A 572,074-nucleotide genomic window follows, 5' to 3' on the forward strand; every position below is an offset into this window, starting at 1 on the left:
TTGGCATAAAACATAAGCACAGGCTGTATATAAGTCGTTGCCTTGATATGAATTCAGCGCGCGAAACAGAACGCAATATGTCGGCCAAACTTGATTAGACGCCACGATTCCCGCGTTTTTACGTAAAACTGGGAACAGATGCTCACACATATTGTTTTGAAAGTAAAAGCAACGACAATTTTGCAGCTTTTTATTGCTGACAAAACGTGACGGTACTGTGAGTAAGCCTGTTAAGAATTCATGCAAAATAAAGCTTGTAAGTAATAAATAACGTTTGGTAGTTGTAATTGTAAATGCATAAGTAGATGCTATGGTAGATGTACCTAGTCAGTCTGCTTTATTTAGTCAATATGTCGACTGGTAGCTAGCTAAGCTGTACTCGAATCCAATGGTGGACGATCTAGGCAAATAGCGTGCAGAAAATTTAGGTACCTAAATGTACACACTATTAATTATTATATTAATTTCATGTTAATTTTGCTCTCATCGTGTTTTCTACTTATCAAGTTTTCGAAAATATTGCCTTCAAGTATTTTGGGTTTACACAACCGAAACAAAAATAAAAATAAAATCGTATTTCGATAATCATTTTATTTGTTTACAAATTGCTTATTGCCTGTATCTAATGTCATCTAAATCATATTAATTCACCATTGATAATCGTTAAACTGAAATAACCATACTACGCCAGTCAAAAATTATCTCTACAATTTACATACGAGGGCCGTAATAATTCAATAACTATTGCGAAAAACAGACGACAGACGATGTGCGCATAGCCCACGGAGGAAGGAAAGATGAGCGGAGGAGCCATAATACAGGTAGGTCAAGCGCCTTCTAGGTTAAATGGGTACGGTGGGCATGACCAAAACAATCAGTTACAAGCGAACTGACAAGGGTTCTTTGAGACATCAGACGATTTTTAGGGTTCGGTAGTAAACTATTGGTATTAAAAATAATGGCCAGGCTCAAAGAAGGCCTTTATGGGCGAATAGTTTTCCATCCCCCGCACACACAGATGTTTCGTTATGGCACCTCCGCTAGTTATTTTATTCTCCATGCCATTGCCGCATCTCTTTCTCGCATTAGCGTATGGATCATTATGTATAGAAATATGATAGACTTAAAGCCAAGGAATAGAAAGACATAATTAAAATACCCAAGAGGTCTATTCTCAATGCAAAAAAGCTGACATCATACTTTTTTATTAAATAAAAAATAGGTGCATGATTAAAACCACTTTTCAAGTCTTTTTTATATTTATTACATCTACATTGTTGATTTTGTAGACCTATAAATATAATTGTACACAGTACTAAACCTTTAAGAAACAATTTAAGGATAGACCCCAGTGTATTAAAATGAAAACGATTATTTTAAAAACAATAAAACACATATAAGATTGAGCAGTGTACAATAAATAATGTTTATATAAAACTACTTAACACTAGATGAATTAAAATAAAAATATTTTTTTGCTAATTTCACCACCTCATTTTTTAAACTATTTTACGTAAATTATAGGCAGACACTTTTTTTTCATTAGCTCAAGTTTTTTTTTATAGAGTAACGCTATAAAATTACACGACCTTAAAACTGGCTGACAGAATTCGAATACCACTTTTGGATATAAAAAAATATTATTCGTAAATTGAATTCTGTACCAAAACTGATAAGCTAAAAAGATTTTACACAGAAATAGTATTATTATTTTAAATTGTAAAAAGTAACATTTAGCCGAAATTATACGAAAAGCCGTGAGAAAGGAGAATAGCCCAAAATATTAATTTTAATTTCACTGAAAAAGGCATCGGGGACAACACAAAATCTGCCTCCCACTCGCACATATTGAGTACGAGAGAGAGGCATAAATTAGTGTTGCCATATCAAAAAATAATTAAACTGGTAACGATTGGTCACACTACGCACGATAGCTGTAGTTTTTGGCACCCTCACTTACATCAGTATTTAAAATGCTTTCGAAATATGCTGAAGAGTAAAGGGCCATTCTCCTTTCAAAATTGAATCCTATTCTAATATGCATACGGTCGGATATTGGCTGGCAAGTTAAAACTGTGTCTATAGTTTATCTTCTAAGAAAACAAACAAGAAGCGTACCATTGGATGTTAATCTAAATTATAATATAAGATAATAATAACTGTTGGATAAATGTGATGGTTAGCTCAGACTAACTTCTTGAAGATTTAGTTCCTTTGAGCGTATGCACGAACTTTACGAATGTCATTTTAGCGATTTTGATTATATGTCATAGACTCGACATTGGTTCTTGGAGGTATGTGTTCAAGAATGAAATTACATTCAGGCAGTTTTTCGATTGATAGAGAAATAAATCGAATAGTTCGGTAATAAAACGCCCTCTGGTGGTACGGTCCAATGTCGAGAATACAATCTTAACTTTGATTTTCCGATCCCATATAGTCTGAAATGTGTGCAAAACTGTGCAAGTAACATTTACACAAAAAACCACCATCCAGGATATGTATTATCAATAGGGGAATGATTACAACAGAAGCGCATTTATTTATAACTTTATATTTATAATATACATTGGCAAATTAACATGTCGACCTTGCAAAAAATTAAGGCCAGAATATTACAATAATTATAACAAGTAAAATAATTCTAAGAAAATGTGTGATTCGTTACTGCGTGCTCGTTACTTGCACAATGATAAAGCGACTTATATAGAAGAAATGCTGCAAGATTGGGAGCAGGTTCGAAACTATAGCAAACAATCCTAATACTTTATAATGAAAACATTGATTAGAAGAAATAAAGGCATTAGAAATTATTATGACTGCTTCGACTCTGAGTAACTTAAAAACAGCTTCCAAGGCGAGCATGTAAAATTAATTTACCATGACGCTCTGTGACCTTAATAAATTGTATGTTATCAGAGTTCACGCTATGTATTAGAAATGGCCTCACGTACGCTAGACAAAATTCTAGGTCAATCAATTTTCAATCTCATTACTTAAGCCATAAAGCTGAAAATTGCTCAACTTATACGCCATTTAAAATAACATTAGAAATTTAAGTAAACCTTTTTTACTGTTTGATCAACCGATTTTGACTTCTATTCTGTAGACAAAAGAACGGAATTGAAAGCAAAATAGTGGTTACAATACCAAGTATTTACTGCAGCCGCCATTAATCATACTACTAACGCAATAGAAGTCAAAATCGGTTGAACAAACAGTAAAAAAGGTTTACTTAAATTTCTAATGTTATTTTAAATGGAGTATAGATGTTTTTGGAGCGTTTGTTTTACTGTGTGCACCCCACTCCCCTTATAATTGTACTTAAAAAGTTACATGTGGCGATAAATTGTGTCCAGTCGATATAAACCCGATTCTCTCACTTTCGTGTCTTTTAAAATATTTATAACCTTTTTCTACATAAAAATAAATTTCATGCCGATTGACTTAAAATAAATGCCAACGATTCATTTTCAATCGATTAATGTTTAATCGATTACTCATCATTGTCGTGCAATTAAATATTTACCGATTTTAAATCGATATCTTTTCGTAATGGTCGTCAATTTCATTAATCGACTAAACATTATTCGATTAAAATTCTCGCATCGCATTTCTAACATTTAGTGTTCTCTTTAGCCATTTTTGGTAAACGTTCCACATGTTTTTAAGAATAGTCAAAAATAATCGAATGAATATCGATACTTATGCTTAGAAAAACATTCCGGTTCGTGACAGAGGCGGTGTGAAGAGACAATTCACATTGTGCTATTTACTAAGCTTGGCTCCAATAAATAGCGTGGCTATGAGATCTAATGTTTCTATACAAGGAATGCCAATATTACGTGGGTTAAAAGTTTAGTGACTAAAACATTTTTATTTACAAGACATAGTGAATATCGACTAATTCAAGTATAACTCCGTACCTCGATATTACGGTACTTAGTTCAGCATTTTTTGGCGAGCATTACAAGGATGTAATATCGAAATTTAACATTATCAATCTTTATAATGTTCGAGAAAAATGTTTAAAAAAAAAACAAAAGACGGAGAATCCCTATTTAAAAAGTTTCGCTTATAAGAAGGGTTTTTATAATTACAGAGATCGTTGGTGTCTATCACACGCTCTGTCACGAGTGACGCGGTGACGTCACGGGTATGACGTCACGGGGATGACGTCACGGGAATGACGTCACAGTTCAGTTGGCGGGGACGGTGCTCTGTTGCTGTTTGTGTCGCCGGTGGTCGTAGTTGACGAGGCGTTGGCCTACGAGGTACTTGTCGTTCTTTATGTGCTCGTAGAGTTTGCGGAATTGGCGTATCTGTGGGAGATGTTTGAGATTAGTGATACTTACTGGGCCGTTTTAATAAGGCGATGATCGAATTAAAAGATGATCAAAAATATATATATTGGGTAGGATTGAACTATCATTTTTTGAGAAGAGATATTCTGTGCAATAAAATTTTGGGGTTGTGTTAATTTTTACTTTTTGTTTCAGATCACGTCGACTCAAAATGAGACAGGTATCTGTAGAAACGTGAAGATCGTATTATGCACCACTCGTGTCTTTATTGAATCACTGCGCTCGCGCAAGGCGTCAAATAGCTCAATTCAGAGTGGCAAACATATTCAACAAAAACTGTATATTTTATTTCTAAATACCTGGAAGACGGTAAGCGCAACGACTAGCGCAGTGAGCAACAGCGCGGGATACACGCGTCGCGCTAGCAAGTTGCGCTGCGCCGGCGCGCTGACCGCCAGCGGCAGTATCGAGTGCGCTAGTGCGTACGGTACTGCTAGCGCTAGACCCAGCCAGCAGACACAAGGTGCTGCGATTTCACGGAGAATGAACCTGAGTAGTAGGAAAATAAGGTATAAGTTCGTTTTTGTATGCTGTAACTAATCATATAGCAAATTAGGTACACTATTGATATTAGAACTAATTAAATTACGTGACATAAAGGGTGGTTATACTTAGAGCGATCTCTTCCAGAGAACCTTATCAAAGATTGGATGTGTGGATTTTTCGTTAATTTGTCACTCAAAAAACACTAAACCGCTTTTCATGAAACTTAGCTACATAACTTTTTATATGTGTGTGGGGAATGTGTCCTTGTGAACGCGGGTGTCGCCGCGAACGTAAATTAATAGTGACCATGTCGAAATTCACAGTCCAAAAAATAAAAAGGAAAAGTTTGTCTGACGGTATCACTCATAATTGTTTTTGTATACTTAAAACGTCATTATCAGTAAAAAATAATATATATATAAAAAAAAAACAAAACATACTTAAGATCCATTTCTCTAATGCCATCTCTGTAGGCCTTCTCTATAGCTCGTCGCATGGCCCAGTCGGGGCCCATCATGGTTAGAGCGCAGACTATCTTAGTGTACAAGACGCCTAACGCCCAGTCCTGCCACACGAATAACACTGGGGATTGCTCGATCGGCACTCGGAGAGGGATTACTAGTACCTGTGGACGAAATAAAATATTTATGTTATTTTCACAAGATAAATGGTAGGTTATGTAAACTTTTAAGTTATGGTCTGAAGTCATGAGTCAGGGCACGCCACCATAGTGGCGGTAAGTCCCCTCTTTGAGGAGTGGCTCGGGAGGAGTCACGGCGCCCTCACGTATCGCATGACGCAGGTCCTCACCGGACACGGTTGTTTCGGGAGGTACCTGCATCGAATCGGTCGTGAGGAGGCGCCCGGGTGCGGACAGCCCCGAGGACACGGTGGACCACACAGTCCAGGAGTGCCCTGCGTCGGAAGGGCACCGCCGGGTCCTCGTCGAGGCTTTGGGCGGCGGCGACCTCTCGCGTCCGGCCCTGGTTCAGGCCATGGTCCAGGGCGAGAGGGAATGGGATGCCGTTGCCTCCTTCTGCGAAGCGGTCATGCTCGAGAAGGAGGAGGCGGAACGCCAGAGTTCGCACCTCTCATCCCGGCCGCCGCGCTGGACCAGGTAGACACCATGGGCGCCGGGTGTCGCGAGATGACTCCCGGCCACCATAGGCGTGGGTCTGTGGGCGGTGAGTTCTGGTGGCTCATCGTCCCTCTGTCTGCTTAGACGACAGACCCGTGTCGACGGCGCGCGTTGTTCCACGCGCTCCTCAAAGAGATGTCAGCAACCCCAGCGGGGCCCAGCAGGGCCAAGGCCTGCCGGGGCTGCGGGTTGTTCGAAAGAGATACCGCGGCCCTGGTACATAAAAGGCCCACGACGGAACACGACGGTTTTTAGTCAGTAAGAGCCCCCGCAGACCACAGACTTTTTATCGGCCGATAGTTTAGTCGGGTTGGCCTGCTAGTACGCACACCGAGCCAACTAAACAGTTTAGTCGGTGATGAGTGCGCAAACTATCCAACAGTCTGCCGACTATTTGCTAGTTTCTAACCAACTGGTGAAAAGAGTGGTCGCACCGCACAATGAAAATTAATAAAACATTGCATAGAAATGTTATTATTGCTCTCATACACCGGAGAAGGAAAATTAAAAAGAGAGCCCGAGAGTATTGGGTGCATCATATCTTTAGTGATAGATTATTAAATGGAAAATTTTACACTATGCATTCCAAATTACTCGATTATTAAAGTGCAGGGCGTTTTTCGACTTCCTCGATCAAAGTTACGATCGAAGATTCCGAAATAAGTGACTGAGAATTGGGCGACGCCATTTTACAAAACACGCGCGACCGACCATTCGCTGTCAAAGCTCGGAGCGAACTGAACTATCCGCTTAGTCGGTCGACTAAAAAATCGTTATGTGTGCGCGTGTGGTAGGGTCGACTAAAAAGTCGTGGTGGCCTAGTGGGCAAAGAACCAACCTCTCGAGTATGAGGGCGCGGGTTCGATTCCAGGTCAGGCAAGTACCAATGCAACTTTTCTAAGTTTGTATGTACTTTCTAAGTATATCTTAGACACCAATGACTGTGTTTCGGATGGCACGTTAAACTGTAGGTCCCGGCTGTCATTGAACATCCTTGGCAGTCGTTACGGGTAGTCAGAAGCCAGTAAGTCTGACACCAGTCTAACCAAGGGGTATCGGGTTGCCCGGGTAACTGGGTTGAGGAGGTCAGATAGGCAGTCGCTTCTTGTAAAGCACTGGTACTCAGCTGAATCCGGTTAGACTGGAAGCCGACCCCAACATAGTTTGGGAAAAGGCTCGGAGGATGATGATGTGCGCGTGTGGTAGGGAGCCAATACTGATTATACGGTCGGCCGATAGTTTGCCGACAGTTTAGTTTGAATTGAATCGGGAAGCCCATCAAACTTGTTTATCGGCCGATACCAAATCGCCATAGTGTGCGCACTTGCTTACATCTGCGTACTGATTAAGAGCCCGACCAAACTATCGGCCGATAAAAAGTCTGTGGTCTGCGGGGGCTCTAAGAGTCTGACACTCGCTCACCGCTGGTAACCCACAGCGGGAGGGGTCATTTGATGATTTTTGACGTCGGAAAAAAAAAAGTCATGAGTCGTGCAATAAAAGTGTTATGATCCAATTTCTATAGGGTTGTTGTCTAATATTTTCATGTGAAAGGTATGACTCAAAAGTGAATTTGTATGTCTGGAAAGTTTAGTCGTATGTTGTCAACAATCGACGCTGCGCTTGTAGATGGCCTGTGTTAAGGCGGCACGCACAAGCGTGATTGCGTCTGTCATTATTAGGTCCTAAATAGTTTACTTTAATAGCAGATTGGAGCAATGTTTGGGAGATGTCAATAATGTTTGGGAGATGTCAGTAATGTTTGGGAGATGGCAGTAATGTTTGGGAGATGGCAGTAATGTTTGGGAGATGGCAGTAATGTTTGGGAGATGGCAGTATGTTTGGGAGATGGCAGTAATGTTTGGGAGATGGCAGTATGTTTGGGAGATGGCAGTAATGTTTGGGAGATGGCAGTATGTTTGGGAGATGGCAACGATGTTTAAGAAATAGCAGCATTATTTGGTAGATTGCAACAAAGTTTGGCCTATATCAGTAATGGTTTGGAAATGGCACTAATATTTGGAAAAAGACAACAATTATTGGTAAATGGCAACATTATTTGAGAGATGACAACGATGTTCTATAGCCATGTGTATATAATTACCAGCTCCAACAGCAACCCAAACATCAGCGGCACGAGCCCCAACAACGCGAGCGCGGCCAGCGCAGCCCGGGCCGCTACTCGCGCCCACAGCGCGGCTCGGGCCGCCAGCAGGGCGCGGCCCCCGCGGGCCCAGCCTGCGGCGAGGGTACCGCCGCGACCCACTGCCCAGCATACGTACATGCCTGTATGATAATACAATAATCAGTAGGTACATCTACACGCCATTTTACTTTGTAATAGTCAGTGTATAGTAGACTTTAAAATAGACTGTCTATCATTTCTCTCCATACGGTACCCACTATTGCACACATTAAGTGTCTCAATGCACAAGTTTCATTGTAAAGCAATTTATGCGCAATTTTTTGCGCAAACGTTTTAGTGTAGCGCAAAAGTTGCGCAAACTTCCTAAAACAACATTGAACAGCTCAAAGGTATATTTATCCTTAAGCATGTAATCAGAAAACAAATAATGTATTATATGAACTATTTACAAAACAAAATTATTGAAAAACATTATAAATAGCGACATGCAGTACTCACCACACGCAGCTGTATAAAGTTCGTGAACGCCATCTGATGCCTTTGGTAGCCACAATGCCATTACTCGCCTTCCTATAGCGACAGGGATTACCTACAAACCATAAAAATACATAAAGAATTTTCCTCAAACCATTGAAACATGAAGAAATTATTCTAGAAAACTGAATAAATGCACATCTAAATAAATAATGGTAAATTCATATTAATAACGTACGAGAGTCAACGCGCTGGCTAGCACCAGCGAGATGGAGACGAGGATCAACAAGGCGCCGAGACGAACCGGGAACCAAGACACTCGGACATAAGGCTCGAAGCCGGCGGGACCGTCGCGACGCATTAATGCCTGAAATAATAGCAGATATTGTAGTTTGGCCCTTTGATAGCAGGCCACAGAAACTGTAATAGCAAGTTTCATAAGCTAATTTCGAGTCACGAAATATACTAATATTTTTCAACACCTAAAAATAAGCACTGTGACACAAAAACTACTAATTCTCCGTAGAATATTTTACAACATGCATGCCAAAGTGCCAAATACAAATATAGACAATGAAAAGATACGCAAGTATGAAAAATAAAACAGTATATCCCAAACTAATAGGATATACAATACCCAGTCCCAAGGTAAATACAGTCCATATTTAAAAAAAAAAAACTAGTCCTCCACAGAACATTTTACAACATGGATGCTAAATACGAATATAGATAGTGAGACATTTAAGTATGGAAAAAACGATGATCGCAAAATAATTGGTCATACGATAATTGCGTTGTAGTGTTTTGAAACTTAGATTTTTCAGTTCTTACCTGATGAGCAGCCCCAAGTTGATGCGGCGGTCTTGGCGGATGTGGCATCGGCTGGTCATGTCTCATCTCGCCTAACAAGTAAGACCGCAGCCCTAGGGCTCCGGCGGCACAAGCACACCACGCACGGACGCCTGCCTTCAGCCATGTACGAGTGTGGGATTGTTCTAGTAAAGCTGGGAGGATCACCTGTGAACAATGTATGCAGATATTGCTGGGGACGTTTATTCCGTCACTTGCATGCAAAAATACGTAGGAAGTGGTGAAAAGTAGGCGTTTTAGGGGCTGTTTTTCACAATCTCGACGCTCGAAAAAGTTCATACTTAATTAGGTACCTTTTGTAGACAAAAGGGAATGCAATACAAAATACTACCGTCCCCCTAATTTTGAAACGAAGCTAAAATGCATAAAACATGTTTTGTTTATCGAATGTACGATATTATTGATTGATATTTTCCGTGTAAGCCGGATGCTTAATCTAGTCTGCACGGTAGACATTGCCGATAAATACAAACTTCTTCCAAGACATAATTAAGGTCAAGTAGTCTGTCTGACAGGAAAAACTGCATTTCTCGCTATGGTTTAACTTCATGTAAGAGGGAAGAAAGCTCTACAAACGCAAGTACTTACAAGTTACGAAATCTAGATCATATGCATTGATCTTACTAACGTTATAAATATGAATGGAATTGGATAAATCTGTTCTGTTCTGTTCCGTTACAGCCTTTTTATCGTCCCACTGCAGGGCACAGGCCTCCTCTCACACGGAGAAGGAAGGATTGGATAGATAGTAGGTAGATAAATCATCGAGACATGGTTCATGGTTTATTCTGCTGGTGGGATTAGTCGGAACTATGTACTTCTGACTCTCTAACACAAAGGGCCCTAACACAAAGTTCACCACAATTCTTCTTCAAATTAGTAAAGATATGGAACAGAGGAAATAGCCTAGACCTTTCTGGTAAAAAAAAAACGGAAGAAAGAAAAGGGAACCTATAGTTTTAAACCAGACCAAAACTCTTTGACCGACCTTTATATCGGTGACTCAGAATAAAATAATTAAATCATCATATCTCCTACAACAATACAAGGTACTTTCAATGATACATTAGCATATGCAAATGTTGCAAATCGGTACATGAAGCAATTCTGTACAACAACCTGCTTTGCATATTGCGGTTCGCTTTCATTCTTACACATATTTTGACCCTGTGACTATATATAACTTAGTTATTATGAAGATATTTTTCAATTTGACAATTTATTTTGAACTTAAGTTAACTTAAGGTAAGTAACTCTTATATAATATAAGAGAGTTTGTTTTCTTGTTATCTCAGGTACCTATAATTACGTAATTATCTAGGGGAGGAAGTCAGGGTAAGCCTTCATTTTATGGAACGTCTTAAGCACAGATTTTGATACTAATCATACGATTATTGGGATTTTACAGTTAATTAAAATAGTTCCTACATAATTGTTTAAATTAAAGTGTCATTGTCTTACATTTATTTACCTAAAAAAATATGACGCACATACAATTTAAAGTGGATTTCAGGAATGTCGTTAATTTATTTATGAAAAACAGACTGAAATATTTTTGTTTTATTTTTTTGTTAACTAGGGAAGTCGACGTTAATTACAAATACAAATGCAATGGCCAAGTATGCATGCCAACTAATTGTGTAAAAAATGTCTCGTAACGCAAATATTCTTCTAAGATCTCATATTTATTAGCAAAAACATGGGTCAGTAATTTCGCATAAATTTTACTGTCGCGACTTTTTAAATGTATTTTTCTGTAGACAATCAAATCTTTAAAAAAGTCGCGATTAGCCCTTTCGTGCCAGTAAAATTGATGCAAATAGACTACTAACCATTACAAAAACATAACAAAAAAAAAGTCTAACAAAAACATTTATTTACCTGAAGCAACAGCAGCTCCAAGCTGAGTTCATTGACCGGAGCGTCTGTGTGAACGGCGACGGCATAAGGCAGGAATCCAGGGAGTACGTATTTGATCACTCTGATAGGCAACCACAGCATGAAGAGTACTGCTGTGCCGAAGATCATAGCTGACACCACCAGACGGCGAATGTGCGACCAGACTGATAGATGGATCATTTCCTAGGGAGAGAAAAAATTGCTGGTCAAATAAGGACACTGTATGGCTTTCTATAGGGTGTAACTGTATTTGGACTTAGCTGAGAAAGAGATCCTCAAATAGATGCATGTAATATGCATCTCAAATAGATGCATGTAATATGCATCTATTTGAGGATTTGAATAGAAGTGTAGAGGTTTGATTTGAGTAGCAAGTATTCAAGTACCAACTAAATAAGTTAAGCTGATATCAGACATTTAATTTCCCGTTCATTTTCGCCTTCCACTCGAAATGAAATGGAACACATAAAATGAAACACGAATGTGGAATGAAGCCAGCAAGAACATGGAGTGAGAGAAAAAGTGAAGCACTCATTGGCATGAATGTTCACTCTAGTGAAGTATATGATACCAGCTTAATCACCTGAGTTTTCAAACTATGCTTGTCATGAGGGGTATGACCCCACTATGCCTAAGGGTCCGTTCACACAAACCGGCTCGGAGTGCATCGGCGCGCATTTCTCTTTTCACACAGACCAGAATGCTGAAAGAGCATGCAATCGGAGCCAAACGTCTGCAAGACCGAGAAAACGTACGCGATCAGAGCCGGTCAGCTCCTCTTATTATTTCACACCGAGCGGTTTTGAGCATTCTTAAAGACAAAAGCAGTGCACGTGCAAAAATAAACCTTACTACAAATACTAAGTACTCGATTTTCGACATGTGACGAATTTGCTCTCCTCTCCGAGCCGGTCTATCTGAACGGACCCTAATTATTCAAAATCAACTTTTTAATCATATTCTACCAAAACCAACTCACCTGCACAGGACTAAAGTCAGGATCATTCAAATTCTTCAAGAACCACAGCACGCCAGGTCTTAAAACTTCCCTCAACAGAAGAATGAATGACGCGAAGTAGTACACATAGACCATGCCGACCAGCCAGTGAATAAACATAAGGGTCCATGGTGCTGCTTGTAGGCTCGACTCACGGTCCTTCAGGGTGGCATCGAACATTGACAGCGAGCAAAGGTCGAGCCACCAGCCACATACGAGGGGAATTACTCCAATCTGTCAATAAAGAGATGTTTCTTATGTTATTTTTGTTATCTATACAAATATAAAAAATTGAAAAAAATAGATTTTATGTTAAATTGTTTGTAATGGATTAACTACTGGACCAATTTAAAAAATTCTTTCACTGTTGAGAACCTGCGCTCTTTCCAAGTAACATAGGCTGTATTTTATCCCAGTGCGGCCAGAAGTTCCGACGGGACGCGGGTGAATCCGCGAGAAAACGGCTAGGATGAGATTAGTCTACCCAGAAGAGTTTTTTGTTATGAACTTCCGCCGCGATTTTCACCCGTGTTGCACGAGAGAGTAACTTTGCACGCGAATAGAAACTAGCTAGTAATATAATTCGGGTTACTTAACAATAAAATAATTTTCGCATTAGATCAGGAGTTTCTGAAACTACAGCTTTCTATCATTAGTTAAAGTTATACCCGTTCATTAATTTAGTAATAGCATCATCTAAAATTATGAATGTTCAAGAGCAGTTGAGTTTACAGTGTTTATGTTTTTCAGTGGTATTGTATTATAACAACAAATTGGCATGTATATACATATGACGACCTCGATGGCGCAATGGTCATCATGCCGGACCGCCGAACCTGAGGTCCCGGGTTCGATTCCCGGTTCGTCGACATTTGTGTGATGAGCATGCTTGTTGGCCGTGGTCTGGGTGTTATGATATGTATTTATAAATATGTATATATGTAGCTATATGTAGTTTATCAGTTGTGTTAGCACCCATAACACAAGTTAATAAATAACTTACCATGGGGCTAACCGACCGTGTGTGAAAAAGGTGTCCCGACATTATGTATGTCCCGACATTATATGTACATATAATTATACAATTTCTTATTCATTAAATGAAATCAACAATATACTTTCACTAAAGAATTCTATCACACACTTTCAGATAGTCTAAATAATGATAAGATTTACAACTTGCTTTGAAACAACCCACTCGCATGGCCAGTTTATCGTGTATAGACAACTTTGCGCATAATGTTAAGGCATGTAAGACTGAGGTAGCGGAGCTTGCATTGTCAGACCACACCGCACAGATATTGAAATGTCCAGTACAAAAAACATGTTGTCTCAAATATTGGTACACTAAAAGAAGGGATTATAGCGTAGAGAATATACTAAAATTTAAAAACCATTTAAAAAGTCTCACTTTTTCAGAAGTATATAGCACGGATGATCCAAATGTTGCCTATAATAATTTTATTGAAACTTTCAAGTTACTCTACGAATTGTGTTTCCCAATGACTTACTTAAAAATAAATACAATTAGAAAAACTAAATGGTTGTCAAAAGGGATCAAAATATGCAGCAAAAAGAAAAGGAAACTATTGTGGCAGTATAGGCTTAACCGTAATAAAAGTGATAAAACTAGGCTTGCTATATATTCTAAAGTATATAAAAAAATAATTAATTTGACACAAAAAGCACAAAACAATTATAGTATAAAAACATCAAAAAATAAATCTAAAACCGCGTGGCAAATTATCAATCGTGCGAAGTTTAACGTACCTAGAGCTAATATAAACAAAATTAAAGTAAATAATGATGTCATATCAAATCCCGAAGCTATTGCAGAAGCATTTAATAATTTTTTTATTGACAAAATACAGCCTAAACTTCCTGCCAACTCCAGACCTAAAACAGCTACCTTAGCTTTCAATAATAAATCAATGTTTATGGCCCCTAGCATACCGTACGATATTAAAAAAATCATTATGTCTCTAAATAGTACAAACAGTGTGGGATATGACGGTATCGCTACTAAAATACTAAAACATGTGTCTGATGAAATTTGCGGTCACTTATCACACATAATTAATCTCAGCATTAGCGAAGGTGTGTTTCCTGACGCTTTAAAAGTAGCAATTGTCAGACCACTCTTCAAAAAGGATGATAGAGAGATAATGGAGCATTATAGGCCCATATCACTCATTCCCATAATTGCTAAAGTATTTGAGAAATATATTTACAAGGAATTATATACATTTATTGAAAAAAACAAATTTCTTTGCGAGGAGCAAAAAGGATTTAGACTTGGCAAGACAGTTAACATGGCCATTTATGATTTTTTGTACAATGTTGCAAAGAATGTTGATAAGAGAAAACCGATCTGCGGCCTATTTTGTGATATGACCCAAGCCTTTGACTATGTGCACTATGGTACACTTCTAAATAAACTTGAATCATATGGCATTAGGGGGAATATTAACAATCTTATTAAATCTTATCTACAAAACAGAACCCAAATAACAGAAATAAATAAAATCGATATGAAAAGTAAACATGACATTGTTTATCAATCCACTGAACGTAAAATCTCATTTGGTGTACCACAAGGTAGTGTACTGGGTCCTCTTTTATTCATTTTGTACATAAATGACCTACCGAAATGCATCCCGCAACACTTGACATTATTTGCTGATGATAGCACATTAACGATACCGTGTAATAAACCGGAGACATATGAAAATGATATTAATGAATCTATAAATCAAATAGTAAAATGGCTAGATAACAACAATTTGAAAATTAACTTACTTAAAACTAAAAGAATACACTTTAGTCAACGGATTAATGATAAAAGTAACTTAAATATATTTTATGATAATCAAGCTGTAGAAGAGGTTGATACTACAAAATTTCTTGGACTCCGTATAGATAAAAAACTGAACTGGAAACCCCATATTGATTTTTTGTGCAAGAAATTAAGTAAATCGGCTTACGCCTTACACACACTGTCATGTATAATTGGTGTGGAGGCATTATTGACAGCATATTATGGCTTAGCAGAATCCCATTTACGATACGGCGTCATGTTTTGGGGCAACTCGACGGAAAGGGAAACCGTGTTCAAGGCTCAGAAGAGATGCATACGATCCATTTTTAAACTGAAACCCACCGACAGCTGCGTACCCTTCTTCAAAAAATATGCTATATTAACTTTGCCATGTATATACATTTTAGAAATAGCAGTCTTTGTCAAATCTAATCCGGATCGTTTCAAACGGTTAGATGACGTAGTTCCTCGTAATAGACGGGACAACAGCAGGGTATGTCTTCATAGTGCCGGAACAGCACTTATGCGCAAAAGTGTCTTCTGTATGGCACCTATAATTTATAATAAATGTCCCAAGGCCTGGAAAGAACTGCCCCTATTGCTTTTTAAGAAGACATTACGTAAATTCTTGGCCTATAAAGCCTACTACAGTATTAATGATTTTTTTAATGAGATGGATTTTACCCTTCCAAGTAGGCATACATAATTTTTAATTTTAAGTGTGTTTTAGATTAGATTTTTGTTTTTTAGTTAGTGTATTTAATTTTTTTTTTTTTGTTTTTGCATGCCAATTTGGTAAAATATGGCAGAACCCTATTTATGTGTAACTCCATCATGTATGTACCCATATTTGCAAAATAAATTATCTTTTATCTTTTTATCTTTATCTTTTATCTTATAATCTGTAGGCTATCAACAGTATCAGGGAGGTCATTGACTTTAGATATAAAAGTCACAGGTTTCATTAAACTTTATTGAACTGGGGTTAACAAACTCATTAATGTATTGCATATAATTACATTTTTGAAAATGTGATTGCATATGCATAATTGAATTTTTGTTAACAATTTTGAGTTTGGATAAGTGCTGGTCTTTCAATTTAGGCATGAGTAACATGCAAGTTCAATGCCTGGTAATAGATAAAATATATTTTTTTATGTCATTAATTTTTGTAAACAATATTTGTTTTGATGAGAGAAATAGTTCTCTTTAAACCAAATGGTAAAATGTTCATCATACATCATCATTGTGACAAGTGATTTCAAAGTTTACAAACAATGAATATGATTAATTACTTACACTGATATATGTAAACTTAAGATAATTCTAGATGGTTCCGTAGTTATTTAAATAAGGACATAAGTACATTTAGAATTCTGAAAGGAAGTTCTCCTTGAACAATGTTTGAATAATAACTTAAAAATCACTTTTAACCTTCCATTAAACCAAGAGTTATTGAAATAAATTAGTACAAAAAAATATATTTTAAATCTTCCGCACACTATAATAGAGGTCATATTTCATATATTAGGTATATTATTTTAATACATCATCTGATAAGAGTTTTTGTAATTGTTCAATTTTATGGAATATTGTTGGTTTTAAGATTCTATACCTATTAAGTCACTCAATATCTTATATCAGCTGAGTACTCATGCACTGATCTGTGTGCTACACCAAAGAGAACAGCAAGTTATTAAACCTCCTTTACTATTTTTTTTTTAATTTTAAGGAATAATAATTGTACTCACCTCAACCACAGACAGCAATGCAACCTTCACAACCACGTAACAGAATCCGAGTGCCTTCTTAGCGCTTCGTAGACGCAGCAGAGAGGCCATCCCATGCAGCACTGCCAGAATTGCTCCCACCAACACATAGCCAGCCAGAGCTGTCAGGGGCCCAGCAAATGGACCTTCAGCTGTCAATCCTGCCATAGCAGCCCCCAACCTCCCAATATGGTACGGACAGAAGGCAAACACCACAATAAACAATGTATTCAGGGACACAACCCAGAATACATGCTCCAGAAACACCATAGAACCATCCAACCCCAGCAGACGGGCCCATGTCAGCTCCTCAGCAGCAGCTCGGTCCCACTCCATAGGGTTCCAGTTCGCTTCATCACCAACTAGAGCATCTTCACCAACTTCCCCATTCACTTCATCTCTGAGCCCAACTTCACCATCCCCAGCCCCATTATTCACACGATCATTATTATTATCCTGCAGTGGCAAGTCCTCAGGGGGAGGCGCTGGCAAGTTCTCTCTCTCCATCCAGTCAGGACCACCACCATGCATTATTTGCTCTCTCAGCCATACAAGTCCAATGAAGGAGAATAGTGTGCATGTCACAACAAAACAACCGGAAAACACATCTTTAGCAAGATTCTCAGCTGATACTATGTCAAAGGGTAATGAAATCACTGGGTCTAGGGATCCCGAGAACAGGCAGCGGTAGGTTCTGCAGGCGGTGAGCGGCACAATCCCGAGCCAGGCGAGCGCGACCAGGGTGTAGTGCAGCCAGTCTTTAACGGCAGACGCGACGGACGTCACCAGCCCGCCCACCACGTCGCGGATAGGCAGTCTGCGAGGCATGTCCGGCGAGTATATCGGCATAAACGAGAACCGGTGACCGCACAACTCGCAAATCTCCTTCCTGGAGTATCGCATCCACTGCACTAAACACTCCTGGTGGATCCATTTTATCGAGCCCGTGCAGATGCAAGGATGGAACAGTGGCCTGTCGGACGATGCCTCCGAACGACAGAACCGGCAGAAGTCCGCGCCGGACGAGTCCGAATCCATCATTTTCTTCAATCCAGTTTGCCTGGTTGATTATGCGATCTGCGAAAGTTATCACAAGATTATGACTTGTACCAACTGCACACAACACGGACAGCTGGATGATGTTAACAATAATACACACCTTGACGCGTAAAAATAATAGAAAGCACAAAATACAATAGATTTTTAGGAAAAAAATAGGTATTTTCTCTTTGTTTGACAACCAGACAGCCACAGTATTAAGTGTAGCCAGATTTACATTCGCAAAATTCTACCAAGGATAGCTTCGTGACAGCTGTGCACGAAAACAAACCGGAAATAGATGGTAAGATTTCTTTTATAGGTTTAAATAGGTTCCATTTAGTAAACAAATTCAAGAATGATTAGATTAGGTATCGTATGTTCCATCGAATCATTAATTATTCACGTTATATAATGTTAATGACCACGTCAATGGCTCCATATTGTATGATTTGGGCCTATGTAATTAATTAGGTCATGTATTTTTTGATGAAATAAAAGAAAAAATGTATTTGTAGATTGTAGTTGTATTTTTCTAGTATTATTGGAGATGTCTAGTATGTTGGAGATGTGTATAGTTCTTGTCAAACTGTGCCACTCCCAAGTTAAATAAAAACCGGCCAAGAGCGAGTCGAACTCGCGCACGAAGGGTTCCGTACTATTATTTATGAAACGTTCCATTTATAAAACATTTATTTATAATATATTCCTTATTCTGTGAATATTTCAAGCATCTACCTGTTGCCGTTATCGATATCGAGAAAAATGAGCAAGCCCCCCAAAATATTTATTTTATTCTAGTTTTCATTATTTGTTGTTGTAGCGGCAACAGAAATACATTATTTGTGAAAATTTAAACTCTCTCACTATCACGGTTCATGAGATAAAGCCTGGTTACAGACGGACGGACGGACGAGCAGAGGAGCGAAAACCATAGGGTCACGTTTTACCCTTTGGGTACGGAACCCTAAAAACTGTATAAAGCTGAACTCTGGCTATATAATATATACTGTGCACTGATGATATATTCACTTTCTTATTTTCATTCCGTTTGAAATCGATAAACCATCGACCCACAAAGTGTTGGTTGGTTGGAGCGTATTTACAAATCAGATGAGCTAAGGCAAAATTGACAGAAAAATCCTACCATAACGCTTGCTGAAAGCTGAAACGTTTTAAAACTGAAAACTCTAATTTGTTTCGTGTAACATAATGATAGGTAGACTAGCTAGCCATAGATAATTTCGCGTTACACAGTCGTAATTAACTTAAAACTTTCTTCTCAAAAATATACGAAACTTCTGGGCCAATATTCCGAATGCACATTCCACGACAACTCTAGCTCTACTTAATGCACGATTAAATTTTTTTTTATCAGGATCATTTATTATTGATTCTCTAGTAAACGGTCTCATTAGAAAAGTTTCCAATCTAAAACCTCCATCGCCGATGAACACGTGTGGTGTAGGGTTTTCACAACCTGGTAAAGGTTTAGATGCAGGCAATTCCATTTTCCTTCCTTTTACAAGTTTGTAGAGTGTTGAATTTTCAAAAATTGTACTATCTGAATCCTTGCCATATGATCCAACATCTATATAAATGAACTTATAATGTGCATCAACTAGCGCCAGAAGAACGATAGAAAATTTATTTTTGTAGCAATAAAACATCGATCCACTGTTAGGTGGAGACTTGATAGTTATATGTTTTCCATCAATACTCCCAAGGCAGTTTGGAAAGCCCCATATTGTATAAAATCCTTCTGATATTTGCTCCCATGTCTGTAGAGTTGGTACTGGAATGTATATTGGCTGCAATACTTTCCAAATAGCTTCACAAACTTCAGAAACTATACTTGAAACGGTGCTTATACCCATTCGGTATGAAGATGAAATAGTAGTAAAAGTATCGCCCGTAGCCAAAAATCTGAAAAATGAAATACAGAATGTATTACGCTGTGTGAGATTTGTTAAATCTGCATAATCTACATGTGTCTCCTAATTTTGTTTCAGTGAAATCACTAAAAGCAAAATGGAAAAATCTGCGTGATACTTACAAGAAGTACAAACAGTCTCAACTAACATTTAGTGGGCAAGCTGCAAAGAAATATGCTAATTGGGTGTGGGCTGAACACATGAGTTATGTGGATTCTACAACAAATTTACGATCTACTGAGAGCACTTTAAATACTAGCCCTCCAAAACTGCAAGCAGCGGAAAATAATAAGATTGAAAATTTACTTCAAAATCCAACGGATATAGAAGAACGAGTAGAACCTATAATCGGAAATGAGACACAACAAGAAGCACAGGATGATGGGTCAGTAAGCAATATTTCAGAGACAGGAAGCGATCTATATCGAAGAAGAAGACGCCGAAACTTAGATCCATCCGATAAAATTATTAATTATTTAGAAAAGAGGAAGATTGCAAAATCATCTACTCCAAATACAGGTCAAAATCTAGTTAATGTATTGTGTGACAGGCTTGATATGACATTTTTAGGTTTTGCTGACAGTGTCAAGAAACTTTCTTTGAACAACCAAGCCATTATTAAATTACAAATCATGAAATTAATAACCGAGTATGAATTAAAAGAAATAACAAGTGACAATAGACCAAACTCTAGCAACAGTACCTATGTTTCGACTCCAGAAAGTATTACTCTCGATGATCTTAGCAATCACAGCAATCGTAACGTCCGTCAACCATCCACATCAGGCGTCAACTATCATAATACACTTTCAAACACGCAAAGCCAAACAGAAAATCGTGACCTCAATCAGCCGTCCACATCAGGTGTCAACACCCATAATAATATACGAACACCTAATATCATCATTTTACAATCATCTGAAATCAGTGATCAACACACATCACAAATCATAACTGATGAAAAAAGTACTCAAAAGTACATCATGATTCAACCATCAGACCAAAGAAATGATAATAAGGAAAATAATTACTTGAGTGCTCAAAGTTGTTTTGCTAATTGGAACGAGTAATGAAACATGTGTGCGAATTATCTACTACATACTAATCTAAATTGTATTTTTTTAATAAATAAATAAACTTACCTTAAACATATTGCCAATCTTTCCTTTGAGGATATACTTTCCCTGAAGTTTGTATTTTTCTTCTGGATATATGGCTGAAGTTGGTTGTGCAAGTAATCAAAAGTTTCAGGCGACATTCTAAAATAAGTGACAAAACGATCACTATGCTGCTGTAGTTCTTTGCATAATTTATTTTCTCCAAGCTTCTTTCTTTTTTGATTAATTTCATGAACCCATATTCTTCGTCTTTTTCTTAATGTCGATACAAGAAGTAATAGTTCTTCTTCTTCAGATTCAGAAAGAAACCAGTCTGACTCAAACGACATGTTGCACTAAAATGAATAGGAAAATGCGATACTGAAATGCGGTGTGAAAACGACCGCTTAAATTTCGCTTGTTTACCGCTTTTTCCTGTTCGCTATCGCGGTTTGCGGCGTCTGTGTGCTAACGCCGTAAGCATTTATTATCAGCTGTCTTACTCTAACTTTGAAGGATTTCGTATTTCATGTCCTGTTGTCATCAGATGTTCAGAAATCAGAAGTCTTTTTGACAGAAAGATTTTTTATCGAATTGACATTCCGAGACTCCGCGAAACGTGTCGTGGTCTTGAAGGATTGGTTGTTATCCCTCAATTTCATAAAATTTACAGCTCGTTTTAACACGAATTAATAAATATGTAGAGTACAACGTACATACGAGTGTAGTTTCTACCTTCAGCTTCTTCCAGGTAGGTGAAATACGTGACGTTGGTGCTTAAATTCTTGTAAACAATATCCATCGGTAAATATTTCTTACATACTCTTTCTGGCTGTTTTCTTTAGTGTATGATAGTATAGTGAGTTATATTACTGTACTGGCATAATGTTCTTATGAAGTTGGTGTAAGTAATAAAAGAAATGATTACCTACGTTGCTACGTGCTGTGAATCTCATAAATTAATGATTATTATTGTGCCGCCGTCCGGTGCAAAAACTAATTGATAGATAGCATCATCCAATAAAGACAAGATTTTTAAAAGTAAAGTAAAGGTATTTGTATGAATTGTTTTGTAACACTGTTTACAGCTAGAATAAATGTGTCCGAACTATGTCCAACTAGAATCTTATTTGATTGGAAAAGTATTTTTCCTTTCGTAATAACTACATATTTTTTTTTTTATTAACAGAAATCTGTAATAGATAACAAGTAATTTTATAATACTACTAAAAGGTATTGTCTCAATTTAGATCAAAATCTAATTAAGTATAAATTCTTGCTGATTTGAATACTTTTATCAGTTTTCTTTATGATCTTAGATTAATTCATTTCCCTGATAATATCGTTAATTTATGATAGCTACGAAAATTGTGTTAATTAAAAATAACAATAACATTTTTACTGAAGCACACTGTAGTATGAAGTTCCTTAAAATGGCAGCTAATACAGCCTTTACGTTGCCTTTTTTATTAAAAATGTTCTACCAGTAACGCATGTCTGTGTGTGTATCCTTCTGTTGACAAAATTCAACTAGAGTTTACAGTTACAAATCATATTATTGTGTGCGTATGGGAGTGGGGAGATTTCCAGCGTGATATATATTCAGTACAACTTACAAGGCAGATAAAGTAACACAGTTGTTTCTGTATTTTTATTAACTTTAATTGATTGAAACAACATATTATTACTTTAATTCAGTTTAAATTTATTATATGAACGCAGTGTGCTTTTTCGTTAGCAATGTGCTACAGTCTCAAGTCATACTGAAAATTATTAGTAGCACAAGTGTTGTGAAGATGACAACCATGATTCATGGAATGGTGAACGTAAACATGGTATGTTTTATAGCCACAGAAACACCTTTTATGTACCTGTGTAAAACATACAGCTGTGTCCCAAAATAGCTCACACAATTTTTATAGTTATTTGTATATGTAACAAAATTTTTGTTTTCTATTTCCAGGATAACTCCAAGTATACACTTCCAGAAGAGTGTGATGAATCTCAAATGGCAGTAACTCAGAAATCTGTGATAAACATGAGTCAACCAAAGGACGCAATTATACGAATTGACGTGCCAAACACCGGTAGAAATGGCACGAAAACCGAAACAGCAGAAATCAACATTCTATGTTTTAATTTAACACCGTATAGCCAATTGACACAATTCATGTGTTGTTCCATTTTCGTATTTGTATTTTATTTAGCCTATGGATATTTTCTAGAATTAATATTTGCGAAATCTGAAGTGAAACCAGTTAGTTTGTATATAACTTTAGTACAATTTTTAATGACTATGGCATTGAGCTACGTTGAGTCCCTGATAAGGAATCCTATTAAACGGAAGTAAGTATGGTTTATATTACTGTTTTGTACTAGCTGTTACAATATACCAAGCCTCGATAAGAGTTTTCTATGCAATCCTGTTTCATTGCAATATTTGGTTTATATTTTACCAGAAAGATTAAAATACAAATACATGCCTGCATCTTATTTCATATTTTTTCACTATGATAAACAGAATTGTTGAATGGAATGGTTTGACCACTAATCTATGGCTAACACAATACTTTGTGAAAAAGCTACATACTCAACATATTTTCCAACCTTCTTTCAGAGTACCTCTCAAAACATACGCATTATTAGCAGCTCTAACACTTGGGACCATGTCATTCTCAAACCTAGCACTGAGCTACCTCAACTACCCAACACAGCTGATATTCAAGAGCTGCAAGCTAATACCTGTGATGATTGGCAGTATTATTATAATGGGCAAGCGGTATGGGTTCCTGGACTATGTGGCTGCTGTTGTCATGTGTATTGGACTCACTATGTTTACGCTGGGTAAGAATTTTATATAGATGGAGTAAATATAGGCCAGTATTTTAGTAATTGACTGCCTCGTTGGTCTAGTTGTAGCAAGTGTGGCTGCTGAGCACGAGGTCTCGGGTTCGATTCCCGAGTCGGGCCGAAATCGCTTTGTGGGTTTTAGAAAGACTTTCACAAAGCAGCCCGGTGCCTGGAAGTTGGCGATTGATACACCCGTGCATCGGAGAGCACGTAAATGTCAGTCCTGCGCCTGATCTCTCTTCGGTCGTGTCGGATTGCCGTCCCATCGGGCTATGAGAACAGCCGCCGTACCCGATAATCGGCTAGGAGGACATCATTTAAGTAATTGGGAATTAAATCCAGTAACTGACTTTAATTTCAACAAGAAAACAATTTCAAATTCAGTTATAATGGCTCTATCAGAATTGTACCCTAAAAAATGTTGAGGAATACTAAGTATTCCAAAAGTTAATTGTAAGTCTTACAAACAATCCAGGCGCATTTAAAACCAAGAGGCAACAGATATCGTCAAAATCATAAATAAATGATCTAGACACACGGCAGTGTGTCCGCCAAGTTCGAGCAAAAAAAGCGACACACCGGCCGTGGGTTATATTACACGAACCATTTCGGGCCAAATTCGACCCCCCTACAACTCAAAATCTATTTTATTTACACATTTTAAATTTCTAGTATTTGTTGAGACCCCCTCACTTATCTAAAATACAAAATTTCATTAATATACCTATTGTAGGTCTTGAGATATTGACGTCAGAAAATCGCTATTTTTACTATACACTCACTGACTGACTGATTCACTGACTCACTCATCAAAAACCTAGACCACTTCCAATGGTCGTATTGACTTGAAATTTGGCATGGAGGTAGGTCTTTATGTCAAGGTAAAGGGAAAAATCTGAAAATGGCCAAGTGTGAGTCGGTTTCAAAATAATGAAGGTGTAAAATATCCAGTGTAAATTTATACCCCTAAGGAACTAAAACGAACTAAATTTATCTATATTTATATAATATATCTTCGAATGGTCGTACCGATCTGAAATTCGTTACAAAGGTTTGTATTTAGTCAAAGTAAAAATCTGAAAACGGCCAAGTGTGAGTCACTTTCGAAAATAACGAATGTGTAACTTTGATCCACGAACATAATATATGATAACATGTCATGTCAGTCAGTTGGTAAATCTAGTCCATTTAGTTAATCTAGTTCATTTCTTTGTAAGAAGCATAGTGCATATTAAAAAATCTGAAAGATAGTATAAATGAGACATTTCCTTAACTAACTTAATCATAAGAAAAAAATAAAATAAACAACCTTACAAAAATAAATGAAATCCCACCCAAAACAAAAATGTGAAAGGCTGCCAAGTTCGATAATATGGAAATACTTCGCCTATAAAAGAAGTGAGATCTGAATAAGTACCAAGTTCCATACACATACCTCAGTTAAAAATAGTTACTTTTTAATAATGTTACTTGGCAAGTTTTAATAGAAAATTAAATACTTGATTCATTGCGTTTAGTAGGTTTATAAGAAGGTGTGTGAAAACTTGCCAAGTAACATCATTAAAAAGTAACTATTTTTAACTGAGGTATGTGTATGGAACTTGGTACTTATTCAGATCTCACTTCTTTTATAGGCGAAGTATTTCCATATTATCGAACTTGGCAGCCTTTCACATTTTTGTTTTGGGTGGGATAATTCTTTCTGATAAAAGGTTTATAAAAATACTTTAAATAAATTGTAAATTATAATTCTAAAATGGAATATTATTTTTGCAGCAGACTCCAGCACCTCACACAACTTCAACTTTGTGGGCATCATAGTAATATCTCTAGCGTTACTCTGCGACGCCATCATAGGCAATGTGCAGGAGAAAGCCATGAAAAAGCACCATGCTTCTAACAATGAGGTCGTGTTCTACTCGTATGCCTTCGGGTGTGTTTATCTTGTGGCTATCACGGGGGTGTCTGGTATACTGACTGCGGGCTTCGAGTTTTGTTTGCAGGTGAGATTTTTTCATAGGCCTTTGATATAAAATGACCGATGACCTTCGCTTATTATGCCCCCCACGCACTAGGCAGCCACGTTTTCCTGGCTGTGGCAGCCAACACAATGCTCCTGATTGCACGGCAGCGGCACGACTGCTGGCAGCTAGAGCGGGTGTAGGCAAATGTATGTGGCTGCCGTCAGTGCCCGCCCACCAGTGTAGCAGCCAGACGTATTTCCGAACTTTGATAAGATGACTTTCGACGATTGGCTGCTATAACTGGCGGCCCAAATATTCTGTTTGCCGCTGACTGCCTAGTTCGCGGGGGGCCTTACAGTCACTTACATCTACATAGGTCACTTATGAAATTCAGTTGCCTGTGACTATAATAGAGCACCCATTACTAATCCAACTATAAAAATCTTGATACTTGCTTACCTACTAATACTATTTCAATTCCTCAAGTTTTTCCTCTTCTCGTAGTTCTACCTCTATCATAAAAATATGTCTACAAAACCATTAAAACTGCTTCTGACAAAAGTCATTGTACATTAATATCAACATTACTTGTTTCAGAATCCTCTATCAATGTACATGAATATCTTCCTGCTAAGTCTGAGCGGCTACATGGGTTTGCAAGCAGTGCTCACTCTAGTGCGAATATGTGGCGCCACCGTCGCTGTAACGGTAACCACGTTTAGAAAGGCGCTCTCCATTATAATATCGTTCTTGTTGTTCAGCAAGCCTTTTGTGTTTCAGTAAGTATTGTTCTTATATAATAAACTTGTTAATTTATATGCTATTATATAATCATTATAAAGATGTATAGTTAGTGTTGTGGGATGCACTGTGTCTGTTTTTTGTTTGCTTTTGTCATGTTGAAAGACAGTGGACGCGCTTATAGACTTGTTTATGCTATAATTTTATGAATATTGAATTAAAAAAAACAAGGCCTATCAATTAAAAGAAGAGCATAAAACATCTATAGATTTAAAGCGATCATAGAACTGTCCATTTCATATAGAATATCACACTTAAAACAAGTGTAGGGCTTTATTTTAGTTGTGTGGTGGTTAAAACTGCTCAAATTATCCCAGGATTTAGAAATAAATCGCGCTCACCTTTCTAGTAGAAACCTACATTACGCTACCTATATTAATGTTTCTGAAATAACTATTATATGTCCTTTTTATTCTTTCAGATACGTATGGTCAGGTATGCTGGTTGTATTAGCAATATACCTGAACCATTACAGCAAGAAGCATCCGAACTACGTCCCAGCTCCTATACTCAGATGTTGGCACTACATGGATAATATCTACCAGTCTGAATACCGGTACTTGAGGATTAAGAGCAAAATGTATGCTGATACTGTGTAAATATAATTAATATTTATATCAAATATGTAATTTGGTGTATGTATGTATTTCTGTGAGAAATTATGATAAAGTATTTGAAAGAAATCGGTGCACTAACGTTGTGCGTCATTATTGTGTACGAAATTACAGTTATCGTCGAATAACTTTGCCGTCTTGAAGTTAGCCGTTTGACGCCTTGCATTTTAACTATAGTGAAGTAACTAGTAGGTATCCAGTTTCGGAGCGGCAGAATTATTTGAGGGAGACACACGTAACACTTAATTTCGGAATAATGTTCCTTCTCCATACTTAGCACAAATCATACTACGTGTAAAACAAAATTAATGCGTAATCGAATGTATTTTCTGAGATTTTCTTTAGATATATAAAAATAAATAAGAATTTAAATTTTACTGGAAAAATTTGATAAAAGATTAAGTTATATGTGTATTAGCATTTATACGTGATATTTAAGAATTACTTAATCCTAACTAATATTATAAATGAGAAAGTAACTCTGTCTGTCTGTCTGTCTGTCTGTCTGTCTTTTCTTCACGCCTAAACTACTGAATCGATTTGTGTGAAATTTGGTACAGATATAGTTAGAAACTTGAGAAAGGACATAGGATAGTTTTTATTACAAAAAAAAATATAAAAATAAAATTTATTCCGGACATATAGCGCCACCTATTGGTCAAACCAAAAATCTACCGGAAGTTACTATTCCACGCGAAAGAAGTCGCGGGCAAAAGCTATACCTATAAAATTTTCATAAACAGCAAAGAAAACTTGTTCTTATTGCTATTATTTTATTAGTTCAATAATGATAAACGGGGAAAACGCTAAGAAGAAGAAAAAGAATGATCCATTATTTATAGATAGAAATTGAGATGAAAGTCAAGTTGTAAAGTTTGATAAGTCCTGAAACGTGATATTCTTAGCATTTGAATATAATCTTCATAATATTATTTTAATGGGTAATTATAAGTGTAGCCACAAAATTATTTATTGGACACATGATTAAACTTCTAATTTTATAACTAAGCAACGGGGAAATGACATAGCCTCTAATAAACTAATTCGTCTTTTTTACAACGCCAACTAATAGAAAGCTTCAATAAAAGATCATCAATTATTGAGCCAAGAAAAACGAGATCAACGTTTTTCTTGGCTCGTTTTTTTTTTTTTGATGGTGGAATTTAATTTGGATTCATTTTATTTACTCAATTAAAAAACATTGTATTAAAAATTGAAGTTAGTGACGAAAACAAATCGCAGCAAAACCGACTCCACGTAGTCTTGTCTGCCCTACCCCTAGAGTGCAATTCTAAACCGCGTAGGCGCGGAGGGGCGAGGCGGCCTGCGAGCTGAGGCGCAGGTAGTTTTAACGCTCGCCGACGCGGCTGAGGCTGGCCAGAAAGCCGAAGCTGCGGCGGTGAGCGTGAAAACCATCTGCGACGATAAGCTCGCATGGGACCGCCGGAGCCGTGACAGAAGCCATGCTTGCTGCATGTTGCATGCTTACTTCCATGCTGGGTCAATTAATATGGGATGTGTTATATTTTAAACAAAAAACTCAGTACGAGTTAAAAAATTAGAAGCTAAATAAATATTTTTATGATGTCACACAATAGTATTTAAGAAGTTTACTGTTAGAATGCATGCTACAAATTTAGATGCAAAAAAATAACCATCATGCTGAGTTGTATTTAGAGTGGAAGATAACTCGTGGCTAAGATAATATTATTTAGATGCTCGACGCTTTATTAATTTTGGCTGACTTAGTAATTTAGAAGGCAACATACATTTTTGGGGGCGAATAATGATATTAAAAAGAAGCCTGTTTAAATAGCACCCTATTTTAATCGCATACGTTAATTGCTGGTATGTATTGTATATTCTTTAAAATTTCGTCCAAAATGTTTTTTTAATAAGGATTGTAAAATTGAATGACTTCCAAATGAGTGTCTACATCTTTGGATGGCAGTGATAGTAATTTATATGTAGTTATTATAATTAATGTATTTTACATTAGCCTTCAGAATTTAATTAGTTCAATTTGTATATGAGTGTAAATACATATCATGTCATGTATTTCTTAGAATTATTGATTTATGTAAGTTCCAATCAATAGTATATTGCGATTAAACTGCCAGATTTATATGTTATCTATACATTCAGTAAACAATATACAGTAAGCTGTGGTAAATATTGTTGACATTTTAAAATAATGAGAGCGTATTTACTGCCGCATTTAAGATGAAATTTGTAATTGTGTATAAAATTATGTAAATAAAAAATACAATATTTATATCAATGACATTTATTTTTCATTGTATGTACAAAATCTTATAAATCTAAACGTTTTCATACAAAAGTGTCCAAATTTAACGTGTTTGAATATTTGGAATGTTATTTAAGACACTATTTTCATTGGCTTTATACATTATCTAGGACGACAAAACGATTAAGTGGTTAAAGCATTTTAATACTTTTAGGCGAAATAAAAAAAACAATTTTGTGGTTAAATTTCGTGGTTATTTGAATAAACAACGGATCGATGATCAGTCGATATTAGAATCCAATTATATTAACAATTAATATTCTTTAAAGTTTAATACATGCGTCAAAAATGGGAATATTGGTCAAAATAATTAACATTATACAGGTCACAAGGTCTAACTACGCTATAAATTAAATACGCTTCTCTCTACATCTATCATTCGCTCTTAACGTACAATTAACTCTTTGGTATATGGTCCTAAAGCTAGTATTATTTGTCTTTTTACATGAGGGAGTTGGCCCCTTTGCAAGTGTTGTACGGATTTCTTGAGCACAGTTTATCACAATCAAGTACTTACTAGTCAATTTTGATTGAGGGAGCTACGTGACAACTTAAAGGGATAAACATTTATATCTTTTTTGAATATCATTTGCATGATATTGCAAAGGAGCCTTATAGAATTTATCAGTTCTGTTTGTCAAAGGGCAGGGAATTTGTACGCAAAACAAGAATAAACAAGGAATTGTGCGTCAACTTTAGAATTACTTGGAGTTACAAAGCGAGTGTAGCGTTGGACTCTGAGATCTTACTATACTCCAGTGTCAGGCCTTAAGTGATAAAAAAATATCACATATCACTTTAGAATATGAAAATATCGTGTTACATTTTCGTTTTAAACCTTATTGCTTATGTCATAGTGAACAATTTAGTTTGTACAAAATGCAAAACAACACTACCAGTGCTTATAAGCTACATAAATAATATTGAAAGTGAAATTTGCTCAATACTATAAATACTTAAGTTTATTTTAGTGGACTTAATCGTACATCAGTTTGTGTGTTGTCGTTCACTTAGGCTATGTATTTCGATATTAATTTAGACTCACAAAACAGAAGAGAAAAGCCGTCGACCAATAAAAAAGAAGCTCACACATTCCTGTATTGTTTTAGTTCAATAATGCTTTGAGTATAAAAATACTAAAAGTGGCTTTGTATGTGTGTGTGGACTGGGTATTGTAACGTTCGGTACGTGATCCACACACAGATATAAGCGATATTTGCTAAGAGGACCCTACACTGTCTCTCACGCTGCACATACAAAATTATTTCACTATATCACAGCACTAGTCTTGCACTTCTCTGTACGGTATCTCACTGGTCACTGTGAACGATTCGAAGTAGTGGTTTAGGAATTCGAACGTGGGCCGTTTTTCGGGAATGGCGTCCCAACATTGTAGCATCAGTCTATAGATATCGTCTGGGAGGTAGTGGCCGACCGGCTTGGGCATTCTGTAGCCTCGCTCCACTTGCTCTATCACATCCTTGCCATGGAGCCCTGGGTACGGTATCTGGCCATACGTGAACAGTTCCATTAACAGAATACCGTACGACCAGACATCGCTCTTAATTGAGAATCGTCCGTATATGATAGCTTCTGGCGCCGTCCACTTCACAGGGAAGCGGGAGCCTTGTTTGGGGCAATATTCGTTGTCTTCAATGACCCTAGCGAGTCCAAAGTCACATATTTTTGCTACGTTATTTTCACCTATTAACACGTTCCTAGCGGCTAAGTCTCTGTGTATCAACATTTTGGATTCTAAGTACTCCATGCCGGACGCGACTTGCGCGGCGACGTATACGAGGTCCTCGAACTGTAGGAACTTGCCCTCTCCGTTTCTGAGGAACTCGAGTAAGGAACCCTTGCTCATGTACTCTTGGACGATGTAGACTGGCTCCTGTGTTGAGCAGACGGCGTATAGTGCCACGAGGCGTTTGTGTCGGAACTTCTTCATGATGGCCGCCTCCTGTAAGAAGGCTTGCGTCGACATTGTGCCTTCTCTTAGTGTTTTTACGGCGACCTGTAATGAGAAAATTTTGCTATAGTGTTTTTAAGACAGAAAAAAGTTCTTTTATAGCTACAATACACTAAAGTATTAGTCCCATTAATTCAGTAAAAAGGCCCCACAAACAAAGGAAAATCAAAAAGAAATCTAGAAAGTACTCCAACATTATAACGTAGGTATTTGATTTGTATTGTGGTAAATTATTCGTTAAACAAATAAATGAAGGAGGAAAATGATAGTTTTCCTATGTCAAAATTAACCACATTCCTACAATATTGATATCTAACTATGGTAATTAGAGATATTCGCGATAATTCTTGGAAGTGATCTGACGTCAATTAATACGAAACCGCGATAAAGGGAAAATAGGTTTTGAATGTCTAAAATAACTAGACTAGTGAAAATTAGGAAGAGCACTAAGGAAGAAAACGGTTCCTTTTCCTATCTGTCTTTCAAAATCCAAGCAGCAAAAACGCCAAACATTTCAGAAAAAAGTCATCATCCTCCGAGCCTTTTTCCCAACTATGTTAGGGTCGACTTCCAGTCTAACCGGATGCAGCTGAGTACCAGTGCTTTACAAGGAGCGACTGCCCTATCTTACCTCCTCAACCCAGTTACCCGGGCAACCCAATATTACAGAAAAAAGTTACCTCAATATTGTTACGCCATTTCCCATAATAGACTTCTCCAAAGTTGCCTTGTCCCAGTTTTCTTATCAGTTGTATTTCGGACCTGGGTATTTCCCATTTATCCCTTAGTTCAGGGCCAAGGTCCCACATCTGTGGCTCTGGCTTGGGACACGGCCGGGCGAGCACGTGGCATAGACCTAGCGCATTTTCTGAAACACAATCAGTATCTTTTATTTAAATAGCGTTATGGTAATGTTAGTGGGCTGTTTTGGGATGATAAAAAGTTATGATTGTCTATGGTTACTAAGGTGATTGCTTAAAAAAAGATACTATGATTGTCTACTGTTAGTTATGGTATAAGTAATAGAATCCAAGATTATTTCTACGGATTAGTTCTTTAACTGCAAGAAAAGGTGTGGCAGTGTGTCTGAAGGAAGCACCACCCAATTTTGATGGATAAAAGCATTCATTAACTACATATTTTGCAAATGTTGTTTCGAAGATGAAGTATTATTATTGCCATTTTGTTATCTTTTTCACTGTCAGTATTAAACCACATCTACCTTCTACAATTTAAAAAAACAACAAAAACAAACTTATAACTCACTCGTATACGACATAACAAGGGCCGGCAAGCTCGGGAAGGTCTGATTGGTCGCGATATAAAAACCTCCATTGTCCAGCGGCTTAATCTTGTAATGTTTGACATGGTACCCTCTTCCCTCCTCCCAGTCTTTGACGCTCAGGCTGAACCCATGAGGATTATGTTCTGCTGGCCTCACGAGGAAGGTACCTCGAGGATTGCTTTCAGCCAACAGGAGCTTGTCAGCCTCCTTTCTTGAGACGTGGGGGAAGAACCAACTGCAACATGATGACGGCCTTTAGAAAAGTCGTTGATTAATAACACGAAGGGGAGGGTTGTGACCCATCACCGTATTTTTGTTGTTACCGCTGATGCTAGAATTAGGAAGCTGTAAAGATTAGTAGTGGAATCTATGCTTATAAATAAAGAGGAAAGATTATTGATGTATTTGCATCGGCTAATCTCGGGATCTTCGGAACTGATTTGAAGAGTTTTTTACTGTTAGGAAGCTGCGCTCTTTGGTACTGAACATGGGCTATGTTTTATCCAGGTTCGGGAATAAGTTTTTCTCGGGACGCGGGGGAAACTTTTCATAAGAATGATCTTTATGTTCCAGATTGATCCAGAAATAGCATCATCTACATATTTCTTAGGATGAGGTCCATAGTCTTAGGATGAGGATCTAACAATGGAAGAAACTTTTTAATGGTTAGAAAGCAGTATTTACATGTGTGTGTGAGGGAACTTCGGAAGCGAGTTTTTCAAGTTTGCGTAGGGAGATTTAAGAGGTATTAGGGAAAGGTCTAAGGAGTTTGCACAGTCGAACTTTCAAGATCTTGAACAAAACTTGTCCTCTTGTAGATTATACAGGGTTGAGTAATTTAGTTTACAAGTAAAGAAGCATTTGTCTATATTTATGTACAGGTATTAGTAACTATTTCTCTCATTTCATATTTAACTATTAGTGGTTAGTTAATTCTACAAAAACGTTATCAAATGAAGCTAGAAACTGCACAGTTTATGCAATTTTGACTAATTTCTTTTCGACCACCTACTCCTAGGCTTAAACAACTCCATTTACTACAAAATCTATTAAAACAAGACACTCACTCTTCACACTCCACAGAGCTTTCTTCAGCCACGAAATTGACTGGTACAAGTCCTTCTCTCCTAGTAGTAAGATGTAGGACCCTCCACCAATCAGGTTCGGCATCGCTCAGGACTTCCATGCGGTCTCCCTTGCGGAATGAAATGTCTGAGTCTGCGCGGGCTGTGTAAGCACATAGTGCTTTTACCACGCGACGACCACCGTTTGTTATACCTGAAATGGTTGAAGGTTGCTGTTATTTGCAGTGTTTGACTGTTTAGATAGATTGAGGTTACATACATGAATATGGTATGGTGATATACAGGGAGATACAAAAAGATTTAAACAAATGGTGAGGTGACTCTATTGTATATCCTAAGAAATGGATAGTTGCAACAGTTCCCGTTGAAAAAAAATCTCGGGTTCGGAAGCCACCCCCAACGTATTTGGGAAAAGGCTAGGCAAATGCTAATGATGGTTAGACATACTAAACAGTTATCGCCATCATCAGCTATCTTTTAGAAGAAATTTGATCGCGATAATCAGCTCTCCAATATTTCGATATTGGAGAGCTGATTGCTCACCTGAACTGCTCACCATCACATCTTCCACATAACTTCAGAGCTGTAGTAAATATGTTTATGTACATATGCTACTCACATTTGCCAGGATTCCGCGTGCGCACGATATCCGCAGGAGGGCGCGACAATACTCGCGTGTTGGGTTCACCTGTGTACCGCGTCTCCAACGATGACGGGCATGCTGTGAACCCCGCCTCGTTCTTGTACGCCGGATATACTGGAAAATATAGGGTATAACAATTAGTTTCACTTGTCTACAAACAGACTTGGTAAATCTTCTTTTGGGTGTATTAATAGTTAGGATCCTAAAACCCAACAACAGAATTTCTGCGACTGAACCATTATACGATGCCCTATTACCTCCCTACTGTAATTTATAAATGCCACAAAAGGCAGTGCCTTTATTAATTGAGTAGCTCCCGTTAGATCACAGCAGGATTTATTCAGCAGGAAAGTTATTTCACACTTCTTTGATTTAAATATTGACGAACCGTTGAAATGTTCTCAGCCTTGCCTTTCGTGACTTTCACGAGTCTCGCAAACAGCTGACGCTTTTTATGTGTTTTTTTAGCACTCAATGTGACTGAGTAATCTCCACATGAGCCAACTCTAGCGAAGGGTTCTTTTGGCAAACTTTTGGGTTACCAAAAATCACGTTTTCAATTGAACCTGTCTTCACATTTCCGAAATATTATCGTAATCATAGAACCAACATCTGGGTGTTCAAATCACCCTTGACCTCTCGTACGAAAATTAATTAATAACATCGAATCAGTAATTGCGTTTGATTCATATGACCACTGAGGTGCAATTAATATTGTTTCCAAACAATGCACATGACCTCAAACTGGTGTCTAAGTAGAATAGTAACGAATGAACGCGAATTGCGTCTAATGGCCGGTTTTAACATCGTGCGAAAAAATCTAGCACCATTGTTCTTTTCAAGGAAATAGGTTGTGTTCGGCTGTTTAAAAGGAATCCACTCTTGTTGCTCACAGCTTTGTGATAAAAATATACTGTTCTTAGAGTTTTTTTTTTCGAGTCCTTGATGAAAATGGTTTTTGCATAGTGGCCATCTTTGAAGCTAATCAAGGAGTGTTTTGTTGAATTTTGATGGTTGGCTAATCAAGAAAATATTGAATTTTAGGTTCTTATCCTGTTTTCATGGATAGAATATCGAATAGTAAAGACCCAGCTCTAGACGACTTTAGAAAACAATTAAGATGTAAAAAGTTGAGTATCTCAAGTCTCAGAACAAAGTCTTGTTAAGTGCTATATAAGTAGTCGAAGTTTTAGTAGTGCTAAGAGAACTTTGCTGAGCGATAGACAAGCGTTAACTTGATACTTATCGATAGATTGGAGAATAATTTCTTGCATCGATTGGTGTTTCTTTCTTTAGCTATAAGTCAACGAAGCCTGCGTGTGAAGTCTTTTTGAGCAGTTTTTTATCATGTCACAATGTCTTCGGCTATTTTGATTTCAACGATACAAGTCCCTGTGCTTTTAGGATCATAGGTACTCTTAGATATAATGGCATAGGTAACTGTAACTATTTGTATTTAGGGATAGCTGCCTCTTTGACGAAAACTCTGAACGCTAACCAAAGGGCTTTTTCACCCAAATAAAAGTCTAAAACTGCAGTACAACGTAATAAAACTCACCCAAAGGCCTATCTGGGTCATGGCGGCGGCTGCAACACTTGTTACCCATGGCGCGGCCCGCCGGTTCGCCGCGCCAAGCCGCTCCTGAAATTAAAAGAGTATAACATTAGCGATATAGAAATATGGCGGCCATTACGTCAAGGTGTGTGTGGATTAATAGCAAGGGGTGTGTTTCATATGATGTGGATGACTTGTATGAAGGAGTCTAATGGAAGAAGACATACTAAGTTGATCTATATCTCTAAAGAGTTTCATTTGTTTGAATGATCTAAACACAGCACCTACAGAATCAATTAGATAAATAGAGGTATTATTTCAGTGTCAGATAGCCGATTTATCGCAAAAGACTAAGCTTTTCTTTCCTTTTAATTGCGTAGGGACGCGGGCAGAGCTGCGTCAGACATTTTACCTACTCCTAAATAAGATTGGGATTAGGGCAGCCTTACACATAAAGACATTTTTTCACAATGATTTTGCGTAGGAACACATAGAAGGGTACAGAATTTAAAAATAGCCCCGGGTAAAAGATTTGACTTGTAATGTGGTTTAGCAGTTCACCTGACTTGGAAGTTCGATTACGAAATAAACTAAGAATAAATATTTCGCTGAGTAATCGAGGACCGTACCCTTTTTGAATGGACAAGTATTGTGAATGAATGGTTTAGGTAACCCCTTCGTATATCTACCCTACTAACTATTACATACTACGACCCTTTATATTGAGGATTCGTGATTTTATTCATGATCTCTTCTCGTATCCCTAAAATAGAAATCTCCAAATATCTCGTAGCCTGGATCTGTTTCCATATGTAACTATGCCTGTGTATGTATTTGTGTTCTAAACTGTGAAGAATAGTGTTTCATAATGTCAGTCAAATATATAACTGTTTGTAATAAAGCTTATGAACTATCATCATCGAGTAGTAAGTAGGTTAACAGTGTTATCGTGACTGATAACAATGAAAACACTGACACAATTGATGTTAATGTTTTGTTTTATTTTATTTTGTTTTGGACTATTATAATGTTTTATTTTATTAGATAACTAGCTTCTGCCCGCGACTTCGTACGCGGATCCTGTCCCTTATGCCAGCGACTATGGGGTCAGCAAAATCAAAGATCTGAATAGTCGCAATAGACGTGACCATAGGGATAAAAGTAGTGATTCTAATTAGACCGCATTTAAGTTGTGTGTGGCAAAAATATTACACGTAGGTATTATTTCGTAAAAAAACATTAAATAGATGACAAAGTCGTGGTGACTTAGTGGAATTCGTGGTGGTTTAGTGGGTAGAGAACCAATCTCTCAAGTATGAGCGTGCGTCTTTGATTCCAGGTCTGGCAAGTGCCTGCCAATGCAACTTTTCTAAGTTCGTATGTACTTTCTACGTATATTTTGGATACCAATGACCGTTATTTGGAGGGGATGTTAAACTGTAGGTTCCGACTGTCATTGAACATTCTTGGCAGTCGTTATGGGTAGTCAGAAGCCAGTAAGTCTTACCAAGGGGTAACCGGGTTGTGGAGGTCAGATAGGCAGTCGCTCCTTGTAAAACACTGGTACTCAGTTGCATCGTGACTGGAAGTCGACCCTAACATAATTGGGACAAAGGCTCTTGAGATAATAACGACAATAATAATGAGATATAGGCACCGCAAGACATCTGAGGCTGATGACGGGGAGTAGCGACCCCGCGGGGCTATATATACTGAGTTCTCCAGGGAGAGTATACTGTCCCCCATCTCCGGCCGGTCGGAGTGAACCATGACGGGGGTAGGTCTCACGCCTCTGGCTTGGCTTGGCCGTCCAGAGTGGAGTCGCTAGAGCAGGATTAGTGGCCCTGCTCGGAGGGTAGGTGCCTCATGGTATGCACAGGGAGCGCGTAATCCGCGTTTAAAGTCCGCCGAGGTATCCTCACCCTTCAGCCGCTCATGTCCCTATTGCCCTCTTGTTGCTATTCAGTGACTGGTTACAGTAAGTGAGGTGGCGAGTCTCCACCTGCCGTTTTTACATGTACCTAATACATTGTCATCCACTAACATCCCATCAAAATAGCCCAAGTAGTTTTCCTCCATAGTTAGCAATAGTTTAGCACAGAACCGGGGATTGTCTTTTTTTTAACGACGTCCACCGGGGATTGTCCTTGGGTTCATTTCTATAGTGTATAAAGGGATAATCGTCGGTTTTGTGTCACCATTTCATTAAAGTTGTCTCAAAAGGGCTTCAGCGTGTTGGCTTCGACCCCACGTTTGCCTCCCAAAAATTTGGAACTCTGTAGTCCCGAGGTCTGGAAGAGATATACAAAATAATAATGAAGATAAAACGCAACAAAGTTAGAGAGTGGAGGCTCGTGACGCCACGTCTAGGTATGTAAAATTTGTACTAAGCAGTGACTTAACACGAAATTCAAGCGTTGTTGTATCTTCGTTATTATTTGTTTGTGAGAGAGAGAAAAGAAAAATGCGTGTCCATTATTTTAGGGTTATCTAAAAGACGGACTAATTACTTATTTTGATTCACTATACCTATTTCATAACATTCATTTCTATACATTTCAAGTGTAGTATTGCTCTTGAAGTTCCACATCAGGTGTTCCAGATCTTCGATGTTTACACGTCAATAGAGAGTGCTTATCAGATTGAACCACTTTTGCTAAAACGTCATATCTTTATAAGCTATAGTCTAGCTGGGCTCCTGGGTTTCCACATTAGGTGTTTTACATCTTCAATTTTTATAAGTCAACAGAGAGTGCTTATCAGATTGAACAACTTTTGCTAAAACGTCATACCTCTATATGCTATAGTCTAGCTGGGCCCCTGGAGTTCCACATCAGGTGTTTTAGATCTTCAATTTGTATAAGTCAATAGAAAGTGCTTATCAAATTGAACAACTTTTGCTAAAACGGCATACCTGTATATGGTACAGAGAAGCTGGGCTCTTCGGGTTCCACATCAGGTGTTCCAGATCTTAAAATTTATAATCTCAGCTGAAAATGCTCATCAAATGGAACAATTTTTGCCACGGCACCATATTTGTATCTCTTATAGTTTTATTGGTCTGTTGGAGTTCTGCATCAGGTCTTCAAGTTTCGAAGATAAATTATAGCCTATATGTTGACCAGGCCTAATACTGATACAACAAAGAAAAAATCATTGAAATCCGTTCAGTAGTTCGGAAGATTAGCGTGTACAAACAAACAGACATACAGACATACAGACATACAGACAAACAGACAGAATTTTTTTTTTGGATTTGTGCTCCATTACTGTTTCTAAACCCCACCCAATTATTATTTTTTTAATATATTCAATGTACAGACACAGTTTTTTTACAGATTTATTATATGTATATAGAAGATATAGATAGATTAATGTGTGTTTTTATAAATAGTAATTACAATTTAAGAAGTAATGACTTCAAAGTTTAAACAGGAAAAAATACAATAAAGTTTTAAATGATTTTCAAAAATCTTAAGTTATATTGAAACATGGTTTAGGTTTAAAGCATATTTGTTCTTAGTTAATGAAGTGTAAACGAAACCTAAAGATAGTATTAATTAAAACTTTTTTAATATTTCTACTAAGTACGCCAACAGTTTACATGCGGTAAATATTTGTTCTGTTTCGTATCGTACGAAATAATGACATAATCAAGTAAGAAAACTTGTAGTGTTTGTTCTTACGAATAATGGCGTACAAGAAAATAATATAATAATTTCGTATACTTTGCTACACGCGTGGGTTCGTAGGTTCGTACATATTTATGTAACAATATTGGCTGCTAATAATACTACTACAAGCCATTTCCTATTTGCCCTTTGCAGGGCTACGGTCTAATCTTAACATAAAAAGCCTAAAAATCATTCATGTTTTCGTATTTAGCATGTCCTATGAAACCTGTACCTACACATTTATTCTTATTCGTAGGCTTGTATTCTCTGGCATTATTTTATGTGTATTGGCCTCTTGAATTTAAATGTACCTACGAAAGTGTATTAAGTGATCCAAACTTTAATATTACCGGTATGCCTATAGAAAGAAAATAATTCAAAAATTTTAACCCACACACACTCACCACAATAATTTATTTCTAACAAGAAATAGTTTAACAGCTGTACATTTACGTGGATAGTAAGCAAAAAATACATGAGAATAGATTTACGACTAACCAACGCAGCATTCGAAATCTTTTCGGTTAAAGTAACAGGATCAAAGCGAGTTCATTCATTCGATAGTTGTTAGAAGAGCAGGTAAAAACGTATTGGTCAGCTCTCAGAAGTATGCCAATGTTTAAGAGAGACTACAAACGAACTTTTAATAGGCCGATAGTTTGTTTGTCAATATGAAGATGAATGTTAGTAAGCATATAGCAGCACTCAGGTATTTGGCCGACTTAAGTCTTCGATTCAATTCAGATTATTTCTCAAAAAAAAAAATCCATCGAACCAACAATTGTCGGCCAATTAATTGGTTACTCTGCAGTGTGCTGGTAGGGTAATAGTATGATTATACTACAAGATTTTTTTAAATTGTATGTCATCAAAGGACTAAAATAATAGCTGGTTGAATTTAGTTAACTTTATAATAATAGATGACCGGATTCTGAATTACAAATTAATGTTAAGTAAGTAAATAATTAAGCATTCTGTTTTTGAAATGATAAATGTTATTGGCTGGTTTCTCAGTAGAGAATTAACGCTAAGTAAATACTTTCGTACAAATCAAAATTATATTTCACTGAGTAAGTAAATGGTCGCAAATCTAATCTCACTTATACAGTTTTCTTATTTGTGATGAAGTCAAAGGGATACCTACTTTACTTACGGCTACATTTACATAACACTGGTGCTTTTCTTAATTAAAGTTTTGTCTACGTGTATTGTTAGATCCAGAAAGCAGGAAAATATTGCCGAAATCAATTTCTTCTTCAAGTGAATACCGAGAACCTTTCTTAATTACTATGCTATCTGAATAGTAATGAATGATACTCACATTTCCAAGATTGAAAATTTTGAGTAAATTAAAAAGAAACACAATCAACAAAAGCTTGTGTACTTTCTGTAGATTGTTCGTCAACGATTTAGGGTTAAAACGGCCACGTCACGTTATCAGCTGGAGCTAATGAACTTGTGCCGAGCCCCGCTTTGATAAACGGTACGACGATAACTTTCATTGCTGAGACGCAGTTTGATAATAGCAGCGAAGCTTCGGGGAATTCAGACGGGAATATTAATTAAATGCGCATATGGAGTGTTCTACGTCTCGTTTAGCTGGGAATTTGATGAGGAAGTAAATACGGTTGATTATTTCTTTTTCGCCTTAAATAAATGGTAGGATATGTCTCCTTTTTACACGCTTTTTATTAGCTTCACCTGTATGTTTGTATGTTTGTAACCGACTTCTTTGGGCGCGATTTTGACCCACTTTAAATGGCCAGATTTCGTTCAAACTTTGTAGATTTATTGAGGACCGATGACAATACACTAATTTGATAAAATTATTCCATTTTTAACCGACTTCCCAAAAAGGAGGAGGTTACACATACACATCGATTACTCCGAGGTTTATAGACCGATTTACGTGATTCTTTTTTTGTTCGACTCGGAATAGCTGGCAGTTGGTCCCATAGTCATCAGGTTAGGATCTGATGATGGAAACCCTGAGAAATCGAGGGCAACCTTCAAAAGTTGTAGGCATACATAGGGTAAAAACTTGACACTCAGGTGTACGCCTAAAAGCACTATTCAACTGTGAAGATTTGGAGCTGACCTGATGATGGAGACCAGAGAGGGTCGAGGGAACTCGACAACTGAATATGTAAACTACCTCGTGTTTGGGCTTAGATTATTCGTATTGACAAGACCTATGCAACAGTGAAGGTTTGGAGCTGACCTGATGATGGAGACCAGAGAAAGTCGAGGGAACTCGACAACTGAATATGTAAACTACCTCGTGTTTGGGCTTAGATTATTCGTATTGACAAGACCTATGCAACAGTGAAGATTTGGAGCTGACCTGATGATGGAGACCAGAGAAAGTCGAGGGAACTCGACAACTGAACATGTAAAATACCTCGTTTGGACTTATATTCTTTGTATTGATGAGAACTTCCCACATGTATGGATAGTGACAACTATTCGTATCACTGAAAAGCTTTGAATAAATAACCTTTTTACAAAAAAATTAAACCGACTTCCCAAAACACTAAAAAGCAAAAAAAAACTAATTTTAGGTGCACCGGCCTAGAAGTCGGTGGCAAAATTAACTTAGTAACATCCATTAGACACCGACTTCTAGGCTTTTCAATTTGCAAAATATGATTTTTGTTAATTTACCTATATAATTTTCATCTATAGTCGATAAGGTAAGAAAATTAATTAAAATTTTCTAGAATTTTTCTCTACAGTCGATAAGGCAGGACTCGATGTAAATTTTTATTTCCAATAATTATCTTTAGCCGTTTTCTCTAATATTGACAATTTTTTGTATACTAAAGAGAATTTTAATTCTACAAAACAAATAATAGTTTTGAAACAAACTAAAAAGTAGAAAATAAATAATAGTTTAAAAAAAAACTAAAAAACACGCTTTTTATAGAAAAACGAACTAAAAATTAGAAAATAAATTTTAATGGATTTAAATTAAGAAAACAGTGTTAAAAATTTCAATGAATATAAATTAATAATAGTATGAATACAAAAAAAATATTTTAAAAAAGCGTGGGGTGCTTTTAAGATATTATCGAAATGAAAATCACTGTACTCATATCTGTCAATAAAATATTTAGAACTATTGACACCATGCACCCCACGCTTTTTTAAATATTTTTTTTTGTATTCACACTATTATTAATTTATATTCATTGAAATTTTTAACACTGTTTTCTTAATTTAAATCCATTAAAATTTATTACTTTTAAGCATGCTTAAGTTTACCTGAAATAGGTGACAAAACAAACAATAATAGAGCATAAAATGTGAAACAAACGCGTCATCGAATTCCAAAGTTATTGAGTTTCGCATAGAGGAACTATTGGAAACTGTCGATAACATTTCGCATCGTCATTGAATAAACGAATAACTGAAAAAAATACCGGTGATATCGGTATGTGTAGCAGACGTTCATTATTAAAAACGGTTTGATTCCATTTTTAATTCAGAGCCAGCTGTTCGCCTTTTGCAGTTTTATAGAACAATTACATTTATTCAGGCCTGGCTATGCCTCTACGTCGATGATATAATCAACCTCTAAAAAATCAATTACGAGTTCAATCGTAACATGTGATACAGAAACATAATTTGCATAACATATAGATGTGGTTTCATTATTCATTTGATACTAGGTGTCACGATAAAAGCTATCTGAATTTGTAATATGACATCACTTTTAATGCGAAGCGAATTTGTCCCAATTTGCTGTGTTATTAAAATTGATGGTCCTGTTTAAGTATTTTGTTAAATTAACAAGGGCGGCCAGTGCTAGGATTTCCGGCCCTTTTAGTTTCCGAGATTGTGGGGCACGAAACAGGATTGGCCCTTTGATTCCCATGGGTGTGGTTAGATGTGGTTGCGAGTTTCCCTTCGTTAAAGGGGTCTAAAGAACATAGCAACACTTTACCTGATAGCTACTTGTTCTCAAAGGGAATAAAATTAAGTGTGATAGTCCTTTGGAATGTAAGAACAATAGAGTAGACGGGAAATTCCTCAGCAAACGAGTCAGAAAATATGTACATTTTAACAATTTAATTATTAATGGCGATTGCTTGAGTATGTTCGGAGCACGTGAGGAAGCCAGAATAATTATTGCATTTTTCCCCTATTGGTTATTCTCATAAATATTTTGTTAATTCCCGAGTCAGGGGCAGTCTTTGCGTAAATCAATAAAACCATACATTCTTTCGGTTACTGTGTGTAGTTAAATTCGGATGACGAGGGTAAGACACATTAGCTAATAGGTGAACCTTAAATAATTTAGTACCTCGTGTGGTAGATAACTATGCCACTTACTGGAGAAGGGTATTACTAAATCTCCAATGTTGGATGGTAGGTCATATTAGGTAATTCTGTGACATAGTGGGCGTTTACGGGATACATTTGATTCTCAGTATTTTGTTGTGACGTCAAAGTTATCTCGTACACCATTCAGACTATTATTAAAATATCAGTCACACACAATAAGGGTTTATTTATTTCCTTCTATTAATATTAGCGTAATGGTAGGACTGATTCGTTTCTAATACTCGTAATCGTAAGATCGATAAATTGTACGTAGCGATCTTAAACGTGTGCCCGTCCGTGGACAATTCGATTAGGTACGGCACGAGTAGATTTTAGTAATGTAGAAATGTTGATAGAAGTCAAGAAATTCGTCACAATAACTCAATATTATACAAAGGAATAGTTCAAATCCATATTCCATGACACATTATTCGCACTAAAAGCTGTTGCCTAATAACATGAAAGTTAAGATAATCAGAGCATAGAAGTTCAATCAAGCTGCTATCGATGGCGTATATCTGGCACAGTTGAGCCGGTTAAACGTTGTTCCCACGACTTGAAGCTCATGATAACAGGTGATGTATCGGCGCGATAGCTGTGTGTCGATGATAACAACAGTGATTTATAATGCCGAACACTCATATAGACGGGGGAAAGTTGGGTGAAAGATAAGCGTTTGGTGCTAGTTTTTGGAAATCGAAATTAGAATGTAGGTCGTCTAAAACGCAATTTTAATGATTCGTTAAACTTGTTATTTGTAAAACGGAAAGAAGAAGTATAAAGGATGTTCATGAAAGTAATGCAGTGGTAACATGTTTAACCAACTCAAGAACTTAAATAGGCTTCGATAAATTACTTCTAACGTAACCTTATGTTGCTGGATAACGGTCTGTTATAAACGACTAAAAAACTTTAATAAGACAGAAATGCCGAAGACATCTGTGGTTTCAATACACCTTAGGGTTACGGTTTTTTATCGAAGAATGAAAACGTACGGATGCCACCTGACGAAGTAATCATGTGTCCACATAAAACGCAAGTGGCAGGTGACGGTTTTGGTATTAGCATAGATTAAATACTTCATTATGGAAAGAGGACCTCCTAGAATAACGGAACTCTAGAAGTCAGATAAAGCTGTCTCTTAAGACGTCAAGATTATAATCAAAGAGAAAGTGCTTTCTGTTCACGACTGTTTAGGCAATATACTAAACAAACAAGCGATGATCAAAACAAACCTTTAATTGCGACCTCAAAATCGTACTCTACAAACCGCATAACGGCGAAACCAAATGTTAATTGATGCCGAAACTGCTAATTTAATACTTCGCTGTAACTAACACGAGGCAAGATTCCGCTTTAATTTTCACCGACCTTCTAGAGACCTATAAAAACAAAACAGTTCCTAAATTAAAATACACCAGGTTTTCAATGAAATTGCGAAAATATTTTCAATTAACGAGAATAATGAGGAAATGTTTATCAACTTCTGCAAAACGTGTTTTGATAAAAAAGAAGAATTACGAAGTTGTAACAATTTAATGGTCATTTTCATAGCTCTCTATTCGCAAACCTGTAAAGAGATCCAGTTTAACGATGCAATATTTGAATTCGACAAGGATTATAAAGTTTACACATTATTACGTAGTTAGTGTATTTATTGCTTCCTGTTTTACTGAACATATGGCGAACGCGAGCATTTCTATGAATTCCTTATGCAATTCACTTTGATGGCATGAAATGTGGGCCACAGTTAACTAGTGCCAACCTGTACTGTAAAATTTTATCGTAATTTAAATGAGGATTGTTCAAGTGGATGTCCACTTTTTTTTGTTTGTCAAAGGTAAACAAAGAATCTTTATTTAACTCTCAGCTGTCCACTCTAGACAAAAGTTCTTTGTAATAACAATAAGAACAAGTGTTCACTTTTATCTCTAGTAAAATTGGTTCTTTGATCTCGGGTCTCTTTAGTCTAAGAAAAATATTCCTCGAAAGTTACTCTCCGAAATTGGAACCAAAGTAGTAAAACGTAGGTATCCTAAACTCAGTCATAAGTTAGATTTCTTTTTGGATTCATCATTAAAGTCTTCTCTTGCTATTTGAACACGTGTGTTTGATATTTGAACCTCTAACAGACTGGCTGCCAGTTTACCGTTTCGTATCCGCACTTCGTAATCAAGATTGGTTGTTATTAAAACGTCTTCCTTATAAGTACGGAATTCGTAGTTAATTCAGAAAGCACTCGACATCGACGTTCGACGTTTTGTCAACACTCCTCGCGTACAGAATACACAATAACATCCGGTGATACAATGAAAGAGCATTAATGTCTTAAAGTTATCGTACGACTTCAAAATTCCAATCGTACTTATTTTGTGATAATTTCTACATTTACATTTGTTTCCTAGAATTCGGGCCAGCAAGTTTGATTACATGCAAACCGCATGCGAGTTATCCTTGCACGAACAAGGGCCTCCTAACTACATTACAAGTCTCCAACAATGTTAAGCAATACAATTGAAATTAAAGGGGAAATAAATAATTCAGGTGTCTGAAAAATTGAATGAAGGAAGACCCGAAATTAATAAACAGACGATACGGAAGAGCAAAGCGTTAAGCGAACAAGGCGATAAAACTAACTCAGCCGTGCTTGAGTGAATTCATATGTTCTGTCCATTAAATAAGCGGAAACTTAAAATATAATAATAGAAACCACGTATTTAAGTAAAAACCATGACAAAGCTAATCACATAAGCACTTAACGTTGATGTCAAAACACAATTATCCGTAACCTTCACAGATAAATGTGCAGGTGCGGATGGCTCGGGTTTCTACGTTTATAAATACAGTCCCTAAGCACGATATGCTTTAAATCTACTTTCAGCGTCATAACCATGTTGCTGACAACTGGGGAGGGTAGAGAAGTAAACAATCACAGCTTATCGATAAATTGCAACCAACTACGTCGGTCGTAGCGTACAGGAACCGATTTACACACAGCACACCAAACAAATTGACTGGGAGAGATTGATCGCCGGCGGATAAACACGGTTACATTGCTATCGAATACTGGGAACGGCAATAAAGATAATACTTAGTATCAGGAACACGACAGGCTAAGGGCCAGTCATGTCATGTTAGTTTTATGCCTATATCAAACAGTCCCCGATGACTGATCTAACCAGCAACTAGAATTAATAATAAAGGGCATGTAAATTAACTACCAAAAGCCAACACACCATTAAAAAGCAATAAGGAATTGTCCAAACGCGATTCTCACAGATTTTAATTAAAAACTTCCATTAGCCCACAGCCTACGTATTTATTTTCATTATTAAAATACTTAACGCTAATTGACATTTTTCTTTCCGAGTTTGGAGCTCGTTTATTTGTGGAGGATTGAGAGTCGTTTATCATAAACAAAATTAAGTCGCACATTATCAAACATCTTACGAAAAACTTTATAATGAAGATTTATACAATTCTTAGAAGCTTTGACAGGAAAAATGTTTTGAGAGAATGGAGGAAACATATATTTTGGCATTACGTAGTTGTCAATTGTAGATGCCTTAGGTTGGATGTCGGGATGTTCTCAAAAGCTTTGTTTAGTCTCCGAGAAGAAAGTGAAGGTGATGGTGCGGAGCAGTACGCGGGGGACGAGACGCCCCAGCCACCTGTTGCTACCAATCAATAACATCACCAACGCACCATTGTTCCCTCAAAACCGTCGACTAGTCGCCACCATAGCCGAACCGTTTGAAACACTTCCAAACTACCAACAAGTTTTGAGTCTACCGACGAGATTCAAAAACGCTTTGTGGTCATATCTAATGCTGCTATAATAGCTACTGAGACAGTTGCTCAACAAATATTTAAGCTGTTAAAGTTTTATAACCAGAGAAGCAAAAAGCAAAGCCACAAAACCTGACGCCAACATAAAGATATTGTCCAGTTTCAAAACAAAATCAATGTCCCTTACCGATTGTAGTTAAGCAGGGCAAGGCAATAAAAGGGCTTAACGAAGCCTTGTTCAAACACAACCGCTTTAGATAAGAGGATAATCAATACCCCAAAATGTTGAATGAACACAGCTTCGAGCAATAAAAATACCGATGTTCAAAGAAACAAGATCATATTAAATTGGATAATGAAAAGGGACTTGAAATTTTGCACATTATGTAATGTTGAAGCTAGACTAAAAATAGAATGGGTTTTTCGTGAAAATCGTAGAGCAAAGAAAAGTTACCTCGCCCGTCGCGCATGTACCGAGGCCGGTCAATAACCCAGGCGGGTGGAATCTTGAACTTGAACCACAAAGCGAATACGGAAACACCTATATTTTTTATCCGCTATCCAATTTCGAAAGACAAATGTGAAGTCTGATCGTGAATGAATTGGCACGCTCAGGTTCTAATATAAATCACGAACTAGAGCGATCAGTTGAAGCCGACAACAAAGGAACTACAGGATCAGAAATATGGGACCGGAAAATCGCGGCGTAATTGGGATTAGTTTATTACCTGAACAAAGACATGGTATGGGAAATGCTTGGGTAAATCCTAACTACATATTTAATGTTAAATCGTCAGACTTCTAAATACATTCATACAAGATATATATACCTAACATAATTACCTTTAGTTTGTAAAAACAAACTCATTTGGCATGCATTCTGATCATTTGAATTATTCATTAATGGGTTCCATTAGGAGGCAGAATGTGTGTCATTGTAATGAATTTCACACGTTTTGAAAATAAGAGCTCAAAGTTTATGCGGTTATAGTCCACAATACGAACTAAACTCGGATGGCAATAAATTCTGCTTGCTAGACCATGAAAATCTTAGATATCCAACACACAGAGCAATTCCAAGGGTTGAGTGAAACCGCAAATGTAGGAAGTAACTTGAGATTAGTATTATCTCATAGTCTTCAGCTGCTGATGTGTTCACAGCAAGTTAATTTCCTTGATAAGTGTGAATTTGGACTGTTGAGTATTTATCTTATTGAATTTATATAACACATGCATTGTGGGCCACAAGTTGAAAAAGTGATAATAATTGTGGATTTCTGTTCGTAACACAAAGTTGTGCAGTGGTACGAAATAGCTCTTATAAAACGATAGATTGTACGCAATATTTCGCCGTATTTCATAACTTTCGATATGAACATAATGTAGACAACCTGAAGTATGTGAGTGATGGATTTGTTAAATTGAACAATAATTTACATTCTGCTAGGTTTTGGAATCGTTAACTTAATGTCGGTATAAATTAATGAATTTAAAAGCTATATATTACAGAGTCTTAACACGTTACTTCTGTTGAACTTGACAATGATTTGTATTTAGAGGACGTCGGGTCGTCAAGCACAGCTGTGGCCCACACAATGGATTGCCTGCCTGCACTGAATGTTGTTATGATTAAACTGCTTACTATCTTTACAGAAACTGACGTTGTCATGTGAAACACGAGGATAACAAAGCCAAGACAACGGCTGAAAATTGTATAGACTGGAATTTCATAGTACATAGAAAAACTCCATTAAAGGTTTTAAACTGAACTAGAATTATGGAGCGATAATGAATACTTGCAGGTGTTAATAAATCAGATGCCTATCTATTATGTGGTACGCTTCTATTACGCTAAGTAATACGCGAGCATTAATTTTCATTGCATAACGCAAATTCATGGCGTGGATTAATAAATTCTTCATGTAACTAACCACTTTGTTGAATGGTTATTCAATCGAACGAGTTAAAAAAGTGTGACGTTTATGCAACATGAATTTCTAATGCGAAAACTCGAATTCTACTTGAAAACTGGAGCCTTACTTTGAAATTCCATATAATTGATTCAAGACATCCAAGTCTTCTTAAAGTACCTCTCTTGAGAAAAATCTTGGCGTGAGCCGCTCTTAGTACCTAATTGAGACTTTTTAACTAGCATAAAAGCTTTTAGGTCAAAGAAGTGCTGGAAACGAGCAATTTGTCCGCGAACGGCGTCGCAACTGGCCTAAATTATTTACCAAACTTGGCGCTCACTTTACGCTTTAAAATTGACATTTTATTCAGCTGTAGATAGAACCATTCCATTTTGTTTTTACGGGTGTAAAGTTTTAAGTGCGTGTCTTAGCGCTAATTTCATGACGAGAATAGAGATGAACATGCTGGTTGTCTTGTAAACTTCTCAAGAAATTAATTCAGAACTAAAAGCAATTACTCAAGAACTTGCTAATTAGCCGGTAATTCCTTTAACAAAGGCGGACACTGCGAAAGCGGTTAACGAAGATTTCTGAGCATTGTTTACATTTTGTGGTGCTCAAGTAAGTTCCACTAGACAATCGAGTCAGCGAAGCGTGTAAACACAAACTATGGTAGGAAGCCTACGAAGCAGTGAACGAGTTTGATTATGTAGGAAACAATCTGTTGCCGTATGTACTATACTTCGGCCGTTCAGAGAATGCGTTCCTGACACCTATCAGTTAGTCACGACTAGTGATGGGCACAACATAACACTGAGTTCGTTACCGTTCCTTCAAAATGAACCGCCGCATTATTTTAAGATTATTTTCGTTTTAAATTGGCGGAATCATTTGTTTTATATTTTAGTTATTTAAGTGGAAACCAAAAAAAGGTAATATTCATATAATAAAATTGTTTTATTTATTCTTTGTTACAAGTACATTGAATTGAATGTGCGAACAGAATATTAATCAGACTCCGATTTGCTTGAGGAGGTGGTGTCTTCATCATCATCTTCGCCTACATGTATAATTATATTATTATCAATAACAGAATCAATCCTGATATCTCGGTCTAACAAAAACCGGGTAATCAAATAAAAACAGATCGAAAACACTTGAAAAACGTGGTCTATGCGCACGAAACGACAACGGACGACTGTTTTAGCATCACAAAATGGCGGCCCATAACGCCATTTGGGGTTACCATTTTTAATCTAAGTATAAAAATGCGGTTTGGTCATAGTTTTATTTTTATATTTCATAAACGTTATAATTAAGTCTTATAGTCCATTATTTTCCAATTCTTAAAAAGAAAATCAAAACGTATTATTTTATATTATAACTGTATAAGAACAGATTACGATACTTGCCTGTTATTTTTAGCACAGCACTACAAAATATAAACCGCTGACATAACCTTGTAATAGCGCAGTATAGATTTAGAAAAATATTGTTTACCAAGTTATTTGACACTCAGTTTGGCACAAAATTATAACATTCATTGATTATTGATATAATAATGTTGTTTTAATGCTCCTCAATTGTTAAAACGGTAAACAACCAGCAAAAATATTTTTATCGTAACTGCAACGCCATTGCAAAGTTACGTCGTCAGTTCAATCGCGACGTGTCAGGAACGCATTCTCTGAATGGCCGAACTATAGTTTATAATAACTGATGCAAATGAGGAATGATCGTCTAAGGTTGCTTGGAGTTGTGAACTTTCTGTTGATTGATAGTTTAGTTTGGATTGCAGCGTTGTTCAATCAGTACCTGTAAGTTTCAGGAACTAGTTTGTTTACTACGCGAGGTGATTAAATAAGGTATTACATTACATTTGGAGTTTCACCTCTTATAATTCCAAATAATTTGGAAACCTCTCGAAAGACTTTACATTTTCCATATCATCATTCTGGCCAGATACCAAAAGCTTCTGATAAGTCGTAATGACCAACAAAATATTTGATAAGGCTGATGGCTTACCATACAAGGCAGGGGCAATCGGAATCAGATGTCGGTTTTGATATCGGCCATAATATGAGTATTGTAAGCACGTTTGTTCGTAATGCGTTTTTCTTAAAGGTAGAGTCAATACCAGGGTGTGTCGTGTCAGTGACGATATGGCAATATGACAGTAAAGTAAGATAAGGTTATAAGTACTAAATGGCATATACTTTAGGAGATATTGCTACGATTTTGCAAGAAGTTGCTCTAGTGTTTTTCGAAATGAGACAAGTTTTGGAGTAACAGAAGATAATTAGTCATGGGGTCCAAAATACGGGCTGTTACTTTGCTACTTTCCCATATTACTATGGAAATCTACTATGTACAAAGTTTGTATAAAACATTGAAGTAAACACGCAGACAAAGGTAAGAATCTTTGAACGTTTAATGAGCCCTTTTAAAACTCGGCGCACGTTTGAATGAAACAACGAAGAAGGTATTACGAGACGCTATCCGGCGGAAATCTTGGCTGAGACATATAATGCCTACATCGATCATACGATCCAATCAAGGTAATATTACGTGCTCATTATACAGCTAGTGCAAATAAGCTGGCATTAAAATGATCCTGATTTATAAGTTCTAGTACAAAGCACAGGATAACATGACAGAAGGATGTTGTTATCTCAGAAATGATAAATGGAAGATGCATAAATGATGGTCCAGATCTAGGTTGTGGAGTATTTGAAGAAATTAATTAAAACTCAAAGCGGAATGCATCGTTAGAGAACTACAAAAAATTCTGCTAAAACTAATAAGTACAATGCCATTCCGAAGTTGGGTTAATTGCACTTGATTGTTCTATAACTCCAACTTATTAGAAGTTCACACAGCGAAGCAAAGTTTACACAAAATCACGATGATGTGAGTAACGTTAGGATTTGTGCCGTTAGGCGTTCTGTGATGTTCGATTACAAACACAAATGTACGATATCGTCTGTGACAATAGCTGCACAAACAATAGAACAGATTACCGAGACGAACGTGCGATTACGTACTGAATAGACGAATAGATGAGTTTCCGTACGACGCGTTCTACTGTCACAAAATGAATTCTACAGTGACTTTGGTTTCGATTTTACATCAAAATATGTCTCCTATCGATTCCAATAAAACCGATAAATTAATAGACCAGAGGGCGTTTCTAATGAAATTCTGCGCCCGCACTGGCAAATGCTTCGCCGGAGATCCAATATATCAACGAGCTCCCAACGAAGATAAACACGGAGGTGCCTACTATCTCACGCCCTAAATCTTCGTGCCCCTACAAGAAAATATCTCGGATATTTCCCCTCTGCCATAACCCTCTCGGTTTGGGCCATATCCGCTGACCGTCCGGATATACCGTGCTTTGGATTTGTAGATACAGGTAGGCGTTAAACGAACACTTTATCTTGTTTATCCGTTTCGCGGAACCACTAGCTGTAATATCGGGGCACAAACGACGGGATGACACCACAATGCACCCGCATTTAAGCTCGTTGGATAAACAAAGATGAATTCCATTCCGGTATTAACAAGACACTGTGCCGTAACTCTTTGACTAACGGATGGTAACACGATAAGGGTGAAGCAATCTGAGCGTGCAGAGTAAATTGAAACAACATACGATGCAACTTAATCGTAAAGTGATTAAATTATATTTGGTTAACCCACTTCCTTCACTCGCGGGATGTTTGCGTCCGAGCGGCGACGCAATGTTTGTATTGAAAACACTGGACTACAAACTGGGACAAATCTCCGTTTCGTTAGTCGGATGCAACTTTTGTTCAAAAGAAACAAACTCCCATTAGGGAGATTACTTTGGTATTATAAATAAACAGATTGTTATAGAACAAACACAAACAGCAGTACAATAAATTGGAGGACACAGGATTACAGATTGTTATTCTATCTTAAGAATAGGTAATAATCATATACTCGTACTTATCTTACTTCAGACTTATCTTCATAGTGAAATACATATTTGCATTTTGGTAGACATGGAATAGTCCGGGAAACAAATTTTGGTTTTGTTTAGTATTCACGTCATTTGACAGCATTACGTCGAGCACTCGACGATTTGTATGAAATTGTGTTCACATTCAGTACTTTATTCATAGGAGGACAATAAACTTTCAGTGCTCAGGGTCGGCGATTAGGCGCAGGGCTATTAGTACAAAGACCTCAGAGTTCGGGTCGTAGAGGTCGACAAACGGCCGGGCGCCCTACAGACAAGCTTTTATTAAATTACAGCGGCATCTGACTTATATAATTTGTTTTACTACAAGAGCATTAATTATACCAGTCCAATAATTCCAGCTGTTAATGTAGGTGCAATAACATTTTGTTCATAATTAACTCTGTATAGAAGACCCATATTTCTGAGAAGTCCCGAATTAGCTCGTTGACTGCGTGGAATATTTTTTCTATTACACATGTTGAGCCCATCGGAGTGTTTACGGGAAGCCGGGAGCGCCCTCCTGTCGCCGATGGTCATAACGCGTGGGGCGCGAGCGATCAATACACAGGGCTTCCCTACTGGCATGCCGCCGACTGCGTAGCCCACTTCCGAACGCCGCTCACGCAATTTTGTACACACCAATTACTTGTTTAATTCTTTGAGAAACAATTAGTCCTCCATCTGAAGACTCGAAACTTTGACAACCCCCGAAGTCTTTATTTTATGAACGACACTAATAGACGGCTGAGCTGATCAAAGCTCGCCAAAGTTATAAAATTAAGCGTCCCGTCAGTCAGCATTAATTGTGGATGAGTCTGTAATATGCAAATGAAGAGAAATGGCAGCCCTGGGATAATTATCAGGAAAATAAATGCAGATGAGCTGTAATTGGAACTACCTAAGTCATAAAATAGATAAATGATATCAGAATGAACCAACATTCAATCGAAAATACGATGAGCATGGATGAGTGGGTTAGGTATGTAACCCTTAGCGCACAGGGTGATATTTATCATCAGTTTTGCGGCAATAGCGTGTGTATACGTGACTCAATGAATTCAGCAGTAAGTATATGTGGTATGTATGAGGCAGTTTTATTCGTAGTATAGGCAGCTATTTGAGGGTTTATAACGAACCGCATGAGGGAGTGCCACGGGTTAATATTGGCGTCACGGGTATCGACACATTGTGGTTTTTTGGGCATAATAACGACAACAGATAGGTTCCCAATTTTGCAATCCATAGGACTCCTCTATCGTCAACGATTTAATATATGTATAAGTACTTTATTTCTTTTTGTTGCTTATTTTGCAGTAGAGAGAGAACTTCACACAGCGCTTTAATAGCCTCTTCTTAATTTCGGTATACCTACTTGAAGCGCTAAGGAAAGCCGGGGCATAGTTCTTTCATGAAGGTAAGTACTTGTCGTCGTCTGCAATTTATGGTCTCATTCCGGAGAAAATAACCGTCTGCATTATGGAAACTATACTAAGGTGTTGGCTAAAGTGACTAATATAAGAAGTTACAAAAAAAAATATGATTTCTTTTAGTAAAATATATTAACCATGACATTACTAAAGCCGTTTTGGTACACAAGATGCTATTTAAAACAGATGGGTAGATACGGTATTTTGGTACCAGTTCGCTTTCCAAACTTAATTTGGAATAATCGACGAAGTTTTGCCAGTCCATAAGTTAGATGACTTTATCAAACGATGAGCCCAGAATTCGATCATCTAATTAAACTTTAATTCGAACTTGCGAATGGTGCCAATAATATAAACGAAATGGCTTTGTCTTAGATTTTTATCACTAGAAAATGGAATAATAATGATATTATCAAGATAGATCAGGAGATATTTCAATATTTTTTGGAATAATTAAAGATTTCAGAATTAGTATTTACAGCTTTAAAATCTTCACAGTATAATTTTGCGTATACAGATAACAACATAGTTCTCAAAGTTAACTAATATCGGGTGTGTCGTTCATAATCACATTAAATGAAATGCGTTAATATACTGGTTAATATATGTCGATTAACAGAAATAAAAAAGAAATATACGTAAAAATAAAAAAATGAATTTTTCAAACAAAGTAAATAGAATAAAAATGTGCGAAAATTAGAACACCATATAAAAGTCAGTCATTACAAACAACTGAAATTCTCCCTTGAAAACTGATAGCTGTCAACTGAGCAGAACATTCGATACTCCTAACTTTATCTCTGCTTTACACATCATGTTGTAAATTATAAAAACGAAAAATGACTCCTGTGGTTAAATCACTGAATGGATTAGGTTATTTTTTTAACAATTCGCCATAGAATATCATAAAGTATATGTGATAGGATTTAATGTGATTATGAACGACACACTCTGTATAGCGGCACGCTGATTGTATGAAATTCCGTTTTCATAGTTTCTTTGATCAAGCAAAGTTTAATTACCACTTACCAGGCCTATTAAGGAAGTTATAGTTTAATTTGTGAATAATTTCGTACATGCGTAGGAAAGATTCATTCGTAATAACACTGACGGTTCTTATTGATTAACCAGTAACCATGGTTACCAAGCCAAATATTCTGGGAGTTCCAGGAAAATACAATTCTTGATAAACAACCTTCATCTATTTAATGTAGATACATCGTAAATTCGGGAGTACAAATTAATGCTGGCGAGAAGATCTAGTAGAACAGTTCCTTCACAAGTTGGGTGGAACAAGCTCTTTACAAAGAGAATAAAAAGGGACGAGCGAAACCTTTGTCCAGTGGTAGGACGGCATATGTTAAATAGGACACAAAATAGGTTCTAATATAATTGAACAGAGAACTCTATAATTTTCTACTATTTCGGTCTACATATTAGCATAACGCAGTACATGATCCACTTGTTTAATTAACAGAAGTATAGTTTAAAGGCCGTTTCATAAATTTATTGTTTCCGACCGCACCCAAAGAGCCACTGGCCGGTTCACATCCGTTTCGTGACACCTGCGTCAACCGTCGAATACAAAAAATGACTTGTATTATCTGAACAGAATGCCTAATAATTGTAAATGTAGAATCTAACTATACACATGCAAATTCTATGAAAATGGCAAGCCTACAAAATTTTAATAGTGCGAGTTAAAACTCAGTTTTGTGTTGGTGAATACCTACCGTGTTATTTTAGCTAAATAATATATGCTCAAAGTTTTAAACCACAGCGCAAATTGAAATCACGAAAATACCACCATTGTGTTTAATTTCGTTATTTCCACCCTAATCACTAATGGGCAAAAGTACCATTGTGTCCCCGACTTTACGTTCCACAATTTCTACGAACCCTTCGCCCCTCAAAATTCTCAGTGTTTGCATGTTTATACCTCACTCTCCCCTTACGATTTCGCTAGATGTAAATACAATTTATACCGAAAGTGTACTTGTAAGTGTAAAGCAACGGTAGCCTATAATTCGCGCTCGTATGTACTTTTGAACATAAAACACCCTATTGTTGGTCCCCGGAGTGCCTTTGAGAGCATTTTATATGCTCTAGTTGGGAACACCTTTGGAATGTGAAAGAAGGTAAAAAGATACTAATGCATACGCGTATAGAGGTTATGTTTACGACTTTCGCCTGACGTGTACTTGCATAGGTTAAAGCGGCCTTGATAAAAATCCGTTATATCGCAATATTAACATAATATTTGGAGAAGATACATTATAGCAAGATGTTACATTGCGAATAAGAGAACATCTGGCCACGGGTCTTTGACCTACGCAGAGTTCAATTATGTTTGACAATTGAAGGTCGCCATCGCGACTTTACTGAACCTAGCTCGTTCTATTTTTGGAACATAAAGAAAATATCTATATTATATGGATATCTTATATTAATATCACTTTAATAAGAATTATAACTTCTTAAATCGAGATTTATACTTCGACATGAAAACTTAAAATATTTGTTGTTCACGCAAACATTCCGAATTGGTACGTAACTGAATCATATCGAGATTTCAATCAAAATGAACATCCGATTGGGGAAATTGATGACAAAATATGAATGCCAAGAGTATGCTACATCTACTAAGAAAACAAGGCGATGAAACAGAAAATAAATCAACAATATGATCACGACAAATGAAAATGAAAATCAACAAAAGATAAAACAAAGATTTTATAGTTGAAGAAGACTTTGAAGAAACAACGCATGAAGCTATAACTATTTCTTAACAAGTCGATCCTAAAAAACGTTTCATAAAGGCGAGTTAAAGTGTACAATAGCTATGGAGATTTGAAAGAAACCGTGACGATATGGCCGTTGATTATTTATCGTGAGTAACGTTAAACCGAGGGGCCACGGCCGGACACGACTTGCACGATAATCGCATATGACTTCACACTGTAACCGCTACGGGAAAATTTAATCATGACACATGGAATGAATACACAAAATGAATAGGCCTAAAATATTAGTTGTTTTAGGTATAGGAAATGTGCGCTAAATTCGTCTATGTCATCATGCGTAAGCGGATTGAATAGGCGAAATATTAAGTACACCGTTTCTATTTTGAAAGTATAACGAATTACTATAATGTATTCAGGAGCCTTGCATGTATTCAAATATATTTTGAAGCTACGGTTTGTAATTTTCATCGATCCATCAATTAGTTTGTCGATTCTGATTTGTTCTTACTTTCAAGCTTATCTATCATCGCTTCCATAGTTTTCAACTACCGTCTTATATCTATCTATGTACTAAATACATAATCTGATTAACAGAATTATCTATGTCAACATAAACTTGGGCTATGATAAATAAAATAAATCAGTTCCAGTAGCTAATTATCTTTTCGATTACTATCAATACATGGAACACCAGAACTTAGGGATTCTCAGAATAGTTTGATATGATAGCCGATATGTTCCAATGCCATTATATCTATTGGGGTTCCGTTAACCTAATAATTTTCATTTCAGTGCTCCGCTTTTTGCGACTGACATAAAAGACTACTCTATCGATGTCATGTTTTTGTCAGTATCGTGTTTCTCCAATGGATTGCTACTTAGTGAAGTTTTAATTAAATAAGAGAAGTACAGTGTTTACAGAAACTAGTTTTAAGGGAAGCCTACCAAATTCAATGGTGTCCTGGATATAAAAACGACGATGAAAGGGAAGTTTCTTACCAATTAGAAATGGCAGCAGTGATTTTAGCCCAAATTACAAAGAAGACGAAAACAAAAATAAAAAAGAAATTTTAAGAATGAATTCTCATTATGTTTTATATTTTTCTCTCAAAAACCCTCCACAGAATTTGTTACCATAGACGCGGTTGGTCACAAAATGTGTAAAGCAGTCTGGCAAGTAGTAAATAATATATGTACTAAGATATGCCACGATGTTGAAGTTCAAAGGCTTTCCGGAGAAGCGTCTAGAATATCTGAAGCGTAAAAAGCCAACACTAGATAATAAAACACCGGGTGTAGACCGTTTGAACGTCGATTTTACTCAACCAACAATCATGTAGATAACGAAGAGAATAAAAACAGCATTTGCTTGAACATAAATATTCACTGCAGTCCTTACAATGGTAATACGTGGGCGTTGAACCTTTCTACCCACGTATGGTGATTATTTTAGTAAATTCTGATGGGTTAAAACATGTTTATTGTTTACATAATAGCCTGTTCAATCCCATCGGCGTCGTGGCTAATCTCTAAATCTACACAACGGCAATATCCAATGGGTTCCTAGATACTGCTCTTTATTACTTCAGGGATTTGTTTGTTATGGGTTTCTGTCATGTTTCCGTGTTAGGTAATGCCGTGATCGATGTTGCGATACGGGCTTTTCTTTGCTTACATTACTGGCCATTACGCTTTCAACTTATGGTTCTTATCGCCACTTCCATTTACATGAAGCTAAACTTATTGCGGTAAAAGTGAACCAAATTACACTTCACTTTATCATCGGAAATGCTATAACGATTAAGTAAACAACATTAAGTTGGGATTAGCGTAATTCTTTCTGCGAAGAAATATCCACGTGATATTTAGAGATACCGTATCTGGCACGATAAAAGTGTTTGTTCTTTATGTAAATAATTGGCCGTGTCGAAGGTTGGGCTCAAGGGCTTTCTCTTGCGGTTTTTATTTGTCCAGGGCCAAGATTCTGATAGCAGAGCCACTTATGGCTTTGTATATTTATGGGAGAGATTGGTACGTGCCTACGTTGCTGCACGTTACGTTTGCGAAATAGACTGAAGGATCTAAAACGTGATCGGTTGCACGTGTTTTGGTATGGTCAGGTATAATTATACAAACAGTGCGTTGGAGGTATGTGTGTATGTTTTATGTACTTTGCGACACAATGCGCAGCTGCAGATTGACCACACGCCTCGGCCCGTCTGATATGTGGTCACGTATATAGCTATTTAGCTGTTTAGAGGAATACTCCAGGGTTACCGCTATCAACGTGCACTTGCAATCAATTGTTCATTATTAAACATTATTCAATTAAGGAGTGTTTAACACGTGTTAATTACGCGTATCGCGTGGATGGCAAGATAAAATTCGATATAATCAATTTAGCACACGATAAGCAGTACTTACATTATTATCACGGTTCTTCATCACCATAATCAATTAGTACTCCGCTGGAATCATTCATCCGTGACAACTGAGATGTTTTGCTTGTTGAGTTATTGACGGACGCATTTATATTTTCTTAGTATGCCATCTTGTTAACCTACCTAGCAAAACTTCCCCATTCTTCTATTATTACCTTGCCTAGGTCAAATTCATTAAAATGAACTTTATTGTTTGCGGGAAAATTAAACACCGTTGTCAAGAGAATTGTGGAAGCATTACAAAACCATTTTACTTGGAAATTTGTTTTGATAAACTGATACAACTCAGTTGTTTGTATTCTCCGTGAAAATAGACTATTCACGGCAAATGTTTCCACAATACATGCGGCTCATTTAATTTTAAGGCTATTAATTACGGGAATAATCTGATAACGCTGGGTGGTAAATAGGTATTTAACGTTAATATATCGAGTTACTGAGGCCAGGCCTGTGGAGTTCGTTCCCAGAGAATGGCCACAGCCGGTCAGCGCGCCACGTATCATATGCTCAATTACACCGCTCTGCGACGGAGCGCCAGTTTTCAACGACCCTACCTCTTGCTTCAATGTTACTTTTACCTTTTCGATACTATGCTAGCCTAGTATGCGCAAGTGAAATCGACTCAAGAGTAAATGTAGGAGCCACTGGGTATCCAAACACAATTTGCGAGCAGTGGCAATGAAGGCATTGTTACCAAAACAAAACTATTTTCTACATTTGTTCGAATAGAACGCGTTTTCACAAAACCAAAAATAAATCAATGTCAACGCTCTCCCATTCATAAATCCTTTGCGGAACGGAGTGTCAGCATTTCCAGTGTCTGTAATTTAATTTTGCTATATGGGAAAATTATTTTATTGTCTCTATCCAACACTGCAACTTTTGCAACGGCCGAATGGATTTAAAACGAAATGTGGCTGCAATACATTCGAACAATGTTTCCTCGCAAAGGAGCATCTGGAATCACTGCAAATAACTAAGAACTCCGTTTATAGCCTTGCACATTCTTGAGATCCGTTTACGAGGAATGTTCGATATGAGAAGTCAGAACCAATGCAGGAACATTTTATGAGCTATCTTCAGATATTGCATTATATGGACAGTATAACTGAATACCGCACAATGCACGGAGCATATCTTTCCTAGATTTAAAACTAGAACGAAATATTGGCTAGATTCTAAAATCGCTGTTTACAGAGCACAACGAGAAGAAAAAACGAGCTCAATCTGTAACATTGAGCGTCACAATTATAATAAAAGAGGACTGTGAAATAATAACATGTTTTACCGACGAATGAAAATTAAAATGTTCAGACAAGCAGCTGTTAAACGTGGGGGAAGTTTACTCTGTGAAGGGAGGACGTTTCAGTTTCACGCTGTCAAAGGTTTGAAGTTGCTCGAGGCGCGTTCGCTTAAAGCATGATTATGACATTTATTAATTTTCACACACACTCTGCGCCGCTTTCGCACATTGATGTCGGTTATTATATAAAGCGTGAAAAGTAATAAAAGATTCAATTTCATTTTAAAATGAATTCTACGGGTAACTATTATATGTCTGGTATTTTGTGGGCGTGCGGGAAAAAGTAGGAAAATAAATAAATTATAGAAACAAGGACTTACAAGAACTTGCTTTTTACACACTGTCTACATCTCTTTTATTCCTTTTCCTTTCGCAGGTATGCTGGAAGAGATTTCTTTAGAAATAAGCATTACCTTTGTAAATTCTTTCTTTCCTGTCATCTTTCTTTATTATGTGTGTGTACAAAAATTTGTAAATAAATAATAAATAAAAATTGTTATTATTATTTTCATGTTAAAAGATTTCTGAACCAACGATTGTTTAAAATCGATTAAAACAAACAATACGGATGTAGTAGGTAATAGCCGTCTTAAAATTAATCTATCTTATCTCAGTGGCAAAGGAGCAAAAACCTGTACCTCAATGTCAGGAGAAGGAAAAAAATGTATTGTTTTGTGGTGTTTGACGGCGTTTGCCCCCCGTGCTAGACGGAGCGGCACAGTAAATACATTACCAGGTCCATGAACTTGAGTCTCAATTGCATATTATATTTTTAGCTCGACTCGTATTAAAATTGACCGTACCGCCAGTTATACTGATTTGCGTTGCACGTACAACCACTTAAGCCTGCAATATTGATATAACATAATAATTGATAAGATTGTAAGTGGCTGCAAGCTATTAAATAATGTTTAAGTAATCATGATATATTGTTTCCCTGATATAAAAGTTAAAGAAGGCAAAGCGGATAATACATTAGTGATTGCAGTATTTAGCGTCTAATACTTATTAGACGAAAGTATGTTTTACCAAATTGCAAAGAACCCAAAATATATTATTGCTCTCTTTGTTTAATAATCATGAGTACCTAATGACATAACTTATGAAAAGATAGAAAGTCATAGGTATACCTTTCGAATTCTTCGTTTGTACTTACATAGAAGGGGTGTCCAATTTCTGAGGGGTTAGAGATAAACCATGAAAGATAGATGGACGGATGAAGTTAAAACTGCCAACAATTTCAAAATAAACAAAAAAGACCATAATCCGTACCGTGCTAAATAATGTGGAATGTAGAATAAAATTACTGCACCTATCGCTAGATTAAAAGAGGCCAAGTTTACAAGCATGCGCGTTCTTAGCCGCAGATGTCCTGCTTGCGTCGTCGAGCACGGATTCCATGCAACCGCAGACCGCAGCAGTACTGTCACCTGAGGTTGCGGAGGCCGTCACGCTTGGATTCGTATCTTAACATGAAGCCCATTTATCAGCGGATACAAATATTAGCCAGCTTAGCTATGATAGATAAGATTTTTAACATAAAAGAAAGTAAATATACAAAATTGCATTCACACACGTATGCATATAAAAACATCCAGATCCAATTACAACAGTCGGATAAAAAATGAACCAAGTAACTACATTCCAGTAGTTTAAGAATTTCGCTCGTCGTCGTCGCGTAAAGCAGTAAAAATTCATCGTCGACGAAGGAACCGAGTTCCAGCACAATTTGCTTTATGCTGGCTAGACTAAACCCGTTGGCTGTATGAAATTACAAATGAAATGAAATACGTAATATTTCACTTCAACGCGCTCTAAGCGTTCTAGTAGCTAAATAATACTAGTTCTGCTACTTTGAATTAGTTTAACATCTAAATTGTAATGTCTCATTGTCATTGTCTGGAGAATTCCGTTTCTATCGTGGTACTCAGTCACCAGCGGACTGTGTACGACAGTATCAGGCCATCACGTGGGGAAAGCGGACATCATAATTAGTCATATTTTTTACTCACGCTATAAAGAAACGAAAGAATTCAACAGCTGACTGCATTCTCGTATAAACACGGTGATGTAACAAGGCACTACCTACACAACTGTTAGCTGACACAATGAGGTCTGTTACGACATTACGAGCCTGCAGCTTGTAAACAAATATTCAACAATGCACCGAATCAAGAGAGACACGTTACGTTTTCAACAATACTATTAAAATGTGCAGACAAAGTTCATTATATTTATTATGCATTATGTTGTCCTTTCATGCATTTGAATCAAGCCAGACAATATATTGATGCTTCTTTCACATTCCAAATAATACAATCACAAGTACTCCATCTTGTAAAAGTTACATCTTCAACATGACTTCTTGTATGACAACATCCCCTCAATATAAAATTCACGACTATATTCTAAATATTATTTACTCAATTGCACGAACGTTCGGCGCATGTGCTGCGGTCCTAAAATTCCAGCCCATATACCGAGTAATAAGGCAGTCAACGTGCCCTCCGCGCTTCGTTTTTCCCCAAACGATCCCCACCGGGCTTTTGGAGACCCTAATGGTGGTCGGATTCGACCCAAACCGATCGTTTCTATATAAATTGAAAGCAAGCTTGAAACAAAGAGTTACTACCAATTTCGTTTTGAGCACATTACGAATTCTGTCCACTCTATTTTTACTTTTATAATATGAAAGGTGGTTGTAATTGTGGAATATGACAGAATTTCCCGGAATGTAATAAATGCAACTTGAAGTTTTTAAGTAGTTGCAAGTATTCCGAGGACAGTTTTTGTTCTGTCGACAAGGCCCTCGTGCTAGCCTCGGTGCCCGGAATAAGGACTATCAGCTTGAAATTTTCAGTATTGCTAGTCATAAAAATGCGTCATACCATTTTAAGAAGAGAAAATTGAAGTGAAGAGATTTCTGAATGGGTCAGTTTGCAAGAGAATTAATGAGTTCGTTTAATATTAACTTGAACATAATGACCGACTCTACATCTAAAGCCATAAAATACACAGCCTGATGTATATTCCCGTGTTGTACTCCAATCACGTTGTTAGACAGCTAGGTGAAGTGTAGCAGACGTGAGAATCTGCGGCGCGTTTCGCGGCCAACCGCTCATTGGTTTGACGACCTAATGGCCGCCTGGTTGCATAATAACTGCAATTAAATCGCAACTTATCCCCGCAGGGTGAACCATTGTCAATCTTGACAACGTTTCATTACAAGCAAGGACTGGCTTAGTGGTATTGTTGCTCGCCCTATTTAAATCACTCTTATAAAGCTGTTCCCATACACAGAAACGTGTCATTATTATTAATCATGCTTTTCTGTAAAAATCTCTTGCTAGTGTAAAAATCATGTTTTTTTTCGATGCAGGTACGGCATGCGATTCTGTAATTGGATAACAGCCTACGGCAGGAAAGGTAAAAACAATTAGTTTTTCAATCCATTGAATATTTACACAGTATCGTTTGTTTGAATAAATTCCAGCTCTTTTTTAGGGTTGGTGAATAAAGATATTGCACTACCAGTAATAAAAAAAATATTAGGTTATAATCAGATATAGATAATGATTTAGTACAAATATTATCCAATTAAATATCGATTCAGCAGCATTTTCTTCGATAGCAAATAGCTTAAAATTTTCAAACGCCGCAGTATTTAAAGTTATTTGAGATACTTTAATTAAATCTAAAAACTTTTTGCCTTTTTTAAAGTCTGGATAAAATTAAAGTATAATAAAATTGGACTGTTCACAAGTTAAGGGTCGTTTAAACGTAAACGTGCGTGTTTTTTTGCTGTGGATACGGTGGAACACATCGATATTCGTCGGATTTTCCTATCCTGTGGCGGTCAACAAACCACGGTTCAACGATCCGATACACGCAGGGTAACAATGTAAATGAAATTCTATAACCTTTCCACCATGGAGACCATAAAAATGTCCGCGAAAACAATAGGTGTTCGGTAAAATAATAGTGTCTAGGGGTGCCGAGGTTTCTTTAAAATAATCTCTGAGATTACAGCAGGTAATCTATACTATGTTTAGGGGAAGTGCTTAACTTAAGAAGGTGCAGTGGTCTTAGCCACACATTTGTTTATCGTAAGCGAAAACTATGTGAAAGGAAAAGATGCGTAACAAAAGTTTTGTTTCCAAAATCACGGATATCGAAATAAGTATCACTAAATAAGTTATTATTTTTTTATTCCTCGATATCGATATTATCAATGTCCATTGTAATATAGCCATCGTAATCGTAATTTTCGTTTTTTCGTTTTCTTACTGAAACAGCACGCTAGTCTCGAATTTAGACAGAGCTCAAAACCAAAGCGGAGAGACTACGCAGTGTGTGAACGAACGTTTATTCCAAAAACCTCATTTTCTCGCAGATTTTACCCATTTCTCGGACCTTTTATGTATAATAAAATAAACAAAATATTAGCAATATATCCATTGAATAAACCGGCTGTTAAAAAATCCCTATTTGAGTGGCTTTGCAAACTGTCATATGAGGAGACAGAAAATCTCCTAATGATACCAGAGTAAGAGTCTACTATCGCTAAACATTCATTACTGTACACACCCTCTCTATAACACACACACATACACAACTCACATTCACACACACACACATATACACAATGGAGAGGAGAGATACCTCACACACAACACGCTATCTAAAATATGTTAGCTCCTATATAGTAATATATTATTTTATCTTTTTTTGTTTATCTTTCAAGTCTGTTCACTTTTAAAAGTTACCTGTGTATTATTTTATTGAACAAGACCCCGAGGATAGAGGCGCTGTATGCTGAAATACAGGCCATAAACCTAGTTCAGCAACAGATGCTACAGTTAGACACAATATTATTATATATGGATAACTGTAATTAGATATTAAGCATGAATTGTGTAACAGCTTTTTTCTGGTGTAATAAATATATTATCTTGTATGTCTCTGACCGACCACGGGACTACAGAGTCCCGGATTTTTGGAAGGCGAACGTGGGGCCGAAGCCAACACGCTGAAGCCCTTTTGAGACAACTTTAATGAAATGGCGACACAAAACCGACGATTATCCCCGTATACACTATAGAAATGTACCCAAGGACAATCCCCGGTTCTGTGCTAAACTATTGCTAACTATGGATGAAAACTACTTGGGCTATTGTGATGGGATGCTAATGGACTAGGAATGGGGAAACTACGGGAACTATGGCACCTGCCGATGACAATGTATTAAATACATGTTAAAATGGCAGGTGGAGACTCGCCAACTCACTTACTGGGCCCCCGGGAATCAGTCACTGAAAAGCAACAAGAGGGCAACAGGGACATGAGCGGCTGAGAAGGGTGAGGATACCTCGGCGGACTTTAAACGCAGATCACGCGCTCCCTGTGGGTCCAGCATCACCGGCCCACTCGCCACTTACCACGAGGCACCTACCCTCCGAGCAGGACTAACCTTGCTCTAGCGACTCCACTCTGACCGGCCGATGAAGGCAAGCCAAGAGGCGGGAGACCTATCCCCCGTCATGCTTCACTCCGGCAGGCCGGAGATGGGGGACAGTATACTCTCCCTGGAGCACTCGGATATATAGCCCCGCGGGGTCGCTACTCCCCGTCATCCGCCTCAGATGCCCTGCGGGGCTAAATATATTATTATTATATTATTAATCGATACTTGTATCAAAATAATCGTTTCCTTATTTTTTAAACATGCCAAAAGATAACGATCATGTGATATGAATTTACTTTTAAATTTCTTTTTTTCAGTTGGAATGGTTTCAGATTTACATTTTTATCTATTTTCTTCTCAAAAATTAATTCTTCTTCAGATTGCTGCAGTTAGGGTTACCAGATGAAAAAATCAAAAGTCAAAATGGAAAAGTCCTGAGATTTTCTACAGATGAGAATTTTCTCTCAAAAACGTATTTATTAATTAATAGATAAGTATTGAGTATTTATTAATACATAAGTATTGATTTTAATTGCAATTGTTACCAAAAGAAGATTGTTTTTAGTTCGTTTTACTTCGATAAATAAGTATTGATTTTAACTACAATTGTTACCAAAAGAAGATTATTTTAAGTTTGTTTTAAATTTATACATAAATATTGATTTTAACTACAATTGTTACCGAAAGAAGATTATTTTTAGTAGTTTAATAAGAGAGATCTTTAAAATGTAACCTGTTTTTTATTCAAAATCCTGAGCTATCACTAGATTTGCTAAATCCGGCCGGAATCCTGAGAAGAGTCGAAAAATCCTGAAATCTCAGGACAAATCCTGAGATATGGTAACCCTAGCTGCAGTGCAGTTATTACGTAATATTTGAGTTGCAGCTAAGAAAGGAAAACGAGATTTTTAAAGCCTTTCATTATTTCGTATCACAGGTGGCCGGCTATCATATTTAAATAATTACCTAACGATAATAATTTGATCTCCTAATAATTAAATATGGAAAAATACAGGTCTAATGTTACTTTGTATTATGTACAAAATTACCAAAAATGCCTACTAAGAACATACACAACAGCCAATATAATCCATTATGGCATAGTTATCTTTGCAATAACACAGAACACACATTTACGAATCTCCATGCAACTTGCTTATGTGTGCTTACATTATACTAATATTCTATTCTCAGTACTCTTAATTATATATTCGGGGATTTTACGTGTACTAATTGTTGAGAAATAATGAACAATACAATATGATGATTTGGGTAAAAACGGCCGTTTTTACAATGATTACGTACCTACATAAGTAGGTACACAAAAAGATGACCTGTTCTTGTAATTCGTGGTTCTTGTCACAATACCAAATAAGATTTTTAACCACAGTTTTGACCTGTGTATTCAAGAATATTAGGTATGTAGTGTGTAATGTACATAGAGTGGTGAATAGACCTTTCTCTCTACAGTAGTTGGTATATTAAACTCACCACTTTTACCAGGCTTTACATGTCTCGTACCTGAAAAGAAAATAATTATAAAAGCATTAATTAAGTGTATAATAAAAACACGCTTAGTTACTTAAGAGCGGATCGTGTGACTCATGAAATTGAAGCAATTAGGTGCTTATGCATAATATTTTGTGTTTAGTTTATCCCTATTATCCAGTTAAAACATTTTATGTGGAGTTTAGGATTAAATAGACCATTGCCATTAAGTACCGTCTAGACATAGTTGTGTATCTATTTAATCTTTGTACACAACTACATGAAACATGTATTCCTAAGCTTGGAAACAAAAAAGTCCAATATTAGTTGTTATACTTATGTTGACATACATACAAAACTCGCATGTAATCGTAGAAGTCTCGAATGGGTGTGTTTTAACGTATGTAAGTAAATAGGTCAAGAAGCAAATGCAAACGAAGAATAATGTTTGTAGAGGAATTTATATGAACATGGTTTAATAATAATTTACGGGAAAACATGTTAGTTTACAAGACTAACAATAGAAAAATAAATCACACAAATAACACAAGTGACTATACTTCGGCCGTTCAGAGAATGCGTTCCTGACACCTATCAGTTAGTCACGACTAGTGATGGGCACAACATAACACTGAGTTCGTTACCGTTCCTTCAAAATGAACCGCCGCATTATTTTAAGATTATTTTCGTTTTAAATTGGCGGAATCATTTGTTTTATATTTTAGTTATTTAAGTGGAAACCAAAAAAAGGTAATATTCATATAATAAAATTGTTTTATTTATTCTTTGTTACAAGTAAATTGAATTGAATGTGCGAACAGAATATTAATCAGACTCCGATTTGCTTGAGGAGGTGGTGTCTTCATCATCATCTTCGCCTACATGTATAATTATATTATTATCAATAACAGAATCAATCCTGATATCTCGGTCTAACAAAAGCCGGGTAATCAAATAAAAACAGATCGAAAACACTTGAAAAACGTGGTCTATGCGCACGAAACGACAACGGACGACTGTTTTAGCGTCACAAAATGGCGGCCCATAACGCCATTTGGGGTTACCATTTTTAATCTAAGTATAAAAATGCGGTTTGGTCATAGTTTTATTTTTATTTTTCATAAAAGTTATAATTAAGTCTTATAGTCCATTATTTTCCAATTCTTAAAAAGAAAATCAAAACGTATTATTTTATATTATAACTGTATAAGAACAGATTACGATACTTGCCTGTTATTTTTAGCACAGCACTACAAAATATAAACCGCTGACATAACCTTGTAATAGCGCAGTATAGATTTAGAAAAATATTGTTTACCAAGTTATTTGACACTCAGTTTGGCACAAAATTATAACATTCATTGATTATTGATATAATAATGTTGTTTTAATGCTCCTCAATTGTTAAAACGGTAAACAACCAGCAAAAATATTTTTATCGTAACTGCAACGCCATTGCAAAGTTACGTCGTCAGTTCAATCGCGACGTGTCAGGAACGCATTCTCTGAATGGCCGAACTATAATCTATAGACATTTAAAATATGTATAGTTCGGCCATTCAGAGAATGCGTTCCTGACACGTCGCGATTGAACTGACGACGTAACTACATTCATTGATTATTGATATAATAATGTTGTTTTAATGCTCCTCAATTGTTAAAACGGTAAACAACCAGCAAAAATATTTTTATCGTAACTGCAACGCCATTGCAAAGTTACGTCGTCAGTTCAATCGCGACGTGTCAGGAACGCATTCTCTGAATGGCCGAACTATAGAAAGCATACTTAAAACCTGACAAATCAATATTACTTTACGCCTTCCGAAGTAGGCTAACAATCATAATACAATCAGCTCCAAACAGAACGATCGCTTTCTAATATATTCGCTTCCATCCTCAATCTCCGTTTCTAAGAAGACATGGCTCACTAAACATATGATTCGTGATAGTGTTGCGATGCGTTGAAATTTATCTCAATTACTGTTCATCAAAATACTTTCAATGATTTCACCAATCATAAACGTCGTTTCCTAACGCAATTTACTCAACCGTTTATTAATTTGCATGGTGGTTGCAAAAATGTTCTTGCAAACATTAATTAGGTCTCTAAATATTGAACCGAGTTAACTGAATACTGACCCAATTTCGTGATTAGGTTTCATTTATTAAGCTTCCCATTTTGGGCGGTAAACAAATTATTGGCTAATTACTGTTGGTGCGTAACGAGGTTTGTTGAAGTAATGTGTAGAAATAACTTATACGTTTATGCGGTTAGGCAACATAAAATAATGTACTAGGTATAATGTTTAAATTGGTAATGGGTTTTTACAATTCGAAGCAGCTGGCGCCTGTAATGAATGAAAGATATTTTCCAAGCAGTATTGTTAGTACCAACTTAAACAAAAGCTTGTAATTTCGAAACGTGTAAGTAATAAAGAACAGTTACAATCAATAGCTATATCTACTGATCACGTTGACCAACACAAAAGATTGTGTAAGTTCGTTTAATAGCTTTGAAGGACCGGCCTATTGTTTGGACTCGGAGCAGCTGAACTGTTTCCGATAATACGTCCCTTTGTGTGACCAACGCGTTCTACTGCAAAGGTTCGTCAGCAGTAGTGTTTTAAATCTAGTCGGGTAAAAAGTATCTACCGAATTGATCGAAACATGATGTCGTTTTCGGTTAACGGCCACTCAAGTGAGGTCAGCGCACCACAAACATCGGAGACGCACTGCCATTCCGAGTTTTATGGTGTTTTATCAAGGTACCGTTGAGACAACTCCACTTTTACTACTCGACAACTTTGCTTGCAACAATATTCTACTCCCGAACAAATATTTGTCGGAAAATATCATTAGGTTCACTTGGAATACTACCAAGTTCAGTGTTCCCCTAAAAATCTATATTTATCTTTTCTATTTATGTGTCTTCAAAAGGAGTGTTCACATTTCAATCATCAGTGAACGCCAATTATTAAGAAGTTCATTCTATACAGTTCCCTTTTCTAAATGGTTGCATTTACACCCTTTGAAGTTCTGCTCACGAATATGATATATGGCAATATGAGCCCCACCACAGCTTTTGCTTCATTCATCAAACAAACTCTGGACACTATATTGTGTTCATAATTAATAGGTCCAATGATCAATCTTCTCGCAACGTTATTTACAATACATATGATGTGTTTTGATTATCTTATTAATTATCTAGGCAGTTAGATATGTATCTTGATAAGATGATTAATTGCGCGAAGCGACGACGTACGCGAATAGCGTCCAAGTTTATCTTGATAATATAATTCAAATTATAATTGGATATTATGCTATAAGTATAATGTACTTGAATAAGGGCAGCGCTTTTATCCCTAGACACTTGGGTCACGCACTGCTAATTATATTACTCCCCGGGGAAAGTACTTCTGTGGGTTATAGCTAATTTGAAAAAGCAAATAAACTATGGAACTCGCCCTGATTCGGGTATTCGTTAGATGCATGGGAAATGGGAATTTAATTGCTGAACATGTATGAAATGTAAATGTTTTAGTAATTAAAATTACAAAACTAAAATAGATCTTACTCATATATAATAACGATTACCTATACCAAGAGAGCTTTAAAAACAAAGTAAACGTAATATAGAACCGTTCGAACAATACCTACTAATCTATAAATAAATGTTTTATATCTCGACCCGCATACGTTCACCCATCACTTGGTAATCCCATATAAGCTACAGTTTTATTATCCCGTGATGATGGAGCAGATTAACTAATGGTAATGGTAGTCTGTAGTGTTAATTGGATTTAATTTAGTATGTACTGCTAACACGCCCATCGAGAAATCTGGGCTACAGCCTCTAATCCCACTGTGAATGTCGATACTTTTATGACGATTGATGTCTTGAAAGTTGAATGAAATATTATAAGTAGCGAAAATGTGAATTCCAATGTTAATTTGTTGATTAGAGAAATGGGTTGTGGGGATTCAAGTTCATGTGATGATGTTCAATACGGTTGAATGTCTTTGCAATTTGGGAAAGCTGTAACTAAATATTATAATGGTATTAACGAACATAATACATCGATAGGAGAAAACAGCCCACGCGAACTAAATAATGAACCCACGACATTAGAAGCGAAAGCTGTTAAATGTGGTACAGTTCATACTAACAAGCCTTGATTTTCTTTGGCAAAGTATTATCACAATAATTAGATCAATAGAATAAAACAATAGAAAGGCGGATGGCTTTAATGATTTGATACTGATAAAAGCAACGATCTGGACAACGAGTGATACTTCTGCTGTCGAGATAAATAAGTAGACGATGACTACTTGAAACAAAATTATATCTCCAACAAAAACCAACAGTTAATTCGTGATTGCGTTTTTAATGACCCAAAAGCGATTAACCTTTAAATGCTAAAGTATCCCTTCGAAATGCCGAGCATTAAACATGTCACTGATAATGTTTCTGACGCATAATATTCGGTTTGTATAAAGCTATACACTGATCTTATCCTGTTATGGTACAAGCAAAAATGCTAATGAAATATTTTTATGTTTGTATTGCATAAAAGTCAGATCTCAGTGTATGTAATTCGAGCTGTAGTTTGGGTAACCAAAGTTTTGAGGCTATTTAAAGAGGCCCCTTTTTGTGAATTTTCAAAAGGTTTGGATGTCCACATCCGTTTCATTCTAACATGTTTCTTGATTTAGCCTACTGCGCCGATTTCCCATAGCAGAGAATATCAAACAACATCAATCCATACATTCAACTACTAACCATAGAATTAAATTTATCCTTGAAACAATCGCATAATGACAGGCAGTAAGTATCGTTGATGGAACCGACCTCCGTAACACCGTACTTAGGTACGTAGATTACCGTGCAATAATCACATCGAGTTCCGAAAGTCATCACTAAGCTACCATCAACAAGTGTTTTAATGTTAGTAATCTCCTGAGCCGCTCTCGTGCTCAGTCTATCAACAAACGGCGCTTCCGTTCATATAAACACAAGGAAAAAACTTTTCCTGTACCATGCAACGTGGTCACGACTTGAATTACCGTAATTACATTTGTTCAGTAATATAATGATGTTATAAACATTGGATGTACGTACAGATAAAATCTTGTTTTGGCTTTGTTCATTGCTAGCTTTATTTGCTTTTTCATTGCAGTCTTCGATCAACATTGTTCGAGACTGTTTGCAAAAAGCTACAGAAAAGCAGAGGATCAATATTTCGGTTCAAATGTACAAATTTTGCCGTAGTGCTTTTGCATGTTTTTTTGTGTTTGCGAATCTTAAAACGAAGGCATGTTGAGAATAATTTTCCTGTTTTGTTTAAGATCTTGCTAAAATACAAAATGTTTTCGTCACACCTCTTTCCTGCCGATTTATAACAGAAATATTTTTTTGAAGTAGCTGGAATTATTTCATGTTTCTGCCTATTACAATTGCTGTTTGCTGAATGCTGTAAGCATAAAATTATGATCGTTATCTTTCAAAGACATTATGATTTATCAGAATATTCTCATCAGTTAGATCATCACCATCAGACAATGTTGTCAAGTTTTATCTTGACGTCTACATCAACTGATTGTCTGAACTATTGTGACCGGTTCTATTAGATTGCAATATTCTTAATGGTGTGTACGTAGTAGAATGACAGCAGATTTCTTATCATAGAGCCTTGACTTAATTTGTAGACTCAAAATTAGACCCTTAACCTCAGAGTAGAAATGCGTAATAGCAAATTCCATATAAAAAGTTGTCTCTCCAGTGAGTGAGTTCGAAAGTATAATTTTACTCTCTTCAAGAAAATAAGGAAAGATGTCTCGGATGTGTAGTGCGTAATTGCCCAGTGGGCGTGTTTATTCGTGTAATTGTTCGGATGTATTAGTGTCAAGATTAGCTATGCCGGTGGCGTTCGAGGGTCACGAGTATTCGTGGAAGCTCTTCGTTAATTTCGCAACAACCAACACGTCGACCCACGTCCGCTCGTCAGAGTTTTCTTGATTTTATGTTAATGATCTGTTAGTTTGCTAACGTATGAGCTATTTAAACTAATCTTATTTCAAATCAATCACTCCGCTTTAAATAAACTGGCATCAGAATTCTAAAAGAGGATTAAAACACGACTCTACACTTCGTTTGCATGGTGCAAAGCCATCCATTTCCATACAAAATTGATACAAGCCACCGGCAGGAAATGGTGACTGCGATACCAGACACTATCTCGTCGTGAGGTGCATTCGTCAGACTTTGGTTGCATTATATCACGCGGTACGATATTGTTATACGTACCGACGAGACAGAACAATAAATAGTTTACAGACAAACAATTCTACGTAAACTTGTTTTCTCAGCTTGGAATGACCATATTACACAAGAACAGAGTTACGTATATGGAAAAATGTTCATAGACTTTCCTATGTGTGATTAACTCGTATTCAAGCTTAGAAGGCGGATGGTGTAATGGACAAACACACTCAGGTGTCTACTTCCCCGAAGCGCTGGGTGGAAGAGTGCGCAGCCCATAAATATTAATGACAAACACCGATTCAATAGCCAAGCGGCAGACAGGTCAGCGCCCTTTGATCCGATTGTTAGATGCTCATTCTCAGATGTAATTAGAAATGCCTTGTACAGCTAATATACTCCAGAAGGAATGTGTAACTTGAATAAAACATGACCTACAGAGGCTTCCCAAGGTTTAAAAGAATTCTTGGATTTAAATGACCAAATAAAGTGACCCACAATACAAGTAGGTGCGATCAATCACATGACATGATACTGTATTTACAATAAACATCGTTAACCTGAATACATTCGTTCACTTTAGTCCGTAGCTTAAATTCTCCGACTCGTTGAGTAAGCCTTCAACAAGTCAAGCAACATTTCTTCATCCGATATACCAACTAGATTATTGAAATGCAGCAATAAAAAGAAAAATTGAGAATATCAGGTCAGTAAAAGACCAATGCAAAGCAGAATTTTAATTGGTCAAAAATGTGAACATTACATCAGCCTTGATTTATTGAAATGATTCATTTCAACAGCTCGATGAAACAAAAGAAAAAAGTATTCAACGAGTCGATTTTGTGTGCCACTAATGCGGCGAGAGATTGTCTTCGTCGGAAGTCCTCCTTAGTGACGGTTACATCCCAATAAGTGTATGATTCATCACTTACGCATTCGGAGATCATTTAAATTTTAAATCCAAGTATTTATGTAGGCTATCTGAGAGAGTAACTCTCTCCAAGGTGGCCTTGTAAGCAAAAAATGCTACGTAATAAAAACAATTTTTGTTCCACATCAATAAATAATCATTGTTAGATATACATTGGGTAGATAACTGATGTCAGCCAGCAGGACTATAAATCGGTACTAAGTGATCGAACGGGTCAGTGTCCTCTACATTGATTGTAAGCGAACGTAGCAGACAATAAAGCAAATTATATTCTCGTAGATACGACAAACCGATTTCATCATATCAATATCCCGTTTCAATAACAAGGAACAGTCAGTAGGATTTATTAACCTAGTAGAAGGATCAATATTAGCCCAGGTTCGTTTAAGAAAATGTATCAAACGCTTATCATAAGTCTAAGTTTCATTATTATGGATGAATGGAGTGAAAAAAAATTAAATCCAGTGCACAGAGGACTGGTTGATGTTGAATTGGCAGCTTGACCCTTGTTAGGTCACCGGACGTTTGTCTCGTTAAATAAAAGTGTGTGAGCAACAGGGACAGCTATGTCGCAATAAACACTACTTAACATCGCTTCATGACCATATTCGAATTTTGGAACATGAAGAACATTGCTTAAATAAATACGGTCAGACCGAATTCATGGAAGGATTGCGATATTATCTCCCGTTTTTGAAATAATCTCAAAAAAAAAATCTTTCTGTCGTTAACAATTTATGCAATGTTCCGAATTATTAATACCTATTTGAGAAATAATGTGTGAGAATAACGTAAGCCTGTTAATTAAACTGTAGTAGAAAGCGTGATCACAGACAATTTATTTTTAGACTCGTAAAAGTGACGAAAATGCATTTTGCACAATGAGCTCTTTTGGACGCAAAGCTAATGTGTGAAAGCAGAGTATTGTTTCGTGTGAAAGTAATCCAATTATGAGAAAATATAGTGAACGTTACATAAAAATTACATATGATTTGCTGTAACGAGCACGGGTTGTTAAAGAGAGTATTATCTCGAGAGATAAGCGTGCCTATGCTATATAACCAACCATATACACACGAAGTCATGTTAGAACTTGTTTGTGATATGGGTCCATAGTTACAATAACTTACTTATAACTTCAAACTTGTGAGTAATAGATTTAGGGCAAAAAAGGAGCAAAAATTCTGAAGAACCTTGGCGATATTGTGATGTCGCCGCAACTTAGAGATCTAAAAGGTTTGCCTGAATAGTGGAATCATTTTTAAAACCCAAATGCGTGGCAGTATTCACACGGAAATCCCTATCGTGTCTACTCTACATGGACTTGGCAACCCCTCCATAAAGGAGATATAACACTGTCTCACTCTTACACGACGAATTCACCCTCCTTTATAGGATCGTGGGATAATTAAATATTTATGTCATCACAGACGGCCTGATCAACTTACATATCAGAAATAAAATTCTAGATAATTAATAACATTAAATATGTTTGTACAAGAAACATTGAAACAGTAATGTTTCCATCATACCAAACATCATCATAGTAAACTTAGTAAGAACACCAGCTTAAATGAAGAAACAAAATTAAAATCAAATGAAGAAACATACCAACCTTTATATTTATCAAGATTTTAATTCACCAAAAACATCCCATAGATGATAAGCACTGTCACGAACTTAGTTAAAATAAACTATGCCGACACTACCGAATCCGTTTACAAACACTTTACAGCTACGATTGAAACAAATTAATTTACAAACACACAAACCACAAACAACAGCTTAATAGATGGCCGACAATAATACCATATGACAAAACAGAGGACACATAGTTATAAATTTCTACAAAGCTCGAAGTCGTGGAGCTTTTTTCAAACGAAAAGACGTGAGGTTCGTACGTACGTTCGATACAGACTGCATCACTCAGAACGGAGACGACTGCGGTCGGGGGGCGGGAGGGCGGGGGGAACGCACTAGGGGGCGCGCGCGTCGAACGCTACCTAGCACAGCCGTCGAACTAGCCTATGTCACTGTCGCTGATTTGATAACCAATGTACACAAAGCTAACGATATCCCACTTTACGAACTTGTGGAAGAAAGACATCATGCAGTACAGTCACCAAAAAGTATTCAAAGGCAAAACAAACTGACGATAGAAACTACGAAAACAGATGTCTTTGACAAAGCGGGTGACAAAAACAAACAAAAACTTGGGATTACACAGAGAACAATAAATCACTCCTAGACGGAGGGTTAGAGTATACTATTGGTACAGAAACTACTGCGAGAAAATAAAACAGAGCTTAACATAAACAAATATATAAAAGAATTTGGTGTAAAAACAACGTTTAAATTATATAAAAAAGGAAGAACATTTACTGCTAATGAATCTTCAAAGTTTTGTGATCATCTCGCTCCTTAAATCTGGGAGCTTTCGAACTAAAATAGATTAAAATAAACTCTACATTTTGTAGCGAGTTAAAAAATTATCTTCACTGCTCTTCACGTCGTGATGCATCTGGGACCAAAATAAATATTGACGAGAAAGTATCCTATCTTGCACAATTTAAGTAACATTTGGTATACTAATTTTGTTACGTGTAGAGTACAGACGAAATGAAAGCTACGTGTTTACTCGGAAAGTAACATGAAGATAAAGATTGTAAATTGTTTTATGTTCAGGATTTAATGGGTATTCTGAAACATCCGAATCGTAAAGCCGAAGAAAGCAGTCAGCCAGCCATAACTACGCAAAAATGTTTTGTGACTCCCAAAAAACTAATTAAGATTCGCAAAATATTGATGGAAAAAGTAGTTTTACAGAATATGAAAATGTGGAGCTGAAAAGTTTGATGAATTTCCCCGATGACACTCTAAAACCGATTGCATAAAGTGGCGGAAAAAGTGGACGCTTACGAACACCACGTTTTGATAACTTCTCGCGTACGCTGTTAAAAATTATGTTTTGCATTTCGAGTTTGCTGGGTTCCCGAGTGAGTGTAAAAAATAGGCGTATCTTTTTGCCTAAATGCTTGCAGTTGGAAATATAGCAATATGTTCAGAAACATGATTTTTAATATTGCTATAACTTTACAAGTATATGTACATTCAATGTATGTCGATGTGATTTCGTTTTTCTATTTAGTATTGTCACGCAAGCGTTCAGGCATTCGAAACTAGAACAATTTCATCTCTAGAAACAGCCGGTATTAATTGATTCTGAGTATTCAAGTATACTGTAGTATTTTTAAACAGTAATGCTGGTGTTAAATGAGACCAAGCCCAACTTTCCTGCAAATGTTTTGTTGGTGATCTATAAATATCCAGTAATTGTGTTCTAGTTTCGCTTTAGCCCTTCTTAAGCAGCTTGAAATGAACATTGTGAGATTACTGAGTAGTTGGTAGTTTAAGTCAAAGTAATTTAAAATAAGTGCAAATCGTTAATTTTGGGGCTAAAAAATACCATCATTAACTGCAACTCGGATTTACAATACCTTAGTCATGAACTCAAAGGAAATAAACGAAAAGTCCTGTTAAACACATCCACATCCCGTTTTAATGAATGCACTGTCTCTGATTCATACGCATCGTAAAATCAGAGTGCAGTCAACCGGCTGCTAAGTTCACAGCCAATAAAGAGCTATTGAAGTAGAACCCTTCTAATTTCTAAACGATACAAGTAATACAATATAAACTCTATTTACCAAAGACGCAAGGAGATTGTGAAACAGAGAATGATCATTCTGATAAATAGAACAATTAAGAATCGCCGAACAATGTAAATCATTCAACGATATTGACTCATACATTGGTGAGTAGAAAATCTGGTGCAGATGCTACGAAAACGGTAATAAATTACTTAAGTCACGGCATCTCGCACGCGGCGAACGTTTTGTTGTTCCTCATGAACGTTTAATTTTAACTCGGTGAAAATATCGAGCAAATCGCACCGGAAGGTTTCTTGGGATATAGGGCTTTACTTTTCCGTTTCAATCGACCTAGATGTGGTGAAGAAAACAATAAAGAGGGTCGTTTAGAATTTGATAAGATGGAACAAGAACAAATGGTACACCACGCTGTGCGAAAGTTAAGTGTCCCTTACGCCGACAAAGTGAGGCAATAAAAATATACGAGAGCCACGCCCGAACGCTGCAAGCGTGTCGATCGGCTTCGTCCGAATTTGCTTGTTGTACTTTGTGTTTTCAGGCGACATTTGGTAAGCAAACACAAAGAAGATTTATTGCGTACGGCGTGTGTGGTAGGTCTCTTTAAATCTTGCCGGCACTCCATCATGTGTATTGATTTATTTTCTAGTTTCCGCTTCTTTTAATTTTCTAAGTGACATCATTATGTACAAAGTCAGAGCTGAAAAATAGTATGTTATAAGATTTTATATAACTTGGGCTTGGAACTTTGTAAACTACTAGTTATGTACTTTGAATGAATAAAGCAGAATGGTTGTAACGCGTATGAAGATAAAGATGTTTCATTAACAAATTAAACGTTCCATTACAAAGTCTCATTTTACATGTGTCACTTTGAACCAGCATATGTAACAACAAAGAAAACTGAACATTTTCACAATTCATGTAGTTCTATCAGAATGTAAAAAACTTACACCATATTGCTGAAAGTGAGAGTTCAGAACGTTTTGGCATGTGCTCAGGGAGATGGCCCCTCAAAGTGTATGTAGTGCTGCATTCTATGTAGCAGCAGCTGTGGGTGGGGCATTTGTGTAACGGTCCTGACATTCCGGGACCGAGGGTGAAGAATCGCTTTCAGCCCCGCCTTTACCTATCCAACGCAAAACTGTTGAACGAATTATATCCTGCGCAAATAATTTATCATAATTATTCAGTGACAAGCTACTCCGTTTCTTATAAACAAACAACATTTTATCATCATTACTATTAATAAAAGATTTTCCTTAATCTATTAGTAGTCTTAGCTTCAGACCAATGCCGACTTTTTGCTCAAATGACATCACGTTTCATTCACGGTGGTATCCAAAAGTAACAAAGAGAAGAATTGAATGCGATAATACTCCGTGACGGTTTTGCTAAGGCGTTGCCATTATTATCGATTCCACGGAGAGTCAAAATGAATATCGGTAATCTTTATTTCATTGTCAATTAAATAATCGCATTTCGACTTCAGCCGCTTATAATCCAATCTATCGGATGGTCTTAAGTGCTAGATGGTCTAAAAGAAGATTCGTTCAATATAGGCGACAATTTAATTGCTTTTATTAATTATAGACCTAAAATTTTGATTAAATGCTAAGATTCAAAGTTCAGTAACTAGGTACTAAGTAGTGAATGAAAAGCGCCCACATTAATATTAAAGCGGGGATGAACCAATGCCTTTCAGAATAATAATTATTTTGAATATCAATAGGTTTATTCGGTCACAGGCATCGTCTCTAGCTTAACTCGTGTGAGGTGAATAACATTAACTTTATGAAGAAATATGTGCTATTCACCTTTTTAACCGACTTCCCAAAAAGGAGGAGGTTCTCAATTCGTCGGGATCTTTTTTTTTTTTTTTTTTTTTTTTTTATTTTTTATGTATGTTCACCGATTACTCAGAGACGCTTCGACCGATTTGCAAAATTTTTTTTTTGTTTGATAGGGTTTACCTCCCAGGTGGTCCCATAGTCACCAGGTCAGGATCTGATGATGGAAACCCTGAGAAATCGAGGGCAACTTTCGAAAATCGTAGGCATACGTAGGGTAAAAACTTGACACTAAGGCGCATGTCTGATAACACTATGCAATGGTGAAGGCTTGGAGCTGACCTGATGATGAAGACCAGAGAAGGTCGAGGGAACTTGAACAATGAATGTGTAAAAAACTACCTCGTGTTTGGGCTTATTTTGTTCGTATTGACGAGACCTTTGCAACAGTGAAGGTTTGAAGCTGACCTGATGATGGAGACCAGCGAAGGTCGAGGGAACTCGACAATTGAATATGTAAACTACCTCGTGCTTGGGCTTATATTGTTCGTATTGATGAGAACTTTCCACTGCGGATATGACATGCGGATAGTGACAACTATGCTTGTCACTGAAAAGCTAAAAATAAAAAACTTTTTACAAAAAAATAAAACCGACTCCCAAAAACACTGAAAAGCAAAAAAAAACTATTCTTAGGTGCATCGGCCTAGAAGTCGGTGGCGTTATAAACTTAGTTACATCCATTAGACACCGACTTCTAGGCCGATGCACCTAAGAATAGTTTTTTTTTGCTTTTCAGTGTTTTTGGGAGTCGGTTTTATTTTTTTGTAAAAAGTTTTTTTGTGACACAAAGACCGATTGCAAGTCAGATTTTGGTCTCCAATGAAAACGCTGCCTTAGTTCTTTGAGTTGCTCAGAGATCAAACATCTTTGTGCAAACTCTACTTACAACATTGAAGATGAATGAAAGGACCGTGCTCTTGCGCATGAATGAACATGAACTCATAACAAGTTCAAACCTTTGAACAAACTTGACCCCCTCGCAAAACTCACACAGATTTAACCCGAATTTTAGTAGGCAACGTTCACTTATTCTTTTTTAATTAAATGAACAAAGAAAAGCTCAGACTACACTCAAACTATCACCTCTAGTTAAACTTTTAAATAATAGAGGTCAAGAAGAGTAGTTGACAGTAATTTTAATACAGATGAACAAATACTACTAGAAATTGGTAAATATTTATCAAAAAAATATGAATTATTTGGCTAGCAGTAAACAGCAATAAGTGAATTTCTAGAGGAGACTGGCGGCTCCGTGAGACGCACTGAAGCAAAGGGCAGACGGTGCACTGAACTACCGAATCTTCAAAAGGACGAACATTATTATTAGTCTAGACGATTTACTGAAATTCTAAATTGAGATAAAGTCACAATGGGTATTTGTTTTCAGTGGTCAGCTTATTTATTGGATATCATTAAGTATCTGTGTTATAGTAGTTTGAGAACTAGGGCAAATTGTGGGTCAAATACCTAAAATTATAGGTCAGTAAAATCTCAGGTAATACTAGGAAAGAATATGAGAATAATCTCTAATTAGACCAACATAAGTAATAGTTTATGCATTAAATACAGAGGTTGAATGAACTGGGTCATGATTCATGAGACATTCGCGCAAAGCTTAATGATGTCATATATGGATCTTGTGTATGTCCAATGTTAATTATACGTATGTATGAGAAACTACGTCAGGACACTGGACAGCCTAGATATAGACTGTTCTAAATTTGGAGAATAATTCAACCAAGTATTCAGGACTTTTGAAGTTTACTTAGGTATCTACATCTAAAATATGAGGATCAATTGGGTCCTTTTATTAATACTTGATGTGTTTCATTAGAACTTAAAAAGAAAATAATTAAAAATATACATATCTGATTGAAAGTAATTGTTAAAATTAGGAACCCAGATTCATCCTAAATCTCAGATAGAAGTATTCAAACAGGTTATTGTCGTCAGCCTTTTGGGCGTCAAAACAACATAAAAGCTTTCTGCGGAACGCTAACCTTGACGAACTCGTTGATTGGTGTCATTTCAATCATAGCCATAACCGAACAGAGTTAGGTCAATAAACTTTCCAAAAACGTTCACAATAGCGAATCAAATCTATTGAATTTCATTCTACGTAAAAAGGGTCGGTGGGCTAGTGAACTTGCGCTAAGTGTCAAGACGTATTACAGGACTTATATCGTTGGAATTTTTGAGAAATGGAATAATGTTAATAAAATTGCTGAAATGTAAAGATTTGAAAGTAATCGTCCTGATGGATTATCTATCAAGTCTAGACTATCATCTTAATTGGCAAAGGATCATCAGTAAATAGTAGAATAGTAATCAATAAATCATTAGATGCATTTAGTACAACGACCATATTCAACAGTGATCAAGTAGGCGTGAAATGATGATCCCGCCACACAGAGTCTGTCATGTTAACAGGGTGATCGATACCTTCCGCCCCTTAAATTACCAAGTAATCTCACTGGGTAATTACTCAATTTACTCAAGACAGGAGGCGATACCATCAAAGTGCCGCTGCGGAGATTAACTCGGCTATAACTCACCTGAGAAGTAAGACTTAATGAAAGCTTCGCTTTAATAATAGCCAAACAGTGTATTAATTATCATTAAAAGTTACTGGGCAGCGGTAATTATTCTAAATGGTGCAAAATGATGATTAATTTTATCATACTTAGGATTTACTTAGATGAACACTAATATAAATACACCATACAAAGAATATAAGATATCAAAACTAAACGTTAAACAAATACACTGAAAGCCATATCTAAGCTACGTGCAACAAATAGAAAATTAAGAGTATGGCATTCAAACACCATAGCGATGCCACGCCTAATCGTGAAATGGCACTTTGTGGGTGATGAAGCGACGCATCAGCAAAGATAATTATAACTGGAACGGACGCGACCTAAATACATGCACACGAGAACGACTATTTCCAGACAACCGAAAGGCAAAACAGGTAGATTTCCAAACAACGTCTTCTAAACTTCCAAGCAGGTACACGCAACATTTCGTTTTGTTGAACTCAAGTACATAGGTAAGTACAACAAAGACATCATTAACAGAATACTCCTTTAAATATTTACGGCAGTGGTGATTACACTAATTACTTTTCGATGTGATAACAACAATGTCAAACCAGCAGGATTGATAAATCCATTATGAATGAATCATTTGTAGTAAACATCTTTGGGTATTATAGCTATGAAGATTTCTAAGTAAAGTCTAGAGAGCTGTTTGTTTGTTTGGCTTTGTGTAATTTAAAGAATATAGAGTAAAATCATATTTAGAAAGATCAACGGATTTGAAATTCAATGACTAGGTAGCTAACACGCTTTTATTAGGTCGTCCTGTACGTAACTATGTAATGGAATCTAAGGTAACTAATTTGACTGCGGGTTGTTGGAAAGAGATACCGCGGTCCTGGTATGTACATAAAAGGCCTATGACGGAACACGACGGTTTTTAGTCAGTAAGAGTCTGACACTCCCTCACCGCTGCTAACCCACAGCGGGAGGGTTCATTTGATGATTTTCGACGTCGTTAAAAAAAAAGGTAACTAATTTGACCATCTTCAAAGGATCGTCCTGAAAGTTGGAAGTTAAATGTAGTTCTGATGACAATACAATAAAATATTCCTTTCGTTCTGATCTAATGATGATGAAGCCGGAAGATGACCTGGAACTTCATAATGGGAGTCTTTTAATAAATACGTGCATTTATTGAAAGCGTGTTTTTCTAGTGTTTTTTAAACTGTTATTTCATTTAAATAATAAATAAAAGATTCTTTATATATAGCAGATATTGACACAATGCAAAGTGCAAACAATAGAGCATTCCACTCTAGACGCAAAACAGACTTCAATTCAACGTAACTCTGAATCTATTTTCAACATTGCACAATAATAAACATGACTGAATAACAAACGGTTATGTTAGATTTCGAAAACATAGACGCTATAATGGTTAAACATTGTCCAAAATTGCTCTGTATATTTAAAGGACCCATATAAATGACTATTCGTCCAACAATAGCCGCAGATGTACAAGAGAGCAGACGGGATGCAAATAACAAAAATCAATACGCCGAGCGGGTGAACGCAGCATGCCCAACTTGCATAAAATTATCCTCACAATTTTAACACACCTCATATTAAACGAATATTGATTCCGGTAACTAACAAACATTTTCAAAGCCAGACATGTGCATCATAGCAATACAACATACAACACATAGAAGTCAAGCAACGAGGTCCAGACAGAATTCTCAGACAGTGTCATATACACAACTAAATAAACAATGGAGCTTCCGTTTTGAGACGTCGACTGCCTAAGAAATAGAGTGCAGTAGCTAGAAATCAAAAGGGCATCATAAATTCATGCGGTTAGGAGCATTCATATAATGGTGTCGCCTAGCTCAATTCAACATTACGTTGTTATGTGTATAGCCCACATGAAACCTCTAAGTAAGTGGCTGAGAGACTTGGCGTCTCAGAGCTGGTACTCGAGCGAACCTGTTGACCCAGTGCGCAACGCTCGCGGCAAAAACTTCGCCTGCACCTGCTTTGGTCTTATAGGCACCCAGTATATCGCAGCCGTGGCTATTCAGGCGAAAACCATTGTTTGCGACCTAAAACCATGGTGGGAATACTCGGATGTTAGAAAAAGAAAAAAGGTTGGAAATATCTTTGTCTTTCAGACCATATGTGATTTTGGGGCAATTAAGGTCATCAGTGACGTCTTAATAGCGTTCGTGAATTCTATCGTACTTTGAAATAGAATGCATATTCTTTCAGACAATAAACAATAGCAACGATAAGCGCACTGTGAACTTCATTTTAGATGAAAATGGTTTCAAAGACAAGTACAATAGAAACAAAGGCGGTTTGATTGTAATCAATACCCTACATTCATCATTAGCTCCTTTCTAATACAGGTCTGCGTAGGAGGATCGGTAAGTAGTGTAATGCCGTCACAGCAGCTTCTAGACGGAACTAGAAAGTTTTCCTTACAAAGTAGGCGAAGAATATTACCCGATAATTGGATCACAACGTAGATTACAAATAGGTAGGTTACAGTAGGTAGGTCGTGTTATGCCTTTTGACAAGTAACCAATTAATTTAGGTAACCATAGATACGTAACCTTTGGTTTTAAGGGGTTCCTCTGCATAGTTCAATTACGACTGAAGAGCTAGTACTATCTGAACATTGCTAACCTGAATCTGTGAAGTGGGTACATTAGAGCTAGAATTAAATGTGACGTCAGAGCAAAGCCACTCATTGTTATTACATACGCCGATGATATTATTTAAGTATTTGAAATTCTATAAGTAGAATATTTTTCGTAGTATCAATGTAATATAAATATGGAAACAAATAGCGTTGATTGAAAAATACCGAAACTCGGCTTGCGGCTGACGTTTCATTTTGGGGACAAAGAGTCGGCCAGGAAATTTGACTGTGCCCAAAATGTAATTTGGATTCTGTCATTTGAAGGTTCCGTAGTACTCGTTATCATTAAATCAAATCAAAGAAAAATATCTTTAGCGTCTATAATAGAACCTATCGGTATGGGTACTTACCTAGAACTTTTCTTTTAAAACCTTCACTGCGTTCATTCATTTAAATACTGCAGAGGCCAAAAATAATTCAATTAAAAGTTCTTCTTTCATCACGTCGACGGTTCTAAGGAATTTTGAAACTCCAAAAGGGTCTGTCATCGGGTCATTGACAAGCACAAGAAACGATGTACCTTATCTATACTCCTCGACCTGTGTCAAACTCGTTGACCCACTAGGGAAACACCTCGACGGTCGATTACTAACCTCTCGAACCTCCAATATGCTGACGAAGAGGGGCAGGTACTATACTTAGAAATGTGATGACTAACTACTTTCTAATTTTTACGTTGATTGGTTAATATACGTATGGAGGTAATGATAACAGGAATGAAGACATGGTGTCTTTGTTTGATAGTAGGAAGAGCAGCTATTTTCGGATATAGATTACGGAACCAAACTTTTGGTCACGTAACTCAATTATTGGCCTTTGTTTATAAACAGTTTTGTGTATTCAGGCAGGATTCATTTTAGATTCAATGGGATTCTAAACATTATATCAAATATGGATTTTGTATACATGGATCGAGAGTTAATAGAAATACTTACGTTTGAGAATAGATTTTAGAAAGCGCCAGTAGATAAGCGTAGGCGGTGTATCTCTAATAGATTATCTTTAGCACGAATCACGATACAAAATACACATAAAATATACATGATTTCAACATCTAACTTTTTCCTCTATGAAGTATTATTTACACAATTTTAATCTTCACAAAGTTTAAAGCACAAATACATTAACTCAATAAGTTCATGCTTCTCTCCATAAAAGAGGTCTATGCAAAAGAGAATAAATGAAATACAGTAGGAAATGTATCAGTTGCACCCTCGTCAAAAGGAGGCGTTTTCATGGTAAACGTTATACTTTTCAAGGGTGCAGACAGTTTCAAAAACCATTGTGAGCTAGACACCTCTTTTCACAATGCGCGTATGATTTCATGCGTAGCTTCACTAGCTTGCGGACGTTTCATAATGTTTTTGAGATAAAAGTGCAAATAGCAGTTTTATTTTGACGCAAAAAGAAATGCCGTAAATTCACCGTATTATTTTTGCAAATAACTTTTAATGTCACAGTAGAATATAGATTAAATAACACTTTATCCACTTGTTAAATGAAATGTCACTATTGAAAAATAGAACGGTAAAGCGGTACACATATTCATTGATGCAAAGGGGAAACAAAACAGGAAAATGTACTGCACAAAAATATCTTCAATTTCACGGTTCGCAGTCCTATTCTTACAGACACATGGATACAATGTACTTCCCTCAACACATTTGTATCCCAAAACTGTTGGTAAGCTCTGCAAGAATGATGGAATAGTTGCCGAAACTTGTTTTTATCCAGCCCACCTATTCGCGAAGTTATAAGCTCGATTGAAAGACACAGAACTTTGTGGAATCCTTTAAGCTTCTGTGTAATACACAAGCAGGAAGTAGTGTGAATTAATAACAAACATAGAAATAGAAAAGGCAATAATATGATGAAAGGCAATTATATGTCTTATCGATTCATTCTTGTTGAATGAAGGATTATAAATGACTTGAAATCATCAATAAACCAGTAAGTGTTTTTGTTACGTTTAATTAGGTCATATGTTTCCGATTGTCCTGACAATATTGTCTGTTAATAAATCTGTGAATAAAAGAATGGTTACCAAACCCGAACTATCAGTATTTCAAGGTCCAAATCTACATATGATGTAGGTCCGTCAATTACAGCGAAAATTGGCGCGTTGAACAAAATCAGCATAGAATTTGGGAGTGAATGGAAATACAGTTTCATCGCTCGCCTATATGTAAATGCAGTACCGAAACGTAACGATGTTACTGGAACGTCGGTTAATGGATTATGCTATCTACAGTCGCAATCGCATCTACTATGAACGTAGGGCGCCATGCTGAATTCTTGCTGCTACTTTTTTAATATGCTGCAAAATTTAGAACGATCCCCGCATTACATTTGCGGAAATGAAGCAGCTATCTTCCAACTATGTGAAGAAATGAAACTTATGCAGATTTGACTTTGAGTCGCGATTGCTACGGATATCTTAACTCCCGGTCAAGTACGTTATCGCTGAACGATCGACTTGAAAGTACGCTGACGATTGATCACATAGGAAATCAAAGCCAAGTGAATAGACGCTGTCTGACTAAAAGCCTCCCGTTACAGACAGTCGTGATGCTGTCTGCGTAGTGTATTACAACAGTTTATTGACTATCGGTTAGTTCCGTTTGGCTACAGTTACCGTGAATAATGATTGTTCACATTTGGAGTCGGTCACCCTTAAGAGTGCATTTCTCCATGCTACGCCCAATAGCCCCGCTGTTACGTCCACCGTTCTGTACACAGATATGTTCCGGTGCTCCTGATGTAGTTCCGTCGTAAACAGCGCCTCAGGACGGACACAAGTCCATGTATGTTTTACAATGGTGTTCTCTTATTTTTGTTATCTAACTAACTTCTGTATAAATGTGGACGATTTCAAAATTGAAACTTTATTCCGCTTATCGGTCATCGTCATAAATTCTTTAGAGTTATCCACTCATAACATATTAGCATTAAAATCACTGAACTAGATTGGATTTGCGTAAGTTTTATTGCGTGTTTATTAAGGCAACTAAGTACATATTTGCATCTTACTTCATCGAGTCAACGGCTTTGAATTCATTAAACCCAAAATGGTGGAGCGACGACATTCGTTCGCCCATATTTGGAATACGCAGAACGTTGGCCTATAATCTGTAATCTGTTGTTGTCATGGAATACTTTTTATCCATAAATACTTGGCAAGTTGTTTGGGCGTTTTCCAAATAAGAATAAAAGTAGCGGTTCTCAAATAAATTTAAGTATTTTTCTTATTTTAGTATAATTAATTGGTCTAGTCTAAATAAAACACCACCAGCGTTATTCTGGCCATTAATTTCTGTGGATATTTTGACAGCTTTAACATAATCTTTTATAGGCTCATTATTTAGCTACCACCTTGAATTTCAGAAAGTATTTCTTTCAAATATAAATATATTTAGTCCTGTGCTCAGGGAATGTCGTTCCATAATTCTCTCATTTGCGTTGGTTCTTAGCACTAGGGAAGAGATTGAGCCAGCCGCGAACAGTAACTTTGTGGGCAAAGTTTAACTCGCTGAATAATTGCTAAGCTAAATGTTAAACGGTATGCTGCACAGATGTGCAGATGCCAGGCGAGTTTCCCAAAAGATTTTCTTCGTGGGAGGGTATACGCATTGCCTAAATGTACAGAATGCATTCCGGACATTTCTGCATTCTGTTTTTCACATAACACTCTAGGTAAGAAACAGCATATCATATACTGTGAACGTGTTATTCATTCATTTAAGGTTAACCATTTACATCCCATGTAAATTTATAAAGCCGTAGGTCGACTTACCTCATAATGTATAATGACAAGCTACGCTTCTTTTGAAATTCACATTCAGAGTAACATCCCTTCGTCCTTCGAAAGCTTTAGAATAAATTATAAATAATAAGGTATACGGCAACACATACTCCATTGTTTGCGAGACATTACGAAACAAAATATCGGATTAAATTAGATGGTAACATGATAAAACTCCGGTCTTATAGCGCCCACGACATCAGTACGCTGCTATAAAGACCCGAACGAGCCTATCTCTTATTTTCTTTTCTTTAACCAGCTCTCATGGTAATTGGAAAGCGTATGTATATTATTTACGGTGACGCATAAACCCATGACGTCATTCCTAAGGAACACGGCAGCTTTCATCGTTCAGAATTAAGGGCGAAGTATAAAAACAGACGTTACGGATTGTGAATAGGGGGAGCCGTTGTTCAGTGAATGCGAACAACTTGCATCGTTCACTAACAAACTCTTATGGGTCGGGATATAATTTTATCCACGCTCCACTTCGCACGCTCTTCCATATTTGGCAATCGGTAACGATTTTCGCTTACTGCCTCGACCCGTGATTGGACTCCACTAAATGCATAATAGATGAGGTCTATAATAAAACCATTCAGTTTCCCGGCCGTTGCTCCATAATGATATTTTCGGAGCTTTACAGTTGGTAACTGAATGAATCGTTCGAAACGCGGAGTTCCGAGTCAGTGCAATATTTATCACGATGCTATTTAAGGACCGAAGGCAGTTTAAAACGAGAAGCTATATTTTGAAGCAATAACTCTCAATAATAATCTGTACTGTTACAACGTTTATATTTTAAACGATAACATATGTTTTAACGACTCTAGTAAAACAATAAACGTTCACGGTTTTAGAAACTCACTACAATAACTCAAGACAGATAAGATTACTAAAAGCGGTGAAGCCGTGAAGAGCATCACTCAAATCTTTCTCACATCATTGTCTCGTACCTACGATTCTGTAAGTAAGTGCATAGAAGCTAATTATGGAGCTATTAGCCGTTACATAAATAATGGATTTCAGTAATTTGTCGTTTTAAGACGTTTTGAAGCATTACCGGTTATTTCTAGCAGCCTAAATAATGGGGTAATTTCTTTGCAGCCTTGCATCCACTGTGTGTTAAAGGACATGTCAGAATCTTTAGAATATCGAACAAACATTGCCCTATATTGAACGTTCGTGTGCACACCGTCATTTATTTTCAGATATTAATGCAAAGATTACACACTGCGCCGATGGAAATAGATCACCATAAAGCGGGGTTGTGCAAGATAACCCCCTTAACCACGCCATAAATTTTATATTAAAAACCGTAACGAAGATACCAAAACACATATATGTATATACTTCCGACAATAAATTTTATTGCTAATTCATATTTCTGTTACACGGTTCACTGCGTACTGTCAGGCCTATTGTTCTGAACCAGAAATATGTACGGCAATAAGTAAACTGGGTTTAATTTCAGTGCAAATAATGAGCCAAGCCCGAACTTTGTAATTAAGAATTTCTGACAGCTTTCCACAACACGATCCGTTAGATATAATGCGAATTTTAGGCAAATTAACATGGCGTGGGGCCGCTGAATCACTTCGCTATAATTAGAACCGGAATCTTGATACCGTTCGGACACTTCTGGTGAACTCATGTAGATGTAACAGTATGCGTTCCGCGAATGCAACATTTAAACGCGATGCGTGAATCAATGACCAATCCGAATGCATTGTGGCGAGAGCTGGCGCTCGTGGAGATTGGTTCCAGTCAATCAAAACTCTATGGTTCTCAATCCATCAGATTTTTGATCAACACCTTTCGTAATCTATCCAATTTTTATTGTTCATAGTCACGCCTTTCGTTAATCTCCAGTTTCACGTTTAAACTTATTCTCATTCTTAGAACAATTATAATAAGACTCGTATGTCACAAACCACTACTGCGCATAGGCATAAGTGCAAAGGCGATATACACTTGCGCAATTTTTCCCATGACTTAGGTTCTATCAGTTCTATGTTTGCGTAGTTCGAGATTATTTTCCTCATCTATTGAATACGATTTGGAAATAAAATTAAGCCGTCTTCAGAATATTGAGCAAGCAACCTAAAGTTATTTCAGGAGTAAGAAACCGGTTTAGCAATGGGTCAAATATTGCGTTTGATTGAATCTAGGGTCACTAGAGCATTAATATTTCAAGATGTGGGAAGGATTCAAAGAAAATTGCGAATTCTGCGGAAAATATTCTAGGCGAAAATGTTCGGGCAATATGCTTTCTTGGCCCAGATTTGCCGGTTCGTCGACCGATTTCGTGTTGGGAACGCGCGGCTTGCACATCACCAGGTGATGCTCGCCTTAAGCCGCCGTTTCCGATGCAGGAATGGATATATTTTTAGAGAAACTTAAATTCTATTTCTGTGACATGCAGTGTGCCGTCGAAAACCGTTAGAAAATTGTTTTATGACACAGTGCACATGATTTCTTCGTGAACATCAATAAGATACTGTTGACTTGATTCATTTCACAGAATCGATCTTATTTGAACCCTTGAAGTGAACTCGTAAAGGTTTATATCACCAGGTTCATATCCAGATTTTCATAATCTTTTGTGAGTAGAATTTAAATTGTTACAGATTATGCCTTCTTTTAATAAATAATTTTAAATAAATTTAAATAAGTAATTCCTTTGCGTTCAGATTGATCTGAGTTTTTGCGTATTCAATAATTATATTTAGATTTTAAATCTCACCTAAATAAATATCCCAATGAATATAAAAATACTGTAAATTACGAATTATGAGGTTTAAAAAGGTTGCTATCGCGATAGTGGTTTGCAAAAAACATTGAGATTAAAACTGAATGATAGGTCTCCGCAATTTGCATGCAAAAAAGAAGTAATATCGGTGGAAGGCTACTAGAAAAAGTTGAGCATCTAATTTACTCATAAATAAACGCTCCAATGCAGAAACATTTAAATTCGTTTATCAGAGTAGGTACTTATAGTGACTCAACGCTTATAAAACTCGCATTATGCCTGGAATGTTTTCTGATAATAATTAGTTACGCGAATATTACCAACCTATTGGAACGAATATGCTATGCTATTAATTTCAAGGCTTGCCATTGATATTTCGTGAATTTTTGTGTAGGGCCACACATTTTGCATTACCTAGGGTTATTTAAGTGGTAATTAGCTTAAGATTAAGAATAGAACTTAATTAAAACTTTTTAATTTTACCAAAAACAACGAAATATTAATTATCTCAAAAAAAACTAAGTACTTTAAAAAAGACTGGCATCTTATCTAAACTTACGCTACTCTAAGAACCGTAAATTACATTTTGTTCTCATTATTCTTCTTTGTTTATTTAGACTTTAGTAAGTCCATCAAAGACGTCACACGCGCGGCCCTTTCAAGATGTCCACGTGTCCACAAAGGTGAGGTGTACCGATATGTTTACCAAACATAAGATGCTTGACCTAATTACCGCGATGATACTTAGAAGGGGACCCGTGATCCCTTCACAGGCGACATGAACTATAGGCCGGGAGACGCGGCGCCGCGCGGCGCCAGACCGGCGCTGACTATGAATAGGAATGTCTATAAGTGTAATACAGTACACGAGATTCTACCACATTTTTGGGTATTTTGTTTACATGGTAATGTAGGGAAATATAGTATTATATTACAGCAATAGGTATGCATTAGGTACTTAACCCTAGAAAGATAATCTGCGTAAAATTTACGCATGCATTTTTTTTTAATTACTATTTCTTTCTAACTAGCGCGAATTCATAGCTGTGCGTTTATGACATTTCATTCGTCGCTGGGAGTAATCGTATGGCGTACGTGTCAATAAGGTAAGTGCCACCAATTTTGAAATATAACGACCGCGTGAGTCAAAATTACGCATGATTATCTTTATCGTGATTTAGACGCCCCTACTTTGCAGAGATATTTGCGAGATAATATCTCTAATATATTACCAAATGAAGTGCCTGAAACACCCGAAGACAATGATTGTGGACCAGCAGCGAAAAAAACAATTTATTGTTCCTATTGCCCTTCTAAAAAAAGGCGAAAAGCAAATGCGTCCTGCAAAAAATGTATAGGAAAGTGATATGTCGTGACCATAACGTTGATATGTGCCAAAGCCATTTGTAACTTACTTTTATATAAATTTATGTTCCTATATTATAAGATAAGCTAATTGTTGATATTTTCCTAAAAAACAGATTGATTATTATAATAATAAATTAGTTATCACTAGAAAGAGTAAGTGTTATATAATTTCATTGATTTATAGAAGACGTTTAGATTTTTGTTGCTTTTTTTAATATAAATAAATAATTTTAAAAAAATATCTGCAGTTTTAATTATTAGAATATATGTGTATATATAATAAAATATAATTTATTGAATTAAACTAATAAACCTAGAGCTATAGCTAATTGAATTACATGCGTCAATTTTACGCATGATTATCTTTTCCGTAGTACAAAATATGATTATCTTTCTAGGGTTAATGTTAGTAAATATGATTCATTTACAGCAGGAAAATATGAATTGGGATATAATAATGACGTGATTAGGTCATACTTTCTGACAAATTACTTTCATGGTATATCATAGCGAACTTTAACCTATCCATCATATTCAGAATTAAATAAGTAGGTTGCATTGTTTATGTTGTTAAGTTAAATAGGTGGTTAAGCTTCTCTGGTATGAGTGTAGGACTTTGATTTCTGGTCAGGTAAGTACCAAAGTACTTTTTAAAGTTAAATACACTTTATAAGCATGAATATCGTGGAGAGCTTGGAAACAGCTAGAAAACTGAACAAGAAAGTCTGAAATTTTCTATCTGACTTGGGCAAGCATGATAAACACCCATTCCTTCTCTGGATAAGAAGAGGCCTGTGCCGTTGGGACAATGAAAGGCAGAAGCCCCTACACTATGGAACATTAACAATCATACACCAATTTTGATCTGTAGTAACAAAGTGAGTACTTAAGTAAGGTGAGGATAGTGATTAGGTACTGCTAAAATTATACCATCCCATGATCAAAAGATTATATTTTAAAGTACGGATTACACCTAGAATTATTTCTCAGACCATACCCTGTACAGGCAGTAAAATTATGTAATTTTCATAAAATTGCTGGCACCTATAGCAATACTATTGCAGTTTTGGTCAGTGGGTCGTCTTAGGGGAAAAGGATTGAAGATTTAGAATAAAAAATCAATAAAAATAAGAATTATTGCGAGTAGCTAGTTTTTTTTTTAATTCTACTGCATAGAGTGGCTTAAAATAAGGCTGAAAATCATAAGGTATTTAAAAGGGATAGCTGACTATAATAAAATAGTACTTGCAGACAAATATGTATTGAAATGAATAAGCTGATATTTAGCATGGATTAGCTGTAATCCTTAATGAACGGTTCTGTTTGTATCTAACGTGTTAGAATTCTTAATTATTTTATGACGATGCGTTCATTGGTCACACACGAAGTCTTCTATTTTCCAATAGATTTATTTCTAATGGTTCTATGCTAGGAAACGAAATGTAATGAAATAAATAACATAAGATAACTATATAATGACCTATTTTTCTACATCACACAAATTTTATTTTCAGTTAATAAATAATTGTACTTACCAGTTAATTATCTTGAACGCCGGTAGCACAACAAATTACTAATGCTCGAAACTCTAAGGCACTGGATCTATTTAATAAAAACAAAACACTGTTGATTTGATAGGATCACAGACATGAAGGGCCAACAATTTGTAAATCAGAATAGATTTTGATTGTTATTATCACAAACAAACGACTATCGCCCATCCGTTCGTTGACCCACTCGGAGGAATATCCTTTGTTATTTTCCCGTTCTGACAATATTTTCCCGTAGTTGATACACAATTGAGTGTCTTTTAATTTTGTTTCCCGTTGGTATGTTAATTTAAAAATCCCTACTACTGAGGGACATTATTTCGTCGTTTTTTTAATATTTTAAATAATGATAACAAAGCGTTGTACAAAATTTAATTTAATTAGTTCGTGTTGTTTCTATTTACGTGGGTTAAATTGTCGCGTTCACAAAGATAAATTGTGAAAATATTTTTGTAAATTATCACTATTTAAAAATCAGGATTCATTATGAAGATTCAATTACGAATAATTCATTTGGTACACAAAAAAATTACGTTCCTTTATAAATTATTTACCATAAGTTAAATACTCATATCGTAGCAAAAATATGTGTTAATTATGAACGCTACATATGGGATACGGGAAAATATATTTATGACCAATTATGACAGCTGATCACATGATGACAGTCCCGAAGAGTTTGTCAGTGTGACGTAATTAAAAAACGTCAAGTTCATTCGTGTTTATTTTATTTCGGCGCCTAAAACTTTTACTTTGGTGAATTACTATAAAATTGTTGACTTGTTATTATGCGTGAGCAAAAATAACATTATAACAATGGAGGAAGAAAGTAAGTTAATTCATAACTGTACCATTCAACTTTAAGGTTAGATACGTGTTGTTTAATTGACGAAAATATTTTCAGAACTTATTCGTAGAAAGAAGAAGGCTTTGAACGGTAGCAACAGGCGTGTTTTAGCTGAAGCTTATAATGATTTGGCATCGTTTTACTACAAGCACAATCGTTATAATGATGCTCTTGACGAGTATAAGAGCGAGGCGGCGATCTGTAAAGAGTTGGGGCTTCGTATGGAATGGGGTACTTGTAACAGGATGATCGGTGAAATGTATATGCTGCTGGCGGAATTTGACAAAGCTCTGAAGTATGAGGAGCGACACTTAGGTAAGTAACGTATGATTGTATTGAAGTTGTACTTGCTGCCTAGTAACCTAGATAAACATTGTATTTGCTGTGTTTATGTTTTAAGCATCCAGTTGTCACAGAAAACTGTAGAACACAATAATTGTTTTATTCAACATACAAATTACATGTATTTCCAATTTACTTAACCATGAAACTTTACATTAGTCTATTAAAACTGGAACCATTATAACAATCAGTCTTAATAATTTAAATCCTCATTTGTCATAACCTCCTTACAGCTGTAGCGAAAGAGTTAAAGAACTTGGTGGAAGAACAAAGAGCTATGGCAACACTAGGCAGAATATATTTATTACAAGGACAAAGTAGTAATGATGAGGATGAAGCTAAAACCTCCTTGAAAGCTGCTGAAAAAGCATTCATGAAAAGTCTTGTGTTGTGTGAGAAGTAAGTATAATAATCTATATATATATAAAAATGAAACCCGCTTTCCGTTGTCACTACATAACATGAACGATGAAACAGCTTGACTGATTTCGCTGGAAATTAGAGGGGAGGTAACTTAGACCCGGGAGAAGGTTTTAGGATAGTTTTTGGCACCATCTGGCTTCGGGACGCTGGTGAAACCGCGGGCGAAAGCGAGTATTCTATAAAATCTCACTACATACATACTTCCCTGTATGGAAGAATTGAATTTTGAATAGGAATGCAAAAATTTTGAAGCGAAGGCATTCTATCAATGGAATACCCTTATAAGAAATGCAGATGCATTTTTTTTTTTAATAATATCCAGGAATTTCTTTTCTACTGTTTGTGAGTTTAGAAACATTCAAATATACAGACAATTTTAGGTATCTTGTACAGCTGCAATAACAACTGTATGTTTCTTTCTTTCTTTTTATAAAATAATGTTCTCTTTTCTAGCTTAAATGGCAAAATAAACAAACATGAACTGATGGACATGAGAGCTCGGTTGCTCCTCAACATTGGCGTAGTGCAGGAACATTTAGGAAACTTAGACAAAGCTTTAGATTGCATCAACAAAGCCATTTCAATATGTTCAAGTCAGGATTTGTATGAAGTTCTGCACAATTGTTATACTACAGAGGCTTTGTTGCTTTGTAATAAGAAGAAGGATTATGCTAAGGCTTTGAGCTGCTTGAATAAAGCACTTGAAGTTGCTAGCAGACTGGAAGATAAGGTAAAAAAATTATAATCATATTTCTGTTTAGATATTTTTTCTATATGTACCTTCTTTATCATTAAGATAATAGAATCCCTACCTTCTTTATCATTAAGATAAAGAAGGATTCTATTACTTTATCGTCAAGTAACAGCTAGATATACCGTTAAAACCACACAAGCAGTATCACAATAACCTCTTCCAATACCTACACGGGAAACTTCCACAAAAGGAGTCGCGACATAAATCATAAACAACAAAGAATGTTGCGTTAACACTTTAACATCCAATAAAATATTGTGCGATTTCAATTGAGTTGAGTACCTTCTTTATCATTAAGATAAAGAAGTGAGTACCTTCTTTATCATTAAGATAAAGAAGGTACATATAGAAAAATTGGTGGCCTTATCATACCAACAATAGCCTATCCTATTGTTTAATATAGGGCACTAGCCTCTTTTACTTTTTCCTTTTTTTTTTTTTGCAAACTAGCATTTTCATAAATACAGCCTTATGAAGATCACCAATAGGTAACTTCATATTTAAAGCAAGCATATATCTATAATATAGTCTAAATGTTCCAGGTTCTAAAAACATGTGAGACTCTATCGTCTAAGGCAGATATCCTGTGCAAGATGTCAGACTATCAGAGTGCTAAGCAAGTGCTGCTCAAGGCCTGGAAGATGAAGACGCCTGATGAAGAGGAAAGTGAGAGCATTGAGGCAAATCTTAGAGTTGGTGAGTACTTCATCTATACACAACGGGTTTCATTTATATATATATATGTCACCGTAAGATTACAAACATCGTTAGATTACAATCTATCTCGAGAGATTGTAAACTGTCGAATTATTGTAAACCGTAACACCTGATTGCAATTTAACGCATTATTTTTCGCTATATTATAATCTATCGATGAGAAATTGTCAAATTGTCAACTGTCCGAAAGCTCTCCCTGATTGGTCAGTCTTTTTGTAAGATCGAGAGCGATGTAGAGCGGTCAAATTGTCAACTGGCGTAGAACGGAATGCATCTTGCGCGCTGATTGGTAGAACGTCAAAAAAGACAATGTTCTTTGCAACTCCCGGTGTCACAGCTCTTTGACGTGCAAAAATAAGTGACGGTTTAATTTTTTATAAAATCAAAAATTGTACTTAATTTTTAAGACTCAAATTACACACAATTAAAAATTGTATTAAAAATTGAAGTTAGTGACGAAAACGAATCGCTGCAAAACCGACTCCACGTAGTCTTGTCTGCCCTACCCCTAGAGTGCAATTCAAAACCGCGTAGGCGCGGAGGGGCGAGGCGGCCTGCGAGCTGAGGCGCAGGTAGTTTCAGCGCTCGCCGCCGCGGCTGAGGCTGGCCGGCTCCGCCGGCCAGCAAGCCGAAGCTGCGGTGGTGAGCGTGAAAACCATCTGCGACGATAAGCTCGCATGGGACCGCCGGAGCCCCGCAGCGCCGGAGCCGTGACAGAAGTTATGCTTGCTGCATGTTGCATGCTTACTTCCATGCTGGGTCAATTAATATGGGATGTGTTATATTTTAAACAAAAAACTCAGTAGGTACGAGTTAAAAAATTAGAAGGTAAATAAATATTTTTATGATGTCATTTAATAGTATTTAAGAAGTTTACTGTTAGAATGCATGCTACAAATTTAGATGCAAAAAAATAACCATCATGCTGAGTTGTATTTAGAGTGGAAGATAACTCGTGGCTAAGATAGTATTATTTAGATGCTCGACGCTTTATTAATTGTGGCTGACTTAGTAATTTAGAAGGCAACATACATTTTTGGGGGCGAATAATGATATTAAAAAGAAGCCTGTTTAATTAGCACCCCTTTTATTTTATTTTTAAATATTAGTTTGTATTTGAAGACAAAATACCTAACTGTATTTTTATAAGAGTTATTTTTATATAAATTTAATACTTGAAGAATTTTTGAAGAGCATTTATTTTATTTAACTGACACCTCTATTTCATTCCTAACTCTACGGGAACTCCATGGGAACAGAACGGCTGGTCGTGATTGGTCGATCTTACAAAAAGACTGACCAATCAGAGAGAGCTTTCGGACAGTTGACAATTTGACAATTTCTCATCGATAGATTATAATATAGCGAAAAATAATGCGTTAAATTGCAATCAGATGTTACGGTTCACAATAATTCGACAGTTTACAATCTCTCGAGATAGATTGTAATCTAACGATGTTTGTAATCTTACGGTAACATATATAAATGAAACCCGCTTTCCGTTGTCACGACATAGCATGAAATAGGCTTGACCGATTTGGCTCAAAATTAGAGGGGAGGTAACTGAGACCCGGGAGAAGGTTTTAGGATAATTTTTGTCACCATCCGGCTACGGGACGCGGGTGAAACCGCGGGCGAAAGCTAGTTATTTATAAATCACCTCACAATATGAAGGCAGTCAGTAAACTATAATAAAGGAACAAAAATATAAATAAAAATATATTCTCTGATTACTAATTGAATAAACATAGGTGGGAGAATAGGGGACCATCTATTGTCACACCTATATTTTTGTTCAATTAATAATCAGACAATATAATATTATCAATGGGATTGTAACAACAGAGATATCCCTGTCAATCACCCATGTAGGAAAGGCTGTTCTCATTTAAGACGATCAGCCAGTTGTGCAGTACATATTAGTGCACGAGCATTTGCGCAGACGCAGGTGCACTCCCTATTCCTTCACTCTCATAACCCGATGGCACGGCAATCCGACACGACCGGAAAGAGATCAGGCACAGGACTGACATTTACGTGCTCTTCGATGCACGGAAAGGAAAGACTTGTATTAGATAATCAATGTGTCAAGTGCCATATTCAAGTATTCCTATTCAGAACATAAAACCTTATGTACACAACAAACTACATCATCTCCCGGGCCCCAATTATGCTCAGGGTCGGCTTCCAGTATAACTTAATGCAGCTGACTACCAGAGCTGACTACAAGGAGCTACTGCCTATCTGACCTCCTTAATCAGTCATTGGTGGCCAGGATATACAAAGAAAGTACTTACATACAAACTTAGAAAAGTTGCATTGGCACCGTAAGTTGCCGTGGTATTGGTTGTCTGACTTGGAATCGAAGCCACTCTCATACTTAAGAGGTTCCTTACCCACTAGGCTGCTACCCACATGCTACAAATCATACAAATTACTGACTTTGTTATTCCCAAACAGTGGCAGCAATGTGTTACACAGAAGACCTACTGATATCAACGGACCCAACTGACCACATCACATTTAAGAAACACTATGAGAAGCTAGGAGATGGAGCTTGTCATTTACGTAACTATGCGGGCGCGGTTGAGTATTATCTGAAGATGCTGGATCATGCAGAATTGGCGGGGGAGTGTGGGAAAACGCTCATACCTATTTATGTTAGGTAAGTTTTGTGTGCTATTATAAAATGGGACTGTATGTCTGTCTGTCTCCCGCTTTTATGAAGAACCTACTGAACTGATTTATAAGGGGTAAATAGATAGTCTAGCTAGAGCTTGAGAAAAGACACGCTACTTTTCATCTTACTGCGGAAAGTAGTTCCTCGGGACGCGACTGGAACCGCTGGGATCACCTAGTTAAATATATTTTCTAGTCTTATGTTTAGTATACATCCTACAGAGTTTTTCTTATGAATGGAAACAAAGAGTTGAGAAGTTGTTGCAAAAAAAAAAACTAACTTGTAACAATTTAATTATCCACTATACTATAATGCTGGTTTCCATTCACTGTTGTTATATTAAACCAATGTCTTAAAAATTATTTGACTTTCAGTCTTTACCAAACTTACAAGGACATGGGATCTTACAACGAAGCCCTATATTACTACGACAAAGAATATGAATTGATCAAGGATGTTCCGAAAGAGGCTTTCACGACGATGTACAATATTGCAGAAACTTTATTCCTTGCTAAGAAACCATATGACCAGATTGAGAAGGCTTGTTTAGAGGCCAGGAGAGCTGTAAGTACTTAAATTATTTTATGATGATTCCTTCAGTACATATATTACGACTTGACTAAAAATATACCAGGGCCGCGGTAACTCGGCAGGCCCCGCTGATTTTGAAAGGCAGTTAGAAGCCAAAAATTCTGACACCCAATGTTACCTAGGGTTTTCCCGGGTAACTTGGTTGAGGAGGTCAGATAGTCACTCCATGAGCGCGGAAGTCGACCTCAACGTAATTTAGAAAAGGCAAAAGCAAATGATGACTTTTATGTATTTCAGGCCCAAGAATGGAACAAAAGAAAATATGAAATCCGAGTATTAAAAAGCCTCTTGAAATATCAAGAGGAATATTCTGAGACTGACAAAATGGAACGAACTAAGGATGACCTTAGAGCTTTAGGGTATGACAACTTGGATAACTTGGAGAATTCAGAAGACGAGCAGAGCTCTGCCGGTGGAGGGGACGAGGATACCACTCATATTGGTGACGATATATGCCTTGAAGATCTTACTGGTATGTAATTGGTTTTGTTCCCCTTCAATGATAAAAGTTATTCAGTGAGATATCATTAAAATACTTGTGAAATGATGCTCAATTTTCATTATTCTTACTCAAATCCCCTAGGAATAAAATTAATAAATAATTATTATCTATTCATTTTATTTTAATCCAACAAATTGTTTATTTACAGATTTGTCAGACACAAATGAGGAAGAAGTAACGGAGACCAAACGCGAGTCTCGGAAGCGAGGGAAAGGCTTTACTATCAAGAAGAATATGAAGGGAGAAACCCAGTTGCATGTCGTAAGTTTCACATTATTGAGCATACTTATTACAAATAATTAATATCAACTAGTCCCACCAATATTAAAAAGTTTATTTCCTTATTTGCTAAAAGTACCGAATGGGTGTTGTTGAAACTTGGCAGTAATATATCAGAATAGTAAAGTAATAGAAAGTAGCATACTACTTTCCATCCATGTTCGGAAAGTGATTCTCTTCTAACGCGGGTAAAATTGTGGGCAGAAGCTAGTATATATTCAAGTTGTGAGGTGCCTGCGAACCGATATAGACTTGGTTTTGGATTAGCATTCACTATTTTGGCAAAGATTTTTTTTAATATAACTATTTATTTCAGGCAAGTATATCAGGCAACAAGCTCCTAGTAGAACGTCTCATAGCTCAAGGTCACCCCGTGAACATAAGAGACAATGCTGGCTGGCTGCCTCTACACGAAGCCTGCATTCACGGTCATGTGGAGATCGTTAATATACTGATCAATAGTGGCGCTAATGTTAATGATAGAGGAGGCTCCAATTGTGATGGTAAGGATATTTATTTTTTGATCAACGACGGAAAAAGGGGTGTTAGAAGTTTGATGCGTATGTCTATCAGTTTGTGGTATCATAGCTAGCAAAAGGACGAAGCGATTTCAGTTTAGTTTTTAAAAAATCGTCGCGTTGGGGGGAGCGTAATAAAAATTATTTGGCGACTTCGTGTGAAAGTTGTAAGTCTGAGAAAGTTTTAATAGATTCTAGATTCCATTTCAATGAAGAAAATTACAATAATCTTTTGACATCTGCACTTTTTAGAATTAAGCGAAATATTGTAAAATTATGTACAAAGTGAAATAATAAACGATTGATTGATTGATTGATTGACATTAAAAATGCTCCTTCGCCATTATAATTATGTCTACGTCGGCCGTATTATATTCATATCTGCCACCAGCTTTAGACATATCGCACGATCCTAAGCTCCTATAATACAGAGGTAAAATTTTGTATAGCTAGTAATATTAATTTCAATATTCCAGGCATAACCCCCCTATACGACGCGGCAAGTAACGGCCATTTAGACGTAGTACAATTGCTACTAGAAAAAGGCGCGATACCCTCACTAAAGACAGACTTCGGCGAAACACCATTACGCGTCCTACAAAAATGGCGGACAAGCACCATACTAACGAAAGACGATGAAATAATGTATAACAACATATGTAACAAAATCCATAGTTTAATAGACAAGACTAATACTACAGATATATTAAACAGATCAAAATCTAAGACGCCTGTAAAACCAGTCAAAGATGTGACGCCACCAAGTACATCTAAAATGACGAGTCGAATCAAAGAACTTGACACTCCAGTATTCAAAAGGAGAAATATAATTGATGACGATAGTGACGATGATATGAATTTGTCACAAGTTGTTAGAAATGAGGCTGCATTCCCTTCCGATGACTCTGATCTATCATCTGATGATGGTAAAAGTAATAAAGATAAAAAGAAATCCACAGGAGTTAAAGAATACAGAAATGCTATAGAAGCGCTTAGAAATAGAAGTATGACTGATTTACCTGAAGTTGATTTGAAGAAATCTAAAGTGAAACCTGCTTTGTTAGACCCTGAAGAAGTTGACGATGACTGGCTTGATGACGATCTAGGAATAAACAAAAACAATAAAAAAAGAAAACTCAGTGATCCTCTAACGACAGTTGCTAAAAAACCTTCATACGAAAGCATAAAAGACAAAATAGAAGAAATTAACAAAATATCTGAACCTCTAGTTGAAAGCAATAAGTTCAACGTCAAAAAGAAATCCAGAATCAGTGATGTTATTGACGTTAGTGAAAACAGTTCGGACTCCGATAGTTTCCAAAGGAACGAAAATGTTCGTCCAAAAGTTTCTGCAGCTGAATCAATGAGAAATATTGCTAAGGAACTGAATGAGACTAAATCTAGAGATAGCCGAGATAATATGAAAAGGCGTTGGAAACGACAGAGTACGTTGTTAAAAGCTGGTTTTCAGAGACAGAGGGAAGATGTTGACCAATCAAGCAACAGTGGTAGCGAAACGGAATATTCTAGAAGGGAGTTAAACAAAAGACTGACGCCTACCGGGTTTACACGGAAGACATCGGGCGAGAACTTCCATTATAATTCAAATGTTCACAATGAAGGTTTTAATATAATGCAGAGTATGAACCCAAATATTGTGCAGCCAATGAATGTGATACAACCTATAAATATTGTTCAGTCTACTAAGAATGGAAGACCAGTACAAACGCAAATTTTGCCGCCGGCAGCTGTGAAAGTTCAAGTTGAAGATAAAGTGCTTCTGATATCGTTGAAACTGGATACGATTAATAGGTTGACAATCAGCTGGCTGGTTGATGAAGTTAAATCTAGATATTATAAGTGAGTATACTTTGTGTGTCTTTTTTGTTGATTTTTTGTTACATCATAGTGCACAAATCTGATTTATAAATAGCGTAATAGTGCCAAACTTACTGGCGGGCGACTCAGGACAACATTGGAATCGCTGAGTGGAGGCGATTTTTGGTACTTACCAATAACCAACGCTTGGTGGGAGGCATCTATTCAGTTTGGCATCACCATAATTCCTCTATCGAAATTTTCATGCAATATTTTCAGACTAACAGGTGTGCGTCCCATCTTCAGTCTGATGACATCAGATGGCGCGATACTTTCAGAAGACGATCCCCTCAGCCTGGTGCTATCGTCTCCGGAACTCAAGACTTGCATCACGAACTGGAAGGCGTCACCGGCTGAAGAACGGTATTTGGAGTGCTGTGATGCTTTGAGTATACGTAAGTTTACAAGTTTTTATTTATGACCAGAAGTTTTTGCAACCAGTTACTTTGACAGCATAAAGATGATCTTTGTTTGCTTGTCATTTACGGTATCTACAATTCCAACTAGAATGATGAATGCTTAAGTAAAACTCATTTTCTGCATTTTGGAAAGAAAACTTGATTATGTTTCATCATTAGAATTCATATAGAAACTGACCACTGAGCATATTTATATTTGGAGCTATTCCAATTTCATTTACGAAAATCAAATTCAATATTGAACGGATTTAATTCATGTTAATAACAAAAACATTTCTATTTTCAGCACCTTCCGAAGAGATCCAACAAGCAGTAGGACGAAGCCACACAACCCGCCGACTAGCATTAGGAGCAAAAACGTTAAATTCAGCGCAAATACGACCTCTATTCAGAGCTTTAACCCACCAAACACAAATCACAGCTATCATGATATCAGACAACAATATAGGAGACGCTGGCGTCAAGTACTTAACCGAATGTTTGTGCACCATGAAGCATTTAACACATCTAGATATAAGCAGAAATAACGTCACAGACGAAGGAACGAAAAGTCTACTTAACATGTTCGAAAGAACAAACCGACCAGCCTGCACGTCTTTAGAGGAACTCGATATTAGCGCAAACCCTATATCGGATAATGGCTTCAGAAATATAGCCAAAATAAGCCAGTACATCCGCCTAAAAATACTAAAACTAAATTATTGTAATATAACAGATAATGCAATTAATGAAACGATTAAATCGAGTATGAATTTCGATAGTTTGGAATCGATTGATTTGAGCAACAATGAACTGAAGAATGGTGTTGTCAGTTGTTTGATGACGTCATTGAATCCGAACGTGCTGGTTGATTTGGAGTTGGATAATGTTGGCGTTGAAGGAAGTGTGGTCGGACATGTGGCCAGTTTCATGGATACTGCTAAAGACTTGAAGATCAGAAGATTTGGACTATCTAACTGTAAATTAGTTGATGGGCAGTTTATGAGGATATTTAGGTAAAATACCCATTTGTTTGTTATCAACTAATGGAATATATAATTCATATTCTTAGTTCTTATTTAATACGTATTCTATAGTAAATAAGCATCGCAATATTATCGCAAATTTCTATTTACAGGAGTATCGGCCGAACAAAACACCTGCAAACGATAACTCTAAAGAACAACAACCTAACATTCATAACACTAAAGAAACTACTCCAGCGGCAACCCCCAGTTCCCCAAATAAACCTTCAGGGTTGCCAGGACATATTTAAATATTCCCCCGATTCGGATTTCCAAGTTTGGTTGCCAGCCATCGACTTTGGAAGATGCATTCCAGAAATAAATGTGACACCGGTATCGAAAACAGATGAAGAACGGGAGAGTTTTAAATCTTTTTCTAAAACATGGTTGAACTGTTTCAAAGGGAGAGGAATGATTGAGCACTGCGAAGGAGGTGTTATTAAATTCACTGCTAGATAATAATAGTTTAATGGTACTAAAAATGCTAGAAAAGAAAAATTGAATCTGAAATATAAAATCTACAGCTAAATCTTGTCAATGCACCCACTCCTTGAAAATCACAAAACTAAGTAAGACTGACTTACACATGAATTTGTTTTAATATAAGTATTACCATAGCTTCTGAATAACAATAGTGTTTATGATTTTGAAATCAATGCCTTCACAAAGTGCAAAGTATTACAATATGTAAATATTAGGGATTGTATTAATTTAAGAGTAGTGTAACTAATTTAAACTTTAAATTATGTAGGTTAGTGATTGATTAGGTAATTTAGTTTTAATAAAGAGTTGTTAATTTTTTATAGACTTAATTTTAAATCCATATTGATTAACTACTACATAGTAAATAAAGATTTTGGAGCCTTTGTACTATACTGTTTTGACAATAAAACCAGTGACCCATTTACATAAATAACAGATTTTTATTTACATCGATACTAAAAGGAAAGATTAGGATGTTTTATTTTCGTCGTGTCAGCCGAAAGACGTGTATATATATACTTCCCTGCCGATTTCGGCTATGGTGACTGCTATCAGTTATCATTGAGAGAAGAACTAGGATGATCAGCTCTTCTATGCGCCCTTTGATGGCTGCAGTACCCTATTTTATGTGTAAACGTGCGCGAGCATTGGCTGCACGTTAGGATACCGTCCACGTAGTTATAATGAATGGCTACTGGTGTTTTAGCCTTAAGAGCATCACGCTTCGCATCCAGTGCGGATTTCCTTTGCTCTTCGAAATCTTTGATCGCATTTTTAAGTAGGCCTCTCCATTCAGGGCGGCAAATGGCTTTTGTCTCCCAGTTCTGAGGATCAATGTTGCACCTTTTCATGTGTCTTTTCTGAACATCCTTGAAGCGTAAGAACTGGCCACCTTGTTTCCGCCTGCCGTTCTGGAGTTCAGAAAAGAAGATGCGCTTGGCCACCCTATCATCATCCATGCGTAAAACATGACCGCACCATCTGAGCTGTCGCCGCATCAGGTACGCTTCTATGTCGCAGACATTCGCGCGTCGTAGCACTTCGGTATTTCTAATCCGATCCGACCATTTGATTTTCAGAATGTCTCTTATGCACTTTAGATGAAATCGGTCCAGCGCCCGTATATGTTTCCGATAGAGGACCCATGTTTCAGCCGAGTATAAAAGATTTGGGAGGACTATGGCCTTGTAAACGGAGTTTTTGTCGAAAGCTTCAAATCATGTGTGTGTAAGACCTTGGCTCGTAATTTACCGAAAGCAGCTGATGCAGCGCCAATGCGATGGTTTATTTCGGTATCAAGGTCACACTTGGATGTAATTGTGCTGCCTAGATATTTGAAGGTATTCACTTGCTTCAGCTCAGTATCGCCAATGTTTACCTTGACAGGTTCTGTAGCTCCTTGAGAGTCGCTTGCCATTACCTCAGTTTTCGTAACACTGATTTTTAGACCGAAACGACAACAGACTCCCTGAAGGTTAGTCATCAGGTTCTGGAGCTCTTGTGCAGAGTTGGTAACAAAACACAGATCATCAGCGTACATGATCTCCGTTATAAGAGCATGAGATACTTTAGTATATGCTTTTAATCTGGCCAGGTTGAAAAGTCCCCCATCAGTCCTGAAACGTATTTTGATTCCAGCAGAAGTTTGTTTGAGAGCAAACAGTGTTGGCGCAAGCACACAACCTTGTTTGACCCCACAGGTGACAGGAAAGAACTCTGACTGGTCACCATTATAGGTAGGTAACACAGCAGGTCATCTCGTCGTGCAGAAGGCGAATCATTCTCACAAACTTCTCAGGACAACCTAATTTTGCCAGTAAAATCCAGAGGGCTTCCCTCGGCACGCAGTCAAAAGCTTTTTCTAAGTCCACGAAGCACATACACAAAGGTTGGCCTTGTTCTCGGCTTTTTTCCTGGAGTTGCCTGATGGAAAAGATGGCTTCGCCGGTGCCCCTGTTAGGTCGAAACCCAAACTGAGCAGCCGAAAGACGTGTACTGCTGGACAAAGGCTTACCACAAGGTTCGCCAGTTTGCTCGATCTTTAGCAACCTGCATCCACTGCTTCCCGGCTACCTTGGCCAGATCGTAAGTCAATCTAGTGGGGGATCTGCCCTCGCTGCGTCTTCTGATTAGTGGTCGTCACCACTAGCATTTTATTGATTCTCTCAAAAACGGCTGGATCATAAAAATATGTAGGTATATGATTTCATATCACCATTAGTGCATTACCTAACATAGATTTATGAATAGAATGTGATAGGAAAGCCTTACCGTGTCACGTGATGTGAGGAAGATCACGGTCCGAAGAGGCTATATTTCTTATACTAGCTTCTGCCAGCGGTTTCACCCGCATCCCGTGGGAACTACTTCCCGTACCGAGATAGTAAAGTAACCTATAGCCTTCCTCGATAAATGGGCTATCTAACACTGAGAAATTTTCAAATCGGACCAGTAGTTCCTGAGATTAGCGCGTTCAAACAAACAAACTCTTCAGCTTTATAATATTAGTATAGATTTTTACTATTCAGGGGCATGATAGATCTTCCTGCAGCATCCATCGATAGTAGAGGTTCGTTTCAGAACGACATAACCTTGCTTCAGATTGGACCAATTTCAGCCAATCCAGCCATCTTTTCAAACTGTCAATGTCACAAACAGTGATGCCAGATTGGGGGGATTCCCCCCAAATTTGGGGGTATTTTCTGCCCACGGGGGATTTTTTGGGGGGAACAATCCTTTGGGGGGATCAGCGGGGGGATTAAAAATTGGCTTGGAGGGAGTTGGAGGATTTTTCGGAAAAGTTTTATGACTGAACGCGACCAAATTACTTACTACTTCATTTGATTCCACCATAGCACCACACACAAAAATGCAGTTGGTGATAAAACTTACGGACATATAAGCAAATTGACATTAGGAATTTTGTCGTTGCCTTTTTCTAACGCTGTTGTGGAAAGAACTTTCTCGCAAGTTGCGATTGATTGAGGATGTGTTAATTTTAAAGTAACTTCAAAGATGCTCAAGAGATTTAACTCGCAGAAAATGTATGGAACTGCAGCCGACGACGCAAGTGAGGATGCTGATCCAGTAATGGAAGCGATTGCAAAATTATTATAAATTATTGTATTTAAATAAATATTTTTCTAATTACTAGGGGGGTTTTCTCTCAAAACACTAACATTTTGGGGGGATTTTGGGTGAGATTTGGGGAGAATGCTAGATCATCATCTGGCAACACTGGTCACAAAAACATAACATAACCTCAAAGTGTCACGCTTGCTTTGGACCACGAACATAATCGGCAAAATAAGTTTGCTATAAATATTGATTTGAATTTAAAAGTTCTATAAAAATCATCAACAATGGCAGAACAAGTAAATCAACGAATCGAGGATATGATTAATGAGTTGGAGCAGATGCGGAGAACACAGTTATTTGATGACGAAGAAATTAAGTAAGTTTCTGTTCATTATTTTTTTAGTTCATGAACTTGTGGAAAAATTTAGGTTTTTTTAACACTTTGCTCTAAAATTACTGCAGTCCTAGATCATAGAATCACATAAAACTTCTAAAATATGAAATTAAAAGTAGCATAGTAACCCAGTACACAGTTACTTGGTCACATCAACTTATAGAGGTAATACACATTTAAACTGACTTGCCTAAGCTTTGATATAGTTTAATTATTAAAATGTAATCCGCATGTTATTTAAAATTATGTATATTTCCTTCTTTCGTAGAGAAATATCCAGAAAAAGAAAAGAATTTGAATACCACATACAGCGGAGAGTGAAACAAAAGGAGGATTTCGTACAATACATAGCTTATGAACTAGCTCTGTTAGAAGATATAGCACTAAGAAGAAGGAGGGCTAACCTGGGAGAAAAGAAGAAAGACATAGAGTATGCCATAGCCAAGAGACTGAACAAAGTGTTCAAACAGTTTATATATAGGTTCCAGAATGATATTGAAATATACTTTGAGTACATCAAGTTTTGCAGGAGTGTTGGATTTGAATATGCTATTTCTGGGATTATTGGGCAAATGTTACAGGTACTGGATGTTATCTTTTATGATATAGACTTTGTTTATGAAAGGATACATTATAATTCCTCTCTGAGTGTAGAATAAAATTTTAAAACGCTTTTGGATCTTTGTTTAGGCTTCAAATGTGTAGGAAATGGAATTAATAGAATGTAATAAACAACAAGCCCTTTACAGATACATGGAGACAAACCAAAAGTATGGCAGTTAGCTAGCAAATGGGAGAGCAAGGAGCAGAACAATCTGGATAATGCTAGAAACTTCTTGCTTAAAGGAATACAGAGACATCCGGATTCTGAAGTGTTGTACTTGGAGCTGTTTGATATCGAACTCATTACTCTCACTTTCAAAACGGAGACTGATGAAGATAAAGTAAATATTTTGTTTATTCATTTTAGTTTGATTCTTGATTGTTATTACAATTTACTGCGAGAGTAATCAAATGTATTCTAGTGAGTGCAAGTTCTGTTGAAATAGAAATATTTAAAGAATCTGCAATTTTATTTATCAGACTTTTCTAATATTGATTATGTTTTCAGGAAAAACTAACAAAAAGAGCAGACGTCATTTGGAGAAATGGAGCTAAAACTATTCAGAATGTGAAATTCCTATTCAGTATTTTTGATCTATGTGCCAAATATGAAATCAAAAACCCATTTGTTGATGATATTAAAAAGGAAATCTGGTCAAGGAGGGATAGCAAAGATGTATGGCCTTACATAGCCTCCAAGGAGTTAAATGTAAGTTGAGATAAGGAAATTGTTAAATTCTTCTTGTTTTTATACAACCAAGTTTTCCCACAGTTTCACTGGTGTCCTGGGGATCTTCATCCCGTACCCGGAAACATTTTGGCTTATGCCTACTTCTACAGATAAAGTGATGCCTAAATATCGTATAAAAGATGTCTTTATTGGCAGGGTTGCCATTGGGAAGAAATTGAAGAATATGCAGATGAAGATCCAGCTTTTTCAACAGAAGTTAACTATTTTATAGGAATTTATGAAGAGGCACTGCAAAAGGTTTGTAACTTAATATTATACTGTTTTCCTGCAGTTTCACCCCCACCCCGTGGGAATTAATGCCCGAACTCAGAAAAAATAAAGCCTTTGTTACTCAGGGACATCTAACTTCCCCACAACGAAATAATTTTACAAATGGACCAGTACTTTTGTTTTGTAGAAGCCTTTAATGTGCAAACAAAAAATCCTCTTCATTCATATAAATAGATTATTTTTTAATGTCTTTTGTTCAGTTCCCAGATGAAGCTCTATGTACGAAATACATCCATGAGTTGCTAGGTGCTAATGAGAATGTATGCAGTGACCACCAGAGAATAAAAGCAGTCAAACACGCTTGGAACTATGGTAACGAAAATGGACTGCTTTCAAATGACATGTTTGCTTTTGGAATTGAAATTTTGAAGCTGGAAAATGAAACATCTAATGATGAGTTGATGCAGGTAATATGAATACCATATTTGTTGACGTGATCCCCATATCTGTGGTCTTTCACCAAAGTTGAAATCTTTACTTCAAATGTATTTTTAAGGCTTCCATAATTAAACACCTAACATTAAAATTTGCTTTTAGAATCAATTGAATCGGGAGAAAAGCATTGCTTGATCCGTGTTTGTAATTTCATCATACAGTCATTCCTAAGTGATTGATATCTATATGTGATATTTATCTTTTAGATACTAGATTCAGCAGCAAAAAGGAACTCTAAACTCAGAAGTGTCTGGGAAGAAAAAATCCTCCTGAGTAAGCCAGATGAAAAGAAAATGTTGTCTGTCCTGCAAGATGCTGTGAAAGGATTGAAATCAGATGACTTGTTGCACCTCTATAACTTGGTTCTCGATAATGTACAATCTGATACTGCAGTAAGTTACATTATGTATTTCAATATATGGAAAATTCTATTGTTTCTTTGAAATTATTTTGTTTGTTTATTTCTCATTTTTCAGCTAAAGAATCTATACAAAAAGTTCCAGAACTGTGAGAATGCTGTTTTATTAGCAATTAAACCTAAACTTCTCCAGAAAATGTACGAAAAGAGTGGCATAAAAGCTGCAAGAGATTTGTATGAAGACTTAGTCAGAACCCCACCCACTCAGATTGATGTTCACAAGAATATGATTGACATAGAGATGGCTCAGGATAAGCCAAATGTTAAGAGTATTAGGAAATGTTATGAATGTGCAGTTCAGCATCATGGCACTGACAATGTGGACATCTGGATGAGGTACATGGTGTTTGAAACAGAAAACAACCCTCAAGCTACTCCTGCCATCTACAGACGAGCAGTAAGCATGTTGAAGAAAGAACTTGTTGATGACTTTATAAAAGCACAGACTCTAGCCAAAATAAAATAATTTTTAATTTCTGAAACAGGGGTTTTATTATGATAAGTTATCTAAGTAGGTACAAGACATAAAGACTGATAAATGTTAAGTCCTTATCACCTTGGTAACTTCAAAACATTACAAGTAAATAATATCATATATAACATGTCATAATGCAAAAAATGATAAAGCAACTGAGAAATAAAATATATTTATTTAATAATAACCACACCTTGACTCAACAATCTAGCAAAACGAATATCCGCATGGTACACCATTTATACTAAATTATTTACACAGTTAATTGTACATATTTTTAATTCTCTACTACGAGGTTGAGACTACTTTGGTGATCATGGAATAACACTTAGCTAATTAACATAAATGCAAATACATTAGTAAAGTGTGACTACTGCATGGCTGCAATAGGAGCAATGTAGTACCTAAAGATTAGGGAGGAACCTCGCTTGTGTTGCTTGTTTCTCAGCAAGTCCCTCCAGCAAGCTTGCCAAGATGGGTACTTGGGCATTGCAGGCGGGTTACCGGCCTTGAGGCTGCAGCCCGCAACAGCCATGCAAGTAGACACCACAACCAAAGGATAAGTAATAGTGCTAGTCACAAAAGTGAGCAGTGGTACTGTGTAGTATCGTAGATCTTTAGTTTTGACCAGGTATTTGTTCACATAATATGCCAACACACCAGTCACAGCGACACAAGTTAAATCTCCGAGCAGCTTGGGTATAATTCCGTGGAAGAACCCGCGTATTCCATCATCTCTGTAGATAGTTACGACTGCACCTATCAAAGAGCTGTAATCTTCCTCCTTGCCAATAAATGAGGCCATCATCCTGACAGACACTACATGGAATGGATAGGACACGATGACAGAAGCAGTGTGCATTATCATATCCCGACGGCCCAGTTTTATATAGTCTTCAACCTTAGGCTCCTCATCAGTGACGATATTAGGAGGATCATTGATTTCGGGCAGGTCGATACCCATCGCGTAGATTACCTTCGAAGTGAGCTGACTGGATGCAATCAGCCCGAGCACTCTCGCCGAGAGGCCTCTGTAGCAGCCAAAGAATCCATCTGATGTCTTGATAAACTTGATGTATTGGAAAACGTTAGGTAATATCATGGCAGGGCGTCCAAATAATGTCGTGGACCGGCGTGGCGGCAGGGGCTCGTAACCAAGTTGTATGAGCACTTTCGCATATTCCATGGGATGGCATACTGTAGTTACAAGCAATTGTGATGGCAGTGCCGCTATTTTCTCTTTTTCAATTTCGTCCATGTTATGACAATACCAAGTTCTTCTGAAATCAAAAATGACCTACCATAGACAACATAATTTCATAAACGTCAAAGTTTTGCACATTATATTGAGTTGCCAGTATAAAAATAAAATCATAGTCTTAGAAGTATTTTTTATTCTTCAAAACAATTTAAGCCTTCTACATAAGTTTACAAAAAGCTGTCCCGTTTTCTTGACTTCGACGTTATGTCTCGGTTTTAAGAGTTTCTTCTTCCTTAAGGATCATGGTGGACAACTTACACCTGCGATTTGAGTGATGCCCGAAAACTCGAGGCTGATTTATCGCGCGTCGGCCAAACTTAGTTAATCTTCTATATCTATATATCTATATTATATATACCTATATAAAAATGAAACCCGATTTCCGTTGTCACTACATAACATGAAAACGGCTTGACCGATTTGGCTGAAAATTAGAGGGGAAGTAACTTAGACCCGGGAGAAGGTTTTAGGATAGTTTTTGTCACCATCCGGCTAAGGGACGCGGGTGAAACCGCGGGCGAAAGCTAATATATAATAAGCGCGCCAAACTTAACTAGTGTAAAAAGACCAAAAAATTGATTTTATAATTTATTTATGTATTTTAATTATTAATTTTCTTTTTTGATATAGAATTGAATACAAGTAAAAATACCTACCTAAAACCTTAATTCATGTGAATTGTACGAGTAATAATTATGTCATATTTGAAATATCTTTAGAAACTGAAAAACTTCCCTTCCCCTATATCTTCCTTTAAAGGTGCAGTCGACAATGTATCGAATGATGTCAGGCTTTTTTGAGGGCTGGATCCGCCCCTGAGACGAACGGCTAGATAAATGAAAAAAAGTAAGGACACATTGATACAACTGATTTCGATACAAAACATTTATTTGATAGATTCTAAGCAGAAGATGTAAGAAGCTCGCTAGTGTCGTCTTCATCTATCTTATAGGGAAGCTGCGTCGTCAAATTGGTTTGTGTGGGAGGCCCTTCTTTGTTGGAGTCCTTTCGACCATTCACATGATGCTCTGGGGGAGAATTATTCTGAAAAAATAATGGACAACGTTCTCATTATTGCCTTTTAATATGGATGTGCACTGTTGAGCTCCATCGTTATGATAGGTGCATTTCTGAAGTTAAGTTTGATACACTGTTTGCTATTGTACTGAAGTTGTTAATCAAAGTTTTTTTTTATTTAACGGTCTATTGAGTTTGTATTTTTAGGTAAACTATTATGTACTAAATAGTTCATATTTTTTATGTAAGTAAATTGTGTCTTATGATGAAGTTTAATTAAATCGGCTTTTAAATTGGCTTTATGTTCATCAACCTCTGTTTTAATATTTCCAAGGTTTGAAATTCCCAAACAATAAAGGGGTATCCAAGAAGGTGCCTACAATAAATGAATCACAAACCTCATCTTCATCAGAAGACGTAGTAGTCTCTTCATCAGTGTCAGGATCTCCACAGTTGGCCTCGCGATCATCACCGTTCACTTGGTTTTTATCATCGTCTGTGTCACTTTCCGACATTAGAATCTCGTCTTTTTCCTCAAGCGTTTCCCAAACCTTTTCCTTTTCCAGCATATCTAGAAATCGAGACAAATAGGAGTTTTAAAATAAGGCCTCTTCGGGAAGGATAAATTGCAAAAATAAGATTCGCTGTGTAAGCGTTTTTGATTTTGGACATGTCATACTTTACCTCTGTACCGCAAACTACCCTTTCTGCTAATACTACCTTCGCTTGGTATCTCAACTATAACAACTGGAACTGTGTCAATAGTAACTCCATTGGGTTTCTTCTCACCATCCGCAATTGGTTCATCAGATAACGGGTCTTTGTTCAGCTGAAATATAATGTAAATTTTTAGAGAACGGTCTTCTTGTTGGTTATTAAGGTTCTAGAAGTTTCTTACCTGTAAGAATGATATGGTTGGTTCCTGTAGTTTAGTTGCATGCTCCTTACTCCGCATTATGTTTTCATCTGTCTGCTTCTCTAAGCTTAGCTTGTAAGCTTTGTGTGTTCTCCACATCTGTAATGTTAAGTTTAATTCAGAATTTAAACTCTGCCAAGGCTCTCGTGTTTTGTTTCCTCGAATTTTACGTTGGATCGATTTTCTTTGAAATTATTCATAATGGTCTTGTATCTCCTGCTAGGCTTGTGCCGCTTACATAGATTGAAAGAAGTTGGTAAGGAGAACTTGTGAGACCTCTAATTTCCCAACTTACATGATACCCGCAGTAACACAGCCCCAATAGGAACACACAGATGAGGGCTATGAAGAAGTTATCAGTATTATCCTCTTCAGTGTCCGGCTGTTGGTAGAGCGAGTCGTACGGGTTGCGGGACGGCGGGTCTTCTACCCAGGTCTTGTCTACACTCTGGGAATACAAATGATCTTACATTATGACAGAATTATCTTAGTAACTCAAAAGCTTAGTTTTGGCGGTATAGTAGATTTTTTTGGAACAAGATTGTCTGGGTGCTGTGCATCTAATCCTTTACATTCAATCTGTGCTGGACTGTAGTTGTCGATTCTTATCCAGTTTTTTAATATTTTTTTTTTATCATGCAAAGAACCTAGATTCAGTAGATCGTTGATCAAATAAAGTCCTTTCGTTGAGAGTTTTTTTTTAACAATGCCATCTTCATCACACCATTCTCCACTGTACTAACAATCAGGTAGAGTTACCACCAGTGGGCATATTACTGGGTATTGTTGTATATGTGGGTACATTCTGTGCGTTTACTTTGGCTCATGCATAACCCCCAAAGAAAATACCATTAATAATACTCACAATAAGAAAGCTGCCATTATGTGCAGCCGCCAACTGCGTCTGATCAGGCCAAGCTTCATCGAAGTCAGCGGAACATTGAGCAGATCTGACGCCCTGTGCGTTGACCGCGTTCACTTCCGCAGAGTTTAGCCGAGTGAACAACATGTATTCCTCTAGAGGCTTCATCTCGTATTCGTTTATTTCTACTAGGATGTCTGTTTTGGAAATAATATGAAGATAGCTAGTCAAAATGAGTTAATTGTCCCAATTCAGAAGTAATGATGAATAAAGATGATAGTTAATTGTACGTTGACGACATGATTAGGCGTGTAAAAATGTATGAATTTTTTTAGCTTGAAATCTGGGTCTAAAAAGTTTGGAAAAATTCTTGGCTTTGGTTGAATTTAGTAACCGCTGCCTCAGTAGTAAAATCGACACCTCCTACGTATATTATCGTAACCAACAAAATCGTCATTTTGTGTCGAAATAGTAATAAATTAAAAAAAACGTTATGGCAATTTTAAAGATGACTATGCAAAAAAATAATAGGTACAGATGTTTATCAAATCTTGTTTGTTTTTTAATTTAGCATAATCATTAAAACATTATGAAATACTATAAATTGCCTAAGTATCATGACAATCACTAAACATACTTACTGGACAAACATCCGTTATACCCCTTATAGATCTTAAGTCTGGGGTCTGTAGTATTAAGGCCTCCGACTTGGACCTCATTGGATCCTTGATCGAATACATCCCATACGATTTGTGGAGGAACCTTTTCTAGAGGAACTTCTATTCTGTCTATAAGGAGTTTTGCTTCTTGGTTGGTTCGAGTGTAGTATATTGTGTGGCGGGCACCTTGATCATAAAAAACGTCTTTATTTAAAAGTGACATTAACTATCAACTAGCTGTTACCAGTGGTTCTACCCGTGTTCCGAAGGAACTTCCCGCATCCGGATAAATAGTAGCTTAAGTTCTTTCCTAGGCTCTAGACTACCTTCAGTAGTTTTGGCGTGAAATCTGACCGTGCAGATATACAGCCAGAGTTAGGTACTTTCGCATTTATAATATTAGTAAATAAGAGGCACTTTACTAAAGAAAAAGTACCGGAACTCGATATAAGTAGGTTAAGGAAAACATTGCAATAAATAAAGGAAAGATTATTGAAAAATTGGAAATCCGAGAGATTTCACGATAAACAGTTACGTGATTTAGGTGCACTATGACTAAACAAATTTAAATAAAGACATATTCACATGATGTTTATTACCGTTAAGGAAGTTTCTGTTTTTCACTTCAGCACCATATGCTTCTTCCTCGCGGTTTTCTTCAAATTTCAAGTAACCGTCTTGAGTTATTGCAACTAGCAAGTAGTAACTGCGCCTAGAATGAGAATATTAGAAAAATCTGTAGCTTAAAAGCAAAAATATATGAAGGTAGGTAGAGAATACGTACTTATTTTCCGTTTGAACCAATAACAGAACTGTATTCTTCTGGCGCAGATCGTTGCTCGAAAATGCTAGTTTTATTTTGACCTGTGAAAGAAAATAACATATTGCAACGATATTTTCTTCATTGGTTGTCAGTCCGTTGCCACCCAAAATAAGCCAACGACTGGTATTTGCCTTCTATGGTTTATTAGAAGTAAAATATTCAAAAGCCAGGATGCTATTTTGTAAGCCGTTTTCAAATTCAAACCCAAAATATTTAATTTGTCATCGGAGATCCATTGTATTAGTAGCAACAACCTTCAATTCTATATTCCCCATCCAAAGAACGTCCATAAAATAAATAAATATATTCTTATGTAAAATCTTATACACCTTGAACACAGGTCCTGATAATAGAAACTTCCTTTGCAGAATACTCTCTCCATTGAAATCCGCCCCCTTTTCTTCAACGCAATACTCTCCGAAGTAGCTAGTAAGTTCACAATCACAGCTGCTTTCTTGGTTTGTGAAGTCTTCGGTACAAATACCTCCGTTCTTACACGGTTCTGAATCACACTTCATGTTGCATTCTGGTAAGACCCCTGTGAGGTCTGGAAGTTACAAAAAGAAAGTATTATTTACGACTAGTGAAATTGGAAAAATGAAATTAAAAAATCCTTTGTAAGTATATTGTTGAGCATCGACATCATTATCCGCCTATGTATGTATAACATTTTTTCTGGTGGTGAGATGATGCAGAAAAAGTACATAAACAGACTGAAATTAAATCATTATTAAACTCCAGAATGTTAATTATATCATCATCATCATCATCCTCCTGCCCTTATCCCAATTTATATTTGGGATCGACGCAATATGTTTTCTTCTTCCATACTCTTCTGTCTACCGTCATCTCACAAGTTAGTTTATTTCTAGTCATTCTAGCCAGAATGTTAAATATACTGAAAAATAAATTAACTAGTAGATACACCAGTGTCACCTTGATCAATATTCTGCAGAGCCTTCCTAGATAGGTCGACGACATGGTCAGCGATCTTGAAGCCTCTGACACAGCCAACGTACCCGCCCTGAGGCAGCTGTGTGGCGCGGGGTGCAAGGTTCAGCGAGTAGCGGTCGAACCCGCCCAGGTTCATCTGGAAGTAGTCCATGGGAGGTGCGGGCGGCCGTTGTGGGAGGATCACCTCTGGAAATGTACACAGAATATATTATGGCATATGAAAGAGAAACGAACACAAAAATATGACATGAAGTAACGTAAAACCCGCATATAATAATTGGTCATAAATGATTTGTGCACATGGCATGGCAACATGTCAAAATTCAATTCCTAATTGCAAATCAGAAAAATGGTTATAGAAATTGGTACAACATTAGACTAAATAAAATGAGCCTGCTAATGTTTTTATACGTAGGATCTGCCCATTCCATGGATTTGTCGGACAGACGATCAAATCACGGCAGCAGACAAACAAGATGACCGGCAAACCCGTGTTTGTCGTGATACTTAATACTTTTCAGTAGATATATTTGGATGCCTTGTAACTTTTCTTATATAAAAGTTGTTCCAAAAGAGAACCATATTTTACAGCCCAGACAATACTGGTATGCATCATGAAAAGTTTAAAGTTCAAGTAAATAATGTGGTTTTGCAGAACTAGAAATAAATGTTGTTGAAATGTAGACTATTTGGCAATGACAAGAACTGCTTGTTATTATTTAGTAACATTATTTAAGTTTTCCCATTAATCAGTAGAACAAAATTTAGGTATTTCAGCACGAGTATCTGCAATACGGACCTTGTTTTTACTTTATAACATCTGCAGAAATAATATTGATAACTTATAGAGTAGGTAGGTATTTAACTTACCCATTTCAGGATTACTCCAAGGCTTATTAGTATATTTACTCAACAGCTTAGCAGTTCTTTCAATAGTCGCATTATTTTCATTAACATGCAAAGTTGTTGTATTCTCAGTTCTAATGATAGCAATCTGAACACTTTCTCCTTGATTGATTTTAGCATAAGTTACATTCATTTGTATGATTTCATTTTCATCATTAAATAGATAAATGATTTCTGTTCCGTTATGTATGAAGAGATGTATAAAATTATTTAAATTATCGTTTGCGTATAGAACTAAAGCATTATCATCGTAAGTTCTTAGATTCATCAGTACGTTTTCTGTCATCATTTTCTTCAATCGATGTTTTTCTGCGTCTGTTGCATTGTCTACTAGATAGTTCTTTTTTAGGTAAGCTTCTTTCGTTTGGAATGTTAATGCTTTCTCGTTTATGTCTGAAAAAAAAATATATTATTGATTAAGAATTGCCTTCAATAATTCCATTGAACCGCAATTCGCAACTATTTTTGGAGTTTATTTTATCAAGATGAATGATTTACACTTCTTTTATTTTTAACTAATTTCAACATTAAATTTATTTTCTTAGTACGTTTTACTTACTTTCTTCACAATGTGTACCCAAATGTGCCCAAGGATTCTTACAGATACACTCATAGCTCGACCAGAGCTCTTTACAAATAGCTTTGTTCTGACAAGGATTGGGCACACACGAAGGCTTACAGTCTTTGATAATTTCTGAGAGATGGACCGACATGTAGCTGTAGATGTCCAGAATTTCACCGTTAACGACCAAGCCTCTGAAGCAACCGATGAGACCTTGGTTTACCGCAGATTTTTTTAAATGTTCCCTGAAAATATTTTCCAGTTATTTTAGAATACACATACAAACATTATTGAAGGGTTGATATTTAGCAGCAAGAAAGAAAATATTATAAAACAGGACAAAAAGGAAAGTCTGAGTGACTATCTTATCTAAGTAAAAAGGCATACTGAGATTATTCAGGGAAAATACTCAATGACAATTTGAGAGTAGACCAAAACTTAGTGAAGTTTTTTCAGACCTCTAACTAAATTACTTAGTGCTTTAGTAAAAACCTAACAAATAAGACAGAAAGTACTCACGCAGTAGCACCACCAATAAACATAGAACCTTCGAAAGGTCCAAATTCCTCCTCCAACAACAGATTCAGCATTTGATACTCAGTGTTAAGCATGAACCGAACATGGTAGAAGTTGTAGTCTATCCATATCTTATGCCATTCGCCTCCGTTCAGCTTACGTTTAGAGTTAATTACTAGTTTTCTGGTTGTACCAGTGTTGAGGGTAAAGTTGAAGGTTAGCTCATGTTCTGTGTAAGAAAAAATGCTTGGTTTGAAAAATGTAAATATTAACAGATTTTTAAATCAGCTCAGTGCTGGTGAGTCATAATAAGTCCAAAAAATATTACTAGAGTGCAATTGCCGAAGCTGCGGTGGTGAGCATGAAAACCATCTGCGACGATAAGCTCGCATGGGACCGCCGGAGCCCCGCAGCGCCGGAGCCGTGACAGAAGCCATGCTTGCTGCATGTTGCATGCTTACATTTTAAACGTACACCCAAATTCATATAACAATAAATAAGCGACGTACGTTTGGGAACCCCAGTATATTAATTGGTATTTGGGAAATATTCTAGCGATCGTTAGCTTTTTTAGTCTAACAAAAATGACCAAATTAGAAGTCATGGTATTACATAATTGGTAACATCTAAGTAATGACAATATATAATATTTGGTCTAAAGTGTATTTTAAAGGCGTCCATATATTTTTTTAGTAGTCAATAATATGAAAAAATGGTTTTATTTAATAATATTTTAGGAAACGTTATTTGGTGGCCATTTATCCATTTTGGTAACCGTTTCGAATTTTTTTGGTAGTAAAATAGGTACTTTTTTGGGTGGTGTTTAAACACAAGCCCTTTCTATTTCCTTAACAGTTTTGTTCATACGAATATGAAGATATTTTTTTGTTTTTTTTTTTTTTTCATAATATTTCAAAAGTTATTCCTTCGAAAAATCTTCTATCTTACTTACCGCTAGTCAAAGCCACCATAAAAGACGGGTAGTTGGGTCTGATCGGAGGTTGGAACAGCAAAATGGCGCTGGTGCCAGTTGTTCTGAAACTGAAGGCAATGTCCCCCTTCCTCCAGCCTGGTACCTCGATATAGGACTGTGATGTTGTGAATGTTACTACATAGCGCTGGGTATCTAAAAGGAGGACTTTATGTATTTGGATCATAAAACGTTGTAAATGAATATTTTGTTAAGATTTTAATATACTCTTAACACCTAATTACATCCACCGATATCAAGACCATCATCATATTGATACTCTTGTTCAAAATAGTAGTTAGAGTGTATTTGGTAGGTACCAATTTTTTTTTCTCCCAGAAATACTGTGCGATAAAAGTTAGTAAGTTTTGGGAGAAAATGATGAATTGGTTTTTATTGTTACGCTTTACGAAATTGTAATTGACGGTATTACGATATTCACGGACAAAAGCTACTAAACTATCATTAACTATACGAAACTCACTTGTCTCAACACACTCAAGGGGTCCTAAAGTAATTCTTCCCTGAGCATCTTCAGGCAAATCCTTCTGCTGTAAGAAGAACATGTCAGTAATGCCCAAGCTCGTGGGTTCTACGAAGGTGCCTTCATCGCTGTGCCACTTGCCGTCCTCGTTTGAATCGCAGTTGCAAGACTTGGTAGCGTTGACACAAGTTGCGTTTACACCACATGGGCAGTATCCTCTGCAAACAAAAAATATATTGTTGAAGAATTTTCAAATATTGCTTTCTACATATTACATTATATCTATTGTATATTGTATAAAGGGTCAAGACTCTTCGATTAACAATAATATTTTGACTGAAAAAGGACTAATGATTCTTCAAAGCAGTAATTCTGTACTGAGTAACCAACCGCATTTCTTTTTCCTGAGTCTCTACAAAAATATTAAAACCTTAATTCATCAATTCTCTGTCTAATAATTGATGCGTGATAAAAGAGACATATCTGGTTAGACTGACCCTAACATAGATGGGAAAAAAGGCTCGCGACATGATGGTGATGACAAAAAATACCTTTTAACATTCCCCAAGAAATCCACAGTGTTATTAGACGACGAAATGAACCAGGTTGCGCTGTGCAACTCCAAAGGCGCCTTCATGCAATCGTACTTGATGTACTGCCGACAGTACAACGAGTGGGAGATCAGCTCTTGTAGCATCTCTGCTGTGAACTCCCTGTATTTGATGTTGAAGCTGAAGTCATTGCCTGATGCGGAGCGAACATCCTGGAGAAAACAAAAATAGAAATTATTTATGAAGACCCAGTAAAAAATAAGAAAACTGGTATAAATACATATAAAGTTAAGAATTAATATTGCAAAGATACATAATGCTTAGGACTAAATAGAGGAAAGTACAAAATAGACGTACATACCTGCACTTGCTTATTTCATTAAGAGACTATCACTTATTTATCTTCTCGCAAGATTAAAAAAGTATTAGGGAGATGGCTGTTAGACCATGCATAGCTCATGCAAATGTATCAGTAAATTAGCAAGATGATTGTTTTCAGAGTTTTTGGAAGAAATCTGGAATTGTTAAATTTTTCAAATAGAGAGCGAATCCTGATTCATTCAAGTACCTAAATAAAGATAGAGGTAGATATGTATGAAACTTACGACTTGACTAGGCAGATTATGTTCAACAACAGTGGTAGAAGAATCGGCTTCGATCTGAAATTCGCATTTGACATGAGCGGGAGGAAACTTGCCGTTCCCATCGATGTCTATGAGATACACGTCATTTCTTGTGTAGCCGAGCAGAGCCAGTTCTTCACAGGTCTTGCGGAAAGTAGCAAAGTGACAGTTTTCACCTATGTAACCTTGAAGAAAATATGTGGAGTTAAGATTTTTATAATAAGTTATATATAATCGTTTGTTATATTAATAGAAATTTTACTTATTAACCGTAGGTCTTGCAAAATCAATATCGCCTTTTATTTGCTCAAGAGCAAAGACATGATGGGGCTCAACGTTGCCTTTACTTTAGTAGGCGAAAAATTATGCGTTTAATATAACTTTAATTCACAACTAATCATAACTCATGAGTGTGTTGTGTTTTTTTTTTCATAAGGGAAGGATGCTATTTCTAATCGAATACACTTACAAGCCAGAAATAATTATACTTTACATAAACTTTCTCTATTAAGAGTTACTTACCAGTATTATCACAATTGCAAATAACCCGATCTTCTCTAACCGAACATATTCCTCCATGTTCACAAGTATTGGGTCTGGTGCAAGGATCTACATATCTACAATCATCTATAGCCACTTCCCCGACCACTCGCTCAGTCATTATCACGAGTCTTGGTTCAATTAGCATACCATTAATTCTTATGTTCCTCATACATCCAATTAGACCTAAGTTAGCTGATTTCAGTCCACTGCCTATAACGATTTTGTCTTGTAGCTCAAAATCTAGACCTGGGAAAATCGATTAATTAGCTGTTTTTTAAATGTGGATAACGGTATCGCTTTTTTAATGGCTTGCATGCGAATTTGGGGTCTTAATGGTTCATTAGCTACCGAATAATTTTGAACAGTTCAAAAATGTTTTTGTTTTTATTTGATTATTGTTTCTAGGTGTTGAGGAAAAGTATCTAATGACCAAAAAACGCCTGTGAAACAAAAACAGGGAAAGCTAATTTTGGACACGATTAACCGTGAACTTTCTGTTCTTATAACAACCAAAATTTAGTTGAATGAGACAACATTACAATGTTAACAAAAAGTGAGATTGTAGTCCTTACAAGGAAGCAAGTAATGTTTCAAGCTGTCCAAATTTCAGTAAGTAGGTAATACTTCAATGTAAACATTAATCATCTTATATCTCAGTAGATCTTAGTGTTACATTTCTTTATTCCTATAAAGGCTTAGAACAAAAGCAAACTCACCAAACATCTGTACGTGCTTATTATGATGATCCACAGTCATTTTGATCCTTCCCTTCCTGTAATCCAACTCGACGTTGTGCCAATCATTGCTTACGTTGAACTTCACCGATTTCAAATTCACGGAGGTCACGTTTTTGCCAACGTCTGATACCAACTCGAATCTTATCTCTTCTTTTACCATCCTTACCTGTATTGTTATGTGATTGTTTAATGGAAGATATTAAAAATACCTTACTATAATTTACATAAGTATTCATTACATTCTTCAAGAATTTGATTCCTATTAAGATTTCTAAGGATATCAAATAATTTCCAGATCAATACTTCTTAATTGATTGAAATATATTTCATCCACAAAAGGCCTGAATGTAGGTGTGTGTCGATTTGTATGTTATCTAATATCACATAGATCACGCAAAATCGTTTGTTGTTTTATAATTAATTGGTCTCTTAAATGATTTTTAGAAACCTTGTTCTTTGATCTGGAAATGAAGTTAAAGTTCAAGAACCACAGAGTGATTGCCAAAGCGAGCTCGTTATCAATAAGCCGGTGAAGTAATTCGCAAGCAGATTGGGTAAATTTCGTTGTTGCAACCTGACACAGAAGTCTAGACTGGATTTGCATTTATTTTCAATTAAAATCGTATCTTGTTTTCTTCTGTTGTAATTAAAAAGTTAAATAATCAGGTAAAATTGTTATTTTTGGGAATTTTATAATTGTGGCAAAACTGAATAAAACTTTGTCATTAGGAAATATTTTGTTTTCGTTATAATTAATGGTTTATTGAATTAGTAATAAATAACTAGGTAAGGTGCCTCCAAACACCGTATCAAATTAATATTTAAGCAGGTGCCTTATTAATTGTGAAACAACATACTCAAAATGCAATTAAGTGTAATCTAATTAGCATAAAAAACAGAAACTTGTTTGTTGTGTTAGGTATAATTAAACTTACCTCCCAGTAACCTTGTGTTGATGTCTGACTATAAGCCAATACGGCCATATTCTTGCTGGTTTTAAAATCAAACTTTAAATTGACAGTGTGGCTCTGATTCAGCGGCCACCAAATATGGGACGTCGCGAAAGGATACGTAATCGGAATCACCTCAATATCTATGTCCTCAAACTCAGGATCCAGCACCCCTATGTAGTGGACTTTAGGGTTATTTTGCTTCAACTCGTACAAAATTGACACGTCATTGTAATAAACGTATTTCAAGTTGCCAGCGAAATTGTTGAACGACTTCAATCCTTTCATTTTGTGTAAATCCGGACCGCCGCATATGTAGATTTCTGGATCAATGCACAAGTAACGAGCGTTTCCTGGTACTTCGTAAGTCTCTGTTGTGCTATCAAGATACACGTATATGGTCTGATCTTGCAGTATGACGGTGAGATTGTGCCACATATTGTTGTTAATTTTCTCCCCTAAATAGTCTTCAACTGGTCCGTCTCCTAAATCTATTTGTATGGCGACTTTTTCATCGTGTATTGATAAGGCTATGTAATGGTGTTTGTCGTCTATTTGTCCGCTAGCGTAGAATAGAGCTGAATCGTCGAATCTAGTCTGTGAAATTGATTCGGTGAATTGTATCATTCATTAGTATCATGTAACGGAATAAGTGGAGCTCCAAAAAAGAGAGCATTTATAATTTTAGTAACGGTCAATGCGTGAGGTATTGCATTCAGAATGTTATATTTTACCGAAATGACAATTTTGTTTCGAAGATTAATAGTGCTCTAGTTGAGCTTAAGAATAGACTGCTTTTTGGTATAAAAGTGGATGAACAAAAATGTGGTTTAAATAATGTCCGCTATAAATTCACTGCTCCAAAAATAAACGTATGCAAAACGCTTTTAAGTGGTTTGATCTTTGTTTTATTTATTTGCGTCTGGTAATGAATTACTTTGTTCAGAAACAAGATTATTATTTTATCTCGACTGACGTAGATATAAAAGTTAATACTTTTTAGATGGATAATAGGATAAGCAGAGAAGGTAAGTAGACAGATTAGGCAATCTTGTCAAAAATATTGGTTATTGTCAAAATATAATTATAATTTTTGATGACTTAACCCGTTTGAAATTAGAATTGTAAAACATACATAATACAATAATAAATAAGATAATAATTATTTGATTGTCTGTAACAATCAACAGTTGGCTGTTGTTTATTCTAATCTATCACAAAGCTGTGATGAGATTTTGATCAGAATCTCAGAAACCGAATGCATTGACGGCCAATCGTAATTATAGGTTGCAAATACATTGATCTCTCGATAAATCTTAACAATATTGTAAGAATAATACTACATATAGATATAAAACTAAAGTAATACAATTACATAATAAACCTGAGCAAGTAATTCAATCTGTTGTGACAATCAATACTGCATCAGATTTTGCATATATATACATGATCTTATCCGTAGCAATCTCAATAATAACTGTAAATAATATCCATTAACATTTTGCAACGTTGATTGCAAAGCTGTGACGTCATAGATCCATAAAACGGTTCAAGTGAAAGTCGGTTCAACACAATTGATTTAACTAAAAAAGTAAATATAAGAAGATTAAGAATCAACTTGAAAGATTTTAGGGTATATAGTCATTATAAGTTGGATTAAAAACGATTTAATTATACTGAAATGTATAAAAGGATATTTTGGTCCAAACCAGAACTATTAAGACAGTAATTAACACGAAATCTAGCGTTTATTAATTTAGATAAGTGTAGGATTCAAATTAATGGGTTTCGATGAGACTGAACAAAAATAGAAACATAAAGAATGTGTCTGCCAAAATTCAACAGAAATAGACATAACTACAAAAAAGAATATTGCAAGCATTTTAGTCTATATTATCAGTTGAACTATTTTTTTGGTGATGTAAAATAAAGTTGCATCTGGTCAAAATGTACTCTCAAATATGAGTCATCAACTGTTATGACATGTTTGTATGTAATTTATTGAAGAGCTCATAATGTCATTGGTTGAAGATTTATTTATTATATATATCCAATCACCAATGACTGCACATCAAGTTACGTAATTTACGAAACAGTGCTAAAGTCAAGTCTTCTTGAATTTTATGAGAAAGATTATTGAATACTATCTATTTCTCGCAGTTTCATCCGTCTCCCGGGTGATCTTCGCTCCGTACCCCGGATAATAGCTTAAGTTACTTGGGGATTGTGTATCGTAACAATTTTTCAGATATGTTTTGTGGGTTCAGAAAAAAATCCTCTTATTTTGATGAGAACATAAAATATTTTCACCGTACAACATAAAAAGGCATACAAGCAAAAATCTAAATCTATGTTATCTATGTCATACGGCACTACCTTAAAGTGCAGGCTGACTCGCGTGCTTGTGGAGTGCACTCGGTCCTTCCAGTCGTACACGCGGTACGACACGTAGCTCGACCCGCGGAGTGTGAGCACCGTCGCCGCTGGAAGCAACGTAATGTGATTGTGTGACTATAGTTGGTAGATAAAAGAAGATATTTTTTATGAAATTAATAGATAAAGGCAAAGGTAGAAGATGAGACGGAAGCAAAAGGAGTAAGTTTGGAAAGGAGACTTGATCATTAAAATGAAACCGTTAGAGAAGCTTTAGAATTTGATGATCTAAGAAACATAAATGAACCACAAGCGTGTTATTGATGGAGATGTTTTATCTTAACGAACAATATTAATCATAAATATTCTAATTTTAAATAAAGATCTTTTCATTATTACTACCTTTGTATCAACTCTTTCAATCTGGTCTTGGTCCTTTTCAATCTGGCTTTCGGCCTGGTCACAGTACATCAACAGCACTGCTGAAGGTCACCGATGATATTCGCCTTGCGATGGAAAACAAATCTCTCACCTTACTAGTTCTTCTTGACTTTAGCAGTGCATTCAACTCTGTTGATTTTGATATTCTTCTCGGCATTCTAAAATCTTTAAACTTTTCCCCTTCCACCCTAAGTTGGTTTGATTCGTATTTAAAAGGCCGTTCACAATGTGTCCGCCTTGGTAACCTTACCTCTGGCTGGTGCAATCTCTCTGCTGGTGTACCTCAAGGTGGCGTTCTCTCTCCTCTCCTGTTTTCTATTTTCATTGACTCTGTCACAAAGGTCATTTCTTCCCACTTCCATCTCTATGCAGACGACTTGCAGCTTTACAGACATTTTCCCTGTGCTGATGCAGAAGCTGCCGTTGCTGCCATGAATCGTGACCTGGATGCGATTTGTGATTGGGCGCAGTCCTTTGGACTGCAAATTAATCCCAGGAAGTCTCAGGCCATGATTATTGGCAGCAGATACATGCGTAGCAGGCTAGATGTTGCGTCACTACCACCACTGTGTTTGAATGGGGTTCAGATTGACTACGCTAATTCAGCGAAAAACTTGGGTGTTACTCTTGATACCTACTTATCGTGGTCACTCAGGTCAATGAAGTTAGTCGCAAAGTTCACTATACTTTTCATACGCTGAAATGTCTTCAACAGTTTTTGCCCTTGAAAACCAAGATTTCACTTGCTCAGACTCTCATCCAACCCATTATAGATTATGCTGATGCCTGTTATTTGGATGCCACCGAGGAGCTTTTAAATAAACTTGAGCGCTTGCAAAATCTTTGTATTCGTTTTGTCTTTAATCTTAAAAAGTATGATCATGTTTCACAATTTCGCAAGGATCTCAATTGGCTCCCTATTCGTCTTCGCAGGAACACTCGCATTCTGTGTCTTTTATTTAATATCCTTTTCAATCCTAAATCTCCTTCGTACCTGCGGGAACGTTTCTCCTTTCTCCGCTCACCTGATGCGTCCTGCAGGACTCATCTCAAATCCTTACTTAAAATCCCTTCCCACTCCACTGATTTCTACTCTTACTCCTTCACCGTGCACGCTGTACGGTTATGGAACAATTTGCCGCCTGAGCTGAGGAGCTGCCAAACTGTTGCTTTATTTAAACGGAAGTTGAAGGAACATTATTTGTCCTTATCATCATAGACGCATATAGTATTTAGTGTATTTTTATATATATATATATATTTTATATATATATTACATATGTAATTAGGTTAATGTTAGTATTTATTTTTAGTTATAGCTTCTTTCTTTTTTACACACTATCTGCATCTCTTCTTATTCTAACTCTCCCATAACGGGCCAGCTGGAAGAAATTTCTCTTGAAATAAGCTGTGCCTATGTACTATATGTTCTATCTTTCTTCTTTTCTGTATTCTGTGTGTGTATCTGTGTACATGAACTATTAAATAAATAAATAAATAAATAAACTCTTGTGCCGATGCAGCATTCGAATTACCATATTAAATTGCAGATAGAAAATGAAAATACATACTGTGTTAACAGCGTCATAGCAAATCGTATAATTTGCGTAATTCTGATCAAACAGGAACAATAATCAATGACATTAAAGTAACGACTTATAGCTGACGTCAGAAGTCGAAAGGACACGAGTGGCGATTCGGTCAGAGTTCAGATACTTCAAGTATTATAAACAGGTTCTTCAAACTAGTATTAACGTTTATACTAGAATTAGCAACATTACTTTGTTGAAACAGGCCAATTACTTTGTGATTACACGTTAAAGAAAAGTAGAGATGACATAGAGAGGCTAGACATTTTGAAAGTTAATGAAAGTGAAGTATTAATTTTACTAAATGATGAGTGTAATTATGATAGATACATAAATGGCGAAGAGGTAGTAAAATGAAAACTAATATAGGTTTAAATTGTTCGTTGGCTAAGTATTGAAGATCAAGTTGTACTGGTTACTTAAGTGCACCAATCTTAATACTAAGTAGATATAGATACTGATAGATTTGTGAAAGCAAACAATCATCTCGTCGTTGATCTTCAATTAAGTTATAATAATCCTGATGTATAACAAGCTTGCGTAACTTTTAATTATATTTTTCTCGTACTTATATAAGTTCTTGAGATTGAACTGCTTTTGAAAGGATTAATAAACCTGAATAACTTTGTAAAAGTAAATTGTGCAGGGTTGTAAATTTTTTCATTAACCCCAATTAGTTTTTAAATGTCAACGTTAATGGAGAAAGGAAGTCAGAAACAGGTGTTAATACACTTATGGGTGCTAGACACATTAATATAACAGGTATAACATGAAATAAAATGAATAAGATGAGTACGAGATTAAAAGCAGCAATGACAACAGTGCAAATCAATTCAAAGTTTTAAAAAAGGTTTTGTAAACAAAAACATGTAAGTTAAGATCTTTAAAAGTAAAACGAATCCGAATTGAAAATAAGACAACGTAAGGCTTGAGTGCAATAAGAAGTGTGAAATACTTACTGAAAACATCACACAGATGTTCTTCATACAAAGTACCGAAGCAATCACATCTGTATCCATTATACTCGTTAATACACCTAGAGCCTTGAAAGCATAGGTTTTCCATAGTCCTGCACTTATCTATGCAACCCTCTTTAACGTTCTCATGTTTGGTAGCAATTAAAGGCACTATGGGTAGCAAGTCTGAGGCTGCCTTGCCAGATGAAAGGACCATATCGCTGATGCAGCCGACGAACGATTCGATTATGTATTTTACACCGTGGAGTTTTTCTTCGGAACTTAGACCTAGGAAAATAATAGGCAGCGTTTCAAGGGTTTCTTTGAAAATATGATTTGTTTGTCTAAGATTATGGCAGATAGAAACATGTATGCAATTTAATAACTTTTGAGTCAAGAGATTTTGGAAAAAGTTGCGTAATTTAATTATGATTTTGTTGACATAATGCTAACTTACCTCCGATAAGAATAACGGACGTCAAATTAGCAGTGATTCCGTAATTTGTGTCGAAACTTAAGCCCTGAAACAAGAAGATAATGAAATAAACATTAAGCTAAATGAGGACCTCTTTGCAAGTATCTTATAACACAAGGCGTTGACCTAGTGTAAAGTGATACGTCTACTATACTGCATATGAAATGCAGTGTGAATCAGAACGTAAAAGATTCAAAATAACAAAATTATGACACACTTTTGGTTTCAAATTACCTGGTAAGGTATATCTAAAGATTTTATTATTCTTCTTTAGGGAAAAATTCTATCATTGTTATATTCTCCCTACCTAAATAAATTCCTGGAAGCGGTATATCCTGTATAACCAGTGTATATTTTACTAGGTACAGCACCATGAGTCAAACTGAATATTAACGTCCTTGTCCACCGATAAGGTTTAAAGACATGACACACAAGTTGTGGCAGGTCGTTAACTCGCGCTTATGAAGTGACCCGTTTCCTTTATTTGATTCTGGCAATTTACCTACGCTACATTATGATCTGTATGCTGATTCTACCAACTTTTGATTCATTGTTACCCGTGTAAACGCATGAGGTCAAAAATTTTAAATGGTGTGCTTTTTAGTTTGGTTGTTATTTTAGAATATTTAGTTTATTGAACTTATATTGTTGATAACGTCGAAAAAGGAAACCAACTACTGAAAACATCACAAAGGTGATCACTAATTGGAGAATTAATTAGGGTAATATGGGTATCCGTAGATGGAATTAATTAGGCTCCATTATTGGCGATGGTTTATGTATTTAATTATATTTTGGAGATAACTAAACGGGATATTAATCATCTAAATCCATCTTATATCTTCTATGTATATTGATCAGTAATGTCTTACCTTCAAATATACTTCTTCTTTCAGATGGTCTACCTTAGCAATTAGCCTTGCTCCATGCACATCGATAGTTACAACCACGCTGTGCCACTGGTCTCTGTTCAACGCTCTGCCAACGGTTACTGAAGTTAGGTGCTTGCCGAATACATGAACCACTGGAATGTTTAGTACATAGATATAAAATATTTATTTCATTTTGAATAGAGTACTTAGATGAAAACTATATGAAGAATGGAAGACAAATGTAGATATATATATTGATCTGACGAAGCCCCAGTAAATTCAAATTGCTGCTTCAAATCAAAAGGAACGATAAATTAAATTGGGACTGACATATCCTAGAAGAAATAAAACAAATGACTTAATGTGATTGTGACGTCCCCCAACCCGCACTGGGATCAAGTGGTAGATAATGGCCCTCTTCGGAAATAAGGACCGAGACCTTATATCGCATTGGTACAGGCTACTAATAAATGTAAGGGACTCCATAATGGCAAAACATATTTTTTTTGTTTTAACTATATATAAAATTGCTAATCCAATAACCATTAAATCTGAAATTCTAGAAACTAGAATGATCGTATGAATAAATTGTACCTACAATCGTAGTGACCGACTTGAGAGAATATAAAACACTAAGATATTGTAAGGCAGATAGACAGATCGACAGACAACACGACATACGGATAGACGGACGTTTAAATAGGAAAGTCTTGACACGCTAGAGAAAAAAGTGAAGGCTGGGAAACGATCCCGGAGGTATGGACGATGAGAAATTATTGCGAAGCCAATGATAATAAATGATGATGGCTGTTTGATTGGAATTTGTACAAGTAAACAAGGTAGCTATTTTTCATTTTTTTATTAGTTATCGGTAGGCAGGTAACTTGGTTTTGAAGCTCGAGATGGTATTTATTTTATATAACTGAAGTCGTAAACAGTCAGATGAAGAAGTAATAATTTATTTGAACAGCATTAAAACGCAGTAAAATATATCAATATATAATAGTTCTGATCGCAAAACTGAATTACTTTTCAAATAGCAAAAAGAAATGAGAAACAATTAAGAAAAAAAAAAAAAAAATATTTAAACGATCTTCCAAAAATAAAATCACTTATTGTACCTAGCAAAGATAGATTTTTAGATCATCAGATACAAACTGGATAGATCCAAAATACAGTCTAGCCTATATGATCCATTCAATGTCGCGGCACTTGATAGGCAATGCTTCGCCGCCGACAACGAAGATTTATCGTTTGTGTCCCTGAATTAGCTCTTGTCAACGAGCCACAGCGCACTGTATGCAATTTAGAGAATTCATTCTATGTGTTGCAAATGTGAAATAGTTCATGCAAATTGTATGTATTGTTGGTTTCAAATTGCCTTCGATTTAGGTAAGATTTTTTTATGGATAAGCTTATTTCTCAACTTTTCCTTAATAACTTGAACAATGAACAGGTAAAAGTGGTAAATTGTTTCAAGGATATTCCTAACGTAAAAACCTTCTTCTTACCTTTTAATTCACCTTTTTCCACGATGACGTATAGAGCATAAGGCTGCATCTTAAAGACCGGATTCTTTACATTATGATACACAAGTAAGCCATGTGGAAGTCGTGTTCGGAACTTGAATGATATTTCTCTGCATAGTCTGTAACATACAAAATTATCTTGGTATCAAATGCAGCTTAAAACTATTAACAGTTCTTTAGAGAATGTACCTACAGCTCTTCTTGTTCTAGCAAATCTTGAAAATACAATAAATCATTGCACGCAACATACAAGGCACAAGTTCTATGCCGTAGTACAAAAGAGTCTCTCAAAATGTGTCTGAAGGCATTTATTTTATTAAATCTCTAAATCTTCATTAAAGGTTAAAAAGTAGTACCAACCTCAATTGAAACCTCTGTATAATATCCCCATCCAGCTGTATAAAGGTATTATCCTTAGCGAACATGAAGGTCTGATGGTGCCCCGACTCCGCGAAGGTTAGGAACCTGTCCCTATCGCTCGGCGGTATTGGCGGGATCGCTGTGACGTAGGTTGAGGTCGAAATGTTGACTGTGGTCACGCTTGATGATGGCGAAGTTAGTGGTAGGGTTGTTGGAGGTAGCACTGGAATGGTAAAGGTAAATAAAGTTATGTTGATTTGTCTACTGTTTATGTTTTGGATGGAATTATACAAGACAGGGTAATTTTTGTCATACTTCTGCATGATTCGTCTGAATTCTTTAAATTTCTGGTGTACATCTGCTTGTGATCTGGTAACTTGTGACGACACCGTGAGTCGATGCGGGTATTCCCCTAATGTTCACATTTCGAGTGTAACTTGCTAAATTATATTTTTCCATATTATTGTTTGATTAATAGACTAGAAATCTGAAGTCTTTGGTATAGAATAAACTCAGCAAGTTACTTTTATAGACCAAAATTGTAAAAGATCTAACTGTAACCCGAATTGTAGTCTATTCAATATTATTTTCAGACTCAATAATACTTCTATTCAGCCTTGTTACCATGTATTTGAGTCCAGCCAATAAAGTGGTTAGGCTGTGTCTAGATCACGTGATAAAGTGTCTGGGTTCAAGGATCTAAATTAAAATCAATAGAGATTTGACTCTAAGTGATCCATCGTTAGTTAAATTGGTACCGTTTCGTATCATGTACCTACAAAACTGTTTTGTGTTGACCATTATTTTTATTCAGATTTGAGCATGAAAAGGAAAGTTTTAAATAACTATTATAATGTTTGAAAATTAAATAAAATAAGTTTAATGTTCGACAAATTGGTATATTAATAAAATTAATATTATATAATGTGCGTTTGAAAACGAAAGAAGCATGTCTGTAATGTTTCTTTAAAAATCTGAAAGTGTCACTGTTTAAATTTTGTTATGATGTTTAAAATATTATGCATTTATTTTTCAAAAATATTCAAAATATTGAGCGCAAAAGCTATGCAATACGTTTTCAGATCAGTAGGTAAAAATATATTATTCAATCGATGTGGAAATAGTGGCATAATAGTACTTTCAATTCGACATACTGAAATTGTAAGTGTTGGCAATTACTTAAGCAACAATAATAATAAGTGTATCGCGAATATTTTTTAAAAGATCACCCGCAATTGTGAGAGCTGAGTGGTATGTAATTGGATTATAATTATCCGATTATTAATACATTATCTAAAATTTATTTAGTAATAACGGCATGTTGGTTTAATAATGCACTAATACATCAATTATTGAAATTACCTGAAAATCATATCACATTTGTACCTAAGTACCTTATATAAACATGTATTTACTTATGAAATAAATTAAATATTATTATAAAAAAATGCAGGCATGAAGAGTTATTTAAATGAAGAGTTATTTAAAAAAAAGTTCAAATATTTATTATTTTGGAAAATAAAAAAATATCGTAACTTATTCATGACTGTTGTTTATTATTTAGTTGTATTGGGGTTAAGTATTTTTCAGTGTTTCATATTTCTTCTTACTCACCTTTTTCCTCCCCAGCGAGATCAACCGGTAAACTGCAGTCAACATCAGCTGTTCCATATAAAATTAATAAAACGATAAAATTTATCCTTTTTCTTTGTGATGGTGTAGCCATGTTGCTCTGTACGGGTCATTTATCTGCAAAAATATGGTTAGAAATGTTTATAATTAGGAATCTTATCATAAGAGCGCTGTCGTAACGTATACTTGATATCTGTCTAAAGTTGATCTACGCAGGCGAGGACGCTGGCGAAAACTAGTAAAATAAATAAAAAAAACCGGCCAAGTGCGAGTCGGACTCGCGCACGAAGGGTTCCGTACCAGAGCAAAAACGAGCAAAAAATCACGTTTGTTGTATGGGAGCCCCCCAAAATATTTATTTATTCTAGTTTTCAGTATTTGTTGTTGTAGCGGCAACAGAAATACATCATCTGTGAAAATTTCAACTCTCTAACTATCACGGTTCATGAGATACAGCCTGGTGACAGACGGACGGACGGACGGACAGAGGAGCGAAAACAATAGGGTCCCGGTTTACCCTTTGGGTAAGGAACCCTAACAGTTGCTATTTTTAATGTTGCACTCAAAAGACCTTTGCAATATTCTGTATTTATTTATTTCATTTCCACAAAGGATCAATTGACCTCTGAATCATCTGCCTTTCATGGTCAATTTCAACATTACAATTATTACAAGGAAACCTTGAAAATAAATTCTCATTGAAGTAAGATAAGAGGATAAAACCAAAATTTATTCAGCTTTGTATATTCCAAAAAGGAAATTTCATCATCAATTTTCGAGTGGATTTTGTACAGCTATAAAGGTAAAGTAAATTAATCTCTATTTCCACAAGTATAGGGTTTATTTTAAAATATATGAGAAACATCATAGGGCATTGGGCGGAAATATGGAATCAGAGTGTTAGTGTGGGATGACTAAAACACTACCAATGTAACCTGACCCGCAGTACTCTTTACCATTTACAAAAACAACGAGGAATGAGGAACTAACCGAAAGATGAAGGGTCAAATTATATTGGATTCAGTTGTCAGCCTAAATTGGCTCAAGTAACTACAGTTGTTTAAAGAAGCGGGTTGACACATCGGTTTTTGAGATGGTTTGTGTTTGACATGTTGACCGGTTAGGGATTTGTGATTTATATCAAGATTTGCAACTGGTTACCTAAGAACCTAACTGTTTTACCTAATCTCTATATTTAACCATCGAAATATAGTATCATATTGTGAAAATAATATCACAGAAACAATTTTATAAGGGCGAATAATTTAGTGAAAAGTCGCGTGAAAATCGATTAGCAAATTGATTGCTTGCTGGAACCAAAATAAAGATTGAACTTTTCGAATCATCCAATAAAGCGAAACAAAAATCTAGAGTTATAAACAAAAGAAAATCATTAATAGAATTTTCAGTAAGTAGATATGACAAATAAAAGATCGTAATATCAGTGCAGAAAATACTCAAGAAAATCTTTGAGCATATTTAAAAGGAAATGTCTTAATACTATCCAAGATCATGTAAACGTGTCAGCATATATAGCGGGAAATCCTGTACTGGACGCGGAATTCTTGTTTACACAGTCAATTTTATCTCGCAAACGCATGTTCTTTTTAATTTATATCGTATTGCTTCACTAGACATTTTCCTTACATACTTATCGCGTGTAACATGCGATCCAAGTAAAGTCTCACACACATTAGAATATTTAAAAGAAACTTACACTATTATTTTAAAATATCACAGTAGAAATACTATTAAAACCATTTGCACTTCTAAATAACACTCGTAAACAAAACTTTTATTCAAATTGTGTAAAAAATGGCACGCATTCCATTTTTAAACTTTTTCCACCACAGACGCACTCGTTCACTTTTTAAAATCTTTTTTTTTTACGCAAGCGGCCAGGAGCTCGTCGGTAACGCGCCCCCTTTGGACCGCGGAGTACTTACTGACGCAAACTTTAACAGCACGTAATAACACTGACAAATTGTCCTCGTGGGTCACAGGCGTTCCCAGACGCAGGACTTAGGATGTTAGCGGAGAGATTCAATAAGCGGATTCGAAGTTTGAAAAGCACATTATCAACCTATATTTTCATACCTCTAAGTAAAGATAAAGGTTGTACCTATCGATTTAAAATCTTTGTGAAGTAATGCAAAAATCACAATTTGTATGAAAATACAGAGTGGGACATGTTTATTTTTAATGTAATGCATAAATCATGATTTTAGTTCCAGAAAATTATATAACAAATAAAGAATAGGTACTTGCGTAAGTCTACTTATAAATATTAATATTGATAGGTATTGAAACGATTACACTGTAACATATCTAGAGTAGAGATAAAATATACTTTTGCTTGGAATATGCAACTGCACTCAATCTCGCATGCAGCGCAGTGCATACCGTGATTAATTAAGGTGGCACTCAATTACCTTTGTGCAACCGACACCATTCTGTAATTTAATTTACCTCTTGTTAATCGAAATTAATAATATAATTTTATATCCAACCCGCATGGATTGAAAATCCGACTTTTGGCTATCTTTGTGCAATGATTCAATAAGTATAAGAAAAATATATATGACCGGTGTTGCTGTAAAATGTACTTACATAAAAGGTTTTTGAAAGCTCCAATGCATTGTAACTTTATGGACTTCAAAATGATTTTTACTGATCAGGCAGAATTATACACAAAACGGTCATTCAACTTAACTCTATAATAGACAACGCAATCGTTAATAATATAATACAAATTCGTTTCTTTATCTTCTATCGATATCGACTTTCTTGTCCGCTCTTCCGTTTTATAAGCAATTTTCAACGCTTTCATTTCGATACCCTTGTAATATTTGTTAACAAAGAAAATACGTGACAATTTTTTCGTGTAGCAACATTTGTTCAAATGTTTGTTTGGTCACGATTGATCGAAATTCAAAAGTGGATTGTTGGTGGTTGACGTTTTTTTTCTTTAGGATAACAAGAGTTGGGGTTAAATGTTAATAAGATACTGTAGAGCAGGGCTTTAGAAACGTTAATAACGTTAACAGCTCAAATAACATGATACTTTCGACTAGAATTATGCACCAAGCATTAATAACATACATGAAAATGTCAAACTTAAGGTATAAGTTTACTTAGGATAAAAAACTCTGAAAGGATATCCTCAATATGTAACAATTCTCTTCTGATTTACTTCAAAACATACTACAGTTTTATATTATAGATCCGCAAACGCTGGAATGCGACTGACCTCTGTCGAAATGGCAATGGTCAAGTCAGTGGCACCCACTCTGTGCATCGAGCTATCATGACACCTACTTCAGTCTAGGCTGGGCATTTAATATGCATATATTAACGTTAAAACTATTGAGAGGCTAAAACTGTGGGTGGTTGTGTTGTGGTTACTGTTTGTATACGTTTAAGTATTTGGATCAGATTTATTAGCATAATTAAGTATAAGCGGTATGGCAACTTTGTGGAATAAATCTATCGATATTCGTATTTTGATTTTGGAATAAAGAAATTTATTAGACTAAAGACTGGCCAGCGAGATTGCTCTCAATGATGTAGGTACAAATTCGAAGACGACATACATTTGTTACAATAAAAGCAAAAGTAAATAATCATTACGTACTTACCAAACGAGAATATTATTATGTATACTTGACAAGCCAATTGGCCATCAACTCATCTTTGACGTAACAAAATTACGTATGCAAAAATTGGGTTAATGCAAAGATTCTATTTTTCGATCTATTTCGACGCAAATGGTACATAATTGCGACTATTTTGAAGATATTTAAATGGTCATTGCGCATGAGTTCGTGATGTTACTTATAGTTTCATGCTTGAAGCTTGTTTTAGTGTTGGTACATGCGCAGGAAATTGACGAAACGACGGTTTGATCCGAGCGATCAATCATCGGTGATGAAGATAAGATGGCGGCCATGAAACTGACTGTGGGAAGGATTGAAAGGAGATTTTATATGAAAAAAATCTATGCTCTTTTTAATAAAATGGTGAATGTTATTGTCATTCGTGGTTTATGTAGGAACCTACTGATAGCCAACATTTTTGAGTTGATACTTACATACCTCTTTCTTATTTTTTGGGGAGCTTATTAATATGATTCAAATGAATTAAATTATTGCCACTGAAAGCTGGAATCGACAATGAACAGTAAGTTTTTTTAAATAAAGTTCCAATCCTATCTAAAAACTCTTTTTACGAGTCCAAATCAAACGATTTACACCAATGATAAAAGAGCTATTACACCTCTTATCGATATTTTTGAATCGGAATCGATGATGTCAACTACAGGTCTTTCTAAACGGTTTGAATCAAATACGATTGTATTTAGCAACGTAAGCAAAACAAGTAAAATATTTTTGTTGTTATGTAAGTAGGAATAGACTGAGAATCCGATCGGCGGACAGCCAGTGAATGGCTCTGGACCATCACTTATAATAATGTGCGTTTTCATTTTCCTGCGTACGCGTAATTTTTTGTGGCACGATATTTTAACCAACTTGACAAAGGGCAGAAGTTTGCATGTCTACAGTATTTTGAGTTTCCAATTTATTTATTAGTGATTTTTATGTACAGAATTTTCAGAAATACCCAGGTATACTATACCTACTATTAAATGATTTGATCTTGGCTGAACGATCTAGTTCTACCTATTCAGATGATCTACTAGATGGACGCTTCACGTGATTCGGTCAATTTAAAAAAATATCATCATCATCCTTCGAGCCTTTTTCCCAACTATGTTGGGGTCGGCTTACAGTCTAACCGGATGTAGCCGAGTACCAGTGCTTTACAAGGAGCGACTGCCCTATCTGACCCCCTAAACCCAGTTACCCGGGCAACCCAATACCTAGGTTAGACTGGTGTCAGACTTACTGGCTTCTGACTACCCGTAACGACTGCCAAGGATGTTCAATGACAGCCGGGACCTACAGTTTTACGTGCCATCCGAAACACAGTCATTGGTGTCTAAGATATCCTTAAGAATCTTAATGCTAACATTTTAAATCGATTGTTCAATCGAGTGATCAATTTATTTATTTCATTTAAACAAAACTACTTTTACGGATTTTATCGCGGATATATTAATATCATTTAATCCCGACGTTTCGGATCCTTAACAGCATCCATGTTCACTGGCAGGCTACTTCTTATTTGTTTCTGAGGTTGAATTGAAGATAATCTTAATGGACTATCCATGCGTATGGTGCTTATGCTATGTTCAAAGGAGATGGCCAAATTTTCGTAGTAAAAAAACCCAGAATCGACAGCAACGAAATGGGTACCAATGGGTTCATTATGATAGACCTTTGATGGTGCCAAAAAGTCTGGCCTGAAATCCATGGGGTATAGGAGCTATATCTTATTTTCACAAAAATAGGTTATGTTGAATTTATGTTGATTTTAAAGATTATTTACATAAAGGACCATAAACAACAAGGTATACTAACATTATACATGCGAATAGTAATATTAAAGAGTTTGCCTGGTAATTAAAAGGTCTTGAGTTTGACCCCCACCCATTGCATCACATGAACCACTCCAGATACGATCAAGTACCGACCTTACCTACTTGAAGAGGTTTCCCTGTTATATGTAAACTTCTGAACTGGCAAAGGTTTATTTAAAAAAAAAACTTAAAATAAAGAAAATAATATAATAAAAAAATAAAAAACTTTTTTTTGCGAATGCGAATAATATAAGCCCAAACACGAGGTAGTTAATATTTACCATTGCCGAGTTCCATTGACCTTCTCTCTTCTCCATCATCAGGTCAGCTCTTAACCTTCACTAGTGTATAGTGCTAACAGTCATACACCTGAGTGTAAAGTTTTTTACCTTACTTAGTTACCCTATGCACAACTTCTAATGAACAGCAAACAGAAAAGTTAAGCTTTTTTATGTACTAAAATCTTGATCGAAAAAACCTTGTAAAAAGAGAACCCCATGGTTTTTAGATGATATGAAATACTTTTTGTAATCTACAAATTATACTGAATCCAACCATACATACGAAGTTTCTGTCGACTCTGGTTTTTTTTTTGGCCATTTCCTTTCGTTTTACTCAAATCATAGATCAAAGGGTTACAAACTCAGTTCATATTTGTAAACCGTTATCGAGGCAGCAACTACGACTCACGTAGATATGAGTGGCAGAAATGTTTGATGGCATTAATCTATTAGGTACTACTTTTTAACTACAATCTAGTAGCAAACGATAATTGACAGATCGAAGTAAAACTCTAATAAAAGTGTCAATGAAATATAACTCCTGATTTGAAAAACATTTTAAATCTTTTGCTCAGTAGCAGTAGCATTAGTTAGAAAATTCTAAGTACATACCAAAAATCGTACCGCACATAACAACGTGCACACACACAAAAGAGCAACGCTCGTCCGGTGGCGGATGCGTTGACGAGCTCTGTTCGTGACTATCGCCTGTTACGATCGACCCACATACACACAATGACGTACCGAGACCACATGAAATATTGCATATGTACCGATTCGGTAGAACAACCTATATCGATTCGAAATCGATGCAAATTTTGTATCGAATAAGTCATGGTAATACATGATCTGATTTATCTGGCGATCTTTTGGAATAGTTTAAGTTACATGATGATGGTATGTGGTGCGCATGAAATGTGCGATTCTCTAAATAGTTACTAAAAGTAGACTGTAATGGAAAATCGATAAAATTCGGTTTGTCGACCGGCATACATTCAATGTCGCTTAGAATGCGGGCTATTAGAAAGATAAAATCAGATATATTAGATCACCATTTGTATTTGTATTGAATTCTATTTATTTGGAGATTTGGAGATTTAACCAACAAAAAAAAAAAACCTATTTCTTTCGTTATTATCCACCTTCGTTCGCTCTTTTAACCAAGCAACAAAGTATAAGCTAAAACATTTCATTTGTCAAATTTCAATAACAATGCAATTTGTTTACAATGTTATTACTGAAGGAATTTTAGAAATTCAAAATGGACGTCTGTGAATTTGTCTATTGTTCTGGGCAATTCAAAAATAAATTGAACAATGAGTCGATACATGGCAATCTATTCAAGCATTCTTCAAATATCTATCGCTATAGCATGCCACTAGATACTGTTTATAGATGGAAAATATTTAAATAATTTTGAAAATCTAAATACTTCAAATGAAAGGTTTTAGAGCTCGCGCAATGTGATCCGATTATGAAACAGAAATGCATACATTGCTCTTAAATTCGTGTCATAATCTATTAATTTTGCTTAGCAACTAACTGCGTAGATATTTCACATTTTATCTACCTCTTTATATGTACACGGAAGTCGTTTTGTCTATTCTTAATTACCATAAAACACGACTGTCATTTTATTAGCAATGTACGACGGCAAAAAATAATCGGCGTCAAATCGGTCACGATTCACTATCGCCTACAATGCAGCCAATATTCAGTAATTCTGTTTTTTCAGTTTGTCATAAATAATCCGATATTTGTGAAGGCTAAATAGTTTTTTGTATCCTGCAGGAGAGCACGTTATCGTTTGATTTTGCAACATTGTGTAAATAACTACCTGATGCACAAAGGGCCCCAGAAAGGACAGAGGTGACTTTTGGCAGTAACATTCTGATACTCCCATGTGCTGCACTCACAGCAGAGAGGGTCATTTGATGATTTCCCATCCCTAAAAAAGGCTTTAATAACTTCATATGAACGAAGTAAACTAGGACATACATTGTTAAAACATCAAACAAATTACCTAGTGTGCCGAACCGTGCATTAAGAGCAGTCCAAACAACGTTAGAAACAAATAAATCACTGTGAACGCGGAAGCACATAGTTTGAATGACTATTTGTAACTCAATCATGCAAAGCCTGAACTTGAAATTAGTTCAGAGGTCAATGATAGATAGTTGACTCGAGAAATCGGGGTAAGTCAAACGGATCACGCGAACTCGGCTAGACTAAGCATTGAAATAGGGTAAGATGCATTTTTACTTTATAGGTACTTATTAGCATAGTAATGTGGTTAGTAGGAACCTGCAGCATTAAGGACAACCTTGCGAGTCATACATAAGATCAGGTCATTCGGTCGTTCTAAACTCGTTCTAAGTTCATGATTTTCCGGGGCTGCGGGTTGTTCGAAAGAGATACCGCGGCCCTGGTACATAAAAGGCCTATGACGGAACACGACGGTTTTTAGTCAGTAAGAGTCTAACACTCCCTCTCCGCTGCTAACCCACAGCGGGAGGGGTCATTTGATGATTTTTGACGTCGGAAAAAAAAAAAAAAAAAGTTCATGATTTTGTTGAGAGGACGCCATGAACGAGCAGTTTGAGTTAGTAGAAAAGTGATATAGCTATAATGTGATCAAGATTTTATTCTTCTTTGCAAATAACATGCATTCCCATAGCTTCTTTTTAAATTAAAATATGCGCTCAGGTAATAAGCTAGACTGCAAGTGAGTTGCTTATTTTATGTGAGATAATTTGGCATATAATATCCAAATGTATTTGATCCGTACTCAGTCGAGCACATTTTCATTGCTGTATTATCGGACTTTGAGATTGAGTGATTAAAGAGTGCACATATGTCAGAGTGAAAATGTATATGTTTGGTCCCAGGGTCCATAATTAGTTCTGTACGTCATTATATATCAATTAATTAGCATACCAAACCGTAGATTACTAACAGATCGTCGACCTGCGCAATCATTACCAACAGATTTAATTTAGCACTCTTACATGAAGGATGTAGTAGCAGGAACAGCCTCAACGGTAGTCAAAGTGAAACTTCATTTACCATAATATTTATCTACATTCATAATTGGACTGTAACGAGGTTCATTTGAATTGCGTTCGCGTGACTATTTCTAAGGCGTGTTATCAGCCGTTGTTACAACCTATCATGTTTATTATTTCATCACGTTTCTGATTATAATGTCTCAATAATTTTGACTCATTAGGAACTTATGTTTGTATAATTTTAGTGCAATTTCTTGTTTATCTAAGATCGTAAGTAGCGACAATAGTTTGAATACTTAGTCCAATAATGCCACTTCAAAAGCAACAATTGTTTTTAAGTCAGATTATTTTCAGGCACTTTTGGGTAGCAATAAAATGATTGTAGACTATACTAACAAACACTACGGTACACTTTAAGGTGCATCCCTAGCGGTAGGGGTAATTAATTCGATAATCTATTTGTAAAAAAAGACAGTTTATTTTATACTGAGCACTACTGCACATGCATACAACTATTTCACACAGTTTCACAACAAAGCTAATAAAATAGCGTGTTGAACAAGTGAAACGAATACAATAATGTCTAATGTTTATTGTGATAAAGGCAATTCGTTGAAAGCAATTGAATAAAGTTTTCAATATATTGGCAATAAACTACATAGTTATACACCAGTTGAGAGTGTTTGAGATTCAAACGGTTGCAAATAGTTTAATTTTACATTGTAAATACTCGCTTGGTTTACAAAATGTTTTTGTATCTAAAAGGTTTTACTCTCTATTTACACTAAGCTAGTGGAAATGTTTACAGCTACAAAGCATTTGAGTGTAACCGGTTTTCTGACACAAATAATTTGGAAATTCTCCTGTTCATCGTCATCCTGCCCGCATGGCCTTATTGGCTACAAGACAAATAATATATATTCTCACACAGATATGTCACCAGCTGTAATAATCATGTGTGCTCAAATCGAATCGGTAATAATCATTACCGCTCTAATTAAAGCTTAGCCTAAATTAAGTTATTTTTACTTAAGGAAGTAATCCTCCTGCTGTTAGTCAGAGTCAGGCTTTTACTGAGAAAACTACCTACCTATTTTCTTCCTGCTGTCCCAAAGCTATAGTCACTCTATCTTACAACCTTGCAGTCATACGGCTTATACGCAAAAAAAATCACTATTGAATGCCAGCATCAACCATTCTTCGTAAACTCTTCTTACTTCTTACATAAGACTTATTTTAATACCAAGGGTATAATTTAGTACCGAGGTAACATCCGCCGACGGGTCAGATAAGTAGCCACACATTATTTACAGAAAGTAACGCTTGATGACAACTTGGGTAATCATTTTGATGTTACTTGTTTGCGTAAGAGAAATGTTGTGGACGCGGCGACGATTTTATGTTCTTTCAAATGAGGCTCGGAGGTTGTATTCTGATGTTTTCCGTTTTCATTGTAAAGATTTGTATTTTTATCTTAAATTGAATCAGAAGTTTTCTTTCAGTTTTTTTGTTGACGACACAGAAATTTAAAAATTAAAAAAAATATTTTTAGAATACTGAAAAAATACGGTAGTCTTCATTTTCATGGATCACTGCTGTGTAAAAATATATTATATCAACTCAATTTTATTTTTATATATCGATAATTCGAGAAACGATGAATTAACGGAGCTCAGAAAGTGACTGATTGACGATATCACACCCAAAAGATATCACCGCCCACTAGTTACGCGAAAACAATTGAAGTAATGTCTCGATACATTATAATTGTGACACTATAATATGAACTGCAAGTACAGTATCGATTTCATCAGCGTTTCACCACATATCGATATGTGCTATTTCATAGAATTTAAACAATCAATCGATTTAATATTGATAGAAAGTTCACGTTCAGTTGTTCGGTCACGTTCGGTTCAATTCTCTTGTAAAATTTTATTATCAACGCCATTAAGTATTCCGATACTAGTTTTGAAAGCGTAGTAGTCTTTGTTAAGATCAAGAGCAAGACAACCAGTTTGAGTCGGTTCGGACTGTGCATCTGTCTGCACTCTGCAGTTCCGGGTTCGATTCTCGGTCAAGATTATTTGAGCTTAGTCAACTTTTGAATGCACCTTTCATCTACCTTTGGAGTATAAATAGAACGCTATAAGGGCTGATGAAAGTTAATACAGGAAAAGAGAAATAGCATTTCATATAAAAAGCCTTCGTTACGATGTGCGTGTCTGACGCTCTGCAAAGATACATCAAGTAAAGCTTCGGGCGAATAACAAATTGTTTGTTTACATTGCGCCTGAAACCGCTTACCGCACACACAATGTTAACGCTTAGCTTAAAACTTTACAAAGAAGCAGGTAAGACCAACTTTACTTAAGAAGTGGAGAAACAAAAAATATTGGAAAACAATCGATATGGTTGAAAATCGGTTTGTTATTGCGGAGTCACATCGTTTTGAACAGTTGCCATGCAACAAGATATCTGCAAGGAAACCGCTGAGGTTGCGAAACGGGCGGGCGCGCGGCGAAGGTGAAGGAGGCGAGCGCCAGTCGCCGATGCGAGTGAGAGGCGGGCGCACGACCGACGCTTGCGCCGACAGCACGACACCGCGCAACGCGACGCCGCGCGCGCAACTCCCTGTGCTTCCCTGCACCAACACCTACCCACATTACAGTGATCAGTGATAAACCGTTGTGCTAGTGCTGTGTTCAACTCCCTACGTGAGTGCAAACGGAGATTGTGAGAATTTTTCTCGTTATTTGACACACATATGACGTGAATAACGGTGCGGGGATCCGACGCTCGATCGACTCGCTAAAATCGAATAAGTGTTAGTGTATCTTAAAAGCAGTGTGCCGGAATTTTAACGGACTTGCCTAAGCAGAGGTAAGAACGGATGTTTACAGTTATGCTTATTGTATAACTTTAACGGTGGCGGAGAAAGCTTACTTATAAGAATCATGCTCGTCAAAATAACCAATCATATTTTGGTAGAATACTAGCTGTGAATCAAAAAGATAACATTTTAAATACAAAAAGCTTAAAACATTAAAATCAACGTTTGATTGAGAGGCTTCCAGCGTCGTTTAATTAATCTTCGACACATAACAAATCTGAGAATTCAAAATAACACCAAATAATGAAATATTCAACAGAAACAAGTTTCTATACAGTCAGTCGAGTAAAAAGCGAGAAATTATAAATTCTAAGCATTCATAATTCATAAAAGGGGTTTATGAATATTCAAAGGTAACGTTAAGACATTTTTTGAGTATCGAAAATGTGAGGGAAAACTTGAGGCCGTGTTTGCGTCCAGAATAAACAATGGGCGGCGGGTGAAAAGGTCCCTGCCTGACTCATCTTACGTGCACCACTCGTGGCCGAAGCTTCTGTTTAGAATAAATTTACCTTCGAAACGAGCTTCGTATGTCTCTTTAGTAAACAATGCACGCAGACCGATTTGTTTATATCTGTTTAATTATTCTTTGCATAAGCCACTAGATCGCCGGTGAAAGAAAATGTTTGCTGAGGAATCTGCGAAAGTTTTCAATACTGCTCACAGCCGGTTGCTGAATTTATTAATCAGCGATAAGTTGGCGTTCTTTTATTCTTAAGAGTTTCTATTTTAGAATTACTAAAAACAATGCATTTAATTCTATTTTCAAAAAGTTGCAGTTTGTGAACTCGATGCTTGCCAAACTTTTTTCTAACGATACAAATTACATGTTCAAGTTATGCTTCGTCTAAAAACAATAAAATAACTAGATCACGCATTACATAACGATGCAATTTAGTTTTTTAAAATGTTCCGTCCAGAAACTTTGTAGTAAGTACTGCGCAATTTTGCGGTGAAGTTGGATGACGACATCCGAGTCTTGAAAAAGTTTCAAAAGACTTTAGGAACCGTATTTAGCACAGACTTGAAAATTATAAATTCACCAAATATAAAGAGTTTCCTAAGTTTTTGTCTAAGTTGTTAAACTTTAAAAATATGGAGTGTCTTTGCCATACTTACATACCTAAGTTATTTCAGAAAAATGTTGCGATGGTAAATTATTATCATAGATTTTTACAAATACTTCAAATTAAGAATTTATTTGATAGTATTGATTGCTGAAGGTACTTCGTATAACGTTTTCAATTTGCCTACCTATTTGAAATAGACAATAATGTCTACCGTAATTTAACGTCAAGCAAACCATTGAGTAAGTGCCGAAGCACGGATGCAACATTTTATTGCTATTGTTCTACCGCTAAGATTTAGTGCAATAAATATTATATTTTATGTTTTAAATGTAGAACAACGCCCGTAGTAAATAATAGAAACCCATTCAACCATTATGATATACGGTGCGGTCTTAGAACTTTCTAAAGATTGCAAGCGTTAGGAACATTTTGATGCAGAATTTTATTGTTATTGTGATAACAACAGTACAATAAATGTGTCTGTAGAATTTTATTTTACAATCTATCTATTTCAGTATCAATAAAATCTTCTAATACCGTTTAAATCATGACAACAAATTCTCTTAACCACTTTGGTGTTGCAATCTTACAAAAAAACATTACCCGCCTTCTTTCGAATAAAAACCAAAATGAAAAACAAAACTAAAACGCATAAAATCCTCCTTTTAAAATTTGTTCTATTTTAAAAACCAACTAACTGCTTAGGACCTCTATGAATCTCCACAGTATCTTAAGTACAGAATGACACTAAACTAAGTATCAGGGTGTATAAACCAGGCACATTATCATAAACAAAGTTCCCCGATGTTTATGAAAGTGCAAACAAACCATGGTTGTAAAAGCACCCTGTAGCTGATAAGGCTGTAAGAACATATTCCAAGCTTGTATTCTGACCTTGGTTGTTTGACTTTTTCATTTTAGAGAGCATCTTTGTTGACTCAGCTTTGACAGACGACAATGTTAGTATAGGATATAAATACATAGATAGAACCGTGTTTAATACCACTTTATCAAATGTTAGGAATCTAGGGATTTTTATGAGAAGGTCAAATAGATAGAGCAGCTTATGTTGGGGTAGGAATATAAGCCAGCAAACATGCAGTATTAAATGCTCCCTATCTTAAGAATCTTGAACTAGAAGCAAACAAATTCAAGGCTGCATTTCATTCCATATGGCATAAGGCCAATTCTAAAACCATGCACGAGTTTGTACAGATAATAAACCAAAAATTACTTAAGAACTCAATTAACTTCTTTTATATTTTGTAAGTAGCCGCATGATTTATTTCAACGAAAATGAATGTGGCCTTTTAACTTTTTTGATCACAAAAAGGTCAAGACCGTTTGTCTATGATATTTTACGAGACTGTTTTAAAATGCCAAAGCTTATTACAAATACAATTTAAAGAATTATCTTTAAATGCACTTGTATTGAACAAGATGCTGAAAAAGGAATATGATTAACAAATGACATTCGATTTGGCGGTCATATTCGTTAAGGAGACAAATAAAACCGTTTCTCATAAAACTGGTACATTTTATATGACTATTTTTATTTGGAAATTCCACGTTAAAAACCTTGTTCTGTCATACTTTTATTCCGTCATGAGTAGCATAAATCAAACACACAGAATTTTTATCGGCTACATCATTAGCATTTAATTCCTATTCATCAGCTGCATCATCATTACTCAGATTTCACTGGTGCCTCTGCAATAACATGCAATAACTGCACATTACCTCTTAAATATACTTGCGTAAATTATATAACGTCGACTTGCATTTGATGCAACGGCATAACCCCACAATTATGGGCGCAGTGACACACTGCGCTACACACTGGCGGATCTAATGTTCGTCGCTCTTCGCGGCCGTATGTCCGTGTCTTCACACTCAACAGTTTCCTATTTCCGGCTTTCCGCTATTGTTGTTCCAACACTATATTTTATTCTACTAACAACGTAAATTATAGCTCTCGTTACCAGTATGTTACTGTTCGTTGTTTGTCTTTTATTTTTATCTGTCTGTTATTTGATATCCGTCACGTTTAAATAATAAAGGCGTTCGTGTTACAGAATATTTGAATTGTTTAATGTTTATTTGTAAAAGTAACGCTAACGTTATTTTTGTTCTTACTTTAATCTGGCTGATTTTATATGCAAGGGTGCAATGACTTCTGACCAGCCAGTTTCATTACAGTAGCAACCTTTAATAAATGAGAAGCTTCTTCTCAATCAGATAGCATAATGCTTGTAAGTACGTCATGTTCTTCGACAAGTATTGCTAAAATATAAGGAGTGAAAGAAAAGATTAATGTACCAGTAGCTAATCGAGTTGTATAAGGCTTCGAGGGAAAGTACCTTAGCTGACTTTTACAACTTGCCTTGCCTTATATAATTTATCGAAGGTTTTTACATTAAACGAAGTTTTGTAACGAGTGTATTTCTATAAAATCACCATATTTTAATTGTATAGTTACATAAAACGCTGTGTTTTATGTCTAAGAACTAGTGAAAGTGTAGGCCATATCTATAGGCTATATTCCTAAGCACTTGATAATGTTTATTTACTGTCTTTTAATTTATAGACATAGGTGTAGCCAGACTTACTAAATATTTTACTAAAATTCCTGTCTCTCACAAGCTACAAGACCCTATCGTGTAATGAATACACCTTGCTGAGTTTTGCTAATCAAAAATTCAGCGTTGGTCCCAAAAAATTACCCTGTGGGACTCCTTGTTTTCTGTTGGTTTTAATTACAATAAAATGTAAGTAAGTGGTCTCGTTAGGATGTTCGAGTACACATCTAGAGCGGTCGCAAGGCGGGCCAGTCTCACCGCCCACTGCGCAAAGGGCGATGTAATTAGGACAAGGCGACTTTTCATTGTTTTGCATACTGCATAGCTTCGAGATAGGTTTCGTTTTGAGGACTTTTGACTCTGAATGTAAAATTATATGTGTGTGTAGATTAATGTCAGTCTTCTTTTGTAGATTTATCAGCATTCGTTCTGGCTTCACTATGCACGGTATCTTGTAACAATAAATTATCTGCATTATAACTGTTTATGATGTTTTCGGTTTAAACAGAAATAAATTGACACTTCTTAATAAACAGTTACCATAATTTAATTTGTTGGTCAACATACTGTTATAATTTCTTCTAATTTATGGCTGCACTAAAGTAATCCCGTTGCATGAGTCTTTCGGATCATTATTTCTTAAAGTCGTAATTTATGATTCCTTCATTATTAAAATAATTTACAGCACTCATTGAATATTCATCTAAGAACAATTTATTGGTTTGCGTGTAAGAAAAGCGAATGAAAAACTTTTCACAAGGCCTAAGCAAAGCCTATAAACATTCGATTTCCAATTACCTACTTCTTGTAACTTTCCTTATGACGATCATCTTCAAATCAGCCGTGATCCATTTTCAAGTCCAACCAATTACATTAAAGCAGTTGTCAACAGCGTGAGTAATATCGACGACCACTTAGCGCAGTCAAGGTCTATGTACAACAGGACCTGACAAGTCGTGAGTTCTATAAAAGTTTAAAATCGGTCCAGTGTTGAGTCGGCCGGCCCTCGTGACGACCTCGCCACAACCTCGCTGCCACCGCATTCACCGTTCCTATTGGCGCGAATGCAGCAATCGCCTCCAAATATAGATTTTTTTATACTCCATGTCACGGAATAGTTTCGGCACCAGCTTTTTAAATAAGCGGGTCTTACTTAAGTAGTGCAATACGAATTTTAAATTGCTTTCCGATGGAACTAATGGCTTGATTATTGTTTCGGTACTTTTCATTTGAAGTAAGAGTTTGGAAGGACTCTACTGAAGCAATCGCAAAGTAAATGAAGATTTTACGTTATCTATGAAATTGCTTTTGAAACCGTTTCAATGTTTGACAACAATCTCGATAAACTGCAAACGCTATTTAAGTCACACAATAGTTCAATTTTAATGGTAACAGAATTCTCGCGTTCATACTTCTTGATTCAAAACAATGATTTGGTTGACAAAACTTACATAATTTAAGATTATTGTCTCTAATGATGGAACTACACAAATAAATGTCATTGTCTAAAATGTGGTCGTTAAAAGTATTCACTTTCAATTGTTTGTTAGACAAAGGCCCTAAACGTGTGAATCGCCTTGAATGGAGTGGTTATCAACACAATTACATCGAATTATTGTAATAAATGAAGAGTTTTAATGTCAAGACTATTCTAGTAATGATTTTATTTGTCCTAGTACGTAGCGTGCAGTATCATTTTTATGTTTACCTTCAGATATTGATAGGATTATAAGCTTTAAAGTCTTTGGACGATGGATTAAAATTACTTATTCTACTTAAAACTGCATAAAAAGGCTCTTGCGGTCAGCGTTGAGGAAAATGGCCAATCACGATTCAGGTATTATTTGCATTGGCTCATCAAGGAAAGTCCCTCGAACTTTTTATTTATTTTTATTACTATTGCTTTTACTGCTTTTGGACTTTTTAAAGACATTTTATATTCGACGTCGCATCGCAAAATAGGTGTATTGGTGTTATTTGTCATTCAAGTCAAAAAGAATCGGGCTTATTTAGTTTTAATTATCAAAGGGCAATGAGTAACGCTCAAATACCTTTGTCAATAAATATAAAACTAAAAGAAGAAATATATTCTAAAAGAAGGAGCAAGCCATCTCATCTTCAAGTAAGGTAGATACGGCAACCGATTCACACCAGCCGTAGCCCTTATAATATCTACCAGTACTAAAACGATGGAAAGCGTTGAATGCAACCATTCAAATTGATTCAGTATTTTACTGCTAAATCACGTAGATACTATAAAGCGATCGTAGGACAGATCATATGAATTTCACATGACCATTCAATGCCATCACTCTCACTTGCATAGTTGTAGGGGAAATAAAAAGTACATCTTTGATTTCATGTGATCTTGGTACTTTATTACTTACTTCATTAAGCAGTTCTTTCTTAAATTACACTTTTTCTACTGCATCTTTGGCTGGACTAGTATCAAGTATTTCATTTTTGTATACGGTATAATTTACTCTGTTATTAAACAAAGAAATACGAATGCACTACTACCATTCAGGTTCTCATCTGATAGGTATGTTAATAATATTCTAATGTTTTAATTTAAAAATATTTAATAACATTGTCTGCATTGACACTGAAGAAGGAAGTTTCGACAGTAAGTTCATGTAACTTTATTTGAAATATCAGTTTCTATAGCAACCTTGTTTATTTCCTAGTTAGTGTTTTAATGTAGCTTCATTAAGCTTCATTCATTTAAGCATTATGAAAAACATGACTATTATCAAAATCATTTATGTCTGAATCAGTTATACCAGCCTCAGTAATTTCAGACACTTTTTTATCTTTTCTTTTAGTTATTCCATCATCTATGTTGACATCATTGTTAATTTCTTCAGCGTTAATAGTTTTTTTTGTATATTTGTTTGATTATTTATGTACAAATCGTCTAGTTCACCTCGCGGCTCTGACCGAAGCCAGACGATGACAGATAACTAATACTGTTGACATTTCCATACATAATATCTTTTACTTTTAAGGCTTACATCCTTGACTTTTGCTCAGCTGGGGTCATCTAATATTCAAGTCCTATTTTATATTCCGTACTGGTTTGACATGACATTATGAACAAAATACGGTGTTTCAAATAGATTTATAATTATAGTATGGCGCTGAGTAGCTTAGCAGGATGGTAGATCTTTACTAAACTTGTGCCAATTGACGTCATTTAGGTTAAGACCAGGTTGTCATACAGGAGTGATCTCATTTAGTACGGCTTTGAAATAATACATATCTAAATCGATGTCATAATTTTCAACTAGGACAATTAAATCAAGATTGTTGCTGTGTTGGCGTACTAAATAAACAAATTACTTGAATGTTCGAATACATTGTACAGTGGTTGTTAGCATGGTTATTAAAAGAGGGAGCGGTTCTTAATTACCAATGAACATAAATATTTTATAGTATTAATTTGTTTCGGTAATTATTTGATTGGTTATGCTTTCTACTGTGCAGTTATACTCATATATACCGTCTTTTGCAGAAACGTTAGTGTAAGAAAACTGTAATTTTTCATTATTGTCATGTATATTGTTGACTTTCGAATAGATTCATTTGTTATTGTTCTATTCTTTAATAATAGAAATCTTTTATTGTTTGTTCATTAGAACTATTGAAAAATTCTTTGTTACGCCCAAACCGGCTTGTGGTTCGTTCGTCGACATAATTCCATATTAATGCAAGTAAGTGGCAGCCCAGATAGAATCGTGACTGAATGAAGGTGATGCAACGACAATGTCTTATTATATTTCTCTTGTTCTTCTGAGTTTTGTAATAAAATTCCTATCTCGCCGCAGATGTGGATAATATAAAGTTGTACGCAAGCAGTTGTATTTCAGAAGTTATCATTAATTACTTTTGCCCTTTTATTTGATATGCTATAACTTCTTTACTAGCAGTTTCTACATAGAAACTTACACACGCTTAAGACGTTTCTTAAAAGCCTTAACAAAACGATCGACAACCGAACACAATGGTGCGTTAAAATTGTCAGCACAGCCGAATTTCAATGCACAATTTCGAAAGTGACCGTAATTTGTATGGAAATTATGCCTTACACGATGTCCCACAGACCTTGTTACATTTGCGTTTTAAGTGCTAAGATTTTTGGGAAATCTTGAGTTACATGTCGAGGGATTTATTGAACAAATCGATTATTATCGGCTATCCGATGAGTTAATATCTCGTGTAATATTTTCCTGTTATACAACCTACTTTCTCGTGATTGGGTGAGTCGTCTCATTCATCTTGTCAGTCTTAGCCTTATAAGGGACGGCAGATTGAATCGTCACGTTGATGTGACCTCGCGTCTTCGTTAGCATGTAGTATTGACTTTGCATGTAAGCTCAGAAAGTGGAGAGAGCATGGGAAATGTAGGGATTGTTCACATTCGCGGCGATTATCTCCGACAAGGAACGATGGAGCCAGTCCGTTGCTAGATTTACATTGCTATGCATGCCTTCTTCAATGGGGTGAATGTTCTTACTCATTGGTTCTGCTTCATGGAGTTAACAGCAGTAATGTGTCAAGTGTAAATACCAATATCAATATGAGCATTTATGATGTTCATTAGATGCATTCTTGCACAAACACTTGATCATTTAGTTTTTAAATTACTATTCTCAACTGTCAACGCTTTCGTCATTAAGTCACAAAGTACATTTTCCTTCTCAAATACGAGTCAAGGTAATCAGCACGAAATTGTCCACTCATGTGTATTTAATGTATTCAGTTGTTCGCCAAAGTGGTACACTTGAGTCGAAACACTGCTTTATAAGTGGCACTAGAGCTTCTACTGCGAAAGTAAAAACGAAATTCAACTGTTTCTATTTCATTTACGACTTACCAAGGTTATGGTAATGCACTATTTGAATATGCGGCGCAATGGATTGCGTTCAAAATATTTCGTTCTTCTGTGTGTTCCACCTACATTACTGCGTTGATATATATTTATTATCAAGCATAACATTTTTGGGCATGCTCTGACCTAGTATAGTGGAATATTATACGACTGGTTGTCGGCTTTATACCTGTTTAAGTAAAACTAGTGTGATGTCAACACTCAATGTACTTATACGCAACTTCTGATATGCCTGTCCTCTGTAGGGCCAAGTAAGGGTCATGTTAAATGTAGGTTACAGTCTAGATTTTACATAATTACTAGCTTTTGCCCGCGGCTTCGCTCCCGTCAACTGACTTCTCTACTTTACCCTATTTTTTTTATAAGAACCTTCTCCTGATAATAACAAACACAACAAAAAAAGAATTAGCCAAATTGGTCCAGGCGTTGTTGAGTTATGCGCTTACCAACACATTTTGCGATTCATTTTTATATTATAGATTTGCCTAGCTTTTTCGTAGCTATTTTATTCATTAGTTTTGTTTCTTATGTATTTTCATACTTGTACGAAATAAGTAGATACTTAGTTCTAAGATAATGTTAATGATTGTGACCCAGTTGCAGCAAGTACAGTTATTATTCATACTGAATGTCAATACTTTTAACTTTTGACCCAAGTTGAGTAACTTGAACTTGAGGAAAGCTAACCTCTTGGTACTCGAGGAAAATGAAAGTGGAAAATCGAGGATATGTTATATGATAGGCGTAGAGACGTAGTGATAGTCTCGGGTAATGATATGCGTGGCTATAATCTGTTCATGCATCTATTCTATCTGCATCATGGTTATTTTCTAAAGTGTACATACTATGGCAATGATCCCATCATTATGATCAACGGAGAAAAAAATTTTATTTAAGATTTTTTTGAGATAAATCTACTTTAACGGATGGTTGCATTAAAAATAATTTTATATTAAAATTAAATAATAAAACATAACGCACGAATATGCAAAACTAATCACTAATGACGAGAGAATTATAGATTAGATCTATTTTTTTTTTAATTGCACCAATTTTACAATAGATGCATCTTCAAGCGTTTAGAAATTATTTATTTTTCATGTTTTATTCAAGAAGTTTCACTCTATCTGGCATCATGGCCACACAATACACGGTTTTCCAACGTTTATAATGCGTGTTCGATGTTTGAACATTAACATTCTATGCTTGAAATCATAAAAAAATATTCAGTTCTATTAAAGAGTTGAATTTAGACAGACGTCAAAATTTGTTTGACAAAGTACTATAAGTGTCTTTTCTTATAAGAGTTGTAAATGTTTTTCTTTAAGTATTTGTTTGTAGCCAATAGACAGGCATCGTGTAGGTAAGAAGTACTTTCAAATACCTAGTTGGAGAAAGTTTAAGTCTGAATGATGCGTTTTAAAACGGCCAATTGCTAAACAGTAAGGTATCCATGAACGCACTCACTGTGTACCGTCTATCCCGAAATATAATTATTTTAAACGAGAAAATCTAACTCAGAGTCTGACTGTTTTAGATTCACAGTAAAAGGAACACCGAAAATCGATCTCAGTGGCGTGCACTTGGAGAGGCCCATGTCCAGTAGTGGACTGCGATAGGCTGATGATGATGATGATGAAAAGGAACAATTAAGATCTAAAGAGTTACAAAGAAATATTCAAACCTTGGGTAGGTCAACGCAACCTTACATTAAATTGGATGAAGTTGTTCCTTCGGGGTGTGAAAGAACAGCCACTAACATGAATGACCTGTAATAAAGTCGTCAAACTAGATATCGTGAGAAACACTTGAAAACTAATGTCATTGGTAAATTCCTACGCACACTGTTAATGGTGCTACCAAGTTGGCCCTTTGCCTGCGACCGTTAAGTTACCCGTTTACACCCAAGTGTCGACACTTTCGCAGAAAAATTAACCGTTGACAACTTGACGATTCATTAAGAAAGCGTCAAATCAACGAATAAGCGATTAAGAAAGAAAATTTATATAAAATTAAAGTTTGTTTATACTTTGTACTGTCATTAATTGTTATACGAACTTAAGTGCTCATGCAAATGCATATTATTGCATTTCTCTATTTATACTGCTTGATTTGAAAATATTTTTTTCAGAAAATAATCTTATACTTAGTCACATAAAGAGTTTGTTTGTTTGCTTTATTTTCAGAAAAAGACCCATGTGAAAAGTTTTCAGCCTTTCTATTTTTGAGGAGGACTATATTTTATTTAGGCATGTGTAATTCTTCGCTTAGGACTGTGAGAAGCTATACTGGTAAACTCATTTTAATTTGGAAAGCCTGATTTAGATTTCAACTTTTGTCCAACAATCATAATTTGTAACTAACATTTTTGGTATCATCTCAAACCATACAAGTTTACGTGACAGTAAAGTTACAACATGGTAAAAGTTGAAAGTCAATTTGTAATCATTGAATATGGCTTTCTATGTACCATTTTTGTATGATTACCCATAATTACAAAAACGCGTTACGTTGTAATTTGAGCGTCTTAGCAGTTTTTATATACAAATTAAATAGCGATCGTGTTATGTAATGTTGTTAATCATATTTCACGGTGTTGTCAAAAGTGAAATGATTTAGGCGTGGAAGTAATTGGTACTTATATTTTCTCGTAAACTTTTCCTTTAACGCGATAGATGATGGCTTGATGGCCGTAAAACTCTTCTAAATGTAATTAAACGGTGTAATGGAAATTAGAAATGCTACGGTGTTGGTTTTTATGTGATTGGCTATTGAAAATTAAGCTGTAGTGAAGTGTTTTCAAAACTAGAGGTACATACCTATTTGTTATTGTCTGTGAGAAGTGGAATTTGGAAGGCCAAAATAGGTAGATTTTACTGAATGAATATAACGATAAATATGTTGATAAGTGTGTCAAACATAGAAAAATTAGCAATAAGTCTCTATCTACATTAATTAAAAGAAAATTCTTTAAGAAAATTCCTCTTAAATCGACCATTATTTACTCCGGCATTTATTTTCCAGCAATATTGTTAATATCCATAGTATTTCAAGCGGCATCCATTCGTTTGTCAGATACTGCCGGTTCTACACGTGTTTTAAAACAGGTAACTGGCACACTAACAAAGTGTATTGTTCAACAAAACACTTGTGTCACTATGATTGATAAATATGAACAGGTAGGTGCTTACGAAAATGGACCTTACCACGTTGTAATAAGAGTCTTTGGAAATGTTGGGAAGTGTGTTCCGTAGGGTTGCCAGTTAGTTCTCTAAAGTTTTCTTTTTCTTAAATGAAAATGTCTTGAATATGTTAGAAGTCTCATGCAGTTGTTTGTACAATGTTTGATATTTGACAAACCAAAAAGTCTGTCGACCAGTTTAACCTAGCTGTATCAGTTTTCCTAAGTAACTGGGTTGTGGAGGATAGTTGATCATTTCGTACTATATACCTGTACTGCATTCTGTTGGTTGGGAAAAACGTGAGGCAGCTAATCAAGGTACTTAAATAAAATACAATTTTCTTACAAGTATCAACCCTGAAGCAAAGGAGTGTCAAATGCCAATCATATTGACGTGCATTGTTCAGGCTCGGGTGACCTTAGTGTCACGTAACTTTTATATTGTTAACACAAGTAGGACTACTGTTTCACCTTGCGAAAATATTCGTTTACTTGATTCGTTAGCTGAATAATGTCATCGATGAATCGTGACTGACAATAATGCGCTATATTGATCAATATCTAAATTATTATCTATTTGAAGCTTGGTTTAAGTACCTAGATGATCTTCTAAAGTCATGAGCAAGTACCTATTTTGCATATTTTTATTCAAATGTCAAAAATAATCGGTTAACCGTTACTTTGAAATGTCAAAGTCAAGTAAACATGTTCCGTGCCCACGCGCCATCAACTCGACACATATTTCACACACATCGTTCAAACTAAATTATGCTCTAGACTTTGAAACTACAGGAAGAGACTAATTACCCACATTTATCTATTCGTAAACAGGTGTCTATCAAATACTATGTATTCACCTACATAAGACATGTTTAGAACGAGAAAACGTCGCGTGCTCATGCCAGATTTCTTTTGAACATTCAAGGAGAGATACTTACGCTGCGCTTGAGTCGATGTCGGAAACAGTTTCCATTAGACGTAGCTGTCTTATATGGTTTTCGCGAAGGAATTGTTGATGGTTTAATGGCTTTAGGAAAGAGTTTTTGTTTCTTTCTAGTCTTGAAAGTGTGAAATGCCTTTAATAGCAATTATGTTTCTTCGCCTTGGGAATGCGCTGTCTTGTCTTAAGTGTCTATCAAACAATCAAGGCAGTTTAATTTCCGTTTCAACCTTCATTCAACCACTTAAAGGGTAATAAAACCTGAAAACCATAACTTTTCGTGAAAGCAAAACACTTTTCAAACGGTTCTCAACCGTACCACAGTAATAGCAGAATTAAAGCTATCACAGAACTTAGTTAACGACTGCAATTTACGGGATTGGCTTCTCCAATCAAAACTAAAAAGCAGAGGGTACAAATAGTGTGAAGCAATTAACTTCTAACAACTTCACCGCCCATGGGAACACAGGAGACATTATGACAGCCGTGTATATTGCACAAGCGATAATCGCCATGGCACAATTCCAGATTGTTATCACTACAACACCAGTTTAACATGACCTCTAGAACTAGGCACCTTGTAAACAGCTCCTAAGATAAGAAGGTCCAACAACACTGGTCAAGTTATAATATTGCGGGTTGTAAGTTTACAGCTAAGTTGATAGTGTTATTTTCTTGCAAATTGTTGTGATTGACATTTCTTAGTCGGGAAGGGACTTAAGACTGGATAACGGGTAAAAACAGTAACTGTATGTATCATAGTTGCTAATGAATGAACTGACTCTCAGATGTTAATTAATGAATAAAATAACTTAATTCAGGTCAAAGTTAATAAGAACAATACAAAAACACACAAACGTAACGTGAATGTTCTTGAACCAATTTTGTCGACGTTAACTAGCATGCAAAACAGATTTCGTTTTCCTACTACAGATTATGCAAAAACACCTAATGACTTATAAATTTGCGAAACTGATCTAAGCAATAGAGCAACACTTATTGCAAACACTGATAGAACTTGCAAGATGTTTTTGAGTACTCAAATAGTGGTTTTACAAGGAAATATTGAAGAAAATAAAGATAAATATTAAGTCACGATTATTTGTGATGATATCATTGGCTAGTTTCTTGACAAATACGTGAGTTATGGACAAAAGACCAGACCATTAAATGGCAAGACTATTAAGATACAGACTCCTTATGAATATGTAGTTAAGAATTTAGGAACGTTTTTGGCTATTGTTTTTTGTATTAATCACTTCTAAAATATTTAGCAAAAAAGTTCGTTATATCCTCAAACATATTTACACCATTAACCGCAGTACTCATTGCTAAGAAAAAAGAAGATACAGTAACATTAGACTCAAAACTAAATGATGTAGAAAATTCAATTAAGAAAGCATCATAGTGATCACAGACAAATACGGACTAAACCATGTTACAAACGCAGCGAGTTAAACAAATAGATGCTTAATTATCAGAGCCATAAAGATCATTAATAATGCAGCTAAAAGAGAAACTATTGTAAAAACTATCGAGGTCTCCCCGTGATGGAATCTAGACTTGGTGTCCGCTCATTCAGATGTGACTGATTATACCGTTAGCTCTCCATCTACGACTCCGTATATTGATGGATGGACAAAACGATATCATTATAACGTCAAGGTTACTGGCAAAAATTACATACATGTTCTATGGTTTTTTGATTCAGTCTGACACAAATTCGAAGTGTGTTAGTTGGTTGAAAGTAAGAATTTTTGTAGACTGCACCTACGCAAGATTTATAAAAGGCTCGATGAGTCTTGCTAATAAAATCGGAATGCCAATACGAAACTGTGATCAAGTAAAAACTATAAATACAAAAGAAATGCAGTTTTAACTCTAATAGACAAGAATAAGGTTTTTAGTTCACTGAAAATTGATTTGACAAAAATGTTAACTTGGTGAATAGACGCAAAAATTAATTTTAACAAAAGTTTAATAAAAATGAAAGACGGCACGCCAATTTAAATCATAATTGGCGATAAAAAGTGTCGTAGTTAACAACAAAAGCAACAGAAAGTACAACAGCAGTATTAAAAAATTTCGTTATACAAACGTTTTAACGAATCAGCGAACCAGAGCTATGTTTCAGCAATTTTACTATTGTATTCATTAAAGTGAAAATAGACCTTATTCTTTACGTAATACAACTTTGTAAGTTGGCATACTTAAGTTTTTACTCGGACTAGACGCCAGATGTTTTCGAAATGCCTCTCCGAGTGGAAAATTGTTAGATTTCGTGTGAGGTCGTTGCCCGTTCAGTGTGACCGATCAGTGATTACTTAGATATCCAAGTGCAATCTTCAACTGAAACTGTAAATGCCGTTAACTTACGCTAAATCGTCAGTATTTAAGTAAAGACCGAGTAAAGTATGATCGTTGCTTATGTCCGTGAAAGTAAAGTTGTAGGTGTAATTATATTGTTATCTCGGTAACAGCATGACGCAAGTTCTTTGTTACAAAGTCAAGGACCCTGTCTTGTTATTTTTAATCGACAACTTCCAGTTTCACGAATTCTAGAGAATTATTATTTTCCTTGAGATTTAATCTCCTTCCTCTACATTTCATAACTCCATAAATAGAGGTTCTGAGATGTGTACATGCTCGGCCTAGTTTTGTGCGATAAAGTCGAACTTTGAATTCCGTTGGTGGTTTTCCTTTTGGCTTTGTTGTAACAATGTCACTTGTTTATTGTTAGGCCGGGGTCGTATTGATATACCGCAGCTTTAATGCAACTAATGCTGCCAGTATCACCTATAATATTACACAGGCCTTTGAACATTGTAACGTATATCTGTCAAACGCCTTTGAAATTGTAAAGCATATTTCCTTTATCATGTTTCGTGTGGCCATTCTAATATATTGCGAATAAATTGTTTACTGGTGCAGCAGTATAAAAACTTCTTTCAACCTGTCTCGTTTCCGTCAATAGGCAAATTGCAACACGATTGGGTTTTTAATATTCATCGGTAACAGTTATGAGTTTTATGGACTTTTCAAACTGGCACAAACGGTTCTTGTATGAACATGATTTTGAGGATGATTCACAACATGCCGTGTATGTTTCAATCTGGTTTGTTGATAATCTTTAACTTACTGTATATATTTTAACTGCTTTAATAAGCAGATAAATTGTTGTTAATAAGTTGTTATATCTATACATATAATAAATCTGTAAAAAAACTGTGTCTGTACATTGAATATATCAAAAAAATAATAATTGGGTGGGGTTTAGAAACATTAATGGAGCACAAATCCAAAAAAAAAATTCTGTCTGTATGTCTGTATGTCTGTATGTCTGTATGTCTGTATGTCTGTTTGTTTGTACACGCTAATCTTCCGAACTACTGAACGGATTTCGATGATTTTTTCTTTGTTGTATCAGTATTAAGCCTGGTCAACATATAGGCTATAATTTATCTTCAAAACTTGAAGACCTGATGCAGAACTCCAACAGAGCAACAAAACTATAAGAGATACAAAAATGGTGCCATGGCAAAAATTGTTTCATGTGATGAGCATTTTCAGCTGAGATAATAAATTTGAAGATCTGGAACACCTGATGTGGAACCCCAAGAGCCCAGATTCTCTGTACCATATACAGGTATGATGTTTTAGCAAAAGTTGTTCAATTTGATAAGCACTTTCTATTGACTTATACAAATTGAAGATCTAAAACACCTGATGTGGAACTCCAGGGGCCCAGCTAGACTATAGCATATGAAGATATGACGTTTTAGCAAAAGTGGTTCAATCTGATAAGCACTCTCTACTGACGTATAAACATCGAAGATCTGGAACACCTGATGTGGAACTTCAAGAGCAATACTACACTTGAAATGTATAGAAATGAATGTTATGAAATAGGTATGGCGAATCAAAAAAAAGTAATTAGTCCGTCTTTTAGATAACCCTAAAATAATGGACACGTATTTTTCTTTTCTCTCTCTCACAAACAAATAATAACGAAGATACAACACGCTTGAATTTTGTGTTAAGTCACTGCTTAGTACAAATTTTACATACCTAGACGTGGCGTTACGAGCCCCCAATCTCCGACTTCGTTTCGTTATATCTCATTATTATTTTGTATGTCTCTTCCAGACCTCGGGACTACAGAGTTCCGAATTTTTGGGAGGCAAACGTGGGGCCGAAGCCAACACGCTGAAGCCCTTTTGAGACAACTTTAATGAAATGGTGACACAAAACCGACGATTATCCCTTTATACACTATAGAAATGAACCCAAGGACAATCCCCGGTGGACGTCGTTAAAAAAAGACAAACCCCGGTTCTGTGCTAAACTATTGCTAACTATGGAGGAAAAGTACTTGGGCTATTGTGATCAAGCCAGAGGCGTGAGACCTACCCCCGTCATGGTTCACTCCGACCGGCCGGAGATGGGGGACAGTATAATCTCCCTGGAGAACTCAGTATATATAGCCCCGCGGGGTCGCTACTCCCCGTCATCAGCCTCAGATGTCCTGCGGTGCCTGTATCTCATTATTATTATCGTTATTATCTCAAGAGCCTTTGTCCCAATTATGTTAGGGTCGACTTCCAGTCACGATGCAACTGAGTACCAGTGTTTTACAAGGAGCGACTGCCTATCTGACCTCCACAACCCGGTTACCCGCTCAACCCAACACCCCTTGGTAAGACTTACTGGCTTCTGACTACCCATAACGACTGCCAAGAATGTTCAATGACAGCCGGAACCTACAGTTTAACATCCCCTCCAAATAACGGTCATTGGTATCCAAAATATACGTAGAAAGTACATAAGAACTTAGAAAAGTTGCATTGGCAGGCACTTGCCAGACCTGGAATCAAAGCCGCACGCTCATACTTGAGAGATTGGTTCTCTACCCTCTAAACCACCACGACTTCCACTAAGTCACCACGACTTTGTCATCTATTTAATGTTTTTTTACGTAATAATACGTGTACCTAATATTTTTGCCACTCACAACTTAAATGCGGACTAATTAGAATCACCACTTTTATCCCTATGGTCACGTCTATTGCGGTTCAGTTCTCAGCGTTTTGTTTAGTCTGCTGTGCTTTTGCCGTTAAAGTACAAAAATTAAATATATGGAACGTTTCTAATGGTTATGCGTATTCCGTTGTTTCCAAGTCAACGGGCCCTTAAAATTCAATATCAGACTATTCAGATCTTTGATTTTGCTGACCCCGTAGTCACTGGCATAAGGGACAGGATCCGCGTACGAAGTCGCGGGCAGAAGCTAGTTAGAACTAAAAACATTTATAATTTATGCGAATTTCGGCAACATCTTGTATCAACCACGTCGTTTAATTAAAAGGACACACGACGATTTCAAAATTCATCAAACTTGATTTTCAAGTTCATTATTCAAAAGAAAACTTACTATGGAGATTGCCATGAATCCAAAAAAAACACATTTTAGGCTTGGTGTTATCTGCCATTATTCTCACGGTACCAACAAAGCCTATCGAAATTAATAGTTTATTTTTAAGGAATCCTAAATAACTGGTTTCCTGTTTATAAGTAACTGGTATTGGGAATATTCTTTAATGTATCGTGATCAAAACCTGTTCGGAATAAAGGCTTCATATTGTTATTTCTAGACGGTTGAACACTGAACTGACTTGGTGCGGAAAAGTGTGAATCATCTGTTTTGTGGCAGATTTTTGCTTCAAGCTGTTAAATTTTGTTTTTTCGAAAGAAAGTTAGCCATTGTACCTAAATCCTACTCGTTATTCACTCGATGTCTTTTTTGTTTTTCCGCCTCGTTGTAAAATTTACCTGCATTCCGAAGAATGTTTCAAATACAGGCTTCAGTTTTATTCACAGTTTTTTTTATAATTTTAGTTAGAACTCTTAATCCGACAGACAATGCTTGTGGCTATGGTGTAAAGTCTAGAAAATTAAGACACTCCATTCTTAGAACTCTAATGCATTATGTATAAAACTAGTCTATCTTTAGACAATATAGAAATCATATAGAAAGCCGTTGATTGATATCTCGTTAAAAAAAGGTTGGCTTTCTAAGCTTATAGCAGGCTTGGTAGCAAGGTAAGGTTTACTAGTCCACCTTGTTGACTGCGACAATAAGATCGAGTGATAAGTTCTCGTTAGATCCGGCTCGAGTGTCAATGTCAATCGATTGTTTATTTACCACTCGCAATTTTATTGTTATTTTTTTATCGTCTGTTAAATTTTATAATTGGACTTCTAGGTCTTTTTGGTCAGTTTCGTGTTATGTTTTGTTTGTTTAGCAGATATTGTTTTTTTTATCACATGATTATTATAACCTTGGACGATTATTTTAAATAAAATAATCTGATTGGTATTTTCCTGTCTGTATTACTGTAAAAATCTCTCTGTCTATATTGCAAAAAGTAAAAAAAAAATCGCCTATGTAAACATTTTACAAAATTGCCGTAGTATTTGCTAACTGTAAGCTCTTTTTATCATAACAATCCTCTTCAATTCAACCTCTCTAGACCTCGCGAACGTGACTTCAAGCCATCCGTTTCGCTTTTTAGGATCTGTTTGAATTTCGTATTTATACGAATTTATTTTTAAAAAATCGTGCGTCTCACCTTACGAGCACTCATCGACGTCATGCCTCACTGACTCCCATAACGAGATCTCGATAGAGTCAACTCGATAGAGATCGTCTCGCACCGACATTGAGTTTAGAATCGAGTTGACGCCTCATTAGAGCGGTGTCCCTGCACTTATCTGAGTATGTGTTCATTTGCATACGCATTTGAATAAATGTCTAATGTTTATGTAATAGTGACATCGCTTCATTCGATTTTCTCATTTTGCATCGTGTTGCGTTTCTTTTGTAACTTTTCTGCCGTGATTGTACGACTGGTTAGCTTCGTAACGAGGCTAATCAATGTAATTATGTATTTTATAATTATGCTATGGAATTTCACGATCGGCTTCTGCAGAATTCTGGAAGTAATGCGGCATTTGTTTGTGTTTACATTATTCACGATTCTTTATAATTACTAATCAGACTACCCAATTTTCTTTGTTCATTATCGAATTTGTCAAAGTCAATTTGGGTCTGGCATAAATTAAATTCTTATCAAACTATAGGTACGTTGATGTTGAAATTAATTAAAGAATTTAACTTTTGCCAATCAAGTTTCGAATTTCAACAATATGCAAAATACATGCTTATGTTTATATCATGTAATGTAGCCTCAAGGTCACTAAGTAGTAGTCGTGTCAATTTTTGCAATATGTATACATCTACCGACCTATACTTAGTAGAGACATAAAAGTATAAAAGTGGTTTTTGAAAGAGCGCGGGTGCAGGTAAAGACTCAAAATGGTCTTACTAGGCACTAGAAGTTTTTCCTTTTATATTCTCCATTATTTTACCGAGAGGCATCCTACGAATAAAATATCTATTTATCAATATTAATTTCTTACATAAAATCAAATTGCATAAGTAGCTACTAACTACTTACTATTCCTCCAATGCTGTAGTACTGAATCAAGGAAAATCTAAAGACGGTCTTATTCGCTGTTCTACCGACCTGTGAACCGTTCCTATCTTCGAACGAAACACGACTTTTCTATATATGGCATAAATGAATTCCAACTTCCAGTCTCAAGCAATGTTTTGGCCGTAATTCAAAGTGTTCGGTGGGCTAAATATGCGTATAAACATCCTTAGACCGAGTGGCAAACATTGTAATGTTTTTGTGGGATATCGACGAATATTTTGGACGTGTTTATTTCACCGGTTTACATAATTATGGAACTGCTGGGAATGTGTTCATGAAACTGCGTAAATTAGAATAATATAATTTCTCATCACATTTGTTTTTTAAATAGGTATTCTGAGCATTGCTCGCTTTAGCAACGATCAGATAATATGTGCAAACTATAGCACATATAAACCTAATCCTTGAAACCTTTTCAATTCATAAAAATTCTTGGCAAATAGCAGTCTTTATTTAAATGTAGCAACACCATTATAATCGATATTAAAAGATTGTCGCCACAAAACGATTGAGATCAACATTTTGCAATCGTTTGCTTTGGTTTGAAACTGCCGCGTAATTTGCGAAGGCCGTTCAGATACGATAGTCTGCGATTCGAAATTCAAAAGTTTTGTAACAATAATTTTATGTAAATGTTGTGTCAGAATTATGGTAATTTATGTTTAAAACAAAAAAAGTTGAATAAGAATCGGCCATTTTACTTTTAGAAATACGACAAAAAAATCGTTATTTTTTGAGTTGTTACTGTTTCTCTTTCACCAAAACCTTGATGAAATTTCTTTCTCATGTAATGTCTTTATATGTATTGCAATAGATAGTTATCCGCCATCTCTAACATGTGCCTACGCAGTTTCCTCCGATGATTAGCCGCTGTGAGAATAGGAAGATACTACTTTCTCCTCCATTTGTGTTTTGTGTAAGTTTTCATGTTCAATGTTTGTTTCTTGTTAGAAGTTGCTCTTTGTTTCGACGTCAACGCCTTTTATGGAATGAAGGTGAAAAGGTTTGTCTTTTGATTAGATTGGAACATGTACGCACATCATACGTACATGGATGTTAAAACAAAGTAGGTAAGTATATACTAACATATTAGTAATTCGGTAAAAACTCAACATAATCCAATTGTAAGGAGATGCGATATTTATCGAAGATATAGTAAATTTAATAAGATACAATTTTAAACAAAAAGATTATTCATAAAATCTGCATACTTAAACGAGAGACGTAGGTCTCTCGTTTTAACCGAGACCTGAATTTACTTATATAAGAGATAACGACATTTGACCAGTGTGACCCCTAAGTATGCAGTGACATTTAAAACTTTCAATGTCAGTCACTTTCAAATCGCCTTACTTTCATGTTCCAATAAATTAGATGGTTATGTTTAATTCTTGACAGTTTTGGAGCAGCAATTAATTATTAAATCCTTTTGGTGTTGTTTTTTGCGAAGTTTTTATAAATAGATTTTTTATTGTAGTAGGACAAATTGGTCCCCAGCAGAATGCTTCGGCGATATCCGTTCCCCCTGGCATACGTAGGTACAGAAAGGCTTTTAACCAGGTGGGTTTTAGCCGGTAAGAGTACGGTACACTCCACCGACCCTAAGGTGTGGGATATTCATGAGGGTTTTCCCCCTCACAAAAAAAACGGTCAAATAACATGTGCAGGATATGAATCAATTGCATATTCTTTTTATAAGACAGTGTTTTTATACGTAGGGGTTCCCATGCAGTGAAGCTTTGAATAGGCACAGAAAACCAGTACAAAACCATATCTTTGTAATTTTTGTAAATTAACCAACACCCCAAAAAGAAGGAGATTCTCTATTCTACTGCAAGTATAGTTTTGATATGTTTATGCTGCTTCTCATTTAATTATCATATAAGCATTTATAATAGGTAGGTTACCTTGCATAATTTCAGATAATATCGGCATTACACGTTCTTTCGTTGCCATATATGAAAAAGGCGTGTGTAATAAAATCATAAACTGTAAATAAACGAGTCTAATGTATGTAAAATGTTATTCAACGAACTTACATTAATGCTGACAACATAATGTTCTACGTGAAATGCTACAATTAGTCTTTTACAACTTTTTGTTTATTTACTGCTGCACTGCATTGCATTAAAAAAAACATAGTACAGCAAAATACCAAAACAGAGAGCTATTTAAAAAAATCTAAATCTTTAGTTAGTTGTTTATGATATTCTTTTATTTCTATAGTTATTTTTGGCAGGAGTACCTACACTATTTATGTCGTAAATAAAGGACGCATAAATTATTTGATTGCTGAAAGTCTGCAAATACTGCAGATGTGCAATCACATTAGCCTGAAAGTTGACCGCAACACAATTTGGAAAAGGCTATGCGGACGCAACAATCATTTGATGAACCCTAAGAAAACTTCGACATACTTACAAAACAACATTATTTGTGTGAACTCGGACGTAATCACGACTTCCCTGTTACATACAAACTCATAGTAAAACCTTTTTTAATAAGCAATGTAATGACTTGCAGGAAAAGTGAAAATAATAATCTTCTAGCGTCTAATGATGCGTTAACGCTATGGTACCGACAGATTGCCTTGTTCCGGGGTGTTCGTAAATGTCAAGCATATCATTTGAGTATAAAAACTGTATGTGATATAATTTTCGTAATTTTTTTGCTGGTTAGGCACACGAAACTTGTTCTACTTTAGGTATGGCATTTTAATGGTTATGTGAAACTGGTAGAGTCAGTCATGATATCATGTTGATGTTTTTTAAATTACGTAAATGTTGTGAGCAGTGGTATTTGATTTACAGCATCATAATTTATCATTTTATCTGAGTAAACAAATCACAATTACGAATCAAAGTTAACAAGAAGAATTACTTCACACGGGCACCTTGTAAGCAATTTAAAATGCAAACATCGAAATAAAAATAATAATAAAAGCTTTATATCGAGTCGATTCCCGCAATCGATAACATCGAACAAGAATTGCTTAGCGATAAAACATTATTCGCAGACAATCGTAACTCCGTGAGTGCACACCTGTCGCGCGTAAAATCGATCGCTATAGTATGCGCAGACGCACTGCAGCCGGGACTAGAATAGAAAGCGCGGGAAAACGACATAATGCGCAGATTAAATTTGGTTAAACAGCCAACGAAAGTTGTTTCGTATCGGTGTGTTAGAAACTTTATTGTTTTAGGAACCATGTGGCTCTTTATACTGAATAGTAAAGGCTGTTATAGCCTTATTTGATGGAACTAAAAGGTCAGACGATCATGTACGTATTTATGGCAAATGTCGCTTTAAAGTGTGGGTAATGACAAACGTGGAGGTGATGCTAAGTGAGTGTTCGGCGAAGAAAGACGTTTTAGCTGAGACGTGTGAAAAGTGTGACAAAACTCGCAACGTTGCCATGTTTCATTGAGGGCGATAGTAACTAGTCAATATAATCTACTGAGCTGAAGCAACTCACTCTCAGGGTGACACATAAACTACAAGAATGAAGTATGAGCAAGCGTAGTCAATTCCAGAGGCGTGTTCGGACTAAGAGGGGGTATTGTTAAATTCAGTAAAATTCAGACTTTTTACTGAAGAGGTTTTATCTCACGTTTTCAAAATAGACTGGAGATAATATTAAAGAGATTTAGCTCGTCAGTCTGCTGTAAGAATAGACCAAAAAAATCATGTCTGCTGTATTTATCAAAAGAAAAATGAATACGAATGTGTAACTAATAATCAAATCATATACTTACCTAATAATACTAATAAAAGATCGTCATTGGCAGAACATAGTAGTGCCTGACACATGATGGTATAAAACGATAGAATGGTTAGCATAAGAAGTTTTATTACAACGTGTTATTAAGATTTAATTGCAGGTTTTTGTTGCTGTATGTATTATAGGTGATGTTCATGTTTATTCTACGGGAGTTTTTTTTTGTAACTCTTAGAGCCCCCGCAGACCACAGACTTTTTATCGGCCGATAGTTTAGTCGGGCTCTTAATCAGTATAGATAGTTCAACTCAGATTTGCGCGCGGCCCTATGTGTGCGTCGGCTTGTAAATATACAACTTTCATTCGTGTGACAGTGACGTCGTCCGAGCATGACGTGTTCTCATCGCTTTTTGTTATGGGTACAGTCGTTTACGAAAATGTCTAGTTCTTCACGGAGAAAATGTTTTAAGGAGTCAGGTAGCGTTTCAAAAAATGAAACAACATTCAAAGCTTTTTATTATTACATTTTACAGTTTATAATTATTTTCTCATACGGCTTTTCAAATTGACATTGACAGTATCTAAGAAATAAATGAAGTGAAATATCTAAGATGAATTAAATACTCCTTACATATTTTCTAGCTCGGGGTACGCGGACAATAAATAAATGTGTGGACTAAGAATGTAAAAGACCTATAATTTAGTATAATAATGGAAACAAAATGTGTGGGGAATTTTAAAAAATTATATTGCTTCGCATAATGTCGACCTAAAATAAGACGGAAATAATGAAACTCATAAATTAACGTTTAAGTCAAATTGATGAAGGGATGTTGGGTAATACTTGTCGACATGTACAAAAGAAAAAAGAAGAATACTATAGACGTTTTGACATGGAGTCAGAATTTATAATTAACATTGGTGAAAGTAGCGAATCCGAAAATTCATCATTTGATTTTTCAAGTAGCGATACAGAATCATTTTAAATAAATAAACTAAATTACGTAATAACTGTACTTTAAACAGCCGTATACAACCCCTAAATAACTGTATTTGTACCCGACTGTACCTCTTGTCACGCACACAAAGTCACTGTATATGTACAAGGGTTACCCACACATAGGGCCGCGCGCACGACTGAGTTGAACTTACTATACGCAGATGTAAGCAAGTGCGCACACTATGGCGATTTGGTATCGGCCGATAAACAAGTTTGATGGGCTTCCCGATTCAATTCAAACTAAACTGTCGGCAAACTATCGGCCGACCGTATAATCAGTATTGGCTCCCTACCACACGCGCACACATAAGCAATAGCAGCCGTTTTTTGTAATGTCACTTGTAATGAAAAAAATAAAAATATTCTTCTTTAAATGATTGGTTATTCAAAAGCGCAACTCTTCTTACAAGTTTCTAAGTGTTCAAGTTTATCTAAATGTTGCTTTCTGTCTAGCCAATTTTGCATTCATTTTCACACAATTTCCTTATTCTTTGTTATTTCTCAAAATGATGTGGTTTGTAAGCTGTCTCTTTTTAATATTAAATAGCAACCAGTTCGCTTCATAGTACCTAGTCTCTAAAATATTGTTCACTTTAGTTGTCTACCTCTTTTTTACATTTTACTGCAAAGCGAAACCAAAACAAATCCTCCTAGTAACGATAACATTAATTCATTTATTCGCTTGTCTATGTATGACGAACGTGGAGTAACAATAGACAATAATTATGAACACGAGTGTTTCTTTAGCGCGTAATTAGTAGTGTTGCCATGTTTTTGAGTCGCTTAAAGGAGGTTCTTATTGTTGGTGGAAGAAAAACATTGATGGTTAGATTTTTACTCGAAGGTATCTTATCATAGGTACCTATTTGTTTGTTAAAGGAAAAAGTAGAGTAGCACAAAACTGCATTCATTAACGTAGATACCTACCCTGTAGATTTTGTAAATGTCAAAATAAAGAGTTAATTAAGTACACTTCATAAAAGTACTAAAACAAAACAAAATAGATTTAGCCTTCGCTTTTTGTCTGAATGACTTGCTGTTTTAACGCTTTCAGTTTTATTAGACTAGTTCAGACACTGTAAAAAAGTATGTATATTTCGAGAGCGTTTTATTATTTCATAACCTTTAAAAACAAGTTTGATAGTCGTACACTTAGCTACAGAAAAGTTATTGTTTTTTTATGAATTAAATAAATAGATTTCTACTAATTTTACCTAACATCTGAGGAGTACCTAATATTCCCCATATACATTTTTAAACTTCTCAAGAGGACTATTTCCAAAATACAATAAAAGCATGGTCACTATAACTAAGATATCCTGAATCGACGTTTAATTTGTGCTCATGCACGGAAACCGATACCTCGCATGCCTTCACGTTATCATTTCGCGCGTGATTTTTACGCGTAACGAAACGTATTCTGAAGATAGACGCGACGCCATCTTAGATGCAGCGATATAGATCTACGTGATCAAATGTATGTATAATTAAATAATATCTTCGGATGTTCCTCGGAATGTTGGCATTCTGAACATTTATTGTCAATTACATAGTTTTTCTAGCAATGCAGGTAAAATCTAATAATAGCTGAAATTAATTGCAACGGTTAGTTTCACGATTTGATCTACGTTCGCATTTCCCGCGTTTATCTTTGTGTATCTTTGGATTACGACAAAGAAAATAAAAGATTAATGGTTAGTTTGCATGTAAAGGATGTGTTGTATCTGCGTTTTCCTTGGATTAGGGCTGCATTTTTAACAACATTGTTACTTCATTTATGTAAGCGTGACTTACATAGACGTTTGAGTAGTAAGTTAAATTTTAAAATAAAGAGTAATGTCTTCTGGCTAAAGGAGCAGTAATAAAGCAGTAAGCATAGCAAATAATACAAAATGAAAATAGCATTATATATTTAGGTACCTACTTACAGATTAAAGCGTTATTCATCGGAGGAAAATATCAACTTGTACCAAGTGACTTCACCTAATCGCTAATTGATCAGTCTGAGCTCATCTTTGAAATGGCATGATATCTGACGTCATTACATATTATTCCAATTTCAAAATCACCTGATGACTGACATTTCACATTCAGTTTTATAGTGTTCCTTTTTTGAAATATTTGATTACAGGGATGTCGTTCTATATTCAAAATTACCTAGCTATCATAAATATTAACCGCCAGAAATAGTATTTGCTAGGTATGGGAATATTGGCTGTCACATGGAGCGTAGCTAATCGTTTCAGCTAGGCATGGCTAGGCAAATGTATGCTTAGTCGAGTTAGATATCCAGGGTTTATTATGATAAGTATCTCAGATAAATTATTTAAGTTGTCGAAAAACTATAACTTAGAATACTGTTATTGAAATATTGAGGTAGAGACTTCTTATTGTTAGGACTAGTTTTCGTCCGGATAAAAAGAGTCAACAAGCCTTTTAAATGGATTGAATAAAACCTTATTTTTTATTTGACCTGTAAGTTCCAGAGATTCATTGTTGAAGTACGTTTTTATACGAAGGTTGTATGTATTACGCTGGTTAACTGGTTCATTTTACGCAATTTAGTGGCTACTATCATAATATCTGATACATCTGTGTATGTTCAAGTGTTTCCCAATTTCTTTTGGTATGCCTGACGTTGTTTATCGAAACGTGTTTCTTTACGCAATGTTATGTGAATTCCTTGGACATCTAGCTTTTTTGTTTTTTACCAATGTCATACCTAAGTATTTTAATTAATATGATAACTACAAACTCTTTTGTTTTTGTGGTAGCTTTTTTGGCAACTTGAGAATGTCACAAAAAAGAAGAACGTCTGGAATTCCATTTTCAAATAGGTATCTTAAGACTTTTATTTTAAACTAGCTTCTGCCAGCGACTTCGTCCGCGTTAGAGTCGGACTTTGTGCAAAGAGAGGAAGAAATAATAAACACCAGCCCCTCCAATTATCTAAATCTATGCGTACTTACTGCTTCTTTAAGTAATAAAATGTAAACTATTAATAATTTGTAATTTGAACGAATATTTAAACACAAAAATAACTAATATAGGTACGAACCTATTTTATAAAATAACAACAAAAGAAAGTTAAAAATAAATTATTTAAAACCTAAAAGTCGCGCAATAAGGTTGAACGCTCTGAACGTCTATTCGCATCAATCGCACCAACAGCCAAATATTGTATGAAGCTCGCGCAGCCACCGCGCCGCGAGTTGCGTCGAGCGCGGCGACCGTTGCACAAAAATGATTCTTATAGCGTGCGTGCGTGATTCAGTATTCACGCGCGGTGGCTTATTACCGTTTTTCATGTGTAACTTTGGTGTTTCTTTACCGATTTAAATTATTATTTTTTTAATTAATAGATAATACTGTTAACTATGTTTAATTAGTGTGAGTGAGAGTGTTATAAACGAAAAAGTAGACAAATATAATCAGAAAGCTCCGAACTGCTAAGCTACCGAGAGTTTTACGTGTTATTGTGAGTCAACCATAAAAGATAGACATATGCTGCCATGGGATATTTTTTACATAATTTTATGAAGAATATTTCCGTCGAACATGGTTTCTATGTAGCTGTAACCATTAAGGCTGCACACGCGACGGAAGCTTAAAAAATGGAGTATCTTCTCCCGTTTTCCCAACATTTACCTTCACTGCTCTGCTCCTATTGATCGTAGCGTGATGGAAAGTATCCTATAACCTGCCCAGGAGTATGAAGAATATTTGTGCCAAGTTTCATTAAAATCCGTTCAGTAGTTTTTGTTTCCATAACGAACATACAGACAGACAGACAGACAAAAATTTTACTGATTGCATTTTTGGCATCAGTATCGATCACTAATCACCCCCTAATAGTTATTTTGGAAATATATTCAATGTACAGAATTGACCTCTCTACAGATTTATTATAAGTATAGAAGAGGTAGTAGTTCTAAGTTGTGTAAATAAAAAATAAAATAGCTATGGTTGACTCCGTGCTCTAGTCATCGACAATTTTTTTACATACTTGCTTAGAAAGCTCATATTCCCATATTACAATGGGCTCAGAGAGAAATAGCGTTCACAGCCTTACATAACGGTGGGGAGACAATGAGAGTAGTCCGTTGTAAACCAGCTACATAGGTACTTAATTCTACAAAACAATGTCAAGAAAGTGATGGTAAATAAAAAAATAATTGAAAATCTATTGATGTGTCTGTAGCATTCTTTTTTATCTGTGCGCTATGGGTTTAAGGCTTATTGTTCACTGGTGACTGTGCTACGGGCAATCGTATCGTGTAAAGTCAGTATCAAACGTTTTTGTTTTTCTAATTCTCATCATAAATTTGTTGCTTTATTCAAGATGATTTATTTAACATTGTTTCTCTTCATGTCACATTCCATTCAAACGTGAGTTACAGAACAATACACAAACAGGTGGCCATAGGTTAACATGAAACGGTCGGGAAGGCAATACTAATGAGACAAATTATAAATGCACAAGAAATGTGTACCTGGTATGCACCGAGCCTTAGTTGGGTTTGAAACTTTAGTTCGATTTTCAAATATTCTATGAGGTTCTATATAAAAAAAAAAACAACGAGAATAAAAAGTTTAGGGTGTCTAAGTTTTTATGTACGTTTTATTTGTTTTAGAACCAATAGATGAAATAAAAAACTAATCTACCTATAACATTAAAAACATTAGATTTATACATGACACAACTAAAACTTTATACAAAGTTTTTCAATTACAACAAAATGACAAACAACTTTTTCATTTAAATATTTCAAGAGAAAAAACTATTTGAAATCCGACATGTAATTAGTACTTCACTTCAAAACATGTACAACAAGTTTGTTCACATCAATCACCTTTATTGCTACTAATTAAGGTTCAAAATGCTAAAGTAATTTCTAAAGTATTTGGCTCGGCAATAAATTGTCAAATCACTTTGAGCGTTATGTCACAACTCATTACAGTGAAATAACGGCTAAGGGTGTATTAATTTAGCATCGCAATAACCTGTTGCTTTTCATAATTTACTTACTATTCCATATGGATCAAAGATGAAAAATGCTTAGATAAAATTATTTAATAATAATAATTATCAAAGTTTATAGTAATTAATTTTTAAGTTACCTATTTGTAGTAATCGTAATGGATAGTATTTCAATATTTTATCAGAATGTGAGGGGTATGAAAACGAAGTCGCATGAAATTCTTATGTCAGTTTTAAATTCAGACTATGATATTATTTGCTTGACTGAAACCTGGTTAGACGACTCGTTATCATCCTCAGAATATTTTGATCAGAGATATACTGTTGTGAGGCGAGATCGCAGTTCTCAGTTTATGGATTTGTACTCAAAAAATTATGGTGGTGGTATTCTTATAGCTATAAGTAATAAATTTAAATTTGTTCATAAAACGAATTGGCAAACTACTGTTGAAGATGTGTGGTTGTGTATAAGCTTGGGAAGTGTCTGTATGAACTTGTGCGTAGTTTATTTACCGTCCTATATACCTAGCCATATCTTTGAGCAATTTTTCATACGAGCTGAAGAAATTTGTTTAAATGATTTAAATAAAACTACATTGATTATTGGTGATTTTAATCTTTCTAATGTCCGATGGACGACACACCTTGACGATCCCTTTCTAGGAGCCAGTGACCCTAAATCGCTAGCATTGAGCAATTTTCTAAGTATTACTGGATATACTCAAAAGAATTTTATAAATAATACGAATAACAATATCCTGGACCTCGTGTTAGTGGATGAGAATACTGGCATCTCTGTCACCTCTGCGCCCCCCATTAGTAAACCCGATTCACATCATCCACCCCTTGAGTTAACTCTTGATAAGTCATATCATTCTAATTTAAGTCATAATACATCACAGACCAAATATATGTTTATGAAAACAGATTATGAAGCGTGTGTTCGTGATCTACGTCTGGTTAATTGGCAGGAGTACTTTCATTTGAGCTGTAATGAGTTTGTTCAGAAATTCTATAATATTTTATGGGAAATTATTGATAAATATACTCCAAAGGGCAAACCTAAAAACAACTGCTATCCCGCTTGGTTTACAACTTCTTTGATTAAAATTATTAAAGAAAAACATAAATATAGAATTAGATTCAAAAAGTTCAAAAACCCTCGAGACAATGACGCTTTTGTTTGCTTACGCATGCGAGTTAAGAAAGCATTAGAGATCTGTTTCAAAGAATATATAGAAAGAATTGAAAATGATTTGAAGACAAATGTTAAAGCATTCTGGCGGTATACTAAGACTAAAAAATCATATCGGGGTATCCCTGACCAAGTTCACTGGGGTGACCGTGTTGGCGAGGGTGGAAGCGGGGTGGTAGATCTATTCGCAGCGTATTTTGCTTCCGTGTATGCGGATGTTCAACCTTCTCATAACTTGTCTCCAGGAGTATCCTGGTCTAATTTCAGTGTTTCTTCTGTTAACATTACCGAGGACGACGTTAGGAATAGTATAAAAAAATTGGATTTGAATAAAGGAGCAGGCCCCGATGGACTACCTCCTGTATTTATCCGTCTCTGTATTGATGCCCTTACTAAGCCACTACAACTAATATATAATAAATCCCTTAAAGAAGGCACCTTTCCAGATTTATGGAAGATTGCACATATCATCCCCATACACAAATCTGGTAATTTGAATGACGTGACTAATTATAGACCAATATCTATTATATCACAGTTTGCGAAGATATTTGAGGGTCTCATATATACTGCACTTTACTCCCACCTACGTCATGTGCTTAGTGATAGACAACATGGTTTCATGTCCAACCGTTCCACTATGACTAATTTACTTATCTATACTTCTTTTATTGCCGACACTTTTGAGGCCAGGGGTCGTGTGGATGCTATTTACACAGATTTTGCAAAGGCATTTGATCGCGTAGATCATTCAATTCTTAGTTTAAAATTGGAACATGCTGGTATTCATGGTTCTTTGTTGCGATGGTTCGATAGCTATTTAGTTAATCGTTCTCAGCTTGTGGCATTAGCGGGTTATGACTCTGTACCATTTATTCCTAGTTCTGGTGTGCCTCAGGGTTCAAAACTGGGCCCCCTACTCTTTTTAGTGTTTATAAATGACCTATTAGATAAAATGCAGTGTAATTGTCTAGCTTATGCCGATGACTTAAAATTATATTACAGAATATCGGACCTTAATGATTGTCTGAAACTTCAGAATGATTTAAATGTCCTTCAAAATTGGTGTTTGAACAATAGAATGACGCTAAATGTTAACAAATGTCAGACAATAACATTCACCAATAAGTCAAGTTATGATAAATTTGATTACCATATAGAGGGAACTGTTCTTAACCGAGTATCTGTCATACGTGACCTAGGAGTACTTTTCGATACTGCATTAACTTTCCGCCATCATATAGACAACCTAGTGACCAAGGCTAAGAAGATGCTTGGATTTATTTTCCGAATGTCCAAACCATTCCGTAAAAGCACCAGTATTATTTTACTGTTTAATGCACTAGTAAGAAGCTCACTGGAATACTGTTCCACAATCTGGTCTCCATATTACTCTACTTATGCTGACAAGGTTGAATCTATTCAGGCTCGTTTTGTTAGGTATTTGTGTTCAAAGAAAGGCATTCGAAGATCTATTCCTGATTATGGTGACAGAATAAGACACTTTGGGTTGTTAAGCTTAAAAGAAAGGCGAATTCATTCTGATTTACTGACTCTTTACAAAATTGTTAATGGCCTTCTTGATGCCCAGTTGATAGAAGGTTTAAAGTTCCGGTTTGACCGACGTAGTAAGCGACATCATCGAGTTTTTGAAATTCCTATATCTACTCTAAATACCACATTTAATAGCCCTCTAACACGTATGGCAAGGTTATATAATGAGAGGACCATTGTGACAGATTATCCCATCGATATATTTTTTATGAAGTTCGCATCATACAAACGCTCCCTTCTTAAACAGTGTGAATAGTGCCCATTCGTTATTACTTTAATGTGTGTCTTAATTTTATTAGCTTAGTTATTTTTGTGTAAGTCTCAAATGAGTTTCATGTTTAATGTCATGCACTCCTGTAATTTGTACAATTGCTTGTGCTTTCAATTGTTTGATTTTTGTTGTTTTGTATAACATTGAGTGATTGTATTGTTGGTGTGCTTATTTTTAATAAATAAATAAATAAATAAATAAATAAATAAATAACATTCATTACTCTCGAGATCGTAAATGTTGTATGGTAACTAAATGGAAATAGTGTGCATCAATCATGCACTACCTTTACACTATTAAAGCTACGGAAATGTTGTGAAAATTTCGCGAAAAACTTGAATGTCAGACCGTCAGCAAACCTGGACATGAATATGACTGGAAACGCTAAAGTAAAGCACTATAGAGAATCGTTCGTAATTTGAATTTTTGATTGAAAAGAGGTTTTAATCCAGAAGTGAACATAGCAGGCCGATTATGAAATGATGACAGTTCTTTTTTCAAATGCTTGGTTCCTTTGATCACTCTCCAAACAAACTGTGCATACAATTTACACGCAGAAACAATAAAAAAGTAAATTCTAAGTGCTAAAGACAATTTGGTTTTTAAAACTTCTTGGTAATATAAAAACTCGTTTCTAGCTTTTGTGTGTAGTGCCAGTTAGAGAATATTAATGCATGACTTGAGACAGACAATAGTTGAAGCGTAATTGTGGGAAATTACTAAGAACCTGTGCATACGTTTTACCTGTGTATCTATGCATGTAAGTACCTAATGATCTAAGTAATGATTGTGTTACTAAATGGTTTGTTTGACGTTGCAAATCAAAACACTTTTAGCACCCGAATAAAAAGTAGCCTTTATTCTACGTAGGTAAGTATGTGTTATTCTGAAGTACCTATAAACTATATTAGCCACAATGTGTCAAATATCCCAAAATTAATATTTCAGCAATATCCCCGCCACGATCATGAATCCACACTAAATCTTTTCTTTTTCGAGGAAATACGTGAAATCTAAACAAAACAATCTACTGCAGTTAATTCATTAAGTTCCCTATTAGAATTCAATAATGGCGTCGTGAGTTCATTGCCGCCATACGTGTCGATCAACTGCCGTCCATCTGCGAGAACACGTTATACACTGAGATATTACTGGCTAACTTGCTATTTATATACTATAATTTGAAAATAGAACCTCCGTGTTGGCTGGTTAGATTAAATTCTTTTTATAGATTTGATTTGTGACTAAATCCTTCTTGTTGAGTATGACGTAAGGCAAACATTTTTTTATCTGATGAAACCTTTTTAGATAAAATTTTGTTGCTTTCTACTTAGATGGATATTATTGGAAATATGTTTAAGCTACGAAATTATATTACCTACAAAGTCTAAAATGTTATGTCTCATTTCGATTTAAAATTAATCAACTTTATGCAAGTACACACACTTGCATGAATACTGAGACGAAATCTCCGAAGCAAGTTTTAAAGTTACGCAACGCACGATGTTTTTAACCATCTGTTATGTACCAACATAGTAACACCATCTGTTATAGTCAGGTTGTCATGTTAGCAACACGCACATTTATAGGAAAGATTTTCACGCGATATTTTGACGTCAGTTAGTAACTCCATTAAATAACATAGTGACAGTTTTCAATTCAATCTTAGCACTTAAGTGAGATTAATAATCGTTAATAAATATGTTTTACAAAAATGATTGATGCTCTAAGACTTTATAAAGAGACTAGCTTCTGCCAGCGGTTTCACCCGCATCCCGTGGGAACTACTTCCCGTACCGGGATAAAAAGCCTATAGCCTTCGTCGATAAATGGGCTATCTAACACTGAAAGAAATTTTCAAATCGGACCAGTAGTTCCTGAGATTACCGCGATCAAGCAAACAAACCAAACAAACAAACTCTTCAGCTTTATAATATTAGTATAGACTAGCTTCTGCCAGCGACTTCGTCCGCGTTAGAGTCGGACTTTGTGCAAAGAGAGGAAAAAATAATAAACACCAGCAACTCCAATTATCTAAATCTATGCGTATTTACTGCTACTTTACGTAATAAAATGTAAACTATTAATAATTTGTAATTTGAATGAATATTTAAACACAAAAATAACTAACTATACCAACCTATTTTATAAAATAACAACAAAAGAAAGTTAAAAATAAATTATTTAAAACCTAAAAGTCGCGCAATAAGGTTGAACGCTCTGAACGTCTATTCGCATCAATCGCACCAACAGCCAAATATTGTATGAAGCTCGCGCAGCCACCGCGCCGCGAGTCGCGTCGAGCGCGGCGACCGTTGCACAAAAATGATCCTTATAGCGTGCGTGATTCAGTATTCACGCACGGTGGCTTATTACCGTTTTTCATGTATAACTTTGGTGTTTCTTTACCGATTAAAATCATTCTTTTTTTAATTAATAGATAATACTGTTAACTATGTTTAATTAGTGTGAGTGAGAATGTTATAAACGAAATAGTAGACAAATATAATCAGAAAGCTCCGAACTGCTAAGCTACCGAGAGTTTTACGTGTTATTGTGAGTCAACCATAAAAGATAGACATATGCTGCCATGGGATATTTTTTACATAATCTTATGAAAAATATTTCCGTCGTACATGGTTTCTGTGTAGCTGTAACCATTAAGGCTGCACACGCGACGGAAGCTTAAAAAATGGAGTAACTTCTCCCGTTTTCCCAACATTTACCTTCACTGCTCTGCTCCTATTGATCGCAGCGTGTTGGAAAGTATCCTATAACCTGCCCAGGAGTATGAAGAATATTTGTGCCAAGTTTCATTAAAATCCGTCCAGTAGTTTTTGTTTCCATAACGAACATACAGACAGACAGACAGACAGACAGACAGACAGACAGACAAAAATTTTACTGATTGCATTTTTGGCATCAGTATCGATCACTAATCACCCCCTAATAGTTATTTTGGAAATATATTCAATGTACAGAATTGACCTCTCTACAGATTTATTATAAGTATAGATAAAGATCAACGTCCTAACTTCAGATAAAAATAGTAAAGAATTTCGAGTAGTTTTAAAAATTCTAAACACGAATACTACAGTAATACTGGTGATACAGAATTTTCCTCAAAAGGCAAGGCAACTGGATTTGTAAGAGAACCACCATCATTCAACCGCGGAGATCATATCATTTGAGCTTGAAGACAGCTCTACCTTATTTAGCTAGATTCAAGTGTTGATATACATAGCATATATCTAGCTGATGCCAGAGTGACCAGTTTAGTTTATAACCAACTTAGCGGTATTTCGACACAATGAGGACCTACACCAAAATTGAAACGTGACTTGATTCAAAATGTCGGCATTCTGGAGTCGACAACTCTAGTTCTAACTGGTCTTCAGATTTATAAGAATGTCATGGTCCCAAATGATAATAATTTCGGAATAAACAAACAGTGAGTCACAGTTAGTACAACAGTTTAGCTTAACGGTCTGGAGGATAATAGATAAACATTACTAGATCATTATATGCCGGTCACTTAGTCCATTGACATTAAGAAGTACAAATCCTGACAATAAAACCAGCGCGCGATGATATCTACTTTTCCAATGCAAACAAAATAATCTTGACACATGAGATGACCGCGCAAAAACTTGGGACTATCAAGAGCCCTGAGTGAAACAGCGTGAGTCTATTTTATTGCAATCGTGTGTAACACACCCACACAAGAACAGGTTCGAAATACGCGCGCATCATTTGTTTCGTCAATATGGCGGCTATCGAGTCGACGGACCTCTTACTTTCGTTATTTTCACTTTCGTTTAAGTAATACTTTGTATAGATAATGTTATTATTAAGTCATTTAATCTCGTTTAGAACTTCCGCATGTGGGCGTAGTTGTTTATAATATTAATTGACGTTTAAATAATTGGTATATGTATGATTTGTAATATTACGATCGATGTTACTTAATGCGTTTTCTAAAAGCCATCTTTTCGTTTCAGATCGTGGTACGCGGTTTGCGGAGCTTCGCTGTATTTAAGGTGAGCTTCATCATCAATTATCAAAGGAGGTGATGTTATCAAATTAAAAATAATTTCGATAACATCACCTCCGAGAAAATCTGCTGTATTATTAATTCCTAAAATACCATTTATACTTGTTGATAGCTAGATGGCGATCCTTGATTAGTCCTCTCTCATAGTTTCTTTTTCAATCAGCAGCATATAAATGACCTCAAGTTGCATCGCTCTTCCTAAGTAGAAACCGGTCTTGCATTCACTAAAATTGTCCGAGTCGTCCGCACTAAACGAACACGGATTAACTCCGTATTATTAATGTTGCAAAACTAACAAAAACAGCCAATCATTTTGTCGTGGATTTCATCAAAATGTCAAGAGCGTTAATATTCATAAAAAAGCGCGGCACGAATGGACGAATCATTAAATACCTACGCCAATGTCTAATGCTGTTTATAAAATACAACATTAATTTCTCGAAAGGTCACATTGTCTTGGCTAGGAAAATTTCCGCGGTTGGAACAAACGTTGCCAATATTTCTTAGGTATCTTTGTTTTCCGTGTATGACTTTTTTCTGCAATTTTATTATTATCTTTATTGCTTGATTGAAGGAAAAAACATGTCTGATATTTCCATTTCATTCCTTTGATGAATCCGCTTTCTTGTCAGGGACTGTTAGTTCTTTGCAAGGACGTTTACCTTGCTAAAAAAGTAACCTTGACTGTTATAGGACTTTCAATCTGTATCAATGACCATTTTAAGATCTAATAGGTAAAAACTTCTTTTTGCCTTTAGGACATAGTATGAGCTCTAAGTTTTTTAAACCCAGACTAATATCGCTTGCCTTGCTTACACACTCATTATTAAAAATGCTACATTAACAATCCATTAAAACCGCTGTATAGTCAACTCATTGTCAGCTGACATAACTGCAGTATTTGCACTGAATAATGACAGGCTTAACAAAGTTCATTGACCTGGTTGTTCTCATATCTGAACCGGTGTTATTGTTTTATCATTTCCGTGTACTACTGTGACTGGTTAGAAATGTTTTTCATTGAATCGTGCAGTAAGTGACTAAAATGGTGGCTTTGCAATTTTAGGAGAATCAGCCATATGAAATTAATCTTGTAACTTGACTGATCCATCCTCTACTCCTATGGGATGCCGTATGAAATGATGAGTGCCTAGTAGTAGAAAAAGTGACACGTTTTTCCAACTAATATTTCACTAGGTATAGGGTCCTACGTAAGCACAAAAAATCTTGAGGACTTTTTACTGTGCCGAAAACAGTTAGTGACTTTCGTTATATCATTAAGATTTATCAAACTATCAACAACGAAAACTCACGCTCACTTTCGGGTGCTCTAAAAGTAATTGTTCCATAAAGTACTATTCAGACAAGTTTTGTGCGCTACCTTACCATTATTCTCTTATCAGCTAAGATCTCCACGAGCCAAGCCCGAGGGTCTAACCAACTAAGATACAAGATACAGAATCAATAATGATCTTACTACAATAGTTCGGCCAACCAAACCGGTTTTGGGAGAAATTGGAAATTAGCCGCCGAACGGTATGACACCTGGCACTTTCGCTCACAGAACAATAATATAACGCCTTATATAACTCTAGGTCTCGGTCATCTGATGACCCTCAATGGGTGAAATTTTGACTATTTACATAATATTAGGTGTGTATTTTTTCTTTACGGTGTAATAATTATAGTTTCCGCTTTGTTGTGGAGATTTATGAGTGTGGGAAAGCTTTTCTTTGGCCCTGTGTTCTTAAGTAGCTAGTTGGAGATGGCTGACGGCTGCCTAACACCTAGGTAGTTTAGTGGCTTTTTATGGATAATCATCATATCAGGTAATTTCCATCTTAATGTTGAACGTAGGTCTCCCCCAATCAGCCATCAAAGTCTAGAGCAATCCGCATCTATCCACAGACCAATACTTCATCGAATCATAGGTCCATCGTGCAGTTAGTTCAATACGACGTTTGCCAAAGGCTGGTAATATATGATGACGTAAAGAAAAACTTTAAAACCTTAATCTCTTTATGCCGCATGTATCAATAGAATTTCAGAGTCAGGTTAATTCGAACACCTAAATATAATTTAAAATCTGTTCCATTGATACTCAAGCTTGATTCGATTACTTTTCGATCGTGTAGACGTTCACACTCATGGGTGGGCATAGGTCAATGTAGCTTAATGTGTATTCAGATCATCGATCGAGAAAGTTGTTGCTAGAAATAATGGCTAAGTAATGTCTTTAGTGAAAGACACTTTAGAAATCTGAACAGCAAATGAAGGTTTCTTTTGAAATGTAATTAATTTTCTTCAGTTTAACGTAAATACACCTATAAATAAAATAACTTTAAGCTGTGTTGATGTCAATAAAGTTCACATTAAATTGTAGTTTGAATAAGTTAAGAATCGCTTGTAAGAGAATTTTAATCTAAAATTAATTACTACTAAATATTCAATCACTTCAATTTCTGAGAAACGCTCAAGTAGTACTCAAATTCTTAATTAATTCAAACTGTCTCCTAAACGTCCGTTAGCCCAAAACATGTTTTTGAATATGGAACGAGTAATCGTGAGTCAGCCTTATTTGGTTTTTAATAAATAAAACCTATTTATTGCCAAGTAACATTATCAGCCAGTAGCTCTACTGATTTTCTTTTTATTTTCTTTGATAGTGAAATGTAGTAATCACCTCTTGAGTTGTTTATCAATAAGAGGCTCTATGTCACTGATTTAAGATGTAATTTATCTTAACTTTATGGCATGATAGATTGTGTAACCAAATCGAGTTGTTACAAGTAGTTATGCTGTCGAATCTTTGCATGTTTTACGTAGCAGATAGATCTAAATACTAATTAGTAACTTTTAAATACATATTATCATATCAAAGTTAGCCATAAATTTACAATCCTATTGTACAAGCAATTGCTACACTACTTCTTATGCAGGTTTAATCACCTGACAAGCCCTAGTATCAGATCTTAGAATCAGCTGCTAAGTTGCATATAAAATTAGAGAAAAATCTGCTACATTAATATTTATATAATTTTTATAACTTAATGAGATCTACAGTAAATTAAGTGCCATCCAATCAATGAACGGACACACGTCAAAATAAAAACTATATAATTTAGAGCATCAATCAAAGCTTCCGCTGTATGACAACTTTTAAAGAAATGATCGGAAATGCTCGGCAAAGTTCGGTAGCATTCGGCATCAGTCGGCAACATTCTTTCTGCGTTATCTATAGCATTATGCAAGACTTTCTCACGGCAACCATGCATCGCATAAATATTGTAATTGGATGCATGCCTCACGACTTTGTGAATTAAAATTATATCATCGAAAACGCGTGTGTTACGCACGCATTATAATAAATAGGAGCATAGATAATATTCTGCAATTTATTTAAAAGTATCTATAGCATATCCTCTTGATTGCTGTTGATTCATTGTGCATTGTGATTGAGAGAAAGAATTAAGACTGGAAGCAGGTAGTCTGGGAGTGACTACTTTTTAATAAAACCTTTACTGTCCAGTCGAAGTGAGTACAAATCAGAGAATTTAATTATTTGAGCTTGAATGTTTTTTTAACCCAATACTTTTTCAATCAGGGAAAATCTGGCAAAGAAAGTTTCAAAATTCAGCCTATTTCTTTTACAACCTTTTCAGTCAGAGAAAAAAATACAGAGGCTGTTTAACAGGTTTGACAATTCATAAAAAAAAAAACTACACAGGTTTTTTGTTTCCCTGGTGGCATTGGCACGGTTTTTTCAGAGCCGGTTAGTTACATGCAGAGGTCTGAGGTCAATGCTGTAGACTATAGAGGTTTCACTCGGCTGTCCAAAAACAACGTGAATATTTTATATTTTTGCAAAATATATCTTAGGTGTCTACGGTGAGTTATTTTTGGAAATTAAATGAGTAGAAAATATTTGATTTATTTTCGGTATAATTTGAATATTGATCAAGCAGAAAAATTAAATAAGTCACAATTTGTAGCTGGTGGTGCTGAACGAATCAGTGGAATAGACGGTTAGTTAAAGACATAATAAGATTTATTAACGCTAATTTGCATTAATTACTAATTAATGTGTTAACAAATGGTAATTAATTCATATTTTGATAGAACATAAAATTATGAACTATCGTTAGTCTAATCAAAGTTACGTCTAACAATGTTATAATATATAAACAAAAGCGGTTTTATATCATTTCAAAATAAGAACACGTGACCACCCACTTTCAAACAATGGAATAAACAACAAAAGTGTTTTGCAATAGAATGCAATCGATCGCCATAATAGGCATTATTAAAATCACAAAACTTATATTTCGAACTAAACATAGCTACTGCAATTTTAGACCTTAATCCGTTTACATAAAAGTGAGTTTTCTATGTCAAAGGGAAACCCGTTCTATGTTCGTATCGGCGGCAAATTGGTCGGGCGCTTTAAAGATGATGAAAACACGAGACGTGAGTTCGTTTTGAAGTGAGGCCTGAATAATTTCCTCATTATTAAGTTAATGGTGGATCTCGAAATTGGTCGAGTTTCGCGCCCCGCGTAATGGCTGGGTCTACTTCACGGAGTAAAGAAAGATGAGTGGAGATGCCATAATGTAGGTAGGTCAGGCGCTTTCTTCTAGGTCAAACCGTAGGGTGGGCTTGACCAAAACTATTACTTAGTTATGAAGCGCTGGTTTTCTTTGAGACATCTGTCAACGATTTTTGGTATTACATAAAATCGTTGGGACAAAAAAAGCTCGTAAGGGCGAAAACAGTCGCACCGCTCGTCAGCCGCTCACACCCCTTTTTCGGTGCAACTTTCTTGGGACATTTTCAGTTATGGCACCTCCGCTAGTCATTTTGTTCTCCAGGGTCTACTCGCTTAATAGAATAACCGAGTCTGATAGTTTGAAAGCTAAATGAGAGCCCATTGCACGCGACGGTACATAAACAAGTTCTCAGATTTATATGTCAGCTTGAGTTATACTAATTAGAGTATTTTTAATAGACTGGCTTGTCAGGTGCTCCCTAGGGAACCTGTGTTGGTCCTAGCAGGAAACATAAGGTATGGTGTTTAGTGTGATAGGATAAGAGGTAAGTTCGAAGTGAGTAATGTGTTTAGTATGTGTTAAGCAGGATACAGATGAGGATTTAATAGGTATTTAAAAATTGAACAAAATAACCTGTTATGATTTTGCAGTGAAATATCCGCGTACTTAAATTACAGTACTACAGTTTTCTCTTTCCAAAGGAAGTTTGAAGTAAATATAAAATATTACCTATGTTAAAGTAAACGCCGACCAAGACCGGGTTTGTTGGCGCTCATTTCGGGCCTATGTTTAGCAGTAGGCGGCAATAGATAAACTTACATATATGACAGAAAGAAACCACAACAGGAATATTTTTACCAATAACTTAACAAACAACTTAATTAACACACCAATCAAAATCATGACGATGTATCTAAAAAAATTCAAACTTGAGTTTCTTCTATCGTTTGTCAATTATTTTCGCATATTTCAACTAAGTACCAAAGGTGCTAAATAACTACGATTTACATGATTCGCGACACGGTTGGCCTTTGACCATCTATCACATTCACATTAATTGGCGCTACTGTACTAGAGTTTAAAGGTCGTGAGCACACTTAGTAGTACTTATTAAATTTATTGGAAGGTTAAAATGTGTACATGGTTGTAAGTCGTTTTATCTGAAAGGATTCAACTATTAAAAGCTTGCTTATGACCCAAGAAGCAGACAAGTTAAAGCAAGAAAAGTTTGAAAACCGACTATTTAAAGAAGGTTGTGTGCAGTGAATGAAATAGAGCTTTCCAAGACCGGGGTGATAGGATAGGTGCAAACGGCGTCGATTTACCATTCAAAACAATTTTTTATCCACTTAGAAACATTACCTTTTGAGATGGGCCGTTAAAACACTATAACATACCAACCTTTTGGATTTGTAGGTATCTTTTAAACAAAGGTTGTATGAACCTATGGAAGCGATTTGAAACAGAAAATTTGAATTTCATCCCATTTAAATAAGTTTGAGTATCTTGGTAAAAACGCTAAGTCGGATAAATTTTCATCCTCAAGTCTTCGACGTACCTCCATACGTTTATGTGTAAACATTGCCCCTACCACAGACACACAAAAACAATTAAAACCGTATCTTAACGAACACTCGTTTAGTTATGATCGGGCACGAAGCCGGACATCCTCAGGGCCTTGTGGTGCACCCAACCGTGGTTCCTAGCTATTGTCCACTGTTGTGAACGTACAACTACAATGCTGCTGGTTCGTACAGAGAAATTGAATGGTTTCGTTGCGTGGATTGGTTGTAGTATTTTGTTGTTTTTTGGTGACGTAGTAGTCTCTTTTTAAAGAATCAAACTTGAATAAAATGTTTAGGCATTTACATAGTTATTTACAACAGTATTATGCAAGAAGTTTTTACGTGAACATTCTATAATTTAATTGACATCATCAGTCATCAACAGTTATGTAAATGGGTACGATATTTTCTAGAAGTTTTTGAAAGAAAAATACACATTTTGCACTCTTCACTCTTTTTGTATAAATCGTGAAGTTGGTGTATAATAATAGGTATACCTACATACAAATAAGTACATACATACATACGCACGTACACATTATAACACAATATGGAATATTATATTGAAATTATAAACAGTATCTATCTAAGCACCAACAATATTATATAAATAGATTGTGAAAAAACATCCCTTAACTTAAGGAAAATGATACCGCCCAGTTAAACCGATGTTATCCGTTCCTAATTATGAAAGTTACTGTTATACACCAATAAAACAGCAAAGTACAATAATAAAGACAATTTAGCATGGTGTTCAAAAGCTATCTTGTTAATCTAGACAGCGTGAATCTAATTTGAAACTCGAAACGGTGTTAAACTCCGTAAGTCACGACACCAGAACATTTTCCTTCAAAACTTAGTACCGTTATTATGAAAATGAATTCAGCAAATTAATTATCTAGAATCTAGACAAATTCGCTTTCCTTAGACTACAGTTAATTGAAATTTTGGATAATATTTTATGCTAAATCGGTTAGCGTTTTGATAAAAAAGTGCAACATCAATTTCGGTAACGGGTTATTTTTTTTTATTAATTAAATTAACCTAATTTAGACCAGTTTCAGTGACTAAAACACATTTAAACAACCGGCAAATACTTATAAAAAGAATATAAATAAACATAAGTTCAAATAGTATCTCAAAAAGTAAAACTTACAACATATTTTTCAAAACATTAACGCCACTTCGCTTAAATTCTCAAGCAAGTCGCGGCAAAAATTTAGAATGTTCTTTGCACCCTTTTTTGCTCGATCTAAGATATACGTCACAGCGTCAGTCGGACCGTATAGAAAGCGTTTCACCACGCTCGAACGACTGCTCAATGGTCTTCGTAAATTGCTAGGACGTTGGATGCGAATATTCGTCTCCATCACTTGCTACTTTGTTTTTAATTGTAGTGGTCCGTGTGGAAATGTAGGTCATGTAATTTGTGTGATTCTGGATTGTCTTTTTCTGATTCATATTCTATTAGGTTTTGAAAAGTCGGTATTTCATGCGAGCGAAAAGGTGTGTTTTATTAGAAATTTCCCATTTTTCAAGTTAGAAAAAGAATAGAGAATGGTCATTTTCTAGGTCACAATGCAGCCAAAAGGGCCTTAACACCCTCTTATGCTTGCTAAAAGTAAACAAACCATTAGAGAATGAAGAGTTTTGGATCGAGTTCTTGCTACGTTCATTAGAGTTTGCTTAAATCTTGTGATTTATTACAGCAATAACAAATTGTCGCTCTTACGTGTCCCGATCGCACGCTATGTAGGTAAAAGTTGATTGACATGTTAAGAAAACATATTGAGAAAGTGTTGATTTTAAGTGGCTTTACGAAAATGGCAACTTTATTTTAGAGCTATTGGAAAATAAAAAGTAATGTTGTCTGTATTTGTCTTTCGTTGAGGTATAATCTCCAGTCTAGTTTTCTTTAATAGGCATACTAGTTTCATTTTCCTTCCAATAGATAAATACCACATTTCTACTATTACAAATAACAAGATATCTTTGGATCAGTCTATGCTCTGCATGTATAATAGTTGTAAGCAGTTTGAATTTCTCTTAATGTCACAATAATGCTGGTTGTCAATAACTAAGTTTATATTTGGAACAAACAACAATCATGGCTATTTTAGCGAATAAAATTGCTTAAAAAAGTCACATAAACCATGACATAACATGATTGATATCTACGAAAATCGTGTAACAATTTTATGGTACGATTTACAGTCAACTAACCAGACGATCGTTTGGTAAAAATAAACGATACCAAGGTTACATATAACATTAAAAGAAATAAAAGCATTACGATTCGTGACTAGAGAGTTTAGGACAAAACGGTCACAAACCTCGTTTTTGTACTTACGTATGAATAATGCTAATAACAATGTACCTACGTCAAGGAGAACAGTTATAAATAAACAAATGTTTAAATAAAATGACTTTGAAATGCTAAATAAATACTGACTAAGGTTTGGGGTTTTGACTCTGAAGTGACTCGAGGTGAAAGAGCAAACATTACTCACGAAAAAGGTATGAAGGAATTTATTTGTCAGCCTTTTACCGTTGTATATGATTTACTTGCATCCAATAAAACACATCAAACATCTATCCTTTCCACAATAATTTTTGGGTCGGTTTCTAGTCTAACTGGACGTAGCTGAGTTCTAGTAATTAACATGGGGCGACTGCCAATCTGACCTTTACCTAATTCCAGTGGTAAGATTGGTATTTAGATTTTCAGCATCCCATAAAACTCAATGAAAACAAATGAAGACTCCTAAATAAATAAACAAAATAACACTTATTCATAATTCATCTTGACATCCAATAGAAGCTTTAATCAAAAAATATTTTGATTGAGAGCAACATCTATTTGCCTTTATCAATGTAATTGCTCCACTGGTATTGTTTTCCATTCTTACGAGGGCTATGAAGAGAACAAAAGATGACATTGTTTCGAAACTGATATCGTAAGGATTGCAAAACATAGCGTGACTGGCCCATTTGTGATATATCGCTAATCATTTTGTTTGCTACACGCCGCCAACTACGAAATCTTGCTTATGCAGTAAATAATCTGAAGGGAAACCGTTTACAGTTATACTTGAGAACATTTTTCCACTTACTCCTTGTTAGCTTACTCTCAAAATGTAGAGGAATGTTGAAGGTTATTTGTAAAATTACATAAATACACGCCGACAAGAATTTTCACAATAAGATAAAAGAAAACAACTTAAAATACCTTTGCCCGAAATTTTAAACATTAAAACAATCTTAAATGTCGCAGTGGTGTCAAGATTTAATTCACCTTCAAATATCATTTGAAAAAATAGGATAAAGTAAATGGAGCAAAAAATCTTATCGCACCACTGATCAATAGCAATGAAACAAAAGAAGTAATTTGACTCTGTTACCTTTCTTCCGCAAAGCGAGGTCAGGCGTGACCGATGCGAATTCCTTAAACTAAATATTCACGACCGTTGTAACCAGAACTTTGTCTTGTGAAACATTATTCCACTCCGGAGATCACCAAGATTGGATATTAGAGAACTCAGTCGTAAAGACACCAGTTTCCAAAGCCATTATTCTAGCAGATGGATCGTTTATCAATGGTTATGAGACCATGAAGACGGTAAATGCTTGAAATGAGGCATCCGATGTTTCTATCAAGCTGTAGGAAGAAATATAAATGGGTTTGGTATTTACATCGATATATTTACATAATATTTACAAGATAAATTGAGACAATAAAAATATACATTTTCTTCCTACCAAAGAGAAAAAACCGACTGCCGACTGGTTTGACAAGTCTTCATTTTTACGAACGTAGCTGCCAAACCAGCCGGCCAGTACCAATAAGTGGCGAAAGAGGTAGGTCACCACATCACCCCCCCCCAGAGACCTTCAAGGGCGATAATAAGCTGGGAAGTGGACGCGACGTCCTGACCGCGTCGTTCTGATGACGCCATCGTCAGCCGAAGGTAAGCCTCGGTTATCCGCGTCAGGTGAGTAGTGATGAGTGTTATTGTCGAGTGGTGACTGTGGTGAGTTATGTGCGATAGTGTTGTGTGGTGAGTGTGCTGTGGTGTCAGGGTCACGCAGTATGAAGGCCGGCTTGATGCGGTCTATCGATACTGTGACCTGTTTACCGTTCACCAGTAGTTTGAACACCTTGTCACCTCGTTCGAGCACCTTGTGAGGTCCAGAGTATGCCGGTTTCAGACCACCACCAGCAGTGCAGTCCCTAAGGAACACGTGCGTGGCTGTAGCCAGCTCCTTGAAGACAAATGTCTTGAAGCGGCTGTTGTGTCTGACTGCCGGTGCTGGCTGCAAACTCCGGACAATACTCCGAAGCCTAGAAAGGTAATCGGTCATGTCGACCGTTTCCTCGACCTGCGGGTCGAAGAACTCGCCTGGAAGGCGCAGTGGCTGGCCGAACACTAACTCGGCAGCGGAAGCCTGTACGTCTTCCTTGAAGGCACTGCGCACTCCTAACAGCACAAGTGGAAGAGATTCCACCCAACTGCTGCCTGCGTGGCAGGTGATTGCAGCCTTCAGTTGACGGTGGAATCGCTCCACCAGTCCGTTGCAGGCTGGATGGTAGGCAGTGGTCCTACGATGCTGAAAGCCAGCAATGCCGGATAGGCACTTAAAGAGGGCCGATTCGAACTGCCTACCTCTATCGGTAACGATATCCGATGGGCAGCCGAATCGGGCAATCCATCCACCCAGTAAGGCCTTTGCCACGGTTTCTGCAGTGATGTCTGCCAGGGGTATTGCCTCAGGCCATCGCGTAAAGCGATCGACGGCGGTGAGACAATACCGGAAACCTTGACACAGCGGCAAAGGTCCTATGAGGTCAATGTGGATGAAGGCAAATCTCGCCTGGGGCAACTTAAAGGTCTGCAGTGGTGCAGAGACGTGCCGTGTGGTTTTAGAGCGCTGGCAAGCCAGACAACTCTGAGCCCAGTTACGACAGTCCTTCCTAACCCCAGGCCACACATAGCGGGCTGCAATCAGCCTGGCAGACGCCTTAGTACCAGGGTGACTCAAGGAGTGCAGGCTGAGAAAAATTGACCTGCGCAGCTCCTTGGGTACAAAAGGTCTAGGCGTGCCGCTGCTGAGGTCGCAGTACAGCTGCTGTTGTGAACCTGGGACGCTAACCAACTGCAGACGCAGTGAGTTGTCCCCGGCGAGCAGCTGCTGCAGCTCCTGGTCATCTTCTTGTGCTGCAGCGATCCTCTCGACGGGCACAGGTTGAGTAATCTCCTCAACCCGCGAAAGGGTATCCGCCACGACATTATCCTTCCCGGAGATGTGCCTGATGTCAGTAGTGAACTGAGCAATCAGGTCCAGGTGACGGAACTGTCGTGGGGAACAGTTTTCTTTACGAGAGGTGAAGGCGAATGTGAGAGGTTTGTGGTCCGTGTAGATCACGAAGTCACGAGCCTCCAGCATATGCCTGAAGTACTTCACGCTCTCGTAAATAGCGAGCAGTTCACGGTCGTAAGGAGAGTACTTAACCTGCGCGTCGCTCAGCTTCCTGGAAAAGAATGCCAGAGGCTCCCATGCTCCTCCGGTACGCTGCTGTAGAACTGCACCTATAGCCTTGTCAGACGCATCCGTGACCAGCGCCATCTTGGCGGTGCAGTCAGGATGCGCCAACAGTGCTGCTCGACACAGACTGTCCTTGCAGCCCTGGAACGCCTCACGTTGGTCCGCTGTGAAATTGACAGGGTGCGAACCCTTCACGGAGTCGGAGAGCAGGCTGTTGAGAGGTGCTTGACAGGCTGCGGCATTCGGGATGAACCTGCGGTAGAAATTTAGCATCCCGAGGAATCTGCGCAGCTCCCTGACCGTTTTTGGCTCAGGAAAATTCTGGACAGCCTCAACTTTGGCAGGCAACGGTCTCGTCCCTTTGGAAGAGATGTGATACCCTAAAAAATTAACCTCCGACGCACCAAAGACGCACTTAGCACTGTTGATGACCATACCATACTCTCGCAGTCTGGTGAACAGCTGACGCAGGTGCAGCTCGTGCGTCTTTTGGTCTTTCGAGAACACCAAAAAATCGTCAAGATATGCGTATGTAAAGTCCAAACCCCTGAGCATCTCATCCACGAAGCGCTGAAACGTCTGTGCGGCATTTCGAAGCCCGAACGTCATGAACGGAAATTCGAAAAGCCCGAACGGAGTCGTGATCGCAGTCTTCGGGATGTCATCCGGATGCACTGGAATCTGGTTATAAGCCTTAACTAGGTCAATCTGCGAGAAGATGGTACAGCCAGACAAGCTGTGCGCGAAGTCCTGGATGTGCCGGATAGGGTATTGATCCGGGACAGTGCGTGCGTTCAGCATCCTGTAGTCGCCACAAGGGCGCCATCTATTGCCCTTTTTAGGAACGAGGTGAAGAGGCGACGACCACGGTGACTCGGATAAACGGCAGATACCGGACCGCAACATGTCATCAAACTCGGCCTTCGCAATTTTTAATTTGTCCGGTGCTAATCTGCGTGGGGATGAAGATACTGGTGGCCCTGGCGTAGTACGAATGTGGTGTACTGTATTGTGTTTGGATGTGTCGTGTATGCCGCGAGGTCGAGTGATGTCGGGATATTCCCGCAGTATGTGTGTAAACGCGGAATCACCGAGACTCACCCTCACCGAAGACACATCATCAGAGCGGCGGACAGGCGACGCCGGGGTGGAGAGCGTAGTATGGTTGTCGATGAGGCGTTGGTTCCTGCAATCGACAACCAAATTATAATAAGACAAAAAATCCACACCTATTATCGCCCTTGTAACGTCTGCAACAATAAATCGCCAGGCGAAGTCGCGGCGCAACCCTAGGTTTAATGTTAAGCTCACAAAACCGTAAGTGTTTATCACAGTGCCGTTTGCTGCACGCAGTTCATACTCTGTTTTTCCTAATCGTCGCGGAATCGCCGACCGGGGGTATACACTGAGGTCGCTGCCGGTGTCAACCAAAAACTGTATCTTCAACCTTTGGTCGGTGACGAAGAGGCGACCAGCGCTCGGACAATCATCGGCCGCCATCACAGATTGCCCCGCGCATTTCCCGACGTTGAGTAGTCGCACGGTTTAATACACTTCTTAGCGTTATCACCGAACCGCTGGTGGTACCAGCACTGCGATCTTCTGGAGCTGGACCGGTGACGTGAGCGACTACGGGAACGGCTTCTGTTGCGGGATAACCTCTCGAGCTTGAGCGCCATCTTCTGCATCTGCCGGTTTAGCGCGGCGATCTCGGCGTGCAGACCGCTGGTGGACGACGACGGTGCAGTGGCGACGGCAGCTGTTGATGCCACCTGCGCGGGACCGGTGATGACGTGGATACGGTCCGCTAACTCGGCCAGCTCGGCCAAGTCCAGCTTGGATTGCGACGCCACTATGGTCTGCGTACCTGCTGGCAGACGGCTCGTCCACATCGTCCGCAGAAACTCCTCGGGAACACCTGGACCGGCGAGGTTGAGGAGGTGCCGGTAAAACTGCGACGGCTTCCGGTCGCCGAGCTCCTCGTGCATGAGAAGCTGCTTCACCTTCTCCTCGCGTGAAGCTGACTGCCTCTTGATGAGCTCGGCCTTGAGCTTTTCATACTTATCGCTGGCGGGCGGGTTGGCGATTATGTCTTCGACGACGTCGGCGTATTTCGGGTCGAGGTGACCCGTGACGTAGAAGTATTTCGTCTCGTCGGTTTTGATGTTCGCCAGCGCGAATTGCGCGTCCATCTGCGCGAACCAAAGCGCCGGCTTCTCAGGGTAAAACGGTGGAACTCGCACGCCCACGCGGCATGCCTCCGCAGCGTCGATGCCGACTTTGCTAGTCTCAGCACCGTCAACGTCGGCTTTGCTGATCGACATTGTTGTCGTGCTCAGACGGGGTCACCAAATGTAGGAAGAAATATAAATGGGTTTGGTATTTACATCGATATATTTACATAATATTTACAAGATAAATTGAGACAATAAAAATATACATTTTCTTCCTACCAAAGAGAAAAAACCGACTGCCGACTGGTTTGACAAGTCTTCATTTTTACGAACGTAGCTGCCAAACCAGCCGGCCAGTACCAATAAGTGGCGAAAGAGGTAGGTCACCACAAAGCTATTACGCCGCTTTTCCATGTTATCATACAATTACTGTTTGCCATGGTCGACTTCATTCACAGCTGGATTATGAAATGATCAAAATAAATGATGACGGATGTAATCCGTGTAATGATACTATTGAATATTGAATTGGTCTGTTTTTTCGCAATGGAATTGGATTCCAATATTTTGAAATTGTATTCGTTTATTTATATATGTCATGTAGTCTAAGCTTACCTGAAGCCGCCATCAATTTAGATTTATATCGTTCACAGCAAGTTAGATGCACCTAGAAAGCTGAATTTGAAAATGGTTTCTATTTATTACTTCCCACCACAGCGCCATCAATAAGGAGCTTACCAACATATATCTGAAGATAGATAGAAAGCAGTAAATCAGAAACTTGTACTTTATAGCGGAGTTTGCAGGCCACAAGGTGTCATGCAATTTGTGTGTTGTAGCATTCCATAAATCTAATGTTGCAGTACAAGTGCCTTGGTGTTAAAGTTCGACTCCTGATTATCAAACAACATGTAATTTATTTTCTTTGTATAATAGCAGGTAATATAGTTAATAAAATTGCAACGGATTTCAAAGATCATCACATGAGAATGGCTCGACTGATTTAGATTAGAACTTTTTTGACTACTTCTACTCCACTAGGCTTCTTAATCTATTTAGACACACTATCTCCCTCTATCCCTCTAGTGAAATCAGGGTCGCTTATACATTCATTATCGCATAACTCCTTTAGCTTGCACTAATTTATTTGCTCGCATGCGTTCAATTACCTCGATAATTGCCATTACCATCCAATTCAGTTCCTCCCCTATGTTCGTTATATGTGGTGGCAGTCAGGTCTCATTTCAACGACCTTGCCTACTTTCCCCTCACATAATGCTACCATTATAAGCGCATTAGCCAGATAGTTAAGAGTCTTCGCGGTGACTCTGATGTTGCCTACTTACACTGCAATCTTGAATTAAGGTAACGTTTGTCGTAAACATTTATATTATTTGACAAAATTGCTGTTTATTCTTGTCTTGCGACATTATAGCTTGAGGAAGAATTGAAACTGTAGGTGGTAATTTCATATAATCAGATTTATTTAGGACTTTCGTTACACCATGTTAACCTTATTTCCTAGCGTTATTAGTGTGCCTTAGATAATTATGATTTGTTTGTTCGGATACGTATAAACTATAATGCAATAATGGGAATAAGGGCCGTGGGAAACGATTAGTAGGTCTGTACAAGAATCGTTTGAGAATTAAAGGCGCCGAGTAGTGGGATGGTTGTAAACGCGAATTTAGTAAATGATCTCGGTGAATTTACTATGGTCTAGCGCAATTTAATAATTTTATGGTTCTAAATTATAGATACTTATTGATATAATGATAGTACGAAGTATAATTATAAATTAATTTTGTTTGTTTCAGGTACCTGCAATCTTTCGAATACTAAGATGAATTCCAAATGTGAATGGTAAATATGCTAAGAATGAACATGTTGTAAGTTACAAACAAATCTTTGATGGTGGTCCAAGGGCTGCAGGGAAAATAGATAACAACGAATATAGCAGAAATGTGATTCATATTATAGGAGTACACCAAAACAGTTGCGAAACATTTCTCGAACAAAAATCACGATTCTGACATTTGAAATATCGTTACGGGCGGAGTGGAGCGTGGCATTTTGCGCTCGCGCATACCTCCCGAGCCTTTCGAGGATACGTACACCAATTTAGATTCTACTTTGTTTCACACAAGGATATCTGATCTTAAACTCTAGCATCAAGGATATAAATGTTAATTTAGATTATCAAAGCTTCCGTGTGAAGAGCGCAAGTAAGTGAATATGGATGCTGATTTGAATTTTATTACTATAATTTCAATGGTCTAGGATTCCCTGAGATTTATATTCGTATCTAATTTGGTATTCGTAGCCTGAATTGCTTCTGTTGCACCTAAATCAAATACAAATTACACAATGTGATTCATATGAATGCTTAATGTATCTTACCTAAAAGAGATAAACAGCGATCACGCAATCGCATTCCATATTTGATTTAGATCGATTCTCAAAGCGTTATTTATCGGTTTATTAACGCAGAGTGTTCAATCTAACACATGTTTTAAACAAGCCAATGTATGAAATTATGACTCACAACAATACTTATCGTTGCAAAATCCTCACCAAAATGGGTAAACAGTCAATACATCTGTTGAACTCTCCATATAGGAGTAACTAAATGTCAGTTTTGCTGGACACGAATCAAGATACGTTAAAACGTGGCCATGTCAAATGTCAGCTGAAACGAGTAGACATATTTATGAGTCGTGATGGGTTGAAAGTTGTTTCGAAATTCGCAATAGTTAGTCACTCATTTAAAGAAGGAATTATAATTATTAATCTTTTTAATGGTCTTAGCGATGAGCTAGACTTTAAGTGCGAAGAACTTTTCCTACTAGACTGGTTGTAAAAGTTAAATGATTATGTTTCTTTTGAACTTAAGTGTGAAGTGGAAGCCACTTGCAATGAGCTACCAAGTTGCAATTCAACTATAGGCACATATTGCTTTCGAACGATCTACCTTAAAAAAATAATGACACTCATTGGTGGGTCGAAACAATTGAAACTTGTTTCAACAAATAGACTCCAACCAATACAGTTCTGAAAGTGAATAAATAGAACAGACGTGATTAAAACACAGTGTCTAGACCAAACAATGGCTATATAAAAGTAGAACAATAGCCGTATAATATTTGGTCTAAGAACGAAGGCCACTACTAGAGGCAAAAAAATTGTGCCCTGCGGCACTCCTATTATTTCCCATTCGATAAAATTTATCAATTAGTATAATGAGGGCACGGAATAGCTCTGAGGTCATATCTCTGTTGAAACAGAAACTTTAATTAAACGCCACAATAGCTTTCGTTTAGTGACTTATGTTCACGATATGTTCAACGAGGTATGACTCGAAATGTAATTAAATTGTACGAGGTTAGTTATTATTTTAATGTTTTGTTTTGTTAACAACCATTGAACAAACAGTTCGGTTGTTTGCTTTTAATTTGAGTCGCGTGTCTGGTGATTTATTAACGTAAACAATTGACTGTAGATTAGTTTAAAGTGTAGGTAAGTGATTTCGTAAATGATTAACAGAATCCAGCGTGGTAATTAGTATCGGAGATACATACATATTTGACCATTTGATTGGCCATGCGTTTCATTTTGATAGTCTGAAAATAAATATTTCAAAGCGAAGATAAAGCTACTTTCAAAGTATAATCACGCTGGTGCTTTGACACAAAATACATTTTAAAATTCTGTAATATTGATCTTTCTAACATTTTTATCATCATCTTAAATAAAGCTATCTGCATCTATCACAACCGATTCACCAATATCATTAATAACCGCGACTGTACCCTCAGACCAATTTGCATTATTATAAGGTTAGTTTATTTTACGAGAACACTTTTCAGTAGTCATTGCCACAAGTCATAGTGACGGGGCGAAAGTGAGTTCATTCAGTGGGTAGCTTGTTATAAGCCTTGCCATTTCAATTTATAGTCCTTTGGACTCTGTGATTTAGTTTTTGTTGTGTAGTGGCGTGAATTGTAATCAATTTGAAACGAACTCATTCTGCTTGATAATTGCCTCTTTTATGCTATGACAAGCTTATTTCTGTAATCAATTGCAGTAAAAAACTGGACGAATTTATTAATAAGCTATTTCATAAAGGTCACAACTGACATACTTTTTATGAGAAACAGAAACTATGTTGACTTATTGGAGACTCAGAAAAAAACTTAGTTTTTGCGCCATCAATCTCTATGGAACTTCTTAAAAAGTCGAAAAACTCATCATAAAGTAAACATCAATTTATATCGGAGATTGTGCGAGAATCGAAAGTAGCAGGGCTGCATAATCATTCATCTGGCTGACGTAGTGATGTAAAATGAAGATTTATGTCTTCACGCGGCCACGTCGGAACTAATTCTAGTGAAACTGCCATGACTTTCAATAAACTGATTTATTAAATAAACATTTGCTTACAACCATTCATTAGGCTTGATTTACTTAAAGCCAGTTTTTGTACGATACAAATTACAGCATGCTTTTGTTTCTAGTGTCACTTACTATTATAGTTCCAACAATCACTTTAGCAAACTTTTTCATTCTCAAAAGGCACGCAATATTTCATTCACACCTAGATCGCTATAGATACACGTTGATGACGAAACGTTCCCACAATTACTTCACGAAGTACGAACTAACACGCCATCATGGTGTCGCTCATCGTGCCTTATTCCTCCGGTTTCATCACCAGGTCTCACGCACACAAAAGCGAAAGCTTACACCTAATTAATCGCTCAAATATAATTCGGAGTGAAGCGATGGCGTAACACTTTCATTCGCTTACGTTTGACAATTACGACTTATAATCTCGTATACACAAACGCCCATTGTAAGTTTCTGGGAACATTTTAAATCGACTTTTGTTCAAGAAAAAACTGTGCGCTTTCATCTTTTTCACTTTTGTTTTTCCCACAAGCGTTTGGATTTTACGTTTCAATGTTTGTACTTGTGTACGTATGCATTTAGACAATAGAAGTCATGTCAAATAGATGTCAATAAAACAGCTTCTATGTCTTCCCGTTTACTGTAAAACATGGACCTGTCATATTCATATCAGTTAACGTTATTTCATTGAATGTGTTCAGTCGTAAAACTAGCGTTGAAGCTTACATTCCGTGACTGCTCATAAAATATACTTACTATAAGGACACATCAAACCTATACCGTTTACATGTAAAATTATTCTTTTTATTACGCATTGTTATGTTATTATGATCGTTAATGTTTTCATAGATAACAAAGGGACCGTAGTGCCTTTCTTAAAGATTATTAGCTATTACATCATCGTAAAATCAATTTTATTAACTAGCTTCACTACCCATTATTAAACTCCTAACGTATTCTTCTTTGATCCTTATGTAAGAAAAGCATAGCTGAATAAAATCTTAGTTCTTCAGTAATTTTCTCTAATACAACTAGAAATTCGTGACATTTATGTCACGTATGTGATTTAAGCAAAATGATTTTTAAATAATTTTGCTTAAATCAATGCGGAATTTAATTAGACATCAACATTTAGTTAATGGAATGTTTGGATATGATTACAAAGTATGTAGTTATGAACATATTTCAATGTAAGCCTCATTATTAGCTTGGCTGTTTAATGTTTTTGCCGTGTATATGTCGGTGTCGCGACTCACTGACAACTATGTCCTCATGCCTCGATTACGGTCAGTATGTTATGGTGTTTACTAGGACAGATTTGATTTATCTTCGTCTACACTTACGGCCAGTTTCTTCATCAAAAGTTAAAGTTAAAGTAATGTCTAAAGTAAAAGTAACGGCCAAATACGTTTTTTCAAGGTTAAAGTGACAGCAAAACTAATAGAAAAATTGAATTTGACCGTTACTTTTACTTTAGACATTACTTTGACTTTAACTTTGGCTTTAATTTTTGATGAAGAAACTGGCTGTTATAGGGAAATAATTATGGAATAAGGAGGTAATTGTGCAATATGAACGCTTTTAAAAAAACATTTTGATGAGTTGATTACAACAAAAGTCAGTGCGGTAACTGACACGGATTTCCATATCACTTCAAACAATAACACAGATTATGAAGAAGATACAGAGTTATTACAGTAAAATAAACGTAAATACTCCTTGAACGGCGGAGATCAGCAATCTCCGTGACGTAATAATAGCCAGAGAGAAACTGCAAGTTGCGCCGCACGTGATTGTAAAAACAATTTTTTGTATGTTTAAAAATTGCATTAAACTACTGACAGACAATTGTGACATGCACGCAACTTTGACTGGCGTTACACGATACGTTTTATTTTATTTGTTTTCGAACAAAGTAGGTTACCGAGTTATTTTTGTGTTGAGATTCGGCAACTATTTCTTTTGCAAGTTACTGAATGACTACAATGACTCATTCAATTAATCAAAATTTATTCTTAGTACAATTATTTATACAAATCTCTTTATTAATTAAAATGGGTATCATACATATTTATCTATACACTTACAATTAAGCCCAATTTTAAAGGTTTCATTTAATGTACAAATTATGGTCATCCTACAGGGGAACACGTATAAAATTCTATAATCGCGATTGCTGGGCTAATTGCGTCGGAATCTGGCCACTGTGTCAGTGTCGTCTGGCGAAAGTTTCCGCTTAATTATCATTACTTCGGCTAATAAGAAACTTGACACATGTAGGGTATGTCGCGATTGACATAATGTTCCAAGAGTTAAAGCAACCAGTATAAAAATGTAAGCTATCAACGTTTTTTTGGAAATAAATGAGTAAGCCTACTAATAGTAAATTAGATTAAGCCAATGGGAATCCGCTGTGATGTCTTGACGTTGATTAAAAACCTTATGACACTAATAATGTCATTATTTTTTTGCTAATCCACTAACCAGGTAATTTGGGCGTCACAAAAACGAATACTAATACCTACCATTAACTACAAAAAAAACAGACACGAAACACAATTGGTTGCATAATTGAAGGAATCAATTCACAGAGCTGTTATTTCAATCACTTAAACGTATGAATAGAGGCATAAGAAATCATTTGTAATGGAGAACCGCCATAATTGGTGTAGCCTTGTCTATGAGAAAAATTAACAAAGACCCGGAGGTGAAAACAGGATGGCCTTACTCGTAGAAAGATTGTTCATAGTGTTAACTTATTGTTTTATGATATATCGGTAATGGAATAAAGATAGATGACTGGACAAGATCAAATTTACCTACTTAAACGCTGTGAGGCTAGTGTGCCATGCTATGCAATCAAGAGTGTGGTAGTTGCAAGAGAATTCAGAACCGGAGATGAAACGAAAAGAGGAACGTTATTGATGCAGTGAAAAAATAAACTATAATTAAAATCTGGTGTCGATATAAATGACGACTAATTACTCGTACTGAAAATTGTTCTACAATACGGACGCAGAAAACTATTTGCACTACAGAGAATAAAAACATAGTCATCAAAAAAGATAAGTGGAAACTTGCTTCCATATCTAAAAATCAGCAATTAATTAATACGGCAAATATCTCCAATGAATTAACAATTAGTATTTGTGCAGATAGCAAAGGATTAGCTATTGATTACGCATTTTTTGTTCCAACATTACTGGAAATACCCGTATGTAACATGTATGGATCTGATGATAAGGATCTTGATCATGGAGAACAAAATGACTAGCGGAGGTGCCATAACGGAAAATCAACTAAGTACGTAGCGCGCCAAAATGAGGGACGAGGAACGCTACCGTTTTCGCTCTTATACACCTTCTTTGGACCCGACCATTTTTGTTGACAGTCACTGATCTTTGAACCAGAAGTCCTCGTTAGTTCACTCGCAACTGATCGTTTTCGTCATGCTCGACGTACGAATTTGACATAGAAGGCACCTGATCTATCAGCATTACGCCATCTCCACTCATCTTTCCTTACTCCGTGATCTTGATCAAGTCTGCTTATTTATTATAAATTTTATGTGACGATAGAATCCTACATGATTTCAAAGACAGCAACATTGTGGTCTTCTATGGACTGGTTTGAATAAGAAATTACTGGTTAATAAACGTCATAGGTTATGTGAATGTTGACTGTATTTGTACATTATGCTGTCTAGGAAATGTCGAAGATCTTGTTCAGTTCTTGTCTCGTGTTCTGATGTTTCTTTGAGAAGGAAATATAAATGTTCGTTGTATAGGTTTTGTTACCGTATTAACTTGATGATGACTAGAGTATGATAATGCCTTTATTGATTTGTAGGTTTTTTTATTGCTTGACATATGGATGATACTTTAATTATGGTTCAAAAGTTTAATGATGAATTTGTCGGAAGAGGTACATGCAATCAAAATATTGTATACAAATGCAACGAACACACCAGTCAGGTTAATTATTTTCGTAATGACTCGTTGAATATAATAATCATTATATCTCACCTTGAATTGTATAACATTACTAAATTTGATGCGGCCGGTTAGTACTTCACTCAAACCCATTAATTATAGAATAATTATGAGTTAAAAACCTCATTACCGGTGTTATTTAATAACACTTCCTCGTCAAGGGTCGTTTGGGTAATGAAAAAATACTATTGTGCATTTATAACTGCATGCCAAAGTATGTAGGGTGAGAGGACCGTTTTTTGGACACGAATTGTTACTTCTTCTATTATGATTGGTGATTTAAATTAAGCTGCAATGTTGAAAAGCATGGTAACCAGTGCCGTCTACAATACGTTGTAATTAATAAGTGTTATACACTAGATCTGAAGAAGCTGAAGTGGCAGTGGGCTGGCCATATTAGCCGAAGAACCGATAACCGTTGGGGTAAACGAGTTCTAGAGTGGAGACCACGCCTCGGAAAACGTAGTGTAGGACGTCCTCAGGCACGGTGGAGTGATGACTTGCGCAAGACGGCTGGCAGGAGCTGGATGCGAGAAGCTGAAAATCGATCTCAGTGGCGTGCACTTGGAGAGGCCTATGTCCAGCAGTGGACTGCGATAAGCTGATGATGATGATGATGATACACTAGATTTTCTATTAATCACGTGCTTTGAAATTAAATAAATTAAAACCATTACTGGTGTCTATTAAAGCATTTCAGTAACGACATTTCCGAGGTTGTGTATGTAAATTGCTTGTTGATTTAATTTTGCTGAAGATACAGAATAAAGTTTTGGATCGACACTAATGATTATTATAGAAGCAATTTAGTATTCCTGATTGAACATTTGCATAATCTCTGCATTAGAAACACCTTTATTAGAATTCAGTTCACCCCATTCGTGTTAAGCGTAAGCGCTCTTCAAATTAAAATTTAAATGTGAGAGCAATAAATGTTACAGCTATTGAATAGCCTAACCATAATCTGTAGGCCATGACTGCAATTGAGATCAAAGACCTAACCCCTATGTGGCTATTGCGGTTGCTCCATTCTTAATATAAACATCAGACAATGGTACAGCATTATGCACTTTGTTTACTCACATATAAGGTTCAATTATACTTTTACTGCACATACAACCTTTTTGGTAAGGTAACTTTTTAGTACTAAATTCTACTTGAATATTGCAATTTGCTAAAATGGTAGTATCGTTATTAGCTTGTTTAGCTGTGAACTGTGATTGTTTTTGTTCCTTTAAAGGAAGTGTGATAACAGTATTGACACTGCAAATGACCAGCAGAAGTTATTTCAAACATGCATCTGATCTAGCGATATGCAATGTTTATTTGTCAGAGAAATGTATTTTATTATTGAAAATGTTGCTTAACAATTCCGGTGTTTATTTATTTGAATTTCCAACAACTAATACACATTACAGACAGGTTTTAGGAACAGATATTAACTTTTCTTGTGTTCCCTTAATTATAGGAAATCACAGTTAATAATCGGTATACTGAACCCCACTGTTATTTTATTCTATTATCGAATCTTCAGTTACTTTACCTACCTATTGCATTTTTAGATTCCCTAGCACCTATTATGCATATAATACAAAGCTTCACGGATACAAACGGCTTGTCTCACCCTACTACACTCGCTGCAATTCACAATAGGAAGTGAATCTAAAAAGCTGCATGTACCAAGGTTGTCAAGTCCAGTCTCTCACTATCAAGAGTAGGTGGCGCACCCAATGCTGGTATTTCTAAGAAAATCATCTTTATTTATAACTCCAGTGTCTAGCTTTTTATGCAATCAAGTGTAGCGATATGAGCTTGATATTCAGTATGGTAAGAATCTGACTCAATTGAAGCTTTGTAGTAAGCTGCAATCAATTCTGCATAATTATATTTTATCGCTTTAGTTAAATCTGGTTTTCTTTGTTAGACTTACTTCTTGGTATAAGAATAATGACTCTACGGCCAATTCTATCGAATCAAATGTAATTTTTATTCTAAGGAAATCTACGTGTATTCTAATTAATGAAAAATGATGATGAATATGCATGTATGAATTATTAAAAAATAAACGATGATTGATACGGTAATTCAATTATGCACATCGAGTTAAATTTATGGAAGTTAACTGATGTAATGAGACTATTAATTTGAAATGACAGTGCTTATTGCGAACTAAGATTCATAATACGTTCTGATTTTCATGAACCAATTCTCATTTGATAGACGTGCTTAGCAAGCAGAACTTTGTAACTTAATTTGTTCCGCAAGAGACTTTGTAGGCACTTATATGTTAACTAAGAACTAAGTTCAGCATGTCGATTCTATAAAATATCACAACTCACTTCGACATCACTCTCACTTCGACTTCGATCTAAAGGTAGAATTCCGTGGACGCGACAATAGTCAACCTATGAAAATGTATGGCACCGTTGTCGAGGCCCGTGACAGTCGCGCGCGGCCGACGAATTTCGTAAGCTGCTCGCGGCATTGTCAAAAATTTAATTCTGGTTTTACTAAAATTCTATAGATGTTATTAAGCGCTAGACCATGTTGAGAAGCGTACGGCCGCGAGCGGCTCACGAAATTCGTCGTCCGCGCGCGACTGTCGCAGCCCTCGGCAGCGGTGCCATACATTTTCATAGGTTGACTTTTGTCGCGCGCGGCTGCGACAATCGCGACCCACGGAATTCTACCTTAAAGTTTCGTGATTGACATTGTCAAACTACACTAGCGCTACACTATCGAGCGTGTTGACAAGTTGAACTAAATCAAAGTCGAGATTTTGACAGATCTGTCAAAATCTGTCTATCTATAGGGGAGGTAGGGGAGAGATGGGCAGTTGGGAGACATGATCAAATCAGAATAAAAGGGGGGTCCTTTTATTCTGATTTCTGATCATAGTTTTGTTTTTTTTTTATTGGGTAGTTTACGTTACCGACTGGTAACGGTGTTCATCCATAGACTATCTGTCATTTCTGTGAGTTGTCAAGAACAAACACTCGTAAAAGTACTTAAATATTTTGTTGCGGTTTCGGATCGTTATAAAGAGAAAACTAATGAAAGGTATGTGTATTTTCTATTATTAATTATTGATTGTCAAAATCTCCAGTTACGATTATAGTAAGTCGATGCAATCCACACCTATTATACCTTTAGAAGAGAGTACTACAGCAATAGTTAATGGGCCCCACGTTTTTATTTAGTCTAATATGACCGGGACCACCTACGTAGGTTGACAGGTAAGTAACTATTTTTTATTTTCTAGTTTTCAGTGCACATAAGATAAAACCGTTTAACTTAAAAGTTTTTTTACCGATTTTTTTTTCATAAACTAAGTCAAAAGTGTCCAATGCTCCCTATGGTAGGGAGGCTTGGACATACCATGTAATGTATAATTTGTAAATTTTTGCTCTTCTTCGTCAGTGAAAATTTGTGAGGTTATAAATCTGCGCGAAAAATCCTTTATAGAATCTTGTTTCAGGTACCGTTGCCAACTTGATCTAGAGACTATTATATTTAAAATAGTGTTTAAATAAAGTTCTAAGTGTTTTAAAGTGATTAAGTGCCTACCTTTAACGATGGCTAGAATGTTTTTGCTTAAATCTTTATTAGAAGAAGCTCATGCTTTAGATAATTTAGAAAAGCGTCAACAATCTGCTAGAATTCGTAGTTTATCTTTATTAACTCGCGATGATGACTATGTGAGCATATATAGATTGTCAAAGGAGCTAATTGACCAACTGGAGTCTGATTTACTGCCCCTGATAAAGCCCACAAAACGTCGAGGCAAAGGACTTACAACTCGTGTAAAAGTAAGTATTGATACAGTTTATAGTTGAAAAATTGTAATCAAGCACACAATAATAAGAAAAACACTTAGTTCTTAATAAGGAGTATTCCCTTTATGTGGTTTCCCCGCCAGCTGATATGTTTTCAAAAGACTCTGTACTTCAGTTATAATATTGGTATTCTCTTAAGCATGAAAATAACCAAATTGGTCTCAATTTTGTTTTCACTAAATCCAGATAAAGTAGGTATTAAATTTTTTATTGATTTATTGTTTCACAGATACTATGTACTTTATCATTCTTGGCTAGTGGCAGTTACCAGAAGGTTATTAAAGAGGGCATCAGAACTTATTTATCGCAACCGTCTGCATCTCGTTGCATAAATGAAGTAGTGGAAGCTCTGAACAATCCGGCCGTAGTAAAAAAATATATAAGGTTTCCTCAAAATCAGCAAAAAAGGCAAATTGGCGCTGTCAGTATTTTTTTTCGTAGGGTAAGCATAGATTATATTCACAGCACGAATTTAGAGATTTCTGTTTATTTTATACTTAAAAGCTGCCTCAAATTCCTTACAATAACAAATTATAACTAAAACATCATATTTAGCTAAAATTCTGTGTCAAAACTGATAAAATTAAAAACTGATTAATCTCGGTTGACATTTTGTCGAGTGGGGAAGTCACTAGCACAGCATTGGTCGATGTCGAGCTCACTTCACTTCGCAAGTGATTAGGTGATGTTTACAGAATGCAAAATCAAGGTCGTTCTGAATCGAATGCGAAGTGAGAGTGAATAGCGAAGTGAAATGCGAGTTGTTGTTCGAATTTTATAGAATCGACGTGCAGGCAGGCCTTGGCCCTGTTGCGCCCCGCTGGGGTTGCTGACAGTATTCTACTTGTGTAGCCCTTTCATTTGATACCCATATTGAGGGGGCTGTGCCATTTTGTGCCGGCGGCCATATTGGATTTAATTAAAGGTGTATACAAAATTTCAGACCAATCGGTTGACAGGAAGAGGGTGAAATTTGAATTACTAAATTTGATCCAAGAATAAGTAATAAAACAAACGGGGTGAGCTAAATAAAACCGTTTAAATATCTCGTAATGTTGAAACTGATTGTAATTTTTAGGAAAGCTCTTTCATTATATCTAGCCGAATATAAGAAATGGCAATAAAAGTTGATAATGATCTGTAAAATCTGATTTTTTATGCAATAAATTGTGAAAAAGTGCCCATCCCTCCCCTACCTCCCCTAAAGTATGAAATGACATTACGAATCGAAGTGAAATGCGAGTTGTTGATCGAGTTTTATAGAATCCCAGTACAGAGCACAGTTCTCTACATTGAAATGGGAATTATTTTACCCTTAATTTGGAAGTTCATTTCTTATCTATTCTATTAGGATCTACTTTTTATCCAGATGAGTTAGAATGTTCTCTCGGGATAAAGATGCAACTGTGTGATATAGCTAGTAGTAAAAGGATACAAGTTTTGGGAATTTATTTTGTTCTTCCCAATAATTGAGCTGCCTTCGTCTTTTCAACAACAATTTACAGTGTTTAAAACCAAACCATTTCTTCAGAATTTCACTCCATTACTTTATCACTCTCACCTTGAATAACCAGTCTAGTCTCGTCAACAAGACTAATGGGCTCTTTAGTCACTAGCAGATCCGTAAGCCTATTGATATGTAAAACTGCAAGAACTAGGTCGTTCCGAGTTGGCGCATTTAGTCCAAGTAACGGTCCTTCAGGTACTAAGGCACATCAGCTATTACTTACTGTTGCAGGAAAGGGGTTCGGGAGGGCCAATGAGGTGATTTACGTTTTTGTAATGAAGTTAATATATTGTGTGTGATTCCTGAAGATATACTGAATGAATAAAAATAATGTAAACAATAAACTGATAATGATTGCAATGAAAATAAAGAAAGAAATCAAAACTAGTTGCTGTTTAATCAAGATTTTGAAAAGATATGGGCTGAAGACAAAAGTATGCTTCATACGTTTATTGCAACTTCAAATAAGAATCTATTAATAAGGACAAAGAACAATCGAAGGGTTATGACAAAATGTATAATCTTTATCGAATTTTGCCAAAATTGTAATAAAAAAGCAAGTAAGTATCTCACAAAACAAATATTAAGCTGAATTCATCCAATTATCCAGACACATCAATAAGTATTTCCAACTAAGTCTAGTTCAGTTCTTATCCCACGTGGAAGTGTTAATTGGATGAACTAGATCGAACGCTCGATGTTTTTTCGTTTGAAAAACTTGCACTGTCACCGCTTTCCTGTTTCGATTCGTGTTCGAACGGTTTTAGATCCTGATCCGTTCGTTTCTGTGTTAATAGTACGTAAATAGAGCAATTTTGTTACATTGATTTAAGGTTTATTCTCGAGAATAGTTTTAAAATCTTTTTTAATTTCAATAATGATACCTTGTAGTGGTGTTATATCATTTCTATTCTTAACCTCTTTGATATTACCTCCTTTCTTTTGTTTTTGTAATGCATCATTATCATTACAAACAATTGCAGCCTTTATCATTTGTCCACCTGCTATTTCATTGAAATCAAAGACGTTCCACATTGAAAACTCGGTCAGTCCATTGTAAACAAAAATATTTGGTGAAACTCTGCATAAAGATCCGTTTGAAACCGAACCAGTTCAGTTTATTGAGCCGAGACAATATTGAGCTGCAGGCGTCGCCATTTCCTTGCTTTCTACAGTGACTTATTACCTCAGGAGATGGCCCTGGATCTTTGTGAAGTGTGGTGTAAGACTGTAGCTGTCGCGGCACGAATTTGTGGTGGCGAGGAATTTTAATAATAAGCTACAGTGATTGCAGTGGCTTCTGGATTTTAACTGTGTTAGTAGGTATTTTGTTTACAGCTGCTACTGCATTTCTTGAATTTTACGTGATTAGAATTATTTTTTATCTAAATTTCAATTGAATACAATTTTACTGGAAAATAAGTCGTTAGTCTGTTTTGGTATTCTGATTTTTAATAAGTTTTCCAGACTCGTGGAGGAGGCCAGAGTTCAATAAAACATTGCCTTATCATCTGTCTAATCAAAACCATTAACCTGTACCAGTAATACTTATTCTAATCTAACAGCCGGCCCATTTCCAATCATAACTTAAATCTTAACAGAAATAAGATCAAAAGCAAGCCCTCTTGTACCATTTCAGTTTCGAAGTGGCTAATGCCCGTTATTGTATTAGATAGAACATTTAGCTGTGAGCGCTTAGAAACCCGGTTGGATTGAATCTAGCGCCGTGATTGCGAATAATAGCATTGAACATTTACTGATATCAGATGCGAAATTTAGATTATAGGGGACTTTATTGATATTAATGTTTGTTTGAAACTCCGGGGAATTATCAATGGGTGGTCTGAGACCTTGAAAGTGTATGAGAAATCTCTCTAAATTAAGTGATGAAAGACAGTTTCAATGTTAGAGAAAGTTGTGAAGGTTTTTTTAGGTGGAAAATATTATTACATGTTTTATTAGTTGCGTAGCCTAGTCTAGCTTATCGTAGTTTTCAATGGAAATCGTTGGATAATTGTAGAGGTTTTGAGAAGCAAAACTGTTTTGAAATGGAAACAATTTATTATACGGATTTAATTGAAATTGGTTACGTAAATAATTCTTACTAGATTATGTAAGTCTGAAATATATTTGGTAATTTAAAAGACATGTCTAGGCGGCTATTACCTCGGACAAAGGATCAGCATGGCCATCCAACGAGGTAATGCTGCCAGCCTCTTGGGTACGCTCCCAGTTGACAGCGATGGGGATGAATTTTTTGACGCCTTTTAGATATGTGTATATATATATTTTTTTTTTTTTGGTAATTTTGTTGAATTTGATTTCGTTATTAAATAACTTTCAAAATATCCAATCATTTTACAAGACAAGCATAAGAAAGTTCTGGTATTTTAAGTTGAAATATTGGAGTTAATACCCACAATTACTTTTACTATTCTTAGTATTGTTGAATACATAACAAAACACGTTATTCTAAGCTTTGTTTTAATTAAAGTGTGAGATGAAAAGTAACGAACATTCTTTTTGATAATTTTAGTGAAAGTGGTACTTGTATTCTGTTTTAATTTCCGTTAGACCCTTAGCAATTAATGTTAAAGGTAATTAAATGAATTGAATTTATTACGAAGGTAGAAGAAAATAATTCTTTTGTAATTAACTTAACTTGTTTAGCTGGAATTAAATGGTAATCTTTTTGAGATTTATTTGAGATTTATTGATATATTTGATTTTTCAATGAAAAATGGAAACGTACGTAATGGAACGTAGTGTATTTGATGACCGACGATGAGATTTCCATCAATGCCTTTTTCATATTGAAAAATCGTTATCTAATGACAAAAATAACTAAAGCATAAAATTGTCCGTAGAAGTATTAGATTTATTAGAATACGTTAGACAATGCATCAATGTCAGTTTAATATCAAATCTTACTGACAGTACACTAAGCGATCAATAATACTTAGTCGCTTCATATCGTTGCGAGTTCCTATCAGATGAAGATCCATTTAAGTCTTCTACAAACGATAATCAGCATCAGGATCAGAGGAAGCGTGAATATTTCAGTCATCTACGAGCAGCAAGTCGTTTGTAACAGGCCTTATCTAAACTAGTGCTTATAATCGCATTCATACGTCAATGTATCACAGTAATTAGTCATTTAAGAGATGAGGTTGCAGGATTTGCTTTATAATATTTTCTTCTTATGTAAGTGCCGTTGTCTGATGTAAGTTATACAACCGATGGAGTAACTAAAGTTGATTTTCCATGACAACAATGTGATCATACAACACATAACATGGATAATTTTGAAGGCCAAATCCAAATTGTATCATTCAAAACAATGAAGAACCAAATCTCCCAAATAGATCTGATAAAATCTAAGAAGCTAAAAAACAAATTAGAGACCATAGAGCAAATTAGAGACTTCCCAATTAGGCCTAATAAACAGACGTTTAACAAACCTACGCTAAATCAATCAGGCCATAACCGAACTCGTTTCATCCAACCTACATGGAACAAAGAGGCAGGAAACAAGAATACTAAACAACAGACAATAGAATTCTTACTTTCGTCAATTTGTAACCTGTCATTACCTGAATGCCTCTTTAATGCTCCAATGAATGGAAGGAGTACTTTCGTTTTGGACACGTATTCGTCGTTGATATTGTTGTTCACCGCGAGAAATGTTTGGTAATGCTCGAAATTATGGAAATAGTGACCGAGATTTCGGTTGGATGGCGTATTATTTTCGATATTTGAAATTGTTTTTGGATGAGATGTTCTAAGTGTGGGTAATGTGGTTGGTTTGTTTGATAGATTTAGGGATCGGCAATTGTTTTCTAAAAAACATTGTTTTGTTGGCAATCATAGTGTCCTCGTGTAACTCAATTTGATTATTATTTCATAAAATTTCGTTAATGTCTACATATCTATAATTTTAAACCTAATCCTTTTCCACTTTCATATTATACATTTCTGCAATTTGGTTCAAATGTCTCATGTTATGTTCAACCAACTATCAATCTATTTCTATCGTCTGTTACGTCGAAGATTTGTAGGTTAAAACAATTAGATATTGTTATGTAAGTTGTTATTTATGTGTTACCATTGATTTGTTACGCCCATTCTCTTTATTATCTTTTACTATTAATTTCGTCATGGTACTTATTTCTGTTTCCTGGTCCGCGATTGGAATGTCTATAAATTGATAGTCTTTAATGATAAGGGAGCTTACAAAACCCTTACTAACACTTTTTGAGTCTTGTTGCTTGAAAAATAAAGATTTATTATTATTTAGCCGTAAAAAACTAGGCTGAGGAACCGTCTTATGTAAACAGATGTTAAACATAACATCAAATAACTCCATACAGATTAAACATTTTTCACTACTCCTAAAAAGTTTAGAAGAGTCTTTCTTTCTCTCTGGTGATCCTATACCCCACCACATCCATATACAAAGCTAAAACAAACTATAGAAATATTAGCATCAAGTACCATCCCATTGAAGAGAAACAATAACGTACTGCATTTGTTTTTTTACCAACTCTTGAATAGTATTTACTGAGAACAATGGACATAGGTGCAAATGGCAAATAAACTCGGTAAGTGTTCGGTGAAAGCAATGGGAACTTAGAAATCGTTTGGCGATATCTGTTTCGTTCAGGGCTGCCTGAAGTCGAAATGTTAATTGAAAGTTGTTCGGTATTAATTGATGCTGTAAATGAAAGTTGCGAATCTCTCGAAAGGTACTTGGTTTAGCTGCTAGTACTGTTGATATAGGGGCAAGAACTATTGAACGTTCCCATATAAAAATATATTGAAAGATAGGACACTATGAACCACAATAATTCAACGGACGTTGTCATCCTTGAGTTGAGTAACATTGGCTAAACATTGCTTGATGAAGAACAAAGAAATTTCTAGATTAGAAAAATTCTAACTTAGAGAGGCAAGAGAGGTCCAATCGTCGACTCAAACAAAGGCAATAAAAGCCACTAAGCCTATACAGTATAGAATAAGATCTGTTGATAAAAAATCCGCGGCACAAAATGTAAGTAAACCTGCACGGTTGGTTTAGGTTAAGCACACGGAGACCCGAGGCAAAATGTGGCAATTGCTTGATCACGTTTTCTGTATAACTGTTATCAGTAAAGCAGTTAAAAGTATCAAAGTTGAATGTCCTTATGAATGGTTTTGCATCCTAAATATTTCATGTCGCTAATGGAATTCTAGAAATTGATTGGTCAAAAAAACTTCATGTATCACGTTTCTCTGCATGTGTACTTGAGACATTAGCGGCATTCAGAACTTTTGCAGTTTATTTTTAATTATCTTTGCTCACATCATCGCTACTGTACCTACCTATTTTGTATGTTGATTTGCTCCACAGCAATTTTTTTGTATTTCGAACCTATCTGGGCTATTTTGTTCAAGATTGACAACCCTGAACTCCCAAATTTTACTTCTCCAATCCGAAAATTGGAAGTTTGAAATTTATCAAGTTCAGTAGGGCGTGAAATTTCGTTAGCTGCTATTACTATGAACTGTTGGTCCGATTTAATATAGACGATCATTGGCTACAGTTCGCTTACCTTTCTCAGGCAATTATTTCAATTTATTATTGAATGGCTTGTTTCGTGAGTAAACTGTTGCAATTCAATTATGTTGCTTATTTGTATTGGAGATGTAAGGTTCGATAGTTACTCTTTTAATTGTATCTTTGTTTTACGGGTCACTGGTGTGATTTCAAAATTGTTATAGTTTTAATTGTGTTCTGTTTATTTAAATGTTCGTTTTGTAATGTCACTGTTATTACTTATGATTAAATTTTTAATATTATGTTACATTCCGGTAATTGATACGTCGTTAGTTGGTAAGTTGAACTAAATACAACCTAGGAAAATATAGCAAGAACATTATGAACATGTCCAGTATCGTAAGTACAGCAACGATAGACTGCTACCAACCGATAGATACAACGGGAACTTAACGATACATCTTGCTACACTGATGCAACAATGTTGCAAACCGGTCACTATTAATATAGCAAAATTAATGATCATGCTCATCTTTAGTATTGCAATCTGTTCAGTAAAATATATACGTATAAGGCTATTTTTGGTTCAGTCTTATTAATTTTGTTCATGCCAGTCAGTAGTTATAGTTGATTCATTATTGTCCATCATTTTATGATTTAAAAAAATTCTGTTTTCTGATGAATTCTATGTACCCCGAAATTCTTCTTCATTTTCTTTAAAAGTATTATAATGATATCAATAATTCTATTACCGCCCTATTATTGAATCTTAGACCCTTGATAAATTAAACTTCGTCATCATCACATCGAACACTCGTATCAACATTATCAAATATTTCCCTTTCATCAACGTCCCGTGTTACGCAGTTGATTTTATTTACTCTCGTGGACAAATTACTTTCAATCTTAGTCGTGTACTGATATAGCAATAAAATGACAGCCTTGTCGGCATCCAACGGCTTTCTCCTTACGATTATGATAACCCTTATCTAGCGTCGCCACTTAATTGCCGTCAGCTGTCGTTTGAAAGGAATATATTAGGAAACTAGTATTCTATTTCAATTAAGGCTTGTTTTCTTACTAATGTCTGTCAAATGTTAAAGCTTCAATTTTGTTTGATATTTTTATCTTAAGCGGTTAATCTGCTATGTGGGTGGTAGCTTTTATGGCTAATTAGCACGCAATTTTAGTAAGGTTTCTTCCATTAAGTGGTTTTTGATCTTCATATTTTAATAAAATTAAAAACAGGCTTAATTTAATTACTTATCATTGCCTAAATTGAAACGTAGACGACTCCTGATCTAACCAATACTTAAGATTTCGCGTAATAATGTGCTTGCAGAAACCGCTCTACGAAAATCACATCATTATTATTATGTATATGTGTATGTATGGGCGACTCTTTACCTTGTCATGGGTTTAATATCGGCTTCAAGTATATTACGGCTCATAAAACATGGAATAAATATGTAATATTATTTTTATTACTACAACTTTGGTGGCATGAACGACTTACAAGACATCAGTACTGAAGTATTATGTTGTCGTAAATAATCTGTCTATATTTTTATGTGGTATTAAACATAAGTTTTATAGTATTGCTTAGTTATATATTTTTTCTAAAAACCTTTTTGTTTTGAAGAAAATCGTTTAGATACAAAAAATGCACTATAATCAAGGCTTTAATTCCCATAGATCTTCATAGCTATTACACCTTCTAAGATGTACATAAAACACAGTTTATATACAGTTTGTATACCAACATTAAGTTAGTACGATCGAGATAGCGTTGCTTCGGCGTCTGAGGCCCGACCTACATACGGCTTGCATAAGAGGCGGCGCGGGCGCACCGCACGCGTCCATTCTATATTCAAATTTTCCGAACAATTGTACAGAATTTATGGAAAGCCGATGAAGGGTTTTATGTGAATTTAAACGGTGAAAGTATTTGTCAACCAGTATTGGAATATGGAGGTATTTTCCGATGTTTCTGACAAAAATATTGGTATTACTCAAATTTCAGCAAAATTCTCAGCTGTGCTTACATGCACGATATATAACAGTTGTGCTGAATGTGGCAAATACAAAGTCAGTCTTGCAGATTTAACATTTACTTCGTGCGGATGAAAGAAAAACTAACAACAGTTAGTTACCGATTCTCTTTAAATCGAATTCTTTCATTTGATTTCCAGCAAAATACCGCCAATAGAAATGCAATCGCTGATCATGCGTGATTGATTAACAGCATACAAGATACGATAAATGTTCACATGTCCACATCAGTCGTGGGCGTAGTGATAAAATTCTCTGCACACAGCCTACACAAAGAAAAACGAACCTCCAACAAGTATGTCATATCTACATAAAAGGAAATACTGTCAAACCAAAAGAATATATACTTCTTGTAATTTTATATCTCTCATTGCGTGGATTCACTCAGTTATACAAACGCTACTATTTTTGCATCGACGTCGCGTGAGGTATAGTGTGTCGTTAGCATATTATTATCTCGAATTTTCTTTTTCAACAATACCCTGAAAAGACGACAACACCATCCTTATCACAACCCATTAAGTACCACAATCGCTTGGCATCAAAATTTTAAACTGCAGGCGACAGTTGCTTATCTACTTGTCAATGGTAATAAGGTTTTCGTGTTTTTTCCTTTGCAACGTTGTAAGTATTCGATAAATTGCCAAAGAAAACTGTCGAGACATTAGACTGAAGTACCTCGGCTTTTCGTAATTGTTTTGTTTTTATCAGTTTTGTTCACCGATATAGAAGTCGTTGTACGGAAGTCATTGAACTTGTATTTTTGAAGATAACGGGTGTAGAATAAATTTCCATATATATTCGAAGTGGAGTAAAAAACAAGAGTACATAAGCAACCCACATTTATTGTTGGCGTAAGCATCAGAGTGAAACGGATTCTTATCAAGTGCGTAGGCAATAAGTTAGTTACTTATTGTTGCTAATTAATTTGTTCTGTTCGTTTTCCTAAGTTCGTTGAAATACAGGCTGTATTTTACCTTGTAGGAAAGGAAATTGAAGTAACAAAGCTAAAAGGTTTTCTTGGACTAAACCTAACCCATGACCAAGTCCTACCATACTTTGCTATATGCAGTCTAGGTCATTTTCAGGCGTTGCCTTGAGTGTCATAACATTTAATACCAACCCCTTTAATCTACACTAATATTATAAAGGGGAAAACTTTGTTTGTTTGTTTAGTTGTAATGAATAGGCTCAAAAACTACTGGGCCGTTTTTAAAAATTCTTTCACCATTCGAAAGCTACATTATCCACGAGTAACATAGGCTATATTTTATCCCGGTACGGGCAGTAGTTACCACGGGACGCGGGTGAAACTGCGGGAAAACGGCTAGTTTATACTAAAGTGATACTGCCATATTACTTAATTCTTAATAACAGTCTCACTATAAAATAACTGACATCAAAATTATAAGCTATCACATTTCACCAAATACCGGTCAATTTACATAATAAACACAGATAATAATATTGTGGTGCCATTTCTGTCAGTTTGAAACAAAAAGTTGCCTTATTAAAACGTTACATAAGACCTATAATCGTATGTATTGTGATATGTAATTACGTATTTGTTTAGTTAAATTGTGCCTGTGGGTCTGTCTGAGATTTTAAGTGATTATTGCAATTTTATTTGAAGTAGATATGTGTCATTATTTTATTGGTCACTCTTGGAGTGATGTGCATTTGTATTTCGTTTTTTTTTATGTTCGTTCGCATTTGTATTTAGAACGTAATTGTTTTCTTTTTATTTATTTATTTATTGAAAAGGATGTATGTCATTTCAATAAGAAACTTTTACACATTTGTTTCCTATGTTTCACCATAAGTCAAAGTGAGTAGTAGCTGTTACGCACTCAGAAACCTTTAACATTCAGGTCTTAAAAATTACAACTTCATCATGTACCAATAAGGCGTGTTAGCAATTAGTGAAATTATCTAATCAATCAACAGAGCTGTGAAAGTCTAACAATTACTGGCTGTCTTGTTATAAGTTACAAGAAATAATAATAATTTGAAAATAATAGCCATGTCTTACGAAAGGCTTTGTAAAACAATTTGGTAACACATTCGTTTGTTGTTTCAGGTAAATGTTAAAAGCTGTTGTGGAGATTGCAAAGGACGGTGCAAAATTTTAGTAAGAGTAAGCAAATACACACAAAATATCCATGTGATTCGTAATTCTAACCGATTTCCCAATAGGAACGTTATCAATTAACTATACTTCAGATATGGCAAGAAGGGGCTTTTACTGCATGTGTTGCTGTAATAATATGTTTCTAGCCTTTTGATGTAAAATAAAAAGATTGATGCAAAGAAAGTACCATTTTATTGAGCGGACCACTTCTTTTACGAGTTTTATAGACGTCAGATTGACATTTAGTCACGTCACATTCAAGCTTCAAACAAAACACGACTAAACAAAATCACGAAAAACCATACATCTACTTTTCAAGGTTTTTCAGTGCAATTGCACCAAATAATATATACAAATGTAAACAGAAGACGGGGTATCGCGCTCCAATTGCTATCTAGAGTGAACACGGGAACAATGTTTAATTATGCCTCGGTACGGCCATACTGCGTTACGTATTGTACAACTATGCCGTTAAAGTTAAGTAAGCCAAAAGTTAATACTAATTAAGCCGTTTTAGAACTCATTTACTTGATGGTAAATACCAAGTAATTCATGCTGAAGATTGTTATGTGTTTGGAACATGCTATCTTTATTATCTTGGTGTAATATTTCATTTAATTCCTTTCTGCGTACTTTTGGGAGCAAAAGTTTTTAACAAAAAATACAACCAACTTCAATAATTAAGGATAACTTAAACCTTCTTCTGAGTTAGACAAATACGATATGCTGATTTATAAATCGGTTAAAAGAGAGACAGTTTATATCACGCATTTTAAGTACCGTTCTCACAAACCAATTTGAATCGGTAAACTTACAATTTGTTTGCGAATTTAATGAAGATCTCATGGACGTGCTTTCAGTAAGAGTTGATCAATTTCCTCTATGAAATAGCAAAAACTTGATTACCTGTCAATCTGACTGCGTGTGAGTGAGTTTGAGTTGAAATTAAGACATCGTTCAGAGGATTTAAACTGTCGAACGTGAGAATGGCCTATTTAAAGTTGCAAATAATTTTGTGCAATTTTTTTAACTTCTTGTTAACTACATATGAATATCAAGTCACTAATGATAATATTGCGAAAACAGTATAAAAGTTTAAACTTTATACTTACTTTTGCACATGACTGAATCGTTTCCTCACAAAGTCTTTCAATTCATACTTTAGTGAAGTGACTACCAGTATTAAATGATAAAGACTATATTTTGTTTTTTAATTGTCTACAAACAGTTTCACGTCAGGTTACAAAAAAAGAGTTCCTTACTATATTTATAGTTAACCTTCACGGATTAGGAACTTTTTGCTGGACTGAAACAGCGCAGATTACAATTCTACTGTGACGTCATAAAATGATAATTTTAATTAGTTTTTTAATTCATTTTAAGTTTTTTAAGGAGCAGGAAGCCGGTTGAACTTAGTAATTTTATTGTCGCTATAAAAACTTTACAATATAAAATTAATAACTGTAAATTCGTCACACAGAATGCAGATATTAAACTTTGGCCAAAACATTAATTTTAAGCCGATTTGTTGCTACAGTTAGCTATAAAATAATTATTTAGAAACTTAAATAGTCATTATTTCAAAACACCATTAAAATATTAAAAATATCTACAAAAAAAAAAACAGCCAAAAACGTTACTACACTGCACATGAAACTTTTTAGTCAATTCTCATTAACCGTAGACAAAAACAGCCAGTACTTTTTACTGAATGAGAAGCCTATATACAGGTGCGTTTACGAGCAACCATAAACATATCTATCATACTTTTTTATGTAGATTTGAATGACTTTACCAAAGTGTTGAAGTAATTAACTTAAAACAAACCTTATGGAGTAAGGCACGGCACGTCAGGTGTCACTAGTCAGTTACATTAATTAGAAACTGTGCTGAAGTATAAAATGGTTTAGTTTGTGGTATAAGTAGGAGTGATGAGAGGTTTATACATTCCGACGTGTGGTAGCCATGAATTGACCCCTGTCATTATACATTTATGTTTATCAACATTTGAAAGAAAAAAAAAACTTTTTATATAACATAATGAATGATGTCTTGAGTTGTTATTCTGCAAGTCCAGTACTAGCGATAAAACAATTGTCTCAAGGAAAGCCCAAATTAAAGTTAAATATGCTTTTGTAGTGTTCTTAATTATAACTACCTTTGATCAGAATTCAACATGACATCAAACTAATTGCAACCTTGAACATTTTTTGCACATTCTCACTAACTTCTAACTTCTTCTAACTTGCACCGTACCCCACAGTTTTTGCTCCCGTCTGCCGGTCGCGTACAGTTATCCGCCGCTAATGGGTCCGCTTTGCGTCTATGGATTACGAACACTGACCCAATGCCGCTTCGGGGAAAACAACAGCTGACTTACTGTTCACTGTAAGAAAATCGTTCAGGCTTTTATATAGTGATGGTTTCTTTACGTTTTCTTAGTTGACAGTCGTTTGTTTTTACCGCGTGTTTTGATTTATTTGTTTTTTTTTTTTTACTTTTTAGAGAAAGAATAGTGTAAGGTTCGGTAAAAAAGTATGTCTAAACTGAAAATTTTACAAATTGTACTCGTATTTTGGTGGCTTTTAAACTACTGAACCAATTTGTGGCATCCCTTCACTGTTGGGAAGCTACAATATCCCCGGGTGACTTGGGCTATGTTTTATGACATGGGTTATATTTTAGGTACTGGTAGAAGTTCCTGGGTAAACCACGGGAAGAAGTTTCTACCGAATAATCATAAGCCCCGGCAAAGTCAGGATGTCTAGTAATTAATAAGATTGTTATAGCAATATAAAATAAAATATTAAGTATAACACTTTAGATTGATTCCTAATTGTATTAAAGCAATTCAATAGATCTATGTTATAAAATTAGCGTTATGCAATCCTTTCTTTATTTGGTGTATCTCTTACTTTTCTTATGTCATAGTTGCAATTATGTTGTCAATACTGAATTTAGTCTGTTATTAGCAAAAAGCTGTTACGGCCATATATGGGGTATTTAAATAAAAGAATTTATCATTTTTAGATTATGTAAGTAAAGGAGCTGGAAAAATAAATCGTATTATCAAAGTATACGTGAGTGAATGGAAAAGTCGTTACAAGATTCGCATGTTTATTGAACCCATCAAGTTATTTGCTTTGTAGAACAAGGAGCTTATTTTTGTCGTACTTTACGATCGAATGTTCCAGATACGCTTTCTTTTACATAATCTTTTATTACAAAGAACGAACCTTTTCAGTTCCCTGCATAATTTATTGGTACAATACTCAATTTTGCATTCTCATTAAATTACCGAGATATAAATGTGATAATAAATTAATAATTACGAACCGATATATCTTGTCCAATAACAGAGAATCGAGTCCAGGTTAACGAGTGCACCGTTACTCGACCGATTAATATCTGATCGATTGGGTATCGATAATAATAATCGTTTTTTTTAACATAATGATTACTTGCGTATTGTCCGGGGTTATCGATTCTGCTATTGTTCTACGAATTTGGACATCATTCATTAATTTGATTTATTGCGTGATTGTATTGAGAGCAATTTTTTAAATGGCTCTACTTATAATGTTTGTAATTTATTTGCGATTTTTTTATGTCGAGCTTAATACGTTCTATGATTTGCTTTCACTTGTATCTTTAATGCTGACTCTATGACACTTTACTGGCACCATTAAAAATGCTTGTTTATAATAATTTACATAAGTCTAAGATAAATTAGGGGTTGGTTAAAGAAACATAGTATTTGAAACTCAAAATTGACCCAAAGTATCAACAAACTACGTACTTATTTACTTAAACAATTACTTAATACGTTAAAACTAAAGGCACCGTGTGTGAACGTCTCAGTCTACTTATTTCGACGATTACGAGTTGCGTCACACATTGTGTCAGCGCAAACGCATCCGATTTGAATGTTAACGTTCAAAATATCGCATAATTAATGTACGTAGTAATATGTGTTAAAGTGTAGCAAGATTTTATTCCTTGCATTGTAATTTTCAGTTCCGGTGCGTTTTTGTATGCAAGGCAGCGTATTTGCTTTGGTAGACGTTGAGTGGGTTTATAATTTTGTTACCGGGTATTCTGATTTATGAGTTGAATATTTTTGGTTTGGTATTTTTTTGTTATGAATGGTTTACTTATGTGTCGTGTTCTTAATACCTTCCCTGACTGCAAAACGTTTTTAGGGTTCCGTAGCCAAAATGGCAAAAACGGAACCCTTATAGTTTCGTCATGTCCGTCTGTCCGTCTGTCCGTCTGTCCGTCTGTCACAGCCGATTTACTCGGAAACTATAAGTACTACAGTGATGAAATTTGATGGGAATATGTGTTGTATGAACCGCTACAAAAATATGACACTAAATAGTAAAAAAAAGAATTGGGGGTGGGGCCCCCCATACATGTAACTGAGGGATGAAATTTTTTTTTTCGATGTACATACCCGTGTGGGGTATCAATGGAAAGGTCTTTTAAAATGATATAAAGTTTTCTAAAAAACATTTTTCTTAAAGTGAACGGTTTTTGAGATATCAGCTCTCAAAGTCGTAAAAAGTATGTCCCCCCCCCTCTATTTTTATAACTACGGGGTATAAAATTCTAAAAAAAATAGAGGTGATGCATGCTAATTAACTCTTTCAACGATTTTTGGTTTGATCAAAGTATCTCTTATAGTTTTTGAGATAGGTTGATTTAACTGTAATTTACGGAACCCTTCGTGCACGAGTCCGACTCGCACTTGGCCGGTTTTTTTTATTTTTTATTTTAAACTGTTTTCCAGTGTGTCTGTTCTTGAAATAAGAAAAGCTTACAAAAAGAAGTCTGTCTTTGTTTTAAATATGTTCAGTAAAATACGTTAACAACGAGGGTGAATCTTGCATTAGTTTCCCGAAAGTTGAACATTGAAAATTAAAAATACCTCTCATGATAAACATTGTTCTTAAATTAGAATAATATGTGAATCATTTTCACAGTTATACAACGCCACACCTTTTCCAAGAAAATTCATAGTATGTGGTAGTAGGCACGATTTCTTCATCGCTCACGATATAATACTCCAAAAACGTGGGAAAACATAACGTTACGTTGTAAAAGTGTCGTCTATGAAACGTGGTTGAAATTTAATTTATTTGGCTGTCATTCTGTATGGACTGTCTGTGTTTGTATTATGACATGACAGAGGTACTCAATCTAATTACCAAGAGTTTTTCTGCAGGACATTTTTTCTTAGAAAACTTTCCTAGAATATTTTTACAAATAAGAGATTAGAATAGTTACCTACCTAGAACGGGGCATATAGCAAATACCTACTGATTCTAGGTGATTTCTCTGCGAAAATAAGAACTATGGTGATTATACTTCTATGAATAAATTGGAAAACAAAAGTCTGCCTGATTTATTTTAAGCTCACATAATTATGTAGTATTTTCTTCAATGGTAGGTCTGATATGCTTATAAGAATAAGAAGTAAGTACTAAAATTCTTTCATTCCTGTAGTTTTTCTTTATAAAATAAGCACTTAACTAAATAAACTGTCAAAAAGTACTTGGCTTTAAAACTACAGCACGAATCGGAAAAAAGAAAATGTTGAGCAACTCCGCCAAACGTTAAAACGTGACTTGTAAATGTAAAAGGGAACATGTCACTATTAGCACGTTTTGTTTTGACATGTTTCTACAAAACGCTATCCGTCATAATATCGTCCCGTTTCGTCGGATATCGGGCCGATTTACCGCTAAACTGTGTTAAGTTGTTAAAAGCGGAAATTATAGTTGGTAAAGTAGTTCAGGCCTTTCAGATCTGTTTAAACAACCTTCGTATACTTAATGGTGGTTTATATAAACTTAGTGATACTTAGATGATAGTCTGTGTTTTATCAACTTTCAAAGCGAAGATTTCATAGTTTGTCAGTTGTCGCTTGAGTGGATTTTGTGAGTAAATTTTTTGACATCCATTTTATATTTTTTTTATACTTAGCTTGCTTTTGCAGAAATGCAACATATGTATGAGTTAGTAAAGTAGCATGTGCATTGAGATAATTGATTATATTTATATACAGTACTAGCTTTCGCCCGCGGTTTCACCCGCGTCCCGTAGCCGGATGGTGACAAAAACTATCCTAAAACCTTCTCCCGGGTCTAAGTTACCTCCCCTCTAATTTTCAGCCAAATCGGTCAAGCCGTTTTCATGTTATGTCGTGACAACGGAAAGCGGGTTTATATAGGGTATAATATATAGATAGATGATTCAAAAACCGTGTCGCGAGACACAAAAATCGTCACTTGTTTTAGTTTACGCTTACCTAAATATATTCTTCTGTGTTTAAATGTCAGTTACACCTTTCAAGCGACATTTCAATTTTGACAGCTACAATTCGCGTGAATTTGTTTTGCATAATGCGACATAGAAAATATTCAGAACTAAGAAAAGCGTACGCGAAAATTGTATTTTTATTTTTCTTCATTTAAATAATATGAGATTAGCTATGTTTGCTTCTGTGAAATAAAATACTGTAGACGTAGATAATTATGTAATTTTGTGACTAATATACGTTGACGTAAAAATAAATGTGACGCGAAATTCAAGCATATATTTAGGTATTAAAGGTATATGCTGAATGTATTTGACCTAAATTAATTTTAATGTCACACCATTAAAATTTAGCTTTTTAAGTGTTACTGAAGTTTTGATTGCACATAAAATTAAAAGGTTCATAGAATCGAAATAACTTTATAAGTTTAAGTACTCAATTTTAAAAACCATTTTGAATTCATATCTTGAACACTGCAGTTGGTTAATTGACAAGATTCTTTGGTATGATTACAAAATAAGATCTTCATATTTGTTCCGTTAGTACCAAATCTTAAAAGAAGTACTGAATATTTTTGGTCTATTTAATCTTTGCAGTAAATTTACAAACTACTTATTATTTATCTACACAGTAAAAACCACTACCATGCCTATATCTTTATGATCATTCTTAAAAGAGTAAAAAAACCCAAATGAAACGTGTTACATAAAATCCACGTCACCATTCAAATGAGCCTACCATGAGAACTCATTCATTCACAAACATCCCATTCACAAAGTCAGTAATCTCAGAAACGCGGCAGAGCTCTCGAGAACGTTTTTCCCCAGATTATCGCGGAAATGACATCTAATCTTGAACATTCACCTTCCTATGTCATGATGATCACGTAGTAGACTCATGAGCAGTGATGTGGTACATCCGGAGTAATATCGGAATTGATTTTGGAAAGCTGTGACTTACCGTGATATTTTAGAAAGAAAGAAAGAAAAATTTACTTGTTGGCATGTAGTTACAATAGGTGTATATGTTGAGTAGAGATGCAAACAAATATTAGTCTTATCTATTTACTTTTAATTATGCATTATACATTATGACAATGTTCCTTTCATCCAGAAATCTTTGGTAGAGTAATAACAGTTTAGTAGTATAGTTTGTAAGATGTTCTTTGATCTAGATTGTTCTATAGGGGTGATCTTTGATTGTGATTGTTTGTTTGGGACACAGAACGGTGGTCGGATTTAAAAATAAAAAAGACATGGGGGAAATCGCGGGTCCAATAACTGCTATCACCACATTATTTAAAAAAACCGGCCAAGTGCGAGTCGGACTCGTGCACGAAGGGTTCCGTAAATTACAGTTAAATCAACCTATCTCAAAAACTATAAGAGATACTTTGATCAAACCAAAAATCGTTGAAAGAGTTAATTAGCATGCATCACCTCTATTTTTTTTAGAATTTTATACCCCGTAGTTATAAAAATAGAGGGGGGGGGGACATACTTTTTACGACTTTGAGAGCTGATATCTCAAAAACCGTTCACTTTAAGAAAAATGTTTTTTAGAAAACTTTATATCATTTTAAAAGACCTTTCCATTGATACCCCACACGGGTATGTACATCGAAAAAAAAAATTTCATCCCTCAGTTACATGTATGGGGGGCCCCACCCCCAATTCTTTTTTTTACTATTTAGTGTCATATTTTTGTAGCGGTTCATACAACACATATTCCCATCAAATTTCATCACTGTAGTACTTATAGTTTCCGAGTAAATCGGCTGTGACAGACGGACAGACGGACAGACGGACAGACGGACATGACGAAACTATAAGGGTTCCGTTTTTGCCATTTTGGCTACGGAACCCTAAAAAAGTACCCATGAAGTGGTATGTACCTAACTGTATAATTTTTGTCCTTGTAAAACGTAAAAACAGGCTTTTATTTCGAGTGTTTTAGTTTGCTAATTATTTATCAATCTTTATTTACGACTAATGTATTTTTTGCAGTAAACAAACATAGTTAATCGTGTAATAAAAAGGCACTTCCTTTGCACTGGCATATTAAATGTTAAAACGTTGCATGTTGCAGTATAATAATAATAAAAACTCGATTAGGGAAGTGAAGGCACATTTTCTCTCGTAGGAATTATGCTATAGGTATAAATATTGAATTTAGGGTATATTTGTTTAAATGTTAATGGCAAGAAATAAAAGTTAATTTAAAACCAGTAGTACCTATATATTTTTGTCTTTTACAGCTCTACTTTATTTTATTTAAACTTATTATTTTACTTACTTTACTAAAAGTAAAGTAGGAAAGCATGTAATTTTTCAATTTGTGCTACTTGCTGTGAAATGGAAAAAATAAGCAGAAAATGCGCAACAAATTATATTTTCCACAGCAATAAAACTAAAATATCAATTTCATTACAATCATGATACGCCATACCCAGATAGTTGAAATAAATAAATCATCGATACAAAATTATATACAGCCGGCTGAGTTCCGCGATGCGTTTTATTTATCGATCAAATTGAATCTCAGCACTATCGCTGATAGAATCATGTAGTAAAGGACAATGGGCACTTTGTATGGGATTTGGTACCCGCTCCAACAGTAACGTATGATATATAATTAGAAAGGTATTTACGTGAACAATAATAAAAACTATGGGGCTTGCCTCAATTAGCTGTCCGATCCGAGTAACGATAAAAATTAAATCGACATAGAAACAAGTATGTCATCCATATATGCAAATTCATTAAGAGGCATATGTCGTCAGTATAATAATTTTAAACTCAGTTAATAGACATCTTAAATTGTTTGAGATACACTCTATTATAATCTAAAGGTTGTAATAGTCTATGGAGTCATACTACGGAAACACAATCGTCATCTGATTTGACAAAAGTTCAAAACATTTCTGAAAACACAACTAATCATTTTAGTTACATACTATCTTTAAACATACTGGCTTCCATATACCTAGACCATATATGAAATAAAAAAAAAACTTGTTATTAAAACACGATAATCATTAAACATTAATTAATTGTAAATACTGAAAGACTTTCATCAAATACATAAGCTATATATTCTGCGTGAACTGCAAAGGTTTGCACACAGACTTTTTTTAAAGCAGTGGGCAGGCAAACATTCTAAGAAGGCCAAATTCTTGTTTTTTTGTTACTTTACCAGTTTTTATTCAATACAGTTGGATTTAAGAACTACATCTACGTTGATGATTTATGAACATTATACATTCTATTAGTCGATGTCACGCGAAATGGACAAGGAATTGGGACTAGTCGTCATAGTAAACATTTTTTGGCTTGCCAAGACCTACGCAATGGTACTAGAATCAACACTGTTGGACAGGGTACCAAAACGCCCATCGTCCTTTATATATGAAACCTGCTCGTGGGTATATTCGAACTAGGAACAGACTGAAAAGCAAGCACGCGTGAAGTAGGTACCATTTTCAGCTAGTTGCAATGACAAACTATATACATAGGTACTATGGCATATGAAGTCTAAAAATCCTCTAAACTAGCCTTAAAAAAGCCCTTGTTTATCATGTTGTAGTATTGCAAGGTAAAAAAGTCTACGTGAATAGTATAAAGCTGATTTTTTAACACATTAATCTTGGGAGCTAGGATGAACCAATTAGAAAAAATACTTCAGTGTTAGTCAACCCATTTTATCAAGGAAGACTAAAGGCTACCTTTTATCCAGATGCGCGGAATATTTTCCGCGGGGCGCAGGGGAAACCTTTGGCGCAAGTTAGTTCTAAACGTAAGAATGCTTGATGCCTGACGTTCTTTAGGAAGTAAAGATTTTGCCTGCAGGTTGACAGCTAAATTATTTGAATGCTGGTGCTAAAGTACCGTTGGCTTTGTATCGTGGTCAATTTTACGCGGGTCCCTTAGGCATAGGGTGCATTTTGATCGATCGGTTAACAAATATCTTCACTTTAATGGGGAAGTTATTACTTTTTGCTGCAAATAAGAACATAGTCGAATCTATTATACTTAGTTAAGTTTATTGAGAAATCATTCTAACGTCTCAGGTTATTTTTTATCACATGCATAATTATACCGTGTTCAAGGAAATGGATTACACGAGTAAGCAAATCCGATTACAATTTTATATCGTACTATATAGCTGCGTTAAACGAGTAGCAGGGATAAAAAATATTATTAATCGTCAATGTCTTTTAGCTGTATTTAGTACCTGTCTTCCAATAGATGTATGTCTTGTCTCATTGCGAGAAAAACATGATTGACTGTGGTACTATACTTGGAAGCTTATGCTGCGCTTACATCGAATTACAAGTCAAGTACTCTGAATAGTGACTTATTTTATTTCTTCATAAAGTATATTGTGAATTAAATATGAGGGAAGTTAGAGCTTTATATGGCTAAATGTACTCTCTTTGATTCTAATCACGTATGTACTTGAATGAAATAAAAAATAAGACAATTGTAGTGTTGGCTGTCAAATGCCACTTCAAAGAAATTCGCATATTGAATTTTCGAAGACAATATCCGTATTTGCATAATTTATTTTGAATGGCTAGAGATTATATACTTACTACCATATAATCATTATGTGCGCATATAGTTATTTTACGAATTATTAACAAAAAAATTGCAACTTGCCCAGACTCAGGAATATATCTAGGGGTTTTCATGCAGAATAATGTTAGATTCAGTGGCACTTTTTTTCTACAAAAGATTTTTTTTTTATTTGGACTAGTCAAGTGTGAGTTACTGGAAGCAAGTTACTAGCTCAATGTAAACGAGGCAGCCACCATGTCCAATATTGCCTAATAGGCATATGCGTCAACACGCTAAGGCATTAACATGTCTCCCCACGTTTTCTATAGAAAGTAGCACCTGTTGTACATTGACTATTAATGCAGTTTTTAGAAAATATACTCCGCACTGTTCCGGAGTTTAGACCCTTGAGTAACCTAGTTAAAGTTTGGCATATTGATTTTCGATGATGAAGTATTTTGTATGGAGACGCGGCGTTAGGTTAAGCGACTGTTGCCAAGGCCGTAAATTGGATGGGGTCGACCCGTGGTTAGTAAAGTAGGTACAGAACTTTTCACTTTCTATGCAAAGATCAATGCGAGGTTAGTTAAATATTTTGTTCAAATAATGAAAGGTCAATATTTGTTTAAAAACGTGCTTGTTTTACCTACTGTGATTGAATATTCATATCTTATTTGGATACTTAAACAAAATTAACAGTTTTATGAGCTGTTGCAATTAAATGGTGATTAATTAAGGAAGATAGTTATTTCAAGACTTTAGAAGTCCTCTATAAACATTATTTCATCCTCCTTACGCAGCTCTAATCACTTGTTTCTAGTTAAAATGTATTTAATGTAGCTGGATCGGTGCGTTGCGTACGCGATGGAATTAAAGTCCTGTGTTTCTCATAGGTCTGAAATGCAAGCCATGGTAACTACGGAGATAATTTCATTTTTCTGTTGTATTTGGTACTGGCTGTTTCTAGTGGTTCGACCCGTATATTGACGCACTAGGATAAAAGTATGCCTATGCCTTTTTTAGACTAAATACTCAGTTAAATTAGTTCAGTACTTCTGGTAGGAAAGTGTGAAAGACGGAGTAGCTTTTGCACGTATAGCATTAGATGGGATTTAGTTGCAACATCTTCGGTACTTACAAATTAGGCTTTGTTCGTAAATTCTTAGTAGGTAAACAAGCTTTTTATTACCTGTCGATATTAATAAGCTTTACAAGAGCTTTATGTTCGGCTTTATGTTAGTTGAAAATACTAACCGGGGAGAAATTGATGTCTAGGAGTCTAGGACATGGCTGCGGAGTTTTCTCTCCTACTTCCAGGTTTCTACTTTCTTTCTTCCTTCTGTAAAGTATTGCACAGAAGCCAGGAACATGTACAAGAGCATTGTCATTTTAGAACAAATAAACAGATTAATAAGATAAAGTACTGTGTGAGTTTTTATAATGTACCTATTGTTGATTTGTCGATGACAGAAATTCCTACACTAAAAAAAGAAAGATTTTTTTATTTGCATTTTTCTTGTAAATTTTGTCTCGTTTGTGATTTCGTTGTAGGTTGTAAACTAAATTATCTCACGATGTAACAAACTATATAAATTAAGTGTACGTTAACAAAATTTCTTGCTCCCAAGTTAGGCCATAAAACCCGACACTTTCATATAAGGTCACGACCACATAAGCCGGGCTTCGCTATTAAAGATAGGCTAATTAGCCACGATACTTTGTTCGTAACGAGTAGGAGAAAACGTGGTATTGTGCGTGTAATCTTCAAGCTATAAAACAGCGATAGTGGTTTTATGTAGCCTTAAGTGTGTGAAACTGATTCTGATATGTTGGAAAAATGCCTATATAATATATTATGGTAACAAGACTTGTGTCATCTCTATTCCATTTTTAACCTCGACGCAAAAAGAGGGCTGTTATTTGCCCGCTTTTGTTTTTGAGGCGTTGTACCTCCTCAACAAATGAACCGATTTGGATGCGCAAATTTGAGTTGAAAGCTAGTTTTCCAGTGGCAAGTTCGCCACATTAAAATTTATGACCAGTCTATTAAACTTTGATTGTTGTTACACACACCCTGATGGAGTAAAAAGCAGTGAATGTAGGTACGGCTTCCGTTTCGTGCCTTCACAAAAGAACATGATCTGACCATGAACATACTAACACGAATACATCGGTTTAGGTCGAACAAATATTTGTTCCGATGCGTGATGTGTAAAGGCGGTAGCGCACTAAATAGTGACGTAAAGAGTTTTCACTTAATAAAAACTAAAATATGTGATTAACAGCCGTAGTGCAGAGTAGGAAAGCCTCTGGTTGAATTCTTGAGAGATCGTTTGAATATATTGCTATAATAAAAGTTAGTTAACATGTGTGCGAATTAGCAATCTGATTCACTTATCTTTCCTTACTCTGTGGATTCACTTTATTGGTTCTAAATATAAAGCTTGTACATAGATTTGAAGAATTATGACAAAATATTACTGACCATTATTAAAACGGAATAAATTAAAAATAAATAAAACGTATAAAATCGCTCGCTAATACAATGTGCCCGTAGTGCAACATGCAAAGCGCGGTCTTTTGTGCATTTCACTGGTGGGCGCGCCCCCTTATTGGCCGACATTGGTCACTGTGATACACACGGCCAATCAATACGTCCAATTTGTACGATAGTATTTAAATTCGCCTTAAAATATATGAAAAACTTTAGTATGTTGAGGTTCCGGGAATGTAATTCGTAAAGGTTTAAAACAACATAAAAAAAAATTGTATACGCGTTTGCTACGTTTAAATAAATATTTTCAAAATAAGTTTATTGAAAAAAAAAAAGTTTTTTTTTTATAGTTTGCACATTAATTTATCTCAATATTACTTAATTCGTTATCAACATAAAATTATTTATCATATATCATTTTGCAAGACAAACTACGTGGCTGTATGTTGTATTCGCAACTGTCATGTACGCTGCGCGTGCATCGATATTGCACGAGATAAAACAATGTAGGCTGCAAGAAAGTGCACCGTTTTAAATGAAAGCGCAGAAGGACTATAGACTTTGTGATAAGGAACTTGTTGGTTTACTTGCTTAAAATAAACACTACTTTTTAAAAGAGATTAGAATCTGTAATTTGCAGTTTACTGTACCTACCACTTTTTTGGAGTTCATAAGAAAAAAGGCAGAATGAGAACACTTGAAATTAAACATACTTTTTTTTTTGTATACCTATTAATAGACACTTTTACAGTATTCTTGTTGTTTGCATACTTATATAATAATTGAATTGCGAATATCTACTTCTTGTAGCTTTAGGTCTATTATAAAGAGAAAATCTTTTTTAGTTTGTCCTAGTATCCGAAATTACTGAACAGATTGTAAAATTATTTCACAGCTGCGAAGATACGTTAGTCCTGACAAAGGCTGTATTTTAACCAAGTACGGAGATCAGTTTCCACTAGACGTGGGGAAAACAGCTAGTGCCCATACAAAGGTGGTATTTTTCAGGAAGTTACTCTTCTGTAACAACTTTACCGTGGATATTTCTATATTACTGACGGTATACCTACGCAATATTTTACACTTTTATTAAACGACTATTGAGTCACCTCAATAAATTGCTTTGGAACTTCTGTTGCACCCACTTATGCCTTATAAGGGATCAGTTTTATGGCTCAATCCAAAGTTTCTTTTGTCATTCCAAGATGATTTCATATTGGCACAATAACCATATAAAATTGCTTGAAATCAATATACCTTTGGTTACTTCCAATTGGCCAAACTTTTATTAGACATAGGTACTTATAAATTTTATAGTCTTATAGTCCTACTTATATTATAAATGTGAAAGTTTGTGAGAATGTATGGATGTATGTTTGTTATTCAATCACGCAAAAACGGCTGGACCGATTTGATTGAAATTTGGTATGTAGATAGGTGATACCCTGGATTAACACATAGGCTACTTTTCATCAACACACCACGCGGGCGAAGCCGCTGGCGGAAGCTAGTAGACTATAAAAATGTTCAAATCTATTACCCATAACCAAACGATTTCACTCGTTTCTGTAACAATTTCCCCACAATTTGGGAACTGTTAGTAGGACAATGTCATTAACTTCGATAGTATGTCAATAGCCAATGGTAGTAAGTACAATAGAAAACGAGGTGCATCGGAAAGTAACACAATAGAGGTGGTGTAGTGACGTCAGTGAGTACGCCTAGAGGCTTGGAAACTAATGCACGTTTTTGGCCTTTCTGGTAGGCAATCTTAATGACTTTGCGGTAGGTCTAGAATGAGAGCATTGTAATTACTTTGAGCTGTGAAAGAAAGAATCATTGATTCCTTGCCTTTTACCATCTATGTTGTGGTCGTCTTCCAGTCTAATTAGATGCAGCTGAGTAATGGAGTTTCATATGAAGCGACTGCTCATCTGACGTCCTCAACACAGATACCCGGGTAACTCAATACCCCTTGGTAAGACTGGTGTCAGACTTACTAGCTTCTGACAACTCGTAACGACTGCCAAGGATGTTAAAGAACTGTCCGGTAACGACTGCAAAGTAATGAGAGAATGAACTGTGTAATATGATATGAAAGCTTCTAGAAATAAAACTGCAAAATCATCAATTTGATTAACATTGTATAAAATGATGAAAAGTGGTGTAACACCGATATTGGGCATGCAAACAGATAATAATTCACCTGAATGTCACGTTCAATGTGCGCATGCTTTATCGTGACTATGTAGTTAGCAACGAATGAAAGAAATACTTTGATAAAAGTGACCAAGGCTGACATGCATCGGATTGGATAATGTTCTTTATGCCAACGTCACGAAATTCAGAAACAAAGTAAATCATGACCCCATAAAGATCCTATTCAAAACCGTTTAAGAAGTTGAAAGGAAAGTCGAATGGAGATAGAGTACTTCCAAAAAAATAAAATTGACTTTAAGATGATTTCTGCCTAGCGTTTTCCCAACTGTGTTGGGGTCAGCCTACAGTCTAACTGGATGTAGTTGAGAACTAGTGTTTTTGCTAGAGCTACTGCCTATCTCACCTCCACACTTCCCGACTCAAAGGACCAAGAATGTGTTTTGATATCTACTTAAACTCTCCTTTCTTTTTAGACATGCTTGTGTATTATTATACTTTGTGTTTTAAATATTTTACAATTTCGTAACATCACAGCGAAATTCAAAGACATTGCGATTGCCATGGTAGGTCGCACCAGCCCACAATTACGTGAAGTGGCCATATCTCGAACTCGTCACGTCTCGATAAGGTCATGTTCTAGAAAACACCATTTGGCAACATAGCAACATGGCAACCGCTTACAAAACAATATCGCTCCACATCAGAAACATGGAAAAGATAATTATATTAATGTCGCAAGTATAAAAATGTTTGTATAATATTTCACCTTGGAAATGTAACGCTATGGGTTTTTGTACTTTTTGGTACGTTTCGGTTTGTGAATTACGATCTGGTGCATGGATAAATTAAGAAATATTAAAAGGCTTTATGTATTCTGTTTTTAATAAATCCCGTTTTCCCAAAGACTATAAAACCACTTGACTGCGCATACAGTGCCTCGACACTTGCCAAACATTAGAGATTTAGCTCTTATAAGGCTACAATCCTAGTAAAAAGCTTTAGTAGTGACCAAGTCTATGACCTGTGTACACGCTAAATAATTGTGGATTTTATTAAGTAAAAAAAATTAATGATGCCTAAATGAGCGGTGAAATGGTGCGAAAAACAATCCAGGACATCTAGTTACAAAAGTGATGGCATTAATTTTCATCGCTAAGTATCAATACCAAAATTTGGCTTTGATTTAATTATATTACGAAAATACCACAGGGGTCTATGTAAATTGGTGGTTGGTGAACCGCGCGCGCGCTCATTGATGTCTTTTGGGAAAGTCCCTTTCTTTCATTAAGAAATTCTAATACGTCCATCTCTTTCTTGCCCTTTGTATTCCTATCGAAGAAATTTGGGTTACCTTTAAAGATGAAGTGGATATCGATAATAGTACATTTACATTTATTAAAAAATATGTTTAATTTTGGCCAATTAGTAAATTAACATAATAATTAACATAAAAATAGTAATCGAAAAAAAAATGTTTTCATTTTAGATTTCCGAAGATTCCAGAAATAAAAGAGAGGTACTATCAATAGGGAAAATTGGTTTCCAACAAAATACAGCTTTGTTTGCTCAAGGCACTTCACCCCCGACTGTTTAGAATATTTAAATTCCGACGTTTATTTAGTTCAGGGATTCCAACAATGTGTACTAAATTAATACATTTTAAGAATCAATAATTTTCTTGTACGGATTTCTTTTTTGTAATAGACTGATTTTTATACTCTTATACTTTTTATATTTTTTATATTCTTATACTTTTTTTATTGAGTATTTATTACTACGATGAAAAACATTTTATCGATAGTTTTTTTAATTGAAAGAGAGCCATCCCTTGCTGAGCGTACTCGTGCAACTCGACCTTGAACTGACCAATAGAAGCCGCGAATTATGCCGCGTCCCCCGGCCCGCAGTGGTGAGTCGTGTTCTTAGAAGAAATTGGCGAGTGCGCTCTCTAGTGGTTATTTACTTTATGCGTTTTCTCGTTCAGAAACTAGAAGAATGATGTTATGTGTGTTACTTTATTTATAAGATGATAAGCTACAAAAGAGCAAGGTGCTAATTTAAGCAAAACTTCATGTAAGATTTACCTTTGAGTAGCTTGGAGTAGCAGGATCTAGAATTTCTTTAGGTAATAGAAAAAAATACACTTCTTTAAGCAAACAAACGATGTGTACAGTTCCCATCTATTCGATGGTGATACGGCCTAGACCGTGTGATAAACAATGAAAAGTGGTGGTCAACAATGCGTGTATTTTTTGCTGAAACTTCCCATCATCATTTGAAACAACCAGCCGACATAAATAAACAACATAAAAAGATACATAGGGCTATGGACTAAATGAAATAGCCAGGTTTAGTTTTTTGTAGAGATCATAAAACATGTTTTATATTAAACTAGCTAATGAATCAACATAGTACTTTATTTACCTACGCTTCTAAATGGTTTACGTAACACGAACCTACACATACTTTCATTTAAATATTCCTTAAGATTGAAATTAATCCCATTTTCTAATTAGTAGTAGCCATAAAGCCCTCTGAAGCAGTTTTCAGCTTTTCTTTACTTTGACATCCTTAAACTACTGTGGAACTGTCCAAGCAATCAAGTTGACTCATAGTATCGTGATTGTGCCGAAAATTTTGCACTTTTGGTTTCAAATAATGACTCATAAGTGCGACTTTCGCTAGCCACATCTTTATGTCATTGGGGCATTTCTTTTGAGGTCACAATTATGTCATTAGCCTCAAATTGTGACTGTTCGTTGTTGATTTTTTTCAATGCTACTGTTTGACAATAGATTTAAGGTGTGTCGTTTTTTGCAGTACATTATTGTCATGTTCTGTTTCTCATAAAATTTAGGCTGTGGATTGCTTTTGATTTTGTTTGAGTTTAGTGTGTCAGAGGTTTCGAAAGTCTTATGGTTTTGGAATATCTCAGTACTTTTCTAATTTGGTTAAACAGTTTTAGGTTCTAGAAAATATCCTCAAGAATATGAAGTGGAATACACTGCCTATTTAAAATAATGATCAGCCATTATTATTAATAATGATATCCTTGACTAATCATAACAAGGAAGAAATAACCACATATGTCGAGGTAACTACTCAATTATGCGTAAAAAATAAGTGAAGCTCGATTCCGACTAGTTTAGCTGTATTTTTTTAACTATTGCCTGAGCTTTTGGTGAAAAGTAGGCTTCTACACCAGAGACACAATAATGTGAAGAAAATATTGCACCAAGAACTAGAAATGTCAAAAATCCGTACATGAATAGAAAATGAAATAATATGTAGGTACCTATAGTAACGAGAATATGATACAAAGCCTTAAATGTATTTACAGTAACTCGAAAGAAAATGATGGAAATAAACCCCGATGAGGCACCGAACCATTTCCAACGGAACTCTAAGAAACAATAATAATAAGCAAGAAAGGCAATAGCAAGGTGATACTAAAACTCAGAACTACTTATTCCTGACCTCTGTATAATAACATACCTTCGCATTTATCATACATGTTCCAAGTGTATGCATTTTTGCACGCTTCACTGAAACTGACGTAACGACGGCTAGGTGCGGTCACTTAAACTAGCGTGTCTGATTATGTATCGTAATTGTACGAACGATAATTATGTTCAACTTAACCTAGGTAAACGATATAAGCGAAACTGTAAAGGTATCAATTAAAGTTGTGGTGCAAATGAAATTAATGAGTGGCGTTCTTTTTGTAAACACGGGTGGTGGAAAGAGAGAACACTTAAAGAAGCAATCATGGACTTGTTTTGACTTGTCAAATTTTGTCATGCACATACACTTTTGTCACATGAAACTTTGAGGAAATGCAATGTATATAGATGACAAGTGTGCAAGCAATTTCATTACAAGATCATATTGAACAGACTTCAAACCAGAGCAATTAAACTAACGAGAAAAAATTGCTACAATTTCTTACATTTCCCTAGAAATTAATTTCTGCAAACGGATACATGGTAACTAGAAATCAGCGTTAACTAGTAATTTTATTGTAGCGATAAACCTCTGAATACTGAACTGGAACTTTCTAGAAATGTTTCTAGCCAATAAATAACTGCCTACGATAATCTAAGGCTGTTTAAATGTCTCCATTGTGGGTTATACTAATTCCTTTGTGTACCATTTACCATTACACCTTAGATAGTGTTGTATTGTGTTTCTAGGTTTCCGGGGTCGGGAATAACCTTATCTGATATCGATGTTCGATGTCGATATTTAGGCTTAGCTTTTGTAATATTTTAAATTATATTTCAAATGTTCATGATCAAATATCTTCCTTATAAAATATCCAGGACACTATACTATGCACATATCCATAAAATCACACTATGAAATGTGCATTAATCTATACTAATATTATAAAGCTGAAGAGTTAGTTTGTTTGTTTGAACGCGCTAATCTCAGGAATTACTGGTCCGATTTTAACAATTCTTTCGGTGTTAGATAGCCCATTTATCGAGGAAGACTATAGGCTACTTTTTATCCGGGTTCGTGCAGAGGTTCTCACGGGATGCGGGTGAAACCGCTGGCAGAAGCTAGTAATAACATATGTGTATTTTATTGAAAATGGTTACTTTTCATAAATTAGAGATAAGTAAGTAATGACTATCTCTGCGCTTATTTGATAAATCTTGCAAAATGCTGTGATTATAATTCTGAAATCCTATCACCTAGAGGAAGGAAGTTTGAATTTCTATAGTTTAAGAGAATTGCATATGAACTCTGAACCGCAAACGATTAGAAATTCTGCATGTACCTATCTAATAATTTGTACTTCCGTATTTTCCATTGCAATATTATCTAATATTGGTCCGAAGTCTTATGTAAATGATAAACAATACTCATTACTCTTTATTGTTTCTGTTAATTAAACCTGCGATTGTGTAACGGAATTTATTTTCATTCCGATTGTGAGTCCGGATTGTGCGAATAGTTGTCTTGTATAACTTTAAATCATAAATAAGAAATATTTTTTACAAGCTAGTCCAGGGTACGGGATATTTTTATCGATAAAAAATGCCGTGCTAAATGTAACATCACTAGTTAGTACTGACACACTCATTACCGCGACCTGTGTGGGAATTGTCTCTGCTAGGAAGCAGGGTCGTTGACCCCGAGTGCACTGACGCGGCGCGTCATACGGATGCGCTTGCGATGCACAATCGTGGCTTGAAGTTGTGACTTTTTTGTACTTAGGTTCGTTTATTGAACTTTGAGTGCGGATTGATTATAGGGAACTTTGTTTTGTAGGCGTTATAAATTTCAAGTTGTAGTGTAGTAGTGATTTTCTTTTGTTTAATCGTTGTTGTGTGACCAATCAATGGCAATGGCGGTGTATCATGTTGATATAGAGGCAGATTTATTCAACAACGTAAAGCTACAAAATAAAATGAAGTTTACCTGCGACCGTTATTAAGGGCAACCTACTAAAATTAGTACTAAAAGTGATATTGACGTACAGCACATCACACGCCCAACTCTCCTCTTACATTCTCATTTTATGGGATCATTATTGATTTATAGATATTGTGACCGTTACGACAGCAAAAACGCACATGTATACTATGTTCAATATTATTTATCCAGATCTGTGTATTTCTAACACCCAATTTCGTCATCTACAAACCCTTTAAGGTCATTGTCTGCGTTTCCGATCAGGCCAGTTCATGAGTCACACTTCCCGTTGTACGCGCTACTAATTTACCGGTGGGCAGAAACTGTCGTTGTGCACAAAACGGGTTGCAGTCCAACGTGCGATATTTGTAAGGAAATGCGTGGGCTTTATGGTCAAATTGTTATTGTTGGGGCTAGTATTTTCTTCTTGTCAGTAAAACTTTTTGCAGAGCTTTCGTAGTATAGTTCGGCCATTCAGAGAATGCGTTCCTGACACGTCGCGATTGAACTGACGACGTAACTTTGCAATGGCGTTGCAGTTACGATAAAAATATTTTTGCTGGTTGTTTACCGTTTTAACAATTGAGGAGCATTAAAACAACATTATTATATCAATAATCAATGAATGTAGTTACGTCGTCAGTTCAATCGCGACGTGTCAGGAACGCATTCTCTGAATGGCCGAACTATAGTGCAGGCGTAAATGTTTTTCGCAAGGACTCGAGCCATTTTTCTTAGCACATTTAAAAGTTTGACTTTTTTGAATTAGGTGAAGTTCTGGTTTGTTTGAAGTTGGCTAGTAATAAGTTAGTCACTGTATCAAAGATTCACTATTACGCACGAGAGGCGTCAAATGGCGTATTTCTGAGAGGAAAAGAAAAGTTATTTGACAAGAACTAAACCTCTTGGCCGTGTTGGTCTACATATTAGTCTATAATTCTACTAGAAGATAACTAGAATTTTACATGGCTAATTAGGTATCTCATGTAATCCTAAACTTAATCCTCACAACAACAATGAGTCTACAACCATACCGGTGGCATCTAGTACTAAGCTTATAACACGACCTCCTTTACTCAAACTAGGTTCTATTGTTTCAGAGCGATGTCGCGGTGGAAGGGTATACTGAGGTAGCCGGCAGATGGCAGCAGTCAGCGCGGCGATGTTCCGACCCGGGGGCGGTCTCGACCCCTCCTGCTATGCTACGCAACGGGTAAGTTCTGACTAGCAATCATAGATGGCGCTGATTTCAAGTTTGATTTGTTAGAATGTTTTAGCGGGAAAACTCACGGTCAAAAACTAGAGGTTGAAAAACTAAATGCCCGTTTTCACCAACAATCTCTTAACATTTCCCTAACTAAGTGTCACTTAGAATAAGGTCTCCCCCAATAATAAAGGTTATAAGGGACACTTAAACTTTGGTGAAAACGAAATTCGTATTAAGTGTTCCCTAAATGCTCTTAGGGGATCCCTAAATTTAGGTATTTGTTGGTGAAAATGGGCATCAGGGAACTAAAATGATTACTTTTGACCGAGTTTAGAAACAGAATGTGTACCGTAGTATTTTAATTACGACGATGGCATTCTTTAGTGTTATGAACTATAAAAATAATGAAAGGTCATCAAGTTGACATTATATCCGGCTTCCGAATAGCTCAATGTTATTAAAATATATGCCTTTATTAAGATAAAAATAATCTCAGTTTAAGTGGCTAGAATGAGGATTAAAATTTTTTCCTCCATAAACGTTCTACACAGAATGTTTATTTTTCTGTTGTTTCTCCATCTTGAGCAATGTAATTACATAATTTGTACCTTCACCTTCCCATATTTTTCAAAAGCCCATTGTTTTTTTTTTTAAATAGCTCTTGTGTTCATCATCTGACATAACCTTTCTGCATAAGTAAACAGCGGTGCCTAAAACAACGCTCTTCGTTTGCTTATTGCGTAAAATATAAAGATCCTTTGCTTTAGAAAGTTTGTAGGTAAGTTCCGTTTAGTGCATTTTTGGTTTTCTTTCAAATATTTACGAAATTAAATAAATGGTCGTGCTTAAATGGAATCTATTGCATAAATCTATTCTAAATCAACTCACCCAAAATTAAACTGAGCTTAACTGAGCTGCTAAATCAGAGGACATAAATATAAAAAGAAATAAGAAGAGAGAGAAAAAAAAATACATCGAGAAGAACAATATAGGTATCTATATAGGTAGTTCTCTAAATTAGAATGTTGCAAAAAATCAATCATGTTAATATATTTTGGCAAATTAGAATGTTATAGTCTTTTAAAGGTTTGCATTTTGAGCTACCTTGACCTTGTTAGAAAACTTGTGAAAAAACTAAGATGTAGTCACTAGAATCCAATAGCCGCATAATAGCAACCGCAAATTTTAGATTCTCAAGGATTGTTTATGTTGATCATGACTTGTGCAGTTTTTTGTTCAGATTATAGTGACGTTATTGTATGGATATTTGATCTATCGAAAATATTTGGATATTATTTTTCTGTGTATTTCTGACCTCTGCATCATTGATTAATTATTTTTTTATTTTATTCTTTACGTGAACTTATAGGTACGGTCGGTACATTTTAGGCCCTGTTGGATCTTCTTTTGTTAAACCCTCTGACGTTTCACTCGTCCAATATGGCGGATGTTTGTCCCGCCATCACGTTCGTATAATGAGCTGTTTGAGAAACAATTACCGTTACTTCGGTCAAGGCGTGTGTTAACAAAAACCGCTTTACAACGTTTGAACACCTTTCGAGTATTGACGGATTTCGTATCCATTTACTTTTCAAGACTCTCAAGTCAAAAGGTATAATCGTCGGTTTGTGGAGAATCTTTACTGGAATACATAATAAATAAAGATCGGATAATGATTGAATATTGCTGGACAATCATTTTAGTACCACTTTGTCAAGAGCATTCTGAATTTGTGCTAGAGTCATAGGTCCTAGAAAACCTTATATTGAACCAAGTTTAAACAACGCTCAACGCAAGCTTGACATTGGAATACAAGATTGTTGCAATACAAGTAACAACTCAGAAAGATAAACAGAGCTCGAACAAGAAATAGGTATGTAGGTACGTCAAACCAGCAAAAGGCGAAAGCTAGATAGCAATAAATAAAATCATACCACGCAAAGAAACGCGTCATAAACGCCGCTTACGACAGCTCCATTGTAACTGCAATTATCTAGTTGAAGACTCAGATAGATCTCGCAGATAAAAATATAATATCGTGCGAACATCTGTAATGAATGCAAAAATTTTCAATTGAAAGAAAAGTGAAAATTTTCTAATCGTAAGTGAAATGGGCACAGAAAAAGCGGTGGAGTATGTGTGTGACTTTCCCCTGTTGTTAGTGATTTTGTGATAGTAGACGACAATTTGGAAGTCTATTAGCAGTCGTTTTAGTCGTAAATAGGTACTTGATTTCTTAGATACGACTGATACGAGTATTATGATGTCTTATTACATCGGTAGGTGATTTAATACACTAAAGAGCCATAGTTTCAGATTTTTTACCTAAATAAGCAATTATCTTCAGATATACAAGCTGTTGATTTGCATCTGTGCCATACTCAAGGACGTAATTATGCTAATGATTCTCGACCCAAATCAACAAAAAAATTGGTAGGTATTTTTTTTTTAATTTTTTTTTTCGGAATTCCGTCGATGTCATCTAGCCGTATTTAAACTTGGCGCGTGTGTTACTGGCCTTAAAAACGTGCTGCGCCCACACACAAACGCAAACACAAAGCATACACAACAATTATTCATAAATTTCATTCATAAAATTGGATTACTTCTGAAATACTACAACATTACAATGACAAAAAAGCAGTGTATATTGGCTATTTCCCATCTACTGTAATTCCAATCGATTTTTTACATATTTTATGTCCTCCTCCTGACGTATGGCACAAATACAAATCAACACCTTGTATACTAAAGTGCCCTGATTCACATATATACACAAATAGTACCTAAACAAGGGTCCTAATCTTGCACACCACGACTATCTACATAGAGTAGTTTATACCACACATTCTGGTATGTTCGTGTATTCAAACACTTGAACAAGGGACAATTTCCACGCGACACACTCTTTAAGCTGTGCAAACTGCACTTTGAGGAGCGTACTCTCCACTCCGCTAGTGTCCTGTCCAATCCTCTTAAGCATTACCAAATTCGCCATTGGCTAGCAAAACAATGTAGGTAGGTGCAACTAGTTAAGAGTTTCCTGTTTTGAAGTGTAACAAACGTATTGATTTTTAGTTCAATGTAGCTAATTGTAGTAATGTGATTGTAGTAATATTTCATCTTATTTCTAATAAGTTTTCTTTCGTTTTGATAGTTTTATTCCACTACTTATGTGAGTCTTTTCTAAATTTTGCTGTGCATAATTATGATCCGCTATGCAGGATCTACTACACCATAATGAAAATGACCCAGATAAAACCGTACATTATGAAAATGAATTTCGAAATAATACAGAAAGTATAATAAAATGCAAATCCGAATGCACTCATATCTGTTGACGTTTCTTCGCATTAAAGTCACGCTTGAAACGTTTAAATTTTAATAATGGCGGTCGAATATATTTAATTTGCAACGTTTAACTTTATGACGTCACGTTTTGAGAATAAATATTTTATGCATGCATTTATGGCGAGGTGGGTTTATTTCAGACTGAATTTGATAATATCTCTCTCATGTGCTATATTTTTGGGACACTCGCCTTCACAAAGACGAAATAAATTGCCTTTACAAAATTTGCACCAAGCACCAAACCAAAATTATTTCTAGACTACTCGCATGGTCTCTGTTTAAGGAATATCGTTCTAAAAGTTTGAATGTAATGCAAAGTTCAAAGTAATACACGATTGTATGACATCATGAGTGTATTTACTTATCCTTCTCTTACGAGTACATATTATTAGGTCATCGCCAATTCAAGAATACACTTTCAAAGATCGATAACATATTTAAGCATTAAATAAATCCAGTCTATCATCTAATCGGCTATAGTCTCGCTGAACTAATGTAAGTACCCATCGGTATGCATCGATACACATACCTCTATAACAAGAATACAATTACCTCATGACCTTACTTTCGATAAGATCTCAATACCGTTTCTTAGTGTTCAGCCGTTTATTTTAACATCACGACTTGTCTAGATTAAAATGAGGTCAGAGTTACAAAGGATTCTCGATACAAAATCGCTATTACTTATCATTGAAATGGATATTCGGAACAGCGATTCAAGGTAATATTATCTGTTCCGATTTGTTGTGTTCGGTTTTCGAATGTTTCAATACTTGAGTCTGTTATTAGTAATTTGCTTTTCTTTGATACTTATTGGTGGAAGAGAATTGGGTAATACGTAAGCTTAAAAATATTGACTGTCCGTAGATTACTCATACTAAAGGATACTTAGATTTTTACCATACTATAAGACAAATAAACTTGTCTTTATTTAAGTCCATTATCACTACAAAAGCTTTAAAACTTGTACCTTACTAGTACAGACGATTGTAAGTCAGGACCAACCTCCATTACAAAACTCGATTTTTCTACTAAAATCATAACCGCGATCTCATATTTCCAGTATCCACAACCAGTAGTAGAGCCTAGGGTCACTTGGCAAATTAACTGCATACTTGCATAACAAACTGGCATGCAATACGGAATTCACTTTCCTCTAGGAATGCTGTACTTGGTATGTACCTAGGTACTTAGCTGTTCTGAAATCTGATCCATTAATGAGCATTTGAGTGGTAGTTAGCGATTCAATGAAAGCAGGAGTGGTTTAATGACTGATAAAAGCGATTCGATAATCATGTCTGTTCTAAGAGATAATTGCTCAATTCGTTCTCTGTGATAATTTTGCTTTATGATATTTTCTTGTAAAAGACATGCTCATTATCGGTCGTTCCGGGATTCTTCGATTTTCTTAGTACACTTAGGAGTACCTACATAAAGTATTTTTACTCTAACCTGAATTTAGCTTCCTTGCCAGTAAAATATCAATAATATTTTTAGCTGATTCAATTGTTTCTAGAGTCCCTTTTTGTCTTTTGTTTCTAGTTTTTAATTTATCATCATTAAGTTTAAGCTAAGAAAGTGCTTTCTCCTTTGTTTTTGAATTCTTGTTACTGATTGGTTCTTCTGCCAAAAGGAACTAGCTCAACAGCTATTTATTGCTTTCTTAGTGTTTTCTCATACCCGAGTAGTGTCTTTACCAAGTTTCACTGACAGTAAGTATAGATCCGCTGCTTGCCAATTATTAGAGATATCGAAACATCTGTTAGGATAGTGTAATATTTAGGTACACAAGTACCTACATATACTTATATATCAATGTTATTTTACTTCAGTTTTTGACCTGTTATGGATCTTGTTATAGAACATAGTGAGTAAAAACTATAAGTAAGTCACAGGATAATATTATACATGATATACAAATTATAATATAAATGATAGATTAAAGAACTGCAGTTCTTTTTTAACATACAGTATTTTCCAATAACCTAATTAAAACAATATTCCACTCATTAATAAAATCAGTAAATCTGAAAATAAAGTTTAATTGCCACCAAAATATACCACAATGTATCGCATTACATTACTGATAATTAAAATCATAATGATCTATTTTGCTTCGATACACGTACGCCTTGCTACTACAGACGATACGTTCGACAATTAATTTTAATTCGATATAATTGGAACTGTTCAATTACAACCAGTATTATTGATCCGATAGATATTACGCGCATCACTAAATTGATGTCAGGCTTTACAAGGTTCAGTTACGATTTAATTTTATAACCTGAAAAGCGGTTTACCGATTTGAATTGCGATTTATATTTGGTTTAGAATTTGTATATGCTTTTTTCTGTTTGTTTTTGCAATTCACATCGATTACGCTTCAATGGTCTATGTTCTAACTGATATTCATATCATAATTACACAGAAATTCCGTTTCAAAAATATAAAAAACTCTGACGTCTATGATCCTGTATTTTGTAGGCTATTTCTTGCGTAATACATTTCATTTACCGCAAACCGGCACTTCAGTAACATCACAAGTGGTAGACCCTCTAAAACTTACAAAACAAAACAATAAACACATCTTACACAAAAGTCTACAAATCAATAGTTTGACGTAATAGAAGACACACATGTATTCTATAGATACCCACCCAGTATTAAATATCAATAAATACAAAACACAAAAGCGCATACCACGGTTACGCAATAGATGGCGTGAAAGGCGCAGGTGCGCGCGCGCCGTTTATCGCCCAATCGCTTTCCAATTTTAAACGAGAGATAAGCTCAGAAGGTTTGTTTGATGTATTATGATAAACGCCTTCTTGGATTATGTGGGCGGTTATACGTAACGAAGTATTGTAAGTGAATTGTTATGTTTAGTAATGAGACAAGCATGCCAAATATTATGTAGCTCGTAGTTGACGAATGGTGATGCGAAAATGCAGCGCTTGCATTAGCATTTTTAAGAGTCATGTATTTTTATTAAGATGCTACGTAAATATTTTTATATCACCTTAAGGAATTAGACATTGTGTGTATTTTCTGAAGTGACAGATATTTTTTCTCTTAGCGACTAAATAGACAATTTGGGTGAAGACTTAAAGTAAATTTTCTGCAACTACTTTTCATGTGGTTCACCTTTTCATCATTATTGTCCGATGATTTTAGTATAAACTGGTTTGTAGGGCTTGTCCATTAAAATTCGGCTAATGCACCTGTTTCGTAACATTATGCAGGACACATGTCGACCACATGTCGAGTAATATTTGTAACCGTTAACATGGCCATTAATTTTGGGTACGCACCTTGAATTGGATATTTGAAATATTGTAGTACCTATGATATTTTTGTCAGAAATAATAAAATCAATTTTTAACGAAACAAAGATATTTGCAACATAAAAAAAATATCAATAAAGCACCTCTGTATAAAAACTTTCGGCTTCAAGCGTTTTATTTGCATAAAATGCTATGGGACCACTTAAGCAATACACTCAAAGCTGATTACTATATTGCCTAGAAAATACCGATTTGCCAATGCACAATTTGCATGCTACCAGCCAGTTACAGGCAGTTTAAAAGTTGCAGACACAATGTTGAGAGAAGTCAATGAACTTTTGACACGTTACTTATAATGACAGTTGACAGTTAAAGTGTCACGTCATTTGGTAATTGCTTGGGTGTCGAAAAAAGTTTGTATGCAATTCCTTTTCGATAAGAGCTCGAAACAAGCATTCCAGACCTTTTAACGTAATTTTGTTGTTTTTGGATGTTCTTATGTAAGAACTGACTTTATCTTTGCGTTGTTGTTATTTTTTGAAGCAGCTCTCGGTTTTATTGCCACTGCCCAGAATTTTCTTCAAAAACAATTCGGGGAAGGTTCCTTAATTACGTGTGCACCTACACAAGCGCCTATTTTTCTTTGTGGCAACACGAATCAATTTGCTCCAAGATTAATTACAGTGTATAGAAATTGGAACGGCCGACTCATTCCGTCGCGAAGAGGAAGTTATAGGGGAAGAATGATAAGTTGTTCCCACATCAAAAAGATAAGAATTGATTACATTTGCGCGTAATTATTATGATTAGGGGACAGTTTTGGGGTCCTTTTCTGGTATTGTTTTGTTGTTATTTGTTAATGGGATTTATTTGTTACATAATGTTTGCCCAAATTATGTCGTTGTTCTACAAATTCTAAATGTCACTGAATATCGTTGCCTACTTACCACTTCTTTATATATCTTTCAAGAACCTTAATGAAATATAAACAAGTCTGAAAGTATGAGAAAAAAACGAATAATTAGTGAATAGAAAGAATTATGGAGATAATTCCAAAACTTTTGTCTAAGTACAATCATTGAGAAAAATAGTTTATTTAATTAATTTCAGCAGTAAGTACTTACTGTAACAGAATCACTTAGTTCAGTTTACGTAATAAATACTTGGGGCGTTTATGTGAAAAACCAATTTTCTTAAAGGCTTTGTGTGTAAATAGTTTCTTTGTTAAAGTTACTTAACATCGGCCGGAGGCAAAGGTAGAAGTAATTAGTACACAAAACAAATAAGAAAAGTACATACACTTATATTAAATATTTTATTTCAGCTCCTTTAAAATAAGATACAAACTTAACACCTACACATGTATTACATAAAATTAGAAAACAAGCAACAATCGCAAAACATAATTGTCAAGCCCCGCCCACTTTCAGATCCGCACAATTTACTACAAAAGTATTCATACTAATATCAGTTACCTAATTTCACATAACATTTATTATATAATAGACGTAAAACCGCAGAATGCCTGAGGCTTCTTTAATTATTTTACAAATCGCTGCGATCTATAAAAGCCGCCATTTGCAATCAGGTGGGCTTCACTAATGCTGCTGTTAAAATAATGTGATCGCGTTCCAATACGCCGCGGGCGTTTCGTGGACTATTGATTCTATTTTTAATTTGTGATTTTAAAATATTGAAAAATATTTTTTTTATTTATGTAACTTATGTGCGTGACTGTACTGCATGTTTTGTTTTTGTAAACTTTTAAAATGCGCCTTTTTCTTGCAAGCTGTGACAGCCATCGAAAGATTGTGTGTACCTACTAATTTCTCATTGAGCAAAGAAAATGAATAAGACCTTAATAGTTTTTCCTCAATTCAACAGAATACAGTGTATAAGTTCGAAAATGCATTGAAATTCAATCATATCATAATATTACGAAACCACTATAAACCAGTTTGGTGATGAATTTAAAACATTAAATTGTCGATTATGACATTTGTAGAGAGTAAGCGACGAAAGTGTAATTTCCGATTTCCAAGTTGTATGGTCAAAATAATAAAGTTTGGTTTCGTTTCAAATTACCCGGTGTGGAATAGGTTTCTGTTCTGGTATGTATAGCCAATATGGTTACCGATACTATTCCTACGCGAGTGTAGAATTTAGAAATGCTTGTAGGGTTTTACTTGGTGCCATTTAGTATACCTAGTATCATCATCATCATCATCCTCCGAGCCTTTTCCCAATCATGTTGGGGTCGGCTTCCAGTCTAACCGGATTCAGCTGAGTACCAGTGCTTTACAAGAAGCGACTGCCTATCTGACCTCCTCAACCCAGTTACCCGGGCAACCCTTGGTTAGACTGGTGTCAGACTTACTGGCTTCTGACTACCCGTAACGACTGCCAAGGATGTTCAATGACAGCCGGGACCTACAGTTTAACGTGCCATCCGAAACACAGTCCATGGTGTCTAAGATATACGTAGAAAGTACATACAAACTTAGAAAAGTTGCATTGGTACTTGCCTGACCTGGGATCGAACCCGCGCCCTCATACTTGAGAGGTTGGTCCTTTACCCACTAGGCCACCACGACTTTTTAGTATACCTAGTATCATGGATATGCAATTGTACATAGGTATTATTTTAGGTTACACGTCCAAAATAACAACAAATTAAAAAAAAGTCTTGAGTGTCGTTTAGATTTGAGATGTTTATATATGCAATGTTTTGGTACATACTTGAACAAATACTTAAATTATTGAAGAGTAAAACGATTTCGATAGCAAGGAAATACCATAAAGATCCTTCTGGAGCATTAAAACTTATTGGTCGATAAATCGGACGGTTAAATTTCTGAAGTATAAATACAAAATTTTACCGTTTCGCCATAAATATCGTGTTTATTATATAAAGAAACAACTTATTAAATGTAGACATATCCGCTGTTCTCGTTTAAATGACGTGCTAAAGAGTAGTCATTATGTTCGTCCCGTTGAATACCGCAGCATTCCCGCCAATACCGCAAGATGGCGGCTTTCTTGTAATAGCGCCATCTATCGGTGCCACATGATTATACGTGTTCATTACTGTTCATAGAATAACGTTTAGTTTGTTTATGTTTAGATGAGTATTTGTTTAAAATATTTGAAAAATTTATACCAGTAATTTTAATGAAAAGCATTTTTCTTAATGATTGGTCAGGTATTTTTCGCTGCCTAGGAGATGTCTCAAGATTTTCTTTATTGTTTTAAACCATAATACCTAAATTAATTTCAGTCACAGAGAAATTACGCTATGCATACGTGAACTCTAAAGAATTTTAAATTCACGTTAATTGTAAAATAAGGTGTAATTGTAGTCTCTTAATACGACCAGTGCTAAAATATTCCAGGATTTCACAAAACAAACAAAAACGTAACGTTGTTATTTAAACACTGCCAACAAAGACCATTTTTTGTTAAAAGCTTGTAAATGTCAAAAATAAATGTGTGCTTAAACTTTTCTTTTTCCACAATTAAAAGGGGGTCATACCTTGTGTTGAGTTAATACGTTTTACGGTAATGAGGTATTTCGTCTGTATGTCTAAAGTTTTAATTCTCCAGAACCGACAATTAGCGTAGTCTGAGTCTAAAAAAAAAGATAAACGTTGTAAATACAACCTTGTTATTATGACCTATAATCGTAAAATAAATTGTGAGCTTGCGAATTTTCATTATGGTGTATTATCATAAATAATGAGGAGCAAATATGTATCTGTCTTGAAGCCGGTTGGAAAGCAGATGATGGTGGCACTTTGAAATAAACGTATCCGCTGTAGTTTGAAATTAGATTATAAAAATGGCGCTTTAACTTTTTTACGCAATTAGGCTTGAGTAAGGTCTTTACCTGCCTATACATAATAGGAAACTTTTATAATCCTGGTTTTACCTATAAAACTATACCACTAATTTAGCTCAAAACCGTGTTATTATTTTGAGTAAAGTAGGTGCACACGGGAAGAGTAAAATTAAGATTAGGAGGAATTAAGTCGTTAATGGTGGAAACACGATTACCTATTAGGGATAACTCTCATGGCTAACCCAAAGAATCATGAATTCTAGTCTAAGCTATCATTTGTGTTAAAAGTTAAACATCTAAAGCGCATAAAACATTTCTGATTTCAACTGATATTAAGTTCACAAACTATGCGGAACACAAAATAAAATAATCCAACAGACACGTGAATGAAATAATATTTGAATACGTTTCAATGGATATTTTCTTAGATATCAAGTTACAGTATGGACAAGCAAAAAATTGGACATGGACAATATTATTGATATTCAAGCAGCACCGATGAATGCGGATGAAAAAAACGTGATCAAAGTATTATATATTTGTTTAAAACATTTCTAAGTTATTTTAAAAACAAGGAAGTGTTTTTATTGACTGTGATAATTGCTATTATTATCAGTCATTTATTTGTTTGTGCGAAATTTGATTTTAGACCAATTAATTTGGCCATAAGAGTTTTACGTGGAGTGTGTCATTCATGCATGGTAAAATAATTTTTGGAAAGATTTATTAACGACTAGCCGTTGCCCGCAACTTCGTCTGCGTGGGCAATATAGAATAGTCAAAATACTACTTATCCCGTAGGTGCATTCTTTCACGTGACAGTATAATTAGGATTAGCACTTAGCAGTCGCATAGATTCATTGATCAAGGTTGTGTTGTGGATGTGACCATTTATCTAAATAAAAGAAGTAAAGTTTGTGACATTGTGAATATCTCTGGATCTAGTTTATTAACGATTAAAAGGCCACCCAAGTCACTAGGTAACATATAATTTATATTTTCTACGACAACAAACATATTACCATAATGAATAAATCATAACGAACCATTTCCTAGACATTTGGTGCTAATATTTTATCAATTGGAACAAACTTCGGCCATTAATTCGTACAACAGCTGACTAGACAACCGTGTACCCTAGTGAAACTGATTTCGAAAGCGAAGCTTTGAGAATAGCCCTATCGTTTCATCTTATAGTGGTATTTAGTAAATACTTTATATTATGATCGGTTTTCATGGTGAAAACTATATTTTTTTCATTGATTTTAAACCGTAAAAATATTTCCTTAAAATTAAGTTTTATTTATTTTATAGTAAACTAGCTTTTGCCCGCAACTTCGTTCGCGTGGAATAGTGACTACCAGCAGATTTTTGATTTGACCAATAGATGGCGCTATATGTCCGGAATAATTTTATTTTTATTTTTTTTTGTAATAAAAACTATCCTATGTCCTTTCTCAAGTTTCAAACTATGTCTGTACCAAATTTCACACAAATCGGTTCAGTAATATCGGTCAGTATCGGTATCGGTAGTAGTATCGGTTCAGTAATTTTATTTTTATTTTTTTTTGTAATAAAAACTATCCTATGTCCTTTCTCAAGTTTCAAACTATGTCTGTACCAAATTTCACACAAATCGGTTCAGTAGTTTAGGCGTGAAGAAAAGACAGACAGACAGACAGAGTTACTTTCGCATTTATAATATTAGTTTGGATAAACAATTCCGTCTTTATACGGCTAAAATATATGTAGGTAAAGTTAGACCCTCTTTTCGTAAAATTAGACGGAGATCAGTAACTTACAATCAAAGACACATTAACATAATACTTGCCTATGGCAGAATGCGTGAGCGCAGTGTTCGAAAATTTTTAAACGCAAGTAATGGTCGAGGAACTGCCTTGAAACCAAGGATTTTAAAATCTTTTAGGGCACGATTATCATACTTATTTCTTATTATTTTGGTAGTGAATTTTAATAAAAGTAGTGCAGTTTTGTGCTTTAAAAGTTTCAATTTGTACTTCCTTATTTTTTCATAAAAGATAAAACCTACCATTTTATATTATAAACACAATTTGTTTAAGTAACTGTCTCATCAAATACACGAGTATTACACCATCTGCAGCAGATGATATCACGTACAAAGTTGCACAAATTTTGTCAGAAGGAAACACCAAAAGCTGAGCGTTTTAATCTTACCAACAAAGTTCAGCTCCACCGCATCGTGATAGAAGATATATTTGTGAAGAACTACACGAATGGTGGCTCAAACAATTCCGGTACAGCTCTTAGCTCGAGCGAGGAAACATCCCACATTTTATTGTTGCTATAAATTTCCCGCCGAGATTGTCTGTGGATTTTTATACTCCTTTAGCAAAGCAACCCGGCTTGCTATGGAAGAATTATCGCGACAGCAATCTGACTGGCTTCAATTCTACCTTCTAGAATATCTGGAAGACAACATAAAATTTTATTGTTTTAATCTAGATGGAGGAACATGGTTCGTAGTGGCGAAAGCTATATTAAATGCTGAGATACAAACTTGTGTAAACAAACGGAGTGGGTTTTATTTAAATGATGTAGTGATAACTGAAGGGTGGGTGAATGTTTTGAATATTTTTCTTTATTATTCAAGAGCATAAGAAGGATGTATACAAAGTAATGAGGATTTGTAACTGCAATTTTAATGATTTAGTAGTCCGTTTGAATGTTTACGAATGTTTTAGAGATGTTTAAGTGTGTTTTTGGTACCTTTGTTATGTTTCTTTTCAATTGTTTAATTCATGTTTTTGTTTGTTTTTTGTTGAACCTTTTTATTTCGAGAATTAATTTTGTGAGGAACTTTACGACCAGTTTTTAAACCGTTGATTTATAGCTAATTAAATATTTTATTTTGCGTAGAGATGCAAACTTATTTAGAAAATCTAAGATATTCTAGGAAAGCTACTACGTCGTATAAATGTATGTAAGTTACATGACTCGAAGTAAGCAAAATACTACGATAACACAGTTTATGAATGACATAAAGTAGAAAGTATTTCTCGTAAATAGTTACCAGTTTATACTAATCATCATTATTGATTATGCAACTAAGTTGTAAGTTGTTTGTAGATATTATCAGATATTTATTACCTTGTTGATTGACAATTTGTATTCATGACATTTTAAAATAATATTTAGTACGGAAAGTTTCTGTAGCTTGCGGGGCTCGTGTATTCCTCTGCATGATATTCTTGGGACCGCCTATTATGTCGAAGGTACCTAATAAAGTATATCTATTTTTAACAATATAGTTAATAATAATCATTAAATTGTGCTATAGTTATCCGGCCCTTTCATATCTTATTGATAGCATTTTCCATTTCTCAAGGACCCATACTTAATCAAGTATGCTTTTAAAATATCGATCAAAGATTTAAGCTACCGCATAACAGAAGAACGTTTCGCAATTGTTTTGTTTAAACTACAAAGTTAAGAAACGAATAGAATCGTTTTATTTTTATTTGACATTATTAAGTTATAAGTCTACCGCTGAATTTCCCGTTTTAGAAGTTTCCGCCAAAAACAACCAAGGGGATGAATTCCAATTGTTACAATTCAATTAAATGGGTTAATTGAATTGAAACGTTTCTATACAATGGAATTTCATTAGTACAGTGTACCTATGTACTTACTTACTAATTATTTTGTTACATTTAAGGTAAATGTTTCAAAATAAAATTGCCGCGTAGCTACTGTATATTTATAATATTAATAGAATTATTAAATCACATTTGGAATTAGAAAACGTTTTAGGAAGACACATTTTTCCTCATAAAAACAACTTAATTATTTTTTTCCTAAGCTTTGTGTAAACGTATATTAAATGCTTTTATTTTGGTACTTCACAATCACGCATAACTTCATTAATTAAACAAATAATTGTCACCTTAGCATTCTTGGTAATTTTATTAAGGTACTATAATAAGCTTTTTAACAAGATAATTCGCTATAATTATGAATATTAATGATTCTCAGTGTAACCTTTCAATATATTACGCCTGCCCTTTGACCTCAACGTCTCTTATATTATTTTGAATATTAAATTGATGATTTTGCGAATTGCGAAATGCTCAATCGTAAAGTTTACTTGTGTTTAAAATCAACTGAGTTTGTATCACAGTTCATTAGTGAGCTTTTGAATTCAAAGATCCGTTTTAATACAATCAAGGGTCAGTTGCATAAAATATGGCGGCTTATTTTATATTTATCTATATTAATCCATCCTCCGAGCCTTTTCCCAATCATGTTGGGGTCGGCTTCCAGTCTAACCGGATTCAGCTGAGTACCAGTGCTTTACAAGAAGCGACTGCCTATCTGACCTCCTCAACCCAGTTACCCGGGCAACCCGATACCCCTTGGTTAGACTGGTGTCAGAACTTACTGGCTTCTGACTACCCGTAACGACTGCCAAGGATGTTCAATGACAGCCGGGACCTACAGTTTAACGTGCCATCCGAAACACAGCCAATGGTGTCTAAGATATACTTAGAAAGTACATACAAACTTAGAAAAGTTGCATTGGTACTTGCCTGACCTGGGATCGAACCCTCGCGCTCATACTTGAGAGGTTGGTCCTTTACCCACTAGGCCACCACGACTTTTATCTATATTAATATAGTAAAATATTTTTTGTTTGTATCCTAGATGCTCCAAAATTCCTTAACTGATTTGAAAAATCCACTGTTGGAAAGCTACGCTCTTCCCGAGTAACAAAGGGTCCCGGTAAGGGTAGTAGTTCCCAAGGAACGCGGGTGAAACCGCGGGAAAAGGGCTAGTAATGAGAATAGAGTTGAAAATGATAACTAAATATAACACAGTTTTCCTTGAATGTAATCTTGCACCTTACTGATGCAAATGTGTAGTGTCAGGGTCGGAATGTGGTCATGGTCATACCATTTCTGCGTTGCATTTTGAATTATTTGACTGATTTATTTTTAGAATCTTAGGTATTATGAGTAATGTGGGATATTAGTAAGTTAGTAATTAAGCCTTATGGAAATGTTTATGTAATTGAAAAGTTTACCTAGCGAAGTAAGAAAGCTTTTTTTTTTAAAGTCCCGTTTGCATCGATTTCTGATGAAGTAAGGTAAATAATAATACAATATCTGATTAAGTTTATTTGGTTCTGGGCTACATGTTTTTATATAAATAAAATAAGAAATGCACATCAAAAAGTTTTCATTAAATCCGTTCTATCCTCATAAACTTACCTTATGTTGACAAAGAAAATGCCGAAACGGTTAAAATGTATGAAATTCAAGCTAAGTTTTTCGAGATAAAACTGTTTGAACAAAGCGTTAACCTGTGTCCCTGTTTCTGTGTTCTTTATCCGGTTATTCGCGTGTCTGGATTTCTCTTCGCCTGAATTTCATCCTAGAAATTAAAGTTGGGCTACATTCATTGTAGGTTTGTCGCTGGAAACTTGTTTGTGTTCGCTATGTTGAGAGAAATTAAATTAAAGGTTGATGAGTGTTGGGTTAAATTGAATAGTGTTATAAAGAAAATATTTAAATTAATTAATGGCCGTGTAGCGACGGCTTAAGAATACATATGTCGCTACCCCTTCTTCCAGTGCGTGTCGTAGAAGGCGACTAATGGAGTAAAAATGCACCGAACACCAGGGCGAGAGAAGGAAAACTCGGAAAAAACCCTCTATCAACCCGTCTGGCCAGCGTGATAGCAGTAGGCTAAATTCCTCATGTGCAGAACAAAAAAGCCACGGCCCCTAGTTCCCGGCAGTCCCGCTATTCCCGGTCATGGTGGCGACCGTGGTTACGGCGGGACAGGGGGTGCGAAGAATCTCCGGGTTACGGGAGGCCACCAAACGAAACTGACTCTTGCGACGTACAACGGCCGCACGCTACGGCTTGACTCGCATCTGGCGCAACTCAACTTATTTTAAATCTTCTGTAAGTTCGTAAATAAACGCATAAGTAGCCCAATAGATTAGTTATGCGTTTATTGGGTAGAGCAAGATCTAGCATAGTCACTGCCTCACACTTTGCCAAATTCTTCATTATTTTTGTCAGTTTCTTATGAAACCATCCATTTTCTGTAGGAATAGTAAGCTAAACTACTACTAACTACAAACAAAAGAAAACCACAACTTCGCAACTGTTTAAGTCTATGAACCTAACTGGGGGATTAAATTGCAACTATTCAACGTATTAATCTTAAGAGAGTTAGATAATACGGTATTCAGGCTCGGCTGTACTTGAGCGAAATTTAATAAGTGATGTAGCTTACTTACTACGTATCTGAGTAACTTTAACGAACTCACGTGAACTTCACTTGTGATGGTAATACGGATTATGGGATACAAGAAGTACAAGCAAAATATTAATTTGGATAGTGTATTTTTTGGGATAGAAACAGTAAGCTAGAAACTTTGTTACATGGATTGACTTTAGCTACAAATTACGTTGACGATATAATTAAGTGTGCAAGAGATGCTTCAAAAGTTCCAAAGGTATTAGTGAAAGGTAGGAAATTTCCTGTTACTATCCTTTTTTCAGCACCCAAGTCTACAAAAGGTTTTCGGAGTTACATTTCTGGTTTTTCCACACTGTGGCGTTCAAGTCCTAATGTAACTTAACTCCTCTTTGTGGAAGTCGTGTTAATAATGCTTCTCTTCGAAATTAACTGCAGAATTGTTCGCACTTTGCTTTGTATATTTTTACTTTGTTTGGTTACCTGGCTGGGCAACGAATGTTTTGGGGTTGCGGTCAATTTGTAACTTTGTTTTTTATGGGGAGGGTAATAAGTAGTTTTATTAGAAAGGGGCTTTTCCGTCTTTGGGGAGTTCATGTGATCTCGATCAACCTTTTTCGCCTTCTGATGATGCCGAAAGTTACTCAAAGAGAGAACGACATAGAGAGAGCAAATACGTATGGAAGTTGCTAAATGTCTTTAGCTTTTCTGGTAGTTACCACCTTCTATAAGACCTTGTATTACAGAACTCTGTAACAAAAAACAAAGAATTTCCTTCACCATTACAATTCCAAGTACAAACGACACCTTGATAGTTCATAACGTGTGCAATCTTACTTTAGATGCTGCGATAGTACCAAGCAGGAATTAGTACTGGGATCACGTACACTATAGTTAGATAAACCCCGCTGCACTGTCCAACCTTATCTCTAATTAAAACTAAACTACTAGGTACTATATGCTTAGTTTTTTTTGGGACGTTACCTATGTAAAGCTACCTAAGATATTTTGTATGCTCAGCACTTTTTCTAACTAATCAGTGTTCCTTCAATTGTTTCTTAGAAGCAGAGATCATTGTAAACTAAATTCACGACTTCTACTGTTGTAAGTTTACGCCTATGTAAGTCAGTATCACCATGAGTTCTCCATAAGCATAAAGAATGTTGTCCAAAGTCTATTTTTGGATAAGAGCTCCTGTCGGGTCATATCTACGGGTTTATTCATGACCAGGAATCTTTTTTGTCAAAGGAGCTTTGCTTAACCGTCTAACCTTATTCCTCATTGCTAAATATTGTCATTGTCTATACTCGTGACATACGAGTATATTTATCCTAAATCCGTGCATACATTGTGATCGAAGTAAATAAACCGTATAAACCCCATACCAAAATAATTAATCCTCACCTTGCCATTGTCTTCGCAAGGAAGATTACGTTTTCCCCAAAATCCCCTTTATTTGGGACAAAAACTTATTTGAAACTCAAAGTCTCCTTGATAAGATGGATTCCGTTGAGAGCTCCAACAAATTGACGTGTGATGAGAAAGTCGATGTATACAATGTATGAACGTACGATAGACTGCACATCAGTGGTAACTGTCATGCACCTTAACTCAATAGTAATAAGTACGATTTTCCTATAAAACAGTTACCACTGACCTGAAGTTGACTGTACATGTACACAACTGCTTTGCATAGATCGTATCGAGAGCTATAATGGTGAATAATTGAATGATAGGTAAGTATGGGATTTACACAATATTTCCTATATTATAAGTGGACTTGAAATGCATAAAGTACTTGGTTTTAAATATTGGAATGTTGATGTGGCCTACCTACGTCTTGTAAGAACCTTCGTTGTAAGAAGATGCTACTAGACACCGAGATTATGTAAGAACAATTGTGATTAATGATTGATCGAACGATCGGTAGTGGCGAGTTTTTCGGCCACATTCCGAAACTAATCGAATGGCATCAAATGTACATTAAACCTTATGACTAACGAATTAAGATTTATGCTTGATTCCTATTTTATAACACTAATTCTAAAACCGTGACTAAAGAAACCGAATTTGTAGTTTTACCTTTCAAAACTGTAATGTAATGTTTATGATACTGCTTTCGACAGCTATTTTCGTAATTTTGCAACTAAGCGCGTAAAAATCCCATCCACACTTTTTCACTGGTCAAGCTCATCACAACATGCTTATTACTCCTAACAACCTTTTAATACCCAATACGTGTTTACATAGCATCAACCGGTACTTTTATACCTATTTCATTTTTGTGGCACCCATCAAAGGATATCCTACCCCAGTTCACGGGTCTCGTATAAGATGACAAAGGGATTTCGTCAAAGGAATATACAGGAATGCTCTTCTGTTTTCAAACTAAAACAAACGACTATCGGAGGCCATTTCTCTTTTAACTGTTCTTGTAGTTTTTTAGCCCGTATAGTGGATGAGTGAATAGTGTCACGTAGGGTCAGTTCAGCTATTTTACTTTTACTTGTCTATGAGTTTGCTATCTCAGGAAGTCCGATTTGAAAAATTACATAGCTCAGAATTGCTCTTTTATGAAGAGAGGCTTAAAATTACTTCTCGTCCAGGTGCGTGAAGTATAGTTTCCTAGAATGCGAGAAAAAACATATGTAGCTGCAAAATACTTCAGAATCATGATTGAATGTGTATTCCTTTGCCAATATGATGTTTCGTTGTTATAAAGATTATATGATCAATTACATTATCGTCTAATGTTACCGGAAAAATCGTAATTCACGACAATCGCCATGTTTTCGCTTCATTTCAATTTCAAATTCTAGAATGCCGTCTTATACTCATAAGTGTGCAATGCTTGTTATGAAGCACGAGCCATGGTTTGTATTAATAAGACAATTGTTACTTGGCACGAATTTATCGAAAATTATTTCGCAATTGTAGAGTTTTTTATTTGATAATCTCGTTTGTATTTCCTAGTTTTGAAATAAACAAAATATATTATAACAAAAAGCCTGTAACAATTTTTTTTAATATTGTTCGTCGGCCTATCTTGTAGGTACAACTCGCTTATGGATATAGGCTCTGAAGAAATAGTTGATCCACAGTGCCGCAAGAATGGAGACTAGACCCTTTCTATAGTACTAGGTATAATATCTAAGAAGCGCTTCGTTCACTAAAGATTATCCCTTTCGAAATTGCTTTCAATCTAAGATATTGAACTTACTTACCGTTCAAAACCTTCAATGTTACTTGTTTCACAAATAAAAGTCAACGACTTCTCTAAACTGTTACTGGAAGTAATTACACGAACTTCCCATTGTAATAACTCTAGTCACTTTCTTTATATAACTTTAGAGTAAAAGTTCCGTTTTTAATAAACAATGACGTGATCTTTTTATTGGTTGTTTCCTTTCGTGAACGTTTCGTTTAGAGGTTCGATGGCCGTTGTGCGTTGGCTTCTCTGTTTCATTGATTGTTGTCTATTTTTACAAATTAGATGTTCTTTTTTTACTTTAATAATAAACGCAACTTTCTTGAAAACTCCTCAAAAATGCTACGAATTAAGTCGGCACACTATGTCGAAAATTGTTTTTCATTGGGAAAAATACATAATAATATTACTATTTAATTTAAATACTACTATAAGGAAAAATACAAACTAATAGGTAGGTAAATACTAATAGGTAGGTAAATTCTAGTATCAGTGTTCTACTTTGGAATGTAATTTGCAGAGTATGACATACCGAGAGGTCCTCCTGGCTAGGTAACATCAGCTCTGGTCGATCTATTATTAGAATCATTACGTTAAGAAACGTTTGGCAGGGTCAGGGATGACCCACAACAATAACCAACAGGGTTTAAAACAAAACAATGTTATTATCATATCAAGCCAACATCCGGTACTATCAAACAGCATAGCACGCCCTTAATGTTCCTTAGAAAGCCATAAGAGTACCCACACACTGCAAACTTTTAGTCGTTCGCTTTTTTTTGAGCTTATAAATCAGTATGAAAATGAATGTTAGTACGCATATAACAACGATCAGGTATTTGGCTGGTGACTAAAGACTTTGTTTCATCATCATCCTCCGAGCCTTTTTCCCAATCATGTTGCCGTCGGCTTCCAGTCTAACCGGATTCAGCTGAGTACCAGTGCTTTACAAAACGGCTACCTATCTGACCTCCTCAACCCAGTTACCCGGTCAACCCGATATCCCTTGGTTAGACTGGTGTCAGACTTACTGGCTTCTGACTACCCGTAACGACTGCCAAGAATGTTCAATGACAACCCTGGACCTACAGTTTAACGTGCCATCCGGAACACAGTCAATGGTGTCTAAGATATCCTTAGAAAGTACACACAAACTTAGAGTGCACATATAACAACGATCAAGTATTTGGACGACATCAGATCGACTAAAAACTTTGATTGAATTCACAATTTTCTTTAAAAAGCAACAACCATCGGGCCAACTGTCAGCCGATTGTTTAGTCTGTAATGTGTGTATGTGTGGGTACTCCTAATGTATGTAATGTACCTTAGAAAGCCGTAACTCTCGCACTTGGCTCCACATCTCAACATGTCTACATGTCACATGAGACTATAGGAAAGCGGGCTAGTAATGCTAGCTGTACCGGTTGTGTGGTATATACGATTCTGTGGCGATACTGTGACTTATGGGCAGTTTGTATTTATAGCATTTTGTATTGTTTATTTAAAAAATTAAATGAATTAAGTTAAACGTTATTATATCACAAACTATTGGTCAGTATCGAAAAGTCAATAATTCTATTGTGTGAAGTAATTCACAGATAAATACCTACTAGTATCTATGTATGTATGAGAATATATGGAAACCAGGAAGACAGAAAAAATGGCTAAGATAACGTTGCTAAGCCGAAAACATTTTATTCATTATATAATTTTTGTAGGTACGTATTCTTTCAATTTTCATAAGAACAAGTTACTAAATTCTTCATTCGTTTTACACCAAACTATTATATTGGTTTATAAATAAGTGGAATTATCTCAAAAATATTACAAAATAACACTACACTAATGAATTCTAAATTAAACTCAGATTTCTTGCGTACATTTAATTAATTCCGTAGCTTCAGTTTTGTTTCTAGTTCTTTAATTAAATATTTAAACTTCCAGACACCGGCTTTGTGTCACATAATCTATGCTTTCTTATTATTTTGTGCTAATGCTAAGATAGTTTTCTCGTTAGTTTTTATTAAGAAAATAGTTGAGAATAATTGAGAGAATGTTATTTATACTAATGTTTTTAGAGACTTTTTTTCTGCGTCAGATTTAATTTAACTTAGTCTAGTGAGTTTAGAATCACCATAATTTAATCGAAACCAAACTAGCTGTATCTTCATTCAAATATCTTCTGAGTAGGTATAATAATTGTATGGACATTGGACAATAATAATTACATTATTTTTTCATAGCACTGGTACTCAGCTACGTTCGGTTAGACTGGAAGCCGACCCCAACATAGTTGGGAAAAAGGCATCGGAGGATGATGCTGATGATTTTTCATAATACCTACTAATGATGATAAGATTTGAACAACTCAACGGTGCCTATCGTTACTAAATGACCCAATTATTTTCATATAATTCAATTTTATTACCGTTTCCTATACAATCTCTTTAGCAAAATGTATTGCCTGAGACATTAACATCACGTGGGAATATTAACATAGAAAGTATAGGAAGCTATGATGTGGAAATGAACAGCACACACGTAATTTATTATCTGAGTGTATGTTGTTCTGTATGATTTTCAATCAGTGATTTGTAAGAGTAAATTGTTTAAAAGTGAGTGTGTGAATGACTAGGAAAAGTACCAACAGAGAATCAGTTAAAAATCATAGAAAAGTCTGTAAAAACTGTTTGTGAGGGCATGATTTTTGAAAATTATTTCCGTATCCTTTGCTGACCTCAGAAACTGCTGAAACGAGTGCTATCTAATTGTAAATAATGTAACTGGCTAGCAATTGTACTCAAACTGAGGGTATCTAGGGTATAAAGACTGTAACATTATGTTAAAAAATGTCCTGTTCTGTAAACACTATGTTAAAGTTGTAAATATCGATAGGTTGAAATTATCTGTGGAGGCTTGTTGTTGGCAATTTAGGTTTATAATATATGTTACTTATAATATTGTGATTAGTCCGTAAGCCTTCTCTAAGAATAAATAAATAAAAATAAATAAATAAAATAAATAAATAAAACGTTAAACAGACGTTCCGTGTTTAAGAAAATTTTCCATACAAAATGTTCGTAAGTTTTTTTTTAAGTTAGGCTATATTATTAACTTGTATGTACTAAACGAGTAGAAAACCCATCAAACACAAACAAAATACTTACATAATATTTGAAAAAGTTACTCGAAATTCTCAACCGTGGAAATGCGACTATCATACACCGACAACGATTAATCAAAACATTTCCGTTGTACAATTTACGAGCTGCAAACTGCCAGATAATATGCACATGTAAATAGTGTTAGCTGCTAAATAAGTCGGTAGTTTATATTAAGTTCTGGTTTTTAAAGGTGTGATGTGTGGACTGTTTAGGATAATAGATTGAAGTTTTGCTTTCTAAGTTTTGCGTGTTAAGTGGCGACTATTCTATCGGAAACTGAGATTGCTTGTTAGTTTAATGCATGCCTTGCATGTATGTAGTAAAATGTATGTTCCATGTTTTTGTAGTAACTACGTCTTTCCATTCAGCAGGGTTTAAAAGTGATAAAAAAAAATTGAAAGCAATAATTCTGCAATCCTTAAATGCTGAAAATCATTTTGTTAATAAGCCGCTATATTTGCAAAATATATTTTTTTGGAAATCAGATAAAAGAAATGAATAGCAAATAATGGATGAAGTAGGTACGATATCGCAGAACTAAGTTTCCTTTAAAAACGTGGCAATCAAAGAACCAGTTAACTACAAAATTAATCGCATTCATTTCATATAATCTGTTGAATCAAAATGTTTCGCGTAAAGAGTTTAACATTTTAATTCCTTTTTCAAAAGGCATTTTAAATCACAAATAACGACGTACAAAGGGTAGTGAGCCTATAAACGAAATCCATCCATATTCGACTGTATAATGAACGACAGAAGGTCCAGTTTTCATTACTAATTGGTAGCCAAGGAATAGTTAAAAGGACTCATAACTAACTTTAGGAGGTTTTAATAGTATTCATTCCGATTTTTGAGGAATGTAACAGTAGTCCAAAAAAACAACAATTTTATCCTGCTTATTATTAAAATTTAGTACATCATTTGGCATATTGAAACTTAGCGCAAAAAACAGGGCTAATCATATAATGAGTCTATAAAAGTTTATGATAATGATCTTTTTAAATACCAACTGAATCTTGGTACTTCTGCAAACATTTTTGGGGTTGGCCCCAGTCGATGTAATTAAGGGCGAGGGTGGGCCCTACGGGAATACAGATAATTGTAAGCCCTGACAACCTTTACGGCTCAATACATCTCCGTGAAAGTCTGTCAGTTTTCCTTATGCAATCCTGATTTATTGCTTATTACCTATTTTTTGTTTACCTCACTTTTTTATTGCGTGAATGAAATATTTTTATGAATCGAATTTTCAGGTTCGTACGTTACGATGTCATGTTTCCGAATTGAATTGAATTTTAATGAAAGTTGTGCTGTATTTTTTTTTTGGTTTTACTATGAAATGAAGAAAGTTCGTATTATTTGTATTCCATTTGGATTTTTAAAATATATTTTTGCTCTGTTTGCTTTTTTAAAATAATGTTTGTATTCGATTTCCACTACGATGCGTCGTTAATTTTTTTTTTATATTTTTTTTTTTGGAATTTCATTCTCAGATTCAGTTAAAATATTTGAGAACTTTCATGTTTTTTTCCGTACTTATCTGTGCGAAATCTTTATTTATATTAATATATGTTGACCATTACTTATTCGAATATTTACTTATCCCAATAAATGTTCAAATAAAGTATGTGAATATTTATTCAGTAAAGTCAAGAAAAGGAAACATTTTTTTATATCAAGGAAATGATCGATTAGAGAAACATAGATTTATTTATAAATAATATTGAACTCGTGATGCCACATAATTAATTCATCATTCACGTGTTTCGGCTATTTAAACAAGTTCTACAATAAAATAATGGATATCTCATGCCAATTAAACATCTTGTTATTTCTCAATAGATATTCATAGTTTTTTAATTGAACGCTATCGCAATTTATTTCCTACAAACCAATTATTGTTTGTTTAAAAACAACAAAATTAAAACATTTCGGATGTTAAATAAATAAAGAACTATAAAATTACAAATAATTAATTTTGTTTTTATAAATCCCATAATATTTGCAATATGTAAATAATAGTGAATCAATGGTAAATTATTTATTTTTATTTTTATTCTGCAATGGGTTTTGAACACACTTTTAACGTCAAAAGTATTTTAATACAGAAATCAAATGGTTGATTTAATATTTATAAAAATATAGATATTTAATACCACTAGTAGTCACTCTATTTGCTCACGATTTCTAATTTATTTCGTTTTTTTTTAAACAGAAAAGAAAAATCAAAACGAACATATTCTATAAAACTCACAAACAAAGGAAAAATCCAGTTAATTCTTCCTCTTACTATTTAATTAAAATAAGAACAATTTTAAACATAGTTTATTATTAAATACTTTTACCAGCTATATCAAAAACAAAGGAACAGCACAGATGCTATTGAGCACAAGTTGGAATTACCGAAGCGAAACTAATGGCTTTTCAGTAAGTATGAAATTGTGAAATGTACAGTAGTAGATACTTCTTTATTAAATGTTTTCTTTAGCCTGTGAAGTTATTGTTTCTTATTTTTAATTGAAACTAGTCGCTTTTTATCTGACTTTCAGGAGTCAGTTTAGTTTAGTTTTCTTTTTGGATGTAGGTGCGTCGACTTCACATTGACGCCATTTTTATTACGCATGCACTACTGGCCGGCTGTTGGTTTTTGAAGTAGACACGTAACAACAATAAGGTATTTGACTGGTGTCCAACCGACTCTGTTACTCTATTTCAACCCTTTTTATCGTCCCACTGCTGGGTGCAGGCCTCCTCTCACACGAAGAATTAAAACAACCGGCTAACATTTTTTTTTTGTAATAACTGTAACTATGGGGCCAACAGTCGGCCGACTGTTTCACTTCTGTCTCCAGGGTGCGCGTAGGCTTTATACATAAATCTGTTGAAGGAAAACTAGCAGAAATACATCCCAACTTCCTTTCTATTTTTGACCTTTGATTAATTCACCTCTCTCACACACAGAATTAGCTCACAAAACTTATTAAGATACATGATAATGTAACCGTTCCAAGACAACCCTAGGCTGTAAAAATTTTCGTTTTTCCTAACATATATAAATACCGCAGGCTTCCCCCGAAGGGGAAGAGGTTGCGCCCCGCCGTCCGCGCAACCCTGTAGAGCTCGTCACCTTACTGGACGCTCTTCCACCTTAGAGGACCATGCATTAACTTTACTTTTAGTCCCGCCTGATAAAAACTAGGGACAGGGGTAGACGGGACGTCAGCAAATCAAATCAAACTTAACATGCAGGGTACAAATTGAATTACAGATACTAGTAGAGAGTGAGAGGAGTAGCAACCCTACCTAACAATATACATAACGCTTGCGTACAACAATGTATGTTTCAATCTACACTTTAAAACTACAATCCCCGATTAGTGACATGGGCTACCACAGGGCAGTTGGCATGTCGTACGTGTGCCGCCAGGACTAACACAGAAGATTCTAGCGGTCACGTTCCCTATGTTCTAAATGTCTTACCCAATCCTAAGGCAGGGTACTACGAAGTACAACTGCCATTGGGCAAGACAGTCTCCAGCCATGCTGGGCGCGTGCTCATATTAAGCCCCATCGCGAGCCTATTCACCCTTTACTGGTATATACAAATCTAACGCAAGCGCAGTGTCTCGTCGGTCGTTGGCAACTTTCCTTAGAAGCGCTATTGGTATACACCGAAGTGGTATTTCGTCACTTCCTCTCCCTTTAATCTGCCCCGTTCTTGACAGGCATCGGCAAATCCCCAAACCTAGCCTGTCCAGTATGCGTGTCTTGCCATCTACCACCTTAATATCCAATATGGGCCCTAAGGTATGGTGGCAGCTGACGCGACACGATCTCTAGCATCCCTCGGGACGGGTCTATCGTTCAGTTTTAGGTTGGTTGGTGAAGCCTACCCCCGCTCCCTGGAAGAGTGCGTACAACAAATGCAAGACAAGGCCAGCTGCCGGTTTGTCAGTCCATTAGAAGTAGCTTTAACTAGCGTTTGGTTCATTTGAATCCCGGTACAAGATAAAGTATAGTTATCAATAGCACATGGCATACGGCTAGTGCCGTATAGTAAATATGTATATTGCGATCTGTCAATGCGGTTCTGCCTTCTAAATGTGTATTCGATATGATAGTAGTCATGCTCTAGTCCACGGCAATGTTGTGGGTGTGTAGGTGTATTATTAATGCAAGTGTAGTAGAAGGCCTTCTCCGCCTCCCTATAACCAAACGCATGTCAGAGGTACCTCAATGTAGTCAAGAGAGAATATGCCAGACAGATACATATATTTAGAAGCGCAATACATAAATCAAAGCTCAGTATTCTTACGCTTACGCCAGTGCACAGTATCATTACGCTTATTGTCAAGTCTCGTTTTACGCTTTGCTATAATCAAGTTCAAATATCAAAGTAATTAGAAATAACAGCCTTGGGATGCCGGTCACGGTCTTTGGTATACCTGGAGCCAATGTAATAATAGGGATCACTCACCAGATATCTGCTTATAGTAAATTGTATTCGTCTTACTCACCAGACCATCACCAAACACGATACTCACACATTCTACCTGCATCACTTACTTGATAGAAACTATTATATCGCGGCTATATCTTAACAAATCTAACCGAAACTATCAATATCCCGGTGATCTTCAATATAGACTCCCTAATAGACTCGACTATAGTATTTGGTTACTAGTACTCTTCGTGACCCAGCTCCGACTGTCCCCATTTCAGTTCCCTCAAAACCCTTGTGGCCTGCTATCCCTTCCTACATCCTCGCAAGTCCCACCTTCGGCGCTGACTCCACCCTGTTCTTAAGGTCCTGTTTCACGTATTCGTTTATTTGTTATGAGATAGATTTATTAGTCTTTTTGTACACATTCTCAATTGTTCTAAGTATCGTTGTCGGGGTCCATTTGGGATTTGGCACATGTGCACTTCTATTCAATACTGAGTCCTTTGTCTCAAGGTCCTAATTGCCCTAACGGTTGGCATTGGCTTGTAAGTTCTGCTTAGCACATGTTTGATTGCTTTGCTGTGAGAAACTTTCAGACCCTTAAAATATTTTGTTAAGTTTTTATTGCACTCCATGGCAGCCGGCAAATATCCCTACCCATAAAATAGAAAGTTAATGTGTTCTTAAGAGGCCCGTCATCGTGGCGCCTTGTAAAATAAATTAATATTATTTGATAATATTTAGGGCTAGGTGACGACAGTCACAATAACTAGACCAACGTACTTAATACCGTATATATTTGATGTTAATTTGCCAGAAGCACTTGTGGCCTGATGGATGGGCAGACTGACCTGTTTTTTCCTAAATATAGGTCCGTTAAAGGTTGGTACGAAAATACTCGTATATCTTAATTATGGACTTCAGTATTTGTTTGGTTATTTTGGTAGGAGGGTTGAACAGCTGGTTCTTTACTTGTTGGTTGGGCTAGTTAAGTTTCTATTGGTACAGGTTAATCAGAAATCATACTTCATTTAAACATGACGAGTCTCTTTTGTCTTAAAGAGCGGTGTATAACTGTATACCCTATGTTAGTATTGAACATGCAAGCGAAACATAAACATAATATTTTTCATAAATCAATAAAAACCAATTTATCCAAGTAGGTAGGTTATAATCTAAAGGTGTAAATTAGCCGATTTTACTGCAAATAGATAAATACTGATATTGCTCCTTATTGAGCTAATCAACTGAGAGTTCTTCCATAAAACCATCGACACATTATTATAATTAAAAACTAATAGTACAAAATCTACATAAAATAATAAAAGGTAACATGTTTCGCTACTATAAGTAATAATGTTGCATATGAATTTAATGCGCATACTTTGTGACGGTGCAGTAAAGTATACAATTTATTTTTACGACTTTCTTATACTTGAAATGTTGTGTTTACTGCACATGTGCATTATTGGTAAAGCACTTGATATTATTGTTTATTATAATGAGGTTACAAATAGGGGTTTTTAAGAAAACCGATAAAGATTGATAATATTATTTTCGTCTTGTTTTCTCAATGGTATTTTCACGGAAAGTAAAGGAATCTGGATGGGTTTAGTCAGTAAGAGTCTGACATTACCTACCTCATGTCATACCTTCAGCGGAAGATGCCAAGTGACTTCTATCTGTAAAACTTTGATGTCTATTTATAATAGCGGTTTACTTACTCAAGGTAAAAATCACTTATTACACGAGCATATTAAAAATTCTAAACAAGAAATGCCATAAGCTTTTCCTGCTATTGTTTTAGACGTACCTAAGTAATTAGTATAATAGGCTAGTAAATAATGAAACATACACGTGGAAAGTTAGTAATATTACTTATCCTCAAGATATCGTAAAACAAACTAGACGGTTGTTATTTACTTCTAAGTCCTTACACAATTCAAAGCTTTTGTTTCAATTACTAGACTGTTTCGTCGTGGTCGCTTAGTGGGCAAAGAACCAACCTCTCGAGTATGAGGGCGCGGGTTCGATTCCAGGTCAGGCAAGTACCAATGCAACTTTTCTAAGTTTGTATGTACTTTCTAAGTATATCTTAGACACCAATGACTGTGTTTCGGATGGCACGTTAAACTGTAGGTCCCGGCTGTCATTGAACATCGTTGGCAGTCGTTACGGGTAGTCAGAAGCCAGTAAGTCTGACACCAGTCTAACCAAGGGGTGTCGGGTTGCCCGGGTAACTGGGTTGAGGAGGTCAGATAGGCAGTCGCTTCTTGTAAAGCACTGGTACTCAGCTGAATCCGGTTGGACTGGAAGCCGACCCCAACATAGTTTGGGAAAAAGGCTTGGGAGATGATGGAGATGATACTAGACTGTTTACAACCACTTTATACATGAGTATTACGAATAATGAACACGCCACTTTGACAAAAAACTGATGGCATTTCCCACTCAAAAGCATAGATATCTATAGACAAGAAAAGGCATAACTTAATAAGTTCCTACTAATCTTCAAAAAACTATGAAATTATACAATTTTATGTCCTAAGTGAGTAACCACGTTCACCTTAGAAACTACAAAGAAAAAAATAGCTCTACCAAGTACGTATCTATTGTACGAAAAAAAACCCGATATATATTCACAAGCATTCTCTTATTGCAACCTTTAACCGTTCACGTTTAACATGACCTCACTCTCACTTAAACCGAATTTTGCAATAACAATCGGAGAATTACAATAATACTGAACCAATATTCTTAATTGGATGGCCTTTTATGACGTCAACGGAAAGAGATGAGTTACAAAAACAATTTATAGTGGTACAGAATTTTTTGTGCAGTTGACAATTCTGACAGTCAGTACAAAAAATGCTATTTTCACATGAAAATTGACAGCTGTCAACTGCACAATATATTCTGTACCCCTAAAGGTATAGCCATTGACTGTGTATAAACCAATCTTATTTTGACTTTCATTTGTTTCAGGTAAGTTGGTGAAGACGTTCATGATCGAGAATCTATGGAATTATTTAAGTCTTTGAAAGGAAAAATATCATCTTAATAGAATAAAAAAGCAAAGGGACTCATCTTTTCTAAAAGTGAAAAAAAGGTTAAAATATACTCATTAGGGCACAGGTAACCAACGAACCTTTTAATTAAGGTACCGCATTATTTAACAAAAAAATACCACATCATTTTCGCCATTATTTGTGTTTAAGCATTGTTTAAAACTCATAACAATCTTAATTATATTTATCAAGCCTTTGTCTCGGATAATGTAAGGCAAAAAAGGTCTCAATATTTTAATGGACTCTCCCCCTAATTATAGGGAAAAACCTTTTATTTTTGCGTAATACAGGATAATTTCGTCACCAAACATAACTCGATTTGCAAGGCTTTGTGAAGGGCCCCTTGTTTTGTTGTTATTTAAATAAATAAATGAATAGATTTAAAGCAATTTGCCTTAATTTACGTACTTAATAAAATTGTTTAACAGCTGAAAAATATAGCGGGCAGTTTGCTGTAGGTATACGTTGGAAATATTCATCTGACGTTACTGAAAAATAAATGAAAGCAATATCTAATATCTATCCAAACAATGACTTGCAAAAATCAAATAATATAGAAATGTACTCATATTTGCTAATTACTACCTAATATTAAACAAATAAATGTATCTATTAATTTATCCTCACCATCAATCATATCTATTAGTATAATAAATTGGATTAGGATGGTCAAGCATGTATTAATTTCGTATTCATTACACAATGATTAATTAATCACTGGCCATTCTATATGATTGCTCATGTTCAATATGTAATGTCATAACCATATAGGTTTCGATCGAAATCAGTCTTCAAGGTAATTTCATCTGGACATCAATCGATTAAATGAGCACTAATCTGGTTAACTAGATTGTCGACTATCTGGAATATCTACTTAATCGACATCTTGAGCTAATGATATGTTATCGAGGTTTTCCTATAAACAAATATGTTTAAATGTTTGAAAAAGTGGTTTAAATAAACGTGAATCATGTTCCTCTGTAAAAAAGTTGGAAGATGACAATATTTCATATTGTAACTGCAAATTAAGTTTGTTTCCATTTAATAAAATTGTACCAAATAGTCACTTATCTTTTTACCATATTACGCCATTTTTACCAAGCAATAAAAAAGCTTTTAATGCGGTCACAACGCGAGCCAATAAATAAAAACAAAACGACTTTAAGTACGTTCCGTATCGAGGTATTTGGAACACACTTTATGCCCCATCAATGTCTAAATACGAAAGTTAAGAAGTAAACATAAAATGAAATTCGTTACTTACAAATAGCAACTCAACGTTTTATGCGAAACGTAAAAAAAAAATCTGCGAAAAGTACGCACTACGCGGCGTAACATTTCGAAAAATGTCGCACAAATAAAAATCCAGTCGCACTTATACGACTTTTGGGAGCGTAAAAATAGACCGATTTTACACCTCACGAGGACCTATAGTCGATTTTATATGTTCGCATAAAAAAGGCATTCGATAAAAAATTTAACAGCCCGTGACAAGAAATCGTTGGATCATCTTAAGCATGTGTGTCGGTTATAAGCGATCGCGTGTTTCTAAAACGTTAAATGTTAACTGTTTTAATTTCATAGAAAACTTAGTAAACTGGGAACATTTTATATAAGAACTGTTATGTATATTACATGACCGTTAAAAGTTGACGTGGCTAGAAAATATTGTTCGCAAAATTCTACGAAATCCAAAACATTTTGTAGTCAATTTTAGAACTAGAATTCTGCCTATAGTTTCTTATAATGTCGTAAATATTGGACCGATTCGACCAGTACCTTCAGTGGTTTTTATTCGGATGCGCGGACTGGTTCCAACCAAAACCATAGGCGGAATCAACTTATTACGCTGCTTACTTTTCACTTACATCTCTCAAGATCTTGCAAATTCAGTCGCATCCGCGACTAAAGTTTTGGTTACTTATCCAATAATATCACTTTATGCTTTTTTGACCCTTACAACTAGTTTGCCCACTCGTGATTCTTGAGGTCCGAAGGTTTGTTTTGAATTCAATATAGGGGTCAGATTTTATTGCGTAAGGCTCTTAAGTTTGAAGGTTTTAGCAGAAATAATGGTTTCGGTCGCTTTTAAAACGGTCATATTTATATTTTTTAATTCATGTTGACTACAGCTAGTTCAATTGATATGTTTACCATGATCAGAAAAGTTATTTATTTATGAAAACATCTTCAATTCTATAAAACTCCTACAACTTCACCATAATTTTCAATTCTGTTTAATCAAATTGAAAACCCTTTAGTTTGATCTAAAAGGTTTTTTCGTTTACAAAAATAATAAATAAAACCTTACTAGGCCCAACTTTATATCGAAAGACCTTTACCTAGCTCTATTATATAGTTTATTTCTACATAAGTCTAGTAATATAATAAATGGTATGAAGGAATCTCTTGAAATGGAATATCGTGAACGTGACTGGAAAGTTTCCTATTTATCCGACAACTTGGCCTTAGTCATATTGTTATTTAAATATAAAGCCAAGTTACACTGGCGGAGTAGCTTACGGCCAGTACATAGAGTGGACGTGCCGTAAGCGGTTTTAAAAGGATATGCTAGTGATTTTCATGAGCCCCGGTAGATTTAAGTCATCATCCTCCGAGCCTTTTCCCAACTATGTCGGGGTCGGCTTCCAGTCTTACCGGATTCAGCTGAGTACCAGTGCTTTACAAGAAGCGACTGCCTATCTGACCTCCTCAATCCAGTTACCCGGGCAACCCGATACCCCTTAGTTAGACTGGTATCAGACTTACTGGCTTCCGACTACCCGTAACGACTGTCAAGGATGTTGAATGACAGCCGGGACCTACAGTTTAACGTGCCATCCGAAACACAGTCACTGATGTCTAAGATATACTTAGAAAGTACATACAAACCTAGAAAAGTTGCATTGGTACTTGCCTGACCTGGAATCGAACCCGCGCCCTCATACTTGAGAGGTGGTTCTTTACCCACTAGGCCACCACGACTTTTTTTAAATAAAAAAAAGTAGATTTAAGTGTCGGCCAGTAAATAGGCCGATAGTTTGGATTCAATTGATTCATGTTAATATGTGTGAAAAAATATAATGCCATCTGTGAAGCCTAAGCTTAACAAAAGTCATCTATAGGTTATATCTAATCACAAGGTTTTCATGAAATACAATATTCTTAACCGAATTTTCTTTCCGTCAAATATAAAACGTGGGCAGATTGAAAGCAGAAATGATTATATTATTTGAAGTTCTTCCATTCATTCCGTACAATTGAAATGTTTTATTTTTGCACGAGTGTCTACGGATAAAAAAGAGATTTCATGTTCATTGCTGAGCTATAAGGATTAGAACATTTTTGTTTACAATATTTTGCAAAGCGGAAAACATTTTGAAAGCTAATGAAAACACTGGCTAGTTCGCCGCCGAGTATTTAACAAAGTACATTTTATCAGCATCCGTAACAAAGCTTTGGGAAACGCATTCAAATTTCGCCTTTATCTCTTTTGCATAGTGTCGGAAATGGTGTGCACGTAACTGTATTGATATAACAAACTGTGTAGGTGATTGTACAAAAAGCGGCCAGAGTCCGTTCATGCGAGTCCGCTTCACTTTTTGTCGAACAAAACCGCGCCGGGCGAAATAGCACGAAAAATATCAACAGCGTTTCCGACGTCAAACAAAGATAAAGGTTTAAAAAAAGTGCTCATCTGTTTTTAATTTAAAAGGGCGGTTTATTTAAATCAGACACCTACTTAATAGTGTTTTATGTCCTTCGGGCTATTTATAGCACGTGCTGCGAATTGGGACTGGTTTTTGTCGTGTCTTCATTAAGTTTTTAAGTTCAGATTGTAAAAATACATTGACATTGCTCACATTTTTTTAAATAGTTCAATATTGACTATATACAATTGAGCATCACCTTGAGCATTATTAGAGCGAATATATATGCTATATATGCTCATAAGTAGCAAAAATAGCGCCTAAAGCATTACTTTTTTAAATATACGTACTTGTGTATTAGGTGCATCTTTTAAATTACCGAGCTTTTAACCCTACGTGGTAGCTTAACTCAGATTCCAGATTCAACATCTACTATCATTTAGTTTACGTCTAAAACAGCAATCACAAGCCTACCCAAAAACCTAGGCTTACTCAAACAATGAAATACTGCAAAAAATTCAGCACCCAAAATAAATTAAAAAAAAAAACAAAACCGTAGCTGAACTGCGGTGAGATCTGTGTTATCGTTTCACCTACGCGTGACTGGAAGGGACCACAGTACAGTCGACCACACAACTGATTGCCACTATCTAGTTTTTATTGCTCCGTGGTGATGAATCGTGTAAGCGAGGGCAGATGTCGAGGTTTTCGTGGATTTCTAGAATTTTGAGCTCACCACTGTTATTGTTTATTTTTATATATGTGTTTTTGTTACTTCAAATGTTCTAATAGCTTGTTGAATTTTGGAAAATAATTTGCCAATTATAAAATAGAGTTCAAAATTATGTGTCCTCATCTTAAAGTAGTATTCTTTAATTTAATCTTTTCTTTTATCTGCTAGACATTACTCATGCATACACGTATAAAAATACATGTCTAGATACATAAAATACTGCAGCGCAAACCAATGTAATTTGAACTTAACCCTGCACAAAATAAGATGCATGTTCCCTTAAAATTTCATTTCTGTTGATATTTTGTGCGTGTGAGGTGTGATCTCCATTAAAATGTCTCGCTTGCTAGTGTCTAGTGGTGCGACCGACGAATTCATGCGGTGAAACCCTAGAGAACTAGAAATATAGGTTAGCCGCAAATCCGCACAAAAATCATCGAAAATTCTATTTTTACTTGTGGCATCAATTTTGGTTTTACATCGTGGTGTTAAATTCAAGAAACAGTATAGAATAAGAAAGGGTCTAGATCCTGCTTGTTCCTAGAAGATGATCTTGTTTTTGTGTTCCTTACGTACCTACATAATTTCTTGATATACATTGGTATTGCTGTGGGGAATGCTTGACCGTAACGCAACACGAATACCTTGCTGAAATCCAATGCTTGTCAAACGGACCACTTAAATCTCAATCCGGCATGGATTTAAATCTAAAAGGTTACAATACACCTGAAAGATTTAAGCAGGTAGATAGGCAGTTTCATGAATTAAGAATAATTAGGTAGCACTTACCCCTACATAACTTAAATGCTATAGCTAGAAAAAATATGTCATACAAGCGAACACGATACGAGTAGGTACTTGAACCGGCTCACCTAACGCTATCTATAGGGTTACAGTAACGCGACGCCGGGAAATCGCATTCGAAAGTAAAGGGAATGAGACTGGAAACTGTGCTTTGTTTATTTATAGACTAGCTGGTTTGCGTTTCGATTGCAAGTCTATTGTTCGAGTTTTCTGTTTGCTGGTCAGTTTATAGACCGTTTAAATGATGAAGGACTTTTTGAAAAGCGTCGTTTGTTGTGCTGGCTTTTGTTTCTTCTTTTTTTTTGTTTGGGTGTGCTGAGTTAAAACGGAGTCATTCATTTAGGCATATTCTGGTAGGCATATTAAGTTTCTGAAAATTTCTAACTTTCAAAAGGCTGAAAGACTGCTTGCTGCAGAATTTTTGAGGATGAAAACAATAAACTTTTATTTAAACAGAACACAGGTGATACCATAATTAACAATAGTGCAATAGGTCAGGATATATTTTACCTATGAGCCGCAAGTTTCACATAGACTGTCCCACACTTTAAAATACATACCAGATACTTACAACATAATCACTTTTGATCGCACGCTCAACAACAAAATCAATGTTAACCTTAGGCTAAACTACTGTAAAACAGATACAACACGGTTCACGCAAGCATCGGGTAACCTTTTACCAAAGTTCCCAAGTACCCTGTTATCGAGTTTCAAACAAAAATACTGATACATTTTGTTCGTAAAGATGAATAAAACTTGCTCCTACAGTTTCGCTGTGTTGTGCTGAAGTTTTCAAGTATGTTATAATTGATATTTTGTTGTACTTCAGTAAATTATTTCTGGCTATCTGTAATGGGTTTTTGGTTTGTTTTAGAGAGCATGTTTGATGTTTGCAAAGACTTAAGAATAATTAAAAATTTTATGCTTAAAGGTTTGGTATTTTCCTTGATCTTGAAATGGAACTTACGCAAGCAATCAAGTACTGTTTTTAACTGCAAATGAGTTTAAATTATACTTTTTATTAAACATCTAAACAAAAAGAGTATTAAAAAAATTCTTTAAAAAATCAAGCAAGTTTTCTTCACCCGCTTTATTTCTAAAAAAATAGAAATAATCATAAAATGGTGCTAAAAATGTTTCCTAAAAAAATCATTTCATCACCGTTTAACATATCTAATATTTTTCCTTATAATTCTATTTGTAAGGACAGCCCGACGAACAAGTTGTTAACGAGTTATTGAGTACTGAACTTATTAATTGGACGACCAATAGACGTAATTAAAAGTTTTTTTGGTTCTAAGTTTCCTTATCTTACGCTTGATAGAATTGGAGCACGTGGTTAGTTGTTAGGTAGAAAAGAGTTAGGTAATTAGGTTCTGTAATACGTAATAGCGTAGTTTGGAAACAAATATCGAATCATCAAGTACGTAATTGATTTTTAATTAATATGGCTACTAATATTATTAAGCTGAAGTTAAAGTTTGTTAGCTTGCTTGAACGCGCTAATTTTAGTAACTACTGGTTCGATTTCAACATTTATTTTATATCTAATGTGCCATTTTCGAAGAAGGCTACAGGATTTTTTTTATGTGAGTGTATGAAGTAAGTAGTTCCTAAGGGGCACAGGTAAAACTGCTGGCGGAAGCTAGTATTTTGATATTTAGGCTTCATTTTCTCAAATAAAGCAGAGAGAGCCATTCATAGATTAACCTTCTACCGTCAGATAATCATGTCCAGCAAAAATTGTTAGACCGGATCAGCTTGTAAATACCCCTAAATAAACGCCATCCCACATAATAAAACTATACACTGAGTGTCCTCAACTGCAAACAAGATTGATTTTCCAGCAAATTCTTCGCATGACATTCTCTCAGTTACTTGGAAACCCTACACCGGCCAGTGTTAGGTCTCCATACTAACTGGGTTACGTAGGAAGGCCGAGTGTTGAATGTCTGTGCGATTGTCACACGATCTCTTCAGTTTCCAATTACAAACCGCACTTGTGTAAGAATTAAACCGATTATGTGTGTGTGCGTGTTTTATGCTCGAAGATTTTTGAATTCAGAATGTTCGTGATTGGTCGGATACTTTTTGGGCTTTAGAATTTTGTAAATTGTTGTGTATGTGTGTGTGGTTTGCATCTGGTTGCTATGTTCGAAGGTTTTTGATTTCAGAACGTCTAGAATTAAATAGGTCTGATACTCTTTGGTATTAAATTCTGAAGACGTACTTAGATACTTTATGAAATAAAAAATAAATGAAACGAAGGCATTTGTGGTGGGACTTAGGTATTTACTTCTTAATAAAATAAAACAATATAAGTTGCGGCAAACTAGTGTACATTATTTCTTAAAGCCTTAGTACGTAATATTCGTGTTAGAAAATTAACTCCAGTATTGTCAAAGAAAACTGAAACAACGGATTGATTAAATAATGAACAATCCTTCATTACTTTTATCCAAACTTCACAACTCGCATTACCCCAGGACAGTTCAAGTCATTTTTAGGAACTGACGGGATTAGGCCGCTAGTCGACCAAATTAGGGTGCCCACGCTTCAGATTCGCAAACCCGATTGTCTGCTCCTAATTACGAGTCCCGGGCTAAGCCGACGCATGCTTTGTGGGGTGACCACACGGGACGTTGTTCAGGACAGTTTGATTACGCATACCTCTGGCCTCTGGCTTTTGATTTGTCAATTTCCAGCATTGGTCGATGAGACCGCTCATGGCTTTTAATTTGGTGACTGAATCGGACTGATGGTGGTTGCGTCTGCACGGTTTGTAGTGGCTGTATGAATGTCTGCTTGTTGTTCTTAGATGTACTTTCATATGGTCGTATGGTGAAAAAAAATCTAGTGTACAGTGATGATAACCATTTTATGTTAACAACTTTACTTGCCTATATCTTTTCATACTTAAACAACTTTTTACAATTAACCTAATGAAAATCATTGTAACAGACAAACTTACATAACTATAATTTTCATTCATCTCGACATTTTGTACCGTCGTAGTGTTACTAAAGAACGTGAAAGAAAAAACTAGACAGTAGTTGACATAACGTCAACAAGGCCTTTTCCTAACCTGTCTCACACTGCCTAGAAATCAGAGCCCACCTTTAATAATTAACCCGTTATCTGTCACACAGTGTAATACCTACCCGCATCGCTTACTCCGAAAGGGTTCCACCCGGATTATCGTAAACAAGCGATATTGTTAGTCTAAATACTGCAGTTAGGGGCGTTACGCGGTTTTCAATTTACTACAACAATAGCCTAAACGGATACTCTCTTGATTTAAATAATCGATCGCCGGGATCGCGTGGTTAGGCCCGGAGATACAGTATACAATTTATCTATTTTGAAACTATCAGAGATAGAAGATTGGTTAACCGGTTCGGGGAAATTGCTTGGAAATTACCTATCATAGTACACGTTTTTCTAATATAAATTATTAAACAATGCACAAATAAGGAAGTTAAGAACTGACGCCTTTTGTGCACTCAGTCGTATATCAAAATAGAGACGCATATATTTCTCATTGAAGAAACTTGTTCTCAAAGATATCTCGCCACCAGCAGGTACATTAAGAAATATCTCAAGAAATAAAGTACCCAAAACTACACACATCAAAAGTGTCTAGGGATCAACATATATTTTTGCAATAACTTTTCTCCTGATTGATATTAATTAAAATTTTCTTTAAGGATTCATCAAATAAAGTGTTTTCGTTTGTCACAGTAACGATAAACCAAGTCACCTTTGCACTAATAAAGAAATTTGCCATTTTCCTAATAAAGGGATTTTTGACATTTGAAACACTAACACAAAAGTTCGAAAAAAAAGACTGAAATAACAGTTTTCTTTAAAAGTTTATTGGGTAACTTAAACAATTAATAATCCGTGTTTCTACCGCGAACACTAACAACACAAGAACATCGGTTTGGCATACTCAAAATGAGTTCATCCAAATCACGATGTGGAATGGCCGCCCATGTTCGTTGCAACAACAAAAAAAGGTCTTCTTGCGACTGGATACCCTCCATATTCGGCAGAGCTCTTCTCTGTAGCATATCCCATGCATGCTCAATCGGGTTCAAGTCTGGCGACTGAGCAGGCCAGGGCAGGACATTGATGTTAGCTGCCGCGAGAGTCTGTCTTACAACTCTTGCGGTGTGCGGTCGTGCATTATCATGCATTAACTGAAATAAGGGACCGATTTGCACTTGTAGAGGAACGATGACGTCTGATACAATCGTCTCAGCATAAATTTGAGCGTTGAGGTTGCTTCTGATCCAAATCAACTCAGTTCTTCCGCCGATCCAAATACCCGCCCATACCATGATGGTTCCACCACTATAAGGATGGACTTCCTGGCAGGATTTTAATCGCTGTTGGCGTCCAGGGGTTCTCCAGTGTCGTATACGTCTTGTATCCGGTCTCATACCAAAACGAGACTCATCAGAAAAGCACACGAAACGCCATTGTTCTTCTGCCCAATTTCTGTGTTCAAGAGCCCATTGATATCGAATCCTACGATTGTGCATTGCTATAGGTGGTACCCGTAGCGGTCTTCGGGAATGAAGGTTCACTTCATGCAAGCGGTTTCTGACTGTTTGGTCGCTAATTAAGTTCCCTGAAGAGTGATGAAGCCTCACGGCTAACATCATGGCGGTTATTGTTGGAGCTCTTCGAGTTAAGATTTGAATGTATCGGTCTTGTCTCCGTGTGGTGCAGCGATACCGTCCTCCATGGCGCTCAGCTACGGTACCAGTGCTTCGGTAACGTGTCCAAAGTCGACTGATAACACTCTGACTTGTATTCAGAGCTAAAGCCACAGTACGTTGCCGGGAACCAGCTTCTATCATTCCCACGGCTCTGAGCATTTCTTCCCTGCTTAAATGACGTCGCCGCTCCATAATAACGTTGGTTTTAATCAGTAGTAGGGAAACAGTAGCACTAATAATGTCTTCAATGCGTTGTATGTGTTTATAGGGAAAATATTGACAGCTGATTTTCATCTTTTACTCGAATTTGATTCACAGTTCCTGATTCAAATTATGAAATGCACCAAAAAGGATCCATATAAATTTATAAAATCATAAATTTATTACAAAGCCACATCTCAATCTCAAGAAATCCGCATAAAAATGCTTGATCCCTAGACACTTTTGATGTGTGTATAATTAAATTATTTCGTACTCTCAAATAATGACGAAACTAACACAGATAAATAAAAGTAGTAAAATAATTAACACGACAAGTATTGCAAGCGCGACATTTACAGTCTATTCAGTACTTAGGTGCGCTTGCGCAAATCGCAGTCACGATCAATTACTTATTGTTCGGGTAAGGGCAACAGTTGCTGTTTGTTGCTGTGCAATTGTTGGTCTGGCTTTCTAGAATCTATAAGAGTAAAAGTAGGGCTGCCATCCGTCCGGGTTTCCCCGGATTTGTCCTCGTTTGGAGGCCGTCCGGGGGCCATCCGGGCGGGGTTTCAAGAAGTGTCCGGGGAAAACCCGGACACTTTTCATTTAAGGAAGCACCTCATTGAATTTAAGTATATGTTAATAGTCCTGTCAGTGATGATAGATCGATCCCAGTACAACGTGATATGGTCCTTTTCGAGAACTGGGTCGGGCGCATACCTGTAGTACGGTACCTCAAGATCTACATCATTCAAACATTATTATTATCAGCCTTGCAATACCAAAAGACATAGCCATGTTATTCAGTTTCATTTGACATAATGATCCCTAAGGCTTTACATAGCAACCATAACGTTCCTTTTACTTAGGGCTGCCATCCCGAATTTCAACAAACCCGGACAAAAATTAAAAAAAAACCCGGACATTTGGCGTAAATCGCATTTTTTCCCCGAACGAGTACGATTTAATGTTTGAATGATGTAGATCTTGAGGTACCGTACTACAGGTATGCGCCCGACCCAGTTCTCGAAAAGGACCATATCACGTTGTACTGGGATCGATCTATCATCACTGACAGGACTATTGCAGCCAATAAGCCTGATATAGTGGTGATAGATCGATTAGCGCGCCGCGCGATGATATAGTCGATGTCACCGTCCCGCATGACGAGAACCTAGTGAAAGCTGAGAAAGAGAAACAAATAAAATATCTTGACTTAGCGCACGAGGTTGTCGCCATGTGGGATGTCGACACGGCTGTTATTGTGCCGATTGTCATTACGGCCAATGGTCTAATAGCCAAGAGCCTCGACCAACACCTCAGGAGGCTCTCGTTGGGCGGCTGGATCAAGGGATTGATTCAGAAGGCAGTACTCCTTGATACGGCGCGTATTGTGAGGAGGTTTCTGTCTCTGGGACCCTAACCACCGGTACCTTGGACCCTGTGCCCGATATCGGTGGCCATCTATTTTTTATATTTTTAAATGTTTTTTTATTTTTTTTTGTAATCTAATATTTAAAAATATAAATAATATAAGGTGCTTTAATATTACCTGCCAGGACTTGAATGGGGCGTAGTATTGCGTTTATAGATTACAATAGTGAAGAAATTTCGTTCCCCGGAACAGTCAATTCAATTTGAGACATTAAACAAGTTAAATTAACATTGGCTCTACTCTGCATAACGTGGTTCACAAATTATGCGCGTAGTGTCGCTTCGTCAATGAAAACAACTGCTATCTCTTTTTATCTGTTCTGCAAGAGTGGCAACGCGCAACTCTACTGGATGGTTTTAAACTAATAAATTAAGTCAAATTTATACGTATTTCTTTTTGTATGAAAAAAAAAATATGATAAATAATCAATTATTTATCTTTACTATTGTAATCTATAAACGCAATACTACCCCCCATTCAAGCCCTGGCAGGTAATATTAAAGCACCTTATATGTTGAAAGACAAATAAATACACTAGAAAATGTTTGAATATGTCTTGAAACATTTCCTATTTAAAAAAAATACTCCGTCTGTGGTGTCTCATTACAACGGTTTTTTAATTAGTAGGTAATGTTTTTATAAATAATATCTGGACAATCCTGTCAACCCGTCAAGTTGTCTGCAAGTTCTGCAACTAGTGGAATAAGGAAATTGAATAATTTAATTTTAAATGCATTCAAAAAGAGATCTATGATTTTAGGCTTCAACTAAATATCAAAACCAATAACCTACAAATGAACTACACAATTCAAAAGGTTAAAATGCAAACGATATTCAATATTCTCAAACGAATGAATATTCTTAACGAATTATGTTAAATGGAATCCAATTAAGAACAAATTGATTATTTTATCTTTGAAATCGTAGCGAAAGGGTTCTCAAACAAAATTAATAATTATCAAATTCCATAGAAATATAAAGTTTTCAAGAAGCCCGTTATTGGTAATAAGAGACAGATTTTCAACTCAATAATTTTTTTAGCATTAACTTGATGCTGAAAACCTTTCATAATTACGGATACTTAACATTTTTTATGTGAAGTAAATACAAACAATATTAGGTAACTGTGGCTACAAATATGTAACTATCCAGATACAAATGGATATATTAATATTATAGGTATTAAATTTTTCATACTTCAAATTATTTCAGTAAATTAATCTTAAAAAAGTAAATTAAATAATAATATGACACATCGTGTTAATATTAACATGCTCTAGCTAGATAGACGAATTCTTAAAATATTCAAACTTGTGAATTTACTCGAAAATCTTCTAGAAATGTATTTGACTTATGTTTGCCTCTATTTGAGCTAACCTTAGTTAACATTTAATAACCTAATAAACACAAAATTGTAATAATATTTTGAATAAGATGTGTTATTTGTCCCCGAAGTCTCTTTTAAAATCGCATTCAGCTTTCTCTGCATGATAAATTACAAAATCTTTTCAAAATCAGAACTAGCTATCAATACTTTTATGTGAGAAAAAATACGTTAAATGAAATAAATAACGCAGCTTATATCATTGAGCTCGACAATAAAAACAAAAATCCAAGTATACCAACCTGTAAATAAAAACCCTTACCCCAATTCTCCAAACGTAAGTACTTTATAGTAAAAATAAACAAATCCCGAACAATGTTTAACAAGAAGGCAGAAAACAGAATGAGCAATCAGAACGTCACAGTGAATTCATCTAAGTAATGGAGAACAAAATACTAGCGGAGGTGCCATAACCGAAAATCTAAGAAAATAGCACGCCAAAATGTTTGGGGGACGAGGAACGAGGCCTTTATACGCCTTCTTTGGACCCGATTATTATTTGTGACACCGAAAATCGTCGACAGATTTCGCCAAGAACCCGAACGCCGCATTAGTTTACTCGTAACTGTTGTTTTTTCTCATGCCCACCGTAAGCATTTGACCTAACAGAAGGTGAGCCTGACCTACCTGCATTATGGTACCTCTGATCATCTTTCTTTACTCCATGGTCTAAGTAAACTTAAAGTGGCCAATTAACCTTCCAGCATCGGGTCATTTAAACCAGTAATGAAAACATTCTCCTAGAACGGCTACAGATTTTTTTTCTTAATTAGCTTCTGATTCTAAATTTAAAGCTTAATTTGGATTTTAGGATAGAATTTGGTGAGGTCGAGGTCATCCTCGTAACATAGATAACGACGTTTATTGGATATAGGTTTCGTTTTATGAGAACCTGGTTTTTTAGCTCATAAATTGTTTTTAAAGCATGAAAATGGTTTTCCTTCATTAATGTATTTTTTTACCCACGACGGAACGGAACAGGTATATGCGTTTAGGTTAAGAGATGTGCATTTATGTGTTTTTAATTAAAACAAGTTTACAATAAAGAATTGTATAACTTTGTCACTTTATGGAATGATTTTGCTGATATTCTTAAATGGATTGAGAAATTAATTCGGAATATAATTTCTGAAATCAAAGAGAACACGAATTTAACCATTATGAACAATTAGAGATACATAAAAAATATAAATAAAAAAAAAAAAACATTTAATAAGTAAATACTCCACAACAGAAGATTTTACACAAATATTTTAAGCTTGCTAAGAAAGTTACATGACAAATTGTAATGGTTCTATTTATAACAGGCTTTAACTGTCAAGTATCGATTCGACTTTGTAAATAGGCTAAAAATATTTGCATGAAAAAGCTCTTAGCTTTAGAGAGTTAGTAAACAAAGTGCCTTTGGATTAAGACCATATTATTTATGAGCAAAAGTTTCGTGAAAACGTGCTTAGTAAACAACTAGTTGCTATGCTAAAAGAGCTAGGTGATGAATCCAGGATTAATAAACGATAATATAAAAAACAGCCAGCGTAGAAGTTTTATTAAAATCCTTACCAAAAGTTTAGCAACAAAGATTTTACGAAGCAGAAAAATTGTCTCTTAATATTCGACGAAAACATAAAGTTAAATTCTTATTTAATAACGGACGAAAGTATGACGAAAAAAGGATATTCATATTATCATTTTGTCACGCAATTCATGTAGTATCATCCTCCGAGCCTTTTTCCCAATCATTTTGGGGTCGGCTTCCAGTCTAACCGGATTCAGCTGAATACCAGTGCTTTACAAGAAGCACGTTTACGCAATTCATGTAGTATTGTTGTAAAATAATTACGTTCTTGCTACTTTAACAATAATTCTGCCCTTTTGTGAAGTGGGACTTACCATTCACTGTTTAGCAATCGTCGGTATGAATTTTCATTTCTGTAAAATATATTACTACCATAATAGATTCGTTTATTATATTAAAGGGTAGGATTCTTTGTTTTTGTTTAGTTAGATTTAATAAATAATACGAAAACAAACCCTATCGATTCAAAAGTTAATTATTGTCTGAATTGGTAGTTGGCTTACAAATAAGCGTATGTCCACATATGTTAATCATTTATTTTCTTTCTATTTCAGATATACGACACGACGGAAAATACACGGCCGAAGAAATGGTCGTCGAAGTTAAAGTTGAACACATCAGGAAGCTCGAAGACATCAGAAAAGTCTCCAGAAAGCCCGTACATGTACGGAACCATCAGTGGGCCGGGTGGATCAGCTTTGTCCAAATCAATGAAGTATGCTGAGACCTGGCTTTACGGGTCCGTCAGGACCCAAACCCCACCTATGCGACCTAGCGTCTTCTCTGCTTACCCAGAAGTCTCTGGTCCTGTTCTCATAAGCACGCCGCAAAAACCCACACCACATAACTATGCTGTCATACTATGTTCCTGTCCTGAGTACCTGAATGGTACAAAGAAAACCAGCTCAACCAAAGTCAGTATTTGTAAGAAATGCAAGGGATCTCGTTTGCCATTAACTATAGCTGATAGCCCGCAATTATTAGTCGGGGGTACGGTAAGAGGTCATCAGGTAAGCCGCGAATCTGGTTTGTTGAGAGCTGGGACAGTAAGAGTACAAGGATCGAAGGCAAGACCGAGCATACTGAAATCTAATGGAGATACGGACCCTTATGATTTGATGAGACGGAACAGATTGGCTCCTCCTCATGAAACTCGTATAGGAAGTCAGTTCTCAACAACAAGATTACGAGCTAAAAGTATAAGTCCATGCAGAGTAAAGACTAAAAAGCCTACCAGCCCAGAAACACTTCGCAAGAATAGAAGTAAATCTGTCAGTCGAGTTAATGAAATATGGGTTGAAGAGGATACTAACACAAACAATGACTCAAAGAAGTCTATTTTGTCATGTGATATCAATCCTTATGACTTAGTCAAATCAAATGGTACTTCAAAGTCTTTAGTTGATGTTGAATTTGATGACGATTTTGGACACGTTTTTCAAGAATCGATGAAAAATAAAAACAAAAACTCCAGTAAATCTAAATCAGATTCTAGTGTAAAAGCTATAGGTGGACAAAGAATAAGAGTGTCCGATGAATCAAAAGGAAATAATTTAGATGAAGTATCAGTTTATGATCCCGTCGATTATGATCTCAAATCCTACGAATTAAAGTCTCAAGAGGCATCTCCAACTTTGTCATTACCTAATATTAAGAATGAAAACAAAAAATCTGGATCATTGAGTAAAAATACAAGTAAAAAAATACTGAGTATCTCTTCCACAAATCGTACTAAACAAAAAAGTGTTTCTCCTAAACGACCACCAAGAAGAATAAGAAATAATAAAACTGACGATGATAGCGAGAGTGATAATCAAAGGCTAACAGAAAGGAATATAAATAGAAAATCAGATAACAATCACTCTCGTAGCTCTAAGCTGAAAAATCAAAATACAGATACTATAAAATCGATTCTGAAAAAGCCAAGAAATTATGACGCGAATGACTCAACCCCAAAATTGGAAATATCTACCGAATCTTTTGAGAATAAGAGAGTGAATTCGTCTTTATTTTACCTTCCAAAGCCTAAAGATAAAGTGGCTGTCAATTCTCATAATATTCTTCAAAGGAAACGTGTACAGTTCTTGGTTGAAAATGAAGAAACGAAAGTAATTTATACTGCAGAATTTAATCTTGACCAAAATATTACAAAAGAAGTTCCATTTGAATCGCCTGTTTCAAATATTGAAACCGAGGAAGACGTTGTGGCTGAAGGCGACATTGTTAGCCACAGTTTAGATGAATCTAGCGAGAAGTTATCGGAACTAATAAGCCAAACGGTAACACAAAATGATAGTGAGATCTTCGACAATTCTCAAATATCTAATAGTAGTACGTTCGAGACTGTTGCTGAAGAAGTAAACGAGTCAGTATCAGAAGCTACGCAACAAACTGCAGACGTTGAAATTGTGAAAAATGTAAACAAAGAAGGTAAGCCGTTTTATCTTATCATTTTGTCTAAGTCACAGTATTTATAGTTAAATAGAGTTATTAAAAAATATGGTAGGTTTTTGTTCTTTCATTTCGTCACATTTATATACATTTTCTATTTTCAGATAACAACATCCCAAGAATACCAGTATTACGTCGATCAGAATCCGAACGTATACCACCAACAATGGCGATAGATCCACCGAAGTTTCTAGACACAATGGCTTTGCGACCCAGAAGTAAACACGGCCACACAAGTCAAGTCTTCCTAACTTCTGTCATAGAAAATGAAATATCTGGTCCAAATCACTACATTCTTAGCCAACCTGACGTGGTTCCAGAACCAATTACACCACCGACGAAAGTGCAGTACAACGATAATATGGAGTCTGGTAATCTCAGCGACAGTAGTGATATTACACGAACAATTTTAACTAATTTACGCCGTGGAATATCAGAGTCACCTGAGCCACCGCCTCGAAAGTCAAAGGAACGTACAAAATCTAAAAAGCACAATTATGTCAAAACTCGATTTGTTCGAAATAATTCTTCTAGCTCAACGAGTGATGAATGGTCAGATGCAAATGATTATGAACAGAAAACTATTTTACGTGTAAAGCAATTTGATTCTGATACCGATGAACCAAAAACTGCTTCAGGAATTTTAAGATCTTCAGAAAATGAGCCAAGAAAAACTTCGATACAAATTAACGGGAACGAATGCTACTCAACTATGAATGTCAGTAGTGATACGCCAATTTATTTATCTTCCGTCGTTGTAAATGATGACTACGGAAACACGTGCAATACCTATCAAACAGGCACTACTGTAACAATAAGTGTTGGGACTCCACAAAAGGAAATAAAAAAATCTAAGAGTCAAATATACATAGGCGCTGTACTTTCACAGCAACCTGAAAATCATTTGGAAGCAAATACTTACGAAGAATATTATGCGGATAGAAACAAAGATAACAGCTATGGCTCCCGAGATCAGAATACTTCAAATGATCTATCTTCAATTCTAAACGATCCTGTCGAAGCTATTAAACGTAACTTAATCCCACACGTCTGTGGTAAGAAGGATGATAAGTTTTATTCAGATTGCCATAACAATAGCGATGTTCAACCAAATAATGGCAATTTTGTGACAAAACTTTTTGATGATCCTTTCTTCGCTCATCTCGCAGATGGTTTAGATTCAGATTTGGTTAAAAAACTGATAGAAAACTCATTAATAAAACTCCAAGAAACTAAGAATACAGAAGGGACAGACAGCAGTGAAATGACCATAGAAAAGCTTATTGAAAGTTCGTTGAAAAATTTGAAAGAAGAGAGTGCAAAAGAAGTAGAGAAGAAAGGGGAAGTAAAGCCAAAGAACGAGAATAGTGCCAAAGACGATGCGTCGAATAAACAAAATACAATCGACTCTTCCGTCTGCCAAGAGAATGAAGATAATAGCTGCTCTGCTCCCTATGAAAGTATGGAGTATGAGAGCGGTGCTATGGGAGTTTTTTCTGATCTCGAGCCAATGTCGGACTGCTATAATGCTTCAGCGAGCGAATTGTCTACCGAAGACGATACGAATTCAACGAGGTCGAAATTTTATCAAATGTTGGTCGACGCCGCGCTGTGTGATATTGAAATATCAAATAACACCGACGATGATCATCATTACGAATCGATTCGTTTGAACAGTGATCCTATATATGAAGAGATTGGAGATATGCCACCGCCTCTACCCATCAACCCACCTCCCAATTCCCTAATGATTTTAGATGACGAAAAACGTAGTGGATCACGTTCAATATTTGAAGGTGCGTCGAAGTATGACATTTTGTCTTACTTAGTAGATGCTAAAGAAAGAGGTATTGATGATGAGGAAACATACATAACTAGTTATGCTACCCACAATGATTCATCAAACATGTTAGAGGAATCCAAAGAAAAAAGTAACAACAGCGAAATAATTGATACACATCTTAGTAGCAACACGAGTCAGTTATCAAACGCATCAGATTCCAGCGAAGATAATTCACTAGTTATTAATCATGAAACTTTAGAAAAGGCTGTTGTGTGCAAAAAGACTTCAGCTGAGATTGAAAGAAATGACTCAGGGGTCGGCTCTGAAACAAGTAAGTCTTCAAGAAGTAGACTACAGGGCAAAACTTCACCTTGCAGCATGATAACTGATAAGGATACTCCTATACATCTCTGCGAAGATTGTGACACTGCCGTGGAAACTCAATTGACAGAGCAAGGTAAGTTATCATTCTTTAAAATATTTATGAGTTTTATAAAAAGTATATAATTTATACATTTTGATTTTACTTAATTTTTAGGTTCATTATACGCTCCACTAGTATGCAGAAAGTGTGCCAAGAAACGAGCAGAGAGGAAGGAAATAATAACAGAAATTGTAGAGACTGAAGAAAAATATGGCAGGGATTTGCAAATCATCCTTGAAGAGTTTTATAAGCCGATGTTAGTAGCTGGTCTACTTAACCAGGAACAACTCAGCGCGATATTCCTGAATGTTGAAGAACTGATTGAAAATAACCAAGTTTTATCTGAGAAGTTACGAGATGGACTTGAAATTGCTGTGGAACAAGGAGACGAGGTACTTTCTACATTCTCTTTACACATATCCATAAAAGCTATAAAAACTTCATAACCTGATGTAATTTACCTGTTTTATTTCAGGATCTTTTAACTGTAAATGTTGGGAAGATCCTGCTGGAGTGTTCAGGCATGCTGACAGCGTTCCAGTCGTACTGCGTGAAGCAAGCTGGTGCTGCCCTCCTCCTGGCTGGTCTCGAGAAGGAGAAGGAACTCCTGAGGATATTCTTGCGCGTCTCGCAGATGGAAAACACCGTCTTGAGGAGGATGAATCTAAACTCATTTCTCATGGTAAATAATTCGTTACATATTATTAGGTATATTCTTAGTCAAATCGTAAGGGATATTATTAACTTAATAAGACCTAGTGATATAGCATTGTATTTTAAGGTAGCATCAGGCTTATGACCGTTGAGGGATAACTTTTATTGACCTCCCAATCGAGGAGTGGGTTTAACACCGCCGAGCAATATATATATTCATAGAAGGAACCTGCAGAAGACTAATTAATTTAATTAACAATTATTCCAGGTGCCAGTACAACGCGTGACAAAATATCCCCTCCTTCTCTCTCGGCTGTATCGCGCCACTGCCGCGTGCGCAACTGAACGGGATGACGTAAAGTCGGCCCAGCGTTGCGTAGAATGCCGACTTGAAGAAATCAACGCGGCAGCTGCAGCCGCTGCCGCTGCGGCAAGAGACGTACCTCTGTGGAGACGACTTGCAGCCGCTCGAAGAACTGCACACGATCTCCATGTGGCTGATATCAAGCTGAGGAAAATGGCTGTCGATGTACTTGATTGGAACCATGATGACGCCAGGTGGGTTGTTATTCTTCAGAAATATATTGCGTCAATACAAACAGTAACAACTGTTCACAATGCTGATGTGTATGATGAGGATGATAACAGAATATTTCATAGTTTAATGTAAAGATAAATACAGTTTTACATAAAACGACAAAATAAATGCGATGATTACCGTGTGTACTTACCAAAATTTCGTCTATCACTAATGGCAAATCGCATCCATATATTTTATGAGATCGAAATTATTGTCCTCCATTTCTTGTAATACCGTTCACATAACAATGAAATCATCTCGTCCTTTAAGAAAGCGCTAAAGATTTTCGAGGCGATCTTTTTCATAAAGAAAAACATTAGCCTTAGTTAGCTCTTTGTATAATTGGAGATGTTTCGGCAAATTGTAGCAGGCACATTCAGTTCTATTGGTGGATGGTACAAATGATCTCATTACTACATCCATTGCGGCTCGCAGGTCCGTTTGATGGTGTAAGTTGTGAACTTTGATTAAATTTTGGATGCCTCTTTTTTGTTCGAAGGAGAAAGGTCCATTATGGTTTGCATGTTAGTTATTATACTGTGTAAACGTGAACACTCAAGGAAGATATAATTTAGATGATGATACTTTCTAAGAACTGATAGAGCAGATTTTTTTTTTATATTGAAATTATAATATGCTTACTTTCAGACATGTTGTTGAAACTACATAACTCCTAAAAAGGGTCAAAGAACCTGAACATTTTTTATTAAAAATGTTCACTAAAATTAAAGTATGATTCGAAGAATTCGTCAATTTAACGCCAAGCCGTTAAATTCGAAAGAAGTCTCTCATAACTTCCTATTAAAAATAAATTCTAGCTTAAAATCACTTTCAAACTTTTATTATTGCCTCGTAACTCTTATTACTTGTACCATAAAGCTGATAATCGTTGCTTTAGTGGCAGTAACAGCGACAAGTGCTATTCAACAGGGCTTTTACTTTCACAAAAACGTGTAATTATACAAGCAAATAGATGTAACGTTTTAACTAATTTCACTGTCCATTGAAAAATATGTTATTAGCGGATTTAAGGTAGAAAATTCCTTCGAGTTGCGAAAATTAAAGTTTTACGAGGTCTAAACGGTTATGGAGACTGGGAGAGCATTATTGAAAGGATTTTATTAGCCACGCAACTCGTTTTATTCGATCTAAAATGTTTATAGGGGAATGGGCATGAATTCGCTAAATTCAAATAGGGGTCGGAACGGTAATCATTGTTGTCATTTCAATTGATTCTGGGAGATTTGATTTTAAGTATATTGATTCTTTCGCCTGTAAAAAGTAATCTCTTTTTGAATTAGGGTAAGTAGCAAATGTAGGATACAAATACTGTTTTATTTTTCACCAGTTTTAGTTTATACGAAATACTTTGTATTACTGTTTGCTATTAACTTCAGTTCGGAAGAACGCTAGAGGTTTTGCGAGAATCAATTTCAGGTGCTATTCAAAATCACTTTCAAGTAAACGTTTTTGCAATTTTGTTGTGAGGAACTTACTGAACGTAGTTTAATGGGTGTTGCATTGTAGCTTGTATCTAGAGTGCACTGAATGGTTTATTTTATGGATGTCATCAAAATAAGGTCGTGTGAGATTGGGGATTTGTGGCAACAAATGTGAAACTAATCTAAATCTATTTTGATGGAGACATTCTGAAGGAATCATAAAAGAGAAAATGAAAACCGATTATTCTTATCGATTAACAAATCCGAGTAGACTAATCGCAACCATATCATCAAATAAGCTAATTAAAATGAGACGAATGCCAGTGATATATCTCATTTACCAAGTAATACACAGGAGAGAAATTAATGTTTTAGCTGGCGCGGAATTTATCACGACCGTGGAACATGAAACGCGCTGTTGTGACGTCACATGCCATAATACATTGCGATGTTGCCAACAGCTCGTGAATTAAGCCCGAGATGAAATAATTTTAGTCGTGTAGTGTTGCCGTGTTGGTTTTGATGAGAGGAAAATGTAAAGTTAATAATGGCTCATGAAAGTTTCCGCTTTAAAATGAATGTTGGTTTTCATGGTAATTTTTGTGAACTTAAAGTTGATGGGGATAGAAAATTTATTCGTAGGCACAACCATTTTGCAGAAGACCACTTCTAAAAGCTGAAAGGACAATTTATTTTTAGACAAATTCAACATCATGCTTTATACTTGACAGGGGTCAAATGTCATCTAAGGGAAAAAAAGGTTGAACCTCGTGTTCACTTAAAAAATAAAATACTCGTGTAAAGTGCGGCATCTCGGCAAGGTAGGCTATATATTCTACACCCGACTTAATCTTTAATAAGGCGAGATTTTTACGCACCCATAACACAGGTTGAGTCAGTCTGAAGTGACGCGGAGCCCAATCGACCTTATTCCAACAAATTGACGTACCTCCCTACAAATAAAATGACGACAAAATCCTACCAACACTTGAGTGAGCTATTGATCAATTTTGGACTTTATTTTCTTGTCGATAAGGTTCGCAATGGAAGGTAAGCTGCTGTTCACTCAGCCCAACGACAACAACTGGCGGAAAGGACGCACCATCAAGTTGACGCCAATCAACGCTCTTTTGGTAACTAACGGAAAGGTGAGTTTTGCTGATTTTTATTTTCAGTGCGGTTTGTGAAATCTTTACTGGGTACTTGCTAGAGTTGTGTGCGGTTTTAGTGAAAGTTCTCACCTAAAAAGCTTTTATAAAATTTTACAAATAAAATATTTGCAACAATAGAACCTAAATCTGTGTATGAAAAATATGAATAAAATAATGAAGTGTGAAATCTTTATTAAATTAAAGAAAAAACTTTAATTTCAAGAATTTTACGACGAAATATGAAGTCGCATTTGTTGACCATATTCATTTCACTTGTCATATAGTATGTAATTAGAAGCCACCAATAAATGAACTCATTCCCCTATCTCCCACAGCCAACGATCACCCACAAAACGAACGAGATCCGAGAGACGCGGGAAGCGAGAGACAGAGAAGCAAGAGAGAAAGAGGGAGAAGCACTGTTCGCGCGCAGTGGAGTAAGAGAGGCAGCTCTCTTGCTGGTAAGAGAGAAGGCGGGAAGATACACGCTGCAGAGGGAGCCACTATTCCTCGACCGCTGTGTGGTGGCTGCTGATCACGAGCCCGAACACTTCTTCGAAGTACACGAAATTACTACGAAGGATTCTTATATTTTTAAGGTGAGATTAGAAAGTGACAAATATTTTCATTCCTCTTTTTAATAATAGGTACTGGACGAATCTGGATGTTTTTTTTATTTATTTCCGATGACGTTTTAATTTAACAATTTGTGTTGGGAGTTCGATTTAATAGCGGGACAGGATTTTTTGAGATATTAAGAATTCCATCCGCAATGGAATTGGAAATCTTAATGTGAGAAAAATAGGGAAGCTTTTTATTTTTTTGTTGTAATGATTTTACGTGTCTAAATATGCCTGTATAAAATGTGGATGAAAGTACTAAGGCTTATTAACATGATAAAAATTAAGGCTAATTGAACATTTTTTATATTTTCAGGCGGAAGAAAACACGCGCACACGCACCTGGTACCGGCAGCTGCAGTACCACGCGCAAGGCGCCGGCGCCTGGCGCAAGCGACGTAACGCGCTCGCCAACATCATGATCAACCCTATGTTGACCAGGAATTGATCACGTATACCCATGGAGAACAACATGACTAGCGGAGGTGCCATAACGGAAGATCGCCTAAGAAAGTCTTCTTTAAGAGCTCAGCTCTTGACGGTGTAGCTCCTTCCATTTATGCCTATCTAGCGCCAACTCTTGATCTTCCTGACACGTCACAACCTTCACCTTCTCTTGATGTAGCTATAACTTGACGACCCCTTCCCCTCTTTCCTTCGACCTTCCCTTCCACGAAGTTTTTGATAAAATGCCTAAGAAAGTAGCACGTCAAAATGCGAATGTTTTCGCCCATAAGCACCTTCATTGGAGCCGATTTTACCGTACCAAAAATCGTTCACATATGTCTCAAAGAACCCCGAACACTTGTAACTGATCATTTTGGTCATGCTCACAGTACTTATTTGACCTAGAAGAAGGCGCTTGACCTACCTGCGTTATAGCATCTCCGCTCATCTTTCCTTACTCCGTGGGGATACCGAATGTTTTGTGTAGTTGACAGCTGTCATTTTTGTACTGATAGCAACTGTCAACAGCACCAAAAAAGGTTAGACTGTACTGATATGTTTTGGAACGATAGTGAGGGTTACGTAAAATGGAATGTGATGACATATTTTAGAGGCGTGATGTTATCGATATGATTTTGATTGACTTTTCTCAGCTTATTCTAACTTTCTTTAAATATTTTTCCATGATTTATTCTTAATTATTTTTGTTTTATTTTTTGTAACTATATGCTATTTCAAGATCATATCGATAACTTAAACAAGATATTTGCAATTATAGGGCTTGTAAAGATCTAATAGGATTCCTGTATTATTTATTAACAATGTGTAATAAAGGACTCTATGGGTGTTAAGTCTGGTATTAGGATGTCGAACCCTCTAAAAGATATTTTGTTACGAATGCTAACTGAAAAATAATATTGTTAAATAAAAGAGAATAACGAAATGCGTGCATTTTAAAATAAACTTAATAATAATAGAAATATAGTTAAACATTCCTGGTATTTGTTTTTATTTTGTTTAATTGTAAATATCCAACAACAGTTTGCCACTAGTTTTAATATTAGCTTTACACCAAAATTTAGATGTTTTAACATTTTATGTGCCCTATAACGAACTATTTTATTAACAAAACCATAACATAAGACGTATTGTATATAATTTAATTTTAATAGCTGTGATATCCTGTCGAAGAAAAATGAAAAAAAAAACTTAATAAAAAAAGCTTTGTAATCGTTCGGAAACCTTGTAATTATTATAATTTTAACATTAACCATTGTTCAAAAAATATAATATTACATTAATTACTTCCTGACTAGTCTTAAGGGAAATTGTGTGTAATATTATTAAATATGTATAAGATAAAAATATACATATTGCGTTGTATTTATTGTATGTAATAGATTAAATAGATATAGTTTTAAAATTAAATAGTTATTAGACAAAAGTGTTTCGCCTTGGGAATATATTGTATCTGTTATATCATTAGAGAAGACAGGAAATAAATAAATTAATGAATATACCCGTATTTTTATTTAGAGAATCTTTTCAAACTGAATTTCCATGATGATTCTATTTAATTTATTCAACAAAAACATTTTTTCAATTTTTTGCGTAGGTATTTTTTTATTTGTGTTAATTGACATATATTACTTAACGTATTTAAGTCACTATTACGAGGTATGACACATTTGCACAATTCTACCACACTTGCAATAGTGAAAGCAAGACACATCATCATAGTTGTGCATCAACAAACTATGTATCAGCAAACTTATCTATTTACACTGAAAAACAACTTACATCGAAGTACTTAACCAGCAACTAATTGCCTTAAAGAAAACATTCAAATAGTTCCTTCCTACAATATTATCCAAAACCAAGCCTAATTCAGAGAAACGTTCGCGTATAGATAAACACAATATCAGGTCTGAAATGAAAGTTCTAACTAAATGTGATACGGCACAGAAGCTCATTTCCTGAGCTGAAGCAAATAACGATATAATTGTAACATCTTTCGCGTGTTCGTTTACACCCAACGATAGTGTGACGAGTTTGTGATAGGTAACAGTGAATATATTTTGTGCTGCTATGGATAAGTTTATTCCAAAACCATTAAGTATCAATTCTTACTAATGTCACTACTTTACGAGCATAAATACGTAAGTTATTCTGTTATATCTGTTATGGACCAAGTGATAAATCGGGCAGTATACATAATGCCCGGTCATTATGAATAATGCACAATATGAGAGCGCAATTTGATAATAATTATTCAAATAATCAAATTGACCGGGCACTATACATATTGCCCGTGAACTTTTGGGCAAAGTAATACAAACATATTTAATTTCATTTTTTTTATTGTTATTGATATTTAACTTAAAATAAACTAAATATTAAACCACTTAAATAATCAGCCTCATGATTTGGATTAATGATGAAGGACTTCTGCCTTAAAAATCCACTAGTTTTTGCATTTAAAAGTTAAGGAAAGTCATATTAAAAATATAACATAAAATATAATTAAATTTAAAACCAAAAATTTACAACGTATCTTTGTTTTATACAAATGACTTATTATTATAAAACAAAATAAACTAAAGTTTAAGCGATCGGACTCATTATTTGGCATAATTAACTTTTATTATTTAGCTTCTCTAAATAAAAGTCACATAGAAAATATAATTAAAATAGGGTGCTATTTAAACAGGGTTCTTTTTAATATCATTACTCGCCCCCAAAAATGTATGTTGCCTTCTAAATTACTAAGTCAGCCACAATTAAATTTGTAGCATGCTAAACTAAAGTAAACTTCTGAAATACTATTAAATTACATCATAAAATATATTTATTTAGCTTCTAATTTTTTTACTCAGTACGTTTAAAATATAACACATCCCATATCAATTGACAGAGCATGGAAGTAAGCATGCAACATGCAGCAAGCATGGCTTCTGTCACGGCTCCGGCGCTGCGGGGCTCCGGCGGTCCCATGCGAGCTTATCGTCGCAGATGGTTTTCACGCTCACCACCGCAGCTTCGGCTTGCTGGCCGGCTCCGACGGCCAGCCTCAGCCGCGGCGGCGAGCGCTGAAACTACCTGCGCCTCAGCTCGCAGGCCGCCTCGCCCCTCCGCGCCTACGCGGTTTTGAATTGCACTCTAGGGGTAGGGCAGACAAGACTACGTGGAGTCGGTTTTGCAGCGATTCGTTTTCGTCACTAAGTTCAGATTTTAATACAATGTTTTGAATCCAAATTAAATTCTACCATAAAAAAAGGAGCCAAGAAAAATGAGATCAAGAAAAACGAGGCCGAGTTAGTAAATTGGATGACAATTGTCCAATTAATAATTTTGTGGCTAGACTTATAATTTCCCATTAAAATAGAACATATAATTTAAAACAATAATCATAAAATATGTAGCAAGTAACAGGATTTATTTATTAGAACAACTGCCACCGTCGCACCGCATAAAATATAGCTTTATTATCAATTTGCCCAACTATCATGTAGCAATATAATAATGCCCGTGCAATGTGATAAATAATGAAGTTAAGATAGTTATTAATCACTTGGCCCGATAAAGCTAGACATTATTCATAATGCTCGGGCATTATAAATAATGCCCGAATTAATCACATGGTCCGTAACATATCTACCCGAACCGACTTAAATGAAAGGTACCTACACAGCTAGTTTAATGTTTGAGAATGAATATAGGCTACTTTTTATCCGTAAAATTGAAGTGATGCCCTTGAAGTGCAGATGGAATAGCTAGTTCATAATAAACAGTTTTCATGACATACTAACTTATTCGACAACGGGTTAGCAAATACATACAATGGACACCATATAGAGAATGTGTTTATAGTTATGATCGACATAACACTAGGGGAAAGGTTATCGAAAGAAGGATGTAATCGTGTCGAATACGTCTCGTGAGGCTAAAACCTCCTACTGGTTCCGCGCACACGTTCCTTCACCAATGTTACGGCATGTGATGAACGTCGAATGTGTTGACGACGTTATTATTAATATCTGTAACAAACAGACACAAAGACGCAATCACTAGCGTCAAGAACATCAATATTTTGATTATGATTTTATCATGTTTTTCCATGGGAATTGTGTTTGGGTGCTTTTGTTTTATTGGTGTCAATTGGCATAATGCTTTTGTCATATTTGTTTAATTTATGACATCTACCACGTCAACCTAGGAGGTTGGGGAGGGGTTGAGGGAGATTGTTGACTGCTACAATGGGATTTTATTAGGTAGTAAGTTGGTAAGCAAAAGCAAAAGCGCAGGTAGGTGACCTAAAAGTAGACCAGTAAAATTAATGCTAAGAATAAACACACTTGCATTCAAATTCATTTATTTGCATCTATACACTAAGCCCATTTAAATCACGCCACTATAGCTATCAACAGCTCCAAAGTACCTAAGCTCCTTAACCGATTGATCGGCGCCTATCCGCAGCTTGACCGAGACCTAAGGCCTAAACCTCTTACACTGCCTTAACTATAAGCCGACCAAAGCCTAACAAATACACAACCTATTTACAAGATCAAAATTTTCCATCCATTATAAACAGCCGTCAGTAAAAACAAGATATAATAAAACAATTACCTTCGAGTGATCCAAGCTCGTTTTAAACTCCCAGCGTGTGAATTAGTAAGTAACTCCATTAAAATAATGGATGTCTTAAGGGATCGAGAAAGTTTTTTGTGAAATCTTTATATAAAAATAAAATTAGTGAATGCTCCGTCGCTCTATAGGTCGCTGAAATTTGATTTTGAACGTAAATAGATAGGTGTTGGAACTTTCTTGGAGAAAATTGGATTTATGGTTCACGTAACAGGTGATATAGACTTTTGGTTGTTGTTGAGCCTTGTTAAAGGTCAAATTAGCTATTTTATTATTGCAGACTGAAAGTTCAACCATTGAATACTAAATTAGCGCCCGGTTTCACCTGCGTCCCGAAAGCAGAATATTTAATGCACTAGGATAAGAAGTATCCTATTAATTATTCTGCTATTACGTAAGCTGTATTACGCCCAAGCTTAAACATAATCCGTTCAGTGGTTTAAAGAGTAGGTAATAACATTCAAACCTAGAGCTTTATCGTAGAGGTTCATATGAAAAAAGATAGCTGAAGCACAGTTTTTCTTTTAATATTGTGTACTGCTCAAAGAATTCTTCATAACACCCTCCTACTAAATCTATTTCAAAATTATATACCTTATACATAGTTCAACAAACCCACATTCCGGCCGCAGGGAGACGAAATTCGTATATTAAAGCAAAGATTTACCTGTGAAGGTACTTCATAATGGTATCTGAAGATGGTAACTGAGGTTGAATACTGTCAGAACTGTGTAAGCAAGTTTGTAACAAGAAACAGTGGTGGTCGCTTAGTGCCGAGTTAGTTAGGGATTATTGTGGGTAGCGGTTGGATTGTAATGTGTTTGGTGTATACCGTTTATTTTTATACAAAATAATATTTTGAATGTATAAATGAAACTACCAAGATAATTGCTAGTTCGTCGCGGTCGTCATTTCAGCAGAAATATAGCTGGACCAAGGCAATTTTCAGCCATCCGCAGCAACTGCTTTCGAGCGACCTTGGCTAGACTTTTAGTCCATCTAGTTCTATTTGGAAAAAAGTCAGTAAAAATGGATTTTACTTGTGGAAAACTTCAAAATGAAGAAAATCAAGCCTTACACGTGGTTGTGGTTATGATTATAAATAAATGTTGTAAATAATTACATACCTACCTACTAAGCTAAACTAATTTAATCTATATCGGTATGCATATTAAATAAACTATAATTATTTTCTAAACCAAGGTTTGTTATCTCACAAGATATTATATATATTCAATTCAGGCCTGAATTAATTTGCATCAATACTTTATCGAGTGTTATCTTCAAGTATCGAACTTCGTACAGTTATCGAGACAATGCTAATTTATTGACTTTGTTTATTGATTTCATGCCTTTTAGTTTAATGAATATAATTCTTGTTGTTGCTTAGTTTTATTGGGATCCTTTTTTGGATAAGTTTAATCTTCTGGACTGGATATTTTTCTTATTCCCAACCTTCTCACTTTTATATGTCATCACATAATCGCCGAGTGCCATCCGTCGAACTCAAGCAACAACCTCAGTTTGAACGAAAGCAATGGCCGACCGGCATCAATAACTGTGAGTGCGGTGAAAATCATACAATATAACGTGAAATATGACTACCATACACATACTCGTACACAGGAACCTGACAAGTCCTGTGACAGTGATATGCATTTTTTGCTATCTTTATACGATAGATTTAAAACCATTCTGATGATGATTGGAAACTGAATGCTCAGATAGAAATATTGAATGTAATTAAAAAATATCACACTCCTACACGTAATGATAATTACAGTGAATATGAACAGGTATGAATATAGTGTGGTGCTGGTGAACCCTTGGTTCCCAGCATTCTTTAATCTCTTAACCTGTTTCTTGTTACGCAAATCAAAACTGAAACTCAAATACCAGTCGATTAATTTTGAATAGGGCCTACAATATCATCCTATTGATTTGGTTTATGATGATGAAAACACTTTTTGACAACCCTTAAATCATATATTTAACTGCAATTCAACTGTCGACGTACCTACATACTCTTTTGATAAAGGTCAGACTTACCTACAGCTAACCCTTTATCTCATGAAAGCGGGTGAGCCATACTTGAGTGTGTAAATGTAGGTAAATGCACATTGTCTTTATATGACTTGGCGACTGGACCACTGCTTAGAGAGCGCTTAAGCTCGGTAGCGACCTGGATTACGCAAATACAAAGACAAGTAACTTGTACATGCAACTGTTGCATGTACACAATCAATTTTTTTTTTCTGAGTTGTATTTATTTTTATCCACATTAAAAGGTAAATGGATTCCGAAACAACGAGGGTTCTCCTACGCAATAATTGTTCCAGGCTAATCAAAATTAAGTGAAAAGTCAATAGACTCAGGTGAGAGGATCGATTAAAACTCCCCACCGAACACTCTAACTAATAAACTTTGAGAAACGTGTAATTTCAGACTTGTCTCTTCCGCTTGTTTTTACCAACTACACTTTACATATGATAGTGACAACAGTCAAGCAAAATGAACCTTTACCGTAACGAGATAAGGGTTGATAGAAATTTTGGTGGCTACAAAAGTATCTTGGTTTTGGTTAACAAAATTTGTAGAATAAGTTAAGCATTATAATTATTAAATAGATCACTGCTGAAACTGTACAGCAAGTGAAGAGGAAGTTTAATGGTATTGTAAATTTATTGCAGGAACGAACTTAAGTGGATAATTTCACAAGTTTCATAAGATGCCCGTGAATCAGCATTTAGGTTACGTTAGTAGAGACCTTTGAAAGAAGGTTGAGGCCTTATTAGAAGTGTTTAGTAAGAACAGTTTGCGGATGACCTAGAATTTTTAAAGCCTGTTTTATAGGTACTTACCACAAAGTACAAAGTAAAACTTAGAACTTGAAGCTTCCATTATTTTTTGAGTAATTATAATTTTATCCATTCAATTTTCACACTTAATATTACAAAAGTGCGTTTTTTGAATTTGTTACTTGTTCACGCTAAAAATATTGAATGGATTTTGATGACTTAGTAATGTTGTATAAATTTAGAAAAGCTAGTTATTTTCACAAACTACAAGGACACCTTATACCTACTTTTACCTCCAAACATAGTGCACAAAATGTTTCACATAACACTACTACTAAGAAACGAAATGCCAGCGATGTTCCACATTGCTCAAATGACCGACCAAGAATTCGGGCCTCATAAAGCAAGAGAAACATCTTCATTACCTTACATTCATATAAAACAAATGAATGTTGTATGTTTAGTGGGCTTTATGTAGCCTGTGTGAATTACATTTCTCGTAAAAAAAATGTGTTGAAATCTATACTAATATTATAAAGCAGAAGAGTTTGTTTCTTTGCTTGAAAGCGCTAATTTCGGATACTACGGTTCCGATTAAAAAAAACTGTGACAATAAATAAATACATGTATGTATCCAGAAAAGCTTCAGGCTACTTTTCGTCCTAGTAATGGAAGTAGCTCTCTAAAGATACGGATAGAACCACGGGGAACAGTTACTATATTTTTATAGTGATTATTTTTAGCAAAATTATGTTTTTTTTTTTTTATTTAAAAGAATCCATGGGATAGTTACAAATCATATTTTTACGACGTAAAGGTTACAAATAATACAAATGCAAGACAAAAAACTATTGCCGCCTTTACCATAACTCAAGCTATTACCCACACTAGACAACGATATTGAGACAGTCCACTAGCAAGAATTCAAACATTAACCCTTCTGATGGTCAAACAACCCTCTCGTTAAACGGTGAATGTTTCAGTAACAAATAGCCGTGGCTAACAGCTGTATCCTCTGAGGAAAGAAATATAGCGGAGATGCTATAAGGAAGGTAGGTCTGGCACCTTCTTGTAGGGCAAGTAATGTACGGTAGGCGTGATCAGTTACTAGAACTGACGAGTCGTTCGGGTTACTTGTCAAATCAAAACCAATCTGTCAAAGATTGGGTTTGACCTATTGGTGATTCTTATAATAATAGTTGGGTTCTGTGAAATAAAAGCTGTCCCCCGAACACCCACATTTTGGCACGTTATTTCCTTAGGAGAGTTTTGGGTTATAATGTCTTTTTTATGGGCAATCATCATAAGACTCTTTCCGCTGTGGGTTGACAGACTCTTACTAACTAAAGCCCATCGTGTTCCTTCATATGCCTTTTATGTACTAGGGCCGAGGTAACTCTTTACAACAATGCCGCAGCCGCGTTATGACATCCCCGCTAGTCATTTAGTTCTCCATGGTAACATCCCTAAAGAGATACGTTTAATTAATGCCTCGTGTCTTATCTCGTGTGAGGCCGCTAACCGACGGATTCTAAGATAGCAGAACATTAACCATAGATTATGTTAACCTTCCAGGTGTATTCTGCCTAAGGGTTTGAGGATAAATGGGGTGTACAGTTTTTTGGGTTTGTTTCTGTTTTTTGAAGAGCAGAATTTTTTTTGTAGTCATGTTCTATTTCGTTATTTGTGTTCATAAATAAATTCAGTCAGAAATAAACTTTTTACAAATATCTTGAAAAAATAAATAGGTTGTTAAACCAGTGTTGACTTAAATAACTTGACATTGACTGTTCAAATGAAGTTCCATTTTTTGGGCTATACATGCGTTCAAAATGAGTTCAGAGAATTTGATTTACGATAGTTCTACATACACTGCCGTACTAAGCATACATTTTCTGACTAGATTCTTCAGACGATTTACGCGTAGGTACATTAAATAAGAAATCAGGGTGCTACATTTTCTTAACAATAAACTTCGGCCTCATTAACGAATGTTCTTCAATTAAAATAAAATTTTATAACAACATCAATATCGTAAGCAAATCTGTTGTAATAGGGAGATTTGGCGATCGTCTTACAATGGTAATACCATAATATTGTCTCAGTCTTCTTACTAATCTCCAGAAAGCCCCAGTTTCGGGAGTTTCCCAGCTAATCCTGTAAAGTCAGTCGACTATTAATTGAAGTGTTTGTTTCGGGCTTAAGGAAATATTTTAAATAATTAATGTAGGATTAACATTTTGTAAGGGTGCGATGAATACTGCGGGAGAACGATGAAAAATTCGATGTTTAAATACTGGCTGTTTTGGTAAAATTATGAAGGGATTAATTTTGGTTTTGTATAAAAAGTTTTTTGCTGTAAATGGGCTCGTTGTTTAGTACTATTTTCAACTTGATATAAAATGATGGCTAAGCACTATACCTAATAGTATATTTTATGCAGCAGTTTTTCTTTTCGCAATAAGTCGTAGTTGGTAGTCTAGTATTCTTAGCTTTTTTTGTGGGATAGTCAATATTAATTTCTCGGTTCCCCGAGGTTATGTGGTTATGGTATAATGGTTACTTATATTTTCTTGTAACAGTTGTAATATTCCAAACTTATCCACTCAAAATAACATTTTACCACCTTCCTATGCTCACTACTTAAAAAAGGATAAAACGCCACACCCATTTCAACGAACTTAAAACCGACAAAAGGCTTGTGATACTTTTTACCCCGACCCACAAAGTCTCTTAGGACTTGAATGAAACAGCGAATTCCAGCCAACAAATATAATAATGATTATTTACACGGCTCAATTAAGTTGGCAAAGCTTAACAAAGTCTGCGAAACTATTTGTAGCGAAATTCACTCATCTTCGAGTCTCCGGAGGGTACCGTTTAATTAAAAGATGAATGGAGTCGTTTGTTTTAGTTTTTTGAACAAACCTTTTGGTAAGTTTTGTGACGACGTTGAAGATTTGTTTAATGTTCATTTAATTTTTAAGTCTTTTTACAAAATTCTCTATCTAGTCACGTATAAGGCTAAGTATTATGTTTGTTTTCCACCTCTATTGTTGCATGCGTGAATTAAAATGAAACATCATTTATTTCTAGTAATTTTACATTATTGGTTATGCCCTAGATCCTACATGTGGATTTCTTGTGTTGTAGGACCTAGGTTCGATCCGTTCACAAAAACTTAATTCTAGAATTTAAAACCTAAACTAAAACAATCAAAATAATTTGAGTGTGTGTGTATGGGGTGTGTGTCTCTGGGTGTGTGTGTTTGTATGCGTGTCTGCGTTACCTACTCGATAATAACGATGATAGGATGACATAGGTACGTACTGATAATTTAACTCCTTTCAAAGCCAGTTAAGTTCTCTTTCAGAATAAATAGGTACGGTATAACATAACCAGCCATATACTAGCTACATCCATAGAGTTACAATTAACAGAGTCGTTAGAAGTTAATCCGCCTGTCATATGCTTCAGCGAACATTCCAGATGAAATATCGCTCGGATGGGTACGCCTGATTTTGAATGCTGCTTCTATTATACGAACATTTAGGTAATGTGAATAGGATATAGTAATATATTCAGGAAAATGTTTTGATTATTATTTTTCACTTTAATGCAAACCTATTATTTTTTTGAATAAGGGTTACTTTAATAGTCTAATCTGTACTGATATCGTAGAGAGGATAACAATGTATTTTTGTTTGTTTGGAAAGGATAATCTCAAGAACTACCTACTGGACCGATATAAAAAAAATATATAACTGTTAGAAAGCTACACTCTTCCCGAGTGATAAGGCTATATTTTATCCCGGTACAAGCAGTTATTCCCATGGGTCGCGGGTGAAACCGCAGGAAAGCGACTAGTTATTTCTATTTAGCTTGCCTAAAAAATCTGTTCATTCATAGCTTCTGTTATCTAGTGAGTCCTAGGCCTTACAAGAAAGATTCATTTTTCTTCTCCACCTAACATTATTACCCTTCTATTGTCACCAGAAACAAAAATGCCCTCTATTCTGTACCCTCTTGTGTTGTAGAATACGAAATAAACAAGAGGATAACACAAATGCTTCAGACAAGTCTCACTTGTGGGGACAGTCTAAGTTAGAACATTTTTCGTATAGAACAAGACTGTGGGAAGGTACTCTTGTATACAGATATTGTGCCCTTGGTACTGGAAAATTGTTAGAACCTTGAATTTTTGGGCTACGACTATTTTGTATTTTGTATTTTGTGAATAGCTTGTGTGATTACTGTCGTTATACTTGTGTAACAAACAAGTCAAACACTCCAAACATAGCTAGGTATGTTAGGTACGATGTTCCATCATTCAGGATTCATCATCAGATCGGTTCGATAGTACCATAATATTATGGTATTGTCATCAGAACTAAATACAGCCCCGAATTTTCAGGACGATGGACGAATCCTTGAAAGATGGATATATTAAGGTACTAGCTTCTGCCCGCGACTTCGTACGCGGATCCTGTCCCTTATGCCAGCGACTACGGGGTCAGCAAAATCAAAGATCTGAATAGTCTGATATTGCATTTTAAGGGCCCGTTGACTTGGAAACAACGGAATATGCATAACCATTAGAAACGCTCCATATATTTATTTTTTGTACTTTAACGGCAAAAGCACAGCAGACTAAACAAAACGCTGAGAACTGAACCGCAATAGACGTGACCATAGGGATAAAAGTGGTGATTCTAATTAGTCCGCATTTAAGTTGTGAGTGGCAAAAATATTAGGTACACGTATTATTACGTAAAAAAACATGAAATAGATGACAAAGTCGTGGTGACTTAGTGGAAGTCGTGGTGGTTTAGTGGGTAGAGAACCAATCTCTCAAGTATGAGCGTGTGTCTTTGATTCCAGGTCTGGCAAGTACCTGCCAATGCAACTTTTCTAAGTTCGTATGTACTTTCTACGTATATTTTGGATACCAATGACCGTTATTTGGAGGGGATGTTAAATTGTAGGTTCCGGCTGTCATTGAACATTCTTGGCAGTCGTTATGGGTAGTCAGAAGCCAGTAAGTCTTACCAAGGGGTGTTGGGTTGAGCGGGTAACCGGGTTGTGGAGGTCAGATAGGCAGTCGCTCCTTGTAAAACACTGGTACTCAGTTGCATCGTGACTGGAAGTCGACCCTAACATAATTGGGACAAAGGCTCTGGAGATAATAACGACAATAATAATGAGATACAGGCACCGCAGGACATCTGAGGCTGATGACGGGGAGTAGCGACCCCGCGGGGCTATATATACTGAGTTCTTCAGGGAGAGTATACTGTCCCCCATCTCCGGCCGGTCGGAGTGAACCATGACGAGGGTAGGTCTCACGCCTCTGACTTGGCTTGGCCGTCCAGAGTGGAGTCGCTAGAGCAGGATTAGTAGCCCTGCTCGGAGGGTAGGTGCCTCATGGTAAGCACAGGGAGCGCGTAATCAGCATTTAAAGTCCACCGAGGTATCCTCACCCTACAGCCGCTCATGTACCTGTTGCCCTCTTGTTGCTATTCAGTGACTGGTTCCCGGGGGCCCAGTAAGTGAGGTGGCAAGTCTCCACCTGCCATTTTTACATGTACCTAATACATTGTCATCCACTAACATCCCATCACAATAGCCCAAGTACTTTTCCTCCATAGTTAGCAATAGTTTAGCACAGAACCGGGGATTGTCTTTTTTTAACGACGTCCACCGGGGATTGTCCTTGGGTTCATTTTTATAGTGTATAAAGGGATAATCGTCGGTTTTGTGTCACCATTTCATTAAAGTTGTCTCAAAAGGGCTTCAGCGTGTTGGCTTCGGCCCCACGTTTGCCTCCCAAAAATTCGGAACTCTGTAGTCCCGAGGTCTGGAAGAGACATACAAAATAATAATGAGATATAACGCAACAAAGTCGGAGAGTGGGGGCTCGTGACGCCACGTCTAGGTATGTAAAATTTGTACTAAGCAGTGACTTAACACAAAATTCAAGTGTGTTGTATCTTCGTTATTATTTGTTTGTGAGAGAGAGAAAAGAAAAATACGTGTCCATTATTTTAGGGTTATCTAAAAGACGGACTAATTACTTTTTTTTGATTCGCCATACCTATTTCATAACATTCATTTCTATACATTTCAAGTGTAGTATTGCTCTTGAAGTTCCACATCAGGTGTTCCAGATCTTCGATGTTTATACGTCAATAGAGAGTGCTTATCAGATTGAACCACTTTTGCTAAAACGTCATATCTTCATATGCTATAGTCTAGCTGGGCTCCTGGAGTTCCACATCAGGTGTTTTACATCTTCAATTTTTATAAGTTAACAGAGAGTGCTTATCAGATTGAACAATTTTTGCTAAAACGTCATACCTCTATATGCTATAGTCTAGCTGGGCCCCTGGAGTTCCACATCAGGTGTTTTAGATCTTCAATTTGTATAAGTCAATAGAAAGTGCTTATCAAATTGAACAACTTTTGCTAAAACATCATACCTGTATATGGTACAGAGAAGCTGGGCTCTTGGGGTTCCACATCAGGTGTTCCAGATCTTCAAATTTATTATCTCAGCTGAAAATGCTCATCACATGAAACAATTTTTGCCATGGCATCATTTTTGTATCTCTTATAGTTTTGTTGGTCTGTTAGAGTTCTGCATCAGGTCTTCAAGTTTCGAAGATAAATTATAGCCTATATGTTGACCAGGCTTAATACTGATACAACAAAGAAAAAATCATTGAAATCCGTTCAGTAGTTCGGACGATTAGCGTGTACAAACAAACAGACATACAGACATACAGACATACAGACATACAGACATACAGACATACAGACATACAGACATGCAGACATACAGACATACAGACAGAATTTTTTTTTGGATTTGTGCTCCATTACTGTTTCTAAACCCCACCCAATTATTATTTTTTTAATATATTCAATGTACAGACACAGTTTTTTACAGATTTATTATATGTATAGATAAGTCTACCTTATAAAAACGTGTTAAAAATGTTGTGAATTTCTGAACAAATGGTGCAGTTGATAAATAATTCTGTGACATCATTATGTCCATTCTGTGGCTTTTGAGTGACACATGACAGCTTTTTCTGTGTCATTGGATTTCGAGAGCATTATATAAAATATAATTATTATTCAAATAAAATAAGTCATCATAAAATTTTAGACTTAATAACAACTTTAATTATGCCAAAAATTAAATATTACTTTATAATCCGATTAAAATTTAATTTTATATTATTAAACTGAGCGACCTAATTGTATAAATTTTAATGAGATTTAATACAAAAATAGTATTCGTAGCATCTGGTAAATGGTCCTATTGTTAGGAGATTAGTTAAGACATCTGCGTCTTTTATATTATTTGAAATTCTGAATTATACTTAACTAAGTTTTCAGCTTCAGTTGATTTTGTAGAATTTATCTTCTACGTAATGTAAGATCAAAAAATTATTATAATCAGTAACTATATCTGAGGGCACGGCAGTGCCCCAGCCAAGACTCGAGCAAAGCGGGCACGGCCGTACCATCTTTTCTCGAAGCGTTTCGCGGCTATTTCAGTCCCCTGTATCTTCCATGTGAACAAAGCTAGGAGTTTAGGTTTTCGATGACCAAGAGTAAGTATTAGAACAAGCTCAGTCTCAAAATTACAAGACATTTGAATAAATAGTTTACCAGTTATGAGCGATCAAAGTTACACCATTTTGTCACTGACTCACTGACCGATCATCAAAAGTCTAAGGTACTTCTAGCAAACTTAGAACCTTCAAATTTGGCACCAAGGTAGGTTATTAGCTACATATAAAGGGAAAATTATAAAAACCTTAAAACTTAATAAAAAAATAGGAAACAAATTTATATTTGCGGTTTTTCAAGAACATTGTGTATGAATTTTGACTGCATTGATAACTTTGTTATTTATTTATGTACAAAATGTTACTATTTGTTTTATTGTTACGTAGTGGTATATTGTTATTATGTATTAAATATACAACATATGAATAAAAAAGCTAGGTTTAAATGAAATGAATAATGATAAAATCTTTCATATTAATGCAGTGCGATAAACACTGCATGCTCGCTCGATAGATGGCGTTGTCCTGGTCTAAATCGCGCTATGGTTTCGTTACATAGCTTAGTATAAGTAGTACTTAAAAAAAAAACAAATAATTTCATGTGATAGCGTCATCTACCTCTGAAATAAATCTCTTTTATTCTAAAAGCTATTCGATTAAAAAATTCGACAATTTCGAATTTTTTTAGGTTAAAAAAAAATATTGTTTACGTGCTACTTTAGGTGTACATATTTAGTTTGTTATATATTTAGTTAGTTGCATGTAAGTTAATTTAATTTGTTATATACTTAGAGAAGAAAGAGACCTACAAAAAATAAATTAGATCCCACCAAAAACATTAAATGTAAAAAAAAGCCAATCCTCTACGCAATTCCTCCACCGTAAAAAGTTTTGAGATCGCATAGAAGCCAAGTCCTGTTCTACTTTATTTGTAATAATAAATCAATATTTTGTGACTATATCAATAGTTTTGTTCACATTACAATAATACTGTCTTAATGTAAATAAAACTCAAAACGAATCGTGCGTATCTACCCAAACACCTAAAGTCAATCCTAACGAACGAAAACCCTTATATTTTTTAAAAACTACACCACAAAAATCAACTTTAGTACCTTAAACATAGAGTGCAAAATTGTCTGCAGTATAATTTCTAAGACCTCATTTCTATGTGCCAAATGGGAGCAAGGAAAGAGATCGGTCATTTGGTAGGAGTCAGAATCGTTTGTAATGTAATCGGGATCGGTTGGGTAACATGTAGGTATTAAGTAGGCTTACAGTTTGAGTTATTGTTATGCGATATGAATTTTGAGATGCTGGGTTTGTTGGATTGTTGTTGAGGAAAAGCTACACGTGTGTGTAATTTACAGGTGAGAATAAGGTGTTAGTAAGGTTTGGCATAATCATAATCAAATCTTATAATAGTGTGTGTAAAGAAATGTACCTGTAGTCTTCCCGAAACTGTAAAACAGCAAGTTAGTAATGTAATATGTTTATACTAACAGGGAATATTACGTGACTATTACGTGTGAGTATCTGATGCCTTGTATCAAAGTAAGATTCAACGAACGCTGTGTAGGTAAAGAAAACAGTATTTATTTATAGGATTTAACATTATGAAGTCATCAAAGTTTGACTCCTTAATAATCTTGCCTTCCTTTAGCAAATTCCTTTATACAAACATTTAAAGCTAGGTCTAAAATCTGTAGGCGTTGTTTAATAACTAGTTCTGTACCTAGATTCTATTCATGGAGCTGAACCCGTAGTGGCATTTAAGCGGTATTTAACTGAAGATTAGAAAGTCCAGTAGGCGGTCTTAGAGACAAATACTAGTGGAATAGGGACCAGTGATTTAGAGAATCGGCTTATATAATGTGCCTATATTAACCTATATTTGCAGGACTAAATTGACTGAGTTTTCATATAGGCCTAAAGACTTCGAGAAACCCTTGATGGATTGGTCACCCATTCGAGTGTTGCTATCCACTGAAAAAAACGTGTAAATTCACGACCTCTCTTACAAAAACCTTCGCATTTCGGCCCAAAAATCTCTCGCCTGTAGAGTACTAAAAGCACAATACAAAAAACATATCAACAGCCTTTTCCGTTTCACACTTTTCACGAGTGCCTTGTGACCAAAAAGAATGAAGATCTCTTAACTCATACAAAACACGTCCAATATGTACAGGAATGGTTTCCATCTCTGAGTGTTGGACTTTGGGTCCTCATTACGTAAAGCTTGACCTTTCGATAGACATTGCCTTCATTGGTAGCATAAGCACTTTAGCTAGCAGGTGGAAATGAAAATGAAATTGAGTGAAAAGTCATATCTATAATTTCCTGATCTGTCTAACTATACTAAGAATCTATAAAAAAACAACTAGTGTTAGCAGCTCTTTCCACAAGATTGCACTAAGAATTAAATATTATATTCGAAAGCTGGGCAAAAGCATCATCAAGAAAGACAACTTTTAGCTCCAAGAGTTGTATAAAACATAAATCACAGGCAATGTACATAAAACTAAAAACGAAGGCCATATAATATCCTTAACTTACGTAATAAGGATCCCTCTACATCCAATCAGTAATCGAGTTACAAAGAAAACGGTACAGTGCGCCTGTAATCTGGCGTCAAACGGTCTCGTGCAGCCAACATGCCAGTGGCAAATGAACTCGACCTTTTTAGAGCCGTCAGAAGGGTAAGTGCGAAATGAGCACTGTGGTAGCTCTGATTTAGAGTTGCTAGAAAGGGCTGTTCTGACTAGACAAGGAAAATATCGTCTCTTCATATCGTGTGTTTCTTGGTAGGTAAGTGATCCCAACGTAGTCGATGTAGGGGTCGGTTTCAAGTCTAATCATGTGCAGCTGGCTGAGTTCATCCGACCTGTGCAATCCTGTAACGTGAGCAACCTTTGGGTAAAACTTATAAACCTTTGTAAATAAGTTGTTGGTGTGCCTAAATAAATAAATAAATCAATAAATAAAATACTGTTTGTCTTGCGTAAGAAATGCTAACTTTGTAGGAAATACCTTAAAAACCTTGTAGATAATATTACTATCTAGCTTAGGACTTACCAAAAAAATTATCTACTAGCTTTTGCCCGCGACTTCGTTCGCGTGGAAAAGTGACTTCCGACAGATTTTTAGTTTGACCTATAGATGGCGCTATATGTCCGGAATATTTTTTTTATATTTTTCTTTTTAATAAAAACTATCCTATGTCCTTTCTCAAGTTCCAAACCGTGTCTGTACCAAATTTCACACAAATCGTTCAGTTGTTTAGGCATGAAGAAAAGACAGACAGACAGACAGAAAGGCAGACAGACAGAGTTACTTTCAAGCTTATAACATTAGTGAGGATCTAAGTATTTCTAATATGTTTTTTACGCTTTAATCATTGGTAAAGATGGATAGGTTTTTAGGAAATAAAATATAAGAGATTCACTACTTATTTTTTGATGAATGGACTTTCAGTTTTTCATCTACACAAGCATCAAACCACCTGGTCCTGTTTGTAATACTCTTTAATATACTATACTGCTCGTAGATTTACCATACATTTAACTACCTAGCGATAAATAAATAGTGCGGTTCTGGTACAAGACCAGCAACTTGCCACTTGTCATCATTATTTTAGCTGGAGATGTTGAGTGTTGGGCGCTTGCCAAACCCGTATGGAAATGATTCTCCAATAGACTTCACACTTGGCCAGCCAGTTAAATGATTGTTATATAATGTTATCTACTCCTGTGTTGTTCTATGAAGCTAGTGACATGAGAGGCAAAGTTTGGAAATGCTTAAAAGAATAAAAAAAAAACATTGCTATGATTAAGTTAAGAATTTTATTGCTCTTTTGCTTTGTAACTGTATGAATATATTAGAATTTACCAAACCTCTGTAAATTCATATCTGTTATATTCATCCTTTTTCAGTTTAATACCAGGAATTTTATGAATTAGGTCTGACAACATAGTTTTATCTTCAATTACTTGAAACTCAAACTCAAAATCATTTATTCATACTTGCTTGCAAAACAGATCTTTCTGAACGTCAACATTTACAACAGAAGTTATGTGCTGTTATCGAGAAGAAGAATTGGCGCAACATATGTCTGAATTTTCATCTTTGTACACACGAAATATCATTACCTCTGTTATTTAAAATAATCCTGATCCTAGTCGCATCCAGTTACTCTATCCTAACGTATTACAGTTGATACGTATTAACAGGAACGGCTAACAGCGTCGTGTTGTGAGCGTTACAATCAAAGGCCTAGGCAGACTCGCCGAACTCAGCTCATTCGTCATTTGTACGAACTTCATTTGTCTGTCCAGTCGTGACCAGACCCAATTGGTACTGTAACCTTCTTGAATATTTTAATTTGGATATAGTGTTTTGTTTGAGCAATGATTAGAAGATGGGAATTGTTATGTGATTTTGTGTAAATAGATTAATTTATTAATGCACTTAAGAATTATGTGAAAATAGCTCGCTCGTGGGAACGCACGTCTTGCGAGGTACCTTGTATAGTTGGATAAAAGCCCCACGGCATTCCTCAACAGATGGACTATTTTACACTAAAATAATACCTATTTCAAATCAAACCTTTTCCTGAGATAAGCGCCATCGGCCATCATTCGGTATCTTCTTAATTGTAAACATAAACTAGGCATAGTTTATGTTTACAGAATCGCCAATCAAATCTACTTAGTTTTTTATAAGTCGTGCCTATATCTGTTGGTTCAAATTATATCGTTCAAAAACGCTGAATTTCAAAACAAGAAATAAAAATATGTTTCTCCAAGCATAGGCTTGTTTAAAAGGGTTGCGAGAACGCTCCACGAAGTTTAAGATCTTCAAGTAGGGTAGTTTGAAGAACTAATGGCCAAGTTTTTACATAATAGAACTTTCACATCGATTTTAATATATTAACATAATATTAGGTATGTATCAAGCGTTTTAAGGCAATAGTTCAAGCGCTGATAAATTGTAAACTGTATAGTTTTCCTGAAAAGATTGTGTATACAATTTAAAATTCAGACTCATATGCTTCAAAATACTAATATAATATTACGTCTGTCGTGCTTTCAAAGCCAAAACTGCTGAACCGATTTAAATGTTTGTTAACACATCGATTGGCAAACCAAAAATTGAATTTCCGATCCTAAATTACTAATACTTTAATAGGTATAAATTTAACAACCCAAAGAGAGCCAGCACTTGGTTCGTAAATAGGAAAATGAAAAAACTAAGCACCTATTTCAGAAAAGAGTATTTTATAATTCCGGCTTGACTAGTCCTACCAAAAAATTCTCTCTAAATAAAATTAAATTCTTACAAAAAATCCTTATTTTTCCAACCACCTTGAACCCTTATCGGATAACTCGCTTATAAAAACTAAAACGTTTTTAATAAATATTAAGGATTAAAACCGGGAGGTCAAAACAAGACATCAAAAGCCCGTTTTAATTTCCCTCTAAACTCTTTTATAAGGGCGCAACGGATAGAAATTAACTCGAGACGAGATAACCTGGTGTTTTTAAGATTATAGTTCGGCCATTCAGAGAATGCGTTCCTGACACGTCGCGATTGAACTGACGACGTAACTACATTCATTGATTATTGATATAATAATGTTGTTTTAATGCTCCTCAATTGTTAAAACGGTAAACAACCAGCAAAAATATTTTTATCGTAACTGCAACGCCATTGCAAAGTTACGTCGTCAGTTCAATCGCGACGTGTCAGGAACGCATTCTCTGAATGGCCGAACTATAGTGTTGATTTTGTGGGTCAAACTAAGTGGAATAAAGACGTTTTAACAGCCTAACTCCGTCGCAAATACAAATTATTTGTGAATATATTTTAGATACACCTTCCTGAATTTACTGTGCTTAGGTTTATAAAAAAAAAAAAAACCATTCAAAATTGTATTGGACAACGGAGTGCCTTTCGATTTGTAATAACTTGTAATAGTACCTACTGTGCTTTCTTATGCTATCACTATCGCTCACGGTGACGGTAGCGTCTTGTCTCTCACGCAAGTGTATAGAAGCTTGAATTACTTAAAGGACAGTATTATAAATTAATAATTAAATATATATAATATATAATTATTTTTCTGATATTGTCCACGATGAACGTCGCACCGGGGCTAGGCGTTCCTTTCACCTAGGTGGCGGCAGCAGCAACCTGTTTTCTTGGCACCCTTGTACGCCGCAAACTTCGCACACAGAGTCGACTCGGCCTTATCATTACCTAAAAAATATAGTAGAAAATTATGTATTTCTAAGTTTTTGTATTTCCCTCAAGGTATTCTGACGCTCATATTTGATATTCAAAGCATCAGTCTTTATTCTATGCCGTCATCACTCTTAACTCTCAGTTTTAAATAAAGTAGAAGTTCCATTAATTCGAGGAATTCATCCGGGTTTCACTTTGATCCTTTTTAAAGGTGTCTATTAATTGTTAGTCGTACCTTGGAATGTAATATTTAGTTCCTTCTTTGTGAGTTCGTACAAACAAGACTACTAGATTAATCTTCTATCCAACGACACTGCTTTTACGTGCTGGGTTTCCAAAGGAATTAAAATGCATTTCAGCTTTCTTTGATTACAAAGTGAACGAAAGAATTTAATATAAGAATAAATTGCTTTTTTTTGCTCCACAGTGGAGTCGCGAGTTGCATTTGTAAAAGATCTGTTTATACGATGCTCTTGAATCAGATAGTAAAAGAATATCTATGGGGATAATATTTTGTATTTATTTATCCATTTTTTATTTTTTCTCTACAATGTTTAAAAATATGGGTTTTGGTAGTTAGTATTTTCTTAGCTGACATTATAAAGAGAAACATTTTTTTTGTTTGCTTATACATCAAAGACTCCCTGGATGACAGAGGCTATATTTTATTCGCTTAGGAAAAGGAGTTCCTCCAAAACTCAGGTGAGACCACGGGAACAGCTAAATAAAAACAACATTTCTTCATCCTTTTACTCAAGCAAACACAAAGCAATTTCTAGTAAAACAACACACTGCCTTATCTACAAAAGATAAAGGATAATGCAACCGATTTTCCATACAGTTTCCTAATAGGAATTCTTTAAAAGATAAAGCTAAATTGTATAATGTTATCTGGAAACTAAGCGGTTAGCTTGTAAGCGAAACCTTAAGGATATTTTAGTGAGTGTGTAAGACAGGTCTTTAGATAGAGAATAATGTAGGGACCATGGCTTGGAAATGTCATGGTGGGTTGAGCTTATATTGCGAAATTAAATTGTGTTGATTAATACTTTTGTATTGTTATTAATGTTTGATTTCGGTGTAAACAGAAAATTTTAAGCTTAATGATATATCAGCAATTTTTACATTGAAAAATATTATAAAAGGAAAAATAAGTCTGTCCAGCTGTTTCATGGCAAATTTACTGTAGATAACTAGATAATTTAGAGAAAGGACATAGTTTACTTTAATCTGGTTGCGGAAATTATTCTTCCGGGATGTGGACTGCTGGGAATACCTAGAGAAAAAAAAAATTAAACTATTTTGTGTTCACTAATGATTCTATTTTCAACTATAAATAGCTGAAATTCCAATAATGTCTCTCTTCTTTTGTTATTTTAAAGCTGCACCGACGTAGAAGCTGAATTCGTAACCAGCTACTGCATTTTGTACTCAGACAAATACAAGACTAATGCATACATTGGGCGCAGTCTCTACGTTGCTAAATACTTGGCAAATTGGAAAGGAAAGGTGGGCAAAGTAGATGGAATTACCTATGTTATTTATTTTAAAAGGTTTTACATCTGAGGAACCTATATAGGCAAGGTGAATTCATAATGATAATGAATTAGAAGTCAATATCATGCCTAGGCAGGCATACTAACTCCATTTATTACTATTGATAAATTGACGATAGATTTGTTTCTAATTTTTATCTCCAAACATTATGAAACAAAAGAATTGCTTTATTTGCTTGAATGCGCTGCAGGAACTTCTTATTTTTTACGGCATACGATATTTTTTTATTAAATCTGTGTTTGGTAGATTCGTAGTCCGTAGTAGTTATCCAGGAAGGTTACAGGCTACTTTTTAGAGCGTAGAGTAGTTCCCCCGGGATGTGCGTGAAAGCTAATAACGGAGCTAGTTAAAAGATATGCAAATGTAATCTCATTTTTGGTAGCATGCTATCCTTTCACCAAACCTAGGTAACTACGACCTGAATATCGGTTTTCAGAGGCAACTGTTAACTATACCGTTACACGAATAGGCTTTGCAACCATTTTGTGAGCATTGAAACTGATTCCCATTTGCGATCCTCTTATCACTGGCTACAGTCTGGTTTTACTCGGCTGTTAACTCGAAGGTGCAAATTACGTTGATAAGGAAATGCATTTTTCGATAAAACCTTTTGGTATTAGCAAATTGTTTGGTTGTGTAATGATGATTGCTGTTGTGTAGGCTTGTAATTGAGGAACTATTTGAAATATGCTATACATTTGAACTAAGATCTTCATCTGGATATGAATTTGAAGTAAGATACCTATAAGATTATTTATCCTACTGTAAAATAAATTCAAAAGATTTAATATTTTCTTAACTAGGTGATTGTGCTGCTACTTTTACATAACTGTTAAGATTGGCAAGATCAATGGTTCTTTGCCGGAGATTCCAAAAATTAACTGTAGTTTTTTTTCCTCTACTAGGGATTTATACATTACACTTTTTATCGAATTTACGTTCACATAGGTAGCCTTTAAATTATTACAAGACTTCAGTGCAATAAAGATTGAGGGCTGGCCTAGACTATTGGAAGTTTTACAGCACTCTAAAGCTATCAAATAAGAAATATTTTACCCAAACCATTGGAATGAGCACTGAACGAAATTCAATTCAGGTCTAAAAGGTTAACGATAATGGTGTATGTGGTAAAATTTGTTTCTAACAAATTGTCTTGCCGACAGAGTGATTAGGACTCGGCCCGATGAGATTGCTTTGATTAAATAGATTTATCGACCGAACAGAAACTGAATTGTGTTTGTTACAACCTATTTTTAGAGCTCATTATTGTAATGATTGTTTTGGTAATGATAGGATTAGGGGATATAATAATAGGACTTCAAATCAATTGAATGGAATACGTCATCGTAAAATGTTTAGGGGTTTAACTATACGAACTAAACTAAATACTGGACTATATTTATAGTGTCTATATTTGGAGTGTTATACATACCTCTATAAATATGATATTACTTTAGAAAATAGACAATAGGTATTATTAGATATTGTAGGTAATTGACACTTACCTAGCATAACTAGACATAAATTCTTGTTGCTAGAATATTCTATATTAACAAGAAATCTAAACCACATTTTGAATACCGATCTCCAAAGTCCCAAATTATAAATAGACGATAATCCAAAATAAATCAAAGACAGCACCGAAACGGATGCTGTCAAAATCTAAAATACTGCTCGAAGGCAAAATGTGGAAGCAAATAAGGTAGCAAATTTTAAAAATAGCATTTTCAGAATTTATCTCATGAAATTGTCCGTGAAATTGCCCGTTGGGGTATGAAGCAGGGCTAAACGCTCTGCTTCGTGTATCGTAGATCCTCAGCTGAGATTGTAAGAGATATTAGAGAGCCAAGAAATGAAATATCATGGTTGACAGCTAAGAATGACGGGAACTGAGCTGAAGTGCCTTTTATGAGGATGAATTTATCGCTTCAGCAGTTTTCTTGGAGAAGAATTATGCAGTTTTGAAGTGATGGCGGAACTACTTCTTGCACTTGGATTAAGCATTGCTTATAATGTTATTCTAAAGTACCTACCTACAATTATGCTAACTTTCATCAAAATCTACCCAGCAGTTTTATAGTGAGAGAGTAAAAAACTCACTCCAATACATACATTCCTACACAATTCCAAACTTTCGCTTTTATAGTATTAGTAGTGTACTTAAAAATACCAGTAAATTGCAAAAGTACCTACTCAAAATCCAGATTGGGTGTGCTTTCTGCAAGATAGCTAAATTGACAAATGTTTAATTAGTAGTATGCCATATTAACATTTAACCCTTTGTATGTGTGCGTGGATCGGACGCGAGACACAGTTGTTTTGCTTTTGTTCTATAATTAGCGGTATAAAAGTGGTTAAAATGATAATTATTTTATATTTTATACCAGTATAACACAACTTAATCTTATGACCCAAGAAAACAACAAAACTTGCAGAAAATTTGCAGATTCCACATAAGCAGCCTTTCGGAGCCCGTTGTAATGCGAACTGGGCTCGTTGCTCTTTATCTAACGTTTGCTTCTAATGTTAGGTAGGTCTTTCTGATTCCAACTTTTTGTAGTGAAAGGTAGGATAACCTGTATAGATAAAAGTATTAATGAATAATCTTACATCTTCTAGTAGGTGTATTGGAGTTCATAGTAGTCATTATAGAACTCAGCGGGGCAAGTGGAAATATCCATTCAGCTACTTAATGAAAATCCGAATTCTTAAAGAATTAATTATTTAGGTACCTACACACATTTTATGTAATCAAACAATTCTAGGAAATAATTCTTAATAAGTGACATTACCAATAAACAAGTTACAACATTTCTTAGAAGATACCAAAATTGTAATCCTATTTATTAAACAAGAAAATAAAATGGCTGAGATGATATAAAATACATTTTCTGATGTTGAAAAATGCGTAGCCATTTTTGTAATGAAACGATGTATTTTTAATTTTAATAAAGCCGAAATGCGCTAGTTAGTCGGCAACAAGGGTATCTGGCAACAAATAGAACAGGGTGAGCGGTGGCTTATTCACAAATCCTGCTGACTGCAGGCACTGGACTGATGTGGGGTAATGGCACTAAAACGGTATGAAAACGTTATCGTGGCTATTGATTTGTGTTTCGCATTTTAACAATTATTCCGAATAGGAATTGTAATTGTTGCGTTTTTGAGGTATTTTAAAGTAAATCTTATGTAGGTATGTGGTATATCTACTCAACTACAATATGCAGCAATCAAATTAATGTATGAACATTCATAGATTTTTTTAAACAATACTTCAGTGACAAAATACCCACGTTTGAATTAAGAAGTTTTAACATCATTGGCGGTGGTTACGGGCTATCAAAAGCCAGAAAGTTTGACAACCAGTCATTCCATGCTGTAGCCGGTAGTCTCTAAGTAATTGGGTTGAGGAGGCAAAATAGACTACCTATCCACACCACCATGTAAAATACTGATACTCAGCTACGTCCAGTTAGGCTGAAACCCTGCCTAACATACGGCCAGTTTCTTCATCAAAAGGAAAAGTTAAAGTAATGTCTAAAGTAAAAGTAACGGTCAAATTCGTTTTTTCAAGGCTAAAGTGACAGCAAAACTAATAGAAAAATTGAATTTGACCGCTACTTTTACTTTAGACATTACTTTGACTTTTACTTTGGCTTTAACTTTTGATGAAGAAACTGGCTGATAGTAAGGAAAAGTTTAGTCAAAAGCTTAAAAATTAAAATAAAATAGAATTACATAATATCGAATAGAAACCGATAGTCACAATAAGAGCTTTGAGAGCCAGCACCGCAATGCACCACGACGGATTATCAGACTCGACTTTTTTCAATTAACATGCCAAATGAGCCTCGCTAAGAATTATAATCCGAATACTAAACATTTGTAAACTTTTTAATTGAATTTACGACCGCTTTTTAAAGGAATTAGCCGTGGAATGGAATATGAGATAAATGGTTTACTGATATGAGAACGACTAGTCGTGTTTTGTTTTATGCTTGCATTTGTTTTTATTCTATGCTTTTTCATTCATTGGGGTTTGTACTGTGAATCATTTTTGTTAAAGAAGGTGTTGTAGGAATAGCTATAATTTGCCGTATTGAGTAGTTATCTTGTTTTGAATTTAAGGCTTGAGGACATAACTACACACAAGTACTATTAGTATTTCTTAAGTAGAAAAAACTATGTAGGTACTATGTGTTATATAGGTATCTATTAAAAATACATGTAAAGAACCACCGTTAAAGAATGCCTAAATTCTGGAATTCCAAATAGTTTAATCATTTTTTAAGCGACCACATTCAAGAATTTAATCCATACCTAATTTAAAAGGAAAAATAAATTCTACTTGAAGTATTTTAATAACATTTCTGAATTAAATTCATTTGTTGACTCGCGGCTTTCAAAGTCATTGAATAATTGTAACATTAATCTACTTTCATTTTTATCTTGGCTATAGAATGCATCTACAGAATTAAGAGCTACGTTATGAATTTAAAAACTATAAAGCTTGAAATTTTACTTACATTGTAGGTATACTAAGGTCGAATAGTAGAATACTAAGGTCGTCTGCGAGCACCGGCACGGATAATGAGCTCTCGGCGGAAGAGTGAGGCTCGCTTTGCGCACTGTACAACATAACCAATTAATCGCTGTTGCGCAGGTGAAGGTCAGGGCTCAATATCCTTGCCGATGATTATACAACAATACATAAACTTGCATATTTATTTAACTGATATTTTAGCTGTAAAATGTAACTCAAATGATAAACACACTATCTAAAACTTCAATGATCGCTACACAAAACTTGATTGAGTAATTGCTAACAAGGCTTCCAGCCAAACTTCGAGCCGACTTTAATTATAAGAGAACTTTCTTCACCCAATTCCATAAAAACACACGCGAAAATTTCATACAAACTGCAAGCTGTGAACGAAGACAGTGCAAGCAGAGTTCTAATTAATTGTACCCAACAGATGTTTCCCTGCTTTAAACTTTTGAACTGGCTGGAAACGTTTTCCGTTTGTTTTAGATAATGTACCGCCTTCGCGCCTTTTTTGTTTTATGTATTCGAAAAATGAAATGTGTTCTATGTACTTTTTTTTAATAGACCTACTACTTAAAAGGGGAAGGTTCTCAATTCGAATGTTTGTTTTTTATTATTTTGAATATGGAATAGAAAACGCTTATGTTTAAATGTTTTTGCGCTGTTTTGTTTCCATTAACCTATTTTCAGTTGTAAACGTCTGGTTATGATTTGGTTATGGTTAAAGATAGGCGAACGGTGCAACCAAATCTTATACTAAGATATTAGATAATACCTACCTATTTAATTGCTAATACTATCACCTAACAATTTAATGTGAAACTTATAGAAATGCTAAATAGAACTAAAATCTTAATTATCCGCCATATTATCCTTATGTGCACAGAATAATATCGTTAATTGTTTGAAAATATATTAGTGTTGGCAGTAAATTCAGCCCCAAGCTACAACCCTCTGTATTAAACTGGCGCGCCTAGTGTTAACTATGCATAAGTCAGTTTTTGAGCTTTTCATGACACAATAATATATCAGAAATTAATCTTATAAATTGTTTTTTTTACCACAAAATTATATTATAGTAAGTGTATGTAGTATATTATAAGTGTATATTATTTGGAATTTGACACACAGCTGTCTATTTTAAGATAGTTAAGCATGGTTACATTGGTTAGGTTATAACCTAATAACTTAATATTGCGAGCACCAAAATAAAATGTTTTATTTTTCTTATCAACTTTGGCTTAGTCTCGATAACAATTTTTAATCATCAGGACATCTTTCACACACGGTCGGTTAGCCCCATGCTTATTAATTATTTGGTGTTATGGGTGCTAACACAACTGATAAAGTAATCGGGAATCGAATCCGGGACCTCAGGTTCGGCAGTCTGGCATGTCAGAAAAAAAGGTATTTTGCAACTAAAAACTTTTATGTAATTGCATATTATTTAAAAAGGGTCAAAATAGTTCGGAACATATTTTATGTTTTTTGGTTATCCCAGTTTACTTTCCAAACTAGTTCCGTAGCAACGTACAAAATTCCCTCCCGGGAACAAAAGCGGGTGCATTTTGTTTGTTCTCTACTTATTTCGTTTAGTAATGAATAAGTGGGTATTAAATTGACCACGTTTGTTCTAAATTATGTGCTTCGGCAACTTTTGTATGGGAAAATCGGAATGCTAGTTATTAGCAGTATTTTATTAATAGAGTTATTAGAATAAGTTTTTTGCTTGGATGTTGCATTCAATTTACTAAAATTGTTTCCTAAAGTGATATGCTACTGGTATAAGAATAGTGGGTCCCCCTTTATGGCAGAACTTTTAATGGCATAATCTTATTTTGCATAATTTAAAAACGCATAATTTTGGCAAGCAGAATCATCTTTAGGCATAAATTTCATATTCATAATACTTAAATAGTAGAAACATCATTTCGCAGAAAGTTGCCAGTCAGAATTTCCTTTTGGCATACATTTCGTTTGTTCGTTTCTTTTCTTTTGGCTAGCATGCAACATGGGGCAAGCATGGCTTCTGTCACGGCTCCGGCGCTGCGGGGCTCCGGCGGTACCATGCGAGCTTATCGTCGCAGATGGTTTTCACGCTCACCACCGCAGCTTCGGCTTACTGGCCGGCTCTGCCGGCCAGCCTCAACCGCGTCGGCAAGCGTTAAAACTACCTGCGCCTCAGCTCGCAGGCCGCCTCGCCCCTCCGCGCCTACGCGGTTTTGAATTGCACTCTAGGGGTAGGGCAGACAAGACTATGTGGAGTCGGTTTTGCAGCGATTCGTTTTCGTTACTAGTTTCAATTTTTAATACAATGTTTTTTAATTGAAGGTTATAAATGGCAATATGCTAAATACATTGAATCTAAATTAAATTCTTCCATCTTCATAGTACGCCAAATGAGATTATAACCAAATAATAGTTTCTCAAAATGTACATTATGCTAAACGAAATAATGCGAAACTCTTACTATGCCAAAAGCAATTATGCGAAATAAAATTCTGCCATCTTAAAAGTATGCAACTGTAAATTCGGGCATATAAATATTCGGTGAAACAATAATTATGCTAAATATTTTTTATGCCTTAAAAATATTCGTTAAAAAAAAATTATGGCAAGTGTGTTATGCCAAATAAAATTCTGCCAGATAGACGGAACCCAAGAATAGTATTTTGGGTCATCAAATTTGGTAATTTTTTTTTCATATCATCCCTACTAATATTATAAATGCGAAAGTAACTCTGTCTGTCTGTCTGTTACGCTCTCACGTCTAAACCACTGAACAGATTTTTATAAAATTTCGTACAGAGATAGAGTTGACCTTGAGAAAGAATATAGAATAGTTTTTATTCCGGACTTTTGAATAATTCTCTTAGAAACGCGATATAACCGAACTCTACGCGGGCGAAGGCGCGGGTGGAAGCTAGTTTTATTATATGGCTTTCCTATTCATTGTTTCTAGACACGACTCAACTACTTTTTTTATCAAAACTGATGCTTAAATAAAATATAATAATGAAAAAAAGCCTCCAAGAAAAAAAAGCACCATCCCCTTAACAGTTCTCAATCTGAATTTGACTGACATTTAATGATCGAAGAAAATTGTAAGTATATCAATGTTGTATTTGTTACTTCCAATACAGTGGGCGTATAGCATTTCAATGGAGTGAAGATTTCACAGTGTTCTGCCTTTTGGGGGTTGACAAAGATAAATTGAACTCGCCTTTTGGCATTTTAGGGTTCTTTGGAAACAACGTTAAAACGCGTTTACGAGTTTCGACTTTGTTTCAAGAAACTTGTCTATTGTTCCCGTGATAAATTTGAGTGTTTCCTCAATTGGAGCTCATTAAGTTTTTAGAATGCTGATGGGTGGGGAAAAGGTAAAACAAAATTGGTGGACTGTCTTGGATACTTTTTTGCGTTTTTTCTATAGATTACTTCTGTAATCTAGGAAATATAAAGATACATTTGGAGGTATTAAATTAAATTGGATTACTCTGTCAGTATTGGATTAAAATCTTCAAAGTTAAATATAGGATTTATAATTAACTGCGCAGAACCAAGCCACGTTGTCAACTTATAGCTATGCTTCAGCCTTTAGTTTGTAAAATACAAAAATATATTACCGACTGAACTAAAAAAAAATGTGGCATTTGTTCAATAGTAAGAAGGTAGTTGTTGTGTTATACAAATTCTTATTTTTGGAACTAATTATGACATCAGAGAAAAAGACCAAGAGGTACATTTTTGAGAGCACAAACCATTGCGCATTTACCCAACGTTTTATATTTAAAGATATCGTTCGTTCCTCAGAAAATACAGCAAAAAATTCAAAATTACATCTTATTCTCTTTATCTCGTTTGATGAACGTCATATAAATTGAGATAAAATCGTTTCTATGAGGTAAAGTTCTACCTATATCAAAATTATGAGCGAAAATAAAAACTGAAATATACATTTAGCATACTTTTTATGAGTGCCAGAGGCACATAAAAATCATTATATCTACTCTAAAAAGTACCAGAAACCAAGCATAGCTATGACACGATGTTCCATCAAGTTTCAGTTCATATCTTCTGGCTTGTATCATAAGATCAGTTCGACAGTACCATATTATTGTATTGTCATCAGAACTACACACTATACTTTCAGGACGCTATAACCCTTAGAAGATGGATAAATTAGTTACTTTAGATTCCATTAGGTACACAGTAAGTTACATACAGGTCGATCTAATAAAAGCATGCCAATAAAATTATGAATTTCAAAGGTGCATTTGATAAATATTTCTGTGACGTCATATTGTCCATTCTGTGGCTTTTGAGTGACACATGACAGCTGCCAAATTCCATGATGCTACGATTCTCGGAAGATGGTTTAATTAGTTACCTTAGATACCATTACATAGTTACATACAGATCGACCTGAACAAAGCGTGTTAAAAAATAACACTTCCTTGATTTATACCATATTAATACATACTTCTTATGTATTTTCGTAGCGTTAAAATATGTCTCAAATAATTTCACGTAGGCACGTGTGTGCTACGAGAAAGATTCTCTTAGCAGCGAAAATACGCGTTCGTAGCACAAACAAGAATTCTGATATGTAATACGATTTCTACTTTTATACAATTTTGCTATTGTGCTTGTTTTTCAAAGTGTGAAGGCAAAAGATTTACTATTGCACTACTATTGATTCTTTGCTCCGTTGCTTTTGGAGTTGTTTAGCGCAACTATTATGTTCGTTTTCTCTTCGGGTCTTGGGTTTGATTCTCTGGTAAGGCCTCAATCACTCTATAGGTTTTATGGAACGTTAACACTGCAGTACAAAGCACAGCATCTGATAATAAAATAATACAATTGATATTTCAAATAATCTTTTTTAAAACTTCGACCTTCAAAACCCTTGTAACAAGCAAGCAATGGTACAAAACTATTTGTAGTACAAACATTCTAAACACGAACACAATCTACAAAGATAACAACAGAATTCTTGTTACTCACAACCCTTTAAAATTCCATTCAAACTGAACAATAGAACCTTCAACATAGGGCTGGCAGGAAATGATTCAACAAAGGAGGTTGTAAACATAGAGAACAAAATGACTAGCGGAGGTGCCATAGTGGAAAATCTCCTAAGAAAGTAGCGCACACTAAATACGGGTATGCAGTTCACGAGGAACGTTACTGTCTTCTCCCTTATACGCTCTCTTTGAACCCTACCATTGCTTGTAATATTTATCAAAAATTGTTGACAGACGCCTTGTTAATTCACTCGTAAATTATCATTTTAGTTATGCTTACTGTACTAATTTGACATAGAAGAAGGCCCCTGCATGACCTGCCTGCACTATGGCATCTCCGCCTTCCTTATTCCGTCTTTCCTTACTCCGTGGTTGTGTCAGAATATTTCTCAGAAACAAACATTCTTATTAGCCAAAAAGGTTTGTGTAATGAAAAACAAGAAACCCTTCCTTTCAATAACATTTATCGAATTTAAGATGAGAATGTTTTGTTAAACTGAGAGTATTTTATCTTTTGGTTAATATATTCCAGCTGTTTATTAAAATACTTGGGTAATTTATATTGGTGATTTATTTTAATTATTGCTGTGTTTGTACACATAAATTATATAGTTCTGCCAAGCTTTTACCAGTGGTTGCGCCTGCATCCTGTAGGAACTTCTGCATGACCTTGATAAAAGTAGCTTAAAGCCTTCCTCGATAAATGGGTACTGAAATATTTTTTCAAATCGGACCAGTAATTTCTGAGATTAGCGCGTTCAAGCAAACAAACTGCAGCTTTATAATATTGAATATAGATTAGGTACGCAGACACATTTTTCTTTAAGGCTGTATAGATTTTAAAAAAATCCTAGTTTACATTTCTATACATAATTACTACAAATAATGTTACTCTTAAACTATGACGCAAAAAACATTTTACACTCACTATATCTATATCAAGCTTGACGCCCAACGTGTGACCGTTCGCATCTATCAATGTCAGAGAGTTTTGTCGACCGATATCCACCAGCTCACCTGCCCTATAAATGAGTTGATAGCATTCCTTTCACCATGGGAAAGAGGAGGATTATGTGGGAATAGGGTGCCAATTTACTACATCAGTTTGCTGATAAGTCTTGGTACTTTTCCATGGAAGAGAGAGTAGGCTTGGTATAGCGAGTATGTATGTACCCTAATTTGCATGTTTGATGGAAAGTCAGTGAATAATTTATGAATCTTAGATACTTTTGTACCTTTTCTGTAGAAGATAAAAAACGACAATTTTAGATGAAATAATGATGATAGTTATAAACGATAGTTTCACTATGGGCAGTCACAAAATATGCGGAAGTCTTTAACAAAATAATATTGACATAATTTATCCCCTACTTACACTTTGACATAGAATATAACACTTCGTGTAAATATTACATACACGTGTTAGGTGTTAAGATTCGCTGTCTAAAGTTATCTTTATAGCCCACAGTTTGAGTTGGGTCATAAAGGTCGTTGACCGCGCTAAATGGAGAAGATCCACTTTATTTATAAACCTATTATAACTAATCTAATATCATAAGCCTCCCAACTTTATTGAAATGTCACGAACAGATTAATTGTAAATATAATAAAATGAAATTATTTTGTCTGCGGTTATTTTGTAGTAGGAAATATTTATCTAAAACATTTGTTACGTGGCTTTCAGTGCTTTGAACAATTCGGGTCTTAAAATAGTAGTCTAGTTTATGAATAAGAATTAGTGAAGGCAGAATAGAATAGGAAGTACAGACAATTGACGATTAAATAAAATAAAAAAACTGAACTCATATACCTACAGTAAAAAAAGCTATTGCTGTTCACCTGAACGGGCAAAACATTTTTCACCGTTGCGAAACAATTAAAATTAAATATTTCCACGAGGCAGCGTTACGCCCGGCCTCGTGTCCCTTCACAAAATAAACAATGTTCGGATTACATACTTTGCTTATTTCATTGTTCCCGCCTCGCCCGAAATATGTTGATTGATTTTCTGAATATTAAATACAGTTTTTGTTTATATTGAAATTATCCTTTTATTCCCTTTGTTTTGAGTGGCGGTCATTAAGTATTCAGTATTTGTGGAAATTACAAATACTGTAAGCCTTTTAAACAGGCCTATTGTATTGTTTTAAAACAATAAACGTTTATTTTGTTTGCTCTATTTTCAGTCTTGTATCTTTGTAATTCGAATTAAGACCTGTAGCAATTTAAATGAAAATAAATAGAAATGTTATAATTATTTGAGAGCTTTTCACTTTGTTAGTAGTTTAGTTATTAAATATGAAATTATGTCTTTTGGGCAGAGGTATCTACTCATAATGTTAGTGCTTATAATATTTTTATGTTTTAGGTATTTTTAGCAGGACGAACTTATAAATACGTTTGAGCTGTTATTATGTATGAGATTAAGATTAAATCTAGAACACATACTGAAAGTAGAAGTATAAGAATGTGTCTTACAAGGTTGAAGACTACCTACTTAGCTATTACTGTATACAAATTTGCAGAAAGTTATTTTGGTAGCGTAGTGACTAATTCCAGCAGCCTTCGGAATAGATTAATTTAATCAGAGAGAGAAATTAATTTTATTACAAAAATAAAATAGGTATATGTATCGGATCTATACGCACTTATAAGAACAAACAACAAAATGAACATTAATGGCACCTAATTTCATAAATAACGTAATTAAGTGGCCATATCGGGAATTATTCTAACAATCTCTTCGAAAATAATTCAGTAATAAAAAGGGTACTTGGCTACTAATTGCTCGAATTCCACTTTTATCGAACAATTTGATGTGGCAAACATATTCTAGCATTCAACTCGCTTCGAAGGAAGCCATCGCCTAAGTACACATTATTTCTGATGAGTGCGACCAAAATTTTTCAAAATTTTTCTACTATATATTATAACGCAAAATGGTTAAACTGTCGGTTTCAGGATAGTTCGAAGTTCATACAAAGGGTTCTAGAAAGAACAGTGAACTTAAGTCCACAACAGGAACATGAGGTGGGTTCATGTCAATCAGAAAGATATGACTATTCTAATACATGCTCACCTTTTGGTGAATTTAATACCGAGGTACTTGTATTGGAGTATTGGTGGATGCTATTTGTGGGGATTGAAAGGTGACCGATTCAATGGGTAAGCTCTAGCTTTAATAGCCTAAACATTAGCACAGAAATTACAAGGGACTAACCCTCTAAAGCCATTAGCACTACACGGTGGGCCCTAAAATGCTGCTTGCCTGTTGAGTTGACAAAATAGTAATGGGATGGTGAGGAATATGAAGTCTTTGATCATCAGAAAGTTGAACTGATAAAACCAAATTTTACTAAGTCTTATTTTGTTCTCGGGAACATTGAAATAATCACAATAGTTTTATCAATATAACTCCACAAAAAGTTATCAGAAAACTGATATTTTTGCTAACTAATTCATTGAACAGTCATGATTAAATTTAATCGAAAACAAACGCAGACAATAGGACTGTATTTGTTTAGAATAAATGTAAAACTGGGTAAATATATGATATTTGTTTTGTATAGATGGAGTTTATATTATTCTGCCCACGTTCAGTTTAGTAAGACCGCTCTGCTTGATTAGGTTTCTATCCAGCTTTAGTGTTATGTATGGGTACTTTTTTCAGTGGACTGACGAGTATTTTAAAGCTAAGATTATACTAGTATTACGCACTTGAAGCTATATATCAAATTATGACAGGTATAGCGCTTTCACACAAGCGGATTTTCCAAGCGACGATGCTTGGTTTAGCGAACAAATTGACCACTGCCAGTGAATGACAAAAAAATGTTCTGAGAAACAATGAAACGTAAGACTTTATCCATTTGGTAACAGCAGATGGTAAGGTCCATTGCAATTACTGTCAGTAACATACATAGAGTAAAGGATTTTATATAATTTATGAAGCCTAATGTATTGATGCCTTCTAGGTAACGTAAAACGCCATTTCTATTGTTGTCATTCACATCTAAGATACAGGCTTGCTTCGTTCGGGTTTTGAAGATGCCGATTTACATGATCTTCGCGTGCTGTTACTGTATGTATCAATACATACAAGCTGTAATACCATATTATTTTTAAAAAGAGTAACCATGGAGTTTCTTGCCCGTTCTTCTCCATAGGAAGCTACTTTTGGAATGGGCAACTAGAATCAAACTTAGTTATATTTTTGACATTCATAAGTGCTTGTAAAGGCCTAAATAAAATAAATGATTTGACTTTGACTTTGAAAAATAATGTTTTTGGTTATATACACAAATCTATATGAATACTGTTCACCTAATCACTGAGTTTTTTTCACCTAACAGTTCCACATTGTCACATTCTGTCCTGAATACAGGCAGCGGCATTTTAGCGTGTCGACGTGTTACTAAGTACGGTCGTCCGTCAGGCCGTCCGCTGTTAATGATCTGTCCACATGGATGGATGTCGATAGCGAAGATATTTTTGTTGCTGTGCAGGCCTTGACTAATATCCTCTTAATTATTTTCTTAATAGACAATCTTTGTTTTGGATATTGAGCACTAGGTACATCAGTACTTCGATAGTTTAATATCATTGTTTATCACAACCGAAGAATATGAGCCGTGAATTCTTACTTATATATTAAATGCAAATGTGTCTGTCGCGTTTTCACGCTAAAACTATTGAACCGATTGGATTGGTAGGTACAAAGATGGTATAGAGCCTTTAAAATAAGATAAATATGGTACTTTTTATCCGTTACGGTAAGTGGCTGTCTGAGGACGTGATTCATACTGCGGGGAATGGCTACCTATAAGTTTAGCGGGATGCGTGTATGGGTAAGTCATCATCATCCTCCGAGCCTTTTCTCAACCATGTTAGGGTTGGCTTCCAGTGTATGGGTAATTGTTATAATAAAGCTTAAATAAATAAAATAACTCACTACCACCAATCGGTATTTTGATACCACCAATCAAGGCTATTGAGAATATTTGTATTTACATACCGTATTTACATACAAATAGCCCAATGCGAGGCGTGTATATCTTTTAAAGTAAAAGAAAACTTTATAAGCCCTTTTTGTAAATCCTAAAAACTGCAATATTTCTTTTTAACGTCTCTAAGGACCATAACTTATCAAAAGTGTTTTGTTCTTTATTCAAATACACATCTAACAATAAACATTCAACTACGTACCGAAACTTTTTCAATCATTTAATATCTAAACATTCTGATTCATGAATAATCCCGATAAATAATAGTGGATACAATGTTTCCAGATGATTCAACTTTCTCTAGATATAACTTAGGCTCCAGTACATTTGATTATCATATATTTTTTGTTCCTCCCATCCTTTTATTTTCCTCTTGTGATTCTGGGTATGGTCTATTTGCATATTGGATACCAATGTAGCAAAATTTATTACATATACGTATTGTACTGCATAATGCTTAGAGTCTTATAAATTTTATTTACTATCCCCTTCAGTAACTTTTGGGAATTATAGTTTCAATATTTTATTTAGTTTATTCGTTTTTATTTGTATGAGCAAATTGGGTTTGCTTGAGCCAGGTCAATGGCTTCTCGATACCCAACGAAGATATATAATCCCTCGCGATAAGGGTACGAATAGGGTTGTCAGTTTTACTTTAGAAGGATATAAAGCATACAGAACTACGATACCCGAGGAATGTACGCAGAAAATCGTTTGAGTACCTTCCAGTTTATTTGGTAACCGATTCGGGAAAGATATATTGTTGAGACATTGAGTGGGTTATGAATCGAGGGCTTAGATTTTTTTTTTTAGATTTAACTGTTCTTCTCATAGGTAAACGTTTATTAGTAAAGTTCTTGCTTTTTATAGTCACGTAACATTGTCAGTCGCTACGGAAACGCATGACACATAAGCTTGTAGGTGTTTGGAATGGAGTTGCAGAGTGCCACTTAGTCTATTAATGAAGTCTACCTAGAAAATAGCCACTTAGGTAATAGGTATACCTTTGACAGAGGGAGGATACACACAAACCCTTTCAATTTGCAAAGAAAATAGCGTGACTCCTTCGGCTTAAAATGCATTACTATATGTAATTTTTATCTATCTATATGTCAAAGGAACTCCAAGATTCAAAGATGGCATCCAACATGCTCCAATTCGTGACAGATATTTCGCAGTATCGTTACATATTTCTACAAGAATGCACTATGTCTAAAGGATTCTATGATTCCCAAACGCTACCCAGGGCCATATATCAGAGTATACTCGACAGCACTGAGCGATGTCCTAATATCCGCCATGAAATGGTATCGTCTGTAATGCTCCCGACTCCCGGCCTAGACGAAGATGAGATCCGTAGTTCCGCGTGAACTCCGCGACCGTAACGCGGATTTCAGATAGACGCGAACGTCAGATCTAAGCGTAGGAAAGAATTTATTACGAGACGTCGAAATAGCTCGAATCAATTCGAATTGAAATATTCAGTGGATACGAAGCGTTACTAAATATTTTAAAGTTACACTGTCGAGATGAAATATTACGATGTAGAACGATTTAAATCGGTTGCGAACGGAGTTCGTAAAGGTATTATAGTTTTGACTGCTTGAGAAATTCAATACATTGTATTGTCAGCCTATTTATTTGATTCTCATATCTACCAAATGTTGTGTTTAGGACCTTTGCCATCTAGCAACTACATGAAAATAGGAGAAGTGAGTTTCACACATTTGCAACGTATTGCAATCCATTTCTACATTCAGTGCCATCGCCCCTTTTAACCTGAGACTTTAATCTTCAGAAAGGACAAACTACCAAATAACAGCACTGTTGGTGCGCTCAAATCGTCAGTTTCAAGTGCATCTGAAGCAACTAAATGCCTCAAGGAAGCTCACGTTAGTAAATCAACACCGGAATCCTGTATAGTTAGTGAGGTGCCTTAGGCCATGTGTTGGCACTATTACACGCAAATCAAATGAACAAATATTTGTGTGCAGATGGAGTGTTTCAGTGTTTGTTGATAGAAGCTTCTTGTTGTTTGTATGATTGATGTACTTAATTGATTTCATCGTCTTAGTTATGCATTGTTGCAGCTCAAATGACTTAGGATCAAAGATCCTTTAAAGACGTTTCGTAAACTATAGCTGTAGTGCGTATGTCATCCTGCGTATAGACGTTCACTTGTTTTGGCTTGGTTGCGGTAACGCTATGTATTTGGATTTGAATTGTAATATTATTACAATCGTTTTATTCTTCTTATTAGATACCAATAATACCCACAGTTTTAACACAGGTTCTAAAGTGCCTATTACCTCAAAATAATTCCCGAAAACAAACGAATGAACGACGAAATTTTAATGTAAGAAATGTCCATTATTTATCTCACTTAGCGATTGCTGGCAACGTTTATATTCGCTTTGGTGTAGCGGTTGCAATGACACTAATTGCGATGCCGTTTGTCCTAAGTGAATGTACATTTGCTCAAGTCTTGTTGAGCAGTGTCGTCTGTCGTTTGTACTGTGGTGGTGATATTTTTGAAAGAGAATTAAATGAAAATTCTGCAACTGAGAATAAATTATTGTTGTGAATTACAAATTTGTCTCGTAACAGAATCTACACAATGTAGTAACCCAGCCTTCTATATACATACAGGCCAGACAGTTATTAGCTATAAGTTGCATGTCGAAATAGAACCAACAAAATACAGCCTAATCACTGCAGTTCCTTCACCAAAATGGACTTGGAGGAAAAAACAGTAGATATCTTAGATTTCACAAACATAGTAGCTCAAACCAAATAATACTATATTTCAAACCTAAATGAGAACACTTTATTTTTCCACTCCAACTCAAAATCAACAAACAACAGAACTACATCATCCGAGAGGGAACAGAATAATAAAAAAACAATGTACAAATAAAACAAATGGTCGGTCGGTGTGAACGATGAATTTTCTTCTGACAGTACAAGAGAAATAGTGGTACAAATGTACTTGCCCATTATTTATTATAGTTCGCTCATCCTTTACTGCGGAACCTTCAGTTTTCTTCGCTTTAATCTGTATCTATTTTGTGGTTTTAAGATATAAGATATGATGCTGCTTTTGAGGATGGTTTTTAATTTATAGGACCGTTATGTTTGTTTCACAGGCATGTAGTTGGGTATTCAGCATTAATGGCAATGACCTGTGTCTGATCGTATCGGATTACTGTCCCATCGGGCTATGAGAGTAAAGGAATAGTGAGTGCACCTGTTTCTGTGCAAATGCTTGTGCACTATAATATGTCCAGCACAGTTGGCTTATCACCTTATATGGGAACAGCCGGCGTGGCCGATAATTGGTTAGGAGGGCATCATCATTATTAATAGTAGCTTTTTCATGATGCATGTGTGCCTACTGCTGTACAAGTGTATTTGTTCCAAAAATACTCTTTATGTCATGCACACATATTTACGCTATGAGTGAAAAAATACGTCGGGAAAAGACGAAATAAAATCCAAGGTTTGATGATTTTTTCCGCCTGCCGCAGGTGTGGACAAAAATACAGTTTCCTTATAACAACAGGCATTTCCTCAGTAAATAACTACGCATATAACTGATATTATATAAAACAATATTGATCCTGGTAACATGGAAGCGATGACCTAGAACACCGGTCTAAATAATCTACATGAGTGCTTTCCACTCGGGGGAATTGTGCTCAATTTGTCAACGAATTCCTGTATGTTTCGTAAAATAGAAGATGCGTAAAATTGTGACGTCACGACGACCGTCAATTGTAACAATGTTGAGAAACTAGTACATATTTGAAGCATACTTTAAGAACCAAACATAGGTACCTAGACATATTTAGGAACAGATTATTTATTGGACACATGATTAAACTTCTAATTTTATAACTAAGCAACGGGGAAATGACATAGCCTCTAATAAACTAATTCGTATTTTTTACAACGCCAACTAAATATTCTATAGAAAGCTTCAAGTAAAGATCATCAATTATTGTTACTTGACCTTCTTATTTACATTGTCATCTAATTTACTAACTCGGCCTCGTTTTTAGTATATTGCCATTTATAACCTTCAATTAAAAAACATTGTATTAAAAATTGAAGTTAGTGACGAAAACGAATCGCTGCAAAACCGAAGCACCGGAGCCGTAACAGAAGCGATGCTTGCTGCATGTTGCTTGCTTACATTTTAAACGTACTGAGTTAAAAAATTAGAAGCTAATTAAATATATTTTATGATGTCATTCAATAGTATTTTTTAGAAGATAGAATGCATGCTTCAAATTTAGATGCAAAAAAATTACCATCATGCTGAGTTGTATTTATAGTGGTTTACTTAGAAGATAACTAGTGGCTAAGGTAGTATTATTTAGATGCTCGTTAATTGTGGCTGACTTAGTAATTTAGAAGGCAACATAGATTTTTGGGGGCGAATAATGATATTAAAAATAAGCCTGTTTAATTAGCACCCGATAATAATTACTCCGCACGTTAAACTGTAGGTCCCGGCTGTCATTGAACATCCTTGGCAGTCGTTACGGGTAGTCAGAAGCCAGTAAGTCTGACACCAGTCTAACTAAGGGGTATCGGGTTGCCCGGGTAACTGGGTTGAGGAGGTCAGATAGGCAGTCGCTTCTTGTAAAGCACTGGTACTCAGCTGAATCCGGTTAGACTGGAAGCCGACCCCAACATGATTGGGAAAAGGCTCGGAGGATGATGAATAAACTCCGAACACTGGGGCTTACCAAAATTTGATTATAGTACAACAAGAACAGACTGCCTTGTATTGTAATACCTATTTCCAAAATAATGGCTATGAGCCTGTTAACACGCATGGCTTAACACTTTCAATTCTCGACCTAAAAGTAATAAAGTTACGAGGTTCTCACAAAACAATACTACATAGTACCAACTTAGTTATTACGAACTGACGAGTGAAAATAATCTGATCTATAAATAATTTACGAAATTATTTGAAAACATTTTAAGCGAATAACAAAACTATATAATAACTATCTTCGGCCCGCGGCTTCGCCCGCGTAGAGTTCGGTTATATTGCGTTTCCAAGAGAATTCTTCGAAAGTCCGGGATAAAAACTATTCTATGTTCTTTCTCAAGGTCAACTCTACCTCTGAACCAAATTTTATTAAAAACAGTTCAGTGGTTTAGACGTGAAAGCATAACAGACAGACAAACATAGTTACTTTCACATTTATAATATTAGTAGGGAGTTCTATACATATGTGTGGGTAGAACAAAGCATTAATAACGTTACTATTACGATCTTTACAACAAAATATGGACAAAAAGCCTTTTGGTTTTTGTCCCTTCAGTAATTAAGCGATGGTTGGGAGCGCGCCAAATTTAGCCACTACTTCCTATGTCGCTTATAACTTTACTATCAACCGCTTTCGAATGTCTTAGTGTTAATGGTTGAATGTTGTTTTATTGATATTGAAGTAAATTGTAGTTAAATAGTAGAATCTATGTGTGTATGGTGGCGGCGTCGAATTGAGTTCTAGGGTGCTTTTACGAAACCTATGTTCAGTGACGAATATTTGGCTGAACAAAAGAGTTGTTCATCAACCTTCTTAATTTTGATCGACAAATGGAAATATGAACTTAACGAAAATAACATATTTTAAGAAAACTGTGATTATACTATGTAGGTAAATGAATGACTGGTATTCAGGTTTATCTCTGAACTGGATTGGACTGAAATCTGACGACACTTGAGGAAAGGCATTCTATAATCTCTAGCCTTCTTGTTATACAAAATTTTACTTGAATAGCTCCTGTAGCAGAACTTATATGTTATAAAACTTACATACCTAGTGTGCTGTGAATAAACCCAGTCCAGCACAATTTTAGCTCAAAGTACGTAACTGTAGGGAACATTTCAAACTTGTTTATAATTTAAACTCCAGGTGATTGTAGTTTCCAATGTTTTGAGTACCACCCTGCTCTGAATGAGCTCAAATTTAGGTTAGATCTAACGCCTTAAACACCTTTTCGGCTTTTAGAAACTTGATATTGTTGGGCGCTTTACTTTAGGACTTTATTACATAGGTTGATGTTATGAACCGTTCGAGTGTTTTATTTGTACAATGTTAGGTTGAAAAGTAAAAAACATATGTCGTTATAAATAGAAATTAAAAATACTTTTGTTTATGTCATTTATTTATTGGTTACGATATCAGGAAACTTGCAAGTGAACATAGGTGTAACTATTAGTAACAATATAAGTAGGAAGATATTTTTATAAATTTCTGTTTTTAAGTAATTTGATCTTGACTCAGAAATTGTAGAATGGACATTAGTATCAAATTAATTTGAATTCAATTTTCTTATCTGCCAAAAGAGATGAACCTAAATTATTATCCCCGTGGCCAGTGGGCAGGATCTCAAAAAGCAATAAATACTGCCAAGAGGGCAGTCAAAAACATCCTTCTTTTTTGTCCGTACGTTTACCTGGCATTCAGCCAAGATCTGCTTTTATTAAAATAACTGATCGGGTCCTTACTTTCAAGTGCATGGTTACCACTACTTCTCTATGTAAGTACGACGACTCTGAAAAGCTGCTTTGTGAGAACTCTAAGGGTAGATGCACCATTACACCATTTAACTATAACGATAACCAAACCATATCCTGCCGTATACTTGCCGCCCATTGGTCGAATCGGCAATTTGGCTGAAAATGGTTCGGTTATCGTTATAGTTAAATGTTGCAAGTCACCATAAAGCCATGTATTCACTGGGAAACAATATTTCAGATACACAGTTTCTGAAACATCACGTAGATGTTTAGATGTTTACAGCAACAATGTTTCGGAAACTCTGCCGACCACATCGTCCACAGAAACAAAATTATATGTTTCTGAAACAAAGTTATTTGTATCAGAAACACGTAGATATTGTTTCTGAAACAGTGTTTATAAACAATTGTTTCTCAATGAATACATGGCTTTAGTATGGTGTACAGTCTTTTGTTTTTGGTGAAACAAGTGACTACTTTATTGGCTGGTGTGTGCGCGTCTAGTGGCTTTATACCTATGCATGGGAAATATAATCTGTCTTTAGATGTGATTAGAGGTAGGTTATATCACCATGATTTATACAAGTACTGTGAAAAAAATGTGTGCAGTGCACACAGATATACTTTGCATATATGTATTTCAGGAATAGTATTTATTATTTTATGTCAAATATATGTGTTTAAAAGCTACAAAACATTCACAGTAAGGATTAAAAACACTTCTCATGTGTGGCGCGTGGCGTTATTATGAGACACAAAATGCATGTCAAATTATATCGCGTGGCGTTATTAAAAAAAACCGGCCAAGTGCGAGTCGGACTCGCGCACCGAGGGTTCCGTACAAATGCTGTATAGATAAAAAGTGAGTTTCGCGCCAACCGTTCAGTTTAGAACAATCGTTATGGTTTTTGGTTAATTTAAACATAGTTATGGTAATTTCGTGAGAGTCAAAATAGTTAATATTTTTTATTTTATAATATAACTAAAATAGTAGGCCAGTACCTTGTAAAAGTTATTTTATTGAAGTTATTTATATACAACATTTTATAGTCATCATTCAGAAATCTGATTGAAAATAACTAATTATGTCTTAAAGGTCATGGGGCATATCTGACCCGCTTTGTAAAAAGTGGCGGACATGAATCAAAGTCGTTTTAAATCGTGGAGAATGGTATGACGTTTCTTTGAATATAAATATTTTATTAAAATTCCATGGAGACGAATGTCCAGGATCGTTTGAAAAATATAAAAGACAAGCAGTTTCAGAGGATTGTACAGGTTGCAATGCTAGTTTTTATTGGTAAAGACATTTCATAAAGAAGGAAGGTGCCAATCCGGATGACCAGGATCTGATGAGGATCTGGAAACCCAGAGAAATCGAGGGCAACTCTTGAATATTGTAGGCACGCATCGAGTCATAACCAGACATGTGAGTGTATTTTTGAGGGTACTGGTAAACTGAAGGTTTGGAGCTGATTTGATTATGGAGACTACAGAGAGTCAAGGGAACTCCCGAACGGTATGTTGCAACTACCACGTGTTTGGGCTTATTTTATTCGTATTGGCGAAGACTTTCCACAAAGATAGGTTTGACTGCCATTGTGGGATCGACAGCTAAGATCAGATATAGTTATGGGAACTCCTTTACAATTTATAACGTAACCTTGTGTTGGAGCTTATTTTATTTTAGGTGATGAGAATTCACTACTAACTTGGGTTAAAGCAGCCATTGCAGGAATGGGATCTTTTATTTTTGAGGGATTAATCACCTAAAGAGCCCCAGTTTCAGGTTTTTTTCCGCCTGGTTTCTAGAGCCTTGACAAAAGTGTAATTCTGTCCCTTTCTTTGTTTTATAAAGTCGGCATTATTTTATTTTGTAGCATTTTACAAACAAATCCAACTTCAAACATATAAAAAAGCAACAAGAAAACAAAAGCAAGAAAGAAATTAAAAAGATGTTAGGTGCATCGGTCTAGAAGTCGGTGTCTAGAGGATGCATCTATATTTATTTGACCACCGAGATCTAGACCGATGCATATAAACAGTTTTCTTGTTGTTTTAGAAGTTGTTTTTTTTTTTTGTAAAAAGTTTTTATTTTTATAACTTTTGTGAAAAGTTCTCGTCAATACGACTAATATAAGCCCAAACACGACGTAACTAAAACATACTGTTGAGGAGTTCTCTCGACTTTCTCACGTCTCCATCATCAGGTAAGCTCTAAACCTTCACTGTTTGACAGTATCACCAGACATACATCTGAGAATCAAGTTTTAATCCTATGCATGCCTACAATTTCTGATAGTTGCCCTCGATTTCTCAGGATTTCCATCATCAGATCCTGACCTGATGACAATGGAAATAAACGGCGAGTATACTCTTTCACTACAAAGAAATGATTTCTCAATTCCGTCAAACTTGGTCGTTTAAATTCCCCATTGAAATGAGGAAAATATTTAATGTTTACACCTGATTTTCTCTAGATTCCCATGGTTCACATTGATGCGACTAATGCCATAGTAAATCAGAGCCTTTATCATTATACTGTGCTATATTTCGTTCGTATCCGCCGTGGGTATGGTTTTCATACTAAGGTGCCCAATGACCATTGAATGATTTAAAATTTTTCACAGTTTAGAGGCCATTATATTTAAGAAGTGTTTGATATGAATTTCACTTTTTATTCAAAACGTTAATATCTCTACGCGTTCATGTGAAAAAGGGTAGGTAGTAAGTTTATAATTATTAAAAAAATATTTTATGTCATGTAAGCAAAAATAATATTTTAATATTTTATGTAACTTCAAATTTATCATTTTCGCAATTTTTCCTTTATCTGTACTATATAACGTTGCTTCGTGCCGAATTTTAAGATTCTGAGTTCACGGGAAGTACCTTGTAGGTTTTGATTCCCTAGCGTGTGACGGAAATTCGTCTAAGGTGTCGGTAAAACTGCTGTATCTTTTGATCGCGTTAACTTAGAAGTTTGATTTTTTCATTGCTTAAAGGGACAATAGACCTAGGTATTTGGTATAAATTTCAATTTGGTACCTTTATTCGTTCGTGAGAAATAAGGTAGTAAGTTTCATTTTATAAAAATATTTTTTTTATATTATATAACAAAAAAAATGAGATTTTCGCAATTTTTCCTATATTTGCATTATATAACAATGCTTCATGCCAAATTTCAAGATTCTGAGTTTACGGGAAGTACCCTGTAGGTTTTGATTCCTTTGCGAGTGTCGAGAATTTGTTGAAAATATCGACATAATCGGTTGTATCTTTTGATTGGCTTGGCTTAGAAGCTTGATATTTTCACAGCCTAAAGGGACAATAGACCCGAGTATTTCATGTGAATTTCAGCTTGATACGTCCACGCGTTCTTAAGATAAAGGGTCTTGACAGACAGACAGACAGACAGACAGACAGACAGACAGACAGACAGACAGACGGACAACAAAGTGATCCTATAAGGGTTCCGTTTTTTCCTTTCGAGGTACGGAACCCTAAAAACTTTTTGGCTCGAGTCGAGAGCTGTATTATTAATTTATATTGCGACCAACACTTGACATTAATAAAGTGCTGAAAAGTTTTTGATCGCTGCTAATAGTTTTTAGCGGCATCTAGCGTTTAATTAGAGTAACTGCTCTCCGTGCTGTGTTTAGGAACAGTTTTAAGTAATTAGTATGAATAAATAAGTGGTTGTTTTAAAGAGTTTTATTTACATTTTAAGGGAAATACTGTGTATAATATTGAATAATCTCTAAAACGTATAATGACATAATACGACGTATACACGCCGATGGGGTCGAAAAGTGCTTTAGTGGAGACCACGGACTAGCAAGCGCAGCGTAGGACGTCCACCAACAAGGTGGACAGACGACCTATTCCTCGCTAATCAAAAGTTTAAAAAATTTCCCTTTTAAATTGCAGTTTCGTCAGCAATTAATAATAATATTCACTTACCAATTGTCTATCCAAGACGCGAAACAGAGCAAGGGTGCCAACAGAACTTCAAGCCTTACATTATCACAGGAGCAGACAGTTAGCAACTTTATATTTATGTTTTGTACTGCAATAATAGAGAACTGGGGATATTGCGCTAAGGAGATTGGTGGTTGGAATACGGCCAAATCTGGGACCGCTAACCCCTACTAGGCTAGCTAAAGTCATTCTGCCTGATTTTATTGGTGAAATATTCCGAAAATGTTAGGAAAAGTCTGTTGAGTGAAGAAACTTTTATACACAGTTTTCATAATTTTTAACACAGATACCTAGTTATCATAAACATAAGTAGCAACCAGAAAATACGTATGTTTTATCAAGATTGTAACTATTTACTATTGCATTAAAGGTACTCGTAACACCCTTATGAGTCGAGCGTTACGGGTAAGCGTTGAGTAAGCGTTACGGCGAAAATGCCGAGAGAAATCGGCTAGTGTGAAATCATTCTAAGAGGGGCAAAGATTTTTGACGAGAACTGTTTTTTCTATTAAATATTTCGGAAGTTTTAGGGCTTGAAATGTTTTCTTTATATTGGCTTTGAAAAAAAGCTCATAAATATGTACCTCATGTGGTCTTTTTCTGTGACTTCACAATCTTCCTTAGCTTAGAGACTCTAAGCCGATGGCAATCTATGCATCATACAAAGTTTAACTAATAGAGAACTAGTAGTAATTCAAGGAGTGCAATCTAGTCGAAATGTGGATTTTCAGCTTCAGGAAGCATATTAACTGTTCTGTTATTTTTTACTGGCTTTTTCATTAGTTAGTGACTTGCATTATAATGTTGCTTCGAGTTAACGTCTAAAACTAATATTGTGGATTGCTAGTTCGTGTTAACCATTTACTTAGTACGGTTGCAATTTTCTGAAGGTACGCTTAATATTATTTCTTTGAAAAAGAAAGGTCTTGTTTCGCACAAAGATTGAGCATTGCCGTCCAACGTGGCTACGCTGCCAGCCTTTTAGGTACATTAACGAGTGTCAGCGATGAGGAGCAATTTTTTGGATGCTCTTCATTAGTTTTGAGAATTTCCTATACCTGTGTTACCTATACATATACAAGATTATTTTTAGTTTGATGTAAATAACTTATGTTAATAATTAAAAGAGGAGGACTGTTTTTCCAAAACTTGAAATATAGATGATATTGTTCAAAATACTTTGATGAAAGTCTGTTAGGTCGACGTAGGGTCCAACAAGAGTAAAAAAAGCACCAAAGCTTTTCGTTTATTATAAAAACAATTGACACATATAAGAAACTAATTACACAATCCATTTCAGGTGGTCGAAATTAATACGAATCTGCGCTCAACCATTTTGGCAACAAAACCTCCGTTTTCGAACATTCGTATATTCTCGTATCCGATCTAAAAATAGCAATTGGAACCAATATCAATCGTAGCATAACCTCGACGCGGTTCCTGTATGATTGGTCTGTGTTTTCATGGCGGTATATCCATTAACGAGCTGTGATAGGTGGCAGAATCGAATGTTTCGGGCCAAAAGTTTTATTGAAAATAGAAAGGGGTTTGGGAACAGTTGGGAAGGAAATTCTTCGGAATAATAGACTTTAGAAGGTGTGTGTGCAGTTGCCTTCTTAGGTATAAAATTTGTACATAAGTGACTGAGTGAAGATATGGATTTGTTTACGAAGACGGGGAAATTATTGCTGGATTTTACATGTGGACATTTTCAGTAGCAGTAAGTAGTCTCGTTTGGTGCTCCATGATCAAATAAAGTGTTTTAAGACAGACATTAGCTTAAGATAGTAACCTTTTACTATAAAGTACCTCAAAAATTCAACAGACTCCAAACAAAAACCGATCACCGGCAGACAAAAGAAGAGCGCTAACTCATAACCCAAAGATTTGTACAAACGCCTACAGCCAGCAAAACACAAAAGAACCTTTGTGCAATCGAAAAAATTTGTAAGTCCGTTTTAAAAATGAGCACCTAGCAAATTTTCAGTGGGACGGGAGGTTATTGCAATCTTGTGGTAAATGCAGCCGAGGTAACTCCGGCCAAGTCGCGTTATGCCTCTCATTCCGACCGCTCTTATTGCAAATGAGCTCTGTGGCACTTCTAGAAATGCATCGGTATGAATGTGGAAATGGCGACGGGATTGGAGACCTAATTTCGGAATGAGATTATTGTAATAACAGTTTTAAGAAAGTTCTAATGGCGGCCGTTGTCTGTTCGTTTTGGTTGCTTTTTTCCCAATTCATTTGAGTTTTTTTTTTTTAATGTTCTAGTTAGTATAGTTTGTTTGTTTACATATTTTTTAAACAAAGGCACGCGACACGTCTGAGACAAAAAAATACTTAGGGTGTACTTCTCGAATGTTCTAAGCTCATAATATAAAGTTTATTTCATTATTTATGTATTTAATTAGTCTAATGAGGGGTTTAGAACATCAATGAAACCACAGTACCTAATTAAAATTTTAACAGTTTTATTTTTGTTAATTATTTTCTTGTATAACGACGACATTATTATGGCACAGAATAAAATTAAACATAAATAATAATGACTAAAATTGGAAAAGTAATTGCTTATTTTATCGAAAGTCTAAAATTTTACGTATTTCTTTTTCATTTGATCCAAAATATTTTTGGCAAATTACTAAGCCTAAATTAGATTAGTCTAATTATTAATTTTGTGGGAAATAATAGATACATTTTTGGTGACTATGAATAGCACTTTATTTCTTTCATGAGACTTAAACAATCGCTTATCTTACCTCTGGATATAGGTGAATCATGTTTAGTCCCATCTCTGTGAAATTTCAATGAGTCTAGCAACTACGACCAATTGAGAAATCAATTAGAATTACATTCTTATTATAAGAATACTCGCTCCTTATATACTAAGTTTTCTTACAAAATCATGAAATTAAATGCTTAATTTTGTTCAAAATGCTCTCGAAATAAGATGTGCTACCTAAATCTACTATTTACAAATCGGTGAAAATACATTACAGAGAAGAATTTTAAATCTTATTTTAATTGAGTATTATTTTTTAAACAATACTTTTTGTAAGTAATTGGTGGTCTAATATTTTAACTACAAGATAAATAAGGTGATATTAATTTTGCAACCCAATCGAAGTGATCAAACAAGAATTATTGTTTTCTTACTTAAAATTAAAAGGCCTTCCTAATTTTGTCAATTAAATAAACTATGCCGCCGGCGTCGGTGACGTCTGCAAGGAAAAACAATACAAAATTAAATATTTGGCTACAAAACTTTTTAAATAAGTAAGTTTTTAACTAGTTATTTGTCAGATTATTATACTTACAGCCTCCGTCTTCGTCGAGTGCCTGTTGATATACCTCTATACGCTTCTACTTCTATACAAAGTACTATAAATTTACTATCACAGGGATATCTGAAACAAAAAAATATAATGTTACAATTACAGAAAAAAAAGTACTTTTGACATGGGTACTTAAGCACTTTCTGCAAAATTACTATGAAATTATTTACTCGCATATACAGTAACCCGAACAATGCGTGTGGTTCACGAAATATTTCGTGCAATTTAAGTTAATTCGCAATAGTTTTGTTACACTTTGTTAGTTACGTTTAAAAAATAATTAATTTGTATAATATATTGGGTCAAATAAATTAAAGTGTATATGCCATATTATATTTGAGCCCAGCTACTGCTATCTATTGCATTGGGTATATCCTGTAATGATAGTAACTAAATAAATTTCTATACTTACACTTCTTGGTTAAGTATTTTACTATTGCTTAGATGTGATGCGTGTCCGTAGTAATATTTGGACCCGCTGTGAAAGTTGTTACAATTTCTGGTCAGGTTCGCTGAACCCTGACCATTGTTCACGCTGCCATGCCAAACCGTTTTATTTGGCCTGAAATTACAACATTAAGGATCAGTTATATAATAACAATTTATTAAGATAAGTTGACACACATAAAGTTGTATTTACTTAGTCCTAAAATAATATACGCCATCAAGACAAACATTTACCCTGCATTATAGCCATATCTAATAACAGAAATAATTAAGGAAATGTTATGTTTGTGTTTGATATTTAATAGACCCAAGATACAGGAACACCAGGGTCATCATTATCCCAGAAAGGAGTTTAAAATAGTCTCGAGTTGATCATTGAGCTCTATTAGAGCCAACACAAGTTTTTTTTCTTAGCCCATACTGTCCTACTACTGGGCAAAAGCCTCCCCATTTTGTCTCTACACCTCTCGATCCTTCTATTGTTCCCACCAATCAAAAGGGTTGTAGGCGAAAAGGTCGTCTTGCCATTTTTAACACGCTTATTTCATTTGTCACTCCACCAACATAAGTAAACAGGTAAAATGATAAAACATACCAATTAGAATCTATTAAAACACTCTTCCAATTGAAGCTGTATATTGCTGATAGATTATCGAATTCTGCTCCACTACCGTCGAAAATACTCTCCCAAGATTTAAACAGCAGGTATTCGTTCAGGTTAACCACTGGCACTTTCCAATCCGCTTTGCTAACTAAGCTTTTGAGGTTTTGGTCACTGTGGAAGATTGGTTAACGTTAATTTTACGATGACTTAAGTATATATGTTATGGACCAAGTGATAAATTGAGCAGTATACATAATGCCCGGTCATTATGAAAAATGCCCAATATGAGAGTGCAATTTGATAATAATTATTCAAATAATAAAATTGACCGGGCACTATACATATTGCCCGTGACCTTTTGGGCAAAGTAATACAAGCAAAGTAATAACATATTTATATTCAATTTTTTATTGTTATTGCCATTTAATTTAAAATAAACTAAATATTCATCATCATCATCCTCCGAGCCTTTTCCCAATCATGTTGGGGTCGGCTTCCAGTCTAACCGGATTCAGCTGAGTACCAGTGCTTTACAAGAAGCGACTGCCTATCTGACCTCCTCAACCCAGTAACCCGGGCAACCCGGTACCCCTTGGTTAGACTGGTGTCAGACTTACTGGCTTCTGACTACCCGTAACGACTGCCAAGGATGTTCACTGACAGCCGGGACCTACAGTTTAACGTGCCATCCCAAACACAGTCAATGGTGTCTAAGATATACTTAGAAAGTACATACAAACTTAGAAAAGTTGCATTGGTACTTGCCTGACCTGGGATCGAACCCGCGCCCTCATACTTGAGAGGTTGGTCCTTTACCCATTAGGCCACCACGACTTTTTTTCAAAAAAAAATAAACTAAATATTAAACTATTTAAATAATCAGCCTCATGATTTGGATTAATTATGAAGGACTTCTGCCTTAAAAATCCACTAGTTTTTGCATTTAAAAGTTAAGGAAAGTCATATTTAAAGGGTGCTTATTAAACAGGCTCCTTATTAATATAATTATTCGCCCCGAATAATGTATGTTGCCTTCTTAATTACTAAGTCAGCCACAATTAACGAGCATCTAAATAATACTATCTCAGCCACTCGTTATCTTCTAAGTAAACCACAATAAATACAACTCCGCATGATGGTTATTTTTTAGCATCTAAATTTGTAGCATGCATTCTAACAGTAAACTTCTAAAATACTATTAAATGACATCATAAAATTTATTAATTTAGCTTCTAATTTTTAACTCAGTACGTTTAAAATGTAAGCAAGCAACATGCAGCAAGCATGGCTTCTGTCACGGCTCCGGTGCTGCGGGGCTCCGGCGGTCCCATGCGAGCTTATCGTCGCAGATGGTTTTCACGCTCTCAAAACTAACTGCGCCTCAGCTCGCATGCCGCCTCGCCCCTCCACACTTACGCGGTTTTGAATTGCACTCTAGGGGTAGGACAGACAAGACTACGTGGAGTCGGTTTTGCAGCGATACGTTTTCGTCACATCATCCTCCGAGCCTTTTTCCCAAACTATGTTGGGGTCGGCTTCCAGTCTAACCGGATGTAGCTGAGTACCAGTGCTTTACAAGGAGCGACTGCCTATCTGACCTCCTCAACCCAGTTACCCGGGCAACCGTTACGTGGGATACGTTTTCGTCACTAACTTCAATTTTTTGCTTTATTATCAAATTGCCCAACTGTCATGTAGCAATATAATAATGCCCGTGCAATATGATAAATAATGAAGTTAAGATAGTTATTAATCACTTGGCCCGATAAAGCTAGACATTATTCATGATGCTCGGGCATTATTTATAATGCCCGAATTAATCACATGGTCCATAACATATACAACATGTAACGTAATTAACGCACACCCTCAAACACGCCAATTAGAACATTATGTTATAATCATAATACATACACTGAATGTTTAATTTAACATGTATATGCATTGTTATTTACTAAATTAGTTATACCAATTCTTGGAGAACTTTTTGGTCATACTACTACGCACGCAAATATCGCGCCCCCCGCTGCTCGACTCGACACAACATAACGAAACTACGAAAAAAGCCGACAATACACGAAGTCTTATGACTTTGAGCTACGGTCTATTTGAATTTGTTTTGAGGGTACAGGGTTAATATGACAATAATTTCCGTAGTTTTAATTATTTTTGGGATAAAAAATTACCTATATTAAAAATGATATAAATCGATTCAGTAAACGATTCTGAACAAACTAATTTCAGGATGTGCGTTAATTAAGTTACATGTTGTATACTAATATTATAAAGCTGAAGAGTTTGTTTGTATGTTTGAACGCGCTAATCTCAGGAACTACTGGTCCGATTTGAAATTTTCTTTCAGTGTTAGATAGCCTATTTATCGAGGAAGGCTCTAGTCTACTTTTCCTTTTTGGGAAGTAGTTCCCACGGGATGCGGGTGAAACCGCTGGCAGAAGCTAGTGTACATATATGACCTGTATTATAATGGCTGTAGAAGATTTAAGAACCTTATTATCGCCTGTTTTGACCCACTAAAGGAAACAGGTTTCTTCTCATCCAGAGAAAAAAGGGTTAATCACCAAGATTGCTTAAGATGGATTCGCAATTTCAGACATAAAAGAACATGATTAAAAAATAACTATTTTCTTTTTTTATTTTGAAGTTTATTTTGTGAACGCTTGAAGAAGTTTGTATATTGATCATCACAGATGTGGTGAGTAAATAAAGTTACGATATATATGGCCTTACTACAAAAACTTTAACAACTGTTTTACACTTGTCTAAAAAAAATGTGGCTCCAAAATGAACCTTATGTCAACGTCATAATTTGACATTTTTTTAGACAAGTCTTAAACTGACGTTAAAAAGTTTTTGTGGTAAGACGGTTTTGTGTCTAAGTTCTGCATTACTAACCTTGAAGCCAAGAATGCTCTGAAGGTTGCATTATGACTGAATAAGATTCCTTGTTCATAACAAAGCTGGTCGGCAGCTTCCCGCCCTTCTTTCTTGTTATTACGTTTATTGTAGGATATCTTTCCTGAATAAGGCTCATTTAGTGCCGCCAGTCGGATCTGAAATTGAAACAAGTAAATGCTTATTGACGTACACGTGAATTTTTATAGACACACACAATAACAACTCTTAAAATAGCATGCATACATGTCTAAATAAAAATAAAGTAAAATATGGCAATGAAAGATTCGGTCTTAAGAAGAGTAATATTTAGAGTCTAATACTTGATGTTAATGTTCGCACAACCATTCATCATCATACCTATTTATGAGCCCGATCAAACTATCGACCAACTAAAAGTTTGCAGTGGGTTGAAGAGCATCAGGCTCCTTAATGTTATTCTATTCAGTTTGCCACATATACTTTGAAAAATAAAAGTAGATACTTACAAACTTTTTAACATGCTTCTTTCGAGGTGGCTTATGAATTTTACTTTCTGGAGGTAGTCTGTACGGGGCGGTTGGTGATGGCAATGGTTTGTATGTGGTAGTAGGGTACGATGAAGGTGATACGTGTGTACCAGCCGAAGAGAGAGGCGGCAAGTACGTAGTGGTGGGTGAGTCCAATTGTAAGTTCACTGTTGGTAAACTCGTGTCCATGAATGATGACATCTGGAAAAGTTAAAATAATAAAACATTAGTTTATAACAATTTAGTAAAAATATTGATCATAATTATAGTCAAACATCATCAGTCTTTTTATCGTCCCACTGCTGGGATTGAGCGCTACGCTTGCTCAATGCAGGTTGGTGATTTCAGACTTAATAAGTCCAGATTTCCTCAAAATGTTTTCCTTTACGACATAGTATTATCATCGTATTTAAGTTCTTAGCATATTTTGGGTTTATGGAAGCATAGCTTCTGTGCATACAAACTCAAGTATGTGTGTCGTTGTAGTCGTTGAAGTGAGAAAACACTGCAAATTCAGAATCAATAAAGATATTTACCATAATATGTTTCCATCCATTTTCCACCCTGAGCAATAACAATTCTTCCTGTAAAACGTATGCTAGCGTACCCACTGAAGTTTCTTCTGTTCTCTGCAAAGGAAACGATTATGTACATATATTTACCTATTGTTTAACTTAATGGGACTGTTCAAGTACAGAAATATTTCGCTTTGAATAGTTTCTGTTTTCTTATTTTGTAAGAGTTGGTTAGGTTTGATGTTTATTCTCGTATTACGAAGTTACAATATGAAACCAATTTACTGATTGAAAAAGGTTTGCATTTTTGGGGATATCATAATTAGTTATAGTAAGACAATCTAAGCACGGAAATGGAATAACCGCAAAATTGTGATTCTTTCCACTGGTTTTATCACCAAGTCATATATACTACGTATTGAACATACATATTTAACAATGCACAAAGAAATTACCTTGATCAAAGCTCGTCTCGTTCTGTAGATAACAGTTTGGGCTGGAAAACCGTGGTCGTCATCTCCCGGATCAGCTGGAACTAGTGTTACCACATAAGTAAAAACATATATTTTCGCTTTACGGACATAATAGTTTACGTAACCACTTGTCTTATATTTTTTCATTGCTATACAAAGAACAACACACTTTATATAGTTTTACTTAGCAAGACGTATTCAAATTATCTATACCTGGATTTATAAATGAAACACCAGGTTCGCCTTTAGGTCCACGAAAAGATAAACCAGGTGGTCCCGGAGGCCCGGGTGGGCCAGGGGGTCCCATTATCGAAGCATGGGTCGAAGCTTCTGTACACGTTCCTGGTGGCCCTTGAGGCCCTATTGGTCCTTGCTTCCCAGGATCTCCTGGAAGACCTCTATCTCCTTTGTCACCTTTTAACTGTGTGAAAATATATTTTCATTAATCAGTACTTACTTATAACTTTATAAATGTTTTTTAAATATTGATTAGTAAACTGATACCTTATACAAATCAATTTTCGGAGCGCTCTCTCCTTTTTCGCCCTTTTCACCGATTGTGCCATTATATCCCGATGGTCCCATAGGTCCCTAAAAACATTTTTTTTTTATAACGATCAAGAAAATATACTAATAAGCAAGAACACTTTATTTCATGTTGAAATGAAAATTTCATCATACATGACAGTTGATCAGATCTAAATAATGTCACTACTGAAAACATTAGAACAGAAGAGTGATTATGACGTAAATTAGTTTTTACCACTGGGCCTGCTGGGCCGCGATCTCCTTTTGGTCCTCTAGGTCCTGTTGGGCCCCTCGCACCCAGTTGTCCTTTCTTTCCTGTCGGTCCATGTGCACCCCTTAATCCTGGATGACCTCTATCACCTTTTGCACCCTGCATTACATAATTATTGTGGTTATACTATTTTATGTCATGGTTGATGTTTATGTTGTACGGTAGACTGCACATCAGTGGTAACTGTCATGCACCTTAACTCAATAGTAATAAGTACGATTTTCCTATAAAACTGTTACTACTGACCTGAAGTGGACTGTACTAAACAAAAGGTTAATTGTAAAAGAGAAGGTATACCTTCAATAATGCTATTTGTGATTCAGGCACTTGACCAGCTGGGCCGGGTTCACCCCTGTCTCCTTTACGTCCAGTCTTTCCTTCAGGGCCAACTTCCCCTTTTATCCCTGGTGGACCATCTCTGCCGTCTTTTCCTGTTGGTCCTTGTAAACCTATATCTCCTTTATTCCCCTTTTCACCCTGCACAATAAATAGAAAACATACAGTTTTGCACAATGCATGTAGTATTAATATTTCAAGTAATAGGATTGGTTGATTTTGGTAATTGGCTTAAAAATCCGAAGGCTACGCGCTTCCCTGATTTCAATTAGGGTATTGAAATACCTTGTCACCTCTTTCACCTCTGTCTCCTTTGTCGCCTCTTAGTTTTTCAGCTACGGCGGCGTCTGAAATAAGTAATATAATTAGGTAGTGTTAGGACAAATATGTAGATTTACATATGTATGTCAACACCAAACTCAAAATGTGTAAGTTTGGCGTAAGGTTGACGAGTTATGTGTTTCTATGGCACCGTAGCTCTTACATAAATAAGTCAATTGATGTGATGTTTTAGATGATAGCCGATTTTAAATCTTATGTTCCAGTTTTTAGTTATGTATTATCAAAATCGATTCAGCTTTTTTAAAGTTTGTTTTTTTATTTTCTTTTAAACATTTTTACAAAATGCATCATAAAAATCCCAATCGCACAACTGTGTGTATGTTACATTTGAAATCTCAATCAAACACGCACATTCACACTGTCTCTTTATTTCTTCTAGCAATGAAAACGAACTGCAATATGAACATAACCAATACAATACAACGCCGACTCAGGATCAAAGCCAATAGAGCCGATAGTAGCAAAAAAATTTAGGGATCCAATCTACTTACGTTATTACATTTACGTGATCAGAATTTGTTTGATATTGAAATTTATTCAGGTTATCTAGTACCTATGTCTGTAGAATGGAGAGGTCTAAATAAGCAGAAAATTGTTCATGTTTGAGAAGATTTGTGTGTTTGTACTTACTCTTGGCATCTAGGAGTTCAGTTAGCGAAGCTGGTAGGCCGGCTAGACCAGGCGCGCCTTTATCTCCTCTTTCGCCTGAAACCAGGTATTAATTTAAAACAAAAATTGGTATCCGCAAAAATTATGACATGGTGTCTTTTATTTCAAGTTTTGATGACACTTAGACAATAGAATACCATACAATACTTCTACTTGTTCAGTTCATTCTAAAAAGTTTCTAGTCTATGAACTCACCCTTTTCTCCATCCCTTCCTGGTCGGCCATGTTGTCCAGATTTGCCTGGCAATCCATCTATACCTGCTTCACCAATATCACCTTTTTCACCTCGAGGACCCTGAATTCCTCTGTGTCCCTAAAATTAAAAATACATGGAGTATTTAAGATTTATTGTTTTTATACACACAGCGGACGTGAGTTCTTGTGTATTTTTTAAATCTTACCTCATCACCTTTTGGTCCTCTCTCTCCTACTTCTCCTTTAGGTCCAACCTCCCCCCGATCACCTTTTGGCCCTATAATACCAGGTGGTCCAACGGGCCCGACCTCACCCCTTTCTCCAGGTATTATGACGGTTCTTGATTTTATCTCATCTTCTGTTTCCTGTCAAAGTTACTTCTGAGATTTTTGTATGGTAATACTACACTACGAATTATAATAATATTTTATACTCATTAGCTCATATTTTAGTCCAAGAATATGAATTTAGAATACATCCAAATTGCTTGTTTGCTTGGCAAATCGTTAGAGGCCAGAAATAAATTGGTTTTTCGGATGTTGATGATAAATATAAATAAAATTAAAAATCACCATACGAATTTCACCCGGTGGTCCTCTCTCTCCTTTTGGTCCCCTTTCACCCGGAGCTCCTTTCATGCCTTCTTTTCCTGGTTCTCCTTTTTGCCCAACGGCTCCATCGCTTCCTGGTAGTCCGTCATCACCTCTCTCTCCTCTATCGCCTTTTAGACCCTCAGGGCCCCTTTTGCCTTCAGGTCCCATTTTACCCTGATACAAAATCAAACATCTTTATTATTACCCAAACATTAAATGATTATTGTATCATTTATTTTGTTGTCATGCAATAGAAAGCTGTTTTGTTTGTTAATATAGGGACATATAGTATACTTACAGTTTCACCTGGTGGGCCAGCTCTGCCATCGTAACCTGGTGGGCCTCTTTCACCAACGGGGCCTTTCATTTCAGGCATTTTAAGAAGCAGAGTTGATACAACTTCTTCAGAACATTGGCATACCTAATAAAATATCTTTAGTTAGTTTCAAGACAGTGAAGTGCGCCTATTTTAACGCAATGAAATCTAAATTTATTTCATTCTTACGCCTTTGTCTCCTTTTAATCCAAACGCGCCTTCCAAACCACGTAGTCCTTGCGGTCCAATATCGCCCTGCGAAAAGCCGTAAATTAAATATTGCCCTGGTCCTGCCCATTATAGATATGAATTGATTAAAAAACTTTATAATCTTATACCAAGTAACTGATTATGACTAGAATTACGAGTAAAAGGATGTATACTTACTTTAGGTCCAATTTCGCCTTTGTCACCTTTAGCTCCTTTTAGTCCCTGTATTCCATCCTCACCCATGTCTCCACGCAACCCATCTTTGCCACTCAAGCCTTCTATTCCCTTTTCACCGTCTATACCTTTTTGTCCCACCTCTCCTTTTTGCCCCACCTCTCCTTTCTGTCCCATTTCACCTTTTTGACCGACTTCCCCTTTTTGCCCAACCTCGCCTTTTGGTCCCACTTCACCCTTCTGGCCTAATTCCCCTTTTTGACCTACTTCACCCTTTTGTCCTACTGCTCCTTTTTGCCCCACTTCGCCCTTATCTCCTTTTTCAGGAAATATGTCTGTAATATAAAGGACAATGGGCACTTTGTATGGGATTTGGTACCCGCTCCAACAGTAACATATGATATATCATTAGAAAGGTATTTACGTGAACAATAATAAAAACTATGGGGCTTGCCTCAATTAGCTGTCCGATCCGAGTGACGATAAAAATTGAATCGACATAGCAACAAGTATGTCATCCATATAGGCAAAATCATTAAGAGGCATATGTCGTCAGTGTAATAATTTTAAACTAAGTTAATATACATCTTACATTGTTTGAGATACACTCTATTATAATCTAAAGATTGTAATAGTCTATGGAGTCTTACTACGGAAACACAATCGCCATCTGATTTGACAAAAGTTCAAAACATTTCTATTCATCTTTTTTTAAGAAGAAATTCTTCATTTTCTCAGCACCTCTTGAGGAGCAAGATTGAGTCGTAATATGTACTATGTAAACATCGTCTTCTGACTTTTCAACTTTAATTGATTGTAGATACTTAAAGACTTTCATCAAATACATAAGCTAGTTCTGCGTGAACTGCAAAGGTTTTGCACAGTCTTTATTTAAAGCAGTGGGCAGGCAAACATTCTAAGAAGGCCAAATTCCTGTTTTTTTATTACTTTACCAGTTTTTATTCAATACAGTTGGATTCAAGAACTACATCTACATTGATGATTTTTGAACATTATACATTCTATTAGTCGATGTCACGTGAAATGGACAAAGATTTGGGACTAGTCGTCATAGTAAACATTTTTTGCCTTGCCAAGACCTACGCAATGGTACTAAAATCAACACTGTTGGACAGGGTACCAAAACGCCCATCGTCCTTAAACACATGTTTTTATTAAGTTCTTGTATGTTCTGAACTTGTTGAAAATGTTAGAGATGTTCGTATTTTGCCAAACAAAGCAAAATGTATAGAGGATTTTAGTTTAGAGTGTGTAGAGGTAAGGTTTTCTAAGGTTATTCTACTAAAGTTGTTTACCTGGTATATCAGGAGGTGTCGTAGTCGGCGGTTCTGACTCTCCTAGCTGTTAAACATAATAAAAAAAACTTTTAAAAAGGAACACTAAAAAAAAAGGAAAATTAGAGGTCTTACAATATCCGTAGGGCTGTTTTCAGAAGTGAATTTAAAGATACACCGATATTTTAATATAAATAATGAAAAAGTTTATATGCTAATTATACAATTGGAACAGAACAGTTTATGAATTATTTTGTTTGCCATTTTGATGACCTTAAGGAATTCCAAAAAAATTGTAAGACCTCATAAGAAAGATTGACGGTTATTGGTTATTATTACTTCCGTACAAATGTTTAACAAGAACATTGCAATAAGCACAAAGACTAATTTAATTACAAAACTAAAAGCCGAAACAATTTGTGTTAGAATTTTGAGTTAATAGACAGACTTGGTTAATTTTCTTTTTTAAATTATTTATTCCATTATTTACATATTGGAACAAAAACAGGAATTAATGTTATCTTACTAGCTATTGAAACATTAGTAGAAAATGTGTAGGTACCTAAATCATTTTGGAGTAGACGCTTATAAATTACCTATATACAAATAATATATAGGTACTACATAACCCGTCGTCGGGGTATATTCAAAATTAAAAAAAAAAATAAGCATCGTATCAAAGCGTTCTAAATTGTAATCTACAATATTTAAAAGCCCGCTTGTATCTCAAAGTTTTTTGGGCATATTTCAAGCAAAAAATAGCTGGACAAAATTACTAAAAGCTGCACTAAATGTTGCCATCCACCTTTACATGATTTAATATTATTTAAAAACCATGCTTTGCACCTCATTCAAACACCATCTTGAAATCTAATTCAAAAACAAAATTTTTCATTCACTACAAAAAAATCAAAACAGGCAACAAACTTACTGAATCAATGTCAGACGTTATCTAGGAAAGAAATAAATTAATTTTATTTAATGAATATTACTTATTAATAATCATTATCGGTATACTATGACTTTAGATATTAATGATAGTGTGCAAAATAGATGATGACGTGAATGATTCGTGTATCACAAAATAAAAAAAAACCTGGTAATATTCTAAACCATACTTTAGTTAACACACAGTACGAACATTAATATTAAATTATTCCGATATTACCGATGAATCGTTTTAATACGCTATTTACATTAGGAGTCGGTTGTTATTTAAGGATCCTAAAAGCCAAATTTAAATAACCCCAATTTAATGAAATGCCGAAACGAAAATAAAATTTGGTAAAAGTAGTCTTGAATCTTTTTAACGCTCTGTAAATAAATATATATTTAAATATTATTTATATAAAATACAGATAAGAGTCACCGCACACTGACACCTAAATTGTCGACTGATAGTTGATACGATGATTTACAGTTTATTTTGAACATAATTGTAGACCCAATCAAACTTATTGGTCTGATATCGGCTGGATTAGGTAACCATGTAATCTAAAAAACTATCCTTTAAGCAATATTTGCAGTGTGCGGGCTCTATATTTCGAGGTTTTATACTAGCTTACGAGTTGCTTTAAAAAGATTCCAAAAGTTAGAACAACGAGTATATCCAAGAATAGCAGCAGAAAGCGACAAGAATCTAAATGAATTCAAATATAATACTAACTATCTCGAAAATACTTCTACCCTGGAACGTAAAATAAATATTAAAATGGGCATAAAATGATAAATGAAATTGAATTCAAAGTTTTTTCAAATTATTTGAATACTTACCTTATAGCAAACGTTTTTTAAAGAATCATCGTTAACGTCTGTATACAAACTTATCTCTTCTATGAGGCCCTGAAACAATAAAAATACCAAATAAATGCACGTTAACAATACCTGTTAGAAATGTAAAATCATTGAATGGCGGTTTCTGAGTACTTTTGTCTTCTGTTTGTATTTTATTTTTACAAGATGGTAAAAAAACACAAGTACTCATAATCCAGACATAAGAAATTTGTAAGTCACTTATAAATCAATCACTATTTGTGTAGTCTATGACAAAGGCCTCAGTTTAAAAATCAAGAATTCATAGGAAAATTCTCCATAAATTTTGATACATTTTGGCCTAAAAGCGAAAGTGAAATCTCACGTTAAGGATTTTTCTATGCAACGCTTGGTGTATTGTTCTGAGAAAGATTAAAAATATGATGGGAGGCCGTACGCTTTTGTGTGCGAAGGGAGGTTTTAATGAAACTGACGTGGATGGTGTTCAGTCCCCATCGACACCACTCAGACTATATGAGATTGAATACTTTTCACCGTACATTTTTTACGGTGAATTTTAAAGCTACGTGGAAGTTTTTCGGCTCGACGTTGGTGCATTATTTTTGAGGGTAATGTGAATGGTTGATATACTGGCTTTTGTTGCGTGTCTTATTTGTTTTAACAACATATGTACATGATTAAATAAAGACCATGTTTTGAGTTCACTGAAGTAGATACACGTATTGCAATCTCGAATAAGTTGCCTCATATAAATTAATTTTTGCACAAAATTGACCAATTAGAATAGTACCTTGTCATTTGCCTCTATCGATTCTTCTTTTTTTTTATTATTATTTTTGTTATGCATAGTTTGGTTTGGTTTAATTTAAGTTATTTTTAATTTGAACGTTGTGCGCACCTGTAATTAACATATTTAAGCTGGACTTATTACAATTGTAAACTTATATATGTGAAAGTATTTGTAAATAAGTTGTTGGTGTGCCTTGTAAATAAATAAATAAGTTTGTATTGAATATGTATATAGGTAGTCACTTTATAATTTCAAGCAATTTGAGTGTTAATCGTGTAAGTCTTTGTTCCATGGTTATTAATGTTAAAAACATTTCCATATAGTTCTTCTGACCACAAAATATCGTTCCTCTTACTCAAATAACACGAAAAGTCTCTACTCTAAAAATATAAGTTTGTCTTTTCAGAAAATTAAATATGGAAGGCCAACTGAAAACCAAGATGGCGAACTGTGGTGGACACTTTTCCTAAGTTTTCCATGTGATCTTATGTCAAAGTGCAATTCAACTTTAGAACCCTGTTTTTCTTGAACATTTTGAATTTTGAACTTTTCGAAGAAATTGTGTAAACGTCGCCGGTTTTCGTTTGAACGCTTGAACATTCAGTGCGGTTATACTTTTATAGGACTCTTTTATTGGCTGGGATGGAAAATATGTTTTTCTTCATATTACAATCTATTTACTACCGCAAAAGTTAAATAGGTAAATTCATTACATAGGTAGGTATATTCAGTTAGTGCAGACGATTAGAATTATAGATAGACAGCCAAGTTTCAGTCGTCCATTGAAGCCTTTGAATACAAAGCCCTATTTTATTCAAAAAAGGAAAAGATTCCCATGTGGACCCATTAATTTTATCTACGAATAATATAATATGTGGTCCCAGTTGGACGCATTTCCTCATTTTATTTTAGGCCAAGTGTGTGGTTTAAATCTAAGCCACGATTCAAAGACGCCAGTATTACCTAACTAATCAGCCGTAATAGGTAATAAGTTGCAAATATTATTACCAAGTTCACCATCAGTGACTGTTATGACTTGAGCAAGATGATTTGTGTAAAGACTTTAAGAACTTAGTTTATGTTTAGGTGGAATATCTTCATTAGTGCGTCTAATTTAGTGTGTACTTAGGTCTTCGTGTAAAATTGACTCTGGTGAATATTAAAGTAACCTAATATACTATCAAGCCGAATTTGATGATAAGATACCTATGAAAATCTGACAACTAGTCTTACAAAGGTGTTTCGGGTTGCCTGGGTAACTGTTCAGGAGATCAGATAGGCAGTGGCTTCTTGTAAAACACTGGTACTGGTACAACTGCATCTGATTAAACTTTAAGCCGATCCCAACGTAGCTTACACTCAAATGACTACGAGTATTTTCATGACTAACAACGCTTTAGATAATACTAGTAGGTTTTTCTAGTTCGTAGCACAATCACATTCATCATCATCATCATCATCATCATCAGCCTATCGCAGTCCACTGCTGGACATAGGCCTCTCCAAGTGCACGTCACTGAGATTGATTTTCAGCTTAGCTCACAATCACATTGATATCGCTAATCTTTTTGCCAGTTGATAATTATGTCAATTAGGTATATACTGTCGGTTGGAAAACCTAAGCAGAAAATCCACCAGTGTTACAACGCTGTATAATGGCAGCCATGTTTTATCAAACACGTACACACTAGGTGATAAACATAATGTTCCCAAACACCTGCACCGTTTCGCTCGAGTTAGTTGCTAACTTGATCTGATGTACCAATTGCTTGGCAAGACGAACAGTTTGACGTAATGCGTTGTTAACGTGATGATTAATTTTGTGAATATTATGGAGGCGGAATAGTACCAATATACAAGTATTTTGTAGGTGTAATAACTGAAAATGAAACAATACATTTTTCAGGGAAAAGTAGGGATCTATGTATTTCCCGCAATTAGGTAGAAATAGCTTACATGTTAATCTGATGAAGCCTAGTCTTACCAAAATCTATTCAGCCTTTTTCACAAAAAAAATAATAATAATAGACTGCCACCTTTACCATAATATAAATAGTGCCTAAGTATACATGTTTTTTAGCTTTCAGTTTAGGATAACTACTTAAACACAATAGTTTGTTAGTTAATACAATAGATGAATAATAACTCAGTCCAGGCTATTCAATCTTCAAATTCTAGCCTTAGCGACAGACTAATAGTTACACAAAACCCTTTATTTAGGCCTAAAATTAATCTTGAGCTAAGCTAAGTCTATTTTCTCAAACTAACGTACTGTGAGGCACGATAATATTTTGATAACCTTAGCAAGTACTGACTAACATTAATTTGATTTAAAGTAATAATGTATTCACAAGGTTAGGTTTTCTTAAGTAATTTGGTTATGTAAGCAAAGTTATTTCTAAACTGTTAATATACGAACATAAGTTTGTTTGAGCTTTTGATGAAGGGGTGAGCCGTTTTTAAGAAATGAAATTTGCGTAAGTTTTAGTTAAATATTTCGCACACCCAAGACAATATCTTTACCCAGATTTCAATTTATTTTATTTATTTACTTATGATAACCAACAAATCTTACACTATGTAGTTACAATGAATGTTATTACGAAATCTTAAATCTTTTGCTAAGTGTAGACTTAATTATAGGACACAGCATTCATTGTATCTACTGCCCATTAAGATAGATAGTTAGAATTATTTTATTACTATTCTCCGCAAGAGGTTTTACCTGCATCCCGTGGAAACAGCTCTGACTGAGCGCACCCGGACAAAAGAAGCCTTTATCCTTCTTCTAGAGGTATAACTGACCTATCTAAAATACCTTTTTTTTAATCAGTCCAATAGTTCCTGAGACCAGAGGCTGCGCAATTGTTCGACAGAGTTACCGTGGCCCTGATAAATAAAAGGCTTAAGAAGGAACATGCTGGGCTTTAGTCAGTAAGAGTCTAACACTCACGCTGCACCCACGTTTGAACAAACCAACTAGTAAATAAGCAGAATACATTAGCTTTCCTACCACACATCACCTTCATTACACTAACGCAGTGATGGGAACTTCGTACCAAAGTTAGCGTCATCTATACACTAATTTTATCAGTACAAACAAAACTTGCACCTCTATTTACGTAGGAACAGCCTGCGACATAGCTAAATCTGTCTAAATACATTAGGAGCGAACCACAGAGTAAGCAGAGATGAGCGAAGATGCCATAACGCAGATAGGTCAGGCGCCTACTTCTAGGGCACATACGTACGGCAATCATGCCGAAAACAATCAATTACGAGGGAACTAACGAGGTGTTCAGGCTCCTTGTGATATCTGTCAACACTTTTAGGTATTTAAAAAAATGGTCGGGTGCAAAGAATGCGTAGAAGTGCGAGTAACGTTCCTCGTCGCCCGCATTTTCTTAGGAGATTTTCGGCTATGGCACCTCCGCTAGTGATTTTGTTATCCATGAAGCAAACTCACTACGCCTCAGAACAGTTTCACCGCAGTCTGATTTCGAACGGATTCTAGCGCACCTCACTTTAGGCAAGGGATGTTACTAGGCATGGAGTCGCGAAATTTTGTGTGTACAGTTCTTCGAAATGTTATTAATTCTGACAGAATAAAGAACCGATATTTTGACATAAGCCACAAAGAATACTCGTCAAAAGTCACCACGTTTTTTTTAAATATAGCAACTGGCAATAAAACGACTGCGTTTCTATTCTACTTAAATTATCACATTTAGATACTGAAATTACGTAGGTGCGTATTTAATCTGAATAAAACAAAATCCATTTTCAAAGCAAGCCAATATTCATACAGTATTTTAATAACGGACTGATTATGTGGATCAGATAAAATTACAGTTCAAAATCATCCGCGCTAATGATCCTCAATGATAGCACATTTGATCAAATTAGTAAGTATTTAAAGCTCCATTTACATGCAAGCATTATTATAACGGCTGCAACAAAGCCCATTTATTTTAATACTAAAGTAATAAATGTCAACATTTACATGTTTTCTAACCAAAAAGCGGCCATATTTTGCGGTGATTGTAAATGACGTCAGAACACAGTTTTCGGCTTTATGTCACTCGGTGTCAGATATAAATGTCAAATGTATGTGACGAATTACTATGGTTAGTGAAAGATGGACTATAACTTATCTAAAGTATTTTTTATGGTATGTTTTATGTTTTTTTTTTGTGTGACAGCAGGAAATATAGAGTGCTTATAATGGTCGGAATGAATGTTATGTTCTTTTTATTCGAAACAAATCAACCAGGTCACACTTTTATTCATTTAGTTTCAAAAAATAAATTTTACTTCTAACATAGTCTGAAATCAACTTTTGCATAACATTCTAAGTAAGTAATACCTATAATAATAAGTTTGAAACTATGAAATTGAGTACCTTCAAAATGTAGCACAAACAAAATAAATCATTTCCAAAGCTTCCTAATTCCACGTTCTAAGGAAGCGAGATCCGTAGCAGCTGTGAAGTTATGACGTGGCGGATATTACCTAACCGAACGGGGGGGCACTGTGGCCCATTCATCTTTCTATATCTTTTAGCGTGCTTTCAAACTTTGTAGCATTTTAGTAGGATTGTCGTATGTCGCTTTCTAGTTACCTATGAATTATTTTTTCTTGTGTGTGAGTGTCGTATGTTGACTATCAATTAAATAAAAATATTTTTCTTTTGTTTTTTTTTTATGATAATTATGTTGTTCTTTTGTGTTTTATTTGCTGTAAATAGGTTATAATGTTTATCTCTTATCGTCTCCTTTCAAAACTTATCAAGTATCAACCGTTTGAGAGAAGCTCTTATCTTCATATCCGTTATGGAAAAACTTGTGAATGTGGAAATTATGAAATTATTTAATTTAATTAACAGTAAAATGTACTTTTACAATTTATCTTTTAGGATTGTCCTTTTATGAAATTAGTCCGATAAGATATTTTACATAACAAACTTGTAAATACTGAGTTTATCTTTATGTGGCAAATTATCTTGTTTACCGATGTATCCGTAAGTTTAATTTACATACCTATAAAACATACGATTTATAAAATCAATGTTATTGATGCCTAAGAACGTTGTCATAGTTTGTTTCTGATGCCATCGCCTGATTTTTTGTAGTATTCAAAAGTGACATATAGACACCAGAAGCGCTATTCAAGTCAAAAACGTAACAACCACATCATTTATCCGTCTCACGACTCATCATCATCATCATCATCTCAGCCATAGGACGTCCACTGCTGAACATAGGCCTCCCCCTTTGATCTCCATAGATACCTGTTGGAAGCGACCTGCATCCAGCGTCTTCCGGCGACCTTTATAAGGTCGTCTGTCCACCTCGTTGGTGGACGTCCTACGCTGCGCTTGCTAGTCCGTGGTCTCCACTCCAGCACTTTTCGGCCCCATCTGCCATCTGCTCTGCGAGCAATATGGCCTGCCCATTGCCACTTCAACTTGCTAATCCGGTGAGCTATATCGGTGACTTTGGTTCGTCTACGGATCTCCTCGTTTCGGATTCGATCACGTAGAGAAACTCCGAGCATAGCCCTCTCCATAGCTCGTTGAGCGACTTTGAGCTTTGAGATGAGGCCCATAGTGAGAGACCACGTTTCGGTGCCGTAAGTCATTACTGGTAACACACATTGGTTGAAGACTTTCGTCTTGAGGCACTGAGGTATGTCGGACGAAAAGACATTGCGTAGTTTCCCGAACGCTGCCCAGCCGAGTTGGATCACGACTATCCAAGCCAATTAGGTAACAAACCTTTAACACCCAATCTCATACATACAAAGATTAATAACAGACACGCTACTGTGTTCATGTTAAGTATTAGATTACATAAAACAATTACTGTGTTATTGATGAAGCGTCAGTAACTTTTGAGCCGTCAGTAACAATCAATAGACTAGCGTTGGGTATAGACTTTGTATAAGGAATGATGTTTTATGATAGATAGTTTCGTAGAAGAGACTTGAAGTTTGAGTGAAAAATGGTTAGGATAGTCTGGTATATCGATTGCAATAATGTTCTTGGTTTTATGTCGTGTTTAAGGCATGTTAACAAAGTGCATATAAAAGCACACTTTTTTACTTTATCTTCAGTACTTTTTTCTTAATAAAAACTATTTTTCTGCGAGCCTCTTAAGTACGCTCCCGGTAGGATTGATGAGGAATTTTTCAATGCTATTTTTTATTATATATTTTTTATTTAATTTTAAATAGTGAGTTTGTATATAGTAGGTTTGCATGATAATAATGTATGAAAATAAAGAATGTTTTGTTGAAAAAAACTGAGAAAAAAGAGATTTTTGACCTTTGCAGACTTTTAAGTAAACAATGACAAAAATAATGTAATCCAAAGTTATCTTCTGTAATTTAATTTGAAAATGATTTACAATAAGGCTAAGCCATAGTATATAATAGGCTTTATAAAGTAAGGTAACTGAAGGGTTGGTACACAATGGACGGTTGAGGAAGGAAATTGAGTCGAGGCAGCATGGTGGCTCGATGATCGGAGACGCTTTTCATAGATAAGCTAGAATGGTAGGATTATGTTGAAGATAAATAAAGCGGTCTGTAAACATAATGCAAGTTAGCTTGAATTATATGAAAAAGTTTATTCTAAGGCTTATCTATATATAGTCTATACTAATACTATAAAGAGGAAAACTTTGTTTGTTTGTTTGGTTGTAATGGATAAACTCAAAAACTACTGGACCGATTTTAAATATTCTTTCACCATGAAAGCTATATTATCTGCGAGTAACATAGGCTATATTTTATACCGGTGCGCGTAGCTCCCACGGGATGCGCGGAAACCGCGGGAAAATGGCTAGTAATATATAAAGTGGAAAGATTTGATTGTTTGTTTGAATAGAATAATGATCTGGAATTATAGAACCAATTTAATTAATTATTTCACGGTTAGGAAGCTACACTATATGCGCTGAGCAGGGGTTATGTTTTATCCGAGTACCTACGGGAAAAGCTTTCTCCGAGACGCCGGTGAAACCGCGTGGAATAGCTAGTACTTACATAACAATATGCCCATATCTTGTTGTAAGCATTGTGTTTGACACTCACTACAAAAACTTTAACCGTCTAAAAAATTGACCCGCGCAAGAATCCAAATCGAATCCAGACTACTCAACGAAAACAAACATAAGGCGACATATCGATTATTCGAAATCCATCAATTGGTAACACGCACCCCTTTACGCGTCTTATATTCACGCCACAGATAAGCAAATGCATTACAATATCTTCGAACCTCGTGAACAATACTGAAAGCATTCTCGGTTCACTCATCCTCCGAGCCTTTTTCCCAATCATGTTGGGGTCGGCTTCCAGTCTAACCGGATTCAGCTGAGTACCCGGGCAACCCGATACCCCTTGGTTAGACTGGTGTCAGACTTACTGGCTTCTGACTACCCGTAACGACTGCCAAGGATGTTTAATGACAGCCGGGACCTACAGTTTAATGTGCCATCCGAAACACAGTCAATGGTGTCTAAGATATACTTAGAAAGTACATACAAACTTAGAAAAGTTGCATTGGTACTTGCCTGACCTGGGATCGAACCCGCGCCCTCATACTTGAGAGGTTGGTCTTTTACCCACTAGGCCACCACGACTTCACTGGTTCACTGAACAGAGTAAATTCGAAAGACAAAAGAGATTAATACGTACGTGAAAAGCTGAAACCGAGTTAAAAGCATGGAAGCCTATCTGAAATTTTGCATTTTCATTGTATGAATTTTGCGGTAGGTATGTCCGTTTTTCTCGAGGCTAAAGAGGGGTTGGTGAACCTTTTAGGGATGTAATCTTCACTTTACATTTTGTGGGGTTGATGTCGTGTCGATATTTGAAGGGATGTCGTGGTCATGATAAAATGTTGTTAAATGTTGAAGCTCATGATTAAAAGGAAGGTTGTAAAATTAGAAAAATATGCATTAAAATTTAAAAAAAAAAAAAAAAACCTAATACTTAGTTCAAAATTCCGAAAGATATAGTAATGTGTCAGTTAAAAACTAGTGAATTTATCTTCTTTATGTAAATAATTTAAATTTTTCTTATATTTTCTGATTCTTTATTTTTTATATCCAAAATCAAGTTAATACCCCACAATTTTCCACGTGCACCACAATCATTGTTCACGATCCCTGCAAAGCTCCTACTAATTTGTAAGTGGCCCCCCACAGCCGTAAAGGAGATGGCCAAAAAAACACCCAGAGTCGACAGGAACTTCATATGTATGATTGGATTCAGTATAATTTGTGGATTTTAAAAAGTATTTCAAATCATCTAAAAACCATGGGGTTCTCTTTTTATAACGTTTTTTCGATCAAGATTTTAGTTCACAAAAAAGTTTACTTTTACTGTTTGATGTTCGTTAGAAGTTGAATGCAGACTCGTGATTGGACCGTTTTACATTGCTAAGTCATTTGTTATATTTGACAATGTCACATGGAGCGATTTTCAAAGACAATTTCTCCAAAAACATTTCATAGCCAGTTGTGAAGGTTGCATGGAACTGCGAAACCTCTCCAAGTAGGTAAGGTCGGTGCTTAATCGTATCTGGAGTGGTTAAATACAAGACCTTTTAATCACCAGGCCAACTCTGAAACTATGGGGTTATTACTAGTGGCTTGTATAATGTTAGTTTACTTTGCTTTTTTATGTCCCTTGATGTTAATAATCTTTAAAATCAACATATATTCAACATAATCTATTTTTGCGATAATATGAAATAGCTCCTATACCCCATGGATTTCAGTCTGGATTTTTTGGCACCATCAAAGGTCTATCATAAAGAACCTATTGGTAACCATTTCATTGCTGTCGATTCTGGGTTTTTTTTCTATGAAAATTTGGCCATCTCCTTTCACGCGTGGAGTTGTAAACTTTTACAAAAAGAACTGCCATATATTTAAGATATACATCACGTTGGCCGACGTTTGGATACCTCGTTTCTCAAGTGTTGCTTTTCTCGTCCCTTCTATAAGGCTAGGTATGAATGCAAGCGGGTGTATTTTTACCTTTATTTGGTCCCTCGAATTTTTAGGATTTGACTGTCGCTAGATAAAATAATTTTAAAAGAAAGTGGATGCATTTTGTTGCAGTATTTAAATAAAATGATGACTTTTTCTAGTACTTGAGCTTTTCTTGGTTATTCTCTATTACTTATTTAACAACTGCTCTGCGATTCCCACAAGGAAACTACTTTCCTCACCCATAAAAATGGATGTAAAAATGGATTAATCGATTGTATCCTTTACACATATTGGTTATGTTTTACATAGTAACGTAAACTAATTAATGCGTAAAAAACAGTTTCTGAGAATTAAATAGACCACGCTTATTAGTTGGACTGTATATTAAATAATCGTTTCGATCATTTGATGTTTGTTTTAGCCGCCAATAAAGAATTCAAATGTGTTGGAATTAATTTGTACATTAATTTATTTTCAATCTTAATTTAACCCTCTGCAGCTGAGGTGGTAGTCCCACAGACACCGCAAAATGCAAAATCAAGTTTTTTACCGTCATTTTTCAAATTCGTGCGCCAGCTCTTCGAGTACCTTCCTATAAAGGGCTCGCTCGTCGGACAGTGTGCGGAAGGCGGTCGCAGTGAGCTTACTTTAGCGTGGAGGAAAGAAAGTGTCCACGGGACTACCACGTCAGCGTCAAGGTAAGTTTCCACGAGACTACCACCTCAGTCAAATGGTTATATCTTCATAGTGTCTCCTAAACTACCACGTCAGTAACCTAGTGTAAATGATTCATTTTTAGTGTTATTTTCCAATTTTCCTGAAATATTGCGTTAATATTTTAATTACTTATCAATTAACTTGGAAACCAAGCTAACTGGTGTTAAGTACCGAACAAGTTTTTAGATGGACATCTCAAGCAACAACCCTAAACCAGGGACTTCTGCTCGTAAAAGAACATCGGCTGGAACTCTCCAGAGTCATGAAGGGGAAATATTGAACTAACTGTAACAGGAAAGTCACGATGCCTTTAGTGTTAGGTATTGATGATAAAGATGGAGATCCATAAGTTTCGAGCCTGAAACCGAACGCGATGAAGATGACGCCATTTCACGTGGAGAAGAGTTTTAGGCATGGATGGGGGTCCCTCCATCTCTGGTAGTTCGATTTGTTCCACTGAGTGACAAAACATTTTGTTATATTTTTCCAACTTAAATAAAAAGACAAACTAAGTATCGTTGCTGTGATTGTTCGAAGCCAATTTGCCTTCAGTTCTCTAAGCCACTGTGTGATAATTGCCAAAAAAGGTGTGACTTTGAATCACTCTAGTTTATAATTTGACCAACGAATGTATCTCATTTTTCCAACACCGATTTATATTATTGTGAACTTTTAAAATATGTAATTGAAAATTTGAAAAAGTACATTTTGTTACTTTTTTTAGTTCATAAATGATTAAGTAGAATTTTTCAGACTGATTTGACATAAGTAAATAAAAGTTGTTTAATTTTGAAAGTACATTTTCTTTTTTTTATTCCAAGTTAATTTATCATTTAAAATAGGCTATAAATCTAATAAATATCAATAAGTTAGCTGTATAGTTTAATTTTACAAAAATATTTGCAATTGAAGTGGTGTCTCGTGTACTACCACCTCAGTTGAATTGTAAAAATTTGACCACGTCAGTTGCAGAGGGTTAATATATAATACGGTTTTAATTACGTTATGGTAATCACGAAAGCCGAAACAAGTTTAGTTATTGATCTGTTAGAATTGTAATAGTGCGTCGGTCACATAATTAACAACATAAGTAAATAAATTAAAACCTTATCGATCTCGGATGTATATGTCGCAGGGATATGATAAAAACGGGGATTTGATTAATTCCCTAAGAGATTTGATTAAATCACGGAGGATGTTAAAATAACAACACGATTTTATCTTTTCCCTAAACAAATCTAGTGAATTGAACAAATCCCTAAATTGGTTCAGTGAAATGATATGTCAGTTCTTGTCTTGTGCCTGTAAGAAATTCCTTTATGTAATTCACGATGCCACAAATCAGCTACATATAAAATATTTTTTATTTTTTAAAGAAAATTTGTTCATTCTTTCAAAAAAAAAATGTTCTGAGTAATGATGATTTTTATATCAACATTTCCTTGTATTTCACACACCTCATTATCATAATTATGTAGGTATATATATCTTACCAAATAAACCTTTAAAATATCAAAGCAAAATTATTTTTGTCATTTCGTGTCAGTGGACGCTCTTTGGCTGTGACAAAGTTAAGTAATATTTTTTTAATTTTTTTTTTGTCTTCCGTCATTTGGAGTTTTCTATTAAATAAAAGACAATATTATACAAAAATAACAAGTAAAACCGCAAGAAAATCCGGTTTGATATATATACATATATTTTAACAGTAGCTTATTTAAAACTTACATAATTAGCATTTCACGCCTAATTTCCAAGAAGCTCTTAAAGTTGATTTAAATGTGTGAGATAACATCCATAACAATAAATCAGACAAGTTTTTTATGTAATTAATTTAAAATTAATGTTACAAACTATTTAATGAATTAGTAACATGTTTTTGACCGACTTAAAAAGGAGGTGTTTCTCAGCGTGACTTGTATGTTTCTTTGTGCGCGATTAGCTCACGTTTCGCTGAACCGATTTTGATGTGGTTTTCAGCATATTAGTTGTCAGACTGAGTAGTTGAGTTGAGTAGTTTGTTTTTGAAGTCTTTTTAATTTTTTGAAAAAAAGTTTTATATTTATTAGCTAAGCGGATCAAATCGCTCGTTTTATTACCTCGCTTCTCACCTACATTTCATGGGGTACGTTTAAAAAGTTGTTTTTGTCATAACGGAACTTTTGTATATGACCGCCCTTTTTATTTGCATATTTTTCTGCAAAAAGAAATTATATTAATATAAAAGAAACCGGACACCTTTTGTTTTCTTCGCATTTATAATTAAAATGATTTATATCAACAATGTTTGGCAACAGTGCAAGCAGTCCCAAGTATTTAAGAGATGGTAAACGGGGAATTATCATGAGGCTGCTGCATCCTTATTGAATGGAAAAATACATCTCTTATTTTTATTTACAAACCCTTATAGAATTACTTTAGCTTAAATGTACTATTTAAAAAGTAAAATTAAAATTCACAACCATTCTCAACTTCAGAACAGGAATTACGTAATTCTCCTTAAAAACTCAAGTAAAAATAAAAAGTACACTAGCGCAAAAAAGTCAGTCTATTTATTTATATAGCAATGTTCTACCGACTGCGAAACACTTTGGCAACAGTGTAATGCTGGTGTATTTTTCGTGACGTCACTATTTCATACACGGTCTCTTAACACTGTAGTGTCAACCGTCTAGACAGACGAATGGTGTGGCTTATAATACCGCAAGTTTGTTACAGCGTTCTAGGGTTGGACTGTTCATTGCATATTTAGGTACTGTGGAAATTAGCTAGGTGATATGAAAATTTATATGACGTTTGAAGCGGTTGACGCCATTTTGTTATTTTAAATTTTAGTTTGAGAATTATTTTAGTTTAGTTTACTTTTTGAATTTTACGTATGAATATAAAATAAGAATGTTTTATCTCAATCTTTACGTAAGTTTATTTTTATATGATTTGTAGTTTATTGGTATAAGCTTAATGATTATTGTCACGACCTATGTAAGTACCTAGGCAAAAGTAATTAAATGCAAGTACATATATTTTTATTCGTAACTCAATGTCGAAATTTCTAAGGCCAGGACACATCACTGACAGAAGTTATAAACAACAATAATCCTATCTTTATTTGTTGTTCACAACTGCGTGCTTTGAAAACTTTTTGTCGTTTTCCCGTCCTAACTTTCATGATCTCTCACGACCTTCGAGCCTTATAAACAAACAGAAATCGTCTCAGACACTTTATTAATATGCGAGACACGAGTTTCTATAGTTTATATAAGCGCTTACTCGATAACAAACGTAGAATTAATGAGAAATTTTAGCCCAACGATGTGCTTTGATAAAATATTCAACATTTCACAGACTAGAACGGTGGTTAAAATGTGCTTGGAATTCGTGCTTAGTACATTTTAAATGCTTGTTTATTTAGAGACGTTATTTCTGATGCTGGCCCTTTGAAGGTGACAGATTCCGCAAAAGTGTACAAAGTGTCTTGAAAGTAACCAAGACATGAGTTGTTCTTAAAAATATTAAGGTGGGTAGATATCATAGCTTTTTGAATGCATAAAAGGTAGATAGAACTTGAATCTGCGGCTGTATGTAATTTATTTTGGATTATCGAAAAAGTACTCGACTACTCGTACTAGACAATATCAATACAATTCTTTCGTCTAAAAAATAGTCAAAAGACTGTCTAGCCTACCCACACTAAAACCTATATCCTAATAACCATTTGAATAGTGAAAATAGTGTGCGAGTGAGACTGGCAGTAACTCACCGTGAAATATGAGAGACGTGGAAGATTATGATAAGGCCTTAAACCAGTAAATCATTGGATTTTCCGCTTCTGAATTGAGGCAAATTTAAGGAGAATCCAGTTTGAATGCGTACCGTTGAAACTCAAATTGTTACGTGATGTGGGAACGAATGTGTGTTTGATTTTCAGGTATTTAGGACTTGGGATGGCTGTTTGACTTTGTTAATGGGGTCGGTTTGTGAAAATTCGGGTGCTGAAATATTGAAAAATGTTATTGGAAAAGCGTTTTGGTGTTTTGTGAAGTGTTTGAAGTGATGATACTGATAGCTGTGAAATGTATGTTTTAGTGCTCAGTAAAATTGTCTTTAGAATTCCGTATCTTATACATTAAATTCAACTAACATCGTAATTAATGAGTTTTATTTATGTAATAACTTAAATCGGTCAAACTAGTATCGACCTAGTAACTCATGAAATAAATGGGTGTCCAACCAAAACACAGCGATCCGAAACATTCCACACGTTACAGAACAAATGTACAAAAAACCACCTTCAACATAACCTTTTTAGTAAACACAATACAAAAAAATTTACGTTGCTCTTATTACACAATAATTTATGACCATCGGAACAAGATAAGTGCCAAACTATAAACGCCCATATTTAATACGTTTAGCTCCTACTAAATCATAAAAGAAGCTAACAAAACATAACCCTTTATTACCGCGTCTCACGACATCAAAGAACCGTCTCATTTTTTATCCCATAAATCTTTATTCGTCGTATCAAATTTAAAAACAGAATGAGGTCACGTATGGCGACTGTTTGGAAAAGAACGTATTTTTTCGACACCACTAATGGTACTCGAGTTCGTCTATTATTATGATTTATGTGTACATTACATGTGTTTTGTAATTGGTCGTTTTTGCTACAAGTTTTGTTTATAGAGTGCCACGCCGACTTTTTAGAGTTAAGACTTCAATTTCCACGTGTAAATAACGCTAAGCTTTGAAAATGGTAACGTAAGTTTTACGAGCCCAATAAAGGGTTAATTTTAATACTGTACTTTTTAGCTCCATTTTCAAAACGTTGCCTTATTCTTTTAAAAAGACATTAAAAAATATTATTTGCATATAGCTACTGTATTTTTGTACCTAAGAGTATGCTATGCATGTGTACCTACTGCAGATTCATTTTCTAATAAGCTCACATTATTCAAACTGCAGTGTACAAAAAATATTAAGACCTTGTTCCACAAATATTGAAAGAACCATTTTTTACAATCAGTCTAGATGTTTCTCATTTGGATGCACACAAAGAAATCCGATATGTGTCTCTGATTTATGTATTGTGTCCACTATTGACATTAACTAATGCATTTATGTCTAGACATGCAATGCTTTGTGTCTATGTAAATATGAAAACACTAGCCGATTTCCCGCGGTTTCTCCCGCGTTCCATGAGAACTGCTACCCGTACTGGGATAAAAAATAGCCTGTGTCGCTAAAGAAAAGTTGAGCTTTCCAGTAGTGAAGGAATTTTTCAAATCGATTCAATAGCTTCGGAGCCTTGAGGCAAGCAAACAACCATGATAGAAAAACATGTTTCCTCTTAATTATGTATATTACAGTATAGATACATGTCAATGGACATTAACTCAAAATCAAAATCAAAAGTCATTTATTCAAAGTAGGCTGAAAATCAGCACTTTTTGAACGTCAAATCTACAAAAAACAGCCCCCAAAACGCTTGCCCTTCACCACTTCCTATGTGTTTTCGCTGGGAAGAAGAAGTGGTGGAACAAACTCCCCAGCAACACAATTCTGTCGGTATGGTTTGAAGAATCGTATAAAAAAAATATATATATATCACTAACTACACTAACTAATGTATTCTTATCTAGTCTTGAAATGCTTCGTGTCTAATTATGAAGACATTTAAGATATTGTATGTGCAATTTGTACATGTATACATTATGTTCATGTCTTTTGTAATCTTGGCAAGAATAACGATTACGTATGACGAGTGTGGCGCCTGTTGTATTGAATCATTATGTTTTACAACAGGAAAATACGCTGATTTTATTGATAATAGAATTAATAGATATATCGTTTTGTTATTAAAATAATAAGACCTTACGTAAGTACATATTTATTTCAACGTAGGCAGAGATTTAATTTAATTGCAATGTTGACATTCAATAATAAATGGCAATTGGTTCGTTCTCGAAATTCCGTGGGATGAATGGTAAAGATGTTTAAGCTCAGAGTTTACCTTTGTGGTAAGTTTCAATGGACACCCACAGTAGATAAAAAACCCAAAAACATTTAATATAAAAATAAAACGATACAACTTTGTAACTCAAAATTCCAGAAAAACACTGCAAAAGAAAACAATACTTCGCAAACGAAACGCTAAAAGAACTAAATAGTTTCCGTAGAATTGTATATAAAATCAATTGTTGGTCTTTGTTTAAAGTTTTTTTAAAAGAAAGTTTAAAACAAAAACTAGGAGGACCTCGAGAAGAAACCCACTCAAATTCTTAGCGAAGAGTCCCAAACCGCGGTTTGGTATCTTACTTTTGTGGTGCGGTCTAATTCAAAAACGATAACTATGAAATGATGACAGAGAAGTGTGGAAGAAGAAGAGATCTTGCGTGGACTGCAAATAAAATTCTTACAGACCAGGATGATGATGAGTATGGCGGAATCATTAGTGCTAAAGGTTTAGTATGCGGCCTCTAAGACTTTTTTGACTGTATGTATTAGATAATTAGTAAAACAAATTAGATAGTTTCACATTTCAGTACCGAAAGAAGCCCAATGGTTGAAACCTGTGTTTAGCAATGGATATAGTTAGGATAATGACATCATTAATTGAACTAAATTAAATAGTAAACCAAACTAATAATGATTATAGCACTCCACACATAAGATGGTAGGTAATTATTTTAAATGGCATCCGAAATTTTATTTAAAGAATAATTTTGATTGACCGTAAACAAACGATTAGATTCCTCAGTAAGTTCAACTTTCCAAGTAAAAGCTTTCTCAAAGGCCTCTTTGATAGTCTTTTCTTTGAATAAAAGTGGGATAAAATAACTGATTCAAAGAACAAAATCTTTCACACGGTTTTAAATGTCATCTTTTGCTGTGGTAGAAGTTGTTTGTATGCTACTTTTTTTTCTAGACATCTTCGGAAAACCGAAATGAAAATTCGCTAGTGTAAAAGTTGATACATAACACTGATGTAGAGGTAAATGTTCGAAAGAGTTACCACGGTCCTGATACATAAAAGGCCTACGACGAAACACGGTTTTTAGTCAGTAAGAGTCTGACACTCCCTCACCGCTGCTAACCCACAACGGGAGGGGTCATTTGATGATTTTTGACGTCGTTAAAAAAAATGAAAATGAGAAAAAAATGTAACAAGGTAAAACATAAAACGCAAATGTCTTCCACCTTACACCATAAGCAAACAGTTGAAAGTTTGTAGCTATGTGCGCATTGTTCAGACAGGTAGCAGTCCAAGTTTTTCTGTCCTCAGTACGTGAGAGAAAGACTTTGGTCTCAATTTGTTAAGTTCAAGATGTTGGCTATAAAGCATTCAAGCTGCACCTTCTAGTTTACTTAGTGGGTGATGAACATTATTATCTATGTTAATTTCCTGGGGAGTTTGTTGCGCCACTTCTTCTTCCCAGCGAAAAACACATAGGAAGTGATGAAGGGTGGGCGTTTTGTGGGCTGTCTTTTGTAAATTTCTGTAGTTCAAAAAGTGCTGTTTTGCAGCTAAGTTTGAATAAACGATTTTTGATTTGATTTGAGTTTCTCCCCATCTCTCGCGCTGGTAAAAATTAATAGAATATGTTTATTTCAAATCGTGGTTCAAAGTACATATTTGTAAAAGTATAAAAGCCAATCGTGATTTGTTTGTAGTTTTTCTGTAGGAATGATCGATTCGTATAGAAAATTTTCCACTGGTAAACAACAAAAAAAAATGACTTGAAATAAAAACGAACCTGTTGATAAAATCTGAAAGGGTATATACCTCGTTATTTTATCAATAGAAAATTTCTTCGTTATAATAATAATAGAACAGTTTTTTTCTTTTTCCTTCTTTTTTCTTTAAAGATGCAAAACAAATGTTATTCGAATAAAATAGTATATTTTATCCTTTGTTCGTCAGAAAGGAAAATATAAATAAATTGACAACTATAGCTATACCTACATATTACTATTTTCTTTCGTTACCCTTGTTGTTTTGTTTATATTAGCGTGAATATTACATCTGTGTATCAAAACAAGCATTTTGATATAAAAGACAAAGTATGTTTTTCTGTAAAAAGGTGTAATAATATTTTTCCAATTACGCTGCCTATGTACCTATCAGTGCACTTCACAGTGTTACAACTCTATTATTACCTACTAAAATATGGTCATCGTTTAACATTTTTTATGGTCAACATCGTACGACATTTGACATTCTTCTTTATCTACTTTTAAAATAGATTAAATCCAAATCACGACGAAGCGTAAACTAACTTAACAGAAATAAACATCCTTAGAAAATAATATCAGTATTACCAAACCATTTTTATATTGGACTATTTTACCCTTATTATTTTTGACCCATATTGTCACGTCTCGACCTTAACATTGTTCTTCTTTGTAAGCCGCTTTATCAAAAAATTCAACAACAAGATAAAATCTGGTATAGTGTTGAGTGATATGGGTTAAGGTTGGAACACACATATTATCAAGTTGCAAACGGATCGTAACCGTAATGCTTGTATTGATCTATTGTCTCGACACGAGACGATGACGTTACGATTCCGGTTAGTGTGTTTTGCAATAAGCAGGGAGTTGCAGTCGCCAAGGTTATGCGGTTCTGGAGAAAAAATCAAAATCATTTAATCTAACTAGGCTGAAAATCAGCACTTTTTTAAAAGCTAAACAAAATACACGAAAAACAGCCCCCTAAACGCCCTATGTATGTGTTAGCCGTTCACCACTTCCTATGTGTTATTGCCGGGAAGAAGAAGTGGCGCAACGAACTCCCGAGCAACACATGTCTGCCTATTTGGTTTGAAGAACCATATGAGGATATGAAAGCAAGAGTTGGTTAAAACGGTGCAGGTTTCAGTGGGTCCACGTCTCACATAACCACAATTTTGATTTAAGCTGGTTGTATTCATAGGTTATTTTCTTTTCGAGTTAAAAAAACAAAAGGGAGCGAACAAAAGGGGAGCTTCAAACAAACGATACGCTGACGATCCCTTTCTTAGTTGATATGTGTGTTCCAACCCTTAGTTATCCAGTGAATAGCTAGTCTCAGATTGTGTGTAATATCGTCCCATTGAAGGCAAGCCACAAATAAGAGGCGGATCTTACGAAGAAGGGAAAATTGGATTTTCTTTGAGACGGCTGCGCTATAAAATTGAAACTGCCCTTATACGGTTTATGTATTTAATTGTGTGGTATAGTTTGTTCTAGTGTGTCTGATTGGAAATCGATACTTATTGTTAGGGGATTAAGGCACATAGTAAGACTTAAAGTTAGGTCTTTATAAGACTTTTTTGAAGTGATGGTAAGTTCGGCATATAAGCTACTTCTACTTATCGTGAATAAATGTAATGTGTCTATATTATTGAATCATAACAATAGCATTTATTTATGTCAATTTTACTGAAACTTTACAATCAAATAATTGAAAATAACTACTGGAATATTGAAGAACAAGTATTAGTTACCCTTACCAAAAGTGTCAAATGTATTTATAATTACAATTTGACATAACCAATTGCATACACCATAGTTTTTATTATTAAAAAACATAACACTTCTAAAATGGTTTTAATGGTTATTCAAATGTTTTTTATAGCTTAGTTTCAGCGGCACTAAAACTCCAGAGCTTTATGCAGTGCACTAATGCTGTAAAATTTTTATGTCAGTCTATCTGGCCTATCTTTCATATAGTGAAACTGCATTTTTGATGACTGCGATTTTATGGCTTTTCATATTAACGACTGTTTCACCTTTTTTGGATACAGGTATGAAAAACTGTTACAGAAATTTTATTGTTATGAAGCTATTTCTAAATGTTTACTAGTGAAATATTTTGTTTGTGATAAAATATGTATCAAAGTGGTCATGCTCTGATTGAATGTGGATAAAATAAAATTATAAATTACCGACTGACTTTGATGGATTATTATATAGACTAAAACTATACTTAAGTATCACTCTTTATTAAAAAAGTAAATTAAAAAATGTCTAAACGTGCACACTAAAAATACTGGCCGTTTAAACCATAGATAGACAAGTATGAGACCTTATCTCACAAACCTTTTTAGTAGACATTCTTTTTTCAAAATTGAAAACAAAAGCCCAACGTCACGCGTCCTCCGTCCACAGGAGCGTACTAATTTCGAATTTTAAACTTTGTTGTATCATTTCGTGGCAGTGTTTCATAATTAATTTTGGATTTTTTATATTCGTTATTAAAATGTTTAAGCTGTACACGTGCCTTGCATGAAAAGGAGTTAGAACCTTTTTGGTTTGGAACATTAATTTTTTTAATCGATCGACTGTATTCTTTTATTTGTTCAATATAGAAGTCTGTCTCTTAAAACTATCCATTGCGTAATATAAGAAGGGTCGTGACTCGATTCCCTGTTGTGGCGAAACTTTTTTTTTAAAATCGAATTTTTAAAAAGAAGGAGGTTCTTAATTCGGATTTTATTATTTTTATTTATTCCATCAGTGAGCAAAACTTACACTTCAGCTTTACCACTCGTAGAACATAGTCGTAATATTCTCTCAGAACTGCCAACCAAAACAAAACATAAACAAACAATAACAGTGAAAACATCATCCCTCACATGACTAACAAACTTAAAATCTAATTACACTTACCTAAATCCTAGTAAATTGAATGCGAATTGTACAAACTGTATAAACAATAATTCAGAAACATATGTTACGGACTTAGAGAATCGAACCAACCGGAGACGTACCCGTGTCTTTCCTTCTACTTTCTACAAGAGCACTGCTCATACTCGCATGCTCATGTTTGTGTATATGTGTGTGCGCAATGATGTGATCGAAAATCCATAAGAGAACTGTCTCATTTTCTAGCTTACCGAGACCAATATAAGACGCGATTTTTAAACAACAGCTCAAACATCACTGTATCTCTATTACATTTTTACTTTATTGCTATGATAGAATGGCTTACAGTTCTGTATATTTTAAGTCATATTTTGGAGGCTCATGTGCTCATGCTCGGTCATGTGCACAAGGCGGTTCCTGTTGGTTCCATGGTCTGAAGTTACGGAGGAAACGCGGCTTAATTAAGTAATAACGCCTGATTTAACATTTAGGTTTTGGCCGCATTAGTAATGGAACTCTGTTTAGGATACACGGACGGTTCGTGTATGTTCTGTTGTGTTAGAAACTTTTGTAGTAACATCTCTCTGAATGAACGAGTTTTGTTTCGTGTGGGTTAAACTAATAACAAATTACAGCCTTCACTTATAAAGCACTAGATTACACCGGCAAAATCGTCTTTTCTCCAGAAATTTCCGTATTTTCTCCATCTGGCCTCAATGGAACGGCCATGGAGTATAACTGTCAAGAAATTCCATAGCCAGAAGGGTATTTATAAAGGGTATTATAATTTTATATAAGTTTGATGTGCATGTCAGTCCCTGACACCGTAATTCATTAACAAATGAAATGATTTAGATGCGGTTTATTGAGAAAATAACATGCGGAAATATCCTTAGTATCACAATTCTTGTGATCCCTAAACTAAGGAGGTACCTCTATTTCCGTACACTGTAGGTAGGAATATGTTAATACATATTTATGCAACTGTGTGTATGTTAGAGATTTAACAGATGTTTAACGAACTAAGCTGTCGTATGTATCACAGGATTTGAACCGGAGTTAGAGGGGATTCGGCTTACAATCAATGTTATTTAGCCTTAACTAGAACATTGTACCGACGAGATGTCATTTAGATACGTAATTGTAAATGAAGAGAATTTAGGAGTGTTCATATGAATAGCACTAAATTCTACTTTATATTATATTTAATAATAATATAAGAATACATTATAGGGCTGTAGTTGGTTTAGATAAAATAACAGATTTCTTACACTAGCAGAGTTTTTTGCAACACATACATATATACCGCGCGGAATAAAAACAACAACTCCTGTTAAGAAACAAATAAAAAGTATTTATTTAAAACCATTTCGACTAAAACTATTATAAATAAAATGTTAAATTAACTATAAAAGCCTTATAATAACTTATAAGTATTGAAAAGGGACAAAATAAAATAGTTGTTTGTGAATGACTTTGCAAAGCTATACAACGTATTATAACGTAGGTACTTATTGAATTATCACGTACTTGTGAGCTTCTAATAGGCAAAAAGATAAGACTGAACGATAAGGGATGTTTATAATAACTATTATCTGTCTAATATAGGTACTTGTACTTCATTCATGATTTTATCACGCATATATGACGCGGGTACAACCATTAGCGAAAATATGTATATTTTTTATGGATTTTTTGTACCTTTAAGCCTTGCCATACTTTTGTTCTGTGATATGAAATGAAAGGTCTTAGGTCATCTAAGATAGCGTAAGATTATATTGTAATCTTTCTAGTGAAGTAGTGTTTTTCTGTAGTGTGGAAAATATAGTGATGAGTTTAATTATTATTTAATTAATTTAGTCGACGACCTCGATGGCGCAATGGTCATCATGCCGGACCGCCGAACCTGAGGTCCCGGGTTCGATTCCCGGTTCGGTCGACATTTGTGTGATGAGCATGCTTGTTGGCCGTGGTCTGGGTGTTATGATATGTATTTATAAATATGTATATATGTAGCTATATGTAGTTTATCAGTTGTGTTAGCACCCATAACACAAGTTAATAAATAACTTACCATGGGGCTAACCGACCGTGTGTGAAAAAGGTGTCCCGACATTATTATGTCCCGACATTATTAATGGTCGTCACGTGACTCCCTATATACCTAATCATCATCTGCCTAGCCTTTTCCCTGCTACAGTGGAGTCGGCTTCCAGTCTAATTGGATGCAGCTGAGTATCAATGTTTTACATGGAGCTATTCCCTATCTGACTTACTCAAGTCAGTTACCCCGGGTAACCCGATAAGCCATGGTCAGACATTCCCATATACCTAAATACTGATAAGTATTTAAAAAAGTATGTACCTACGTCATGTAAGAGTATGCATTGTTTTTGAAAGAGTTTTTCCGGCTTGGTCACTCTTTGATCTCTTGAGGAGAGTAAAACAAATGAATTTTGCCTTACGCCGTGGTGGCGCGAGTACCTACTAAGGTGCAAGAGTAACCACAGAATATAACTTGTATGCGAACAGACCTTGTTTCAAATCATTAAATACAAATACTAATTCGACCTATTTGACTTATCTAGTCCCACATACATCACAATTATCAGGAATCTGAACTTTCCCGTCGTGTGAGTCATAGTTATTTATGCAGTATAATTACTATGAAGAAACTCTGACCCCATTGATAGTGTGAAGACGAATATAACTTATTCATAATTAGACAGATCAGAAATAAACGTTTGTCTAAGTAGTACGAAATTAAGGTCGTAGCCCTAGACCAAAATGTATCGATTAAACAAATTCACTAAAAAAATCACCATTATTGCAGGATAAAAAGGTCTTAGAGTCCTCGCACACTGCAAACATTTTGTCAGCCGATAGTTTGGTCAGGCTCATAAATCAGTATGAAAATTAATGGTAGTGTGCACATTACCGTGATCAGGTAACCGACCGGCATCAAACCTGCCAAAAAGTATGATTGGATTCATAATATTCCTATTGTTAAACTATCGATTGATTTTTACTTTGCAGTATGCGAGAGCTCTTAAAGATTTTTAAGTAGGTACATAAATTAAAAGTAGAAACTTACCTTAAATTGATTCCGACTCTCCGCCGGGTAAGCCAATTTTATATTTATATTGTCCAGAAGAAATTCATTGTGTTCACTATTTCTAACCAGCCCAAACTTTTCTGGTTGTTGACTACAATTCACTAACAGCAGTGCTGAATTATCTTTCACGTACACGACAATTTTGATCCATTTATCTACAAAATTGTCATTGAATAGGAAATACACGGAATCCTTCGGCGTGAATAAATCTGAAGTTAAACTCAGTCTAGAGACACTTTTGTCTGCCGGTCGAAGGCACAAGTTTAGGACTATGCTATTATTCTGATTAATAGAAAAAAGACATGATGATTTTCCGTGGAACATTTTGAAGATTGCTGTGACTATGAATGGTGGAGCTAGTTTTGTGCCAAGGAGGCCTGTGTCTGTGTCTTTGACTTCCACGCCAGTTTTCGTGACAAATCTAGTGGAATATGTGTCGCCATTGTAAGATTCTCCTACGAGGTCCGCTTTGTCGGCTGGTGGTTGAAGTAGGTTGAATTTTGTTTCTGGAAAAGAAGATTTTACACGTTAATTATTTTTGCAAATAAATAGTTAAATTGGTGTACCTGGTGAGGCCCGGGTACCTAATTGGATTCAGGAGGTCAGATATGCAGTCGCTCGTAAAACATTGGTACTCAGCGGCATCCGGTTAGACTGGAAGCTGGAGTTGGGAAAATAGCTGGCTAATGAGTTAAATTAGTCTCCTAAGTTATTTTTTTAATTAATAAAATTATCCTCATGCTGAATAAAAGTAGATACATATATTTCTTATCAGATACCACAAAAATGTTTAACAATGTCACCGAAAAGACTTTATTCTGTAGTCTGTCGACCTAGCAAATGAAAGAATACCTTATGTTAAGTCGGTGTTATATATGAGTATTTTATACCAATTGGCGCCAAAAAGCTCCCGTGACGGTCACCATTAGGGCGTGATCAAGATAAGTGTAAACACCAGCCTGTGAGGAACGTCTTTGTGCTTCGTTCAAACGATTGGATTTATTGGGCTAGTCGACTTGAATTGTTTACTAATTATTACCTAATGGCTCTTTGTAACGAATGAATAAATTAAGAAAAGTAGAAATAAATTACGAAATGAAAGATGAAATTTTCATTATAATTACATTCAATAAATACATTTGTCATGTGAATTTTCGGAAAAAAAAGACTTTATTTTATTTAAGTTATCAACAAAAAATAATTATATAATTTTTAGGTATTAGGTTAGATACAAAAATAATCATGCAATAAAGAATATTTTTTTCAATGTAACGTATAAATCTAACAATATAGTTAATTTTTCTAGGTTATTTAGGTAGGCTCTTCTGAATCATTTCAAACGAAGCACGACTGGTAGATGGGGTGTTACTAATTCAGCTATTTGTTTGCTTCCACTTTGACAAATAGCTATAGATAAGAAATTCATGTTAACTAAGATGTTTATGCTTTCAAATGTACCCACCTTAAATGTGACTATCGACCGATGACCAATATTGGTACGAATTGGTCACTTTCTTTAAAAAATGACAATGACCGACGTCAAGATCGGACAGCATTTTCACGCCAGCAGATTTTCGCTTAGAGTTTTTACGAGCGATACATTCTGATCAACAAAAATTAGGCCTTTAAGTAGGTGGTAAAGTGTCGTCGTTTGAACTGGTCGCATGACATCCGTTCAATACTTTCGGAAAAACCAAGCGAAAATTCTGCTGGTGTAGAAGCGCCATTATGGCCATAGTTTGAAGTAAAATAAATGACTGCTGCACTGTTATTGGATGTCTATCCAAGTAGATGCAAATCGTCTTTTGTAAATTGTGAAGGAACTTACCAAATGCATCTGTTGCCCTGTACACGACGAATACAGCACAAAGAATATAACTGAAACAAAAGAAAAACACATTGTTACTAAAAATATTAATAAAATATATTTTCAGCCTGTTTCAAATAAAAAAAAGATCAAAATTATTTATTTTTTTTCAGGTAAATACGACCGACCCCAACATAGTTGGAAAAAGGCTCGGAGGATGATGATTTTTCAGGTAAATACAGGTAAAGGCAGGTACATATATACAACACCGGAAAATATAGGCACCTTTTTACAAAATTACTTACGAAATCAATATTTACTCCACTCATATTGTTCAATATCTATACCTATGTATGTACCCAAACCTTCAATTTTTTTTTCTAAATTCCCATGAAAAATGGTTTAAAGTTTTTAAATTAAACGATGTCCCAAATACCTATTCAATTAGGTCCCATCTATCAAGGAACTAACTCTAAGCGTTTACTTTCACACTGTTAACCTTTTAGTACGACAGTTGACACTTAGTAAAGCACCTAATCCCCGAAGGAATGAAAAATGGCGGGTGAAAACTTGTGGAATTGAAATAGTTTGTGGTTCCAAAGCGATTGTTTGGTACACTCGATGTCACTGCTGTTTGGACGTAGGTATAGTTTGGGATGGTGATATTTTAAATTGTTTTCCTTCTAAACATATTATTTAGAAACGGACAATCTTAAAGAAATTTTATAAGCGGCTTGGATCTAATGAAAAGTTAGCTCAAAGAGATAATATTATACCTTGAAGACTTAAATCATGTTTGTTGATTATTATCTAAACTAATAAGTATTATAAAGAGGAAAACTTTGTTTGTTTGGTTGTAATGGATAAACTCAAAAACTACTGGATCAATTTTAAATATTCTTTCACCATTAGAAAGCTATATTATCTACGAGTAACATAGGTTATATTTTGTCCCGGTGCGGGCAGAAGCTCCCACGGGACGCGGGTGAAACCGCGGGAAAACGGCTAGTATTAGTCATAAGTTTGAAATTAAGATTGTCGCTGTCACGTTCTAATGAAAATGATTGCATAGTTTTCCATGATGATCGATTTTACAATTATGAACATTATCATAACTGGTATACCTACGCAAAAATACCATTGCAAACAATAAAGACAGTGCAACAGTGAAGTTCTCGATCATTTCAATTATATTTTGAACAAAGTAGGTAATTGGTATATAAGTAATGCATGAGTAGATTCTTCAATAAAAGGTCCCAACTTCTCAAAAAACGTTTCTCCTTCACATACCCCTGGCGTGTCTGGAACAGTACTATAAAGGACATTACACACCAGCTATAAATACACGTCAGAACACAGCTGACGTGGCCACATAGCTACTCGCCTAGCATGTCACGCAAAGGGTTTCGGGCTTTAGACCAAGACAAATGTGTTTATTCCGCCTAAGTACTGGAACAACGCCTTTGTTTGTTAAGATGGACACTACTTGGAAGGGTTAGGAGATAAATATGCGGGGGTTGTATGAAGTTGGTAGGTGGGGGTTTTTAATTTGTTTTGTTAATGGGGGTTATTGAATGAGAGAGTTGTCGCTAGCTGTCCCGTAGGTCGCAGTAGTCACAAGCGCACTACGGCACACTACATGCACGCGGTTCCGGATTCAATCCCTAGGTTAGGCTAAAATTGCTTTATGGACTTTAGAAACTTTCATACAGCCTTTACTTTTTAGCATTGATGGATGGATGGATTGTGTGAAAGTAGATATGGTAAGAAAGAATGTTATGTACTAGTGAGATGACGGCAGATAGAAGAGTATGGAAGGAGAAAACATGCTGCGCCGACCCCAAATAAAATTGGGATAAGGGCAGGAGGATGATGAGCCTTTACTTTTTAGTCGGCAAGTTTACCGTGTTACAACCCGTGCTGAGGGCAAGTATAACCGCTGCCCTCAAATGCTTCGTTTTTATAATTCCACGTCAGAGGCCATCCGATAGTTGTCGTCTTGTGTCGTCATAAGCCCATTAAAATATTAGGATGTCGACATATTTTCAAAGAACTAAACTGAATGCTACTAATTGTTTTGATGACAAATAAAAACAACTTCTATTTCAAGATCCAAGATGACCTAATTCAAACCTATAGTCGTTTACTATTATTTGTATTATTTCAAATCAATTGAACAGGTGGGCGCTCGGCACATTTATTGAGTGACTTATTGATACAAGGCGGCAAGTAAATGTTTTGCAATACCGATATTAAATCTTGATTTAGTTTATTAGGTTTACAAAGTTCTGCACCAATAATTTGACTTGAACTGTCAGGCTTAATAAGGTGCTAAGAGTAAAACTAGTCAATCGATAATTTAGCCTGTGCCCTGCACTGGAAAAATTATAAAAGCCTGATTCAAAATTATTCGCAAAATGGCTAGTTTCAAATAAAGTGGAAGATTTGTTTTTAGTTCGCAAATAATATAGAAATTAGGCAGTAAATCCGTAAGACCGTCAACCGAACACATGTCAATACAATGATGGATAAAACAAAAATAACTCTACATTTGATTTCAAACCAGTAAATTAAAACTACAGTACATTAGAAACTGCATTTCAACTAAAACCCAGTCCCGCCCTCGGAATTCCTCCTAACGATACACGAGGAATTTGCATTAGATCCATTTGCAAATAAATACAGCAACAAACACTTGTGAGAAGCATACTTACAAACTTAGAAAATAGCTAGAAATTCGACTATTCCACTATATCGACCCCATTAAAAAACTTCATAATACACAGTTAACTGCATGTGGTTAGGTTCTATATAGGTGTTTACGTAAATTACAGAAGGAATTCGAAAAAAAAGCATATCGAATGGTTTATCAAATGAAGCATAATATGTACATATCCATACTAACAAACTGAAGCTGAAGTGCTTATTTGAAAGCACTATCTCAGGAACTCTTTGAAAATCTTTCTATGTGTGTCTTTCTTTCTAATCTGTGTTAAATAGCCCATTTATCGTAAGAACCTGTAGGCTACTTTTTATCCAGGTACGCGGAGCAGTTCCAATAGAACTTAAGTGAAACCACTGACGGAAGCTAGTGTAATTATAACACTCATTAAAAGCACAGCTGTGAACTATCCTCCGAAATCAAATTCAAAAACTTGTACGCAATATTCATTTACAAATTAATACGTGTCTGAAATATTTATTGCTGGAAGTTTTCATCGGTTATCTAGACTAGTCTATTCTTAAAAAAATAAAACACCACTTCAGCTGTCAAAATGAAAGATTACTTTCATACTGAATGGAAAATCCCGGTCTACTCAATGGAATTTTACGTAGAAAATATTTTTACAATGCTAATTTATATTAGCTGAAGAATTTTGACGCATCACCTACTTTATCTTCAAGACTACTGTTATTAAGATTCCTCGTAATGTGTTTATTAATAGACACTTAATTATATAATTATTTTGTAATTTCAGTATCTTGAACAATTCAGTTTCCTACAATCATTTTATATTTAGGATGACATTTCATTTCCAGAAATTGTAATAATTAAACTCACGAATTTTCTTCTCGTTCCTGAAAATCTTATTTTAGAAATATTATCAGTACCCACCTGACGATAATAACGAAGCTTAGTATATTTATCAGCTCTGATAATCCATTCAGAGGCAAATTCTTAATAATCTCAAAACTGGGAATAACTATTAATATTATGAATAGGCCAAAATGAAAATCACTACCATTTCCAACCACAGCCGCATTCAATTAAAGCGTGGTACGAATGTCAAAATTAGTAACACCCTCAACTGTCTTATCTTCAACGGACTCGTTAGTTCTATTTACTTAGCAGTGTAATATCATATCTCTTGACACAGACTAAAATGACTCCCTCAATGCATCTTGTCACACTGAACATTTCCCCAGAAAACTCTTTGTGAAATTCTACACTGTGACACGCTGTCAGTCGATCGTTGCAAACGCGTATTGACTCATACATGTGTGTGCTTTAATTTTACTTGTACATGAAATTGCTTTCTGGTAAAATTAAATTAGATATTCGTATGAGGTTTGATGAGGGCTGTGTCGGGGCAGGTATTAATTGAGCCATGTGTAAGTATTTCTATGGATGACGTCACAACGTGCGGTGTTCATTTCGTTTCACGTGCCTTCATAATTAATACAACCGCCGTGGATTGGCTTTTTGATGGTCGTATTTGGTGGTATGTAGAGTTAGAATATATATTTTTTGGTTTATGGGATTCGTTTAGGGGGTTTTACACTTATATCTAATAATAAATAGCAAAATCATAATATTCACATCTGTGCAGTGTATAGACCACCAAAAGAAAGCAAACACCTGTTTATTGACGAACTTTACAGTGCAATTAATACTGATGATGTAAAGAAAACTGATCTTATATTGATAGGAGACATTAATATAGATATAAAAACTATAAATAACATAAGCAACCACTATCTAAGTAAACTAGCTGAGAGTGGACTTGAATGTGCGATCTCAGATTTTACACGAATTGAAACAAAAGGCAATATTGTCACAAAAACTTGTATTGACCACATTTTCGTGAGATCATGCATTCATGACCTTTATTCGGCTGCTCTGGGGACTGTCTTAGCAGATCATCGTATGACGATTGTCACTATTGCATCTATACCTAAAGTTAAAGATCCAAAGTTCATTGAGTCTATTAACAACAAGAAATTAACATCACTATTAGAGTGTACTGATTGGGAAATGACAGGTGAGATAAACTGTGCAAATGACATATATAATTACATAAAAAATAATTTTATAAAATGCTACGATGAATGCAAATACTATAAAAAGATAAATAATTCGAGCAAAAGAGATTGTGAAAAATGGGTTAATAATAAAATAAGGATAAGTTGCGCTAAAAGAGACAAAACGTTTATTAAATGGAAAAGTGACCCCGGTAATAAAACACTTAGGTTAGAATACAATAAAATTAGAAACAAGGTTAATAAAACTATATTCAACACAAGAAATAATTATTACAGAAAAGAAATAACTAATAACAAAAATAACCTCAAAAAATTATGGGAAATATTAAATAAACTTACGGGCAAAATAGTAAAGTCTGTAGACGAGGTGATTACGAACGCCTTTTTAAATGGATCCAATAATGAATTGAGTGTCGCTAATGACTTTGCAACGGAATTTGAAAATAGTGTAACTGGTATTGTGCAAGGGTGTGACAGACCCTTGTTGAATAATTTTGAATTTATGAAATCTCAAGATAGATCAATGTTATTTAAAAAAGCTACACCTAATAGAATCATTAAAATCATCAAAAACCTAAATATTAACAAATCAGCTGGTTATGACTCCATAAGAGTACTGGATATCAAAAGAATAGGAGATAAAATTGTAAATGCAATAGTAAAGTTAATTAATGCGAGTGTTCAACAAGGAAAATATCCATCAGATCTAAAAACAGGAATAGTAAGGCCCATTCATAAAAAAGGTAAAATCAATGACTTGTCAAATTATAGACCCATAACGATATTGCCTGTAATAAACAAAATAATAGAGAAATACATATGCGACCAAATACACACCTACTATCGAGAGAACGACATAATTTCCAAGGCACAGTATGGTTTCCAAAGTAAAAAATCTACGGCTCAGCTACTTTCTAATTTTACTGATGAAGTAAACAAGTACTTAAACGACAAACAGCATGTGATACTTGTGTTCATTGATTTCAGCAAGGCCTTTGATACTCTCAGACACAATATCTTACTAAAAACACTCGAAAATTCAGGTATAAGAGGTACATTGCTAGATTGGTGCAAAGAATATCTGCGCAACCGAAGTTATTGCGTGAAAGTTGGTCATAACCTTAGTAGACATGTAAACGTGACAAAAGGAACAGCTCAGGGATCGGTGTCTGGACCGCTTCACTACTTGGCATATGTCAATGACCTTGAAAATGTAATAACACACTGTTCCCTTTATCAATATGCTGATGACACCTGCTTACTTTCCGCTAGCAAAAACCTTAATTTGGCCGTAGATAACTTGCAAAAAGACTTTACCATCATGGCGATGTGGGCCCATGATATGGGACTTGTTCTGAATCCTCAAAAAACCAAAGTTATACATGTACACTCAAGCCATATAAGCAACTGTCGTCCTTTTCGAATAATAGCACATAGTCACGATTGTCTGCATAATAACTTACCGGAATGCCAATGCTCTTCGATAGATCAAGTCCCTTATCATACCTATCTGGGTTTAATTATTGATAACCGATTTAACTGGGGTTACCATGTGGATTCTGTCTGTAACAGGCTACGTGCAATACTCGCAAAGTTATCAATTATAAAGCGCAAAATACCGTACAGAATCCTACTACAAATGTACACAGCTCTCGCAGAATCAATAATATCATATGGCCTCACAAGTTATGGACGCACATTTAAAACATATCTTGATAAAATATATAATTTGCAAATACGACTGTTGAAACTTGTGGTACCAAGCAGTATAAAAAATAAATACCGAGACAATTATGCAGGGTTGTTTAAGTACTGCAGGGTATTACCTGTACAGGTGCGAGCTGAGTATCTATTCCTCATGGATCACTTTGACAACAAGGACATACAAAATCCAGTGAAATACAACGTAAACACACGTCAAGCCAAATCAAAATTGCTACAAGTGCCACGTAAAAATAATTTTTATGGTAGACGCACCGCTTCGTTCATGATACCTACTATACTCAACCAGATTCCAGTTGACTTTAGAGACTCACTGAACAATAAAAGTATTAAACGTAAACTAAAAGATTATTTAATTGACCTTATCAATACATAATTGTAATGAGCGCGTTGATCCAATCACTGGCCATGGCATGCTAAGACAGACCTTAGAGGTCTAATTGCATGCCTAGTTTAAGGTAAATGTGTAGTTTTATGTGAAAGAAACAAATAAAAAAAAAAAAATCTATCTACATATAAAGCTGGTTCCTTATTCGATTTGTTTATTGTGTTTGTACGTAAGTTTTCTAGTAACTGTTTTCGGTAACGTTATCTACTTTCACATGAATATAGTATTAAATTACAGTTTAATTACACAATTCAGTATAAAATAAGAATACAAGAAAAATATTTTTACAATTTCAGACACAAAAATAAAACAAACAAATGCTGGCCCATTTAAAAAATCTGAACAACGCCAATTCTATTCTTTATTTAATTTGAAATTAGCTTTCAAATCAGTCCAAAAAGGGCCATTAGTGTTCGTCAAAATAAACTAGAACAGACATAACGAGATTTAAATCAGAGCCTACCTGATTTTTTATTACTTTAGATTTCGTCTGTGTTCAAATATTTACAAACAGATAAATTTTCTTTCAAAGTAATCAAACAATTTTAGAAACTCTAGAACACAAATCTAGAAAATCTATTTGCGAAAACTGTGTCAAGTGTTCAAATTCTTCCTCTGGTTATTTGTGCAATGAACGATTTATTTCTAGTAGTATTAAATTTAGCTGAGTTTTGCGTAAATAGTACCAAATACATAATATGTTAGGTATTATGGGTATAGTTCAGTATTTCAGGAATCTGTTGTCACAGTTTCGACTAGGATCTTAAAATCTCACAGACCTAAAATAAAATATTATATAATAATAAAAATTAAATAAATATTCCTAGATATTTTACATGTCTCTATTAACATTATCATTCTTTTACAATTTGTTTAGGGAACTTGACATAAATGCATGTCCTTTTTAAACAAATATTACCCAAAATTTCATATAGGTACTTTTAACTTTCACTTACATACTTGCTAGTATCAGAAACACTCAGGTAAGTAGGTTTTCAGTGGGAACCTCTATGTCAATAGCGTTGACACAGAGTGTAGTAGTCGGACCCCGCTCAGTTGCGCGGCTTCGCAATTAGTTCACTCTAGTTTGTGCGGACTTAGCCATGGAGACAATGCATGCAGTTTTAGTGGGTAATGCTACAAGCTTTTATAAGGTTATGAAGTGGTGGGGCCGTGTGGTAACTTTGATGTAGAGCTTTATTTAGAAAAATGCAGGCTATTGCCCTGATGATAATGATGGAAATGTTTGAGCTCCCTAAGAGTCAAAACTGAATGAATATAATTCAATGAAATAAATAAAGAAATACCGCGACACCGTCTGAAACTGAGTTTTAAAAAAAATATATAGAAAACTTATACATATTATAATTAAATACTATTAATATTTTGTTAACAGCCGACATCATTGGCAGACGCCAGTATCATGGAACTTGAGATTTTATTTCAATTCACATTTATTTATCACCTTTTCACCTCACAAAAGTTTAATCGTCATTCGAGTCGTAAAGCTGAGTCAAACCAAACGCTTGCATTCACGACCTGTGATATCCCATTCATAAAGACAACTCAAAACAAACAAAACTTCTTTCGGTTTTAGTTCAAAGAGAATTTCAGCTGTGTAAAAAATAAGTCAATATTGAGTGTAGATCATTCTATTACTGATTGATAAGTGATAAATTTTCAACATTATGTCTCCCTATTAGATACTAACTCAACACTACAGAACAACTACAAAATTAGTCAACGTGATCAGCAATAACTATTAAGGTGAGTATAGACTACAACATTTCTGGAGCATTTCTGTGTAATGTAACGTTCGTGCGAATGCTCGGCGTTAAGTTACGGGTAAATGCTCACAGCTAATACGCTCGCATCGTCTTTCGTCCCTCTCCTTTGTTCGTAAAAGGATGATCCACTAAAACATCTCATAGAGCGGCTCGTTGTTTATGTTACAAGTAAATGTTGTAGTCTATACTCACCTTTATAATTAGGTATACCAAAGTTCAAAGAAACTGATTACAATAAAATAAAAAGCTAAAATAAAAACAAAAAGCTACTTAACTGGTTAACACCACTGTTGATTAGCTTACGTTGCGCCATTCCCTAAACCTTTTACAACAACAGTTTCCATACTCCTTACTCAGACCTCAAATTAACCAAGTGACGGAAAAACGTAAAGTGTTCACGACTGTACTCATTAGGGTGTCGCATAAAAGCAGCCAATAAAAGTAACTACACCTTGAATGTACATACGCGTACAACAGTGTTCGTTTACGAGGGCGACTTTATGCGACCGAAAGTACTGCGGCATTCTCCGTGGTTCTAATATTGAAAAACGCATCGGTATTTTATGACTATACTAAAATGACCTTTTGGTTAAAAGGTGGATCGGGTGAGTATCAAAGCCGAGAGCTTTTGTTCAAATGTTGTTGTTGTACCTCTAGATTATGGGTGATTGCAAAGCAAATAAGAAGTATGATACGTTCAGTAAAGGACACGAATTGATTGACGTGATGATGATGACAGTAAAGTATGATTCATATACATAATTATCTGACGATAGAAAGCCTCGGAGCGATGATGTTATACATGAATGGGCAAGACGACAATTTTTGAAAATGTGTTTTAAAATATTCTTAACTATCTACTATTTCTAAAAAATATAATATTTCTGTAATTTATTAAATAATTATTGAAAAAAAATAAATTTTAATGAAATGTTAATTTATTCGCGCCAAAACGCAGTCACCGACGTTGACATTTGCTGTGACGTCAATCCTTAGCAAACTTGTAAACATTAGAGTCGAGTAACAAATAAAACATATTAAATATTATTTTAATATGAATTCTAAAGGATATAAGTGGTGTGCGGTCCCGCAGTGCACTAATACGTCAATAAAAACCCCTAACAAAGTGTTTATTTACGTGCCAAACGATAAAACGATGTGATATAAGTGGCTAACTCTTGCACGGCGAGATTCTAAAGCTGTTCGTCTTGATACATCTATTTATTTCTGCGTAGATCATTTTGACGTAAGTTTTAACGTTATTCCTTATATTCAAAATATTCTGCGACATTGTTTTACAAACTAAACATTAATTACAAGGTATTCGGTAGTAAATCTAACCTCGAAATGTATAGAGCTTGTTTATCGACTTTATATTCACGATTGATTATTGATTACTTTATTCATTTTCCAGTTGCCACATGATATGGATAATTATATGGAATATCACATAATGGGTTCTGTGTCGAAAATTCGAATGAAACCAGGGTGTATACCCACTAAATTTGAATGCCAAGCAGATAGGAGAAAACGAGCATCTGATATGACCGAACGACCATATACTGTAAAAAAGCAAAGACAGGAATTAATTCAAGATTCTATAAAAGATCTGGAAGATAAAAGTATTGTAAATAAAGCTATAGAGTTTGGAGAGACATCATCAAGTTCCGGTACCAATCAATTTTGAATGTATGGTTCTTTGTAATGTACAAGCATAACAACAACTAAAAGAACTAGAAGTAAAAAACCTGTATAAAATGTAAATCATTAAAGTTTATATTCTGTTTATGTAAATTGTATCGCATGTTAATAGTAGAACCTAATTTTTAATTATAGTAAACAATATGGGTACAAATACTTTCATGTGTGAGGTACTAAATGTGTGTACTAATATCTCATTATATATGTGTATCTCATTATGGAACACCTTTAAAATCAAATAATTTCTTTGAGTTTTAATTATGGGGTTATAATTATAAGTTACAATAAATATTAATTTATGTGTTTGCTTTTCAGCTGTGCATGGAAATACAGAAAGTATTACACAAGAGAAAAATAAGTCTGCAAATAAATCCATCCAAGTTTACATCACACACAAATTCAGGAGCAAAGGAGCAAATTAGAACCTATGATTATTTAACCTCTTTTTGTATGATCATAATTAAATAGGAAAAAATAAAAGCACTAATTAACTTTGTTTGTTTTATTTACATATTATGACTATAATAACTAAACAACACTTTGGTACAATAGTGGGTACACATTATGCTTCCATGAATGGACTAAGGCTAAAACAAATTCTGAAACATATTTGTCATCATATTGCACACAAATTATATTTACATTTTTATTTATGTTATAATTGCAATCTGCAACACAGAAGTAGCCTTGTTGACGACCAGACAAATACATTTGCAACTGCATCTGTGCATAATATTTTTTGGTTGGTTTCCCATTATTAACATAATTTTTGAGAGTCTTAGTACTTATCGGACATTTAATTTCTATTATACTCTCGTCACAGACCCCATCTGGTGATCCAGCTATCATGGGATATTTTTTGCTGATGAACAGGCCACATTTATTTATTGTTTTTCTGAGTTTAGATGAAACTGTTTCCCTGACTTCATCCTCCAACATTCTGCCACGTTTCATTGCATGTGTGTCTGGGATTCTTCCACCCATTATCTGAGCAATCAAGGTTCCATCATTGGTATTACATCTGGTGAATTCATATGCTCGTGAAGCAGTAATCCTACCATACCTTAGTTCATACCAAACACTACTTTTATTTTGTTGTCTTGTTTTTTCTTCAATAAGTTTAACATCTGCATCGGTTAATACAAGCTTTTCCAAGAATATGTCACAGGATTTTTCCTTATATTTTAATATTAGTTTGTGCATGGAGAATGTAATCACTTTATCAGGCACATAATCTTCCTGAAAGGACCATGGGCAAAAATGTATGAAGCCTGGGCTCACCCACCAACAGAGATGAGACCACTTTGAATATACTTGTAAAGCACTAAATATAAAGATTTTAACTCATTTTTGCGAAGAATCCATGGGGTTATTTTGCTATAAATATTTTTCTCCGACCATAAATAAACTAATATTCTGCAAGAAGTAGTGCTGTTATGGCATTATAGGTTTTGTTATTGAACACCTTTAACTAGTTTTAATGTCAGGTTTAATGTATACATAAAAAATAAAAATAAATAACTGTTAGCAGCTGCAGTTAAAATTATTTTTGTAAACATTTCAATCAATATCAATAATAATGTCGTCTAAATATCCTGCCGGTGGATTAAATTGTGTGTGCTTGCCTAACCCTAGATACCATATTATTGAAATGATATGAGCACAACTTCCTACTGTGTGTCTACCTGTTAGACACGAGCAAATACTGAGTGATGGCATCTCGACCCATTTCGTTTCAAAAGTTTTTTTTATTTTTGGCTTTTCAGTGACAAGCATAGTTGTCACTATCCGCATTTGTGGAAAGTTCCCATCAATACGAATAATATAAGCCCAAACACAAGGTAGTTTAATATGTAAGTTGTCGAGTTCCCTCGACCTTCTCCGGTCTCCATCATCAGGTCAGCTCCAAACCTTCACTGTTGCATAGTGTTATCAGACGTACACCTCACTGTCAAGGTTTTAACCTATGCACGCCTACAATTTTTGAAAGTTGCCCTCGATTTCTCAGGGGTTCCATCATCAGATCCTGACCTGGTGATTATGAGGTGGTTCCATAATCCTAGCATAATCAAATCCTGTGAATTAGGTTTTATGTCATGAACAACCAAGCGCACTACGACTCCTAACAATTGTCCTTTTCTACAAAACCTATTTAAGTGCATATCTTTTTTTTGCCATGGAATTGAAGATAGTGCCCATAGTAACAATTTTAGTACAAACAAAAACCTTCACAACGGCATATGCTATAACTCTGTTGGACAATGAGCCCAATTTGACTCATGGTCCTTTGATCAATTCACAATTGTGAAGTTGCCTTTTCCTCCCTTCCTCGATAAACTTGTCTAATACTACACTATTTGATGGCAAGCTAGGCTTAGCATCAGATAAATCTTTTGCTGTCATGTATTTTATGGTAGTCCCAACTTTTGATAGCTTGGATTTCATCCAGTAGCATTCAACTGATGTAACAGATGGTTCTTCACTCCTGCGATGCACCCACATAAGAAAAGCCACGGCATGTTTGCAGCCTCCTTGTGATGCAACACAGTCGTGGCAATCCACCGAAACAACTGTCTCATTGACTTCGTCAACTACTAATGTTACTCCATATAACTTTCCATGGACCTTGTGTTCTGGACAGATTTTTGACTTCACCACGCACAGATTGCCATCGCGTTTTAACTGGACATAACTTATGGCATCATCACCGTACGACGGCCTGGAAGACCTATAACAAAAAAATAGGCGTGTAAATATAGAGTTACATACTTAATCGTAGATTACATACACAAAACATATTCTCATAACGAAAACATAACCTCAAATACTTAATATATCAAGTGATATTTTACAAAATATCTTCTAAATTTATAAAAAATTCATACAGTAATAATAGTACTTACGCTGCAGTTTTCACGTTTCTGAATTCTGCTGAACAGAAATCTTTGTTTGACGCCAGGAACTCTCCCAACATTAACAAATCCACTCGAGGCAAATTAGAACTGTTTGCCTTAGTAAATCCTTGTTCCATGGCTTAATTAGTAAAGCAAATTTAAGTAAGTAAGCAAAAGACCGATATAGATCTTATGATACTACTTTTAGCAATACTTTTAGTCAATTTAAACACTGATAAAACTCAAGAGATAGTCGAAACTCGAAATAAATTCGGTGACAGTGACAGTATTTACTAAGGGCTGACGTAACACTCTGTGATTGGCGTTTTAAAAAACATGGCGGATGGCAGTATTTTGTAATTTTATTTTCTCAAATAAAATAATAATCTCGTCTTAAATCTTAAAATGGAGACATTTTCCACCATACATACACAATATTTTATCAGTTAAACACAATATTTTAATGATTCCGTCTTACTGTCGTCTTGCCCATTCTCGTCACACCATAATATTATGAATCGATCTCGACAAGGCACTCAAATGGACAGAAAATCTTCGAGCTCACACTAGTTACACAGTGCAAGTTTACAAGAAGCTCACTTTTCGATGTTTTATGAAAAATCATCTATTTTTATTGTCTTTTTTTAGAATTCATGGTCTAACCAAAAGCTAGCTATTAAATGACCGACAGAGGACCATCTAACAATGAAGACACTGTCTATTATGACCATCACCATAGCCGTTGAAGTGTGACCAATGACGGAAGGTAACATATAGGAACCGGTACTTGGTGTGTTTTATTCTGGTTAGCTTACGAGTGGCAGTGCGGCCAGATCATTTGTAACTGGGTCAGTTTTATTCGTGACTAGGGTTACCAGATCAAAAAGTCAGGAGAAAAGTCCGGATAAAGTTTAGAAAAGTCTGAGTCTTTTTATGGCTTGAGATTCTTTTCAAACATGTTTAGTTTATTTTTATGGTAATGTTACCATTTCCATAGAGGTATCACTCACGTGCTGCAGATTTCACTGATGCTTACCTATTTAAACGGGTATATTTACAAAATGAATTATTATATTATTATGTTACAAGTTAATTAACAACTTACCATGGGGCTAATCGACCGTGTGTGAAAAGGTGTCCCGACATTATTTATTTTATTTATTTATATTATTCATTTATTTATTCATGTATGTCTTCACCAGACCACGGGACTATAGAATTACAGATTTTATGAAGGCTTATAATTATTATTTACAAAATAAGAAGTTATGGCAAAACTGTCAAAGCTTTAAGAATAACCTGTATTCCTCCTCACCTGTATTCCTGCCATCTCCAACCAACAAACCCGAGAAAACTCCAAAAATCCTGACATCTCAGGACAAATTCTCGTATGGTAACCCTATCCGCGACCTAGAATAGTTTTCCACTGTCAGCCATTCGGCCAAGCGCTGAACCCAACGAGTTTGTACGACACGAATGAATGAATGGCTTTTTTTTTATTTTTAGAAGGCTTTTCTGTTTATTTTAACTAGTGGTTTATGAACTTACGCGTCGTGTTTTACAAGTCGATTGTATAGTGTGAAGTTGCGTGTTTGCATTTATTTTTTCATGTGTTCGTTTAATGGTGTGAACAAATTGGCTAGTTGTGACCACTAATTTTAAAGTTTCTCATACGCTATTTTATAAACAGACTTTTGTGTTGTTTACCTCAATCTCAATAAATTCGCTCTGTAGCGGGTGCTTAAGTTTACTGCGACAAGACATCAGAATGCGACAAAAACACAATTTATTTGTCACCTCATCTGCCTCCCCTTTTCCCAACTATGTTGAGGTCAACTTACAGTCTGACCAGATGCAGCTGAGTACCAGTGTTTTACAAGGAGTGACTGCCTATGTGACCTCCCCAACCCAGTTATGCCTATGTGACTACCCGTGAAGACTACCAAAGATGTTCAAATGACAGTCGGGACCTAGAGTTTACATAATATAAAAACACAAAATATTTGTAAACAATATAAACACCACAGATGACATAAGATAAGTACAATATAAAGCCGTTCCACTTACATAGTAAATAGCCCGATGACTAAGTTAATTTATGCAAGCTTAAGCACAGATGCAATTTGTTAATGAAATAAATACTTCTTACACACTTTTGAAATACGTCAACGGGCTTTTTATTGCATTGTATTTGCTGGCTTAAATAAAATACAGGCTGTTGCAAAATTTCCGTAATCAGAAAGGGAAGGGGATTGATCCCCGTGATTAGAATGGTCCCTCATCTACAACATTTGGAAAATATTGTTAATTTTGTAAAATTACTGAATTAATACATAAAAATTACGTTTATAGTAGAAGTAGTGAATATTACTATGATGGCTGACAAAAAGAAAGTGAAATACATTAATAAGTATTTCGCGTACCTATATGTATTCGGCGTAATCGCCGACACAAAATAAATGGGGAACAGGGCGCAAAGAAAAGAAAAAAAAAGTAGTTATTTCAATGAAATTAAGATATGCAGAATAGTTACTCATTTTTGCTTATAATCTGTATAACAGCAAAGATTCATAATAACGATTTTGTCCGTACGTACAGAATTCACTTACATTCATTTTTACGGGTACTTTTGTAACACCCTGTGAAAATAGCACTTGTGGCTTAAAAAACTGGAATGCTTAACTATCAACAGTTGCTTTAGTACAGTAATAACTTCTATGAGTTTTATTTGTGTTTATGTATTGCAGTCACGATATATTTGAAAGATAAGCTTTTGATAAAGGATTCAGAATAATGTTGGCCATTTTATAACTGTCACGCGTGATTATAAATATTTTTTCGTAGCAAAGAAATCTAAGCGAAACTAAATATTTATGCTTTGTGCAACTGCACTGCTAAGTATAAAATAAAAATAAATTGATCATTTTACGTATATTAAGAATGTAGAATGTTTTATGTATATTAAGAAACATGTCATTGAATAAATAAATAACCATAATCTATATATACACATAAAAGAAAGTCATGTCAGTTACACATTTTATAACTCAAGAATGGCTTAACCGTTAAATTTGCTAGAGGGGAGATAGCTTAGACCCGGGAGAAGGACATAGCATTTTTTCACCATCCTAGAAATCGAGGGCAGAAGCTAGTTCAAAATAAAGTCAAAAATCCCTTAACTACAAAATCCCACCGCATAAAATTACACTTCAACTTACACACACGATTAAAAAAACAAAAAACACACGATGCATTTTCATTATGCGCTTTAGAACGCCTACCTAACTACTCTGGGTTTAGCTCGAGCGTTCCAAAGGAGCTTCTCCAAAGGATTACGTAATTATATGACTTAACGCGTCATACAGTTACTGGCTGCACTAAACAGGTTCAACTAAGCGTAGTTACCTACTCTGGTTATAGTTATAAGCTGGGAAATGCGAATTATCTTCTAGGAACGTGTGAAGTTGATTAGAGATGGATTACAGATTGGGAGTATGGAAAATTACACTTTTATTACTGACAGTTATTATAAGTTATAGTAAGTTTAATAAGGACAATCGAGATTTATTTTTGAGTAATATCATGATTCTTTGTTTGGCAGTCGTTACGGGTAGTCAGAAGCCAGAAAGTCTGACAACTAGTCTTACTAAGGGATATCGGTTTGACCGATTGAGTAGGTCAGATAGGTACATTTCATGTCATGTTGAAACGATTCATATGATGTAATGAACGTCAACGGTAGTAGGTACATTCTTAGTGCACTTATAACACTCTCTACTGGTATACCATTATAATATAAAAAACTGCTTCGCATATCAAATAAATCTTAGATCACCGAACCAACAATCTATCAAATTAACTAAATACGGGACAATTTATGATCTTTCAGACCAATCATGTTATCCCTACACTCGCTCCGAGCGACACTTAGGTTCTCGTTAAGGTAAATTAGTTTCAACCGCAACGAGTTTTTAGTATAAAATGCAATGACAGATGAGTGGTAGTTACACCCTTTCATTAACGCGTCACCCAGGTATCTTGGAAGCAATCAGGCTAGTAATGACAGCGTCTGTCGGCGACATGAAATTTAATCGAATGGAAATCAGGTGTTTTTCATAAATGGACTTAAATACCTGTATGCAACTTTGAGCTTACAAACTAAATTCAACTTTAAAGTTAATGACAGAAGGTGTAAAATCAAATGACAATTTCGTAATACTTTGTACAGAGACGTATTAGGATAAGGCCAATTATTTTAAAATGTTTAACGATACACAGGAGTGTAATTTTCTCTTTAAACTACATTTAAAATAACTGTAATCAAAGTGCCAAGATTAAGTTTATGATATAAAATTCTTAACGGCATTTATGATGCTTGATTAAAGTAATTTTGGGCGCGATCTAAAGTATTTTAATCAAGTCATACGTTAAGACCTTTTGGGAAGAAATTATCTTAATTAGTTCAACGTGGGTGGCTGTGTAGGTTTAAATAAGTGTAAATGATACTCTTTTCTATTGTCTTTGATACTTTATTTAACTTTTTACAATAGAATGCTGCTTCTCAATTTGGATACATTAAAATTTAGAAAATATGTAGGTACGTAATACTTCATTTAAATATACTTTTGATTTGAAAGGACCTAAACAACTTTGTAAACTTTTGAAGTTGGTTATGATTATAAAATTTTATGTTCGACACAAATAACAAATACGTCACTATATACAATCAAACAGAACCAATGTATGTAAAAACAATATAACCTCGCAATAATTGATACTTCCATATTATATTGAAATTGATGTTTGTTCATCAATGCCATCATTGTCTGACATTGTAATGTCACCTAATTCTCAATGTCAAGTAAATTTTATAATTGACTTAATTTCAATAGTTACACCCACACACCTATTGTCAGTTGACACTCTATTAATTCTATTGATTACTCACGGTCTAAAAATAACGGTTATTTCTAAACATTGTTCTAAATTCAAACCGTATTTGGAACTAATGACTACTTTTGTCTGAATTTAGTTTATAAGTGCAATTAAAAGCCATATTTGTAAAAGAATAAATTGATGTTACTGTGAAAACCCACATTAATGGTGTTTTAATGATATAGCTAAAGTATTAGGCATTTTTTTGTTTTTATTGTCGAGTATTGTGCTTGTGGCACGTATCGGTGACAAAACGTATTAAACATTCTTGGCCTTAGGTACTACAAAAACTTAAACGCCTATTTTATACTGGTCTAAAAAAAATGTGGCTGCAAAATGAACCATATGTCAACATCATAATTTGTCATTTTTTTAGACAAGGCTTAAACTGACGTTTAAAAGTTTTTGTGGTAAGACGGTCTGTGTATAAAATATTACGTAGAATCTATACATATAATAAATCTGTAAAAAAACTGTGTCTGTACATTGAATATATTAAAAAAATAATAATTGGGTGGGGTTTAGGAACAGTAATGGAGCACAAATCCAAAAAAAAATTCTGTCTGTATGTCTGTATGTCTGTTTGTTTGTACACGCTAATCTTCCGAACTACTGAACGGATTTCAATGATTTTTTCTTTGTTGTATCAGTATTAGGCCTGGTCAACATATAGGCTATAATTTATCTTCGAAACTTGAAGACCTGATGCAGAACTCCAACAGACCAATAAAACTATAAGAGATACAAATATGGTGCTGTGGCAAAAATTGTTTCATTTGATGAGCATTTTCAGCTGAGATAATAAATTTTAAGATCTGGAACACCTGATGTGGAACCCCAAGAGCCCAGCTTCTCTGTACCATATACAAGTATGCCGTTTTAGCAAAAGTTGTTCAATTTGATAAGCACTTTCTATTGACTTATACAAATTGAAGATCTAAAACACCTGATGTGGAACTCCAGGGGCCCAGCTAGACTATAGCATATAGAGGTATAACGTTTTAACAAAAGTTGTTCAATCTGATAAGCACTCTCTGTTGACTTATAAAAGTTGAAGATGTAAAACACCTGATGTGGAACTCCAGGAGCCCTGCTAGACTATATGAAGCATATGAAGATATGACGTTTTAGCAAAAGTGGTTCAATCTGATAAGCACTCTCTATTGACGTATAAACATCGAAGATCTGGAACACCTGATGTGGAACTTCAAGAGCAATACTACACTTGAAATGTACAGAAATGAATGTTATGAAATAGGTATGGTGAATCAAAAAAAGTAATTAGTCCGTCTTTTAGATAACCCTAAAATAATGGACACGTATTTTTCTTTTCTCTCTCTCAAAAACAAATAATAACGAAGATACAACAACGCTTGAATTTCGTGTTAAGTCACTGCTTAGTACAAATTTTACATACCTAGACGTGGCGTCACGAACCCCCACTCTCCGACTTTGTTGTGTTATATCTCATTATTATTTTGTATGTCTCTTCCAGACCTCCGGACTACAGAGTTCCGAATTTTTGGGAGGCAAACGCGGGGCCGAAGCCAACACGCTGAAGCCCTTTTGAGACAACTTAAATGAAATGGTGACACAAAACCGACGATTATCCCTTTATACACTATAGAAATGAACCCAAGGACAATTCCCGGTGGACGTCGTTAAAAAAAAGACAATCCCCGGTTCTGTGCTAAACTATTGCTAACTATGGAGGAAAACTACTTGGGCTATTGTGATGGGATGTTAGTGGATGACAATGTATTAGGTACATGTAAAAACGGCAGGTGGAGACTCGCCGCCTCACTTACTGGGCCCCCGGGAACCAGTCACTGAATAGCAACAAGAGGGCAACAGGGACATGAGCGGCTGAAGGGTGAGGATACCTCGGCGGACTTTAAACGCAGATTACGCGCTCCCTGTGCTTACCATGAGGCACCTACCCTCAGCAAGGCTACTAATCCTGCTCTAGCGACTCCACTCTGGACGGCCAAGCCAAGCCAGAGGCGTGAGACCTTCCCCCCTCATGGGTCACTCCGACCGGCCGGAGATGGGGGACAGTATACACTCCCTGGAGAACTCAGTATATATAGCCCCGCGGGGTCGCTACTCCCCGTCATCAGCCTCAGATGTCCTGCGGTGCCTATATCTCATTATTATTGTCGTTATTATCTCAAGAGCCTTTGTCCCAATTATGTTAGGATCGACTTCCAGTCACGATGCAACTGAGTACCAGTGTTTTACAAGGAGCGACTGCCTATCTGACCTCCACAACCCGGTTACCCGCTTAACCTAACACCCCTTGGTAAGACTTACTGGCTTCTGACTACCCATAACGACTGCCAAGAATGTTCAATGACAGTCGGAACCTACAGTTTAACATCCCCTCCAAATAACGGTCATTGGTATCCAAAATATACGTAGAAAGTACATACGAACTTAGAAAAGTTGCATTGGCAGGCACTTGCCAGACCTGGAATCAAAGACGCACGCTCATACTTGAGAGATTGGTTCTCTACCCACTAAACCACGAATTCCACTAAGTCACCACGACTTTGTCATCTATTCAATGTTTTTTTACGTTATAATACGTGTAATATTTTTGCCACACACAACTTAAATGCGGACTAATTAGAATCACTACTTTTATCCCTATGGTCACGTCTATTGCGACTATTCAGATCTTTGATTTTGCTGACCCCATAGTCGCTGGCATAAGGGACAGGATCCGCGTACGAAGTCGCGGGCAGAAGCTAGTTATAAATATGTTATAGTTTCTGATTGATATCAGTCATTGACGAAAATTACATTTAAATATATCTAACAAATCGAATAGAACCGCCAGCAAAAGCTAGTTCCTAATAATTACACTGTCGTTCATTCATCTCAACATCCCATTCGCTTTGATTACTTATACGACACGAGCCGTGTTCATTACCAAGTTAATTCTACATAGAATTTGTCTTTCGGGAAGCTTATTAAGAAACAAAAGAGAGTGCTCATTAATTTGAGAAATGCTTCATATTCACATAACGCCACTTCAATTTTGCCTTCGTACGTAATTTAATTAATTGCCCACGCTCCAAGTACGGCCCTGGGACGATCGCGTATTAGACATTTAATATATCAACTTGAACGTGCATTATTAAAAATAATAATCTTTATAATATACCTCATATTAGGATGGCAAGCAGTAGCACTAACCTTTTTTATAAAAAAATAATTGTTCGGAACTTTTTTGGAACCTACGAATGTCTATTGTCTGAAAATCAAATGTTTTTATTTCAAATAGACCTTTGCAGATACATTCGCACACGTCATTGGCAGGAAGTACTTTTTTAGCTTCATCTCTTATTCACTAAAAAAAACATTATTTACATTAAAACTAATATTTTTATGTGTTTATGTGTTTTCAGATCTGCGGGATTCCCCTCTGCTGTGGTAGGTACTGAGTGAGGATCCACACAAATTATCGCTTTTAATTATGAATTACTAATACTAGTTTTTAAGTTATTTTGTATACTAACACTATGGACATTTGTCTGAAATAAATTATTTGAATCATAAATAGCATAAAACTAATAAAGTTCATCAATGTTGGGTACATTACCGAGTTAAACCTACCTACCTACATGCATCTGGTTGAAGCTATAATATTTATTTATCAGCTACTCAATAAATCGCGTCATTTCAATTAAATACCTAACATATTGTAGACTATTAATAAATTCTCGTAGGTACTCAAAGTCACTGATTTAGATACTAATATAAAATCCTAACAAGGTAGAACTGCCTTAAAAGGTATTTCATCGGCTTGTAAACGTATAACTTTTATGCAATTATAACATTGATTGACAGTATAGAATTAAGGTTGACGCTTATAGAGGAAATAAATGAAGCTTTTCAAAGAAAACCAGAGCAAGTAAATCAATCAAACAACTTCACCATTAAAAGTCGGCTGATGAAAATAAACTTGTCTCAAATAAAATAAATCTGTCACTTTCGTCATAATGCTTTAACTCTTTGCAGTGATCTTAAATGTAGGTAAAGGAGGCCTTTAGAAAATAAGGATTTTGTCCATCAAAAAGTTATGTGTTGAGCGATTTGAAAGAATCACTGCCTATATGACCTTCTCAAACCAGTTACCTGGGCACCTCAATAACCTTTTGTAAGACTAGTTCTGAGACATTCTGACTCCTAACCGTTATGACCACCAAAGTTATTCAAATGAAATCCGAAACACATCAATATAATGCCTTCTAAAAAGCTGAATAAGAATGAGACAGCCCTAACAATCTCTGATCAATCCATGTGGTATGACAGTAATAAGTTGCTAAAGATTTTTTTAATTACATAACACGGCGCCTATTGAAATAATTTATGATTGAATCATTTCCGTACCTTAATCGACCGATTAAAAAATTGTCTTCGATTTTCACGAGGTAAATATAGACGGCATGATTATTGATTAAAAATCCGTTCTTCAGAATGCTCTCATTTTAATATAGGACAAGCTATTACTATCAATCAGGTATTCAATCAATAATAATATCTTTAATAAATGCCTTTATATTGTTAACTAGCCGTTTTCCCGCGGTTTCACCCGCGTCCCGTGGGAGCTACTGCCCGCACCGGGAGAAAATATAGCCTATGTTACTCGCAGATAACATTTAAAATAATTATAATGATAACATTTAGAATGTTTAAAATCAGTCCAGTAGTTTTTGAGTTTATCCATTACAACCAAACAAACAAAGGTTTCCTCTTTATAATATTACTATAGATTAAGCTTACATGATAATGGCCAAGATTATGTAGACCAAAGACTCTGTAATTTCATAATATTTTAAATCCACGAACACTATATTTACATAACCCACGTGCACCAAAGTACACTATAATTAATACGCCTCACAGACATAAAAATATCATAATTTTGTAGACAGTTATAAAACAGCTATCAACATTATCTTCACTCAAAAATTGCGTGGGAAAATAAATAATTAACACACATTATTTACTTTCACTTATTTTCGTATAAGATATATCTAGACACACGGCAGTGTGTCCGCCAAGTTCGAGCAAAAAAGGCGACACACCGGCCGTGGGTTATATTACACGAACCATTTCGGGCCAAATTCGACCCCCCTGTAACTCAAAATCTATTTTATTTACGCATATCAAATTTCTAGTATCTGTTGAGACCCCCTCACTTATCTAAAATACAAAATTTCATTAATATACCTATTGTAGGTCTTGAGATATTGACGTCAGAAAATCGCTATTTTTACTATACACTGATTCACTTATTCACTGACTCACTCATCAAAAACCTAGACCACTTCCAATGGTCGTATTGACTTGAAATTTGGCATGGAGGTAGGTCTTTATGTCAAGGTAAAGGGAAAAATCTGAAAATGGCCAAGTGTGAGTCGGTTTCAAAATAATGAAGGTGTTTTATACCCGGTGTAAATTTATACCCCTAAGGAACTAAAACGAACTAAATTTATCTATATTTATATAATATATCTTCGAATGGTACAAAGGTTTGTATTTAGTCAAAGTAACGTAAAAATCTGAAAACGGCCAAGTGTGAATCAGTTTCGAAAATAACAAATGTGTAACTTTGATCCACGAACATAATATATGATAACATGTCATGTCAGTCAGTTGGTAAATCTAGTCATAGTTAATCTAGTTCATTTCTTTGTAAGAAACATAGTGCATATTAAAAAATCTAAAAAATAGTATAAATGAGACATTTCTTTAACTAACTTCATCATAAGAAAAAAATAAAATAAACAACCTTACAAAAATAAATGAAATCCCACCCAAAACAAAAATGTGAAAGACTGCCAAGTTCGATAATATGGGAATGCTTCGCCTATAAAAGAAGTGAGATCTGAATAAGTACCAAGTTCCATACACATACCTCAGTTAAAAATAGTTACTTTTTAATGATGACTACTTGGCAAGTTTTAATAGAAAATTAAATACTTGATTCATTGCGTTTAGTAGGTTTATAACAAGGTGTATGAAAACTTGCCAAGTAACATCATTAAAAAGTAACTATTTTTAACTGAGGTATGTGTATGGAACTTGGTACTTATTCAGATCTCACTTCTTTTATAGGCGAAGCATTCCCATATTATCGAACTTGGCAGTCTTTCACATTTTTGTTTTGGGTGGGATTTTGTGAAACAGTTATTATTGACTGGTTTGACTCGTGAGAACTATAATATATCGATGTTGATGTATGTGAATGGGTGATTAAATAATGATTCATAATAAATTCAGAAGAAGAAACATAGTATTATGAATCAATTTTGCTTGAAGATAAACTGTTTAACTTGCAGTATTTTTCAAGCTGACACAGGCACACAGGTAGCTTCTGTATGTACAAGGTACTATCCCAAATGAAATTTTTGAAAACGATTCCCACAAATTCGAAAGCATTTTTGTCCACGAACAAATCCACTCCATCCGATCCGAAAACCTATTATTATAAGAAGTCAGCTATAAAACCGAATAAGATACCTCAAACGAGAACTGCAGAATCAAAATCCGGAACTCTTCGATATAAAACATCGGGAGTTCTTTATACGTAAAACGAAATGCACTTAAGCGCGAACGCACACTACAAACTAAACCGTCGGCTAACTGCAGCCTGGTGGTAGGAAAATTTGTTAATTCAATCAGTTTTTAGTCAATTAGATACCGGAGAAAACCCGATCGTTTACATGTCCCCGGCCCGGGAATCGAAAAGTATGTACACTTTTCGATTCCCGGGCCGGGCCGAAACCGCTTTGTGGGTTTTATAAACTTTTACAAAGCAGCACGGAGCCTGGATTGATACGCCTGTGCATCGGAGATCACGTAAATGTCGGTCCTGCGCCTGATGTCTTTCCGGTCGTGCCGTCCCATCCGGCTATGAAAGTGAAGGAATAGTGAGTACACCTGTGTCTGCGCACTATAATATATCCTGCGTAGATGGATAATGTCTTTACATGAGAACAACCGCCGTAGCCGGTAACCGGGTAGGAAGAAATTATCATCACTACTTTCATCTTCATACTGATTTATAAGCCCAAACAAACTATCGGCCGACTAAAAGTTTGTAGTATGCACGCGCTCTTAAAGCACAGTGATATCGGAAAAACATTAGTCTTGGATGAAAAGAGAGATATGACAATGGGGCCGCTTTTCAGAACCATCTTTATAGTGGTTCAGTTCTAGTATTTGAATTATTTGTGTGCAACAAGTTATTGTTATTTGATGCATAGAACTTTGTAAGGTTGCATGGAGTGAATGGACCTGAAAATATACTGCGTTAGGTGGCTGCACATGGTATTTAAGACGGTGGCAAGTATATTAAGTTACAGCATAATATAAGAAGGTAAACTGGTGATACCAAAAACTTGAAATTGGTATTTCATTAATTTAGAATATTTGTTTTTGTAAATAATTTATAATATTCTTCATCAAACTGTTTTATAAATATTTTCTTTGAAGAAAGACAACAATATATAACTAACTACTTTATAAAATATTGCCTTATGCTTGATATTCTTTTCGAAACGAGAAAAGACTATGTAACCACCGGACGTAAGGTTATTACATACATAATGTATTTCGATTCCTCACCGTTTGTTCCTTATCGTCTAATGCAAATGTGTAAAAGTAATTAAAAAGATAAAATATGGACGTGTCTATTCGCATCCTTTTGCAAATTAACTTGGGTATAAATCATTTTGATTTATTCAAATGAAAATTCCTTTCAATTCAGGGTTTATAGAGTTTCAAAGGATTGGTACTTGTGTAAAGGTTTTGGAAAGATTTCTGCCTTTTATTGAAATAATATAATTAGATGGTATAATATAGATTTATCGTGGTTACCTTTTGATACCTTTGCCTTTGTGTGTAGGTATTTAAACTCAATTATCTCATTTAAGAACCATTTAAGGCTATTCCTGAGAAAATGAAATACTATTTAACTTTATCTAATCGTCAATTCAAGTGTGTTTCAAAGGGGTCACCTTACTTTCATATTCGACTATTATTTCTTTGCAATATGAAACTAAGTAAGGGACTAACCATTTTACGGTGACTACAATATCGCTCAAATCGGTTTAATATTTCAGTAAATGTCAAAGACTAAATATTTTTTAGGGTTCCGTACCCAAAGGGTAAAACGGGTAGAGTTGAAATTTTCACAGAAGATGTATTTCTATTGCCGCTATATCAACAAATACTTAAAACTAGAATAAAATAAATATTTTGGGGGCTCCCATACAGCAAACGTGATTGTTTTGCTCATTTTCTAAATAATGATACCCTTCGTGTGCGATTCCGAATAGCACTTGGCCGTTTTTTTTTTTCAAATAGGCTTTCAATATGTCCTTTCAACGAATCTTTGTGGAACTTTCCCAGATCCTAAATCAATTGGCGTAGGTGAAACCACAGCTGCCCACGCGACCCTTTACTCGAATTTAGAACAAGTACCTGTCATAAGGAATTTAAACCCCACTTATGTAGGTTTCTACACATTGACACTTAAATTTCGATATCCACTAGTTAATATGTACGTAAACCTAGTTTATTTCGTGCTAGCTGTTTGCCCGCGGTTTCACCCTCATCTTATAGGAACTACTGCATATACTAGAATAAAATATAGTCTATGTTACTTGGGAAGAGTATAGCTTTCTAACATCATCATCCTCCTAGCCTTTTCCCAATCACGTTGGGGTCGGCTTCCAGTCTAACCGGATTCAGCTGAGTACCAGTGCTTTACAAGAAGCGACTGCCTATCTGACCTCCTCAACCCAGTTACCCGGGCAACCTAATACCCCTTGGTTAGACTGGTGTCAGACTTACTGGCTTCTGACTACCCGTAACGACTGTCAAGGATGTTCAATGACAGCCGGGACCTACAATTTAACGTGCCATCCGAAACACAGTCATTGGTGTCTAAGATATACTTAGAAAGTACATACAAACTTAGAAAAGTTGCATTGGTACTTGCCTGACCTGGAATCGAACTTGCGCCCTCATACTCGAGAGGTTGGTTCTTTACCGACTAGGCCACCACGACTCCTTCCTCTTTATATACTAGTATAGACTAAACGGATTATAATCACAAACTAAATGCAAAAACGATTTGTACCACGGTTGTAAGCGGCAAAAGCATGATCATTAGGTGTTGCCAGTTAGAAAATCATTACATGCAGTATGCAATTACTAAGTGAGTTACGAGATAAAAGTAGTGCCGGTTTCAAACGGGACGTTTAGGACATTAGTTCAAATTAGCAGTGCATTCAGCTTAGGATTAGTGTGTAAGTTAATCTGAAATGGCACGTGAGTGAGATTACTGAGTGAGTAAAACGGATAAAGTAGGTACGGTTGAGTTTGAATGATGTTCTATGTAAAGCTAATTATTGTCACTTAGTGTTTTAGACCAAAGCCAATTAGGATACAAAATATTTTTTTCATGGCACTTTTTGTGATAGTATGACCGAGTTATGTGTATGGAACAAAAGAAAAATCGATGAGTAGGTTTCATAATAGTTTATATATTTTCAAGTCATCCTCTCCGAGCCTTTTTCCCAACTATGTTGGGGTTGGCTTCCAGTCTAACCCGATGCAGCTGAGTACCAGTGATTTACAAGGAGCGACTGCCCTATCTGACCTCCTCAACTCAGTTACCCGGGCATCCCAATACCCCTTGGTTAGGCTGGTTTGGTTTATATTTTCGTTAAGCTATAGCCAGACTATCCTAAATACTAAATTCCATTTAAATAATTTCAGCAGGTTTGGCTTAAAACTGTGATAGACACACAGAATTATTTTCGCATCTATAGTATTGGTAAAGACAACATAAAGTTGCATCAGAGAAAGGCATTTTGTCACTCGCAGTTGCATCTATGAAGCAACTTTCAATAGACAACCGATTGCACATACAAATATTAAGAGTATACGCACACTAAAAACTAAACTGGGGAACTTTGGGAAAAATATTTTTTGAAGACAATCTTAATTCCAATCAAAGTTTTCAGTCGGTCTGATACCGACTAAATACTTGATTTGTAATGTGTGTGCCATTCATCTTCATACTGATTTATGAGCCCAAACATTATCATTATCTCCCGAGCCTTTTTTCAACTATGTTAGGGTCGGCTTCCAGTCCAGATGCAGCTGAGTACCAGTTCTTTACAAGGAGCGACTGCCCTATCTGGCCCCCTCAACCCAGTTACCCGGGCAACCTAAACCTAATGGTAACCCTTGGTAAGACTGGTTGTCAGACTTACTGGCTTCTGATTACCCGTAATGACTGCCAAAGATGTTCAATGACAGCCAAACAAACTATCGGCCGACTAAAAGTTTGCCGTATGCTTCTAAGTACCTACTATCCTCTCACTACGATAATTATCCTCCTGGCTATCCAACTTTAGCAGTGAATGTGTTAAATTGGAGTACTAAGTAACATGGATAGTTGTTTGAGCGGCTTCAATTTAGTCTGGATAGGAAAACTGGATACTATTGCTACTGTATTTTAGAGTTGATATGCAGCTTTGCTACTCTGGGTTTTGAACTGTGTAATCGGAATTGGGGTGACAATAAGTTTTATGTGATCATCGTTATCATTATCCCCTTATTTTAAAAGTTTAATAAGTAGAAATATGCGGGTTAGAGTCTGGTCGGGAAAGATACCAATGAATGTTTTCTATGTATGAGAAGAAACCTGCAGTGGAACGCTGAAAATGCTGACGCTGATGATGATGAACGTTTTGATAGCCCGCTTTATTTAGTTACCAAGGTATTAAATTACAACCTTATTATTTATATAATGAGAGAGAGATAAAAAAGAAATGTTTTGTAATTAAAAACATATAACATTAATTCCCTTACATATCAACCCCTTTAAATTCATAAATCCATGCCGATAATACCTTTTGATTACAACTCACACACACAAAACAGCACATCACGTACTCACACATACGTAGATGTTATAGTAAGAAATAATTACTATTAATATTCCAAAGGCAGTTTCACACGAATGCACAATCATGGTCGCCCTACGCAGGCATTTGCATAACTACGGGCCTATCGCGTAATTATCGCATTTGACTTCACTTGGAGTGCTAACAAGGTGGATGGGGCGATTTTTAAACGTGCGTTTTATTTGTTGGTAAGCTACTTTATATTGTAGCATTCTAATTGATAGACTACATTTGACTATCGATTGATACAAAAATATTCCATTACTGAAGTACGTATATTAGTGGTTTTTTTGGCATTTATTTCATGATTTCGTGTTAATATGAAGTAGGTTTATTATGTTTTTTTAACTGTTCTAGGTAACAGCTTTCATAAAAATATCTTTACAAAAAAAAAACATGGACTTAAAGTCGTATAGTATGCAGCGTTTCTTGTCCATTCACGATATAAATATTTCGTTTCTTGTCCATTCACGATACAAATATTATAAGCTTTGACGAATTTCCCGTGTTCAAGATTTATACGAAACATTTATGAACACTTTGAAAATTGTTAATTAATATTTTCCACGTATTTTGTATTGTACCCAATAAACGCTGTAACGAGATGTTATTTGCTACTTTCATTTATTAATACGAATTGTATTTTTATAACCGTACCGATAACGTTTAGTTGAAATCAGATATATTTTCTCTATTCTCTTTATCTTTCCATAGTTTTGTAAACCAACTAAATATTTTATTCAGAAACTCACAAATTCAGTTATTTTTTCTAAGAAAATTTGAGTTATTTCTTAATAATTAGTCGAACACACTTTATATCTCACAATTATTATAGTAATAATTTTCAAACTGGGACATGATTAGACGCGTAATAAAATGCATACTTATTACTTATAGACTTTATTACTGTTGTATGACTTAATCAATAAAGTTCTAACATTAATAAAATAATTACTTAATTGCTTAAGACATCATTGTTTTAACTGAAAAAGTATTTGTTACGGTAATTCAATGCAGTAGGTTTTCAATGACTAGGCATTGTTTACAACGTCTGATTAACGTACAGTGCAGCTAAGTTATTAAATACATGTATATTATGCTAAGCTAGCTAATACCTTTGAGGATTCATTACTCAATCTCAGGAACTTTTAAATGTAAAATAATCAGGTTGGTTCCTTCTAAAACTTTAAGCATCAATTAGGAGTGATTGCTATATAATTTGCAAAAGGCACTAAAGTACTAAATACCCAAGTACTACCTTTCTGCTAATTAATGAATAATATCATGTTCCCTGATCTGTTTTCAAAACTTACTTTTCATTTGATGAAATAGTTTAACTATTGACTATAGGAGCGTAGGAGCTGGTCGGTCCACCGCCTACGTTGTCAAATTCTCTGTGTCTCTAATTAAGGATTTACCATACCTGAATATAATCACTTAATCAGCTTTGCTTATTCACATATAGATTTAGGTCGAGAACAGTGTGTTAATTGCTAATTTTAACATCCTTAATGCTCTAATGATAGATCAGAAAATTATCTGATCTTTATCTTGTAACTGATTAATCAAAGTATTTTACACTATTATTGTACATAGCATATGCCGACCAGAACGTTCAATAAAAATAACTTCACATCCGATTCCCCTACAAACCACGGTAAGAAAATAAACGGTATGAAAGAAAACCGCGGTTTGCGGTCAAATCGTTGCGGTAACGTACTGCCAAACGGTGAAAAGTTCCTTTTGTGAGAAAATGTTTTAATATCTAGACCAAAAAAGGTAGATCTTCATTTGTAAGCTGTATTAATTGATCAATGTCTGGAAATCGAACCCATTTTATAAAGCCTCCAATGCACTTGAAGATATTTAACCAGTGTAAGCACCAGTTCGATATCTCTAAATTAAAATGAAATTATAATTAATATGAACTTTAAGAAATGTGATAAATTTCAATCTATTTCTCAATTGGTATATTCTGCATACGATCATTATTGTAGTCATATAACCAGTCTTACTCATTCATAACTCTCACTCATTGTTAAACTTTTTTATCATAATGATACCTAATATTATTTAAGATATCAATACGTAGGTAGCTTTTAGTCGTTTTTATTTTTGTATATTATGTTAGTTTATAACTATTGTAATGTCATTTATGTATGTGGTATGGTATTCTATGGGCCCCAGTTGCCTGCAATAAAGAAACAAATAAATAAAAATAATTATCATGAAACCTATTTATTTTATGTAGGTAGGATATACTTACTACAAACCTTCGTTATTACAAATCCGTGCTTACCTTGAAGGAGGTTAGACACGTTTAAGATAGAACAATTAATCGCTGTCATAAAATTAATTGTAGACACTTGCATTTTCTAGACAATAATTTTTGTTGAAATTTTCTTGGCAAGAGAACACCGGAGACAGAACTCAAGGATCATTTATTTTGGAAATCATACTTGTAACGCTGCATTACACAGCGAAATGCAATTCATTTTGTTTATTATTTATTATAAGAACTATCAATTACTAGTGTCCTCAATATGAAAATAATTTTGTAAAAATGTATCATTGCTTTAAGTTAAATAAGTATGATTAGCTATAAAACTGGGAAAAGACAGGGTACTTCTATACTAATATTGAGAGGAAACATTTTTTTATTTGTTTGTCCCTTAAAGGCTCCGAAACTGATTTGAAAAAATCTTTCTTGGTTGAAAAGCTACACTCTTCCCAATTACCATAGGCTTTTTTTATCCCGATACCGACAGTAGTTCCCACAGGATGCGGGTGGAACCGCGAGACAACGGCTTGTGTTTTACAAAGTTCTAACTGTGGGAAACAGCTACTTCTTCATAAAAGAATTCTCTAATCAAAAATTTGCGTAAATATGTATATTTTATTACTCTACTATCTCAATTTATCTATGAGTTAGAGTAATAAAAAAATCAATTACTTCTTTGGTTGGACCACATTAACACTTAGAAGCCCATAAGAATAGCAACAAATATACTTTATCAGTTAATTAAAATAGTAACTAACGGCGTACTTTATTATTAATGATGATAATAATAATTATATTTATTGGAAAAAATGATAATACCGGCGGAACTGTGGCGCCCTTATGACATCTATTGTTTTAATAAAACAAACGCCGAGATAAGCTATTTGTCGATAGCGACAATAATATAATTATGCATTAAAAGAGTTTCTATTAGAATATGTTTGCATGCAAAAGTCATCAAATGACCCTGCATGCTGCATGGTTAGCAGCGGTGAGGGAGTTTCAGACTTTTACTGACAAAAATCCATCGTATTTCTTCGTAGGCCTTTTATGTTCCAGGGCCGGGTTAACTCTTTCGAATAATCCCGCAGCCCTGCGAGCCTTGGCCCTGTTGGGCCCCGCAGAGACCTTGGTTTTAGTTTGAGAGGCTTAACGTCAATGTCTTGGTATTGAACTTGCGATCTTATCATTATTATGAACTAGCTTCCACCAGCAGTTTTACGGGCGTCTCCCGTCAGTAGGTACTCCTCCGCACACCTGCATATAAGCAACATGCCTAATAGCCTTCGTCGATAATAATGTCGGGACACCTTTTCACACACGGTCGGTTAGCCCCATGGTAACCGACCGTGTGTGAAAAGGTGTCCCGACATTATTATCGACGAAGGCTATTAGGCATAATAGCCTATCTAACGCTGAAATTGGTCTAGTAGTTCCTGAGATTATCTCATTCGAGGAAAGGAGAAAACTCTTCAGTTTTATATTTAGGTATGGAACGATTTTCCTACTGGTATATTTTCGCATATTATATTATATTCGCACATATAAAATATCTAGTATTTCCTCACAATTATATCGATAACTATATTATTGTGCTGATTTAAATGCATTAAAGTAGAGTGGGATTCCCACGGTGATATATTTTATCTTACGACCAGCTGAACTTGTATTGATAATATTACAAATTAAAACGTGACAGACACTACTTGTACGTGATAAAAACATTGTTGTCAAGTGATTTAAGCAACTTCGATGATATCGATGTACAAATGATTTCTTTAAATTATCGATATATTTTATTATGTTAACTTAATTCTCTTCCCTATTTTTAAACATGGGTGCGTTTCGTGGAATAAAATAGGTGCGTTTCATCAGGTGCTTTTTAAAACAGGTGCGTTTTGTGGAATACCTCGATTTCACCGGTCTTAAATAGTCGGTGTCTTGACGAGATTTTGATTTGTTTTTGTTTTTTAAATGAGAATTTTTATATTCGATCTATCTGTGGTTTTGCGACGGGATACTGAAATTTTGCATTATTTTTATGGAGCAATTTATAGAAATTAAGAATTCACCATAAATGGCTAGCTTGTTATATTTACAAAAAATCCTTATAATAAGAAATCCTAAAACTTTAGAGCATATATCTATGCATACAATATGCTATGAAAAACTTTGACCAACAGCCCAGATTAATATTTACTTTAACTAGGTACCTACTTAAGTTTTTTTGACCATATATTTGAAAGGTTATCATATTTTAGAAAATATTTGGCAATTATTTAATTATTTAAATTGATAAGACGTAATTTGAACTTGTGACTGTAAATAAGAAATTACCTATTGTTACATAATGATTATGTACAGTATGCTGACTGAACATAAGGCAATATGTATACATACGCATACATTTTAATTTAATAAAATAATAAGATTATAATAAGAAGTCGTGGTGGCCTAGTGGGCAAAGAACCAACCTCCCGAGTTCATACTCGCCATTTTTCTTGTTCATGCCCTCATGGGCGCGGGTTCGATTCCAGGTCAGGCAAGTACCAATGCAACTTTTCTAAGTTTGTATGTACTTTCTAAGTATATCTTAGACACCAATGACTGTGTTTCGGATGGCACGTTAAACTGTAGGTCCCGGCTGTCATAGAACATCCTTGGCAGTCGTTACGGGTAGTCAGAAGCCAGTAAGTCTGACACCAGTCTAACCAAGGAGTATTGGGTTGCCCGGGTAACTGGGTTGAGGAGGTCAGGCAGGCAGTCGCTCCTTGTAAAGCACTAGTACTCAGCTACATCCGGTTAGACTGGAAGCCGACCCCAACATAGTTTGGGAAAAAGGCTCGGAGGATGAATAAGATTGGTTTGCAAAATGAAAACGCGTGTTAATAATCCTCATAATCGAAATGTTTTAAAAAGCCTGCAGACAATTTAAATGTGGATTTAATTTAATTATTTCTAATGACTTCTTTAATATCGGTTTATACGCAAATGGGTAAAGTATAAAATATTTTATGTCATAGGAGAAAAATGGCTTCTCTCTACATAAGTATCGAGGCCGTATAAAATTATTTTTTTTTCTATAACTATTTTATCTTAGGCAAAATAAACTAGTATCCTTAATCCTCCATAATTGGCGCCAGCTACATTTTTTTCGAACTATCATAGATAAAAAACTTTGTTAATTAAGCCTATTTGGTACTATTACTATTAGAATTTCAACTATTCGTAGAAGTGAGCTACCGATAAGGATTATAAGAATTTTGAATCGTTATTGTTCGTTATTTTTAAACCTGGCATAGATCATCATCATCTCTCGAGCCTTTTTCCAACTATGTTGGGATCGGCTTTCAGTCTCACCGGATGTAGCTGAGTATGAGTATTTTACATGGAGCGACTGCTTATCTGACCTCCTACCTATCTGGTCAAACCGGTTGTCAGATTTTCTGGCGTTCAGTTCAAATGACAGACGGGACCTATAGTTTATCTTGCCGTCCGAAACACGGAAAAACTCGTCATGATAAGATGGGCTCCCATCCACTTGCTTATGACCTTATGATCGATAACTGCCTCGTTGGTCTAGCTGTCGCAAGTGCGGCTGCTAAGCATGAGGTCTCGGGTTCGATTCCCGAGTCGGGCCGAAATCGCTTTGTGGGTTTTAGAAGACTTTCACAAAGCAGCCCGGAGCCTGGAAGCTGGTGATTGATACACCCATGCATCGGAAAGCACGTAAATGTCGGTCCTGCGCCTGATCTCTCTCCGGTCGTGTCGGATTACCGTCCCATCGGGCTATGAGAGTTAAGGAATAGTGAGTGCACCTGTGTCTGCGCAAATGCTCGTGCACTATAATATGTCCTGCGTAGTTGGCTAATCTCCTTACATGAGAACAGCCGCCGTAGCCGATAATCGGCTAGGAGGACATCATGATCGATAAACCCACGCGTGGCTTTGACTTCGAGCTTCAAAACGAGCTTCATAGTAAATATTCACTCCCTTTAGAAGTACTTATTTGAAACAAAAGAAATTCATTTGTTTACTATTCCTATTTCAAACGTAACCTCGGTTAGCTGACTGTGTTGCGACAACTCAAGAAATGCAAGCTCATATAAACATGAAACCAACGTCGACTTGTACCGACGACATAAATTAAACGTCATGCGTTGCGCTCATTTGTTTGTTTGTGTGACAAGTGTATGTATATGTGTCTGTGATATTGTAACACGTCTGCGATCCTGTTTTGTTGGCTAGCGTGTCAAGTTTACTGGGGAATTAGGTCGTTATTTTTGTGTTGATATAGCAGCATTTCTAGGACAATAGTGAATGTTGATATAGGTCTGTAAACTAAACTAAAATATAACACAACATATCGTCCGTTAAATATGAGTTAGATATTAAGCATATTTAACATCAATCTGATAATAAAAAAATGGCAAAACTTAAAGTCAAAATATATTTTCATAGAGGCTAAAAAATATTTATTGTAAACTTCGAAATTATTATTTGTACTAAAATAAATAATTAGTGCCAAATTCACTAGTGCCAGAGACACAAATTAACTAAGCTACATACAATAACCACAATAACATTAAACCTATCTAAGTATAAAACATTTATCTCAAGTTATACGATTATCCGAGCGAATAATCGTAATGGCTCCCAATAGAGATTAGCCTCACAACCGCTCGTAGTTGCGTACCGGTGGATCTTATTATAATATCTACTGGATGATATTTAGTAGTGTTTTCAAAATATCTTATTGGTTATAAGACCATTTGAAGTTTCAAAAAAAAGACACTTTAGGAACAGAGAAAACGAATTAATACTTATTATTAAGTCAGTCAAATGGAAGCCAACCCCGACATATTTGGGGAAAAGGCTCGGAGGATGATATTATGTTAGGCTAATTTATACTACTGTAGAATGGGATTATTTGTTTGCTCAAAGGCAAGGTCCAGTTGAATTATTTTTCAGTGGAAGACAGCCCCACCACTGGTGGACGTCAGTAGTAATAGGTATATTTCTTTGATTTCAGAAGTTTGCGAAATACATTACCATAAGTCTACTTGCATCCACAGTTAATATTTTGGATAAACCAAAATGAAGGAGCATTTTTTTATTTAATTTGTCCATATAAGATCTCCATTTTGTACCCCACAAAATATAGATAGACTTTGAATTGAAATAACAGAATGCGAGTCGTCGGTAGCATTATTAGCCACAAGAATCAGACTTCGTAAAACAATAAATTATGTTCCAGACAAATAAATTATCTGTTCTAAAACTGCACCTTTTGTTCTAGGAAATGACCTTTATTTCAATATTTTTTGGGTTTGGTCACGATCTTAAAACAATATAACGATTTTTAATAGTGTGGAGTTCAAAGCTTTTAATAAAACTTTTTGAATGAAGTGATTTATTGTACCTCGTTAGGTTTTTTATTGCATATACTTAAACAAACACATGATGGTCGAACTATATTATTATATCTTTAAAAGTAATCTTGGAACATATGGATACTCAGCTTCCTCTTTTCTAAAATTTAATATACCAATGCCTTCTGGTAGCCAGAAAGTCTGACAATAAATCTTGGTAATTAGTGGTAAATATCGGGTTGCCCGGGTAACTGGGTTTGGGGTTGTGGAGGTGAAATAGGCAGTCGCACCATCCAGTCCATGTAAAACACTGGTACAGTCAACACCAAAAGTCGATGAACAGAATCAACAAGACAAAACACCTGTTCACAATAAAATGCCATAACTTATAGTCGCAACTAGGAAACAAAATAGACTGTACACCAGAAACTTACAAAAGTCGTTAAACACGAGTATTTCAAAAGTATCTGTGCACTAGTATTCCTAAAGTCGCTGTACACCATCAATCCAAATGTCGCTGAACATCATTGTATCAAAAGTCACTAAACAGCAGTAAATACAAAATTATGTTGCCGTGTGTTAATGTACTTTTGACGCTTATGTTGTTCAGCTACTTTTGGGACAGTAATTGCTTGACCTTAATAATGTATGTTAACACGTTAGTATCTATTTCAATAGTTTTAATAATTATTTTGGAAATACACTCTTTTGCAAAAAAAGCGGGCACCTATGCGAAATCTTAGTTTTAAGGACTTTACGTGTATTTCAAAGGGTTTTAATGATTGTAGTATGTTTCTAGCATCAAAAGGGTTAGCCAAGCATGTGTGAGAGTGTATTCTAAATTTGAATTTTGTACAATTGCTAAGAAATTGGATAAACCTTGTTTTGGACTAATTGCTGGCAGAAAGTTCGTCGGTGTTTTGAAAAGTTTTTGAAGTGATTTTCAGAAAACTGATAATGCAGTTTTAATTAATGATTAATGTACCTTTTTGTTAGATAAAACATTTTTGAAAAACTATGCGTATTTGATAAAATTTTCACCTGCTCTAAATGGGCTATACTATTTGGTATTTTAGTGTAAAGCGTGCTTCTGTTTAGATATTATACCCACGTGTTTTAAAATATTGCTTTTCATAATTCAACACTATTTAGAGGAGTATCAGTACATTGGGCTGCGACAAAATCAATTTAAAGTAAGCAGTGCCGATCACAACTCGTCTCCTTTCGGACTTTAACATTTTTAAAATCTTGAAATTCTACAAAATACAGAAAATAGCGCATAGACTGTGAGCACGAGGTCTTAAGGTCTCTTAATCACTGATTTTTAAACAACCTCGTCTCTTGGGAAACTCCGTAGACCTCCGAAGATCTATGAGTCTGAGCGTTCAAATAGCGTGTTTTCATCCCACTGACATTTTATTAAATAAACTTGCCTGCACCGAAATTTCCTAGCATCTACAGCACTTTCCTGCTTAAATCATAACAATAATTGGCTATCTGCTCATTTCTTAAGAAACATACGTTTGGTCAATACTTTTGAATTTTTGACTCCCTTTCAGCGAAATCATCGTTTAGTAACCCGATACCTATGGAGTTATAGAGAGCTTCAATGCGGCAATAATTAGACTTTTTAGATAGCTTAAACCCTCCTCATGATTTTTCATGTGGTTAATTTTAACATTTATCACAAAATTTGGTATTTTTTAATGTCAAAGTCCGATAGGAGACGAGTTGCGATCGGCACTGCTTACTTTAAATTGGTTTTGTCGCAGCCCAATGTACTGATACTCCTCTAAATAGTGTTTGATTATGAAAAAGCGATATTTTAAAACACGTGGGTACAATATTTAAACAGTAGAACGCTTTACACTAAAATACCGAAACTCTTAACATTGCCATCAATCATCAGTATAGCCCATTTAGAGCAGGTGAAAATTTTATCAAATACGCATAGTTTTTCAAAAATGTTTTATCTAACAAAAAGGTACATTCATCTTTAATTAAAACTGCATTATCAGTTTTCTGAAAATCACTTCAAAAACTTTTCAAAACACCGACGAACTTTCTGCCAGCAATTAGTCCAAAACAAGGTTTATCCAATTTCTTAGCAATTGTACAAAATTCAAATTTAGAATACACTCTCACACATGCTTGGCTAACCCTTTTGATGCTAGAAACATACTACAATCATTAAAACCCTTTGAAATACACGTAAAGTCCTTAAAACTAAGATTTCGCATAGGTGCCCGCTTTTTTTGCAAAAGAGTGTATTTCCAAAATAATTATTAAAACTATTGAAATAGATACTAACGTGTTAACATACATTATTAAGGTCAAGCAATTACTGTCCCAAAAGTAGCTGAACAACATAAGCGTCAAAAGTACATTAACACACGGCAACATAATTTTGTATTTACTGCTGTTTAGTGACTTTTGATACAATGATGTTCAGCGACATTTGGATTGATGGTGTACAGCGACTTTAGGAATACTAGTGCACAGATACTTTTGAAATACTCGTGTTTAACGACTTTTGTAAGTTTCTGGTGTACAGTCTATTTTGTTTCCTAGTTGCGACTATAACTTATGACATTTTATTGTGAACAGGTGTTTTGTCATGTTGATTCTGTTCATCGACTTTTGGTGCTGACTGTACTCAGTTGCATCATTTAAGTTAGGAAATGGCTAGGGAGATCCAAAAAGTTTCGTAAATATTAAAACCAATTACTCACAATTAATAGCTTGTAATTCGTTTGTTATTTATATTTTTATCGAATGTCACTTTGAGCAAGATAAAAAATAATGAGAAAAAGTGATAGGTACGTAAAATTTATCTTTTTAATGACTAGGTATCAAATTCCTTTTTTATTTAAACAAAATAGGTACATCTTCGGAACAGCCTATAAGTTTATCTATTTTGATCAAGTGATTTATTATTTCTACGACAACGCTTCATGGTTCTAATTAATTTTGTTGATCAATCGTTTGTTTATTTATGTGTACTTGTCTAATGGGACATTAAGCTCATGATCCGGTCAGCCATGGCCCAATATTGGCCTTCAGTTTAAAGGGCCACTTTCATTAGTAATGTTGGTACCAAATATTTGTTATTGGTCATTTGCATAATGTATGCTTGTAACACGTATTTGATATCGTGAGAGTACATGCTTTCTCTATTTAGAAATGCAAGCTATATTATTACTAGAATGTTAGGCTCTATATGCACGACTCGTCTAAGCTTCATTTTATTCCTACTCATATCTAGACTAGCTTTTTTAGTCTGTTGGTTTTAAACTAAACAAAATGCCATAGATGTTCAAATGACGACTGGAAACTACAATTCGACATGCCTTCAGAAAAACGAAAGAACTTGTAACAGACGGTCACCCGATCCAAAGACCGACTCATGCTTAACCACGAACCTTTACACAGGCTTCTATAGAAAGTTTTAAAACACATACATGCATTTGTAGGTAACTATAATTTCTAAACGGAAATTGTTACCAAAAGATATGTTGTTTTATCTACCTAGACGATAATACAGATACATACTAACCATTAAGATAATTCAATGAATTTCCTAACAAGGCGACAATCTCGAATGGCTTAGCAACGAAACGGGTAACGGTTATATTTTATACTCCATAGATTTCATTAGGTAATGAGTTTCTATCTTGTCGAGATAGGCATTCTATCAATTGTCATTTCAATAAAACGATACATACCGTTAGGCAATTCCTTTGTATTTGTTTTCTATGCCTATCTATATAATTCTTATAGATAAGATTAACAAGAAGTGGCCATGTAGGAGTCGGACTCGTGGACGAACGGTTCCGTACCATTGTCTTGTTGTAACGGCTACAGAAATACATTATCTGTGAAAATTTCACCAGTCCAACAAACGCGGTTTAGAAGGTACAGCCTGGTAACATACGGATAGACAGACGCACAGAGAAGTCTTAGTAACAGTGTCCCGTTCTTACTCTTTGGCAACGGAACTCTAAAAAGTTTCTTAGAAATACTTGACCAATATTTTAACGTCTACAAAAAGTCGACTCTGCAGAACCAATTAGTGTCCTGTTATTTTTATTGTTTTCGATTCAGAACGGATATATTAAGTTTCTAGCTTATTCATTAAGCCCAACCTTCGGTTTTGTTGAGGTAGGCAGGTTGCATACTATAAATATTAGCACTACATCGACGAGATTTGAATCAAATTCAACAGTCCTTATTTCTGAGCAATAAGGTTGAAAATTGATTAATATAATTTGGCTACGTTCACTCTGAGACCGGTCATCATAAATTGCGATGAACTTTATTATTGACATGTTTATAATTAAATGTTACGGAGAACTTTTCGCTTTTATGTTATTATTAGAGTTAGGCCGAGTTTATTTTTGAGCTATTTATATAAATAGGTCGGAAACTTCTCAATTTCATCCGGGAAATTAGAAATTTTGAAGCAAATATTTATATTATTTATTATAAAAAGTTCTATGAAAATCATATTACAGCCTATGGCTTAATAAATAAACACCACTCAAACTGAGAGGCCATGAATTTCCTTTGAACTGTTTGCAGCCATTCCTTGGATGAAGGGTACATAACACGTTTAAACCGTTTTTGAAGGTTGAGCTAATTTACTATTTCTAAAAGTTTATATAATTTTAAATAACCTACAGTTGACTTAACATCCATTCATGCCCTCGTCATATATTCCATGGAGGGTCATTTTTTTTCAGTCAAGATATAAGCTCACTACCATTGATCAATGATCTCTATACTAATTTATATCTCGATCAAACTATAGGCCGACTAAAAGTTGCCCGTCATAAGCTCTACTTCTCACAATTGGTGCTATATTAACCACTAGCCGTTTTCCCGCGGTTTCACCCGCGTCCCGTGGGAGCTACTGCCCGCACCGGGATAAAATATAGCTTATGTTATTTGCAAATAATATAGCTTTCTAATGGTGAAAGAATATTTAAAATCGGTTCAGTAGTTTTTGAGTTTATCCATTACAACCAAACAAACAAACAAATTTTTCCTCTTTATAATATTAGTATAGATAATCCACTAAAGTGTATTCAAAAGAAGAAGCTTCACTCTATCAATATTAGTCTTAACATCTTCAGATTTCTTTGTTCTAATAAATTAAACATTGTAAAACGAATCGCAATATTTCATTGTTAGGCTCCATTTTTCACAACTCAATCCTAGGATTGAAATTGCGAAAGATTGTTAGATATCTCGGTACAATCATGTTGATGAACAAAGATTTACATTGTAGAGAAAATATTGGCTTTTATTTCGGCACGGTAGATTTCTGAATAAGGTAGATATAAACCCCAGCGGGGCCCAACAGGACCAAGGCCTGCCGAGACTGCGGGATTGTTCGAAAGAGTTACCGCGGCCCTGGTACATAAAAGACCTACGACGGAACACGAAGGTTTAAGTCAGTATGAGTCTGACACTCCCTCACCGCTGCTAACCCACAGCGGGAGGCATACAGGGGTATACAGAGGTGATCATAACTATTGGATTGATTTATTTAATAAATCAGTCCGTTTATGATTTTTACTTTAGTTCTCTTATAACATAAACAACAGTGTTTGCGCTTGAAAAAACCCAAATTTTTGAAATATATTCTTAGTAATACTGTATAGGTATCCAAATGATATTTAGGTAAAACATAGGTGCTCCCAAATAGCCCAGTTTATTTATTTTTCTACCACCATCGCAAGTCTATTTCAAAAAGTTTATAGCTTGCAAAAAAAACAGGTCACCGACATTCTATAAAGTTCGCTAGTACCTATTTAAATATTTAGTCTGAAGCGTATTTAATTGTCCACATCTGGTAACTGTCGATCTACATCCGAGATCGGTTTCCGTTCAATTTCTTTGCATAGTTTAGTATTTTGTTTGGTACAGAATTTTGTTCTAGGTTCGTTCGTTCATAGGTTCGTTGCCCTCCTTTTTATAGGTTAATGAAAATCGCACTAGAGTAATTTATTTTTAAAAAAACAGTTGAGAAAATCTCTAGTTTTTGGGATGTACATACCTAGACTTAACATTTCGTATTCAGTGTCTACAGTAAAAGGTACTTATTATACCAAATTCTTATTTTAGTTTAGTGTGATATCATAAGTTTTAACAACACCCTATTCCAACCGAAGTATCAATTAATTTACTGGTCACATTGACATCAATGAATAAATTAATTGTTAGTTGAAACAGATGAGAACGACTTTTGGAACGGAATCAAACGGATATACGCTTGAAAGCAAATAATTTGACCCAAAATATAATACCTAACCAGACAGTTATTAATAAACCTTAGTTTAAATGTAATTGTATGTAATTATTAGCTTGGTTACAGTTTTTATCATAATTTAATATTTTAAATAATTTTCATTTCGAAATATACAAAACTCATAGTTTCGAGTCAATCATAAACTTTTTATGACTAACCCAGATTTATTGTCATCAAGTGTACATTCAGTTCACAGTGTAACACGATGTTTTGGCTCAAAAGCAAATGTGTTTTTAGAGAAATTATATTCAGATGTGTGATTTTACGATGAGAAATGTCTAGACGCGCTGTGTGGTCTTTTCCTAAGAATAGGCGCCATTTCCTTAGTTTCAGCTATTTTAGCAATATTTTGACAGTGATGGATTGACGTGTAAATATTACCAACAATGTTAGTTTAGTGATGAATTTTGTCCTAAATGAGCTGGCTTAGGGGTTCTGATGAAATCTAAATCCATGTGATTTTTTTGCTGTTGTAAATGGGTAAAATATTATAGTACTTATTTTGATTTCTACATTGGTAAGTTCTTTTAAATGTAACCTCAAAACCTAAAGTTCCTAAGAAAGCAAAATTTTATCGAGATAAAATAAATGTTCAAATCGAGATATAAAGTTAAGCAAGTATTTGATATATTGGAAACAGATTTCTAAATCGGAGTCCTTTTTTAATGCTTTTTATTTGATCTGTGTAATAAATAAAATTAAACGTCGAGTTTTCTTTTCTTTAGACAATATTACGAGTATTAAAAATATGTTATCAATTTATTTGATAAATCATAAATCTGATTACTACTTTGAAAGATTGCGGTCTTAATATTTATAAAATATTTTGCTATTAATAAAAAATAAATATATTTTGAACAGCCTGTTAATAAGAAGTTGTAATGTTGAAAATTAATAGTGTATCTCATTGATAATATTTTTAGTTTTGAATTCAATTATATTGCGAACAGTCTTATTCTTGACATTTCTATGGGCTCAGCTATTTATGATCTACTAAACTATTTTATTATTCAAATAATGACACAAGTTTTGTGGGTTGTTAATATTTTTTTATAAATAGAAATTACACCAATTTGTGTTATGAATGGATGATATAAATATGCTACATTGTTGCTAGGTTATTGACAGCTGAGGGAAAAAACCCTCATACACCGTCTCAAAATATCTGTCACTTAATCTATTCTAATAATAAGGAAATATTTTTTTGTTTGTTTGTTTGTAACCCGAAAAAGTCGTGGTGGCCTAGTGGGTAAAGGACCAACCTCTCGAGTATGAGGGCGCGGGTTCGATCCCAGGTCAGGCAAGTACCAATGCAACTTTTCTAAGTTTGTACGTACTTTCTAAGTATATCTTAGACACCATTGGCTGTGTTTCGGATGGCACGTTAAACTGTAGGTCCCGGCTGTCATTGAACATGTTTGGCAGTCGTTACAGGTAGTCAGAAGCCAGTAAGTCTGACACCAGTCTAACCAAGGGGTATTGGGTTGCCCGGGTAACTGGGTTGAGGAGGTCAGATAGGCAGTCGCTTCTTGTAAAGCACTGGTACTCAGCTGAATCCGGTTAGACTGGAAGCCGACCCCAACATGATTGGGAAAAGGCTCGGAGGATGATGTTTGTTTGTAACCCAAAAGGCACTGAAACAATTGAAGCGATTTGCAAAATTCTCCCTTCACTGTTGGAAAGCTACATTCTATCCGAGTAACATAGACTATACCGCGATATATGACTATATGCTGAGCGAGGGCCGTATTGCGTGGTTGTGAGCTGAGCGAGGGCCGTATTGCGTGGTTGTGACGCATACTACCCCCTCATGTTTGTTTTCTTTCTATTTTAGCCCTTTTTTGTTTTATTTATTATATTGATTGTTTATGTAGGTACTTATGTATGCGTCCTCAATTACGTAATTAAATGTATTTTCTTTCTTTCTTCTTTCTTCTTATACCAACTATTTTATTCTGGTAGGTACGGGCAGTAGTTCCCACGGTATGCGGGTGAAACCGCGGGCAGACGGCTAGCCTCATATATCGGGTGTGTCGTTCACAATCACATTAAATCATATCGCATATACTTTATGATATTCTATGACGAATTGTAAAAAAATAACCTAATCCATTCAGTGGTTTAACCACAGGAGTCATTTTTCGTTTTTATAATTTACAACATCATGTGTAAAGCAGAGATAAAGTTAGGAGTATCGTATGTTTTGATCAGTTGACAGCTGTCAGTTTTCAAGGGAGAATTTCAGTTGTTTGTAATGACTGACTTTTATATGGTGTTCTTATTTTTGCACATTTTTATTCCATTTACTTTGTTTGAAAAAAACATTTTTTTTATTTTTACGTATTTTTCTTTTATCTTTGTGTTAATCGACATATATTAACCAGTATATTAACGCATTTCATTTAATGTGATTATGAACGACACACCCGATATTATGCTAGTCTCATATATAATAGTGACTCTAATTACCAAGTTGAACTGTAATATTCTCTTTACTCCTTACTTTATTGCAGTTACCTATACCATTTCTATATCTCATATCTGTAATTTAGTATGTAATATCGATTCGAGTTCGATTAAATTAATCGCAGAATATCGATATCAAGATCTGAATAAACATGATTTTATGTTACCTATTGGATAAGACTGGAATACAACCAATCCAATAAGTTATTAACACAGTAACGACGACTTCGTCTAGCATACTAATAATATTATAACGTCTTACAAACAGAATTATAACCATGGAATTATTCTTCAAAGAAACTTGATACTCGATACCTTTACCTCATTTGTATCGATTTGAAACCAATAATATAATAAAAATACCAACAAAAAATTGGCGGCATTTTTCTGAAGGCGTTCTAATTTATAAAAATAAACTTGATGAAAATTCTAAAAATAACACATTTTCAAGGAAATCTTATAGATATTGGCGCTAGACAGAAATTATTGCAAAGAATCGGTGACAAGATGAACCGTTGGATTCCGGCCAACACTCTCATAAATAGGTAAATAAAAAAACTGAACTACTTATTTTATTCATAAAACGGTTCGTTTGACGTAACTAGTCGTATCAAATTGTAATAAATGTGCGAGGATCTTCTTACTAATCATATTCTACACGTTTGTAACTCTAGAACTAGTTCTCTGGGGAATGTGAACACTATTTGAAAATAACATCGATTCCTTTAAATCTGTTTCATTTTTCGAATGATGTAATATTAGATTACAATATTATGTATATGTAGTGAATATATTAGCTGTAATGTCATCATTAATATACAAATGTTTCGAATAGTTTCACTGATTTTTATCGGATACGTCATATTCCTTCGGGTTCGCTACAAAAGCGAGTCGTTTCGAAACTCACAACCCTTTCATAACCTGTCGTACCAACCTGTGTTACCTGAAAAGTCTCAGGAGGTTTTATATCGAGGGCCGATCATCCGTCCTAATCTGAAACGATATCGTGATCGGATTTAGTTCGGCTACGGGCCGCACATGGAGAACCAAATAACAAGCGGAGGTACCATAACAGAAAATCTGAGGAAGGTTACTCTTTTAGCTACAATACGCCATCTTTGAACCCGACCATTTTTTGTAATTCCCAAAATAGTTTATGTCTCAAAGACCGCGAAAGCCTCACTAGTTCACTCGTAACTGATCGTTTTGGTCATGCCTACCGTACGAATTTGACCTAGAAGAAGGCGCCTGACCTACCTGCACTATGATGATATGCGTCTCCTTACATTCCTTACTCCATGGGCCCGCATTACCGTACACCACGCAAGCTGCTCCACCTCTTGTATTTTACCTCCGCGAATTCATTGCAAGCATTCTATAAGGCTTACTTTGTTCCGAATCCAATTTAGGAAATAGCCTTCAGGGGGGAGATATAAATGTAGAATTTATTCGCGAAAGTGAGAATTCACAATTGAGACTAAAATTCCAGCTAAATGAAATAAGGCGCCAAAGCGTGATGCAGGCATGGTCAGAATTGTGATCGCCTGATTATTGTGAGTACTGCTTATACGCGGCGGTACCAGTTTACAAGGTGGGAAATACTGGAATATATTAGTTTATAGATTGAGGTAAAATAAGTGACGATTGTATTATTGTTCTGTTGGCTGCAGATGTAGAAGGAAAAATACGTCCATTTAAAATCAGATATCAAAGCGAACATACAAGGACATTGAACAATTAAAATAATTTCTGATTAAATGAAAATGGTGTGAACATTAATAATAATTAATCCCAACTTTCACTCAAAGGTCGAAACAAAAACGAGACACACGTGCAAATTATTGTTCGAAATTTAAAAGCTGTGAAACAAAAAAGAAACTGATGAGTTTGACAGCATAATTTGCAAGTAAGCCCACACTAACAAGCGTAGAGTTATTTATAACAAGAAACCTGCACCCCGGTTTGATTGATGACTCAGTGAATGCAGAAACAGTTGGCACAGAGTCAAATAAGGTGAACTTCCATCAAATGCTATAAAGGACGAATATGATTGTGTAGTATTCAAGCAAAATAGCGGGCGAAACAAACTAAATACGAGTACAAAAAATGGTTTTAAGTTAAACAGCATTTAGAAAAACAGACGAATGAGAATCTAAAGCTTTGATAGGATTGATTTAAGATTTAGCAGTCTTATCTTCAGCTATAGTATTTACGTTTACAATCTGAGAAGCTTAGCCAACAATAAACTAAACAAAAACCGTAAGCATTTCAAAAGATTCTCTCAATTCTTTTGAACAGCTATAAATAAATCTCAAATATTGATTTATGATCCATCTTTAATACCAGTTGCTTTTTTAAATGTTAAAAAATCTTTCGCTCCGACTCAACTGGTCGACGGAATTGCTCATGATATTGAATGATAAAATTTATGTAACTTTGCTGTTATCTCTGTAGCATCGTGTTCCATTCAATTAACCTTACTCACTGAATTAATTTCTGTCAATATAAATTCTTTGACCGTCGCCTTTGGAATATCATTTAACTTTATGTTAATAGTTTCTTTAAATGTTTTCCGTGGCTTGTGTCTCCCGTTATATCCTGGATTAGAATTTCTGGTGATGTAATGTTAAGAAGAATTACCTAACATCGACATGCATTCACAAACAAGTGTAAGTTCATAGACTGCTTTTTGCATAGTCTACGATATTCGCCGATTCATGACATTCACGGCATCTTAAAGCTATTGAAAGCTCATTAACAAATAATGGTTTTATTTTAAGTTATGGATAAACTGAATCAATTACTGGACTTGTGAAAAGTTGTGAATAATTATTGTTTGAAATAGGAACTGGTTTGGACACATTTTTGGAAGTGATACCTACACGCCCGGTGGTCTTTGCTGCTCTTGGGGACAATTTTAGGTCCGGCAGTGTTTTTTTTTACAAGCTTTTATTTAACTTGCAATGTATATATGTATGTATGTATGTATGTATGTAACTATGTGTGTTCGGGTGGAATTTTACAACTCAATTTTAAAGCACTTGCCCTCAACCGATTGAGCTGCAATTTTGCATACATGTTTAGTTTGGATGACAATGCATGTTAAGCTATGTGACGTCATCCTAAATCCAACATGGCTAAATATACAAGATGGCGGACTAGTTATTTTTAAAGTACCTATACAATATGGATATCAAATGAAAGGGATTGACTAGTAGAACACATTGCACTTTACGAAATAAAAATCCAAGATGGCCGCCGCTACAAAATGGTGAATAACCTATTTTTTTCAATCCCATCCATATGGGTATCCAATGACAGGCAAGTAGAATAAAGTGCACTTTACCAAATCAAAACTAAAAAGTATAAAATAAATTGAGGTAAAAAAATCTTTAAAAACAAGCTTTTATTTAAATGCGCTAAAAATAAAAAAATCAACTTTTACTGTAACTTTACTGATTTATGTTTTAAAAGCTTGTCGCGATTTTACTAAGAAAGTAAATACGAGTACTTAAATGTCGCGACAAGCTTTTAAAACATAAATCAGTAAAGTTACAGTAAAAGTTGATTTTTTTATTTTTAGCGCATTTAAATAAAAGCTTGTTTTTAAAGATTTTTTTACCTCAATTTTTGTTCACATCAAATCTTTCAAATATCTGCAGATTCAGATATAATCACAGGTAATTGACAGATTCCCTCTAAAAAAGTTTTTGTTAATGTCATATTTGTGTCATACTATTTAATATCAGCCTCTGTGTCCAAAGTGACATTATGACTTGCTAATACGAAAGCAAAGCCTCTTAAGTTTTTGAAATAAAAAAATGTACCGTCGGTGCGAAGATTCAAGGTAATGATATGCCAACCCTACTCAGACTTAAAGAACGTGCATAAGTGTGTGAGATAAAAATATAACTTTAATACAAGGTAAAATAGCAACCACTCCTTCAGTGACTCCTACATAAACATGATAGGCGAGATAAGACGAGAATAATAAAAATGTTATAATAAGAAACCAAAACGTGTCGCTTTTGTTTACAATTTTTTTGCCTAGCCTTCGTCTTTAGTAAAAACAAATGAGGATCGTAAGTTAAAAAATGAGCCTACTTGGCTTTACTCTCTGATATTAGTTCCATTAGGTACCTACCGATTCATATACTTTGACATTCCATTGAAAGTTTAAATTCTGTTTCTAATTTAGGATGGTATATTTCTTTGAAGTACAAGAAACCTGCACGATTTGGTTGTCCTGGCAAGAAAAAGGTGTTCTCATTTCAGCTTCAATTTTTTTGACATTAGTTCTAATGAAGATACTGTCTTATATTCGACATGCTTCAAAATTGAAGAGTAGAATATAACTTCCCGTAACCTATTTGCATGGTTAACTTTTGCTTTAACAATTAATTTGCACGATGCAAGTGAGTCTACCTCGCGGCAGCTATGATAGTGAAGGTAACGCCTTTCTGAGCGCACGCAACTACTATTAACACTTGACTTGCTAGATTGTTGCTTAATTTTATTAACACTGCATTGATAATAAATTCAAATATACTTTTTGTGTGTTTTTATATATATTTTATATCAAACTTTTGCTTGAATGAACTCCTTTTTTACAACCTTTGGTCAATTTTTATGAATAATTTTACATTTTACAATATCTTGCTATTGTCTGCAAGATTAAGTTTGTTTTACTGATCAGTAACGTAGGGTTCAGACAATAAAAATATACCATTCATATAGAACAAAAATATAACTTGCGAAATGAAGGTATAGGTACTACTACAGATATTATTTTCGTCTGACCTTTTAGTCAATAGCAGGCAAAGTAACATTAAATGTAAAAAATATTGGCACAAAGCGCGTAGCCCATTTTACACTACCCTTTTAATGAAGGCTCTCGATAACGTTTTAAAACTGCCGACTACTTCGATTTCATTTAGATGGCATTTAGATAACTTTCCTTAAATTGGGATAATGATCATGCCATTATTTTTAAATACTTTAATGCAATAATTTGGTATCTCATTTTTTAAATTGAAGGCCCTTGTCATCTTCTATAGTACCTACGCCAGTTATTTATCGTAGGCTCTTTAGGAGTACTGGTGCATCACTGCCCATTTTAATAGACATAATTAATGAGACCAATGTCTGTTCTTCTAAGAGGTCTTTTCCACGTCCTATAATTTCACTGACACCAGATTGGTTCTTGTAGGTATATAATAGTTGTGTGTATATTCAGTAGTATTTTGTTGACATTCCTCAATGATATTACTCGTAATTTCGACTTAACTTACACACGACTTAAAATCAAGTACACCATATCTTACTCAGACCCAAAGAAAGTAATTTCGCCAGTTTATTCATTTACAAAGTCAATTATTTATGAGATTCTATTATTTTATCATTCAGTTAAACCAGCGAAGTTACAAGCGGCATCAATGTATAAGTTTTCTTGACACTTTCTGATGCAGTGGCTATATTTTATTTAAAGAGATTCATGCTCGTGTATAAATGGTAACAGGTTGTAAACCTGATTGGAATCTATTTTCTTCGGTATGATATTCATTGCTCTTTGTTGGTTTAAGACTTTGTAATGATATTTCTTTTTTATTGCAGGTCATCTATACTTGCGAACAATGCGAATACTTTATATTTAGGTCTAGCCAGAGTTCTCTGATATAAAATTCCTCCTCTCCTCATATGCATTTCTCTCGTCGTAAAACCAACAATAAAAACTTCGCCAAAATGCTCATATCAAAGCCATTATTCAAATGACACTTTCATTTGTCTACTTCGAAGATGCTCCAAGATATATTAGGAATGGTTCCAGTTCAAACGGTTAGGAAGAGTTACTAAGGTGTTCAAACTGCAAATCTAGGAAAGCGAACAATGACAATGACCCCTCGAAAAAGTACACGGGAAAGGAAAATTGGTTCTTAAGGGGCTGAGAATAAAATTGGTATTGGAGTAGCGAGATGTAAAATAAATGTTGGTATAGCACTCGACGCTGAAGATTGATAGACTAGCCCGTGAATGAACTTAGCAAATATTACACTGCTGATATTTAGCGAGAGATAAATTTGTAGGAAATGTTTGCTTTAAACGTCGACAGTGGCAACAATTTTATAGTTTTCATTTTTAGGGTTCCGTGTTTTCAAAACAATGGATTACATTCTCCGTGACCTGCTTCTTGAGTGTGACAAGATCATTTATCTTTGGAACAGGTATATGTCTATGACAATAAAAATCTAGTCTATGATACCTACTTCGACAAAGGAATCTTGTGTAAAATACGAGTGATTGGAGTGAGTGTTATAAAATAAACATGTTAATTTGTTTGTTGATTATATTATTTAGATAGGGTATGATAGCTGTTATAAGACAGGCTGACCATATTCGTCACCCAAAATTCGTCATGTACAGAGCCCTAACCCACTAACTCGACTCGTGCTTGGCCGAATTTTTTATTAGTTTATCACGGTGTGTGCCAGTTAGTGGATCGATTACCAATTTCCCCGAACTATGTTTTGTAGATATATTGCTTCCATGGCATTGTGCCAGTTTTTTTTCAGCTTCACTAGTTCTGAATTTCACTTTTAGTTTTTTTTTATACTGTTTATTTTCAATTACTGTATTTGCATAGACAATATTCATGTTCATTCATTTCATGTTCAATTTCATGTTTTGATTGGCAATTTGCTTTAAAAGATTTTGACTAAACTTTCACTCAATAAAACAATAATAAACACATTCCAAAATCTTACTTCAAAATTATTTCGAGAAACATACATGTCAATTAACGCAATGTTATTACCATAAACATGTTTTGTAATCCTGTACATAAATTTACTAAGAGACTTCCTCATATTCTGTGATAATTAGATAAGACATGAATCACATAGTACATACTGTTAATCTTACGCCTACGGAATAATGAACTTCATATTCCGCAAGCAAAAGTCAAAACTTTGTTTATTTTTATACCCCTCAAAATAAGATTCTTAAGAAAGGCCTCATTAAGTGTTTGGTTCTGAAATGTGGGCTCTATGGAGAAGAACCTTCCAATATACCTGTGGATTCAAATACATAGATCCATTCAGTTAAATTGTCAATTTTGAAGGCATCATACCTTTACTTCATTTTTGCCAGTACTTTCTATAATAAGGTCGATTATCAATCAATCAATCTCTAAGAAAGAATGCTTCTTAAATGTCCACTGATACGGTTCATTATCTGATCTCCCGGCAAACTGTGTAATGCGATATCAATTGGCAAACTGTGTGCAGACTAGTAGCCAGACTTTTTCGACGAGGTTCGATACGAGGTTCCTCTACAATATCAGATCTTTCGTTCAATTGAATCGATAAGATTCAGTATTCAATATTAAGCCCACTCCTGTATTGCTATCCAACAATCGCTTATCTCATACAGAAATCAGATGTCTCCATAGATGACCTAAGCCATTTTGCAAATGTTGGACACAGAATTATTATTATTACAAGATACGTTTAGCAGACATAGGCGCGACTTCTACGCACGAATTCCTAGGTTTGATGTCCATGTTAGATAAAAAGCTGTGGATTATTATGGTATTTTTTGTTTTAATTTGATTCCGAGATTTATGCCTGTTCTTCAAGATATTTAAAATTAGTAGAATATACATTCGAGTTTTTCTATATTTTAAATTAGTATAACAACGCAGCAACGTTAGAGTCTAGTACCTATAGTTCGGCCATTCAGAGAATGCGTTCCTGACACGTCGCGATTGAACTGACGACGTAACTTTGCAATGGCGTTGCAGTTACGATAAAAATATTTTTGCTGGTTGTTTACCGTTTTAACAATTGAGGAGCATTAAAACAACATTATTATATCAATAATCAATGAATGTTATTACGTCGTCAGTTCAATCGCGACGTGTCAGGAACGCATTCTCTGAATGGCCGAACTATAGGTATAGTTATTTGCTGTTTTGTGAATTTGCGTGATGTTGTCTCATAAAACTATAAATGCTTAGTGTAATTAATCCACACTATGTAATTTTATAGAAGTAAAGACTTATTTGTAGACCAATTAGGCAAACAAAAGACAAACAAGCACGAAGAATTAAAACAGTTTGGAAATGCTTTCATTTTTCAAATTGAGTGTTGTTTTATCATTAAAAACAACTTTGTTTTGCAACATTTTAAATACACATCCTAGACTTTTGTTCTTGCTTGTTTAGACTTTGTTCTATGCTTGCTATATCGTGATTGAAGTTATATCAGTTTGTTTCTAATAATCTGACACCATTTCACAATAATGGTTTAATTAATCAATATCTTTCGATATATTTAATTTTACATACTTCTAGTTCTTTTGTTCAAAATGTCTCGTTAACAGTTTTCATATTAATTGATGCGGCTTTTGAACCAATAAACACTAACAACGTTGTCCACACATTTTTTATGAATATGATCATATATATATCAGAGATATTATGAAAGTAGTTATCTCCTGGCTCCGGTGTTACCAGAAAATGATCACGTCTTGTTCGTAGCCCGGGTACAGTCAACCTCAGGTCAGTGGTAACAGTTTTATAGGAAAATCGTACTTATTACTATTGAGTTAGGTACATGAAAGTTACCACTGATGTGCTACCATACAAGTAACCAGTCGTCAAGCCTTCGACACAAAAGTCGTGACGCATTTCGCAATGTTTACTTACATTATAACAATGTCCAACGATTAATCAGATAGGGCATATTTTCGTGGCGAATCTAGGACAATATCATCATTCAGGGTCATTGAACTGAGATTATCGTGACTGATAACGTTGATATTGCTACTTGGAACGTCTGTCGTTGATTAAATATTGGACATTAATTTTGGTGATGCGTTTTTTTTTGTATTTTGCTGACTGGCATGTTCTGTTTTTTTGGACTAGGTACATATTTTGTGCAGTGGTGTAGGTTGAAAGGTTTTTATAAAAAATATATTTTACAAAAAATTTCACAATCAAAATTGAAAATACCTCAAAACTGGTTACTGGTAACTATTTAAGGTATAACAAGTCCAATTATTTTACCTACATTTACATAAAACATTATGGACTACTTACTTTTTTTTGCAAAACTTAAAACGAAACTCGTTCGGAAAGTTCTGTCTGTCATTGATTTCTCTTTATAACAAGCTGTACTCAATATTTTTATTAATCTACATATACTAATATTATAAAGAGGAAAACTTGGTTTGTTTGTTTGTTTGTTTGGTTGTAATGGATAAACTCAAAAACCGGACCGATTTTAAATATTCTTTCACCATTAGAAAGCTATATTATCTGCGAGTAACATAGGCTATATTTTATCCCGGTGCGGGCAGTAGCTCTCACGGGACGCGGGTGAAACCGCGGGAAAACGGCTAGTTTCTTATAAAATTGTGTTTTAATATTTTCTGCTAAAGGAAATCGTCGTGAATGTTTAGGCTTAAATTTAGAAACCATGTCTTGTATTCGTTGACCTCTCTAACCGTTGACATCTTATGTTAGAATCATGTAACAATTTATGGGTGAGGTCTCTATATAATATCTTAATACTTGTATCTGTAGTTCTTTACTGTGTTTGTGTATGAGTATCATAAAATTGTATGATGATATTAACAAGAAAGACTCGTTTAAACTAAACGAACGAATGCTCATATAACAATATTAAAATGCTTTAAAAGAAGAACTACATAGGTACCTCTAGAACAAGAGTAGCTCTATTTATGTTTTCGTTTCGTCCATGCATAATCTAAGAGTATTTAAACTTGGTACCGTGTTGCCGTGTAGCGACGGCTTAAGAATACATGTGTCGCTACCCCCTTCTTCCAGTGGGTGTCGTAGAAGTCGACTAATGGAGTCAAAAATGCACCGAACACCGTGCGAGAGAAGGAAAACTCGAAAAAAACCCTCTATCAACCCGTCTGGCCAGCGTGATAGCAGTAGGCTAAATTCCTCAATGTGCAGAACGAAAAAGCCACGGCCCCTAGTTCCCGGCAGTCCCGCTATTCCCGGTCACGGTGGCGACCGTGGTTACGGCGGGACAGGGGGTGCGAAGAATCTCCGGGTTACGGGAGGCCACCAAACACAACTTACTCTTGCGACGTACAACGGCCGCACGCTGCGGCTTGACTCGCATCTGGCGCAACTCGAGGTGGAACTTGGGAAGATTAGGTGGCATATATTAGGGTTATGTGAAGTTCGAAGAGAGGGGGAGGACACCATAACCCTCGAATCAGGTCACCTAATGTACTTCCGAGAGGGAGACCAACAATCCCAAGGTGGCGTTGGGTTTCTGGTAAATAAGTCCCTAGCTGATAACGTTGTGGAGGTGTCTAGTGTGTCGAACAGGGTAGCGTACCTTATCATAAAGCTCACCGACAGGTATAGCCTCAAGGTAGTGCAAGTGTACGCACCGACCTCGACACATTCAGACGATGAAGTGGAGGATATGTTTGATGATATATCAAGGGCCCTCCACTTCACTACAAAGACCCATTACACCGTTGTCATGGGGGACTTTAACGCTAAAGTGGGAGTACAGATTTGCGGCGAATCGGCAGTAGGATCCCATGGATTTGGAAGCAGGAATCATAGGGGGCAAATGCTCGTCAACTTCCTCGAACGCGAGGGGCTCTTTTTGATGAACTCCTTTTTCAAAAAGCAGCCCCAAAGGAAGTGGACGTGGCAAAGCCCCGACACTATGACTAAAAATGAGATTGACTTCATCATGACGAACAAGAAGCACATATTCAGAGACGTCTCCGTGATCAATAGGTTTAATACCGGGAGCGATCACCGACTTGTCCGAGGCTCTCTGAATATCAACTTCAAGGCCGAACGTTTCCGTCTGGTGAAGGCAAGGCTCCGACCAACACTGCTCCAAACCATGACAGGATCTGAAACGTTCCAGTCAAATCTGGAGAACCGATTTGCCGCCGTGGAAACCACAACAGACGTTAACCAGAACCATGAATATGTGGTTCGGATCCTCAGGGAGGAAGGTTCGCGATTCTGTAACATGCAGCGTAAGGGCAAGAAATCAAAGCTTTCGGAAGAGACATTAGGGCTTATGAAGAAACGATGTGAAAACCCGCCTGTCACTTCGTCAGCTAAGCGGGCTCTAAACCAAGAGATCAACAAGCACGTACGACGCGACCTCCGGTGCTCCAATACTCTTGCCATTGAAAGAGCAATTGAGCTGAATCGGGGGTCAAAGGTGTTCGTACAATCTCTTGGAAGAAGCCACTTGACGAAGCTGACCACAACAAGTGGAGAAGTCGTTTCTTCGGTGCCGGCAGTCCTTTCGGAAGTGGAAAATTTCTATGGCCGGTTATAATCATCGCATGCATCTCGACCTGATCCCGGAAATGAGGATTCTAGAGCCACATTAACACGCCATTTCACCGAAGACCTGCCAGAAGTCAGCAGTGGCGAAATCGAGATCGCTCTGAGACAGCTCAAAAATGGAAAAGCCCCTGGCGAGGATGGCATTACAACAGAGCTTTTAAAAGCAGGAGGTAAGCCCGTACTGGGGGAGCTCCAGAAGCTTTTTAATGCCGTCCTGTTTGAAGGGAGAACTCCAGAGGCGTGGAGTAGGAGTGTTGTCGTCCTGTTCTTCAAAAAGGGAGACAAAACCCAGTTGAAGAACTATCGACCCATTTCCCTCCTAAGCCACGTATATAAGCTGTTCTCAAGAGTGATCACGAACCGACTTGCGCGAAGACTCGACGAATTCCAACCACCGGAGCAGGCTGGGTTTCGGAGCGGATACGGCACCATAGACCACATCCACACAGTGCGGCAGATTATACAGAAGACCGAAGAGTATAATCAGCCCCTGTGTCTAGCATTTGTGGACTATGAGAAGGCCTTTGACTCGGTTGAAATCTGGTCTGTTCTGGAGTCCCTGCAGCGTTGTCAAGTAGATTGGCGATACATCCAAGTGATGAGATGTCTTTACGAAGCCGCTATAATGTCCGTCCAAGTACAGAATCAGCAAACAAGGCCCATACCGTTGCATCGAGGAGTGAGACAAGGGGATGTTATTTCCCCGAAACTGTTCACTAATGCAATGGAGGATATGTTCAAGACGCTGAACTGGAAAGGACGCGGCATCAACATCAATGGCGAACACATCTCTCACTTGAGATTTGCTGACGATATCGTCATCATGGCGGAAACGCTGCAGGACCTACAACAGATGCTGAACGACCTGGCTGAATCTTCTCTACGCATCGGCCTACGGATGAACTTGGACAAAACCAAGGTCATGTTCAATGAACATGTTCTACCGGAACCGATTGCGATACACGGCGCCATTCTCGAAGTTGTTCGGAAATATGTATACCTCGGGCAGACATTGCAGTTAGGTAGAAACAACTTTGAGGACGAGGTGAATAGGAGAATTCAGTTGGGTTGGGCTGCATTTGGGAAGTTACGTCGAGTCCTAACATCGTCGATCCCACAGTGCCTAAAGACAAAAGTCTTCAATCAGTGCGTCCTACCTGTCATGACTTACGGAGCCGAAACGTGGACACTGACGGTACGGCTGGTCCACAAGTTCAAAGTCGCTCAGCGGGCTATGGAAAGAGCTATGCTCGGCGTTTCTCTGAGGGATCGCATCAGAAATGAGGTAATCCGTCAGAGAACCAAGGTCATCGACATAGCCTACCGAATCAGCAAGCTGAAGTGGCAGTGGGCTGGCCATATTAGCCGAAGAACCGATAACCGTTGGGGTAAACGAGTTCTAGAGTGGAGACCACGCCTCGGCAAACGTAGTGTAGGACGTCCTCAGGCACGGTGGAGTGATGACTTGCGCAAGACGGCTGGCAGGAGCTGGATGCGAGAAGCCGAAAATAGATCTCAGTGGCGTGCACTTGGAGAGGCCTATGTCCAGCAGTGGACTGCGATAGGCTGATGATGATGATGATGATGAAACTTGGTACAAATAATTTTTGATTAATTAAAAAAAATAGATAGACTTACAAGTAAAATGCAGAAATTGCGTGTGGAAAATAAACTCAAAGTTCATCAATAAAAGACACAATATATCGATTTCCAAACAAAAGAAAAACAATAAAACAACATTTTTCCTTTCTTTAGATAACAATAACAATATTATGTAAATATGTATGGAAGAAGATAATATATCAATTTCTACGTTCCTTGCCAAGTATAATAGGTCCCAAGGGCGCGATTGCGTATACGCAGCGATCCGTGTTTACTAGAACTTAATATACTTATACTTACTTACATACACTTCTGTTTATGTATTGTCTATACTAATATTATAAAGAGGAAAACTTTGTTTGTTTGGTTGTAATGAATAGGCTCAAAAACTACTGGACCGTTTTTAAAAATTCTTTCACCATTCGAAAGCTACATTATCCACGACTAACATAGGCTATATTTTGTCCCGGTGCGGGCAGTAGTTACCACGGGACGCGGGTGAAACCGCGGGAAAACGGCTAGTAGGGTATAATTTGATACCGTTATGATTCGTTTTCGAATTATTGAGGTTAACCAATATTTTGCCAGTGTTTAGTAAATATTTACCTATCAGCTACTTTTAAGTGAATTTTCGGTCGTAATGTTGTCTTTGTTTAATCGAGCTTGAAATTGACAAATGTTCTTTAATTAATTACTTTATGAATACAGCGTAAATAAATTAAATACAGCTATATTTACTGAGAACTAACTAAAGTTAGGAAACCCTATGAGGTTGTTACATTCTTTCTTTTAACCATTTTTCTTTATCTGGCGTACAGGAGGCAACCCGGTATAAGGTATATGTGGGTATATAGCATAATGACTAAGCATTTACAACAACACTTGAAGTAAATAATTATGTTGAAAATTGATAATATAAATAAGATTAAAAACTGGGTTAGTCACCAATTTTTCATACTCATGATGAATTTTCCTATCTTCAAGTTAACTATGACGAAAAAGATACCAGGCGTGCAGATAAAGAAGCAGGTTAATATTTACAATACAGCAGATTAAGAACCGATTATATTATTCTAGTGATTACCATGTTTTAAAGGTATTTGTACTGAAATAACCTGTTTCTTACAGACGATGACATATGTATACGTTTTATTATTTATCATGATTATTTATTTGCATTTTGTTTGAAGACAAATTAGGTTGCAGTTATTAATAAACTAATATGTTTACGATTATGCACGACATTTATGTAAAGGTTGAATTTATCGAACAGATGTTCAGTGAGTTTTAAATAACATGAATGCTTACAATGTTGCAAAAAGTCTGGTTATGATAATTGTCCTGACTTACTTTAAACATTTTTACGATACACGGGATTTGACACACTTCTATTTTTATAACTGACATTTGTAATGTGTGCACTACCACTCATACTGATTTATGAGCCCAAAGTAACTATCGGCCGACTAAAAGTTTGCAAAGACTCTTAATTTCTCAGTCCACACATTTTTTTTGTCAAACCTATCTGAGAAGTAACTGTTGTATTCATGACTAGCTGTTGCCCGCGACTTCGTCTGCGTGAGCAATATAGAATTTCCAATTTCGTTTATTTAATCATTCATTGCTCAACCCCCGTAGGTGATAGCGTGATAATATATAGCCTATGTGTTGAACCGGCCCCCTGGCAATAGTCATGCAAAATTTGATTTAAATCCATGCAGTACTTTTTGAGTTTATCCGGGACAAACATACAGACAAACAGACATACAGACAAAAATTCGAAAAACTACATATTTGGGTTCAGAATCGATTATAGATCACCCCCAAGTATTCTTTAAAAAAAATATTCAATGTACAGTTTTGACTTTCCTATCATTTTATTATATGTATAGATTAAGCCTATCATTAACTAAGAAACTTTCTATATTTGTCCTCAAAAACTTTACAAAGTAAAGATAAAGAATACACCGTCTAGCAGTAAAATTGAGACATCAATGGTTTTGTATGACAAATAACAACACTGTTGTCTAACTGTTGTTCACAATGTGTTTATAGGGCTCTAATTGACAACGCACGCAGCTTTTACTGACGAATGATTCACACTTTCAAAAGCAAATCTTTACGACTTTTTTCTAAGCGGATTTGTTCTAGCGCATCACGATAAACAAGTGAAGATTTTCAGCCACAAAAGAAAACGTATTGCTCCGAAATTTTGGTAGATTTTTCTATTTTTGAAAACAACTTTTCAGAATCAATGAACTATACCTATAAAACTCGCAGTAATAAAACAAACATTTGACTTGAAATCATTTTTACACTTAGTTATGATGACTTAGCAGATATGACAGTTTTGCCGGCTAACTCGAATTCATTGCACTCAAGTGTAGTACATGACAGTTCCGAGAATGCACGCAAGTTAAATTACTCTATTGAATTCACACTACACACAATCTGAATTTATTGACAGCTGTGAGCGTGCCTACCATCGATTTAAATATTGAAAAACGATCTGCTTAATCATCTTAACTTGGATACAGAAAATCAACCAATCACAGCGTTGCGTTTTGCAAAAATACGAAAATAAGGACACCCCATTGGAGGATATTCCGAGCTTCCGTATGACTATAGGTGCGTTTGAAGGTCTGCTAACGAAACAGGTTAGGTTTTAGTGGGCGTAAAATCTAGTGGACATTTTAGTACTTAAACTATTGTTACAACTGGTTTCAATTTATTTTGTAGTTGGTTTGAACTGAGCACGATAAATCAAAATCGAAGGCGTTTACTTTATGCGCTGACATTCAACAGCATTGTCGAAAACTTTGATTTATATATGTATATTTTACAAGACATTTAAAGCAAAAAAAAATCTATAGAAAGAAAAAAAGTCAGCCTTAGATTTATAACATAGTTGATCGGGGTCAAAATGAATCAGATCTCACATTGTCGTTCCAATTTCTCAAGGGTTTACATTGGCATCAGACGCCGAGTTTTAGTCACGTTCCATACAGGTAACATTCATAGGTGTCAACACGGGCGATATTGAAAATCTACGTTGGGACGGGAAAAACTAGACTTGAGACACAATGCTGAAAAATAACGCCAACATTTGAACTTAAGTAATAGGTATGTGATGTATAATAGTGGTTTTTTTTATTGCTGTATATATTCTATTAGTGCTCTGTTTTTGGCATTTTTTTCTTCGAGAAAATTCGTCCAATTTTGTTCTTCATCATCAGCCGTTTCATCGTCCCACTGTTGGGCACAGGTCTCCTCTCTCACGGAGAAGGATTGACCGTTCATCACCACGCTTGCTCAATGTTGGTTAAAAGTTATGAAATTGGACTCAAGAGTACAATTTCATAATAAATTTAGGTGTTGATTAAAATAGTGCAATTCACACTACTCCTTTACCATCACCATCATCACCTATTTTGAGATAGCAATCCCGGGCTGATACAATTTTAGCTACTTAGATCTTTGCTAGTAAAGATACATGTCATCAGATCCACAATAATTTGCAAGAATGTGCCCGACTATAAACTCCGGGATTCCCATATGTTGATACTAAAAGTATTCAACAGCCGGGTATTTCTGTAGCACAAATGTTAAGTAGATATTAAATTATCTCAACAAGCCGTGAGATCGGAAAATAAAGACTCGTTAATATATCGAACAAGTATCGCAGTAATTTATAAACAGAATGTATTTTTTTATGTAAGAATGTTGGTAATGTCCATACTTCATTATTTTGATGTTGTCAGTTTCAATTTGTAGTCATAACGAGATAAAGTATAATTCCAATTTATTTGTTTGGTATTTATATCTTCTCGTGTAATTCAGATAACAATATATTTGTTGATATTTTGCCGCTTTATATATAACAGTACCTACGAAATCCGTCATGTGTGAGTTCAAGTTGCACATGGTCATTCTTATCTGAGAAGTGCGGAACACGCGGAAGCTAGTGTAGTTTACTCTCTCTCTTACTGTAGTCTTGTCTTACTTAGTGTAGTATGCTCTTTATACTAATAGCAAAGGCTCCGAAACTACTGAACCTTACTTGGAAACTACACTCTTCACGAGTATTACTTATAGGCGAAATTTTATCCGATGACACGCGAGTGTAACCGCGGGAAAATAGTAGTAACAGATATTATGTTCAGAATGCAATTTATTGAATCAATGAACCCCAATTAGTTAGGTATCTATTGGCTAGTAATTATGCACTTATAGTAATATCTACGCCAACCGATCCCCTGATCATAATACATCTGACTTAGTCGTTTAGGTTTACTATCCAATTATAATCTAAGATTTCATAATTCTTTACATATTATGTACCATCTATAATTTAAATATTCCCAAGAAATATACGTGACGAAGTTTATTAACTAGAACAGCTTTCCTCGTGTTTTCCCATTATCAGTTTTTCCTCAGTATACCTATTTGTTAGAGGGTTTCCCTGTATGATGTGTATGAAAACTGATTTAGTCTCTTTATTCCAAAGAGCATGTAAAATTATTGATAACCTTTTTTCCTTGCTTTCCGTATTATACCAATTTTTACACTGTAGGCAGTTGTTATATCGGGTGTGTCGTTCACAATCACATTAAATCATATCGCATATACTTTATGATATTCTATGGCGAATTGTAAAAAAAATAACCTAATCCATTCAGTGGTTTAACCACAGGAGTCATTTTTCGTTTTTATAATTTACAACATCATGTGTAAAGCAGAGATAAAGTTAGGAGTATCGTATGTTTTGATCAGTTGACAGCTGTCAGTTTTCAAGGGAGAATTTCAGTTGTTTGTAATAACTGTCTTTTATATGGTGTTCTAATTTTTGCACATTTTTATTCCATTTACTTTGTTTGAAAAAAACATTTTTTTATTTTTAGGTATTTTTCTTTTATCTTTGTGTTAATCGACATATATTAACCAGTATATTAACGCATTTCATTTAATGTGATTATGAACGACACACCCGATATTTTAGTCTTGTAAGCTTGCAAATATAGTAATAACACATAGTTCTTTGTTAACTAAATAAGCAGTTAATAAATGGATGGCAATTAATTTTGTACTAAGAAAATTTAAACATCTGGCTTCCTTATAGTTTCTATAGTAATACGTATGACGTAACTACACCCAAGAAGGAACAATTGAATACAAAACAAACGACTGCTATTCACATTCAGTACCCAAAAACATAATAGTTGGATTCGGATTTTACGAGTCTTTCAAGTCGGGAAAGGTGATTTGAAAACACTTAAAGCCTAAACGGCTTTTAGTTTACGTCCTTTAAAATTGCGTGAACGACTAGACTAGGTAATATAAAGTCCTGAAACTGCCTATTTTGGATTTAAAGGAATTCACTGACAAATTTTTAACACGCTTTTTTTAGGTCGACCTGTATGTAACAGTGTAATGGAATCTAAGGTTACAAAATCCATCTTTCAAGGACAGCAGCATCATTTAAATTTCCTGCTGTATGTAGTTCTGATGACAATACAATATTATGGTACTGTCAAACTAATTTGATTATGGAGCCGGAAAATATGAACTGTTTTTTTTTGTTTTTACGTGCATTTATAAATGGCGTTTTTTTAGACATAAAGTTACTTTAAAAATAGGTGCAATTCTACATTCGAATTGTAACAATGACTAAGAAATACAGAATCATCTTCCCGAGATAAAATCGTTGCACAAAGTTCATCGACCTCCAAGCCCGTGTGTCCGGCCCAACTTTAAGCCCTCTATTGCACGTTGTCACGTAACTTCACGAGATTTTAATGTAACACAAACAGTTTTAGCTTTTACATACATTAATGTTGGCGGTCTTACAAAATTTGGCAAGTATCGCGAAAATTATGTGTAAAAGTGTTTAAAAGAAGAATTCTGACGTCAGTACGTTGTAATACGTATTTTATTATATGCTTGGTTTGTTTTCGTGATTAATTATTGGGTGTGATAAAAATAATATTTTTTTTACTGATTTTCTTTTCAAGCTTAGTTCTTTAAATATTAAGTATATTGAAATTGTAACCATGTTTTATCTAAAACGCATTTTTTATATAAAGTTACAGTAGCAATATTTATATCAGTCGTAAAAAGCAGCCATTTTACTAAAAGATGTACAATTACAATGCATTTTTATAAAAGACTATATGTATTATAAGTTACTATATATATTGTGTTTCATTTCTGAATTACCATAGAAATCAGCTTTGCCATTTAATTTATCGGAAAAGTTTATCGTCCTGCGAGTTCATATAAAATTACCAATGTAATCGTAACTACACGAGACACGTCCTTAAAATGACAATGTATTCAAAATATGATTTTTATGCAAATATTATAATTGTGCTTTGTACTGGCGAATAATAATTAGTATTCAATGCAAATTGTTCATCTTGTAATGCATTTATATCGTATGATTGACACTTCAATAGTCAGCGAAATTGTTTCACTTTTTATAGGCATCTGATATCAATGAATTGTCAAGGATAAGTGGTATGGTTACAATATAAATTGTATCGAAATGTCAGCTACGATTTCATGGGTGGAGAGTGCATTTATGATGATGACAAAAATCTAGATCATGGACTTAGAATGCCTGAAGGGTCATTTTCATGACTGCTAATAATTTTAGGTCTCAACTATCTCTTAACTTGTCGGCAGAAATATTAATACAATTGCGTAAGTTACTTTATGCATCGCTGCAATACTTACAGATTATGAACCGAAACACAACATAATATTAGGGCTAAGAACTAACACAAAAGGATATATAGGTCCTGCTGCCGTCACTTTATGGTTGGGTCTCGATTTCATGATCATCATATCATGGTAGTTCCTTTTACATACAACTACTAATCTTCTCGTGTTTGATAATGTTATATAACATTCAAAATAATATGTTGAGGTCAATGACAGGTTTCTTTAGATAAGGAAAGTTTTCAGACACATTTTTTTCCACTGCACGTGGTCATGAGAGCAATATGTATGAGTACATAGGCTAGCCAATGTGGCTAGGCGGTCGCAAAAATACTCAAAACTTTTTACTGCATAGTTATTTCAGTATCTCAATAAAATAAAAAGCATTTATTGATGAAGATCAATGGAATAGACAAAAGTCGGCATATTGATCGTTCAACGGCTTTATTTTTCTGAAGTGGAATCATTCATAGTGTTTATTTATATTTACGATTCGGTCATGATCATGGCTAAATAAAACGTTCGCATATTCTCTTTACATATTATTATATCATTGAGTCTTGATTGAAACTCGGTTTTTTGTTCCTGGCGTCTCGCTCAAGAGTGACGATGTGTCATGATTTTTTGTGGGTTAAAAAGTAGGTCACTTGTCGGCCAATCAACTCGTAATGTAAAAACAATTGAATCGATCGCTTTTTGTTTTTGGAGAACAAAATTAGATACATCTACCAATTATTCCTTGATTAAATGGTACCCATAAGTCGTATTTGTATAATTATATAGGGATTATTTTATTGATGCTGCTTATCTTTATTATTAAAAGAAAGCGTCGAATTGAGTGAGAACAATTTCCTTTGTGAGAAGTCGGTTTGAAGGTAAGGAACTAAGACGAATCAAAATCTAGTCTATGTAGGTAAATCAAAATCTTTAACTCGATTTAGTCAGGCCAAATAAATAAATTTCAGTTAATGTAGATTTCAGTATAAGAGATTGTATATCGATACACGAAGGTTCAGTATCGTAATTCTATAGTAATGCTAAAATCTATCGGTCTTAAGGTTCAATTTGCTACGAAAAAAATCTTTTCCTGAAATCTATGTCAATAAATCGCGTACTAGACGCGAACGGAGATAGTAAAGAATAATTCATTGAGAAAATCAGGATTTCTAATCTTAACATCAACACGTCAGGTTTTCTACCAAGTTTTATCTCTGGCTTAGAATTTAAGCGATAAAGGAGTTATGTAGCTATATTTAGTATGTATATATTTTCATAATGTTACTAGCTCTTTTCCCGCGGTTTAACCGCGTCCATTGGGAACTACTGCCCATCATCATCTGCCTAGCTTTTTCTAAACTATGTTGGGGTCGGCTTCTTGTCTAACCGAATGCAGCTGAGTGCCAGTGTTTTACAAGGAGCGATTGCCTATCTGACCTCCTCAGAGCTGTTACCAGGGCAATCCAATACGCTGGTATTAAGACTGGGAACTACTTACCATACGTGGATAAAATATAACATAATATAGTTATCGGCACGGATATTGAGCCCTGACCTTCAGAAGCGATTTATTGGTTTATTGCCTTATGTGTACAGTGCGCAAAGCGATCCCCACTCTTCCGCCGAGAGCTCAATATCCGTGCCGGTAACTTGTTACTTGTTGTTACTCGGGAATATCATAGCTACCCAACAGTGAAATAATATTTCGATTCGGTTCAGTAGTTTCGGAGCATATTCATGTCTCGCAAACAAAGAAACAATCAAATCTTTCCTCTTTATAACGTAAGAGGAGATTAATTTTAACCTCAGCGTAATTCCATACTAAAGCGTTGTAAACAGCAGGAAGCGCTTTTTTATTCTCTGTAGTTGCATACTTAAATAACGTATTATCTTGAGTAAATAGTTTTATCAACACTTTTAATATACAGCTGATTGAATGATGAATGCTTTTGAAGAATTAATATTCTTTTGTTTGTTTAACTTTGTTGCATTACAAAAACATACAAAATGCAGACAGACTAATAAAAACTGACATTGTATTTTGAACTTGAACTTAATGGAAGCAAAGTATGGAATACAAAAACTCGAACAAAGATAAACCGCGTCGTATTGAAACTGCTGATGCAAATAAATGGATGACACATGGAACCTATTTTAGAGCTGATATAGAGACTTCTAAACTAATATTTAGAAGAGGAATTTGACCTAACCTAACCTCCAAAATTACTGAACTGATTTGAAAAATCACTATTGTGACAAATGTATTATCCTGCTATAGGAATAAGCTACTTGGGTGAAACGGCAAGGAATAGCTAGAACTATATAAATTATATACAACATGTAACGTAATTAACGCACACCCTCAAACACCCCAATTAGAATATTATGTTATAATCATAATACATACACTGAATTTTTATTTAACATGTATATGCATTGTTATTTACTAAATTAGTTATACCAATTCTTGGAGAACTTTTTGGTCATACTACTACGCACGCAAATATCGCGTCGCGCGCCGCTCGACTCGACGCAACATAACGAAACTACGGAAAAAGCCGACAATACACGAAGTTTTATTACTTTGAGTTAAGGTCTATTTGAATTTGTTTTTACTGCACAGGGTTAATATGACAATAATTTCCGTAGTTTTAATTATTTTTGGGATAAAAAAATACATATATTAAAAATGATATAAATCGATTCAGTAAACGATTCTGAACAAACTAATTTCAGGATGTGCGTTAATTAAGTTACATGTTGTATATATATATAATATATTGTATACATTATATATGTATAGGATATAGGTAATAAATAATTACCTATCTCAATCGAATTAATGAACATTTATGAAGTATTAAGATAACGCTACTCTTTTGTTTATTTTAAAATGCAGATTGTACACAAGTTTTAATGTAAACAATATGAGATAGTCGAACAATTTAAATTGCCTAAAAAGGCGTCGGGAAGTCCTACACTATTGTGTAATGAAATTGTAGATACTTACAGCTATGTGCAAATATTTTTATTGTAACATTCTGTGTCACATGTTTATCTTAGTGTTTTATCCATCTGTTTCTATGGTACCTACTTGTAGGAAGACATTTATATAGACTGTATTATGAATACTAAAACTACATTTTATTAATAAAAAGTATATCTTGTTTATTAGAAGTGGGCGAGATTAGGTAAAGATAATATTGGACACTATAATTTTATAGTCCATAAAATCAAATTAGTGAGATTATCTAAAAACCAGTCAAATAAATAAAAGTCGACCTTTTTGAAATCCGTAAAATAGTAGAATTAATAACATCTACAAAACGTGTTCTTTATAAAATAATCCTATGTATAACGAGAAAAATAAAATAAAAAAATTACTCACAATACAATATTCATGTTGAACTATACAAAATCCAATATATCACAAAACAAAAAAAAAAAACACAGCACTAATTCTTTTTTAAATACATTATCACCATCACCGAATTATGATAGCAAAATGAATTCAAACTTCGAATCACATTTTTTCATTCAAAAAAGATCGTATTTTCGGAATATTCGCACTTTTGGTTGCGTGCGCGCATGTATACGTTGGCGCGGAAAGTTTGAGACTGGCTTAGCGCCTGCGCCTGAGTTCGGTGGTCGGCGCGACAATGCGAAATGAAAATATGGAGAAGGCCCACTTCGTACAGTGATAAGAATTGCATATAAAGTTCTTTGCTCTATTGCTAGAAGGAATTCCCGCGGCTTGAACATATAGCAGTTGAAGGTTTTCTTATTTGTGCTTGCTACATGCCTATGTGGAAATATAGGTGGTACCTATGTTTTTCAAATTTTCATGAATCTATGTCTTATTCTTGTGGCCGATAGTTATTTTATCATTTTTCGGTAGTTTTTTTTATTGTATTTGAGTCTCCCTTAAAAAAATGGATAGACATAGTTAAAGATCCCTTTATGCTGTAAAAGAAACAGAACGCTAAAAAGAGAAATTATTTGAAGTCATAACTCAATTGCTCATGTTTAAAGACCCTTGAACTTACCTATGTATGGCAATATTTATTTCCATAATCTTAGCATAAAAATGCCATTGGTCGAATGGTTGTAAACTAAAGTCATAGAAATTCGATACATCAAATATTGATTGGAACTGTCCCCAATATGGATTATTACTTTTTAGTAATCAAGTAGCAACTGAGTAGGCGACCCACTTTAATTTAGCAGTTATGATCAAGTATAGACATTTGATTTTGTTTAATGTTTCGTATTATGATTATTTTATGCATGAATTATAATTGGTGATAGGCGATCGTCATCAGATGTCATCGCTATGGTAAATGTTTAGTTAAAGTTAAAACAGTACTAATTAGAGTTTTTTCAAATTTACATTTCATGTTATGGGTAGTTTCTATCTCACGTAAAAAATAAAGCTATCATTTATAAAAACATCCCTAGACTTTCTGTCATCATAACGTATATATTTCGTACGTATAACAACCTGTTTCTTTATAAGTGAGTGAATAGGATTGTATTGAAATATTATACCTGCACTGATCGGTACCTACCCGTACAGGTCTGTCTGTACCGGAAACCTGTTTCTTTATGTAAGCACCCCTACTATGGCACGGGCAAACTAAAATATATGAAAACTAGCCGACCACCTATACGCCGAATGAATCTTTGTCGAACTTTTCAGTCAACCAATTCCTGATCGTTGCAAGGGTAATAAAATATAATAATTATTATTCTTACTTCATACTGTGCGTTCAAACAGTCGATCGACTAAAAGTTGGAAGTCTACCGCGGGTGTCTACAACAAAATTGTTCTTGTGTTCTGTTGAAGGAAGATAAAATAAGAACAATTTTGTTGCTTAATGAATTTTCACTTTTGTTCATTTGTTTTAGCGTGGACCTTTTGTCTGTTTTCTATAGATATAGTGTCGTGAGCTTATGACTAAGAAGCTGCGGTAGATAACAGTCGTGTGTGCCGACTAGTATTCTAATTTGGTTCTGTAGGCTTTACTATATTTGAGTTGGGGCCGTTTTGATGTGAAAGCAGAAATAATTGGACTGATTCATATGGAAGGGATTTGTAGACTTCATAATAGACATACATAGGTATATACATATTATATATATTTTTTTTTGTCTGGAAGGATTATGCATGTTTTTGAAATTGTGTTCTCAAATAATTGTAGTTATTGTTTCCCTAAGTGTGCTGGAAACAAGTTACTGGTAATGAGTAGGTAGCAACTACTGTGGGTGTTAATGGATCAGAACAGGATAAATTCCAATAAGCACAATGCAATTTATTTCTGGATGTGACCTACAAAAATTTAAGCCCAAATTTACCCCATGACTATACTTAGAATTATTAATTACCTCAGTACGACTTAATTCTATAAATAATTTTAACGGTAGACTTAAATTAATTATTTCCTTCCTCCGTTGACGTCTTTGAAATTATTATAGCAAAATGATATACAATTAACAATTCGGATTATTAAGACTAATGAGTTCAAGGAAAAAGGGTTTTAAAATAGGTATGACATAAGTGTCTATGAGTCAATGACATTTATGGTGACCAATGCTGAGTACTTATGAACCTTCTTATTATGAGAAATTAACTTCTTACGATTAATTTTGTGATGGTAAGAAGAAATTAAGTAGTAAACGCAGTTTGGTGCAATTATTGTAGTAATGGTTATTTATATTTTAAAATAAACTAAATCTATATTTATATAAAAAAATAAAACTTAAAACTAATAATAAAGCGCGTCGAAAAATTGGTCCTCATCGCTGTCACCCGGCAGTGTACCCAAAAGGCTGGCTGCATTGCCACGTTGAATGACAATGTTTAATCGTTCGGCGAAATAAAAGCCAGCCCTTGGGTCACGAGAAGTGTCAACAAGGCGCTTAGAAATTTCCTTCGTAGTAATCAGCCAGACGGATTAAGGACTGAATACAATTTACCATATACGAAGATTATTACTGAAATATGAAAACAAAAGTCACATAATTATTTTGGACTTAATCTTTTGATTTTGTATACTCCTGCGGATCTCCAAAACAAATCTAAAACTGAATACAAACACTGCACATGCGACCATCTGTAACATGTGTCAAAGCTAACGAGGAATATGTTAGACAAAGATTTATAATTATTGGCAAATCGCGTGAACTTATATATAACTGCGACCGCCTTTGGGCTTAAACATAGGTATGTGGTTCATTCATTAAAATATTATCATCACGCATGATTTCTTAAATAGTTTTCTCTATATCATATCTATAGGTATAAAAGTTAATGTCACTCTTCGTTGCAATTTTGTAAGTCAAGGACGGACTCACCTATCCAAAGAAAACGTTTAGGCTGTGTGAACTATTTACAACATAGTTTAGTTATGTGAAATTTGCACGAAATCTTGGACCGATTAAGCTGAAAATTTGATTCGAGGTAGCTTAGACCCGGGAAAAGAACATAGTATAGTTTTTATCAACATCCGGCTACGGGAAGCAGCTATCTCAGGACGCAGGTAAAACCGCGGAAAACGGCGTGTTCGTAATAAAGGTATAGATTACCATTTTCCTTGAAATAGAAGTTACAAAGGTTACGCTTACATCACTAGCACGAATACTCGTATATATACCTCCACCAAAATATATTCCCCGCAGATTATTTAAGAAACAAATCGTCACCCACTTATGCGTGTTTACATAATAAAAGCATTACTCCGGCGCAGATTTATCGCAACGGGTGACAGACTTTACGAACATTGGGGATTTTCATTCAACGGAATCAGCGGAATATTTTTGTGAAATAAAAATAGGACCACTTTGCTTTGTTTTTGTTGTATTTATTCATCCTTGTTATCGTATTTTAATTATGTTGTGTAAGTTATTGTATACGTCTTTTTTTGTTTAAAACGTGTCAGAATTAGAACTGAAATATGCTAAGATTAATAACACGTGATAATAAAATGTATAGTTTAATTAGTTTATCTAATAAACTGTCAACTTTATTGGATTTATCTGAACTAGAGGCACTTCAGATTAAAAGAAAAATCATGATGCGCGAATATTTATCTCACGAAGACAGTAAAAATTGTTGCTAATTGCTTACAGCGGATTTTTTTAAATCCTGAACAAAATAATGGTCTATGAATATTTTTGAGGGAAAAATATTTTGAGTTAGCACTGTATATGTTATCATGTAAAATACTATAAATGGTAACAAAATCAAACGGTCGCTGCATTTCAAATAGCCGCCAATCGTGTCATAGGTCAATGCGACCGATAGCACCTATCGAAAACCTGTCGCGTCTATCGAAAGCTTTATTAGTTAGATAAACTTAGATAATAATAAAAATATAGGTAGGACATTCCGTTGATATGGAAATATTCCTGAGTTTTACGCGCACTACTAAAATGTATAATGTTAAATATTGGCTAATATTATCCCGCAAACGTCATCACGTCACTGAAGTCCCTACATTCTTGCTTAACCCCTTGTGCGCGGATCCACGCGAGATACAATTGATTTTCTTTTGTTCTCTAATTAGCGGCATTCAAGCAGTCAAAAGAAGATTCAATTCGTTCTTGACAGCATAAGCGATACTGCTACCTTCTAACATGAGATTTTTTGATGCAGGCCTATATTGGAGAGAGATACCCCAAGATGGCAGACGAAGTATGCCCCTATAAAGATGGCTGGATGACCTGGACACCTACTACTAAATTGGTGGGAAGAACCCGTAGGATCTAGAGGTATGAGAAACTTTTTACTCTTTAATTCTAACAAACAAAATTATGATTTGCTTAGGTATCAGATAGTGTGTTTCAAGAGGAAGGTTTACCTATTTGTATAATAAAATCCATTAAATAGTGGGAAAATACTGTTATCCCGTGTGAAGCCGGGGCGGGTCGCTAGTTAAATTCTAAAATTCATTTACGAATTTCGCAGTTGTGTGCTGCCAAATAACAAAAGACAAATGTGAGATTCCACAGTTTTATCCAATGTATTGATTTGTGACTTTAGATTTAAAATTAAGATATTATATAATGAAATTTTATTCATAATAATCGACAATCTGGTTTGTCAAGATTAGGAAACTACACTGGTTTTTAACCGGTACCAACATAAATTACCTCGAAGCGGCTTCCCGCTGTTTTCCTATGACAAATTGACCTCCTAATGTTAGCACATTAGTTTACCAAACTTTCCATGTCATTTTTTAGTAAACAATCATAACCTACATAAAGTACAGGTATGGTTTTGTTTCTTTAGAGTTTCTAAGAAATCAAAAGGTACTAGTTTTACTGACTACTTTGAAAGGGACCGCTAGGTATTGTCACTCTATAAGGTACGCACAATTTTCAGTTCTTAATAGAAATTTCATTTGATTTAAGCGTATCCGTAGGTATATCTCATTTAAATTCGTTCATTATATAACTACTTCTATTGGTATTTTGTTCCCTGATTGATTTAAATACTCCAACGATCCTTTGATTGTTTTTTGTTTTTGCCTACATAAAGTACTACATAAAGTACCTACATAAAGTACAGCCCAATGCGGCACAGAGATCATGGCGCTAAGATAAAGATAACATCGGTATCCAAAAATCGTGACCATCCATTCACTAATGTATAACACGACCTAATTTGTAGGCAAATCTGGTTCCAGTTATTTCTAGTTACAAAAATAGATGAACACGATGTTTATCTGTCTATGTCACGGCATACATGGCTGTGATATCCAGAACCCTTGTTTAAAAAGTCTAATTCAAAAATATATAAATAATAAAAATATGTAAAATGAGGTCATACAAATTATTAGATGTTTTGAGATATTGGAGCTGCTGTGTACAGTATCCGCGATAGATAGGGCGCAGGTTTTTTTTTTTTTTTTTTTTTTTTTTTTTTTTTTTTTTTTTTTTTTTCCTTTGTGTTTTTGATCTGCTATCAGTCTACTAAGACTATGATCAGATGCGTGGAGATACTAGAAGGGTATTTATAGTAATGGGGCCAGTGCCCAATTCTATTTAGTCAGGCAGCACAATGTCGACCTCGATGGCGCAATGGTCACCATGCCGGACTGCCGAACCTGAGGTCCCGGGTTCGATTCTCGGTTCGGTCGACATTTGTGTGATGAGCATGCTTGTTGGCCGTGGTCTGGGTGTTATGATATGTATTTATAAATATGTATATATGTAGCTATGTGTAGTTTATCAGTTGTGTTAGCACCCATAACACAAGTTAATTAATAACTTACCATGGGGCTAACTGACCGTGTGTGAAAAGGTGTCCCGACATTATTTATTTGTCCCGACATTATTTAATGTCAGCTTTCTTGAGTCTCTTTAGATGGTTCTGCACCAGTAGTGACTGTGACAGAGGATTTGGATGGGAGCTCAACCTTTCCTTATATCTGTTGAGGTACCGTTTGGTTTCTTCATGAACAGTTGGCATTTCCAGATACTGGTGGATTTCTGAGTTCCGAGTATACCAAGGGGCAGCCGCTATGACCCTCAAGATATTGTTTTGGGCTCTTTGTATGCACATAATGTTCGATTTGCTAGCAGAGGTCCACAGTTGGATGCCATATGTCCAGATTGGTTTTATAATGGCGCAGTACACTCTTAGCTTGTTACTCAGTGATAATGCAGATTGTCGACCCAGTAGCCAAAGGAGACTTTTGAAACGGTAGTTTATTTCTGTCCTTTTTGTCCTTAGGTGGTCTTTCCATGTTAGTCTCCTATCCAGGTAGAATCCTAGGTATTTTACACAACTTGACCGAGGTAGAGTGTCATGACCCAAGTTGACTGGGGGGCAGTCTCCACGTCTGAGCGTAAATGTAATGTGGTGCGATTTGGGCGCACTAGCTCTTATTCGCCACTTCTTCAGCCAGTCGTAGGTCTGGTCAAGTTGTTTTTGCAATATGCAGCTCGCTTTTTTGGGATCATTGTTACAGGCCAAGAATGCTGCATCATCAGCGAAGGTTGCAACAGAGACGTCAGGACATTGTGGGAGATCACTGGTAAAGATGTTGTATAATACTGGGCCCAGAACGGAGCCTTGGTACCCCTGCAAGGCACGCTACAAGGGACGATCTTGCGTCACGCAGTTTAACTTGAAAATACCTGTCACTAAGGTATGATTTCATTAGGGGGTAAAATGAGTGGGGCAAGAGTTGTTTTATCTTGCACAGTAGTCCTTTGTGCCATACACGATCGAAAGCCTGCTGGACGTCAAGAAAGGCAGCTGAACAGTATTCCTTGTTTTCCATGCATTGCCTTATGGTGCGGTAGACTCGGTGAACCTGCTCAATGGTAGAGTGTTGCTCACGAAAACCAAATTGATGATCTGGGATGATTTTATTTTCCAAAAGGTATGGTTTCAGCCTATTTAGTACTACTTTTTCCCAGAGCTTTGATAGTACTGGAGTTAGGCTAATAGGGCGGTAAGACGAAGCTTCGTCGGTCGGCTTTCCTGGTTTGTGTATCATCACAATTTGTGAGATTTTCCAGAGAGCAGGTATATATGAGGTTCTAAGAGACGCATTGATGAGGGTAGTGAGAAAGACGAGTCCCTTGCGGGGCAGTTCCTTAAGTATTTTAGGAGTAATCAAATCAAATCCTGGCGCTTTATTGGATTTCATTGTGGATATTAATCTGGACAATTCGCGTGGAGATGTTGGTCGCAGTGGTAGACAAAGTTGTAAGTCCTGGTTGAGAGTGATATCTATTTCAGGATTCTCAGGGACACAAGATTCGTTAGGTTTGAAGACGTTGGCAAGGTGGGTGGCAAAAGTGTCGGTCTTTTCTTGGTCAGTACGGGCCCACGAATTTCCTGATCTGATAGGAGGGTAACATTGTTGCGGTGATGGTAGGTGTTTAGTCGCTTTCCATAAAGAGTGGATCCCATTAGCATGAGGGGCCATTCTCTCTAGCCTTTGTTGCGTTTCTTTGTTTCTAGCGTTCGCAAGAATCTCTTTGAGTTCCTTGATTGCTCGGTTAAGGAGAGTTTTGTCCTGTTCGTGACGTGATGTTTGCCAGATTCTACGTAGTCGTCTCTTTTCAGCAATTTTTCTTCGGACTTCGAGCGGAGTAAGTGATTTGTGCGCCAGTCTCTTAAGCTCAGGGGTGCTGTTCCATGCAGCTACTTGTACAAGATTAGTAATGTACAGGCATGCGTTGTCTACATCTTCAGGTGATTTCAGAGGAAGGTTTAGGTTAATCTTGTCCTCAACATAGAGAGTATGTTGAGGACAAGATTATCCCAGTCAGTTTTATAATTATAGAGTACGTCGTTAGGCTCATGATAGACAACGGTTTTACACAGTCTTAGGATAATGGGGGTATGGTCTGAAGAACCTTACCTTACCTTAGCAACTGTGTTCAACTCTTGTGTTGCATCAGGTGTTTTTCCTGACTTGATGAAACTTAGTAAAGTAATTCCATTGTTTAAATCTGGTAGTACAACCGATCCATCAAATTTTCGGCCAATTTCAATTTTACCCACTTTGAGTAAAATTTTTGAGAAGTTAATATTACGTCAATTGTTGAGCCATTTTAATAGAAACAACTTGTTGCACACTAAACAATTCGGATTTACCAAGGGTCGTTCTACTACGGATGCGGGCGTGGAATTGCTTAAAAATATATTCGAGGCCTGGGAGAATTCGCAGGATGCGCTCGGTATTTTCTGCGACTTGTCCAAGGCTTTTGATTGCGTGCACCATGATATACTCATCAGGAAACTTCACCACTATGGTATCAAAAACAAGGCTCTTGACCTTCTGACTTCTTATTTGCATAATAGAATTCAGAGGGTGGATGTCAATGGTAAGAGGTCTTCTGGATCTACGGTCACCATGGGGGTTCCACAGGGTTCAATTCTAGGCCCTTTTTTGTTCCTTATTTATATTAATGACCTCCCTTATCACGTAAGGGATAATCACAAGATTGTGTTGTTTGCCGATGATACTTCACTCGTTTTTAAAATCAAGCGCCAACTCGACAATTTTGACGAAGTTAACAATGCACTCTCTAAGGTTGTTCATTGGTTTAATGTCAATAATCTTCTTTTAAATGAATCTAAAACGAAGTTAATTAAATTCTCAACGCCTAACGTAAGGCAGTTACACACCAATGTACAACTTAATGGAGTAGAGTTGAAGCCTGTTGAGTCAACGGTATTTCTTGGTTTGACCGTTGATTCCAAACTCCAATGGGGCCCACATATAGTTAAATTGTCAGGAAGGCTTAGTTCAGCCGCCTATGCTATTAAAAAGATCCGACTTATCACCGATGTGGACACAGCCAGAATAGTTTATTTTAGTTACTTTCATAGTTCAATGACGTATGGGATTCTCCTTTGGGGAAACTGTGCGGATGTTGAAACTATATTTATTTTACAGAAAAGAGCGGTTCGAGCCATTTATAATCTGGGTCCAAAAGTTTCTCACAGAGAGAAATTCAAAGAAATAAACATTCTGACTGTTGCCTCTCAATATATTTTTGAAAATTTAATGTACGTTCGTAAAAACATTTCTAACTTTGTTCAAATGTCTGATGTTCATTGCATAAATACTAGGAATAAACATAATCTTGCTGTACATGCTACTCGCCTCCACAGAGTAAGCAACTCGTTCATGGGTCAATGTATACGCTTTTACAATAAACTTCCCAAAGCGGTTCGTGATTTACCTATCAGGAAATTTAAAAATCATATAAAATCCAAACTTTTGAAAAAAGGATATTACAAAATATCTGATTATTTAAATGATAAAGAAGCTTGGGAATGAGCTGCTCGCTTAGTGAGTGATATCTTTTTAAATGCCTGTGTATTGTTACTTTTGACATTTAAATATTATTATCATCAGATAACATTTTATTAATGACATTCTTCTTATTGACATTTATATGTTATAATTGTATTTTTTTTTTTTAATTTATTATTATTATTGTGAATGTGAATATCGTGTATGCGAGCAACATTATATATCCTTATAACATAAATACTGTCTGGCGGGTTTGAGTATTTTTGAATGGCCTACGCAAATGTTCTGCAGATCTGGTATCGTCGTGTGACAGGTCGTTGAGCTCCCTAAGATATGGTTGAGCTACACGACGACTGATGCATGCGTGCCGTCTGTTGGGACTGGTCAGCTCCAGCCTGATGTGGCTCTTTCCTCAAAAGGCCATTCCAGACCGCGTACATGGTGACACTCACACATAATTATTTCATTTATAACATGTTTGGACTTTAAAAGAGACTATGACCCTTGAGTTTGTTTCGGCATTTCTTCTCAGGGATCAGTCAGTTAGGAAATGCCGGCCTCAGCGTTCTTAAAATGACGTGTAAAAGTGATGTAATGTCCAACTTGCAAAATAAACAATTTCATTTCATTTCATTTCATTTCAACCGTCAAGACAGGATTCAATTTGGGCGAACTTGTGGCAAATGTTTTTTGTGACAAAAAAGTCAACGAGGTCGGGGAGCTTGTTCCTATCAGTTGGCCAGTATGTTGGTTTGCCTGTGGATAATGATGTCATGCGTTTTGCATCAATGCTCTTTTTGAGTTCGCGTCCCCTGGTCAACGTGAGCCTCGACCCCCAGTGGATATGTTTGGCGTTCCAATCTCCTCCTGCTATGAATGTATTTCCTAGGGTCTCAAAATACTGTGAAAACATGTCTTCGTTGATACTGTGCCTAGGCGGACAATATACAGCCGAGATGTTAAAAGGCCCTGAAGGATCTTCCACTCTAACTGCCGTAGCCTGGAGGTGTTCAGTCGCAAATGGTTCCAGTAGATAGTGTCTTATACTATTTTTAATTACCACGGCAGATCCGCCATGAGATCCACCACTTGGATGGGGGGTATGGTACACGCAGAAGCTGGATAGGGCGCAGGTAACAATCAAAAAGTTCGAACTAAAAGGTGGTTCATCGTTTAACTTACACGATACATTCTCGTCCATATTAATTACTTTTAAACCATCAGCCAATTCCCTCAAGAAACATTTCTCCATTCTGACTACAACAGCTGAACCTTAAATATAAACCACTTAAACACGAAGTGAACTTTCCTCATATGTTTATAGCAAACACAACCTATTTATAGCCACAGGTAACACGCAACTACCCTTATTTTAATAACGTATCGAACTCCGATCGACGATTCAATTTGCCGATATAATTGCCTACATTGATACCGAAGACTTATACTTACATTCAATTACCACACGCTTAGATTTGAGTTCCGTCACGACATTTTAATTAAGTGTGACAAAATCATAAATAACAAACATGATGTGAAAATTTCGTAAACAAGCGATAATTTCCGAGGTTTATTTTATTAATTAATGTTGTAATAATAGTCGGTTGATGTCGGAATATTGTCATCCAGTAATTTAATTGCATGAATTATGAGCGTTACTGTACATGACGGGCTTGGAAGTTATTCTCGTTATTACGTTGGCCAATAAAATTGGTGACCCGATACTATAGAATTTTCTAGTGTAATTTTCATGTTAACGATGTTATAAAATCATATAAATGTAGTATTTCACTTCGGGTGATTTAAACTAATATTGTCCGACAATCGATTGTAAAACTTTTAACACATTCCCTTTCCACGATACAAACACATTTTGAGAAACAATCGCCAACTCTCCGTGACCCATATGTGATACATTGACCTTTAAAGGGTTAAGTTTATATCAATCTAAAACTAAATGAACAAGGGAAGGGACACTGTAGTGTCCCATCCAAACCCTTACAACACCCATAGTAAAGTTCTATCCTTAAATAGATCGAGCTTAAGAGCACACTGCAGATTTTTCGTCGGCGGATAGTTTTTTGGTCTCGTAAATTAATATGAAGATGAATGTCAGTACAAACGTTACAAAGATCAGGTATTCAGCTGGTATAAGACCGACTGAAAACTTTGACTGAAGTCAAGATTTGTTTAAAAAAAAGAAACTTAAACATAATAAAAGGACATCCTCATCGCTGTCGCCAGGCAGTGTATCCAGTAGGCTGGTTGCATTGCCGCACTGAACTGTAAGTTTCTTTTATGTAAATATAGATTTAGGTTACCTTAACATACTGAAGGTAGGTTTAGATTGATTTGATATTATTCTTTATTCACAATATATTTACATTAATTGAAAATAAAATAAAATAAACTTATATATATATATACAACTTAAAACTAATACAGTGCATCAAAAAATTGCTCCTCATCGCTGTCACTGGGTAATGTACCCAAAAGACTGGCAGCATTGCCACGTTGGATGGCAATGCTCAACCTCTGTGCGAAATAAAAGCCAGCCTTTGGGTCCCGGGAAGTGTCAACCAGGCGCTGGGAAATATCCCTAGCAAGAAGGTGCGCCCTCGGACCCCACGGCCCTAGAGTTTCAACCCCAAACGGCTCAAACATGTAATTGCCTATAAGGTTACTATATTTGCGCCGCTTGAGGTTCTCTGCTTGTGCAGCGGCGGAGCCAGCGCAACATGCAGTTCCGGGAAGGTGAGATGGCGCAAGAGTGTCGACGCATGTCGCGTCCCACACTAAAGTCCTACCCACCTTCCACGGAAATAGCGACATGCCGTCTGGTCTCTTGCCATCGTCGCGTGCCAAGCCATTTGGTTCGAGTACGGCTGGCACGCCGACGGCAACAAGAGCGCGACGGATCACGTCGTTTATGTTGGCATGTCGTGGTATGCGGCCGGCACTCCGGCTGCACGACAGGCCGTGGTGATCGAGGCTGTTGACAGCTTCCCCACAGTGGCAGCGATGAGGAGAGCAGCATGGAGCACCTAGTCGGAGGCAAACGGCGAGTCTGAAGGTGGTGTCATCAAACATGGTGCCTGTGTTTGAGGACGGAAGTGCAAGAAGCCATAGACCCGACTCCCATTCACCCACAGCCAGTAGGCGCGCTCGCTCTGCAGAAGTAATTGACGTATCGATTAAACTTTTCCGTATTACTCTGCAGAGCGGCTCATCCCACTGTCTCTGGGAGGACAGGTTGGCGGGTAAGTCGGTGTTCGGGCATGCGACTTTCCAAGCATTTAAAACCTCAGTCAGGCTTGGCACCTCAAAATTGACCAGTGTGGTGGGTAATATTTTCCTGATCAATTTCTCAGTGCCATGGACCGAGGAAATAAAGGCTGGTAAACTTACACTGGAAATTTTACGGACGCCAAGTCCTCCCATACGGATGGGAAGAGTCGCTTGAGACCAAGCTCTGTCGTCCAAGGCCACATTTAAAATGGATGATAGTGTATGTCGTATAATTTCGTCGATTTTGTCCAAAAGGCTGGTGTGCTTCCATAAATGGGAAGCACGCAAGTTATACGTAAATTTTGGTCCAAAACAGCAGTACCGTATGATGGTGATGGCTGCATGCATATTAATTTTGAGTAGCCTTTCCGAAACATTATTAAAATTTTGAATTTTCTTCTCAATAAAATCCGAAAATGAATCTTCCAGTATAGGCGATCCAAGGAGGCAAAGAGAACTTTGGTCTATCGGTTTAATTTCAGGAGCTATTGAGAGGAAATTTTGAAGAATAGTCTGTCTGTCAGTCGAGTCGGGTATAAAAAGTTCACATTTAGAAAGGTTGAGGTCGAGGCCAATGTCGTGGAATTTATCTTTTAGGAAAACTAAGTCATTAAGAACAGTATCTCTGTTGCCTCCCAGGGTCCCGTCGTCGAGATACCACACGTTAAATTCAGAATTTAGCTGCCGAATAATTGGGTTAATCGCCAAACTAAAAATCACAGGCCCGAGTGGATCACCTTGTTGACAGCCAACAGCGGATTCTAATAGGTTGTTCCGATATAATAATTTTGTTGGGTATCTATAGCATTGCCAAAGAAAACTGTAAATTTTGGGTATATTATTATATTATAAATAAATACATTAAAAATAGTTTAAAAAAAATTGCCATCCTTCTGGTCAACTGTCGGCCGACTGTTTAGTCTCCAGTCTGCGAATGCTCTTACCCTACAATAGTCGCACAAACGTCACGCGAGAATTCGTCTATAACCTCAATTCTGAGAGCATTAATCGGACCCAATGAGCCTTAGTTCCGTACCTAGTTTACGAACGTTTCCGACTCGGTCTACCAAATCTAGTTAGTGATAATAGTGTCGTATTAATTTTGAATAGATTAAGGTGTGTAGTTAAATGGTTACGGCGATTGTTAGTAATGAGGGCGATGACCTTATTGAGTTTGAACAATAAGGATATTAGCGGTTCGTCTTGACATGCCGTTTATTTTTAGGCCTCGTAAAGATCTATGGCGAAACGGAATCCTATTTCACAAATAATCAACTGTATGAAATAGCGAATTTAGTTTTAGTGTCGACATCAAGAGTTGACAAAATAGAGATCTTACGATCGGTATGATTGTAATAGAATTTCTGAAGCTCAGAATTACGTTAATCAACATCAAGAAGGCGTCCTATTTTCATAAAAAATAAATTTAAAGAAAATTAACAAAATCAATCACCCGTCAATCAAATCCTTAAATATTTATAACGCGCAAATAAATAAATGAATAACGCACCTACCGCATAAAAATCCGCTTGCAATATGACCCGTTTAATTAAATAACGGCTTCCCACTAACACGATACGCCAATTAATAGAAAACAGTGATCCCGTCCCATGTTTTATTGGGCCTTGACCTGATTCTGTAAAAAAAAAAAAATAATTAATCAAGTGTCGAGTTCTAATTTACAACTGCAATCAACGTCAAAAAAATTGGGCCAAATAAATGGTTTGACATGTCTCCATTAAAATTTTGCACATACGACTGATAGACCGGCGGCGAGTCTAGGGCTGTCGACTCTTTGGTTTTTTGATGAGGTATAAAAATAAATGGGTCAAGATGTCAAAGTTCTTGTTTAGATTTGTTTTTGTTTTTTTATTCGTTTATGGTAAATGTATACCTACTTGACTTTATAAAATGTACGCGAAGAGTGCCTGTGGTTATTCTTCTTTTACTCAGATAAAAAAAAATACAACCACATTTTTAAGAATCGTAACTAAATACATAGGTTTTAAAATACGGTACCTATAGGTATGAGTAAAATATACATGTTTTATTCACTTAAAAAAATATTCTTGTTGAAAAAAAAAAAAAACATTTTCTTTTAAATTTTTGCCCTGTAAATTTTATTCATAAGTCAGGCCTCTTTTGAAAATGTCTATTAAAATTAATTCTGTTACGTGGACGGCATCAGGATATTGTTTCTTAGTAAGCACGGTCTCATTGCGATGAGGGGTGACACCTCATTAAAGTATCCTTGTTTATATACCCTGTTGATCTTGTTAGGGTTGCCCTTGTCCCGCTTGAAGAGTATATTTTATTTTTAATTTAAATTTATTCGGTATGAAATTTACATATTATTACAGTAAGGATATGATGCCCAGTCGAGTGTCTATTCGTTAGGTAACACTTCAGTAGTCTGTATATGTATTGGTATATTACAAGCCATTCTATGTAGCTTGACAATATAGGAGGTTATGGCTAAAAGCTACATGGGACGATCGACACAGCTAAACATCTTGCCGTGGATGGACTATAAAAGTGATGACATGTCTCAATAGCGTTTAAAAAGTACAAACCGTCGTTGACTAATGCTAAATCCTGCCTGTAAATATGTAAATATCATATCACATAAGAATTGGGTTGAAGAGGTCAGATAGGCAGATACTCATCAAATGGTAAAATGGTTGGTACTTTAGATGCCTCTGGTCATACCTGAAGCTGACCCCAACATAAGTAGTTGGGAAAAGGCAAATGATCACGAAGTGGTCAACTCATGTTAAATATTGGCATTGTACCGTATTGTAGTGGACTGAGAGTTTGTTATAAGATAATTTGGAAGAATCAAAAGCATTTAAATATTTTTAAGAATAAGTAGAAGTTAATAAAAACAATGAGTCCATTATGATTTTAGCCAAACATGTTTACGAGTCAAACGTTTTTCATGTCTGGATTACGTAATTGTCGGCTATTGTGATGTTCCAGTATTTGTCTATTTTGATTTTACGATCATATTAATGAATGATTGTTCTTCGAAACTACAGTTTGGTTATTGAATAAAGCCGAAACGTAACCTCGTAAAACTTATGAGCTGTTTAGTATTCAGCAAAGTGAGTTCTGATTATGCTTGCATTTTAAATGGGCATTGTAATAGTATGAGTAAATGATTATTCGTCTTCTTCACTGCCCTGCTCACCGTTCTGACATTATTCACTCTTCTTTCTTTGTTAAGTCTATTCTTCTTTGGAATGAGCTACCGCTGGAGATCAGGATGGTTAACAGTCGTTATTCCTTCAAAAAGAAATTACGCGACCACATCAATAGGAAATTGGCAGAATCGCAACTGTAGACAGTTCTTTTGTTGTTTTTTTTACTTAATTTTTTTTGGTAATTTGTTTCTTGGTCTCTCCTGGCAAATGTAATATGTATGTATTGTAGTATGTATGTATTTAAGTATGTATGTATACTGTACATAATGTATTATTATTCATATATTTTTGTGTTCTTTGTTGTCAAAATTTTAACACAAACTTTGCACCTACCACAACTATTTCTCCACCACCCAAAGGTAGACTCGCAGAAAACGCCTATGGCGTTAAGTCCGCCTTGTACGAAATGTGCAGAAGCATTAAATAAATAAATTATTATTAGGATATCCGCGTCTTAAGGGAGCTTTTCGTACCCGGTTAAACCCCTTCCTAGATACTGGAGAAAAAAAGTCTCTAGGTAATATGTGACATTTAATTTGTATCAATACAATAGTAACGGTTAATGTAAGATCTCATTGCAAAATAGCTGAACATAATCGTATAGAACTTTAGATTGTCTAAAAATTTAAAACTGAGGCATTATAATTTGATGAGATGGATGGATTGCTAAAAATGTTTAGGTAAGACCTTAAAGGAAACTGTTACATTTCGGGACAACCATAATCTAGAGATCGCAAGATAAGTCTTGGAACAATAATTACGATGTTTGTGCTATATAACGGACAAGCGATTATGCCAATTAACCAATTTGTGGGCGGTAACTTTTAATAACTGTTCTTTTATTTCTGTGTTGGCACTTTAACGAGATATTAATTAATCAAAGAAAACTCAGCTGTGCTATGACATAGTTTTTTTTTTTTTTTTTTTTGTGGGAGGTCTTTTTGGATTTGACATTGTTTATAAAATGCTTGGTATAAACCTAGATTCCTTTTCTTTTTAAGTAATGAGAAGAAATAAATTATAAGAATACAATCAATGGGTGTTAAAATGAATATAGCTTTATAATGCATGTAAAGGCGCGGCTCCACCGCAGTGCACGCTTAGCATTTTAGCTGCATGTATTCATTTGTTTGACAACGTGGGTCTACGTTTCCACTGAAGTACACGAATATGACCCACGACTATGTATAGCGGTGGCACGGCACACGGGTAGACCCACGCTGACAGCGTTGAGCTACGTAACCGCTTACAACAACTGCTCTGCGATAACCGAGCTGTACATAGTCGTGGGTCTTATTCGTGTACTCCAGTGGAAACGTAGACCCACGTTGACAGTGTTGAGCTATGTAACCGCCTATTCGAGCAAGCCACGCGTGTATCAATGACGTCAATTCATGCGTAGCCTCTCCGTGGGTTGCAGTGGACACAACCACATACATTTTCTTACAAAGCGAAGCTTAATACACGTGCGTAGCCTCTCCGTGCACCGCGGTGGAGCCGCGCCTTAAAGTAGTTTACAACAATATAAAGGAAACAAGCAATTTACATAGTTATTACCAACTAACTATTCCATGACCTACCAATAAAATATGAGAAATAAAATAAGGCGATTATCCATGTGCTAAAATTTAAATATTAATAACAATATAAAAATATAATCTTCCACTAATCCGCTAATCTGCCAATCATATAACATTTTGAGGGCAACCAATCATAAAATTTCGTGTTAAGTAGTAGCAACCTGTTATAAATTATGATAGTATAAGTAATTTTCAAACCTTTACTTATACGTGAGAAACTTTCATCGGATGTGATAAATCGTATGATTACTGCCTTATATCTTATACTAGCCGTTTTCCCGCGGTTTCACCCGCGTCCCGTGGGACCTACTGCCCGCACTGGGATAAAATATAGCCTATGTTACTCGCAGATAATATAGCTTTCTAATGGTGAAAGAATATTTAAAATCGGTCCAGTGGTTTTTGAGTTTATCCATTACAATCAAACAAACAAACAAACAAAGTTTTCCTCTTTATAATATTAGTATAGATAAATAGGGCTATCGTAAATATGAACAACTTTGTAAGACCCAATTAATTACTTATGGGCGTTATTATATCGTTATTGCATCAAGTTTATTGGTCCTCATTTAAATCATGATTGAGCCAATTGCTTTAGGGTAATAAATATTAATTTAATACATTTAAAAATAATTAGGTATAAATAAGATCAGATTTTGTAGGGTCATCAATAGCGGTTTGATTTTGGGGGCTACAAAAGCCTGTCTAGAACATAGTAAACGTCAGATACTATTTCATACTTATTTTGTACCTACTCTTCACACTTCGTAGCACTCTCGAATCGAAAATATCAAACAAAAAGTCGGTATCTTTTAAAAATAAAACAGTGATTATTTTTCATTGTTCCAATTTTGCGGTTGTCAACGGAAATTAAAACTAATATCGTTTCAAATTACTAACTATTAAGACCTAATTACCTTTTTTTCTAAGAATTTTCAGCTTTAACTAAGGTTGACAGGCGTTTCGGTCTAAAAGCTCTGTGAGACCTAGATATCTCGGAAACTGGCTGTCAAACGCCATTTAAAAAATAATAAATTTTAGTTTTTACACCATTAACGTGTCAGTTTATTGGCGAAGTTACTTCAATTCCAGGAACGTTATGCTTAATAGATTTTTGTCTCTGTTCTCAGATTATGTTCGTAAGGTTATAGATATTATACCTAAATGCATTTTTGATTTGGTACTTAAGTAGTAAGTATACTATATATCGCATCTGCATTTTATACCAACATAAATGTATTGTAGCCAGAGGCCTGTAAGTATACCGAAGGCACTAATTTTTTTTTATTTTATATTATTTGTATTGAAAAAGTCGTGGTGGCCTAGTGGGTAAAGGACCAACCTCTCAAGTGTGAGGGCGCGGGTTCGATCCCAGGTCAGGCAAGTACCAATGCAACTTTTCTAAGTTTGTATGTACTTTCTAAGTATATCTTAGACACCATTGGCTGTGTTTCGGATGGCACGTTAAACTGTAGGTCCCAGCTGTCATTGAACATCCTTGGCAGTCGTTACGGGTAGTCAGAAGCCAGTAAGTCTGACACCAGTCTAACCAAGGGGTATCGGGTTGCCCGGGTAACTGGGTTGAGGAGGTCAGATAGGCAGTCGCTTCTTGTAAAGCACTGGTACTCAGCTGAATCCGGTTAGACTGGAAGCCGACCCCAACATGATTGGGAAAAGGCTCGGAAGATGATGTATTGATCATTGATGAATAATAAAAATACTACGTACCTACTTTATTCATTCGGTGAGGGAGCATTAAGTTACCTTTGAATCAAATGTATTTTAAAATGTTGAAGATTTATATTCACTAAATACAGCTAATTTAAATAATATATGCCAATTTATGCTAAACGTATACTTAATAATACATTTGTTTTATAGTTTGAGAATGCTCGGAATCGTAAATCATTAAGTTTTGTATTGGCTATAAATGAAGGCTTTTTTCTGTACACTGTAAAAACTTTTACGATTTAAAATGATATGAATGACAAATAACTAAAATAGATGAAGTCTGAGAAATAAAATACTTACATTTATTGTTAAGAAAATATTGCATTTAAAACTATGTTTTAATCATTTTAAACCAAAATCAGGAAAATTACTAATTTGCAACATTAATAAAATGAAGTTTCAAAAAAAAAAAAATCGCGACTTGATGTTTTACTCTTCATAACTTTAACATATAGACAGTTAATTGATTTTAAGTGTTTTTCACACTTTTAAGTATAGGTATTATATTTTTCAGAGCTCCCACGGTACAGGAAATATTATATCCGGGTTAGCTGTGATTTATATCAACTTAAATAAGTCAGTTTTATACGATGACATTATAAAAATCTAAATAAAAATGCAATAAATACTTAGTGCTCTTATCACAACGATCTTTAATTTGTTACGTTAAAATTTTAGTGGATTTTTATTAATAAATATTAATTATTTTTATTAATTCTAAGATTTGATATTTATTATCTAATATGATGACCCTGAATAAGTGTTCGCATTTTTTGTAATCGTCCAATAGACTTCCTTCTGTTCTTTTACGGTTAAAATATAAAGACATTTTTGTACATAACATAGATATTAAGCACACAAAAAATATATTGGTTACATTACATATCTCTTAGGATAAAAAAAACAATACTAGCTATTCGAAAGCCAATTCAAAAAACGAATTCGCTGATAGTTCTAACCACAATTTGTCATTCCATCAATTGAAATCACGTTATAATCTGTGTGCGCTATATTGAACATGGAACGCGTAATACAGGCAAGCTATCCCATTACTGAAGTGATTTCCCCTAGCTAACAAAGCGTAGGCACGTTACGTCTATCGCAAGTGATCTAGCTGACACTGTTGCGTGACTGGATCTAAATATGATGGACAAAAATGGACAGAAGGTACACTGGTTTGGTATTTTTTTTAGTTTTACACGAAACTTGTGTCAAATATGAAAGATACGCTTTCAAAACATTATTAATTTCAAAGAGATATTTTAAGGAGGTATTTTTATATTTTTTGTAAAAGTTGCCTTTATATCTGCTGATTGTTACTGACTGACATTCTAAGTTTTCACTAACCGATATTCTTGTGTGAGATAGAGTTATGTTGGGTCTAAGCTTATGTAAATCAGATGTTTGGCAGGTCTCAATGGAAAATTGTTAAAAGCTTACAATAACTTTGACGACTTTTGAGTAACCTTGTTATGGCAATGAGTTTCCTATATTTTTTTGCAGTGAACCTTCTATATTTTCTTTATGTTGCGGCAAAACATAAGTAAATAGATAGAGCTGTTTAGTTGCGTGTGAGATTTGCGAGGGAAAATAATTGTTAGGAGCAGAAGATTAATACGTGGGATAGTGATTTGGTTTTCCTTGTTGATTGTGCAGTAATTAAGTGAAGGGAAATTCTTTAAGGGAGGGGGTGGCTTTGAAATAGTTGCGCAATCTTTTTGTGTCTACGTGGAAAAAATTGTGAAGGAAGGTAGGTCAGGCGCCTTCTTACAGAACTTGTTGGTACTAGAACTAATGGTTCGGGTTCCATGTCAAATCAAAACCAATTTGTCAGTGATTGATTGGTTTTAATTGTTTAGTGTTTTTATTTTGAAAATAATGAGTGGGCTCCATAGAAGGCATGTAAGGGTGGTGCTAGTAAGGTTCGTCCCCCGAACACCCGCATTTTAGCGCGCTACTTTCTAAGGATTTTGCGTTATGACATCTCCGGTAGCCATTTTACACTCCATAGAAAAACACAGAACTCGCTCATGTTTTGTTTTATGTTTTTAACTTCTTGATTCACAACAAAAACAAGAATTTATTTGACTGATCGCCATTATACTGACATTTCAACAGTCTGATGCTGAAAACCACGCTGAAAATGCTGACAAAAAAATCTTGGGTTATTTGGTATAAATATAGTAAAGTTCATTGGTACTATAAAATTTTGATAACAAGTCATAATTTTCCTCTTAAAAACAACGCAAGTATTTAATTAATGTTCTTTGAGAACGTGCCAGCAATGCGTTTAAATTACGTCTGGCTGTTTATTTTCATTGCATTTTTATACGAACACTAGATAGTTCGGCAAACCTAAAGTTTTGTACTGTAAACCTTGTTTTATGTGGATTTTACTCACAAAAATGTTTGACGCTCTGACGTCTTGGTCACATATCTGCATTCATACATGATATCTAGTCTTACCTACTTTTCTTGTATGACAAAGAATTACCTTTTGAACAGTTCTGATATAGTAAATTATTATGTAGCAAACAATTATATCAAACAACTCCAACCATACCACAAGTTACTATTTTTAATCGTCGCAAATTTGCAATAAATGTTTTTAAATTAGTTTGCCTTATTTTTTGTACCTACCTACTTAAAATATATAAGGAAAACTAGTCTACTAACGTAGTACTATCAGAGATGCTTTTCTTATTAATTAACATAATTAACCGCAAAAGACTTAATTAAAAAGCTCTTAAAGTACGTACATTAATTACTCTGCTACAAAGTTCCTAAGGCAACTATTATCAATACTATTTTCTTACAACACAACCTCATATTTATATTGCTTAACTAGCTACTTTCCTGTGGATTCACCCGCATCTCGAAGGAACTTCTGCCCGTATTTGGACAAAACATAGCCTATGTTACTCAGGGATAGCCTAGCTTTCCAAAATGAACGAATTTTTCAAATCATTTCAGTAATTTCGGAGTTTATAGCGCACAAATAAACAAACAAAAAGGTTTTGTTTTATTACATTACCTACTAAAGAATATCTATAGAATAAGTTTACGATCACCAACTGGCTTGACATTTGCATTAAGCAGGACAAATAATCTGCAGAAGCAGGAAATAATTCCTATCTGTAATAAGACGTCATCGTAAAATGAAACGTTGTCACTCAGGATTTTCTTGTTGCGTACGCCGTGAAGACTGTAATTGGACTTTATATGTTGGATATATTATAGTTATTTAGTTCCATACCTATGTATCGAATATTGAATTTTAAGGTTGTTGAATAATTTGATATTTAATTTCAACATCTCCACCATTGATTTCGTAAAGAACCGGTCAGAAGTTGCCTGCACTTCTGTTTAACCTTCTTCCCAAAAAATAGGAAATCTTAAATTCGGATGTTCGTATTTTATGTGCATTTCAATGCGATGTCATAAAAGTTCCTTAAGAACTTACTCAATGTATTTACCATTAATTTTAAGAGTCCTTCAGATACACTACTTAAGCAAAGATTACGCAAATGCATATTTATTTTTAGGCCTATATACATCATGTTATTTCATTGGAATAGACCAGAAGTCGTCATACAATTTAATAGTTTATGACATACATACCAAATGGCATCATCTTTTATGGCTTTCAATAAAAACATGATAAATACTTTGTTGCAAAATAAATCTATTTGCCTATAAATTAATTCCATGTAATCGTTACAATAGCACAGAATAGTCACATGACCACAAATATTTAATTAAAATCTGTTGGATTAGCAAAATGGCATAGCCTATTCATTCAATAGTAGCTACCTATTATAGTGAATAGGCCTGTGGTTTCACGACTTCCTGCAGATAGATAAAAGTGGCCCAAAGGTTATTCCAATGTATAAGCTACTAGCTTCCGCCCGCGGCTTCGCCCGCGTCGAGTTCGGTTATATCGCGTTTCCAAGAGAACTCTTCAAAAGTCCGAGTTAAAAATTATCCTATGTTCTTTCTCAAGGTCAACCTTATCTCTGTACCAAATATTAAAATCAGTTCCGAACAAGGAAGAAGCGTAACAGACAGACAGAAAGACAGGCATACAGACAGACAGAGTTACTTTCGCATTTATAATATTAGTAGGGATATTGCTGCCAAGTTTAATTATAATCCATGCAGCAGCTTTTCCGTGAAGGTGGCACAAACATACATACCTACATACATGTACATTATTAATACAAGCTGTTGATTTGCATTTGTGCCATAGTTCAGGAGGAGGTCATAAAATACGTAAATAATCGATTGAAATTACAGTAGACGGGAAATAGCTAATATGCACTGCTTTTTTTGTCATTGTAATGTCGTAGTATTTCAGAAGTAATCCAATTTTATGAATGAAAATTATGAATGATCGTTGCGTATGCTTTCTGTTTGCGTTTGTGTGAGGGCGCAGCACGGTTTTAAGGCCAGTAACACACGCGCCAAGTTTAAATACGGCTAGATGACATTGACGGAAATCCGAAAAAAAATATTAAAAAAAAAATGACGTACCAATTTTTTTGTTGATTTGGGTCGAGAATCATTAGCACAATTACGTCCTTTAATATGGCACTGATGCAAATCAACAGCTTGTATAATATTTGTAGATTAGTAGGATATTGAGATCATTCATATTTCCTCTATGTCGCAACATTGTTTCCATTCAGCAATGATAGTGAGCTGATTCATAAATTCTTGTACCTACTAATAGTACCTATCTACATAGTAATAGTTGTTATTTATTTATAGGAATAAAATGAGTAAGATATAGCCTGCATTTAATTGGCTTGTTAAATGATTTTAATTTACAATGTCATTTAATTCAGAGGTAGCGTAAACATAACGGATTTGAAGAGAGAGAGAGATACAAGTAAAATAAAGGATTTGCGTGATTATCATCAGACCAGGCTTTTCAGAACTATGTTGGGGTCGGCTTCCAGTCTAACTGGATGCAGCTGGGTACCAGTGTTTAACAAGAAGCGACTGACTATCTGACCTCCTCAATCCAGCTACCAGGGTAACCTAATACTCTGGACTAATTGTCAGACTTTCTGGGTGATAAAAGAATAAAATTTATTGTTTACTCAGTAAGACAGGTTTACAATTGGACCGCTTAACCTACAAACATCCTTAACAATTACCCATGTATTATTTGCTTCTAATTAAATGTTTGTAATTCAATACCTATTTACGTAATAGAATTATAGTATTGACATCCACTTAATATCTGCAGTCACAGCATATAATTGCCATTGAGCTTAATCCGTTTCTAGATAAGCTATTAAAACATCAATAATATGTAATTGAATTACTGTTAATCAAATTATGTAAATATGCGGTTGTTATACATATGTTTGTCGCACAATGTCTGTTAGATGATCATTTATTAATTTATTGCCTATGTTTAAAATTAATTGATCGCAATCAATATTTGTGTTTTCAGTAGAATCAATTAATAATTGAACTGTCAATTAATTACATGTTGCGTGGGAAGTACTGCAACTCTTTAACAAAAGCATATATTGGTAAAATACATAATGTATGTGGTGATGATGTCTTCCTAGCCGATGATCAGCTACGGCCGCTGTTCTCATTTAAGGGGATCAGCCAACTGCACAGGACACTATTATAGTGCACAACTTTTGCGCAGACACAGGTGCACTCACTGTTCCTTCATTCTCATAGCCCGATGGGACGGCAATCCGATACGACCGGAGAGAGATCTGCCGCAGGACCGACATTTACGTGCTCTCCGATGCTTCGGGCTGCTTTGTATAAGTTTCTAAAACCCAAAAAAACATTATCTTATGATAATGATTAGTATCCTGGACTGCCTTTAAGTCATTATCTTTGATCCATAGTCAAAGGTTTTTATAGGTTCCTACGAAACATCAATAGTGCACAACAAGGAGTGAGTCGTCTTACGTGTCACTGATTAATGGTAACTTAGATTGTAATTTTTACTTAGGGTGAAGCTGCTGGCGAAAGCTAGTCATAGATAAGCTCTATAATTCACAGGTCAGTCCGTGAATTGTGTCATTAAAATAGTAGAATATTAAGTATAAATATTGACTTTTTATTCACAATATATTTACATTAATTGAAAATAAAATAAAATAAACTTATATATATATACAACTTAAAACTAATACAGTGCATCAAAAAATTGCTCCTCATCGCTGTCACTGGGTAGTGTACCCAAAAGACTGGCAGCATTGCCACGTTGGATGGCAATGCTCAACCTCTGTGCGAAATAAAAGCCAGCCTTTGGGTCCCGGGAAGTGTCAACCAGGCGCTGGGAAATATCCCTGGCAAGAAGGTGCGCCCTCGGACCCCACGGCCCCAGAGTTTCAACCCCAAACGGCTCAAACATGTAATTGCCTATAAGGTTACTATATTTGCGCCGCTTGAGGTTCTCTGCTTGTGCAGCGGCGGAGCCAGCACAACATGCAGTTCCGGGAAGGTGAGATGGCGCAAGAGTGTCGACGCATGTCGCGTCCCACACTAAAGTCCTACCCACCTTCCACGGAAATAGCGACATGCCGTCTGGTCTCTTGCCATCGTCGCGTGCCAAGCCATTTGGTTCGAGTACGGCTGGCACGCCGACGGCAACAAGAGCGCGACGGATCACGTCGTTTATGTTGGCATGTCGTGGTATGCGGCCGGCACTCCGGCTGCACGACAGGCCGCGGTGACCGAGGCTGTTGACAGCTTCCCCGCAGTGGCAGCGATGAGGAGAGCAGCATGGAGCACCTAGTCGGAGGCAAACGACGAGTCTGAAGGTGGTGTCATCAAACATGGTGCCTGTGTTTGAGGACGGAAGTGCAAGAAGCCATAGACCCGACTCCCATTCACCCACAGCCAGTAGGCGCGCTCGCTCTGCAGAAGTAATTGACGTATCGATTAAACTTTTCCGTATTACTCTGCAGAGCGGCTCATCCCACTGTCTCTGGGAGGACAGGTTGGCGGGTAAGTCGGTGTTCGGGCATGCGACTTTCCAAGCATTTAAAGCCTCAGTCAGGCTTGGTACCTCAAAATTGGCCAGTGTGGTGGGTAATATTTTCCTGATCAATTTCTCAGTGCCATGGACCGAGGAAATAAAGGCTGGTAAACTTACACTGGAAATTTTACGGACGCCAAGTCCTCCCATACGGATGGGAAGAGTCGCTTGAGACCAAGCTCTGTCGTCCAAGGCCACATTTAAAATGGATGATAGTGTATGTCGTATAATTTCGTCGATTTTGTCCAAAAGGCTGGTGTGCTTCCATAAATGGGAAGCACGCAAGTTATACGTAAATTTTGGTCCAAAACAGCAGTACCGTATGATGGTGATGGCTGCATGCATATTAGTTTTCAGTAGCCTTTCCGAAACATTATTAAAATTTTGAATTTTCTTCTCAATAAAATCCGAAAATGAATCTTCCAGTATAGGCGATCCAAGGAGGCAAAGAGAACTTTGGTCTATCGGTTTAATTTCAGGAGCTATTGAGAGGAAATTTTGAAGAATAGTCTGTCTGTCAGTCGAGTCGGGTATAAAAAGTTCACATTTAGAAAGGTTGAGGTCGAGGCCAATGTCGTGGAATTTATCTTTTAGGAAAACTAAGTCATTAAGAACAGTATCTCTGTTGCCTCCCAGGGTCCCGTCGTCGAGATACCACACGTTAAATTCAGAATTTAGCTGCCGAATAATTGGGTTAATCGCCAAACTAAAAATCACAGGCCCGAGTGGATCACCTTGTTGACAGCCAACAGCGGATTCTAATAGGTTGTTCCGATATAATAATTTTGTTGGGTATCTATAGCATTGCCAAAGAAAACTGTAAATTTTGGGTATAAATTAAGTGGTTCAATTAATTTGTTAACTGACAACCTGACAAATAGTGAATACATTTTGTAGCAACTATTAAACGATTATAGAATACGTGGTTAGATTAGACCTATTTTGATTGAGGCATACTAATCTATTGATTTTGTTATTATATACCTAGCCAATGTTCATTAATGAAGCGATTAACAGAGATTAGGGTAATAATATTAAGCTAGTTACTTAGATCAACTTAATAGGTGTTATGGACAAAGGATTACAAAGTATATTAAACATCAATTTTCCCATTTAATTTGAAAGTCACAGGGTTTACTTTGCTTAAATTCGTATTCTAGGGCGAATGCAAGTTTGGGATGTCGCTGTGTAGGTGCAATATCTAAGCTAAACTGTAAACTGTTCCTTTGACTTGAGTTATGGGTATTATTTTAATTATTTTGAGATTTAATTGTAAGATCTATTATCTGGTCAGATCTATCTCTCTATAATTAAGTTGATTTCCAGCTTGACACATCTTAATAACTAACAATATTTTAAGGTCTGCTTACTAACCTGTAATCGCTCCTTGAACGCATGATTCCTCTCTTGGTAAGATTGGCCGCGTACCTCTCAGGTTAATTTCCAGTTATTGAATACAAACAGCAACTGTCATAGATATACAAATTACTATTGTGAATAAGCAGCTTAACAGGCTTGTAAAAAGGGATAGGAATCTCAGTTACAAATGTAAATTCAGATTAACCTTGATCGTTCTGCTCGTGTAGTTATAACTAAGCGAAGACCAGTAAGTGCTACTAAGCATACAGGAAATATTAAACAGAGAACTCATTTATTTTACGATGAAGCAGTAGTAAAATTGCACGAGTTTACTTAAGATCTGAATACGTTTGAGTAAGAATGATTTATTTTGAGTCTTATATGTTATGAAGCTCTTAAAATGTTTATGGTGTGTTCTCAGTTATCGAAGACCATGAAAATGGCGCCAGACGTGTCGCGTTATTAAAATAGCCATCACAAAAAGATGAATGGTATATTGTTAGACGGATTAGTCGGTTATCTTTTATTGTTTTAACCTTATAGGTGATAATTAAACATTCATCATCTGCTTACTGTAACAGCCTTTTTATCGTCCCACTGCTGGGCACAGGACTCCTCTCACACGGACAAGGGTTGAGCATTAATCACCACGCTTGCTTTGGTGATTTCAGACTTTAAAGTCCAGGTTTCCTCAAGATCTTTTCCTTCACCTATTCATCGGCCATTGGTGTCCAAGATATACTTTGAAAGTACATACAAACTTAGGAAAGTCGCATTGGTACTTGCTTGACCTGGAATCAGACCCACACCCTCATACTCGAGAGGTTGGTTCCGTACCCACCGTGAGTTTATTAGGGTTAGCTTTCAGTCCTGATCGGATGCAGAGGAATACCCAATTCTCATTGGTAAGACTGGTTGTCAGACCTGGTCATGTGTTGTTTTACCTACGATCTAATCGACTCGTACGGCTGTAACTTAGCCACAAGACAAAGTCCTTAAAATAATCATTCTGCCTATTATAACAAATAAGTAGTATGTACAGATTATTCAACTGTCGTACAAAACATGTTTTTATTAAAAATCATAATGAGTAGCTGAGGTAAAGTATTGACTTTACCTCAGCTACTCATTATTACCTGTGATCTCAACAACTTCTTATCTAGTTGAACGTAATATTTTTCCTTATAAGTAACCTGCTTAATGTGTCTCTTAATAATACTGAACTAGTAATATGTGCCCATTAGTACTAGTGCAACACTTTATAGTAGAAATACCAGTTATATTAAAACTATGTAAAATATATGTTACATGGGCTCTTATCCGTTTGAAATTACTAGTTAAAGTAAAGGCTTGCGCTATTTTTCGCACCAACTTGGAGTTTATATAAATTATATGTATTCCTATATCTTGTATAATATTTATTTTATTTTTCTGAGTAAAAGGTAATGATAATGTATGTATGTCATATAAATTGAGGTTTAGAAAAGCTGGTAGGTAGTTATATTGCCATATCTATTACATTGCCAGTAAAGAGCCCTACTGAATGACGAAAAATTAAGATAATATAATAGGTAAGTATGTGTAGTTTTCTGAATAGTGCGTTATTTATCTTGATGGGAGATGGTAAAACTCAGCAATATTCAAATAACTTCCTTCGCCTTTAATGGTTAAATTCTAAATACCCTGTAGTTTTATCGTACTAATAAAAAAAAGAGTCCATATAATTTTTGATCCTACCAGTATCAGAATATTTACCACTACAAATCTGATATACGGTAACTAGTTCAGGTTTAACCACCCACGTGAGAACATTTAGTCTTAACGAGACCAGTGCATGGTAATAAATTATCGCATTTACTAAAACACCGCTAAAATGTTTATGAACCTCCCATCGATTTGCTGTCGAATTGCTTGGTAACTAATAACTTCCGAGAATTTTGATAAACTTGTTAAAATTAGTGGAAGTTGCCGTTTTAATTAGATATTGCTCGTTTATTCCTTTTTGCGAGTATTACGTAATCTTCTTTTTCTTAACAACAGGATTTCCATAAAATTCTGTTCGTTTATATTTGTCTAAGGTTATCAATATTGGATTGCTTTTAGTCTACATTAAATATGTAATTGAGTTGATGTACTTGAAACGGTTTGAATAAAATAGACGCAGCGTCATTGAGGTTTACGTCAATTCGAGTGAAGTAAGCAATGTAGTTGAAAGTACCTATATAAAAGCTTAAGTTTCAAATAAATGTGAAAAAGACGCCTATGAAAAAATCAACAACAATTTATAAGAACTCATAAAAAAAACATGAAAACATTATGTCTAATTAAGAATCTTTGAGGAGAAAATTCGCCTTAAAGCCAACAATTTTGCCTTAAAATGCAAACATAATTTGTCCATTTTCTGTTTAACGTCCCTAAATCAAGTAGAAGTGAGTCATTTCAGAAACCTCTATCTCCCAAAGGTATTAAATATGAATGAATCTTCTTTAGGTCAGGTCAACGACTCGGAACAGCTGTTACTCATGTTTTGGCGCCACCTTACATTTGAAAAGCGACTTTAAAATATACAGTATAAGGTTGTATATCCAGTGAGGTGTTTTCTCAGGTAAATGTTTAGGTTGAAATCAGTACTTCTTCTCTGGATTATAGCAAAGTTTAGTGTTCCGGAAGATTGCGTGCGTGTGCTATGACTTATTGAATGCATTTTTTTATTTCTTCTAGTGGTTTTAAAAAGTCATCAAAGTGTTTTTTTACTCAGTCAAACACATTGATCACGTAATGATACAATATAAAACGCTTTTTAAACAAACATATTATTTATGTAACTAATCGCTATAAATCTTTGATCGAAGCACCATTAATAAATAAAATCTAAATCAAATCAATGAATAATTTAATTAAAACGTCTGATAATGTATTGACGTAACGAAAATAACTGTGTGGAAAATTTTATATAAGGTTTTAAGAAGCAAGGCCAACTACTTTCAAAGAATATTCCGGTATTTACTCATTTACCTACTTAACATTTATTATTGTATTACAAATACGCAGTTTTTTCAGAAGAGCTTACACTCAAGTAAGTTTGCAGAATTTGAGTCTTCTTCTTCCTCCTGCCCTGTTCCCAGTAAACTACTGAATTAAAATAGGTTCCCGTTACGCTGCAATGAAAAAGAACTTGGTCAATAGTAGACTATGCTCTCAGTGGAAATCAAACTCAGTAGCGAATTATTTGAAGATTTTTCGTCACAACTGTTAAAGTGATAAAAAGGGTTATGTTAAGGTTTACATATATTACATATTTAACCAATCTACAACTATTTAAAACTAAATATATTAAAAATACTTACCCACATTGCTGTCATCACTGGCTTCGGGAATAAGATCGGTACAAGAGTTATACGGCGAGAAACAGCTAGTTAATACAACCTATTAGTTTCACAATGGTCAACAGTAATTTAAATGCAGTCAAGTCTAAAAAGGGGTTAACTGCATTTCGCCAAAACGACAAACAAATCTCTATCAGAATTACGAAGACAAATTGTCTCGTAGCAGAATCATTAATATCAATATGCCATAACTTGTAAGTCATCTGTCCGCCCATTCGTTTAGGAGAAATGGTTTCAAATGTTATGTAGTATTTTTTCTCTTCTTCATTTGTTTTTATTTGTTTGGAATTTATTATAAGGAGCTGTACTCCTTATAATAAATTCCATTTGTAAATACATTTTAGAACCCATCTGTAATGGGTTCTAAAATGTATTTACAAATGCACAATTAGACTACACCACGATTAGAACTGAATTGAAGTTTATTGTAAACCTGTAAACTGTAAATTGATTCATCGTTTTAATGTAGTTTTTTTTTTAAATATTTAGATACATGACCCCTTGAATGGAAAGGCTAGGCATTTGATACAAAGGCTATTTCAATCAATTTGCTGTGACATGTATACCTACCTACCTTTCATAATTTTCAAATATTACTTCCTTTGTTTTATAGGCTTTAAGCTCCTTAAATATCTGTCTCATAAGTCGGTCTTCCCATAAGGTAGTTCCAAATTACTGGTCATCAACTATTCATTGACATTCAACAGCTTATAAATCAGAAACTACAGCTACTATATCAAAATCAAATGCTTAGCTAGTACCTACCACGTGTATTAATGAATGATGGCTAAACTGCTGGTGTGGTCTGTTATCTTATGCAGCTGAATCAGTACTGACAAGGTGTAAGGAGGTTTGTAAATTGGGGTCCGTGTTATGACCTGTTAAGAAAGAAAAGAAGGAGTAAGAGTACCCAAACTGCAAACTAAATAGTTGGCCCAATAATTAGAAGAAATATTTTTAAAGATAATCGTGAATTCAATCAGTTTTTAGTACTACCATTCATTTTCATATACTTATCCAGCGACCTATCAAAGTAGCGGTCAATTAAAAACTGCAGTGTGCTGGTACTCTTAGCCTGCGCGTGAATTCAATCAAAGTTTTTAGTCGATTTGATACCGAACAAATACCTAATCGTTGTTACGTGTATACTTACATTCATCTTTATACTGTTTTATGAGCCAAAATCAACTATCGACCGACTAAATCTTTGTAGTGTGCGCGCGTTCTTATAGGTATGCGATGAATAGCAAAGCCGTCTTTGATCTTGGCCGATTTTTAAGAAATAATTGATACAGATAACAGTACTCCGGTATAGATAACATTGTTTTTGAGTTTGGTTCCGCAAAAAACGAATTACGGATGTTACCAAACCACTTCCCGTGGCTAATGAGATCAAAGGTGAAATGTTTTACTAAACAAAATTTTATCCTGCTTGGATAAAATGAATGAAACGAGAATGATGTCATGTTTACAAATATTTCTGGATGCTATCTTCCCCTGACCTTACACCAGTAGGTAAGTTGCTTCAGTGAAAAAATCGTAAGTACCTAACTTCCGTAAGTTGTAAGAAGTTACTAGACGGATTTACAAAGGGGTTTTACAATTGTTTTATAGTTAGTTAATTACGTAGATAATACAAGTATAAGGCTCATGGACAACAAAATGAGTAGCGGAGATGTCATGAAGCAAAATCTCCTAAGAGACTAGCGTCGCCGAAATGCGGGTGTTCTTTGGAATCCATACATTTTTGGAGGTAAAACTGCACTTTTTGTGATAGGTGAAAAATTCTAAACACGCGACAAGTCACGTGACCAATAGAGTTTGCGAAATATAGCTTACTCCATGATAGTCTAGCCTTCCAACAGTAAATATTTTAGTTTAGTTTAGTTTTGGACGTAATAGAAAATATCCTACCAAAATTACCCTCTTGAATTCCTCAACACCAACACAATCGAAGCTCAATCTACAATTCCAGCAAGTAAGAGAAACCGTATAATACATCACATTAACAGCCGGTTGCTAATAGCAACCACCATTAATGCATTATCACTTCCACTGCGCTGGAGTTTCACGTTATTTGCAATAGCCAAACATAACAGAAAAAAAATGTTTCTTCTATATTATATTAGTGTAGATATCGATCGATAGATAAAAATTAAAAAATAATCTACTAAAAAAATTTAAAATACCAGTGTAGAATGGAAGCGTGCCTAAGAGGTTTCCAGCATTATATCGTAGTTAGATAGATAGTTAAAAATATAGGTAACACTATTATTTCGGGCTATCCCCAAAATTAAAAACCGTCCTACCAAAAACAACCTCAATATTCCTCCAAAATTCCACACAATCGAAGCTCAATCTACAATTCCAGCAAGTAAGAGAAACCGTATAATACATCACATTAACAGCCGGTTGCTAATAGCAACCACCATTAATGCATTATCACTTCCACTGCGCTGGAGTTCCACGTTATTTGCTTCGCCCGCACATTTAATTTTGCCAACTAAAGTTTGTTTGAAAATAGGAACACAATATGCTATTGTAACTATTGATATGCATTTAAATAGAATTAATGAAAAAAAAATTTGTTCTTTCTTTAAATTCTTATTTAATTAATGCATGATCAGTCTAATCCTGGGAGACATGTGCATAATTTTCTTCCTATCGGATGAGATGCAGGATTGACTCATCTAACAAGCCGCGAGTATTTAATTTCACCTTGTCCCAAAAAAGAAAACAACAAGGCTTAGTGAATATGTAAAAAAAAATACTTACTATTCCTGTTTTATAAGTAACTGTTATTTCTATTCATAATTTTAATTAGAAACAATAAGCAAATGAAAATGAAGGCTTCAAGCATTCCATTATATTCAATTTATGAATCACAATACAAGAAGCATTGTGATCTTATAACTATATGTATATCTAACACTATGAAACAGTATGACTCACCGTACAAATCCAAAACAATATGGAATAATTGTCAAAGAAAATAAAAACCCTATTTTGGCAATAAATTTCTGAATCGTTAAACAAACATACGACTGATTGTCAACGTAAACTTTGATATAAAATGTCTGGATGACCTTAGGGTTAATAAAGTAAATTACAAAGTTTATGTATTGGTCAACAACTGACATCATAGTAGGTACTGATCGTAGTGTAAATAACTGTTTAGTGTCCTTTGATACTGATGCGGTCATCAATTATTTAATGGTACAAGTAATTTAGGTTTGTATTACAGAAGTTGCTGGATCAATTTATTGAATGAAAATAGCCTATTAATGTAGGTGCACACACCTCTATGTAGGTAATGTGTTTTTATACTTAGTAATTATTTCACGAGAGTCATTTACAAAACATATTTTTTTGGTTTTATTTAAATTGAAAATTTTCGTGCCAAAAACACTTGTAGCCCGAAGTCAAATAAAATTTCTCGTTCAAAAACATCAAACTGCACGACATTTACAAAATTATTTATTCGAATCAGAATTTAATTTTTGGCTCAGATAAAGTAAAATGGAGATTTCATGCAAAATGCTTGGCTTTAAAAATAAAATTTGGGTCAATTAAAAATCGCAATGAACCGCATGAAAAATCATAAAGCACATTTCTTAATGAAGGTAAATTAATTAAAATATAATTATTCATTTTCTATTACTTGGAACTTCAATCAGTCAATCACAGTTCTTATGAATGTTATGACATGGTCTGTCTTAGAAATATCTTTTAACAGTAATCGAATCAAATAGTGTGGCCTAAATACCTATTTTGATAAGTTTATTTATAAATGCAATGACAGACAGATACTTGATAATATTCTTATAGTTGGTGACGTCATAGAAGTAGCAGATTATTTCTTTGTTCATAGTCAAAAAATTGGTAGTTTCTGGCTCTGGGACTCTAACCACCCACCGGTAGCTTGGACCCTGTTTTGATCATGTGATCGATATTTTTAAATGTAAAGAATGTGTTTAAGAGTAAATAAATTGAAATAATATTTTTAACTTATTGTTACAGTATTCGGATGTCGTTATTTACCTACCCATCTACAATATTTTCCGGAAAATATCCGCGTAGGCATTAAAAATGTCTTCAGCCATAACATATGCAATAGGATGAGGGAGCACCGACAATTTCACAAATATAACAATGGCGACTCCTACCATATTCTACCAAAATATTCCACGTTATCCTACCTTATGTTTCAACATAAAGTTTTATTGCTTATGCTAATTTTCAGGTGTTGGGTACACCAGTAAAACACTTCGTATATTCGTTAAGTGCTAACATGTAGGTGAATTTATATGGATTTCTAGAATTCCAGCGTAAAACATAAATTGTGTGACGTCAGAAGGCGACGGTCACTATAATTTAGTGTGTAGGACTAGGTCAGACCCGTTTGTAACGTACCTAGGTAGTTTCACAAATTAGGTACAATATACCTATCATGAGTAATAATATTTTACATGTTTACTGAAAATAATACAAGCAGCAAGGAGCGTACCTTGAGCTCGAAATAAGAGTTAATTGTGATTTGATTTTAAATAGATTCTGTGGCTACACCGTAGTATTTTTGGGGTATTTTTGATGAACCCAAACTGTATGCTCAATCTTTCACTGTCTGATTGATTTATATATTTTTTTCTTTAATTAGTTAGTCTAATTAATGAATCAATAATCTGGAATTATGCTTTAAAGACATTTATTCAAGTGTTATGTTCACAAAGCACAATTTTAAAATGCAATAAATTAACAATTAGTTTATATACTTATTGCAAAGTTTATTGATATTCCCAAATTGAATGTTTGAAGTACGTAATTGTTTACTTAAGAGGAAAATAATGTGTTTTCAAGTGGCCATTTAAGAACCAGAAATCAATAGTGTTCAAATAGATTTTATAGGTATTTTACGACTACAATCGACATGATAATAAAATTAGGATTAGTGTAAGTTGAAATTACATAAATAATACAAACAATTATTTTGAATTCAAACTGGTGAATTACAACTGTAAATCTGCAAAGAAAAAAAAAGCGGAAGCTTAATTATCAAAAAATGCACAGTTGTCTAAGGAGGAGCTCCATGGATAACCGAACAGAAGCAGGTAGGTAGGTATATTTACAAGTAAAGGTAAAATTTTTGGAGTAGATACATCAATGATGTTCTTACACAACAAACGGTATTTATATAGGTTTGAAAAAGTCTAGGTAGATGATGACGTAGATGCACTCATACATTTTATTACAGTACTAAATGGTTTCTAGACGCTTCCAGTTTAGTAATTCTATTGCTACCTCTTTGATAGTTCTTCTTTGTAAGTGCCATTTACTCGGGTTGGTATAATAAAGATTATATTGATGGTGTAAAATGGTGTTATTGGGGCACTTGTAAGATTCGGAATTGAAAAAAGAATGTTTAAATTGACTTTGACAGTGAAACAATAGCTTTTATGGGAATTGTTATAAATGGGATTAGTATAAGGTTAATTGTTCTAGATAAAAACATAGATAAATAGATGGGCTAACTGTTAACATTTGAACATCTTTGGCAGTCGCAACGAGCAGTCAGAAGTCGGTTCAGGAGGTCGGGTAATAAATGAAAAATTTAAATAGAGCAATTTTTAAGGTTATAAACGTAATTGTTTGTATACAACGAATAAAAACTTTAAATAAAAATAGCCTATAAAAAGTTTTGCATCAAAAGCTAAGGCTAGATTTATATTTAAAGCGTTAAATGTAACAAAAAAATTACACATTAAAACAAGACGTATTCTAGTCCTAAAGAAAGATAACCCTCCAAAAACTTGGGTTTTTATCGCTCAATTTGAAACTTAAACTATTTCAAGGATTTCTTTTGAGTGATAACGTTTACGTAGCGCAAATAGGCGTAAATGATTACTTTTTTAGGTAAAAAAATCATAGAAATATCTGTAAAAAAATGGTGTAGCTATTTTTCTGAGATTATTGTTTAGAAATTTTGTCCAACAGCAACTGTTCATTATGTTATATTTAGTTACCTAGTATTTTTAAAACGATTATTTGTCATAACTACTTTTGTCAAACACTGGTGAACCGTAGTACCCATTATAAGTGTTTTTTTTTTTTGCATTCCGCTTAGTCACATGTGGACACCAAACGGTATTAATTTCTACAATAAACAGGCTGATTTATCGTATGAGAATCATCCAATTATAGACTTACACTAATTGGTTAGGATTGTATTACGCACTGTATCACTGAATACTTATAAATGTGTCTTCGTTAAACTTTTTGTTATTACCGAAATGTTTACTGCCCAATGTTTATTTTTTTATATAAAAATTACTATCAATCAGGAGTGTTAAGTATGTATCAAGAAGGTGTGTGAACTTGTTTGAATATTTAATGAAGGTATCAATTTCTTGACTAAAATTACTACTGCTACGGTTTTCTTTTAGTAAACTGTATGCAAAACTAAATATTATCAGTTTACTAGCTTCTACCGGCTATAATATTAGCGCGTAAAAGCAATCAAACAAAAAACTCTACAGCTTTTTAATATTAGCATAGATATGCCACACCAGACGAAGTACTATAGTCCTCATATACAAAAAAGAAACTAGCTTGGGTGGGCCTAATTTAGGCCTATGAATTAATCATGTTTCTCTACCGACTTGTTTTAGAATTTGCCTACAGTCAAAATGTTATCGTAAACAATATGAACTGAGGAAGCCTATAATTTGAATGAGCACGTGGTTTGACTATAAACCTAGACTCTAGCCAAGGCGGTTGGTTTACTAAAACAAAAACGTAGATTCTTTTTTCGAAAAAAAAAAGTGCAACATTATTCAAATGCAGTACAAATAGGCAATAAAAATGCGTGAACTACAATAGTGATTTAACCTTCACGCGTGTGGCATATGTATCGATAAAATTGTATAAAACACACGTTATTTTATTATTATTTTACTATTTAAACGTCTTGCTCGACACACGATGGAACTGTGGGATTTCGCGACACGTGCTCAGAATATGGAAATAAAGAATGCCATATTAATCATTTCGAGTGAATTGATGGCGCCACATACATTAGAGGCGATTCAAGATGTTCAATTTGGTAACATTGATAACGGCTTGTTTTGTAGCTCAATTATTACAACATTCCACATTGTTGAGTTTCAAAAAACAATTGCTTACTATTTCCAAAGACCAGAGATTATCAAAACATGCCTCCGTCCTCAAATAAAGAGATAAGACAGCTGCACAGAATAAAATTTGGTAGGTATAGTGCACAAGCATTTGCGCAGACACAGATGCACTTACTATTCCTTCACTCTCATAGCCCGATGGGACGGTAATCCGACATGACCGGAGAGAGATCATAACAATGTAGTAAGTATGTACCAAATTACCACTACCCAATTTACACTTTCAAAATGTTATTTTCAATAAAAATATTTGAACATATTTCCTGGATAAAAATCTAAAAAGTATCGCCATCGAAAAAATACCTACCTAGTCAAGTGTCAGTCACAATTTCCAACTGACATTTTTGACGTGATTGTCGGAAGGCTGTCTATCTATCGAAAATTATGCCATCGATATTTTGCGCAAATGTTCATTCGAACTATGCAGCACCGATAACTATTAGGGGTTTGTTTTCAATATGAATTTCAATTTTAATGGGCAATTGAATATTAGGTACTCTAGTTAATGTTCATCTATTGTCGTGCATGTATAAATACTAATAGGGTAATTTTCATTGGTTGTTAGATGTTTAGGGTGATATTTCTGTTCACGTTTACCATAGAGACCGCATACTTTAATTGTTTTCCGTGCATTTGTTTATGATATGAGAGATGTATTGAGCAGGCATCGCTACCTAATCTTCACACTGTGTATGATTTACAAAAGCAAAATTTGCTTCTATCTATAGATACTAATTTAATAAAGAGGAAACATTGTCCGTCTTACCACAAAAACTTTTAAACGTCAGTTTATGCCTTGTCTAAAAAAATGTCAAATTATGACGTTGACATATGGTTCATTTTGCAGCCAAAATTTTATTAGACAAGTGTAAAACAGGGTTTAAAGTTTTTGTAGTAAGAACCCTATCCGTCTTACCACAAAAACTTTTTAACGTCAGTTTAAGACTTGTCTAAAAAAATGTCAAATTATGACGTTGACATATGGTTCATTTTGCAGCCAAAATTTTATTAGACAAGTGTAAAACAGGGTTTAAAGTTTTTGTAGTAAGAACCCTATCCGTCTTACCACAAAAACTTTTTAACGTCAGTTTAAGACTTGTCTAAAAAAATGTCAAATTATGACGTTGACATATGGTTCATTTTGCAGCCAAAATTTTATTAGACAAGTGTAAAACAGGGTTTAAAGTTTTTGTAGTAAGAACCCTATCCGTCTTACCACAAAAACTTTTAAACGTCAGTTTATGCCTTGTCTAAAAAAATGTCAAATTATGACGTTGACTGGTTCATTTTGCAGCCAAAATTTTATTAGACAAGTGTAAAACAGGGTTTAAAGTTTTTGTAGTAAGGCCCTATCCGTCTTACCACAAAAACTTTTAAACGTCAGTTTATGCCTTGTCTAAAAAAATGTCAAATTATGACGTTGACATATGGTTCATTTTGCAGCCAACATTTTATTAGACAACTGTAAAACAGGGTTTAAAGTTTTTGTAGTAAGGCCCTGTTTGTCTAAACCTGGTGCTCCAAAACTAATTAACCAATTTGAAAAAAAAAAAAACTATTTCTCTTTTGGAAAGCTACAGTCTGCCCAAGTGATATAGGCTACTGCGGGTTGTTCGAAAGAGATACCGCGGCCCTGGTACATAAAAGGCCTATGACGGAACACGACGGTTTTTAGTCAGTAAGAGTCTGACACTCCCTCACCGCTGCTAACCCACAGCGGGAGGGGTCATTTGATGATTTTTGACGTCGGAAAAAAAAAAAAAGTGATATAGGCTATATTGTATCTCGGTACGGGTAGTAGTTCAAACGAGACGCGTGGGTCAAACCGCGTGAAAAGGCTAGTCTATACTAATATTATAAAGAGGAAAACTTTGTTTGGTTGTTTGGTTGTAATGAAAAGGCTCAAAAACTACTGGACCGTTTTTAAAAATTCTTTCACCATTCGAAAGCTACATTATCCACGAGTAACATAGGCTATATTTTATCCCGGTACGGGTAGTAGTTACCACGGGCCGCGGGTGAAACCGCGTGAAAAGGCTAGTAAATATATAATGAATGTTATGTATTGTTATCTACCGTAATTAAACGCACACAAAATCACCTAAAACCTAACCTAATTTACGTTTCGGGAGTTTATTAATTAAAAAAACATCAACACTCTATTTTCTGTATATTCAATAAACCTACACAGTTGGGAAAAGCTTGCAGCTGTTACGAATACTAATTAGTATTACTAACTAATAACAATTCGTTAATAGCTACCGTTTACGTAATTTTGCCTCAGCGAGTTTCGAAATTTTGCTGCGGCTGAATAAAGTTACATGGGTATTCTTTTGGAAATTAGACCGGGAACGGTGTTAGAGATAAATATTAGCTTAGGAAATGCAAGACAATTGTAATTTTATCATGTGCCATATTTCCTGGGGTTTTTGAAGTGGTTCCTTCCTCTTGCTCCATACAGGATTTGAAGTCGCATAATCTCACCAAAAAAAAACACAATCTCAATTAAAGGATATTATTGTTATTATTCAATATAAAATTAAATAAATAAATTATTTCACTTACATATAGTTCTTTTTTAATTTCCAAAAATGGAGCGCACACCAACACCCAAACATACTAAACTCTTGTCCTATTATTAATTAGACGAGGAGTTTCCTCAACGGCCTCCAGTTTCAGTACACGGCCTTATTAATACGGGCAAGTTATGCACCTCTGGCAACTAACTTTTGACGATATTACACTGTGATACCTCGTTGGACACGAGGGCCGACAGAAATGTTGCGATCTAACGTGGAGTAATGGCCTGTTCGTGTATCACATACTTCGTAGATGTAGGTACCTACCGTGATGTTTCAGCACGGCTTATTTTCTTAGCAGGGTTATACTTGAACTTCATTTGTTTGTTTATGTATTACCCACTGTTTTCTCGCGGTTTTACCCGCATCCCGTGGGAATTACTGCCCGTACCGGGATAAAGTATAATATGAAAAGCCTATGTTACTCAGAAAGAGCTTTCCGGCAGTGAAAGTTTTTTTCAAATTGGCTCAGTAGTTCAGTAATTTCGGAGCCAAGAAAACAAAACACAAATTCATCTTTAATGTATTATAAGTATAGATAGATTAGTGGATTAAGGGTCGAGTCAATGAGGCTAGAAGAGAAATCGACACCAAATCAACTTTTTTTTATGATTATTTATCTAAGTAATTAAAATGTCTTAAAATATTAATTTTAAGAATACGTTGATTAACAAGCAATTGGATTTTACATTGCAAAATACACTATGAGAGTGTAAATTCGTTTAACACTTTACTAAAACTGAAAACGTGTTTGTTTTTCACCACAAATTGAATTTTAAAGCAATTTTGGTTTCGAAAAATAAGATTACTTTCAAGAGGCTTAATTTCACACAAGATATTTGAAAAGCAAAGACAATTACATTATATTAGGGTTCATATTTTGGCCTTTAGTTTGACTAAACATGAAAAATGCAAAATCAAATTAGGTACCTATCTCTATCTCTAATTATTAATATAACAATACATTATAGAAATAACTAGATATCTCTTTTATCAGACATTTGCATCTCTCTACTTTTAACTTAAATTTTTCGATTCACTCCATATAATAGCCCGATCGATTAAAAAATAATAACGAATATAGACCTTATACTTTTCTAAAGTATTGAGGGTAACACAAAATTAACGTACCCCCAAATGCATGTTAAACAAGTCCAACTCGCTATCCCAAACAAGAACTCAACGATCCTTAAAACCGCAGCAAAACCTCTTTAACAAAACATACAATATACATTCCCAGTCGGTTTGTCCTTTGCACAAGTACAAGTAAGTTCCCAACTTCACAACTTGAAGAAACTGACCGCATACGCGTGCATCCTGAAACTCCTTTTAGGAACTCTCCACGGAGAAAGGAAAATGAGCGGAGATGTCATAAGGCAGGCAGGTCAGGCGCTTTCTTGTAGGTCAAGCAACGTGCAGTAGGCGTGACCAAAATCTTCAGTTACTATTATAAAGTTGTCTTGTCTAAGAGATCCCTCTTAGTGATAAGACCGCTGATTATGTTACGCACTTTAGGCCTAAGATTAAAAATATACAGATTGGTGAACCTAATAAAGTATATCCATCTATATAAGCATTTATCTATTTTTTTAACTAAAGAGGTCACATCCTTGAGACATCTGTCAAAGATTGGTCTGGATTGATTGCTGATTTGGTTTAAATAAAAATTTGCGGGTACCAAAACAGGCCTCTGGGCGGAGCTTAATTTACTCGCTCTCCGAACATATGTATTTTGGCGTGCTACTTTCTTGGGTGATGTAGCGTTATGACATCTCCGCTAGTCATTTTGTTCTCCATGGAACTCTTAGAACAAAGGGTAGGATTAAACTTGGCCCGGCCCGGTTTATATTGTGTAATTAGAGGATTAGAAGCACCGGACTTAGTATCGATGTGTCTGAAGAGTTTGTTTAGCTGTGATTCTCTGGGAACTGCACTTTGTAATGGCCTAAGTACGTAGGAGTGTTCAAGGCAATTTTGAACATGCAAGTAGAGGCTTATTCTTCGTAGTGCTGCATAGTTTTGCCTGTACATTTGACTGAATTAAAAACATTTGAGTTTGTTTATGTTATTATGTCAATTTTAGAATGATGGGTGGTATTTCAAGTTACAGCCTAAAGGTAGACTTAAAATTCCAAGAAAAGTCCTGTATATCTTCTAAGATTTATTTAGAAGACCCATCAAGATTTCTATATTAAAAATGTAAACCTTTATTCTACACCCTCGTTAGTCCTCAATTTCTTCGTTAACCAATTCGCTAGTTTCCTAAAATTGCCAATTAAGTATATCTAGAACATTGTTCTTCAAAACACGTTACCAGGACTACCTAATGAGAATTATTCATGACACGTCATATATCTTTAGGAATAAATTCCTTTCAGAAACAATAGTACTCATCTGTCTTGATTCCTGAAGACATTAATGGCTTAATACAAAGTTCATTGGCTTTAATACACGAACAAGTTTCAGTTTCGTTCTCGACAACGGATTCATCTGATGTTGATTAAGCGATGCATTGACTTTCAGTATTTGGCAAGCGTGTTTTAATCTGGACACGGTTGTGATTTATTTATGGAAATTTAAAAAGGAAGATTTAAAAAGACTGCAAAAAATATATCTAAACCAGCTTCTGCCGGCGGTTTCACTCGCATCTCGAAGGGACTACTTCGCGCATTAAAATTAAAAGTAGCATATAGCATCCTCCGAGCCTTTTTCTCAACTATGTTGGGGTCGGCTTCCAGTCTAACCCGATGTAGCTGAGTACCAGTGCTTTACACGGAGCGACTGCCCTATCTGACCTCCTCAACCCAGTTAAAAAAACCGGCCAAGTGCGAGTCGGACTCGCGCACCGAGGGTTCCGTACAAATGCTGTATAGATAAAAAGTGAGTTTCGCGCCAACCGTTCAGTTTAGAACAATCATAGTTATGGTAATTTCGTGAGAGTCAAAATAGTTAATATTTTTTATTTTATAATATAACTAAAATAGTAGGCCAGTACCTTGTAAAAGTTATTTTATTGAAGTTATTTATATACAACATTTTATAGTCATCATTCAGAAATCTGATTGAAAATAACTAATTATGTCTTAAAGGTCATGGGGCATATCTGACCCGCTTTGTAAAAAGTGGCGGACATGAATCAAAGTAGTTTTAAATCGTGGAGAATGGTATGACGTTTCTTTGAATATAAATATTTTATTAAAATTCCATGGAGACGAATGTCCAGGATCGTTTGAAAAATATAAAAGACAAGCAGTTTCAGAGGATTGTACAGGTTGCAATGCTAGTTTTTATTGTTAAAGACATTTCATAAAGAAGGAAGGTGCCAATCCGGATGACCAGGATCTGATGAGGATCTGGAAACCCTGAGAAATCGAGGGCAACTCTTGAATATTGTAGGCACGCATCGAGTCATAACCAGACATGTGAGTGTATTTTTGAGGGTACTGGTAAACAGTGAAGGTTTGGAGCTGATTTGATTATGGAGACTACAGAGAGTCAAGGGAACTCCCGAACGGTATGTTGCAACTACCACGTGTTTGGGCTTATTTTATTCGTATTGGCGAAGACTTTCCACAAAGATAGGTTTGACTGCCATTGTGGGATCGACAGCTAAGATCAGATATAGTTATGGGAACTCCTTTACAATTTATAACGTAACCTTGTGTTGGAGCTTATTTTATTTTAGGTGATGAGAATTCACTACTAACTTGGGTTAAATTTTTGAGGGATTAATCACCTAAAGAGCCCCAGTTTCAGGTTTTTTTCGAAACCGCCTGACGACTTGTAGCTGTCGAATTGTAACAACGACTTCTAGAGAGTAGGATTCGGAGCTGCTGGCTTTACGTTTCTAGAGCCTTGACAAAAGTGTAATTCTGTCCCTTTCTTTGTTTTATAAAGTCGGCATTATTTTATTTTGTAGCATTTTACAAACAAATCCAACTTCAAACATATAAAAAAGCAACAAGAAAACAAAAGCAAGAAAGAAATTAAAAAGATGTTAGGTGCATCGGTCTAGAAGTCGGTGTCTAGAGGATGCATCTATATTTATTTAACCACCGAGATCTAGACCGATGCATATAAACAGTTTTCTTGTTGTTTTAGAAGTGGTTTTTTTTTTTTTTGTAAAAAGTTTTTATTTTTAACTTTTGTGAAAAGTTCTCGTCAAAACGAATAATATAAGCCCAAACACGACGTAACTAAAACATACCGAGTTCTCTCGACTTTCTCACGTCTCCATCATCAGATAAGCTCTAAACCTTCACTGTTTGATAGTATCACCAGACATACATCTGAGAATCAAGTTTTAATCCTATGCATGCCTACAATTTCTGATAGTTGCCCTCGATTTCTCAGGATTTCCATCATCAGATCCTGACCTGCGGGCCTAGCATGACCGCCATAGAAACAGCTTTTGTCTACCGGAGAATCGACAAAATGACAGATTGAAGAAAGATTTCTATCGACCCGAGCATGGCGATGTTTGACATCGAGAAAAGAAATGTTTCTTTTCTTCGTCGACATGTGTCTATCGCGTCGAGCATGACGACTATATTTTCTCTACTTTTGACATTTGGGAGTAGATATAACTTTCTATATGAAATGTCAAATACTCTACATCTCATCGGACCTAGACAAGAGTAGACAAGAATATTATTATAATTTTAAGATCTCAAAAAGCATTTACAAAGTATGTCGGGGTCCTACCGTCGTCATGTGGTCAGTTTTTATGCTGAGAAGAATCAGTGTAAAGCTCAAAGAACGAGCTATACGAGTGTTAAGCCTCTCGACATTGAAAACGTAAATGTGCAGAGATGGTGCAGTATTTGTGCGGAATCTGTCTCCTAGGATATCTTAGGGTCTGCCTGTTCATATCAATGTAAGTACCTACAGTCTATTTTATTTCGTTGTGCTTTCCAACCAAAAATATGACAAAGTTTTCGTCCTTATAGATAAGTTAAATATAGAAAGATCTATTCATTTATTATTGTTTCTAAGATTATTTTGTCTATTATGTAGGTATTGCCCTTCATTGCAAGAAAATAATTAAACAGAAGAAAAATATTTAACAAAGCTTAATTGTTGCAGGTTCTTTGTTTGGGTCCTGCTTAGGTCATTAACAACATTACTAACCACTGTTAGCAAATTTTTTAAGCAATTTGTTTTTGCAGTGAATACAAGGTTAGTATACCTAATATATTCCAACAGGTATCTGTGGAGATCAAAGGGGGAGGCCTATGTTCAGCAGTGGATGTCCTATGGCTGAGATGATGATGATGATACCTAATATTAGATATAACCTCTATTTCAGATTGTAGATACTGAGTGCAAAATACTGAACATAAATGCCAATTATCCTGACAGAGTTCATAAACAATCAATTTTCAATAGTTCTCTCATTAAGAACAAACTGCGCAGGCTATATGACTCTAGAATTGGACAGTTTTATCTGCTAAGAAAAAAATGACATTTTAAATAAACAACCATTATGATTTTAATATTCACATTCTTTATTAAATGATATCATTTCAATAATTTATAATTTGTAAACTGACGACCCAGTTGTCATTCAGCATCCTTTTTTTGTAATCTGAAACAAGAACACAAAATTAAATTAACATTCATTTTCAGGGGATTCTAGTCATGCGTTAGGGTCTTGACTCATTACATCAATAAGAATGCTGATAATGTGTCACTATCAGTATGTTATTCTTTTATTATACTGTAAAATAATTCTTGTAAAAACTCTTTACCAAACAGTTATTTCTTTTTGCAGGGTGCCTATGCTACAACTCTTCCCGAAGAAAGGCAGAGAGAGAGACACACTAATGACCTTAGCGGTAGCTTACTACAAGCTGCAACTCACAGAAGAGCAACTATTATGAATATCTTTGTATATCAACAGTTCTTCAAACCATACAGACAGAATTGAGTTGCTGGGGAGTTTGTTCCACCGCTTCTGCTGCTGATTTTCAGCCTATTTTGAATAAATGACTTTATCTGTAGCCTTAATTTTATGTAAATAAACCTTTACCTCTGTGTAAATGATTGTCTCATTTTATTTTTTATCTTAAGAGTTGTTGCTTATATCACACAAGCAACAAATAGGTAGGTAGGTACTATAATTATTATTGCCATAATTATACTTTGAAAACAAACCATGAGAGTTTTGCTAGAATGAAACCAACAAGTCTGGAGAACTATTACTAGTAAATGAATATTATTTAAAGACACTTACTAATAGAATGTTTCTCGTGTCAGCATTGTATGCCAAGAACTCGTTATTTTCCATATTTTTTCAGCAGCTTTTGAATACGGACCTATTCTTCTTTATCGTGGCCTTCTTTTCCCAATGGATCGCGATACTATCTTCTCTGTTTATTGGATGGGACTTCGTACGCTGTAAATAAACAGGTTTTGTAACGACGAAAGTAAAAACACTTCGGACAATAATATAGGGAAGCAAGATAACAGTGAGGAACGCATTGAACTGTGCATGGCAAAGTTTTCATCAGACAATGCCTCCAATCACCATTTATTGAGATTACTATGTTATTTTCCTTTGTTCTTTTCATCGTATGTATGGATAATTATTATGTTCGTTTGGATTAATTACACACAACTATTGAAATAATCAGTACTTTATTTATTTAATCACAAAATCTACTTACTTTTTCCTTGCCGCACGCAGTAATCACCAATATTTAAATAAGTAAAATCAACAACAAAAATCGTTTTTTGTAAACAAACAAACATGAACCATTTTAGTTCCACAGATAAAAATAAGTTCGATGAATACGTTTTGTTGTTACTTTGAGTTACGTGAGTTTATGTATAGGTTCATGCGTGAAAAATAGTGCATTGACACATTTTTTTGGCTAACTAAACGTAAATTCATCGTAGAGCGACCCATCACTAGCTACTTATCCGTTGCTATGGAAAGTCTTTCTCTTGATAGAAACGCGAGTCTACAGCTCGCGCCATGCTCGGGTAGAAGACATGTCGAGTGGGAAAGAAAGAGCTTTGTCGTTTCTTGGTAGAATAGAGATAGAATCGCCATGCTAGGCCCGCTGATGACAATGGAAATAAACGGCGAGACTCTTTCACTACAAAGAAATGATTTCTCAAATCCGTCAAACTTGCTTGTTTAAATTCCCCATTGAAATGAGGAAAATATTTGATGTTTACACCTGATTTTCTCTAGATTCCCATGGTTCACATTGATGCGACTAATGCCATAGTAAATCAGAGCCTTTATCATTATACTGTGCTATATTTCGTTCGTATCCGCCGTAGGTATGGTTTTCATACTAAGGTGCCCAATGACCTTTGAATGATTTAAAATTTTTCACAGTTTAGAGGCCATTATATTTAAGAAGTGTTTGATATGAATTTCACTTTTTATTCAAAACTTTAATATCTCTACGCGTTCATGTGAAAAAGGGTAGGTAGTAAGTTTATAATTATTAAAAAAATATTTTATGTCATCGAAGCAAAAATAATATTTTATGTAACTTCAAATTTATCATTTTCGCAATTTTTCCTTTATCTGTACTATATAACGTTGCTTCGTGCCGAATTTTAAGATTCTGAGTTCACGGGAAGTACCTTGTAGGTTTTGATTCCCTAGCGTGTGACGGAAATTCGTCTAAGGTGTCGGTAAAACTGCTGTATCTTTTGATCGCGTTAACTTAGAAGTTAGATTTTTTCATTGCTTAAAGGGACAATAGACCTAGGTATTTGGTATAAATTTCAATTTGGTACCTTTATTCGTTCGTGAGAAATAAGGTAGTAAGTTTCATTTTATTAAAATATTTTTATTATATTATATAACAAAAAAAATGAGATTTTCGCAATTTTTCCTATATTTGCATTATATAACAATGCTTCATGCCAAATTTCAAGATTCTGAGTTTACGGGAAGTACCCTGTAGGTTTTGATTCCTTTGCGAGTGTCGAGAATTTGTTGAAAATATCGACATAATCGGTTGTATCTTTTGTTTGGCTTGGCTTAGAAGCTTGATATTTTCACAGCCTAAAGGGACAATAGACCCGTGTATTTCATGTGAATTTCAGCTTGACACGTCCACGCGTTCTTAAGATAAAGGGTCTTGACAGACAGACAGACAGACAGACAGACAGACGGACAACAAAGTGATCCTATAAGGGTTCCGTTTTTTCCTTTCGAGGTACGGAACCCTAAAAAGAGTAAAGTAGTATACGTTAGTAGAAAGTAGCATATAGCCTTCCTTAATAAATAACCTACCTAAGATTGAAGTACCTATATGTATTTCCAAATTGGACCAGTATTTTTAGAGTTTAGCACTTTCAAGAAAACAAACTCTCCAGCTTTCTGATACTAGTACGGATTATATTTTCACGAAATGAAAAGTTTAAACGATGTCTAGTCGAAATAAAAGATTTTGTACTCTTTCGTTTTTCTAGATGTGTTAGTGACTTTTAATGTAGCTGTTTAAATGCATTTGATATTTAATTTTATCGTTATTCTGCTTTGTTTATTTTGTGATCTGCATATAAAATAGTCGTGTGAACGATTATTTTATATGCAGAATCAACGAAGTTGAATCTCTAGAGTAAAATTCTACAGAATTATATTACCATTGTCTAAACGTTTGTTGTGATTCTTCTATTATATTTACTGAAATTAAAATTGGTACTTCAAGACAAAAATAATTTGAGGTTTACTTACTTCTGAGAAAATAGGTAGGTACTTATAATTATTGTGATGAACATTCAAAGACTTGGAAATAATTGAAAACCGACTCATCCAAGCTTTTAAGTCATTTGAGAAATATTTTAAAACAAGCCATGCATAAATCGTTTCGAGCACTGGAATTCTTTGAAAAGTAATTTAAAATAGCAGTTGATTTTCTGTTCATTATAAAAATAAACAAATGATTAATGAATTTCAGTCTATTTTGTTTTTATGAAAACCGTCTCATTTCACAGAAAAAACTTTAAAGACTGAAAATTAAGGACGTAATATCAGATATGCTTTTTATTTGAGAAAAAAAAAACTCTCCTTGTGTAAACTGGCTAACGTGTATAATTTATCTGAAATTCTTTTTTAATCTCAACAGCAAAGATACACGAGGGGCCCTCGTGATTTATAATAGTGTTATTCTAAGATAAACTGGGTTTTCTTTCAAAACAATTTCAATATCAAATAGAAATTAGATTCGACTTTTCTTTTTAATTCGCACTTTAAAGCCCTTTGCTGCTTCAAATTGAAAATTGTTTATTTTTAATTTTAAAACGGTGGAAATTATTAGTCATGAATTAATTAACTATTTTTATTATCTGTCTTTTTTATGGAATCAAATGACGGCAAATTTTCTGTAATAAGTAAGAGTACAATATTTACTATTACAAATGGTTTTTGAATGGATGAAAAAATTTTCATTCGCGAATTTATTTTCATTTAAGATTTTAACTTATGTAAAACAATCGTAGGCAGCAATGGTTAATCAATTAACGATCACTATACAGATATGACTACACCAAAAAGATTTCAGTGTGAAATTCATTAATTTGCTCCGTTAAAAGTTTAACTTCGGTCTCCAAAGAACGTTACTATACTTACTGATTTTCTGGATAACTTGCTAAAAGTTTGAAAGCAATAGAAATACTGCTGAAAACTTGTATTATTTACGTTGACAAAAACGGTTTCCTTGTTATTGTTATAATAATTTTCTAATTTTCTGTTTGGTCAGTGAGTTGCCTAGCATTCAGCACATGAGCATTGGACTTTGTAAAAAATAGTTGAAGATATTTCTTTTAGTGTTTATTCGTATTCTGAAACCGATACACAATAGAACGATCTTTCAGAATGGTTTTGTACTTAGTTCTTATATTTCTACTAACACAAATAGTATCGTACTCTAGAACCCTGGGAAAGAGCATAGCCTACTTTTGACCCGGCTGCGCAGGAATGGATCTTCAAATAAACGGACGTTCCCAGGACGTTCAAATAAAAATAAAATAATTATAGTAAATACTGTGGAAACTTAGTATACTGTTTTTACACAATATTTAAGTGAATTAATTTAAAATACCTCATCTGCACCACATTCTACTATTAAAAATTTACCATCAAAAAAGTTTACTCAATAAAAAAGCTAGGTATTTCGAAAAAACTGCTGCCATCAACATTCCCGCAGCGTGCCAATACAAGAACAGATCAAGTTCGGCTAACTAGCGCCACTCGTTGGTTGTCTTTAGTACTAATTAACATTACTGATATTATAAAGACGAAAGAAACCTTTAAACCGAAAAAAAAAACGGTTGTCTGTAAAGTCGGTTTACTGACGATAGTCGAACGTGACAACGTCATAAGAAATTGATCGTCAGATGTCGAACGTTGCCGAACGCGGAGGCCGATCGTGCCTCTTTGTTGCTCGTTGCGTGCTCTCGCTTGCACTTCAAACCTTAAACGGAACGCCTCAGAGCGAGGTAACGCCGCATGAGTCATGTTTTTTCGTGCGTGCAGCCGGCTCCATCGATTTATAAGACGTTGTCACGTCAAAAGAAAAATATATTTTATAAAAATTGGTGTCAATTAAATTGGCCCGAAGTGTTTCGTCGGCAACCGCAGCTAAGAACCAATCCCGAGTGACGGCTATGACGCGATGCGCTGCGGGCCAATCACCGCTTTACCGCCGCCCCCGCACTCCCTTCATACCACCAAAGGGACCCAATAAATCACTTCTGCGCAGGTGAAAGTCAGGGCTCGACTTCCGTGCCGGTAACTGTACTTAACTAGCAAACGACAAGTCAGTACATGAACGCGCGATTGATTATTTAAAATGTGTAGGTAGTTATAAAAAGTAATCTCGTAATCGTGATTGCAACTACAATTTGTAGTTAGTAATCAAATTTTTTAACTACTTTTTACGATTATTTAATGTAATTTGCAGTTTTGATTACTAACTACAATATGTAGTTGTAGTTAGTAATCAGTAGTTAGATTTCATTTTGCCCAACACTGGCTATGCTCCATAATTATTTCGATCTAATAGTAAAGCAATTGATTTTTTACTCATCGTGAAATAGTTCTATTACCTTATTTAAAATTTATTATTTATTTATTTTCAAGCATATAATTTACATTTTTAAATATTAAATATAAAAATAAAAAACATTTAAAAATATAAAAAATAGGTTGCCACCGATATCGGGCACAGGGTCCAAGGTACCGGTGGTTAGGGTCCCAGAGACAGAAACCTCCTCACAATACGTGCCGTATCAAGGAGTACTGCCTTCTGAATCAGTCCCTTGATCCAGCCGCCCAACGAGAGCCTCCTGAGGTGTTCGTCGAGGCTCTTGGCTATTAAACCATTGGCCGTAACGACAATCGGCACAACAACAGCCGTGTCGACACTCCACATGGCGACAACCTCGTGCGCTAAGTCGAGATACTTTATTTGTTTCTCTTTCTCAGCTTTCACAAGGTTCTCGTCATGCGGAACGGCGACATCGACTATCATCGCGCGGCGCGCTGATCGATCTATCACCACAATATCAGGCTTATTGGCTACAATAGTCCTGTCAGTGATGATAGATCGATCCCAGTACAACGTGATATGGTCCTTTTCGAGAACTGGGTCGGGCGCATACTTGTAGTACGGTACCTCAAGGTCTACAAGGTTGTATTGCAGAGCAAGCTGCTGGTGGATAATCTTGGCCACTTGGTTATGTCTGTGCAAATATTCACCATTAGCCAAACGAGAACAACCAGATGTAATATGTCTGATAGACTCACCCGGATGGTGACATGCCCGACATATGTCAACCGTCCCGTCTTTCACGATATATCTCCGGTAGTTATTCGTAAGGATAACTTCGTCCATAATTGCACATACAAACCCTTCGGTTTCTCCAAACAAGTCACCGAAGCGTAGCCAAGATACGGACGCATTGAAGTCTACATCGGGACCATGAAGAGCCCCGAAGAAGCGTCCGTGTAGCTGTTTGCTCTGCCATACCTCCTTGCGATCATGGGTAGTTAGTACCACAGGTCTGCGCCAGTTCTCATTTGCCAACGATAGCGGGGTGAGTCCTTTGTCCACTGCTACCATATCACGATGCATACCCACGTCGCTTTTGAGAAGATATTCTCTGAGACTGCACACCTCACGGTTGTGGAGCGTCTTTGCATTTAAAAAGCCTCGGCCTCCACATTTCCGTGGGATGTACAGTCTCATCACCGACGATCGTGGGTGATGCATTCGTTCTGCGGTCAGCAGTGTGCGGACTCTCCTATCCAAGGTATCCAATTCAGTTTGAGTCCATTTGAGTATGCCGAAGGAGTACATCAGGACTGGCATGACCCAACCATTATAGGCGCGAACCTTGTTGCCGCCTGATAAGGAACTTTTTAGGACCTTATTCAGGCGGCCAAAGAAACGCTCCCGTAATGACTGTTTCATGACAGCCACATTGATGCCTAACCCCTCCGCCATACCCAAGTATTTATATGTATCGTTTGCGGAGAGTGATCTCAGGTTTATGGAATCTGAGAGTTGTACTCCCTCAGATTCCACAATTCCCCCTCGCTTTACATGCATGACTGCACATTTGTCCACACCGAACTCCATCCTGATGCAACTACTGAAATTTTCAGTGATCTTCAGTAGCTTCATCAGCTGCAGTTCTGTAGTGGCAAACAGTTTCAGATCATCCATATAAAGCAAATGGGATATAACCTGACCCCCTCTCCGCAAAGGATAGCCCAGCCCCGAACCCTCTAGCAATGTGCTCAAAGGGTTCAAGGCCAGGCAAAACCAAAGTGGACTCAAACTGTCACCCTGGAATATTCCCCGCTCGATCTTAATAGGATCGCCGGTCCCTTCAATTTGTCTACATCCTGGATAGTGAAGAACCGTTCTCCATTGCTCCATACATGACGCAAGAAAGGCGCGTAGAGTTGTATTTATTTTATACAACTCCAGTACCCTCCTAAGCCATGCATGGGGGACCGAGTCGTAGGCCTTCTTATAGTCTATCCAACATGTCGACAAATTCTTTCGGGATCGTCGAACCTGTTGGCTGATGACCATATCAGTGAGGAGCAGCTCCTTAGTAGCACGGGACCCCTTCTTACATCCATTTTGAGAAACTGACATAATTGAATATTTTTCAATATGTTGGTTTATTTTTAATCTCAAAATAGATGCTACTATAATAACTATAATAATATTACCTTATTATTATAGTTTTGTTATAGCATAACCTACAATCGCTGCACTAGCGGACTGATGCTATTTATTTTAATTATGAAAGCACGAATATTCGACAATATATCACTGAACATATATTTAATATCGAAAGAATCATTACCTTTATCGTCGCAATTATCGTTGCTATAAACAATTTACACCACATTCACTTTTCACTGCACTTCATACTTGACGAAAATATGTAAATATATTATTGAATAGCAGCTGTTTACGCGGACGCATCGCTCACTCAAGTGGGAGAGAGACAGATGTCGAACGCTGCCGAAAGCGTAGGCCGATTGTGCGATGGAACGCCTCAGAGCGAGGTAACTCCTCAGAGCGAGGTAACGCCGCATGAGTCATGTTTTTTCGTGCGTGCAGCCGGCTCCATCGATTTATAAGACGTTGTCACGTCAAAATGCGGGAAGGGATTCTCTCGTTAGGTACTTACGTAAGTAGGAACAGCTAGTATAATACTTATCCACAATATTCAAGTAAGTCGGTTTAAAACACCTTATCTGAAGCATCATACATTTTACTATCAAAAAGTTCCGTCGATAAATATGCTAGGTATTTCGAAAAAACTGCTGCCATCAACATTACCGGAGCGTACCGACCACGTAGGAAGGTTAGATGAGCGGAGATGCCATACTGCAGGTAGGCCAAGCGTCTTCTTCTAGGGGTATGGTCAAAACGATCAGTCACGAGTGAACTTACGAGGCGCTCGATCTTTGAGACATCTGTCAACGATTTATGGTATTAAAGAATGATCGGGTCCAAAGAAGGCGTCTAAGGGCGGAGACAGTAAAGTTACTCGCCCCCTGCTCACCCGCATTTTAGCGCGCTACTTTCTTAGGAGATTTTCCGTTATGGCACCTCCGCTTGTCATTTTGTTCTCCATGGTACCGACACAAGAACAGAGCAAGTTCGGCTAACTAGCGCCACTCGTTGGTTGTCTTTAGCACTAATTAACAAACAAAAAACAAACTTCTGGAAGTTTCTGTTCTACCTTGGGCTCTGGCTAGTTAGTGACCGCGGACGGGATTAATGAAATAAGTAGCATCCGTTACTGTTAGAAAGGGAACTGTGATACTTACTGGGGGATTTTGTAATTGAGTGATTTGGATGGTTACGGTGCGGTGTCTGAATGGTTTTAATTTTTTTAGGGAAACAATTTTACCTACGGTACAACTGTGCTAACTGTGCGATGTTTTTTTTTTTTGCGACTCAACTATTATAAATATGTAGGCAAGTTTTTGTACAAGAAAGTGAGAAATCGCTAAAAACGGTATTTTAAACAATTTGTGGATTATCGAAAAAGATGTAATTTTTTGTCCTTAGGTCCTTTAAGTCCTAATCTAAACTGTCATACGAAAACGAAGCAAACCATTTGAAGTCCTTTTACCCTTCTTCTTGCTATGTTTCGTTCTCAGAAGTTCTACGGAGTCCAAAAAATCTTTAAAAAGCAATCTACTCATAACTGTGAAGACATACCAAATCCATTTTTATTTATGTCTTAATCTAAAATGGTTTCACAACACGAATATCTTACTAATTGTGCGTGTAAAATATTACGATATAACATGGTAAAGTAATAATGTTAATTAAAGCAATTGTTTCTAGTTGTACTAATTACTTCTGTGTTACAAACGACATAGGCCTGAGTGGAATTTAATAGACTGATATGTGAATTTAATTTATTGTTGGATACAGAGTATTTTGTAATACTCATTGTTGTGTAAAAAAGAAATAAGTGCTTTATAAGACCAACAATTTATTTGCGTTATTATGTCATTGAGGATTATCGAGAGCTAACGTTACGAAATAATGTGTCTAATTACTTATGGCTATCAGGATGACCAATAAGTACAAGTTTGATTGAAGATACAAGCTTTTGCAACTAATTAGTACGGCATCAGTACCACCACAATTAAGTACAAGTTGGTACTGTCCATATTATATTCCCCAATGTCATTTTCGATGCCTATCAATGTAATTCTTCTTATTTTCTCATTTTTTATTGTTACCAACGTAGCATTTTGTCCTCTTCTATACTTCTTCGGTTGACATTATCTCACGATATTATATTTGCCATTTAATTGATCAATAGATCACTTTCTGAATGTCTGTCAAACCAAAATCATTTTCACAAAATTATACTGGACTCAATAACGTACTCAAAACTCGATAGTAAGCATGAATTTTATTTCAAAAATGAAAGTAGTAAAGTGCATACTTTGTATGAAACAAAGACTTAAAAGTTTTACTGAATTCAAAAGCCTTTGATATCTAGAGTCATAACTAGACACTTCAATAGCCGAAATCTCATAAAAGCATTTCATTGTTACCGATAAAAGTATTTTAAGGCTAAAACATTAATATGTCGTAGAATCAAAGCCTGGCATATGTGGAGGGTAATGTTCAAAAGTATTTTATTTTAGTCTTTAGCCAGTTCTAAATATTCAGATTAAAAAATATAATATATTTTTTTTTTTTAATATTAAGCATATTATTATTTAGGTGGAAAGAAATTATTGTCGTAAACTGGCTGATTGTGTGTGTTAAGAGAAGAAATATTATAAGTAAATTGGCTCCCTTATAACCAGTAAGTATTCATAGTATGTTATCGGTGAATTGTGTATTTGATGAACTATAAGTTGGTAACTTTTGCATGTTAGCATTTTTGCAAAATATGCATGTTCGTTTTATAACGTCACGCGCACAATAGTTTAAATAGGAATATGAAAATCAGTAAAGCTCTTATAAATCGTAAGTAATATTGCATGTTATGTCACTATTCATCATTCATAATTATAATAATTACGTGTAAAATTACCGCCATTGGTTTAAAATTCAAAACAAATTTATTTTATTAAAAGAAACTACTGAAAGCTTACAATTTCGTACTACTATATCTTGGCTTCAAAATTGGGTATTAACCGTTTAAATATGTATTAACACCATATACTACAGTTTGTACCTAATTAAACTATAATCTTTTTCTTGATTAATTATGAAAGATTTTTATATCCTATTTAATATTATCAAGTAAATAATGACCCCAAAATAATAATGGCGTCCACGGCCGATTTCGGCCACGGCGGCTGTTCTCACTTAAGGAGATCAGCCAGCTGCGCAGGACATATTATAGTGCACGAGCATTTGCGCAGACACAGGTGCACTCCCTATTCCTTCACTCTCATAACCCGGTGGGACGGCAATCCGACACGACCGGAAAGAGATCAGGCGCAGGACCGACATTTACGTGCTCTCCGATGCACGGGTGAATCAATCACCAACTTCCAGACTACGGGCTGCTTTGTGAAAGTTTAAGAAAACCCACAAAGCGATTTCGGCCCGACCCGGGAATCGAACCCGAGACCTCGAGCACAGCAGCCGCGCTTGCGACCACTAGACTAACGAGGCAGCCAAAATACTACATAAACGAAGTACTTACATACGTAATTAACATTTCAATGGCAGGGCTTATCGGATTACCACACATACATAATCGTATACACTAGGCATTATTATATCTACGAGCTGACAATTCATTGTAGTCTCTAATCAGGTATAAGCACTAGATCAGGGGTAGCAAACGTTTATAAATTATATGATTTATAAAATAATTCAATGATATAAATTTAATGTTAATCATAAGCAAAACATAGGTAGGAACTTGTGACTGGGTGGTCATGAAAGTCGTCTTTGGTCCTCGTGGCACCTCTCAAAAAGGCCGAAGACGGCACAAAAGCTGAGGTTTTTAGTGGGTGCAAGCCCCACATGACCTCACCGTCTCCCCGGGCGGTGTGTGTATGCGTTAGGCAGGTAAAAAAAAAGGTACTTGTGACTGGGTCAAGACCTATCCTTCTTGTTGTTTTAATCTGGACCCCAATCTAAAATATGTAATAAATTGCAGATAATTTCATTCAGCAAAACAATGAAAAAAGGGTCCATACAAAAAAACTTTAATTTTTTAACTATGCAGAGGCCTTCTTGAGCCCTTTTACTCTATGAAAACTAACTTTGCTGAGGCCGACGTTGTCCAGGATAAAACATAGGTATGAAGAAGTTAAACATAAACAACTTTTGCAATTGCAATAAACAGGTACGAAATGTACACACTATATCGATGGTTGTCCATCCCTGCACTAGGTCACGGGTTGCGCCAGTCAATAGAGGTATTGTAGCAAACTGTCCCTAACAAAGGCTTATTGAGTACCTTTGTTTAGTTAATATTGTGTCTGTGTTGACGTTGTGATCATAATTACTGATTTAGCTTATGATCTTGTAAGCTGATTATGGGTTTATCGATTATACTCAAAGGTAATACGATGCAAAGCTATTACATGTGTAAGCAACAGTTAATAACAATACTATTAAATATCATCATCTCCCAAGCCTTTTCCCAACTACATATGTTTGAGTCGGCTTCCAGTGTCACCGGATGCAGCTAAGTACCAGTGTTTTTAACCCCCGACGCAAAAACGACGGGGTGTTATAAGTTTGACGTGTCTGTGTGTGTGTGTGTGTGTGTATGTGGCATCGTAGCTCCCAAACGAATGATCCGATTGTAATGCGGTTTTTTTTGTTTAAAAGGAGTGTCATTCGGGAGTGTTCTTAGCTATGTTTGGTGGAAATCGGTTCAGGTCTTCAAGGTCATCAGCTCGTTTGTTGTTGTGAGAAGAATGTTACACGCTCAGTTTACTTGCAAGCATGTGTGGGATCTGAAATTTGAAACACTAATGTCTTCTGGAACCACCGAGCTGGTCTGCTGTTAGGGCACGAAGGTAGGAGACGTAACCCTGAACTGCCTTTTAGTAAACCCATCGAGTTTGGGCTCGTTGAATTTGTCTTGACTAGTTCTCTTCAATTGACGAGAACCTGATACTGGAAATGGGATGTGGCGGATGAAACCCTGGAATGCCGGAATGAAACGGATAAACCGATTTATATCTTCGCTGAAAATCTAGAATGACCAAAGGTTTATGTTTCCTCAATCTGTGCAATTCTCCCAGAGCCAGTATGTTATGAGGATTGTTAAACAGCTTCCTTTGGCTGAGATCGCATAGAGCGACCCCATCTTAAAATAAAAGAAATTAACTGAAAGAAGAAAAAAATAAGGAGCTCCTTCAAAAAGCATGAAATAAAATTAAATTATAAATTTAAAAAAACCTCCGACCCAAAAAAAGTACGCAATTAGTATGACAAAATGTTAAAAACGCTAAACCCTATAAAAAGCAAAAAATAACTTTTAACACTACGTAAGTACCAACTAAAGCATGTCAGACTAAACTAAATTTTGACGTGTCGGGGGACCGCTTTTTACCTTCAAAAACACTTACATAAATCAAATGATACCTACCTAATTACAACATTCGTATAAAACAAAATTATATACACAGTTATAAGTAGTATATACTTAATTACTTCTAACGTTAGGCTAATAAATTAGAGCGGTCCCCCGACACGACAAAATTTAGTTTAGTCTGACATGCTTTAGTTGGTACTTACGTAGTGTTAAAAGTTATTTTTTGCTTTTTATAGGGTTTAGCGTTTTTAACATTTTGTCATACTAATTGCGTACTTTTTTTGGGTCGGAGGTTTTTACAAAGAGCGACTGCCTATCTGACCACCTCAACCCAGTTACCCGGGCAACAAAATGCCCCTTGGTAAGATTGGTAACTCACATCAGTGTAAATAATTTTGCCAAAACTAGTCATGACGGAACGGTCTTTCATCTCATCAGTATAGTTCTTTACTAAAGCAAAGTTGACCTGACCATAACAAATTATTTTTTTTAAACTATTCATACCTATTTATTTATTTGCACTCCATAATGTGTGTTATAGATGGTATACAGGGCTTAAAGCTTTAGTACAATTATGGACCCTGTTAGGGCACAGCAACATAGTTACACAGATTAATAGCATGTAGCATAAGGTGACCTCACCCAAAAACTATCACAAAGACAAAACTGCAATCTCAGTACCTAACAAACGAAGCATAAATCTAAAGTAAACCGCATTCCCTTGCGATCCACGTTTGCAAGTTGGTCACAAAATAAGCAATTAAAGAAATAAACCTCGTTACCCCACTAATATAGTTTTATTGAGCCATTAATAGCTGAAGTACTCACGTGTGAACCCTTGTTTTCATGTCAACTATTAGCATTTAGTGATGTCCATACAACCTATCGATAGTTTGACCAATCGATTTTTTTTGTGCCAATTAAAGATCGAGTACAAGGATCGTAGAAGTAAAGATAACTCAGGTAACATTTGTTACTAAAGGACACATAAATAATAATGATGGAGGTAATAAAATTTATACATTTCAAGAAAAGTTGTTACATTTATTTTAATATTTATAACTTGGGAGCAAAGTTTTTAATATCTTTTTATTTTAGCCTCCAAGTCTTCTATTAATAAAATATGAATCTGTTTCAGACGTATTTCAGTCAGGATCATAAAATCCTTGTTCTTATCTTTATACATGTACCTATCGTGTTAAAATATAGTAACATTTTTATGACCGAAATGATGCAGCATAGGTACCTACTATATGACGCTTCATTTGAATTTCACACGAAGCCCTTATCGATAGATCGCCACATCACTATCGCTGTTCAGTGGCACATATTGCGTCAGGGTTGCCACGTAGGAAAATGCGCCGGCGACACTGAAATTGCAATATGGCTCGCACCGTAAGCATGTGATTACATACAGCTTGTAACAAAGAGGTAATGTTTTACTGGAAATGTTCCATATTTGTGTCGCGCCACCCCTAGGGAACATTTAGAAGGAAAATGTATGTGTGTGAATAAAGGTGAGTGTACATATGTAACTTTTTCCCGTTTCTCCGTTCGCTTGAAGTGTACGACATGAATGTAATTTCGAGGGTGAATTCTTATCACCCGATGTATTTTACATGATGTTCAGTGTTCGTAATTGCGTTTATTTGTCTTGTACATTTTTAGAATACTTGTATTTATGATGTTGAAACAACAATATATTATTCAATTCGTGTGTAGGTTTGTTTTGCTAAAACAAAGTATCAATTTATCGGCAAGTTACAAAGATACGTTGCCTTTTTACAGCTGGTGACCTAAACAAGATAAAACGGTCGAACCAATCTAGATAAATTGAGACTAATTGGATTCGTCTGATTGCCTAAATGTTTTTCTATTGTCTAGGTAAGAGAATAAAAGCAATAAATAGGTTCTAGTTCAGCTACAAAGTATTGAATTAAAAGAAAACGAAATACGAAGAAGTATCTTAATTAAGTATTGTCTTATCTTACGAGGTTCAATGTTTTATAAGATTTTCTTTTTAGAGGTGAATTCTAGACTTTTCTATTGGTAATTAATGCAATATTAAATTCGTAATATTCATCAACTTTCTGCTTGATTGACATATTCATAGTTTGTAAATCTTTACTAAATTTTTTTCACCAAAGATATGAAAAATTCTGATCAAACTTACTGGCATACATTTTGATATGTACAAGCTTTTAAACAAAATAAGATGAGGCGATGGATAAGAAAGCTTTTGCTCTTGATTGGGCAAGAGATATATTACAACAGTTGACTGAGTATACAGAGAAGGTATATCGTGAACTCAAAATGAGATATAAAGCCCATACAGTGGAAACGGGGTCCCTAAATATTTATAGACTTTTTGTTAGCCTGGGAAAAAAAGGTTTAAGCAAAATTGAAGTGACGTATTTTTGTAAAAGATATAACGTAATGTTTTAGTTTTATGTAGATCAATCAATTGTATTGTTTGACGTTGTCTGTGGTTGCTTAACGAATTTATATACCATTATCTATATATTTAAAAATGAAACCCGGTTTCCGTTGTCGTACATAACATGAAAACGGCTTGACCGATTTGGCTGAAAATTAGAGGGGAAGTAACTTAGACCCGGGAGAAGGTTTTAGGGCTTTTGTCACCATCCGGCTACAGGACGCGGGTGAAACCGCGGGCGAAAGCTAGTATTCTGTAAATTGGGTTTGGAGCAAAAATATAGGTATTTCATTAATTGCTCTTAATTCTCCTTTTCTTTTAATAGAGATACCTAGAAAGCTATTTCAAATCGTAAAATATACGCCTTTGTTGCCTATTTTTATTATAAAATATATTTTTTTATTTAAACTTTCAGCTAATTTTAGGTTTCCGCACGCTTTTACACAGAATTTGTTTTTATTTTGTTGAAACTAACACAAAAATACATTACCAAAACATTTTTCACATTTTGTGGTCCAATATGCGAAATTTCCAGCTATGGTTGGCGCAGGTAAAGGCTTTAGTAGACGTTACCATTTCTAGTAATAAACACACAAGCCAAGGGTTTAAACTTATGACTTTCATATGTAAATTTATAGCAGTCGACGCTAGGCTAATTTGTGCCATAAATTTCTCTATACTTGTCTCTATGGATATTTGAAGCCATGTTTAAAGGGAAATGTGTAATAACCGGAGAAAATGATAATAAAATTTTGTTAACATATTATTAAAATTTTATTAGTTGTATTTTTAAAGGTATTTCGTAACCTATCTGTTACAAGACAGTTTTTTTTTAAAAGTTACCTATTGAGTACTCGTTACTTGAAAATTGACTTTCGTTTTCATTCAATTGAATACTCCTTCTATGATTTAAATATGAAGCAAAAGAGGATAAAAGTCAGCTTTGTTTTTATTGACAACTAGCTTTCGCCCGCGGTTTCACCCGCGTCCCTTAGCCGGATGGTGACAAAAACTATCCTAAAACCTTCTTCCGGGTCTAAGTTACCTCCCCTCTAATTTTCAGCCAAATCGGTCAAGCCGTTTTCATGTTATGTCATGATAACGGAAAGCGGGTTTCATTTTTATATAAATAGATTAATACTGAAGAATTAATTTAAATAATAATGCCTTATTGCAGGGCCTAGGCCTCTTCTCAGAGACGAGAGTACAGAGACGTTATAGGAATGAGCGTTAAACTCTAAGGTGGTATGTTCAAGGCGGATTACTTACAATAGTTTGTATACCTACAATGGAATATTGCTACTTAGTAAGGGATGAGACAATGTTCCTCAAATAAGTTGAAGGAACGGCTTTAAGTCCTAAAACTAATAATTTCAATCTAGATAAGCTTCTTACTAAACTTCAAGTTGTTTTCGTAGGAGCTATCTGAAGTCTGTACATAAACAAGTTAGTAGGTATGTAATAGGTACTAAATATTTGTTGTATAGCGTTGTATAGCGTACAATAATGATAATCAAATTATTCTATTTACTTTTGTTAGAAACATACATTTTTTTAAAGTAATTTATTTTTTTCTTTGTGCTAATCGACATATATTAACCAGTATATTAACGTATTCAATTTAATGTGATTAGGTACAACACACCCCGTATAGGGAAGTACATAAGGGGTGTGCATAATGGGAGGATATAAGGGAAGTACATAAGGAAGAACATAAGGGGAGCACATAACGGGAGTACATAAGGGTAGTAGATAAGGTAGTATAAAAGGAAATACATAAAGTGAGTACATAAGGGGTATACCTACTGGTTAATATATGTCGATTAGCACAAAGAAACATAACATTAGTTGACTAAATAATAATAAATAATCAAAGGCTCCTTTTAAAGCTCTTTTTAAAAAATAAATAAGAACATGCAAACATAATAAATTTTGAAAAAAGGTTCTTAAAGAAAAGTCACTCATGACTAAAATATGAACTAATTATTATTTTTGTAATAGATACTATTCATAGCTCGCTTTGTTACTATAGAGAACAATTTGATGTTAAATGTTAATAATTTTCCACTGATAAGTAAACCATAACAATGTGGAATATTGTCTGTAATAATGTTTATCCTAAATTAATTAACACATACTTCATAATCAATGTTTTGATCGTAGATTAACATTTGCGCAGGTATATCGGGTGTGTCGTTCATAATCACATTAAATGAAATGCGTTAATATACTTGTTAATATATGTCGATTAACAGAAATAAAAAAGAAATATACGTAAAAATAAATAAATGAATTTTTCAAACAAAGTAAATAGAATAAAAATGTGCGAAAATTAGAACACCATATAAAAGTCAGTCATTACAAACAACTGGAATTCTCCCTTGAAAACTGACAGCTGTCAACTGAGCAAAACATTCGATACTCCTAACTTTATCTCTGCTTTACACATGATGTTGTAAATTATAAAAACGAAAAATGACTCCTGTGGTTAAACCACTGAATGGATTAGGTATTTTTTTTACAATTCGCCATAGAATATCATAAAGTATATGTGATAGGATTTAATGTGATTATGAACGACACACTCTGTATAAAATAATTATTATACTAAAATTACGTATAGTAATAAATATAATGTATCTAGCGTAATTAAACCTATTTAAATTACACTAAATAAATAAATAATTACATTTGAAAATACTCAAAATGTAAAATAAAAGCCACTTAATATGATTAAAGTTTACACAGACGTAAATATTAATTATATTTAAATAATCTCACATATTCAAAAATAATTATCATAGATATAAAATAATCATTAATTCGCTCAACACTATTTCAAAAGCTACTTAACTATTATACTCAATTTTGAATCATATTGCTGATAAAATAGAGTTGATTTTGCAGTGCGATGTGTTAAGAATTATTTGGCAATATAATCAAAATTACATAACAATTATTTTCAGATTGCGTTAAATGTGAGATAGTGCACAGTGGAGGGTTTCCCTAATGGATTAGTATCCTCGGCTAAGCGCATTATAGTTCGGCCATTCAGAGAATGCGTTCCTGACACGTCGCGATTGAACTGACGACGTAACTTTGCAATGGCGTTGCAGTTACGATAAAAATATTTTTGCTGGTTGTTTACCGTTTTAACAATTGAGGAGCATTAAAACAACATTATTATATCAATAATCAATGAATGTTATAATTTTGTGCCAAACTGAGTGTCAAATAACTTGGTAAACAATATTTTTCTAAATCTATACTGCGCTATTACAAGGTTATGTCAGCGGTTTATATTTTGTAGTGCTGTGCTAAAAATAACAGGCAAGTATCGTAATCTGTTCTTATACAGTTATAATATAAAATAACACGTTTTTCAAGTGACGCTAAAACAGTCGTCCGTTGTCGTTTCGTGCGCATAGACCACGTTTTTCAAGTGTTTTCGATCTGTTTTTATTTGATTACCCGGCTTTTGTTAGACCGAGATATCAGGATTGATTCTGTTATTGATAATAATATAATTATACATGTAGGCGAAGATGATGATGAAGACACCACCTCCTCAAGCAAATCGGAGTCTGATTAATATTCTGTTCGCACATTCAATTCAATGTACTTGTAACAAAGAATAAATAAAACAATTTTATTATATGAATATTACCTTTTTTTGGTTTCCACTTAAATAACTAAAATATAAAACAAATGATTCCGCCAATTTAAAACGAAAATAATCTTAAAATAATGCGGCGGTTCATTTTGAAGGAACGGTAACGAACTCAGTGTTATGTTGTGCCCATCACTAGTCGTGACTAACTGATAGGTGTCAGGAACGCATTCTCTGAACGGCCGAAGTATAGTAGGATTACAACTAATATCATTAAAAGCCCATCTATCCCTGAAATGTTCGCCTTCAAGTATACCAATAGTTTTGCGTTGACTTGCGTTAAGAGGCTGAAAGCACACAAAGCACTCTCTCTCTCTCTCTCGTACGTATTTACGTAGAAAGAAGAGAGAGAATGAGAGAGAAGCCTGTTGACGCGACATTCGTAACGTTCGTAACATATAAATTAATAGCTTTAAAATGAGTTGAGTAATCAAAAATTAAAATTAACCAAGTTCTGTATTCTTAAATCTTTTGAAGAGGTAAGTTTACAATTTTCTTGTATCGAGAAAACTTTTCGAGAACGTGTTTTGAAATTACCAGGGTTCTCAGAAATATGTTCAAGATGAATATATATTTTTTTCGCAGTCAAAAACTGTATAGATTTGGTCAAAGAATTGTTTGAGGCGTGCCAATTTGGGCATTCAGCGCCTTGAGTTGCGTTTCATACAATGTGCTCCTTAGCCATTGCGCTGCTGTATTGTTTAGGAGTTCTTGTTGTGTTACTAGCTTAGCCATATTGTGTGTAAGTTGGTGTACTTAGACCTAAACCACTGGGTAACTAAGGAACTTGGTGTGGTAGCCTCGATTTTGATATACTTATCTTGTGTTTTATTATAATCTTTAGAAGCTTATGGGCTTAAAAAGAGATGTAAGTTTACTAGTTCAGGATAGAATAAAACTTTTTTTACATAACTATTAGATAAAGATACCTATTAATTTGGTTTTCTATTTACTTCATAACGTAATAACGTTGTTTATAATTATTCTCTTTGACATTTCTGTTTTAATCAAATGAATTCTAGGTAATTTCATTGCTAATTTATGTTAAACCTAGCTTTCTATTCAACAAATAGACGTGGGCTTAGCAAAGCTTACAGGGCAAAAAGAATTTTCCCCCTTTTTACAAGCTTATATTACTTAACTGGTAAAAAAACCGGTTCAGCACAGTCAAGTCATAAAATCTAGCAAAACACTAAGACTAATAATCCATATAAAACACAAATCCTAGGCCCATATATTTAGGTTCTAGTAAAATCATAAAATAATTTTATAGTTCAGTATTGGGCCTTTGTTTTATCGAAAACACTAAATATAGCCTTTTTGTAACATGAAGCCTGATATAAAGTAAGATGGAAGGGCATCAAATTCTTCCACGTTGAATGATTTACGACGGAACCCTCATTTAAAGTGATTGGAAATTAAAAGGGACCTTACAATATAGAACCTACCAAATATACGTATACAATATACATACCTATAATAGTTAGTAACAGGATTAAAGTTAAGTTAATGCCAATTAAACAACCTGGTTAGTTTTCTATTGTAATATTAGCACGGTAAATTGAATACTGTCATTTCAGCCACCTATACTCATATTTTCAACTTTCTTGTATTCGAATTGTAAGTACCAAATCTGTAGGTTGTAAACTCTATTTACAAATGATGTTTACTTCGTACAAGAGCCAATATTTTCCAATAATATAAATAACAAATTTCGTTTAGTCGCATTTCAATAAAAATGATCTGAACCTATTCACAGAGCTCTTACAAAAATATACATAGATTAATGATTCGACGTTTTGAAAAGAAAAAAACTTGAGGGATCGCAAACATAATTTAATATCTCGTAAAAGGCAACTATTTAGGAATACTTTTCTTTGCGTTGAGTCTTATTATTTTCACAAGAGGAAAAAATATGTTTCCATTTTTAGCTTTCGCGAAAGCTTATTTTATTAATTTATGTATTTGGTTTTCTATCTTTAAATACTCGAAATGTTACGATTTAACATGTGATGGATAAAAAATAAAATATTTATATAATATTTCTCAATTCAGCTGCGAAGTTACACACATCACCAAAATTTTTAGATGCCGTATCTCACAATTTCATTTCAAACAAATCAAAAAATATGATTATTTTATCAGCACAGTGTACAGATTCAAGAGAACATTTCTCACCTATATTATTGCTTTTGATTTTAAAAGAAGCTCCCGGCAGATTACAAGCAAATTTTCAACGTTGTTGAAATTCAGTCCGTGGCATGGTACGGCCATGTTTTTTCCCAGGAGTACTGCAATCTTTAGTGCAGTTGTTCTTGTTTATTTATTGCAAATATATAGCGGGATTATTCGGGGAATCGGAGAGTAATTTTCAAAATATTTGTATTTATATTCGTTGTGAATATTTTTTTGGTAGGTGTGTTTCGGAAATTGATGGAACGTTACTGTTTGGATTTTTTATACGTATTTTTTGCGTTGTTATACATTATTTTTCTTTCCGAGTAAATAAAATCCCTCGCATCAGCTGAATTTTGGAAGGTGCTTATATATAATTGCATTTAGGGAAAGAAAACTGTATGTCCACGTGCAAAAAAGAAGAGTCCCCATCGCAATTGATGGTTATTATGTTTTTTTAATGAATCAACATAAGTTGTCGTATCAAAATGGAACCAACAATAAAAAGCTCATCGTAACATGCTAGAAACACTGGCACAATGTCAACCGTAAAAGAAAATTCAAGGTAACAAACACACTACAAAGAACACTAGGGTCTGTATTTTAACTTCTCTTTTTTGCAGAATAACGCTGCCATTTCCCAGAAACACACTGAAACAAATGCAGTACACAATTGCCAAGTAATTTATATGTGCCTCAGCGGGAATTCCTTCAATTAAAGAAACTAGTGAAGATTCCTTCGATCCTGTCTTTGATGATTAAGTTCCGAAGTAAGTTGGGGTTTCGACTTCAGCGGATTTGTGGGTCACCTGCTAATTACTGTACATTGTTGATAGCCATTTATTTATGTACTTGTGCTCTTTATTTCTTTGATAATTCTAGGCTATGCTTTCAATATATCATTAGGTATATAGCTGAGTTCCTAAAAGACATTTTCCTATAGTCTACGGGTGAGCTATGATCATAATTGTAAGCACTACAATAATGTAACTATATTGAATACAATTTACCATGTACCTATGTGCTTTTAAACTAGCTCGTGAATCGGTTGTTGTGTCCATAGGTAAAAGTATGTCGAAACTTTGAATTTGCAAATAAACTAAGTATTCATTACAACTCAAAACTGTTACAACAACGAAATTCTATTTTAAACTTCAAATAAATTCAGTTTCCACATTAATATTCATTGATTTGGATCTTAAATATCCAACGTTACCTCCGTCGAGGCTTTTCGTTTATTATTTCACCGTCGCCCAGTTTTGGTCCGTACATTGCAAACTACGTACAAACTCGCTGTTGTTTTGCATAATTAGATAAACCTTCAGTTAGTGATGAACTCGGGGCATCAATGTATACGAACAATTCCGGGGCAAAGGGTAAGACTGCCCCTGATTAACTATTGCCTCAAATTGAATAATTTGCATGAATTGTTTATTGTTTCATGGCGTATTTTGTGTAATTTTGACTGCTGGTTGTTGCTTTTAAGTCATCAGTCGGACTTCATTTACTGTACCTGGTTCAGAACTATTCCACTTTTCTGTAATTCTTCACGCGTTTACATCTCTATGTACAGATTAGCTTCTAGTGTACGTCTGATACAGCTGAGTATGTCATGCAGTTTTATCAATTACTGACATCCTCAACACAATTTCCATTCGTGAGACAAAAAAAAAGTATGTATTTCCATGATTACATAGCTGTATATGTCCTATTGGACCCCCAATAAGACTGTTCAGAAGCTACGAATTTTAAACAGTTTTCAACATCATCAACCAATTTCTGCGCATTTTCTCTAAACTCCCCACACAAGCATACTTCAAACCTTGCATATCAAAACTGCTTACATACTTAACAAATTCCCTGAAAATCGTAAACACAACGTTCTCGGCTTTTGACGACGAAGCACAGATTACGTAGGTCCACAGACGAACTCAAGTTTTTCCTTCAACTGTTATCGACCTAAATGAAACGTATAAACATAATGCAACCCAGGTGTGGTGCACATGTGGCGTTGTGTGACAAAGTTAGTGAGTACTGCGTTGCTTGAAATTCCATCGTGTTATTGCAAAGAATAGTTTGTGCGCAGAAGATCCACGATAAAAAGTAACGTAATACAATATGAACACTATTAACAAGGGAAGTCATAATCTAGGATTTGCGATAAAGATTCATGTAATTTAAATAACTGTTTTTATAGTAACTGTTTTAGTTACTCAATAAAAATTTTAGGCTAGATCGCAAAAACGAATACCAATTAATGCAGGCTAAAATACACCTAGAGGGTAAAGACTAATTTGATGATGATAATTTGATTGATGGTCACAAACTCGAAACCTATTATTTACACAGGTCATACATAATATTTATTTATTTATTTAAGGACAACCAACAAAGCATACACCAGAAAAAAACATGTTATAACACTTACATAATTATTTTGTAGTGTAGCCTTAATTAAAGGCTGCCACCGCATGCAGGCATATTTTACGTCATATATTTTGAAAATAGAACAAGCTCAAAACAGCGAGCGATTCGCTTTATTAAACAAACTTCAATGTCCAAATACGATATAACAAAATGCTGTTACAATTTGTTTCGATCGTCAACTGTTTGTACAAGCAAATATTTATAGTTCACGCATCTGAACCTTTTGCATACATATTTACTGAATGGTTCAAACACTGCGTTGAAAAGCATACGCTTTTGTTATGAGTCAGTTTTCGCTGGGAATTCGAAAATTTGGGTGCATATAAACGTAATTTATTTTAGAGGAAAATAAACTCGGCCAAAACTATTTAGTGGAATGGACCCAGCTTAAACCTGTCCTGTTTGATTCAAAGGAAATTTTCGTATAGTTTTTGCATTGTTGTTTGGTAAAAATGAAGCTGACATTACGCCTTGTGGGGACAACGTATGCATGTGTTGAGGTTACGTATTATGTGCGTGTATTCACACTAAGAGTCGACTGTGACCACTATGTAAGTTATTTTAGTCGCAATTAAATTGCAGTTTGAACAAACAAGTATGGAATGGAAATAATATTTTATATTGCCTTCACGAAATATCGGGTGTGTCGTTCATAATCACATTAAATGAAATGCGTTAATATACTGGTTAATATATGTCGATTAACACAAAGATAAAAGAAAAATACGTAAAAATAAAAAAAATGTTTTTTTTCAAACAAAGTAAATGGAATAAAAATGTGCAAAAATTAGAACACCATATAAAAGTCAGTCATTACAAACAACTGAAATTCTTCCTTGAAAACTGACAGCTGTCAACTGATCAAAACATACGATACTCCTAACTTTATCTCTGCTTTACACATGATGTTGTAAATTATAAAAACGAAAAATGACTCCTGTGGTTAAACCACTGAATGGATTAGGTTATTTTTTTTTACAATTCGTCATAGAATATCATAAAGTATATGCGATATGATTTAATGTGATTGTGAACGACACACCCGATATATTAATAATCTTTTGAAACTATTAATTCAGTCCGTCGATTGTTAGCTTTTCAATATTGCTTACAACTGATACGAACGATTTATCAAAGGTTTCCCTTTATTCAGGAAAATACACACAATATACAGTCACCCAATAAAACAGGAAAACTTCAGGAAAATTCTAGAATATTCAAGAGCAAAGATTGTTCGGTGCCTCCGGGTTTGACTGCTTTCAACGCTCCTCCATTACTCTCTGTCTTTTACGCGTTGCTTGCAGTTTGTCATTCCATATATTAACATATACGTACATACATACATTTACTGACGACGTTTAGTAGATATATGAGATACGAAATCGTGAAATAATGGGATGAGACATTTAAATCAAATCCAAGAAAATATTGAAGGAATTTAGAAAATGATGCCGAACAGAAATGTGAAAATATTTGTGAAGTACATAAATCATTGGTATCAGATATTATTGATGATAGAAATATTGGTACAGAGGACAGCCATTCTTGTTACTCAAGAATTAACAATAGGCATCGGAACTCTATTAATTACTTTTTTAGGGTTCCGTACCTCGAAAGGAAAAAACGGAACCCTTATAGGATCACTTTGTTGTCCGTCTGTCTGTCTGTCTGTCTGTCTGTCTGTCTGTCAAGACCCTTTATCTTAAGAACGCGTGAACGTATCAAGCTGAAATTCACATGAAATACTCGGGTCTATTGTCCCTTTAAGCTGTGAAAATATCAAACTTCTAAGCCAAGCCAATCAAAAGATACAACCGATTATGTCGATATTTTCAACAAATTTTCGACACTCGCAAAGGAATCAAAACCTACAGGGTACTTCCCGTAAACTCAGAATCTTGAAATTTGGCATGAAGCATTGTTATATAATGCAAATATAGGAAAAATTGCGAAAATCACATTTTTTTTTTGTTATATAATATAATAAAAATATTTTAATAAAATGAAACTTACTACCTTATTTCTCACGAACGAATAAAGGTACCAAATTGAAATTTATACCAAATACCTAGGTCTATCGTCCCTTTAAGCAATGAAAAAATCAAACTTCTATGTTAACGCGATCAAAAGATACAGCAGTTTTACCGACACCTTAGACGAATTTCCGTCACACGCTAGGGAATCAAAACCTACAAGGTACTTCCCGTGAACTCAGAATCTTTAAATTCGGCACGAAGCAACGTTACATAGTACACATAAAGGAAAAATTACGAAAATGATAAATTTGAAGTTACATAAAATATTAAAATAATATTATTTTTGCTTACATGACATAAAATATTTTTTTAATAATTATAAACTTACTACTTACCCTTTTTCACATGAACGCGTAGAGATATTAAAGTTTTGATAAAAAGTGAAATTCATATCAAACACTTCTTAAATATAATGGCCTCTAAACTGTGAAAAATTTTAAATCATTCAAAGGTCATTGGGCACCTTAGTATGGAAACCATACCCACGGCGGATACGAACGAAATATAGCACAGTATAATGATAAAGGCTCTGATTTACTATGGCATTAGTCGCATCAATGTGAACCATGGGAATCTAGAGAAAATCAGGTGTAAACATCAAATATTTTCCTCATTTCAATGGGGAATTTAAACGACCACGTTTGACGGATTTGAGAAATCATTTCTTTGTAGTGAAAGAGTATACTCGCCGTTTATTTCCATTGTCATCAGGTCAGGATCTGATGATGGAAATCCTGAGAAATCGAGGGCAACTATCAGAAATTGTAGGCATGCATAGGATTTAAACTTGATTCTCAGATGTATGTCTGGTGATACTATCAAACAGTGAAGGTTTAGAGCTTACCTGATGATGGAGACGTGAGAAAGTCGAGAGAACTCCTTAACGGTATGTTTTTAGTTACGTCGTGTTCATATTATTTGTATTGACGAGAACTTTTCACAAAAGTTGATAATAATAACTTTTTACAAAAAAAAAAATAACTTCTAAAAACAACAAGAAAACTGTTTATATGCATCGGTCTAGATCTCGGTGGTTAAATAAATATAGATGCATCCTCTAGACACCGACTTCTAGACCGATGCACCTAACATCTTTTTAATTTCTTTCTTGCTTTTGTTTTCTTGTTGCTTTTTTATATGTTTGAAGTTGGATTTGTTTGTAAAATGCTACAAAATAAAGCCGAGTTTATAAAACAAAGAAAGGGACAGAATACTTTTGTCAAGGCTCTAGAAACGTAAAGCCAGCAGCCCCGAATCCTACTCTCTAGAGGTCGTTGTTACAATTCGACAGCTACAAGTCGTCAGGCGGTTTCGAAAAAAACCTGAAACTGGGGCTCGTTAGGTGATTAATCCCTCAAAAATAAAAGATCCCATTCCTGCAATGGCTGCTTTAACCCAAGTTAGTAGTGAATTCTCGTCACCTAAAATAAAATAAGCTCCAACACAAGGTTACGTTATAAATTGTAAAGGAGTTCCCATAACTATATCTGATCTTTGCTATCGATCCCACAATGGCAGTCAAACCTATCTATGTGGAAAGTCTTCGCCACTACGAATAAAATAAACCCAAACACGTGGTAGTTGCAACATACCGTTCAGGAGTTCCCTCGACTCTCTGTAGTCTCCATAATCAAATCCTCTACCCTCAAAAATACACTCACATGTCTGGTTATGACTCGATGCGTGCCTACAATATTCAAGAGTTGCCCTCGATTTCTCAGGGTTTTCAGATCCTCATCAGATCCTGGTCATCCGAATTGGCATCTTCCTTCTTTATGAAAATTCTTTAACAATAAAAACTAGCATTGCAACCTGTACAAACCTCTGAAACTGCTTGTCTTTTATATTTTTCAAACGATCCTGGACATTCGTCTCCATGGAATTTTAATAAAATATTATATTCAAAGAAACGTCATACCATTCTCCACGATTTAAAACTACTTTGATTCATGTCCGCCACTTTTTACAAAGCGGGTCAGATATGCCCAATGACCTTTAAGACATAATTAGTTATTTTCAATCAAATTTCTGAATGATGACTATAAAATGTTGTATATAAATAACTTTAATAAAATAACTTTTACAAGGTACTGGCCTACTATTTTAGTTATATTATAAAATAAAAAATATTAACTATTTTGACTCTCACGAAATTACCATAACTAAGATTGTTCTAAACTTAACGGTTGGCTCGAAACTCACTTTTTATCTATACAGGATTTGTACGGAACCCTCGCTGCGCGAGTCCGACTCGCACTTGGCCGGTTTTATTTGAAAGTGACCTTAACTCATTAAAGTATCCTTAGGTATAAATCATATTGTGTCTCTATTGCTAATCATCTAACGCTGACTCACACCCAAAAGATTCTATCAAAACAAAATTACCCTAATCCTCCAATTTGCACACCACTTTTATGAACCCAAATATTCTACACACCAGAGGAAATAAAAGGCGCAGATGTTAATTATTAATAACGAATGCGTGGTCCTATTTTATCACGTACCGACACTCAATCAGTCATATCTGACAAGTGCCCCGGGCTAATGAGATCAAACGGTTATTACATAACAGATATAGAAATTGATCATTGATCATCGATTTTTGGAAAGACGGGTTGTTTTTTTATTGCATATACCTATTAGTGGCTTTTGGGGTAAAAAAAAAACTTTTGTTAGAACTATTAAAGTTCTAACACACGATAAACTTTTAGTCGGCAGATATTTGATTTGGGCTCGAAAATATGTCTAGGAATATGAATTACCAAGATCATACATTTAGCCGGTATCAGACCGACTGAAAACTTTGTTTAGAATCAAGATTTTCTTTTAAAAATGTCGCCCGACTGTTTAGTCTGTAGTGTGCTCTTATGGAGCAATATAATGTTTTGTTTTGCAACAATATGTCAAAATAATTTACATTAAGTTTGCTTGTATTGAGATTAGATAAGCCTTCTCGAAAGTTCCAGAGAAACCATATAGCTAGTGTTACTTGTAACTTACACCTTAGTACAGGTGATAAAGTTTATCGATATTATCGAGGTATAAATTGCACAGTTTGCTTACATCTTGACCTTTAAATGAAGGCCAATTTTGATATTTATTCCTATCTAACAATGGCAAGTGTAACACAATTGCTTTTTCACGTAGATATAAGTGATATTTTCTGCGGCAAAATACCAAACCGCAAATAACTGGTTTTTACCAGTTATGTCTTTACATTTTTGCAGTAGCTAGTACTGAAACCAACGTAACACAGTTGGTGATATTTCTTGGACATTCAAAATTCAACACTGGCGAAAACTTCCGAGCTGTAGTGAGACCATTTATAAAGTAGTCTTACTGCATGTCTACCAGATATACTGTAGCATATATTGTTACTGAATAAGACATAGATAGGGGCATTAACATACATCGATAACATCCCGTTTACAACCTTTTACTTAATTGCCTTTCTTGTTAGGTGGTGTGACAAATCTAAGGCCGTATGCAGAAAGAACGCTGGAAGACGCTGGCAACTTATAAGCGTTTGTCAGCGCTGGTAACCCGTGCAGGAAAATATATGAACACGCGCCGATAAGCGCTGACCGGCACCGACAAAAGCTGGAAACTTATAAGCGCTTATCGGTGCGTGTTCATATATTTTCCTGCGCGGGTTACCAGCTCTGACAAGCGCCGGTAAGCGCTTATAAGTTTCCAACGTCTTCCAGCTTTCTTTCTGTATACGGCCTTAGGTATGTTTGGTTTGATGCTCATATCATCATCATGTCACTTGAAACAAGTTGTAAAATAAATTGCATCATTTGAAAAACGATTGTCACATATATTTCCATACCTATCCTACACGTGTTTGGCTTTTGTACGCAATTTTTCTTATTTTCACACAAGGTTGGAAATCAGTTTTCTTTGTGCAATTTCCTGAATGCAGAAAAGCAACTTTTGATTTCAAAGTGGGTAGCTATCTAACTTGGAATATACTTACTTTGTCTTCCATTTTGTTCCGTTTTTGTAGACACCGAACAATCTGTCTGCACCAGACATCCTTCCATTTTTAACTCGCACTTCGTTTGCTATTCGAACGTTCAAAAAAGTTTAAGGAGTCTAGTCTTAAAGTCAGGAACAGAAATAGCAGCATAGTTCTTGAGTAAGCCTGGTTATCTATTCACATGCTCCATTTTTTATATTGACCAGTATTGTTTGCGATCGATTCAAATATAGAATTGCAAGATTTCATCATCATCATCATCATCAGCCTTTTTTATGGCTCACTGTTAAGCAGAGCCACCTTTCAAAGAGAAGGTTTAAGCGTCAATGATATTCTTATATACGATACTTCGAGATATTTTTCTTTACCTTTTATCAGTTATTTATATAAGCATATACTTTGCTTATAAACCATTTGCATGTTCCTTATGAATAGATACATCTTGTATCTAAGACGCTAAGCCATAGCCACCACAATCCTATACAAAGTCCACAGCCCAGTAACCAGAAATTCCCGGATTGATTTCGTCATCATACGTTCCCGTACAAAGCCTGCAGTCCGTCATTCAATATTACCAGTCAACAATACGGCTAAGCTGATGTCATTGTGCACGTCGGTCCCCGATACGTCCAGCTGTCTACGTTTCGATGTATGCCACGTGAAGCCTGTCCAACCCCAATTTGATTTACACTGACATGTAGTGCTAGATTGTATCTCCAATGATGTATTGGAGTGAATTTGTAAGTATGAAGGAGTGATTAATGTATCAGATCGCAGATAGGGTGTTGAAAAGCGGTTTTTGTTTGGTGGAGTGCCCTATTGTGGTATAAAATAGTCACGATACTTAGAAATGCTATTATGTAAAAGTACTCGGTTTTATTGATGTTTAAGTGTGAAAATGGGGCCGATATGGTAGTTGGTGGTTTATGTTATGATGGTAGAAAATAAACAAAATCAGAGGACGTTGTAAACTGTATCAAACACTATAGTTCAACAGTTATTTAGACTTCTGGTAGCTGGTCGTCTGACTGGGACCTCTGGCCTTCTACAAATCCATGATCCAATTGATATCGAACTTTTTTGAACTAACACAACAATATCAAATGTTTTTTTTTTTTTTTAACTAACTTAATCCGGGAATCGAAGAACTCATTCTAGCAACACTTTCAACCACACCACTAACGAAGCGGTTGCTAGATTTTTTTCATATACACGACACAAACCACTTCAATTCACACTACCAAATACCCCATCATAACTCCAAATTCCTTTAATTACATTAACATTAGACTTTCTAAGCAAACATGGCTTGTTAATTGCCCAACGTATTTCCTACCACTTGAATTCTTATCACGTTGTCTATAAACTACCTCCAACGGTTAGAAGAACGCGGTGCGCTATATAAGCAGAATGTAGGAAACAAATTGTAAGACGATACCGTATTGTTTTGTTATTGAGAAACAGGTTTTGTTTGTGTTATTAGAATTACCTGTTATCTGGCTACAAACTGCTATGTTTGGTTTAGGTGAAAATGTAGTGTTGTTTTCTTTATGTCAGTTAACATTTCCTGTATATAATATTGTTGAGATCTTGTTAACAAGCTGTCAAGTAGTTTTGAACTGTTTGATCATTGTATGTCAGCATTACACAATAGTAAAGTAAAAGTAAAGTAAGGTAGAAAAATATACAGTACAACAATCAGCCCGTTTGGGCATACAATAATTAAGACCTACCTAATATACGTAATTGTAAATTACCTATATAATTAGTAATACCTACCTATATAATAAGTATTATAAAAATTACCTATACAACGTTATTTTTTGTTTGTGCGAAACCTGAATATAGTTTGTTCAGAATCAGTAACTGAATCGATTCCAATAGTTTTTACACCATGTTATATTTTTTCCCAAAATTATCTAAAAAACTTTGAATGTTGGACACCACAAATAGGTATTTATTCTCGCACAACAAAGGTCACGGCGAGTTCACAGCGGGCGCGAGCGCACAGTGCTATCGCGTTGCGCGGCATGTGTGCGTTTTGTGGTGATTATGTATTTTTACGGACAGTCCCGTAACTTAACAAGCTTATAACTTTGTGACTTTTCATGATACGGTTTTGAAATTTCGTACATAGATTCTTTACATAAAAATACTAGATAGGTGTATCAGGTTTCGCATAAACAAAAAATAACGTTGTATAATTAGTACCTACATAAGGCGCTTTTAAGTTTTCAGGTTTTCACTATATAATAAGCAGCTCCTTGATCTAGCGTAGTCCTGTTGCAAAGGAATAAAAGGTGCCTCTTATATTAACATACATTCGATTTAAATTACATAAGTACATAGGTATGTGAAATAGGCTCAATACCGTCTATAACATTAACACAATAGCAACGCAAACTTCTAAGCGACCGCCATCACCAAAAGCCATTGACTTGCTTTACGTTGACAGGTCTTGTGGTCGTTCGGTAGCTCGGCATTTGGTTGCGAGCTCCTAACTCCTGTGGTCAGTCTGAAACAGGCTTTAGATTTGGCAGTTCGGTTGCTTAGATCGGTCGTTAGGAATGTTTAGCCAATTTCTGTTTAATACTGAGGTGTAAATTGTTTTTGGATTTATTATTCAGATCAAATACACTTGTCAGTGTTTGGTTCAAAACTTGAAATTGAAACCAGATTCTGTAACAAGCCTGCGGGGTACTTTTATGGTCAGACATAATAGCGTATTTAATGAAATGTGATCACTATTTTTTGCAGAAAGAAGTCATAATACTATATTTTTACACAATGGCCGACGGCTGCTCCGATGATTGGCGAAAAAATATTTTTCCAGAAAATCTTGATTCCAATCAAAGTTTTCAGTCGATCTAACAACTGCTAAATCTTTGTTCTGATTTATGAGTCCAAACAAACTATCGACCGACTAAAAGTTTGTAGTGTGCACTTGGTCTTACGAAACGTCAAAACAAACATCTCAGCTATTATTATCACTCAATTTCAAGGTGCTTTACATACATTTCCTTTATAAGAATAATTGTCTTGTCACAAGACAAGACGTTGTTTTGCATGAAATAGAAAATAACATTTGCACAGCGCAAGACTTGCACTGCGAGTGTATTTTAATTTATTTCTCCGTCACGTGAGTTGTGGTACAAAATTGTGTGATTCGTAGATAGATAAGTAATTCTATTAAAATGTATGTTAAGAAATATGTGAAATGGTAATGTACTTAGGTAAGTTTACTTTTATGAAGTCATGATAATGTCTCTTAGATATTTCACCTGAAGTATTTAGGAACATGGGGCTGCGGGATTGATGGGGCTGCGGGATTGATGGGGCTACGGGATTGATGGGGCTACGGGATTGTTCGAAAGAGTTACCAAGAACACGACGGTTTTTAGTCAGTAATAGTCTGACACTCCCTCACCGCCGCTAACCCCCAGCGGGAGGGGTCATTTGATGATTTTTGGCGTCGTTAAAAAAAAAGTATTTAGGAACCACTACATCACTCAAATCTTTAGAAAAACCAAGGCTTGTAAGCTTAGTTAAAAAAAGCTACACTAAAGAAGAAAACTACATGCACAAACTGCCAATATTCACTCACCTATGACATTATCCAACAGTATAATGTTAAAACTACTTTCCGTATGTAAACATGTATCTTGGGAGCACAACGAACTTTGAGTATCGAAGCTTAAACTTGGTCAATTTATCCGTTACAAGTAGGAAACTAGATATTATAGGTAATTTAACCGAACATCCAGGTAAAGCGCTTCTTGGAAGAACAAAGTTTGAGCGATAACTTAGAAAGAAGTATGATATTATAAGCCTAATATAAGACGGGTTATGTCTATGGCAATTATGGGGAAATTATTGTTTTTCAATGTTTCTCTACAATTAGATTTGATTTTGTTTTTAAAGTTATACAGGTATAAAATAACGTTCTTGAAAGATATATGAAACCCAGAAGATAACTGACAAGTCATCTTATAAAAAAACATTTTCCGCATTTTCACTTCATCATCATCATCTCAGCCATAGGACGTCCACTGCTGAACATAGGCCTCCCCCTTTGATCTCCACAGATACCTGTTGGAAGCGACCTGCATCCAGCGTCTTCCGGCGACCTTTATAAGGTCGTCTGTCCACCTCGTTGGTGGACGTCCTACGCTGCGCTTGCTAGTCCGTGGTCTCCACTCCAGCACTTTTCGGCCCCATCTGCCATCTGCTCTGCGAGCAATATGGCCTGCCCATTGCCACTTCAACTTGCTAATCCGGTGGGCTATATCGGTGACTTTGGTTCGTCTACGGATCTCCTCGTTTCGGATTCGATCACGTAGAGAAACTCCGAGCATAGCCCTCTCCATAGCTCGTTGAGCGACTTTGAGCTTTGAGATGAGGCCGATAGTGAGAGACCACGTTTCGGTGCCGTAAGTCATCACTGGTAACACACATTGGTTGAAGACTTTCGTCTTGAGGCACTGAGGTATGTCGGACGAAAAGACATTGCGTAGTTTCCCGAACGCTGCCCAGCCGAGTTGGATTCGGCGGTTGACCTCTTTCTCGAAGTTGGACCTACCTAATTGGACTACTTGTCCTAGGTAGATATATGAGTCAACAACTTCGAGTACCGAGCTTCCAACAGAGACTGGGGTGGGCTGAACATGGACATTTGACATAATTTTCGTCTTGTCCATGTTCATTTTCAGGCCCACCCGTTGTGAAACTCGGTCGAGGCCCTCGAGCATCATACTGAGTTCCTCCATCGACCTTGCCATGACTACGATGTCGTCGGCAAACCGAAGGTGAGTGATGTATTCGCCGTTGATGTTGATGCCAAGTCCTTGCCATTCCAGGAGCTTGAAGGCGTCTTCCATTGCGGCGGTAAACAGTTTCGGGGAGATAACGTCCCCCTGTCTTACGCCTCTTCTCAATGGAATCGGCTTCGTGCTATGCTCCTGTACTCGGACCGACATGGTGGCGTTATTATACAAACACTTCAGCACCTCGATGTACCGATAGTCAATATGGCATCGCTGGAGTGACTCAAGTACCGCCCATGTTTCCACCGAATCGAAGGCTTTCTCATAATCCACAAACGCTAAGCATAATGGCAAGTTATACTCCTCGGTCTTCTGTATAACTTGCCGCAGCGTATGGATGTGGTCTATGGTACTAAAGCCTCTTCGGAAACCGGCTTGTTCGGGAGGCTGGAAGTCATCAAGCCTGTGTTCGAGACGGTTCGTGATAACCCTTGAAAACAGCTTATAAACATGGCTTAGAAGTGTGATGGGTCTGTAGTTCTTCAATAGGCAGTTGTCACCTTTTTTGAAGAACAACACCACCCCACCCCTGCTCCATGCTTCAGGCGTTTTGCCCTCGGACAGGACGGAGTTAAAGAGCTTCTGGAGGACTTTAAGTACCGGTGTTCCACCCGCTCTCAGAAGCTCTGAGGTGATTCCGTCCTCACCCGGCGCCTTGTTGTTCTTAAGCTGCTTCAGGGCCATCCTAATCTCGTACAGACTGATGTCCGGGATATCTTCGGTATAATGTCGGGACAGCTTGGCTCTTGGATCTCCTGCCAAGCTGTCAACGGGCTTTGCGACCGAAGTGTATAACTGTCCATAGAACCTCTCGATCTCGCCTAAAACCTCTGCCTTGGTCGACGCTATGCTGCCATCCTCCCGTTTCAGCTTAGTCATCTGGCTTTGCCCAATAGACTTGTCCTTTGCGAACACTTTGGAGCCTTGGTTTCGCTGTATGGTCTCTTTAACACGGTTCGTATTAAAGAGACGCAGATCGTGTCGCAAGGACTTGGATATGCGTCTATTGAGCTGCCTGTATGACTTCGCGTCGTGGGAAGACTGCAACTGTAGCAAGCGTCGTTCAGCCATGAGGTTTAAGGTTTGGTCGGTCAGTTTATGAGGTCTATCTTTACGGCAGGGTCTAAAAAACTTAGACCCTACCGTGCGGACAGTTTCCACTAGCCCGTCGTTGATCTCGTCCACTGACACTAAGTTCTCGAGGCAAGCAAAGCGATTAGAGAGCTCGAGTTGAAAGCTTTCCGGGTTTTGAATATGGGACCGAGTAGGTCGGAGCGTAGACTTCATCAGACTGGACCTTTCAAGTTTAACATTGATATTCAGTGAGGCTCTTACGATTCGGTGATCGCTACCGGTTTTAACCCTGTTGATCACAGAGACATCACTGAATATCCGTTTCTTGTCGGTCATGAAGAAGTCTATCTCGTTTCTCGTGAAACCATCGGGACTTAACCAGGTCCATTTCCTGTGAGGCGGCTTCTGGAAGAAAGAGTTCATCATAAAGAGTTCCTCTTTCTCCAGAAAGTCGGCCAGCCTCTGTCCCCTAGGGTTCCGTTGCCCATACCCAAATTGCCCCACTCTCAACTCATCACCGCTTTTCTTGCCCAACCTAGCGTTAAAGTCCCCCATAACAACAGTGAAGTGGGTTTTGGAACTATGCATGGCCCTACTTACGTCCTCATACATAGTCTCCACCTCATCATCGCAGTGTGACGAGGTCGGTGCATATACCTGAATGACCTTCAGCGAATATCTTTCAGATATTCTGAGTATTAGGTATATCACCCTGTTCGACACACTGTCGATGGTTATTACGTTGTTTACGAGGGACTTGTGAACGAGAAACCCGACACCACCTTGGGACTTTTGGTCGCCCTCCCGGTAGTAGAGCAAGTTACCAGACTTCAGGGTTACGGTGTCCTCTCCCTCTCTACGGACTTCGCATAACCCTATGATGTCCCAATGTAGCTTGCTCAACTCCTCTTCCAGCTCGCAGATCCTTTCGTCAGTCCTCAATGTGCGTATGTTGTGTGTTACCAGGGCCAGTCGTCGTGGGGGTGGGTAGCCGGATCTCTTCCGGAGATTCTTAGCACCCCCTGCTCCGCCGTTACCTTGACCGCTACCCGCGCCAGGGATAGCGGAGCTGCCGGGGACTGGGGGCCTGGTTTCTGTGAATATCATTTGGGGGGGTATTTGCCTTTAATCGCCACGCTTGGCAGGCGGGTTGGCGATCGCAGTGAGCGTGTACAGTTCGCGGAGGGCGCTGCTGCCCGACCTCCGGTTTTCCCTTAGTCGCCTCTTACGACACCCACGGGATGATTTGGGGGGAGCGCAATTCTAAGCCGGCGTCCCACGGCATTTTCACTTACAAAGAATAAACTGTTCAAATATGTACTAACGCCAAAAAATACCAATTTCTAAGTCTTCCAACCATCCAATACTTTATCCCCACCTGCATTCAACACCCCACAAAAAGATTCAAAAACGCTGATATTCCTATATAAACTACGTATAATAAACCATCCTTTGCCAAACTAGGTTTTGCCGGACCGCCAGCAAACAGTAAGAGCTGGCAATTTCAACAGTCAGATGGACAAATGCTTCGCAAGAATGGTCTACAAATTTATGGCTACAATTCGTTAACTCTACAAGGGAGACGTGAAGAATGCGTCTTTATGCGTCTTCTAACTCACGACTATTACGAGACCTCGTCTTATTTTAATGTATGGCTTTTGAGGGAAATTGAAAAAGTTTGGTAACGAGAATCTCGTGTTGGAGGTCAAATCGTGTGTGGTTTGGTAATAGTTTATTCTTGGTTTCTTGAATGGTTATCGTTCAGTATGAATTGATTTATGTAAGAAGGTACTTAAGTACAATTTATTATTTTATATAAAACTTGTTTCTGCATGCGGCTTCGCCCGCGTGCTGTGTTGATAAAAAGTAGCCCATATTTTAATCCAGGGTATCACCTATCTACACACCAAATTTTAACCAAATCGGTGTCGCCGTTTTTGCGTGACAAAATAACAAACATACATCCATACATTCTCACAAACTTTCAAATTCATAATATTAGTAGAATAAATTCCAAATATATTTTACAAAGTATTTAGAAACTTTTGCGGCAATTATTTGCAAACACAAATATATTTTTTTCGAAACTTTATCTACCTGATAAATAGCCTTTATATGTATTCAAAATACTCAATACCTCTTCCATATACCCGATTCCAAAGTTCGCAAAAACAACTAAATTATGTACGGTCAGATTGCCTATCCAAATATAGGTACTCCTTACTTCCAACCTTTTACGACCAGCCAGGCATGATAAACGGACAATAAATTCTTTGTTTTTCTTTTACTGCTAGACATTGCGAAAAAATCTGATACAACATACCTGAGAAACGAAAAGGTATGAAATAAGACAAAGACGTAAATGTACTTACTGTCGGAATTGAAAAAAAAACGGGGTAGTTTTATTTTTAGAAGTGACTTTTCGAAGGTAAGGGGGGAACATCTAGGATATAACATTTCTTTATAGTCCCCGTGTCATAAAAGTTTATTTTCTCTTTCGGTTTTAGAATTGAACCGTTTTTCATTATAGTAGAATACTATTAAAATGTTCTGTATTAGGCTGGCCTAAAATAATATCTCGCTCATTCCAAGACTTGGTTACCTCTGAAGTAACAAAAAGAGAATCTAATGTTCACACCTTTTAGAGAGATTACGATCTCTTATCGCTATCCTATCTCGACCTTATTGAAACTTCTTACATACGATCTTAATTAATTCCCAAAACGGTCCACATAAAAATCGAAAAAAAAAAGTTTTCACAGAATCTTATAAAGTTCAGCAGTAAAATGTTCGTACAAAGCAAGGAGCGTTCGGAATTCCAAAGTATTAAAGCATGAAAGGAAACTGTCCGGAACTTATTGAAGCAATCAGATTGTGCAGATTCCGCTTAACATTAGCGAAATTCTTGCCGGAACCCAATCGCATTAAGAGCCCATTTAAAGTTTTTGCCACGAAAGGATTCTGTAATTCCTTCGTTCCTGAAAAATAAATAGGCTTAGCAATTTAGAATCCGAATCTACTTGGATTGTATTCTTTTTGTACGCCATTTTGCAAGTAAGTGTAATGAAAAAAGTTTTTTTTTTTTCATTGTTTATGTTGTAGTTTTCGAAACCGAGGGTGCGCTACTGATTGCGTTTCGCACGGTAATCTCAAGCTTAAATTTTACATTAATTGGTATTTATTTGTTTGTGGGTGATTCCAGTTTTGCTTGGTTGCATCTTTATGGTGTGTTAGAGGAAAATGATGCTATTAGGTAAGTTAGACTATTTTATAATAAATGCATTCAACTCACACCGTCCCTTGCCGATAGGCCACTAGAAATAAAACGTGTGTCTATCATCAATATAAAATGAAGATCTACATATTTCGAAACTAAACGCCTGGTTACTGAATATTTAATTGTTTTTGCATTTATTTTTATTGGACCTTACTGTAAGCAGAACGCTTCAGTACTTAAATTAATTTAATTCCACCTTTTTCATACTTATGTAACTAGACAAGTTATTACACTGAAGAAAGAGCCTTGTAAAAATGAAATTGTTTCTTACATCCAGAAAAATGGAGGCATTCAACTCGACAAATCTCAACGTTAAGTGACGGGAATTACACAAGATGTTTTACTTTTAAAGTAAATTGTCGCCATATCTGTCATGTCCGCTCATATAAACGCTGCGTGCTATTTATTTTCTTGGTTTGGGATTTTTTTTTAATTTTTTCGCTCACGGTGAGGGGCGGGGCTTCCTAACACATTCAACTCACGTCGACCCTTTTCATAAATTCCTTTCTTAAAACATTGCGGTGCGTCAACACAGAATGAATAAAAACGACAAAAGCCGCGATTTCCTCATGAATCGCATCATTTTTTATTATTCTAGATTTTTTGCAAACTAGAATGTTTTTACTACCTCATTAAATACGTTAACTGGCGTTTTATGTTTAAAAGGATTCTTTGCTGTAAGCTTACAACAGAATACTCGTTAACAGCCAGTTAAGGCTGGTTATCAAATTTTTAATGCCAAGTTTGCTGTGCTTTCACTTGAGTTCGCCAACAAAGTTTTTATGACTTACTTTCGCTTACTCTTCATTGCTATTTACCCCTTCATTCACCTATTTGTATCCATGTTTCTCAATTTTGTAAACCGACTTTTGAAACACCAATATCGAATCTAACAAAATGAATACAACGTTAACCTCGCACTAAAACAAAATAAAAAACAAGCTGTGAACAAAACAAAATAAAATCAAAACTAAAGCGGCGCCAAAGATCAATGTTATCAAATCAAAAACATTCCATTTAAGTTAACATCGAAATTGGCGCGTCCACAATTCACTACGGAACACAACCCGTGAATAAATGTGAAACAGTTGTAACGCGCAACTGAATAAATTCAATACAGATCGTAACTCCAGGAATTTTAATGGAAATAAGCGAAAAACTGCAAAAGCAAATTCGAATTCCAAAAGATATTGGCACTGAGCATTTGGACAATATTTCCCGAGGCCCATTGGGTAAGTCCCAGATTCATAAAGAACGATGAGATGTAAGAATTCCTGGACCGTAACTTAGGTCCGGTGATAAAAGTTTTGTCAAATTCTTTTGGGAGATAACGGTTTTGAACGAATGAAAATTTAGTTTCTAAAATATTGCGAAAAGAAATTGCTGTGGCAAAAGATTTTCAGATTTGCAATCATGTAAAAACAAGTTCAAAGTTTTAGGTAGTTTGAACCACTTTTTTTAATGAGATAGCCTGGATTATTTTCCAGTCTTGCGTCCAATCCTTATCTACTTAACTTTCAAAGGCTAAAATGATAGCAGACTGAGTTACTTTTATTCCATTTGCGAAATCTTGAAAGCCATTTTAAATACATTTAAAAGCTTTCAAAATACTTGAACGACTACTATTTGAAGTTCAATTGAAATATTCCCAATATAAATCCTGGAAACCCCATTTGAGAAAACTGTAAGTAAGAATTCGTAGTTTATTCTATAAGAATTTTCAATGTATTTAGAGAATTCATAGATTACTTCATTGTAACATAGAATCAAGTAGGTAATGTAATTTAATCATTTCCTGTCAATTTATTAATATTTTACTTTCAAAAGCTTCTAATGTTTCTTTAAATAGACTTCCACTTACCCAAATCTTCCAACAAACTGTTTTATTTATATCTTACACATTTTAATGAGTTGTTTTCACAGAAATACATACCTATATTTAAGTAACATCAAAATTTTCCTTAACATTAACCTTCTTAATTCATAATTTTCCTCCTTCAACAATAAAGGAAATCAAAGCGTTACAAACACACATTACACCTCTCTAGTCTTTAATAAGTCGCAAAATCTCAACACTCATTGAGAGCAAGAACACCATCTTAAAGAAACGTTAGTACGCATTTCACATGATCCATACAGGTTTCACATCTTTTCCAACGCCTCTAGCGCACTTCAAAGTGCCTTCAAGAGCCAGACGACTCTTGAAAGGTCGACCGTCAGTCAGTACCATGCCATTCTTCTTTTTTTTTCTCTCCACTTTTTTCGTACAACCTTCTTTTGTTTCAGTTTTAACGTTCAAAACTGTTATTCTATGCAAATAGTGAATGTGTTTAAAAATGGAAAGGGTTCGAATTTGGAAATTGTTTCGTAAATGGAACATCTTAATTTATATTTTAGTCGTGGATTTTTGTCTGTTATTTTTGTTATCGATAATAATTTATTATGAAATTGAATTTAGGTTCAAAATAATATACTCTTTTTAAAATGTACATAAAAATCCTTTTATTTAGAAATTACGATGAATTTACACAATAGAAATATGAGTCATATTGTGTTCTAATAATATTAGGGCAGGATCTAGGACAAAATTTCTGATGTCTATTGTAAAAAATTGCTACTGATATGAAAACATTTCGAAAATTGATACGCCGTCAAATAACTAACGGTGCAAAAAAAAAAAATAGGCGAGTTACTAAAATCATTTTTCAAAAACTTGACATCTCATTATAATTTTGACAAAAGACCCCAAAAAAGGACAGCATAACAAAAAAAGGACAAGCAAGTTCCTTTTCTTAAACAGATATAATAAATTCGCTTTTCTCGATAAGAAACGTTAATGACGTACTGTGTTTTAAGAAAATAACTAAGGCACGCCCCCTCCTAAACAAGTTTACGATATTTATGTCAGGTCGAATAAAAAAGGAATTATGCTAAACCCTGATTTACTACGTTTCCCTTAAACGACCGCCTGTCACACCGGAATGTAATAAAGACAGTTTGAACGAAAAGTTTTTAATGGAAACGTTAAACTTAAAACTTAACTTAGTCTTTTCATGAAACAATTTTCAAGAATTATAATGAACCATTAAATATTGTAGTACAAAACACTTTGAAGCCTTCTTTCTACTTGGCACGAAAAAAAGATATAAGTACCTCAGATAGTTACTATCCTTATTCAAATATATTACTAATATTATAAAAAATATATTCATTTATATATGTACCAAACCATGTAACTCTTTCACAAAAAACTACTGAATGGAATTAGATGAAACCTTATACAGCAGAATACCAAATAGGCAACTTTGTAATGATCTATGCGTTGAAAGAACCTTCATCAGATCGCGGGTAAAAGTGCGCGCGGAATCTAGTAATTAATAATATTTTTATTTATTTATTCCTTTATTTCAGGCAACTAGTACATATATAATACATAAAAATTCTCCATATCAATATATACAATACTATATCTATAAAAACTTAAACATACTGTAAATATATAACAAATATTCTTAAAACTACTGCACACGAAAGCTGCGGTACACAACACCCTTCAGCCAAAAATCTTCCATGGACTTTTCAAGCGCTTGTGTCGGAACACGAACCACAAACGAGTTAAAATTCGTTCGTTGAATAAAATGTTGTTCGGTGTGACAGCATTCTGTCTTCACCTCCCTCGACAAAGCATCAGAGCGCTCCATCATCATGTTAATAGCGAAAGAAGACCAATTTGCGTCGAGCACAATCTCATTGTTTTTGATTAAAATTATTATTGTTCCCTTTTATTCGCCATCTCTTTACTCGAGGCAAGACATGAATCTAGAATGTTTTTCAGGCAACTAATATACGTAAATTTTATTAAATTGCGCGCACCCGGTAATGAAATGAAAATTAAATTAATTTTATTGTTTGGAAACTGGATACTTTTTTTTGCAAGGAATTTCATTGCCGTATCAGTTTGTTTTAGGAGTTTTGTTAATAGGGCCGGATTAATGGAGTTTGTTATTTGAAAATTATATGCCAAATGTTTAACAATCTAGAAGATACTTTTTTCATTGGTTTAGTCTGAAATAATTCACCTTAGTATCTGTGTCAAACCATGTAATATCCAAACGGCATCATTTGTATGATAGTTGAAGAAGTTTCGGCCTTTTAAGTTAAAGCATACTGACATCTACTTTGAGAAAGAAAATAAAGCCTTACATAAATTGACCTCACGAATAATACCAATACTGAAACTTACCCAAAATTAATAATACACAGATAAACATTTAAAATACCAATAACCGCAAGCTGTTACAAATGAATAATCTAATTAGCGTCGCCATTTAAATGACACGAGCTTTGACAGCAATTTATATTATAACACATACATAGACCCAACAATCTCTAGAGCAGTGCAGTCCAATATTTGTGGAAATGGACTCCCCGGGGCGTTCTATATTTGTACGTGGTCGAAATTCTGAACGCAAACGCATCTTGCCTTTTGTAGAAGCTGCTTGTGAATATCAAGTACTTGGTCACGTCCCAATTCTAATTTCTTCATAAATCTATGTGCGGGCAGCGAGGGGAATCCGATCGTATTGAGATTCACTAGATTCAATGTTCGCTAGAGTTTTTATTTGAGATTTTTCATATATTTCAAGATGGGTTTCGTTTTCTATTGGTTCCAGTAAAAGTTTTATAGATTTTTCTTTTGAATGTTCAGTTTAGTTTATATTCCAGATTTTTGTTGTATTTTCATTTTCTGATACTAGAAATTGCTTTTATCAACTTTTGTTATTTATATAGTTTTATTTCACAACATCTGCAATATGGAGTCTATCGTTAGATCCAGTAAGTCTGATTTAAACCTTCTAACCTGGCTAACCTATAAGCCTCAACTGTAATTACGCACTTATAGCCTACAACAGCAAATCCTCTACTACCCTGTAACATGTTGATAAAGAAATCCCTCAAAATATTATTTCTTCTCTCCCTTACAAAACATTTATCTCAAGAGCCAGCAATTTCGCTTGAAGTACAAGTAACAGTACAACAGAGGTCACGAGTCTGTCACTAAGAATGAAAAACGCGTCAGCAGTGTGCTGAAAAAACGCCTCAAAGAGCTTCACTAACCCTTTCAGATTTCTTACACTTCAAATTAGGATGGTTACACAATTGGTGGCAGGAATTTTGTTAATGTTAATAAGGCTGTTCACTCATAATTGATTTTACACTGTTCTTCATTTGGCTGGACTACCGATATGTCATCATAACAGAAACTCTTTTGCAGAAAAAACGGGCTGATTTTAAGGACTATACGTGTGTTGCAAAGGGTTTTTATGGGTGGAATATGTTACTAGTATCAAAAGGCTAGCCAAGCATGTGTAAGAGTGTATCCTTAATTTCTTGTTGTTTGCAGCATTCAAAAACATTGATTGCATTACCGCTTCGTTATCACAAAAATCTCAAATGGCTGAATAATTGTGTTATGCAGAGGAAATAATTTTTTGCATGTTGAGTGTATTAAGTATTTTTTTTTCCTTCATCCAGACTTTAAGCTAAGACATTAAGCTTGGTGTAAATAGTGAAAAAAGCGTCAAAGAGACCAGTATGAAACTGACCTTATCAGTAAGGTTTCTCAAAGGACACAGTTCCTTTTTAACTTCATCTTACACTGTACAGTGCTAAGATGAAGTAAAATAATTTTCTTTGTACAAATGAAAAAACTTACTACAATACTTAATATTTATAATAATTAAAAAAAAAAAAATGTTCTTTCGTTACTTAATTTCCCTCAAAATGAAGCTTATAAGCTTATTAGCAATTTAATGTAACCTGAAATTCTTGTATAATTCTTCCATTTTATAATCATACAGACACTTTATGAACTACTTTAAAACATTTATTATGGATATCTATAATATAAAAATGAATCGCAAAATGTGTTGGTAAGCGCATAACTCAACAACGCCTGGACCAATTTGGCTAATTCTTTTTTTGTTGTGTTTGTTATTGTCAGCAGAAGGTTCTTATGAAAAAAAATAGGGTAAAGTAGAGAAGTCAGTTGACGGGAGCGAAGCCGCGGGCAAAAGCTAGTTATAAATAAAAATATATTTTCAAATATTTTATGGTAGCATGGTTGAAAATAAATTTTAACATTAAATAATTATGTTATTAAAATTATCTTTATCGAACATTTTACTCTAATTACCAAATATATTATTTTCATTCAAAATCGGCATCGCATGACTGCTTCTATAATTTCTTTATTAAAAGTTTAGGGGAATTTATAATTATCGTTCCAATTACTGGTTGTTTTACCATATACTCATTTTAAATGGAAATCTAAAGAGGCTAATTATACTAGTTTTTAAAGGGGTGTTTCCTTTCCCTTATGCTATAATTGGTATTAACATTTTTTCATAGAAGAAAGCTGCTCCACGTGATCTCCAGTTTTGAATAGACTCTTTTTGAAGGATCAACTACTTTTTTTAGTATTACGTAAACTACGAAAATGATTAAGGTAGTAAGGCCAATTCTTTTGCATTTCTTCTTTGAAGTGCTTAAATAAAACAGTCAAATTTTTTTAATAAATCCACAATTTATTTAGCCCTATTATACTCAGAAACAATAACAAAACAAATAAAACATAACCGCTAGTATTAAACAAAACGGATTTAATTTAGAGAAATATTACACTCTAAAATAAAAATAAAATTACCGCTATTAATTCAATAATATTTCCGTTCTACGAAACAATCGTTAAGTTAGTTTAATCCCCATAATAAATATATTGAAAACTGCATGCATGCATTACAATATATGAAAAACGCAATCCAGCTTTAATGTTACTTACCATTAATTTAAGACTTTATTGCTCTATAAATTATAAAAGTTCCCACCCATTGGAATGTAAAAATAACTGAGCATTTTTTTTTTTAAGTTTTCTCCCTTTATATTTCCCTTCGCTCATGAGACTGTATTTTTTGTAATTAGAAAAGTACGAGCAATTAAAAGTTTTATAATTGTCGAGATGGGGGGAATTGTAGAATTTACTTCGTCTTGAACAATGGCCAGCCGGCATAGACAATAAAAAAGAGGATATTAAAAACTTTCCTAATTAGGAATGGGAATAGAGTGACGTGAGTTCAATGCATCGTTTGAGACTGATCTTTGTTGTATGGGGCAATTTAAAGCATTTATTGTCCCAGTTGGAAGTTTCTTGTTTATTTTTGGAACTTTTCTTCTTTTGTGGAAAAGTTTTAAGGGGGGAATGGCCTTCAATTATACTTAGTTTGTGTCTTTTGCATCGTTCCCCTGCTGCTATTACTTGAACTCTAATATAAAGTCAAACCCATTTGTAATCGCCAATTATTTTCATAATAAAGTATAGTTTAGGAAAGTTGGTATTATAAGAAGCTGAGCCTAAATAAGTTCGGAAGTCTACGAAAGATAATGACGCAAAATTAAACTTCCTAAGCAATATGTCACGGGGTAAGTGTAAACCCTTTAATCGCCTAAAGTTCCTAAAATACTTTCGTATTTAACGTGAATACATGATGTCATTATTTCTACCCTCCATACATATCAGATGGCTTCATTAACTTTCCCTTAACATTTGCGTTCCTACCCACATTTTTCCACCTTAATCTCAATGAGAAAGCGTTTCTCGGAAATCGTAAAATTGACTGATATCAAGTATAAATCAAACAAGCAAATGAGAAGAAAGGTAAAAAATCAGCTATTAAGCCAGTCAGTTGGAAGATCTAGACAATGTGTTGATTCATGGCGCTCATTTGTTTTTTTTTTTTGCTGGAACTTAGCTTTAGATTTCAGCAGTCACTAAAGGTGGTTTGAAAACCTAGATTTGAGTGCAGTATTGACAGGTTTTTCTTCTGTGAGAATAATAAGGCCATTGGGTGCAGTGTGTCAGATTTAGTTCGTCGTACCATCCCATAAAATGAATATAAACACTCACAATAATTTCTTTAATTTAAAACTAAAGAGACAAATTTTCGTAAAATTAACTAGGAAATATGTACACAAAAGAGTTACATTCTATCCCCAGCACCATCTTTGATTCAAATATTGTTCCTTTAAAATCCTACAAAATAAAATCGTAACATCTTTTAACGTTTTCGTATTGCCACTTACAACAGCCTTTTGATAATTCAACCTTCTTACACAATAGGCATGATGACAGTAATCAAAAATCATTAAAATAATATATTTATTAAATTAAACTTGAAGCTTGGAATATAAAACGCGCATTGTTTTCTTTATTAATAATGTGATTAATATGTATTTTTATAAAATAAAATTACGAAATAAGGCAATCCGCCATGATATCTTGAACACCAATCAGAGCTCGTGACGTCATCTCTGAACACAACTTGCGCGAAAGCGCGAGAACGTCACATTTCGTTATTGTGAACTTCCACTGCGATCTTTGTTTTTAATTAATTAATTGTTTATAACACGAGTTATGGAGCCCGGATTTATCGAGGCAAACAGCGCTAATTTGCCTAGAATTGATATCATAATGCTGGGAAAGTTTTTGGCATCAAATAAAGATTTTTGTTCAGCTGAATTTAGAAATGTTAAAACTTCCTTGTAAGTATACTAGTTTAATTAAAAAACAATGAGAGATGAAACCTAACCTCGAAATAGTTATTTACATTATAAACCATGCTAGAATCTAGAGAACTATGTAATAACTTACATCAAAGTGATCTTCACAAAAATAAAGTACCTGGGCAATATTGCTTTTGAATCTCGCTTTGCAAGTTTAAGCCACTTGTTTCGTATTTTTTATTAAACGGTTTTATTTAGCTCACCCCGTTTGTTTTATTTATTATTTATTCATTCTTGGGTCAAATTTAGAAATTAAAATTTCAGGGCCTTCCTGTTGTCAGATTGATCTGAAATTTGGTACACACCTTTAATTCCGATGACAATACAATATCAATCAATAACATTGTAAATCCAAGATGGCCGCCGGTACAAAATGGCGGATTACATATTTTTCCACAACCCCCTCAATATGGGTATCAAATGAAAGGGCTACTCAAGTAGAATACTGTCAGCAACCCCAACGGGGCCCAACAGGGCCAAGGCCTGCCTGGGCTGCGGGATTGTCCTAAAGAGTTACCGTGGTCGTGGTACATAAAAGGCCTACGACGAAAAACAACGGTTTTTAGTCAGTAAGAGTCTAGCACTCCCTCACCGCTGCTAACCCATGTATAGAATGAAGAATATTCGGTAGGCATTTTCATTAAATACAAAAAACTAGATAATAAAAAATCGGTAAAAAAACTTTTAAGTTAAACGGTTTTATATCTTATGTGCACTGAAAAATAAAAAATAAAAAAAACAGTTACTTACCTATAAACCTACGTAGGTGGTCCCGGTCATATTAGACTAAAATAAAAACGTGGGGCCCTCTGAAATCCTACTTATGGCAAAGCATATCTTTATACTTTGGTAGATCGTGAGCTCGGCGTTCGCTGATGAAGCCGCTACGGCTGATAATTGATTGTCAAAATCTCCAGTTATGATTATAGTAAGTCGATGCAATCCACACCTATTATACCTCTAGCTAGAAGAAAGTATTACAACAATAGTTACGGAATGGGCCCCACGTTTTTATTTTAGTCTAATATGACCGGGACCACCTACGTAGGTTTATAGGTAAGTAACTGTTTTTTTTATTTTTTATTTTTCAGTGCACATAAGATATAAAACCGTTTAACTTAAAAGTTTTTTTACCGATTTTTTTATTGTGAGGAACGTACACAAATAACTTATCAGGAGTTGTTTTGGATGTGTTCTTACACTGGGGGACCCCACAACACCTATGCCCTTTCGAATTCATATTTAATAACACAAAAAACTTAATTATTGCACGAGCGTTGTTTACTTGCGTCTTGTAATTTCAGTCGTGACGTCACAAGTGACGACATGACACTGACAAGCGTTTTCGCGCCGGATTCAAAGTGGACAGAGAAAAATGCAATTATTTGATAAAAAAACTTCGCATTTTCTTAAAATTAATAATTTTTCATATAAAATAGACGTATACCTACATCATACAAAGGAATTTAAAAATTTGTCATCATGCCTATTCCCCTTGGCATGAATTTACATAATTGTTTAAATAACACATTTAATTACATTATCTTGAGAGCGACAAATCCTTGAGTTTACCTGTCTTAAACGTAAATACTAAATTAGATGGATTTTTGGCTGGAAATTCCTCGTTTCGAAGGGATTTATAAAATGTATTTGGTGAAAGGAATTTATTGTTTATTTTCGGTCGAGATTGTTGTCGATGTAAATACATTTTGGTAAGAGGTTTTATAAAGTAAGACGTGGACGTGAATTGTCTTGTTTAAGTTTTGAACGTGTGGTTCGTCAAATCAACGTTGTATTTTCAAGTTGGATAGCTTTTCTTTGGTGTACTGGGATGTCAAGCTTCAGTTTTGTTGCTGGTGGTCTCAACTAAATAAAACCCTTTTTTCGATATAAAGACTGTAATATTTACAAAAAGTATTAGCGAATATGTGGGCATAGTAATGGTATATTGTATTAAAGAGGGAACTGTAACGTTGCTGTTTAAAACAATATGGTTTTAATCCAGTATAACCTACTGAACTAAATAAAAAGAACAACAACCTATCGCAATTACAAATAACAATAACGCTTACTAGGGCAGCAGAAACAGCAGAACATCGTTGATCTCATTTCTTTTCAACTGAGAAAAACTCAGGGGGTAAAAAACGACTTCTTTCGGACGACCCCAAAACAAAAGAGATTTTTAAATAAAACTACTTTTACGGATTTTATCGCGTTATATTAATATTATTTAATCCCGACGTTTCGGATCCTTTACAGCATCCATGGTCACGGGCAGACTAAGGTGTTGGTCGTCTTGATATATTAGTTACAAACAGCTACCCTACATTTTGTTGATTATTATTGACAATCCGATTCACGCAAAACGAGCTCACTGTATCCATAGGTCGAGCAGTTGTAGGCTTGGATTTTGATTTAATAGTTTCTATGATGGGATTCCAAGCAGGTGGTATGCACCAGCCATCTTCTCTATTGAAATTTGGATGTTTTTTAATTTCAATAGCCTCGCGAATCATCCTAGGTAGGAATCGGTTTTCTCTTGCAAGGACTTGTGGTTTATCAAATCTGATGTAATGCTGGGCCTTGTCTAGTGTGTGTTCACAAACTGCTGACTGTCTGGAACGGCGGTGTTTGACATCGGCGATGTGTTCTTTTACGCGGGTCCCTATGCTTCTTTTAGTTTGGCCTATGTAAGAGAGACCACAATCACATTCAAGCTTGTATACACCCGCATCTTGTAGAGAAACGTCGGGATTAAATAATATTAATATAACGCGATAAAATCCGTAAAAGTAGTTTTATTTAAATGTCTAATATTCGCGTAAGTGTCAGAAATCAATATAACAAAAGAGATTCTTTCATTTGCAGCCCACTTCTTACACGGTGGGACAATGCTCCTTTGTTCTGGTCGTGATTATTAACATGAAAATACTATGATTCTGTACTCGGTTCCGCTCGTGTGGTTTATTAGCGTTGCTCATTTGTTGCTGGGTGGATTTTTTTCCTGTAGTGTTTTATTTAGAGCTGTTATGTGGGAATAACTATGGGACTTGTTATAAGCCTTTCCTCAAATAATACTGGAGTAAATCGAATTCGTTTCTTTAATCATACAAACACAGCCTTTAACTCTTTATTTGAATATGTTAAATAAACGAAGTTTTAATTGTATGATTAGAACCCAAATTAATGACATTGAAATCTGCTTTAGGAGTTATAAAATGCATAGAACACGTTATCATTCTCTCATAAATAATACTACACCATCAGGTTCCCACCTCAAACAAACATAGAACCTTCTAAACACATCTAAAACTGTTCTAATAAAACACGAAGATAACAAGATTTCCCTTTGTTCAGACAGTATTTATTTCCGCACAACTTTTATCGCTCGCTTTAAAGAGACAGACAAACAAACCTGCTTCATGTTATTAGATAAAGCTTGCAAATTATACGTGAGAGTTATTATAGTTGGTAACAATGTTTAGAGGTTGGCACTCCATTCAGTACTAGGGTTTGTGAATGGGGCTTTGTTTATTTATATTACGTTTAGATCAGGAAGTCTATATTAAGTAGAAGTATCTAAATATAAAGCTGAGATTTTAGAGTACGAATTAGTTGAGACAGAAAACAGAGAGGAAGACAAAACAGAGAGGAACTGACACTTTCTCTTAACATAAGAATGTTTTGTTATTACTTAGTTTTACTAACTTACACAAATGGCAATTAACAGTAAATTAACTATCCAATTAGGTAAATAAATTCAGGTTCTGTATGTGAAATGGAATTGATTTAATAACTCATCCAGAAATTTTGGAATTGATAATTTTAACCAAGTAAAAAACCAGCATTTCAATTTTACAACAACAAACCAGTAAAAACCGACTCAAAAGGCCAACATTTAAAGCGAAAATATTCTTTTAAAGCGTAAATTTACAAAATGAACAGCGAACATCGAGCAGAGAACGGCAAACATATCGATTCATTACCAACAACAAAATAGCTCCGTAAAATCACGGGTCGCTTCCTTCCCAACATCAATATTAAAACGAATCGGTTCGATATGCGGAAATCGGTGCATTTTACACTGATTATTGTATTAATGGAGTGATGAAAGGGTACGTTCTTTTGACTTGCTACCCTTGCTTACTTGACGCTAATTAAACTTTGTCATATGGTGCTGTAGCGCGTAACACGCTAGGAACCGGGGATCTCGGGATATTTCAAGGGAAACATTAAGTAACTTTATGTTTATTTTACTGATTGGGAGAGAAGTGACAACTTCAGTATCAAAAACCTAATCCTATTCTTTTTACACCGAACACATTTAAATAGTTGTCCAGCCAGACATCAAACAACAAATAAAACCTATGGTCTAATAAGTTTCTTATTGCTCTACAGTGCCAACGTTTTGAATGCCCGAAATATCTGAAAAAGAATAGCACTGTGATCATAACTTACTCAAGTGAAAGCTGAGACAACATACAGTTTAGTCTATAGAAGTGTCTGCAATGAACCCTTCATTTGCTCATTACTCTGCAACCAATTCGAAGTCTTACAGAACTACTAACACAGCGATCATGCGTCGCTTATTCATACTTTGAATAGCTTGGATTTATCTCGAAACATATTCCACCAGTTCTCTTTGTCGGAATAACCGTGAAAGCTATATTAAGGATTGCGTGTAGGTGTACCTACTAAATATTTGAATTAAATGTCGACATCATTTAATGTACCGTAATTTAGTCACAACTACCCAAAATAATTGAAAGAAACATTATAATATTAGCATTGACATTTACCTATACCTTCGTAGTCGACCGCATTTCAAAAGCATTAGCAAAATGATCTGTCCTTCAAATTATTTAAATTCAGAATTTATTTGCAAGCATTGAAGCAACGAAAAGAGGATAACTGCAAGTTTATTGCCAATTTATTTTCATGATTGAACCAATTTAAATATAACAAGGGTACTAGTCATATCAAGATGAATACACAATACCTGATCTACCAGTACACCACCAAAATGAGCAATTCCAGAGGATTTACAAATTGCCGAACATCGAATTTTTAATCGTTCTGCCCATACAATTCACTTCGAAAGGGGTCTGTCCAATCATGAAAAAATGATTTCGTAAAAGAGCGTCGGGATCACCCACACAATAAGTGCTTAATGGAAGAGGATTATAGGCTTTCATCAGGTTATTTTGCAAAAACGTCACTTGAATAATATACGGGTGTGGCAGAATACGTCCATTTAGATTGTGGTCCCGATAAAATGGACTGAAACGTCCCGCATGTGACTGATGCATGGATTATTACTTGATTGAAGTTTTTTACTTTAAAACAGTTTTTATTTTGAGTGCTTTGCTTGTAATTACTGCGGATGGTAGCGTAACTGTGTGTGAGCTTACTGTGATGTAGTGATAATTCGAGTTCAATATATTTTAGTTGTTGGTTGATTGAATTTTGGTTCATGTTGGTTGATAAATTAAATTTTTCAGCCAAGTAAAATGATTATATAATTTCTTAACGCACTCAAATTACGTTTTTTTTATTCCAAAATATTTGTATTAAGGCATCAATGATCCTTATTGTCGGTTAGCCTAAAAGCTAAACAAAAAAAAGAAAAGTAGGTACATTTTCATACAGATTGATCATCACGTTCGCCCTCGGCGATCGAAATACAATATATTTCTTACAAAATTTCAAACAAGCACACAATTACGAACAAAGGCTCAAACAAAACCTGCTTTTGTTAAGTATCAATGAAAGAAAATGCTAACAGTAGCAAGTATTCCGGTCTTCAATCAATACTTAAATCGTATTACAAATTAGAAGCTCCAGTTCAGTACTTCGAACAAGGGAACTGGCTACTTTATATACTTTTCACTGACAGATCTAATTTGCAATTCAATGGGATAAAGGGCGTAACTCGTATTTATTGGATCCTTTAGATATTTTCGTTCTATTGACCATCTATTTCTGCGGACATAAAAGAATACTATTTTCACATGTGAAAGGTCGTATCTTGAGACTGGATAAAGAGTTCTTAGGTTCTTTTGTAAGGTCTTGGAATTAGGCTTTGTAATTTCTCATAGTTTTGTAATTCAAATATTCCACTAGATTTTTTGTGTTTCTGTTCCGAAATAGACAGTCATCTATGTATAGAAAACATTTCTGAACCACCCGTCTATCTATAGAATTTCAATTCCGTTGAATTATTTTCTTCTCAGTCAATGTTATTTTTCAATATTGTAATGGCACCTTATAAATACCAATTTATTTTCTACAAAACATAAGTGGATTATTAAAAAAAAAAACATGGCCGCAGAAACAATGCCACTAAAGTTTCCCGCGTAGGTATAGAATGAGGAAAAACGTAACATTAAAAACTGGATTGTAACACCAATGAAGCGGTTATAAGCGTCGATTCTTTCCCAAATTTCAGGTGACTACAGGTAATAAAACGAAGTAGTACGACGCCATTTTCCCCAATTCAAATGAAAAAAAAAAATAACTAAGGTAAAGTGGCCAAGCGTAATCGTAAAAGTGTTCTAGCCATAAAATTCCCGTCAGTTAATTTGTACCATCGAAGTAACAACTCAACATACCTTCGTTTTGTCGGTAACGTTGTGGTCTAAGTGAATAGCAATACGAGATTTTGAAATTTTATTTAATCTTTAGATAGTATGTATATTACAATCGTGCTGTAGAAAACCAATTCTGATGATCACTCGTGTACAGTTAAGAAACAAGGCAAGAAAACAGAAACAAGTTCAACTATCACTTTCAATATATCTTATGAAGTCAAGCAAAGACACTCAAAAAACTGGGCTTGAGAAATATATTAAAGGCAATAAAAACAGCGTTTTGACTTAAGCACTGTTTATCGCGCTTTTACCCCGAATTCTAAAGAACTGTTATACTTAACCAGATAAAATACAGGTATCTTATAGGTTCCATCTATAATGTTACTAATTTTAATTAGACGTTTTACTGTGAGGTAACAAAAAGGTATAGTTTAACGTAAAACGTGAAATAAATCCACATTTTCAGTCTTCATATTTGCTATATGCTTATAACTTGGACCAACTTCTCCAAGAAGGAGGAAAACAAGTGACACCCGCGTTTCCTTGCCCGAAACGAGATGACACTTTGAGTAATAGTCCCAGTATTCGTATCACATCAGACCTCCACATAATTTTTCTTCTTCTTTAAAAAAATATCATTTTCTACGAAGAAGGTGAGTCCCGTATTCCGATGAAATTGGTTTTTGTTATGTAATTTTTATTGGTATTTTGATTGAAGATTTTTATTATAGTTCCCGGCACGTAACTTGGCAAGAATCGTGAGATTAAAACAGGTCCTATTTTTTTCAAGCAGACATAATCGCCAATAAATGATGTCAATAACCATAGAATAATGCACAAGCAATAACAGGGACCACTTTTTTGTATAATTTAGTGCACTATGAGCGAGCTCACACTTATTAAAAGTCCCAAATCCTTGCCAAGTTATATGCCGGCTACTATACTTTTTGTGTTTTTTTTTTAACCCCCGACGCAAAAACGACGGGGTGTTATAAGTTTGACGTGTCTGTGTGTGTGTGTGTGTGTGTGTGTATGTGGCATCGTAGCTCCCAAACGGTAAGTAAATTGTAATGCGGTTTTTTTTGTTCGAAAGGAATGTCATTCGGGGGTGTTCTTAGCTATGTTTGGTGGAAATCGGTTCAGGTCTTCAAGCTCATCAGCTCGTTTGTTAGGTGTGATAGGAATGTTACACGCTCAGTTTACTTGCAAGCATATGTGGGATCTGAAATTTGAAACACTAATGTCTTCTGGAACCACTGAGCTGGTCTGCTGTTAGGGCACGAAGATAGGAGACGTAACCCTGAACTGCCTTTTAGTAAACGCATCGAGTTTGGGCTCGTTGAATTTGTCTTGACGAGTTCTCTTCATGTTTCTAATTGACGAGAACCTGATGCTGGAAATGGGATGTGACGGATGAAACCCTGGAATGCCGGAACGAAACGGATAAACCGATTTATATTTTTGCTGAAAATCTAGTATGGCCAAAGGTTAGTCTTTATTGTTTCTCAATCTGTGCAATTCTCCCAGAGCCAGTTTGTCATGAGGATGTTAGCGGTCCCCCGACACGACAAAATTTAGTTTAGTCTGACATGCTTTAGTTGGTACTTACGTAGTGTTTAAAGTTATTTTTTGCTTTTTATAGGGTTTAATTGCGTAGTTTTTTGGGTCGGGGTTTTTTTTTAATTTATAATTTATCTATATTACAAATCTAAAGTTCTAATATTTATTTAAATAAAACTACTTTTACGGATTTTATCGCGTTATATTAATATTATTTAATCCCGACGTTTCGGATCCTTTACAGCATCCATGGTCACGGGCAGACTAAGGTGTTGGTCGTCTTGATATATTAGTTACAAACAGCTACCCTACATTTTGTTGATTATTATTGACAATCCGATTCATGCAAAACGAGCTCACTGTATCCATAGGTCGAGCAGTTGTAGGCTTGGATTTTGATTTAATAGTTTCTATGATGGGATTCCAAGCAGGTGGTATGCACCAGCCATCTTCTCTATTGAAATTTGGATGTTTTTTAATTTCAATAGCCTCGCAAATCATCCTAGGTAGGAATCGGTTTTCTCTTGCAAGGACTTGTGGTTTATCAAATCTGATGTAATGCTGGGCCTTGTCTAGTGTGTGTTCACAAACTGCTGACTGTCTGGAACGGCGGTGTTTGACATCGGCGATGTGTTCTTTTACGCGGGTCCCTATGCTTCTTTTAGTTTGGCCTATGTAAGAGAGACCACAATCACATTCAAGCTTGTATACACCCGCATCTTGTAGAGGTATGTGACACTTGACAGGTGGTAAGAATTGACTGATCTTCTTCAGCGGCTTGAAGTAGGTTTTGATTGAGGCTCGCTTCAAGATGTAGCCAATCTTGTCTGTGACTCCTCTTATGTATGGAAGAACAGCAGGTAGACGCTCAACTGTGGCTGGTTTCACGCGGGTTCTGCGACGAGGGCGCGGTACTCGGAGCTTGTTGTCGTGCAGTACTTGCTTGACATGTTGAAGCTCAGCACCCAGGTGTTGTTCATCGCAGATCCCACGTGCTCTCTGAAACAATGATTTACCAACGGTAGATAACTGTGTTGGGTGGTGGTGGGACTCACCATGAAGGTATTTGTCTGTATGGGTTTTCTTCCGATACACAGTGTGACTCAAGGTGTTATTAGGGTTACGGATAACCAAAACATCTAAGAAAGCTAAGGAGTTGTTTGCCTCTGACTCCATAGTGAATTGAATTTTGGGGTTTATGGAGTTAAGATGATTTAAAAATGCTGTGACTTTGTCAGATGGTAGTATTGTGAAAGTATCATCTACGTACCGCTTGTAGAATTTGGGTGTTACGGGTGCAGATTGCAGGGCTCGCTCCTCAAAATCCTCCATGAAGATATCAGCAACAATGGGAGATATTGGGGAGCCCATTGCTACACCATCCACTTGCGTGTAGAAGTGATTATTCCACAGTAAATAGCCAGATGTTAGGCAATGTTTAAAGAGCGAGCCCTGGCTTTAGTAAGAAATGTTTACAGGTATTGCCATCAACATATCTGTATATTCTGTGTATCACAGTGAAAACACGACTTAAGAAAACTCTGAACTAATTTTACGGTCCACTGGTGCTATTTGCGCGCATCTAACTTCATTGCAAAGTGATTTTCTCTTTTCCTACACACGGTGGCACGGGTTGCGCAAACGTGTCGACACGGTGCTTCGAAAATTAAAAACTTATTGTTTTGTCGTTATAAAATTGGTACGTGAGAACACTGTGTGGTGTAGCTGGAAATGCAATTGTGTTACTAAAGTGTTGTATTTGATGTTGGGATTGAAAATTAGAGTGTTACACGTGTTGGTATTGTCGCTTGATATTTTGTCTTTTATTAAGTGATAGTTTTGATATTGGATTTGTTGTTAGTGAGTCTGTGGATATTTTTCTTTGATGTAGTACTAGACAGCTAACGCAAGTTTTTTAAATCTAACAATTAAAACACACTTTTGGGATACTAAATTAACCATTTGTAATTGCAACGTTTGTCATACCACTTATAAAATTACATAAGAAAATATGCGACTTCCAAACTGCAGATTTTAAATAACACATGTTAAACAAATCACAACTTAAGAATTTATTAATAACCAAAACTAAAATGAAAAGCAACAACATTTCCGAAGAAAATTGTGCAGCAAGAAAGAGAGCATATAAATTGACTTTATCATCGGGAGCAGTCGTAAGCGTGTGTAAGAAGAAATAATATTCCTGCATTATGAGACAGGCACCTGTCACGCCTTACTATGGAGATTGCAACGTTGCGGTTCGAAAATATAAAATGTAGAAGCTGTCCAGAGGTGTAATAAAAATCTTTCGAAGGTTTGAGGCATCGATTAGAAAATGTATAAATTTTAATAAGCTTAGAAAAAATATAAGATGATGTTGTACAGACAGCACATCAACCTACCCCAGTCTGTCAAATTTCTTCAATAGATTTTCAACCATATCACAATAGTGGAAGTTTAATATTCGATTGGTAAAATTTAACAGATTCGGGTAGGTTAACTTGCTGGCGTCTGTAAATATCATACTAGAGCTATATTGAAAGTGCTCAAAATATATTTGAGCATTTTTACATACTTAAAGGGCTTATTTAAAAAGTTCTTAGTATTATCTATGCAAAGTTTCAAAAACTAATATTCATAATCAGCAAAGTTATTAGCGATAAGTTGTATCCAAAAATGTCACTCAATTCATGGAAACATTGTACAGGTAATTCCAAGTCATTCATAGTAGTATTGATTAATCATATTCTGTCGCTCTCGCATTCGCGTGCTCTCGCTCGAACTTGCCCCCTTGATTCAATTATGAATTTACCAAATAAGACAAATTTTCCTGACCAATTTTTTGATTTCGTTTTTTTTAGGTTTGATTACACAAATATGATAGTAACGGGTACAGACAGAGCCCCATTTTTTTGTGTACTAATTAAAAAATAGTGGTGTATAAATGCCATTTCTTGTGAAAAAGATTTTCTTTAGAAAAAACACTTAGCATATGCTTGCGTATAAAAAACATCGTGCACTGAAAATAATTTGAACCTGATATTGACAGAATATAAACACAAATACACGAAATAAACATGAAGATTGGCAGCTATAAAGTAATAGCCACAGAAGTGCATACAGTCTATTTATAAATATAAGCACACCCTTTGTTCCCACGGGGATAGGCTGTAACTACGGTATGCCATCTGCTGCCATTACACATACCTATAAGCGTATATGTTTGTTTATATGTGCGGTTTTTTCCTGTATTGTCTATAGAGGTTTATTTTAGGAATATGGGTGACGTTATTTTTGCCTCAGCCATTGAACGATAAAAAAACATCTTTATAATTCAGTCCTAGCATTCATCCTATAAACTTCTAAACATAAATCGAATGTATATTATGACATTACTCTTACACCAAACCCACCGCATTCGCAACTACACTAATAAAAGTTAGTTTTTATTTCCAGATTCACGAACGAAACTAGATTTGCGAGTAATTTACGAAATCAAAATATAAGCAGTTTTGTACTAACGACAAATTATAGGGGGTTGAAGTTTAAACTATAATTATGGGCGCTTATTCGGAATTTTGAAACGGCAATTTTCCTCTGTTTCGAACGTCATAATAGCATGAAATGCTTTCATAAAACGCAATAGTTGGCTTTGTTTGTGTTTGTTAACTAGTGTTTTGTTGACTAGGGACTCGTTACAGCCTACAAAGTTTTGATTAATCAAGCACTTGTTCTAAAGATACAATTGTTTGCAACTTTTGTTTGTGTATTTAAATCTGCTAGCGTAACATATTATTTGTGTTAACTAGAAAATTGTATGATTGTAACGGAATATTGTATATTAGGGTTTAAAAAAAAACAATCCTATTTTTCCCGTAGTCAAGGCAACACATAAATAATTACGTATAAAAAATGGTCAGGAAAATAATTAAAACCGGCCTGCTTTATATTCGCGGCGCGTAGCACTTTTTGTCCGCAAATTGCAAAGATCTCTTGGTTTATTCAGAGTGTGCCATGCGCTCACTGGCCCCATTCGTCGGTTTAATTTATAATTTCCGCGATTAGACCAAAAGCTTTTTTTTATGAAAATTAAAAAAGGTGTAATATATTTTGAAACATCGTATTAAAATGGTATACACATTAAATCTATATTTACATATAAAAGTTAAAAATAATAGGTATATTACGTAAATATTGGTCATCATCGCTGACATCCAGAAATGTACCCAATAGGCTGCCAGCATTGGGTGGCTTATTTATTATTTTTTACGTTTTTATATGATACCGTTTTTAATACGTTGAAAGGTATTGAATGAAATAAATTAAAACGTTTTATTGAACCTTCGTCATATTTAGAATATTACGTCTCGTCTCTCTAATATTCTATTTCATTTTTTAATTGCTCATGTTCTAATTTTATATTTTTTATAAAAAAAATATTATGTTGAATCATATTTTTTGTGCGTGCGTCGTTTATTTGAATTACGAGATATAATTTTTTTTTATGAAATTGAAATGAAAATTATCAAGATACTTTTTAAGGCCTTGTATAAATTTAATTTAGGACAAGGGGTCCATCAAAAAAATACATCATCATAAAACCATGTAAATCTACACTTTGCGCTACTATCAGAACCTGCCACATAAATCTAATATATCCATGGGACTTACTGACTTACTTTACTTGAGCGATTTTAAAAAACTATTTACGTTTTAGATAGCCCATTTATTTAAAAAGGCTAAAGACAAGTTTTTATCCATGTGTGCTCCGTAGTTTCTACAGAACCCGAGCGAAACCGCCGGCATAAGCTAGCAATCGCAAAACAAAAAAAAGAACTCCACCACTCAAACACGTGCTCAAAATACATTTCTATAGGACCCGGATCAACAGTAGTGAAATCCTCAAGAACTTTGATGTTCAGCAAATCAAAAGGTCGAAACTAAATTGGTTTGCTGATGAGTCCTTTGGCTCACGTCTTTGTTCGAGCTTTTCCGACTGTTGACACACATTTACTTCAACGTAATCGCCCGCCTGTCTCAACTCTCAGTTTGTAAAGGTCGAACCACATTTGTGAAGTGTTGCTAGTGGCACGTATGGGTAGGTAGGTACCTACATGCAGTATTCGATTGTGGAATCGTGAATGTAATTTGGGAAATGAATAGGTTATATATATAGTAACGGGAGGTTCAGTTTTCTAAAGGAAGGAATTAATAAAAGAAATATTATAGCAATGATGTCAGTATCGTAAAGATAGGTATAGCTGCAACAGGTAGTTATTGAAACTTACGAGTTTTTAAGTGTCATATAAAACTCATATTTGTAGAGCCCTATAAAAAACAATCATAATTAAAATGTATTCAACACTATTCTTATACAGTTTCAACAAAAATTCTAAAATCTTCCACAAAACTTTCAACCAAGAAAATTATTCGCAGTCTCACCGAACGCCAATATTTCCTAGAAAATTCTAGAATAATAACCCTAAAAAAACTATCGGAGCTACATGATTCATGTGGACGTACCTTTAAAGGAAATTGACCCGGGTCCTCGACGCTGCTCCGTGACAGTACGTGAGCGCCATACTGATGTAATAAGAATAGATTCAGTAATATAATGGCCGGGGAGAATAATTTGTGCCGTGATTGACTTTAAGGAAAACGTGGATGTGAAAGTGCAGAGTTGCATTCTGTTTGGTGTGAGGGGAGGTCTGTGTTCAGCGGTGGGAGGCCTGGGGCCAGCAGAGGGATGATAAAAAGGCTGATGGTGATGATGAGTTGCTCATATTTTTGATATAGAGTTATGTTACACCCAGAGACACTTGGAGTACAAGCAAACATAGTGGGTGTTTCATTCCACGTCTGGGACAAAACTTTAAATAATGTAGCAGATAATATAAAAGTTAAAATATTGGAATGAGCCGTCAACTGGAGAAGGATATCATCGGGATATTCACATTGTTTTTCAAAGTTCACCAATCGACTATCCCAATGACGACAAATCAACGAACACATCAAAACAAGAACTCGCCGAACAAAACAACCACAATATTACCACTGAACAAAATACGCCTCTAACCAAAAATCTACATAAAAAGAAAGAAACAGCATACGCAGACGAAAAATATACTTTCCCCTACTAAGTTATATTGGAAGAAACTCGAAAAACTTATAAAATATGGGTGAAGTTGTTGATACGACGGTTGAAGGTGTAATGTATTGCGGGAACCAGAAATGGCAAAGAAAGGGGAATATTATTATAGTTGGGATCTGTGCCCATGTTTCAAAGTTTTACAAGAAGTTCATCAGACATTTTGTCTATACCTATACCTACTGAACATGTAGAGATCTCAATATTTTTAAAAGGAAAGCTAAAGTCTGAATACATGTAGTGATAAGGTTTTCCCCCATTTGCCAAAATAACATCTCACATAATAGGCTACATTTTTACCACGTCAGCACATTCGTAAGCCAGCATGTATCGAGATATCCCAAAAAGAATTACGGTCTTCCCAATCATAACGGATCTTATTTCCTCCCATAATTGTTGCATCAGCATTTGTCCTTTATTAACCAGTTCCCGCTGATTGTACAGTTTCCTTACCTTGAAAGAACAAAGGGAACATGTGATATGGTCCATTTGTGTTTCGGCTATCTTCGTCACAGATCGGCAATTGTCCCAAAAGGCTCGGGGGACTGGTAAGCGGAATCGTAGCAAATGCAAGAATTGTCCCGATAATGGTCCCTATAAATTGTGACCTCTATCAACGGTGTTTTGTTCAATGTCATTTTTAGAATGTTTAACATGTGGTGGTAATGGATTTTAGGGGTAATTGAATATGAAAATGGGTCTTGGGGAAAAGGTTCTAGTCTAAAAGGTTATTTCGACGGTTTCGGGTAAAGCGACCTTGAATTGCCAACAACTTTATTTAGTTGTGCAGTTCTTTTGTATTTCACACTTATTAGGACTATAAAAGACAACTTATACAAGTCGCGATAGTTTAAAAACTTTTAACAAAATTAATTGCAGAGACTATTTTTTTCGAAAATAGATAGAACTTTAATCCAAAAAAACTCATCCTCAAAATAATAAGCAGAGTACGTAGCTCAAAATACGTATAATTACTTGCGAAGAAGCCGCTGGCAGATGGCGCCACAAGTTTGTTATGCAGCTTGCGGCTTCCGAACGAAAAACTTTGGTGTTCAGATGAGACTCATAGAATAATGAGTTAGGCTATTTCTGAACGACCAACTTTGTGACAAAAAATTGTTTGTACGCTTTTGAATTGATTTGATGGATTTATATTTATTTATTCCAGTTACATTCCACAAATACCTGTGAGAGAATTGAGAATGTTCATCAAAATTACATAGGTACAAGTTCTGCGTTTCAAAATCATTTAATGTAAAGTGCAGTAGATATGTACATACTCGAATATGATCAGAATAAGCGTAATGAAATCTAGGCGGTATTTGTTAAAAACTTCCAAACGATGAAACTTTGATAATATAGCAATGTTAGTCCAAGTTTATTTATTGTATTCATCAAAAGGTACATTTTAAGTTTTATAAGGTACATAATGTCCAAAAAAACTATACACGTAGTTTGTCTATTGGATCACAGTTATTATTCTTTACTTATTATCTCTTAAGTTATACATATAGACGTTTCTTACTTTGGGACGCATTAAGAACCATGTACCAGGAAGTTAGATACATCTAATTTGACAAACAACTTTTGCACAGCAGAAAGTACGTAAACATGTCTAACACACCACAAAAACGCCACTTTTCCCCATACCTATCATTTAATAGGAATGTCAAGTCTATAGTGCAGCTTTTGTTTTTAACCGACGCGGAGGCAGCCCAGGAAGTATCGCGGATGCATCGCGAAGTGTCATGGCGGCGGCAAGAACATTGATGGTACTAAATAGGCTTATGTCACTGGTGGTACTTAATGGACTGGTACTTAATGAACTTTTGCTGATATTTTGGAGTGATGGGGTTTATAAATTAGGTAGTTAAATTATGTAAAGTCATTTTGATTGATAGGTGATAGATATAAATGATTTATGTTTCTTATTTTTTATATGGGCCAATACATAACATAAATAACATTTTTTAAGCTATTGCATAGCTTCTATCGCAGGCCTTGAGCGCGGGGACCAAATCCAGAAATTCCGTAACGAAAAAACCTCACGCTCCCCACTCCGACGGGCACGGAGGTGTGGCTTGAAGGCCGTGCATCGTCTAACGTCGTGTCAGTTCGGCAGTCTTCGACACGGCACTGTGTGTCGTGCGATTTGACGTATTGTACGACTTTACGGAACTCGCCCGAATTGAGACGAGCTGCTCCGAAATCGGACGAATACATAATCAGCTGTTTGTGAGAAAGTATATAGGTGTATAAGTATTTTTTGATTTTGATTTTGATCAATGATATTATAATTCATAATTTATAATTATAATTGCATAAGTTGATACAGAATGCTATGCAATAGCTTTACCGCGGCAGTCCCCGAGTGCCACACGTATTTTTTTTCATGCAAATAAATGTAAATCAATTATTTGCATGAAAAAAAAATTTTGCAGGAAATCATTTTCAACTTTTCACAAAACTTTATATAAAACTTCATAACCAGACATTACTTCAAAAAACACCTCGACTGAGTCGGAAATACTAGAACATTACCAGGTTACATGAAACACGGATTTATTCAAAATGGCTTCATTACCACGCCAAGGGGATTATAAGCTTCCAAAACTAAGCATTAAGACCACAATCGGTACGCGAACAAAGTGATCCACTACCAAAACACGGTAACAATAAATAAAATCTACATACGTTATTCATTGCGCCAATTCTTTAACGTACCTTAACAAATGCACTTCAAAAACCGCAATGGAAAGAAAATATAAATTTTAAATTTCGAACGTCCGTCTCGAGGTAGGGGTGCAGGCGTTTGTTTCTCAACTGTTTATTTTTAAGCTATTACATAAGATTTATAACCAGTAGTACCATTATCTTCGCCGAAACAACGAAGTTCGGTCGTGTAAAAGAATGTTACAAAAGCACTGGCCATTTGTTCGCCGAGATCCTTTCCACTAATACTGCTTGAATGTTGACTGGATTTTTCGAGTGGAAATAAATAAAGTTTAAAGCTCAGCTTCTAGGTGAATGTTGACTTTAATAATTTATTTTAGTTTTCTTCCGTTCACTTTATTTCAGAACGAGTAAATAAAAATACGAAGATTGTAAATCACAAGTCTTCAAACTACATATTTAGAAAACCTTTATGAATGTGTATGCTTATTGTTCTCATTAGACTCGATACTCAGTCCATAGATTTGACATCCTTAGCTAAGTATTTACATGCTTTTAGGACGTGATAAAACACATCCAACCCGAAATTCCTTGTAAACCCGTGTACACAAGCCATAATTCCATTATAAAGTGGTGTAAAACACCGCCAAAGCAGCGTCAATAGCGAACGAACAGCGCTGTAGCGCCACAGAGTACATAGAATTGAACCTTTCTGAACCAGGCATTAACGTAAACAGAGTATCGTGATGTACAGTTGAACAAAGGATTTAATTCTCGACCCTCTTTTCTAGGTACACTGTCTAATTACGAGACTGTCGCCGGCACACGGCTTTTACCCTAAACTTTTGCTTTTGCACTAACACCCAGGCCAGCTGTGGTGCTGCGCGGAGTAAATTTACTTGAATTTTCCCCCAAAAGCATACACCCTCTTTTGAATACAGGTGGGAAGGGATGGGTGGTCCGGTAAGAATCGGTACGGAGTGCAGGGTAACACTTTAAATTGAAAATGCTACCGTGCAGCAGTGGACATGATTGGTTTGCTACGCAAATTGTTTTTTGTTTATACGTTTCTAAGTAATTCTGTGAAATGCACACCTGTTTCTGTTTTCTTGTATTGCTAAATGAAAATGGATTTTAGAATTCATGTCTGGTAAATTCGAGGAATGTTTATTTGATAAGTTTTCTAAATTTTTTACTTGTGTCTGGCAAAATGTTTTTGAACTTGTGAGTTTGTTTCTTTTTATTGACTTTTGCAGAATCGAAATGATAAAAGTCCACCAAAAGGCAAAGTATTATAGCTAAGTACAAAATAATGTAAACTAAGATGCATCGTAGGCAGATGATTTTCTGTCAAAGCTGCAAAGGATTATTTGCCCTTTCACAATAGTGCACCACAAGAATCTCAAGTTAATATTAATAATATTTAATAATTTTATCAAAGTAAGAAAGAATTCTGCAAAAGTTTTTCAGAAAAATAAATTCTGCCATAAAAGTATATTTAAAGCTCACTTGCAAGTAAGCATGCTAATGAAAAAAGCAGTGTATAGTAAATTTTAACTTCACATAAGTAAAAAAGGGGCAACTTGTTAACATTGGAGAGGCTGAACCTCCATACATGTTAGTACCAGTACTAATTAGCAAACTTACTATCTGGGTCGTAGTGGACAAAGCGAATGAGTTTTAAGGAGTAACTTTTTAATGTATTTTTTTTTTCGCTTCACTAGTGACGGAACTTATAACAGAATTGCATATTCGCATTATGAATTATTGCAACAGTGAACTCGTATATGAAAACTTTTTTAAGACAGACTCTTTGAAAGTTTCTGTATTTTTTTTTGTATTCAGCCAGTGTTCTCTCTGCGGATAGAAGCATGTTCTAAGTTCACGTATTACTAATGTTTTCCTTGAAATGTAATATGAAATGTGACGTTACGAAATCCTTTGGGAAATCAACTTTACACGGTATATGCTACTTCAAGGTTGACATCTAGCAATCTTGGTAAAAATCCAGTATTATTGTTGAAAGTGAAGTTGATGTTATTAATAGGGAAAAGTGTTATTTATTTCCAAAGAACGATATTTAAGACTATAATATACAAAATATACATATTATGTATTATTTTTATCTGTCACTATTTATTCAAATTGCATTATTTGCAAATATTTTTTAAAAATTGAAACAAATAGTGTATTTAAATTCTTGCTCTCTGGGTTAGAAAAGTAAATCATGGTGAACTTTAAGTGCTGGTCCTAAAACTGTGCATTTTATATTTCACTTTATTTTATGGGAGCGCGGGATTTCTGTCTGTGCAAACATAAAAAGGGGAAGTGAACTTTATGTCAATGATGTGATCACAAAGAATGTTGATTATGGGTGTCATTGATGTTTTACTATGTATATTTTCAGATATTTTCAGAAATCCATAATTATTTATCTAAATTGACCTTAAAGTATCGAATACTTTAAACAAATGATACAATTAAGATATTTTTAAATGAAAAAAATAACTGAAATAAAAAAGCAATATAAAAAACTTACTTTCAATTTTGGAAGTAGGTACCTAAGTAATATTATATCAACTAAAGAAACAAAACAAAAATATAACAAACCCACGAAGAAGAGCAAGATAAGGCAACCCAATTCTCAAATTCAACAACCGCACTAAATCTCCCGCTAAATAATAAAATAAAACCTAATTCGCAACGCATGTACATTTCCAATGATTACCAAAGTATTAGAATATTCAATAGACCAATGGCAGTGTTCCAATGGCTCTGATAACTGAGTTGTTCCTAATCTGTAAACTAGAACACGATTTTCTCATC

General features: G+C 35.4%; 12 protein-coding genes and 3 long non-coding RNA genes across 25 annotated transcripts; 7 read left to right on the forward strand and 8 right to left on the reverse strand.

The window, feature by feature from the left end:
• Positions 1-574: 574 nt before the first annotated feature.
• On the reverse strand, positions 575-18,279 carry LOC124634915 (E3 ubiquitin-protein ligase MARCHF6). Its single transcript, XM_047170595.1, has 11 exons — positions 18,121-18,279; positions 16,944-18,038; positions 12,357-12,608; positions 11,360-11,560; positions 9,440-9,625; positions 8,847-8,975; positions 8,633-8,723; positions 8,093-8,274; positions 5,291-5,475; positions 4,664-4,853; positions 575-4,322 (listed from the first exon to the last, which is right to left on the reverse strand). Exons 2-11 carry the CDS (start codon positions 18,000-18,002, stop codon positions 4,200-4,202), a joined length of 2,598 nt encoding a protein of 865 aa, XP_047026551.1. The 5' UTR covers positions 18,003-18,038; positions 18,121-18,279; the 3' UTR covers positions 575-4,199.
• A 550-nt stretch (positions 18,280-18,829) lies between these two features.
• LOC124635417 (protein ALP1-like) lies at positions 18,830-21,481 on the reverse strand. Its single transcript, XM_047171300.1, has 2 exons — positions 21,076-21,481; positions 18,830-19,925 (listed from the first exon to the last, which is right to left on the reverse strand). The coding sequence occupies exons 1-2, from the start codon at positions 21,378-21,380 to the stop codon at positions 19,268-19,270; spliced, it is 963 nt and encodes a 320-aa protein (XP_047027256.1). The 5' UTR covers positions 21,381-21,481; the 3' UTR covers positions 18,830-19,267.
• LOC124635418 lies at positions 19,916-21,085 on the forward strand. Its single transcript, XM_047171301.1, has one exon. It carries the CDS (start codon positions 20,134-20,136, stop codon positions 21,001-21,003), a length of 870 nt encoding a protein of 289 aa, XP_047027257.1. The 5' UTR covers positions 19,916-20,133; the 3' UTR covers positions 21,004-21,085.
• A 143-nt stretch (positions 21,482-21,624) lies between the features above and the next one.
• LOC124634983 (adenosine 3'-phospho 5'-phosphosulfate transporter 2) lies at positions 21,625-27,274 on the forward strand. Of its 3 annotated transcripts, none has more exons than XM_047170699.1 (6): positions 21,625-21,834; positions 22,994-23,376; positions 23,648-23,874; positions 25,657-25,883; positions 26,442-26,623; positions 27,067-27,274. In XM_047170699.1, exons 2-6 carry the CDS (start codon positions 23,039-23,041, stop codon positions 27,242-27,244), a joined length of 1,152 nt encoding a protein of 383 aa, XP_047026655.1. In that variant the 5' UTR covers positions 21,625-21,834; positions 22,994-23,038; the 3' UTR covers positions 27,245-27,274. The 3 variants fall into 3 exon arrangements, with proteins under 3 accessions (XP_047026655.1, XP_047026654.1, XP_047026653.1); XM_047170698.1 differs by having other exon boundaries at positions 21,625-21,781; XM_047170697.1 differs by lacking the exon at positions 21,625-21,834 and adding an exon at positions 22,640-22,865.
• Positions 27,275-29,530: 2,256 nt separating this feature from the next.
• On the reverse strand, positions 29,531-96,305 carry LOC124634981 (tyrosine-protein kinase Src64B). Of its 6 annotated transcripts, none has more exons than XM_047170692.1 (8): positions 96,080-96,305; positions 68,665-68,694; positions 36,111-36,194; positions 34,529-34,666; positions 33,892-34,102; positions 32,806-33,077; positions 32,220-32,407; positions 29,531-31,584 (listed from the first exon to the last, which is right to left on the reverse strand). In XM_047170692.1, the coding sequence occupies exons 3-8, from the start codon at positions 36,157-36,159 to the stop codon at positions 30,850-30,852; spliced, it is 1,593 nt and encodes a 530-aa protein (XP_047026648.1). In that variant the 5' UTR covers positions 36,160-36,194; positions 68,665-68,694; positions 96,080-96,305; the 3' UTR covers positions 29,531-30,849. The 6 variants fall into 6 exon arrangements, with proteins under 6 accessions (XP_047026648.1, XP_047026649.1, XP_047026650.1 ...); XM_047170693.1 differs by lacking the exon at positions 96,080-96,305 and adding an exon at positions 77,470-77,780; XM_047170694.1 differs by lacking the exon at positions 68,665-68,694.
• A 468-nt stretch (positions 96,306-96,773) lies between these two features.
• Positions 96,774-107,961, forward strand: LOC124635173 (tonsoku-like protein). Its single transcript, XM_047170980.1, has 14 exons — positions 96,774-96,923; positions 96,999-97,256; positions 97,517-97,682; positions 98,160-98,436; positions 99,003-99,156; positions 101,638-101,842; positions 102,232-102,421; positions 102,686-102,920; positions 103,099-103,211; positions 103,546-103,732; positions 104,224-105,607; positions 105,845-106,020; positions 106,331-107,039; positions 107,162-107,961. Exons 1-14 carry the CDS (start codon positions 96,911-96,913, stop codon positions 107,505-107,507), a joined length of 4,413 nt encoding a protein of 1,470 aa, XP_047026936.1. The 5' UTR covers positions 96,774-96,910; the 3' UTR covers positions 107,508-107,961.
• Positions 107,962-110,751: 2,790 nt separating this feature from the next.
• On the forward strand, positions 110,752-113,962 carry LOC124635081 (U3 small nucleolar RNA-associated protein 6 homolog). The gene is made up of 8 exons (XM_047170868.1): positions 110,752-110,985; positions 111,272-111,584; positions 111,753-111,947; positions 112,115-112,315; positions 112,493-112,594; positions 112,828-113,034; positions 113,269-113,454; positions 113,539-113,962. The coding sequence occupies exons 1-8, from the start codon at positions 110,894-110,896 to the stop codon at positions 113,944-113,946; spliced, it is 1,704 nt and encodes a 567-aa protein (XP_047026824.1). The 5' UTR covers positions 110,752-110,893; the 3' UTR covers positions 113,947-113,962.
• A 149-nt stretch (positions 113,963-114,111) lies between these two features.
• On the reverse strand, positions 114,112-115,272 carry LOC124635082 (mitochondrial carrier homolog 2-like). Its single transcript, XM_047170869.1, has one exon. It carries the CDS (start codon positions 115,211-115,213, stop codon positions 114,326-114,328), a length of 888 nt encoding a protein of 295 aa, XP_047026825.1. The 5' UTR covers positions 115,214-115,272; the 3' UTR covers positions 114,112-114,325.
• An 814-nt stretch (positions 115,273-116,086) lies between these two features.
• Positions 116,087-139,422, reverse strand: LOC124635285 (contactin-associated protein like 5-2). The gene is made up of 29 exons (XM_047171151.1): positions 139,234-139,422; positions 137,499-137,633; positions 135,885-136,107; positions 135,507-135,643; positions 133,996-134,147; positions 133,106-133,169; positions 132,652-132,936; positions 129,666-129,772; positions 127,275-127,886; positions 126,319-126,505; positions 125,582-125,848; positions 125,042-125,244; positions 124,437-124,648; positions 123,886-124,103; positions 123,384-123,557; positions 122,435-122,660; positions 121,913-122,160; positions 121,318-121,746; positions 120,430-120,633; positions 119,823-120,040; positions 119,455-119,534; positions 119,270-119,382; positions 118,653-118,856; positions 118,015-118,208; positions 117,445-117,597; positions 117,132-117,248; positions 116,918-117,062; positions 116,632-116,804; positions 116,087-116,260 (listed from the first exon to the last, which is right to left on the reverse strand). The coding sequence occupies exons 2-29, from the start codon at positions 137,608-137,610 to the stop codon at positions 116,117-116,119; spliced, it is 5,601 nt and encodes a 1,866-aa protein (XP_047027107.1). The 5' UTR covers positions 137,611-137,633; positions 139,234-139,422; the 3' UTR covers positions 116,087-116,116.
• A 9,426-nt stretch (positions 139,423-148,848) lies between these two features.
• On the forward strand, positions 148,849-301,818 carry LOC124635039. The gene is made up of 11 exons (XM_047170801.1): positions 148,849-149,167; positions 186,115-186,153; positions 245,518-245,630; positions 291,304-293,179; positions 293,305-295,440; positions 295,522-295,799; positions 295,883-296,089; positions 296,330-296,619; positions 299,120-299,231; positions 299,570-299,833; positions 300,171-301,818. Exons 3-11 carry the CDS (start codon positions 245,559-245,561, stop codon positions 300,300-300,302), a joined length of 5,367 nt encoding a protein of 1,788 aa, XP_047026757.1. The 5' UTR covers positions 148,849-149,167; positions 186,115-186,153; positions 245,518-245,558; the 3' UTR covers positions 300,303-301,818.
• A 48,857-nt stretch (positions 301,819-350,675) lies between these two features.
• On the reverse strand, positions 350,676-458,707 carry LOC124634994 (collagen alpha-1(XVIII) chain-like). 4 transcript variants are annotated; one of them, XM_047170722.1, is made up of 26 exons: positions 458,478-458,707; positions 389,807-389,856; positions 387,958-388,484; positions 363,723-363,791; positions 362,881-362,901; positions 361,971-362,016; positions 360,658-360,989; positions 360,460-360,525; positions 360,253-360,375; positions 359,939-360,128; positions 359,568-359,719; positions 359,362-359,479; positions 359,128-359,202; positions 358,441-358,502; positions 358,117-358,296; positions 357,784-357,918; positions 357,525-357,611; positions 357,234-357,441; positions 357,003-357,082; positions 356,569-356,661; positions 356,012-356,233; positions 355,524-355,681; positions 352,602-352,781; positions 351,972-352,121; positions 351,542-351,631; positions 350,676-351,445 (listed from the first exon to the last, which is right to left on the reverse strand). In XM_047170722.1, exons 1-26 carry the CDS (start codon positions 458,489-458,491, stop codon positions 351,409-351,411), a joined length of 3,465 nt encoding a protein of 1,154 aa, XP_047026678.1. In that variant the 5' UTR covers positions 458,492-458,707; the 3' UTR covers positions 350,676-351,408. The 4 variants fall into 4 exon arrangements, with proteins under 4 accessions (XP_047026678.1, XP_047026676.1, XP_047026677.1 ...); XM_047170720.1 differs by having other exon boundaries at positions 359,568-359,726; positions 359,934-360,128; XM_047170721.1 differs by lacking the exon at positions 362,881-362,901 and adding an exon at positions 363,616-363,636 and having other exon boundaries at positions 359,568-359,726; positions 359,934-360,128.
• Positions 399,394-400,639, forward strand: LOC124634996. The gene is made up of 3 exons (XR_006984950.1): positions 399,394-399,692; positions 399,861-400,135; positions 400,463-400,639. It is a non-coding gene; the product is annotated as an uncharacterized LOC124634996 (long non-coding RNA).
• Positions 400,676-403,529, reverse strand: LOC124634995. The gene is made up of 3 exons (XM_047170725.1): positions 403,051-403,529; positions 402,434-402,875; positions 400,676-401,392 (listed from the first exon to the last, which is right to left on the reverse strand). Exons 1-3 carry the CDS (start codon positions 403,176-403,178, stop codon positions 400,676-400,678), a joined length of 1,287 nt encoding a protein of 428 aa, XP_047026681.1. The 5' UTR covers positions 403,179-403,529.
• A 45,600-nt stretch (positions 458,708-504,307) lies between the features above and the next one.
• On the forward strand, positions 504,308-505,213 carry LOC124635412. Its single transcript, XR_006985000.1, has 2 exons — positions 504,308-504,389; positions 504,985-505,213. It is a non-coding gene; the product is annotated as an uncharacterized LOC124635412 (long non-coding RNA).
• Positions 504,695-505,771, reverse strand: LOC124635411. Its single transcript, XR_006984999.1, has 2 exons — positions 505,447-505,771; positions 504,695-504,798 (listed from the first exon to the last, which is right to left on the reverse strand). It is a non-coding gene; the product is annotated as an uncharacterized LOC124635411 (long non-coding RNA).
• Positions 505,772-572,074: the final 66,303 nt, after the last annotated feature.

The sequence above is a fragment of the Helicoverpa zea genome, chromosome 12, assembly GCF_022581195.2.
Source record: "Helicoverpa zea isolate HzStark_Cry1AcR chromosome 12, ilHelZeax1.1, whole genome shotgun sequence".
Lineage (NCBI taxonomy): Eukaryota > Metazoa > Arthropoda > Insecta > Lepidoptera > Noctuidae > Helicoverpa > Helicoverpa zea.

Excerpts from the sequence above, each read along its gene's own strand:
- LOC124635173 (XM_047170980.1), top strand. Across the intron at positions 97,257-97,516 it reads GTATGAGGAGCGACACTTAG|CTGTAGCGAAAGAGTTAAAG; the intron begins GTAAGTAACGTA and ends ACCTCCTTACAG. Across the intron at positions 97,683-98,159 it reads AGTCTTGTGTTGTGTGAGAA|CTTAAATGGCAAAATAAACA; the intron begins GTAAGTATAATA and ends TCTCTTTTCTAG.
- LOC124635418 (XM_047171301.1), top strand. The coding sequence starts at position 20,134 with ATGAGTTATGTGGATTCTACAACAAATTTACGATCTACTGAGAGCACT.
- LOC124634915 (XM_047170595.1), bottom strand. The coding sequence starts at position 18,002 with ATGATGGATTCGGACTCGTCCGGCGCGGACTTCTGCCGGTTCTGTCGT. Across the intron at positions 12,609-16,943 it reads CATTGCTGTCTGTGGTTGAG|ATTGGAGTAATTCCCCTCGT; the intron begins GTGAGTACAATT and ends CTTTATTGACAG. Across the intron at positions 11,561-12,356 it reads CTGACTTTAGTCCTGTGCAG|GAAATGATCCATCTATCAGT; the intron begins GTGAGTTGGTTT and ends TTCTCTCCCTAG.
- LOC124634995 (XM_047170725.1), bottom strand. The coding sequence starts at position 403,178 with ATGGAACAAGGATTTACTAAGGCAAACAGTTCTAATTTGCCTCGAGTG. Across the intron at positions 402,876-403,050 it reads AGAAACGTGAAAACTGCAGC|GTCTTCCAGGCCGTCGTACG; the intron begins GTAAGTACTATT and ends TTTTTGTTATAG. Across the intron at positions 401,393-402,433 it reads ACAATTGTGAATTGATCAAA|TTTCAGGAAGATTATGTGCC; the intron begins GGACCATGAGTC and ends TGCCCATGGTCC.
- LOC124634983 (XM_047170697.1), top strand. The coding sequence starts at position 22,743 with ATGAACGCAGTGTGCTTTTTCGTTAGCAATGTGCTACAGTCTCAAGTC. Across the intron at positions 22,866-22,993 it reads GAATGGTGAACGTAAACATG|GATAACTCCAAGTATACACT; the intron begins GTATGTTTTATA and ends TTCTATTTCCAG. Across the intron at positions 23,377-23,647 it reads AGGAATCCTATTAAACGGAA|AGTACCTCTCAAAACATACG; the intron begins GTAAGTATGGTT and ends ACCTTCTTTCAG.
- LOC124635039 (XM_047170801.1), top strand. The coding sequence starts at position 245,559 with ATGGCAGCAGTCAGCGCGGCGATGTTCCGACCCGGGGGCGGTCTCGAC. Across the intron at positions 295,800-295,882 it reads CTGTGGAACAAGGAGACGAG|GATCTTTTAACTGTAAATGT; the intron begins GTACTTTCTACA and ends GTTTTATTTCAG. Across the intron at positions 299,834-300,170 it reads AGGATTCTTATATTTTTAAG|GCGGAAGAAAACACGCGCAC; the intron begins GTGAGATTAGAA and ends TTATATTTTCAG.
- LOC124635081 (XM_047170868.1), top strand. The coding sequence starts at position 110,894 with ATGGCAGAACAAGTAAATCAACGAATCGAGGATATGATTAATGAGTTG. Across the intron at positions 112,316-112,492 it reads TAGCCTCCAAGGAGTTAAAT|GGTTGCCATTGGGAAGAAAT; the intron begins GTAAGTTGAGAT and ends CTTTATTGGCAG. Across the intron at positions 112,595-112,827 it reads ATGAAGAGGCACTGCAAAAG|TTCCCAGATGAAGCTCTATG; the intron begins GTTTGTAACTTA and ends TCTTTTGTTCAG.
- LOC124635417 (XM_047171300.1), bottom strand. The coding sequence starts at position 21,380 with ATGTCGTTTGAGTCAGACTGGTTTCTTTCTGAATCTGAAGAAGAAGAA. Across the intron at positions 19,926-21,075 it reads AGATTGGCAATATGTTTAAG|ATTTTTGGCTACGGGCGATA; the intron begins GTAAGTTTATTT and ends TTCATTTTTCAG.
- LOC124635285 (XM_047171151.1), bottom strand. The coding sequence starts at position 137,610 with ATGGCTACACCATCACAAAGAAAAAGGATAAATTTTATCGTTTTATTA. Across the intron at positions 118,857-119,269 it reads AAACAGAAACTTCCTTAACG|GTGCCCGCCACACAATATAC; the intron begins GTAATAAACATC and ends TTTATGATCAAG. Across the intron at positions 117,063-117,131 it reads CAACCATATCATTCTTACAG|CTGAACAAAGACCCGTTATC; the intron begins GTAAGAAACTTC and ends ATTATATTTCAG.
- LOC124635082 (XM_047170869.1), bottom strand. The coding sequence starts at position 115,213 with ATGGACGAAATTGAAAAAGAGAAAATAGCGGCACTGCCATCACAATTG.
- LOC124634994 (XM_047170720.1), bottom strand. Across the intron at positions 356,234-356,568 it reads ATGGATGGAAACATATTATG|ATGTCATCATTCATGGACAC; the intron begins GTAAATATCTTT and ends TAACTTTTCCAG. Across the intron at positions 355,682-356,011 it reads AGAAGCATGTTAAAAAGTTT|ATCCGACTGGCGGCACTAAA; the intron begins GTAAGTATCTAC and ends TTTCAATTTCAG.
- LOC124634981 (XM_047170694.1), bottom strand. The coding sequence starts at position 36,159 with ATGGGTAACAAGTGTTGCAGCCGCCGCCATGACCCAGATAGGCCTTTG. Across the intron at positions 32,408-32,805 it reads CCTTGTTATGTCGTATACGA|AAAATGCGCTAGGTCTATGC; the intron begins GTGAGTTATAAG and ends ATTGTGTTTCAG. Across the intron at positions 31,585-32,219 it reads AATGGCGTAACAATATTGAG|GTCGCCGTAAAAACACTAAG; the intron begins GTAACTTTTTTC and ends TTCTCATTACAG.